General features: G+C 38.8%; 3 protein-coding genes across 12 annotated transcripts; all 3 read right to left on the reverse strand.

Annotated features, from left to right (window-relative positions):
- Positions 1 to 19,694: 19,694 nt before the first annotated feature.
- LOC116432885 (uncharacterized) lies at positions 19,695 to 390,829 on the reverse strand. Of its 6 annotated transcripts, XR_012998157.1 has the most exons (16): positions 387,987 to 390,829; positions 87,412 to 87,600; positions 86,487 to 86,644; positions 80,867 to 80,913; positions 60,563 to 60,702; positions 50,374 to 50,535; positions 49,693 to 49,749; positions 42,274 to 42,340; positions 39,874 to 40,039; positions 38,975 to 39,203; positions 34,174 to 34,272; positions 29,281 to 29,619; positions 27,924 to 28,139; positions 26,963 to 27,113; positions 25,369 to 26,282; positions 19,695 to 25,262 (listed from the first exon to the last, which is right to left on the reverse strand). XR_012998157.1 is itself a non-coding variant. In XM_031990350.2 (15 exons), the coding sequence occupies exons 1-15, from the start codon at positions 388,482 to 388,484 to the stop codon at positions 25,555 to 25,557; spliced, it is 3,246 nt and encodes a 1,081-aa protein (XP_031846210.1). In that variant the 5' UTR covers positions 388,485 to 390,829; the 3' UTR covers positions 19,695 to 25,554. The 6 variants fall into 6 exon arrangements, 5 of the variants coding, with proteins under 5 accessions (XP_031846210.1, XP_031846214.1, XP_031846213.1 ...); XM_031990350.2 differs by having other exon boundaries at positions 19,695 to 26,282; XM_031990354.2 differs by lacking the exon at positions 387,987 to 390,829 and adding an exon at positions 209,416 to 209,488 and having other exon boundaries at positions 19,695 to 26,282.
- Positions 390,830 to 474,540: 83,711 nt separating this feature from the next.
- On the reverse strand, positions 474,541 to 478,649 carry LOC116431729 (glycerate kinase). The gene is made up of 4 exons (XM_031987556.1): positions 478,383 to 478,649; positions 477,352 to 477,913; positions 475,890 to 476,761; positions 474,541 to 474,897 (listed from the first exon to the last, which is right to left on the reverse strand). The coding sequence occupies exons 1-4, from the start codon at positions 478,647 to 478,649 to the stop codon at positions 474,541 to 474,543; spliced, it is 2,058 nt and encodes a 685-aa protein (XP_031843416.1).
- Positions 478,650 to 488,143: 9,494 nt separating this feature from the next.
- On the reverse strand, positions 488,144 to 520,089 carry ZnT63C (solute carrier family 30 member 1). Of its 5 annotated transcripts, none has more exons than XM_031987521.2 (8): positions 519,671 to 520,089; positions 506,911 to 507,102; positions 503,066 to 503,288; positions 499,586 to 499,847; positions 493,557 to 493,674; positions 490,360 to 490,575; positions 489,649 to 489,759; positions 488,144 to 488,439 (listed from the first exon to the last, which is right to left on the reverse strand). In XM_031987521.2, the coding sequence occupies exons 2-8, from the start codon at positions 507,085 to 507,087 to the stop codon at positions 488,242 to 488,244; spliced, it is 1,305 nt and encodes a 434-aa protein (XP_031843381.1). In that variant the 5' UTR covers positions 507,088 to 507,102; positions 519,671 to 520,089; the 3' UTR covers positions 488,144 to 488,241. The 5 variants fall into 5 exon arrangements, with proteins under 5 accessions (XP_031843381.1, XP_031843382.1, XP_031843383.1 ...); XM_031987522.2 differs by lacking the exon at positions 519,671 to 520,089 and adding an exon at positions 511,851 to 511,976; XM_031987523.2 differs by lacking the exon at positions 519,671 to 520,089 and adding an exon at positions 505,480 to 505,613 and having other exon boundaries at positions 506,911 to 507,054.
- Positions 520,090 to 521,032: the final 943 nt, after the last annotated feature.

Consider the following 521,032-nt stretch of genomic DNA (forward strand, 5'->3'; position numbering starts at 1 on the left):
CGACCCAGGAGTCTCGTCACTGCTACGTCATATGGCTACCCCTGGTCTTCCTGGCAATTCTGGCCGACGGAATCCGACTTTTGCACTTTGCAAATCTGGTTTCCATAGTCTAGGTTCATTTTCGACTAAAGGTAACCCGGACTTTCCACTGGACCGACGGCCGTAGCCGTCGTCCCGATGAGACCTCGACCCAGGAGTCCGATCACTGCTGAGTCATATGGGTACCCCTGGTCATCCTGGCAATTCTGGCCGACGGAATCCGACTTTTGCACTTTGGAAATCTGGTTTCCATAGTCTCGACTCATTTCCGACTAAAGGTAACCCGAACTTTCCACTGGACCACCGGCCGTAGCCGTCGTCCCGATGAGACCTCGACCCAGGAGTCTCGTCACTGCTACGTCATATGGGTACCCCTGGTCTTGATGGCAATTCTGGCCGACGGAATCCGACTTTTGCACTTTGGAAATCTGGTTTCCATAGTCTAGACTCATTTTCGACAAAAGGTAACCCGAACTTTCCAATGCACCACCGGCCGTAGCCGTCGTCCCGATGAGACCTCGACCCAGGAGTCTGGTCATTGTTACGTCATATGGCTACCCCTGGTCTTCCTGGCAATTCTGGCCGACGGAATCCGACTTTTGCACTTTGCAAATCTGGTTTCCATAGTCTAGGTTCATTTTCGACTAAAGGTAACCCGGACTTTCCACTGGACCGACGGCCGTAGCCGTCGTCCCGATGAGACCTCGACCCAGGAGTCCGATCACTGCTGAGTCATATGGGTACCCCTGGTCATCCTGGCAATTCTGGCCGACGGAATCCGACTTTTGCACTTTGGAAATCTGGTTTCCATAGTCTCGACTCATTTCCGACTAAAGGTAACCCGAACTTTCCACTGGACCACCGGCCGTAGCCGTCGTCCCGATGAGACCTCGACCCAGGAGTCTCGTCACTGCTACGTCATATGGGTACCCCTGGTCTTGATGGCAATTCTGGCCGACGGAATCCGACTTTTGCACTTTGGAAATCTGGTTTCCATAGTCTAGACTCATTTTCGACAAAAGGTAACCCGAACTTTCCAATGCACCACCGGCCGTAGCCGTCGTCCCGATGAGACCTCGACCCAGGAGTCTGGTCATTGTTACGTCATATGGCTACCCCTGGTCTTCCTGGCAATTCTGGCCGACGGAATCCGACTTTTGCACTTTGCAAATCTGGTTTCCAAAGTCCAGGTTTATTTTCGACTAAAGGTAACCCGAACTTTCCACTGGACCACCGGCCGTAGCCGTCGTCCCGATGAGACCTCGACCCAGGAGTCTCGTCACTGCTACGTCATATGGCTGCCCCTGGTCTTCCTGGCAATTCTGGCCGACGGAATCCGACTTTTGCACTTTGCAAATCTGGTTTCCATAGTCAAGGTTCATTATCGACTAAAGGTAACCCGGACTTTCCACTGGACCAACGGCCGTAGCCGTCGACCCGATGAGACCTCGACCCAGGAGTCCAATCACTGCTGAGTCATATGGGTACCCCTGGTCATCCTGGCAATTCTGGCCGACGGAATCCGACTTTTGCACTTTGGAAATCTGGTTTCCATAGTCAAGACTCATTTTCGACAAAAGGTAACCCGAACTTTCCAATGCACCACCGGTCGTATCCGTCGTCCCGATGAGACCTCGGCCCAGGAGTCTCGTCACTGCTACGTCATATGGCTACCCCCGGTCTTCCTGGCAATTCTGGCGTACCGAATCCGACTTTTGCAGTTTGTAAATCTGGTTTTCATAGTCTAAGTTCATTTTCGACTAATGGTAACCCGGACTTTCCACTGGACCACCAGCCGTAGCCGTCGTCCCGATGAGACCTCGGCCCAGGAGTCCGATCACTGCTGAGTCAGATGGGTACCCCTGGTCTTCGTGGCAATTCTGGCCGACGGAATCCGACTTTTGCAGTTTGGAAATCTGGTTTCCATAGTCTCGACTCATTTTCGACAAAAGGTAACCCGAACTTTCCAATGCACCACCGGCCGTAGCCGTCGTCCCGATGAGACCTCGACCCAGGAGTCTGGTCATTGTTACGTCATATGGCTACCCCTGGTCTTCCTGGCAATTCTGGCCGACGGGATCCGACTTTTGCACTTTGGAAATCTGGTTTCCATAGTCTCGACTCATTTCCGACTAAAGGTAACCCGAACTTTCCACTGGACCACCGGCCGTAGCCGTCGTCCCGATGAGACCTCGAGCCAGGAGTCTCGTCACTGCTACGTCATATGGCTACCCCTGGTCTTCCTGGCAATTCTGGCCGACGGAATCCGACTTTTGCACTTTGCAAATCTGGTTTCCAAAGTCCAGGTTTATTTTCGACTAAAGGTAACCCGAACTTTCCACTGGACCACGGCCGTAGCCGTCGTCCCGATGAGACCTCGACCCAGGAGTCTCGTCACTGCTACGTCATATGGCTACCCCTGGTCTTCCTGGCAATTCTGGCCGACGGAATCCGACTTTTGCACTTTGCAAATCTGGTTTCCATAGTCTAGGTTAATTTTCGACTAAAGGTAACCCGGACTTTCCACTGGACCAACGGCCGTAGCCGTCGTCCCAATGAGACCTCGACCCAGGAGTCTGGTCATTGTCACGTCATATGGCTACCCCTGGTCTTCCTGGCAATTCTGGCCGACGCAATCCGACTTTTGCACTTTGCAAATTTGGTTTCCATAGTCAAGGTTCATTTTCGACTAAAGGTAACCCGGACTTTCCACTGGACCAACGGCCGTAGCCGTCGTCCCAATGAGACCTCGACCCAGGAGTCTGGTCATTGTTACGTCACATGGCTACCCCTGGTCTTCCTGGCAATTCTGTCCGACGGAATCCGACTTTTACACTTTGCAAATCTGGTTTCCATAGTCAAGGTTCATTTTCGACTAAAGGTAACCCGGACTTTCCACTGGACCAACGGCCGTAGCCGTCGTCCCGATGAGACCTCGACTCAGGAGTCCGATCACTGCTGAGTCATATGGGTACCCCTGGTCATCCTGGCAATTCTGGCCCACGGAATCCGACTTTTGCACTTTGCAAATCTGGTTTCCATAGTCTAGGTTCATTTTCGACTAAAGGTAACCCGGACTTTCCACTGGACCAACGGCCGTAGCCGTCGTCCCGATGAGACCTCGACCCAGGAGTCCGATCACTGCTGAGTGATATGGGTACCCCTGGTCATCCTGGCAATTCTGGCCGACGGAATCCGACTTTTGCCCATTGCAAATCTGGTTTCCATAGTCCAGGTTCATTTTCGACTAAAGGTAACCCGGACTTTCCACTGGACCAACGGCCGTAGCCGTCGTCCCGATGAGACCTCGACCCAGGAGTCTGGTCATTGTTACGTCATATGGCCACCCCTGGTCTTCCTGGCAATTCTGGCCGACGGAATCCGACTTTTGCACTTTGCAAATCTGGTTTCCATAGTCTAGGTTCATTTTCGACTAAAGGTAACCCGGACTTTCCACTGGACCGACAGCCGTAGCCGTCGTCCCGATGAGACCTCGACCCAGGAGTCCGATCACTGCTGAGTCATATGGGTACCCCTGGTCATCCTGGCAATTCTGGCCGACGCAATCCGACTTTTGCACTTTGCAAATCTGGTTTCCATAGTCAAGGTTCATTTTCGACTAAAGGTAACCCGGACTTTCCACTGGACCAACGGCCGTAGCCGTCGTCCCAATGAGACCTCGACCCAGGAGTCTGGTCATTGTTACGTCACATGGCTACCCCTGGTCTTCCTGGCAATTCTGTCCGACGGAATCCGACTTTTACACTTTGCAAATCTGGTTTCCATAGTCAAGGTTCATTTTCGACTAAAGGTAACCCGGACTTTCCACTGGACCAACGGCCGTAGCCGTCGTCCCGATGAGACCTCGACCCAGGAGTCTCGTCACTGCTACGTCATATGGCTACCCCTGGTCTTCCTGGCAATTCTGGCCGACGGAATCCGACTTTTGCACTTTGCAAATCTGGTTTCCATAGTCTAGGTTCATTTTCGACTAAAGGTAACCCGGACTTTCCACTGGACCGACGGCCGTAGCCGTCGTCCCGATGAGACCTCGACCCAGGAGTCCGATCACTGCTGAGTCATATGGGTACCCCTGGTCATCCTGGCAATTCTGGCCGACGGAATCCGACTTTTGCACTTTGGAAATCTGGTTTCCATAGTCTCGACTCATTTCCGACTAAAGGTAACCCGAACTTTCCACTGGACCACCGGCCGTAGCCGTCGTCCCGATGAGACCTCGACCCAGGAGTCTCGTCACTGCTACGTCATATGGCTACCCCTGGTCTTCCTGGCAATTCTGGCCGACGGAATCCGACTTTTGCACTTTGCAAATCTGGTTTCCATAGTCAAGGTTCATTTTCGACTAAAGGTAACCCGGACTTTCCACTGGACCAACGGCCGTAGCCGTCGTCCCGATGAGACCTCGACCCAGGAGTCCGATCACTGCTGAGTCATATGGGTACCCCTGGTCATCCTGGCAATTCTGGCCGACGGAATCCGACTTTTGCACTTTGGAAATCTGGTTTCCATAGTCTCGACTCATTTCCGACTAAAGGTAACCCGAACTTTCCACTGGACCACCGGCCGTAGCCGTCGTCCCGATGAGACCTCGACCCAGGAGTCTCGTCACTGCTACGTCATATGGCTACCCCTGGTCTTCCTGGCAATTCTGGCCGACGGAATCCGACTTTTGCACTTTGCAAATCTGGTTTCCATAGTCAAGGTTCATTTTCGACTAAAGGTAACCCGGACTTTCCACTGGACCAACGGCCGTAGCCGTCGTCCCGATGAGACCTCGACCCAGGAGTCCGATCACTGCTGAGTCATATGGGTACCCCTGGTCATCCTGGCAATTCTGGCCGACGGAATCCGACTTTTGCACTTTGGAAATCTGGTTTCCATAGTCTCGACTCATTTCCGACTAAAGGTAACCCGAACTTTCCACTGGACCACCGGCCGTAGCCGTCGTCCCGATGAGACCTCGACCCAGGAGTCTCGTCACTGCTACGTCATATGGCTACCCCTGGTCTTCCTGGCAATTCTGGCCGACGGAATCCGACTTTTGCACTTTGCAAATCTGGTTTCCATAGTCTGGGTTCATTTTCGACTAAAGGTAACCCGGACTTTCCACTGGACCAACGGCCGTAGCCGTCGACCCGATGAGACCTCGACCCAGGAGTCCAATCACTGCTGAGTCATATGGGTACCCCTGGTCATCCTGGCAATTCTGGCCGACGGAATCCGACTTTTGCACTTTGGAAATCTGGTTTCCATAGTCTCGACTCATTTCCGACTAAAGGTAACCCGAACTTTCCACTGGACCACCGGCCGTAGCCGTCGTCCCGATGAGACCTCGACCCAGGAGTCCGATCACTGCTGAGTCATATGGGTACCCCTGGTCATCCTGGCAATTCTGGCCGACGGAATCCGACTTTTGCACTTTGGAAATCTGGTTTCCATAGTCTCGACTCATTTCCGACTAAAGGTAACCCGAACTTTCCACTGGACCACCGGCCGTAGCCGTCGTCCCGATGAGACCTCGACCCAGGAGTCTCGTCACTGCTACGTCATATGGCTACCCCTGGTCTTCCTGGGAATTCTGGCCGACGGAATCCGACTTTTGCACTTTGCAAATCTTGTTTCCATAGTCTAGGTTCATTTTCGACTAAAGGTAACCCGGACTTTCCACTGGACCGACGGCCGTAGCCGTCGTCCCGATGAGACCTCGACCCAGGAGTCCGATCACTGCTGAGTCATATGGGTACCCCTGGTCATCCTGGCAATTCTGGCCGACGGAATCCGACTTTTGCACTTTGGAAATCTGGTTTCCATAGTCTAGACGCATTTTCGACTAAAGGTAAACCGAACTTTCCACTGGACCACCGGCCGTAGCCGTCGTCCCGATGAGACCTCGACCCAGGAGTCTGGTCATTGTTACGTCACATGGCTACCCCTGGTCTTCCTGGCAATTCTGTCCGACGGAATCCGACTTTTGCACTTTGCAAATCTGGATTCCATAGTCTAGGTTCATTTTCGACTAAAGGTAACCCGGACTTTCCACTGGACCAACGGCCGTAGCCGTTGTCCCGATGAGACCTCGACCCAGGAGTCTCGTCACAGCTACGTCATATGGCTACCCCTGGTCTTCCTGGCAATTCTGACCGACGGAATCCGACTTTTGCACTTTGCAAATCTGGTTTCCATAGTCAAGGTTCATTTTCGACTAAAGGTAACCCGTACTTTCCACTGGACCAACGGCCGTAGCCGTCGTCCCGATGAGACCTCGACCCAGGAGTCTGGTCATTGTTACGTCATATGGCTACCCCTGGTCTTCCTGGCAATTCTGTCCGACGGAATCCGACTTTTGCACTTTGCAAATCTGGATTCTATAGTCTAGGTTCATTTTCGACTAAAGGTAACCCGGACTTTCCACTGGACCAACGGCCGTAGCCGTCGTCCCGATGAGACCTCGACCCAGGAGTCTCGTCACAGCTACGTCATATGGCTACCCCTGGTCTTCCTGGCAATTGCTGTAAAGATAGCTTTGCGTATGACAAACTTTGATCGCGTTTGACTTTAATACTATTGAATGTAAAGCGCAATTATGTTAACCACCACGTACTTCTTTTAATTTTGAAATTGCGTAGCGAATAACTAAATAATCGCGTTTGATAGCATGCGATGTATTAGATATAATTCTCATTGATTAACGTAGCGTCGCGATATCGATTGATTGCGTTTTTCCTAGTGTTGCGACAATGACTTTTCGCGTTGCTTTAGAATTGCGTTATATTAAATGCTCAAACGTATGCTGGAACCATTAGAACCACACAGCAGTTTGCGTTACTGCGAACGGTGGTTCTTCGCAGCTGAAATAGCTGCACATTATTGCCCGCAACCAACATGGTTGCCCCGTATTCCGAAATGTAGCATTGCGTATAATAAAACTGGTGCACGCGAGTTATTTATTTTAAATTAAATAAATTAGAGTTTCGATCGATACTGAAACCTTCGCGATTTCATTTTATTGTGAGATTTGTATAATAGCGTTGCGATTAATCATACTTTTCGCGTTTTTTATTGAGATATTTGCATATTTTATTAATCAGCGTGGTGAACAGTAATGCATCTCTCGCGTTTATTATTCAAAGATTTGTAAATTCCGTGAATTAGTGTTGCGAAAGAAACGGTCCACTCTCGCGACTTTTATAGCACATATAATATACAGAGTGGACAGTCCCATTTTTTAAACATCCCTCCTTCTGTTCAGCTTCATGTAATTGAACAAAATTTACTATCCAATCATGTGAGTTTCTGTTTCAGATAAATTTGAGAGGGATACGAGATGGCATTCTATGGGAAAAGTGGTATACATTTTAATTTCTATTTTCATTTCATTTATTTAACACTTTGTGTTTCTGTTTTAGGTAATATCATAAAGGTAACTGTAAGTAAACATTGTACCCTTCGTCTTAGAGTGCATTTTTTAAATTGTATTTATCTATTAATCGAACAAGTCAGTATCCGTTGTCGAGAAGACTGAGAGGAACAGAAGATGAAATTCTATGGGGAAAACGGTATATACCTTAACTTTTATTTTCATTTAATTTATTTAACCCCTTGTGTTTCTGTTTCAGGGAATAGTATAAACGTAATGGTAAGGGAAATTTGCATCCTCCTTTTTAAGCCCCATTTCTTAAATTACATTCATCTACTAATCGAATAAGACAGTTTCTGTTGCAGAGAGGACTGAGAGGATTGGAAGATGGCATCCTCAGGAGGTAGAAGGTAGAAGCAACCATTTAACATGCAACTCTGCTGTTCGAAGAATACGCTCGGTCGAAACTTTTTATCTTCATCTACTTTAATCGCTTCTGTTGCAGGCGACAAAATGTGATACTACATATAGGCTTTTAACATTTTATTGTGAATACAATTTTTATTTAATGTTCTATTTCAGAATAGACTCAAGAAAGAAGACAGCGGCCGAGGGATTAGTATTGTTAGCGATCGTCGCTAACACGGTTTATGGCACGGATGTACGTGAAGGGCTATTTTAGAGATTTAGGATTTTTAGGTTTTTAGTAAGCATGTGTTTTTAGAGTGTAATATACTTCTTGGCGAGAGAAGACGATTTATGAGTTAAAAACTGCGAGTTTTAGAAAGTCGCTTCTCTCGTCCCTCAATAGCCGTGGCCGTGCCATAAACAGGGACCATCCGAAGGGTAGTTGGACACGTGCATGTAACGGTAAGGATACCGAAGGTCCGCCACCTGGACGAATTTCCACCAGCGTCGTCTTCGCCCCTACACGAGCATTGCGGCACCCCTTCCCAAGTGAGCGCGCTAAGGGCGCAAGGAAGAGTGTTTGCGTTAAGTTAGGTCCGCTGATTGATGACTCCCAAAATGAGAAGAAACCAATCAGCGGACAATTTAGAAAATAGGGACTTGGCGATCAAGAGCGAAGATCGCCAAGATTCAGTCGCTCAAGCACGAGCAGTTAGTTAGCAAGTACCGGAACAAGATAGTATCTTAGACCATTAGCAATCTTAGTGCCCTTTAGAAACCTGAAGACAAGTCAGGGAAACCGAGTGCAGTTTATTAAGTGAATGGTGAGCCAATTCAGTGAGCGGGTTAACCATTCTGGTCCTTCGAGAAGGTTATACCTAAAAACCTAAACATCCTAAATCTCTAAAATAGCCCTTCACGCACGTCCGTATCATAAACCGTGTTAGCGACGGTCGCTAACAGGTATAATATTAACTGCGATAGGAATAAGTGCGTTCAATGTAAACGCGTTAACAATACGTGCGTTTAAAATAAGGTTTAGAATTAGAACGGGGTCGGTGGAATTGAATTTTCCACCTATCTCCCAGGGTCTCCTTGTAGCAACCTCCACGCGGTGGACCTGGAAACTAGCAGCATCGCCGACAGAGTAGTTTCTATCGAGGATGGTGCTAGGCCAATGGCTGCGAATTGTGTAAAATATGCCGAGTAGTTATCCTTTAGCTTCATTCTCTGATTTCGCCTGTTTCTCCATCTTCTCCGGTTCACTTAACCATGCTTGCAAGTGCATCGGGCCGTATGTCACATTAGTTAATTCCGCCGTACTCGTACCTCCATGTAACCGATTGGAAAAATGAAAATGGTAGGGAGTCTTTGGCACCTCGGTGGAACCAGTGGGACGCTGAATGACCCAGGCCATCCTCTGAGCTGGTATATGACGGAGCATCGTAACTTGGCACTGTGGTTCTGGCCAGTGTGATCGCGGTTTGCCTCGCATCTCCCTCATTTTGCTCTTGTTTAATCAGCGACTTTTCCGATATCTCTGTTTATCGAATCAAGGACTTCTTTCGTGGTTTGCTCCGTTTGCTTGTTAGCCTGATAATTGCCCGGCATATTGCGGCGCATGTATAGTTTTATAAGGCTAAAGTATGTTAGAAATAAGATTGTATCCTCCATTTACTCATAAGATAATAACAGTATGTATTCGGTATACTACATCATACGATTACAAAGCGTAGATCTAAGTTAATATACGTTAATTTTAAATTATGCTTAAAATGTGCTTGAATTATCCATCGTTGGATGATTAATATCTCCGTTCTTGAATTAGTAATAGACAATTAGTTAATTGAAAGTGGAATACTGTTTAATCGACCTACCTGTTCTCCTTGACGGATTTTCATTATATGCGCCGATTGTACTTATCCTACGACGTTACTGTTATGAGAAGCTTGCGTATATCGTTGGTAGATGGCGCGGTCAGTTACTTTTTTGTATTTTTAACTTGTATCACATTGTATTGCATTTTTATTTTTTTACATCAGGTGTTCTTGAATAGTATCAATGAACCAAATAAAAAAATTCCTTTATCAGTTGATGTTAAACACTTAACAATAAATCAAAGTCTTTGAGATCAATATGGCAAATATTTATGAACAATTCGGCCAATATATTAAATTTACACAGTCTTATAAAAGTATGTACATCAATAGAGCTGCGCTACCCGAATAAAGTAAGACGTTAAGTATCAGTTCCATTTAAAATGTTTTTTCTCCATATGTATTTTTCGCAAAGATTACTGCTTGGTACGATTATAGAGAATAGTTTCGTTGAAATGAAGGATATAATACTCGCTTAAATTCCTTACGTCACTTTTTTTAATAATTATGCCAATCAAAGCATCCTTATCGTTAATCATTTGATACTAGAGAAAGCTATTCTATGTTCACGAAATTAGGATCCTTGAACGTCCGATTGGTTGATCGTACGTCCGGAGTCCGCAATTTCCTTGGCGGATCGTCTGTGATAAAACTCGTGCTCAATCGGGAGACGTAATTTCCTTGTCAGATCATCTGCGATAAAATTCGCGCCTGGACATGCGTCGATCGATGTCCTAAATTCGTTTTTGATCGAAATCTAAAACGTGAACGATCACAGCGGTCGTTAAATCGTTTACGGGAACATCGACGGCTAAAGCGATGTTGACATGCTGGAAGTCTGGTTCTCGGTGATGGGACAAATTTCTTTGAAATCGTATTCGACAATACACGAATGTGCCACGAGAAATTTCGTTAATATTCGATTGGAAGTTAATATTGCACATCAAGCAATGTATTTTATTGAAATGTACTAAAAATAACTTCAAACCCCGAATTATTTTTACGGAATTCAGATACTTAGCTAACTTCTGTAGCTACCGAAAGAAGTATTACTTTAAAGAGACCATAAACCAACGCAACGACAAAGATTTTATTTTCAACCGATGTCATCGATCCCAGGATTGTTGACAAACGGAAAAGTTTCGCTGGTTTTATGCTAGGCTCCTTCAGTAACGAGACTTTAACCGTCTTGTACAATTTGATCAACCGTATCAGTAACTGATAACGCTGAATACGTTAGACTGGGACAAACAAGAAGCGAGAAATTACCTGGTGACGTCGTTCTACTCCCTGAAGCTACGGTCTGTACAATTTCTTCTGGGTCGCTGGTTATCACGACTCCTCCTCAAAGACTATGGGAAAGTACGTCCGTTGCCGAGGGTCATAGCGCAGGGAAGATACCGGTGTCATGCGAACGCGATTTAAACCCCTGAAAATACTAGCTTAGAGCCCGGGGCAGTTCCAATTAATCCGGCACGTTGTACGCGATATTAGTTGGGTGTTGACAGTGGGCTCGATAAAATCTCTCGACAGCTTGAAGCTGGTCCACTTATTATTCATTACACTTTCAGATGCAGCCAGTTTCACCGGCTAGAACCTGGTCCTTCCACACGGCGGAAGGTGTTTGAGCTAGAAAACTTGTCGCTTAACGTGCGTGCGTAATTCGTACGTGTACCCGGATTTCCTACGCTTCCTCGATGAAACGAATTCGTAGGGAAGAAATTTTCTTCACGCTGCACGGGTTAAATGCGAATTATTATTATCAGTTATCTTATAAACCACTATCGGGATTTCTCGCCTTCCTTTTTGTTCCTTAGCTAGCATTATTATGGATAAACTGTTTTCTCCCGTTTATCTTTGGTAGAAAACATTGCGTCCGCGTCCAGAACTTTTGGAAGGCGACTGACGAAGTAAATTCGTCCAGTGGGAAGAGAACGTAGGCCACCTATCAAAGTAAACATCGATCGAAAAGTTAGCCACGGTAAAAATGGAATTCCTTGGATCCGAAGTTGCTGTCCGACAAACAGAACCTTTTTCTTAGTTCCTGATAACGTTCGATGATCCAGAAATCTCGGTTTCATATGAACTGGGTTAATCTCGATAACGCAACATTATTTCCTTGACTTACAATTAATCTAACTCTTTTACAGCGTTCTACCTATTACACTGCGGAACAAATTTTAACCTATGTTAGTTTTTGCAATAGCAAAATAGCTACGTGATCGGGCAAGTCTCCTTTATTTTTTGCGACAAATTTTAACTGCCTATCGTTTTTAGTTTTCACGTAACACTTGGTTTTCTGAAAAATCCCAGTTTTTTCGAAAACTGGACCTGACCCAGCAATTTGGTTTTCGGATTCGTATTTAGGGTAAGGAACTCTATAAGAATTACATAGTGGCTATTGTAAAAACTAACATAGGTCAAAATTTGTTCCACAGTGTTGTTATTCAATTTATTAACCCTCTACACTCGACAATATGTTCAACTGTAAATATCCACTACTTTCTACTGAAATATCAACAAGATTATTTAAAATTAACATAAAAAGAGTCTTGCATTAATTGTGCAAGATGTTATACGTTGACATCCTATATAAAATTTAATATTGAATTAAAAATTTTATAACTGTTTTATAATTTTATAATTTATGGGTTAACAATAATTAATGAATCTTTTTCTGATTCCGGTAACATACTAGAACTCTACTACGTACTCGGGGCGCAGGGTGAATAATCATAAAACGCATTGCAACAAAAAATAAGAGAAAATCAAACGGAATGCAAGTATATATCTAAGTGCCTTGCATCTCGGTTTCTATAAGTTATGGTATATCGAAACGTGGTTCCCTTCCTTCCGCCAGTAGCATTTACAAAATGGTTTGCGATCGCAAGAATTCTCGAGAATGTCTGCCATCTAATGATTATTAGCACGCGGCTAAGCTCTCGGTGAACTTTTAATTAAGCGAGATCCGTAGATAATGAAAGCCAATAAAAGTCAGTGGAACTCGTATTGGGAGCACGGCCGATATGTCGATTGACGTTCACTTTATTGTCTCCGCTTAAACAATGAATTGTAGTGGTTATTCGGCCGGGGAGGGGGGGTGAGACAGGCGGCCGGGGTGCAACGCTGACACAAGCACCGCAGTGCTCAAATGAGGAGGACCCTCTGTCTCGCCGCTTCCTACCACTTGCACGCTTACTGACGCCATTCACCAACAATACCGAAACCATCAACACTCCTCGCCGGGGCTTCCTTGCACACGTATCGCACACCGGCAAACATCTTTTTTTCGTTACCTATACGCGACGCGCATATCGGAAGCCTGGCTCAGCCACTTCCAGACACATCGGAATTAACGCGGTGATTTCGAGTGCCGCGGGGAATTCTTCGAGCAACGGCAGCCGAGCTCTCTCGCGCCGCGGATGTAAAGCTCCCTGCACACGTCGTACAGTGGGGTATTCGCCTGATTAGACCGGACAAAAGTCCATTTTAAAAATTTTAACTAAACCGAAAAATTTTTGCTGTTTGAGATAGTTGAATATGCGAGAAATAATGTCCTACAAATTTTTTTCTCCTTGAAGTACTCGAAAAATGCTGAGCTATCTCAAAAGTTATACTACGCGTTTTACTTTTAAAATTTCTCGCAACACTTTCCATATGCTTTGGAAAAGTTGTACGAATCTTTTTTCGGTATCAAAGTTTCTAGGTAAGTATACACTCTACCTGTAATAGTTCATTATCTTTTTACCATGAATCTTTATGTAAATATCGACATTTTAACGTACCTAATACATCATCGATATTTCATATATGTAGTTGTATAACTTCACGAATAATTTTGTCTTAGATCAGGATGTGTCCCAACATTCTTTCTAGGGCAGTTGTATTCTGTAAGTTTTTGAGATTGTTATTTAAAAATAAAATTCTCCGCACATGCCCGCCTTTTCGTCCTAATGTTGTGTTTCGGAAAGCCACTTTCTAAGGTCATTAAGGTTTAATACTTCGAAACAAATGTTTTTTCTTATAAATTTATATCACTCTTAACAATATCAGCAATTGTTTAACAGAAATACTGTAATTCTTTAATTTTGCTCACTAGTATAGTGAAAATTAGTAAATTAAACAATTATATATTACTTATGATGTATTATTGTGTATTATGTATTATATATTATATTGTATATTACATCATATAATATATGATATGTAAATATATATTTCTTTATAGACTGATATGAAATTATATATAATTTATTTTAATAAATTTATTGTTATATGCCATATAATTGCATTCTATTGTATATTATTATATTACATTTTTATAGTTTCTTAAAGCATCGATGTAAACCTGTCTTTAATTTTGCCCGCTCAGGTTCGGTAAATACCTCACTGTGCGTCGGGACACGTACAGTGTTCATTCGTGATAATTCCAAATGATCAGCAACGTTGATTATTGGTATGTGAACAATTTGTTATTATTATTATTTAAAGAACTGCTTGTACTCTGGTAGATAATACATGTATATATATATATAAGTATTAATATATAAATAATTTACTGGTAATATTATTCAACAAATTAACGTTGATACGTGTTGCGGTGGATGCATTACTACAAGATATTTATTTCACTCTTTTCCACTTTCTGCACGATGTGTTCATTGATGTATAAATAATATTTCTTAGTCATATTATTTAATAAATTAAGGGTTTTAATAGTGGCATTAATGATTTTTCCCCATATCAGTTTGTCGTGTAACGCCAGTTGCTTCTAATACCGATTCATCAACGTCGGATATGCATTGCAATGTGTGTCATGCAATTTGGGAATCAACGCGTGCATCGTAACATGTTCCAACGTGTGAACGGGTCTTAACGGCACCGGCCGATTCTATGCCGTTCCGTGTTCACGAGTTGAAACCGGTTTACGAACATTTTCTACAGAGAATTTATGATATAGGTTTCTCGAAAATTATGGGCGTTGTTTTATTTGGCACACTTTAGGCGACCCTTCGACTGGGAATGTTGAACATCCGGGACGCACCTGGGACTGGGTCGATTTTGACCCCTGTTACCTTTTATCTAGGATTTCTGTGACATTCTTTCTAACGGAATTTTTCCGTCTCCCGTCCCGTCGAGATGGATGATCGTTATGAATTATGGTTAAAAAAATAAATAAATGCGCTATTAATAATGAAATAACTGATTTACAATACTTAGTATTTTGTTACAAGAAGTGTTATCTGTGCAAATGATAGTCAGGCGTTTCTTTTTTCAGTTGAAGCTGTTTCTTCTTTTTTCTCGTTGTGTACACAAACAAGCAGGCACATTCTTTCACCGTAATTCCAGAAAGTGAGCTGAGCTAAATGGATTGCGACGTCTTGCGGTCCTTCGCGCCATTTGGAATGAATGAATGTATCAGATGGATTTATGTGGAGTTTTAAAAGCTGCTTTTTCTAAGGACACCGCCGAGCCCTACACTGGTAGCCATTTGTTAAAGAAATAATCCTGTAAATAATATTACAGCGATCCTTGTTACGTCGATACTGGTTCTACGAAGTGCTTGAGACTAATACTTATACCGAGCACAATTAAGAATGCCAACAACGAACGATACGTACGAGTTGAAGACGAAATTAAAGAGAAAACGAAATTATGGGACATTAAAGAATTCCACACTGAACGTACTTCGCGTAGCGTTTAAATAATCAACATCAAAATAAATATCTTTCGTATTTATAAAAAGAAAAATTCCAGTCAGAAACGTTATGTTCTACAAATTATTTCATTCGAATAAGTATTTTTAACAAAATCGTTGACACATGGCTTATCGCATTTGAATTTTATAATAGAAAACACGACACGCAGCGAAATCAGTGTACAATTCTTACCGCGTTTCAAATTTAGCTTGTCTTGAGACTGCTAGACTGAAAGTTTCTGGAATAAGTTATTGCGCTCGTTAGTACGAACGTGAACCGACTGTGATTGTTTCTTGCGTTTTAACGCGAGACGCTAGCGAGCAGCTTCAGCCGACGAACACGGTAACTTGCACTGGTTGATGATAATTTCCGTCAAATCAGTAACTCTAATACATCAAGTGGAATGATGAAAGAGCCGGAAGCGCAATCAACGGGTTCGCGTCCAGTTTGCTAAGGTTTTCCCCTTTCTTTCTTGCCGGCAACCCTTTTTCCTTCAATCAACACATGCTTTTTCTTTTAACGCTTGCTTCCGTTTCCTTTTAAACCCCCGCAAAGCTACCATGGCTACTCTCGAACTAATTCGTGAACAACAAGCATGAAAAGATAACGAAGAAGGGAAAAATAAAAATAACACGCCGAGTTTTTATAAACAATAAAGCACAGAAATTTAATTCGCCTCTTTCTGTTTCTTTTGATATGTATTTACCATTTCATTCATTGGTTCTGCTTCGCGAATAAAAGACAGATTACGTCGAAAACTCGGTGTAAGAAAGATTTTAATTCAGTAATATACATTGCAAATATATCGTTACAAACAAAATAAAATGCTTGATATAGAGAACAAAGATTTATTTTCCACAAACTAACGCGTAAAATCGTGAATTTTCGGGAACGTTGACAGTCCAGATGAAGCGAACATTTATATGAATATTAAAATAAGAAAATCTGCCGAGGTATAATTAAGAATAATAATTTCTATATTTTCATGAATTTTAAATTATTCGTTTCTTAGTTTTAAATTTGATTACAATCCTGGTCGCGTGGGCATTGTTTGTAAATGATCTCTTTTTCTCCCGATCAATGTGAACACAATTGAAAATTATTTGGGTGATATTCAGTGCTCATTATCGACGCTCTGTTTTAATTAAAGCGGGTTTCAGCCGACGAAACGTCGGATTTCAAGAACCGCTCAGGAGGTCGTTCCCTCGGCCAAGCACCGTGCTCGTGGAACTATTTCAAAATTTTCTTTTCGAACGTAGTTGACTGTGATCAATTTCAAAAACTCTTATCACGACTCGGTAATCAATAGCGACTACGCCGTGGTTACCAACGGAAACTGTTGCGCGGCACTGCTCTCGGCCGCCTTTGTCTTGCATTAACAAGTTACATCCGAATAAAGTAGACTTGCCTTAATTATGAGTCGGACAAAAACTCATCTCGACAAATATCCACTTCTGCTGGCTACGCAAGAAACTCTCCCTATTAGATGGGCTTTGAAATACCACTTGTTCTCTTGGGTCCCCGTCGAGAAGTTCAAATTTATTTGCGGCCTGTCATTGTACAATTTTAATGAATACGGTGTTAAAGATATGTAAACAAAGGATACGGGAATAACAGACGACACGTTGACCGCGTTTCTTATCCTAGCATTGAATTTTCCTGAGAAAATATTGACGTTCAAGTTGACACGATTTCTGAAGCTTCTAGTAGGTACAATTTCTATTGATCTCACGTTTAACATTAGGTTCACTGAGTTTCATAAATATTATTTGGTATATGTTTATGTCGATTTTGATTGGTGTAATTACACATATATGTACCCTAATTGCCGATTTGTAAACTTCTAATTTCCAAAATCTAAACAAACTGATATGAATTTTTCTAGGAACGGTAGAATGAATTGTGCAATAAATGTTGGTAAACCTAGCGTTGAGTCGATAGCTCTGTGGATCTTCAAGATTTTGGTCGCCATGCCACCTGAATTTGGGCGACATAACCGTTTGCATTGATTGAAAAATTAATATTCTCGGTGACATGTCAAACGCACCGAATTTTCTTGGATTCATCAGGCGCAGGAAGATGAAGAGAGCAATCGCAGAAAATGCTGACTTTGCAATTTCTATTTCGTTAGGAAAATTGTTTTAATTATACGAATAATTTGATGAGTGCCGATTGAGCGATGTCGAAGCAATGAAAACGTTAACGAACGTCACAATCGAATTCCAACTTAGCGCTTTGATGTCTGAATGTATAAGTCTGATTATTAATTTAATTTTCGTATGAAAATCGTTGGTATCAATTTCGCTTGGAATCAAACACTTATACCAACTTCCTAATTAAAGCCGCAAATTACCCGGCACGAACAAAGCACACTGTCGGATGTGTTACATGCTGGCGCACGACCAAGAATTAAAATCCACGAGGCACTAATTAACGTGGATCGGATGTAATTACCGATGCCACAGCCAAGTATCATTCTCGAGTTTTCGTGTCTCGAGTATTTCGCGGAAACATCGGGACGTCTTACAGATGGGAGGGTAAAAACGCGAATTTACGCGGGTTTCAGTGAAGAACATTTTGATAACTACTACATAACCGTTCGAAAAACATTAATGCTATATTTATACATACGTATATCGTATGTATAAATACGATACGAGTACGTATACGTATATCCGTAAATATTATTCTGATATAAATAGTATTATACAAGAATGTAATATTTTATCAATTTATGTAACCTTCTAAAACACTTCCGTACTGAGATTGTTCGAAGTTTGTTTAAATAATTCCTCGAGGTTGTTTATTCGATCTTTCATTATTTCATTATTTATTTATTTTTTTCACATTTATTTATTTATTTATTTATTTATTTATTTGAAATTAACGAGCACTAGCTCTATTTTTCAATATAAAATGAATAAAAGAAAGGAATTTCAGAAAGAATACGAATACTCGTTTTTAGAAATAAATTCCATTTCCAAGCATAAATTCTGTTTAGCGGAATGAAGGTTCGAATTGCTTAAAGCGAATGTACTTTCGAGCCATTTAGGGTCGCGCGATAAGAACATCAAACCGGACGAAGTTTTCGAACTCACGCGGAAACCTCGGATCGCCACAAATCATTGTAATTTCGTGCGGTGACTTTAAAAGTTAAATTAGATTTCAACCGAAACGGGCAACGAGTTTACCCACGTGGTCGGCGTTGCTAGAGAGGAAAGATACTCGTCGAGTTATTACGGTCATAATCTACCCACTAAAAGTAACTTGGCTTTTCTTACGGGCCAAAATAAACGTTACGAATGGACACGTACGTGCCATTACGTTTGAGATGATTCTCGGCGGATGCATTTACATACATCGCTAAACGCGCTTAATCGCACTTCCGGAAGTTTATTCCTCCGACGACCATTCTTTTCGACCAGGCCTTTCGACCCGACAACTTCTCACTTCGCGGAGGAATTGCGCTCCCGAGCAACGCGTCCGTACCATTTTTCATTTTTAACCCTTGTCACTTCAAGAAGACCATAAAACGATTGCCGGTTACACCAAATAAATGTTGTTAATTTCACAGAAAACATTAGATTATAATTGTTGGATAAGCACAAAATAATATCAAAGAACAAGACAACAAATTCATATATATTTTACTGTTGCAATTCTGTTTCCTGTATATCTCTTTGGCAGTGAGACTTGAAGTGATAAGGTGTAAATATTAGGTGTAGTAAAAAATTCTCGTAATCTCCACGATTTTTCGATGAAATCTCTAGTTTTATAACATTTTATTAAATTTAACGTATCTTCCGAATAGAATCCTGAACAACTGTAATTAAGAAGAATCATCGAATAATGCCCTAAATGTAATGTCATGTATGCATCTTGACTTAAACTGACAATATCTACAACTTCAATCTCACTTGCTTTACATAAAAATACAAAATTGTAGTCACAAATAGTCAGAGAACGTGTTAATTTATCAATATAAAAGAATCGTATGCATTTGACTTTTTATTGTTCTTTTTATTGTATTCTATATTGCTTACCTTACACACGAAACTGCAGCAGTGAATCCTAAAGTTCTGCCGTCTTCCTGTCTCCGCCTCCATGTTTTAAAGTTTAAGAAAATAATAAATTGAAAATTGTTTCCATCAGGTTACTCGACGATTAAATCATTACATCACAGACTGACGGAAGTAATTTTAATGGGCGATCAAATGATTTCATAAATAAACGAAACACTGAAACGTGAAACGGGAAACCAGCTAAAGGCTAGGGTTATGAAAAGAACAGTCATTATTTCTTTCGCCGTTTATTTTTATTTCGCCGTCAATAAATTAGCACTTATCGTTGAAAATCATACGAGAACCGAGAGACGATAAGAATTAAAAAATTCGTGACCTCTGTAAATCCCGTAATTAATTAATAAATACAAAATCAGCTTATAAAAATGTACGGTGATGCGCGCTGACGCGATCGCCGCTTTCTAGCTCTGTTCTTCATTGTTTCTTCCTCTCTCTCTCTCTCTCTCTCTCTCTCTCTCTCTCTCTCTCTCTCGCTCGCTCGATCGCTCTCTCTTTCTCTCGCTCTCTCTCGCTCGCTCGCTCTCTCTGTCTCTTTTCTTATTTTATGTACAATCGTGTCTCGCGTCGAATCGCAAACATCGGAAGAAGAGATAGACTAGACCGCTAAGTAGATTACTTAAATCGTGTTTTACTAGCGATTTAGCTACCTTCTAGACGCTATGCCTCGTAACATCACCTCGCGGCAGGTCATCCCGTCAGAAAATAGTCGACCGACTCGAACGGAAACAGACCAGCCGCGCGCGCGAAACCAAAAATCCAGACATCACGTAGACTTTCCCGATACTCTTTCCCAAAGGTCTTTCCGCGTGTCAGTTTGATTATTAACTTTTACTTCTGTCTACCATTAGAATGAATCTGACTTGCGTTTTTTTTTGTTTTACATCGAATGCGGCTTACTTTTCCAGCTAATAAAATCACTATCGTGTCTATACGTACTCTTTATAAACTCGTTATCAATTAACATTTCTCTTCACACGCTCCTCTCTCGTCTCTTTATCTGGCTTTATACCACATTTACGCGCTATCAATCTCTCTCCCTCTCTCTCTCTCTCTCTCTCTCTCTCTCTCTCTCTCTCTTTCTCTCTTTTTCTCTCTCTCTCTCTCTCTCTTTTTCGCTCTCATAATTCGAAACCATTTTCTACACATAATTGTTACTCTCGATGGAACGGATAAGCTATAGCGTTTATCGTAATTCGTGTATATTATAATAAACATTTCGCTAATTTATCTCGCTAAAACTGTCCGAGAACTTTTTCGAGTACAGTCACTGTTCGGGCATCGATACCCGTCGACGATCAGGCGCCAGGCCTTCGTCAACGTGAACGGAGCTCCGCCTTATCGCCTAGAAACGCGCCTCGAAAATGAACGTGACGTTTACGCGACGTATCGAAGAAAGACCTAGCGAGAGGATCGTAAGTAATGGAAGCAGCCTGTGTCGATCGGATCGTGGGTCATCCCGAGCCAAGCCGTCGATGAAAGGAGAAAAGGAAAAGAAAAACGAGTCGTTACGTCGCTCGCACGGTGAACGCTCCGTGAACAGTACGAAAGATCGCGAACGAAAACTCGCCTGGCAAACAAGGGTGGAACGTTCAGTGTCTACCATCTCGTGAAAATCGATGATAATGAAGGTTGAAACATGCATCTTAAATTCTATAAAATCTCTAACACCTCGCTCGTATCAGTCTCCGGCTGCGTTTGATATAATGATCGGCTCGCTCTCTCGAACTGGTTACATTTCCTATTTACAAGCAATGCAATGCTCGGTGCGCTTCAGCTTGTCATTTTGATAATCGCGATCAACATTATTCTATTTTGCTTTCTCTTTCTCTCTCACACATATCCACTCTCTTTCTCCCTCTTTCTCTCTTACGCATACACACGCACACACACACACACACACACTCTCTCTCTCTCTCTAGCTATCTTTCATTCTTGTTTTCCTCTTTTCCCAAATCGTCGTGTACTCGTTCCCGATTCCGGTTCGCGTTCACCATAAATCCGTCTACCATTTTACACTATACAAAAGATGTACATAAGATCCAACGGTGTAATATATATATATACATATATGTATATATATATATATATATATATATATATATATATATATATATTTATAATAATCGTTATGTATATTCTTAGATTTTTGTTTTTCTTGTATGTATATATCTATATATATAGTCTAATGTTTTGGCAAAGATCGGGTCAATATAAAACATCGTATTAGGTTCCTATGCGCTTGTCGTTCTTTTATGTACATACAAAAACTTTGTAACTTTCAACGTTGTCGGTCGTGGCATCGATGAATATACACATGTACAAGGTTTTAACCATCTTGTCGAAGAACTGACGTCCCGTCGACGATGGGGATTGTCGATCGTGTACTAGGATAAAATTGTTGCTCGTTCTCGGGGATCGGGCGTGGAACGGTACAAGAAAATGATAAAGCGGATTCGCAATGAAACCGATCGGGTCCTGTCACAGAATTGGATAAAGTAATGACTGTCGACGGTTTGACAGTTCACGGTGGGATTTTTCTGGGACCGTGGAACATAGTAATCCATTATAAATAGACTGCAGATTTTTATGCATTTATGGGAAATTTAATCCTTCGTTTGCAATCTGGGGCGTTTATGTTTAGATTCAAATTTCCTGTTCGAAGTTCTATTAAGTGTTTGTCTCTAATTCTGTTCGTGCAGAATTTTTGCAAAGAACGATTGTTCATTAAAATAAAGACTTTTATAGATATCTCAGAGAAGAATCAAAGAATAATTGTACATTAAAGACTTTAATAAACATCTTAGAATTTTTTGATATTTTTTAAAAGCAAGAAACAACCAAAAGTCAGTTACAAATATAAACGATCCAGATTGCAAGATGAAGGTGGTAGGAAGAGAATTGCAGGTGAAGGGTTAAATTAGACAGAATGCGTACGACTCGAAAAAACATATAAAGAATCCGAAGTGTAGTGCTATGTTTAGTATTTGTTAAGCAAAACCAGTGGTTCTATTGGTTCAATTACATTTTTCAAAATTTGAATTTACACAAAGATCCGCAGCCCAGTTGCAAGTAATTCGTGATGAAAATTCTTCGCTATTGCTTGGTGTACACGTACGATCCGCGTCGCTTAAACTATATATACGATTCTAGCAACTAAGAAAATTAGCGTTGCGGAACTTCAATCGCGTGATGCAAATTCGTGCAATCTTTTTTCTCCAACGAAACGCGAATTACAAAGAGTTTCCGCGAAGAATTGTTGTTCGGATAGGGAAACGAATATTCCAACATCTAAGCGACTCCGTCCGCTATTTTGTTCCTAAGCTTAAAAATTAACCCGAGTATAAAACTGTGAGCTGGTTGTCCATTGAAACAGTGGTCTACGTGAATATTACGTTTCGCCGATAAACCTTGAAACGGTAAGTTTTATAATAATATTTCTGCATCGCTCATTGAAACAATTTCTATATTAAACGTTCCACTATCCGAGCGCACAATTAAGTGAATAATAATGAAACTGCGGAGTTTTATGCATTTACAGGATAGGAATGAGTAAGAAATATTAAAGAATGAATTCCACAGTGAACATTTAATGAAGTACTTCTGAAAACCTTCGTTAGAAAAAATTAATGATATGTCTGATTCTCGTTTCTATAAAATGGTATAGAAAAGTCTGTCACGTGAAGATTCGCAGTTCAACGGTGATATAATTGATTTGGATAAAGGGACCAAGAATTGTTTCATGTCGATGGTACAGCTGTAAAAAAGGAAGTCTTTTGAACTTAACGTGGATCGTTCGCTTCACTATTTTATCCAACTCTGTTGCAAGCTTTGCGTATACTCGAATGTTAATGCGGGATAAGGGTGAGGGGCAGGGTGGGGAATGGGAATTACGATATTATTAATAACAAAAGAGTACTCCAGAGTCTGACATTACGTGAAACACGCACTTATCAAACTAGATTCCGCACTTGTCAGTGCTCGACTCGCTCATCGTACGTATCTTCATTACCAGTATACATCGAATAAAACGTAGCAAGAGCCTTAAAGTACCTAACGATTGAATAATTTTCGATCTCGTAGAAAAGCTTGGCAGTCTTTAACCTAACCTGGTGGCTAATTCAAAAAATCAGTCCTTTTCGTCGATCGAACGAAATCAGGCCGTCTGCGGGCATCGTTACACCAACGGTCGCAAGTGTTCGTGCATCCCCTAATCGGTCGGGGACCCCCAATCGATCCCGATCGATCGAAACTGGTCGTGTAAGTATACCGAGCGTCGTTGTACACCAAAATCGTAACTGTCGAATCGTGTCACCTTTGCGCTTTTTTCTTCTTGTTCTACCGTTCATCCTCCTACGGGCTCATAACGCGGTAAATTGTTGCGAAGAAGTTCTCTTCTCGTTACAGGCCTTTACTTTATCTATCTATATATCAGAATGGGTGTATATTGCTACTATATCACATAATATTCCTTATGATTATTATCGTTAACGTTACTATTGTTGTTGTTATTATCATTATCGTTATTGTTATTATTGTTATTATGATTATGATTACGATTATGATTACGATTATTATAATAATTTTTTTATGTTATTATTAATTAGTCGAGCGTTGTAAACGATAGACAAGATCGCGAAACGATCAGCGGCGACACGGGGATTATTTGACTCTTTTTTCTGTTATTTTTTTTTTTTAACTCGTTGCTTGAACGAGAACCCGCACCGCCGAAATTCGTGCCGTTTACGGGGCGGCGCGCGCGCGCATGAACAGCGAGAAACTTTGCTCGCTCTCCTCGTTAAAACTGCTTAAATTTTGCTTCTTACACCTCGCCCCCCTTTTCCGTTGTATCTCCTTTCTGCGCGTGGGAGTTTGAAAAATTCAGAACGAGAATAATGAAGTACATTCCCCCGCCCCTTGGCATGAGGTTGGTATCGAGGTGGGAGAAATGAAGCCGGTAGTCCTCGGCGGAAAAAAAACGGTAGCACAGGCATGGACCTTTGATTATAGAGTAACGAGGAGAAAGGATCGTTAAGGCAACAAAGGGTACCAAGGCACCTCGTTATTTCTTTCGATCCGATGTATTTTAAGATACGATTCACTATTATATGAGGTGAAATTAAAGCAAACGAAACCCCTGTTCCGCGATATTTACAGGATCTGTCGAGCGTGGGCAGTCGTGCTCGGACTCAAGACACGAATGTAACGGGAGATCATCATACGCAGCGATCGACGAAAGTATCGGCCGGCTACGGATCTCGCTTCCCCGTGACATTTGTGTAAATCTGCGAAATACGGAATTCTCAATCTAACTTTTCCGTGAAACACGACCTTCCACTTCGAAAGATTTGAACGAACCTCAAACTTGGTACATTGGTACATTAGATGCTGAATCCTTTAAACTATTTACGTTCAGCCGTGAACAGTCGTGTCGCTTATTATCCAACTTCATACCTCTTCGGACATACATTTTAAGAAGGAAGAAAACTGAATCAAGTATCTTGCGTTGCGTAAATTTGCATCGGATTCCAAAGGAAAACTCAATCCACGCCGGCACTTCCGCTTCCACGTGTATCTAACGCCGCGTGTGGACTGTTCCCAAACGATCGTAGCGCTGCACTACTCGCTGAGCCACACATCAAAGAAATTCGCCGTTCCCTCCGTTCAAAAGAATCTATTATGTTCGCGTTTACCCGATCCTCGTCGATTTCGCGTCTTCCCATATTGCCGGTCGATCGCGGGGAACTCCAGAACCGTGCGTTCGCTGATTCAGCTCGGTGCTCTGGAAAATCGAAAAATCCTGCCGAAAAGACCCTTCCATGAATTTCGTTCAGCCTCCGCAACTCCGCGTCGAATCCGAAGACTATACCCTGCTAAATATAGAGTACCTGCGATATAGCGGAACCGAATCCCGTCGACCTCGCGCGCTAACGAGCCGCGGAATGGCGTGTCACGAACCTACGGAACCGTACGAGGACGCCTCACGAGAAATTCGGACGTGCGCGACGCTGGGAAGCAAGGTGAGGAGTGGAAGTGCTTCCAGGGACTTCGTCGAACGCAGGCCGCGTCGCTTATCACGGATAATTGGCGTCGTCGGTTTGACCTTTGCTGTTGGCCGGCTGCGAGGTGGGCGAAGATCTGTTGAAGTTGCCGAAGTTCTTAGTGGGTGAGTCCGAGGCTACGCTGGAAAGAGCCTTATCCCTGGGTGGTGGCGCTGAGCTGATACTGGAAGAGCTAACGCCAGAGTCGCTGGACTTCTCGCTGACGCAGCCCCGCTGGCCGAGGCCGGTGACAGATCCGGCGCCCTCGAGGCCCATGTCGCCGCTGCCCACCACGTACTTCACCATGTTGCCCAACTTCTGGCCGCCATCGTCCTCGATCACCACGGACTCGCCGAAGTTGCCTCTCTTCGCGATGTAGCGGATGTTGCCCGCGCGCAGCAACGGCGACTTGTCGAAGTGGCCGTCCTTCTGCGCGGCCGCGTTCCCCGCGATGGGTATGTTCGGATGGAAATCGTCCTTGCTGTCGGACCCGCCGCTTCCCTCGCCGCCCGCGCCGCCCACGCTCTTCGCAGCGGTGCTCGCGTCGAGATTGTTCTCCCTGGACAACTTGGCGCCCGTCGATTCCGGGCTCACGGTCCGCCGGCCGGTCGGATTCTTGTGAGCGTCATAGCAACCGGAGTCCCGGGGGAACTGGCGGCGATTAAACGGTGAGCAGTGGCCGGACGTCTGGCCCGAGGTTAACACCAGCCGACTGACCTCGTCGCCCTCCGAGCTCGACGCTAAATCGCCCTCGCTGCCGGCTGTCGGGGACAGAACAACACATCGACGTTGTAGCGACGTTCGCTAGTCGTCTTAACACTAGATTTACGGACATTTGTTGTGCGGTAATTGCTGCTGTTATACGCTAATGCAATGGTTCCTGGCGTGGGATATTAATACGTTGTTTCTAGAACGGTAGGGGTTTGTTCGTATGGATCTTTTTATTAGAAATTAGTGACTCAAGATGGAGGGTTGGGATATGTGTTTATATCACTGCGTCAACCAGAATGGAGGAAATATTTTGTTCAATAATGCTCGTGAAAATTGGTGTTCGCTAAACTGATGGGTTGACCGTAAATCTAGTGTTCACTCCTTGCGTTTAGTGTTTTTTCCATTCCTTCTTTCCACTGCGTTGGGTTGAAACTTTTCGCAAGGGATTAAAAACCACGATTCTTTTTTTAGCCATTAACACTACTTATACTTGTAGATATTCAAACTTACTACCGCGGTTATTTATTTGGTTCGATAATTGAATTTTCTTTCTAATTGAAAAATTATTCTATTCGTTGCGTTCTATACTATGTAATTTTATGTACACGAAAATATAAGAGCTCGTCATTGAAAGATCAGCTACAGTTGATTATGACGGATGAATTTAACGTTGATAACGATTCGAGTAATCGGAGGAATTTAGGGATCTATTGTAAATGTGGTAACTTACATTGAAGATCGTGCAGTAATTGTACAGCGGTGAGTATCTTCGCGCGATGCTCCGGCTGATGTATACGCAGATAATCGAGATCCGCAGGCTCTATTTCTCGGAAGAGTTCCAGATCCTCGTACCCGTTCAAGACAAACACGGGAATATGTTCCTGCGAAGATGCATTATTCGATTTTACGTTACAATCGTCTTTTTCTCCCCGGTTCGAGCGAACTATCGCCTTCGATCGATGCTATTGTACGTATAGTCTACTACCTTATCTGTGGTCTTTACATTTTCTACTCATAAATATATCAATACAAATTTTATATTTGCTTTCCATCTTATATTGATGAAACTTTACTACCAGTTTCTCTTGTAAAGCAACGGAGTAAATTATTCGTCATTAAATATATGACCTAACGGCTAATTTACATCTCGTACGACGCGTCAACTAGTAAATCGGACTTAAACGAAATCCATCGATCGCGTGCCACGTATACGGGCGAAAAAATGAAATCGATCGCGTTTTGCGAGAGTTAAACGAGTCGCCTCAAAGGAAAATCGCTCGAAAGAGCGCAGCAATCGCGTCGTAAGTTCTTATAACGCGCCGAGTTCGAGTATCAATGGGATTGATTCGAATATCGCTAAACAAAAAGGGAAAACGAGGCCGAGCGAAGGTGAAAAAGAGTTGACGAGAAAGGAACTCGCCGCGATTTATGATGTAACTGTGATTTATACGCGATATAAAAGATATGTGCGACGGGGGAGGTGTGCGCGTGAAAAGAAAGGGGGCCGGCGGATAAAGAGGAAAGAGAGAAAAGAGAAGCAAAGAAAAGCAAAGAAAATAAGATGAGAGGAAAAAAGAAGAGCAAAAAAAAAAGAAGGAAGAACCGTATAAAAGCGGACTCCCTGCTTTGCATTCGAAGCAATGCAAATGGGAATCAGTTTGTTCGAGTCGTAGCAAGATATTGCTCTCTACCTGAAGATTCATTCTCTGCAAGAGCTCTTGAACGGAACCGGGCTTCTGTCTGTACCTCTGGCCCCACTTCCCCCGCCCGTCGGGTTCTCCACGCCTTGGAACCCTGTCGTTCAGTATCTCAACGTTTATGAACTTGAAGTGGCCTATCCTGTTGTGTAAGATACCCTTCCACAGACCGCTCTTGTTCATTTGTACCACGTCGATAATGTCTCCCTTCTGCAACAAAAACCACGCTGCAATTTGCCTGATACTTCCGACGCGGCGATGTCCTTAACGACACTTCTACCATGCAATTTCACAAATTGAACGTGATACACAACGCGACGGCAGTTGCGCGCGGTGTGCCTCCTTTATAAACGTGGCTGGATTCGCGACGAATAGTTCCGCAGAATAGGAAGACACACCGAGAAATTAAATCTCAGACTGGTGAACGGTTCTTTTCAATATATCGCGGCGCGCGTCTGTCTCGTTCACCTAGAAAATTATTATCGGGAAGTGAATATGGGAAACACGAGCTTTCACGAATTCGATTCTTGCACACGCTAGTTTCACGTGTTATAGTTTAATGAACGAGGATGTAGGGAAATGGAGAAAGTAAATGCTGATTTATAGAGAACGAACGTTCTTTGGTTTTCTTAACGGAACGCGTTGCGTTGCGAGGATTCGTTTCACGTAGGGAGTTAAATGACTCGAAGCGTTAACACTTTATCAATGAGAGTGTTCAACATTTTTTAATTCCACAAAAGGTGGAATTATGCAGCTAAGTCTTGAATACTAGGAAAAAGACAATCATATATCAATTTCTCGTTATTCGAATAATTCAGTTGTTCATTTGTAGCTTTCAATTTTGGATGTCGAAGCTCGAAGTCGTCATTGCAACGGCATTCGACCGCAACGTGTTAATAATGAACACAAAGATTTCAAGTTAACCCTTCGCAATACATTTACTACTGTTTCATTAATTATTACTAACTGACCATATACCCAACAGTTGGTGGTCACTAGTAATTTTATTGCTAATGTGACCATAACATAAATTCAAAAAAGTAAATAAATAGATGAAAGATAATACGGAAAATGCCTGGAGATTGATGTTTCCTTGCTTGATTATATTATTGATGTCGCCAATAAGTCGACGTTTGTTCTTAACCAATTAACTGCGTTTGACGAGTTCACACTTCATCTTTTTATTTTATCGCGCGCTAAACGAGAGATTTTTTAAACTAAATTCCACAGTTAACAGGTTAAGGGGATAGAAATACCTGTAGTACAAAGAATTATGTAATTGCAATTTCCGTGAACCGGCTGAGAAGAAAAATTGCTATTCTCGAGCGGAGGGAGGAGTCGTAAAACAAACCTTGAACTTCAACGCCTCTTTATCGTACGGGCTGGGCGTGTAGTCGACTAGTGCTCTGGCCCTGCATAGCACGGGTCCGATGGCGGTCGGGCTGATGGCATCTCTGTCCTCGCAGGATATCGAGCTATGATTGCTCCCCGCACGTACGAGTGCTTGCGTGCTGGAACCGCTTCCGCTGGGAAGGCTCTCGACGCTACTGGCGCTGCATGGGAACGCTTCCGAGGAGGCGCGGTCCTGCCGGAGCCTTGAAATCTTGCGTTGCACGTCGTGCCGCAAGTTTCTCGCCGGGCCCGCGATCCGCGCCCTAGCGTCCCCCTCGAGGAGCACGCTAGCCTCGGACTGAAATTTCAACGGCGTATTGGCGAAACGCGGGGAAAAACCGCTGCAAGCGTTCCTCTCTTCGGTGAATGACGCCGGTGCGAATGAAAAGAGGAATGTCATGACAGTTGCTGTCACCTCGATCGACGAGCCACACGAAAATGTGCTCTCAACTTGGACAACCATTCTTGGGGTCCAATGGCATCGTGTATGCGAAATCTTCTTACGGAATCAGTATTGTAGGAATTCTGGGGAAGTTATGCCTGCTCTAGTGGTTCTTCTAGGATGCATTGTAGAGAAGTTTCTGGCGGGCGTCTTAGCTGCACGAGGAAGGAAGATTTTAGAGGATGCAATTTGATTATGAATAATAGCAGAGATTGGAGGATATATATTGAAGTAATTGCATCGTACAGGCAGCATTGTATTATTTGCAGGTAGAGGAAATTTCGAGATCTGGGTAAAAGTACTGGTAGAAGGTACATACACTAAAGAAAGTGTAGATATTGTCCTTGTATCGAAGGAAAGGATTTGCATTAGAAGGATGAATGAATAATTTCGATGACAGTCGAAATCTTGGTGAAGATACTCGGGATTAGAGTCCAATGTTTTTTCAGCATGCACTTAGACTGAGTTTTGATATTGCTATTTCAATTCGATTGGGTAGTTGTTTCGCGTGGTTCCTCGATCGAGGCGGAAATCGGTTGATGAAGTCTTTTTACAAAAGGTGTAGGATCAACAGGACACTTTTGAAGTTTAGAACGGTTGTTCTGCAAAGTTTTGAGAACATGCAACAATTATATATATATATTTATACGGCACGATCGTGAGATATTCACAAAGACCGTTGAATCTCGGTTTCGAGCTTGCATGATGGTCGTTGTCGACTTGTCGGTGGAGTAGACGCACGTGTTGTGATTGTATAACAGGTAAAGTTGTTTAGGAATAACTACCTTTGCATTGAACGTGTATATTTCTACGGCGTAAAGTGGTTTCGACTACGGTTCAGCGGAACAGCATAACAAAATTCGTGGCAGTTCGATTGAATGGTTAATAAATGATCAAACTGGTAGGCATAACAATTTAAACACATTTTTGGCTCGGTTCACTTAAACTCGGGCAATCACCATTCTGATTCGATCTTTAAGAGGAGGCGATTCCTTGCAAGAAATGGGATCAAGTAAAACTAATTATAGAACGAACAGACGTTTTCGTGTGAAAAGATCAACCAGAAAAGTGAAGATGGCCGCTACTAATACAAAAAAGTAACTACCCAACGTAAACACAAAATACTACAGATTTACGGATAAAAGCATTTTAAATGTAACCAACGAACAATGATAAATTGTGATCATTTCATTGAGTTAATCGAAAAGTGATGTCCAAAGTTTCGCAGGTTATTTAAAAGTGAAATTATTTAAAAATATCCACTGTTCGTTAAATTTGGAACTTCCAGTATCCGTGTTATTTTAAGTCTTTTACTAATGTATTTAAACCGCAATTTCGTTTTTGAGAAGAGCTATGCTCTAGGAATTTTATTAATTAGACATTTAATGTCGCTTTGACGAGGGGGAACGTTTCAATCGACGAGAATAATTTTATTACTGAATAAGTAATAAAACGCGTTAATACGAATACAGTATATTCAGCTTTGATAATCTCTGAATTAAATAACTTTGATCGATGCTTTCAACAACATCGTAACGTTTTTCCAAGCTTATCGCCTATTCCAGGATTAAACAACCAAAAAGCTAATGCACTCTCTCAAGGGGAAGTTTTCAACCAGATTTCGTTTTTTTCGAAAAGTACAGTGTAGCGTTTTTTAAATACATTTTCGTGGTTTATACATTTTATAGCTTGTTACAAGATTAAAATACAGTTCGCCTTTTTTTGTCCTGAGCTCGCTCGCTCGAGCGGGCAGGGAGACAAGGGGAGACACGTCCAACTTGCGCGCTCGATCCGGTAGTTATGGCGGCTCAGTTTCGATATTTATGTATGTTTGTTCTTCGCTCAACAAAGAACGCGAGCGATATGGAATGCGATGAAGTGAGATGTATAGTGCGCTACTGACGTGAGGTAAGTCGGCCGAAGGCTCAAAAGTGAAGAGGGGCAAGGGGATTCGGTCGCACGCTCCACCTCAGCTCGCAGCTCGGCCAGCAACAAAGACGCACCGAAACTAATCCCGCCATTACTATCGGGCCAAGAGTTGCGAGTGGACATTTCCCCTTGCCCCTCTTCACTTTTGAGCAATAAGCCGGCTTGGTTCACGTGAGTATTTAACGCACTGTATATACGAACATTGGCATCGTTACTTCGTTTTTGCGCGGTGACGACTGTTTATGTTTACCGAATCCCAAGGACACGGAGGCTCGGCTACTATTATTTGGAAGGACCGAGGTGAAGAGGTCAGAACAAAGCACTGTGGGCACTTTCGCCGTTTTAGTCGATTAAAAGTCAATTACTAAAATTGCGCTTAAATTGAACATTATTTGTTCCCTAAGATAGTTGAATACATAAGAAATAAGATACCAATAGATTTTTTTTTATTCGTTCGAGCTCTTGGCCTTTGTTGAAAGTTCGAGGTTTTCGTTACGCACGATTTGCTCTTTTAATTCTTTGAAATATTTTTGTGTATTCTAAAAACAGCGTGTACATTTTTTACCAGGGTGAATGCTTTGCCTGTAAGTATATGTTGTACTTGAAATAATACATGATCGTTTTATTATCCATTTTTCTTTAATTATTCATATTTATGCATTATTAATAAGCAATGATAGTGCTTATAAGTATAATACTTCACGAATGATTTTGATATGTTGTAGGGCGAGATCAGGCCTTGTTTCAAGCACTACCTTATTCACCAAAGATTTCTTTTTATTATACAAAAAATATCTTGCCTCAACATACCCATCATTTTTTTAGAGAATTGTTTCTATACTGTAACATACAGCGTTCGACACCCGATCCCGACCCGGTCCTCCTATACTGAATATTTATTGATGTATTATATATTATGTAATTGATTGTTATTTGTTAGTTCTGGTTAGTCACAATGTCTTATTATTTATAATATTAATATTGTCATTTTTTACGTTCATGATATATAATATAATTCACTCTATATAAATATACATTTTTTATGTGTATATATAATTAACAATATTTAATATTTATTTATAATATATTTTATAACTGAGTATGAATATGTATTATTATATTCAACCATATTTTGTAGAAAAAATTCGATATACAATTGCTTTTAATTTTGACCGGCTAAAATGGCAAAAGCCTCCACAGTGCGAGGCTTAGGACAAAAGAGGCGAACTGTACATTTTTCTTCGCGCGATAGCTAAATAAAATTGTAAGCTTGGCCATAAACCCGTATTAACATGTTCACTGTCGACATATATCAGTGGTCTGACCAAAAACGGACTAACATGATACAACGTTCTTACAAGGCAGCAATTTATCAAATGTACTAAAAGGAACCACTGCCAACTTCATAATACTGCATACAAAACATACGGACACATAACATAGATACATAAATCTCAACGAGGTTCAGCGTAAAGTGAATATGACGTAAAAAGACGTCGTTGATGATAAACCTGTTAAAGCGTGTATCCAGTTTCACCACAGTCTAAAGCGAACAGAATGGGCACAATGAATTACGTTTTGTACGTTTATCATAGTTGGAGACTTGAGAAATATGTTGTCAATGCGTGTACCTAATGTCAGAAACCAACGACAAAACTAATTTATTGAAAATATTTTCTTTTTATTTTAAGTTTATCGCAGGTATTTGTTTTATTTCTAAATTATTCGATTAATCTAATATAAAGTTAATATTGTGTAATCGATTTTGATTGATGCAAACAGCTTTAAACTTCTAACCTTCAATATCTAAATGAACGAACATCAATTTTTCTAAGAGTAATGGAATGAACTACAATAAATGCCCGTAAACTTAATGGTAACACATTGACTGCCACGATGCTCATCGATGTCGAACGATTGATATCGAATAAAACGTTTATTACCGTAACTAACTAGACCCTAATATAATTTAAGAATTATGCAATAGCAGACACTGAATAATCCTTTCTATTTATCTTCCCCGCGAAAGACAAGAAGCACTATAAAACCCCCAAGATTCTCACGGCAATCAATGCGTCAAACAATTTCGAACTGTTCGCGACGATCGAAACGGACATCGTTTTTCCACCAACCCAACACCGTGCATCATTTCACCGTGTATACTACTTAAGTTATATCTACCGCAAAGACGGGACGGGAAATGTCGTTCTACGTAGCCACGGTCATGCGACACTTAAAACCAGCGCAACGACAGAAACGGCTGCATAATAGACAGACAGACAGAGAGAGAATGCGAGAGAAAGAGAGACAGAGAGAGAAAGAGGGAGACAGAGAGAGAGAGAGAGAGAGAGAGAGAGAGTGAGAGAGAGAAAGAGAAGGAGAGAGAAAGAGAGAAAAAAGGGAGAAAGAGAGAGAAAGAGAGAGAAAGAAAAAGAGAAAGGAGACATTTCGTGAAAGGAGGACTTTGTATATGTCACGTACTGTGTGTACGGTGGCGGAGTGCTGATTCTCAAGTTCTTCTTGATCCTCGTAGTCACTGCTCTGGCTCGGCGACAGTCCTTCTTCGCCGCTACTCCGGCTCTAAAACGTTGATATTCACAGAGACTGTTCTAATCACGCAAAATGTAAAGGAGAAGCGGGCTAATAGGTCGGTTTTAATAGCGCGCGGGTGCTGTCGTAGGAGGATCGATCGTTACATGGTAGGAAGAAGCTAGATCGAAATTCGTACCTACGGGGTGTACCATCGATAGTATGGGTTACGGGCGAATGCTAAGAACGAGGATAGAGTATTGCGTCGGAGTATGAAAATAGTTACCATACGTGCACGTACAAAGGATCAGCCCAGAATATGTGCATGCTGTGAGCTCTCGGGATAGTCAAGTTAAGGGGTACATTTAAGCGGTTGTTAATCGTTTGTCATGTGCCTGGTTATACTCGGGTGGTACCAAGTAGCCGATAGAGAAGGATTTGCAGCGCGAAATTAAAAGCTGAGTGGCTTTATTAGTGTTCTAAGAGTATGAAACGAGACGATTAGTAGATAGATGAATGACGAGCGAATATTAAACATTGTATCGTTCGGTACAGAGTTTCATTATTCTCCCGGCTTCTTAAGGTACAGCGTTACCTCGTTAACGTCGCGCTTTCCCGCAGCGGCGATTTGTTTTTTCCCTTTTAACCTTTTTTATCCGTGTTTGCGCGACAATAGGCCAATAACAGGGAAGGTAATATCGCTTTCCTGTTCCGTACTGTCCCACTGGTTTTCCCGAAAGCTACATTGACGAGGTAAAACTGATATGTATATCGAATTAGTTGCTAAATATTTTTAAAAACGCGATGAAAATGTTAAAAATTACGAAAATTTGAAACCAAGAAGTCAAAAATTTTCTAGAAACTTTCGCCACGACGAAGTTGCACCACTGCAAGTCCTTCGATGAAATACAAATTTTCAATTTCATTGCGACTCTTCGAAACATCACTGTCGTTGGCTCTTTTGAAGTGTTTGCTAAGTATCGAGTCTTTGTGGAATTGCGTTTCCTATGAATGGATAATCGGCGGCAAGTTGTTACGAACATGTACGGAAGAGAAAGAACCCAATCACGCTAGAATAGTAAGAAGGAACAATAAGATCGATGAAATTTCTATCTAAACATGCCTCGAGGGTATTTTAGGTACAGCATTCCGTTGTGAACTCGAATTACGCCTTTATGTACAAACTTTTGTTTTATTGTTAATAACGTAAAGCGCTTGCAGTAAGATATCCTAAGTTGTAGCGGAAATTGAGAGCAGTGTATTAGACGTTCCAAAAGTTTGAATTAAGTTCCTGGAAAATTGCATTCTCAGCCATTCACTCTAAAGTTCATGAAGCTCGGCCGGTCAACCTGTCGTCGTATGAAAAAAAACTTGTGTCTGTTGGACGCTGCTAAAATTTCACCGTGTTACACTTGGTGAACACTCGGTAAAATAATTACAAAATATATTGGCGAACGTTACATATTTGAATGTAAATAACACATCTGTTGCAGTTACCGAACTGCTTGTTCCTTCAGCCGAGAAATAAGTCGGCATTGCAAAATTATTATTGCAAACAGATATTTCGTTTTCGAAAAGGGTCTGACAACTCTATTAATTATTACACTAGGATGTGTTTGCTGTTTTGTCAACTGCAAAGTTTCGTAAATACGTTTCCTTAAAAAATTTGATGAAACGATTATAGATTTTTCTGCAAGCTATAAATAAATCATTAAACGGTTAATAAAATAATTCGGTATGTGCTTACAAAGAGGCATTACATGCGATTTGATTTTCCGGAGAACTCAATATTTAATTAATTATACGGTGTATATATGTTTGAAGCAAACATTATTAAGTTTACAATAATTACATTTAATTGTTGAGAAGGGAAATTCATTTACATCGAATATCATTGAAATTATTTTAAGTAAATTTCGTTATACCTGTATCATAATTTTTTATAAATTACTATTATTACTGTATCTGAAAAGTCGTGTCGATATTTCCTCAGTTAATAATAAAGGAACTAGAATAAATCATCCGAGAAACAATTTCATCGCGTTTTACAATACATCGCGACTATTTGAAAACAGTTCACCGGAATTATTTAAAATTATCCTTACTTTTCATTTAACGGGCTGTTGATGAAATTTCACCAAGTGAACAGAATTAAACGGATTATCACGCTTTAATATCATTAGTAATAATACGAATAATTGGGTGGATGCGCGCATAATAACACTGAAATCGATTCGCGTAATTATTTTGCAAACAATTTAATGTAAAAAAAGAAATGTAGACACGGTAAAAGCCTTGTTACGCGAATAATCTGTTAGGTACACGTTAATGGATATTCTTCATGCCTTGAAAATATTTCCTGTAGTATATGAGAGCATTCAACGTGAAAATGATATCAAATTGAATTAAATGAAGGGAAACCGTGAAATTCATTTGCTCAACGAACTTAAAGGGAACATCGACCAAAGAGACGATCTCGCGGTCGGTCCCTTTGGCTACGTCTGCGCGGGAAATTCAAAAAAAGAAGGTTCGTTGAAAAGTGGTATGTCGGGGCCACGTTGCAGAGCGAAAACTTTGACAATGTACAGCGAACCGACACGAAAAATCAATATTCATGAATACCACGCCCGTGTGCCTCGATATGCATTTAATCTAGAGAAATTTCGTGCGTTCGGGATCGAAGATGTTGATGCTCGCAACATCAATGTGTCGAGCGCGCGTGCACGTAAAAGTGTAACAGCCGAACCGTATATTTGCACGCAAATTTCTGGAATGGCGTTGCATACGCGCTACTAGAAACTAAATAAATTAGTATGCAGCCCGGTTCTGTTCCATTAGGTAAATAGGAAGGTGTTCCGAGGAATATAATCGCATTTCGACGTTAGAAGATAGCGAATTACTTGGAATAGTTTAGCCGAAGTGGTTTGTTTAAACCCCTCGCATTCGTATTAAGTCGAAATTTTTGAATACACTAAGCGAAAATTGACCCCGCCCTTTAAATCCCGTGTCGCTTACTTAAGTTCTCGCTTATCCGATTTTCAAAAACATCTACACATAGGTATATACTGTAACTTCATCCTCTAACGCATTTTAATTTGCAGTCTTTTTTATCTACGTTAGCAAATATATACAGAAAATATGAATACAGAAATATGAATACAGAGAATATAAATATTAGCACATAAAAAGTTTCAAGGTAACACGATACTAAATTGAAAAAAAATTTTAGACGCGAATGAACCCATCAACCCGATAACCGAACATTAACTTCAAAGCTTAACCCTTAAGAGACTAGGATGGTCTAATCGACTCATTTTGAAGTTTACGTCTGGTCACATGTTTTATCACGAAAAATGTCGTTTACTGGCATACGCACAGCATACAAAGAACACTGATTGAAATGAAAAAGTGTAATAACGAAATGATAAGAAAATATATAAATGCTTTGTTTTTTATTCATTTCAACATACTATTGGAGTTCGTTGGACACTACCTGTCTTATTATTATTTTTCTTTGTAGTCCTTCAAGGGTTGTAGATCATACTTATGCGTCTTTAACATTTGTGAAGTTTGTTTCACTTTTTATTGTCGTATTCGTAGATAAATCGTGAAATATAGGATTCACGGACATGTGAACAAGTGTACCTACGCGTTAACGAACCTATCGCGAAATCCGATAATAGAAATGTAACCGTGTTGCATGGATGTGTGATGCTGGCTGTAAACATAGCAAGCGGTGATCGAGTCAAATGTTGGCTTGTCGTAATGTGTCGGTGTGTCGATAGTTATGATACTGTTCGTGGTGGTCGTAACGACTGTTGGCGAGGGTGATGGTCAGGGTGTGGATCACCCGCTGAAAGTTGGTAACTCCTACTCGTGTTCACCGACACAGTCGACAGTCTCGAGCTCACACTTTACACCGCCCAAAATTAAATCAATCACGCCCTGACGTGTGCCCGCGACTACGAGGCCGTTATTTTGACACTTCCTCGCGGACGGGAGGGGAAAGACAGATCGAGCTGGACGGAGGGAAAACAATGGACGACGACGTTGTATCGCTATTGAAAAGGGTGGGCCTGTGACTGGTGGCACAATCGAAACACGTGTCGTTTCTCGAACAAATAAAATCGAAAACGTAGAACAGTATATTTCCCTAGAAAACTTCGTATCTTCTTTCGTCAGTTATTCCAATTTCTATTGGAATTATAATACGTTGGTAAACTTTAACGTAACATACCTTGAAGTAACATAAACGCATAACTTACACAATTACTGCTGTAATTTGGTTTTTGAGCCACTTGCGGGTCCAATGTTACATTTTTCGTATTCGCGTACAAGAAACCGAATATTCGATATTTGCATAACTTTCGAAAACATTTTGAATCGGAACAAAATCAAAATTAAGCATTGTCATTTCTGTTTCCAACGCTGACAGCCGAAGTTAATAAAGGGGTCAATGTGAGGCGTGATACGAAAATTCTGTACAAGGTTAAATCGATGAAAAAACGTAATTGAAACAAATTCCACAATACAAATCGACATATGATAGTCGTTGGAATCGTGTCCTCGTTAAATTATGCGTTCCATAATTGTCACGGTGAACAACGTTTTCTGTATGTGGCATCGGTGAAACTATACGGAACCGTAGAAATGGAAATAATGGAGAACAGGCGAGACTTCACGTTATTTTTCCTTTCGGCGGTTGTGCTTATGTTCAGTGTCTCTCGGAAACTGGTTCCTGGTGCAAACTTACCTGAACATCGCTACTCGCGTAATCTCCGCTTTCTCGAGAGGCTCTCGAGTGCGTAAGTGGTATGATAGTAGGTGGATTATTGTGACCTTGCGGCACAATAAGTCCTCGCATCGTCGAACTTGCTCCTTTCCTGGAACGATCCCGGGGTAAACTGATGTCGCCGGCTGTCCGAAGCGATATGACTCCCTCACTTCTGTTCTCCGGCCTCAAATTCAGCGTGAAGCATACTCTGTAATGTATTCACAGCTTTAAGTGCCGCATCTTTTGTACGCGATCTGACCTACACGCACCTCTTGACCGCGGCAAGAATTGACTGGTCAATTGCGCGTACCCCTAACGACAATACTCATAATCGTTGGAGAATATTATATGTCTAATTACGCAGATTCAACATTTTAAGAATATAACCAGCAAAATAGAGTTATCTAAAGAGAATAGTTTTTCTGAATAAGTGTTACGAAAAACGTTGCACTTTAAATATTTTATATATTCTTTCGTATTATTATGCATTCTATACGAATCCGCAATTTCAAACTTCCCATAAGTACATAAAAATCCGCAGTAATTTGAGACTGGAGAAGACCTCGAGCACCGCTAAGCGAGAAAGACTGACAAGTGAGCGAAATTAACTGTTTGAGGATCACTAATTAGCAAGATAATTAATGGATGGAGAAACCGAAGGGATCTATTGAGAACTGCCAATTTATCTACATCTTATCATAATGAAATTCGTAATTAAAAAAGAAACATTATCCGAGATTAGAGAGCATACAATTTTGAATAACCCTGTAGCTAATGGGAAATCGTGTTCTACTTGAAATATGAATGTATATTTAAAAAAAGTACACTTGAATGTGTTCTTAATTAAAATAGAGATACTAAAGATAACTTCGTTTCACCTTCCATTTTGAATAGTCGCGGTTGGCACGCCACCACCGCTAGCTCCCATAAGAAAATCTTCGGGGTCTGACTCATACGGAGGCTCGTCGTACCAGTGCTGACCCCCAGGCCCCGGACCTAACCCACCCCCGCATCGTGCGTCTTCGTCGTACATGTATGTGTCATCTGAAAACAAGAACGAAGAATGATTTCGGTCAGTGGATTTACAACTGTTCCAATTAACTTTGAAAATAATTCTTCTTGAATAACTGGAACTTAAAGAGGTCTGACCTTTACTGAATCCGACTTGTAGAAATAGCACGTACTGAACATGCGCCCAACAATTTGAACTATAGACATTTTTTATGATTCAAGGGAATAAAGAAATGTCTGAATTTATCGAAGTTTCCGAGTCACCGAAGTTCCACTGTACAGTACAGTTGGCTCACCACGTCCACATCGAGTTTCATCAAGCTAAAAGTGCTCAAGGGCAAGGGGTCTCGGCAGTACGCCCCACTTCGGTCCTTTTAGGAAACAGTACTTGGGCCTTTGTGTTACCGACATTTCGTAAACATAAGAAGCCAGCGAAACGAAATCTGACAATAAATGTTTGTTACATCTGACTCCGTTGCATTCTGTTCCGTCTGTTTTCTTCGTCACGCGGTACAGACAATAGCATCAACCGTTGTTCTATAGCTATTGGCGCGTGCATTCTCAGTGAAAGAGTGCCCTTGCTCCTGCGACTGTTTAGTTTGTCGCAACTCGACATAGATGTGGTGGGCCTACTATACCTCGATTAACCGAGTCGTCATTATCTAAATAATCCAAAGTCTTGGTTAAAACACAACAATTCGGATTGTTAGACAGTAAATTAAAACATACACGATCGAATTTTACAAATTTCTTCCCAAGTCTCCATTTATCCCGGACGTTAGTCGCCAAAGTAAACAGGATAATCGAGGTTCTACGGTATTTCGTATTTTCCAAATTGACCGTTGTTGCAGGAATGTCACGTCCCGGTATTACCCGAGTGTTTCAGCATGCGATTTCTTCTCGGTACGTGCACGGTGGTGCTAATGCGAAGTAATTTGAGACGGGAGAAGACCTCGAGCACCGCTGGGCGAGAAAGACTGACAAGTGAGCGAAATTAACTGTCTGAGGATCACGCACGTGCGTGTGTGGGCGCGAGAGGAGGAAGAAAAAAAACAGGAGCGAGGAGATCGGAAGAAGGGAGGGCATGGAGAAAGCAGTCGACGGCTGTTGACGATAACGAGATTAGCCGGTATATAGTAGAGGCTTCGTACCGCGGTTACTGCCTTCCCTGGGAACGCGATAGCAAATAAAGCCGGCGAGTCAGTGATAAATCGGCAATACGAAATTCAAAGGGCGCCCGGAAGATTATTCTCGACACTATTCGTTTCCCCTTATAACGCGTGATATATGCATGTATTCCTTTGACTGGAAATGTTTCTTCTACCTGGAAACGTTCGCTATCAGTCCGCAAAATTTTTACACTTATCCTACTCACAATTGGACATTTCATAATCTACTCGCGCCGAGCCAGATCGTTTGTCTGTCTGTACCCGTTTCCAGCTTTTTGATAGACACGTGAAATTTCCAACGTTTCCAGTATGGCGAAAGTAAAACGTTAACGTTCGCAATTATTTTGCTGAGAACCGCACCGGTGTAAGTCAAAAATCACCAGAATCACTTCTCTTTGAAACTGATTAGACTGTGGTTCTTTACGCAAACTCAAGTGTTTGAGAACATGATTAGAAGAGTATACATACGGTAGAAAAAGGTTTTTCCTAATCAACATTATAAAAACTACTACACTTTGAATATTTTACATAATTTATCGTATCGTGTGCCTTTTCCACAATTTTTCGCTCTCAAATTTAAAGTGCATAAAAATCCGTAGTTTAACGACGATTCTAGTTCAGTATTCGATATCTCATGATTGAATCATATTCTAAGTACCATGTGTTTAGCGAACAAAATATTTCTTAGTAAAACTTAATTTTCTGACATATTGTATGCTTTGTCTGCGTTCCTTAGAACAAAGTTTCTTACTCCAGCCTTTCCCGACTAGAGAAATCTTCGAAGTGATTCTCAGGGCGGATAGGTAACAAAAAATCTGGGTAAAGCTGCGGAAAGGGTCATCGGGAAATGTATACTCGGTTCAAGTTCGTCGAGGGTGCGGTAAAATGTGCGAGGTGTCGAGTATTTGGTAGTCGATTCCCGGCGCGGCCGGCACGTGCAGGGCTTTGCCCAAGGTGGACACACCTATGTGTCGCGACAGGAGTGACGCACACAGAAATAGGGACCAAGGACATGACACAGCGGGTTGGAGGAGACGCCATAGGGTCCAGGGAGGACAAGGCAACAACTAGCTAGAGGTTGCTCCTTGATGTACTCACCTCCGGGGAGCTGACCTCGTCCGTCCCGTCCAAGTTGCATTAACCCCTGCCGAATGTCCCTCAGTATCTGAAACAGAACAATCATGGGCATGAACGTTTCTTCAATAACTCGATTAAAGCGCGCATGAATCGAGATCGTCGCCAGCTGCGCCATTATCACGAGAGTATTCATTAAATCATATAGCATATACATAACAGCACGTATATTTATATATATTTGATTATGCATTACATTTATTGTATTATATTATCATTTTATTGGAATTCAATCGAACGAATTTGAATTTAGTAAATTGAGTAATATGTAATATTAATGTAGTTTGCGAAGGAATTAGCGGCGTAAACGATGCGTGGTCAATGGGTTGTTAAAAAGTGATACACTTATAAAGAAATGGGATAAAATTCGACGTCCTTTTGCATGGTTTCCTAATGTGTACATTAAAGTGTCGTTAAATAATAATGTATCATGTTTTCGTGGATACTACATGTCTTTCTGCTGGCTTCAAAATTACTTTTAAGTTGATTACACCCGAAATATTTTCAAACATGAAGGATTCGTAAGTTTTTAATGCGACACGGTCATTGTAAATTATGTCGAATTTGCCTACGCAACTGAGCAATTGAAATTTAACTGTTTTCATAAAGGGTGAAAATTATGTAAATATTATAAATATATGTCTGAACGTTTGAATACAATTCTCGTGGAATTACCACATGATAGAAGGATATTAATCATTTACTATATAATAACGTGTTAGGCTCGCAGTGAAGATTTTGAACAGAATTTAACAAACATAAATATTACCCATTCTTTTGAATTCAAATTAAATATTATTCTTCTGTTATAAATTACACTTTACAATAAATATGGACACAGAGTATACCTAGGACTTTCTTCTTTGTTTAAATGAATTATTAATAGCAAAGTAGTTGTATCGATCATAGTCGAGAAATAAATCATAGGGCCAGGGATTAATTAACTTTTACCGGAGAGCATTCAAACTGTATCGTTCTCGATGTCAACTGTCGTATCATGAGCCCACTCAAGTCGCGGACTCAGAATGAACTCAGATGAGAGATCCTTGTAACGCGCTGTTGTACACAGACTTCACAAAACTCTCCCTTGATATTTTCATACTCTCAGAGCTTGTTTCAAAAGTCCAATAAAAAATCCATGAAAAGTTTATTCCTCATCCGGTCGGTCTCTATACTACATAAACAGTTAAGGGTTCAATGTACTCTAACCGTACGATACACATTGTTCGTAATAACTCGATAAAAACACACACGTACACCAATATCATAAAACTAATTTATTAAGTTATAAAACAGTAAAATTCGGTTCATCGCGAACGAGTTACTACGTATCATCGCACAAGAAATTTCTAATCCTCGAACTGTGACTCATAATATCCAAAAGCTAGAGTCTATTGGACACATCTCGACCTTGGTGAAGGTTAACACGTTGACTGCCACGAAAAATAACAGCGTTTTATATGTCACCCATTATTTTCCTAGCAAAGATGTAAAAAGAAGAATTATTAATTATTTGGTATCACAATTCTTACGTTACACTGTTATCTAATTCTTACCAGTTACAATTATTTTCTTGTAATTTGGAAACTCCGGACATCGGTGACCGCTAAAGCGGTCAACGTGTTAACAAGCTGCCGCGCGAACCCAGTCGAAGCACACGCAACATGAACGCAATTATACGTTACAAATAAACCATAAACCTGGTTTCCATCGATCCCCGTGTCCCCTTCTGCGAATTTGTCGAAAGGTGCTTACCGAGCATGGAACAAGAGCGCAACTCACGCGCATTAATCGTGAAACGGTGAAGGATGCTGGAGCGCGGGGGAGAGGGGAGCCGGGAAGGATGATACAGGGGATAGATGGTCAAGTGGTTGCCCGTGGGATGATCTCGCAGTTTCTTGCGCAAAAGAGAAGTCAGCCCCGGACAGCAGCGAGAATGGGAACCGGAGAACAGAGAAGAAAGGTGGCTCCCTCCAGAGAGCAGTAAAGCTGCGGAGTAGGAAGTGACACTAAAACTTTTACACGGATACCGACCTTTATTTACATATTGCTTGCAGACTCAAAGGAAACTGTTCGCTTTATTTCCATCTGCCTTTTTCTGTCTCGCTGGCCAGCCCGCGGCCTGGAATACGTAGCTTCGGCCAATTTTTATGGGACCCCTTTTCCTCGTCCCCTTTAATTTCTTTCTGTTTTCAGCTACTTTTTTTTTGTTTTCCGTTGTGGTCCCTTTTCTATTTTTTCTAGTTTTCTTTTTCCCCTTTTTTTCTCTAAAGTACACGCGAACTTTTCCGGCCGACGCGCTCACGAGGATCGGTCGGTTTCGGAAAGTTGATTCGAAACTCGTTCGCCGTTATTATGCACGAAGACCGCGGCCCTCGCGTAATTCCTTCGTCGTAAACCTGGATTCCCGGTGTCCGGTCGACGCCGTCGGCTGCCCGCCCCCGCTGAAACGTTCTTCAAAAGAACCACTGCGCGGCCAGCGCGAGTATCACCGTGCGGAACCCATTGAGGGATATTTTGATGGTGGTTCGACGGTGGTTTCACGGTGGCTATAAGCCAGCCAACGGCTGCTCCCTGAACACCGAAGACGCGTTATCGGCTGCGATCAAAAGATCTGCATAAAGCAAATACCACAACGTATAATGCAGCTTTATGGACACGACAGGCGAAATCCGCGCTGCGCGACCTGCGACGCTTAACACGTGTTTGGGGATCGATTCTTTTGTGTTTTCCTTCTTTAACACATTCCTTGCCACTGGAAATTTCCGTTATATCTTGCTTACAAAGTGCACTGACTTTTTAAATGAAATATTAAGTTACGTTCAAGTTTTTGGTGACTTTTATGTATATTTTGATATTATTCCTGTACGTTTTCGCTGCTTCGCAACGTGTACCGCTATCCTTTGCCATATGTCCCACAAGAAATGTTTCCTTACAAAAATTGCGCGTGTATCATAAATGGTACACGTGGCACGGAACACGTTAAGTATAGATATTGTTAGTGCCCAGCAGTAATATTCTTTATGACGCGGACGTGCGTAGTTGGCTATTTGTGAGATTAGGATTTTTGGTTAACATCTGGCATGTAATTTAGACTTAAAATATTTTTCTTGACGAGAGAGCGCATACTTTATTGTCTAGTTTTGGGATTTCGCTTCTCTCCGGGACAGTTCGGAAGGGTAATTTCGACAATATTTTGTAACGGTGAACGCACCGGAGACACACCTGGAGGAATTTCCCCATGGTTGACAAACTGTTCTCGCCGCCCCCACTTTCCATACACGAACACCCACCCAGAAAGGGCGCCTCGGGCGCAAGGGAAGGGTGTTTTCTAGAAAAAATAGACTCGCTGATTGGTTGTTGTCAAAAATTAAGGAAATCCAATCAGCGAGTACTAGTAATGTGCTAGAGAGGTGGAAGTCCACCTCTAACGAGAGCGCTTCAATTTTAGATTAGAGTTGTCATAGACGCCTTAGGGCTAAGAACCTAGCAGATAGAGTGTACTTAAGAAATCTAAATACAAGTGTTAGAAAAAATACAGTCCACTACACAACGTCTCTATTCGTCGCTACCACTGACGACGCTGTGACGCCCCAAACAGATATAATGAAACCGTACGCCGCGGATTCCTAATACTAGAATTATTTGTTTCATGCGATAGGAAGAATCAGAATGGAAGAAGAATAGAATTCCTTATTTCGTGAAATGTAATTTTCAGTTAATTGAGTTGTGGCATCAGTTTTCGTGTCGACGATGGTTTGCAGAGTGACATGTAAAAAAACATGTATTAGAGGACTTATTAATGCCCCGGACTGTTTGAAATGGAATCGCGTTAGTATTTTTTGAGCGATGCAATTTCTATGAGCGCTATAGTGCGGAGAATAAAATTTCTTCGCGACCAACTTCGTTTTATAAAAGAAACACATGCGTTCGGGTGTTATTTAACGTTCGTCGTTATACGTTTAGATTTCGAAAGTGTGTGATTTTCAAAACTGAAAATTTTAGGGAAACTGGTTTACTTGGCCGGCAATTTTTAATGAAATTAATGTATACCTCAGATAGAACAAAAATTGCGAGACGAATGTAAAAAAACAGATATAGAATATCTTAGAAAAATGATATTTAGTATGGCAAAACGATTAAAACAAGTCATAAAATAAAAAAGTTGCGCTACTGAGTATTAAAAATTAAATTTCAGTTTATATAATATTAATTATGTACAATGTCCGAATATTTTTGTAATGTGAAACATTACTATCATTATAATATTACTGAACTACAGCAAGTTAGATAATTAAGTTGTATATATTTGTAAATTACAATAAATACTCTATTCAAAGCAAAAATTTGAGTTACTTTCTTTCATAATTAATAAAAATATAAGTGATTAAAGCCAAGCATATCTTATTGTTCGAATATTTTCGTCATTCACTGTATATAAAATATAGATTTTTCATTTCTGTTACGGAATATGTTAAAACAACATTCGGCGTGTATAGAGTATAGTCGACGTTGTTCGATACGTAAAAGAAAAGCGTTTCCTCGTCTGTTGAAAATATAGAATGTAATTTTTTTTCTATAGGTCCAGGTTCTCTACAATACGAACGTTGAAAGGAAACCTGCTCGCAACGAACAGATACGTTAACCTGGTTCTATTCAATGGTTCGCGGTACCCGAAATTCAAATAAAATTTTTTTCGTAAATGAGATGAGTTGCGAGCAAATTTTATTCTGCAACTAGATCTTGTTTTTTCGTATATGATCACCAACCCTTTACTCGTACTGCAGATAACGAGACACTCGGTATAACAGATGCCACAGAAATCAAACAATGATAAAAAATTTTGTTTTACATTCGAATATTATATTGGAAATATTAGGTTTATTTATTATTAATAAAATATTATTATTGTCAGTAATATTAGTACTAATAATAGTAATAATAATAATAAATAGTTAATGTACAAAAACAGTGTTACACAATGTTATACTATATCTTAAACAGAATAGAAATTAATTTCCCAGCTCCATGGGAGACGGATTCAACATTTAATTTCCTTGCAATATTTGGACCGTTAATTTTGAAATTGGTGTAAGTCCATTTTCTCTTGTTTCGAGAAAATGAAAGGTTAACATATCTGTTAATTACAAAATTTAGGCAAATTATATGAAGTCTGGCAATGTTTTTATTGTTTTATCAATATGTAATTTGTTTATATAAATTTGTTTTAGACGTATTTTACTAAACTGACTTACGGGCTACAAATGGACTTGCACCACTTTCAAAATAAACGGTCCATTTAAATATTTTACCAATTTCCACTATAATTATTCAATCGCCGTAATCATATCATACATACGCAAATACAATTTTAATGCTTCCCAAGTGTTCATAAATAAATTATTCAATTGTCATAGTAAACTATAATGAAATAACACTTATGCAGCAAGTTTCAAAGAGGAAAACCAAAAACATGTCGAACCGTGATGTGGTTAAAATGAAACAGGGATCGAAACGTTTAGTTGGCGCGCGATGCGATATCAAAAATCCGATGGATTCACCGGGCATCGTCAGGTTTAAGGCGCAACTGCTCGCACTTGTGGCGAAAGGGGAGAGCCACGGGGAAAAAGGAGAAGAAGAAGAAGAAGAGGGAGGACGAAAGAAATCGAGAGGAACGAAACTGCCGAGAGAGGAACGAGAAGAGAGCGAGCGGGGAGAAACGCTGCTGGCGATATCGCGCGATTGCGCATAAGAAATTCACGGCGTAATGTCGCGGTACACATTGACGATTATGATGATATCGTTCCGATCTGGACGCTTTGCATAATAAGAGGTATCGAGATGGCGCAAGACAGACAGTCAGCGGGGATCAGGGGATGGAAGGGGATGGAAAGAAAAAGAGAAAGAGAGAGCGAGAGAGAGAGAGGAAGGGGAGCAACTGTCGAAAAGCACGAAAGAAGAAAGAGCAAGGGAGTGGGAGGACGGGGAGCGAAGTGATAGCGCACACATGCAAATTTCGTCTTGTGAGAATTTTGTCGAGCAGCGGATTGGTGGGCTACGGGATCGAAGCGTTGGTGTAGGGGGATCATTGTATCGGATAAAACCATTGGCTCGCGGAGCCAATATTGGTCGAACGACGAGAAAGGGGGTTGTCGATGATCCCGGGAATGCGCGAGGGAATCGAAGGAGGGAAATAAACGAGCCGGGGCACAGATTGGTTTAATCGAGATAGCTTTTTTTCTTGTCATGATTACCTCGAGCGATAAAAGGAATCGTCACTCGAAGGACACCTCCGCGGATCCTTCGATGAGCCGCGAACTAAACACTCGCGATCAAATGAAATTGCGTTTTATCGGTGGTAATGAGACTTTGTTGGGAAAGTTTCGTCCGTATTGTCCGATTGTTCTGCTTTTGAACTCGTTGATCGCGAAACAAACGCTTATTAAATTACTTGAACAATGGACACAATTTTTCTTACGGAGTGAAAACTGGCAAATTAAGATTTTTCACGGTTGTTATTTAATTCGGTTTGATCGATGTGTTGTCGGGATAATTCATTTTTGTAGTTTATACGAAATCTTATGTTACCTAAGCGAGGGCGACGTGGCGGTCAAAGTAGGTTCAGGAAGGATTTTATTTAACAATTGAGACATTTCGGTTACCAATGTTAAAACAAATTCTACAGAACACGTGAATCCATGACGAAAATGAATACCGTGTTTTTGTCAGCTGACCGTTAATGATAAAGTAAATCTAACCACCGCGGCTGGGAAAGAAATTTTAAAGTGAGGGGTTGAAAGTAGTGGTCGTTAAAAATTCGTTACCGCATATAACGTAGGTAGCTGCATTCTCAAGAAATATTGTCAGAAAAACGAATTCTATACTTTGCATACATGAATAAGTTGTTCCATAAGAAAGCGCCCTGACTATTCGTGTGATTTACCGAGAATTTTACGCACGCTATCGAACGGGCTAAATATGCAATGCACGTGTTTTACTGCAGTTGATTTCAATGCGATACGTTTGCGCCGCACGTCTGTGTGTAACGCGGCTGCAAATGTATCCGCGAATGTGTTTATTCATAACGACACAACTAAATAATCGAGAATATAATATTAATATTATAATTCGATGTTTTTTAGCAGCTGAAAATTTGCTTCCATAAATAAACTGTATTTATATAACAAGCTTATTGTAATATTTCAAGCCATGACAATACAGTTTGTAATTGGGAGAAATTGATAATTGAGTCGGTCCTGTTTACCGGGCTGCATGTATTAAATTTTTTATAAATATAGTCTCTGCATTTCTTTCCGCGCGACCCGCATAATTTCATTAGCAAATTATAAAACGCGGATGAGCTTTAATTTGAACTGTACTCACCTCCTCGTGTTCTCTGTGAAATCTCTCCTTCTTTCTCAGTTCCTCTTGAACTTTCAGCTGTAAAATACGAACGAACGTAAGCAAGCATTCGTTTAAACTTATTAACCGGCGACGTCTGAAAAGAGGCCGGCAAATAATATATCGAGATTTTTATCAGAATTACCGAGAAGGATAAAACCGATATGTCGAAATTCGTATCCAATTTTTTGCATTTACGCGCGAACAGAACTGAAATACTCGTTGAGTGATATTATTCGAGATAAAGTGATTTCTCTGGGAATTCTGCAGTTTTAATAAATCCGGGCTGTGTGCATTACAATTTGTTACTTCAATCAACTCCTGCGAATAAACGAACGTATTTTCAATTTTCGGCGATTCCTTTGAATTTTTCAGCTAATTTGGGATTCAATATGTTAACATTGTACGTATACGCTTTAGAATTATAATATGTTTGTTCAATGATTATTACTGATTAATATAAATAATTCAATACACATCATTTAGTTAATTATAAGTACTTCAAGTACTAATATTTTTGTTGAATTATTCAAATATCTGCCAACTATTATCGACATTCTGTCGTATATCTTATGCAATGCTGCAGTATTTAGTGAACATTACGTACCGTTCTGTCTAAGTCATATCGTGAATATTTACTTTGATTTAATATTGAAATCATACCCTATGTATAGTCTCCTCGAAGCTATTCGGCTGTCCACCGTTCATCTGTAGGCACCTTAATCGGTCGTAGTCCCGGGGATCTACCATCGAACGTAGAATCGTGTTTCCCATATCTGGTCCTAAACCCAATCCACTCTGCAGTACACTGTCCGGTGTGTCTACCTATAACAAATAAATCGTGCAATTAATTAATTTTTCCAGTTTGCAGTTCGATTGAAAATAATCATTATAGACGAGCACTCTTAACAAATTATCTACAGTTCGCCCCCTTTGTCTTAAGCCACGCTCCACCAGCTTACAGAGCGGGGAAGCAAGGGGCAACGTCCACTCACGGTGCTCGGCCCGATAATTATAGCGCTCAGTTTCGGCGCGTCCTTGTTATCGGCCGAGTCGCGTAACAAAGAACGCAAGCGAAACGAAACGAGATGGAGATTGAAACGAACATTGGCGCCACATTACATTTCGGCGCGTCGCACAGTGCGAACGCCTGCAGACAAAACCCAAAAATTCGACTATTTATGTAACGAAAATTTGAAGGTTACTAATCCGTTGTTGAAGAGTCCTTGCCATACAAAATGGTCTTTATTTAAAAAATTTTTGTTTATATAACATTGGTATCGAAACGCAAAATATTACTTGCCATTTAAAGAACTTCATAGTATCCCTGTAATGTAAAAAAAAATATAACCACTATATGTTCAGCTCTGTATCTTACAATTTTTGTCTGAAGCATGTTTTTATATCACTCATACTTTTTATGTATCGTAGGTGAGTTTAGTGGACGTGATGAAATAAACTCTACACGGGATTATACTTGAAAGAATGTTGTAATTTATATTTCGGGTACAGCTTGGTAAGACCGTGAGTCGTAGTGTTCGCGAGACTGGTGTTATTCTTTCGAAAGACCGCACGCTTCTGCCTGTCCGCTATTCGCATACCCATTAATTCCTCATAACATGTGACAATGTACAATAAATGTCTACTGTATTGAGTTTTGTCAGAAAACCTGCGTTTGGCCCCAGTGTGCGGAGGCTGGGGTAGTATGTACCATGTTTCCTGGAAGGACTGAGGTGGAGCGTGTGGCCGAGTCCCCTTGCCCCCTGACCGGTTAGCCGTCAGAGTGAAACACAGGACAAAAGAGGCAAACTGTACCAGTTATTGAACAGTTTACTGAAAATTTATAATGAATGTCTAAACATTTCCTAATCAAATTTTCAATAGAAATTGCAATTATAATCATGTATCAGCGAATCATACTGAATATAACCTAATCATTATTTAGGGACCAATATTCTCAGAAAATTATTAGATCGCTAATTAACATATGATCATAGCAATGAATATAATTATATAGTATAATATATTGATATAAATATTAGTTTAATCTTATAGTTATTATCATTATCTAAATTAATACTAATAATCGTTTCCGTATGTATGTTGAGAATATAAATATTTCGAGTCGTTAATAGATTATACCAGATCTGTTAACATCGTACATAGAGGAGCATGAAGTATAAAATATCCAGCTTGAATTTCACCAGATGTAATATACTTAGCTTTAACCGCGTGATCCCCGATATTGGAAACGAACGCCACAAACATGCTGGTCACGATGCTCAGATAAAAGTGCTTTCCTATAGAGCATCCTCTGGATCCTTTTATGAATATTGACGTCTTCGCTAAGGAGAAAGTTTGCAAAGAATCCCAAACATTTTACATGCCGCGTTTATTAAAATATATGTTAACCGGTATTTTCTTAAGACCATTCGATCTTTAAAAAGGTATTATTCACACGAATTAGTCGCTTTTTTTCGAAATTTCCGTTATGATTATCGATAACGCATTCTGTATTCTATAAATGATTTCATGGTTTTTATTAAAATTTATATACGAATTATAGGAAGAAAATTGAAATTAAATTAAATGGATTGTAGATTACAGAAATCTTCACGGCCATTTTAATATTTCTGTAAGTAATGAAATATTCTTTTACGTTAAAGTATATTTTTCGATGGTCATTTTAAGAAATTCTGTCCAGCGAACGCCGCTGGTCTAGGATGACATTAAACCAAAATTTTCTGCAGGAAGTACAGTATTCGAAGCACGGAAACGTCGGCACGAAGTTAGAAAAGCAACAACCACGCGAAATGCACATCCCTCAATATTCTACCAAATATTTAAGGGAATTCTAGTCACGAGTGTTATCACGACACTTAGATGAAAGCGTCTTACGCTGAAGATGTCCGTGAGCCTTCGAATTCTAATAGGGACACTATGAACTTCACCTAAAGCTTCGAATGAGTCTGAAGTCTCGTCCGAATTATAATTATACATTAACATTTTTACCTATTTATAAATAACTTTGATCATTTGAAAATGCAACGCCATCTGTTTGCACGGTTGAAATTGAAAAGCAAAACGTTAATCGTATCCAAGATGGGAAAACATCGAAATTACAAATTTTAATATTTAAAAAATCGATGCAGTACTTCAGCATCTTTATGAAATTTAATCCATGCAATTATTTTTATACATGAATTAGTAAAAAGGACAGTTCGAAGTATTGAAGTATAATGCTACAGAACAGATTAGTTTTTAAGGCACTTCTACTGATTCTACTGATCAAGGAAATGAAAATAAAATTTTATTCTATTAGGTTTCTTTCGTCATTGAATTCATATTTTACAATGCGTGTTTAAAAGAACAGTTTAAAAATATATTTTAAGTTAGCCGATGCAGAAGGTGCAAATGATAGGAAGCATGAAAGATTAATTTGGTCATATATTTATGAGACAGAAGCATGGACCGTCTTCGTGTTTTTCGTCCTCAAGGGCGGTCGAAATACTTTATTTGCTCGGAATATTCTTTCCGGGTCAACACTCCGATTATGAATTTATGCACGTGCATCGCTGGCAGTTTGCGTAAATCGATTCTCAGCCCAGCTACATACGTCCGTACGCGTGATCGACGCGGGGCATTTAAATGGCACGTAATTCAGTAATAAATTAAGGCGATCAACGTATGCCACATAATATATGCGTTCACCTTTATTCTCCTTCTGCGTTTTTATCGGCCAACCACTAGAAAGTTCAGAAAATTCTATTTCTAGAAACGACTGTGCATATCGGACGCTTCAAGGTGTGTTGTCTCAAGTAGAAGAAAAGTACGTAGAACAATTAAGATATTTCACTCCGTTAGAATATATAATATCATCACTTTGGAAATTATTTTTATTTTCAAACAAATCACTGAATGCCATTCGTAAAACGAATAACAATTGTATAAAAGCTCTTCCAATGTATAGCTCGTAGTATCGAACTGCTGACGTTTGTATATATTTATACGTTCATAAACCAATATTTAATAAATTGCGAATAAAAATTTATTTCCCTATGAGAGTCTGCAGTAAATAAAAATGATACGAGGGTTCGATGAAACTGTACGAAAAATCTTGACACCATTGCGTTTTACGGGCTCGCGAAACTATAAATGTATATCAATTGCTTTCTAGTGTCGATTAATCAGATGCGATATCGGGACGCATATATATTCAGCTGCGGAATTACTTCTATTGAGTTTTTATGTCGTTCGTCGCTTATGATCGAAACGTGTCTTTATGCAACCACGATGGGATACGTTTTACGGTGTTAGCACAAGCTTGTGTTATCGGCGACCCGCAACCGGCCAATAAACTTGACGAGGGAGCGAGTGCAGCGTCCATTTTATCGTTCAAGGAACCGTTCTCAACTTATACAGGGTACCGTCACTCAATTGATACGCGCGGTCTTTAATCAAACTTCGTATAGTGGTGGATAATCGAAAACCGTTTTACAATCTATTACTTCGCTGGCTTTCGCATCTCATGTTTCTAGAAACAAGTAACAAACAACAACCTACAACACCGTGCCGATAAATCCTAAATTTCGATTCTTTCGAACTATTGTACATTTGAATAGCTCAGAGTAATATTGGCATACCATCTCTGAATTCTCGAAGAAAACAGCTTTTATAGAATGTTTCTTGATTCATTAAATAGCGGTATTACAATCTTATTAACAATATTAGCAATCGTGATATGTTAATCACTTTTTTCTCGAGAACCCAGAAACAGAAGTCCAGCCGTTATTCTTCAGAGCCAACCCGTTTAACTCTTAGAATTTTAGACTCCATAAATTCCCTTTATTAAGCGATACTATAATAATATTTTATTTTAGTTTATTTTAATATATACATCAAATAGTGTTGAATGTTTGGTTACAAAAGAAACGTTGAAAAATTAACTATGTGAAGAAGGAAAATTGTGAAGCGTTGAAATTCATCTCGATAGCTGAAGGTTAAAATGCAAATCCATTATAACAAAAAACATGAACTTATAATTACGGATATCGATATTCCACAATGAGGTCATAATCAAGTGAATCATTTAGTTTAATTATTTTTATTTCATTCATTTTGTAAGATTACTGCTATGGAGGTCTCGTCGGTACTCCGAATCACGAGAAGTTAGGCGGAGTAGAAGACACAGAAGGTAAGGCTAAAGTTTCTTTTAATCAATCGAATGGAGTATACTTGTTAGATACCGAAGTCTTTCGCTCCAATTGTTGCTTGCATTTTTGTGGTAACGACAGTCGCTAAGAATAGAAGTCTCGAACGTTTAGACTCGTCTGCTGGTAACGTATTCCAATGCGCAAACGACATCCACGCCAGCTTTTCTGTCTACTGTCTGCTGCACGTATCTAAGTGAATCGGGATTGGCGCGCTAATGACTGTTTCATATTCATTGGGCGTGCAACGGGGCCACCCTACTGCGCTTCGGTTACACACGTCTCGTTTTATCGCTTCTGGTTCGCCTCCACAGCGGCATCTTTCACATTGTCACCCCGATAACACCTTGCGTGAACGGCTAACTGTATTATCGATCCGCTACTCTTTGACTGATTTCAATTCTCGCCGCAGGCTGGTCTGAATGCTTAGAACTACGTGAAACGTTGTCTCCATCCATGTCAAAAATACAGATTTACCACGTTCCATTGTTAATTCGAACGAACATGGGTTATCCATGTACCAATCAGTTCATGATAATCATATTCTATTTTTTATTACCAGATTTATCCGTAACTCCTCATGTATTCTGTAAGTAAACCAATTCTCTTGTATTAATTAGTAGAAAGCAATTCCTCGATAAATCCCAATTTTCTTCTATTTAAGTTTCAGCTAAGCCTAGATTAGAAAGAATCGACTGACCGAATGCTGGCATACCAAACACTATTTAAAAACATCCTACGTCCGCATCTTCGGCTTGATAATATGTCTCCAACTCTCAACATCGAGACGAACCCCGAAAAATCGGAACGTCTAGCCTGGCTCTTCATCCGTATCGAAAAAATGCGTCTACTATCGAGACAATACTGTACTTATAAACGGGGGTTGCACGGGGGTGGCTGGTGAAAGTAGACGATAAGCGGAAAGGAAAAAAGGTTTGCGACTAAACCGCGACGGCTAGGTAGAGGGGATGTTCCAGGTGCGATCGATGTAGTGTGTCACCCTCGTTGTGGCACCGGCCTCCGTCCCCCCTTTCACCGCCTGTCTCATCTTAGGCTGGCCGTCCTTCTCGCTCCGGCGCGGGATAACGCGGCGTTCGTCGCTCGTTTTCTCCATTCAACTTTCACCGGACGTGTTCGCGTCTTCTTTGCCTCCCCGTCCTTACTTCCGCCAGTCCAGATGAGACCCTCAATGTCGCGGGTGCGCCCGGTAATGCTTCGCGGGCGTCTAAGCAGCGTCGCTCGTCGAAACCCGCAGACTTTCCGTGCGGCTCGTTTTAATTAGTAAATGTATCCAGCCAGATGAAACGACGTCGAAAGATATTCCCGGTGCTCCGCGCGCCGCCTTCAAGCCCCGCAGCGGTTTATACCGGTCGGTGTCGAAGTTCGCGTACCATTTCGCGCACGCATGCACCCATGCACGCACGCGACACCACCGCGACGTCGTTTTTACGCCGGAGATTTCTCTGAAGTGGGGTTGATCGATTGCGGACTGTCTAGACGGTTCGTTTGAACGCGTTCGCGCTGCTTACTTTTAACGCGGCACCCGCCGAATCGCGTACCCGCAACGAGAGTCGATTACGAACACGGACAAATCCGGTGTTCCAATTGACCCGTCGCGGTCGAGATGTGCTTGAAGTTCTGAAAATTCCTTTCATTGAAAGTTCAGTTGTACTTCGAAGTCTTAAGTAGTAAAAGAGGAAAATAGCACTACTGATCCTTTGTTTATTGAATATTTAAGATTACACCTACCACATCTAAATGATGGGTGTCAGTTTTCTTATTTAGTAATGATTAGGATGCTAAGAGTGATAAATATACTTTGAAGATACGATTTCGAAAATACGTAGTTTTATTTGAATATTATAATGAATATATGACACCGAGGAAAGTGGATTGTAACAATTTTGGTAAGGATTACGTACTAATTATATTAAACAGTCAGTAGTTCTAATTACTTGCAGCTTTCGATTATAGAAATCGATACTCAAAGTCACTATTACAGTAATATTCGAGTAAAAGCTTAATTAACCTTTTCGATTAGGAAAGAATTTTCGGATATTCTTCGTTCTTTAGGAATATAAAAATACGTAAGACGTAATTGATCTTAATCGCGGTTGATTATTGAAATAATTATGCTTGTTAATTAAAATAATTTATGGGCGCGTAAAAATATGTAGAAGCAGAATAAACTTGAGTGTCTGTTGTTTCTGTACACGTGCTTCCACGCGAATAACGTTAATCGAATGAACGAAAGAAAACAATCAAACAGAACCTTCGGGTTTCGGAGTTAAAGAAAATTTAGTGGGGACGCACTACACGTTTTACCCGATAGAAACTGAAATTCTGTTACACGGTTGCCAATATGTTTCAATTTAGCTCAATCGAAGCGACTCAACAAGTTCATTAAAAGCATTCCATAAACTTCCACGGAAAAGTGGCCGGAAACACCAAGAATTGGAAGGTCGGTTTTGCCCTCAACTTTCACGGAAATTGCTTATCCGCGTAGCACTTTCTGGCTGTCCGTTTTCTCCGCAGAAAAACCGTTTATTCTGCCCTTTTTCCAATCGGTCGTGCTCTTTCCCCGACACGTAATCAAGGACCGGCGTTTACCTCGGCACACATCGCAGTAGACCGCCGCCATTTCGTTGCCTGTACGAAAGTGCGGTCGGGTTACCGATACATTAAGGTTATGGTAAAGTCCATCCTTTTGTCGTATAACGATTTTCAATTTGAATTATCCGTATTTTCAGTTGAATTCTCTAACGAGAGACAAATAATAAGAAATTAAGTTTCAAAACAGTAAATAAATCTAAATGATCAAAAGTAAAGTTTCAAAAGTATTAGAATAATAAACTTTCGGGGATGTAGTTAACTTGTTGCCGATTGTCTTATTTCAACTGTATGCTAAGAGGAAGAAAATCTCTGTGTATTTATTTGAAAATTTCTAAGAAATCTTTTACAGGGAAGGTCTGAGTAGTTTAGAGAACCGTTACGACGCTTCACACCTTTTTCCTGGTTTCGCCCTCGATGAGAAGAGATGTAGAGCTAGTTAACCTAGAACCATCGTACATTCACTTAACTGCCATCGTAAATTCTTTCGAATGCCCTGTTGTTTCGATGCTTACTGCATTGGCTATGTAAAGTAACCGCATTTATGCGCGGGCATACATTTTTCTGTGGTGGTTCGATCGAAATCCTACAAAGAAGGAATAAAAGGAGACATAAATAAAGGGATGTACCGGTACAGAAGGAATTAGAATTGCTGAGGCTGTTAAAAGGAACCCGATAAATTGCACTCGAGTAAATTGCTCCCCGCATAATGCGTTTAAACGTATAACCGCAGTTTCGCGCATGGAAATTGTTAATCATAAGTATCCGCCGTTGTTGCAAAATTTTAATATCTCACTAGTGTTTTATGATTCATTAATCGGTTCCTCGCATAAATGTAAATGTATCGCGTTTTAAATAGATTAATAGAGAACATTCATTTGATTCTACTATATTCATGTAATATAATTCCGAACAGGGCGTTATTGTTTCCAGGCAGTTTGATAACGGAGCATTTAACGCAACGTGAACTAACAACGGTTCAACGGCGAATTTCATTTATTATTCTCATCCGACGAAAAACGCGCGAAATCCATTATGGCGCTTTCGCGAATAAATATTTTTCAAAGAGGGTTATATTTTTTCGCAGAAATTGAAATGTCACCACCAGAACGTTAACAAATAAAATGGACTATTTAAGAAGAACGAGAAGGCAGTATAAACTTCTTTCAGTTCCGAATACTTGATGCTTGAGTAAATACACAGTGTTGTAGTCTCGGTATTTTAGAAGCTTTCGTTTGCACTGGCTGAACAAAGAAACAGTTTTTCGAAATACGTTAATTATTGATCCCGTAGCGCGTCTTGAGCTGAACAATCCTAAATGTTCAAGTATTGAAAGGCGAATTCACAATGGCGACGCGTTACCGAGTTTCCGAGATCCTTCGCGTGAACGTAAAATATTAAGTGTTGCCCTTTAGATGAAATTGTGTTTTTAACTTCGCGAATCTTATCATGTGAGCATTCACTGTACACCTATTAATAAATTATAAACCTCAGTGTAGAAAATTAAAACTTTAACTCCTCTATATTTCATTATACTGTCGTAAATTTAATTATAATATAAAATTATGTTCTAATTAAGTGAAGTTTTAATTATACTGTACTTCATGCGCTTGAATCTCGATAGGTCTTACAATGTTCACGTAGGTACCGTTGACTATATCGTAGAAGCGTTATTCGAAATCACAACATCTATATAAAAATGAAAGTAATAAGCAATTAAGTACGATTTATATTGAAAAACCTGGCCGAACCAATTATGTAATATTAATTCACTTTTATTATTCAGAAACAAATATATATTTATAAATAACATGTCTGTAATTTTGAGTTTGTTAAACATTATTGGATTGCTGTACGATATCTATATATTTATGCACCCTTCTCCGATCAAATGCTTTTAACTTATTGTTGTATATCTACCGGTGTTATTTTATAATTATAATTCACAATTCAAACATATCAATATATCGAAGAAAGTAAAATTAAAACTTCCGGCACGATCTACTCAATTCGTCACTTCAGTTTACAAGCCCCTTTCTAGAAACATCCGCAATTGTAATTCTGTCATTTGATTTGGTCGCGCGTTAACACTATTAACGACAGCGGTGAAGCCAAAACAAGACAAATGGCGATGTGCGGTAAATGGCGCCGACAAGAGACAGACGTATGTTGACAGTTCGCGATATTCTGTTCCAGTGGAATCGTGGTCCAGTTCTCGTATCCTCTGAGAACTCGTCGGTTGCCTTCCATTACAGATACAGGATGTCCTGCTAGACAGCGAAACGCAGTTCTGACTGTGGTCACAGAGCGAATTCATACAATGGCTGCAGCAGTCATGGCGACAGCGTTCACGGTATAGTAATACAGACTCCATATATGAACACGCATGTGGGTGCAGCATTATACTTGTCGAAAGTTAAATGTAATCTCAATAAAAGGAACTTATGTCTTCCTGATTCTCAATATAACCGACCGAATGTAGGAAATAATGCGTTCACCAGTTTTTCCAGTGGCGAAAACTGTTCACTTGTCATTTTCGAGTGACCAGTGTAATTTCAACGCAAGCATTCTTAATAGTGAAGGTCACGCGTTCTTTTGAAAGCATTAACCATCTTTTTAAATTAAAACTCTCATAATGCATATAGTACGTTTTAAACGAATAAATTCAATAGCATAAAAGAATTCAAATTCAATAAGTTCAATAGCAACGATCCTTTAGTTTTTTGTAACTTGATTATGAGGGAAATAAGAGAAGAAGAAAGAAAGTAAAGAAGTCAAAAGACTAATCGTTGTCAAGAGAAATGAAGAATTTCATCTATTGGTTGATAATGGGTTTTTGATGCAATTACTTTTCATAAAATAGGTATATTTTTTCTAAAGAAAAATGTGAATAAACATGAAATACTTTGTAGGTATACCGTGAAAGATTGTTTAGAAGTGGAATGTTCCTATATACTTCTTTTCATAAAACTTCTATTTTTCTAACGCCATTCAGTTTTGTTTACGTACACTGTACGTACTTATATACTTACTCTTTGTGGCACTCCCATTCTGGCACGACCGTGTCTTGGAGAACCTTGAGTTTGCCCTTGCTTCTCTTTCCTATGCGTTTTTAATCCTCGAAGCAGTCTCGAAAACGTGGTTTTCTTCTTGTTGGTGTTTTGTCCTTGTTCTGAAACATAAAAACGCAACGTATGAACACTTCAAGTTATTAACACTCCTTTCAGCAACTCAAATGCTGACCAATCAAAAAATACGAAACACATGTAAAAAATATAATACATATTGTATATTATATATATATTCAAATAAATATTTAATTCTTCGATATTCCATCACGTTACTATGGAATTCAAGGTAGAAAAATTAATGTTCAAATTATATGATTCTTCGATTTAATCGTTGTTTAAATGTACTTTCATTCATCGCATTCGGTTTTAAATCATCTTAACCCTTAACGAAGCAATGCCGTCATATAAACGACATGACACTTGTACTTACTGCGTCCAATGTCGCGTATATGATGATAAAAATCATTTGATTGTTTTTATCATTGTTATTCTTGTAATATTTACAATTAACATGTTAAGTATTGTGCTAGGTCACTTCTGTGAATTTCTTACCGTTTGTTATCTGTGTTACAGTATTTTTTGAGGGTACGTGAACTTGAAATACTTCCGGTCTGTTAAGGGTTAATATACATATTTACATATAATTACTTGTTACATTCCGTTCGCTTTTCGTACGAAAAATAATTTTCGCCTTTCCCTTATCAACCATTCGAAGTTAAGTCGTCGCGAGAGATGATCTGAACGTTGACTATCATTGCCCGTACATAGCGCACGTTTACATAGCGATACCAAGCCTGGCACTCTGGGTCTGGGTCTCACAAATAATCGAATGAATCGGGATTACCCGCAACATCACTATCCATTAATGCATAATTCAGCCGTACCGTTAGTTATCCTATCTTCCCAACCCTCTAATCCTACGCCGCGACTGTATATTGTATTAATGTCAACGCATCCGTTTATTAGCACCGACAACAATACCGCCTAATTAACTATCTTTGCGTCCCAAATGTTGGGAGCTAGCAACGTATTCTGATGCTTTTAACTAGATGCTCGTTGTCGAGCTAACTTCCAGCTAAGTCCTAACGTTGGGACAAACTTCCCAATGTTCGATCCCTTTCTCCATTCCGCCCCCTCATCCGCGACTCCGTAACTGACATTCGCCACTCCAACGAATCGCGTAATCGATGTAATTGCTTGACTCGATCAAAGGGCAAGCGTCAACAGCATTGATCTTCGCATAAAAATATTTATCGTTTGTAGTAAGTTTGGGATAGTTCGGGGAGAGATCAGTCAGTGTTGATGTCTTATAAAAAAGTACACTGCGAGAGGACTGCATAACTTATTTAAATGAAATAAATAAATTAATTTATTGTATATTTACCATTGATAATTCCCGTAGAAGGTAATTATGAGCTCAATTTTAATGCGTTTGAAAATTTATAAAAATTTGGGGGGAGTAGTTATTTTACATGCAAACAAAGTGAGCCTCTATTGAGGTTGAAAATGTTGTAATAAAGAAAAATATATTAATTTTATAATTGATAGTGTTATGATCCAATAAAACGAGGTTTCGTATTAATAGATAGAGAGTGTTGAGAGTACTTTCGAAAAGTGAAAGTATCATTAAGGGATAATTAAATATCGTGTAACAAGATATCAGTGTTTAGAAATATTTAATGCGGCTTTCGTTTAATTAATATAACTTTTAGTGACAAAGAAAAAACTGCTTTGGAAGAAATGAAATACGATAAGCGTCACTGGAATTTGTAAAATTCGTTTGACATATTGCGGAACTTTTAAATACCGTCGCGGATTATCGTTTTTGCAGCGACCAGTGTATATTCGTCGAAACGTTTTTATGAATTCACGTTGAAAATTTTAGCGACTGCGGAATGATTGGCAGAAATGAAATCACGTCCAAATATATATTATCGACTGGTAAAATCGGTTTCATTTTTGCATCCGTTCTACGTTGACAGTGGAACGCGAAACATCGCTTCGAAATGGAAACGCCATTTTCCGTACCATCGTCAGACTGTCTTTCTTATCGTGTCACAATTGTAACGCTGAGCTTTGCAAAATTGTTTTTGTAGTTTCATTCAGAACAGAGGAAGACGAATTCCATCAAACTAAATATTTTCTGAACACTTTCAATTGTATAATAGAAAATCAATTCATATCGAAGAATATAAAATGACATAGAATAAACTAAAAATGTGGAGAAATATTTTTCGTGTCTAGTACAGTACAAATTTATAGAAATAATCAAATAATCAACAAGTTTTTCAAATTTTCGAGATCGATCAGTAATCTTTCTAATCGAAGTGCGATCTGTGCAATCAATTTCTGAAATTAATATTATAATCACATAATGTATATAAATTCTAAAGCTTATATTATCAATGTTTCTTCACGAGTTCTTGGTGTATATATTAATAAATTTCTCGAATTAATATGATTGTCGTTCATTATAAATCTTACATTACAGTTACATAATGTATAAACATTTTATTATTTATATAAATTAAAAATAGAAAAAAATTCTAAAGCTCGTACTATTAACGAGTTTTTACAAGTTCTCGGTATTGATCGACAGTCTTTCGAATCGAAGCGCGACCGAGGTAATCGATCTTTCGAATTAATATGATCAAAGGAGAGTGTCTTTCCTATTTTCGATATCCGCGGTCGGAGCTACAAATTCGCCGGGGGCCACTATTATTCCGGCCAGAATTGTCCGTATTTTACCAAGGCGGATACTGAGCAAGGAACGGGGACATGGGCAGAAGGGGGCGGGATAGACGCGGTACAGGCAAAGAATACAAAAGACTCATGGGACTACGGTCGGAATGTCGAGTCGCCATATTGAAAATATATTGCCAGGTCTGTAACCACAAGTCATGCTCAATCGAACGAATCGCATGGAATAAAAATAAACCTGCCCATCGAAGACGGAAGGTCCAATACCGTTCCCATCCCGTGCAAGTGGCAAGCAGATCGGCAAGTAAGAAAACCCGGATGGATATGATGTCAAAGAACACGATAAGAGGGACGACCACGCGGGGAAGGGGAAACGGGAAGATACTTCCGGGGTTATCGAGGAAATGTTTCAGGGCCGTGTAAGTCGATTTTCGAAATCGTACGAGAATAAAGATTATCTTTGCTCGAGCAAAGGAAATCGTTTTTATCTGTTCCTCTCATCAAAATGTTATCACGTTTCTCTACAGTTTCCTTGGAATTTTGCGTCAGCTTGCTAATATGTAGTAATCCACGAACAACGTTCAACTCTATGACATTCTGAAAGATATTGCTCGTAATATCAATTCGAAATGTACCCAATGGAAACGTATGTCAGAAGTCTACTATGTAGTGATGAAAGTTCATGGAATTCGTAGAAAAATGTTATGTCGAATTACTAATTGAATTGTGTGAACCAGACGATTCTTATCGACCATACTGTTTGTAGAATAACCGAGATACTCGATGTTCAACATTTTCTATTGGAAGGTATTTCGTGGAGTGTAAATTTGATAATTTTACGGACGACTGTGTTGAAAATAATATTGAAGGGAATAAGAGAGAAGAATCTAGACAGAACAATTTCCGGAAAGGCAGCTAAATATTGCAGTGGATTTGGTTACGCTTCAGTTGACTAGATTCCTGATATCCATCGTGTCCAACTTCCAACCTATTCTTTTTCTTCCTTTACACTTCTTCAACTTCACAGCTCTCCTCCGTGTCGTCTCTCACCGAATATCGCACGTTCTTCCAGTTTAAAATACCTCCGTAACCGGCTGAAAAATTATCCAATTTCGGGGGATCCTCTGCTACAGGCGTAAAATATATTTTGTTGAGTAATGACAGAAGTAGTCTGTCATGATTCATGAGCGGTTTATCTTATTATCGTTTCTGCCGGTGGTAAGGGGGCAATTTGGGCGGTATGTGTTAAAGGAACCGTGAAGAATAAGAAAACCGGGGAAAGGACCTAAATCCTGGACAAATTGGAATTCTAAAGCATTCAAACACGCCCACGTGTACAGCGTATGCCTTAAAGTTTCATTCGAATTCTACTCCTATTTCTAACATTGAAAGGAAGAAAAGAAATATTAACCAAAAGTACATCTAACGGTAACAGAAAGAATCAACTTAAAAATCTTTGAAATATTATTTCAAGAGTATTGACATTTTTTAGAGATACATTATTTTTAATCGCATAAAATAATTGAGTAATTAAATAAAATTGCAATTGAATAAAAATTGATATTATTGACATACGAGTCAAAATGAAAGATTATTTTGCTAATATCAACGTCCCATCATTGAAGCAAGTGTACGCTTGTAATAAATCTAACGATCACGATCGTGAAGAAGATCGCACAGCAAAGGGTTAAGGGTGATCATCGCAATAAACGTACACGCTCCGGACGTATTTCTTGCAGTCCACTTTTTCATCTGGACTTTAATGAAAGCCGAGATGACAACGGCACGTCGCCGGAACTCCGTGAACCAATAATTAGTTCATCGGGAATGGCACGGACCGGGGAACAGCACAAACACCGGCCAACAAATTCAATCGGCTCCTCATGAGGATATAGTTGATTATAACTGGACCGCTGGGGAAAAAGAAGCCGGCGATAATATCGTTGTCTGTTTTCGACCATCGGCACGTTTCCCCTTAACTTACGGGGAGAAAGAGTTCCGCGGACCATGTTCGCCATACCGTGTCCTTGTTTTTCGCATTGTAATACCACGTGAGGAGAATACCCACTAACGGCGAGAATGGGTTATTCGAGTCAACGATTCAATACCTTGCTCTTTTCGGCTTTTCTTAAATTATTTTCGAGGAACGAGAGGGACGAAAAGTTTCCCTCTTAACGCGTTGCGCGCTATGAGAATTTCATAAGAGCTCCACTCCGAACCAAGGTGCAGAGGTTTTTAAAATTTTATAAAATTTAAGATACCGTCCTTTCTTCCGACAGCACGGTACCTTTACCTTTTATGCCTTAACTGAAATGCGAACAGTATCATTTTCAAAATGCTTAAGGTCTGTTGTGCCTTAAGCGATTCCTTAAGTAACGCTACAGAATCGACGATGTTCAGAAACTTGAAAACGTAAGACAAAAGATATACTTAAAGAAACGTGCTTCGTATATAATATATTTTATTCGTGAAGGAATGATTGCTGAATCTTTCCGCATACTGCAAATTGCATTATATGCATTTCCATCCGTTCGTACAGTTTTCGGATATGCGGTTAGTAACTTCGGTTTTCTGTATAGGATATTCTTAAAGTTAACGCTGTGACCTATACTATGGGAACGTCCTCGTGGAAATACCTATACTGGAAATGTGGAGTAAAATTATTTCGGTTAAAGGTTCCGATATAGGCAAACACAATTTCGGATAGAATCTGATTACAGATTTCCTTTATTATTTGCGCACATGCCAATTCTGTGCCTCGACGAAGGAATCTGTATCGGTTGGAAAGCTCGCGCAATTGGCGCAGGTGCGCTTCAGCACAGCTTCTTACAGTGGAAGCAGGCACTTTGCAATAATACGCGGGATTCAACTGGAAACTCGAAAGGCAATCGTATCCGGAATTCTCGTGCATGGTGGCTTATAACAACAAGCTCGTTTTCAAGTACATATCACTATAATCTCTCAGTATTCCCTTATGAAAGCCATTCGGTATGGATGAACAATACACGAATGCGTTTTCACACGTGGAAGCGATCGCGAAACGTCTCGGAAGGGTGGTAAAATAAGATAATAAAATAATAAAGGGTAAGAAAATTTACGTTGTAATAATAAGATAATGAAAGATAAGGAAAACTACATTAAAATAAGAAAACAATAAAATGATGAAAGGTAAGAAACTTTACGTTATAATAACAGAGAAATAAGAACAGAATAAAGATATATTCCTGTCTAATTCGTATCTATTTGTAGAAATCACAAGATTACATAAATTAAGATTTCGACTATCTTATATTTTAGAACACGCGTCAGTCAATGACTTTCCTTAGTAATTTTTCAAAGAACTCTATTCTAACTACCGTCAAAGAAAAAATCTGGGTTCATTGGAAACACGCGCATTTTTCATGTGAATACAAGTGTAAAGGTCCTATACCGTTTCACAAGTCAAAGTTTCGTTTCCCGGATATTAACGGGTGAAAATCCACGTCCGGATCGTTGTTTAAACTCAGCTGAGAGTTCGAAAATCCACAAAATCCAGGCAGCAATATTAGCCGGTCCGCTTTAACAAGGATTCAACTATGATTTGTCTCCGGTTTTAAAACCTGGGTTCCCCTTTGTTTCTGACACCAATCATTTCTACCTTTAGCAATGTGAAAAGAATAAAATACCTCTGAAACGCGAAATAAAATCTTCCTCCTAATGTCTTCCTTTCTCAGATAATCGTCCTTCGATATTCCCAAATTTCAGGTTTTGAAGTCACACCTATCATGTTCTAAGATTTATGTCTTCGAACTTTCCGATCGCACCTCGTAATTCCGCAAGCTCGAATGAAATAATTCTAGGAGTGATCGTTGGCGATTTATCTCGTAGACGCTTTATTATTAAAGGGCCTGATCCGTTTATGTTTGTACGCCGAGTAACGTTTATCGGAAAATAAGTGAAGACGGAGAATAGCTGGAGGGTGTGGCTGAGGAGCACCCCTAAACGAAGTAAATTGCCGAGGTGGAAGAAAAAGGAGAAGAGGAATGCCATTACACCGGCCGCGAAGTAGAACCTGGTGCCCTATGTGAAGTACGAAGAAAACGTTGCGACGCTCGAGCATCGGAAAGGAAGGAGGAAGAAGGTGAGCCCTAATAACGCTTATTTATTCATGCTTACAGCCACGCTCTTGCTCCTCGAGGATTTTCATAATAACAGATTTGTTCCTTGGCCGTGCACAGTCCGTGGCCGTTATTAGCGCACGTATGCCGTAATCGTGACGTAACATCTATGCAAATTTCGGAAATTCATTTCTACATTTTTTTATCAACACAGAATTACAACAGCTATTGACCTCTTCAGGGCCGAATTCTTTTTGAGAACGGACAAAGACGATTTTAGTTTCCGTATAATATCAGTTCATTTTATCGGAACTGATACGAATTGAACAACGCGAAGTCGGACGTAGGCAATTATGAAAAATACACGGAAACAAGCGAGTATCGGTTCGATGGATTTTAATGTTAAATTAAAATCAAGTTAAAATGAAATGTGTAGAGTTTCTTTCTTGTACTTCGTTAAATCGGAGTTTACCAAAGGTACCTACGTGTTGAATAGGAGTTATTTAAGAATCATATTAATCAATTAAAGTTAATTAAAATTTTATAAAACTTGAGTAATTTATTCGATGGAATGGAATTCCAAATCGTTTTAATTCATCGTAACCCCGTTATTCTCTTAATTTCGTCGTATCTTATAGATATCAGAATTACTAAAATTCGGTTGACTTAACGAACTACTATGAGAATGAAATTCTGAGTCTGGTGGAAAAGTAGTGTCACCGGAATTCGATAGACTAGATAGGCGATCAATGCATTGAAGATGATACACCTGTAAACAGCTGGAGCAGACTGACAACACCTCGCTGTTTTTAAGGCCAAATTTGCGCGAGTGGTGAGCGACGCGGTTGAACCTACGTTGTCGTGATGGAATTTCAAGAACGTGACAGCGGTTAGCCGCTTTCAAGCATCCCCAACTTACCGGTAACCGTGAACAATCCCGTTCGCGTCGGTCGCGACGTACCACTGTCGTGTTCAATAATGGTTGAAGGAACGCCGTGATATATTCAAAATGCGGAGACACGTGTTTCTTCCTAAACATTACCCCGAAATTTAGTTATTCCGCTGCTTGCTTCCGATGCGAAAGATAGAAATCACGAATTTCTTTAAATGGACTTCGTTCATGATCGCTAGATCCCGGATATTCATGCAAATACAAATGTTTAAGGATACAATTAGAAAAATGGAATTAGAGTAGAAAATGGTTTTTCTTAATGAATATTAAGTAACGAGCACTGCGCTTTGAATATTTTATACATTTTCTCGTATCGTATGCATTCTACTTCAATTTCAAATTCTCTCGTAAACGCATAAAAATCAGCGGTCTAATGACGACCGAGCTCAGCGAGTAATCGGTATTTTACGAATTGTTAAGAATCGATGAAAGAAGTAAGATATCTCCTTGCAACTTTCCTCGACAAATATTCCTTCATCTTTAATACGCGTTTCTGACTCGTTTACTCGATTAATGTTACGACCTTCAAATTGCAGTGAACTTTATCCACAGGAAAAATACTGCACGCTTTCGAACTCATTGTAATCTTCCAATTCTTAAAAAAAATCTTTTAAAAAAAAACTTAAAGAAAGGAGATTAATATACATTTTGCAATTATTCTACATGAAATGGAAACGATTCAATAAAATTGTTTCGTGATCTGTAGCTAACGAATCTTAATGCACCTCCAATTAATGTAATTTAAATTGGCATCTTAGAAATTAAGATAATGGGAATTTTTCTTTTATTCTTCGATGAATGTTAGTTTAGTAAGGTACTTTGATTGACTCAGAATTCGATGTTTTTAAAGACCGGTCGGAGGTTTCCTCGTCGAGAGTCAGATTAATGCCGACTTAAAGTCGACCACCTTTAACGACACCGAATAAATGAACAGGAAGATAAATGACGGGAGTATGCCGATGTTATCGGGTCGTCCATTTTTCACTTTCTCGATATCGCGCGAGTACTACGGCAGCCGAGTGGAAATCGCGCTATTAATTATTACGCGATAATCGGTAGAAATATACGATAACCGCCGATAGATTCCACGGAAAGCGATTTAAGCTTTAACTCGCCGGAAAAGTCCGAATAGAATTAGCATCGACGTACGATAAATCCAGTGGCCGATGAATACTTCATATTAGAAAGCGTGTAACATTTCGCAAAAGAGGATTTACTCTAGAAAGTAAAATTCGAAGCGACGGAAACAATCTTTGAAAATAAATGTAAAAATGCTTACGTAATCTAGAGAACGAACGTTTTAAATGTAAATAGATGTATAAATTAATACCTAGAAAAAATGATTTAAGTGCTGACCCGAAGAATGTTAGAAATTATATTAACATTAGAACTTCCGATTGAGTCATAACGATTCATTTCAAAATTTGTATGCTACAATTGTTCAAATCACAAAAGTGCTTTGGTGAGAAACTTTCAAATAAGTTCGTATATTTGCGAAGGTATAATACTAATAAGAAGAAGCGATTCAAATATCAAGAAACGTGTTCTTACTAAACGTTATAAAATATAAACTAGTTGCTCTGTAGTTCTGGTATTAAATATGGGGAATCATTGATCAAGAATTTCTATGAATTAACAGGTATTTAAAAAATATATGCTCACGGCCAGCATTTCTTAACGAATTATTTTTAAGCAGAATAATTGAAACGCTAGTCGTCGCGTCTGGTTCTAAGAGTTCGAAAACTGTATATATTGGGATCAAAGGACAGAGAAATGTTGGAGAGCGTGAAAGTTGGACGAGTTCCAAGGCATGCAGGAGAATGGTTTTAACCAATAAACGTGGCTCTTACCTGGTTTGGCTCGAATTCTGTGAATTACCGATTCCCGTTTCTACGTCTGCAGTCGCTTTAGATAATATCATAGATACTGCCATATACTACGAGTTTCGAAAGAGCATAGATGCTGCAGTTAATATAGTTTAAATGCTGCTTGAGATCGTTTATTACTATTATTAATAATTAATATTGATCCATATTATTAATAACAATGTATTATTAGTATTTAATGAATCCAAGAACATTTCATGAAATTTCTCTTTCTGGATGGCTCAGAAATAATAAGTATTTACTTAGACCACTATTATTCTGGACCACTCGTATATTTATTTATTAAAGCAACAGTGTATAGAACAGTAGTCATCATTCGCGTGAAGGTGATAGGTAAATTTTCACGGGAACGGCACGGAAGAGCTCAATCGTCTGGACCCATCGATTGTCGATTGTTATATTCGACGGTGTGCACAGGGCGCGAGGGCGACGCTTGTCGAAGAGGAAAAGATGCGTGGCACAGGAAAGGCGAAACTTGGATGAACTCCAAGCATGAGAGCGGATGGTGTTACAAGCACAAACGATCTCGGTTCGAAGTAGCTGCCGCTAAGAGTCCTGTCGAGAGGAACATCGTCATTGTCTATTCTGTTCCCTGTTTGTCACGCCTTTGCTTTTGTGGCCGATGCCACGCGCGTACCAGTGTTGTTGCCATGACAACACCACGCTGACTGCCGCTGCGTATGTATATATCCTGTGGATCAGAAACGCCTCTGTGCCTCCCGTTTCCCGCCATAATGCATAACTGCGAATCGAATTTATTCGAATGTACACCACTCTCGGGTCATTTCAACGGCAAACAGAGTTCACCGTAAGGTGTCGAATCGAATCGGGTCGATTGAACGCATTCAATCGCGTCATTAGCGAAATTTCAGATTTCAAACTTCGGATTGTCGTTTGAGGAACTCACGGCACGATTGTGAACAGGAATATTTTCACGATTATGAAGCGTTTCTTTAGATTTTAAAGGTATACATTTATTTCAGTTTTCATCGAAGATGATCAATCGCCATTTTTCAGCTACAGATTTCCTCGTGGTTTCTTTATTGTCATTGCTATTCGTAGTTCTTTAAATTAAAGATATATCATTGAAATAATTATTACACTAAACTTGATATTTATTTTTCATGTCAAATCCTATTAAAAATCACAACTCAAACAATTTATCTGCTCTGTCTCGATGAGAATACATTAAAGAAACTATATTCAAATCAGTAGTGAAAAAGACTATTGCTTAATTTAAAAAAATATATCGCACGATACATGGTACGATACTTCTGCGAATAACTAAACGTGAAATACGCAAAAGCACGATGTACACAGTGTAACGATAACTTGGGTACGTGTACCTTAAGTGAGACAATTTATCGTCCCTTTGAAGTCACGAATGTTATTTAGATGTTCCGTTTCTGGCGAACCACCCTTTATAGGATAGTCGTGAAAGCCGTTTTTTTCATCCCCCGTTCACGCGGAGGGAAGGGAGAGAACCGGCACCGGGAGGAAGAAGCACTTGTGCGCTATGCGGAAGTGTAACGTCACGTGTCCGCGCGAATTGAAAAGCGTCTACTTCACACTCTCCCGCCTCTGTCACGACTTTGTTCCATCGCCGGTTCTCGCTGCCCCCCCCCCCCCCCCCGCCTCGCTTCCGTCGGTCTTTTATGTTCTTTTCTGTTTAATAGTCACTTTGTGTCTCGACGCGGCTCATCGCTAAAACTGTTACGCGATTAGCGGTGAACGAACACGAAAACCGCTTCCGTAACCAATAAGCGGTATTTCAAGCTTCGCATAATTGTCCTAGCAACGTCGCGAATACTTATTATCGAACATACATGAATATAACGAATGTTATTTAATGATTATAAACAATCAGAATAATTAGAATATAGATATTCATACATTAAGGAATAGGAATTTGTTTAAATTACTTTTATCGGATCAAAAACAAGCAGAAACCTAAATTATTTGAACAAAATCGGGAATTTTTATTTCAATTTTCAGATTTTTTAGGTTTTTCCCCTTTTATTTTACTTTTATCGTTTTTTGCTATGCAAATATATTGAGCTTTGTTCGTCAACGGGCCAGAAACTGGTGTGGTACGTTTACATTTCTTTAAGTGCTTTTTTTTTACTGTTCTTCCAGTACGTCGAAAAGGAAAAATAAAATTAGAGAAAAACCCGGAGAAATTGATATTGAGCACCTCAACCTTAATGTACTGCTTGTGTGGAAGTTGAATGTTCGTTCTATCATTAAAGCATTTCCGCTGCTAACGTGGCACCGATGATTTATGGCGTGCCGCACGGTGGCGGAACCGAAATTGAGACGTTTCACTGAAACCCTAACAAGGCACGTTAAATTAGCGCCAAAGAAATTTCGGTTGTGTCTAGGTTCGTTCTCCGGCCCAAAATTTAGCTAAAACATTGTCGATTTTATAAGGCGCGGATCGAAGTAAATCATGTGAATCGTCACGTACCTACTCTATAGACATTAAAAGAAAATACATTACTTATATAGTGTATACGTTTATTTGTGTTTCTTAAATGACGCGCGCTACATATGTTGAAGTTTTTTTTAGAAAGTGATATAAATTCTTAGAAATTTTACTCCTCTAGACATAGAAAATAAGAAAACGAATCAATGTTATATGAATACATTATTTATGGAACAAGATAACGAGACATTTTCGAGCTTCACTGTGTGATTAGTTGCGAACGACAGTTCGTGTCAGCATTACGGGCACGACGATGTCAAGTTTGACGAGTGTGCTCATAAAATGCTATCAGTTTTGTTGCTCCAACCTTCAAATTCTTCAATAAAATGTCACATAAAATGAGGAAACGGAGGTTCTACTCAACTTCCTGCGAGCCCCTAAAAGCATTTTGCATAAGCAGTATACTTTTGTTAGGTAGGTTAGGTTAGGTAGGTAGGTTAAACCTACCCACTAAACCTACTGGGTAGGTTTAATCTACTTACCTAACCTACCTAAGTTAGTATATATATAATATGATATTTCTGTGAAAGTTATATTTCTTTTTTAATGCATGATTTCGAAAGTAATACGTTTGGAATTTTAATAATGTAACCGTTCATGGCAATTGGATACTATGTAAGTACGTGCGCGAATACTTGATTAATTCCATGAGATCGAATTTCAAAGTACCTGACGCTTGAACCCGTGAGTTCGAAAACCGGAAACTTCCTCCAAAGTGAAATTCACTGGGCATTAAGAAGTTCCGAGTTTTCTCATTTGGCGTGCTTTGTTTTACGATACTTATGTGAGATACGGCGAATATATGCTGTAAAGTGGTAAAGAATGACGTTAAAAGCATATACTCGTATCCTTTTATTACCACCATCTTCGATTGATGCGCTACTAAGAAAGTTAAGCTTATAACACTTTATCGTCCCCATTGCATTAAGGGTCACGTCTCCAGCTTCATATAAAAAGCTTAATTTTTTAGCTCTTTAAAAGTGCCCCCTACTCGCCGTTCATATTGCATGCTGGCCCCTGATGGAACGGTAGGTATTGAAACGAATAAACTTCTTTTACTGGTATTTTTATCGATGCTCCCGTAATGCTAAAACGTTAATAATAGTATCCCGCGGATAAAAATATTATCTTTTACGGTGCAGGGTTGCGAGCCGTTGATACTTTAAGGGATGGTTCCGCGTGACAAAATATGATGAATAATGATTGCAGTTACCAACGATTAAACGTCTATTTTGAGCTATAACGATGCAATAATCGCTGCGCGCGTGAGATAGGTCAGTACAAGCGCCAACAGTGGCGTAGCACGCGATAAATAATAGGGTTCTTACTCATGCACACACCATTGGCGAATGTTCAATTGTTAATCATTCGAAAACGCAGCAAAAATCACGATCTTTTAGTTTTGCTTTTCGTATTAATATCGCCAGGAAAAATTAGATTTTACAATTTCTTGCAACTTGCCGAACAGTAATTAAAATGACAGTATCTAGTTTTGGTGAAGCAATTTCTCGCCCAAGAAGTTTATCCTGTCTCTGTCAATTCTCATTCGCGTTTCATTTAGAAAGTTTACCAGAAGACAAACTTGATCTTCTTTATTGCTTTGTTAGGTAATTTAAGAGCATTCGGGATTATCATAAAATAGCCAAATTTCAATCCTTCCTTTTATGTAGTTTCGTATAGTGAAACAGGAAGTTTATGTAAACTTAACGTGTGTCATGCAAGAAAAGCTACAAGCCGAACTTGTGCATCATCTGCGTACATACCAGTCGCGAAGTAGTTCCATAAATTTATTTAACCGTGCGCGAGCACCTTCAGTAACGTTAAAACGTTGAAATTTAATTGTCGGTTCACTTGCCCGAGAAGTTTCGACCTGGAAATAGTTATTCTGAAATGTCGTTCCAATTGCAAAGGTAATTTAACATACCGCGCGCATTTTCAACGTTTAATAATATGAAAACACATTGAAATAAATCTTATAATAAAATCTAATCAAATTTTCATCGTATATTCAGTTACAGAAAGAACTCTTAATAAAGAAAATCAAATTTCCATTGAAACTTAAGATGTTTTCTTTTGTAGCTTTTAAAATCTGAAATTTTATGCCTCAATTCTCGAAATATTTTCGATAAGAACAGTAGCAATAAATAATTGTTTACATCTTGAATTGTTACTCTTCTTTATTTTTACTGTTTTAATCTGAAATATCTTGAGACTTTAAGCGTAAAGTTTCGGAATTTCAAAATATACAATAAAAACGCCTTGAGTATAAATAAAAATTCGATTTTCATTTTTTAATCGTTTACGTCTTGATTACGTCTTGACGATTAGACAACTATATGTCAGAAAGCTGTCGCAAGTTTGCACGGTAAAATACGCAAAGCATACCACACGGCGCGATATTCCCTAAAAATCCCTGATAAAACCGTGATTTACCGTATATAAAGTTCCAATAATGGTACACAGTCCGCCATAACGTGACATATTATACAAATCAATGTTTAAGTATTCCATCCAGGGCGTTCAATTAATGTTTTCCGCCGTTGTTAGGTTTGTTATTTGCGAGAAGCTTCAGTTTTTCAAGGGGGCTCGATGCGTTCCAGTTCCTCCGCCTTCTTCGGAAGTTATAACATCGACAACTAATTTCATTTATCTCGGAAAACTAATGCTTTCCCTTTTACAAATTATCCTCGCCAGTTACCTAGATAGGCCAGCGATATAAAGTCGCAACACATATTACCAAGTTCACGGAAACAAGTTAACCGAGTCTTTCGCAGTCACTTGTAGCGTCGACGGGACGGATATCCACGTCAAATGTTATTGGGAAAACAGAAAGAAGCTGCAACTCGAGTTTAAAGTTTCCACGGAGTCGAATAAGCACGTATTTACAATCATCGAAGTCTTCGTTCTACGTACAGCTCGCAACATTCTTTTACTGTAGTTTCAAACTAATTACCGTTACACGATATTTTTCAAATTAAAAATTCCGTGACAAACCGTCCCGTTTCGTCGTCGAACAAGAATTAAAAGGTATTATTAGAGACTGAGAGAAAGGTAACGAAGAGGTGAAATTTATTTCTTTGGTCTCCGATCTTTGGAAAGAATTTCTAAGACACGAGCTGTTCCAGTTTAGCGGGGCGTTTGGTGGAGTAGGCTAATGATGCCCGTAGCTTTGATCGATGACTCCTAACTGTAGAGAATCGTGGCACGTATTTCACTGCCCCTCGCGTTACGAAAAGAATTTTCTGAATAGCGTTCCGACACGCGACGCGAATAAACACCAAGTAAATTATCGGTCATCGAACAACGTGGTACATACTCATATCCTGGCCCGCGTACGTATCTCGAGACGGCCATCATGCCAATGGAAGATTAACTTACGCGTTTACAGAATTCCCGGTGAAATCACAGATTATGTATCTTTATCGGCCGTACGAGAGTAGAAATTTCGCACGCGACGCAAGTATAAAGTACATATCGACGGAAAACGGTGCAGCGCGTTCGAGCATTCGAACGACGTTCCATTCTCTCGACATAATGCAGCACCGTATTACGCTTGAGCAGCCGCGAAAGAACTTTCAATTCCTGATAGGCGATTTTATTTCCAGAAACTACCCAGCTCGAATTCTTATCTAATTCCGACACGCGAGAAGTTGTTTACTGGAATAATGGATCTGAGAATGGGGTTCGAAATTGAGATTACACATTCGTATATTTCAATTGCAAATCGTAAACTTATTTATATATCCTGGTTGTAAATTATAAACTTATTTATGTAGTTCAAATGTAAATTACAATTGTAAGTTATAAATTTCAAATTATAAACTTCCTTATATACTTGAATTGTAAACAGTACATTTCAAATCATAATTATTACATATCGTCCGTAATTGTAACAGAGAAACGTAGATTTTCGTTCTGTTCCAGCAAGCAAGTACAATTTATCACAAAGAAATTCGCGAGTATCTTGTGCGACAGCTGTATGTAGCTCCTTTCTCGAAAAAGTACATACTTCCAGGTGGGAAATGCGCAGTTCGCACCAAACGTGCGATAGTTACGATTCCAGGGTAGGTATAACAGTTGTTGGAATATGTAAGCCACGATAGTAACCCGATGTAAATGTAGTCGTACACTGTAAACGTATTCTTCCGGCGCCAGTGTTGCTGGGGAGCCGCCACGTGGATTTCAGTTAGAACAAACAGGCTTGCTCCGTCACAGTTGACACCAAGCAAACAACCCGGGCGAATGTGTTTGTGCATTCTGGTAAGCCTCACGAATTTTAGGTTAGATCTGCACGAGGATTCGGTAGTTAGCTATGCGCTGACAACAAACGTTAAGGGTTCAAACAGTTCGACCACAATGCCCCTTACTTTGTATTACCATTGGGTGTGCGGCGTTTAAGACACTCTTGATTGGACATCTTGACGACATGTCACCGTGTCGATGTGAAATCTCAATTAATCCTATGTTTTACTCGAAAGTTTTTCACTAGAAATGAAACAAAGCTATTTTATTTGAATACTTCATATAATTGCATTATACTGTTAAAAAAATCAGCTTTTCAAACTCTGGCGCGTAGGTAAAAGAGCGAGCGTGTGGACGTAGCAATAGCCGATCACGTTCGTCCTGTTAGAACAATATTCGTTTTCGTCTAACCTTTCCGTTTTTGTACAGACTCATATAACTAAAGAGACTTATTTTAAATTGTTATAACTTTATACATGTTATTATTCTATATATATAAAGATCAATATCATATATAAGTCTTTATAATTTTTCTATATCACAGCATGTGGCGATTGAAAGTGACGTCTCGAGTGCACAGAATTGAACCCTCAACTCATTTGCACCACACGACAAAATGAACAATATTCCACTTTAAAGTGTTCTTTTATTATATTTAATAAATGATCGTACAAATGAATTTTTAAAACTTCGTTACTAAATTACAAGTCATAGCGCGAGAACTACCTACGTATATTTTTTAAACGAGGCTCTTTGCTCGCAGCAAACACAATATTTACGTTGACGGTAATACAGAGTGTTTAGATTAATCTTTATAACCCAGGATAAAGCGCAACGGTTACGAATAATATCGGATAATTACGAGCGGCGCCGTAAATAGCGCTGCACCGCGAAATATGAAAAACCGAATAAAATGAAACACAAGGGGATGTATAAAGAGGCGTTTGATTTTATTTAGCAAGCCGCTCTAGTGGCAGAAATAAAAAGGAGAAAGCTCGGGAACGCCGGCCGAGCAAAGAAAAGATAGTCGTTAAAGATACATATGTCTGTGGAGTGTACTAGATGGGGCTAGCCTCAATTATGCATTCATAACGTTGGAAAGAGCGAGGCCGACGGGGTGAGGATAGCGGATGTAGTGAATGGAAATGAAATATCAAAGCTAACCCCTTTGGCCAGCGTGCCAAACGCCCCTCCAATATGGGATCTAAAGTGTTTTTCGATATCTTGAAAAATTCCAATGGCACCGCGCGTCCTTTCTTCGTGATCTTATTTGCCGTTCTCGACGTCTATCTTCGACATAACTACGTTCCAGGGCTTCTCTACTTTATCACTGCACCCGTGGAAATCGAGCGTGGATTCGAGTGCTTTCCTAGAATTCTACTCGAATGACGGTGCATTTCCTTCCATTTTCTTTTGAATCGTCGGAACCCGCGTTTTATCATCGCGGTGAAACATTGGCGAACACAGAAGTTAAATATTAGCACGAGCAAATAAGGGGAAGCGTTAGTAACTCTCAATCGACGCCGAATTAATATGATCCGATACAATAATTATCGTATTATGATTACAGGAAACAAATCTCGGAAACATTTCCCATTTTCGACGATTCGAATACGCGTATTCACGCAAAAACGAATTAACATACAGCAACAGGAACGGCCAACAAATTCCAATTTTTAATATGCAATTCGATCAGAATATTCCATCTAGTATAATCGAATCCTCGACGTTCAACCGCGCGGATGTAAAAAGAGTTGTTCTTTTGTAATTTATAATTTCCAAACCACGTCGTGAAATATATTTTCCACTTCTACCTTTAGTTCGAGGATAACTGTCATCATTGCAGAAATAACAATAGTCGATAAAAAGAAAAAAAGCTGTCCGATCCAAAATCGTAGTCCCGTGTAAGAAGTAACAACACACCAGACCAGCTCGTGTCACAAACCAGTTGTTAACAAGTTCCAACAGAGCACTTGTCCCTTTGTCCGACCCTTATGTCCAATTCAGGTCTAGCCTTATGAACACATACTCTATAGCTGACTTTATCCTCGTGTATCGCGGACGGATAAGGTATAGAATATCATTGTGGCTCGGGCTACGGAATCTGGATATATGTAAAGGCAGCTGCGCCGCATATAATGCAGTTGATCCTTTTCGCTGACTGGAAGGATCCGAAGCCGCGTCAGTGAAGTCTGCATAAGGACGTGGCCATCGCAAATGACGGCACGCACGAACATGGCGACCACGCCGCTCTATTGTTGCACCATTTATGTGTGCGCCGGATGATTCATAGAAGCATGTCCATACTTTAAATAGTGAATTTACACATGAAACTCTAACGTGTGTTAATATAATATGCAAACTCGATTTCCTTGAAAGTGAAGCTTCGGATAAAGAAATTTTACAATTCTTTATTCATTCATTTCTTCAACGGTGGGATTACTACCGTTTGCCTGGTGCCAACCGCCTCTGGATCTTTTTCTTCCTTAGAATAACGTTGGATTTACATTAACTCAGTCGCTGGATTAAATGAAATTTATTCCAGTGGTTTCACTGAAAATTGGCCGATGCTTATTTATCTATATTCCAGATTTTCTTGGAACACTGGGTCGGACTGTTCGCATCGTTTAGACGTTGAATTGGAAAAGCAAATTTTTAATCTAGTCGCTGGATTGGTTTAATTACTGAAATAACAACAGTATACTAGGACGAAAATATTGAAATCTTTCGAATTATAATCCAGCGTGAGATTGGAGTACTCGGCTAATCTAAATGCAGCATTAGGTTTGGCGTTACCACTGTGTTTACTGAAGGTGTCAAAAGACAGTTTTCAAAATTTTATATGAAAATTATTTTCTAAGTATAATTATTTTTTATCCATCCTGATTTTTCGACTTTTTTAATTATTTATTAGATTATTTCCATTTAATGAAGCTAATTAAATGAACTTTTGGTAAAAATAAGTATACACAAAATAACGGTAAATTTTATTCATATTTGGCCAGATTTCTATTTTCTTTGTCTATCCCCGTATTCCGTGGCCACTTAACGCGCCGCAGATGTCCATAGCGTGGCTTACAATGGCGCGGGCATTAATAATGTGATACGAATTACGGTGTTGTATGCGCCGGCCGAACATCGCAATGCAAATTGAAAGGCTTGAGTGGAAGGGGAGGAACTTTTCAGAGCAACCGATTTAACGAGGCCCGGGATGGCGGTTGTTTTCATTTAGAAGGGGAAATTAGTGGAACGTACGAATATATTCGTAGGTGTTTCCGGAACGGCGAACATCGATTATTCGAGAACAGTTATTTTTTCACTCTCGAGGTTCTCCCGTGAATTTTCGACGTCAAAATTTCGATTCGTTAAAAACGAACGTTCTTTCCTCTTTTTAACTGTTCATTACGGTATTTCGTTAAAAAATGAAAAGTTACGGTACCTAGGTACAGGATTTGGAGATTCGTAAATTAATTTATCGATAATCGTTAAAGATCGATGACAAGTACGGAGTAATAAAACGTGTAGAGGGCAAATAAAAATTTGATACGGAGTACATCCCTGCAGAAGGATGATATCCTATAAAAAATGGCTGAGAAAGTAAGGGGAAGCGTATAGAAAAATGGCGTTCCTTTTTCTTTATCTCAAATCCGGGACCATTTCCCTTAACCAGATCATCTTTCCTGGGACATTTTGTATAAAGAAAAATTGGACAAGGGATATACACCGAAAGAAAAGCTTGAAGTTAATGTAATAATGAAAAAAGTGGGCGAAAGAGAAATGCGCTGCTTCATATGTGAATAACGAGATGCTTATAGAAATACTGATTTGCTAAAAGATTTTATCCAATCTTTTCCAACTTTTAAACGTTTAATGAATATATATGATATTCGTGTAGCGACTTACCATTGGGTGGGAACTCGTAAAAGAACGCCGATCTCGGACTTAGGCAACTGGAACATTGAAAAAAATCTAATTACAATGGAAATACATCATAGATTGATCGGACACTACAGCAATAATATATTTCGTTACGATCTTGTAACAAACCATAATCATATTTTTATATTAACGAAATATAAGTTTCTCAAAGAATATTTATAATACTACAAGTTTTTCGAAATTTTCAACGCAAAGATCGATTTTCATTTGAAACTCAATTCTTCGAATACTTTAATTTTCGAGTCCACGTACATACCTGTAATTAACAGATCAACGAACAACGAACGATTCATTCGAAGAAGCACGTCTCGATCAATTAAACTGGTACCTTTAGCGTGAAAGTGTACTTACACCCTTCGATTCTCCGACAATCAAGTCAAGAACCACCCTAACCTCAATCCGGTGAGCGGCGCGCAAAACCGTAAACAAATACTTGTCCCGGTGGCCACAGAAACATTGGAGCTAACAATCGTATTTTCTTAACGCGCTGTATTTATTCTGGAAACCGAATGACCCTCTGCAGTAATGGAGATCACGATTGTATTCGTCTTCGGTGTCACCGAGTTTAAGCAATTCGCAAAATAAAGAACTATCAGATCACAAATCTAAAGTTTTACGATTTTCTATAAACGTTTAGCAAATTAACCTTTCAAGCAACCTTTATTATTATCTCCATTATCGCACGGCCAAAACAAAGTTTCGCCATTTCATCGTACTAAACGCAATAACAAAGAAACTCGTTTCAAATACAAAACATTAAAAACCAATTAAGCCATTCACTAGCAGCTACGAGATATCTCGCAGTAAGCGTGTGTACCGAAACTTCCGGCTACGAGATCCGATCTCGTGGATAGTTTGCGCTACAAGTTTACATTGTTTGCTATTGATCTCAGCGCCCTGGGCAAGACGCTGAAAATTTGCCTTGCGGTGAATGGGTTAAGCGCATCAACGATGAAACGTGACAAAACTCGAAAACAATAGCTGACCGATTCGACCAACGAACGACTCAATTTTCGTATTTTGCGAGTCGTCCAAAGTCGTCGAAACCAGCTTTAACAGGAATACTACGTAGCGCGCGTACAAGGGTTTCCGGGAGGGGCGAGGGTCGAGTCCGTCGAGACTAATCGTCTTATTGGTTTGACTCGAACTCGGACCCCGTTCCATCGATCGTGGAGTGCGGGGGCGAGATCCTGGGCGCATGGCCTCGCGCCGTGGAAGTACGGTTCGCCGTGCGGGCTCGTCGGTTGGTTCACATGCCAGGGAATCGGTAATAGGCGGCGACGTATCATCCACGTATCCCGATACACCGTTCTGTAATACTAACTGCATACTAATAGCGGTCTTTGACGAAAAGCTAACATCTCAACAGGCAAACCACGTTGCAATTCCGACCGGAGACCCCCATCGCTTCTGTCCGGACCCTCTCGACGCTTCCTCTGACCCGTCCGGCCTCTCTCTTTGGCCGCGCCGGCGAGAGATGATTGCCTCGAGTGGGCTCCCGTGCCCGAATAGATTCGTAATTGTTCCACCGGTTACGTGCAAACGAACAATGTCCGTTATACCGGCCAAGCGAAGTCTCTCGCTATTAGCCCGATCGTTTATTCGACGGCACTGGCACGCGAATCGCCGATGAATCGGACTCTGGCCCGTGATCAATTTCACCGTACAAATGACTTTCAAATGAGCGATCGACCAGGATTGGTTAGCTTGAACGGTGTCCATGATAAACCCAGTTTCTTTGATCGCGATGCTCTGTTTCGCCCCGTGGCGATCAGTTTCTTTAATGCATTGAATGCCGCACGACTTGATAGAGTAAAATACACAAAATGGCAAAAATATAATGTTAAATCGTTTGATTGAATTATAGTATTATTATTGCAAGTTCATCTAGCTGAATGTCACCGAATTAGGCAGCATTATATATAATATAGAAATGTTTTCAAATAATTATCGTTCAACTGGGTGAACTATAGTAATTGGATTTGGTTGGGGGTCACCGGTTAACTCTTTAACCTACAATATCGTGTCAGACTTGCGACGAAAATTTTAAACTGCATTTGACAGAAATAAGTGTTATTTACTTTTTTTTAAATCTGAATTAACCATTACTGTTATCAATCGTTAACCTATTGAGTAAACATAGTCATGGAATCAGCGTGGAATGAGTCATCAGAGTTTCTTCATTTCCTAGTAGATTATTAACGATAAGGTAGATGTATTGATCATAGTTATGTGAGAAATAAATCATAGCCCAAGTGGTTAACCTTTCGCATTGGTCACTTCTTTTCTACGCTTTGCAGTGGTCTAGAGTGTATAATTTGGAAGGAAAAAGAGGGCAAGAATACTGTAGGCATCGCTAGATTTTTTGATTTCTGGTATTAAATTAATCGATTACCAATAGCGGAAATGGTAACTACATTTGATTTCGATTACACTCAATTCAGAACACAAACGTAGGAAATAGTATTGTGATCAGTAAAAAGAGGATTCGAAAATATTTTCTAGATTAGTGTGCATCGTTTTCTCGTCAACGAAAGGAAATCCCCTATCGCGATTGGCGGGAAGGCAAATATTATTTCTCTGATGATACGGATTAATGTTTACATTAAAAAAAATCAGTTTGAAGTCGTCATTACGAGTTCGATTTGATATTGCAAGGCGAAGAGATTGAGAAACTATTTGGCCGGGGGCAAGTTGATTTCTTTGAACGCGTTATTTAACTACGATCCTCCGTAAACAACTTGAAGCAAGAATTTTTCCATCTTGTCGCGCGGTGTTCGCAACAATTTCTCCTTGGGAAATATTTATTAATAAAACGGCCGAGTTTTCGGCTGAGAATTCCTCGTCGGATTAATTTTCATTCCACTAGGTTGTTACCGGGTTACGAAATTCGACTGGTCTAAATCGTTCGGAACGAAACGCGTTCCGCGATTATCCGTTCCCGCGTGAGAAGATAATCCACGCGGAAAACGTTGAAGGCTTTCTCGTATCAAAAAATTTCATGTTAATTCTTTCATTTCTAATTAAGAACTACTCCCTCAGAAGTTTATTTTAAATTCCAATTTAATTAAAAACCGTCCGTCGTTTCTTTTTCTCTAGAATGACTCGGATCCTCCGTATGTACAGAGTGTCCGGCAAACCGTGTAAATGCAAATGCTCGAAAAGCCGATAGACACGGTGACTTCGTCAGTTGAAATCGTCCGCGGCACGATAGCTTACATTTTTTCCGACTCACGGAAACGTTTTGGCCGCGGCGGCGCGACGCTTTAGCGCACGTGTATTAATATGAAAGTTCATTTAGCGAACAGCGCCGGAAACGCTCGTCTTTTCGATCCGCGGAAGCGTCCGGCCGTATGATCACAGGAATAGAAACGAACGTGGTATCCGTACCCCGGGCTGCCGCATTAACTTGATTCGAGTATAATCACGCGCGGCGCATTATTTCCGCCGAATGAATTCGAAATCGCGGCGTCCCCGACGTTTCTGCGTCAAAACGATCCCATCGCTAATCAAATTTTTATATTTCTTTCTTTCCGTTGGATACGATTGATCGAGTTAACTCACATTCGCTGGAATGACAGATACGTTTAATGATTATCGACATCGCGGATGTCTACGCGAATGTACAGATTTATAGAACGATTTAATGGAACGAAACATAACACCGGTTTCACGGAATCCGTCAATTTGACAGATGTTAAATTAATTTTATTGTAAGCAAACTTGTAGTAATTTTATATTGAAATTTTAGACTGAATTTCGAGCATTATTTCGTAAAAGTTTAAGTCAAGTTTGATGGATGCAACCTTAGTAAAGGTAAATGAATAATTTACAAGAAACAGAGGAGCATGACGTTTTTAATTATAACAGTGTTCACTTTAAAACATAACAGTCGATAACAGAAAAATAATATTTAATTTGAAGTCGAGAGAATTAAGGGACGTTTGTTTTTAAGCATTAATTTCTGTGTATGATCTCCTCGCGTGGAAAAGAATTAAAATTATTTTTTGATCAAATGTCAGAAACCTGGTTTTTAGATACTCAGCTAATGTATCGAATTGTTCTTGATTGCACGGATTTTGTTTGTATTCTATATTTGTCAGAATATTAATAAAAACCAGTGTATCATTGGTAGAAATGTTTACCGTCGAAATTGCGCGCCGTTGAAAATGCATCAATTTCACTTCCGTAACAGGTTTAGTATCCGAGCGCGACCATTCCTCGTTGAGATCTATCTTAATCTATTGCGATAACGAATGATGCCGTAAATAAAAATATACGTTTGGGTGATACCGCCGAGCAGAAGTGGTTCGCGACAGAAAATCCCATTTTCTCGTCGAGCGGCGTGCACCAATTCCGATGCTAAATATTATCGAGGTTTATGCTACGTTCATTGTCCATTAAAGTTGGATCATGGTCCGAGTACTTCGACAAAAACGTCTACGTCACGTTGATTAAATGAAAACACGCGATAAACCGAGAAACACTCGTTTCGGAATAATATTCTGACTGGTTTTATTCTTGTTACTGTTTATTATTTAGTAGTAAAAAAAACACGTAAATATATATTTTATAGGTATCTAACAAGCATTTGTTATTTATCGAACATTACAGAAACATTCTTTTGTTTTGTTTTTGGTAAAATTAGGTAAGTTTGTTGTATGAATAATTACGATTAACTTTAAACAAGTAAATATAAATATATAAACTAATATTCGAACTATTAATAAATCAATTCAGTAACTGCAAATATAATAATATTATAATGCAATATACTAATATTATGCTTTTTAATACGAGAAAAATTGTTTCTCGGCTTGGTTTTGAACCTGAAAATTGTTTCTCGGCTTGGTTTTGAACTTGAAAATTGATTTTCAGCTGCACGACACATAAAGTCGATTTATTTTCTCCAAGCTCAAAATAAATTTTCATTAAGTCGACGAGTTTAAAAACGTAACGCGTTACAAATCCTATACAAATGTACCCGTGCGAACGATGAATGGTCGTTAATAAATTTTCTGCTCAATTATTTTAATTACGGGGGGATTAAAACGACACGTGGTTTAATAATAAAGGTGTTGATATTGCATTCAAAGAGCGCATTAAAGGCGATTGTAATGGATGTGCAATCGTGGATTGCGTCATTGACCGTGTGACAAACGGGCGTCACGTATTTGTGCGCACAACCGTGAACAATTAACACACACAACCTATTCGTCACTCGGACACGCCTATAGCGACACTAATCAATTGGACGACGATCGTCTGATCTGTAATGGTGTGATAACGAGGCGGAACATGTGACACATCGACCGATCAAAGTACTGAAATTCGACGATACGATTTTTCTAAATGAAACCATCGATAAAATAACATATTCTCTTAATGATTAAAACTGTATTACACTTCCTTATATTCCAGTTATTATAAAAACGTTAATTCGAACGAACACATTAATTTGCTACGTAAAGTCGGCAATTGCTTTTGGCCCATGAAAATACAATACCCAAAAGCGACAACGCGAATCAAAATGTCTCCAAATGGAAATAATATCTGTGTCATGTAATTAAAAGAGATTTTTTACCTTTGATAAGGCTGTTGATGTCCGCCAGGTGCTATCGTGGTGTTTTGTGCGGCAAGAGCGAGCTTCTGTTGTCGATGCTGAAGCATTTGCCTGCTGAATACTCCATACCCAAAACCATAGATTTCATCCTCTTCTTTGTCGCTGAGACAGCTCGAGGGCTATGCGAAACAAAAAATAGGAGATACTTTCTTTTATCATGTTAGTTTTCTATTTGCTACTGAGAACACGAATTTCCCCTTGCGTGGCATTAAAGACCATCTTTTTGGAAAAGAGAAATTGCTATTTATTATATTTGGAATAAAATTAATCTTGCAACTTTTCATTGCGCATATTTTACAACTGCAGAAAGACGTTGTTTCATTTTACTGGTTACTTGAAGTTCAAAAGCGCATCGCGATATTATAAAACACGTTTATAAAAATGAATCGAAGCGAAAAACAAAATATTTTAACACAAGAACTTCACCGTACATTATACTTCAACGTTTGGAAATCGATTATTCTTATTTCATTGGCGATTACCGAGTACAGAAAGATATTAGAAGGAAATTCAACAAACTCGCAACCATTTAACGTTACGTTCCAGAAATTACGAACGCGTAAATTAGGGTGCCGAATGAAATGTTTAAGGCATTCAAGTCAAACGAAAACGTATTCCTCGACTCTCGAAGAATGCATACGGAAAAACTCGTGATCTGATTAAACGGTCGTCGCAATTTTCGTGGCGAGAGCCAGTTCTCTGAGCGCACGGGTGGCAAAAGCAGAACAGAGGGAACATGTAAAATCGGCGCAATTATGTAATGTATGTACCAAAGAATTCTGACGGAGTTAACGAACAAAGGAGAAGAATAAAGTAGAGTCGCAACGATAAATAGAGAGAGGAGAATGAAATGCGACGGCGGTCGGAGAGAGACAGATTCACTCACCGAGTATTTTCCAGGCACGTAAATGGGCTGTGAATGACTGGTGGTGAGTTGAGTGTTGGGCATTCTGGGGGAAGGATTTGTTTCACGGCGGCGTAGTTCCTCGAGTGGCTCCAGGACGTCTCCGTAATGTGTTCTGAAGAGGTCTGCATATCTTGAAGCAAGCCCCTCTAAGTAACCCCTCTCACCTTCCTGGAACAGCCATTTGAAAAAAAACGAAATGTCAGGGGTGCCTCTACGCGTACAGATACCTGGTTACTAGTTAACTACTTTTATTATCGCTATTGCTACGAATGTTAGAAAATAGAAAAACTGCGCGGTGCAGTAGTCACCGGACAGCGGATCTTTATGTAAATTCGAATTTTTGAGAATATAATTAGAAAAATAATAGATAATGGTTTTTTTTAAAATGAATGTTATAAAAAGTAACTTTGAATAATTTTATATGTATTTTTTATTTGATTTTGTGTTTCCTCGTAAGTACATAAAAATCCGCTTTCTAGTGATCATCATTAAATATTCTTAAATATGCACCCTTCAATCGAGCATTTTCAACAATTTATTTTATATTTGTTTCTTGACGAATTAATTTATCAATGGAATCACGGAAATTAGAAACCGAAGAAATAGAAATGTCTAGGTTATCGATATAAAAATATTAATCTTGATGATTCTTTCGAAAAATCTTTCCCCCCCATCGCTCGAAAAGTAGAGGAGCAATCTTAAGATCCTCCTAAATTCTGTAAGATCGATGAACTCTTAAGAAATTACTCTAAACAGTTGTAGTTAGTATTTTATTCTAGTTCAAAATCAAATTTGCCGCTAACAATTAAAACTGTTTGTGAAATTATCGTGGCCAAAGAACTTTGCAGCAGCTTTACGCGTACCATTTGAATTTCCAGTGAAACGGTCAAAATCGTCCGACTTTCCGCCGGTTAAATCGGTTCGGTTTATGAATTTATTTTCCTCCTCAGCCAGAAACCGGCGAGCCATTGGCGCACCGTGTGCAGACGTGTACGTGCACCCTTTGACAAGATTGCACGGCTACGCGAGTATATTAAGAAGAGACGGGTAAACGTCAAAGAACGAGGAAAACAAGAAGAAGAAGAAGAAGAAGAAGAAGAAGAAGGAGAAGAAGAAGAAGAAGAAGAAAAAGAAGAGGAAGCAGCAGCAGCAGTAGCAGCAGAAAGAGAAGAGAAAAAAAACAAGAAGTGGAAGAGAAGCGGAGGAGATCGGCGCGCGGCGTTGGCGGAAGTCACATTAATATTTCAGAATTCCACTTTTGCTGGTTCTCGATTCGGCTTGGTACCGTCCGTGAAGGGACTACGTTCTCCTCTTCGCTTTTTTTTCCTCTTCTTCCTCTTTCAAGCTTTAAGAAAGCGAGAAGAGGGATTCAGATAGGTAGGAAGAGGCGAGGAAGAATACTTTGTCTGGCTTGAGTCTGCTTTTATTTACACTATGAGCGTCGCCTTTCACCTAGCCGCCATCGCTGTCTACCCCGCGGGGAATCGTATTTTTTGTGGATCTGAATCACGTTTATTATGCGTCCAATTACATCAGAAACTCAATTGTAATTTCCTCGGAGATGTATTTTACTGTTATTGCTTCTGAAATGTTTCTCTCGTAGCACGGTATTCTCATCTGCCAGACACAACGGCTTGTTATTCTTGAAAATGAAATTTAAATTTATAACTTTCCGATATCCATGTCACTCTGTTTATCATGCAACTCGATAAATATTTACCATTATAAGTAACTAGACTTCTAAACTCGTTTGTTGTTAGAGACACGCGATTTCTCGTCCGATCATCGACTTTAAATATTCGCCGTAGCGGATCGTAGCAATTTATGCCTGAAATCCGCGGTTCATGTTAATTCCTAGATCAGGCGTACAGAAACGAAGAAACGTGGCGTCGCTTCAAGCGTCATTGAATTTCGAACTGTCAATGTCTGGTTCGCGATAACGAATTTTGCTGTACAATTCGTTTCGCGTTGCGAGAAATTACTTTAATTAATTAGCTTGTTACTTTAATTGGATCAGCTCGCGGGTGGAGATGAAAAAATCGATGCCGTGGCCGCGCGAGCTATAACTACGTTTGTTCATTAATGTTTATCAGTAGAAACACGAAAACGCGGAAACAGAAATGTCCGAACTGTGACGCAACAATGGACGCTCGGGTCATTGGTGTGTGCCGTGTGGCCGATGTTCGGTGATAACGGTTTTTCAAAGAGCTCCAACTCGCCTTTTCCCAGACCGCGCGTCGCATTGGTTCGCCGAGAATCGCGCTTTTCCGTTACACATAGGTCTGTTCGTCTAATTAAAATTTCGTTTGCACGCGCGACGCGACCTTTTACTACACGTTTCAGGCAATATAGAAAATTCAATAACCGGTCACGCGTCGGCACATCGCGAGCTGAAACAATGAACGTCATGTATAAATTTTTATCGGGCACCAAATCACGGCCGCACGATATTGCGTAGCAACAAAGAATCTGCTATTTACAATCGACCTATATCCTTTCAGCGCGCAAACAAAGACCGCAAAGCGCGAACAAATTCGTTCGCCGACTCGCGTCACGTTAACAGATATATAAGCGAGCACAATGGGAACACCAGGGGTGTATCGGCAAGAGAAAATCTGAATATCGCTACTCGCGGCCAATAGAAAAATGACACCGTGAAACTCGATCCGAAGAACGAGAACGCGACCAAATCGAAAAAGGCTTAGCAAACGAGATGATACGATAAAAAAGGGTGACACATCGATTGGATCCAGAATAGAATACGAAGAATGCGTAGGACTTAACGCGTTCGTGTCGTAGTGTGCCGTCGGTGCTAAACAGCTAATTTACAGTATTCAAATAAATTAACGTTGATAATTAATCTGTTTATTAAGTTATTCGTTGACATTCATCCGTAAATAGTAACTCAAGTCAGAGAATTAAACATGTTACAAACGACTGTATTTCAACGGCATTTTTGCAATAATTCCTTTGTTATTATTACGATATATTATTAAACGTATAAAAGCATGTCTTAATGTGAATTCGTTAAGGGAACCCAATGATTTCCATTTGACATTTTGGATTTATTTCAACTCGCGTAATCACTTTCTGTATACTTGCTTCCAATGAAATGTATATATCAGAAATTTCAGTTTCTAAAGGTGCGTGATACATTCATAAAGCGAAATGGAATTGGCGGACACTGAGGTTTACTGGCGAAGTTCATCACGGCTGGAATTCATGTGCAAGCCGGTGCATATTTTTTTTTCGCGCGGAGTCCGACGTAACGCAGAAATCACCCCAGTCGTATGCAAAGATACGCTACCCGTGCGGCACTGCACATAAGTTTTCGGACAAATAATTTTTCGCCGGTGTGTGGTCGTTGACGACGTAAAAAAGCTGGCGAAATTTGAAATATTTACGAATCAGCTACGTCGCGATTCTTTTTTGTCTGAACTTTTTATATTTCTTCGTTCTTCGACGATTTTTGCATACTTGATTTCATAAAATTACTACGAAATAAAGAATGGACGAGTTGAAATAAAAAATCCGGGTTTCTTGTATTGCAAATTACGTTTCTCATTTCTTCCAATGATTTAAAAAATCTTTCGCTTGCTTCATTGTTAATATTTAAACGTTTTTATTTATTCTGTTTATTGAAAGGGAAAACATCTTTGTTTAAATTTCTACATGGATAAAAATCAAAATTTTGCTATTGAATTTGTTGAAACAATGTTTACTTCTTCCCGAAAAACGTGTTTTCATGATACGAGCACATATCGGAATGACTCGAAATAATACTTATGTGAATAAACATTTCAGCCAGGTATCGAATCAATCGAAACGAGAGATCAAAATGTCGGGAACAATACGTTTCAGTATTCGTGATTGATACTGCACTGTCAGATGGATGTAGAAATGTCAATAAACCGGACAATGGGATCAGTAGAACGTGTTCTTCTGCGATGCAACATGTATTTATTCGCGCAACGTTCGGTGCATGGAGCATGGAGTGGTCTCATCAAATGCCAAGATGTCAAGCGTCAAAAATTTCAAACAACCTATCCTCTCGTTTAAATGAAAACAAAAAAGAAATCATTTAAAATATTGATAACTCGTTGATAGACAATGCTTCGATTACACTTTTATGTTTTCCTCGTTTACACAGTATCGAACGTAATTGACGGTACAATTGTACAACAAGAACACCTAAACCTTCGGGTCTTTCTTGACCAAACCACGTTTCCATTTCTTCGTGTTAAATTAATCCAAATCTAAAAAAAATAAAAAAATAAAAAATAATTCGCGTCTAACTGAAACCGTGTAAAAAAAAGGAACAAGATTGAATGTAAATCACGCGATGTTCGCGAAACTTCGGTAAAGAAACCTTCAAATTTCTGAAAGCGGCGGGCCAAAATGGTCTCGGGGTTGTTAGCCGTTTGCGTTGAAAAGGCTTCTTGTAGCGAGAAATGTCAAGCGTTCTTCGGAGTTTCCGCGCGCGATCTTGATTCATGAAACAAAACGGGATCGCGTTTACAAGGGGGAGAGGCAGGTGGAAGTTTGAGAACCGCTGACCGAACCGGAAAGCGTTGGCAAGTTGGAGAAGGTATTTAAAGGAACGAGACGAAGCAGCATGAAAGATGAAACGAACGGGGATGAATTATAGTCGTACCATCTTCCACCCACCGCTTTCGTCCCCCATTCTTCCCTCCCCGCGTCTTTATCGATAATTCACGAGTATTAATTAGAATTCCAATCTACCGGTTTAATATGACAAACCCGTTGCTTCGAATTTCCCTGCAGCTCTTGTCACCCTTCCACTCCTATCCTCGCGACCGTGTTTTTCTCTGTCTGCCGTTCGACCGTCCTCACCCTCGCCCACCCCCGAACGCCGACGCCGGGGCTTAACGATCAAACTGAAACTTTTGAGGCGACAGCACATAAAGCGGACGAATTTCCCGCAGCACCGTAACCGTTTGGAACTCTGCCTTCGCTTCGTAAATTAAAATTTTATCCATGAACGGATAATCGAGGGCCGATTAAAGCCCGTTTCATCGACTCGACCGATCTTCCGAGAGGACACAACCGATCTGATTCTCTCCTCCGTTCGGCCTCTCTTCCGGTCCGCACGCGCAACCCCCGAAAACTTTCGCCACCGAAGTTGTATTGCCCGGCCAACGCGGGTTTGAATTATTTCCCTTTGGAAAGACACTTTTCTCCTCTCTTCTTTCTTCAGGGACGAAGGAAAACGAAGACGTACGGCTTTGAATTTTCGATTACCACGTTCTACGGTAATTTAATAATTGACCCTGCTACGATCCTTAGTGTTGTTTAGAAATTTGAAATGTTATAGAGGACGTAAGAGCACATAAGGTGATAATAATCTTTCTAGACTATTTTCTGATTTGAAAGTATCTTTGATAAAATGAGAACGTGACAAAATCGAAGAGTGAATAAAGCCTATGGCGCTGTATAAATAAAAAGAATTGGGTGAAAAAGAGCCGAAGAACGTTGCAGGATTAATAGTTTCATTTACACTAGGAATTGTTAAACATTCTTTATCTTATCACGTTTTTTCATTGGTGAACTGCTTTCGAGTCTCGTAAAGGAAGAGAAAAACGTTTAGTTTGAAGGGGTTTCGGTTACAAATACCGAGGGTTGCGTTAAACAATAAATAATAGGGAGCAATAGGGCAATTTTTGAAATACGACGAATTCTGTTGCGTGCTTCGAAGTTTCATTTACGTCGGGGATTGTTAAACATTTTGATTTCGTGGTGAATACCGTACACCGAACGAGAATAATTCACATGTTTGGAGTTTACGTCGTTCGAAGCCCGAGATGATTGCAATGTTCACGCACAAGGTGCGCAGTAAAGCGGTCGTAGGCACCAACTGTTAATCTTGCGCGTTACTGTCTTGCTTTAACGAACTAGAAATACAGCGCAGCGGGCTAATCTAACGTAATGGGACATACCGCGTGCCTCGATGACAAGCTATGCGCTTTAATTATACCCCGCGTTGCGCAACACGAATTTTCTGTGAACGCTCAACGGAATCGTTCCTGTTCGGATTGTAGTACCTGGCAAATAGGAAACTGTTCGTGGAATGGAAACTGAATCCAATAGCGGGCTTGTACGCGATTGTAGAATGACAGTTGTTTTACACCAAAAAGATTCCAATTTCAGAATTTCTTCGGTGCTATCCCGTTTTATTTTCTGTAACTAGATATCTGGGTATGTGGAGCACCGTTGCTTAGGCACGAATTTTATTGCTCGCATAGGCAAACGAACACATATATTTAAATTGAATAATTAATATCACTATATTAATAATAGATAAATAAACTGAAATTCATATCAATCAATTTAAATTGACCTCGCACGAACTTTGACAAGAATACGAGAAATTAAACAGTAATGGGAACGTCCGAAAACCCATGGGAATTTTAATGTGTAAAATATTAATAACAGACTTTCGTCTAAATACGAAACTCAGTGCTTGCGTATCCTCTTTTGTTGCTTGAGAAGTTACGAAGTTGGGTGCTGCTTCCATAGATAACGCTCAGTTCGTTTCGTCAGGAATAATAACAGAAAGATGGAACCGATTTCAGTAATACCACTGTTATTACTTATGAGTTTGTATCAATAAACACGCATTGAATCAACTTTTATGTGTTCCATTGAATTCGACAGTAATTATGACGCATAGTCTGTAATGAGAAATCTTGATCCACATTGCATTCCTTTCATGATATTCTGGGCAGAGGAAAGGCAGCTAAAGAAATTACACGTCTATCCGACAATGATACCGTAACACCTTTTAAACCATATTTTATTTACGTGCTGGTGAACGTGAAGCGTTAGTGTTATTTTCCATTGAAACCATTGATTTAGAATTTCTTTTAATCATCTGCAAGAACGTAATTGCATAAAAATCATGAAGACAAATTCTAACGGATGTATTAAATTGAGCTAGGAAACTTCACAATGAATCCCATTTGATATCATAAAACAAGATATTAAAATGAAACTATATGATTTAGAGGTGCACTTAACACGTCGATTTCAGGACTAACATCCATTAACGCTAAAACTGCCGAGCAGTTAAATTGACTTTTTGAAATTCCTCTATAAAAACTCCAAGAGTGCATCTATTGTGACTTTAATTGATTTACAATTCAGTTTGTGTACTGTTAAATCAATTTCTTCAATAATTTCTTAGAGGAACGACTGTTAGCTTTTTAATAATTGCAAAAGGGAAATCAGGAATGGATTATTTTGAACCGTCTGGTAGCTTTAATGTTAAAATCCTGCAACATCAAAGGTTTCCCATACTAATTATTATTGCACATTTTAGCTATAATACAACATAACCCATTCGACGTATCCAAATTAAAACTGAATAGAACATTTCAATCGTAGATAATTATTAGTTCCCGAAATAAAATCATCGGATTCAAACCGGAAGGATTTTTGACAATTACAAACCCTGTAGTATTATATATCAACTGAAAAGTCCCAAAAAACATCTGTAAAATCCTGGTGGAATTCAATTATATCAATGCAATACTATAAAAATTAATCTTTAAGGTCAGTCAAGAATTCGCGTCAACGTATTAATAACGAGGAGTAACCTAGAATCAACGCAGGACGATTAATATTAAAACGTTTCACAAATTTTTCACTTACGACGCCAGGGTCAAGAGAATTTGGTTATGCACACCACACGTTGGAGGCATCTTTACTTTCGCGAAGTTTGTCTATCATAACTTGGAGAGGAACTCGTCCCAACTTCCGCAGTTACTTTTTATAAAGGATCCGGCGTCTAAGACCGGAATCGCAAATACGACTCTTGATTTTCAGTCGTGACGTACGGGAGACAAAGAATTCCCGAAAAGAAAATCGTAGATTCGAAGGGACGTATGTATACACAATCTAGCGAAACTTTCTATTAAATCGGGATCATAGTTCTCGAAGTTTCGGAACCACGTATTCGGAGAGAAAGCAAGTTTGTGCTCTCTCCGGAATTTCAACTCGACACACGTATCATTTGTTATTACTCGTTGCCAATATAATTTTTGTATTTCGGAAAACAAACGACTTCGTTTCTATAGTAAATTGATTTTTGGCCGTACTTTAACCCTTACGTTAGCAACAGAAATATTAACGTTTATCTAAACTTGTTACAACATTTTTGCGAACATTCTTTTTATTTCGAAAGCACGGATCGACGTAAAGATATCTTAAAAAACAGAGATCGCAAACAATTTTGTCAAATTTCTATGAAAACATATTCAACGACACAGAAGAAAGTTTACAAATTTTTGGTTATCTTTGGTGCAAATAGTGCCTGGTTGCTAATATAACGGTTAATCGTAAACACTGGGCCTTTTTCTTTTAAAATACAGTCGTTCACTGTATAGAACCGCGAAATGAAAAGCATCGAACAAAACGAATAGAAATCAGAACGATCGATAGACCGGCATCTATATGATCGAGCTGTTTCTTCGAAACTGGGTCGTTAATCTTGTCAAGTGCTATAATTTTCCGAAAAATTACTTTACCAGAGCCAAAGGCGATTCCTATTGACTCACTGAGATCGCTCGGATCGACCAAAGGGGACGGAGACTCAATCAGCAGAGCATAGAAGAGTGGAAGGAAATTGAAAAGTCAAGAACCTCACCCCCCCCCCTATCCTCCCGCCATTGCCTATTTCCCTTGCTCGCGAAGTTTAATCATGTATTACAAGACGACTTTGTCCATCTTCTGGTATTGTTTCGCTATTCTTCTCACTGTGCTGGCTATTTACTCTAGGTTTCAATGATCCTCTTGTTGCAGTTCCGTGTGGTCGTGATTCGATCGATTCGATCCGGTATTTATAGCAATGATATATCTGTAATATACTATAACTATAACACTATACACTACATATTATACTTACATATGACAGGCATAGAATTTAGATGAATTATTTTATTGAATTCCAAGAAAACTACGCTTGATGGTTGTACTGTAAGTCGTCGTTACAATGGAAACGAAGATAAAACAATGTTTTTTCAAAACTTTAAATATCCTTGAGATCACTCATTTCATAAAATTGGAATACTGAAATTGAAAAAGCGTTACAGCCCCATTAACCGGATTCTTTGGAACTTAACGAAATAGTTTTCCGTAAAAGTGAGTCAGCAGACAATAATGAAATTCAATGATGGATTTAACAACAAACGAGTAGAGAATTATGCAATAATGTGGAACGGTAAAACGAAAAAGAATGTGCTAAAAGTTTTATAATGGCAGTTCTGGCGCTGTTTAAAAGATTCATGATTGACAACAATCATTATTAACAAAAACGGTACAATCAGATTTCAACCGTTTCGTTCCGAAGCGTATCGCGCGATCCGCGAGTATATTCGAGCGGCAGCACAAAAAACCGGCAAACAAAAGGGGCAGGTGAAAACATAGTTTCGCGGAACGCGTGCTGTCAATGAAACGTAGCAAGTTTCGAATTACCGCGCCCCTACGCTGAGCGAAAAATTCAATGAAAACGGTCCCGCGTAATTGTCGCCGGTTCCACCGCGGTAAATTCGAGCGGCTCGCTTCATTACGGAACAACAACGTGGAATTTCCCGTAACGATAATCGGATGATCGAACGGCAACAGCGACGCGAGGTTTTCGGGCCCGGAGGTTAATTAAGAGCCGAAAGATGCTCGCATGAAGGAACATCGATTTTCCACGCCTAGTAAGATTTATCGCCGGTCGCATTGTCCACGGACAAGCGTCACTCTTCATTTGCTTAAGCCTGAAGCGCGAAGTAGTAGGTAGGCATTTCACGATAATTGGGTGGCCCGAGGGGGATTCTCTTGGCGAGACGGAATTATTTTCGGATAGCCCTTCAACGACCGTTGCACCCGCCATTAGCGCAGCCACAGCCCCCAACGTATTCATTCCCACCCTCATTATTTACATATACTTCATGTGCTTGCCTCCGCCTCTGCTTTCCCTCTCCCCCCTCGCCGTTCACCCGTCCCCGCCGCCGCCCCTTTCGTTCCCTATCTCGTCGATTACGAAATGTAATTCGTGAAAAGCGAGGTGAGCCGAAAATCGAGATCTTCTGCCGCCAGACGTCATTCAAATTCATCGTTAATCGAGTACTCGGAAAACAATGAATTTCGACGAAATGCGCGTCTATTTCTATTTCTTTTTTCGTATCTTCCTTCTTCTTCTTTATTTCCAGTTTTTTTTTGTTTGCCCCTCGTACTCTTTCGTATAGCGCGGATCAGGGCGGGGGTGGCGAGGTGATGGAAGTGCTTTAATGGGACGAAACAGCCGAGAAATCGATCCGGTGATAACACGCTCAGAAACAAATTTTATCGGGGAATTCTGCGTTGTATAGACGTCCTGCTGTTTTAATCATTTGATTGTCATTAAGTCGGCGACCGGTTGATTCGCCGATAATGAACATTCGTGTGGGGACAATCGAGACCGGGCAAAAACAAGCGGGCGCAATTTGTTCGCGGGGCGAACGTAAATACGATACACATATGATTTGAGCGGATGGGAATGTTGTAACGCGGATTAATGATCAGGGATTTAGGGAGTGAACCCGTGGACCGACTGAGATTTCTGTCGAAAATATACCGCTAGCGAGTTTAACAAATCGAAAGTCAGTGTTAGAATTCGTTCACGTTGTCAGATTTTATATAATTTAATTTATAATCTAATCTAATTTTTTGTGCGGTTAATAATTTAATAGTTTCTTGTAGGAAATACTTTTTCAGTTTTACATGATAATTGTTGGTTACCCTATATAAATATACAAAAATTTGTATTAGCCGTTTTGAAATTATAGAAACATGATGTATCAAGGAAGAAATTCAATTTTCTGCTCCGATAAACATGTACATACAAGTTCATGCGACTCTTTAGCGTTGAAGCGACCATTTTCTGCCTACGCGGTGTTTTCGCGGAGATTCAGTTCCCGAGAGATTCTGTTGACTCTCGAAGGCGGTCTGTTTAGAAAACACCGATGGCGTGAGAGCGTGAGAAGACTGTGGAGTGTCGCATAGTCCAACACACCCTCGATCTTTGTGAGGTTGCCTATTCGACGTGGCGTTGACCTGGATTCACATATATATATATATATATATATATATATATATATATATAGGCAGAATGTTTTAGATATCGAAACAAACTAGCAGTAAAATAGACGAATATACGAGTACGAAAATGTGTCATAGTTAACGGGTACAGAATGCATTCGCAAGATTCCATAGGCTAAACATACACTTTGTCTACATCTAATACCAAAACCATATCTACATTCATTCATTTGTATTCGTTAAGCTACTGAAATTTTAATTCGAAACTGGGAAAATCATAACGATTACGAAATATACTCCCACTAAAATCATTTCTTCGTTATTACACGTTTAAAGTCATCCAAAGAGCGAATTAGCATAAGGCTCCGTTGCATAGTTACCGAATTCAGGAATTTCATTATTTATATTCGTTATTAATATTCATGAATTATTCCGTTGCCTCAGGATGTCTTCAACGAAAGGCAGATCGTCGTAGACTGATCGCGCGCTTCAGCGACGAGTTGGATCAGTTCAGACAAGATAATTAGAAAGCCTGGATATAATTTTCGGAAGAAGACGATGTAAAAGCTGAAGGCAAAAGTATAACGAGGCAGAGACCGCTGAGCAATGTGCAGCAGACCGGTCTAGGAGAGCCGTGTTATAGTGGGTGGCAGGTGGTAGGTATTTCATTCCTTTTTAGCCCAGCGAAAGTCTCGCCGTCAGGATTTTGGCGTCAGGCTGAAGAGTCGCCACCTTAATCCCTTCTTGCCCGGCCGATCCTTCATTCCCCACCATCTGTCCTCCTTTTCCCTCGCAGCCGTTCCGCCCATCCCCCTTTAACCTTGTATTCGTGTCTTCTGCCAACCTTATCCGAGGGCCGCTACTTCCGTATTTCGATCCTTTACAAAGCCTCGCGGCTTCCCCGCCTTTTTCAAGTTTTCTGCACATAGAACCGCGGAATGTTTACGGAAACCGGGTTGTTAAAGACGTCCAAGAGGAAACGGTGAGAGATGGAGGCAAGGAGCTCTTCTGACGCTACAGAGGAATAAAGCTCCTTTTCTTTGCGAAGAGAGGCTTCAGAAATTGACGCGTATTTTGACCAGAGCGTACATTCTTTGAAGTTACAATATGGCGGCACGCTCGCCTCCCTTGAGGCCTTTGCCTTCATTTCAATCGCATCGCCCCAACACCCGCATCATTTGTGTAGCTCTTTGTCAAAATCTGTAGATGTTGAACTTGGGAGTGTAAGATTTATCATTGGATATTCAAGTATTTGTTTTAACAATGAAGGAACATGATTCAACTACGTGGTGAGGTATAGGATAAATGAGAACAAATAACATTGTAAAACTTTATCCTATTTCCTGAAAATGTACGATTCGAGAACTACAAGGGACAAAGTATCGAATTAGCAAGCAAAGAATATGGGCGACGAAAAGTCTAGGACAGGTCTAGATTATGATACCCAGGTGTCAAAGAAAGCAACGTGGGAATTCTTCAACCTGAACGACCGCCAAAGCTTCTAGGTCTTCGTAGTATAGTTGTGATAGGACCCTAGGGTCGAGGTCTCATCGGAACCAAGTCTTTGGAAGGCCGATCAATGAGAAGGTCGAACGACTTTTAGTCTTGACCAGGTCCAGACTATGGCATTAAAGTCTCGAGGATGGAAAAGTCTGGGGTTGATCAGCCTGGATAGGCGAAAGGAAAGGAGGACCCCAGGGCTTAGCAGTGATGGGACCTTAGGGTCAAGGTCTCATCGGGACAAGCCTTTCAGACGGTCGATCAAAGAGAAGGTCTGGCAAGTTTTGGTCCCGATGGAGTCCAGACTATTGGTAGCTGGTTCTTATGTATATTTAAGGCGAGGATCCCTCAGCCTAGGCAGGACAGTTGAAACCTGTAAATGATCTGCTTGACCTATCATTCATTTACCATTTACCAAAAGTTATTAAATGTTTACTCGGACAAATCTTATCATTCGCAAAAATCTGGCATACTTCCATTAATTTCACTAATTAAAATGTTCAGCTTAAAAACTATCAAAATATCGTTCTCACTTTTGATATGTTCAGCGCTTCATCAGAAAGCTACAGGTAATGCAAGCGCCTCGATTCGCTGGTCTCTGGCGCGTAAGATACCTGGAATGTATACCGGCGGTACAGCTAAATTTTAATCAGAAAAATGCATTGCTCATTGTCTCAACAGTCGCTTGCCGGATAGACCGGATCTGCGAGATAGCCTGAGAAGCTGTCAGAGGGTTTCTCTCGCGCGCGGATGGATATGTTACTGGTGAAAAATGTAACTCGAGTGTGAGCGTGTACGCGCGCAGTAGGAGAGACGGAGAGGGTGGATCGTGATGGAAAAGGGGACGGTGGAGGTGACGGGATGCGAAAGAATGATTTGGATGAGCGTTTGAGTGTACGCGACTGGGTAGAACGGTTAAGGATAGAGAAAGACAGACGCGAGCGCAGCATATGCAGGAATGAATTGTAGCATTGTTAAGTGTAGCAGTGCAAGCCTGAAAAAAGTGCTATTGTCAGTTTAGCGCTCGTTCCCCTAGTCTAAACGGGCTTAAAGTCTTCGCACAGCCGGAAAAATTCCTTCCTCCTTTTTTCCCTCTTTGCCTAATAGCTCCGTCCAACGTGTCTCTCTTTCGTCCGTTGTCTCTTTCGCCAATTTCTACGCCATTCTTGTCTCTTCCGGTCTCTCGCGCGAGATTTCCGGTATTGTAAATTCCACGACAGAGGCTGTCCCGTCGCAACGCGATGTGGACCGGCTGGACCGCGCATTTAACAACGGGATTGCGAAGTATCACCGCGCGAACACGGCGGTAAATTGTTGTACCCTTAATTAAACGAACTTTTGTTTATCCACTCGTTATTCGCGGTTACAACGTTGGTTTCTTTGCTTGCAAGTTAATCCATAGAACCGCCGGTTTGTGTAAAAGTGATTCAATGATGGTACAAATGTGTCGCTTTTGTCGATGCGGGACGCCAAAGAGAAAATAATTCTTTGCTGGCATCAAATTGTAAAATTAATGTGTTCTTCTCTCGTCAAATAAACTTGTCGTTTCAATGACTACTGGATTCTACTTGAACGAATGGAACGCCTGTCTGCAGCGGCTCTTGAAATTTATAACAGGACGATCGTCGAGCTTCTGGCTGTTGCGTCGCTTCACAGTCTCCACCCTCGTTCGTTGGCTCCCCCTGTCTTCGCAGCGTTCGACCGCCTTTTTTCGTCCGTTTCGGTCGTTTCTCGCTGATCAAAACGGCGACGTGTCCGCGGGACTTCTGGGGAAAAAGCAGCTCTTTCATTTCCAGAAGTGGATCGTCTGAGGCCAAGGTGGACGAAAATTTGGAGACTTTTCGGCGGCTCGCCCGTCGCTGTTTATGTTTGTCGGCTGTTTGTCGAGTTGATGAAAATGCCCGTGCTCTTGTTACCGGAGTGGACTTAAAAACTTAAGGGAGAGAGCGAGATTTCTCGTTAGGTCTAGTAATATTACTAAGTAAAATACGCCGGTTTTAATATAAAATAAAACGCGGGAAAGCTCGCGAAAATACACGCATTGCACGCCGTGTAAAATAAGTGTTTATCTCGGCGGGGTCATCTTCGATCGACTATTTATTCGTTACCGCACAATTTCGTTCCGGATTTAATTAAATAAAAGCGTCCGGCGATACGTTTCAAGAATGGTCCCCATGTTCGTAAATTTTGCAGGAAAAGCGGGAAGAATCGCAGGTCCGAGGGATTAAATAATAGAAAGTGAGCACAATTACGAAGGAACGTAATATTACCGGGAGCGAAAAATGAAAATCGAACTGCCACGCGTTTCCCGCCTAGTTAAATTCCATCAGGGCATTATTCTTCGGCGCGTGTTTAATTCTCAAACGGAATATGAAATTAGTCACGGCCCCGTTTAGCGCTCAAAAATTGATTGCGTTAATTATGCAGATATTGTCCGCAGCTACGGCGGGCATTCCTTCCGGCCGAAGTCCCGTTAAGCCTACGCGCGATTATATTAACCCAGGCCCGAAGTGTACCATTTGCATAATTTCTTTCCACTCCGAACAGCCAATTTGATCGCCCCGCGATCCGCCTGTATGGCGCGAGCTAAACCAAATAGCCGCCCTCATATATTATACCGTAGTTCAAGTTTTATGAAACCGACGGCCCCGCGGAAAGTTCTCGCGTTCCCTGAATATTGAATGCAAATTACGTGCGTGAGCTACTTCTTTAACCAAAGTGGAAATGATATGGCCGACGGCCTCTCGCCGCGAATCGTCGGCGTTCGACGATCGCTCCGCGAACCCATAACCCCGGCTCGGTTTAACATGTAAACGAGAATTTCGGTGTATCCATTTATCGAACGCGCGTTTCCGCGTTGCCTTCTTTAACGTTTAAAGGATCAGCGCAGCGTTTTCCGGAGATTTGCAGGAATTTTCGAATTTTACACGATTTCAAGTGGTACACGGAAATATTTGGAAATGCGAACGAGTTTTTAGGGAAAATCGTTGATTCCATGCTACTATTTTTTGATAGGCAATGTGGGATTAAAACTTTATTATTTCTATATCATTATAGATTTTTCAATCTTTTCCGAGTTAGTCTTGTCCATGTTTTTTCCAAAGGTGCCTTTGAATGTGAGTTACGTTACTTATACTTGGATTATCTGAAATATGTGAGGAGAATAAATCAATAAATCAAATTTTCTTCGCATTGTCATTATAAAATAATACGATAAAAGTGAGTGTATATGGTATTATTGTAAACATTGATAATAATATGCAATAAATATACAATATATTAAGAGATTCAGAGATATTCGTTACTTCCAAGTCAGAGGACTCGAATATTCTAAAAAGCAGTGAATCACCACTACGTACAGTGCACGTGGAATCATAAAAAACAACCCTTCTCGAAGAACCCGAGTTCTTCGCGCGCCGTGCATTACTAATACGGAATCCTAGATTTAGAGTATCAAAGTGGCGCGTCTTAGCAGGCACGAACTAAATTCTTCTCTGTATCGAACGTTCACAGACGCGATACACGCGACATTAAAATTTTACAGGGACTCCTACGGATAAAATGAGATTGTCGAGTTGAATAAAGTCGTATAGATAGTTCTGTCTTTTTTCTTCTATAACTTCGATAAGTGTCTTCCATAAACGGTGACTCCTAAAAAGACCGAAGAAATTATTTTTCTGCATTCGAGGTACAGTATATGAACAATACGTTATTATAATCGCCAAAGGTTAAAAACAGAAGAGTATCCGCAAATGACTATGCTCGTTTTCAGCTAAAAAGTGTATTGTCCTTGAAAGAAGCGTTGAAAACAGATTCGTATAAACATAGAAAATATTTAACCTTTCTACAATTAAACTTTGTGCGAATTACAAAAGTATTCTTGGAATATAATTAATATCAAATACGAAATTCCGAGTCGAATGATCTTGTATAAACGTTGGTCATGCACGTTGAATGGCCACAAGTAGTGTAGACTTACAAAAATATTTAATCGTTCAACTATTAATCATTTCCAATACATCGGAATTACATGTGGACGTATATAGAAGTTGGATCTACATTATCGTTAAGCGAGCGATTACTTTATTCGATAATCCGAAATAAGTGCGCCGCGTTGCTAGGCAATAACTCCTGCGATTCCACGGCCCAAACTATTTCAGCAAACACAGCCGATGTGAAAGTTCATTTACAAGATTGTTCGACGGAAGAATCTCGGAAATGTCGTTTATCGTGCTCGATAAAAGGTATTTCGTAGGATAGTTACGGCGGGCTGAAAAATCTTGACGCAAGAATGCAGCGACAGTTGGATCGAAGAGGAATTTCGTTCGCTTAATTCTCCGCGTTGTAAAATTGCTTTATAAAGCGGAACTAGAAGCTCATCACGTTGAAATCCAAAAACTCGTTGGAAAGATAGGGAACTAATAATACCGAAAACTTAACGATCGACCGGCGGAGTTGGATAATCAGCTGCAGACGCGAGTAGCGCAAACATTAATTAACGTATACAACGAGGAACGTGTACGCAGCATTACCGTGTACACGACAGACTCAAGTGCAACTGCAATCTAGGCACCAGATTGTTCATTTAAGTTCCGACGATGGAATCGTTTATTTGAGAACGAATTAGTTGGATCCGAAATAAATGTTAGGTCAGGCACACTGTAACCGTCTTCGGGACGGAACAGGGACGCAACGGAGCTCATTCATGGAAATAAATAATGCAAGCAACGATACGTCGACTAACCAAGTTTCATATCATCAAATCTCTTATATTAAAACCAACGGAATATGCAGCTCAAAATTAATTGTCATGGCATAGAGATAAAATAATAGACAGAATATCTTTATCCTTAAAGATCTCACCTATAACTCCTTGTCCTAAAATATCGTGTCCGACCCGTGGTGACGATTTTAAATAGAATATAACAAACAAATGTTATTCAGTTTGTTTGAATTCAAACTACGTATCATTCCTCTGTTATCAATAGTATATATTCAATAGTAACATTCCTCTGTTATCAATAATCAATTTACACGAATTCAAATTTTCAAGAACGTAATTAGAAAAGCAAAATTACAATGGAAAATGGCTTTTCCGAAAAGCACTAAACTTTAGATATTTTATATATTTTTTGTGTCGTACGCATTCCGTGCAATTTTGCACTTGCAATGATTATACTGTGAAGCAAACGTTTACATAGAATATGCTTTGTTATACCCATACACCCATAGAATTTTTCTCTTATTTTCAATAAATTATTAATGACAAAATAGTTAAATCGATCGCAGTTCAGGAAGAAATCATATGGCAGGGGGTTAACAGAAATAACAACTTCATTTATTCTTAAAACTAATGATACGACAAAACATAGTTCAGTATAACCAAACGTATTTATGTTAAAACTCGATATGTATCCGAACAAAATCTGTTATAAAATTGAACAGAAAGATTTCTCAAGCAGATTCTCAGGAATGTATGTAATATTTTTAAGGACTTCATCCTTTCCCTAAGACTTTTATACACGTTCGAGAGTCATAGAACGTATATTTTATATTTCGAAATAATTGATCTTTCTTAAACAGACACTTCCATCCCTTAAACTCACCAATGAAACTTTCCGTTCAGTCCAATACTCGAATAAGCGGCTCGCCCGAATTCTGAAGGGTTATCATGCGCGCGACACACAACGACATGATTGCGCGAGGTGAGCGTCCACCATTCGTAGCACCGCGCCGTTGTAAAATTCAGAGTCCCCGTCGTTCGAATGGATACGAACGGCGCGTGTTCTTCGGAGAGCCGCGGGAAATCTTCGGAAGAGCGGCCGAATCTCGGGACGCGCGGACGCGAGGGGCGGAAAAGTTATAACTCTGAAGGAGAAACCGATCGGATCCGGCGGTAATTGAAAGGTTCGAAGGTTCGGAGGGGTGAACGTGCTCGTCGCTTCGCGCCGGGACGCGAGCGAACGAGGGAAAAAAGGAAAACGGGGGCGGGAGTGCCGTGGGACCGAGGGGTCGCGGGGCTGGGGCGGGCTCGGGTTAGACGCGACGCGGAATTGGATTGGTTTTTTACTAATTAAAATTTCAAACTTGACACCTGAATGTGCCGTCTTTAATGAGAAGCCGTCTGGCCGCGGGTTTCTCTCATTATTCTCGCGGGTGCCGGTTACACACTGCCACCTAGGAGAAAAGGGGGAAGATCAGGGGGGAAAAGTGGTGTTCGCTGGATAAAGGACGGGGAAAGGAGCAGGACGGAGACGGTGTCGCGTGGAGTAGTTTCACGCGCGGGCCTTCTGCTCGAATTTACTTGTTGACAGTTTGCGCATGAAGAAGCACGGAATATACGCGCTGCCTTACTTTTCATTTCCCGCGGCCCTGTAAACGCGTCTGCGTGCCTTTCGGTATCGATAACAGCGAGTATTATATGTCCCGCGTGTCAACGTCCGTGTATCGAAAAAGAAAATCTTTTGATCGGTACGTCACTATAGGCTCAATTATTTCTCTACCATCGATAGCTGTGCACATTATAGTCTAATATAACGTAATTGCACAGTGGAAAATTCTATTACTTCCAAATCGCAGTGCTACATTTGTGATACGCAGAACGCGCCAAACCCTGCCGTACAGAAGTATAGCTTCGAAGCTAATCCCACCGTAGTTGAAAGGTTCAATGCGAATAACACAGTGAAGCTTGATTCAATTTATAATGTGGAAAATTTCTTCATTCTCTACTGCTCCGTTGTAAGAAGCTTTATAACTGAAAAAAGAAATATTCTGTTATTCTTTGTAAAGTGATTAGTACAGTTGATCACGTCTATACCGAGCTCCGACGAACTAAAAAGTCACGGGGGCAAGGAGATTCTTCCACTCAGGATGCTCGCGTCAATAGCTATAGGACAAGAGTTGCTGTTATCAGCCGAGCTACGTAACGAAGACAGCAGGCGCAACAGAATGAAATCTAAGGAACACTGTTGTCGGATTTCGTTTCGCTGGCTTCCTGTGTTTACGAAATCCCGGAACACAGGTCCCAGTACTACGTTTCCTGGAAGAACCGAGGGTGGAGCGTGCGGCCGAGTCACCTTGCCCTTGAGCACTTTTAACTTGGCGGAACTCGGGCCAATTGTATGTCACGTTCAATATTTTGTCTGTACAACTTGTATACAGAAGAATTTTCACTACAAGCTGAAATTTCCTTTTGTATGTAGGTCAATTCTAGTACTGCCACTTCAATGTTTATAATCTATAGATACGATACATGATGTAGGATCGACTGTTCTGTAATTATCTTACAAAACCTTTGAAAATCGAAGTTTCGTTTGCCAAGTCTTTTTTACTCGAAGGTCTTCTGCTTTCTCTTTTGTTCGAATATCAAAGTATAGTTCTGGGTTATTCGAAGATTTCTAGGACTACTTCCTTCGGGCAGCTTCCTGTAAGTTACGTTAGCTGCAGGAACGACTAAGAACGAAATTCTTTGCAACTGGCAGGACGAAGCGAGTTTTTAAGTACCTTAGCCGAATGAACTGATTAAAAATGCGACGGTGGTATTTATCCTCCTCGTTACGTCCTTCGCCATGCTTACGATTTTTTCTGTATCTGAAGATATAGACGAACGCCTGGGTGTTCCACGAGCGGATACGGGCCCTTAATGGGCCCACTAATTGTTCAAAAATTCCGGGTTACGACGTCCTCGCGTGCGTTGTTTCCCTAAGTATCTTTAACTGCCTCGCAATAAACTGTGCCTAACGATTCCTCTCGGGCTCGGTTTAACTGTTCGTATTCGTTTCAACACAGTTCATTATTTGTATAATTCCATGCAGTTTGTTGTCATTGACATGATGGATCAATTAAAAATACGACCTTATAGACAGATTATAGATTTCATGCGTTAAAATTTAAGATTTAACAAGACATAGTACGGTAAAATGTTCTAGACAGCGGAGACATTTTGGTTTCAAGTTCATTTTTTTTTTTGTTGAATTCAGACTTACGTTGATACAACGTACACGTACACTTATGCAGACGTTACTCTTTTCTTGATAGTACCATCATTTACTAGATCTATATATTTATCAGTTCTATGTGTAAACTAACATATCAAATACATTCTCGAATTTCCATTGATTTCTTGAGGTCGATCGTCCCAATTACGTTCGACATTTAGCGTGAAAATTCCAAACGATGTTGCTGAACGTACGCGTCTTTCAATAACAGATAGAATACAATACTAATTATTGAGAATTATTCTCTGTCATTTCGTTCTCCGTTCGCTGGAATGGACATCGACAAATTCACTCTGTCTCATTAGAAATTAAACATTGCCAATGCGCGTCTCTCTGTTGTCCTCTATAATCGCAAAATCATTCTACGAAGCGATTCGCGATCAAGTGGTGCACATTTCACGGTACACCTTCTGCATCGAATTCAATCACGACAGACGCGGAAAGAAACCGCCGCCAGCGGATGGCGGAAAAGGTAATACGTCGTTTATCAACATTATTCTTTTTCTCGCGTGCGTTCCCGCGAATCGATTTCCCCGGCACGCGGACATTTCGCGACGGCGTTCGTTCTCCATGGAAAATAAGACCAAACTGCTAAGCCAACAGGGAAACAGGGCTAGACGCGGCGGTATAACGTGGAAATCGGAGTTCGAAGGGCAACAAACAGTGTTGGCCAAAAGTTATCCAAAGTGAATAAAGAATAGCGCACAAATTCAATCTGATCGTTATTTGCCAATAAAATAATAAATATATTCATCAGACACAGATAGTAAATAAATTTAATACATTTGCAGTTTTTATTAGTTATTTCGAATAACTTTTGCTCAACGCTGCATTTAATAATAAAAGAAACGTAAACTACATTGCCTTGTTATTAATTATGTTTGTAAATACAAATAAGAAATGACAAATAAAATTTCCCTACACGAATAGTTCCAATAACAAATAACAAGAATAACGAATAACTTGAGAAAAACACAATCGAATAACGATTAATCGTTTATTCGTTATCGTTATTCAAACAAAATTTTATTCGAATAATGCTCAACGCTGAGAACATAGAGGGGGAGAGTGAGAGGCGAGGAAAGTGAGTGTATATACACACAAAGAGACTTGTATTTCGGGCCCGAGACGCGATACATATCAACCGACGCTACGGCGTTACTCAATTTGCAGGTCGGTCTTGTTGATTGTGCACGTAATGCCATTACCGCGGCCGCCACCTTCGTCCTGGAATCCGTTCTCCTCCCGCCGTCGTTACATCAGGGACAATGTATTTACTCGCGCGATACCGACAGGATTTTAGCACCAGATGGACACGATCCACGGAATCCGGTAGACAATACCGCGCGGAATCTTTTGTTCCCTTCATACGAATATTAAATTTTATTTCGAGGCTTTGCCAGTCCCTTTGTAACAGAGTTTCATTCGATGTTCAACTACTCCGTTCGGTATTAAACTGTGAATGGACGCATTTGCTGTTGACAAATTTTTTTGTGTTTTCCTTTTATATCATTTTATTTTCAACGTTTAGCTATTCGACACTATCACACTCAATTTTTGTCAAAGAATGATTCGTGTGTTTAATATTTTTAATACCGTGATTGATCAACTCAAAGGATCAACGAAGATATACGTTCATCTTAATGGGTATTAAATTCAATGAAATGTGCAGGATTGATTTTAGCTTCACATTAAAGCCATACAATGGATAGTTATTTTTTTCACATGTTTCTCATAACTACCTTCGTCCGTCTTTAGATTGTCCATTTCGTGTCCGTTTAAACGGCACAAACAGCAATTGTAGAAACTGACAATTTCTCTGCCTATACAGACGAAAAGATTCGTCCTTGAAGAGATTCAAGAATGAAATTCATCAACGAAAACCTATTTCAAGAATTCGTGTCACGAAAATATAATGAATGGACATACCTGCAATGACAATCACCTGTACGCGATGTGATACACCTGCCCGCGACTGTAGGACGATCATGTAGTAAACGTAATTCAACGCTTGCTCAGTGAATTAACTGAATGAGGGGAGTGACGGCATGTATGAAACAGTGAATGGCGAGGAGAGACCGAACATACGTAGTACGAGTGAACTAGACATGCGCCGCACGTACCAGTGTAATACTACGAGCACGTGCGCCTGTTAATGAATAAATGGCACTGCAACTAAGCGCTCATACTGCCATATTAATTATCGCCCGGCGAAAAGCAACATTTACGCGTTAAATATTACTTTCGATACCGCCACCAGGTAAAGTATTCCGTTGAAAACGCAAATATTATGCACGAAGAGAAACCGATGTCGATGCGATGATATCGTTTCAATAAATTTGTTATTATGAAATTCGAATTTTTGTTCACAATGTTCATAAAAGTATAGCTACTAAAGAAAATAAATCGGTCGAGGAATACAAATATCCGAAATTATACAGTGAACGTTCGCCATTCTGTTAGATGGAAAATATGTTAATCTGCGAAACGCAAACATGTCAATAAACGCTTAACATGTTAATAAATATTTAACATGCTTGATGTTATATTAATATCATTTGAATTTATTGATTATATTATTATATTATCCGCGTAGGTAATAAAATTGTAATTTCATAGGTTACACTCACATTTTCATGTATCTGCTTTCTGCTGGCGTAATTGACCAAACGACGATAGAGTTAATTAAAAGATTTACATCTGGAAAGAAACTTTTACTCTTAGATATCTGCTTCAAGAAAAATTCTCTTACCCTTTAGTATCACTTCTACATAATTCAACGATGGTATCTAAATTTAAAGATAAAATGATTTTGTAACGACGTTATAAGTTGCAATTATCGTTTAAATAATCATGTTGAATTAATTTCCGGAATATACTGTGCGAGAAATCGTTACGTCCATCGACCTCGTTATTACATTGCTTATAATTGTCTTCCGTTATGTAATTCCGTCTGTGATTGATGCAATTAACAATAAAAGTGCCTCATTATTCATTGTTAAATATCCATTGAAGCCGGAAGATTCATTCGTGCGCGTTTCATGCACGAATCGCGTTCCTTTAAAAAATGGATTCTTCCAACGCACAGTAATCTAGAGTACATAATTAGAAGAGGCAAAATTAAAAGTTCAAAACAAAAGAATATAAGTGGCAATAAATGTTTCCTATGCCGCATATGCGAATATATTAGTAAACTAGAAATTTCTAAAATGTAATTATATTACATAATAATCCTATTATAAAATTATTATAATCCTGTCGACTTAATTTTTACTTACATTCAATCGACGGTACCAAATACATAAAAAGTCATATTATAATCAATAAAAAATCATTTTAAAACTCTTCTATAATCTATAAGTTCTATAATCATTGTCGCTAAAATTTTAAATTAAGAATTTAACTTCCATTCAATAAAGGCTGTAACTGAATAACGTTATCTATAAACAGAAGCAAAAGTTAACCTTCAATTTGTATAATCCAAACCATTCTAAAGATTTCAGGGAAACAAACATTCCCCTATTGATTCAGAGAAAACGCGATTACCATCTGTCACGACTCTCTTCCGCGGAATCATTAGTTCCGAGTCGAGTGTAACACATAAACAGAATGTTTAGGAGGGAAGAAACCAGGGAACAGACGGGAAGTATGGCGAACGGCTAGCGCGAGTAGTCGAGTAAATCGTTTCACCCTATTTTTCTCGAAGAAGAGTGCGCCTGAAGGTTCATTCGTTACTCGGCGGGACGTTTAAAACGGTTAATTTTTACAGCCGCGATTTTTGCTTCGTTCCTCCGTGTCCGTTCTTCTCATTGGGCGTCCGCCGGGCCGCCGCTTTAATGCGAATTTATTCTTCGGAGTTAATTACGCGACACTAATTTTTGCTCGACTTCGTTCCTCGCCGTACAGGCCGGGCCCCGGTCATCCAACTTCTGCCGCCAACTTTCCCACAGACTCGTCTTAAACTTCTTTTCATTCCCTCGCCGACCGCCCGGCCCCGGTCTCCCTCCTCCGAGAAAGACTCTTCGCGGCACTTCCGGCGAAATTTCAAGATTCGCCAAAGATTTACTGAATTGCCCAATTAGTGGACCAACTAGTATTTTTTTTTGCACCCTTCTCTCTTTCTCTCTCCCCTTTTCTCTTCTACTACTCTCTGGCTTTCGTGTGTAACCGGGCACCATCGGAGGTCTCTCGTTTCGCGAACTTCGCCGCTGGATTAACCCGTGAGCACGAATTATAAAATTATTACCTCCCCAAAGTCTGTTCGCGGAACGCGCAAACCGCTTGGGCCTTGCCGCCCGCGGTCTTCTGATATTTCTGAAACCATGACGATACTTACCTCTTCGAGGATACTGGGATATATATATATACATTTGATTTTAGTCTAACATTAACGTCCTTCAAACGGGCACTCACTTTCTCTTTATATATGTATGCTTCATATATGTTTATTTATGTATTTTTTTCATAAATCCGTCTTCGTATTGTTCAATTCGTATCAGTTTTAAAGAAACAAACTGTAACCAATCGAAAGCTAGAATCATCTGTGTTTGTTTTAAAAAAAAATTCATTCCCTGAAGAGATTAACAATTTCTTCGGATCGAAGTCGCCGATCTCGATCGCCGAATATCGCCCCATCGATACATCGATATACTTATTACTCGGTACGCTTAAGCGTCAACAGTAAAACGATAAACGAAACATTCAGCGAAACTTTAATTTTATCCTTGTGCCGTTCCGCTGGTATTATTGTGTGAGATCTATAATACAGACGAGACGTATAGAAATTAGAATAATAAAAGATTTATGGAAAAACTGAGAACGTTGTTGTCCGATCGATTTTTGTTTTCGCTTCGACGAAGAAAAGGGAAAGCGAAGCTGGCGGTTGCTCAAAGGACCTCACGAAAGCTGGATATTCTTGTCGCATTATTAATCGTTTGAGTGCCAAGCGTACACTGTTTAAAAGTGCCAACTTATCGGTTCGTAGAATCAAATTAAGTTTATTTATTTGTTTTCCTCCTAATTATTTATTTTTATTTTTGTCATTACCTGCTTGGAAATAGAAAACGCGATCGCGCCATTTGGCACTTTTTGACCGGGTTTTTGTAAAGATCTGTGGCACTCAAACAGTTCAAATATAGTATTGTAATACAATTATTGCAGGGTATTATATTACATTTTCTTTTAAATACATGTTATACTATTTTTTTTATATCAACGCGAATGGTTTACTTAATATCTTAACGATATTTGATGAGTATTTACACTGGTCTCGCTTGTCCTTAATTACAGAGGCAAATAAAGAATTTGAAAGAGAAAATTCACCAGGGTTACAAAAATTTCAGTGTTCATAACGGAAGATAATTAATTCTTTCACGTGCCGTGTGTACTCGTTATTACGCAAATATTAATCATTTTCTCGTGGCGAGTATATGTACTCGTCAAACACCGTTAACTGTTTAAAACTTAGTCTTAGCTTCCACAGTTTCAAATATTCTGATTTTTCATTTTAACAATTTCGAAATCGTCTAAATTCGTCTGTGCCAAGTAATCGAATTGATTTCTAAATTTAATTATTAATTTAATAATAACGTCAAACGTTCGTGCGATTCGAAACTTGTTATTACTCGATCAACAACGTCCAATAAGAAACAAAAATTTCTTTCTTCTTCCAACATTATTCTTCCGTAAAGGTTTAAATGAAAAAGTCCTTCGAATCGGGTTTCCGTTACGTTTTGGTAAGCATGATAAAGTACAAACTACCGCAGCTTTAGTTCCCGAGTAAGTTGGCCGCGCGGCGAACTTCAGAAGTACAGGGTATCTTATTTAGTTTCGTTGCCTGCTCGTCATTTAATGTCAATTAACGTCACATCGGATGATGTATGTAAATTGTTCAGAGAGAGGGTTTCGGATATTCAGTATAAACTAGAATGCCTCGGGGGGGAACGTAAAATGATGGAAGGTTCCGCATTTTCCATTCAGCAGCCGGTCAAACGAGCCGAATAAGCTCGCGGGGAAGCTGAGAAATTGTTGATACCCGCTCGAAATGCTGATTCATAGAACCAAAAATGACGAAGACAATAAAAACGATTCAATTGCTATACAGAAGATGTTGCAAACTGAACTCTTTATACGTACATTTCTTCAAATTGTCAAACATTGCATACACCTAAATCAAATGAAGTTAAACGTGAATGTTCCTCCCAGACCTTGAAAGTATCTCACTGCATCTGTTCAATCCACAGCGGTCAAAGCGATCAAAGTCGATCGTGTATAGTTAAAACTCCTCTACCTCTAAGTGTAAAAATATTAATTCTTATAGTCCATTTACTTCTAAATCTACTTCCTACTTCTAGCGGGAACGAATAAATATCGTTTCATCCCCTTGTCTTATAACATACCATAACCATGATTGATACAACTACTTTGTCATTAATAATTTGTTGGGAAAAGAGAAAAATTCTAAGCATATTCTATGTCTATGTTTACTCTAAAGTATAATAAGTGATAAGAATAAGTGATAAGAATAAAGAGTCTAGTAATGTTTATGCTTGTTGCATTCCATTTAAAATCTTCACCAGAGTCTGACACGACATTTTAAAGCAAAGGGTTAAAACTGAACGTACTCGATAAAAGAAAGGGAAATCCGATGTAAACTCGATCGGTAAATACAATCCAGCAACAGTGCCCGCTGTTATTCCCGTTCGGTGTCTTCTCCATAAAGAAATTTCGCGTGTGCACGTGGAGCAACGCCGGTGTAGTCCGGGTATTGCGTGTAGGTACGTACCTACGCGGTTATCGATTCGTTGAAACTCGCCCTCGGAGTTTCGCCAACGAATATCGTACATTTTCAAGGTCTGAAATACTTTCCCCGGAGAGGGAGAGCGAGTTAGGGGTTTTAGGGGTGGCGATGGCGGCGGTGGCGGCACGACCGCGCGTCCGTGTGCACGTACACAGCTCAGGGCCGACGCCTGCATCTTTTAGAAAGCTCCGGAACGTTCCGGGCAGCACCGACCGGCCGTTTTCATGTCTGAGACGCGATACCGCGACGAGGAAGAAACCTGGCCGGGTTCGGTCGGGCACTGGGCGTGGGAGCGAAAAAAGATGAAAATATGCGAGAATAGAGCGTTCCGTCTCTTTCGGCCGCTCCTTGGAAGGGGTTGAGAGACAGGGGCGAACAGGGTTGAAGAGGGTCGGAAGGGGCTGTAGGTGGGAGCAATGATACGTGCGCAGAATAGCCTTGGTGTTTTGAACTCCTTCGAGATTTAGTTTGCGAAGTGAAGGCCTCCTCCCCTTCCTCCATCTCTCCAGTTTTTTTACTTCCCGCTTGTCTTTTTCCCTCTTTATCCTTCGACCCTGCCGTTTTTCTTGCTCCGCCTTGAATCGCCTTTGGTTTCGCGCGGCTTATCCTCCACGGCAGCGTTCCACATACGTATTTACGCTTAAACGGTCGGATATCATTTTTCGGGTGTCTTCCTGACAGCAACGATCTTTTCATTGGCGAAGAAGAAATAATCCAAGTATTCATGATAATAGTTAGCTTATCGGTTGGATTTTTGAGGAATCAATTGAATAAAGAAATGATAAAATGGATATAGACAGTGAATCAGTTGATGAAAGTTCTTTAAAATTTTATCAGTGTTTGGTAAGGTAGTGTTATAAAGTTCATTTTTATATTGTTCGTTAATTCCAGCAATGACACAGATTCTCAAAATATTATCTGTTTGTTCGTGGTTCTCCATGCGTTCCCCGAATGTGGAGCAGTAAGATGAAAATATTACCCTGCGACGTGAATTATCGTGGTATTTAATCATCCCCAATAAGCATGGATCGCGCACCCTGCGCAGTCTCCACATTCTGTTCGTTTCCCTTGCTTAACGCTTCGTTTTTTTCCTCCCCTTTCCGCTCGTCAAGTGTTCTAGCTTCACCCGAAGCACATTTTCGGCTGTTTTTTTTTCTTTAAAAGACCAGCTCCGAGGCACGGCGCCTAACGATCCTTCTCCGCCGCGTTTTTCCTGCCAAATAATTAAGAACGATCAAGAAAGGCTCCGTCCCGCGAAACATGAAGCCGAAATCGTGAAACTTTCGCGCGGGCTTCCGTTCTGCAGGAATATTTCCCAGCCGGCTCGGCTTTTCGAGAGCCTGAATCGCTCCCACAAACTTCGATAATCACCGGAATAATGATTTTAAAAAAGCGTTGAAAAAACGGCTAGCATTGTTTCTCTTCAGCTGTGTTAACCATTGCAGTCGACATTTTTCGGAAGCTTTGAAAACCGTTTTTTTTGTAGAAAACTAAATTATGCATTACGAATCGATTTTTCCTTGTTTAACTCTTATGCAAACAACGTGTGCGAGTTTTCAAATTTCAATGTTGCAGTGTGTTTGCATAAATCGTTTATCTTGAAAACGCAAAGCGGCCAGAAGGGGCTCAGAAAATAGAAATCCGACGTAATTTAATCTTTAAATTGCAGCGAAAGGAATTTGTAGCTGAAAACTGTAACGACGAAAATTTTAAAATATGTATACCTACTCAGATACCCCATTCTTCGCAAACAGTTGAATAATTGAATCCTCCCACCGCAGCTTCGAATGTTTGATACAAAAACCTGGCATCACGTTAACGTAAATTATAATCTAATTACGAACTGCACATTAAAAACGGAATTCTCCGGTCGAAACTAATGGAGACTAGAAAAGGCCTCTATTGCGGTCGCGCTTCACGTCGAGCTGATGGTTAATTAAGCACGCGTGCTCGGGATTCCTGAAGTTCCGATTTTCCAATTCCAGGACACTTTCAGCGTCAAGTGAATAGAACGGTGAAATCCCGTTCTACGGAATCGAACAACAGAAATTGGAGGGTCGTTTTCGGAAACGCCAGTCTAGTCGAAACCGAAGGGGATACGGACAAGAACTTCCTAAAGGAGGGAAAGTGGATTTCGCGGGTATGTCGCCTTATGACAGGATTTCTGGGGAAATCGGCGCGCCAATTGCCGTCCAGGGAGTTCGGCTCGGGTAAACACGATCTTAACATACGTGCTTGAAGCGGCGGGCTGGTCACAAGCATCCCCCGTATGCTTTTTAACACATCGAAGGCTGTAGTAGGAAAAGATCAACCCCTGAGCCGCATATTTTTACTCTTGGTTTCTTTTCGAAATCGTAAATGTATAGCAATCTTAAGAAAGTAGAGAGCATAGTAAATATGAATCGTATTCAACTCAGAGAACGCAGATATCAGTAAATCTTCGATTGACATTATTTGAACCATGCAAACGCTTGATCAAATATAACACAAATTAAATATATTTAGCATTCACAAATAGTGGTCCATGTAAACAATAGAATTTGTAATCTTAAGACACATCCGGTCACCTTATTCATCTTAAAATGTAAATTACGTAATAACAATCACAATACAGAAGGAATTTAAAATAAAAGTGATATTTTTACTATGCCTAGCCTAACTACACGATTTTAAGCTTTACAATTGAATTAGCAAGCAAACACTATCGGAAACACGAACGTGCCACTGTCGATACTTCAACAACGAAAATTCTTCGAACAAAGAGGCGCAGCTCCCACGATCATCCGAATACTGCCAGGTAATTCACGAAACAAATTACCCCGAATGAGCCATCAATTCCGGCGAGGTTCCGCGAGAAACAAGAGAATAGCTCAATGTAGGTACGCGATATTTACGACAAAATGGTTCACGCGTCTCTTTCAAATAATTACGTCCCGTCGTTCCCGGCCGGCGTGGCCGCGATAAAACATTTCCGGGCCGGCGTGGCGGTCCGCGGAGCGAAAAAGGGGAGAAAAACACGCATAACGTTACCTGCTTTTCAACGTTTTACATTCTTCCTGGGAATACAGATATTTCGCTGGGAATCACATTTGTCGATTGTAAATCCAGTGTTCCGCTGATTTTGCAATCCCTGCCGTTCCCCGGGAATGGGTATTCCCGTTCAGCCGGTCGGGTCCCATAGGGTCACCCAGAGCGCGCGCTCACTCGCCTCTTCCTATCTTTCTCTTTCCCCCGCGCCAATCGACAGATGGAGGATCCTTTCGCAAAAGTTTACGCACCGACGGAATAGACGACTGAATTTCCCCAGCGAATTGCGCCGCGTGTACGTATACGTTACTGGGTCGATCCCCGAGAGGCGTTGCGGAAATGTCGGAGTCAGTGATTCAAGCGGAATCAAATCTGGTTCCGTCGGTGAAGAATAAGGAAACGTCGTTGCCGGCTATGAAGGAGGACACGAGCCAGACACCGCGACCGCAACGCCGACGAAAATTAGAGGCAACGATTCCTGTGGCCATGCGTACGCGAGGTTGTATTCGATTTAATCCATTTTGTATCATAAAGAAGTATGAAAAGGATGACAATTATCAGCAATTTCTGTTTTTCATTTTATTTAAGTAGAGAAATTACAACAAGTAAAGAGAACTTCATATTTCAGCATTCTGTAATGAGAAATGGAAAAAAAATAATATAAAATAATATATAAAATATAACAAAATTTACGTAAGAAACAATGAATCGCCAAGATGCGGTGTTGATGTTCATTAATTATTTTGTGCAGTATGATAGTATTTAAAGTGTTCAATGCGCAAAGCTGCTTCATAATTTTCACACTGATCAATTGTTTCTCTTCCTTCTTTTCAATTTAAGCAAACGACACAACGCTTTTCAGTTTTTCTTGATGAAATTGATGTCGTTATTGGAAAATGTCCCGTAAATTTTGATAGTAATGATGGGAACTTTGTAACTTTTCGTGTTTTTATATTATATTCAATATAAAAACTCAATTCTCTTGTGGCAATGACCAACAAAATTGAGCATATGTACACGTTAATGATGCAAATGGGTTAAAGGGAAATTCGTATTTGGGGTCGTTGACTAATCAATTCAAAACTATTTCTTAAGTTTTTTAATCGACCCTGACTTAAACATCCGTTTCTGAACATTCAAATGTTCATTAGCTTCAGTCTTCGCCGTGATCCTGTCGTTTGATATCGCCAAAAACAAGACAATTTTTCGACCGTAACCAATAGAAGTCTCTTTCTCGATTCAAACAAATCTTCGGCTATGGGCAATCGCGAGAATCACTTCACAATTTTCTCCGTAACGTTTTCCCGCACAAAGGGATGTAAAACAAGGCGTTGCCTGTGTTTCCGTTACAGAATAAGACGCGCTCTACGTTCCGCGTGCTTCTGTTTGTCGCTCAAAAAGCTCTATCGTGGAAGTGGAAACGATGTCATCGATGCCATCCAATGAAATCTATCTAGGGAAGTGGAAGCAGTCGTTTCATCTTCCGGGCGAAGTTTCTGGATGGAAAAGGAAGAGAGAGGGAGCTCGAAAAAAAAGAATGAGAAACGGAGATACAGGGGTATTCGATATTCGACGTAAGGTGCCGTGAAACAGTTTCAAGTGAAATTACTATCGCGAGCAGCTGCTTGCGTGAAACGCTTGCAAAACGAATAAAATTCCTCTTAAAGTAATTACTTCTTCCATTTTACATTCGCTTAATGGTTCCAAGTGTGTTTAACGTGGCGAACTTTTGAATGTGTATGGCAATTTTCGTAATTGCATTTAATCGAGCGTAACGGCGTACATCGTGTACAAATATTAGAAAATTACGGAATAAGCATATTTTCACTGCTCGCGAGATCTCCGGGAAACTATTTCGCTCCTATGAAATTACCTAGCATGATTATCCGGGAAACGAGACTCGGAAATAGAAACTCGTTCTCTTAGCAAGTCACGGCTCGAAGAGAAGCCTCCAACACGAGCTACGAAACGCCACCTAATCGTTTGACAAACAATCAACTACCCGTAGTAATGAGTAGAATAGCGAGAACATTCAAGGTCTTTATGTTACAGAATATCGAGAAAGCCTCGCTCGGAATTGAAGTTGAAGATGATCGAATTGAGTTCCATTTTATGAAACGATTCGTCGCTATTTCATGTATTTCTACGTTACTCTCTTCACATACAATTTTGTATAATGATCGAATGATAAAGTGGTGTGCTAATAACTATGTGTACACTACACCTTTATCTTTTCATTGCGAGAAATGGAATCACGAATACAGAAAAATTCAACGAAGTAACGCATGAGACTTACATTGGAAGTACAACGAAACAAGCTTCTGTATATTCTGAATTTAATTACGAGCGTGACTACAGTAAACAATTAAAAATTTTACTTCTGAATATCGTGTAACACAGGCATATAATAACGTTCCACGAGGAAACTATGTACCGGAATCAAGGTTTATCGCAAAGTTCATTCAAACAGCAATATGATTATACTCATAAAGTTACCTTACGCTCGATAATTAATACCTGCATACAGGTAAAGATTTCTGCCTGGTAGTTAGGGACAATATTCCTGGGAACGTGGTGAAGCATCGACTTGCGCAACTCTTATAATTTTGTAATTTCACGAACGGAAGTAAACAGTCAAGGTACAAAGTGTGAGCACCCAATACACCGGACACATTGTGTTGAATGCTTATATCTTAATTAGCCGAAACAAAATGGATATGGGAGCGGAAAATACGATAGGAAGCAGCGTGCTCCCGTGAGAAGGCAGTGCACGGTATACTCGTTCCTGAATGTCTAGCATCGTTTCTGTAAGAAATGAAGACGAAGTTTCTACTCGTGAACCACGTTCACCAGAAGACCGGTACGATACTCAAGAAATTCCTCTGGAAGTTCTGGACGAGCAAAAATACAAAATTCCCTTTGCATGAACAAATAAAACCGACTTACTATTACGCGCTTAATATTTTTCATTTGCCATGTTTTAGAAAACAAGTCTAAATACTCAACTGCGAGCAGAAATAATCAAGAAACAATATTCGTGGCCAAGAATTGTCCCTCTAATATACATTTTCCTAGAAAATTCAAATTACTTGCGCGCAGTATTATTGTTTGAATAATAATTTGAAATAATCTGCTACAGATTAAAACATCGTCAGTACATTTCAGGATTAAATTTAACTTGATTTTACGAATACGAATTATACCAATCACTAGACTATCTATTCAAATTCAAATTCTCAATATCAGAATTAGAAGAACAGTATTACGATAGAAAATGGCTTTTTCTAATACATATTACAAAAAGCACTACATTATAAGATACTTTCTCGGATAGTATGCATTCTGTCCGATTTTACTTCAAATGTCCTATAAATGCACAAACATTTCGTTCGTTTTTCTTTAGTACCGAATAGAAAAAACTAGAATAAAAATCATAAGAAGAATATCTCGTCTGGACACAAAACATTCGTAACAATCGTGTATAAATTTTTTCGAGCGTACCGATCGATAGATGTAATCTACGATCGACGTCCACTCTGTCGAGGCTTGTAATTGTAGTTTAAAAAAACTTGGCTCGTCGTTCTTCTATCGTTTCTCAGTGTTTTCTGTTTAATGGTTGATCAATTTCGACTCAAGGATGCTCCTAGAGGAATGCTCGTCATTAATGGAGCGCCCGTGCTCTTCTTGCGCGGCCCCTCGATACCGAACCGTTTAAAAACGGCAAGCTAAATCGCCTTCGGTTTGTTTTGTTGCGACGATCCGACACGAGATGCCTGCCAGCCGGTTTTCTCGAATCATTCCGCTCGTAATGGATGATTTATCCGTTTACAGCCGCGACCTTTCGTAACCGCGCGCATTTCTTCTTCCATTCCCCACGAAAGTGCAAATGTTGCGTTGCGCGTGAAACGCCGGTTTTCTATTAACACGAAGCACGCTTTTACGCAACCTCTATTTTTCCGTGTGACCTTTATGCAGAGTTATTAATATACGCTCGTGCGATCTGACAAATGACTTCATACGCGTTCCCACTGGAAAACACGGAGCCAAAAAATATAGCGCTATAACCGAAAAAGTGATCTGTAAATTTCATTTTGAATTTTAATAAATTCACTTCGCACGAAATTTATGGAACCAGTTAATCGGACGAATATCGAACTTCAAAAGCGTTAGTTGACAACAGTTTAAGTTGATTTTGATTGATCCGATTAAACGACAATATGTGTCCCGATCGTCAGCTTTTAAAACCCCAATTGTCAAGATCCAAATGAACGAACACCAATTTTCTTAAAATACAAACAATTAAATAAGGTATACAATAAATTTCCATAAATCTAATGTTACACTCCGATGCAACGTTTGTTACCAAAACTCATTGAACTAAATATTAATACATTGCATATTGGTAACCAGAAATCTCGTTTTTATATAAAGACACTCAACTATGTAACTTTCCTAATTACTACAGCATTTTTTAAAAAAACATTAAATTTGATTAGAACTGATTATCTATTTAAAATATATTATATAACAATATGATACTTAAATTTTTCCATACACAGCGATATAAGTTGATTTCACTGAAAATCGGCATCCGCACAATTCAGTTTCCCGAAAATTAACCAGTACGCAATATGTCAACCAAACATATTGCTACTAAATTAAAATGTACAATATTGAAAAACGAGAATAAAACTATTTTTGACTTCCGGTAGCGGTTTCCCGAGAGGATCGTCGTACGACAATATTTATTTGAATAATAATTAGCGGCTACGCTTTAGTCGAGCGACGCAGGGGGAATATGAAAATGTTTTGGTGTAACGGGTGCTGAAAAATAAACGACGAACTTATATATATATAGAGGGACGGCATTTCGAGGGCGGCGAAATGTCGAGCACGCTCGTGCACATACACATACCCCCGCACGCGCGTGTAGGAGCTCCAAGACGCGTTTACGTTCCCCGCGTCACCGTTAAGTTGACCGTCGTTCAGCTGCAACTGTATTTAAATGGACGAATATTTCGACTTAATTAGTGGCCTCCGGTGAATATTCGGCCAGACCCGTGTAACGTTTGGCGGAGCACCGCACGCATTTACATCGACCCGCACCGTACGCATCTCGAAATATGCAAAACAGATTATGTTGGCGACTCAGTTGCGGTTAGGATGGACAGGACGTACGTACGTGCTTACGACGGACTCGTTAGATTATTCATTAAAGGATCCGCTATATATATATATTCATTCAACGACAGTTGTTCGAGTTTAAGACTAGCTTTAATAAACCCGAGAATTAGGAATTCACATTGAAAAAGGGACTCGTCGAAACATGAAATATTGACTGCAACGATACATTAATATTTTGTAAATTAAATGGAACGAAAAAGTAATTTACCAACGAAAATAAAAGGTATCCGTTGCACTAGACTGTAGTATATTTAAATTATCGGTATTGAATCGGTTAACTTTTCATTTAATACTAAATTAGTCAAATTAAAATAAATATTTGTTTACGAATCGAACTGAGTGCTGAATATCCAATTCTACTGTTGTACGCGTTTTTAAGTGTCGTTGAAAGTTCATCAATGTCGGAATTGTTTATTTTATTGTCGGTGTTCATGTTGGAGCTTTATTTTGTGTTGTAGTAAAAAATTATTGGGATGCAGAAGTTGCTGGAATACTCTCCGGATGCATTGAATAATAATTTATACCAACGTTGCAATTGTTGTATGTGCACCACGTAACACATTCTGTTTACAAGTAAGAGTACGTAACATATCATCATAATAATTATCCAGGAAAATTCTGCTTGCTGTCTCGTGCTTCCAAGTGCCGACTATAGCTGTATGCCCGGAAACTTGTCCGCTACTATTTGCATAACCACCTCAGAAATTACAGAATAATTCAGCTAAACAATAACACCAACAAAGCTGTACATTAATTACAGCAATTGTTTCGTAATCTGCTAATTCTTGCGACAGGCCAGCTGATCTCAGCTTTCCTTCATTTTCCTTGCTGTTCTTACGTTGCATTTACTTAACTCAAAGATAAGCTTCGTCGTCCTCTTGTACGATTTAATATTTTAATCACGTAAAACTTAAACAGAAAAAGAAATTAAAATACCCTGAATATTTTGAACTAGAAATTAATAGGACCTAATGGTACAATTTAACAGTAACCTGACGATACACGGTAAGAGTCTGTAATTGGAGTTTCGTGTTGAAAAATATTTAATGAATTGGTCGAGGGTAAAAAGAGTCGTTGAAAATTCAGATCAAGCAATTGAAAGAAAAATATAGCCCATATTTTATAAGAAAAGCACACAGTGATTGATACCGAGGAAGAATATATTTAAGCAACCAAGAATTATAATTTACCGAATGACTTTCTCCAGTTAATGCGCCTAACAAGGCGTACGGATTGATTAATGCTACCTCGGCGCAGTGATTAAAGCTGTCTCGGTCAGGTGCCAAGGTGGTTAAACCTACCGCCTTTCGGTTTAAATGAGACGACGATTAAATCTACATGCGCGAAACGCATGGAAGTTGATCGAAGTTGTTTGGAAAGCGCATGAAAGCGCCAGTTAACGCTGTCTTACACGATTTCTACGGAATTGATTAACGCCACCTCAATTAACAGTCTAACGCTCGGTCGGGGTCAACGCAGTCGATCCGCAAATTGGGTGTCGACAAGCAGGATCTTTAGTGAGCATTAGTTTGATACATTAGTTCCGTTCGATTTAATAAACTAACATTTTTTATTAAAGAAATAATATTATACATTTAACGAGTTCATCGTCGGGTTACACAAATTCGGATGACACAATTTTCAAATTTAAAGGTTGATGGAAAATTTGATTTAAAAATTGTAATCTTTCAGTTTCTGTTTTAGTAAGAAAACCATTTTGACTATATAGGACTTTGATGAGTGTTTATTTTATAATTAATATGTTAAAAGAATAAACGCTATGAAAAATCTCGACTTTTCGTTCCTATTTTATTAAGAAAATTACTTCGATTAAACAGGTTTCGCAATTGACGTGTTAATTAATACATTTATCGGTGTTGCATATTAGCTGCTTGATGTTAGATAAGTGTATGCCATAAGTTGAATCCAGTCTCTTAGAAATGATGATTTGCTATTTATTTATGACGGAATTTTTGTATGTGTCAATCAAATTGAAGATCTTGTCTCGATAATTCTACAGCACGCTGTTACTTTGATTCTGAGATTTTATATCGAGAGAATTCCTGTAGTCCACAATGAAACAGGTTGAAAGGGTAAACTTCCAATTACTCGGTTTACAGTCACCGACACTACACAAAGTACGCGTCTCGGCACAATTCTCTCGTTGCTGTCGTTTAATTATTCACGGAATGCGATTAAGTTTTTTTCCACCGGCTTCTCGGTGCAACGGCAATCCAGCAAATTGTAACATTATCGAGTTACTGTCATACCCCATGAGAAGTGTCGCTCGTTTTTGCGTTACGAGCTTTCCACATGTTCCGACGAACCGTGGTCAACTGAAAGTTCGGAATTACCTTCAAATGTTAACGCAATTTTCCAAATGCGCCGGACCTGTTTAGTCAATTGTAACTACGAGTTGTTCCGTAATTGCGAGGTAGTACTCACAGAGAAGAAGTTAATTTCCCCACAAGAAATATACATAAACTTTGAAATAAAGTTTTCCTGAGTGAAAGTCCTTCCGCTTAAGCAATATTCATTTCTACGCCCGACAAAAGGTAAAAATATTTTCGAGCGCATTCGTAAGGGTTTCAACCAGAGAACAATGAAAATAGTAAATAAAATACCAAAAATTTCACGTATAATCAATATCTTGTAGTTTAAACGAGTAACATTAAAACTGTTCTTCAAGATTTAGTTTCAGCTGAATGTTCATGCTTTTGGAAAGTAATAACTCAAAGATTCTTCGTGATTTTGAAAATCAAAAGAAATTTTTGTCACTAATTTTTCATATCAATCTTCATCGATACAAACGAAGAATATTACAAATAAATCATCTGTGACAAATTATCTTTGAACTATTATCTGTCGAAACGAAAAATAATTCATTTCGCACTTCCAAATGACATCAGAGGCTTTTATAAAAGAATATTTATGCGCGCTCAACGCATTGTTGTTAATAGCCTATGGGGAACCATAGGCTGCTATATCAAGTCAGTGACAAAATGACAGAGGGCCAAAACCCCGAATTTTACGATGGCCGCCATAAACTCGCGCAGTCAAATGTTACGATGTACATAATATGGTGTACAAGAATATTTAACCAAGTGAATAAATGTCTCGCGATGCAAACTTTCGTTATAAACATTTTGTTAGCAACAAATGTCGCAATCTAACAGCATTCTACTACGGAATACGAGGATTCTTTGAAAGTAGACTTACGACGGGTGATGTTAAAATTTGCTACTTACTACTTATCATCATTAAATATTAAGAGATTTAATACTAGATCGACGGACCGCTATTTGTTCAAAATATCCGTTAATTTTCACATGTATTATTTGTTAAGGCCTATATCCATTTTTAGCGACGTAATTAAGAGAATACGTATCTCAATCCCCTGTTTTGGAAACTTCAATTTCCAAAATTAGCATAAATGAACCTCTGTTGCACTAGAAACAATACAATTAAGTGTACAATAAATGTCTGTAAATTTCATGTCAATAAACTCGATTGTTAAGTAGCTCTTGTAGTGTCAAACATCGTACGAGAACATTAACCAGTGTTAAACGAAATATACGAGTGAATCATATGTTCCCCCAAAGTCGAGTGAACCATTAATCAAGAAGATATTATTTCATGGGAACCGTGTATTATAAAACATTCGAAATATTCCCAGGTTCGTCTGCTCCCCAGGATTTTCTTCGTTACAGGCATTTCCCGGAAGTCGAGTGAATCGTTGATCAACGATATATCATTTTACATGAACCGTATAATGCACAAAATCCGAAACATTTCTCCAAGCGAATTCTTTTAGACGTGCCGCGGTCACAACGTTAATTCTTTATAGGGGCGGGCCGCGATAAAAGTTATTGATCTATGCAAATACATAGTCTGCTTCCTTCCATTCTTCGCGCCATCCAGAAGACGTCAGACCTCTCGCCGAAGCACGGTAGCTGGTACATTGGCGACCGGTCTATCGATGGATTTGGATTACGGCGGAATAATAGGCCAATAAAAATGCGTGAGAAGCTGGCTGCTTCCTCGTCGTCTGCGCGAATACATAGATTAAGAGGTCGCCGGGGTGGTTACGGCGCGGAAAACGATACGAGGAAGACAGTAAACAGGATAATAAAACTGCAGTAAAGTCGATACTTGGTAAATTGATCCTGCCTTTGGTTTTCGAGATGACAACAGACGGGCCAGCAACGACCCCATTACCAGTAGCCTCGACGATCCCATGGGACACGTCGGGGTTGTTTAAATGCAAATCGCTTCGTCACCGCCAAAAATAACTCTAGCAATTCGGCAAGGCGGCTACTGATTCCTTTTTCCACTTCGAGGGATTACACACGCGCCGTTCGTGTTATCGTGGCTTGTCGATTCTCTTACAAATGATCGACACGTTAAAGATAAGCAACACATTTTTTGTCGTTCCCTTTTCTTTCCTTCTTACGCCCGAATTCACGTGGTGTCTTGTTTAACCCCTAGCCGTATGATTTCTTTCTGAACTGTGATCGATCTAACTGCTTTGTTATTAATAATTTATTGCAAATGAGAGAAAATTCCAGTCTTATTCTATAATTAATTAATGTAATTTACTATTTATGTTTATTAAATTCTATTTGAAATCTTCACCATGAATTTGACATGATATCGTAGGGCAAGGGGTTAAGTTGAATGTTTTGGGCAATACTTATTTTATCTTCTGTCGCGGATCTAGAGTGTTCATTGGAAGAAACGAGATTGTCGACACAACGAGGTAATGAATATTAAAAGCAAAATTAAATTTTAACATAGCGGTTCAACGGCAGTCATCGAAATGATTAAAGATTCATACCTCGTAATAAAGAAAATTGGATGCCTACGTGTGAATAACTAGACTACGGACTTTTATGCATTTATGGCAAATGGAAAAGTGCAAAATTGCAGGGAATACGTACAACACGAGAAAAATGTACAAAATATCTAAGGTGTAGTGCTTTCTACAGTATTCATTGGGAAAAGCTATGTTCCATCGTAATTCTATTCTTCCAATTAATTTTCCAATCTTAAAAATCATAAATAATACGGATTTTTATATTCTTGTTACCTTTAAGAATAAAGATAAACAAAACTGTTTTTAATCTCAAACATATTCCCCTTCATTTTCTATAAATTGTCTATCTCTCACTACAATTACTTCAAAAACAGTTTTGTTTATCTTTATTTCTAAAAATAAAAGAACTATAAAAAACCGCATTACTTATTGGACGACCCAACATTTGTAACATTGAAAACTTCACTTACATGGAACTCGTAGACTACAAGTTTTGTCCTTTAATCGACTAGAAACGTGATTGCAGTCATCAGCCGTTAGACGAGTGGACAACATGGCATGGTGGGACGCGCGGGCTAGAAAGTTCGATACAAAGCGAACAACGATCGGTGTCGTGCAGTCAATTATCCTTGGCGATAAATTGTCATCCGAACTCCGCGTAGAATATAAAATATTTTCCTGTCATGCGTAAACGGGGTACGCGCGAGTGGAATGACAAATAGTAATGAATTCGTTTCGAACGACAGCTTGTTCTAGCTAAAAGGGACGCAGGAATTGGAATGGTTTTATTTCGACGAATCTACGCGCGGCATGGTGTTACCCGGCCGAAACTATGAGCTGCACGACGAAGCCCCGGCTTCAAAGAATCTGGATTAACGGTTTCACGTTCCATTTCACCGAGGGGTAACACTGAATTCTAGGCTTCCGCTTTGGACGCCGGATTCACTCTCGCCAACACAAGAGTTCCGCTATCCGACGCGTTGCTTGCCTTTTCATTATTACACTTACACGCGCGCGCTCCCGCGAATCACTCCGTTTTACCGACCGTGCTCGATGTTTCGCCGGGTTGCCGGAAAGTTCAAGGAACCTGCGAGTACATGACACACGAACGCAATCGACACGTTCGCTACCACCGTTTCAGTGACGAGCTTATTGCATTTGCAATGTTGTATCGATCTTAACGAATCAACGAAATGAAATATTGGAGGAATGAAACTGAGGAGAGTTATCATTAAGTTCTTAAATCTATAATGTTTTGTAACTGTAAATAACAGCTTTTTTTATTATATTACACATAGTGAAATACAACATATTTTTAAGTATATTTTATACGTCACTTTAAATATCTATTCAATTTTCTTTATTTGAAGCAAATTGATTAATGCGATTATACGATTGTGTATCTCAATTGTCTACTGCGAAATCTGTAATGTCCAAAATTTAAATGAACGAACATTAATTTTTTCATGACTTTAAAGAGAATGCTTTTAAAGAGAGAATCATCATAATTATGTAATTGAACGTTCCTATCCCACGCGACTCAGAAGAGACGCAGTAAATGACGAAGCTTCCCGAACGGAGGACAATTCACTTGGAAATTAAGTAAAAGAAATGAATTGCTGTTAATTCAACGAAAGAAATAACTGCTAATTTCTCGCATCGTCGTTCGAGTAATTGACGCGTTAACAAACAAAAGGGACGTTTAATTCGCAGCGAAAACGTGTTTCGTTCTCGGTTTACCAATCAACAAGCGAGAAGCTTTATAATCCACGATAAAAGAAGCAGCACAAAATTCCCATTGAGAATCGGGAGAACCGTGATTTCGTTGAAATAGGACAAGGAAACAATAGCTACGCGAAATAATTATGAAACCATTCGAGGGTAAAGAGCCTCTAAAAAATTCCGGGCACTTTGCTTTTAATTATTTCGCCATTTTCGCGCCATTACATTCCATTATCCGTGTACGGCGCGCGGCAGGCTCGTAAAAAGCGCGATCGTCACGGATTACAATGTTCCGTTTTAGCTGCGGATTCGCAATCAACTTTGTCCGCTCGCCCGGGGTGGGATAGTCCATGCGGAATCGTTCGTTTCCTCTCGAAACATCGTTCCGCGCGTCGAACGTGTGCGCGCAACGCAAACTTTTCGGTCCGTCTGTTTTCGTCGTAAACACAGTTTAGTGCCTTCGGACAGAGCCGATAACTGTGCCCGGTATTGCGTCAAATTTAAATCCCGCGGAATCTGAATCAGTTCGATCAACTATTGTAAGACTTCCTCATTTTTACGCCGCATTGTCCCCGCTCCGAATTCATTCTACCTAGGTTTCATTTAAATCCCGTATCACGACGAACTGTGCCCCAATAAAAACACAATTGAGTTATCTGCTTTCCGAGCTTTTTGTTTGCGCGTTAATAAATCCCGCGACGCATACTATTATTCACACGCGTCCCGGAACCATTCCGCATGGAATAAGAGTATCGTGTCGTGTTTGCGTTTTCAGTGAAACGAGGAAATCTCTGAGAGGAAAAATATTTCAGTTTCGTGAAATAAGCGACGGCACTGAACGTAAGACGAAGATGGATTTCAAATTTCGGGAAATATTGCTGGAAGAGAATTCTTTCCCTTACTCGGCATCCAGCGGTTCGACAATTAAGAGGAAAATATTTGTTTCGAACAGTTGAATATCGAGTATGGAAAAGAATGCAATCTCAAGAAATTTGTTTCGAACAGTTGAATATCGAGTATGGAAAAGAATTTTCTTGAGATTGCATTCTTCGAAAGTTTACGATTGTGATGATGTTAAATGTAATTTTGTTGCTATGAACGTGAAGTAAATTCTGTTGTGTGTAACAAGTAACCTACTGGTAAGATAATTTCAATGATAAAATATTTCTGAAGATAGAACTGGGGCGAGAAGTGAAATGAAAATAGATGAAACTTTCGAACTGTAATTATACTTTTACCAGCGGAAAACGATCAGAAGGATTTTATAGACATCGAATTTTTACCGTGACGTTAACGTCGAAATTGTACGAGTACGCCAGACGTTTTTAAATGGAACTGAAAATGTTATTTTAGTAGGAAAGTTGCAAAGCAGCCATGGGAAGAGCGGCCAGGAGAATTCGAGGTTACAACTTTTAATTCGTTTAATTATCTTAACGCAGATTTATGGACTTGACACGTTGAAGCACCCTGTGTATATTACCCCTTAGTTATCTTCGTTCACGCAATTTCATGCCGGCCCTTGCAATTCATTTGCCAGTCCCTTTCACATCCACGCGTTCATTAGACGCCCCGTTTACTATTTTTATTAGCGTGAACCTATTATAATTGCTCTGCAAGCTTCCTTACAAAGAGGGAACCCCTCTGTGAAATGAGATTTCACAGCACTTTATTAATTATATAAAATTTCAATTAAAAAAGTGCAAATCTTCCAAAAGCTAAATTCTTATTTCGAATTGTTCACTTTTTTATTGGATAATCATAAAATAGTTTACCAGCAGCGTTAAAGATAAGATAACAGAATGATAAAATATCTAAAATTTCGACTTTAGTTTTGTTTTTCATTCGATTGAATGATAATTCGAATATCAAAGAATCTATTTAATTGTAGCTTAATATTTACGCGATCAGTTTCCACAGAAAGTAAAAACTGACCATACATGCGCTTAATATGGATGAGTGTAAATTATTATTGTAACATAAATTATGTGTCGACTCGAATATATTAATTAATAATAATGTTTTAACTTAATAATGCAGTTACTATTATCTACCGAATGTGTACAATGATTAATTCATATTTTCATATTAGGACATACAATGCAGAATACTGATATTACAAAATTCGTACAACACTCCCAAAAAAATAATATAAGTATAAAATGTAATAAAAAAGTAAACGGAGAATATTGACACTATTTAACAATTTTAATTACGATATTCCCAATAAAAAAAGAGTATAATATACATTTTCGAAGCATACAGTACTCACATGTTACGAATCGGAATTCAGGAAGATGGAACTTGTGCTACTTACCTGTAACATAAAAATATATACGCATAAATATACATACCCAGTTGTTAAACTGTTATTTAATTACGAAATTTTAATATTGAAAAATAAACAGAATATATACAATTCCAAGCATTGAATCTAAATTAATAATGTTTCATTAAAATAATATAGTGACGATCACTTAGCAAACAAATGTCAGGTAACATACTATTTATAATATTTATGAGTTCGTACTAATATATTTTTTACATATTGTGATTAATTGTTCTCATGTTAAAGGTATAGAAGTTATTGTTATAACCGTGATGATGTTCCTGTGAATGATTTGTGAATGGTATTCCTTTCAATATGCAATTCATTAGGGTAACATACGACTAATCGCGCACTTCAAAGAAACAGACACAGTAACATAAGTGATAGTGGTCTACCTATAGTCAGACGTACCTGATAATGCTTACCTCACCATGTCTCTTTCCATGTAATACATTGCAGCATGCTCATACTAATTAAAGAACACCATTATAAATTCTTCATTTTATTATTAAACTCTGATTCTTAAGCAAAATGTTATTTGCTCGACAATTTATAAAGGCTAGTAGTAATCTTTGTCAATGGCATCAATATATTATGTAATCCACATACTCAAATCAAAACAATATTTCCAATAAAAATACTTCGTTATATATTTTTCATTCATTTTTCTACGAAAAGTCACATGTTTTTCGATTTTACCTGTTTCCACAGCACACCCGGTATTTTAAAAATCCCATGACCAAAGGAGTGCACCAGTAACATGTTTATTTCGTGTAATTACATCTATTATTAGATCAAAGGTAATGCGTTCAACGTTCGGTAAAAAAAAATTCAATTTCGTGTTCGCGGAGTGTAACGAAAAAAAAGTGGAGAGAGATAGAGAGATGGTTCAAGGTTTTTGCACGCGTAACGAGAAACAATTACTTTGAACGCTCTCCATTGGTTGCAGTTTAACGCATTTTTCGGGAACGCGTTGGAACGGTCAGTTCCAGGCAATCGACACTGGGGACTACCAAAACGATCGACAACCATTAATGGCTTTGATCCGGAACGAAGTGCTAATAAAATGTTCGACTATGTGTTAACGATCTTTTCAACGCCGCGCAGTAAATTTTACGATGTTTTACGATGTCCGCTCGCTTTTCACATCCCATGAGGAACTTTCGGCCGCTACGGTAAACTCGAAACATCATTCGATTTTATTCAACATCTAACGTGACCGCTGTTACCGAACATTCCCACTGCCAAATAATTTACGCATGAAATATTCCGAACGTAAATTACATCTGCGCGTAAAATAATAGCCTCGATTTAATCGAATAATAAACCGACAGTCTCGGGCAAAGAGTAATACGAAATTTACCATTTAATGCACTTATCTTTTATTATCTTCTGTCTAACGAAATCGATGTTTTCAATTAAATTAATCCTCGTTTACCGATGCCGGGTTATTTTGGTAGAATACTGTGTACACGCGCGGCTATATGTTTGCATTTTTCCCAATATTAAATATTTTGCGAGAACATATTTGGTAAAAATAATCCGAGAAAAATCAAATAAAAAGGTCGTACTGAAACAACGCGCGAACGCAATTCTGTGAATGCCGGTTAAATGCTTCGATTAATTCACGACTGGAAATTATGCAATCGTTTAAATCTTTAATTTGTAATATGCAAGTGACGATAAATAAATATTTATTACATTGTGAGACGTTTGAACAGGAAATATAATTAGAAATTAATCAAACGAGAATACAATAATTAAGGAATTTCGAGAAAAAAAATATTGCAGAAGCAATCCGAACTTTGAAAACAACAGCTTCATTAATAATTTTACTTTCCTTATGCTTCCCGATTTTCGTGTTTCTCAGGGACCAAAATTTGGGGTCACAACGTGAATAACTTAGTATTCATTAATTAGAAAACTTCAGGGCGCGTTCGTACATAGGGTGATTTCCTGTCGTTGATCAGCGATGTTCGTGCGAGAAACATTCAAAACGAAAGTTGGATTACATTAATTTGATGATAGGAAATTCGCGTTAACGGGAAATTGTGAGAGAGCTAGTATTTTGTTCAGACCGGTTTAACATATTCATTCGGCGACGACACGCGTGTAATGGATTATTATGTCACGCCGGCATTCCATATTCCACTTCAATTAATGTGGAGTGCATCTTTACTCGCGCCTACTAACAACAAGACTCACGGCTCTTCCTACTTTCTCAATTAAACCCTCCCACTTGCTTTGTCACAGCCCGTGGTTCTCAATTAGCCACCTTTGATCAACACTCCGCGCAGCACCTAAATTGTCTACTTCTGAATGTTCCCATTTCAGCGCACTACTGTTCATTGTTTACAGATATAGGTATTTAGAAGTTTCAACTAGCATCGAAATTATCGATCCACTGTCTCATTTCAGTTGTAACATACACTGTATAAAAATACTGTAACAGAAGATACACGATTATAATTAACTGGAAAACTTTAGAACCTGCGAATATGTAAGAGTCTGAAGTATAGCGAAAACTGTACAGTTATGTTAGGATTTACAAAACTATTTTTATTATTTCTATAAATGTTTTTATATATATTAGAAATCGGAAACTCTACATTTTTCATAACGATTATTCCCTCGATCTTCTCGCATCTTGTAAGTTCAACAAAATTCAATTCGGTCTATCGGTCAGAATATTTTTAAGTCTATACAAATAAAGTACTATGTCACTCGAGTTTGGTGAGTCAAAGTGTTATAGATTGCGCGAAGATAATTTCGTTCCGCGATACTTCCTCGAAGGTTCATGGTGATCAATTAAAAAGGGACACCCAGTATGTAATCCTGGTAGCAAATCGTTAGAAGGTACATACATTGGTCACATAGCTTCCTCAATTTATCTCCGTGTTCCCTTTGAACTAGACGGTCATTAATGCCATAACTACCGCAGCCGCCGAAATTCACACGTCCTTTCTAACCCAATCGCCCTCTTCACCTCTTTCATCGTCCACCTTCATCCATGACGAATTCAGAAAGGTGAACATGAATACACATCATCTGACGTGCGCGTATTTCACGAGATTTAATCACGCGCGCGCGCGCACGCGGACTGGGAGTAAAAAAGGAACGAAGGTTTCTTGCACCCACTGGAAAAATCTCTATGAATTAATAATTTGTCTTCGCCGTGAGAAGACCGTCGCGAGTAGGCAACGAATAAATGCAACAATGAATGGCCGGATTACAGGGAACAAAGAAACAGGCGAACACAACAATGAATACTAACGAGCTCTTGTAATTTACATTGTTAAGTAGGCGGTCTTGGATGGTTAGATAAAAATATATCGCGCGGTTAAGAATAATTATTCGGGACAATATTGATCCAGGCTAGATAGTCTAATTTCCGCTTCCTTCTACATACTCCCGGATACTATAAAAACTCACGAACCGAATTCAATTTTAAATCGAGACTCGCTAAAATTACTTTATCAATAGTAAATGGGTAGAAGCGAAGAATCGTGCAATATTAGTGTTCAGCTATATCCACATTAATTTGAGGTATAACAATTATTAACGTAAATAAAATATTTCATAACTCTGAAGGATTAAGTAACATTTATTTTTGACAACTTCTAATTGAGATCGTCTTCACAGGTCACAATATGGAGTGACGAAAGGTTAATTTTGTAATTGAATCGGGACAAACAAAAATCATCAAGATAAAATCGAAATACTTTAGTACCTGTTGCGGTAATTGAAAAAACGAGATTGAAAACTAATCGGCATCCACTTAGCATCGAACACTGAACACTTTGGTCACTTGGAATCGAATAAGTGGTACATAAAAGGCTTCGATCCACATCAAACACACCGTGACTCGATGATTTGGCTGCGGAGAAAATGGAACGTCCTTCGCGGCTTAATCAATTTAATTCGGGGACGGTTAGAGTCGATACGACGGGAGTCACTAACACATCGACGGATTTAGTAGCAATCAGAAGTGCCGCGTCAGCGCAAAGCAAGACACACGAATCGTCTCAGGATTCGGGCCCGCAGCAAGCGCAGCCTCGCTGTGTGTTCGATGCATCAAATCTCGTACTCATCAGCTGTGCCAGTGATAAATCGATTATAAACAGCAGGCTAGGCGCGTTGCGCCGACCGAAATTTAATGAAGACGCGGCTCTAATAAACATCGCAATCTCTGCCATTGTAACAGTCCCCCCTTTGTAGTACCGCATTGATCAATAGCGGCGTCTAGTCATCGAAGTGTTCAGCGGGATGACTCAGCCAGGACGGGAACCTAAAACGTCTACGCTGTTGTCGATGGCACGAGCAATTTTCCAGGGAGTAATATTTATTTCGAAATAGCAAATACCCTGACGATAAGAATCTTCTTTCAATTCACATTCAATGTTCATATTCGCAATATAAATAGACACATATAGTAGTGTCAATATTGATCAATATTCTAAAATAAATTAAAGCATCAGTGAAGTCTATGTCTCTTTTAAATGAAACGTGCAAATCAGTATCTATATTATATTTAACTCGCTTCGATAATTATTGTAAATAAATACTGGAGACTAGAGTTTCCAAAAGAATTTAACTGCATCAATTAAAATTTGCAAACACTGTTAACAAACAATCTTTATGGCAATTAATGTCCGTTAAACTGATAAGTTCCATAACTTAGTGTTAACCCATTGCACTCGAGAAGCAACATCAGTCACTGTATGACTTTATACAGTAAAATCACAAAGTTGAATATCTAATATTGATCTCTGTATGACTCATCTATATGCGAAACATTTAAAGAAAATATCTTTGTTCCTGAACACATTGTTGACCGGTCACGAGTTAACTCGCGTCTGCACTTGCATTAGCTATTTCAGGTTTTGAAACGCAGGTCAATATTCCTATATTTTTATTGTAAAAGTAAACTATTCAAAGTTATATAAAAGATATATCCACAGTTTCATTTCAAAATCATTACGTATAAATAAAATATATTGAAGTTTATTTAGATTGTTTCACTTTCATGCTTAATTACGGAATAATCACCAGTACTGGTCAACAATGTGTCCATTCACATGTGATCTCTCTTGAAATTAGTTTCCGAAAATATCGTCTATACCTCATCCGAAAACACTAAATATTTCAAGTGACAAACTCTCGAGCGGAAACTTCATACAGACGCGACCTTCGCGAACGAAGAACTACAGATCGCAATCGAGCCGCTCCGGAAATGGAGGATCACTCAGCGAAGGAAAGCACGCGAGAAACCTGGGTGAAAGGGGCCATCGCGCCGTCGGCGCATAAAATAATTACGTCGATACGCTGGCTGTGTAGCGTATGAACGACAATGCGAGGAATGATTTATCGGCCTTAACTGTACGTCTATTTCTAACACACAGTCGCGATCACGCGCGACCGCGATTGTTTCCCTCGGTCCGCGGCGCGACTTCCATTGTGCGGCCGGGGCTAAGGTAGCCGTTGCGTATCGTGCGAACCTGCGGCCGCGGTAAATAACAAATGGACCACGTCTACTATGCAACCATGATCCATGGAAGTAGCCCAGCCGCGGCGGAGGACGATAATGCCCGCGTGCGAAGCGTATTGATGCGGCGACATTTGGAACGCGGCCGGACGAATATGCACGGCTTCGTTTCGAGCCTCGACGGAAATTCAACCGGGAATACCCCGGAGACGGGAATGACGGCCGAGCGTGTTTCTCAATGTTCTTGACTAATTAACGTCAATTTACCGAATAAACTTAACCAACCAACAAAGGGTAACTTGCAGTCTGTACGGTAATGTGAAACGTGTCGACAAGCATTTCACCTGGTCTGTTTGAGAGGCGACTTTTAGTCGCGAATTGGTTCGTTGCAGACAAATTGGGACATCTGATATTCAATATTAAACTTCGTATGATAAACCACTCGAAGGTTTTTCGTTAGGAATATTCGACATTACCCGGTAAAATATAGATAAATTCTGGAATATAGGTATGCTGTGTAGATGTTTCATGTATTGTTGGGTTATATAAAGTTTAATATTGAATATTAAATATTAAACTTTATTTTGCTGTTCGAACCAAAAAGCAAAGGCAGGTGAGAGTCGAAATCACTTCGAGTACAAAAAATTAGTATAGGTGAAACATTCGAATTAGTTCTGTTTCTTAGTTTATTTCCAAATTTCTTTATGTAACTTGTAAAAAATGTCAATATTTCATATCATCGCAATAAAAAGATTATCTGTAATGTGACAACAAGTTGTAGAGGAAGATACACAAATCATTCATTGAAATAGTAAAATGTGTTTCATTCGCGTTGCTTGAAAATCCTCCAAGAATACGATAGAATTTCCTTGTTCCATCAGTTGTTTTCAATATTTTTGATATCGAGACCGCGGATGGGAGTTCGAAACGCAGGATATCGTTGCTCGACGCGGTTGCCGGGGCGAGGGGCTTTTTGTTGGAGGAGAAAGTCATGGACTTAAGGGCTTGATTTAATAAACGTTGCCCCTTGGCAACCAGCAGTTGTATGTATACATATGTACGCATTAAGAAGGCTTCAGGACCCGGCAAAAAAGGCGGTCGGTACACCACGAGCTACCAGCGTAGGAAGTACATAATAGAAGAACAAAGGAAAGCTAACCGCGATGAATAATGTGTAGAAGAAATATGCTGAATTTCTAATGATGTATAAAGGCGTCTTCTGCTCCAGTAAGACTAGCGGTTCGTCCTCGAGCACGAATTTCATACGAATGAGTGGAACGACAAGGGGAAAAACAAAAGCTACATACTTCGGCTTTTTAGCGATAAGGGAAAAGCTCGACACCTGCGGAGTCTTTTACTTCTAGAGAAAGTCTTTCCAACTTCCGTGTAATTTACATCCTCGATCCTCGAGTAAGGAACCGTGTATCTTTGGACAACGAGAATGAAGAGAACAAGGAGGGCTGGAACTTGAAATGCGACTAGGAGTGGGAATTCGTTGCGTGCCACATCGAACGGAAATAACAAAACCGTCAATTGTAAATTACAATTAAACCTTAAAATTCGTTTTTTCGTATTATGTTTCCAAGTATGAAAAGCAATTCAGGCTATACGGTCAGCAGTAAATTCCCGATACAAGTAACGAGCAATTTTATAATCCGGGTATTCGACTGACAAACTTCGATAAATATTTTTTCGAAACGACTGGGAATTATCGCTGGGCATTAGCCCAACCCTGGGCTATTTTAATTTACAGCGCGATGTTCGTAATATGTTTGTTCCCTTATGTTTATCACAGACAAAAGACAGTTACTTCTTGTATTGTATCTATTTGAAATAATCAATTGTAATTTGCCGAATAAGCCGGCATGCTTGAAAGGATAATTGTCGTTGCATCGTGCGAATCGTATTCACATTCAGAAAAAGCTGACACGTTCTATAAACGGAACGGTAAGCGACGAGCGATCAACACGCGCCCGGGTTTCGATTAACCGTTAGACACCGCCCAACTCGTTGAACAATACTGTCATAAACCGCGAGATCCCAGCGTGACACCCTCTATAACCGGGACGGCCGGTTTTCGAAATCGGTTTCTTAAGGGGTAAACCGCTCAAAGATGTTTAAAGATAGATATAGTTTGCGAATTATTTTACAAAGTAATTAGTATGTAAAGGTTTCTTAAGCGATTTTTATTTTAGTCAATACGTTATAAAATAGCGGAGTGTTTCACTAGTTTCGAAATTTAACTTCCTTAACCCTTTCGATATGGCTATGTATTTCGGGCATATGGTTATACCGAACGGCCAGTTAAAATGTAAACGTACGGTTTATCGAGGAGTATGTAAAGGATGAGATATAATAATGTAATGCATTATAAATATTCAGATTCCAATAATTGCTTAATAGCTGAATTCCGTGTGATATATTTGGAAACTAGAATGCACACATAAACCTACATCATATGACTGACAACAATAATGGGTTATGTATAAAAATATCAGCAGATGACTGTAGTCATCAGTAGGACACAGTGAGCATGCGACAGTGAGTGACTATAGTTACCGCTCGTATCGAAAGGGTTAAGCACGTGTTGGTTGCCTCCATCATTTCAGAGGACTACAGCAACTTAAATTTTGGCAATTTTGTTTATTTGCAAATAGAAATGTACCAATGAGAGTGTAGTGTACAGAGTTTCAGACATCTTAAATGTAATAGAAATGGTAATACTTGAAGTAATGAAATCCGCTTTCATAATAAAATATCTGATTTCAATTGATCATGTGCATTTAAAAAATGTGATTAAAAATATTCACATATTATTTCATATACTTAAAACTTTGAAAACATTAAATAAAGAGGAAGTTCGATTTTTTTTTAACTGTCGGTGCGGTATATGACCTTAAGTGAGTCGGTTCACCTAACGTTGGATTCGTCCTCGAGGAATCTTCGTGTTCCCATCTCCGCACAAAATGTCGTCCAATCGTGGTGCGCGAGACTTTATCATTTCAATTGTCGACCCGGCGACACAAGCACCAAAGAAAAATCAAACTTCGATTACCCTGCTCGATTTCTCCAAGAGTTTCTGAGATAACGGGATCTCGTGGGACGAACGATAAATTGTACACTGCGAATCTCCGAACGCCATTAGGATCAATCACGTGAAATTAATTTGACGGTTGTCAGTCCCGATTAACCCTGCTTGTGTTCCTCGGCTGATTTTTAGATTCGAAACATCGTTGAGAAAGTAGGAACACGCGCGTTGTCCGCCGGTAACGATTTTCTTGTAATTTTCCAAACAAGTACTATACAGTTACGTAATACGACTTTTGCTACTTTACAAAAAGGAGGTATGATTGCTATAGCAGTCATGTGCCAGGATATAAACGAAACTCTGACCAGTATACCCATTATTTGCGCCAATGGGCCTTACAAGACACTCAACGACGTTGAAAAAAATGTAAACGATTGATCGCATCAAAGCAGAATATAAAACTAATACGAAGTTAACACATTTACTTTTCACTGTCTCGAGCCTCCGCATACTCAGCGTTGTTCAAGAGCAGAGGTTGGGCCTCTCGAGCCTTAATGGAACCGAATTGAAAATCAGCGATTCGCGTCGCGACGTGCGCGCGGTCCATAGTTTGGTGGCGTAAAGTTTCGTTACAGCGTCCCGGCCCGTGGGACCGCCCCAATCCTCTTGACTTTATATCCGACCTTTATTCGCGAGACGCGCGGCCCCGGCGCGGCGGGCGCGGCGAGCGCGGCGACGCGACGCGGCAATAGAATCCGCCGGCGGACTACTAATTAAGTCGCTAACATTTTTCCCTCGCCGCCTGCGAAGGCGACGGGTCCTTTTGCCAAGCAAATGAGAGTAATTGGATAATAAAATAGCCCCCGACGGCCGGGGAACAATATCGGCCGGGGTGAGGAGGGCAGAGGCCGGAATAGAAAAGCAAAGGAAGGGAGGTGACCAGAGGAAGTGATGGAAGCTAGTGACAAAAAACTAAGAGTAGAGGCGGAACGAAACGGAGGATGAAAGGATTTGCGCTTTATAATCGTGAGACTGTCTGGCCACGATGAATGAGCGGGGGCGTTTAAAAAAGATTGGGCCTCCTGGATGGCTGGTTGGCTGGCAGTGTGCCTGTCACTTCTACTCTTTATTCTAGTCCTCTTTCTCTTTCTTCTTCTCTTTCTCTCTCCCTACATCGTCTCTTCTTCACTCACTGGTTTCCTTTTCGCGTCTGTCTCTCTATCACCCTAGTCGTAGTCGTAATCGTTGCGCCCGAGACTTTTCCATTTCTTAATGGATTCAAGACCGCGCGTCGACGAAAGGGCAACTCGCTAAGAATACAATTAATTCGATCAATTATTTGGAACAGGACGAGCGGAAGTCACGAAGTTGGCTCCGCGGGAGACCTTGGCTCCGGCCCCCCTCTTTTTATTGTCCTTACGTTGTGCTGGCGTGGCACGTATCCGTTCTTTCGACTTTCGGGATCGCCGCGCGTCGGCGATAGCGAGTAACTTACGAGGGCAGGCTCGGCAGTGGAGGGCGTGTTCCAGTGATAAGGGGACCTTTTATACGTCATCATGCCGCGACGGTCCTTCCGCTCTTTCGCCTTAATGTTAATGAATCGCGTCAGCTTTGGAACTGATCTTTCGCATCAGCCTCGAATACTCTATGGAATTGCGATCTCAGTTCGTTTTAGAAGCTTCGTTTTCTTTCGTTTTTGCACGCTGTTACGGGAAATGTATTAAGTTGAATAGGACACTTTTCTCGGCAAAATTCTCAAAAACTTGTGAATTTCTTCAGGGACTTCATCTTTCACCAGGTACCTTTTATTTGTATACGTTTGAAGGATAAGGAAATGAATTACGTTGTTTTTAACCGCTTGAGTGCCACGAGTCTTTCCAAAAACCTGGTTAAAAATGCAAAGTGACGTCATTACTCTTCTTTCGTTTCAGCTCAGAAACTGATTTACGCTTTTCTACTTTCACATAAAAAAATTTTAAATAGTGCAATCGTTCTATTTTTCCATTTCTAAGCGGACAGTAACAAAAATAAAAATAAATAATTCGAAGGAAGACGAATAAATAAACTTCATTTGATTCTATGAATCGATAAGCTGATACTTTTAGGCAGTTACCGGAGATGCACGATCACGCTCTTTGACACTCAAACTGTTAAGTATGTAAATACTTATTTTTATCAGTTTTGTAGTTGTTTTATAAATATTATTCGTTTGTCTAATGTGAAATGTAATTGAAAAGTTTGTTAAAATTTGTTTAATAATCAACGACCACGAATGTTTTCGACATTTCTGGTTAAACCATAATAATAAATCTTTATTTGTATCATGTAATACTTCTCCTACTTTTATTTATAGAAAGTCGTTGAATTTTGAAACACTCTACACAGAATTTGCCGCGTGAAACACAATTGATCGCGGAGTGTCAACGTTTTAAATAAAGGCAGGACTGTACTGGAATTTCAACAAATATTAAACGTAGCGTAACGCAAGGTAAGCATAATAAAGGCTGTTTTGAATTTCGTTTCGCCCTTTCAATAACGTTAGCCTAATGTAGCTTCATCTTTAAGAGCATCCGAGGGAGGAGCACAAATACGACCGCAATAAACTCGACGGGTTGTTTTTCCTTAAATAGGATCTCATGGTAGGATTCTGTGTTTGCATACCAGACCGGTCAGGGAAGCGGAACTGCGTTAAGCGTATACAGCACGCTAAGGACCGCCCAAGAGTCTTGAACATAAGCCAATTGAATTGTTCATGTGTTTCGCCAACAGTTGGTTGTAAAAGTATTTTCGCCATGGCTTACAATTCCGATCCAGTTATCCTATAACTTATTTCGCTTCCTCAAAGGATCACTATACATTATAAAATATTATTTTCAACATTTCACCATTCAACACGGAGTATCACACTCTACTACTTTATAATATAATTTCAGTATTATTCCATAATACAATATTGTTATCACAGAAAGTGTCACATCGAATTATTGTTTCCAATCGGAATTAACGGAAGAAATACGGTAACAGGAAACAATACGACAAATTTGTAAGCTTTTAATACCTTATGAATTGAATTGAATAATAAAATTTCAGTTGCTGATAGCTTAAAAGCTGGTAAAAATTGCACGATATCGAAATATTTACAAATAAAAACGTTTGTTCTTAAATTGAAATTCGCTTTTTGAAGATATTATTTTATACCACAAGTGCCTCCATTATATTCGTAAGATATGCAGCTTCATCGTTCCACTGTGTATCTCCTTCGATACGTTTCTGTTACTAGAAATCACGGTACTTTGAATATATTCTCTAATACCCGATTCTATTTAAAGTGCTTGTATATACGAAACTCGTGCCCCGATATTCCGAGCCCCAGAGCTTTTGCATAACACATCAACCCCATCCGTTGTGCTCCATGGAAGCGACTATCGCGGGCAGACACGGCGATACGCAACAATGCGGTTTTCTATCGGTATCGTTACCACCATCCGTAAGGAGTGGTTCTTAAGGCTTCTTCGGAGCTCCTTCGTTTTATCGCTTTCGAAAGCACCCGCCATCAATAAAAAAAGGAAGGGGGAAACATTGCTGGAGCAGGGGGCCAGCTATTGTCAAAATCCACGAGAAACGATCTCCTCCACGTGCTTGTTGACATTGAAACGAACATCCTTGCCCTCGAAGTTCTCCCTTCGCGAGAACACGATAGAGCATTTCGATGCCAGTCAGTTAACCATTAACTGTCGATGTAAACTTCAATTTTTTTTCTTAATCGGTAACATTTGGATACATCTCGCGATTAAACGTTTCAACACGAAGCTTCTGAAAGTTTTTGGAAAGTAAAATAGTTTGAAAATACATTGTTTTTATATCCTTTTGAGATGCAACGATCGTTGATTTTTAAGTCGTTTTGATATATAATTTTCGTTTCACGACGACTAAGAAAGACCTTATCGATTATCAGTTATCAACTGTATGAATTCTTCACGAAAAGCTACCGTAAAAACAGCAACACCATTTCTGAAATGACCTGATATTATTTATAATATACCAGCAGCCAACGCGTCAAAGCTTCCACGCGCAAATCATAGTTGTATTGTCAAAGTACCAATTAAAAAAAAAAAAAAAGAAAAAAGATACTAAAGTATCCCAAAAAGGTACAGTCCATTAGAGAACTAAAACGCGATTACTAACGACCCTCAGTAAGTAGAACGCGCCAGCTGAAACAGAACGCAAAGAGGGAAAAAGAATCGCAAGACGGAAGAATCTCCGCGGTCAAGAATGCGTCGCGGTGAAACAACGCCGCGGAAAATCCGTCACCGGGCTGAGACAGAAGATACTCCGTGAGGCGCGAGCGAACAATGACAAATAACTTTCCGGATTCCGCGTGGCGCTGTGCAGCGGCAGGTCTCCGCGACGTTTACGAAATGTAACTACCTGCCGTTCATTCGCCCTTCGTCGCTTCCAGCAGCGTCGTAGCGCGCACAGCCCGCCCGGCCGGATCGGATGATACGGAGGGGCCTGTATCCGAGTAGCACTCGCGATCGATTTTCATTCCTCGGTAGTCGTCGTGTACCCTGTCGCGGCTGTTGTACTTTACCTTTACACATACCGGCGCCCTTCCTCTCCCGCCCGTCGACCCTCTGTCTCAGGGGTGAAACCGGTGGAAGCGGTGGTCGGGGAGTTTCAGAGAGGCTGGGTAAGCAGGGTGAAGGGGCGGGCGAGGGTGGCAAAGGTCGGTGTAACGATGAATACGATATTTCATAGAGCGCCCCTCTTTCGGAAAAAGCCCCGGGCAAGCTTTCGAAAGCACAAAGACGTCGCGGCGGGTGTCGCGCGCCTGTCTACACGTGTATTATGCCGGGAAGGCTGCGCTTCCAGCGCGGCTGGGCGAGCCCTAGCCCCGTAGCCTCCGTCGGCGTTGTCGCGAGGACGGGTGAAGGCGCATCGCATGAGCCAGAAAACAACTGGGAACGGGGGCCGCATCGGCATTAAATATGCATCCGGGCCGCTGCGAGGGTGCCGGTGATCAAGGCTGGACGATCATCTATCATACATGAGACCCGTCGGAAACGGAGCGGCCTAGCCAGGAGCCGGGGGATCCTCGCGCGCGTACGGAACCGTTGCGGCGAACGCTTTAAACTTTGATCCAGGCGCCGACTATCAGTGCGTCGTCGGCCCGAGACACTCTGGCCCCGGAATTTAATGTTGCATCCGCTGTCCGTTGGATTTTTCAACCGAGTCACCCACTCTCGGCCACTTCCGCTCCTCGGACCGTCTGGTTTTTGGATGAGCTCCTGCCTGGAAGTCTGTTGGTCCCTTTTTTTCCTGGTTCTGTCTTTGTTTTCCACGGAACGAGTGCGACCCCGTTGAAAATGGAATTTAAAGCTTCGAGGGTGGATGCTTTGCTCGTGAAATTGAAGGAGAAATGTTGGATTTGTTGTTGTTTTTTTTTTTGGTGTTTCGCAGCCAGTGGACTGTGGATATGTTGTTGTTCCGTTTTTGGAACTGAAAATCAGCGTGTTCATTTGATCTTGGATTGAATGAACGAAGTTTAATCGTATGGGACAGGTTGAATAGTTAACTATACTAATGGAAATTTTTTACGCGTAAATTGAAACGTGGAAGCAGGTTTTTGTGTTTTGCACTTTGTAATAAAGTATAATTGCGTAAAAACACCGGTCTGGTTATCACTTTATCGCGCGTAGTATGAACGTAGAATGAAAACTATGCGTCTGACATGTAAATTTCGGGTTCCTTGCTTTGAATAACAAAGAATGTCGCGGCAAATACAAATCTGAGACGAGATATGCAAAAACGGACGAGCGTTCGCTAACTCCGCGGATGTTGCTCGGCTCTAACAATTACTCGTAACTTTCTTTCACAGGCGAGCTTTAACGAGACAAAGGCTGGCAACTAGTATAGCCGGTGCCCGACGAGGGTCGTTTTCAAGTCGGTTTATTCGAGGCCGAAGCGTCAAATGTCCCCGGAAGCGAGTGGACATCGTTAAAATCATGCCGGAAGGATGGCTCTCAAAGTTTCTTACAGTTACGACAAAATCAAGTGGCCGTTCGAAACCGCTTCCTAGACTGTAAATCACGCCGCGCGTCTTAAATGTGTTTGAAGAGTAAAGCGTTCAGAAATTCCGTGTTCGACATCGAAAGTGCCATTTAAAAATGGCGAGATTTGATAAAGACAATCGATCCTTTGCTTTTAGTTGCCGCGTTGCAAATTTGATGGGCAGCTAAAATCATCGGACAATTCATTTTGAATTGTCCAATTCATTTAAATTGTGAAGTTACAAATAAATTCCAATGTTTACAGATATATCTCAGGAAACGCAGATTCCAGTAAAATTTCCAGTTTCTCCGAACTGGTTTTGTTTTCCGAACGAATCGCTAACGATAACTTGCAACCACCCATTTAATAAATGAATATTCATTTGCGATCGCGTACGGCTGTTCACAACTAACCAATGAGAATTTGACTTTAACAAATTAAATAAATGAAATTGAAACGCCAACGTTCCACCTCCATTCATTTTTACTTTCAACGAACAGGAATCACTTGTACTTTTGGCCAAATAACACGCGTATCCGAGCACTCGGTTCTGACCATCTACTCTAGCGAATGCACGCGTTCCCAACGCCATTCACCTGCTCCACTTTTAGAGCGCCGCCGCTGCGAATATAGTATTCCTTTTCAGAATTCGAATGTTTTATTTTTTACTTTCCCCATTGCATCCCCGATGCTAACGGGGCGTATTGAAACTCGCGCAAAGTTCCGGCGAAAAAGTTCGAGCGTTATGCGCGTGTTCGCGGTGCTCTACACTTCAGTTCGGTATAATCTGAAAATTTATGTACAAACGCAAGTTCATTTTACCGCGCAAATTATGCGGGAAAGAGAAATGTTCGCTGTTACGGATTAACTCGAAAAATCTAAACTGAAATTCAGTGCTCGTTGCCTCGACGAATTGTATCATTCTAAAATAAGCGAAGAGATAATGCTTCCCTCAAACTCATAAATACAAATCATCCACAAACGTTCGGAAGTCAATAAATCCAATTCGTTTGTTTGCTCATTCGAATTTATTTACATTATAAATGCAAACTATTTATAGACTGTCGCTACACTTCTTATTGCAATACAACATTTCTCTTTATGCATAAAGGATGACCGATCGACATTTCGCAAGGCACTGGACGTCATCCTCGGAGATACCGCTAGCCATTTGTCGGGAAATTTGGTAGTCAATGGCGGATGAAAGTCGGAAGGTCGCAGGAAGGAACGGAAAGGTACAGCAACAGAAATAACCCGCGTGATGGAAGTAAGCCCTGAATGGCCTTGAGCGAGGCCGGTTGATTTTCTGCCGACTATAGAGCGCTGCAACGAGCGGTGTCCGCGTGTGCGCGCGTATCGGAAGCAAGAGCTGCTGGCCTAGTTGTTTGCCAACACGCTGGTAATTACTGATACCGCTTTAACGCCCTGCACCGTGTCCAAGCTACGGGCGAAGTCTCCGCGCCACGGGTGAGACACCGCAGCCTGTTTATACGGAAAATGGAAACTTCAACGTGCTCGGGAACCAACCGTACAAGCCTGGCGCGGCGCACACGTCAACGCTTCCACCGTGCAAACGGACACCGCCGTGCCCGAATGAATTATGGTTTATAGCCTTACGACTTAACGCGAAACTCGACAGTCAGCAACTGATTAACATATTATCTTTTTCGCGGCGGGTCCCTATATACTCGCTCCGAAAATGTGTTCCACCATCTGCTGGCTTATTAATGCAACAGAAGATTTATTTGGCCGATGCGCTGTTTCTTTGCGTTTCGATGACCATTGTCGGGGCGCGGGGATTTATATTTTTACGGATTTATAATTTCACCGCGTTTCAGGATAACGACGTGACAATTTTAAGTATTCCGGTGGTTTTCGTAAATGAAAACGTTCATGGAGATCGTGTTTGAACTTTGATTTGGTTTGTATTTTATAGATTCGTAGTGTACAGTAACGAACGAGATAGATACTCTAATAGAGCAGCACGAGACTTCGTGCATTGGAATTTGGTGAAATGTAATTGTGGAAGGATTGATTTTAATAGGTATTTGGACTATTTTATTCATTGCCAATTTAATAACTACCTATTCGGTGGGTTTCGAACACTTTCTCTCGGCAGCAGATACGCCGTTGAACATCCATGTTTTAAAATAAACTTTCTCTTGAAGAGAATTTCTTATTCATTGCATACGTGTAAAAATTATTATATTATTCATTTCTTTAGTCATTATTTACGACTTGTCTATTACTGTGGTACTAATGCCAATAATCAGAAAACTTTCTCCGAAGTAACCTGCGGGTAGAAATGTGCATACATCCTCCGTCACGTAAATTATATACTATAAATAAATTGCGGCTAAAAAGTTTAAGGTCGATTTTAAAACGACAAAAGCGTGCAATGTAACTTTGTGGACCAATTCATACGAGTCGGAAAGTTTCATATTAACTTTTTCAGTTTAGATTATTTTACCGGATTACAATGGCTATGATGTCCCACTAGCTAACCGGGTAAGAAAACTTTCACATGGAAAGCCTTGCTGAGAAGAGAACAAGTTGTACCGCAGAAAATTACATGAAATTGTTTAAAACAATAACTTCAAACATAAATATAAATTAATAATCAGAATCAAATATATCCGTTATCGTTAAATCCATTCTCAATTTTTTAATTTATCGTACAAATTTCATTTTATAGATTTCAAATAAATCCCAACAAAAACTGCTGAATTCTCGCAAATTAATTACTGCCTGAGTCTATAGCAAATATATACGAAGTTACCTGCTTGGTGTGTTAAATTGGAACATTGCGCAAGAGATCGATACATAGCCCATACCAATTTTTCCCAATAAAAAATTTAATCTTAATTAACAGCATAATTATCAAGCAATCAAATTGCCTAACATGTGTGTTCTTATACGGATTACAAAAAATCGTTTATGAAAATTTCAAAATTCAGTGAATAATATAATGGTTATTTTTCAAAGATTCTAAAATAAGAAACGTAAAATGAGTCATTTTCAAACTTCTTGTAATTCTAGTTGAAAAAAAGGTGATTCAAAACTTTGGTTAGGTAGTGCGGTTAAACGGCCGTTTTCCGGACAAGCTCAATAACTTAAAAAGTATGAGTGATAGAAAGAAATGCTTCACACAATAGTTGTAAGATACAGAGCTACACATATGGTGGTTAATATGTTTTTTACATTATGGAGATTTTATAAAGTTTCTTCAATGATAATTAACATTATATAAATAGAGAAACGGAATTTATTTATTCGCAGAAAATTTGTGTTTTGAAATTAAAATCATCTTGTATAGCAGGGACTACTTAGCAACACACTGGTAACCTTCAATTTTCGTAATTCGAGTAGTTGAATTTTTGATTTTGTCCAGAGGCGGCCGCAGTGTGCATCGCGTCGATAGAGGGACGCCAGTTATTTTCCCTGAATTTCTCGCACTTTCTCGGTCGAAGGATCGAAAATAACAAGAGTCGCCCGGTGTTCCAGGATGTATACGTAGATAAATATCCGAGAATCGGATCTTCACGCTCGACACAGTTCCCGGTATATCCAATCGCGGCGCAGACGGAATTTCTGCGAGGCAGATTGAATCGCCAGTGGTGCGGTAGTCCTGTTATTGTCACACATCGTGCCCCGATTGTCTGGCGGCTACGATCATCGTTGGAATCGAGGTACACGGATGAATGGCTGAATAGAGGCATATCTTACCGCGACAGAAGTACTCGCGAAGAGACAAATGCGCAACGCAACCGCAGATGTATGCATATGAAAGATAACAATAGCCGCCGCACGACACCTATATCAGATCTACATTGTATATCGATTCGGTGCGCGCCATGGAATTATTCTCATGGTGGAACCTCGTGTTATAATAACGATTATTAAATAATTTTTATTATACGTCGAGTGATCGTGATTCACATCCACCGAGTTATAAATTCGTTTAATACGTTACGGAATTTCAAATGTTTTTGTATGTTTCATTGTTTACTATTTTGTAACATTTCATAATGAAATATTGGAATTTTTAAATATTTTTTAATACTCAATATATTTAAATATTAATACCTTGAACGTTTTCAGTGTTTGTTGATAGTTTGTATATTTTTGTGTTTAAATGTCCCGTTTTACATTATACAGAGAAATTGAAAGAAACAGACAACAATGGAAGTATTGGAATATGAAAAATATTTTTCGCGAATTTTTATACTCTGTAAGCGTGCAAGGGTTTCACGATCGATTTGACTAGCGGATTTTTAATACGGTTTCATTTCGTTTCTAGTTCACCGAGGAGAATGAAATTGTATTCTTAACTTCGTTCCCTGAAATCAACCTGCGACGTTTATTTATTACTTTCATTTTGTTGCTGTTATAGCTGCGATAAAGTAAATCGATATTTACGAAAAAGAAAAAGTGTACAGTCGCTAAAAAGGAAATTTACTTTCAATTTGAAAATTCAAATAAGCTCAACTTGAATTGAATGAACGGAAATTCTGAAGTTGAAGAGGAACACAATTTTTCTGATATTAATATTTCACCTTCGAAACGAATTGTCTTTAATATTTCTAGAATTGATTAACAAAAAATATTTTTCTTTACGACGGAAGACGCTACAGTGAATTTCAATTTGGATCATCCACATGACGCAGGATTCGAATCCGAAAATTCTGTCACGTCTCTCCACGCTCCAAGGAGTGTCAATGAAACAGGGTCCCTCGATCAAGGGAACAAAGGGTCGGTCTCGATAAGACACACGAAGAAAGTGGATAGGGAATAAAAGCCAGATGAAGGAAGGGAAATCGAACGATGCGGGACCCCTCTGAATCATCAGCGGCGTTGCTTTTAATTTGTAGCCCTTGGCCCGTAAACAGGAGAGGCTAAATAAACATTGACTGAGCTGCCAGATTCGAGAGAGGAGATGGAAGAACGGCAACAGGAAGGAAACGCAATCACCGTAACTAGGTGCAGAACGATGGGAAAGCAATTTTGAGATGTTGTTCCCGTGCAACGGTCTTCTTTCAGTAAGAAACTAACACTTAACGCTTTATTTATAAAATTTTCGTATAACAATTACAACAAAATTTCTAGTCATTTAAATTCTTGAAAGTAACATTTTTTAAATGGATTATTTTGACCGGTCTAACGGATTTAATGTTAAACTAGGATTTTCAGCATAAAAGATCGTTCGAAACTGTTGAAAATTTGAAATGAAATTTTCATTTTATTCTCTGCCAGATAAAACTAAACGGAAATCTCAGTTGAATTTTATTCAGCGTAATTTAGTTTTTAAAAGTCTAAATACGCACAAAGGTTGATAGTATACTAGTAACGGTATTTTTTTAAGAATTTTAAACATTGTTCGGTAAGTAAAAGGTATTGAATGAATATAAATGATGTTTGTGACTGTGCAAAAAGTGGTAGAATAAAAATTTAAACGCTTGATCGGCTTCGAGCTTAAAACTTATAAAATTTAAACGTTTGAAGAAACTTGATGGCCAAAAGGTTTGAAGAGCTTAGGCGCTTAATGAATTCTCTGTACGAAACTTGTAGTTTGGCAAGCTTCATTGTAATCTTCAAATAATTAATGACCTTGCGGTCTAGCGGGTTCTTAGTCCAGTGGTCTAACAAGTGTAAATTTCTCGAGACCTAAAGCGTTCAACTATCAAGTCAATTTTGAACATGTTATATCTAATTCCACAGAAGAAGTTACTTTGACAATATACCTTGGCAAGTTCCATCTTTGCGTGACATGCGGCACTTTAAATGAACTTTCTTAATTGAAGTGAACGTATTCACGTTCGTCAACGAAGTTTATATATTTTCAGCTTGTAACCATTAGAAAACAGAATGTTTAGAACGTCAAAGTTTTTTAAACAAATGTACACAATAAATTAGTAGTGACAATTTTCGAATAATCTCTTTGTGAAAAGTTTGCGATTCGTTCAAATTTTCGTAACAAATATAGTAGAATTTAAATGAAGTTTCAATAAAATTCTACTAATATTGTTTCGAGTTACTTTCTAGAACCACTAGAAGTATAATCGTATACATATATACATGCAAATGTTAATGTTTTTACAAATGAAAATACAAATATTCGATATCTAATGGATAATATATTAATCCTTAATTGGGCATAAATTCATGAAAACCTATGACTGATGGTGACCATGTATAAATCTGACCATTTGTGTCGGATTCTTCTCTATTTTTTTCTCTCTCTTTTTTTCTCCCGGGTCGAGCGCTATTGACCGAAGAGCACTTCGCGTTTTGAAGTTACCACTCGTGCGCACGATGCGCATCTCTATCAATTTATATCGAGCAAATGTGCTTAGCGTGCCGCGTCATTCCACTCAAACGAAATTCTGTCGGGATTCCGATCCGAATCTACGGGGTGTTAAAATAAAAATGGGCAAATTTTTGCAATTCATTAAGCCGAATAAAAGAACGATAGTTCATATTAATCCGCGGTAAACAGAAATTTCCCCTGTTCCGATATTATCAGTCGATTTTGTCGAGCTTGTGCGTACAAAATTCACGAATATCCCAAACGTTTGTTTCACAATATTTTTTAAATCTGTGTTCTCACATATAAATTCCCGATTATTTAATTTCACATTTCCCGGGAAATATGTACAATTCGTTAGGGTAGGATAAATTTGGAGCACGATATTTAATTTAAACGTGAAACTGAAAAGCAAATGATATATCCATTTCAATGCATCTCTCTGAAAAACTTTACGTAAAAAGTGTGCGTGGAAATATGTAAAAATATTAAATTCTTTTTCAACGCGGCTTTCATTACTTTATATTTTTGTACCCTACGTAACTTTTACGGATTGTAATTGAATGAAATACAATCGAACTCTGGTTTATTTCTCTCTGCGTTTAAAAATAACAGCTTTGGAATTCGAAATATCAGTTTTATCGAACGTACCACGTTTCGAAAGTGAATAATCAAAGCACCTACTTAAATCCAGCCCTTGAAGCTCACAGTTTCCGGTATAACTCATTAAAACAATGGATTTCCATCCCTACGTTCACCTCGTTATATCGAATGGAATGTCAATAGACAAAGTTTCTTATAGATACTTCTCAATAAAATGAATCCACTATGGCGACGAGAATTTATCGGATATCAATGAACAAATGTCCATATTCATCGATGGTGATGAGAAATTTGAGACTCGTGTTTCCTTTTCATCTTATAAATGTCATTACCTTAACTTTCACATTCAATCAGCGGAGTTGGGACTATTTTGACCCAGATTTTCAAAGACCTGTTTCTGTATACTATATTTATTATAATACCTCTATAGTACTATTATTACATCACAATAACAATATATTTACTATAGCTCTCCTCTAATACTCTCTCCTCTACATTTACTATACTTCTTCTACGATACTATCATTACATCACAATAATATTATATTTACTATAGTTCGTCTATAGTACTACTACCACATTATTACCTGAGTATTATATTTACCATAGCACTTTTACAGTACTATTAACAACACAATACGACACTTCTAGTACTACCCTACAACATTATCCCTGAAAAACCATCAACAAAAACGGATAAAAAGTTGAATAGTCCCGAACGTCACAGTCCACACGAAGTCGCTGAAAACGTCCCTCCCCGAGGGTTAACATCTAGGCCGATGAGCGTCGGTTCGGCGACGTTACCGGTACTCATTCGGGACACAAAACACACCGGCCGACCTGGGGCCAGCTCGAAACTGAAATTATTCAATTAGCTTAAAATTGCAGTCGCCAGTGGCCTCATTAAGACTGGGCTAAGAGGATTTCCCGACGAAACGGTTAGCCGGGAACAGTTCATGCAGGAAAACGGCGGGGATGGGTAACGGGGAGGGCGCGCACCGTCGCAGAAGGTAATCCGAGCTTCCTGTATCCTGGCCAGAAGTTAAGATTCAGACACCAGGAAACCAACGACTTTGTTCTCTCGCACGGGTCGCCATTTCTCTGTCCGCTCCCCCCTCTTCCACCCCGCCGTTCCACCGCGCGGGTTATACCGTCTGCGGTAACTGGCTTCCGTAATTCCGGGATTCCTTATGTAAATGGTTATCACAATAGCTGCGAAACGAGAAGATGGAGGACAAGCGAAAAGAGAGTAGAGGACCGAGGACTGAAACGGGTGGACAGATAAGAACTCGCCGAGCTTTTCCAAGTCGTCCGCGTTCTCGCCGAGGACTTAGGGACCCGCCGCTATCACGGACTCCGTGTAAAGAGCGCAGTCGGAGTTTATTGGTTACGACAGGGTCGATATCCCGGCGAAAAGATTTTCCTGCTCGATCCATTTATACCAGCGTAAAAACAGAGAGAAGAAAGAAAAAGAAAGGAAAGCGCGGTTCGAGTTGTTCTCCGCGTGTGCCAGGGGATTTAAACGTCGCGTCGAATAAAGATGGAATGACGTACACGCTCGCGCCCTCCATTGTACTATTCGAGTGTTCGACACGTTACGACGCGATCGCTGTCACCGTAAGTGAGTTCCCAGCGTGGAGAGTCGTTTAGCCACTGCTGCGCAAATGTCCACGCTATTTTCGTTACTCAATTATCATCCTCATTATCCCTTGATCATTCCGATCGCGAAGTTCATTCGATTTAGCGTTAAGAAGTATTTTTCGCTCCAATTCACTGCAGTTTTGCAAGATAACGTTGTATTCATAAAGTTGTATTAGAGTCGGCAACTACGCGTTTATTCAAATACATAGCAGAATCAACGTTGATTCCTTGATTCGATATGAATCGACGTGGCCGATGAAGATTAATGTTAGTCGTGGATACAGGACAGAAGGAATTCACAGATGAATTTCCCGCAAATATTATTTCGGGGAGGGAGCACAATTTCGGGGAGCGTATTCGGATGAGCGAACCGCGGACCGTGTATAGTAAACAAATTACCGACGTGACCGCGATTAAACATTGCGCGTCCATCGCGGTTACGGTCAATAATACGTATCCCGGTCGTGGCGGCGGCGGCGGCCATGCGGCAAGTATATTTCCTCGGAACTTTCCCCCGCGCAATTACTGATGGAATGTAATTTCGGCGCTTTCTACATGAAGCTTCGACGTTCCGCGTGATTATCGGTCGCCAAGAGAGGAACAATTTGCACTTCGTTCGGGCGGACAAACGTTTCAATTAAAATTATTTACGCGTTTTCTGCATACCGGCGTGTCCCCGCCGCACTGAGAGATACTTCGGCGCGGAGGCGTCCTCGGTTCCCTGTGCATTCTGTTGTGTTACGACAGACCTCCCAGTTTGATGAAACAATGCGTCACGACAGAACGCGTCTGTGGGGCCACCGAGCCGCGGGACGGAAAGTATACGCGACACGAAGCGGGACTCGCGCTGCATCGGAAGGTGGAATGGAGCCCCTGTTCCTCCTACGAAAATGATAACGATAATAGTCGTTCGGCGGCAGGATATTTTCCTTTGTTCGAGAGGGTCTGGAATTCCGATGTCATTCTCCGCACGAAAGAAACGAATTTAGGTGACTTTTAAGGAAGGAATGCGGAAGAGGTAAGCGCATAGTAGATTTCATTGGAATCGCCGAAAGATGACTACTATTGCAAGATTTATAGAGGACCTCTGTTACGAAAGGAATTTTGTATTTTTGGTACATTTATTTATTGCTACTGATATCTGAGTGCACCGGTGTTAAATGAAATTATACGGAAAGCGATTGAATGGAAACATTGATCGAAACGCTGTAATGCAACCTGTTCGCTTGAAAAATGTCGAACACGCGAGTTTATTATTAGAGACTCGCAAATTTCTATATATAATTGATGTGATTTTCTTCTTTTCAATGGTTGATGGATTTAAAATGTTTTAATTAGAAGATTTTATATTGAAAAGATATTACTTAAAGCTGATTATAACGTGGTTTGAAAAGAGTGTCAAGTGATTAAGAGCGATACGTTGATTAACGCTGGAAATCAATGCGTTTAAGGCTCGCTAGGAAAAGCGAGATGACAAATGAGTAAGAGAAGGGCTGAATATTCATCGATGTCAAGGATATTCATCGATGTCAAGGATATTCATCGCTCGTGACGATGTTTGTCTTAATTAAGAGGAAAGTTGTTAACACGAAAATCGCGCCCGCCGAGAATCAGAGGCGTGTCGTGTTTCTTTGTCAGGACAGCGCATCTTTCAGGGTGGAAAAAACAATTTACCACGAAAGGTTGAAAGCTCACCGTCCCGCGGTCTTTAAATTCCCTCGTTAATTATTTCTGCTCAGGGAATTGTGTTTGTAATTAACGTAGAAATGTCGCACCCCATTGCACAAGCGGTGAATGACAGATAACGTTCATGCTCGATAATGTAAATACCGGAAAATAAGAGTCTTTATTTTCTCGACGGGTTTCGAACATCGCCGATACCATCAATGCCGCTGTTGAGTTAACAAACACTATTACAGCTGCACGTAATTATTGGTTTCTCAATTAGATTACAATTTTGTGGAAACCTCATTTTAATCAATTCATTGATCATATTAGGAATTTGCAGAAAATGTGGTAACAGTTATTAAAAGTTATCTTTAATAACAATCAAAAGAAACAGTAATCGACATAATCATTTTTTATTATCTAAACATAAAATCTTTGGTATATATATATATATATATATATATATATATATATATATATATATATATATTATTTCCTTGGAAACAAATATAAAGTATATTACCATTTTTCTTTGAAAATTTATTGTAATTTAAATTAATATTCACGCGATGTAAAAAAGAATTTCTTTAGTTTTAATATTTGAAGCATGGTGCATGATCTTTCGTTTAACTATATATGCTCTTGTAGGTATCTACGTTAGAATCAATTTCCTATTAATCTTACGAGAGATTCAGCGAACCACAATTTTATCTCCATCTAAGTCTTGTACCGGATCAAACTGTCTACGAGAGAACAGCCAAGTTATAATGTATCCACTGACAATCCAAACTACAATATTTATATTTCGCAACTTGTGTTTCAAAAGTTTGCTTCGTGCTCTTATATAAATTTGCATTGTTGTATGTACTCCAAGTTCCGAGGGAGCAAGTTGCCCGACCGATGAGACGTGTTTACAAAACATTTTCTAAATCACGTACGACCTTTGTACAAATGCCAAAAGAAAGATAGACATGTATATTCTTGTTCAATTTTTCTATGCCATTTTAAAACGTATAACAACACATTTTCATACGATACTTCGTTTTCGAAATAATCCCATTTCAAAAACTCTCATCTGTCCGTAACTCAAAAGCTTCGTTTTTTATAAACATCAATGCACGCGTGTTGGATAATCGTTGGAAGTCTATTATTCCGAAAATAAAGTAAAATTTCCACTTTTGTTCATATATAGACTCACCCTTTACCCAGTTGTGCTACAAGTTCGGCAACACCTTGTATAAGAAAACCATTGTGCGCTTTCATTATGCGTTTCTATACTCACCATTAGGTGCTGCAAATGTATTGGCGACAGCTTAAACGTATTCAGTTCCAAGGAATGCCTAAGGATTTTCGAAAGAATGCGGTTCTACATTATTCACGGTGACTCGTATACCCGAGGGTACAGTAGAAGAGGACAGAGGATCGTTATAATTTTGGTTGCCGTGGCTTCCGTATGCGAGTAGAATACCTTCTTTGCCGTAACCCGGTACGTGACTCGTCGCGTTTCATCCGTTTATTTCTGTATTTTCTCTTTTTGTCTCTGCCTAAGCGTTCTGACTTTCGTCTTCGAGCGCAGCATTTTGCAGGTAACCCTGCAATCCATGTGACTATGTTCATGAATGAAACAATGACTTGCGCTTCCCTTGTGAGTGTGCGTAACATTTTCTCGCTCTTCCTTTTTCTTTCTCTCTCTGTCTATCTCTCTCTTATTCCGCGTTATGCGGACCTACCGAGCAATAATGGTTAACCCTGCTCCGAACGATCTTTTCATATTATAGTTCACTTTCCTTAGTGTGACTTGGTAACAAAATTTATAAATATTTGAAGGGTTATGTATTCGATTATAAGGAAGTACAAGTGAGTTTATTATAAATGAATTATCATTCATTATCACAGAAGAAACCTCTGATTTTTAAAGTATAATCTTACACTGTCCGAAAACTAGAGAGTAAATGTAAAAAAATATATTTTGAGTGGGTAAGGGTTAATCAAGGACGAATCAATATGGCGACAATATTCTGGAATAAAATGGGAGTTGTATTTAATTATTAAAGACTGTTTAGGAAGTGAATGATAAACGAATAGTTTGAAAATGTAGTAATGCAGAATTGTAATCGGTAAACTTAATTGTTAAGGTAGAACGTGAAATACCGAAATTGGTTTTGGGCTTTTCATGGACTCGGAATGTACAGTTCACCCGTATATTTACAAACAATAATGACGTTTAGCTGCTCTCATTTGCGTACAATATCCCGTATTTACATACTTGTCAAAGCTAATAACTAAACCACTGGAATTTATTCAAATGTAGATTATTATGGACTAATTTGGACGATTTGAAATTAAACACATTTGTTTACGGTACGGCGGATTCTATCAAGGTGCAAATAAACGTTCATTACGATTTGATCAACTTTATCCTGAGTATAATCTGTATATTCTGAACCGCTGTAATCAAATTAGCTACATCAAAGAATCAACAAATCTTCCCAGAAATTAAAACGCTGTTGAAATCATAAAGAAAGAATGGATAACGATTCTTCTTAACCCTCTGCCTTACAATATCAGACCCGCGATAAAGATTTCGAATAGAAATTGGTAAACGTTAATGTCATTCTAATTCTTTGACTTAAAATGAAACATTATTTTTCTATTAAGAATTCTTAATCCTTACAGCAAATGTAGACATAGGAAAAACAGAGAATTCTCTTTCATTTCTGGTATATAAATTATTAACTCTCCGCCACCGGTTGATTTATTACAGTAAAACTATAGTTCAATATTTACTATTAACTTTTGTATAATTCATCACTACATAAAACATTGAAATAGTACAGCCTTGTTCCTTAATCTCATCAGAAAACGTTGAATACTTCTAATGTAAAGCTTTCGACTGGAAAAGATTAACAAGAAATTAAGTCCTGAAAGAAATCACAGGGCAAGGGGTTAAGATAGAGCTACGAAAGTCGCAAGTAGAAGGTAACGAAAGAAAGGGCGAGATAATTGCGCGCGGACAGGGACAAGGCAACGTTTATTATTAGGGATGACAGCTGCTAAGGCGTGATGGTCACGTATGGTTGTCAAATCTCGTCAGAGAAGCGGACTGCGAAGGGTATCGGGGACAGGCGAAAACTGCGAACGAGGAGAAAATCCGAAGGAGAAGAAAACGAAGGGACGGGGCGGCGAGGATCGCGCGAAAGGCGTTCGCCACCATTTGGAATTCTGTGCGAGGGTGACTGAGCGAGTGAGTGAGCGTGTCGGAATTACATTTTGACGGCATCGTTTGTCAGAAGTGACCAAGATTATTAGGTTTACGAGTGACCGCCTTGGTACGTCCATCAAGATAACGATGTGGGTCCAGGCCGGCGCGGTACTCGGGAAAAAGACACCGAGATACCGGAGAGAAACTGGACGGAGGGAGAAAAAGGAAGACGGACAGCTGACTGGTCGTGCGAATAAGCTATTGAAGGATTCCCATTTTACCTCCCTTGCTCTCTGCTCTTGACGTCCATTCGATGCTTTCCGCCCGCTAAAGCCTCCAGCATTTCGATGCTCCACGAGTTCTATCCCCTTTCCTCCCCTGTTGTCTCCTCCTTCCTCGTTACGCGCACTCCGAGGAACTTCCTCAGGAACCGCGCACCCCTGATACCAATTAGTTCCTAGCGAACGAGTTTTCATTTTTAGAGTGAAAAATAGAAGAAGATCGGCATCGAAAGTGCGGCGGATCGTGTAAGCTTTACGGAGTTTTATATTCGCTGGGATTTTACTGCTCGGATTTGCGACCGCGGATGGGAGTGTTCGTTTATCTCCTGTGCAACTATTAGTGTATATATATATATATATTTTATTATTCGTAATTGGTACATATTTAATGTAATATACGTAATATATTAGTACGGTAAAAAAATGTTGCCAATGGTAAGTTTTCAAAAAAGTAATGTAGTGCGAAATATAAAATATCTGAAATTGTCAGAAGGAATGTTGAAAATGCAGTTTAAAATTTGATATTTTTGATCGGGTGTTTAATGGTTTATAACGCTATGACTTCCGACTGCTCTTGACCCTTACGTACGATGTTGGCATCGATCAAGGGTGGAACTCTTTGTTCCTTCCTCCACGAGCGTTCCGCTTGTATGAGTTGCACGCATAATGTGGTGACTATGAAAACAGCGAGGGTAGCGGTGAAGACAGGGAGACAAGAGTAATGGAAGTAGAACGAGAAAAGTTCCTTAATCTCCGGAGCTTAAGTTGGACAGCAACACGTTCATACCGAAAGTAAGTATTTATATATCTGCGATGATACTTAATGCAGAAGGTAATACTTAACTATCAGTGAACATCACATCGTATCGTACCAATAATTATAAAAGTAAAATTGATCGGTCATTTTGCAAGAGACAGATGAAGCATATTTAACAATAGAACTTTTAACCATTTAAATTTTTTCTTAATTTCTCATAGAAATTACTTTATTGTTTTATCAATGCATTTTACTATTTCTCATTAGATCTTCGTAATCTCAATAAAAAGTAAAAACTCGCAAAGTAGAAAATCGGAAGCGTCACTTTGACATTTCTAATAGTTGCAACGTTAAAAAAATTACCATGGGCACGAAAACCGACTAAATAAAATATAAAACGCGTAACACTGTATTAAAATTCATACTTTTGATATTTCGGTTTCCCATTCGCTGCACGGTCAGGGATTACGATTTCCTCTTACAACTCAGCCGGCAGAATGTTTCACCGGATCGCGTTTAGCGGGGAAAAAAGGAAGACGAGCGTTGTCACCGCAGGATCTGCGATTTCAACCCCCAACAGTGAACGTTCGCTCCGGCCGTACACCACCCTCTTCCTTCTCGTGAATTTTCTGAAAACCACGCTGTTATTCCGTGGTTATAATTCATGGCATTTGGGCCGCAAGGCGACCAAGGGACGGACGTCCGCGTGAAACACGGCTTCCGGTCCCTGCTAGCGTAGCCGAAAGCGGAAATAGGAAAGGACGGACGTAGGAAGTCGAATACGACGTTGAAGAAACGAGCCCGCGCAATCTTGCGGACTGTATAATTTTACCGGAGGAATGCAAAATTCTCTCCTGCCCACTTTTTTCTCACCTTTCAACTGGGACTCGGCGTCACGCGCCACGTTGGAACCCAACGAACGATCGACGTCTTCGTCCGCCATTCACACTGTCTACTCGTTAAATCGTTAAACCACGATTTCATTGCGAACTTCGAAATTAAAAGATCAAAGTATTCATCGAGATGCAACAATAATATCAGAATAGACAACGGTGACTGAAATTTCGAAAATAAGCGACGTCGAGAAAGAATTGTTTACTGTTGTTGTCGATTATTATTAACAATAAAATATGAATTATAAACATAAGAAGCCAGCGAGACGAAATCCGACAACTATATTCGTTGCATCTCACTCCGACGCATTCTATTCCGTCTGCTTTCTTCGTCACACGGCCAATAACAGCAACTGTTATTCTGTAGCCATTGGCGCGAGTATCCTGAGTGGAAGAGTCTCCTTGCCCCTGTGACTGTTTAGTTTGGTCAAGCTCGGCATGGACGTGGTGAGCCGACTGTACTTTGGCGAGAGCTCACTGATCTAGGGTTAATGAACAGTAATCTTATACTATTTTTATTTTGGTGTAGTACGATTATAGACCATGCAATAATAATCTAAACAAAATTACTATCGAATAAGAATTTTTCCTCGAAGACAAATAAAAAATCGATTAAAAACAAGCAGCATGTCCTAAGATCTGGAGTGTGGTCCTGCAAAGACGTATCGTCGGGTGGTATTTCCCTTTTGAGAGGTTTATGCTCGGGTCACAGCTCAGTGGGATATTGTCGTAAAGTGTACGACATAAACCGTGCGCTCTTTTAGGCAGAAATCGGTTATTAGGACATTTTGCACAGCTGACATGGTACCCAGGGCCAGGCTGTGTACTTGATATAAATTCTTTCCACCGAACATTTCACCTTTGTCAGATATAAATCTTGAGTTAATAAAACTCAACTCTAAACTACAAAAAAACCGGAAGAGCTTATTAACGCTATGTTGAATTTCCACTCAGATATAAACTCCTTTAATGAAAACATTCCACGGAGTGATCCCCAAATGACCCATTCTTGATTGCGTCTTCCATAACAACTGCAAACTAAAATATACATCAATCTCAACCCACTTTCATAGTTTCCATAAAAATCAAAATTAACCAATACGATTGCTAGCTAATTCCAGTGTCAAACATGCAATAAGCTTAAATAAAATAAAAGAACCGTTCCAAGATTCAATTATAGTTTCTACCGCAGCTCACTTTAAGCCTTGCGCGAAACATATCGTCCTCCTGACCTTTTTGACGTCATTGAAGCGTGTAACGAACAGCGTTCCCTTTCTTCCGACGAATGACACATCTGGGAGGGGGATGGTGGAAAGTACAGCCGGCGAAGAAGGAATCGGCGGAAGAAAGGATAATGAGGAAAGCAGCGGCGGAGTCGAACAAGATTCTATCGGCGAGAAGGGCGGTGAAGGTAGAGAGAAAGAGGGGAAAAGGCCGGCCTGGGGGTCGGAGGAGCGAGGGGGAGGGGAGGGCGAATATACACGCCCGTTAAACTGAAGAATTTCTCCTTCTGTTTGCCGCTGTTCGCTTTTCCCATACAACGATAAGACAGCGCAATAAATATTCCGTTCCACGGACGTCTTCCCTTGATCTCGCATGCGAGATACACAACGAGTTTCTACCTGCACCCGGGCGCAGGAATGGAGCTATAACTGTGCTGCAAAGCGGGGAGATGACCTGGATTGATTCGGTATCGCGGCATGCTTTACGGGGTGCTTCCAAGCTGCTTTCAGTCGAACCGGGAGATCGCGTAATCCAGGACAGGCGTGTTTTAATTAAACGGGAAACCCGGCGGAAAACGTCTTTTACTAATCGGCGAGAGCGGCCACCGGAACGGTCCCGTAGTTGTCCGCTCGCGTTCGTTCGACGCGCCGCCGCGGGCGTCTTCGCGCGGATTTATGCATCCTCCGTCGCCCGGCGTCAACGGCAGTACTCATTTATTACGGTTTTTATGGTGACCGCGCGAAAGAAGTCGTTCCGACGCCCGTAAATTTATTACGGCGGTAATAAGTTTTGTATTTACCGGCGCGTACGGATTAGGCTGCGTTCATAACTAGCAGTTTCAGGACTAGCGAAGAGAGCGTCGATCATGGTGAAAGATGTTCGAGACTGTTTTAAGCGATGCTATTGTTGTTGTTAGTATTGTCCTATTATTTCTTTTTACTGTTTCCATAATAGACGTACCATTTTCGAGTATCCTAAGTCTTACCGCGCGGATTCGAACGTACCGAATAGTGAATCATAGTCCAGTTGCATTTGAGATGGTGAGAAATTCAGTTTAGAATTTTGAAAATTGCACAACACTCAATAATAGCATACGGTGATGTTGTACCGGGGTTTTCTGCACCAAATTGATTTTCGTGTGAGAATAGGTATATTTCATATTAAAACGATACTCTTAAAACACTGTGTATACAGGAAGATGAATCTACGAGGAAAGATTTTTTGCGAGCAACATTTTAGCCCTTGGATGGTTCGTTCCGGATGTAATCAATTCCAAAAGTTGCGCGCTGGGCAAACTTACAAGTGGAAACTGTGAGACCGAACTGTCTCGCAAACCTACTTCCCTTCAACAGGCCGCGATCAACTTTTCAAACGCAACTATCCCGTGAAGAAGCTGACACATTAAAAAATTTCACGTTTCTCATTAACACGTTGAACGCCGTACAGTTTCATAGAGCAAAATACACGAAATGGAAAAAATATAATACTAAATCATTTGATTGAATTACGTTATTATCATTGCACGCTGATCTTGCTTAATATCACTGCATTCAGTAACATTGTTTATAATATGAAAACGTTGTCAATAAAGGTCGTTTAATTGAATGAACTATGGTAATTCGATTTGGTTGGAGATCATTGATGACCCCCATGGCATTCAACGTGTTAATTTTCTAATCTACAATCCTCTCGTTCCACGTCACACCTCGATTCGCGGCAGATTTTCAGCACGTGCCTACACCGAAAACCAAAAACGTTTCCCGGACGAAGCATCAACGTAATCGCTAATACGATAATGAAAAGTTATATAAAGCAGATTCGAATCGCGCCCGTTGCGCATCCGTGCTCCGGGTCGCGTTCATTAAAACCTGTTCGCTTACCCCGATGAATAATCGCGTAAAACCATTAATTGATTACAAACTAGAGTAAACGATATATAGAATAATGGCCGGCCGCAATTCCATTATTCCGAACTCGCCGGTGTACCGAATGAAAATACGCTGCCGCGCGTGCGCGCGCACGTTGCACCCAGCCTGCACCGGTATCGGTTCGAGGGCAGAGGACCCGAACGAATTTTCATCGCATAATGACACAATTAAAGTTTCATACGGCGTATCACGCGGACGCCGTGCAAGGGTGCCGCGTAGGCAACCGGAGGCTAAGTGCAAACTCGGTACACACGGGGCGCGGGGGTGAGAGCAGGTCGAGAGCCGCACGGGCCGGTCGTGTCCGGGCAAAGAGGGCGTAGCACGCGGCCGGTCATTAAAGCGGCGGGCCAGCCCGGTACGTCGAAAATTAACTATAAACTCAATTAATCCGGCGAAAGGACATCACACTCTTGCGCATTAACGCGCGGACGTTATTAAAAAGTAACACTTTTAAATCACTGTCTGGCCGCGGCGGAGCGGGACGGGGCCGTAGCGCGCGTCGTAGCGAAAGTGGCGCTTTAAGCCGCGCGGATAACATTTACTCTTTGGTCTGGAAATCTCTTTAAGCAGTAATTGAGAAAAATTATCGTCTCCTTTGTGCGCGTCGCGTTCTTCTTTCGCCCGCCGATGAACCGTCGGACACGCGTCCACTCTACTGTGAACGAGAGCGCTAAAAGCGACAGACTTTTAACCCTTCTGTTACGGTCAGAAAACTCGCGCAATTAAATGAAGCGCGCGTGGAACGCTTCGGACACGCCATTATTCATCGGCGACGGTTTCAACACGTTGACCGGCAAATTGGAGCTAATAGAAATTTTACAGGATTGAAGTAATTTATTTGTTGGGGCAGGAAATGAAAGGTTGCGATCCATCATACGTATTATTTGTTTGACTTTGCCACGTCTTATAAGTGTTAATATTGGTTTCACGCGTCAATTTGGCATATTTGAGTTTCGTATACATTATTTGGTACACGTCTAAGATCTAAAGGAACGAATATTCAAATAAAAAATAAAAAATAAACTAAATAATCAACAAATAAAACAAGTATGAATCTACTGTGTGTTCACCGAAGACCTCTTTAAACGACGTTATACCATTTTCGTGTATATTCTCTTCGCTTATTCTGTCATACCGTCTTCTATCATACTGCCCTGTCGCTCAAGTCACGCGCACTTTTAACAGTCATCCTGAATCATTCTTTCTCTTCACAAATATCCTTTCTCACTTGCACCCTGCCCCTTGCATCTAAAGCTAGCATTTTCGTAATAACGTATACCCTTTTCAAATCACGTAATTCTTACGGTCCATCCGCTCGGTTCTAAACATTCTTCCTTCAGCCAGTCGAAATCATCCTGTCCTCAGTTATGGTTTTTCTAAACATACCGGCGACACCCGGTCGCAACGTGACACCAGCCACACATCCAAACAGTCATCCATTCATACCTTAACACGTTCCGTACCGGACCATTTTTTTAAGACTTTCCCTTCAGGCCGTATGGGGCGTATACGACCCACATTTTTACAATCAATTAAAATTAAATAACCGCAGTATACATAATATTAAAATACCTATCTTCGACTCTATAATAAATTTTTAAAAAGTTCTTCGTTTTTCAATAAGAATTCATTTTCGGCCTGAACGGAAAATTCAACGTGGGTCGTATACGCCCCACGCGGCACGGAACGTGTTAAGAACTGACCACTGCAATACATCGATACATTGCGAGAGGTATCAATGATAGGTACTGCGTCGCGTCCGATCGACAGACCCTTCGAATTGCCGGTAGTTGTTACCTGCGTCGCATCGCGCTTTCTACCCCTACATTCATTTTTCTAGGAATAATAGAATAAAGTGTATAACAAATGTTTGTGAACCTTGTGTTAATATAATTCGAATCACTTGATACACCACTGTTACATCCTACCTCACTAAGCAGTCTATATATTCATAACAACTGTTATTACTGTTATGATTATTATTATTATTATTATTACTATTACTACTACTTTTCTATCATAACATTTAATTGTTGTTTATTTAAAAACAACATTATGAATGCCGAAATTTTCCATTAGCATTAAGACTGCGTCTTGTAAACCTAACCACTCTGTGAACATCTTCTACATCTAACGAAGTGTAAACATAGCCGGCAGTCCGACGTCCAGATTCTTAGTCATTCCAGCTTCCAATGTGAATCATTAAAGCCCAAATGTCCCCCCCCCCCCTTTGCTATCAAATTCTCCCTTTCTCGAGTTGACCTAAATTCCATCAACCCAGAAGATGAGCAGAATTATTCTAACCACGCAACTGTCAACATTTTGCGACAGTTGCCTACAACGTCTTTAAACTCGGACTTGCCATCGACTGACTCAATAAAACACAAAACTTAAGCAACTTTGGTTTCCCTTTGGATCCGGACAAGATCCCAATCTCTTTTTTGGAAGTATTCCTTCTGTGTGTTGTGGCAACATAACAACCACCATGGAAATTGATTTCCGTGGCTAGTGAAGAAATTGGGTCAACCAAATTTGACTAACTCGGCGGTGAACGGATTAATGTAGGTCACCTGTAAATTGTTACGAGGTTTAAAAGAGAATTTTTATTTCATTACTGTGTAACGCGATATCGCAAGTTTTCATATTACACATAATTTAAACCGGAAACATGGAATAAAATTGTCTTGTGCAATGAACCAATTCTCATATAAAAATATCGTTGAAAGCCCTGCGCACACTTCGAATATTAGTACAAACGCCCTTTTATCTAATCATTTTTTATAGTCGTCGCTGTTTTGTTTGCTAATTATTATTACAGTTACCTTCCACAAGCATTAATATCGACGATTTCGGAATACAACTAAAGAAATACACAAGCAATAAAATCTAACCTTAAATCAGACAAAGACTATGTCTTCAAAAAAAAATTTTATTCGACTCGCTATAATTAATTCTTTTTCAAGCCATTCGAAAAGAATTCGCTTAGCAGGAAGCTACAAGAGAGTCCATCAAAAATAAATTCAACCACCAAATCGTCATCCAATAAACTACTCAGAACCATTTTAATCAGATTTCACATCGTCGGCTGTGATCTAAAACAATTCTCCAAAAGAAACCAGATATCCTATTGTCATCTATATTTAATTGTCGTCGTGCCAATCCGGTTCGAGTGGTCAAAACGAGCCGCGCTCGCGTTACCGAAAACATTTGAAACGCGCCGTTCTTTTTTCCCGTCGTGACCAAAAGAAAAGGAGCAACCGGAAAAATCCGACACATGGCAAAAACACGTGCGCGCGAGCATGTAATTTTAGCAGATATTGAAAAGCTTCGCGGCGAGCGTGTAGGTAACTACCGCGGAGGGCCCGCAGAATATTTGCGTTACCGCGTATTTTATTGAAAAGTTCGCCGAGCGTTCTCTTTACATTCCGCTACATTTTTAACCAGTGTATCGTCCCGTTGACACGTCCGCCATAGCACGGCGCGGCGCGTTTCGCCGCAGCCGGCTATCGCATGGGCAATATTTAAATGATAAGAGACCAGGCTAGCGGCAGGGAACGACAGCGAGCAATAATGATCGCGAATTACGAGTTCCGCGCGCGCGAAATACGCGGAGCGGCTCAGGGCCGATGCACGCTTCGCCGATCATCCTGCAGGGGAATCAGCGTTCGCGGATAAGCTGTCGTTAAATCGCGTCTGAAGTGTCGTTAGGGGTTTACCGGGGACAGGAATTGAAACAGCGACGCGCTAAGTTGGCCCGAGATTAGTAAAACAATTTTCCACTTAACCCTTCCCCCGTCGGAACGCCGAGTCGAACACGTGTGGTGAACAGGTTGAGCCGCATTTAATAAATATGGATATTTAACCGTGAACAGTCGAAAGACTTCACCATGAGGAAACGTGACGAATTTGGTTTTTCTTTTATTATATCTTATGGTTTACTGTGTCGGACGTTTGATTAATGTTTGTCGATATATGGGTGACTTACGAAAAATGTTAGGGGTTAATAAAAAAAAAGGTCATATTCGGGGAAAGATAACGGGATTTTTGGGTCGCGAATATTGAATTTTTACTATTGTGTAATACACAATTTCTTTTGGTACTGGAACGTTTGTGGTATCGATGAGAGTTTCGGGTGTCCAACGAAGAAGTTGGCAAGGCAAGAGTTTTATTAGTGTCATCTGCTGGGTCGCTGAACAATGTCGCGTAGAATCTTACTTCACCAACGGTCGGTGTTTTTGAATGACCTTTATCATTTCGTTTAATTTCCAAATAATTTCGTTGTCGCGATCGCGTGAACGATAATGACACACTTGTTGCTATGCTTCGGTCGCGATAATAATTTACGAGAAATTGATGCGGATAATATGTAGATAGCGAGCTTTCGTGTGGCTTTCGTTTAGCGAGAGTCTAGTGGTCGTGTAAAAACTTCGAAAGAAAACGGGGAATCTTACTGACTTAATCTTCTCGATAAAGCAGAGGAGGCTTTCTTCGAAAAAGATAAAAGGGAGATAACGCGGTGGTTCGCATAATAGGAATTCAGGTGGCTACAACGATTCTAGTTGTTCGCATTTAAATTGCACCTAACCCGAACAACAGGGGCGTCTGTGTTCGCATAGCTGAAGTGCCACTTGGCAGTAGTTCAAACAATGGGAACTCCGGGAAAAGTTCCGGTATGCATGCATCCAGAAAAGTCTCATTCCGTGACGTCCAAGAAACTTTAATGCCTCTTTTAAGAACTGGGAAGAACGGAGGCCCTGCCTTCTTACTTCATTTTCACATCACGCATTTATCACCTTATTCATCGCTTTAGAATTCATTTTACGTGGTGTGGAATCAACTGCAGCGATTCCACGTAAAATTGTAATAGCTGATCTATTAGAATTGGCTAAAAAGTTCAAGTTAGGCTTTTCAATTTAAATTTGTTGGTTAGGTTTGTTAGGTTAGTTTTTGTATTGCCTTGTGTTTCAATGAAACGTTTGTATTATGGTGCACAAATGAATATTTGAAATGCCACCGGAATGTGCTAGACAATTTTCAAACATAACGCATAATGCCTGAATCACATGAAAATTAATTCGAGTTTTCCCACTAATAATTTCGGCTAATTAAAATTTTTACGTTTATACTTCATTGTTTTCTGGAAACATATGTGGAAGAAAGGAAAGAATTTTTTTTATTTGGGATTTTGTTTTTGAGAAAATCAAGTTTGAAAATTTGTCAAATTCACATGCCATTCAATTGGGATCGGCAGACACGTCTGTAGGTGACTTTCCGTTTCTACTTTTTGCCAGACTCGTTTTACTCGAAAACGAAACTATGAACGACAAAATTTGATTCGTTTTCTACGACATGTATTTATTTACAGTTACAAGAATACATTTGCTGATTTCTTATTAGTATGTTCATGAAAATTAAAAAGGAAGATACCTTTGTATGATTATACTAGATGTACAGAATATTTGATAAAATAACACAATGTGCAAAACTGGGGATAATAAATTTTGAAAAATAAACATTAAGTGAAGAGGAAGCTGATTTTATTTACGAGATTAACTTCATGTAAACATTCTAGAAAATATCAGAGTTCTAACGTTTTGTTTTCGTTGCCGATGAAACAAGCCAGTTTTCAATAGTGCAGAAATTCGATCTATATCATTCGATGATTTTGTAACGAAATCGACACAGTAATATACTTTTACTTTTTTTATGTAGTATGGATTGATACCCGATACTAGTTTTGTATGTCTTCCTCGGAATACAGAATTGGCTAGAATGCTGTTACCACTGCAGGCAATGTTTGATCGATTGCCACAGTGAGGATATTCGCGTTGATAACGAACATCTGAAAAAGACATAATATTTTTCAAAAATATACTCGTCTAAAACTGTTTGTGACGTAAACTATGGGTAAGTAACAAGAATCGAATTGTTGAGCCAAAAAAAAAAAATGTTAGTAAAATTCTGAAACTGCATTTTGAAAGTGTAATTTAGAAAGAATTGGAATAATGATTAAAGTATATGACGTCGATAACTTAAAAACAAAAACAAATTATGAATTGACATTTCGATTTCGAGAACGACTAAAAAGCTTACCTGATTAATCGATATCGAATGAAAAACAATTTCTAACCGTGTTATAAATCGCGCGCACGCGTGTGTATTTTTAAATAACACGGCTTTTCTGTCGGTTTAAAAATAAATTATAACGCCCTGCGTGCTAGAAAATATTTCCATGAAAATTAAATACGGTCGATAGCAGGTAATGCCAATGAAAATTGGTGTCCACAGAAGCGAGCGTGCATTAACGAACGCGTAATTTCGATCAAAGTCAATGTTTCATGTATAAAGTCGATGAAAATGTAGTAGGTATTTGTTAATAATTCCACGCGCGCATATTTGAATACTTAGGAGATTAAATAAAAAGTTTACAGTCAGCTTCGACGGTTGAAAGTTCATTTATTTTGAGCTCAATACGTAGATTGTGATTTAAAAAGAAATGTTTCATCGATAAGTACTGGACTTAAACGTTTTATTAATAAGTATCTTGACCATGTCTATTTTACCGTGTAATAATATCTTAAGCAAAGACTATGTGTTCCACATTTTTCAGCTACTCGATATGTATCCATGCATGACACTCTAGCTACACCACACACAGAACTTTCAAATTGAATTTTTTCAGGAAGTTGATTCCCGATAGTGAGCCTCGCGTTTATTAAAAAGCAACGTGTCACTTTTTAAGAAAATCAAGCTACGAGAGGAGTTGAAATTCAATTTTCCAGAAAATCTAATTTCCCTCACAGAATTCTAAAAATAGCTTTTTCACGAAAAGCATTAATAATAACGTGTATCCGGTGAATGCAAAGCGAGGTGTTAATAATACAGCATTTGCCTTGTAATAATATCATATTAAATTTATTTATTATTACACATTTATTTAGTATCATATTAAAATGATAATCTTATTTGACTAAAATCATCTTTCTACAGAACGTTTTGTACTTTCGCGTCACTTGCATTATTTTTACTAATCAAATAAATTGTGTATAGAACAACAAAAAAAGGTATTTCTTAAAATTGCTTGTAACCTTTTCAAATGTCCTCTATTTAACTTCAATGAGCCACTAGTTCGGTACCTATTATCAGTGTCTCCCGATTCCGTCAATCTCAATAACGAGGAGTACGCTTCAATTAACCATACACTCTAAATACTTGAGGTCAAATCGGACAATCGAGATTTGCAATCAACCAACGATCAATCCATGTATCAAACTGCCCGCCGGCAATGCATACGTTCTCGCAGCCCAACACTTAACCGACAATTAAATTATCAAATCGGCAAGTTAAAATCACTTGTTCTCCCATCCGACCGCTGACTGCAGTTAGAACTTGATTTTACGTAGGACTGGCCTCAGATTTTTCGTCGGGAAGAGAGAGAGATAGAGAGAGACAAAAAGGCAATGACACAGAGAAACCAAGAGAGAGATAGAAGGAGAAACGCAACCGAATGCGTCCCTTTGAAGGCGAAAGAGGGAAGAGCAGCGGACCTTTTGCCGGCTGACTGGTGGATCTGTAGGTATACCGACAGTTCGTTAAGCTACGACTGCCTCTGAATGAAGGTAATGGAGTGGGTAGGGGCCGGTAATCTAAATTTCTCATGTCGCGGACGTGCAGCTCGCCCGGCAAATGCCGGGTCTTCGTGGGCAAAGAGGCGCCAACAGAAGGTGAAAAGAAGACGCGGAAGCAAGAGTCACGAGCGCGCGCAGTTTCGATTTTCCTGTGGCTGAACGTATGATACGTGTTATGAGTACCCGTGATGGACTAGGTCTCAGCTTTATCACGAGCACCCGTCCGCTCTTCCCCGAAATTAACATGTTCACTTGCACGAGAATTTTGAGCATATCATAGGAATAATATTACGTATTTTTTCATGACGAAGACGAATGTTATTAGAATTAATTATTAATGATCTGGTATTATAGTTTTTAAGTTCAGTTATTATTTAGTTCCTTATGTTACTAAATATGTTGATTGGCCGTTAATTTGACTCTTGTAACCATTTTTAAGCAATCTAGAAAGTTTGGACATTAATGACTACCATGGTAGTCAACTTATTAACCACTTGCATAGGTTTTCGTTGTGACTACGGTTGTTAGGTTTACTTTCACTAATCAATTTTGGAAATGAAAAGAAACTTCAGTTGGACCTTCGTTCAACGAAGAAATATTTATTTTTATTAAACTGGATTAGGAATTCTTGTAACACGCTTAATATTTGACTAAAATCATCTTTCTAAAGGAAGTTCCTTATATTTAGGAGCAACTGAAGACAAATTTTGTACTTTTGTGCCATTTGCATTATTTTCAGTAATGAAATGAATTGCTTATAGAATAACGATATTTATTCGAATAAATCGAATATCAAATGATCGCAGTATCAGTTGTTTTTGTTTTCAACAGCATCGGTATCTCAGAGGAAAGATCCATATAGATGAGTTCGAGAATTCATTGTTGTTCAACGTAAATGCAACCAGTCATCGATCCAATAGTTAATAAGACATCAGCCCCCTCGTAAATTGATTTAATGATTTCCAGTAGCTTTTCATTCAACACCGTGGTTTCCCATGCGTGAATCCAGTATCAGCTTTCACCGTGTATCGATTACCCCCGAGCGTTCGTTTTGTAACTTTTCCAGTACGCACGTGCACTTCTCCGCTACGCGATTTAACGCATGACTTCTTGCGAAGTTACAAAACACGAGGTTCTGTTCTGATACGCGATTACCCCCTCGGTCCAAGAACCGCCCGACTCGGCAGGGACTTCATAAAACGAAACAAAACGAACCCGCCGACACGAAAATTTCCAAAGGAAAAGGTACAAATTTTCATGCCCGACGCGAACAGGTAACGCGGGAAGGATCATTAACGGAAGCAGCGATAGAAAGTACCGATTTATAACCATCAATGGTGCCCGACGACGTCCTTTAAACCTCAATAAACTTCGGCAATTTTTCAGACTGAACAGAACTGTTTCTAGAGCGCGTTCTTAGCAGTACGCTAGAAGAAACAGCTGGCCATCTCTCTTACTTTCCCGACCAGAAATCCTTTCCCCGTAGCAAAGGAATTTCGACTGAATTCCTGTTTACCACCGCCGCTCCGCAGAACTTTATATATCCGCATAAACATCTCGCGCAATTTACTAGTGGCACTCGATACTCCGATCGTCTCGAGTTTCTGATCCTTGTCGCGGATCACCGATGCAGCAGCGGCGGTAGCAGCGATGCCAGTGGTTCAAACGGACCAGAAATAAGGAGCCAACGCCTCGTCATTGATATAATCCCCGCGAATGATCCGGCTGCAGCCGCTCGAGAACATTAGGCGCGCCGATACGGGAACGGTGATAATTATACCGGCAGATTTCGCGCGGGAATCCATCTGGCGAGGCAGCGCAGCATCCTGGCGCCAAATGAGCATCGCGGGAAACTTAATACGCGGTGCACCCGCGGTAGAAGAAACCGCGCGCTCTCGAGGGATAAGTCCTACACGCTCGCGAGCGTAATAAAAATTCAGTCGGGTCGGCCATCACGCGACCGACACGCACCGCGTATCTTTATGGTGGCCCATAAAGCCGCGTAATTGTGAAATATTGCCGGGCACAGCAATGCTTTCGCGATAAAAAGACGAGAAGAAGAAAGAGAGAGGCGGGGGCAGGCAGAGGGCAGCGATAAAAAGAGATCGAACGAGCAAGGAAGGTGAAGCGCGCGCGCGCGCGCGCATATACGTATGTTATTCTTCCTTTTTGCTTCCTCCGTGCCGGCTAAGATTTCGCTAGGCGACGCCGGACGCGAACAGCCTGGATAAATCAAAGTGCATTACGCATCGGGAGAATAATGGTTCTCCGGGTTACCATTGGCGAACGAGGATGATGATGGAACAAGGAGCGGCTGAGCGGAAACGGACGAAGATACGGGAATAAACGGAGTGATGGGATTACACAGCAGTCTAACGCATGTCTCTTGGAGATAGCGAAGTTTCAACGTAGGCACTGTAGGTGGTTTTTTTTTTTTAAAGATGCTTCTCCAGAGACAAATCAATTATTTCGATTTATATTGGATTTGTTATCTCATCGGAACTCATTTTGTAATCTTGTCAAGAGACCAATACAAGTTTTAACCTTTACTTTTCTTTCAATTGATCCTGTACTGTGTGTAATTGGCCTCGAATGGGTTAACCGGGTAGCTATTTTCCGCGATCTGGATTTGTTCAGAGTCTTCAATTGGAAGTTAAGGATTTGAATTTTTTGATTGTACTTTAGAATACATACGATCAAATTTTGCAAACATACTTTGAAGAACTGCTCCAGAAGTTTCTATTTATAATTGTTAGCTGCCTAATTAAATTGGACAAAGGAGGTTCTACTTTAATACTGGCCTTGTCGAACGCATCGTATTTAACCAGTTAACTGCATTTTACAAATGTACGCGTCATCTTAAAACTTGAAATGACACTAATTTTTTCAACGATTAACTATTTATTTTTTCACTTAAACATGTAATTCTTCTTCGTTTTGCTTTGATTTTTCATTCAAGTATATCCTAGGTGCATTCGCGCTGCATTTGACGAGTGCACACTTCATTTTTTTATTTTATTACACACAAAACGAGATATCTTTGAAATTAAATTCCACAGTTAACAGGTTAAAGGATGATTCAATCATAACATGTTCTAGGAAGATTGAATTAAGCATTAAGGTCGTTAGTTTTAGAGGGAAAGGGTCATCTTCCCTTTTGACAATTTGTAATTTGTACCATTATAATTCTTGGCAAGTTAAATATAACCTCCGTTCGGCTCGGTGAATAGAGTGTGCACGTTATAGCGTTCGCGGCGCGCGGTGAAAGCGACGCTCGTTGCTCGTTTGCACGAGTTCTCCTTTAACGACCCATGGCAAACGTGTACACACGCTGATCAATTGCAATCCGGTTGAGTATAGCTCGCGAGGAAGACCTCGCGGGTCAATACCACCATTGTGGGACCCGTATGAAAAAGTTTCGCGTGTTCTGGGAAGCGTGTAAGCCGCGATTATGTATCGCTGGGCGGACGATGGGTCCGCTCGGACCCAGGATATCGTGTTATTGGATTGCATTTCTTTGTGCATTTACGAGAAATCTGAAAGCGCTAAATTGTGCAGAATAATGACGACGTGAAAAAACACATAAGATAAACAAAGTATAGTGCTTTTTGTAACACTACTTAGAAAAAATAATTTTCCATCGTAATTCTATTCTTCTAATTACGTTCTCAAAAATTTGAATTTCCAAATTTGCGTGATTTGCGTGCTAACGCTAGTTCTAGATTCACCTTTATTTTGTGTTTTATGTTGTAATATTTCTCTATGTTATTTATTACATTTGCTATGTAACGAATAACGTACATCACAAGAATTACCTGCGCGCACAACCGTTCGCGTCTCAACTCTGTTTCAACGGCTACTTTCAAAAACCTTTCAAATTAATCATTTACCAGCAGTTTTCGAATAATACAAAACGATAAACGTTTCTTCGAAAATTGTCGAGATGAGGAGCGTAATATATTTTCCAAGCAGCACCGACAGACTTAGTCTCCTTAGCTTTTCACGGATTAATAACGCCAAAAAATGAAATCAAATATAAATGTCAGAATTATACGCCATAAATTTGATTCCGATGAGCTATAGGTTCGATAAGAGTGTCCGCTGTTATTAAATCTAACTGTATATCAGGGCATAATAATATGATAGAACGGCGGAACGGCGAGGCATTTGAATATCGCAGCTTTCACGGTTCGCAGAATGCGCGGGGTAAGTGGTCGAGTAGCGTAGGAGAAGTCGGTCAATGGTGCGAATATAGAAGCGAGGTTTCGGTCACTTGTGTGTAACATCCATGCCTTGGTAAGGTCAGAAATATATGATAAGCTGTGTTTCCATATGCGCCCCGTGTTTCAGAATGCATTCGAGATGCCTCCTCGAGGCGAGCGTTGCCTCTAAAAGGCAACCCTTTCTAAGTACTTCGAGTGCGTTTTAAACATTGCGGCCAGCAGCTCGCAATCTTTCATATTAACTTCCCGCATCCAAAAACGATTCATCACGTTAATAAAACGGTAAAACTCTCTGCATCCTTTTCGATTTGTTTCATTTCATTTCCTTTCTTTTTATTACATTTCATATAATTACATTTTATTTCAACTATTATCAGAAAACGAAATACGGTAAAACATCGATTAACCGTATCACTGTTTTCTCTGAATTAGATGGTTCAGTTTTAGCTACATATCAATAACTCTAATCCTAAAATTATAGCTCCGGATATGTACGAACGAATTTTGCAAACATGTTCTTGACAATTTCTTCTCGAGTTTTCGTTTATTTGAGCTTTTAATTGCCTTTAAATCGAATAATCGAGGTTCTGCTGTATTTCATTAATGGATTATTTCATTGAGACATCCTATATAACATTCAGAAAAATGTATACAATTTTCGCAATATCGAAACCGGATGAAATAAAGTGTTCCAAAGTTTTTGTTCGAAATTATAATAAATATCGGGTTGGTTTACTGTTTTATATTGAATGGGATAAAGGAATGTATCATTTAGTTTGAAATAAATTTGTTTGGATAGGATGCGTAGTATTGAGAAGGATTCATTCGTTTTTTTAAAATAAATTTGTGTATTAATTTTTCTGCACTGGATGAAACTATGTGATGCCTCGATTAAATAAAATTCAATCGTGGAAACAGCCTGAAGTAATGTTTCGCGTGGATTTATGCCAAAATGAAAGACGAAAAAGTGAAAAGGGACGTGATTGGACGAAGTAAAGACGATCGAGCGATGAATTGTAGAAGGAATGTAAAATGAGGATGCTCCGGGGTCTGGAACGTGCCGCCATTATGTATACGGATTTCTCAGGGCTAGTCTGGATTAGAAACTTCAGCCTTAGAAAAGGCCGTGGCCGTGAGGAAACCTTCAGCTGAGAAAACAGATTTGCGAGTTGGCTCTTGATTTTGCGCATCAGCTGAATCCCAAAGTTGATGGAATACATCTAGGAGAATTAGGATTTACATTTACTTGTAATTCATATCAAATCGGCATGGTGAAACGTCTATCCATCATATCGATCCGATTCTATAACCGGAAACGGAAGGCTTATCCGAGAATGTCAATTTAAAAATTAATAACTTTGAGAATTCCATTGAATTTCTGTCGCAAAACGAGTTTCTCGATCAATTCGCACTAACCTCACGAACGATAATTAAATATTAAATTTGGTCAAATTTATAATGAAGTTCGTAACTGATGGAACTTCTAGAATTTCTTACTTAACTTGACACCTTACGAAAGAAGTTATTAATTTAACTCGAACAGGAAGCCTCAGCGAATTAGTGAAATGGCGTTGACATTGACGCATTGAAGCTATTGTATAACTGTGGTCTTTCAGCTTCGGTCGCTTATGGTTTCGACGAATTGAGATCGCTTAATTCTATCCGATAAACCCGAAGGACTGATTGATTCGCTCGATTTCTTCAAGTATATTTGTTCGATAATTGCGTTATCAGCGAATCCGCGAACACGAATGTAGATAATCATTCGCTTGTGTGGTTGTTAATAGAACTTCCACGTATCCGCAGGCGGGTTTACATGTATGACCACAGTTAAGCGAATCACAGGTGCAAGCTCGTAGAATTCTGCGAAGCGTGACGTAGACGTCTCTGCGGTTAACCGACTTAATCCGCTCTTACGTTAGTCTCCCACCATAGAACAATAGTTTACAGCTTTATCGATCCAATTGTATGTTATTCGCGCATCAACAAAACTCATTCTAGCGTACCTACTTATTAGATCCGCTTTTGCGATTCTATTAGGAGCGGAAACGTCTATTTCCGGATGAAATATATTTAATACAAAAACCGATTTCCGACAAAATTAATTGCTGAGGGTAACGGAAAGCAACGTCGAAATGCCAGAAATATCGAATCGAAGATAATATATAATTAGAAAGTGAAAGATAAATTGTTAAATGCAATTTTTATTCCAGCAGAAAATTTTTAAATATAGATTTATCTTTTATCATTGAAATTCTTTCACTATATTGAAAATATCCTTACACCATTTCCACTACCAGAAATTCTATTTAGTATTCGAACGAAAAATATTTCGAAGACTATTTACCGATTCACATATCCAACATTATTAAACCACAGACTTTTTCAAATCTCATCATCTGCTCGCGTTCGAGCCAAGTTCGAAACGAATACTGAATCCATTAACTAAACATGTCTCCAAACATCCCGACGTCGCCGTCAAACCGCAATTCTCCTGTCGGAGCGAGAACGTCTTACCCGTTCAAGTATAAAATCCTATCGCGATCTGATATTCCTCGACGATATCCCTCCGTAAAGAGTCTCCGCGAGGACATCCCTCCACAAAAGGATACGAGCGTCTGCCAGAATCAAAAAAAAAAAAAAAAGAAACAAGAGAGAAAAAGGGGAAAAAAGAAAAAAAGTGGAAGAAAAACAAAAACCAGAGGAAAAACAGCATTGACGTTGCGCTGCACTGTTAGCCGGGGCAGCGCCGTAAGAGAAAGTGAAGGGCGTGGATAGAGGCAAAGGGTGGGTACTGTTGGAAAAGGGAATAAAAGGCGACTGCCATAAAGCCATTGATAGAGGTCGTTCGAGTTGGTCGTTAATGGCATGGAAAAATAGCGAAAGCCAGCTAACTTTTCGCTATGGCTTGCCGTGGCAGTCGTGGCAGCTGCGACGCGAATACTCCGCACGTTGCGAATAGGGAATGCACAGTACCCAGTTTTGTTCTCCTCCGCATCCTCTCTTTCCCTCCGTTCCCTCCTTCGCCCATCCACCGTATCACGATGCAGACACCTCTCTGCCGACGAAGTTGGCTAAGTGTTCGAGCACGGTGATGGCATCAATTGCAGAGACAGTAAGAGTCCCGTTGGCTCTGATAGCGCCAAGAAAGATTGTGGTGGTAACGATCGCGGTGCAACTGCTACGAATGAACCGGTTGAAACTGGGATAGGTTAGAGGATAGGTTAGGGACCACCCATCCGCCTCGTGCGCGAACGAGCAACCAAGGAACCAACGGAGAAAGAAACGGCCGGAAAGCAACGACCGCCGCGTCGTCCCCCGGTTGTATGTACACTCTTAAGTTTTCTGCCGAGGTTTCGAATGAGACCCATTTCAGTCCATCACCTGGACAGAGTGTACATAGAAACCCCGAGGAACAGGGAAAAGGGAAAGGTGGATCGGTCGTGTCGACGTCACGTCTAAGCCAGACGCGCCACCGGAGCTGAGGGCAGCGCTTTTCGAGGTAGCCCGCCGGAAAGATACAATCATCCCCGAACGCAACCGTGACGCGGCGCGCCTCGTCGATTCTTGGCACGTGATCGGCGAATAAATTAATCCCCCGTGCAAATTGTCCGAGACATTTTCAATGAGGTGCGGGATTTTGTTTGGAAAGTTCTAATATCGGCAACGGAGGTATCGGCTCGTTTCTTCGGTCTATCGATTTTCTCTTTTTCTTTTTTTTTGTTGAGATAGAAATGTTATGTTTGTTAGAGTGATTTGGACTTTCGACATTTTCGACTTTCCACCGCAGCTTGATGTAACAGTGGCTTTTTTTAAATAAGTTAATAAGGTTTTTTCCTTTGATTAACAACTTGTTTATGATTAATACTAGTGATATCGTTTTGAATGTATCGTATTGTAATTACGAATGATGGTTCGATAATAATTTACAATAGTGAAATGTTTTACATGTTTTAGTACGAAGAGAATTTAGAAATCAATAAGCTTCGTTCTCAAAATGATTAGATTATAAATTAATATAAAATTAATTGCTTATATTCGTGTTATTGGAAGAATCTATTAATTACAGAAACGTCCGATTATTTGTTATTTAAATGTTTCCTGTACCTTCTGTTGAAACTTCTGTTAAACGCAACAATGATCCACATATACTTTCGGTTGAAAGTAAAATGCGTCTGCGGTATGAGGAGTTTCGTAATTTTTGGGCAATATTTTGATTGTTATTTAATAGTATGTACAATTAAGGTAAGTTCCGAGAAGACGCCGTGCGTTATGAATAGTAAAGAAGAAAATGAGAAAAAGTGGGATACAATAGGATTCAGTAAACGTCCATATTGTAGCAAACGTTCAGTCCCCGAGGTCCATGAAAACGTTATAAGATGGCGCATTAAGCATGCATAACGTTACTGTCGACGGGGTGAATCTGCGCCCGTAATTTCCGCTAATAATAATTTATAAAGCGCAATCCCCGACGAAACGAAAGACCGACGAATCTCTGGGATAGCGAGGGCCCCTCTGTTCCGCCGTTTCCGACGATTCCCGTGTGTTGAGGTGCAACACTGAATTCATAAATCTATAAAAGCCCTTCACAACCATCTTTCGCAAATATGTTGCTTCAATTTTCACACTGCCCAGCCCAGGAATAAAAGATATTTATGATTTTTGAAATTTACTAAATTTACGAAACACGTCAATTTGATGCATATTGTGTTTTATAAACATTTTTGATAAATTTATACCTCGATACGGATTACACAGTGCAATTCCACGAATGTATACTTGATTTTAAAACCCAATTTCTAAGACCTAAATCAACCAACATCAATTTGTCTAGGATAAATAATATAAACTGTACAACAAATCTCTGTAAACCTAGTGTAAAACGCGATTTCTAATCCACACCTTGGAAAAATCGTAACCGAAATTTGCAGGAAGTTTCTCGTACGAAATGATAACCTTGGAGATCTAGTAAATCTTGATTGATCATGTCCGGACGTCAACGTAATCGACGTTCCGAGGAAAAATTGTGGAGAATATACCAGTTCCTTATCAAGTTTCGTAATATAAAGTTCAATTTATGGTTACGTTTAGTGTGTTGCACTCAAGTATCGGTTACAGTCAATCATTTATATCGCGGTAATCCACTTTTCTCCGTAGCCTAATTTGAATAAACCACTATGCTATAATTTACTTCTTGTCTGCCACAAGATAATTCACATGTCAAGAGGTTCCTATCGCATTTATTTTTAATGAAAGTACATGGTTAATGTAATTGGTTCATGTGCGCTTAAACTGCACTCCTTTGATAAATCGGTTGGTACAAATGTATCGTGATAGAATAACTGTGTTGCTGTCAACAATCTATTATGTTAGATTGACCAAAAAGTCTAGTCGTTTTACTTTTCAATGTAGCGTTTATACCATAATAAACATCGAAAATTAAACAAATTAAAAAACAACGGAATATTTTCGAACGAGACACGCAAAGTATAATTTTACGTATATTATAATAATGAAAATTAATTTGACCCAGTGAAATTTTTATTCGAACTGCATTTAACGATGCGACGAGACTTTGGTCAACTAAACACGATTATAAATTATTCTCCATGATTATCAAACAGTTTTTCATATTGCTTCAATTATTGTTATCTTTCCGGTAATTTCGAGAATATATTTTAAATTTTTATGCACGGACTGTTAGCAGTTCATTCGAGAGATTCTCGAATTTTCAAAGTGCCGTGTTTTTTACAAAAATAATACGGGACTGGCACAAAAATGAATAATACATAAGAATACAAACGCTCAAGGGATTAAAAGAAAAATCACTGATTGGATGCATTATTTGGTGCGTGTCCCTTGATTGCGCTTTCGCGTCATTTAAATATATTCGACGGTAGATAAAACATGCAGCCTGTCATAAATTCCTGCGGCGCAAGAATTATTCGAAAATTGTTGTGATGCTCCGCACGTATTGTCTTTATCTGATTACATTAATAATTCCGAGTAATTAATTACTATGAATATCTGATGGTTGTGGACACAATGGGAGAGACAGGTATTCGTACAACGTTGTCCTTTGCTATTACCGATTTTAACACGGTATTCAATTGAAAATTATATGAATTCAACTGATTCAAAAGAATTTCAGTTCAATATTTTGAAAGAAACATTATGAAAAATGTATTATTATCCTTACCAAGCAAATATCTAATATAACCGTGATTGTAAGAATAATTACTGTAATAAAAATCATTTTTATTTTTACACTGGGTTGTTACACAATAAAATTGTTTTAAAACAAGGTTTTATTTTATTGACTGTGAAACTTGATCCCAGACTTTTGACCAATACCGTGTATTTCTTTCGAGTTACTGTAGCTCTATACACCTGTACTCCAGATTCCTTTCAGCCCTCAACCTACGTCGATTTAGCCGGGAACGTGCTTAATTTGCGAAAGCGGCTGGTATGCCCAACGCATCGCTGCAGTTACCCGCGATACCACACGAAAGAGGATTTGCCGGCGAAGAAGCACTAATGCTTTCACTTCCTCGCGTTTCATCCGCTCCTCGCCTTCTTTCTGCCACTAAGATCGGGGAAATAACAAAGGAGATGAATTAATTCGGTCGAAAGTGGAGAGTAACCAGCCGGGTGAGTTCATTTGGCTGTAGAAGTTGATGTTACCAACGCGAAACAAAATTTTCCTCATTTTCCCCTTTCAAACATTTCGCTGGTGGGTTAAAAAGAACGGGATGGGAAAGGGAACGAAATCTCTTTTCGATGAACACTAGAATTAAGCACCAAAAAACCCACAAATTTAAGGAAGAAAATTTTCGTTGTAAGAAGAACCTTCGATCGTTAGCAACAAGCTGTCTATCGATCCGCGTAACCTTCTCCTTTAAACTCTCCAAATACATGAAAACAACGTTACACCGTCAGAACGTTTTAGGGATTTTATTAAAACAATTTCGATTCCAATAAAATTGATTCGACGGATATTAAAAATGAATTGAAACGATAATCGAAGCGAAATGTGGTCACATTGGTAGTTGTCGTTTAAATGAAACGATTTACTACGTACTTAAAATGATGTACCTTTTCGAATGTAACGTTGAAAATCGTTCGAATAATTATGAAGGCGTGCTGCAATGCGAACGTAACAAAATGGCGTGGATAAGGAAAGACCAGGCTCGTTTGGAAGGTAGACTATTAGAGGCAAAGAGGCACGGGCGTCTTCCGTGAGCACGGCTTTCCGTCTACAAGCATCAGCATAGAAATGTATAGAAATAGAAAACGAAGGCAGCAACGACCTTGATGGTCTTGGATTCCTTCAAAAGGGTTAGGAAGAGTTTGATCTTCCAACTTCTTGTTAGGCTCGATCGTGCACACTGATTTTCCTCGAATCCATAGAAAACGCCAACTTCTTTAATGCCTCGAAATCTTCTCTGCAGGTGCCTAAAAAGGGTGGCTCGAAAATGATCAGCTTCCTAAAATGAGAGGTCCACACATATTCATGTTAATTAATCCTCTTTCTACTCGTGGTAAAATTTGCATTGTAAAGATGTTTCAAAAAAGAATCCTATATTAAATTTCACATATATTGTTAACTGCAAATATTACAAATTTATGTGTGTTTATATGTAATCGTATGAATAAATAATTATATAATAAATTATTATTGTATATTACTTATATAATAAATTAATAAATAAGAAAGGAAACATAGGGCTGTTGCTAAGTCAAAGTGAAAAAGTTCTTCGCTTTGAAGCTACAGAGCGAATTTTCGATACTTCCTGATTCTTGCCACGTTCACGCAAATTCAAACTAAAGACGGCGAACTGGCTAATCTTCGATTTCCAATTAGTTGATTGAAAACAGGGCAGGCATTCTACGAGTTGGAACTCCTGAAATAGTTTGCTATCAATCGCGCCTTTGTGTGTGCGGAGAACGAGTCAAAGGAACTATGGATTCAATGTAGACTGTTCAGGTTTGATCGTTTCTGTTTCTTATTCGTTTGTTATCGCAAACATTTCATTTTTTCTTTTCGTTCCTTTCTATGTACCTACTTACTTACAATTGCACTAATTACTCTTCCATGGTATTTGGGGCAAACTTCAGTGAATTAGAGAGATTGATACATAATTGGATGATTATTGCATTAGGTAAGGAAAGCGAAGTCTCCGCCGGATTGGCATTAATTAGATGACCGATTCCTGGGATTGGCCGCTATGATTACAGAGAGTGTCCCCCAAGGATAACGGTTTGCTATAGTATATTGAATGATCGCTGTTCTCCGTATTGAGTGATATGGGAGAAATTAGTCCATTGGAAGATCGTGTCGCATCGCGTTACACAATCACTAGGAACAGATCAAGTATATTCAACTTTCATTGGCCTGAATAACATATTAATCACTGTAGAATATTAAATTAACATTTCATCAATCCGTACAATCTCACGATTGATCTTTCTCGTTCGACTCGCTTCGAAACACGCTGCGTCTAGATACCCATCCCACCGAACAAACAAGCAAATAAATAAATAAAATGTGTCGCTTTGGTTTCCTCGTAAATCGATTCGATCATCGTCGATCACTAGCACAACATCACATCTCCCCTGTCCCGTTCACTTTTTATTACCCGTATTACCCAACAGCGACGAACAAACGAAAAGAAATCAACAACAACAATCGCAAACAAAAGAGGGGGGAAGAAATAGGATTAACAGCTTCCGTTCATATAGCGGTAGGCGGAACTTAACACGGTACCGATCGGACTAGTCTGTCAATTTGTCTCGCACGACAAATCCCCTTTTCTATACCGGCGACGGGCCATTAATTCCCCGCGAGGAGGGGTGATGGCGAGGGGTGGACAGGGCACGCGGGGGGGAGCGACGAAAAAAAATCGCGGAAGGTGAGCAGTACGCTAATTCCCGTTATCGTCGATTCGGCAGCATCTGGGCGTAGTCGGCTCACCGGCGGACACGACATTTCAATCCGCAAGCAGCGAAAGCGGTTTACCGCTTTTTTTTCGACGACGCGCGCGCGCCGCGCGTATACGCGGGAGTTCCGCGCGAATACGCTCGTAAAACGGTTATTCCCGAGAGAGCAGGTGGCAATGATGGCGATAGCGGCTGGGACCGGAGAGCTTTTGAAACGGTTGCAAGGGGATCGGGTTGCGGGACAAACGACGCGACGCGACGCGACGCCCGCGCGTGTTTCGACAAAAAATCGCTCGGGCAAGGAGCTTCCCGGTCCCGTGCCGACGCCGCGCGCCATCTATTAACACTTTGTCGCTCGTATTTAATAAAAGAATCGACGAGCCGCCGCTCGACGAGGATAGTTTCTTTTAGCACCGTACGGTTTTTTTCTTTTTCCTCTCATTGGAGCATTGCTCAATAATTTTTGTTTCGCCAATTCTGGTTTTTTGTTACCACTTTGGGTGGTGATACGTTTTCTACATACTGTAGATTAGTGATTATTATACTTTTATCCATTAAGCTGTATCTTCACTGAAACGGTATCGAGGAAAACATTGCATCCTCGCGTTGCTTGTTTTCAACAAGCTACACAGTGACACGTTCTAAACATGTTCCGAGGATAATTCAAGTTTTTCGAAAGTTACGAGGCTGACCATGTTGTTAGAATAATTAAATGCAAAGATTATAACAATATCTAAGAAGACAGTTGAATTGAAAATTTTTGAAAAACACTCAAACTGTGGAATACAGAAAATACGAGGAATTTTAGAAGCCTCGAGTACCTATCTACATCGCTGAATGTATTGAGAGATGACGAGAAAGGAGGAAGCATAACGTACGATCAACGTTGAGAAAAGCGAGGAACCTCGATAAACATTTCGCGCGAAGACCAACTCGTCCTACACTCGCGTCGCGGTGACGGAAACGACGACGAAGACGGCAACGACGACCCGGGCGAAACAATTTTCCTCGTTTTTCGATTCCCCGATTCACCGAATTCGCGAGATTTCGATCGCGAATTTCATTCTCGTTCGATTCGACTTCCCTGTAATTCGGATCAATCCGTTTACCTTGGATTATCGAGACTCCGCCGTATCGCGATCAATATTCTCCCGCGCCGTCTACATCCACCACCGTCCCGCCACCCAACCCCTGTCGCGTCTCTATCCTTTTAGCGATCGGTTGCCCCGTTATAACCCCGCACCCCGAAAATAACAACTGGCAATAAGCCGTTTGCTATATCCGGTCTAGCTTTTCCACATATTAAACCTGGCTTTGCCAAAATATTTGCCCTGGCCACTGTCAAAAAAAAAAAAAAAAAAAGAGAAGAAGTGCCAGCCGAAGGGATGAAGCTTCGGCCTGTGGAGAATCGTCGAACGGAGGGGCAGGGCGGAGAGGAAGAGGTATTATACGGGGAACGAGACACAAAGTGTAGGTAGAAGGAGAAGAAACAGCATCGAGAGCGGCGTTTAGTAGGTCCTGGGGTATACGCAATGCGATATTGAGGCGCGCTCGGCGTCATTAAGCCGTGGCGTTATCGGAAGGGTGGACAGAGGGGCCGGGGGTGGGTAGGTGGGACGGGTCGGTGCCGGGCGGAGAGTGGAAAACCGAAGTGGGGATCGAGACGGGGTAAATTGTCGAGAGTGGCAGTCAGGGAAAGAAGCCTAGGCGCGGGGGTGGATGAGGAGTGTCTGCTACGCGGTCGGAATAAAACAATGCCCTTCCTCGAGAGATGCTGCCGACGCCGACGTCGTCTCTGGCCTCTGTGTGTTGCTGCTGGTGCCAAAGCAACTTCTCAGGAAAGAGAAAAAGGCGGAGTGGCTGCTCGAGACAGTCTATTTATACGTACGCGGATACGGATATATATATTTTTTTTATATGTGTATACGTATATATAGGGTATGTATATATATGTATATATATGTGTATATATATATATATATAATACATAAGAGGTTATGTATTGATACATAGCCATTGAAAAGATTTTTTGGGCACGGACCAGCCGAGGGTCTTTGGGATAATGATAAGACGACAATTAGTCTGCCGCTGGGAAAGACAAGGCGAGCTGCCCGGCTGAATGCTGATACTGTGAAGCGCGTGAAAAGAAAAGACAGCTAGCGCCGCTGAGAAGTAAGAATTATTTTTGAGAGCCATGTACACTGAATGGTTCGCTCAAGATTAGAACTTGAAATATGTCTGTCGGTTTTGATGACGTAAAATAGCCCCTAGGTAACAGAGTATTCGTTTCAAGGGAGTAAAAATATCGCAGAGATTTTATTTTCAAAGTGATACTTTAAACATTTTAAAGATATGATTATTTTCTTGTAATTAAGAGATGAATTTCTGGTATTGTAAAATTAAGGTAGTTGACAGTAGAAACTGAAGTTTGTGTAGTGGTCGGTTTTCAAAGGATTTTTGGAATGAGGTCAGTACAGTTTATTGGCATCTTGATCGAATCTAATCATAACAGTTTTAAGAGGGCTCAGTGTTTCCAAAAATAACTTGAATTGCGATTAAGATGAACTACTTTAGTTCCGAGTTTTAGTTTCAGATATCGCTTAACGAAATCCGTGTACCCGTTCGAAACGGATAAGTTTCGTAATACACACGACAGCATATATATGTACATATTTCACGCGCGAAAATAAGTTGGAAAAGGGAGGACGAAAGTTTTTTCGTTTGAGGTCTCGTTTTCGAGAAAATCGAGTTTGAAAATTCGTCGAGAGCGCGTGCAGTAGTAGACACAAAAAGTAGAAAGGGTAAGCTGCGAACAGACGCGTTGGCCGATTCCTGTTCGATAGTATGCACGCCTCACGAATTTCCAAACTCGATTCTCTCGGAAACGAAGTCCCAAACGGAAAAATTTTACCCTTTCCCGAACTTATCTTTGCTCGTGGAATTATCCGCCGCGTGTTTCGCGCTACTCCAATAAAGTGGAATCGACATGCATATCTTTGCACAAAGGAAAAAAAATTATAGGAAATCGGGACTCGAGAGATATTCCAGCGAACCATCGAAATGACTTTAACGTTCATTTGATCGTTAACAATTTACTAGAAAAAAGAAGAATCCTACATTTTTCCCTATGTCTACATTTACTCAATGATTGTTAGTTATTTTCTGAAATTTTCATTGCGAGTCTCATTGTAAGACAAGAGGAAAGTTACTTTTATCATTACTTTTATCATTTGTAACACATTTTTCATTTTATTATTGGCGTCGAGGCAATCTTCGGAAAACGGTCGTGAACCACGGTTTTTCGCACGAATACATGTAGAATCGCACGTGTCGAGCCGATCGGGCTCGAGAGCGTGGCCCTATGACGTCGCCGCACACAATAATAGCGTCAGAATTATTTCTGTGCTTAGGAGCAGCCGGCGCGACGTTGATATCCCTGCAAATGGATTAATAGTTTCTACTTAGGCGGGGGGACGCTAAAAGACATTCCCCCTTGTTCTTACCGAAATATCCTGCAGCGTCGGGATTTATCGAATGACTTAAATCCAGGCTTATTTCTTTGCCCCGGCAGTTACACGGCGGAGCGCAAAAGTATTTGGCCATCCCGAACACCAAGCAAACATCGCGCGGAATTGTAAGTTGCGGAAGTAAGCACGGATTAACATCTCAAAGTTGTTTAACAAATATTTCCCTGCTCCCCCTCTTTCTTAGTTATTTTCCTGCAGCGAATAATAGCGCGAACACAAATTCGCGTGGACTCATTTTACTGAAACTTGGACCGAAGACAAAGTGTCCCCTGTTCAACGTTTCATTTAATGGCTGGACCGTCGCGTCCTTCGGGTCGTTTTTGATCTAATTATATGTTTCGTATTTTCGAATTTCTGTAACAAGTCCATCCCTTGGAACGCAGATACTTGAAACGAATGAAAGTGAACGATAAAATTTGCTTTAAAGGAACTTCGTTATGCTGTACGGCAAAGTATAATAGGTAGACTGATTCCAAGTGAAAATATACGTGCTGACAGCGATACGGCTGTTTCGATTAGCGATCATTTTCATGTTGCGTGCATTTGAATTCTATTTGCGTGTTACAGTTCAACGATAAGATAAACGCTTATAATAAATCGTAATATATTCCCTGGAAGTGTTATCGTAATGTTTTCTGTATAATAGATACCCACTCACAGATAATATTCATTTCGTGCTCGTACTTGCATTCGTATTATTACCCTTTATTTAATATGCGCAGTGAAAATTCAGCCGTAAAATAATACGCTTGCATCGGACGAATACTATTAATTTACACAGTCAGCGATAATTTAAGCTAATAATCAAAAGTATACTAGGGCTGTAAACAAAGAAGGAGCAGCCTCGTGTGATATGCTTTTAGCAACGAAAGCTTTATGGTTCAAGGTGATGTCGTATGAATATTCGCAGCGTTGTGTACATGAAATTTAGTTGGACAGTAAAGATTCTACGATTAAAGAAGAATATATTTCATCATTTTCTGTTCCGTTAACAAATGGATAATTGATTCTGAATATAAAAATTGTTCAGCTGAGACATGGGAATTTCGTATATACACAAGAAGAATCAAAACTTTTGTCGATGGAAATTGTGCATATCAAAGAGTTCCCAATTTCAACTTTAAGAAGTAAATATGGTAGTCAGTCCACTGTTTCTTAAACGACTTATTTAGGTTACGTTTATTACTTACAGTTCCTTGTTCTCGGAGAAATCAAAAACGCTGCAACTTACCTGCAAAAGCAAACAATAGCACTTTAGTTTCGGGCACAGACACGTGAGAAATAGAAAGGCGGAATTCTTATTACACGGCGCGCTTTCCGTGGAAAGGTACATAAAAAACGGGAACGCAATTCTAGACGGCAATTACGATAAGCAGATAACCATTTATTTTCACGGAAGGGGCAAAAAGGAAAATAAACGTTTCACGCAATTTTACAGATACAAGGTAGCTCGAATGCATTCACGCATGGTTGCCTGTCTTTGCTAATACGCGAGGCCATTCGAAGTGCGAAATCGTGTAAAAGTGTTTAATGCGATACGATAGCTTGATTAAATGGCTGCACGAGCATCGATTTGTAAATTATTGAACATCTACCGGCCGATATAAATTATCGATTGTAGCGTCGTATTTATGATATTTACAAGGATTCCCGCGAAGAATAATTAATAGTTATGACAACGAGTCAATATAGTTCATTTTAATGTTCATTCTAATTAGGTACAACATTATTGTTACGTGAAACTCGTTTCTTCAAAATGATTACAACAATTATGTCCATCGAAATTGAATCTCGACAACGAAACGTCTCAACCTGTTTATTTCATTCCTCTAATTTCCAAAGGATTACCAGCGCTCCCAGTATTACCGAGAAACTGAAGCTGAAGCAGTCTGGTATATGTATCCCCTTAATCCACAGCTACAGTGACGCGTTGCGTAATTCTCAAAGAATACGTGTCGAGTAATCTGTTCAGGTGCGCGATTATACGCGAACAGCGGTGTCCGAACGTGATCGGAAGGCGAATAACGAACTGGTTTCGCGGTAACTGCCTCCTTATTCCCAGTTTCTTGTAACTATTAATCCGCTGTTCCGGTCTAGCCGGAGATTTACACCGATACGTGCAGTAAGTTCTCGCTTCCGAAAGCGGCACTAATTACTTTCTTGCCCGGTAAGATCTGCACCCCTCTCTTACCGTTCGAAAGAAAGCGACGGGGAGGGAGAAGGATAGCGAGCGGCCGCATCGGGCTGAAAGACGTTTGGCTTTACCCGTGACCAAGAAGGGGAAAGCCAGCCCAGCTGCTTTTGTGTATTCGACCAAGCGGTTTCAAGCAGACCGTTGAGAGACGGGACGGCACAGACAGTCTGACGGAGATCGATTACCTAGCCTAGGCTTAGTCATTATCTCTGCAAAAAGGGACTCGACCCCGCTATAGAGGAGTATCCGTGAAATTGCTTCAATTACACACTCGTGACCGGGACAGCCACCGTGAAAATATTTTTCACACGTACCGGTGACCCTGCCCGCCTCGAAGGACCATTTTCGAAGTGAAACTTCGAGACGTTGTTCCTTGGGTTTGCTCACGCGAGCGAAGAGTGTTTCGAGAGAGTCTAAAGATACTCGGACATTCTCTTGTACGGTGGAGTACATACTTTTCTCTGAAACTAGCGAATCGTCATGTTGATTCAGGGTCTATGGATAGTATACAGAAGATAATAATTGAATTGTAGCGGTTTTCGTATGTTAAAATCGAGCCAAAGGAAAGTTTTGTAAACCGAGTGTCAAGTTTGATACAATTCGGCTGAAGAATAAGATATTATTTTATCAAATAAAATGTAGAAAAATAAGTGAATTAAACAAATGTAAAATTATTCGATTGTCGAGGTTATAAGAGTATAGTGGTTGAATTTCCATTTGCATGTTTTCCGCGAAAAAAGTTCTTTCTTCGGCGACATGGGTGACCTAAAAGGCGAAGAGTATACTGAACATTGTCAAACATTTTCTAAACATAGCGTACATTCTGTCCTATGTTACTCGATAAGGTATGCAGTTATGCAGCCCGTGTTCTCCGAATATGCCTTTAACTTAGGAAACAAACTAGCAATCCCATAATTCCTATCCGGAAGGTCGGACATTCTCGCGGGTTTTGGAGATGACAGCCGCTGTCAGGAATCAGAACGGGAAACAGGAAAATTAGGAAATTTTTATAACGAAAGACCGTGGAATTTTTAAACTCCAGACACGGGGAAATAATAACGCGGCTATCCTTAAACTCGTATTATATTCCAAACAGTGACAGACACTGATGAAAGTTACGCGCATACTGTATTAAAACGCTGCGGGGATGGGGCGCAAAAGTGATTTCACGGGCTGAAACAAGCCGAAAACGTACACCGATATTTTTGCACGTGAAATTCCATTTTCGGGAAAAATCAAATTTAGAAAGTTTTCGTGCGTTCGTGATCTCAAATGAGATTGACGATAACGCGTCTGTCTGTTATTAACACTTTCTACCTAATTTAAACTCTCTTGAAATCGACTAGTACGCGTGGCGCATTTACCGTATTATTTCTCAGTTATTAATTTATATTCACATTGAATTATCATAAAATAAGACAAACACATGGTTCATAATCGAATTTTGTTCGATGAAGTTGAAAATTACCATTTTTACTTTCTGATTGAAATTGAAACTTATATACAGAAAAGATGCAAGATAATGTTAACGGCAACATGAACGTTGATTAGAATAATCAATCGATTTGATCTCGTACATAGGATCATTTCTTTTTCGATCGAATTAATTTAAGTACCTATTACATATGTAGAATGTATAAGAATAACACACGCATGATAGTTCCTTCGCGTTAATGATTTCTGCAATTATTCGAGACTCGTTCTAACGCCGAGAATCATCGGCGAACGGTGTAGATACGATTAGGACGAGTGAGCGGCCACACCGCGACTCCCTGGTCTTCTTCACTTTTGAACAATAGCTTGAAAGCCTCCTCGAGACACTTTAAAATCGGCGAGTCAAGCAGCCGGCTCAATGGACTAAGACTGGCAGAAACTATAAGCGTGACTAGACATTGCTCTAATGGAAGCCGCGAGAATGTCTAAACCACAAAGTGATAAATCGTATTCAATGCTAAATCTATCTAAACGATTCAATAAACTGACAAACAGATCAAGACGAATATAACGACAAACATCTTTACTTTATTCGCAGCCGAAGAAACAATAATACGAAACGATCCTATTAATAATACGGTGAAACGTTGGTGCTTCGAAAATAAGATTGTCCCGAGCGGTCCGATTACGATATTATTTACAGCGCGCCAGAATTGAAATAAGGCCAACATCGAATTACAGGATAATGCACCTGACGGGGATATATTTCAGAGATAAAATCCTCGATATCGGTAAATTGGCCTTTCGTTTCTGATCTTATTAACGTATAAGAATCCCCTCCCTTGGATAATATGAATATACGGCGGCTATTCGGAATCTTCTTGATACACGGAAATTTATCGAGCAAATATCCGTAAAATTGGTGCGATTACGAGCTTAGGTTTCAATCTAGGGACGCAACAAGGCTCGATTCGGTCCCCCCGCCCCCCATTCTGCCCAGCCGCCATCCCCGGCTTGATATATGTACTTATTCCGGATCGGTCCGATAGACATTTCAATCATTGACTATAATTCAAACGCATCTATTTCGATACCGTCGGTCTGTAACGCCGCCTCCCAGGTATTCCATTGATCTTCCGGAACACTTTTCTCCTTGTGTACTGGAATCGAAGTTTAAGGAAGACGCTGGCAGAACAATATAAATGAAGTAGAATTAAACGGAAGTTAATGCGATTCCGCGTGATCGCTAAATGATAAATGAAGTGGCATTTAGAATTCATGACTAAGCAATCTTACGATTCTCGACAATTCATAGGCCACATCTTTCTCTCAACTTTCTCCTTTATGGTTTTTGTGGGATGCGCTTGATAGAAATCATTTTAAATTGATATAATAAGTTTCAAGCTACTCTTGAAAGCTGCACGACGTAACGTGAGAAATTTCAATCGAAACGTTCGTTTCAATCAACAGTTTCTTAGGAATCATTGTATTTAAATTGTAATATACCATATTACGTTCGCTATTCTGAATAAGCTTCAGAGGACCAATGGTTTGATAGTTGAAAAATAGAATGTGAAAGTGGGAACCTGTTTCGTCGACAGTTTTTGCCAGAATATCCCCGGAAAAGGGGAACAGACAAGGTTCTTCTGACAAAATAGTCACTGGTGCGCGAACAGTCAAAAATTGTTTAATGCAGCGTTATGCGTTTCCGTCTGTCTATCTCCATACTGGCTTCCTCGATCGCTGACAAGCTTTGATTTTCCGGTACACGTAATTTAAGCTCCCCCTAAAAGCCGCCGGCACGTTGTACGGCAGAAGTGGCCCAGTTGACGGAATACATACACATCCCCGTGCTTTAATCGGCCGCTAATGCCTCCTAATTCATCGCTCATTGTTTTCGACCATTGGGAAATGAAGGTGATTGTACGTAATACGTTAACTGTGCGAAAATCGAATATTAGTAGGAGATGTTGCGTCGTATGTCGACGCGATGCGGTTTCAAGCGACTGGTTTGAACGCAACGTTAAGTACGCGTTTGCTGGAACAATGGCGAAGCGTTAGCAGATGTTTTGATATGTAAGTAGCACTAATTTAGAAATATTCTGTTCTTCGAACTGTTCAGAATTATTCTCACGTGTGAAAATAACAGAAAAACGAATTATCTGGTTCGAGGTAGAAATAATTTTCCTTGCAAATACCACGGGCGTAAGAAATAATTTAACACGTTGACCATCAATCTTCCTAAAGAAAGAGAAACTGAACAGTCAAGATTTTTCACAAGTCTGGTTGGTTTCGTATATCACCGAGAAAATGAATTTTTAAATTTATATAAAAGATTCTGTCACCCTTATATAGATGACACGGCGGTCGACGCATTAAAAAAGGCGATAAAATTTCAACGAAAAGCGTCGTACCGCGGTATTCGCATGAATAAAGGAAACAAGAAACCGAAGATCTTGGTGAAACGCGTACCGCGTGCGGTAAACACAACACTACGGTTTTGCGGCTTCACTCGATGCCGTAATTCATCAATACGCGGAGGATTCATTACATCGGATTTCATTCATTAATGCAAATATAATCACCGAAAACTGCGGTTTCGTAACCGAGCAAGTGTACACTGCGAAACATCGCGTTATGACGTTTCAAATGTTACGCGTTTATTACTATTCGCGTCTTCGTTAACAATAATTCACGTGCACCGTAATGGGAACGTCCGTTCGGAGGTGGTTAACCATCGGAAGACGGATACTTCAACACTCGCGCGTCAGACGATTGCAGGGTCAAAGTGACCCATAACAAACATTTGTTATTTCCGGCGTTCAGAGAAGAATATTTGTGCAAAATATTATAAATATGTATATTTACAATAATTATATATTAGTACATAAAGTAATTAATTTTGTACATATTTCGCATCTTACACCCAATATATAATTGAGCCAAAATGACCCTGCAACCACCGTGCGAGGGTTAATCATATTATTCCAATCGATGACGCGAACGAACGAGCTCCATCTTGTCGGTTCGCGACGCAACGTTTTCGCGCGGAGAATTTCTAATCGAAAGAAATCTGCGCGTTGGCCGCAGGGACGTGTAACGTTTTTATTTCTCCGCGAATAGCTCGCTTAAGCTGTACCCGTCGGGCAAAATGACCGCAGTTACGTTCGCGGTACTGTAGAAAATTTAATACGGATCGGGAAACAGAGGTCGTAAATTCGCGGTCCGCGCGTTGCGCGATTTTACAGGGAACCGTTAAAAATTTCTGGTGTTTCCGTGCTCCCAATTAATACGAAAAAAGGCGAATATACCAGGCGGAGGGGGTGCGTGGAAATCAACTGCAACAGCTGTCTCGGTGGAGCCACCGACAATTTCGCTTCCGCGGATTAATAAGAACAGGACGTGAAAACTTTACGATATCGTCGTGTTTCGGGACACGCTCGAAACCGTCCTCCATTTACTTAGGATTGCCAGCTGTTTGTTTTGTTTTATGATCATGCCGACAGAGTTGTTAGCGCCCGGCAACACTGTAACACACGTACGTATAACGAGAGGTGATACGGAACGCGCGAGAAGTAAGACGCACCGCAACGAACGTGCCCCGCGTTACTGCCGTAGACGCGGAATCAAATTCTCCGGTGAAACGTGCGCCATGTTAATGCAGAAACGGTAACTCGTTACCAATTCATTTTACAGGAGATCGAGAGTTCCGCCAGATTGCGACTTCGTGCTCCTCGACAGACAGCCGCCATTGTTACGGGAAATCCATTGCCCTTATAAACGCGTATCTTCTTCTCTTCCATCGTTTTTTGTTTTCTTAAATCTTGGTGGTTTCAATTGTTTCGTATTTCTTGGAGATAAAATAACTACTAGACTGCGGATCTTCGTGCAAATCGATAGTTTTAAGGGTTAGGTTATTTAAGTAATTAGGAAAATGGAATTACAGGAAATAGTTTTCCTTAAGAAACACTATAACAAGGTTACGCCTTATTTAGGAAACACTATAACACAGCTTAGGTATTTTACATATTCTTTCGCGTCGCGTGGATTTTGTGAAATTGTACGCTTTCAAATTCCCTGTAAGTGTATGAGGAATCGCAGTTTAGTAAGTACTGTTTTTAGTCGCGTATAGTTTTAATAGAAATGGAGTTGTAATAGAAATTGAATGAAGTTTTAATTTCTCTAAATATATGATATTTAATATCTATTTATATTCCCTACAAGAAATATAGGTTTCTGCCATACAATTCTAATATTATCACTATATTTTGAAGGACTGTAATTTTATCTATCAGACTGAATCTATATTTACCGAGACTGTTTCAGCTAATAGGCAGCTTCGGCTACAGACCTTAAATTTTTCATGCAGATTAAGCATTCAGCTGATCGGATCAGTTTTCTACTTACGCGAATGTATGAAAGACGAACAACTTCTGACGTCAAATTGGTAGAATATGTGTTATCATCGTGTTCTACGGTTCGGAATTTAGATCCCGGATGAGCAGCAGTCATGAATTTGTATGAGTAGCGAACGGATAAAGTGAGCTGAGTGTATTACATGCAGATTGCATATTATACGGAGTGAATGAATCTACAAGGACGTAAAATCTATATCCCTAGATGAAGGCTTTATCTTCAATGCATTACAGAGCACGATAGGGTTTCGTTAAATACTCGGATCTACTTTGTTCTTAGTTTGACTGTAACTTATGCTCTAGGCAGGTTGCAAGCAAGTTGCATTGTTGACGAAAGAAATATTACGATTACCATATATTAAAAGAAGGAAATCTTTTTGATTACCGCTCTTAAAAAAGGGACCTTCATAAATTAATTGAATAAATTCGTGTTCAAGCACAGTTGCGACGTTCAGATGTAGAATTCTACGGTTTATATTTTTAAATTTGCTTCAATACCATTGTACAATATAATTCTTACTGCGATACATTGCAGCTCTTGAAGCTTTAAAAATACCATGAATGAAATGATTTGACAATAATGCAGCTAAAAGAAGCCATGTAAGTACCACTTTATCCAGTAGAATATAAATGCAAAGAAAAAGTCGATTGTTCGTTTCAAGCAATTAAATCTCTTAAGTAATAACGTTCCCTTTTGATATAACTTGTAACATTCTTTAACAGACGGTTGCATCCTTTTGGTGCAATAGCGTTTCTCATCGAGGCACAAGTTCATTTACGATGTATCGTGCTAAAATCATGAACAGCTAACGCATGAAACGATGTTAAATGTAATTTGAGACGAATAGACGTTACATTTCAATAAACTTATCATCTTATGAAGAAAGAATTGTCTGTCGTTGTAAAACGTATTTGTTAAATTCGCGTAATATTGAAAGATCCAACACACATAATCACGAGTCAAGAAAAATTCTTAAATGACATTCAGCATTTATCGCTCTAAAGATACGTTCAATCGTTCCTTTGTGCGCGGTTTCATTCGTTCAACGATTGCGACGAATCAAATGACACAAGGCACACCGCAACAGAGCTCTCTTTCCCTCGAAGATTTTGCGTGTGCCACTAATGACTCGTTTTATAAACTGTTCAAGATATGTTCGCATTTAAGAATCTTCGCGCGTACATTAATCTTCTTTGTGCTTTTTATCATCAGCCTTCAGCAAACTGTAATTAACACCTACTAGAGATTCTATCCGACTAGCTAGTTAACTACTTTATTAATCTTAATTACAAGCATACAACAGGGGATACTTTAGATACTGCCACTATTTTTCAAAGGGGTAGCTTCGTATTACCAATATTTGAAGTTTTATAACTTCGATCGAGATTCCACATCAGTCTTGAAATATTTGTCACTGCCAATAAGTTTGGGATCCTTATATAAATTCAAATTTCTGAAAGCTCGTAGATTTTATTAAAATTATTTCTGTTTTAACGCGTTACAATTGTTTAATAATACACAGCAAACAGATCTTAAGTAGAACAAAGAAAGTTTTGTCATTCAATCAATATAATAATTCGTGTTAACGATTAGAATAATGATAGGTTTTAAATAAACTGACACCCATATGCGTAACTTTCTCTCAAAGGCTTTTTTCTGATTTCTAAAGTGCCACCTACGGTGTCGTAATGAATACAAATAGGTATACGTACATACACTGGAGTGCACGTAACAGTATGTAACACTGCTGGTGACTTAATTATAAACCCGTGTGTGTACATAAAAGCGGGTCAATCTAGAAAAGCACGGCTGACAGTGTTAATTTCAGATGATAGATATAGGGGTGCCTAGATGCAACGCAAATGAGGCTCACGCGATAGCTTTGAAGACATGCAAACTGCACCGCTGTTTATATCACGGCAACACCATTATCAGTAAATCCACTGTTTTCTTCTTCGTATCATTAACGCGATACTAAAATTTTTTATTCAACAACATCATTTAATAAGCAATTTAAAAGAAATATAATATATAAAATAGGAATATTATTCGTCTCTCGATCGATAGTCAGGATAATAAAATGACATTTATGTAATTACAATTGGCATTATAGTTGATATAATTTTATATAATTTCATCGTTATATAATATCATTATATAGACTGGTTATATAGTAATTAATTAATTTCACAAATGTTGTGATATATTGATTAAATGAACTTCTACACCAAACTAATTGTTCTCAATTATATAAGCTTCCGTAAATAAAATTTCTACACAATCGAGTTATCGGGAATTTCTAGGGTTTTTATTGCAACACATCTTTGCGAGTTGAATAATTATAAAGCGCGAAGTAATAAATAAATCGTTGCAACCCGCCCGGTACTTCTGGGGTTAAGAAATGTGAGAGGAAATAACGTTCATGTAATCGAAGTTTCGCTATGGTTCTTCCGCAGTAAAGACGACTATTTACGACGTGGTTTTAAATGTACGAAACTTGGTTAAAGTAGAGCTAGTTGTTCAGTTTTTATCGTTCGCACCTGGATGTCGGGTCAGAGACAACGTGAATATACTGTTTACATTACGAGCGCGACGAAGCAGCTACGAGTTAACTACTTGCAGATCTTCCGAACAACTTTGTTCGTAAAGATACAAGATTGAAAAATGAATCTCTCTGGAAATTGAAATGCAACTACGTTATTTAAGATATAACCGGCTCCAAGTAAAATATTATTCCGCGTAGTCAGTAATTAATTAAGTTATTAATTACAATTGATACGAATAAATCAAATTATCCTATTTACCGGAATAAATTGAAAAATTGTTAAGAAACTTTTAAGTAAGAACAGCACTTAAGTTTGTTTACTCGTTACATGTAGTTTTTGCAACTTGCAAAATTATAAAGTGTATAAATTGATAAAGTAAAGGTGCGAATGAAGATGAAAAATTGTTACATCGGTGATCGTTCATGGAAGAATGTAATAAAGAGAACAGCCGTGAATTTTTGCTTCGCAAACTTGTAATGATGTCACGATTCCGTATATACGTGTTTCAATTATCCGAGTAAAGTGCGTCCACACGTTTACTCTTGCGCGTACTTGTTACGCTTTCGCCGACAAATTATTAACGCTGAAGAGTATCTCATTTCGTAACACTGAGAGCATTTAAATGCAGTGTATTATTACGTTCGTTCTGTGAAGCCTTTAAACGGACCTAAAATGCGGCTAATTTCGCGTGTTTTTACTTCGTACGTTAAACAGCATAATTTACCGTGACAGTTTATGGGAAATGGGAACCTTTAAAAGCGTGTAATTCAGCTACATGTAACTACGACAATGCAATTTAATATGGACTGTTTCCCTGTCGTAAGAAATTTCATTTAATTCTCGTGGAAGCCATGAAACTTTTCTCCAATTCATAAGGTTTATTCATTTTCATGGAAGAAATTCTCTAACCACCGGTAAAATCATTTTGAACGTAACCAAATCACTCATGAATCATTCTAATCAAAAGTACAAATTCACCATAACTGTTTTAACTCGTAAAAAAGTAACGTTTAATCATTACACAAACCTTGTTCTTCTCCGTTACATTAAATGGCTGTTATACGTAAAACATGAACACAATTGTTCAGAATTTTATATAAAATTTTTCATAGATCACTATATGCTAAATATAATAACGATAATATACTGCTATATAATAATTATTATTATCCCGTGCAGGAGTACACCTATTACGTCAAAGGTTCAAATGTTAAACGATTAGCCGATTGTTCGTCGAGTGTCGCCTTTATGCTCCCTTTTTCGTTGTTCAATGCAGTCACGATTGCTTCCTGTTCGGAAAGGAGGGGACTGATTGCATGACATTTGGAACGATTAGCTTCGTCCTATGGAGTTTCTGATTCAAAAGAAAAATGCTATGGTGGTTGAAGGACACGCGGTGATGTACAGATTAAAGCTGTCATTTATAAGATACCCGTGTAATTTTGCTCCATACGGGTAACTTATAGGTAGTCGGCTATTCAAGAGAATATTACATGTAATAACCTACCCGGTTAACAAGTTGTCTGTCAAATTGTGATTGATGGAAATCTTCCAAAATTGTAGTAATTCACTTGACGAAACACGAAATAAAATGTTACGATCCATCAAAGTCACTATCTTCTTAATTACTTTGCATGTTACAGGTCTTGAAAGAATTTGGTTCATCCAATACATCATCGCGACAATTAATCTTTGAAATTAATAAAAATTAATACAATGACACTTTATGAAAATTTAGTACAACGAGGAACAGAATGAAAGAATTAATATAACCAACTTTTTACGACAATTTATTAGATGTAAAAATTGATATAGTGGAAGGATTACTACAAAGAATTTTCCATGAAAATTTAGCATAGAAATTAATGTAGTAAAAGAAACTAGGTTCGTGTAATAAATCATCGTAAAAGTTGACTTTTGAATACAGCGAAAGAACTGTTACCTTCTGACTGACATGTCGGTCAACGTGTAGTTACTTACTAACTCTAATATTGATTCCCATGGGAGTTCTTTTGAAAATCTCCTTGCTACAGACGTTCGAATCCGTGGCCACGGTCTCGTGGTTGGGCGCAAGGAGCAAGGGGAGTTCGTTCTGAGGGGTGCCGATCATCTTGCTCCACGATCAGATATTCTAAGGGGGTGCGAACCGTCCCTAGACCCGCCGCGCGCTACACGCCAGGTCTTCCCCATTTTTGTCTAATTTCCTTTGATCAAGTAATTGCTCGCCGGCTCGAGCTAAACGAAGGGTTCGACGAAGTGTGATTTCATTTATCTTCCTCATTTAGCAATTTAAATTATCGGCCCTAACGTCCGTTCGACCTACAGCTTTACGCGTTCCGTACTTTCTTAAAACAGCCTCGTTGTCGATACGAAATGTATAACTTTAAATGCAAAAACTGTCGGAAACGTGCTTGTAAAACTCAAACCGAGTAATTTATAGGTGAGATTTCTTCGCTTGCATTCAGCAATTTCGAACTTCTATTCCATTCTTCTATTTACTAACGACATTGCTTATTCACAGCGATCCTAGCGTCTCACGGAACTTAGACACCTGTATCAGCGAAAACCATGAACGTTCGCCGCAGCGAAACAGTAATTCCTCCTTCCTCGCGATTCATGCTCGACAAATGAACCCGGTGAACGGGTTAATCGATAAATTTTCGTCGACGAACGATCGGTGTTCGCCAGACCCCGAGATACCGAACGAGCACGCGGAGCACGCGTGCGCGTCTGGGACTCGATCCGCACGGAACAAAGCGAGTAACACGGTAACCACCGAAGTAGATAAACATTTCGAATACGGGTCCGGCCGCGGCGCGTCGAGAGAATGGCCGAGGACACCGGTCAACGCGCGAAAGAGAAAACAGAGAAATCGGCTGAAACCGTTGGCGAGGAAAACCGTGCACTGGCACGCGCGAACGATTGACGCGAAGAGCGAAAGAGGAAATTGAAGAGAAGTGCGAACGAGTTCAACTGGAATTTCGGGTCAGTCGTCTATGCGACAAACAGGGAACCGTGCAAACACGCTTTGATTTATAGGTCAGGCGATCGTCGGCCAGAACGGAGAGAGACGCGGAGAGAAAGAGAAAAAGAGTGAGAGGGGGTGGGGGTAGGGAGTGGGCAGGGGTTGAAAAGAAAGAAGTGAAAAAGTGAGCGGGGAACGAAAACGCTGGTCGGAGGAGAAAGGACTAATTAATTGGCATAGTAGTGTTGAAAAATGCACAGGTGCACTTAGTTCCTTTTCTCTGTTCCTCCCTCCTCCCTTTCCCCTTTCCCACTCTCTCTCTACCACTCTCATTCTCTACAGGTGTCGCTGTGTTGGTCTGTGCCGGTTTCGATGGCTGCGTCGCCGACCATATGTGCTCGATAACAAATGCGGAAATGCTCCCGTCCGCTGGATCGATCAGACTACAAATGCTCCGTATCCCGTTGATTCCGGACCACTCGATCGAGCAAATTCTAACAATGGCTTCTGAGAAACAATTGGCCCGATTGTATGTCCAAAGAGCTCGGTGATTGTTCCACTTTTTTTTGCCACGAAATTTCGCGTTTCAAGGGGAATTGGTACGTGTTAAAGGGGACCGCTAATTATTTTCTCCGAGCGAAATCTGCGTCGACCGGTGTAACCGTATTACACGAGCAGCGTATTCGTTTCTTATGAATTTCTCGGCGCACGTTTCGGACCCGGTAAAATGTAGTTTTATCGGTGAAATGGAACTTTTTATTTGTAACGTGTCGCTGTCGTTGCAAATTTGTTATGAATTCCATTAGAGAGCAGGTCAAAACGATGCACGTCGTTTAACGAGCAATTTATATCGGGGCAGGATAAATTAAAATGAAAGTTACATTTTTCTTCAACGATCGATAAACAATAAAATTGGTTGGTACGTATCACTTTTGTTTTTCGGAGTAGTTTGATTATGAAGAAGGTTCGCGTTTCAGTTTAATGCGCTTAATTAATCGAAATTCACGAATACATGTATATCTGAATGGAGCAACTAATTAGAAATTGGACCACGATACGACACGGTCGGTGCCTCGTGGCTATGTTCATAATCGATATTGCCCGAAGCGAAGAGAAAATTATCTCCGGGTTTTCGAGGGTTGCTTCAGTGCTTTCGATGTTCTTGATTGAAGCCCAGGATTCCACCGCTCTCCGAATTATGAAATATATTCCGGACCGCGAGCACCGGGGAACGGTGTTCCAGTGAATAGTAATGTATCGCTGGGATTGCACGCTGGAAAATCTGAATCGGGAAATCCGGAATAATTTTCACTTATTTAGGAGCCCTATGAACTTACAACAAGGGAACTTTGGTAACCCGAAAATTCGAATTTCGTTACAACTTTGCGGGTTTTCAGGAAACGTCAGCAACATGTGATAGAATTTTTTTATTCTATTCTTCGGATTCTCCGGTTAGCAATACTATTACAGTATTTAGGTATTTTTCTACTTTTTTTATTATTAATTCCAGAAAATATTCACGTGAACAATCATGCAAAGCAAGGATTTTCTTTTAAACAATAAACTCTTATTCGTTTTATTGGATAGGTTTGTAAAGCACATAACCCTTCGAATTGAAAAATTGTTGAATACTCACTACAATCTTCAGCACATACAAAAACATAGTTTTTATTCCGGCAAACTGAAAGGTACACAAAAATTGCTGATGTTTTCATGAAAAATTCCGAAGATAGAAATATTGGAAAAATCTAAATTGTCGACGTACCATTGCAATTACGACAAATGAACGCTCCTTTTATTCATTTTATTTATGAATATTGTAATACATCTCCCTCTGCATACTTTCAACGCATACAAATATCCAAATAATATGCATTTCGAAAGTACATGTAATTTTCAATATTTCACGAGACGGCTCTCAAAAATTTAAAAGCCTCTCATCCGCAATGAATTAATATTAACATTTAGCCCATTAGTAATTTTATCCGAAAATTAGCACTTTAAACTTCAATGTGCATACTTCATTTATAAATATGTTCAAATGATTACAACAATTTAATGAAAATAATCTAAGATATTTCATAATATCCTTGCCTTTGTATAAAAATCAATAAGCTGTAAACCTTTTATCTGTAGATCTTGTGTCATGTACGTGTGCGACGAATTGAGGAAAAGCAATATTATAATATTAAACACAATTGATTTCTCTAAATTGAGGAGTGCAGTTCAGACAACGATTCTGTTAGGTCGTGTAATATGAAATGTCGGTTTTTGCGTAAAAACAGAAACCTTATTTGTATTCTAAGGAATATATTCCTTTTTTGACAAATTCTGAATATTTAGGATTAATAAATTCTATAATTTGTATAAACCATTATTATAAACTAAAGTTTCAGGTTTGTCACGCAGCTCATTTTGCAAAGAAACCATCACCGAAACGAAATTGTGCAAATCAACGCTGCACTGTTCTTTCATCCACAGTATTGTCCCCAAATGCTTTGTGTATATTTTTAGCAGCTTTTGCAGCATTATTTCCAACTTCGAATTTACATAAGAAAATTACACGAATATCAGCGGCATGAATGCTTTCAAAACGCGAAAAACAAAGAAATAGCAACAACAGAAGTACAAACATTTATAATAGAGAAAACTCCGACATTTCATATTACACGACTTCATACGTTCATAACTGAACAAGACTGTTGCCCGATTCAAAGTCTGCGAATAACACTGTTTACCGAGAAAATTTGACAGTTAAACTGTTAGCTGTGGAATTTAATTTCAGAAATCTCTGATAATGCTCGCAATGAAGTGAAAGGCTAAAGCAAAACGAAAAAGAATTACATGTTTATCGGAAAAAATGAATAATTTACAATCGAAAGAATTAGTATAATTTTGATTTTAAGATGACGTGTATACTCGTAGAACGCAGTTAACTGGTTAATGGGTTAAAAGTAAATCAGTCCGTCGATATAACGCCGTGTTCGCTTGAACGTTCGACGAGCGAATAAGTTACCGATGACACAGGCGTCGAGGAGTATCGTAAAACGATGACACGTTTGCACGTGTAAAGTGGCAACGAACCGAAGATTCTGTCGGCGACGTTCCCAGCCGCGAGGCAAACTCCGGAAGACGTCGTCTCCGCCGGAGCTCTCGACCTCCCGACCTTTCGAGGGGTCTACCAACATCGTCCCGCGACGCTGTTGTTCGTCACCGGGCGGCGAAAGTATTTCCATACTTCGCGAAATGTATATTCACCCTGAAGAGATATCAGCAAACTTTTTGATTTCGTCCCGCGGCCGGGGATTAACTCTCGTAAAAGTGCAATTTGTATTCCCACTGGGGAACCACGCCGCCGGGTTCACCGTGGCGGTTTTCCTCGGGAGGGCGGACGGACGAGTCTTTTTCATGCAGCGAGTCGGTTTGCTCAGCGATCCTTGCTTCAGAACGGCAATATGGATTTTAAGGAAATTCGTTGCAACGGGAAATATTGAAAACACCGTGGGGCGTGCATACAATTCATCTTGAAGGAGATTGAAAAATCACCGACCGATCTTCAGCGAGAAAACACATAGAGACCTAACGATTTGATTATGGCTTTCACAGTCTAGGAATACTATGAGGAGTGTTCAAAGTTTCCGGGTGTTAGATGTGTCCATTAGAAATTGTATTTCAACATGAAGCTGATGATGATTGCAGCTGGCATCGTCAGGGTGTTCGAGTACTTACTAATACGAACCCGTCTGAAAATGAATAACGATCAGACGAAATGAACGATGTATATCGAAATAAGTCTAAATGAAATATACAATAATACGGGAGAGTGTTTAAAATTAATAGATTCGTAGTAAGAATGGACAACTCGACGTTATTCGTTTTCAATGAAATGTATAATACATTATTGTTACGTATACATATTTCAAAATATCTATTATTTGGCGTGCATGATATCTATATCTATTTTTTCCATTTATTTACATCGAATGAAATGCGAAAATTCGAATTTCCGTTGAGACACGCTTTCACGAAACTAACGTTCAAATCCGTGTTAAAAATAACGAACAGTTTAACTGTAAGCAGTACCTAATTTTGCACGATCCCAATATGCCATGAACTCGTATTAGCTGTATTATGAGTATTACCCAGACATGGAATATGGAGTGTTACATGCTATTCAAAATTAATTAGATAGAACTCTCTGAATTAATGTCCGGAGCACAAAGCTCGCTAAAACCTGTACCTCGGAGAGTTAATCGGGTGAATGGTTTGTGAGACTGAATTATTTACATGGAACAAATCGATTTCTAAACTAGTACGCGAATATGACGTCCCGTTCAATGATGCACCGACGCGAATGACGAGCTAGTTGTGAGACAGAAATAAGCTCTGATTTCTATGATCTCTATCTCAATTGTCTAATAAGTATTCGCTGACACTATTAACATTAGACGTGCCATGTATAATCAAATGAAAATATATAACTTTTTTCTTCTTATTTAGAGTTATTAAATGGACCATTACTAAATTATTTGTATTTATTTTGAAAACAAATATAATCTTTACTTCATGACCAGTTAATTGACCAGTTACACTAGGCAGAAGTAGAATGTACAGTGTCGTTATGTTTAGCGTTAACAACGTTTCGCCATTTTCTGGCAACTCATCGATTCCTGTCGCGAAAAAATTCGTCTGCTTCGAATCTAGAGCAACTCTTCAACGGATTCCTCAACGGATTCCTCAACGCATTCCGCAAAGGAACTTATTTACGACTACACTCAATAGAACAAGTAGCAATTCCGCGACGAAGCGCGGAACCGGTGTTTTCTTATCGGCGGAAAGCGCTACTAATTACACCGCTAATTACGTAATTAATTTACGCAAGAATGCGTGAAGCGGTCGATGCCGGTAAAAACGTGTCAAGCGGCAGATCAGTCACGAGAAGTCGAGTAGCTTTACCGATGGTGACGTTTCCTTATAAAAAGCGGTCGGCCGCGCGAGCGCCGGCGGGGACGAGAGATGAGGATCATTGCTAGGCAAGCGGAGAAAGAAGCGAGACCGCGGACTTCTCTGTGCTAATTAATCCAGTTCTTTCCACAGCGAACCCGGCACTGCCTTTTTTCGCAACGCGGCCACTGCTACCGGGCATTCATTTGATATTGGTAAATGGATTAAATTTTCATTTTCATTTCGCTTTCAGCTTAATAGACCTATTACGAGCAATGAACGTTCACTCTCTTTCACTTCACCATGCTCCGCAGATGTAGATCGACGAGAATGATTCAAAACGAGAACAACTTCGACATATAACGTTCTTGTTAGTTACATTCGAGAACGAATGATCAATGTGCCGCGTGTATTTTCGTTTGGACCTCTACATTGACAACTAAACTGTATGCATTAAATTGGATCTTCTAGTATTACAATATTTCAAGAAATCTACGTTCTAAGGCGATTCTGTTAAATTATGAGGACAGATGAAAATTACGTAGAAGAAAACTTTAAAATAGGTAGCCAAGTTACTCAGTTGGGAATATTTGGATTATATATTTTTATTGAATGAACACGCACGAACTTTTGGAATTTTATTCGAATAATATGCATTATATGAATATTCTTTTACATGTTATATATAAGTCGAGACATTTTTCGTGCAAATGATGTTTAAATAGTAATTCGAGATCAGATTTGCAGTGACAATAATTTACTGTGTGTTTGCGTGTGTTCAGTACGAGGAATAGACAATGTTAGCAGTACGGATTACGCGAAACATAAAGATCAGCCTTGCCAACCTTTACTTTGCCGCACAGCAGAAGCTAACTTTGTAATTGCTTTATAATCTGGGAAACCAAATGTGCACGGAATGCCGTGAAGTTTCGGAAGTTTTCAAATGCAATGACAGCGCCCAAGTAATTTGGTGGTTTAAGCTTGAACGTTCGTCGCGGTAGAAAAATTACGGCTTCCCGGAACCATATAATTTTGTCCTTTAAACGAATTTTTTAAAATGAACTTAAATTAATCCGATGCATTAATGAATACTTAAAATGTACATCTTCTGAAATTATTCTGTCTTAATACATTCTTAGATCAACGCAAGAACAATCGAATAATCAAAATAACTTAGCCATACTTCCTTATAAAACTCAAACTAGTAATTTCTAGAGATTTGACATTTTTATTACTATACCTGCGCGAATATGCAAATTGTACAATTTCTCGTGAAAGCCCCCTTCACAATTTCAATAATAGCAAAATAAAATTCCTGAAACGGATCGTTCCGATCCGTCCGACGATCCCAGCGTTAATTTACTCAATTCGGTTACTTCCAACGAAAAACTAAAAAAATAGTCGAAACATAAGTACCAAACTCAGGCGCGGAGCACCCGAAACGGAACAATATTGTTATTAATCGAGGCATTCTCTGTTTACCAGCGGCGCGCAATTTCGCCGAAAGTTCGGCATTCGGCAGATGGCGCATCTGTTCCGCCGGGACACAACTATCGGAACGCAAAAAACAAGGACACGTGGATATTGCAGGCGGTATAAATAAAACCGGAGGCTGGTCGGGACAGCTGCAGTGCGGTGCACTCACCTGTGCTGCTGGGCCGCGTGCATCGGCGAAGTGGGCGCAACGTGGCCGGCTTTTTCCGGCGATTCTCTTTTAAGATCGAACGAAAGTCGGATGTCCTCGGGTCGTGTTTGAATAATGACCGGCCCGAGATGAAGAAAACGAAAAACGAAAACCGGTGAAGGAGAACAAACGAAAGAGACGAGAAAAAAAGCACAACAACGTAATTTCACATAGAAACCGGCTTTATTCGTCACGCGGTCGCGCCGAGGAGCCGTTCGGCTTCGGCCATACTCGATTTACCCCGCTTTCGCCTTTTCTTTCGCGTTCGCCTCCTATGCTGTTTACCGATGTGTGCACAACCAGGTCAAAGAAACGAGTTCCTTTTAGGAGATGTGCCGCAATATTCGACCCGTGGCGTATACACTTGAAACGGAAAAGGAACCGGGCGTTTGTCTTTCCCCTCCTCCGTATGGTATATTGGAAAAACAATTGCATCACCGCTGCATATTTGACTTTCCGTTTTCCATCCGAATCCACTTTCCCGGTGGCCCCGCTTACGAAAAACTGAATATCGCGCATGGTATTGCGCCGATATTCGACAGTCATTTTCACGTAGCCAATTCGCCGTGTTGCTGTTACTATCCGACTTCCCGCCGGGAAGAACAATATCGATACTGCCTCGCTGAGAGATTTACGATCTGTCCGGTAAAACCGTTTCCCTTTCTTTCTTTTCTTAAATCTCCGAGCGTGTAGCAGTTCAGGAGACTCGGTTAAAGGACACAGAAACGTTTTCTTTGATCACATGGAAACCATTTGCGAATCGGTGACAATGTACTATGAAACTTTCGAACTTCCGCTCTATAGTATTATGATTCGCTACCAGAGTTTCATAGGAAAATCGACTATCGCGAACCTCAGATGTTTTATTGCCCTAATATGACATCAATTGTCATTCATTTGGAATTGACCAGTTTAATTGTTGCTCAAGAATTAGACACTATAATTATCCGCACATCACGAAACGTGCCACATCTGTTTCATTGTTGTACAATTCAATCAATCTATTTTCGGCACTATTCTGTGTTACATATTTTCGACGCCAGGTTCAAAAAAAGGTCAAGTAGAAACTGGTCAAATAAGAATCAGAGATGCAGATCGGCAGCATACAAACATTGTTTCTCCGAAATAGCTTTTGTTTCCTTCGTTAGAGCCGAGTGTCCAGTTGCGTTATACGAACCGTAGCGTTCATATGCCACGGGTGACGGAGTTAGAGCGCGGTGAAGCTGTTTTGATCCCCGGCCTAACGACACGGACGAACGTGGAGAAACGAATCGAGCGAACAAGACAAAAAAATAAAAGAGGAGGGGAACAGAGAAAAAAAGAGATTGACAGGTATCGACGGGAAAGAAAGCGAAGAGAAAGAGTAAAAAGGGGAAGCGGAACGCGAGAAGTTAATGAGGAAACCGTTTGCGGCGGTCGATACAGTTTGGGGATTGGCGAGATCAACGGCGGGTAGGGCTCCTCTCTGATCGCCAGCGACCGAACCGGAAGAGTGGGGCTGTCGCCAATTAACCGGCTAGGTAGGTTTATTGCCTAATGAGATAATACCCAGCCTAATGAGCCGCGATTATCTACAATGGCGTAAGGCGAGCGATGTATCATGGTTCGACCCGGGGCCGTTCTCGCTTGCTCCTCTATGGGCTGCTCGTTGGATATAGGCTCCGTGATTTGCGAGGATCCCCCAAATCGAAGATTGAGAGACTAGGAATATCATTCTTCGCGCTGGCCCGGTAGCCGATGGCTCTTGAAACTGCGTTCGAAGAATATTCTCGATGACCTGGCCGTTGGGAAAGTTTCTATGTACGAAACTGACTTCGAAAAAAATTCGAAAATTAGAAATCCCAGAAGATATTTGATGTAACAAGCATCATTTTCTTTAATCGCATAGATACTTAATGTGTCTAAGTCGCTCGGAATTTGGCAAGTTTAAAATCAAAATTCTGTTTTGGTTATTTCTGGCTGTAGCGTTGAAGTTTCTTTTAAACGTTTAGAAATTAATTATTTATTTTTTATTGAAGGATCAAATGTTTTTCTAAATAAAGAGTAGATAAAAATGAAGCAAAATAGTGTAGTTTCCGATCGTTCGGTCGTATTAAAAATATGGACCGTCAAATTCCCAATGGCGCCTTCGTCAGGGCATCGATCTTTCGCTAATCCGGTTTCCCTCGAACGATAAATTAATTACCCGTGCTTTCGAGGGGATCGATATTTTAGCGGGTTTCTTTTGCTTTGCAATAAATAATACAAGAATCAGGATGAAAAACCTCTGGGTAACCTGTATATTTCTCTTTATCTCTATTCAATAGTCTTTCTTTGAGATGGAAAGCATCCTGCCTCTTGTTTCTTTCACCTTAACGATGAAAAACTGTGTCGGTAGTGGGGAAATAGCTTAATAACAATTAATGTGATGAATTGCCGTGTTTGTCGAGCGGTTATCGCGATCAAACAATATTGGGACGTGATATTGGATCCAGTACGAGGAAGATTATACCGAAGTCACGATCCAACTCGCGAAAACTATTCGAAGGTGCTTTGGACTGTCAGCACGCTGCCATTTCCAGGCATCGCGCGTTGACCAACTGATGATTGAGTTATAAGAGCATTACTATATAAGCGTAACGGTGTTTCAGTGGAACATTTATTATGCTAATTCCCGCACCGCTGGTGGAGTCGAGTTCAACATTTGCCGGAATTTATATGTCCAGGATAATTTAGCACGAACGCGATGAAACAAACTTCAGCAGTCGCACGGATGAATACGAACACTGCATTTTTCACGTTTGAGATCATCCATACAATACTTGAAGTCTACTGAATCGATTCAAAGAAGTTGAATCGGGGATTCAAGGAAGAAATTGGTTCAAAATATAATAATTTAAACCTATACTGGTTTCTAACGAACTTATTAACCTGCCTCTGTCTATTGTACTCGAAAACTAACGATAAATGCTTGAACGTACAATATTATATTGAACGATATTTGTTTATAACTCTAAGGCAAAGCGTTTTCTGGCGAACTTCATACAATATTTTTTTCTTCTTTTAGCCTGTAGGTAATAGCCTGAGAGTTAGGATGTTAAGTTTGGGACCTTGTATAGACAATACGCAGTCATATGATGGTGTTTGGTGCGAGGCAAGGAAGAGTTTTCAGGTTTTCTGCATTTTGCATGCGATCCTTGCAAATCCGTTGGATACACGGAACACGAGGATGCACGAGGAAGAAACGATGCACTCGTCTTCGCTCCGGTGAACTCGCAGTCCCACACTTTATACCCGGAAGTTCAGAGTTGTTGCTCCAGATTTCGGAGTAAGAAATCCCAAGTTTTAATTAAAATTCGCAGTTTTCCTGCTCGTAAATAACTACATTGAACAACAACACGAGGAAGGTAGCGCGGCGTAAAGGAAGCGTACAAGAAACAAAGCTCGAATATAGCGCACGAGTCACGTACTCATCGTAAACTCAACCTATATCGAAAACCTTAATAGTTTGAAAGTAAAGAAAATGCATCATTCTTAGATAGCGCAGGTACGCTCTATTATAACATTATCAAACGTTTCGCTTCAAAGTATACAATCTTCGCTTCGTTCGAGCGAGCGCTACAAATATTTTATATTAGTTTCTCTCGGAAAAGAGAATTCTAATTATAAATTACTTCGCTCGCACAATTTACACACAGATACGTTAGGAAAATTAATTTACTTTATTGTAAATCTACAACAGAGAACATGGAAAATTCCACGGAAAGAAATGTGTACCATTATACACGGTATCTTAGAAAATAAGTAATCAACGTTCCAATTAAACAATGTTTCTTAGCCGAATGTCGATGAAACGTTAATCGCGGTTGAAATTCGCTTGAACGTGGCACTTCTCCGTTCCGCAAACGATCACGAAAGAATAAGTCAACAGAAGGAGCGGAAATTGGAGCAATAATGAAAGTGGAACAATAAACTGCATCGCTACAATGAAAATTAAAAAAAAGAGAGAAGTTATCAGATTCTTCTTCACGGGATAAGTATCGACACTTTTCTCGTTCAGATGAAAGTTTCACGGTCCGTTCTCCTCTCCGCAGCTTCGTTCACTTTTTTATCTGCTTTCTTTCGTAATTAAGGAAGTCAGCGAGGCAGACGCCCGGCTCTGAAGTGATTTTTTCCTCGCAATTACACTTCCCCCTTTCTAATATGGAATCAATCACGGCGCGTTGCCCTTTTCACCTCTATTGAAACCTCGAATGTTAACACATAGGGAGTTACGATAAATTAACATGTACCGAATTTCGGTACAATGTATGCATTACGAGCGAGTTCAATCAATAATTCACTAGACTGCAGATTTTTATACATTTCTGAAAAATCCGATAACGTGAAATTTCGCAGGAACGCACCGCAATAAAAAAATATTCGAGATATCCGAAATGTAATGCTTTCTGCAACGTTTGTTAATCGTGATTCTACCTCTATTATAGCCTTAAATATTTGAATTTGCATAAAGATCTGCTTATTACGTTGTAAAATAGATTTTCACATTTAACGGTTTAGAAGTATTTCAGGTTTGCGCATAGAATTGTAATATACGGATAGCAAATGAAAAGAAATGAACTACAATGAATCGTCGTAGCATTTAACGCGTTACATGAGAATATAATAATAATCGCTTATTAGGTCGAATATCGTGCGTATTTCAGCGAAAAATCACTTTATTATTTTCATCGTTGCTATTGTTATTGCATTTTCATTTAACTTTTATTTGACTTATTATATATACATATATATAAACAAAATAATGTAGTTAAATATATACATAATAAACATTTACACAAAAATTCTTCGATACACCGTGATGTATTCCGCACGAGTCAATCGAAATACATCTTATTGGAAGTTTCGACGCTCGCGCGCAGTTTTGAAACATGTTCCCGAACTCGCATCGGCGTAAGATATTGCACGGTATCGGACATGTTTTCAAGAGTTCGTGAGTTTCAAAGTCGCGTCGCCATACACTCGTACGGACGGAAATATTACGGCGCATAAATAGCGTGTAATATTAGAGTTTTAGGAAACACGATTTGTACGAGGCACGCGGAACTTCGGAGGAACATAATACGAAGCATTGTGTCTGGAACATTTCTTTCGAATCGCTTTGCGCGCGAGCTTAGAGGGAAAGATAAAACATTAATAAAACACTGTAGAGGCTGTTCCATTCGTGAGACACGGGGTGCAATTAATATTCCGGCATCAACGTGTCACTGACTGAAAAACACGAAATCCATGAATAATAGAATCCGGAAACGTAAGTTCATTGACGAATTATTATACGAATGAATTTTTAAACGGCCCGTTATTTTCGAATGCGATATCAAATTTTAATAAACTACGCGAATTCAGCGGCGCATAGTGGCTAGATAAAATAGTATTCAAATTGCACGGAAACGTCGATGAAAAAAGCGTCCAGTTCGGAAACTGCGGAGGGAATTAACCAATAAATCAAATTGTTCCGGGCATCTAGTTTTATTTTCCTTCCTTCCTTTTTTCTCGTCGCGACGGATACGACCATGAAATATTTCGGCGTGCTTTTCAATTACAGGAGAATATGAAACACGTCGCGGCGGAAGTGCATCAGTTTCGGTTCCAGACGCGCGTATTTTTTTGTTCACCCTCCCGTTGAAAGCAAGACGAGACAGAGCGGGCGTACACCATTGCGAACCGGCTTACTCAGGAGATCGACCGTCGCGTCGGTGTCTGTGCCCATATACGGTCCCCCGATTAAATTGACTTTGGGTAACCACCACCTGGATCGAGAAAATATAGCCTAATATCGAGGCTACGTCGGGAGATGCTGGTATATATTCTCCCATAGACGTATCGCATTGACGATTTGTAGGTCTGCCGGCAGAAGCGTTTCGTAATTCATAAGTGGCGTGCGCGCTCACCTGTGATATCAACCGCACGGTACCTACAATGGCCGAGTAACCGAACCCCTCTTGCAATTGAACAATGCAGCGGTATATTAATATTGTCTTGTAATATCACTTTATGCAATGTACAATAATATGTACATGATATTATAACTGTTTACGTTATGTATAAGCTGATGTTATTTTATAGTATTGTTTAGTAACAGCAACATTGCGAAGGAAAGATCAATGTATTCGGTGTTTGCTTCAGTTTAAATTAAAGTAAAGACGAAGTTCAATTACAGTATTCACAAAAAAATGAGTAACTAAAGTATTTGATTTTGAAGGTAAATCATTGAGAAAATTGGTTCGTCGTACGAAATGAAATTTTGGTAAAAATAGTCTGCTTTCATGTATGTTAAATGCACTTCATTCTGGATCGTTCCATTTGTTGACTGACTGTTAGATATACCGCGCCTTCTGATCGTTTATTCCGTTTGTTTAACGATAAAACTCGCGCGTCCCTTAATTGACAAATCGATTCGAAGCTACGCTTTCACCATACGAACTACAGTTATTTGTAAAAACATCCTGTCATCCATATGTATGATACACTTTACTAAAGTAATATCGTTTTAATAGATTGTATATAATCTCTTAATTGGACGTATTCTAATTTAACGCATACAAAGCAAGGTTTATGACAATATAAATTATATTTATATCATGAGCGAAATTAACGGGTTAGAAAATTTCCGTAGAAAAACCGTTCAAATTTAAAGTGGAATAACTTAACGAAAAAAATGTACCACAGTCAACCTTACCTCCTCTTAAAACGCAAAACTTCTAATTTTGTAACCTACAATCATTTTGTGACAAACGTGAAGATAAATATACTTTTTCGTTTCAAAAATTTTGCAAGTGCGAATCTCTCTACGTACATTAAAATATGTCTTTCAGGATAATTCCACTATGCATTTGAAAAGTACAGTCTCTCCTTTCTAACAATCCCTTGAAATCTCGCGTAAGATTTTATTCACTGTTGTATTGAAATTCGAATAAAATGTTTGCGAAAAGGGTGAGAAGTTAAATGGAGTCTTAAAAAATTTGAGTGCAAATAGGTCCAATCATTGACGTCCACGGGTTAAGGGCTTAAACGTCGGCAACAAGAGTTTCCTTTTCGAGACATATCGAAAAATCTTCGATATCTAGAGAGCCGGGCACGGTTTATTCGCGGGAAACCGACAACTTCCTGTCCAACGGGAAAAGAGCCGCTTTTCGATTCTGAGATGTCCCGACAGTTTTACAGTCGACACTTTCCCCACGTAAGGAACAGCGTGTTCTGGATGAAAAACGTGCTCGGAACTCGACATCGTGATATCGAATGCGATTCACTGTCCAACGAAGGACCTGCAGTTCACTGCAATTGTAACCCATTTTACTCTCCGGCACTATGGAATTTCTCTCCTACATTGAGAGTCCAGAGCACTCATTGGTCCAACAGAATTTCCTATCCAAGTGTCTGGACTTTGAGCGAAGCTTGATTTATGGCCCTTCGATAGAAGAAATTGCCTTACTCGGGAGCGTAGATGTTCCTCAATTGGAATACGAAGTGATTGTCGTCTCGGTTAGCGTTTAAGTGTAACATAAACGTCTATTTAGTGAAATTTGATGTTGCTTTAACGTTAGACTTATCTATTTTAAGCTCCTGCTTTTACAATCATTAAGAAAATGCAGATGTTTTCACAAGAAATTATTAAATAAACAGTTTTAACCATGTAGAAACTGACGTATAAATAAATCGAAATTTTGATAAATCTACCGTTTATTACTAAATGAATTTTTCTATGAATTTCAGGGAACACAAAAATAATTTTATCTTTGTTTTTATTGTAGTTTTTAATAAGCACTGACATCATTTTGATGTACTGATCATTTATCATGCATCACTTTATCTTAAGTAATATTCTAACATTGTTATTTCTTCATCAGTGATTGGATTACAAGTGAATATTTAATAGTGCACTGTCGTATGTACTCGCTTCAATTATTAAGAGCTGTATTGTCGCGAGGCAGCTCCTTAACATAGTTCGTTGAATGTTTAATGTTCCTTGAAATAATAATATTGTAGAAGTTAAACTCCTTATTAAACTCTGCGTAAATTTTGGAGATTCAAATTTTTAAGAATATACTTAGACAAATAGAATCTTTGTAAAAATGGGTTTTCCTTGCAAATACTGATCATGAAAAACATTACGCTATGTTTTTTTTCGAATTGTGTGCATTCTATGCAATTTTGTGTTTCGGGTAAGGGTAAAAAGTATAAAATAAAATATATTACACAGAAAAGCAAGCTATATTTTATATTAAATTTGTTGAGAGAATGCATATTTTCTTGGGGCTGTCATTACTTAATAATATAATCTTCTATAGTCCGTGTAGATTGTCTATCGCATCGTCGTAAAATATGATGAAAGCTTCAGCTGATAACCAATCTCTGACGAAACATCCTATAATATAATCCTATAATAATTAAAGCGATTAGATTTTTAAAAAAAAGGATTATCAATTCCTCGTAACGATAAATGGGAAATTCCTATCGTGAAACGTACACTCAACGGTTTCTCATAAAATTTATAAACGAACATTTTAAAACGAACAAAAGGATTTTCATAACTAATTACCTTTGAAGAAACCATTTTCCTCTTCAAGCTTAGTATTCTATTTGTCGAATTTACAAGCAAATTTCAAATAACGAGCAGATCGATATTCAAATAGAATCGTTTAACCTTATTTCTAATAAACTTACGATAAACAACTTACAAAATATCCTCCTCAGATTCTTAAAACATACCAAAGTATCGCAAGCATTGTTTCATTTCCACCGAACCACCTCCAAAATTCCTTTTCCATATCTTAAACGAGTAAACAACTTATTCGAACATTACCATAGCTTTACATACACACATTCACATGCATAATTAACATTCTAAAAATGTTATACCTATCGCGCTAACTCCCGTAATACCAATACCTTCACAACGATTAAAAAAAATGAACATCTTCTTTCAAAAAACCGGTCCCGACATTCCATCGTTTTGACGTTCAAGGAAAAACGAACGAACTTCGCCGGATTCCGATTTACCCAAAAACTCTTGCACCGTCGGATAAAATCACCGCGGCACTTTGATCGTAATACATTTTAGTGGCGCGTCGACGAGCGGAAACGCACAGTAGGGTGTGGAAGGGTGAGGGGAATATGAACGATAGAGGTCCCGCGAGCGCGTCTTGCATGATGATCCGCCATCGGTGGCCGCGATATCGTATTCCTTCCCTGACACGAATTGCGCAACAAAATCACCACTCGAAATTGGAATTATCCTAGAATTACCATCGCTGCCGTCCGATCGCGGCCGGCCGCGTGTATCGATACACGAAGGCTAGAGAGAGGAGCAGCGGAATTAATGGCGGCGGAACACGCACGCGGGCTCCCGGTGTGCTCGGGCTGCGCGCGCTGGATACTTCGCCGGATTGTTTCGTTTCGACTGGCCAATCAGCGGAAATATCAGACCGAAGATTTTTCATCGTGTTACGCGGCGAATCGTAACGACGGCCAGTAATTATTCGCGGGGTTAATTTCCACAATTATGTGGACCCGTTCGAATAACGGCGACCGCAGGCCGAGCCTTTATTCCGAGGAACCAAAATTGAGCAGCCGCGGACCGGGTTTCATTTACATCCGCGAATTGGGAATTCGTAACGAGCGGCGAATCGTTGTCAAGTTTTCATTACCTGTCCCAGGCTTCCGCCCGAAATTAAGGGGAACGATTAGATCCGTCCGATGTTAGCGTGCCGCTGCGCTGCCCGGAACATCGGGTCGGCACTAAACCAACGAACCGCTTAGCGGTATTTAACGCTGGGCCGTTAACGCGATCGTTGTCGCCGTTTGTTTCGGCGATAATTTTCGCGGCGATGGCGGCTTGTTAAACTCGACCTTATTTGTAACGTGACGAACACACGACCGAATTTTGTGAGAGATGTTCGGATCAGTCGCCTGTTTTATCGGAGAAGACTAAGAGTTTCGAATTTCGAATATTTGTTAAGAAAAATCCGCGGTTTCCGCGGTTAAAGCGGGATTCCTGGAATGGAAACAACAGTTTCAAGCTTGAACGGCTTATCCCGGTTTCCCGACAGAAATTGGATTTCGTAGCGGAAAAATTCAAGTTCCGCGGAAGCGGTTGTCGACCCAATTTCTCACTTCATCGACGTTTTCATTGTATTGTTAATGCGGGAACTTCCTTTGGTTTCCGCTACGCGCGGTGAAGTGTTTTCATGTCGCCAGGTAACGTTCGACGATTTTCGCGCTGGCAGAATTACAGATCTTCTAAAATTACTCTGTCGCAAACATACTTTATATCAAAATAACAGTACAACTAAAACACTTAACTGCGGTCGACGAGTATACACGTCATCTTTACACCCAAAATGGTACTAACATTTTCAACGATAAATTATTCATTTTTTTCAGGTAAACATGTAATTCTTCTTCGTTTTGCTTTAGTTTTCCGTTAGAATATATTACAGATGCATTTGTTCTGCATTTGACAAGTATACACTTTATTATTTGATTTTGTTGTGCGCACAATGAAAGATTTTTCTAAGTAAATTCCACAGTTAACTGGTTAAATACATTACACGACGCTCAAAATTCTCGTGACGGTCAACGACGGTTACGATCGAAACTTCTAAATTGCTCGAAGACAAGTACCGTAAGAAAATTCATGTCAAATAAAGATATTTAGTAACGTAACTAACAAATCATTAATAATTATTTCGAATATCATTTGCCTTTTTATAAAGAAATAAGTATCACTAAAAGTTCGAAATTCTCATGGCATTCAACGTGTTAAACTAATATTCTAATAATCACGAAAACGGAGCAGTCCTGTTTCCAGAATTTCAATAAACCCGACTCCGTTCGTGGCAGCAAAATTTAGGTTTAATATATAGAAACACGACTGTCGCGTTGCATGTGGTCAGAGAAGTTTCGTGAGCCGGATCGAGCTGCAGGAATTTGGGAATCGTTAGAACCGCGTTTTATCCTTCCGTGGTTTACGAAAACGATGCCTCTCGTTAACGAAAAACGCGAGGCGATTTCGCCGAGTCCGTCAGGTCTCGCTTTCATGTTCACGGAGCACAGGATCTTTGTTCGGGTTAGTTGAATTAACGTTAAAGACCACCAAGGCTTCTCCAACAAGGTACCGAAACGCTTGTTAACATTTTTTCCCCTCCCTTTTCGTTTTTTATTCCTGTCGAATCACGCCTAAACCATCGAGCAGCTGCCAGCGACCGCCGGACCGCTTGGCACGAAAACCAGACTTCTGATCGTTGCGGAGTTGTCGCCGTTGTTTTTCACGAATCCGCCGCCCAACCGCTGAGCTAAGCTTTATAATGCAGCGAAACAGCCTACATAAATCTCAGCGAGCCCGAAATCGCGTGGGACTCGCCGCGTGTTCTCGCGGAAACCGCCGGCAGTTGTTTTTCTCGAAGCTATTAAAAAGCAGTGGCGATATTCTCCTCGCGGTTCTTACGGTCCACGGGAAAACGAATTAATGAAGGCAGGAATGCAGCGATGTTTGTGCAACCTTTCCGGAACTGTTCTCTGAACATTGTATTTACATCGCGGCGTATCACAGGAAAACCAGCAAAAATAAAAAGTACTGCAGAAATATATGCAGAAACAAACCTGGAAATATGCGAATATTTTTAAGAGACAGGAAACGTGAATTATTGATATCTTGTAACATCAGCGAAAGTTAGCGTTCAAAATTCTATTGATGAACTGCAGAGATTCACACGTACGTTTATACGAAATTTTATAAATACAAATATATTTTCCTTTGCCGTATTCTCACTTTTTTCATCCGCATATATTCTTCGAGTTTGAACTTGAGTAAAGATTCGCAGTCTACTTAGATACAAGTGAATTGATGATTGAACACGGCTTTCGTTGGACCCAGAATTCGCGAGAATTAAAAGATGTGGTAGTGAAATGTGAGGAAATAAACAATGCGAAGAGGTCAACAACTCGGCAATTGACCGTGCCCGAAGATCTCGCGTTTCGATCGAACTGTTTGCGATCGGGACCGCTTATCGACGAACAGAACTGCAATTTATCGATTCGGTCGTTGATTCACAGCCCTTAACTCGAGTTTCGAAATATAGTTCGTTCGAACGAGGTCGGAGGTAGGCATGTTGTTAGGATGGAATGCGTCGATCGATTTACAAAGGTTTTTCAGGGTTCGGAAAGCCCGGCATTCGATTCGGTGAAAGTATTCTGTTCAACACTAGAATTGGCAAATAGGTCAAAACGTTCCGTTTACAATTTCTTTGTTCAAAACTGCAGAGAAGATAAAAATATTTTTTCAACAAGTGAAATCTCGATAAATGTATAAATTGAATATAAGAATATTCTTAGAAAAGAAACAAAATACGAATAAAATGAAAATAAAGTAAGAATAAAATAAAAATAAAATAACATAAAAATAAAATGAAAATAAAATGAAAATGCATAGAAAGTAAAATAAAAGTAGATGACAAATTTTTTCATTTTTACATAGAAGTAGAAACTAGTCAGCTTGACTGTTCGGTAGCTCTAGTGCTAACGAAGGGTAGTTTCAGTGGCGGTCCGGTTAACGAATTGCGAGCCGAAAGAAAACCCACTTTCAGACAGGTTAGAAAATTACTGTATAACGAGTCGCGTGTTCGCGGAGTAGAAATGTGAATTAAAAAACAGCTTCCGGGTTTAATATTCTTTCAGAAAGGGGGGCCCATTGTGCGCACCCCCATTCTTCCTGCTCGTCTACCCTCCCTTTCCGCGGCAGGTATGGCAGGTGTTGACACAATAAATACGTTACGGATCCCCGCAATTAATTGCAGCACAAAATTGCATAATGTCCTGTGCCCAAGGTCTTAAATCTCACAGTCTGGTGCACGTAAAGAGTCTTAAGTAAAACGCAGCTGCGCCATTGTGCCGTGCTGTTTCGCGTTTTCAAGTAACGAGTTCTAACTGTAGATATCACGGAAGACATACGCGCGGATTAAAAAATTCTTCAGACGTTTCTGGCGATGTGCTCCGGTTAACAGCTCTTAATTAAGACTTTCGAATATTAAGCCGAAATGTGCTTTTACCGTGTTACTTGGCGAAATAATGTTTCTTCAGTTTCCCCGGCTCGAATTGTAAATTGTTTTGTTATCTTTGTTCGAAAACACAGACCCACCAAAAGAATAGTCCAATTTAAAGATTTAATCGTTAGGATGTCGTTAAGATTATATTAAGATATTTATTCACTCAGTTTCGATGTTTTGCAATAAATTTTTCAGAATCTGCAGCGTCTATCGTAACAAGGCATCGCCGATCAATGGCGTAAACGTTAATGGGACTCACCTGAAACATAAGAGAAGAATATTCGGTTAATTGAAAACTCTTACAATTCGTTACATTCTTATTGAATTATTATTTCTTCGATGAATACAGAATTTAATATCGAGGACACGATTTTCACTTAACTTCAGATGAAACAAAAGAAACTTATTACAGGATGAAATTACAGAGAAATCGAGTCCGTATTGGTGAAGATTTATTTCGAAATCAATTTAACTTATAATACGAACGAACGATAAAGTTCTAAAGGTAACAGTTTTTACGAGTGAAACGATAATTTCTCATCGTTTTATTTCGAAACACGGTTTTATCAAGTATCGTGGAAGGCGGGGGGGGGGGGGGGGGTGGGGGGTGCAGAGTATGAGCACTTGTTCCCTTCTTTCGCATAGTCACAAAGAGAATTTAAATAAGGTCGAATCCATTAAACACTAATCGCGCCACTTCTATCAGAAAATGGAGTCGCGATCTAAACGATACGGGGTCAACAAGCTGCTTTCGAGATTCCCTTAAGAATCGTGATCTTGTCAAGGCAGTAAGAGCTGATTTAGATTCAATATCAGCGAGAAATTATTTTCTGTTCACTGTCATGTTACACGGTGACCCGTTACACTACAACAAATAACTTTAAACGTTAAGAATTCATTGAAAATAATGGCAAATAATTGATTCACGCATAATATCTTACAGACGATGTACAGTTTAATAAGATTTATCATCCCACTAATTATATTAGACAAACATTTATTCGATATGCTTATTAGAGGCACAACTCTGATTTTATCTGGTACTTGTCGCGGCACGTATGAAACAGAAGTTCTAGATAACATAATCTGCTGCTAGTTAAGGACGCGAGTCTCGAAACGTGCTTTAATTTTGCAGAATCAAGAACTGTATTACGTTTCACTGTCGAGGCTTTGGCAAGGCTTGTGTAAACTTTTTAAACAAATTATCCGAACGTTCAGCTAACATTGCAACTGGCTTCGTCACGAGGGTCGAATGACACTCTGATACCGTTTCATGTCACGTAGTGGTTCACTGTGAAAGTGTACTCTATTCACGTTCCAGATCAATGATCGTCGATCATTTTAATTGGTACGCTGAGCAACGGAAAAACTATATTACAATGCATACAGTACTATAATAATAATATAGTAGTATACGTAGTATAGTTTTACAATAATAATAATAATAATAATTTTACTGTGTAGTCTTCCAAAGAACAATGGGGTACAGATGTTTCAACTGACTGATAACTTCTTGACGCCCCGCACGTGAAAAATCGAGTAAACTGCAACCTATCTTCATTTGCACTCCCCTGAGAATACGCGGTTACCAGTTTGCCGCAGTAGCTGGATGGTCTTTGGAATTTTAATCGGGAATCCGAAGTCTTTATATTTCCACCTACTTTTCAATAGAGGCTGCAGCTAGAACACTACCGAGTTCAATTTTACGAATTGGACCTTTTCATGGTTCTCACGGCCACATACTCAAAGGAGGAAATTTATACAGTATGTTAGTAAAAAGTAAGAATTGTTTGAGGAATATTCGTCTGTTTATGCACAAGTCTTGAATTTTGTTAATAATGTTCAATAGTTATCTATAGGTTTGTGGGTTCTGTCGCTAAAAAACGAAGAACAGAATATAAATGTTCAGTATTCTTAATAGACTAGTTAAAACACCAAAAAGAAAAAACCAATCGTTTTTTTCTGCGTATATAAATAAAATAAATAGTTCATGTTTGCTTGTATATTCTTTTTCGGAATATTAGGAATATTATGAAACAATATAATATTTTAAAACGCATTTTCAAATTATTTACGGAGGAAAATACGATATGAAAATGGATGCAATAGTTCTGTGTCACTCTATATGGTTGATTCTTTTCGAACCTGAAATGTAAGATTGCATTTTGACCTGTGATAAAACTATCGTCACGCGTAATTCACAGGAAATTTCAAATCAAATGTCTTACCGCTCAATAAAAATCACTTCCAGAATAATTATCGAAATTCCAGAGATTTTAATGTGTTAGGGCAAATCAATTTACAGGGGCAGAGTTTATTAATTCACAATTTCTAGTTTATTTATTTAATAAAAAGAGTTCACGTTTATGGAACCAATTGAACTTCACTCGAAGCCGTTTAAAGCTTTTTAGTCTTCGGTAAAAGCCGTCGCGACCGGTCAACGGTTTCGTCTAATAAACTCGTGTTCTACGAATCGAATTTTTTGCGACGAACAACTAACTCCCATTTATATCCCAGCGGGCAACAAGAAAGCAACGGATACGCGAAGGGAAAAACAGCCCGACCTCGTTTGTCGTCGACATCAATTAACGTCGATTGCGATCAGTTATGAATCCGTTTATAATATGCACCGCACGCTCGATGCTGTGCGCGCTGGTTGTTTTACGTGTGGAACGCAGGAAATTATGCAGGTGACTGTCTAAACCCTTTTCCCCCTTTCCCAACATTCTATAATCTGTCTCATTCCATCCCACTTTCCTGCGCGCATGTTATGAAAAAGCGAGCAACAGGATAAACGGGAAAAAGAACAGATCAATGTATTGTTGGACATGCACGAATGTGAAGTACATTCTTAACTCTTATTTTATAATATCGTGACTGGCTCGTGAAGAAAATTTTGAACAGAGATTAGCATATGTTTATAAATATCATCATATTCATTTGAATCGAAATGAAATGTTGCTTTTCTTTGATCAATCGTTAATTATTAGAGTAAATGTGGAAATAAGGCATTTTTCTCGTTGAACGGGTGGAAGCAACATTCAAAGAGAATGAGAAGAATATTGAAGTTCTTGCTTCAATTCTTAGTGATGAAGTCGTTAATTGATTATTAATTATCTATTAATTGGAGTTGAAAATTAATAATATTTAACCTCATTTCTATTCAACGAGATTTTCTTCAACGTATGTATATCTATATATTCAGATTGATATTGGTTGAGAACTTTTTAGAGAGCTATGTATTCTGAATTTTAATATTTAGATTACATTGGATGCAATTAAAAGTGAGTTCGCTGGACGCGATTAAATTCGCGGATAATGAAGATTGACGATCCTGCCACGCACGTTAGGCAGGTGATGTCTTGCGCATCCAATGGTATTGGCATTAGTTCCTTATCCTTTGTCACTTTTATCGTAATTACTGAAGCGTAAGTCGTCTCCTCTCACATTTAATCCGAGAGTACCCAAAGTTTTCAATGTTTAATGGGTCTTTGTTAAATATCGACGTCTTTGGTTGAATGAAACAATATAGATTCTCTTTGATGGGTTTCCCAATACACGAGTTCTATCTGATTTCCCAACAGACAGAGTAAAAGTACAGCTACTCGTAAAACCGTTACTCTTAAACCAGATAGAATTCAGTAATGCATCGCTGTAAAAGTTAAACTGGAAAGCATTATATATAAATTAGAATTCCTCGACCAACCGCACTTAATTTTATTTAACGTTATTTATTCGAATTCAGAAAACGATTAACATACATATCTTTCTCGCGTTCCTCGTTCATCTTTATCTCTGAACCAACATTGTGCCAACTGTAATTATTAATATCTGTGAATCGAATATTCCGTGAAATATATTACAATTTTTCTCCGAGATTAACGGTTTCCTCGTTTTAATACAGAAACTAAACAAAAACAACGAGAACTTCAGAATTCTATTGAATCTACTAACAATTACCACCATTTATTGACATTCTATAAATATTTAAAAAAAAATCGAATTACTTCTATAGAAAAAGAAGATATCCACAAAAGAAAACCGAACAGAGGAAACCGCCAGAGAATAAAAAGCAAAAGAAAAACGGAAAGCCTTCCAAGCGATAAGAAGACATAATTTCTTCAATGCGTTCCGCGTAGAACGGAATACCTTTCGCTGCAGAACCCATTATTTTTGTTTTGTTTGAAAATAAAATCGTTTCGTCTCACGGTGGTAGTTACAATATCGCCAATCTTGAATGTCTCGCTGGAGCGCACGCAGGAAATTTCGGTCCCCCATAGACATCTCTGCACATCTATCCGTCAGGCAATCTGTCCACCGGTTCACTATTTTCTGTTTTGTCTTTCAGTTTGTATTTTCCAGCCATAGAAGGTCTTCTGTCACCAGGATTAATTCTTCACCGGTTGTCCTCAACGTTGACGCGTCGCATCAGTCGGCAATCCTTGTCACATTTTTCGATTTTTCGCCGGTACCTCTGTACACTGGAGCCTCTGAAACTCCCGATTGACGCTCTCGCGCAACCGCCACCCTTTTCACCCACGTCCTCTCCCCGCGCCAGCCGGTTGCCCACCCTTTTTTATTTCATTGTATTCGAGCGCAGACATATTCCCGATTCCTCCAATAATATTGCTGTCTTCTGGCCGGTATGGAATTGAACGCCGCCTTTAAATCGATTCCGGCCGAAACGAGGATTCCGCGTGCAACGTGCAATCGCGTGTAAATATCTAACGCGGATATATTATACGGTATAACCCCCGGTGGCCCTCCCAGTCCGCTGCTCCCATTGGAAAATTTACTTAACGGTTTTTTCGGTTTCATTGCCGCGAACTATCGAGATTACCGCGGCGAACAATTAGCAGTTAGCAGCAAATACAGAGCACCGGCATTAATGTAACCAATTAATCGATACCGTACGCCCCGATTCATGGCTCATCGAACATTCTCGCCTGTCCCGCGCGTAAGTACATCCTGCTTTTTGCTCGGACCGCGAAACACCAAGCAGAGCAGGACATTTTTTGATTGGGAAACCGGACGTTTAAAAATAAATACAGTTACTTGCGAAAGTACGCCCATCTACTTGTATAATGTATTTTATATGTTCAATTTGTATACCGGCGTCGAAAATGTGCGTTTAGATTTTAGTATTGCATTCGATTCGCGTCAATTTGTCATTTATTAAACGATTCGATGTTAGAAATTCAATGTCAGAGTACTTGCAACAACGAGATTCGAAGTAATTTTGCCAAATTTTCGCGAGGAGGTAATAAATTGTGTAGAGCATTTATACAGAACTGGGTGAATGTGATTTGAAGTTTGAAGAAATATTGTTTCAGTACATTAATTCGTCTGAATTGATATTGAGGAGATTGATTGTTTAATTTCGTTTCAAGAGAGAATGGATTATTGTTTTGGTAGAGTTTCGATAATGGTAATGACACATTTTTAATATTTTGAAACCGACGGACTTGAGGAACTCTGACCTTAGCATTTTTCGAATTAATGAACAAGATGGGAGTGAAACGGTTGAATGTGATTCTCCTTTCAAGTTTCTTCGACCTATTTACACTTTCATGCTTATACAGCGTTCACTTTTAACTGGTCGCGCAACTTTTCGTATCAGCGTAAAGTAACACTCAATTCACAAGTTTCGGGAGCAGCCTCAAAATACTTCTGCTCATTTACACAGCTGCGACACTAAGTCAACCGGCCGTGGGTGTAACTCATTATCTATTAATTAAAGCATATCTGTTAATTAAAACTTTACACTCGCCGTGCCGCGCATTCGCTCGGACGAAGGAGGGAAAAATCTATTCGAAACGTGGCTGAGAAAACCCCGGGCCAGCTAAATTCGAAATAAACAGCGTTTTTGAAAGTACACGACCATTTTTTATGTTTTGTGGTCAAAATGATAAATATTCTAACCGTTTTGATGATAATGCGATAAAAAAGTTTGATAAAAAAAATTATAAAGATTTTTAATTCAAAATTTCTCTTGTTAAGTTCTTTTATTATTAAGTTCAACATAGAAATTACGTCACGTGTTGCAATGCACATTGTATAGAGTAATACGACAGAAGTGAAGTTGAATATCAATTAAAAAGGTACTTCCCATTGATGAAAAAGAAGAGAACTATAAAGCTCTCAGCACCATTTGCATGGTCCATTGTCTAAAGTGCATAACGCGACATCGGCCATCATAAATATCGTTTCCCCGGAAAACGTTTGACTGCTATTTAACGGCACGCTTGGAAACCCGCTAAGAGGGACGTCTTTAATGCAATCGCTATCGACCGGAATTACTTTATTGGTGGTTCCGGCTACAGGAGTCTAAAACGAATGAATGAAGAAGAAAGTTAATCGAGACTCCATTGAATTCGATCGTAGACTTAAACTATCCATTTTTCAGCCGAATTCAATTAAAATAGACCATTCCGACCATTCCAAATCCATTTCAGATAAGCGGGAAGAATGCATCATTGATTAATCCATCGTTGTGCAAGAAATCGACCGGGTTAGGTGAGTTTCATAAACGATAAAGTGGAAGGAAAATGATTTCGGTCCAAAATATATTAAATTCATGTCGCTGACTCGATGCTATCAATTACTAAACCATGAATTTGAAAGTTTAAACTTCAAAATATACATATAATTATATGGAAGAAGAAAATTAGGGCAGAAAACGATTTTCTTTAAAGAACATTACAAAAACCACTATATCTTTAATATTTTATAGACTTTCTCTTATAGTGTACACTCCCTGGAATTTAGAACATTCAAATTTTCCATAAATGCACAAAGACCCGCAGTCTAATTAATTATTACTTTCTTAAATGCCAATGTTCAGGATAAAAATATTTTCAAACGTCCTTTGCTCGATGCGACGATATAATGATATGATATATCGAGCTAATATTATGTTTAGCTAAATAATAGTATGCTTAATATCGATAAGTGTTTTCCAGAACGGTGAGAAAAAGCTTCTCCAAGACACGCCGTCAAAGATGGTAGACGCTTCGGAATTCTTCAAAGGCGCGCAGATGTCTGAACTTCTGAGGAGACGGAAAAAATAGATTGGTAGGTAACTTCGGTGGAAAGGGTCGGGATGAAAACGTTGTAAAAACTTTTACATCGCAGGACGAAAATTGCGTAGCGACGGCGACGGAAGGACGAAGAGAAAGCGGGAAAGCTGGAAGCTGGAAACTCCCGTCGAGGTTACTCGTCCCGTTTCACGTTTCCGCTCGTTCGGCTGTCCTTAAGCATCCTTCGCGCTTCGTTGGACCCGCCGCGCATTTTCAAACTTGAGAATGAGCTCGCGAACTCTTAAATCCGATATTTCGTCGCGTTACATACTTGACTGGCGGCTTTACACACCCCTCCCGCCAGGAAGAACCTCTCTATTCACTTTGGTTTTCACTTATACCGCGGGAAAAGGGCACCACTGAAAAGGGGATCAGCGATGTTTCTTACGTTAAAGCGCATACCTGGCCTCGAACCCGTTCAATAGGAACGCGATACCAATGCTGTCTCATTGTTCCATATGCACAGAAATGTTTCTCATCATTATAGAACCTTACATACTTTTATTGCGAATTTTTCTCTGAAACGATTTTGGATTCTTCCATCGAAAAATGCAAGCGAAATAAAACAATGGCCATTAACCAGTTGATTCCATTTGTCGAAGTTATTAAGTCTTATAATTAATCTTTATATAACGCACCAGTACGCGAAACACCGAAACAAAATAGCTTCGTCTCTTAATTTCTATATACTTCCTCATTAGTTAGTTTCAAAGAATGTCGTCAACGTCTCGCCGAAAAGCGTTTAACATTCCTAATAAAAACAATTTCCGAGCGCAAAGGGTATATGTCTCGTGAAAGGAACAAAAACAAATCACGCGAGCAGTGTTCAAGCGGAAAGGCGTTAAAGGTTTCATCGATTCGAGAGAGGAGCCTCCTCCGCGGGTGGATCTCCAATTTACGGGCAGGTCTAATCGCGTTGGTTGTCCGCGGCGGTGCAAAATGTTTCCCGAGAAATAGAGAAAAGCGGCGGGAAGACGTGGCGGGACGAAGACAGCGGCGTTATCTCGCCCGGAAATGTTTTTCCGAGCGTGATACCGCCGCGCAGACGCCTGGGAAGGGGTACGTAAGTACACGCGCGCGTGTGTGTGTCCCCGCGAGCGAGATAAATGAGCCAATTTTCCAAGGCTTAAGTCACTAGCAATATTGCAGGCAGTGAGTGCGGCGTGGGGCTGCTATAGGCCGACCTTCCATCTTCTTAGATTGGTGGCAGCGTTTAATGTGACGCACGATGTGCTATGGATCTTCTTTTCCGCGACGCTCGATGCAGTCCGCGTTTGCCCACACGCGGCCCTCTCTCCCACGCGTGGTGTACTCTCGCATCGCATCGCATCGCATCGCATCGCATCGCATCGCATCGTATCGCCTCGAGCGTGAAGATGAAGAGCGTGGGATAATATTATAGTTTCATTGGAGCACCTGAGTCGGGCGTTACGCCACTACCGTCGCGGTGGCTTACACGACTGCCTTGTTCCGCCATTCGTCTGGATTGCACTCCCGTGGATCTTTATTTCAGATTTACCCGCTACCTGATACCCACCGCGATACCCGTACACGGAGCTCTCGTTCGGAGCTCACGAGAGGCTGGATTTTTGTCCCGACGTCTCGAGTGGGAACACGCATACGCGTTGATCCAGGAACTTTATTTAGTTTCGAGAACGTTATTTGTTAACAGGGATTTGGAAGAATAAAGGGTGTGTACGAATGTTGTTGAATTAGCGGAATATAGGAATGATGATTAATTCTCTATGGTTACTGTTTGATAGTGAAGAGGTACAAGTACTTGAACGTTAATAATAAGAAATGAAAGAGAAGTTTTAAATATGTTTTTTTTTCTGTGGAGCGTTTTTTCTCAAATGTAGAGCGGATTCTTATTTCGAAGTTGCCTTGTGACCGGATTTGCCTTGGTCTATCCTATATGAAATTTTCTTAGATTGCATTATGTTCGTGATTTATGGAGGTAATTTCTTCTTTAATGTCGATCAGTGGAACCTAGAGGCGTAGTATAACCCGAAAATGTCGACATAGTAATTTTATAAGGGCGCTCGTAAAACACGGATATTTAAGCGAAGCATACGAGTTATGCTTGATTAGCTGATTCCACTTGCCTGGTTGAGTTAGTTCGCGTTAATGCGAGAATTTTGAATAATTTCAGCTAGAACGGCGCACGTATTTACCCCGTGTGTCACGGTTTTAATTCTGGCAGCCTTTTTATATAAACAGTACAGGTCCCAGAAAGTTTTTAATTAAATTAGAATACACGGTGGTGCTATGGTCAGCTGCAACAACGAAATTTCTTCTCCTCGTGAGAGCATAGTGCGCACTGCAGAACATTATTGAATTTTATTGTACACATTTGTGGGTTGCGGTTAAGATTTAACATAACAACCCTGTCCGATTAAAGTAGACTCTCTTACACAACATAATCCGCACGAAATACACAAATAAGCTCTAGTAAAAAGAATTTTAGAACGATACTCTGTTTCGAATCATGCTCCACGCGTGTCATTAAATTTTCATTGTATACAAATACGTGAGCGAAGCACAAACGCGTTGCTTTAACATCCGTCCATTTGAAAATGAAATTTCACCTAGACCAAAAGAACGCTGATTTTCATTTTCCACTGCTCTTTCTATTTTCCTAATTATAAAACCAGTTTGAAGACGCTTTACGTAACATTCAAACGAAACATATTCACAACGAAATAATAAAAAGCTCCAATGATTGCGGAACGTTTATTCGACAGAACGATCCATACTACTACTCAATAATTAAAACACCAATTACTCGGTACGCAAACACGTAGCTCTACACGGAAACTTTAGATTTTCCAACTACGCATTTCCATGTCCAAGGAAATCCGCGATTTCGTTGTTCCGGTCGGCTAAATTACATTCTCAACTATTTATACGAGGTTTGATCTCATCTGTTTCCTAGGAGCGTTCCCCACCCGCGTCTCTCAAGCGGAACGAAAAATAATTCATCTCTCGCGGTATATTCGCGCTTCGGCCTGTGTTTATTAGCGCCATCGCGAGGAGCGCATTGCGCCGTCAAAGTTTTATATCCCTCTTCCGTTATCAGCCGCACAGAATTATTCCATACCCTTGATATCATTTCCGCGGGACGATAATCCCGTCGTAGGGTGAACGGCGAACGGCCGGCGCAAGTGGCATAAATAAAGGTCGGGTATTCGTCACAGGCAAGGACCTACTTAGCATTCTTCGGGGTCCGCATCGAGCTCGCGGTTACCGCGTGGAAGTACCGGCCGGAATCGTCAAGTCGCTTCACGTAGAACTCAATTTATTTCTCTCATATAATCGGGACACGGCCGCTGGCATGTAAACGCGGGGTGAACCGAGAAGTATGGCCGTGGGGAGGGAGAGAAGGATGAATGCACAGGTAGAAGGGAAACAAATTGGAAATAGAGAAAGCAAGCGAGGAGGATGGAGATTGGACCGAGAATGCGTCTCGGTTGCGTACGTGTTGGTTGTTCTTTATGAAAGGCGAGTAGCTAAACCGCTTTCGATTTGTAATCCGGACGGGGACGCATTCACTCCTAGATTTACAGGGATGGGCGGAGGGAGGAAGACAGAGACAGAGCATATTCGGTCGACGGCGGCGGGAGAAAGTCAAAAATAAAAGGAGACGCGGTAAAGGAAGCACGGACAGTAACGGGAAGAACGATCACTGTATTTCGATTCAAAGGAGCAATAACGACCAAATCCGATCTGCTTGCAGTTTCCCGCTATCGGATGCCTTTTTGCCGCCATCAACTAACTAGCTAATCCCTTATCGGGATGGAATATCTGGCTGCACACGCTGATAGTATATACAGTAACGGTCAAAAGTTTCGGGCAGCGCGTTTCGACGGAAGAAGATTCGGATCGTTTCAGCGAAATCCACGGATGCACGAAATTTTCATGTTATTTAAGGTAACGCGACGTAGGCGTGGGGAAATTGTGGGATTGTATTTGTTGAACTTTCGTCGTTTTCGTCTACTTTGGAAAAAAAGAGCAATGAACAATAAATAAACGGTGAGTTAACTTATATTTTTTATTATAGGGTTTAAAGGGGAAATAATTATAAATAGAGACAAAAACCGTTACCGAGAACTGACTGGCAAAATTAAAGCAAAAACGTGTCAGCTGTTAGGAGACCCGTGCAAGTCCCTCACCGGTGCCAATGACATCGGTAATAAACACGGATAATAGGTAAACGACCGTGGAAAGCGCGCGCGCGTGTATGTGTGTGTGTGTGTGAGAGAGAGAGAGAATATGTATACGAGAGGGAAAGAAGCGTAAGGTGCGATAACCGCGAGAATTATTGTGTGAGCGAGTGTGTGTGTTAGGTTTAAGATATGTAAATGGTAAAACGACTGAAAAGAGGATTCGAGAAGCGAAAGTGAGACAATAAGTTAATCTTGTAAAAACCTTGTGAAATAAAATTACACACACCGACAATACGTGGAATAATTATACTAATCGATAAATAAAATACAATCCCTGGGTAAATTATGTGAATTATACGGCAAAGTGTTAATGTAATTTAAAGTCGTTCTTTCAGAACTGACCGACTCCTTTCTGCGAATGCAAATTTTATTTTGCCAACATTTTAGCGTAACGGTGTAAATTTTATACGTTAAATTTCCGTAATATCTGAAATCGTTTGAGACCTATGAAATGTACAAAATATCAATAAAACATTGCTGCTTGTCAAATCAAAGGGCCGATATGTTAACGCAAACTTTTGAGCGATGATGTACGTATCGTACATGCATTTATCTCCATATATACTCCTGTGTGCGAGTATCGTGACAGTACATGACGAATATCGAATATAACGCATAAATGGCACCCCTGGTGAAAAACACTTTCTAGCGGAAAAAAGAGAACTGCATTTTTATTTAAATTTCAAGAGAAGTGCGTGCACTCGCCAGTTAAATAAATCAGAAAATGCATCTTTCGGTTCTCTTTCTGTAACATAAAAACCGAACAGTTACGTCTTTGTAAAGTCGACAAATGAAACAAACTAGTAAATAATATAAATTCAAAGTTTCACATTGAATTAGATAAGTATTACGTTACGAAGGCGAATAATAATACAAATAATTATATTAATGTCTGAAGGTATTTTTAATTTATCATTTCGACGTCAATTTCTCGCACCAAGGAAAAAACGATATTCGAGTGTTTTTTGATATCGAACATTTCACAACACGTTCAAATGCACCCGCTCATTTCACCTCTTTTTTCCTTTTTTCTTTTATCCACGAAAGGAAATACAAAAAAAAAAACGAGAATAGTTGCACGATATAGAATCTTGATGCGACGATAGTGCACGTCAGTGACATCAAAGGATTTCAAACGTACCACTGTCATGTTTTCGCTGGTCCTTGCGCGAATTAAAATCTCAGACGTGAGTGCGCTTTCACGCTGCACAGTATGTGCACTCCACGCGAGGCAGAGATGCGCATCGTGCCTAGACCAAGTGTCATCGACGCGTCGTGTTATACGTCTGGTGCATTCAGGTGAAACTATAACGTCATGTTGTTTTTTACAACGCGAAGAATCTACAGAATGTTCCACGCGCCTTTTCAATAACACACTTTCGTCGCTTATTTATTGCAATGAATAAAAATCTCGTGGCATGTTTATCGAATACGCAGACTTCTTTTTTGCGTCCGCGCGACAACGAATATTGAAAATTATAAAATGAAATATTTGAAATACAGTGTCACGATATTAATGAACAAATATTTATTTTTTAAATGGCCCAGCTTAGCGAAAAGATATTTATTTTTTTAAGTGCACTGTTTAAAAATTACTTTTAAAGTGGTCCGAGTTAGGTTAGTTATTAATGTTACTATTACTGATAATACATACGTCTCTAAATGTTTTCGACTTCGAAAAGGTGAAAAATTACATAATAAAACCAGATCGAGAAACATATACGTACATACATAGTTTAATGAGATGCCTATTGACATATGGTTTGAAAACAATGATAGCTCTGCATCAGTTAATTCGATTAATCAAAATTGTACTTCACTTTAAGTCTGTTTTCCTAGCAATTAATGATAAATTAATGAAATATTATACGCAAGAATAATTACAATATAATCTACATAACGATATTCTTGTAGGATTCGCTATGACTTTCCAATATCAAATTTGTTCCTCATAATAGTTTCGTTATCATCAATGCTTCGAAGTCTATTTCGGCATTATCAGTGCCTTACCATCAAACTTCATACAACGTACAAAACAAATCTTGTCTAGTACTGCAAAAATCAAACGACCGAAGAAAATCGTCCAGCAAGGAGTTAAAGGTGATCTTTTATTCCCGCGTCCATGATAACCCCGGCGCATTCGAAAATCTTCGTTTCATTGGTAATATGTCGTTGCTGAAACGTGCATGTGTGCTGGTTCGTCGAACAAAGAGAAGACGATGGAAAAAGAACAAGCGCAGCGAAAAATAGGAACAATGATCAGACACCGAGAAAGAAGCAGAATATGTCGAGTAAAAAAAAGGAGGAGGCAGGGAGGGGAAAGCATTGTGGGTGAAATAAAGCGAGGGATGCAAAGCGAGCATCGGGCAGAGAACGGAGATAATGAAGTCGCATACATTCACGGGTGTAACTAAACTTCTCATTTAGCGATCCTACACCTCCCGCTTTCTTCTCTCGAATGAAGATCTGTTCACTCATAATACGACTAGCGCGTAGATACGTGTATAAAATAAGTACCCGAAACGGAACAATAGACGGTATTATGCGGGCAGTAACGGGTAGCTCGATTCCGAAAGTGTCCACGAAAGCAAAAAAAGAAACGGGAACGTGACTGGAACTTGGACAGGAACAAGTGCAACGATACAGAGAAGAACAACTGAAAGGGTTAATTCCTTTCGGAGTACGGCGACAGAGTTCATTCATTCGTTATTAGTTGGTCGTTGCGGCCAATGGATTGTGTAATCAATACAAGAATATAATTAATATATCATTTAGCTTGAATGTCTGTAAATCCGATTAGAATGATATTATTTCTGGTGTATCGTACATTCCATACCGATACTGGTTATTGTTATCGCATTAACGTGACCGTTGTATTGGTCAGCATCCGCGGCTTCGTTATTCGCTTAAACGAAAACGAATTGCGCCGGTGAAGCTACGTTTTGTCCGAAAATATTTATTTCCAGGGAAAAATGGGCGAGACACTTCCGGTGATAAAGTTGGCCGAAAACGCGGTCCCCGCGCGATCTTTCGCGGCAGAATAGTATCAGTAACACGTAGTAATCGGGCGGAGGGGAGCAACTTTAAAATTAAGCGTCGTAAATTCAAATGAACTCGCGTTCGCATGGCTGCGCGCGCACGTGACTTCTCGCGTTTACGCCATTAACTCGAAAAGGTTGCTCCGCAGGACAGGAAGCTGCGAATCGCAGACGTGACGCTGAGAATCGCTCGTTTCTCTTTCCTCGTGAAAGTTTCGTTTTGTCGAACCATCGGCATCACTTCGCAATAAATAACTTTACGTTTCTGTTACTCAACTTTCTCTCACTCTTTCTCTCCCACTAGCAAAGTATTTCTCGAAATCGGATTCATTTGAATCCGCTGTGAAATAAAATGTTCAAATTATACTGAAACGAAGAATACGCCAAAGAATATCCCATTAACCTCTTCAGAACTGATTTTTCTACAAAATTATGTTCACTTGCCTAAGGAAGTTGATTAACCTAAAGGTTCACCACTCAATGCGTCATCGCAAATGATGTTATTTCAAATGGCAGTAGCATAGTACTTTTCGGATAATGTAAGCTGCAAAGCTAGGTTGTATCTATGGTTTCATTGAAGTTTTAGTGTTATGGCGGATGTTGAAGTAATAAAATGATGTACATTGTAATGTGTGGCAGATTTGAAGGGGTTAAACAAGAATAATAAATGTGTTTAGAATGTTACCCAATTCGATTACTTAACAAAAGAAGTACAGAAGGTATGGTATCTTAATTACTGCGATAAAATACAAATTATTCGTTGGTCGTGATAGAACGATATCATTTAAATTCGTGGCTGTTCATTTAACAATTCACGCGGCAATTATTCTCAAAGGTTGAAAACAAGTTGAAACAGTCTGCTATGAAGAAATCTGACAAGAGAAGTTCGCCAGATGTTAAATTAGTTTTGAAACAATAATGGTCGGAAGTTATAAGACTGGATTCTCTTAAGAGATGAAGCAAGCGCAATGCGCGCGGAAAATTTCAGCATTGGAGAGAAAAATTGCGTCGAAATTCGTGATAAGCAGCTTAGAAATGTACATGTCCTTCTGGTTTATTTCTTTATTTCCCCCAGCGCTTTTCTCTCAATTTGAATTTCACAGTTTCATTTTTTAAAACCCATCTTAAGTACATTCGAAATGTATATACTGATGTACAAAGATGAAAGTTGTCCGAACCATCCGTCGGTGTACGTAAAAAGCGATGCTTTGAAATTAAAGCGTAATCGGATCGTAATTTCACGAAATAACGTAATTTTCGACGTTCCGATCTGTTGAACAATGAAGATTCGAATCAATATAAGAAATTCAGGAAACGCGCATGGTAAAGTCGGCCACGATAAATCTACTGACACGCGTCGGGAAAAATCTGTGTGCTGTTCCGATCAATAGATTATCAGTAGGTGTGTATGTACAAACGTGGTTTAATCACCGTGCTGATTTATGAGCCGCGGCCATGCGAGGATCCGCAATCGAACGATGGCGAACGCGCGTGTCTTGCATGAACATATCCCTCAAACGGCTCGTTCTAAAATGAAATTTCTATCGACCCCGAACTCGTCTTCGTTTTATTATCTTCGATGCGAATCTACTTTCGCCGAAACTCGCTCGAAGAATTTAAATACATCTGCCATTGAAGAGTTTTTGTAGAAAACACTGTAAGTATGTACCAAAACTGAAACAATTTTTTTCCATTCTTATCCTGTAGTCTTTAATTGAAATGCGATTTTCCATTTGTAAGTAGTCATCAACAATAGCAGTCGGTCATAATAATGATTATGTTGAAAAATTACATCGTTATGACAGAACGTTTAATGTAACGTTAAGAGTAACTTTTTTTTTCTCCTGAAAAAGTTGATTTTGGCGCTTACAACGATTTCTGTAAACACTTTTCAACTGTAAAGTTTTTTATAGAATTCAATTATTAACGATATATTTATCGGCTAGGAAGTATCCTAATATATTGGTTGCTTTGTTTTGCAACGTTCAGGGTTCCTTCGGTGTATTTGCTTTGTTGTCATTTTTATTCGTGTGTAATGTAACACACGATCAATTAAATGAAATGAAAAGCTTTATTGTTCAAACGAATATAATATTCTATTCGAAAGTATGTAACAATAATTAACACTAGATTAGTGGAAACCGTCAATTCGACGGATATTGAATATTTTAAACATTATTTGGCGACAGTTTATGCCGATTTCATATTGTAATTCATGCAATATGCGAATGCATACTGTAATTCTTTGTTTTTGAAACTCTAATTTCCGCGATCAATATAAACGAACATGTAGTTCTCTAGGAACAATACAATAAATTGTAAAAAAAATGTCCGTAATATTTATTGAATGATAATAGCGATATAATATTGTTATTGCTTATTTTCTGTAATAATATTTATTAAACACATTCATATTTTAAACAAAATAATTGTGTGTATAATAAGTATTCATATGATGAATAGTTTGTTATAATATAAATTGTTGATGTAAGAGAGAAACAATTGACAAATAAAATGCAATTATCAAAATGAATAATTAAAGTTTTTCTGTATTTTATTTCTTAAAAAATTTCATTTGATAAGTAATCATGCTTTCGAATGCAATTGTCTATCGCGTCTGACCATTGCCTGTTGTTACTACTTGCGATATACGTCTTTTTCTGTATAGTCGATGTCATTCTTAACTGTTACGACGTATAAAACTACCATAAAATATTCCATAACAAGAAATAAAATATATTTATCGAGTACAAGAACAAGAAATTTATTATATTTCCATAAATCCCTCATTCATTGGCAAATAGAAGAAAAAAGAAGAACACGGTCTCTTAGAAATACGTATAATATCTACCATTGCTCTTCAAAGTTGCACAGGTCTTTTGCGACACAGAACAAAAATTCGCGTGTACACAGTACATCACAATAATACACATCAGAAGCTGTATTTCACAATGTTACCGGGGTTGCATTTCGTCCTCTTTGAAATTACATGGAATTCAATTTTCGGTGTTTATACGGACAAAAACATGTCCATTATTAATTCATGGTGACCCCCGAATCAAATTTTCACGTTCCCCGGTGTTTCTCTCTCGCGAAAAAAGGAATAACGGGAACGTGCGCGACAAACATACGTTAATAGCTAGTGCTATGCATGCTCTTTTGGAATGGCCACTCTCAAAATTATCCGTGAACAAAGGTCCGTGAAAAAAGGGAGAGAAGGTGCGCGTTTGCATTCGCTATTCGCCGAGTCCCGGGTACTCTGGACTTCGTGTTTGAACGCATCGTTGACCTGTTACAAACGACACACGTCGAGACCGCACAATAAACAAAACTGCAAATGAGACACGCGATTCGGCCTTTTCCCTCTTCTCACGATGTTGCCTCCTGTTCCCTTTTACAAATGAATGACAAGAATGCCGACGAACGCAAACAAAGAAGATAGCTCGAGGACATGCGCACCATTTGAAACAATGCATATTTATTTTTCTTTGCCAGCCAGTTGTCCAATCTGATTGCTCGATATCAACAGTCATCCCTACACGCCTGTATTATTTCCGAATGGGATTACTTTCATTCATCTTTTCTCTTCGGAAATTTTGTCCGCACTTACTAAATAAATGAAATTTGCCATAAAAGGGAAAAGATGCATTGGAAACGATTGGATTGCAATTAAAGTGTTGCTATTGTAATTTCAATGTTTTATTTACTTACGATGGATTTATTTATTTGTAGATTTATTTAACTTTCTGAAACGCAATTAAATTTATTTGTTTATTTATTAAAATGTTTATTTTATTAGCTTGTTTTAATGGGGAATACTGTATCTGCAACTATAGATATTAAAAAATATGACGAAAATATGAAGTAATATCATCTCATATGAAGTTTTGTTTCTAAAGCTGAATACACTTTTTTCGTTTGGTGAAATAAGTAGAAACATGGTAAGTAATGAACGGACATGTAAACTGAGGCATAAAGAAAAATCTTTGATTTGAATTCCATATTTCTGACTTACTTTTATACGTAGATTTATTGTTCTTCCAGTTGCAGTACTATTAGGTCAATTACATTTACTATTGTCAACGAAACCTTAGAAAACACATCATGCAACAGTTTCTAACAATGTAACGTGCGTACCTTTTATTCAACTTTTCCAACTGATTTTGTCACGTCAGCCGCTGAACACTTAATTCACAATGTTTACATAAGAAAACACCTATTGGCCAATGTAACGAATCAACCGCTTGCTTCTGATTTATTTTGTTTCTATATAATTAGACTATAAATCCCGAACAACGAATAAAAGTGAAATCATATACGGGACAGCACTGTTCTGCGAGATTTCTCCCGAGTTCCCTTCTCGCTGTACTTATCCGTCGCTAGTACGCTTCCTTTGCAACCCCCGTACATTTTGTCTTTCAACCGAAAACAAGAAATGTATGCTAAATTTATACAGGCCCGCCGATGAATTTGCATGCGAAATAGTAGGTAGTCGTAACCGTGGAATAGTGCAAGCTGTACGGCTACGATAACACCAGACTGCCGGCGAAGGTACCCACCGACGTCTACATATGTAAACGTATGGAAACGTACTCATGGCTCGATCGGCATCGGTATATACGTTTCTGTTTTGGCACTGTCGTTTTCCATCGGTCTGCTCGAATTCGATTCAGCAGACGTTTAACGTATGTAGTACGTCTCGGGCTTCACTCGTCCGCGCCAGCATTACAGGAGAAACATCGTCCTTGTTAAGCGATCCACGCAGGAAACACTCGTAAGGCACGCTAACGCGAAACGTAACTCGTGAGATGGAATGAATTTACTACGAAAAAACATATTCTACAAATACAAAACGATAGTTTCTTTTAGAAGGAACTCAATTTTTTAATTAAAATTATATTGAAAATGTATATTTTTTCTTGCGCAGCAGTAGAAGCAATGAATAAGACACGTTACCCGAGTGATATTCGATAAGATTTCAATGTCACTACGGTTTTTTCGGAATTGAATGTTATACTTATTGGATTATAAGGCGATTATAAGGTTTATTTAACTCGATCGATTGAAAATTCACTGAAAAATGGAATTTACTTTGTTCGAGATCGTAGAAACGGCTACGACGGAATGAATGTTTCTTGCCATAGAAACTACACGGATCTGTTCCAATTTTAATGGAATTAAGGAGGCATATTTCCCGTTTCCGGGAGAAGCTCATTCAAAAAGGACTCATCATTATCATAACTCCTCCTTGTAAAGGTTATGAATGCGGAACGCTTAATTAAGAATCCAAATCCATAGAGTTATGCCCTACAAGACTCTGTCATCCAAACTGCCGGTAATAACGTTTTATCACCACTCGTGCGCATAATAGGGCATCGCGCACCCTACTTGCATTTATGGCTGTAAGAACGTTCGGGTTTCTTCCTGATTCCCATACTCGCCGCTTGTCGCCGCTATCTCCGCTCATCGTGCATAGTATATTCTCGTTACTCGTTGAAATTCGCATCGATAGATCGTAAAAATTCATTATCAATTTGTTCAAATGACACTGATGAAAAATCGATTGAAGATCGATTGAAGACCGATTGAAATAATTTCGATACAGGATGTCCGCAAGAAGTCTGTTCCGGTAGGAAGGTACGGTATTATACATTAATTACAGTATAATTTATAAAATATACCTTCGGTTACTTTTAAGAATTTCAATTTATTTAATTCGAATATATTATTACAATATTAATTTCAATGTTAGTTTAATTGAGTTTAATATAAGTTCCTACGAAATTACGAAATTGTACGAAAGTTAATATCTTCATTTGATATGATGACGCTTATCGAAGACAAGTTATAATGTACAATAATAATTTAAAGTATCGTCTGCTACACGTTATTCGCCATTTATTTTTTAAACATTACTATCTCAGTACTGATAACTTTGATTTCAAATATAGATACTACCGTTTGATTAATTGGTCTCTATGTTTCAAAGTTGCATCGTGCGATGAAAATATAAAAATGTAATCTCAGCAAATCGTTTTTGTGTTTCAATTACGGTTTATGCAGCGGCCTTCGTGCCAAGGAAGAAAGAGAAAGGAATGTGGTAGTAAAACACGATGTGCACAGCAACAAAGTAGACCCGTCCCTCCATTTACGCGAAGTATCCGTTGCATGTGGATTCGTTTTACGCGAACGAAAATCGCGTAAATAGAGCCTGCCGGTACAAAAGAAAACAGAATATTGGAAAGGAAAGCTGGTATAGGTTTTAGAAATACATATTTATTGCGCGTAAATTAACAAAAAAATAATAATAATGACATTTCAGAAGACAAAAGTAAATTTTATTCGGTATAATTAAATTCAGATCCCGTGTAAACAGTGCCACGTAAATGGAGAACCGGGTGTATGCATATGTAGATAGCTATATAAGTACATGCAATCTGATTTCGGAGGTAGTAATAGAATAATCGATGACCTCAATATTGGTACAAAAGAATACCAATCGCTCACGGCGCGATAAAATTTTTACCTGATTCAGTTTCATGTTACGATATTTACGGGTTTCATTAATTTTTTTTAACGATACCGATAACCATAGAAAAATTTCTTCTTTCTGTTACAGTGCCGTTTATTAATTTAAAGAACAAAAGAAATTATTGTTCCAAATAAAATTAAGACATTGATGTATTTATATTAAACTTAAGTATAGAAAAGCGTACGTGAAATAAGTAATAATACAACTGTGGATCAGCAATCACGTAAAAGTCAAAGGGTCAAGTAAAAATGAACGATAATACGGCGAGAATAATTATAATGGTAATGATAATGATAATGAATGCGTGAAATTAAAGCGAAAAATCTTTCCGTGCTAAAAACAATGGTACTAAAACTATTATTGTGTGACATGTAATTTCACATTCTATACGTTTGAATTGCAACGAAAATATTTTGCTAACCCGTTAAACAAGCAAAGCAGAAATACTCTCTGCACTCCAGCCTGATTTTTGTTCCGTTAAACGTTCTATTTAATCACGAAAACGAGCATCAACAGCTCATTAAGGATCAAAGCGTTTTACAGTTTGCTCGTAAATGACACTGAACCAAGAGAAATAAAATTTGGGGCAGCGAATTCTATTACATCGCGACTGGCTGCGAATTTGTGAACAGAGCTCGTGAGCAGCAGATGGTGAAGGAGATCGGAGGAGATTTAGATTGCCTTATGGTTTTTCATACAACAACCCTCGAAACGTGAATCTGCAGAGGCTAATATCTCAACAGCTGGAACGTTTTTACCTCAGCTTCGTCAGTCATTGTCCGCAACGTGTTCAGTTTACAGAAAATGAATTATTCTGTTCACTATAAACGCAAAAAAATATATATATATTTAAGTCGAAGTTTCAAAAAACGAGTTGTAAATAAGAAAATACAAATTGATGGGATAATGTAAAAAGGAAAGAAAGGAAGGAAAAAAATTGTAAATTGTCACATCAACGACATCGTATAATACGAAGATGTACTCTATCGTTTAGTATCGAGACGTGCGACTTTCGATAGAATAGTTTTCTATGATCAGCTTAATGGGGCTTTATTCGTACGATACGTTTGATCGAATAATCGTATTAATTTGATCCAACATATTAATACGTCAATAATTATTTCGCATAACAGAATATGTTCAGTGATATTTTAGTCATTTACAGTCCATACATTTCGTTACAATGCAATGTTCAGTTGGCTACTGACCGCAGCCGGCAATACCACGCTCGACACATACAATGAATTCCGAATATTCAACAAGATGTGTTCATTTTGTCATACAACTAACACGCGCCCTCGCATACAATTTATCATTTAAATTGTTTCGTGAGCAGTAATTATTATAGTACTATTGTTCAGATACTTTGAAGCACATTTACCAATAATTTCAAAGCAAAAGAAAATTTATTGCCTTCGAGGCACGACGATTTACCACAAGTCATAATAATCAAACATTTTATACGGGCATTTCTATTTCATTAGTATTCTCGCAGTGAAAACTGTATTATGCATTAAACAAGAAAACAGTAAGAAAATTCATTTTGAATCATGCTAACCAGATTACATTTTTATTATTTTATATTACATTTTTATCTAATTGTTATCTCAAAGTTCTCGAGAGAAAAAAGCTTCTGACGATAAAATGTTCTTGGATTAATTAAGTGCTAACATTCGAATGTTCTTAAGAATATTAACAACTATATAGCATTAATAATATACTTACACAATATATTTACGAAAAGAACGTGTTTTCATTTTCACGCACGAACAAATCGATGCAACAGTTGACGAACGAAAGTAAGGGGCGTCTCGGTGGCGCACATATCGGTTTCATTTCAATTACAAAGTGGGCCATCGAAGAACTATCGGCGATATAATTACAAGCTGACGCGGCATAACTCATTTTTCAGAAATCGAGGGAGCCATTTGTCAATACCGGAGCGCGCAATTTTTCTTGATCGTTCCGACCGCGGAATGACGAGGATTGACAAGCCACGCGATTCCGCTCCCGATTTCCATCGGGCGTCGCGTCGCGACGAATGAGCCAATCGGAGAAGAATCCCACGGTGGATTTCGATTATGCGATCAGCAGGCTGAATCATCGAAACGAGCGCGGGGTCGCATTGAACTTTGCGGGGGAAGCACGGAAAAGCTGCCGCGACCGTGGATGATCGAGAATAGCTCCGTGAATACACCCCATAACTTACCACCCGTTGCCCGGAGATCGTATTACTCTTTGATCCTTATCTCACAATTCCATGGTGCTTCCCGGAATCTCTTGCGACGAGAAAATCAGAAGCGGGAATTCATTTCTCGCGGAAATCGGGCATAATAAATCTCATTCGACGATACTTCCCTTTCTTAGTTAAACATTCACTAGACATCCTTCCTTTTAGAAAGACATACTTCCTTTTAGACAGTGTCCTTTGAAAAAACGTCCAGCGTATTCAACTTCAAAAGTTTTTCACTATATCAAATATTCAATATTTTTTTATGAAATAGTTTTTCATTTTAATTTAACGACAAATCACATATGTATTAAAGAACAAAGTTATTTTATACCAATGTTTTATTTGTCAATGGATTATACCAAGCTTAATATCAAATTTTACAATTTTGCGACAGTGCGAAGGGTTAAATAATCGAATACTTTTCGCTAAAAGAAATTCCAGAATCGAGAATTTTTGTCGATTAGCATCGGTATTTTATTCATTGGACGTCTATCTTATTTTCTTTGTAGATACTATAAATCTTTACCAGTTGGATTTAACTTCTAACCCACCGAGTTAGTTTCGCTTAATTTCTCTTTTATTTTTAATTCGGGTCAACTCGCCTTAACACTGCGCGAGTATTAAACTCCGACCGTCGGAGTCGCTGTGAAACTCGCGCCGTTCCGCTTAATTCATTTACGCTGGCTAATGATTTCGCCAGCCTCTCTCCTCCCTTCCGGTGAGCATCGGAGAACAAAAAGAATGAAAGAAATCTGACTAAGAAAGAGAGTAAGGGAGCGGAAAGAAGCTGGCAAGTAATTTTCCTGGCAATCGTCTGGCCGTATCGGTCGGAGCGCGCTGGAGAATGAAACAGTTCTTCAGTGTCACTCGACTGATCTCTGCCGAGATCAAACAGGAACGAGAGATGGATCGAGAGGAAACGTGATATCTCTGTCACCCAGCGAGGCGAAGATTATTCACAGTTATCATTGACAACATTTCAGCGCTGATATGAGAGCGTCCTGAGGAGAGGAGACCGTCGTCTTGATGTTATAAAGAGGGTCGCTGATTTCTCAGACAGTTCGCGATATTCGAGACGCTTGCCGAAGACCGATCATCAACAGAGTCTACATTTTCAACTGATCGTTCCCGGTATACAAAACGATAGACTGGTTTATCTCGTTTCAAACTGTTGGATGCGATAATTGAAGTTAAAATGAATTCGTTCGAATACATCCTGTATCGTGAACCCTAGTCAATCTGATATTCCCGTGAGTCAGTCTTGCTCGATTCATGCGCGGACAAAGATTCGCGAACAATCGGAACCAGTAGTTCTCTAGTCACTAATCGACCAACAGTCTCAAACAGCCTTAAATTATGTCAAACAATCACGAATCAATCTCTCAAATAAAACCACACTGGTGCGAAAACAATTCATTGTGTTCATTAAAACAAATGCTCGACATTAATTCGACAAGCGGCTAGCCAAAAATTTGCCCGTTCTACAAGGAACCAAGCCCGAGATTCGCAGTTTCAAATAAATCTCAAAGAAAACAAACTCAACTACTAACCGAAGACACATAATATTCTCTCGTTTCCCCACTCCGCAGATCTCGAAAGATAAAACGACTGAAATATGCCCCAATTCTCCCTCTAACTTCTCTAAAGTTAAACAATCTATTCGCTCGTAACGGTCTAATTTATATGGATAGGCTTCATATTAAAAAAGAGACGTCTCTGTCGAGCGGAACTATCAAGGGAGCTTGAAAACTGGAGAGCACCGGAAAAAGAGAGAGAGAGAGAAAGGAAGACAGAGGACGAGTTCATCGACTTGATTTCCACAGTTGGATCTAGCTCTTTTCTCTTTCGGCCGATGATCAGCGGCGGTTACACCCGGAGCACCGGACGATGGTGTTGGTGCCAGGAGCTCAAGTCACCGATTCGACTCACGAACGCTGACCGACACAGTTAGGGACGCGCGTTTGATTACCGCGGATTTAACGACCGCGCTCGAATACCCGGGGTTAGATTACTTTTAGATGGCCCAGGACGCAATACCCTCCCCCCCAGGCCAGCCGATTGCGTGGCGGAATATATCGATGGCCGCCAATTTACCCCCTCCCCCCTTTCGCTCTGAATCTGGATTAGCCGCGGGGGTCACAAGCAGTTTCGTATTCTGACTGTTAATTTTTCCAGCGCACTTTTCTTCGGGATCGGTCGATGGGATCGATTGACCGGCTGGCTGGGTCCCGGCACCGTTCCGGCTCGAAATTAACGAGCCGCGAGGATCAATTGGCTTTTACGTCAATAGCCTACATTCATCATAATGGGATTTCAGGTATTTCACTTTGTAACGGGAAGCACTACCTGCACCGCAGATACCAGGTCATCCCTGATCTCTCGAGTAGACGGGCAACTCTCGAAAAAGTAGGGAATTAAATTGAATGTGTCGTGAAATCGGATGAAAGGATACATAGGGTATAAGCGCCTTTTCAACGGCATTGTGGAGGTTAGCTTGATAGCGGCCTGTCCATGCCCACGACGATTAATAATTCCTGATAACGGGTAAGAGAGAAATATAACAGTTGAACGAAATTTTTCGAGATGATCGCCGCACGCTGCGGTGAATAGTTTGGAACGATAAATCTGGATTCCCTTCAACCCTGCGCCGATATTTAGCACAATAAACCGATACGCGGCTAAGTAAGCTCCGATTTACATATAACGAAACATCAAATTTCTTGGCATGTATGATTAACTAATTGTAAGTGTTAGTGAATAGAATTTGCAAATTTTCAACGCGAAGACTGCGAATTAACGTAATTGTATCGACTCGCGCATACTCGATTTACCAAATATGAATATTACACATTTTTTGTAGCCGAAACGCAATATCTTTTTCTCGTTATCAATATTCGATATTCGGGGTAAACGCGAGATTACGCTGAATTCCATTCTCCATCGGTAAATCATGGATGACGAAGTAATTCTGGTGAGTGCAGTAGCGAAAAAGATTAGACGACAGTTAATAATACTTTTTTATAATGTTTTTGTTCTACTTGATTTATAATAATTTTTAAACTTTATATTTTTTAATGTACAGATGGAAACATTCCTTGCGAATAAATACTATGTGGGAACGTTATTTTTAGTAATATACAGTGAAAAATCGTTAAAATATTTCTCAACTTTTTTATTTCACCATTTCGGCTTTCGAACATTTTGCGACTGTTCGACACTCTAAAACCGTTGCGTTTACTCAACCTCGAACTCTAAACATTTCTGAAGAATACTTGGAATTTCTGTGCACGTTACTCGAAGAATTCCATTAGCCAGGAAGGTCATTTTGTGTCGGTAACCGTGGCGCAGTCGAAACTTTTTCGGGACTCGGTAAATTTGCAGGTGGCGTGCTGACTAATACTCGAAAGGGCATCCATTTATCAAGGAAAGGAACTACCAACCCGGTCTCGCAGATTTATTAAAGCACGGAAACCGTAAAGTAAAAACTATAAGAAGCGCGATGACGAAAGTTTCACTTTAATTGCGCGACGACAAGGGACATTACATTACGAAATCCGAGTTCCGGTTAGCTCATCGTTGGTAATAGTGCCCGGAAATGATAAATTTTTCAACTTCACAGTACGGAAAAATAATTTGCGAACTTTTTACACGAAATTGTAGAACGGTCACCATTAAAACATGGAAATGTGTATGTAGATTATCATTTACGATAAAAAAAAGTGTGATAATATACAAACGAATTTGTACAAATATTCTTCGGAAAAGATAACATATATATTATATTAATTGAATTTGTATCTACGTAGAATTCTTCGAAATTCAATGAAACGTTAAGTATTAAATATTTTTTAAAACTATTTGAATTAGAATATTTTATATGTTTAAATGGAATTATTTTTCTAATGTTGCACTGTATTTCGAAATCTACTATTTTCGCACTGAAACACACTCGGAGCGAAAGTGCTGATACATCGAATGACGGAGCGTCACCAGTGACCTGTACCTGGCTTGCCAGAGGCGCTATGGAAGTCATCGATAACTGTTGATGTCAATATTAATTAAAACGTGTGCACCGAATAAACAGCAATAGTTATAAGCTCATGAATGCTATTTATGTTGCGACATAACCAGAGAACCATCGGTAACATAAATTGCTCTAGCTATAATAATACAGATTAATTTAAGAATCTCATATAATAATTAACCATTATATTCTATGGAGCACCTCAATAAACTAAGTCACAATTATTTTCGTTATTTGCCTATCCGAAAACCTCGAGCAAATTCTAGATTTTACCACTTTGTTTGATTTTTTAAAGAGCTGGGCTCTGTACAGTTTGTTTTACATAAATTACCATATAAATTATTTTCACTATTCAATTATGAGTAATTTTACGAAAATTACGTCGAATGCAGGGAAAGAACTGTTTTCTATTTACATGTTTTCCGCAGTACACACATAAAAAACACACATTTCCAATGTTCGCATTCAGAATGCCTAACCTGCATACTTCACACGATGTAGATTTCACGAAATATGTCATGTTTCGCACATGCTTTTAGCGCGTAAAAATTTATGATGAATATGTATTTTGAAATATCTCCTGAAATCAAATATTCAACATGAAATATTTATAAAGCATACATGAAAAATATAACTTGGAAATATTTCCTGTAGAACGTAGCTGGTTGCTGGGCGTGATTATGAATACAATAGATTTCTGTCTGACTTCCCGTTTCGTAAATGGTTATCTAACATTTTAATTCAACGTCAGCTGTCCATTTAATAAACGATGCGAATTTGTATTAACTGCTTAACTCGCTAATACAGAAATCACCAAGCAGCTAAGCTGATCAACTCAGAATCTCTTACAAAAATAATGCTATTGCGTGTATCGAGGTTACACGGTATTGATCATAATTTACTATGTACATCAATTTAAACTGCGAAAGCCACTTTGAAATTGTGCATTTTCGTTGCTTCAGTGATTCTAGTGATAATGACAAGCAAATTTAACTAGATATGGTTGTATTGATATATGAGTGATTTTCTGGAATCCTTGTAGATCAATATTTGACACAACACTCTAAGAATAAGAGAAGAACATTATATTTTAAGATATTATGTGGATGGGAGGATAATTTGAAAACTAGAAATCTATAATAGCTGTATAAATTGGCAACGAGTGAAATTGCACCGATTCGATGCACGAAGCATTGCCTTGCGGAATAACGACATATTTATTGCCTAATCCTTAGAATTGGATATAGGATTGTCTTACATGGTAATAGCGAGTGAAAAGTGGATTAACGAAGTATCAATTTTGAAAAATGAGCAACGGCGTACAGTGATAGTACGATCAGTGAATTCGACGAGTGATCAACGATTTGCGAGGCCGAACGAGTTCAATCGATCGGACCTACTACGCAAGAAATAAATAAAAAGGGCTTCGTACGTTTATAGAAGACGGAAAACGATCTCACGAAAGCGCGTCCAAGCCGCACGGTTTTCGTCGTTGTTCCTTCCCGTATTCAATCTTCCAGTCAAGAAGACATGAGCAGTTTGCGGAGAACTCGCCGGCTATAGGGAAGCCGCGAGCGGTGGGATCAGAAAGGAATCGGTAGCCGAGAGCTGGGAGAAGATATTGATACGAGAGAGAATGGGTGAGGGCGCAGAAGGGAGGAGCGAAAAATCGCGGCGTATCGCTGCGAGATCAAGAGAAAGAAAGACCGGCTCCCTTCTCTTCATTTCTTTTTTTCTACCGCGTGTTCTCTTGCGCGTCCCGCTCGAGCGTTTCCTATTTGCTCTCGTAAAATATGGATCGTCGACAGTCCTATCCCTTTTCTACCCTTTCACGCAAACTCCATTTCAGCTTTTTGTGCCTGGGAATCGTGCCGATATACAGGAACGTGCTGCGAGAGAGAGAGAGAGAGAGAGAGAGAGAGAGAGAGAGAGAGAGAGAGAGAGAGAGAGAAAGAACTCACCCGCACCCCTCGCGCTTTTAAACGTTTCCTTTGTAACCACGTGTCTGCCTTCCCTTACCGGGTAACAGGATACGAACGAGACGACACGAATTCATTCTTGATACGCTGAATGGAAACTCGCCGAGACCGTGGTCGGCAAAATCATCGATCGAGCGGGATTTTCGAAAACTATTTAACCCCGTTGAAGACTTCTCGTCAACGTTGCGACTATTTGCTGCCGCGGCGTATCACTGCGATTTCGATAATGCTGCATCAACGATTGTAAAATGACGGAAAACAACAAAAAGGCGTAACGATGAAACTTCATTTGTTAATAGGATATATTAAAAGAAACTTTGCTGGAAAAATTTTTTATCATAGATTACCGTGGAAATAATGTTCCTCAAACGATTTTGTTAATTAATGCTTAATATTTTCGATCAATTAATTGATTAATTAGTTAATACATATCCGATCAGTACGTCGTCAGTTGATTTGGACGTTCAGAATATTACATGAACCGGGATAGACTGACCAAATTTAACAGCACCGGAAAAATGAATACGTGATCGAGCCGATGAAGGTCCGAAGAGTGCCGCGGGGCTAATAGCGATTAAGTTTTCATTCGATTTCTTCCGGTAAGAGCCTCGCGCGAGAGTATCCACCTAAAAATGGCGTCCTCGCCTTTCTTATCAAGATGACAGCTGCCCTAATTCCTTCTGTACAGAGGAAACGCAGTACAAATATTAAATCCACGAGGTCCTTTTATTATTAACCGCTTGACCTATGATTTCTTCCACAGCTGTGCTCGATGAAGCTGCTTCATCGTTAATAAATTACTCGGAAAAGAAGGAATTTGACATGAGAAAAGTGACATTCTACACATACTGATGCATCATACAAAGATTAGTATTAAATATCAAACTCTACAATTTTAGTTTATCAGTTCTTACGATGACCAAGACTAGCCTCCCGACTGCAAAGGGTTAATAAATAAAATTAGTAAAAATTAACAGTCTTCTCTGCTGAATCTCCGAATTAGTCGCTTTCCCTTTTAATTAGGTTCAAACGAATTTTCATGATCTTACCAGAAGCTCTATCGGTAGAACAATTTCGTTACGCAGCAGATTTCATTGGGAGCTATATCTCGCGCGATTAAATTCACTATCACGCGCCTCATACGTTCCAATTTTAAGAGACTGCTCGCAGGCGTGTGCACCGAATGAAAAACAATTTTACACGTGCGAAATAAACAGTTAGCGTTGGCATAGGAACGAGCCCGACACGCCGTTACACAGCTGCATGTGCAGTCCCGTTGCGAACCAGCATCGGCGGCTCGCTCTGTCCGGCGACGCGGTTAAAATTTGAGTGGTTAACAAACACACTCGCAGCTATGCCGGTATTTGAACTATTTCGGATAATTCGGGGCGTTTCGATTAAAATATTTGATCGATAATCGGCAGGGACGAGAGCCCTTATTAACGAGAAGCCCCACGAAGTTTAGTTTCCGCTTTATTCCGAATCTTTATCCCCCCGCCCCCGAACGCGTTTTAACGGAACTCGCGAGATTTAATTTCGAATCGAAACAGCCGACCCCATTCGATCGCGTATCAACTTGTAAGCCCGGACGCGCACCGAACGAAATTCTTCCCTCCGCTTTTGTTTTGCTCGCGGAATCGTATTTGCCGATTGAAACGCAAACAAAGCCCGCCGCTCGAATTTCAACGGTCGGGCCGTGTCAGGTAGAACTAATACGGCTGCGTCGATCAATTAAGGATAATTAGCATTAATGGGCGCAGCTACAAGGAAATGGATTCGTTGTTAATAATGAATCGGCGATTAATAACTTACGACCTAATCTGCCTGAAGCCGAATAAACATTTTATCGGCAGCTGCAATAACGTTGGATCTCGTTAACGATCCCCGGAATTAATGTAACCGGCCGGAACTTGTTTTAAAATTATTTTCAGTCGCGGGATGTAATGACTACGTGAACATAAAATTTCTAATTTTTCCCTACCGCGTGACGCTCGACTTACTTCGCTATTCAGGCCCGGTTGCACATTATACGTTAGGGGACCAAATTCCAATTCTGATTTTGTAAAAAGGTAATGACGTAAATTTTCGCGAAAAATATACACAGCATTAATACCAATTGTAAAAGTAATACGAAGAACACGCCATAACGTCCGAAATATTTTTCATGTAACACGCATTCCGTTACATATTTAATATCGATTAATATTTAACGAAACAAAAATCACAAAAATTAAAATAACGGTGTCACGGTAATGGTAATCAGTCATCGGGTTAAAACGCTTTCAACGAGTTCCAACCGCGAAACTCTTCGCAGTTTTGTAATTACAAAAAGGAAAAGAAACAACACGAAAAACTTGTTCCCTTTCATTCTTCCCGTAGCGTTCGCCGTCCACGCGAAAAACATTGTCGAGCGGACGCGCGGACAAGCCGTTCATCACTTTCGAATTTCCGTGACAGATGCGAGGATACCAGGCAAGCGACGGGGCCAATCGAAATTGTAAGAAAATCAAAAATTCACGAAATCGTTCGACAGTGACGGACAATCGAGGCTGCGCGCGCGCGCGCGTGCGTGCGTGCGTGGGGTATCGACGGAAAAGAATATTGTTAACATTTCGAGCGGGGCGATATATCCTGAAGAGCGCAAGGGGGGACCGTCAGGGGGAAGAAACCAGACCAGGGGGAGAGATAGACGCGACTGTATGGTTATTACCATCAATAATGGCAATTTGGTTTGCAAATGGCTCGAAACGCCGGGCAGAGCCGTTCCTACCTACAATTTCCCTCCATTTTGTGGCAGAAGAGCACTCGTCCTCACTCATGCAGTTAGCCACATTGAAATGCCTTGAGTCAACATTTGCCTACGCTTGCGCAAATTGATTTTATTTAAATGCCAAGTACGAGAGCAGAAAGGCACCTTCGGTCGGCTACTTAATTGCGTTATCGCGATTCTTTCGTGATAACGATCGATTTCCAGCCAGGGACCATTGTACCGGGCAACCACCGCCGCTGCCGCCGGGCCTGGACCACGAGTGAAAGGGAACGATGAAACGCGCCGGTATACATGCGCCCCACTGTCTTTGTGAAATTATAAAATGCATATATTATGGCCTTGTTTCATGTCTGCGACGGAGATATTTCTAACACGGATTAGCGTCACGGTGCCGGGCGCTTTGAAGAATTCGCGGTTGGCGCAATCGTACGTCATTCGGCCCGGTGGAAACTCGTGTCGCTATTGTTTCTAGGCGCGGGACGCTCGAAATGTTGATTTACGTTCCTCGGATAACTTGATATATTTTATGGGAAAATGTCGGCTTCACCGGAAGCATTTTATTTTTTTATTTGCTTGCTTATTTGTTTGTTTAGTTATTGATGATCGTTTTGTTGTACATTGTGCAGCGAGGATTTCTTGCCGATCAATATTTAAATCCTTTATTAATTTTTTTATGGTTACGGTAGTTGGAAATAGTGAACTTCGAGTGTGGAGTGTTTCAAGAAATTTTTTGTGAACGAATCTTTTCGATTTTCAATTTTTCCAATTATTCGTTAAAAATGGTGTTCTCTGAAAACAGAAAGGCGATTCAAAAATTATTGTAAAAGAGATTGCGGGCTTCTATCTTGATACTGTGAAGAAGCAAATTTCAAAGAAAATGGATGCATTTGCAATTCGCTTGAGACTTCCATTGGTTAGCTGCAGAAGTTGTTTCACCGGTGAACTTTAGGTCTTTATTATGAGAAAGATGAAGCGATTTCTTAACATGATCGGGAAACGTTCTAGAGTTGCACACGAGGAGCGCATAAATCTGTTTATCTGGAAGTTGCGAGTCATAAATTATGATCCTTCATAGTCTCTGGTCCTTGAATGAAGTCAGAAACTGCCAAGACCGAGCACCGTTAATCAACCAACTTAATTTTACTTGCCCATCAAGCGCTTCAATGAAATAATCTTCGTTTAAAAAAAAAAACGCCGACCCTTTTCTACCAAAGAGAAGATCTTATCGCCTCTGACATCTATTAAGTTCCCAAATGCCAATAAAACTCTTCTCTTGTTTTATTATTACCATCTCAATCTTTACACCGTTATATCCGTGAAAAAGAATTTCATTTATATTCATTTATACCTTTCGCCTATGATTCGTCCATTAACCGTGGAATATACGACTCGCTTGCAGAAGTTTATGCATTTATAGTATCCTTTAAGAGGTTATACACACATAATCACGCGGGAAACATTTCTCAAAAATCCGTTCACACGAATGTACTGTTATTAAAACGTTTTCTCTAAAGATTTTCTAGAAAAATTCGTAAAAATGGTAATTCTATGTAACCAGTAATCAGCGCTGAAAATGTTAAAGGCATTAATCCTCCAACTAGATGAACGTCAAGAAGATCTCAGGAACTAATTCGCACTTACACACAATTTCAAACGTTAACAACAATTACCCAACAGAATATATAACAGTTCAATAAACTAAAATAATTCCCAAATACATCCTATCACCGTTTCTATACGTAAACAACCCTTCAACTTCTTGCACTCAAAGCTTCTTTTCACTCATATTATCAGCAATCCGAATTTCAACACAAAAAACATTCACATGTAAATAAATAATACACGAATAAAAATAAAAGCCATGTATTTCATAGTTTCCTCATTGTTTACAGATGCAAATGTTGCAATACATTGAACGACAAAGTTTTTTCGTTCACAAAGGCAAATTTTTAATTGTTTCCATTCCAGAGCCCTCGAGTGCGAAGGGTTAACTTTCATCAATACCATACAATATATTCTCACCAATAAAATCAAATCCTCACAGCAAGAAAGAAAATAAAAATCGAAAGCATCAGTGGAAATTCTGAATTCGCGTGAACGTTTATAGTTCGGTAACGATCGTTTTACAAAGTGGTGCTATCCGACGTTCCCTCGAAGCTCTCGATCGACTCGCGGGGAACTGCTGTTTGCTTTCCAGCTGAAAAGATCGTCGTTCCGGTGTCTAGCCGAAACAGAGAGCAACCAGAGGCGAAAAAGGGCCGTTCGATCGGGCAGAGAGGAAGAGAAGGGGAATCGAGGAGGGAGAAGAACAACCGAAAAGGAGGAAAGAGTCGAAGGAGGAAGCGGATTATTGCTTAGTGGCGGTTGTAGGCGGTTTCGCAGTGGTTTCAGCTTAACGAACCCACGGAAGCGGACTCACCACCGTCCCAATTTCTCGAACGGTCTCGAAAGGATACTAGCTCGGCTTCAGGCTTAATAAGGTTAAGGGGTTGTCGGAGGAGAGGGGGCTGGAGGTGAAGGGATGGTGTAAGTTCAAAGCACGGGCTCCGGAGTCGAGTTAATCTCACGTGTTGGGAATAAAGTTAGCGGCCGGGAGCCGTTTACTCGGTGCATAGCCTCAACCGAGTCATTTTCACCAGCTATCCGATCCCGGGCTCCTTATAGGAGACCGGGGCCAACGGCGGCCGCTTTAAGCGTCGCGATTGCGATAGTTATTCGCCGCTTAACTGCCCGAAGACACCGCAGAAATCTCGGATAAGAAACGGTTGCGGTTATTCGCGCGATTGTTCCCAATAGATGCTCTCGGATTCGCTCATCAGTTTACAGCTTGCGGGACCGTTTCGAACGAGCGCGCACCTCGGCCTGCTAGAAAATTCTGACGCCGGTCACAACAGAAGGTTAATCCGTTTATTGAAGGCGAAGCTCGTATTCTTATCGAAACGCGCTCTTTAACGATGTATTTATGAAAGCTGCCTGTTTTACGGATACTGGATTGTACAGTTGTTTTGGTGAAAATTTATTTCGAGAAAGGTATGAGTCAATTTTGGTTGACGCAATTAGAGGTATATGCATTCTAATCTTTTATTTACGAGCCATTAATTATCGAGATCTGTATGAAAGAGATTCTATTGTTCCAGGAACAATACAATAAAGTGTATAGTAAATACTTATAATTGTAGTATCGAACGAGTATCGGGTTAATAATTTTAATTTAACATACCTGATTTAGTACACCCGTTAAAGATGAATTATGCACAATTGAATGGCTACGATTGTGATCTTACTTCTACGAGTTCTTGAAAGAAGCACTGCAACTTACCTGCAACAGAAAGCAAAAGAAAGTTAATATTGAATATTTTCTTTATTATAAGTACAATAATGAACAAAAGTCAGTCAATAAGCAAACTGGAACATAGAAGTTTGTTTTTCTATGGAATTGTTAACGGAAAAGTATGTCTAGCGAGCTCAGTTGTGAAAGAAATCACAGAGTAAGGGGTTAATAAAAGTCAAGCAGTCGAAGGCGACAATCGCGTTCGCGTTGAATGGCGGCTGTGAGAGTTTCGAATAATTCCCAGTGGCTGGCGCGTTACACGCGGGATTACTGGTCTTAAGGTTGCATTCTCACACGCGCGACGTGTGAGCCGCAACACGTTCGAGGTGCTCAAAAGGGGTCGCTTTTAAAAGCCGGCGTACACCGAAGAGGCATCTTAACCCTCTTGTTGCGGCGCGGGCGTGATTTATCCCCTAACGTACACACTCGTGACATACTCGTACACAGTCACGTTTGACCGAAAATAAGTCTTACACCGCAGTTCAAACGTGAGCATATATCGGAACTTCTACATTTTCAACGTTATCGTTTATTTTGAACGCCGTAACACGTAGAACTGAGAATGATTAACGACCCGTCGACTTTTATGCAAACGAATTACAAACATCGAAGAATAACAGAAACGTTTTGACGATTTTAGAGTCGTACGAGTTTTCTCCGAAAATAACGTCAAATGAAAATTCGTTGATATCACTATATTTCTCTTTTCGAACACTGAAACTTTTGATTTGAACATTTCTCTTTGTTTCGTCTGCACACGTATAAAATACTAAATCCGATTACTTTAAGTCGTTAAAAAATCAAAGCACAATCCCGTTTGTTTATTTTCATTCCTATAGTACTTCGAAAAATAGAGGAAAAGGAATGAAGTGAATTGGAAAAGTTTTCTAACGAATAGGAACACATAACTGACAGTTGAAATTTGAAAGTTCAATGGAGAATTTTTCTAAAAGCCGAATTCTCCCGTGCGTAACTTCTCATATGAACTTCGCTGTGCTATAGTTATTGAAAGTTCCAGTCTTTATAAAAAATAAAGGACACGGGTTCACATTAAACGTTTTTTGTTTTAGAATTTTCCGCAGCTTATGTGGCTAAGCAACTTACCCCTTACCGACGAAGGTTGGAGTTGAAATGGTTAAAAGCTTTTTGGGAAGCATCACATGGAATATTTACCGGGAAACGATTGGTATATTCAGGTTGTCTATTTGCTGGACACGTTGCTGTAAAAGTACTGCACACAACGCGCGTATAGATGAGTGTGTTCCTGCGATAGTGATTCGAGAGTGGTTGAACATTTCGCAAAGTATCAAAGATATTACAATATTGGTAATAAAATCTGTTGGATTTAATAGAAATCTACTCTGACAGAGACACCGCTTATGTCCGCTGTAGAACTCACGAATGTCGTAATTCTTTATAATTCTTTATAATTGTGTTGCAGGAAGCGTTTGCTTCATCGTTTAACAGTTAAAATTTAATGAAGAAGAAAAAATTGCACAAAATGATTAAAGCGATCATGAAGAAAATTGTAGTGGTTATAGTCTACAAACACGCGCGTTGAACAATGGGTGAAATGTATAAAACGTTACCACTGGACCCACGAAAATTTCGGTGCTGAAGGAATAGAAAAAAAATGGGTTTGATATCGGGAATCCACTTTCTCATCTGTGTACTTTGTGTAATTTTCTTTTCTATATTATTCCAAAGAAACCGCAACCTTTCTATTTCCAATAGATTACAAAAGAAAAAATATAGTACTTTTAAGATACGCTTCGAATTCTACTAGGCGATTTTACTCGACATCGAGAGAAGGTTATTAATTAATCGGTTTAACAGAAGTTAAGGAATCGTATCTCAATCTCCCGCCATTCCCATTTCCGCGCTGTCGAAGGAAACATCTTTATGGTAATGATAGGACTTTTATCTAAATTTCCGAACGCGCCGGTGCCAATTTTCCCATAGCAGGAACATTCGGTTGAAAACTGAGTGGTCTGGTTCACGTTAACTGCGCGGTCAAGAAGGGTTCAGCTGGCCGGAGAACCGGCCTCACGCCGATCCCATCCCTCGGGACCTCACTATTCTACCACCTTTTGTTGAATGGAAATACCTGATACTGCGCCTCGTGAAACTCGCCTCACAGAGCGCCACCGTAATATATGTATATATGCATGTATGTATGCACGAAGGTATTGCATTCCATTTAAACAAATTAAGCTGACCTTCGAATCCTCCCATATACTCGCCAAGAAAAAGCCTGGAGGCTGAATGGAAAACAGGGGTTCGAAAATTTAAGGGCGTATAAAATACTATACTTTCAGCGTTACGCTTTACGACATATTGTACATAGTACACTGTTTCAAATGAAAGCAAATGTTAATGGAACGTAATGTTTAAAAGAAGAGAAGCTTTTTCTACTGATAAGCTGATTTGTAGTAAAATAAGAAATTATAATTTATCGTTTCTTTTTTAACAAACTGTAAAGTGCAGGATAAAACGTGTTTCTGCCAGTTCAAGGCACTATTTTTATCGGATTACAGAAGAAAAAGATGCAACGATGTTTTTATAATGTATGAGTAAGCCCATATACGCGTGTGCTAAACACGGTGATCCCCTTAGAAAAATTCTGGAAGCATTCGAATGGAACGGAAAACAGGAAAATGAGTGCATTTAGGTTAAATTCACGTTTGGAATACGCAATTTTAGTCAATTGGGATTCCCGTGAATTTCTGCCGCAAGGTAACCATGACGGTTTCGCGTGCCATCCTACGCCACACTATTATCATAGAAAAAGTATTCTTCACATAAGAGAGGCGTAATAAAGTCCTATGGGAGAACGCGGTTCCCATATTAGAATAGTCGAGGGATGACTTTCCTATGCCATTGAATTATTGCGTCTCTGCGTAGTCGACGCTATTACAATCTCTCTTTTCCGCGAATATATCTTCATTAAAAATAGATGTTACGGTTACTTTAAGACCTGCGTTATCATTTTATTCTTGTGGCTAATGCAATTTCAACACTGTGAATTATTAATATTTCATTACCGGAAATAAACGTGTAAGAGGTTCATTATCACTTTTCATTTACCGTTTTATTTTTGCTTTTGTATCCGCAACCGTTCCTGGACATATCAACGTTTTCGTCCAAGCTTTTCTATTGAAAATCCATACGCGTCGGTCAACATATTCTTACGTGTGTCTTGAAGAAATTTGCGAGGGAAGTTACACTGTATCGGGGGAAATATAAAATATTTCAAATAAATACATGTAATCATTTTCCGATAAGAACTGTTACGCGAATAGAACAATCTGGATTAGGTAAAATAAATTAACGAAAATTTGTTGTATTTTTTCATAATGTCGATAACTTTCACATTCGATGGTTATAATAAAAGAAGTAAAGAGTACGTCGTTTCGTGCATAGTGTTAATACCTTTTAGTACTTTTAAAATATTCCTTGCGATTAAATATTTAACGTGACAATGATTTTTAGCTTCATACGAATCACAAGTAACTCGGAAATACTTACCGTGAAAAAATCTCGGTAACTTAGCGCGACAGCAGCAAAATGTCTTCTCTGAGCGTTAACATTGACGAAGAGAACAATGGCACGCGGGTCTCGTGATTCGTACGCACGGTACGATGCGCGCCGCCGTAGGCCCACCGTTAGTCTTGGCGGCAGTTTCGAACGAGTTTAAATTAGTTTAGTTGGCAACAAGTTTCACGAACAGCACTGTGCCACGATTAATCCGCCGTACGTGGATTTATGGTTTGCCATAGACGGTCATTTCTCTTCGTCAGCTACATACTAACACACACGAGCCCGCGCGCGCGTGCACACACGCACACACACACACACACACATACACACGGACCGCGTGCCCACATCCGGCGGCATGCCGGCCGCGTGAATTCATATTATCGAGTCGACCGGCTGGACGATCAGCGCGGCAAACTTTCTTCGCTTCTCGGCCAGGAAGTATAATAGAAGCGTTATTGGATATCCTTATAACGGCACGGCTCGTTGGGAAGCTTTAAGCGCGTGAAAGTAATTGGAACATTAGAAATAAGGATACGTTCAACGATAAGAGCGCTCCGACCGCTTGCGTTGGCAGGATTAAATTAATTTCCACTGGCGAATCTTGATTAAAACACTCATTAACGCAACGCGAAAGTCACTTCTATAGATGAAAAATGAAAATGATAAATAAATTAGATTAGAAATTGGAGATAGAGATTAAAGAGAGAGGTTCAATTAGATATTGGAAACAGGAAACTAGAAATACATTCGATTGGAAATGTAAAATAGTAATTAGGAGTAGTCAGATAATTGGAAGTTATACTATTTGCGCACCTCGATTTCACACGTACAAGTTCAATGGAACAGTAGTTACGGATAAAAAGAGAGCTGAATCTTTAATATTCGCAACCATCGTTTAAAATGATTTCTTCTACAGTAGAGGAACAATAAGCGTGCGATCTCCAATGAAACAGCGATGCTTGATCGCGCGATTCTCATGAATCCAGAATTTATTCGACCAAACCGTTCGCGAAATGCGAAAAAGACCGAGAACTGCTCGTAACGTCCATCGAGCAACGAGCTGGCAAGGATAATTCGATTTACCGTCGTGCTTCATCGGTACTGTAAATTGACTTCGTTACCCGAAAGAAGGCTCCGCGACGTTCGCAATTAGCGAAACACCTGCGAAGCGTCGGTGAGCAACAAGACGTCGAAACCACGACAATTTCGTCCTTCCTGCAGCGACGAATGATAAATATCTGCCTTGTTACTTTCCGCCGGATACTCTGGCATTTAGTGAAATGCAAGGAATTCATTAATTAAGACGAAATCCTTGGAAGAAATCCCTGCAGCTGGTTTAAGGTGATGGCAATTTTTCAAGACACAAGAAAGATAATTGCAATACGAATCCTCCCTTGATAATATGAATCATTAAAGGCCTCCCGAAAATCTCATTTATTCATGATTTGATCACGATTTATAATTTTTATTGTAAAACGATAGGAAGATATCGCTAAAGTGTCGTTTGTATGTTAAATTAGGGAGTATATAAATATCTTGGAATTTTTTTCAGAGTTTTGCGAGACTCATAACAATGAAAAATTAAGGCAGACCATAAAAGGTCTATATTGCCTGCGGAAGGTTCAGAATACGCTAACAAAAAGAAACGATACAAAGTAGTCAACGTATACGTTTCGGGACACGTAGGATTTTCTTATCAGTTTTAAAATAAACAATTTCCATTGAATCCACTTGTCACGAGACGAGAAGAGTTAGACGAATCTCCTAAGAGCCTGAGTCAATATAGATTCAGGGATGATCGTCAGAAGTTAAGAGATGTATCACGTTTCCTTGAAACTCGAACATTCACTGAAGCAAATCCCGTGATGTTCTGACTTCTGTTGTCCTTGGACAAAGGTATTCGACTGAAATATAGGATTTAAATATGCAGCAATTATTTGCTCGAATTTTCAAAATCGAGAAAGTGCATTTTATCTATGTCGAAGAAATAGAATAGAAGAATTAACGATATTTAGGAAGTACATTAACGAAACAACGAAAACTGTTTATACTTTTAAAATTACGACCAAAGATCATACCGATAAAAAGTCTGCCAAAAAATTTCTTGGACTCTTCATGTAGAAATGCAATTCATTTCCGTATTAATAAAATACATGTGGGAACTGTCATCGTTTCGCCAGTTTTCATCACGAACATAAATACTTTCCACGTCCAACGTGTTCGATCGCATACTGTTTTCATGATTGCACCCACGAATAGTTTATCGACATTTCGCTGGCACAACAGAAGCAACCCCTATATTAATCCCGAATCCGTAGCGGGAACTGAATTAAATTTACCGACTTCATCTTGTCAGTCCTCTCTGGCAAATGTCTTTGATGATCTGCTCGTCATCCCGCGTTAAAATCCAGCAACCCTTTCTTACGGTTTCCCCCCGGTCGCTTATTGTGCCTACAATTCCCATTAAAAGAGCCCATCACCCGCATCCCTTGCATCGTCGCGTCGGTTCAGCTAAGATCAAATACGGCGCAAACGGGCAAAGAGGAACACGGGAAGAAAAACGACAAGATGACTCGTAAAAGAGGCGCGTGTGTGAGCCCGGAACCGGGGCAATTCATTTCCATTATGCTCTTTGCGCGGAGAAACAACCATTAAGCGAAGGAAACAAAGGCTTCCCGGCCGCTTTATTTTCGCCGCGCATCCATCGAGCGCGAAACTTTCCAATTTGATCGGGAGAGCACCAACGCTACGGGCCGATCCGTTCATTTCGGCGAACTGAAACTGACCAAGGAGCTAATCCTGTTGAGTATAACATTCTTTTCAAGGATAAACGTCGAATAGTTGGTTACGTTTGATATTGTATATATAAACTTGAAAATAAATAAGTAGCAATGAAATAATAAATATAATAAAAAAATAAGAAAATTTCCCTTGACACAATTATTCCTTGAAATGGTACTCGATTTGAAGGATATCAGTAAGCAACAAAAAATAATGGCTCCTTGATGAAAGCAAACTACATTATAATATTCTACGAAAGTACCGGAGTTGTTTAACAACGGCGAAGAAGCGGAAAATTATGAATTGACTGCTTTATTTAACGTTAATATTTAAAAGGTCTGAACAATTACCGATACAGTTGCCACGCTCGCAAAAACCACTTTATCTTTCTTAATTTGATGAAAGAAAAGGAGATATTACGTCCACTGTAAGTGAATTTACTAGAGCGGTTAAATTAAAAACGGATGTGACGAAAGAAGCAGCATTTCATTTGCACGGAAACCGGGAAGGTTTACATCTCATTGATTTTTTTTACGGTGAGTCTAACACGAGATTACAACGTAAAGGATTAATAAACGTATTTCTTTTAGACGTAAAAACGAAATAGTATACTTTTTCCTAGATTTTTCGGACGTAACCCTACTTTTTATATTAGCACATAATTTCCTGTAACACGAAGTTCCGTAACACGGCAATTTTAAGGAACAGAACTACCGGGTCGTACAGGGGTAACCTGCATAATATTATCACCCTCCGGATCGTTATTGCAAATGCACGAGTATAACAATCTCTTCCTATAATCACGCCTTTGACCTCTTTATAATCACATTGTTATCTGCAAAGTCTCGTGTATGGTTACAACCTCAGCACACTTTGCTTCGGCTTGATGACACCGAGAATCACGAAACGGCGCACAAACGACACGTGAGCCAATTTACATGTCACACTTTCGTTTGTCCCGGTTTCAACCCCCCACTTTCCCCAAAGTCTATATTAACAATTAAATTATTCCCAACTTCATTTATAATCATCACTTGATCTTAAAAACAACAGAATATTTGCTCGGTATAAGAAAAATAGTGATAGAACCATTAATATAACGAAATAGAAAATATACCTCGAACTGCAACGAGTAAACAAAAATGATAAAATTTTTTCTATTTTTGCATAGTGGAAGCAATTGTTTATTAAAAGTTGAATTTCAATATTCGCCATTGTTTCCCGTATCACAAAAGAAACTATGTTACACAATATATAAATGTTCGTTCCAGTTTACTATTTCTCAGTGCTTCAAAAGATCAACAATGTCACACTAAAGTTTTCACTGATACGTAAAGGTGCAGATACACCAGCAAATAATCTGGAACATTTTCTTTTAATAGCGACTGGTATAAATGTTCACACTTCTATTTCACTTGATTTCATTATTATCGCGAGTGAATAGAAGTTGCTGCCACCAGTATCGAATGTATTTGCACATGTATACGCTGTTTTTTCAGAGAAAGGTGTCGCAAATCATTTGTTGATGTATCCGGATCTTAAATGCCATTACGAAAAAGAACAGAATCGAATATTCCCTATTTTGTTATACTCTTACCTGTTCTCCAGCGGACAAAGGGCATAAGTTCCTCAACCCGCAAGATCGATCGGTGAGCATGACATTCATAAAGCATCGAAATCGTACCCACTCGGAGCGACGTTAGATAAATAATTCATGGTACGCGACCAGACAAAATATTTCGCCGGTCGGCTCTTTTCGTTATTTACTTATGCCGCAAGTATTCCGCGCGCGCGACGGTCAAAGTTCACGGGAGGTTCATCGCCGGTGAGTGGTTAAAATTTACGTTCACGTAGCCTACCCTTTCCCTTTCGTTTTATAGTAGGGCCGACCGGGCGTAAAGTAAATTTATAAGTGAGCCGGCCATTAATAATTCAACGGAGGTGCGTATCGTTCCTATGATTTGCAGTTTCGGCTAGCCTAGAAGCACGCCGATAGAAATTGATCACGTTCGTGGAAATGTTAGATGAGCGCGGACCCAACCTCGCGCGCTGATGTAAGCGGATAATTAATCGATGTATTATTAATGCGGTTTTGACAGAGAATCGAACGCGGCCGCGAACGAGTAAAGGTCTCTCCGCACGTCGAGACACGTCGCGCGCATCGCAGCGAGCGATGTGTTCGACGCTTTTTCGTGTTTCGTTTAAGTGTAGCGTACATTGCGAAGCCTCGGAAGACTCGAACCCATCGATTCAATGCATCGTTGCGTGTCTCAATGTGTGGAGGAGCCTTAACGCTCTCGTTCGTGCATTTCCGGACGATGCTTTGCTGTGTATATGTGACAATTTGTGAATACTTTACGAGCCGCGTGCCGTTGCAGACTGTTGCAGAGAACTTGATAAGCGCGGTCCGCTGAGTCTATGAAATTGTTGGTGACGAGGCGATCGCCGGGGGCAGGCATGCGAAAAACCTATTCGGTCTGGCTGGCCACGTTACGTCTGAACCAGAAAATTAACGCGTCTGCTATCGGCAATTGTTTTAGCACCAATTTTCGCACTTATAACAATTTGTCGCGTGCGATATATAATAAAACCTCGATTGTTCAACTGAATTTTCCAACTAAAAGTCAACAGATAATCGAATATAAATACAAATTAACAGTTTGAGATTTAATTATAATTTCGCGGCTGCGTTAACTGTAATTAACACATTACATAAACCGTAAGTTACAGAAACCGTTCACGTCTCTTTTCTTTGTCACTCGTACTGACTTTCATCCATACATCTCATAGTTTCATTTCTAAGATCACCGTGTATAATTATGTCGTTTTCTAAATTGTTTTTTTAAAGTAAATGTGTGATTTTGTTCATAGGTCAAATTGACTCGTGTTAGTAGAGATAGATATATAAAAATGTCGGTGGACCTAGTGTTAAATATCTAGGAAATCCAAAAATAAAGTTCTGCAGTAAAATTGTGCGTCGAAAAGAATTGAGTTTCCTCGAAATTTTCAAGAGAACATCACGTCAAGTGTAACCCACTACAAAGTACATTAATTGCGGTTACGTTAAATACCGATATATGATTCCTCGTCAAGGAAATACGGAATGGCGTTAGGATTTTAATGTCGATGCGTTTACGTCGATGCCAGCTCACGATATTACGTGCAACGCCCGCAGTCCAATATTTACATGAAAACTAATATTTTTCAGCGTGTAACGTGGATGAATGTTTTGCAAAGTTTGCCATCCTAACACACGTATTTCACGGTGCAACGGAATCCGCTTATGAACATTCATTCCGACCAGAGAATTCCCGCGTATCTGTTGAAGGTACTCGTTCGACCGTGCCTTTCAATCTGGCAAACTCCACGGCTGCGTAGCGTAGGGATGCCCGAAAGTTACTCTGACGAATATGACTTATAATAGACTTCTTGGACAGGGAATGATTAGCACGCCGTTTATAAATATACGTGTAATTACGCTGTAACTTACCGCGACGCCGGGGCTGTGCATAATATCGCCTCTGAATTTCCGGAAACACGGATAATTGATCGCGGTAACGGGAGCACCGATGCCGCGACGAAGTAATAAACGCGTAAAACTATCGCTTTCAGGTAATGGCAGTGCAGCGAATTAGGTATTCTGGCATGTACCTATGTACTTATACGTGTATTGAAGACAGTTTAGCAGGTAAAAATTAAAAAATATTAATATAGCTCTAATATATAATTTTTCTCGGTGTTGATATACATCTGGTATATGGTTTAATTTGCATGATCGGTGAAGGTATTTTAAATATCAGAATATTTGGTACGGATATTGGAATATTAAACGTTTGATTTGACATACATGTATCGCGATATTCGCTGAACAGTATTATGAAATGATACTTCATTTTATTGAAACATTCTTTGTCTCCAGCGTCTATTGACGCAAATGTTCACGGTCGTATGCACGAAGGAAAGTCGAAGTCAACGAATCGAGTGTAATTAAACGAAGTATTTGTACAAGTTTAACACAAAAGACTGATTGCGAAAGCTTACAAACGCAGTAAATAAACTGAATGAAACGAGCAATTCCAACATGTCATCTTTGGAATATGAATTTGCGCTGGTACCTAGCGTTTTGTATTCAAATCACCTTCGTGTTCAGCAGTACGCTCGAAGCCGTCGCGTTCGCAATTGAACAAATATCAAGTATTTAAGGAGCGCTAGCTATGTGGAAAAAGTGATCTACGTGCGGCACGCAAGCTTGTAGCGTAATGGCAAGACGCATTGCGATAGAGCTTTCAAACACATCGAGCCTCTGTGGATATTATTTATTAGCGCATGCCGCAAAGTAACGTATGAAGAATCCGAGTCCGCAGAACGGCCGGTTAATCTATTATGCGAGCAAACGTGAGTCAACACAACGCTCGTTACATTTCCTGTTACATATTTCACATATCTGTCATGAATAAAAAGATACTCGCGTTGCAATTGGGAAAACGGACTCGCCGAATGGTTTGAAAGAATCAAATTTGTCGAGCACCGTTTATGAAACACGAATGCGAAAGTCGACACACGGTAAGTATGTATCTCTAAAAGAAAATATGAGAACCAGCCAATAAGAAAGTCGCGCTTTACCGCTAACTTCCGCTGCAACAGAGACATGAAGCCGCAGCTAGATGATTACAGGGATAAAACATTGTTGTCAACGTGCAATGCGTTTCAACCTGTCTGCGTCCGTCGCACACACATTACGGCTTGTTAAACATGGAACGTCAATTTCCACAGAGAAAAAATAGTAATCATATATAATTCATCGACTTGATTAAAGTTCGAAGTAAATCAGAATTAACATCTACAAATTATTGAAGAGAACCCCATTTCTGAAGAGGAAAAGGACATTCAGAATTTAATTCCGAAGATTCCTGAAGTTGCTCACTCTTCAACGGTCAGTTTAATTTAAACTCGTCTGTTCCTGAAATTTTGTTCGTTTCATCAAAAAATCGTTCGCTCGTTATCTTCTCGTGTACGCATCGTCGTCGACTCGATTTTTTCAATTGAAATATATTCACGGTTGAATAAGTTTGGCATGCTGACATCTTCGATTAAGAATAAAACAGTAGTTTCTTCTTGGCGAACATTTAAACATTTCATCGAGACTAAAGTGAAAACGCTATCGATAATAATAAACCAGTATTTCTACTGCCGTGAGTGGGGCACTTGTACTATAAAATGAGGCACCTCGTTTCCCGACGTCAGCGTGTCAAGTGAAATCTTCGTGCCCGCGAGGTGGCTCGGATTATCGGCGATAACGTGCGAGAACGAACACGCGTCTCGCCGCGAGTGGCTCACGATTCTCGAAACTGCAACGGTTCTTGTGTCGCTTGGCGATTCGGGAAACAAGCGATCCCCGATCTTCGGTGTGAAAGTCGAGGGTGGGAAGAAAACGGGGCGGGAAGGAGGCGAATCGAACGAGAGAAATCGCCACGGCGAGATACGAGGTTGAAACTTGATTTGTGGCATCTAAAGCGCGCCGCTCTTGCAAGGATTACTCTCCCTCACCCTCCCAGCCCCCTCTCTCTCACTCACTCCCTCTCTCTCTCTGTTTCTGTCTCTCTCAGCTATCGACTTGACATTTGTTAATGCGTTTCAGTTGCCGGATTACACCGCATGTCGCCGTCCGATAAGAGTGCTCGCTAATTTATGCGCATAATCAACTAGCCCCATTGCTGTTATTCCAGGATGCACACTGCCTGCTCGCACTATCTTTTTCGTAAATGCATATGCCGAGGTCCATTGTACACGCTGTCCTATTAACCCTTCGTCCTGGACGACACTTTGTGTTTACAATTTATGTCGAGTGTATCGGTCAAGCCAGAATCAGCGAAAATCAACAGATTAATTGGCTTAGATCACTCTTCTGCATACGGAGATCTTCATTCTCGTCGTTTCTTTGTCGTAGCACATGCTGAGGTCCAGCGTATACGGTGTCCCCTTAAACCATCGTTCTGGACGATACTTCGAGTTTATAATTTATTTAGAGCACTGGAACCAAGCGTATCGATCAAGCTGGAATCGGTAAAACTCTACGGTTTAATTTGAATTGATTTAGATCAGTGTTCCGTGTACGACAATCTTGATGCTTATCCTTTCTTTTTTATAGATGCATTAACTGTGGTCCAGCGTATATGTATGTTCCCTTAACTTTTTGTTCTGCACGATACTCTGTGCTTGGAGTTGATTTCGAGTATTGGAACCAAGTGTATCGGTTAACCTAGAAGCAGCGAAACTCTGCGGATTAATTGGCTCAGATCAGTCTTCTTGAGTACAAGGATCTTTGTTCTCGTCCTTTTTATTTCAAGATGTTTCTGGCAAGGCAGTTTCATCTGACAAGAGCTCCGAGATCAGCCTCGGTTGTTCTTTCAGGTAATAGCTTGAGATTGTAGCTTGAGATTGCTGTATAAAATTGTAGTGTTTTAATACTTCCTGCGTGAAAGCTTTTTTCCTCTTCTTTCTTTGAGGGCGTAACACTGTCGCGTAGATTGTCGTACCAATTTTGCCTGCAGAGAATTCAAAGATACTTATCTTAATTATTAGGATTCTATGTTATATGTAAGAAAGTCTCCATGCTATGCTACATGTAAGGAATTTTCTTTCGGTGAACAATACTTTGAACAAAATAAACATACAGAATTAAATATAAATTTTAACCTGCGTTTGTCTGTACTCGTCAACTATTTCTCGTTTTGTTATTTCCTTTCTCGAAAATTCTTAGATATTTTGAACAGTTCATATAAAAGTGGCAAGAAACTAACGATTATTCAAAGCCAAACAATTTTTCAGGCTATTTCTCAATTCTTTTATATAAATTCTCCGTTGTTTTATTCGATAGATTCCTAAATGGTAATTTCATTTTCTTTTTAATACGATTCGCTGGTGTAGAGAATCGTGTTGGAACGCGCCACAAAAAATTTGCATCGAGGCGTGTATTCCACGCGAACAGATAAGTAAAAGAGCGGAATAAATTTCGCCTCGGAGCGCACACATGTTTGTGAGCGTGATTTATCTAATGGAATCCACTAGGCGTCTTATGGTTTCAAACAACACTTTCCCAAAAGCAAAGTGTCCGCTCGCCGTAAACTCCGAAATTTATGTCAAATTTCCGAGGATGGACTTTCTAAAGTTTGGTGGTCCCGACGAATTATGATCTTGCTTTTGAAGTGACCGTTCAGTTCACCTGTGTATGAAAACTGAATTATCACGATGCGCTGGAACTCGCGTACATGGAAAATCTCCGCCATCAAAATCAAAACCTTGCAAAGCATGTCGTCTCGCAAGATATCATTGAAACTTAGTATCATAACTTTTTGCAAAGTTAATCAAGCAAAAATTACGATCTTCATATTCTTTATTCTCATTTTATCGCTGTGAATAACCACCTTTTAAAAATATTCTTATTTCTTCCGAAATACTCTGTATTTTCGTGTATTATTTATCTATAATCTATCTAAAAATCTACCTAAAAACCTATCTAAAAATCTATCTAAAAATAATGTAATAATAATTCTGGAATCGTATGATAATTAGTAAATCAAAAAGAATATGCATAGTAAATTAGAATATGTCCAACCGTACATTTCCAATCGCAAGAAATTGCAGCAAACCTCATGGTAGCATAATTCGTGATGTTATCTGTGAGAGACAAGTGATCCAGAACCGGCAGTAATTTATTAGTAAATCTGGTTGTCACACCAACTGAACTACTAACACGGACACTTTACGTTTCGATAAACAAGTGATTTTGGAAGATTACGAGATCGTTTGGTCTCGTATTGATTGTGCGTCGCTAATGTACGGGTGCGCAACGCAGATCAGCGTACTTACTGTCGTAACATGCTTATCATGTTCCAAATCAGAAACGTATTGCTGAAACCAATCGCGTTGTTACAGTTCAAACTCAATCCGACACAAGATACTTACTCCGGTAGTCACAATGATCGATAGAATGCTGTAAGTCGAGAATGTTGTTTAGCTACGTAAAAGATTTAATTTTATTTGTATCGAATTAATAAAGATTATTGCATACACAGATTTCTATATAACTCAAAGCATTACCTCGGACAAGAATTTTCAATTGTTTGTGTAATTTTCTAACAATGTTTCAGTAAGCTTTTAAACATTGAAAACACGAAAGATACATACTGATATTTTAGTGGTCTTAGTTAGGTTGCAAAGTAAACATTAATTACTGTATATTAGTTACTTATACACAATCAATATAACATGGTGCAAACAAGAACATAATGAAACATCTGGAAAATTGTTTGTTACTTCTATAAAGTGGATGATGGAGCGGAACCCTTTCATACGTCTTCCATAGAATACTAAAGCCAACATGTCCTAATTTCGTACAGTCGTTTCTATACATTTAAAAGGACTGACCACGGCAATATTCTCGTCATAAATTCCCGTCGTCGACAAACAGCGACTTACTTGCTCGGTGAATGCATAGAAGTGCTTACGAAATATTTCCATACGGTACCAAGCTTCATTGGATCCAGTGTACACACGCGTTACAGGGCTGCAATAAGAGTCACGTCGAAACTTCTGTATTGAAAAGAAATTCCAGTCGAAACATGATACGTCGTGAGACCCTAAGAATTACACACATTACCGCGCAAATTCTATGCCGTATTCAACTAACCGCGTCCGGCGTAAGATGTTTATAAAATTCCTTAACCCTTAAAGGCTAGATTACGCGGACAACTCTTAACATAAATGACCTCGCTAACGACGAGGTTCGTTTCATTCAATTAAGAGCATCAAGTGAAACATTAAAATTAAATTACTTTTATGCAAAGATTCGAATCTTGAAACGTACGTTACAATAAAATATCGTTTGAAGTCTATAAGTCGGGGTACATGAATATTTTTATAACTCACTGTAGATCAATGAAGGGGACACCAGAAAAAAACAATTTTTGGCAATAATTTTCTTTTAAACATTTCAGTAATACTCGAATAGTGAATTGATTGGAATTCTAGAATTTCCATCGATTTTAACAACCGCGCATAATCGACGAAAAAAGTTATAGATCATACAAAACAAATGTTTTTTAATCGCGAATTCGTTTTTATATGAGCGTTAACTCCACTTAGTGAACTTTGTATATTTAAAATAAATTTCCTGATTATTAAACTCGGAACCACAAAATAAAAATTCTTTTGGTCATGCAAATATTCTAATAATAATGAAAATGATTTCAGAGATAGTCAGACCTGTAATAATGGAATGAAGTGCATTCTATAATAATTACGTGATTTTCTATTAAAATTCTAAATATCTCTCTACTTGTTTTGTGGGGATAACCGATTTCACCAATGAATGGCCCGTATGTCGAATGGTCAAACAATTACCTCACCATCTACGAAATTGCACCGCACGTAGGTATTAGCCCGAGGGCTCTGTAAATAAATTAGAAGCGGCGGCGATTACGACCGAGATTTCGGGCGGCCTTCTCCTGTTGTTCTCTAAATACCGCATGAACGCTGAAAAAAAACGGAGGATACACCCGCCGGAAAATTTACTCGAAAGTTCAGGCGCGGTCTTATCGGCATATAGACAAGAGGAAAGGTTTAAAGCTCTGGGTGTGTGTATCCACTTCGCCTTTACGACCCGACGTCTACTTGGTGCGCTAAGGTTTATGGAAAATAAAAGCTTACTTTTGGCATAAACGTGCGGAAGAAGAATTCGCCGTAAAGGCGGGAGTCCTCGTAAAATTAGAATATTATAATTCTCGTAAAAGGAAAAAAAAGAAGAATCAAGGGAAGAAAAAAAAAGAAGACGTCTCTCACCTCTCGCTTGGATAGCGATGTGAATTTTTCTGCGTTTTCTTGAGTGTCGTCGTAAATTTTCAATCGAGAGCAGGGCGAATCCATCGTGTCGGAGGAATTGTTTATTGCGGGTTTCGATATCGAAGCCTCAGATTTGTTTCGATCGACCTTTATCGCGTGCATAAGCTCGCTTGTATCCACGCGATAAATATAAAAGAAGCTCCTCGAGACCCCAAAATACATTGTAAATCGAATAAATACCATGGATATTATCTTGCTCTTAAATTAAGGTATAAAAGGGATACCTTTTTGCCAAGGAAAAGAAATACCTACTACGTAGAAGTGGGGTTTCTAAACAAATTGGACTCGTATAGTTGGTACAGGAGTTTGGTATCATAAGTGAAATCGAAATTAGATTCGACGAATATTAAAGAATATTCAAACACACGCAACGCTTCGAATATTTGAATCTTAATTCTTACTATTCGTAAGAAAACAATACTTCAGCGTTATCTTCCAGTGAAAAATTCTGCTTCTTAAATCTAACAGTAAGTGACAGTATGAAGTTCTTCTAGTGTGCGACAAGCCTTTATAAATGAATAATACATACTACTCGAATTACAATGCATATTTCATGCACCGTGTGCCGAGCAATATCATTCCTTCAATCTTCCGCTAAGAAACACGCTAATAAAATTAAATATAAATGTGTCACATTATTTTCGAGACACTATATACATATATATTCGCTATTTAAAATTAAAGAAACAAGAGACACTGTTCCGCCGTTCCCCTTTTTCTTGTTAAATAATACAACTCTGCGTCTATCTTGAATCTTCTCACTGTTCAGAGGAGAATAATATGTTTTTCCGTTTAAGGGAAATTGGTGGGCGAAAGATTAACGGCTGCGACGAAGCGAAGTAACAGAGTAATTTAATTGATCGAAGATCTATACGTTCCACGGGACTGTTCTTTAACAGTTTGAAATTCCTTCGGAAGATACGGGCCTTGTTAACGCTAAACGAAGGCGAAGTTACTAAAACTTCGTTGGGACTAAAATACAGGAAGTACGATTAATGATACGGGGTTAGGTGTTAACGCGAGGCAAAGTGTTTTATAACCTCAAAGAGGTATGCGGCTTGTCCTGTCGCAAGCTCCGGCTCATTTATTCTCCGTTCGAGAACCGATGGCGGGAACCGTGAAACAGGAAGACGGCAGCGTAAAGTTTACGCGAAAACAGCGGCGTCGCATCACTTAAGTGGCCAGGTCGCGTCCTGTAAACGAGATGGTAACCTGCGATTTATCACTAATAATGGCGAGCCGTGCATCGGCTATAATTTACCGTCATGTCGTACGTTAATCAATTTTATCAGACAAGATAAACCAAACTGATGCGCTCCCTCCCGTCTACACAACCCGCGATCCTGCGTTTTACTAGCAGATCGTGTCCCTTGCTTGAACAGTTTACCAAAACTTCGTTTAGTTTCAGTTAAAGAGGAATGTTTTTTTTAATACATAGCAATAAAAATCATCTGATAGTAATAACAATGATAGTATTCGATAACAAAAATTCAACGATTCCGTTAAACAATATATTTATGTAAGTTCATTGGTTTGCGAATGTAACAACATTTCATCAAATTTAAATGGACATCGACTGTTTTGGCATTCATATTCATTCATTATTTTACAACGATATTGCCCAGTTTCAACGTTAGTGTATATAAATATACAATTGTACTGTGTATAATATTCAATGAGTAGTTCATTATTTCCACAATGGGATGGAAGTTGAATTTTACAATATTATGAGATTCTCGTGTTTCATAATCATGGGGTGGGCCATTTAACGGCGATGAGTAATATTATATAGGAATACATATATATCTGACGTATTGTATTTTGTCGGATAATTACGAGTTGAACAGGGAATTTGCTATTTCGGTAACACCCCGAAGAACGAAAAGAATGTCGAAATTGTCGGGAGGACAAATCTGCTGTAATAATTCGGCGATTAGACGTCGGTGGAGCGGATAACAACTTCGGCCAACGCCTGAAGAGCCCACTGAAGCGAGATGGCTCGTGCGATCGAAAGGGAATAGCGGAAAATTATCAAGCGAGTATCGTGGAGCGACCAAGACGAACGCTTCGATTGTATGATGACGATAAAGCGATCCTGGTATTCCCTATTCACCTCTTGCATCTTTCATTCATTTTGTTTTCTTTGCCGTACCAATAATGTACTCGCCTTTTCTCGTCGTTTTGTATCATAAATACCTTTTTCTTCCTTCCGAGATGAAATTCCTTTTTTGCGAGGACACAAATTTATCACATTTTCTCTTGGTTACTAGAAACAGAGTTCTGTTGCACGATTAAATCAATAAGGTTTAAAAAACTGTGGATAAACATTCACAGTACTTCAAGTTTAACACAGTTTAATGAAGTTCAGCGGGGAACCTCAGTAGCTTCTAAATGAAATAATTAAACTTTGTTTAACTCCGATTTTTACGAAACGGTAGAGAGAAATTCGGATTGACGTAAACTTCTGGAATTCGAAGAATTACATTATATTCTAACCATTAAACGTTCCACAACTAGTCAAATGACCGATTTTTAAATTTCATTACAAGTTCTACATCTTCTTTCGTCCATTGAACTTCATATCGATTCTCACGTTATCCGATTATTCAGTTTCTCGATTGTTATCTTTCCTTTTGTTTCTGTTTTCACTAAGAAAAGTTAATCGTTTAATTCGTTTGCCTTTACTTTATGACCAGTTACGGGAGGAATAGGTGCATATAAAGTGTCGGCACGTTTAGTGTTAATTACATTACGCTATTATGAGAACAGGTATGTACAAGTAAAGATGCGGTAGTAAGTTTGGAAGCAGAAAATTCTGTTTGTGTCGTCGAAATTTGTAGAATAGATATTAAATTCGATTCTCAAGAATACAATTTATATTTTCCACGTTTTTATTACATTTTCTAGAACGGATTCGTTGCAAAGAGAATTACCCGCACGAATAATTTCTTCATCCGGTCTTTTTACCAGTTTGAAACGTACCAGACAGTGCACAGAATTCTGCTCTCTTCGAGACATAAAAGAAATCATATAAAATACTTTATGGCCGAACTTGCTACATTGTTCTCTTTCCGGCGTTGTGCAGGAAAGTACGAGTTCTATTAAAAAAGCTTAAGCAAGTTTGCGAAATAAATCTCGCGATGTGATATTGTTACTTTCGTAATAAGTTACGGCCGTGTATAATATAACGGAAAAGTCGTGCAACATTCTTTACCCAATTAAAATCTACCAGAAGTCGTAGCTCGCGTGATTCCAAAACAAAAATATTCTTTTCAAATATTTTACAACGGAGCGACATTCCATGAAAACAACCTAAAACGGAGGGAGAGCCACAAAACAAATGATATAAACGGGCAAAAACGAAGTTCTTTCGTAACACGACATTTACGTTCTGAGTAATTAAAAAGCGACATTAAACCGTTCATGAATATAATAAAATAATCATCAGTGTGGCTCACTTATACAATCTCATTGCTATTTCCGTCGAATATCGACCCATTCCTGTGTAAATAAACCCGTTTCGAAGCAAAACAATTTACTTAGAAAAGTTGTCTTCCGGCATTTTGTGCGTAACACCGTGAGGTTTATTAATTAGCGATTCGGGATGATTTTCCTCGGCTAATCTTTCACTCGACCCCAAGAGCATCCAGCGTTTTCTCCGCGCGAGGACGTATAAATTCCGGTCGTCCCTCTTCTCGCCTCGACCCCGTGTGCCCCCTTCGTCAATTTGTTGCCCCGCGCGACTCCGTTTATCTTTATTACGTAGACTGGTTCCGTCTCGGGCGAAGACAGCAACCCCGCGCATCTTCGGCACAATTATCAACCCCCGCCACCACCGCCGCCACTACCGCCGACGGTTTCTTGCGAGGCACGAGGCGCCGCTGCACACACGTACGTACACACAACAACGCCCGTTACCTCGCGGAACAATGTTTGCAGTGCAAACACGGAGCCACCCGAGAATTTGAATTCAATTCCGAGCTCGGGTCCTAAGGTACACCGCCGGCTGAAACGAGTGCGCCCACACGTTTTAACCTCCGTCTTGTCACGTAGAATCTCGGAAGGCCTTCATTATCGTTCCACAAAGGGAAAGAATACAGCGGTCCGGATATCTGTCGAGCGAGGAATTCTTTATTACGCCGCTGAAGTAATTTCAAATGGGTTGCGAGGCGTACAGAGATGAAGCCGGGGGTGACCAGTTATCCGCATACCATTTTTGTCGACGTTTGCGCCGGAATACGACGATTAAAGAGTTTGCGAAATGATTAGCGTAATAATAGCAGGTATCATTTATTATTAGAGTAGGTGAACAAGTAAAGGTTTTTGAAAGTATTGGAAATATTTGCTGTAATGCAATGAATTTCAAGTTGACTGGTACAGCGAGAAAGGTTTGCAACGATGAAAGTGAAGGTATTATTTCAATTAGATAACAAGGGACAGTACAGAAATGATACAAAAATTTCTGTGTTATGGCACTCTTTTTACACGGACGAAACTTTGTGAATTCTTCGCTTTTGATAACTAGAGGTGAACAACTAGTCAAAACATGAGTTTCAATCATAGAATCAAATGACCTTTATATCGAAGAATAACAGTTGTTGATTTCTGTTATGTGGTACGTCCAGCGTTTTAATTGAGACAAATGCACGATCTTGTGAACCAACCAGAGCCCCGGTTAGGGAGATTATTGCGAACAGAGGGTATCGCAAATATAGAGCAGCCGAGAATATCTAGAATATTCACGAATGTTACCGTAATTTTTCTTTTTCGGATAATGTTATCGAACCTAGACATTCAGACTTTTTCTTAAGAGAACTTATAGAGTTGTCAAATTGAAAGATAAAAAGATAATTATGCGAGACATTTTTGATTACAAGAGCACGATAAAATAAATGTCTGTTAAATCATGTCCAAATGCTGGATTTAATTTCGTGCTGTACGACGTCAGAGCTGCGCGAATGATTAAAGAGGCACCACGGAGGCTGTCCGACTCTCCTTGTTTAATATAATTTATATCCTTAATAATTTATTTTTCGCCCCGGGTCATCTTATTTCAGGACTCTGAACTTAATATAGTTTTAGTAATTCGTTTCGTCCATGCTCGCAATACTCTCACGTATAAATCAAATCCGGGAGCAAATAATAATTCAATTCAGACGCGCGAAGAATGGAGAGTGAACTAGAATTTAATGGTATGCTATATTTCATAAAATCGCGTATAGAACTTTTGAGCGATTTATCGCCTCGCCTTTGCTTTTCAAAGTCCAATTATTGTTCGAGGATGCGTTCTTATACACAACAAGGAAGATAAAGATATAGTAGCTTTCAGAGTCTAGTCTCTATTTGAGATTGACATACTTCTTTTACGTCTCTAACACTAAAACTACTAGATAGGTTAAAATGACTCATTTCTTCTTTCACAATTACTAAGAAGGTACATGTACATCTTTGAGGAACTATTAAAGAAACTGATTCATCAATACCTAAACAGTAACACAAGCTGAGTGAAATCTGAATAAATGTACACTTCTACACAGAAATGTTCAGAAGTCAGTTTAAGTGCTTCGTAGTTCTAGCGTTAACCGTATTCAAGATAACATTTTGAAAATCAAGCTCTGGAGGTTAGTCTCAACTTTCTTGAATTGCCGCAAGCAAAAAGATACTCATATATTATCTCCAACTATTCTATAAGTCTCTAAACTTTCACCCGCTCCTAACTTGAACCCTTCCTCATTAACACTACCCTGTCATGAAATTCAAAATAAACAGCTTTCTCCATCAGTGCTCCTGTATGTAACTTACAGGTTCCCCAGAGCGAATTATCACCGAGATCATCTTCTTCCACAAGGGAACTCGGTAAAATTCCATTCGGAGGCTGCCCAGAATGTTCGACCGACCCCGGAAACAGCGAACGACACCCGTGAAACATTGTGACAGAAAATCTCTCGACGATCTCGTATTCCGATCAAGCATGTAACGGAAGTACAGGCTCGGGTATCGAATTTCGTGAAACGAGGATTTTCAATTAGCAAGAAGCTCGCCGGAGTGCGCGAGATCGGGTGACAAAGCGGCGGTTAGCTGCAGTCGGGAAAGACGCAATTACGCTAACGCATTCCCAAAGTCGGGCCGAATGGACTATCGCTTTCGTTTTTATCAAGGAGACTCGCCAAGGAGACGCGAATCCGAGTTACCTGTTGATACCGGATGACTCGTCCCCCTCTCGGCTAATTGCGAGGAACCGAAACAACGGGGCCGCAGGCTGCGCCCGTAGTTGCAGCCCGTGTCGCTTCCGCGGAACGCGAGATCTTTAAAACGGCGTTTACGATTATGGCCGTTGATTGCGAATGGTATCTGCGCGTCGTCTGCGGGATTACTCCGATTTCGTTTCCCGTTCCGGTCGGAACACCGCGGAGTTACGCAATAATGATTCGCATTCCGTCGAGGCACGGCTTACAGATTTTAAGAGCGAGACGTCCTCGAGGTTCCTCCTCTACCGTTGTTATTACACGACCGCCTTTCGCGCAATTGAAGTCTCGAAATACGTTTTAGCAGCGCCTTCACGGCGGATGCACGTTTCTGAGGCGGAGATCTTATAAGAACACGGAATAATTGAAATTTAAACGCCAACAGGATATGGTTCGACGTAATCGGTTTAGAGAATGATTCTATAGCGGCACGAAAGAAAGACGAATGTCGAACACGACGGTTGACAAAGTCAAAGAGTTTTTCATACGGAGTAATGCCTGACCTCGCATTGTACCGCGTAACTGTCAGAACATAATAACACAAACGTTACGTCGGTCAATGACCAGGGTCAACCGTCTTTACAACCGTCGATGTTCACGGCCGCGACAACGACTCGCGGATTTTGAAGACGGGCCCCCAGACTAAACGAAAACAAAAGGAATAAAAGCGAGAGCAACGGAAAAAGACGTCTTCATGTAAAGAGACACGCGCATGACGAAGAAGTGTAGCAATTGAGTTAGTAATAAAAGACGACAACGAAACTCTATCTCTTATTTCATCAAACACACCCTTCAATTCGTTTCCTCCTAATTTGTTCGGTTGCCAAAGGAATAAGAACGTTTCACAGTTTTCATTGTTTTCGCTTGTTTTCACTTGTTTTCACTCGAAAACGATAATGTATACGTCGCATCGGACAAAATAGGATCCCTGTTGGACCGGGTAACAAGAAAAACTACCGATTACTCGCTGTTAATCACTCTCGTCGTCTCCCTTCCGATTCACCGTATCCCAAATTCACGATTCGAGCGAGGCTCGGGTAACGTATTTCCCATCGACGAACAAAGTTCACCAGCGATGTGACCCGTGAACAAGGAATGTTTAAAATTTCGCGTTCGACGAGTTTCGCGCGATCGAGGAACAATACGAGCGTCCGTTGTCTCCGTCCGGGACAACTTCGCTACCCCAGGAACGGGGACCGTTTTCAATTCGCCCACCCTCCCTGAAATCGTACGCGGCTTTCGCCGATTTGCTGTCCGTCGTTCACCCTTCCGCCAGTAGACAGCGGTTATTCACGAAATCAAAGATATGCCAAAGTTCGAATAGGAACGGGAGTACGGGGGCGCGCGCGCGTTCAGCGAAAGGGAAAACGCAACAAACTCGGATAAGGGATGAGCGGAGCCGAACGGCCGCGGAGGGGAAGGGATCCTTTGATAATTTAGGGCACGTTGCAAGAAGGAATAGCAAGGGGCAGACGGTATTATTACGGTAATGTTATTAAAACTTCGCTTCTTCGGCTTCGTCCCTGGCCGGGGTTCTCCGAGCCTCCATGCTTTTGTCCTTAATTAACGAGTTAAGGAGGAAAAGTTAGGACCTGTAAACCTAAAGGAACAACGTGCCGGAGCCCGCGGGATGCGACGAATGACGAAATTAACGACTCGTCCTTTCCACTCGAAGTCTCCTCGCACGTGAGCCGGAAACTTTCGGTCAAACTTCTTCGGACGAGGGCCTGTCCGTTGGATTTCGGAATAGAAAAAGTTCTACTAAATTCGAAACGGCGCGCGCGCGTGGACGCCGTCCGGCTTCTTTCTTTTTTTACGATCGATTCGAGCGACTCCGTCACGGACACGCTGTTGCTCAGCCACGAAACGATCGGAGCCGGCGATACCGTCTCTTTCGTCGAATAACAGCCCGGAGGCTACGCGGATATTATCCGCCCGCCTCGAGCGCGATAATCGAATCGAATGGGTCGACGAAGTTTCAACTGATTTATTTTTTTTTTCGTTTTTTTTCGGAAGCTTCGATAGGTTCGTTGACAATAAAGGAATACGCGGGGAAAAGATTGTTCTTATTGAAAGTCGGAGTTTGTAAATTAAAATTAACTCTTTGCGATCGAACATCGCGGGTAATGGCGTCTTTGAGCTTTGATATCTGAAGTCGAATGTTGCGAATAAGTAATTTGACTATTCAAGTAATGAGATTGATGCGTGGTTTTCTAACTTTTTAGTATTTAAAACTTCCGATGCGTGATTTGGTTTTTTATGATAACAGTTTTTGGAAATTTTAAAAATTCTTGTATGTAAAGAGTTAATGACGATACGTAAATACCAATAAATCAATATTGAATATTCTTAACGCCAAGGAAATTGATTTCGGTTAAAATCCCGGAGTAAGAATTTTTCTTTTTTCGATATGAAATAGATAGTATAATTCGCGTGCGAACTTTTTGGATGTCGTAGCGTCGAACGATAGACTGTTTTCTTGTACCATGTAATATTTCAAGGGAAAGGAGTTAATGTCACAATACTTAGTTAATTATTTTTTTATATTATATTATATTATATTATACTTTTTCCTATTTGGTAGGGTAGAACTAGAAGTGCTTCGATAACAAGCGCGAAGGCCACTGTAACGTGTATCTCGTGTTCCTTCATTGCGCTTCATTAAGATTGACAGAAAAAGCGAGACGGGATAACAACATCTTCGTGTTTTTCAAGACCCGTAGAGCAAGTACAAAACTTATGGAAACTTCATAACGCTTAACCTTTCTGAACGGACTTGAGAGAGCTACTACAAGAACGTCCGAACAATAATTTTAAAAGCTCTTTAAACGCTTAATGAAACTTTTAATTACTTCGGAGTAATTAATAAGGATTCACGTACAAAGCGATCGAAGTAACAAGTGAGCTTGTTACTGGCTGAACGTTGGTAACTGTTGATTAACGGCTGCGAGCATTAATATGAAACAAATAAAAACCATGTAATTAAAATATTCTTTACACGTTTAGTCCCGGTATAAAAGAAACTGGAATATGACTTTTCATGTGGGAATAATTTTATAAGCTGCGTTAATTAAACGTTTTTATTCACTTAATTGACTTTTATTCGTGACCACTTTTACATTATTTAAAAGAAGGATTATAAAAAGAAATAGGAAAAAGAATATGATTTTAAAAATGATTCTTAACATCAGGAAAATTTATGGACATGTAAAACATTAATCGATTTGCCTGAAATTAACATTTAATTCTGATAATAACAACCATATGTATACTGTGATAGAGGAGTACTTAATCGTGAAAATCTAAACGTGACATAAACACGATTAACTAATACACGATTTCATCGTGAATTATTCGAGGTAATCGTGGTGGCTGTTTCCCAGTGCAATTACAGAAATTAAATATGGATTATCCTCGCGTAACATCGTAGCGCTAAATAATATCGATTGCTTTGCGATTTTAAAAGTAATGGTACTTTCGTGTGAAGTGTATCAAATAATAATCTGTCGGTAAGTAAAAAGCCACGTTATATAAATGTTTTCTCGCCTCGCCGGGACAGCGACTAAGGCCAATTATAATCAGTTTCAAAACGGATTTCCTTGTACTTCGTCGTTTAGAGGGCAGAACGCACGATAAACTTTGACCAGGAAAACGCAACAACGAAACAGCTCATAAAGCTCGCTAAAAAATGAAACAGGCCATCAAAAAGGAACTTCGCCCGTTGAAAATTGGATAAACAATGCGAGGTATAAGCGAGCTTGTTGGATACTCTTCATATTCGTTTGAAAAATTAATAAAACGTAAAAGCGTAATGATTATTTGTAAATGCAAACAAAATCAATGAAATATACGCATTTCAGGTTTTCGAAGCTAATCGATGGAGAAATATCGGTCCGTGAATAGGTAAATTTGTAATTATTAAACCGCAAATCATTATGGGAATTGATATTTTTAAAAACATAATTAGAAAAGTAGCGTTTCTGACGATTGAAAACAATTTTCCCTAACAAACATTATAATTACACTCTAGAAATTTTATACTTCTCGTATTATGTGCATTTGGTGAAATTTTAATCTTTCACATTCCCCGTAAGTGCGTAAAATTTACAATCTAGCAATTATAAATCTATGATTCAGCGGTGACTAAAATTCTAAGAACTTTCTCGACCGAGCATAATCTCGTCCTTCGATTCTCGATAAAGTAGTCTTGTCTCATTAGGTGACACAAGATAAACCGCTGGCGTATCGCGTAGCTTTCTCGGAATCGACAATATCTATCTGTAACCCAGTTTGGACACAAGCGAACTTCATAGCCTCTTAAGGACTCCACAGTACAAAATGCTTTACGTTCGATGCGTTGCAACGGTGAACAATTACACGCGGATGGACATACCGGCTTAATGAGGAAACGATGTCGGCTTTATATACTGACAAAACTGTACAAGCAGAAATCGTGGTTGACAGACCATTTCTAGATAACCGATCCATAATTTTCAAAAGGTCGACGAATACATACAAATAAAATGCAATGAAATTTTCATATTCCTTCAAAACGTCACTTAATCATCAACACAACGGAACAATTTACATATCGAAGCCAATGTCTAAAAACTCCAAAAATGCATGGACATTGACAACCTAACCTTAACACGTGACAAATCTCGAAGTATCATTTTCTATTATCAGTATTCAATGTTCGAAGTAGATCTATACTTAAAGTAAAAGTAAAATTCCTTTGTCCTCGCTTGAATCATCAACGATAAGATAATTCTAGCAGGTACAGTTGCGAAAGGAATCGTAAGGCAATAGGCATAAAAGAAGAAATAATAAAGATGACTGTGATTCGCCATCCCGCGGAGAAAACAGCTCTATTGTGAACGGAAGTATCGTTATTGCCGGCGATTTTTCATCGATCCATAAATAGCCGGCATCGACGGTCCAAGAGAAAAAGGCACAAGAAAAAGAGTGTCGGTGTAAGCACAGATTAACATCCGAACGGATTATTAATGAAGTGTAATGACACATCTTTAATGAGCATGCGTAGCCGGCAGCCTGTAATTTGAATAAGCTAAAGGAGCCGCCCTTCAGGCGATGCATCGGTTTGCCCGTGATATTACAGACTAATGTAGACACAGGGGAAGTTACAATGGCAAGAAAGATATATGGGACGAGAGCGAACGAGAGACAGTAACTGTTGGTTAGAGATGCGGAATAGAGAAAGGGAGACGGGCCGCGCATTTCGTGCCTCGTTCGATCAGTCATGAGTGCTACAGCGTCTAATTAAGCCCGCGTTAAAATCCCAACAGTAATCAGGTCGACGAGTCATTTGTCAGCGTCGATCCGGATGGGAATTGGGCAATGCGATTATATCCTCATACACGTGCTCTTATTCGATCGGGCCGCTACATGGCCGATATTAACTTTGCTCCTACCGTGAAGTACATTTCGAATACGCCGAACGGCACAAACAAGATTTTAACTTGGCCGATACGAATCGACGGTCGCATTACTTATTTATAATGCGGATACTTTGAGCATGTGTTTGTCGTTCAATGATTTCGTGCACTTTGAAACTTTGCTGTTCCAATGGTTCAATGTTCGAATATACTTCTGAACACGGGGCCGACAAAAATATAGAAACGATATAAACACTGTACGGATTATTTTGTAAATCCACATTATTTTAAACTAATTTCTGAATAAATAAGAAGAACTTGAAATTTATGTTTTTTTTATTAAGATTCTCTTATTAGGTGAAACTTCCATTGGATTTTTATTGAAGTTATTTCGTCGCAATTCTTTGTATCCTCGTTATAGTCGTGTAAAATTAACGATTCGCGGTGCCGCTTCTTCAGTATTCCTCGTGCAATTTATTTTCAACGAAATATGATACGAAATTTATTATCGTATCGCATATCCTTGAATATTTTAAATATTCAAGATAATACCAAATTTTAATAACACGCGCACACATACGCACCGAAGACTAATGAAAGTATACACGAAAACCTCGACACCGTTTTATAGCCGTAATTGCCTGCAAAATGGAACGCTACAGTAGTAATACTGCGGAACGAGAGACACGAATGACGCCCGAATCGTATACGGAAACAAACTGGGATTTTCAACTGGACCGTAACCGCTAGTGAACTGGAATAATTAAAAAATCATTAACCATGACACCGCTCGGAATGAAGAATTTAGTTAAATTTTTTTTTATCTCTTCCCCAACGATAAAATTTAATCGAAATGTGCACGTAACGGGAGAACAATTTATTCTTCATCGCATTAATTAAAATATCCCTGTATAATTGCGAACGTTATTCTTTTTTTGCGTTTATGGTAAATTTTACTCATAATTTCATTTTAATTGAACTGAAAATTACTTTTAATTGAACTCCCCGCCGCACAGATATAAAAATTACAATCATTAACAAAAGAAAAGAATACGGATTTAAAGGAAAAAGGCTAAGCAATAATTACTTTGCGAATTTAAAATTATTCGAGCAAGCAATAAATATACCCAATATATTTTCTTTATTTTCAAACCGAAAATTCCCTAGCCTAAAACACGAGTAAGATATAAATTTCAATTAGTCAGTAATTCCACTAATTCGAATGCGGATCTGGCATAACAGCATACGCGAATTAATTGATTAATTAATTAAGAAACAATATCCTAGGAACGACTTTATTATCAGCGAACTCCCATGATTCTATTGACCATATGTGCTTCTAACATTCCCCCTTTGTTCGAGATAACGACTGATGTGTCATGAAATCATGATGCGCCACGCGCACTCAATGACCTTAACAGATGTGCATCTATGGTTTCGGTTTTATTGCAGCTCGCAGCATCGACAATCTTCGCTTTGTGCACGTGGCTTGATTATCGACAACCGCAATACTTGTTCAATAACAGGCAGCATAGTCATTAGACGTATCAATCGGTGTTATTCTATTGACGTGACCGTTGATTAATGCGATATTTAAATAAACCGTCATTGAATGTTTCAATGAAATTTTCTTGTTTATTCATTTTTTTTCTACAGCGAGGAGAGCGGAAATTTGTTCGTTGTAAAACAAAGCGCACAAAGTTAAGGTACATAGCACGTGACGAAATTGTAAACCGTACCGTGAAAAGGGTGACACGTATTTTACGATCTGACATGTTTGCGTTCTACGTCAAAACGTTTTGCATGAAAAGTGACTGAGTGGTAATTGATCTGGGTGCCGAAGGTGTATCGAATTTTTCACATGACCTAGTTGTGAAGAAAAAGAACGAATGGGATATTTCGTATGCCGCGTGTGGTGCATGCATACGTATGCGTCTACACGCTCATAAGTCATACCAGTCCTTTTTTAAATAGATGATTAATTTGCCAAACGTTGAAATAGAATCAACAAATATGAAGAAATGCACATTTTGAGAAAACATCTGTGAAGATATACAAAATTCTAAGAAACGAGTAAACGAGAAATTTCTTTTGTGATCATATTGTTACACGCGTGGTAGTTAAAAGCTAATTTGCTGAAACTTGTCATTCCTTAACCAATCTCTAATGAATAAAAATGAAAATTTAACAGAAGCTCAAAGTTGAAAGAGTAAAAAGGGTGCCCAAAAGACGTCATTCACTAGCGAGAAAATGCTACTATACGCGTTTCAATACCAGTACACTGAAATAATTAGAATGATAAGGATGTTTCAAGACCCACTCAAAAGTTAGCATAAAATATATCACTACAATTTCTCAATTGTCAAATCCCTCCCGACACGTAAGATCAATGGCGATGCTTCGTCATTTGTGAAATTAATCTAGTTTACCCTTCGCGAATAGCAGGGAGCGGAAATTTCCTTTTAACCCTCCTGATTGTTATGCCTACGCTCTCTGTTGAAACTGCGGTTGGACCGATAGAGAAAGAGGGAAACGTTACATGCATACATTCAGAAGGGTAAGCGTGACACGACGATGTTTCGCATAATTATTATCGATCACGAATTACATTGTCTGCGGGAATGTGACAATCTCTGCCGTCCTTGCAAAATCGATCCACTGAAATATTCATTGTACCGAAGCTAACCTCTGTAATGATAATTATCTTAGCTTCACGCGCCTTTGAGTTATTTCAGCACGAGAATCTACAAAATTTGAAGTACTTTTACACGCCAGTAACAAAATATTGCTTCTCAAACAAGGGACTAACCCACGATGAATGTAAACTATATTGTTCAGGTATCGTGTAAACAACACCAGAGAGCCGGTAAATTGAAAATAAAATGTTTTACGTCATGAATAAATTTCGCAAAAACTGGTCATGTATAATTCTGTTCAGCATCTTCAATTAAATAGATACCTTTTGGAACAATGCAATACTTTCGATCCAATTTGATCGAATACACCATAAACGCTTGTTTATAGTGACCATTCTGAAATATTATCGTTTATAAGCTGATAACACAATTTTTCCAACATGACACAATGCGGCAATGTGACATTCAATCCACTTGACACACATAGTCAAATTGTTGGTAAAATCTTGTGGACGAACTTACTTCATAGTCTTTTCACTTGGCAAGAAGATTCGTTGGCGAATGAGCCGGCACGTCACGTGCCAGCTCACCAAGGTTCGAAAGAGTTACGATCGAACCGCGAACGGTAATATTGGTCCTCCGAGCTGGATAAGCCAATCTCAGATCATTGGTCCGCCAGATTTCCAGTGAAGCGGATTTCAGTGACGTTCATCGGATGAAATACTCGGCAAAATTGTGACAATCAGTGACAGCTTATCGATACCTCTCAACGATTCACTACGAACAAGTGATAATCAATGGACAAAAGGAAAGTAATAATTGATATCTCGACCTTCTAAACGTACACTTATTCGGGAACTGTATAGGAGTAACCTCGGTGAGCATAGTAACAGCGAAGATACGTGTATTTAATCAAGAATCACAGTGGGACACGCCGTGACAAGATTCTCGACGGAGAACTACCTCGGAGAGAGGATCTATGTAAGTACGGTCAAATAACACCAGTAAGAGGAAACTGTAATTTGACATCTTAAGGGAGATTTTGCTCCCTAAAGGCTTCCCTAAAATTCAAGCGAACGAATCTAGAAGTAAAATCGCGATATTGTGTATATTTTCTCGTTTCGAGCTTCATCTTCTCACAAGCGGTTGATATTTATAACGGATGACGTATAATGTTGTGTACTTTAGTTTTGGGACATTTGAAACGAAATTATATTATAAACCTTATTATAGTAACATTTTCTTTGTTGGCGCTCAGTATTATTACGACTAATATAATTACATTATAATTACGTTATACTAGCTTCAAAAGTTGCAAGTTTGTAGAACGTATTGATTACTTGCTATGTGTATATTATTTCAAATATATGAATAACGATTTACAAAGAAAATCAATTTCTTTTCAGTGTTCGTAGTCTACTGGTCACAAATCACGACAAGAATAATTCCCACTTCTACTGCATAGTGGCTTGTCCATCGATTTCTGTGACCGAGAACGTGCACCGGCAAGTTTAAACTTTCTGCTTTTCAAACAGATCGTTGCGATGTCGGGGTGAACATAGGGTAAAGAGACCAGAGATGGGGTGAACATAGAGTATCACGGTAACTCAATGACACGATAATGCCCGTTTCACATAACTCGGAGACACGAATTGATTTTAAGTCGCGTATGCTTCACCAAATATACTTCGGCCATGCTTTATAGCCTACTGGGTCACTGGTATAATTTATTACTAAAAATTCAATCCAGTCATGTAACTATCGAACCTAATACATCTATACTTCTCAGAAATGAATGATACTTTTATTTTACTTGCACTGTAAGAAAGGTTTAAATCGTTGAACGAAATATTTCTTACATTTTAACTTTCTATAATCATTTACCTTACAAAAATAATGTACATGGCATCTCTCTCTTTCTTTTATTTTGTGTGTTGATGGGAAACAAAATCTGAATTACTTTAGAACCATTCACGTTTATAATAAATTTGATAAAAAATAATATCACACACGGCTGATATCACGCAGTCCGCTAAAGATTCAATGTAATGTTGTATAAAAGTCCAATTATCTCGCACCCCTAAACCGTAAGAACCGACCGAGAATAATTTAACATGCATAGAAATTACGTTCTTCCGAGATAACGTGACTCGTAAGAAATTGAAAGCTTAGGTCCGCGTACGTAGTTTCGGATCTTGATAGAATTTCTATTAACTCGGTGAATACTTGACGTGTATCCTAGGAAAATCGTTTTTGCGCACACATATCGGACAATTCCTTTCATCGTTCCTCACAAAGAAATCCATCGCGGATATTAATTCCGCTAATCGCATCGTTCGTTTGTCGGAACAGAGTTGCAACTCAAAACACGTTATTGTTATAAATATGTTATAAAGAAATCTCTTGTGCGATGGTGAAAATCTGATACACTTATCTGTGCAATTCTAGTAGAGAGCAATTATGTCATTGTCTTTTCTTTGCGTGATACCATGGTACATTCATACAGAAAGTCTTCTTATTAGGTACATATTAACTGTCCTTGCGATTAGTAACGTGAAAAGTGATTAATAAAAGTTAGAGAGAAAAACAGTTTTTCCTTTCTCCAGAAAAATACAAAGTTTGAAGCTGCGACTCTGTTGCAGAATAACAGAGGAATAAACGAATGAACAATCAAAGAAATGATAAACGCGAAATTATCAAGATTCAAAGCTGCCAATTTCGATTCGCGTGTTCACGGACGATAATTAAAACCGGATGGTCTCTTACACGACCGACGAAAATCAAGTTCCAGGATCTTGCGGATGGCTGCAGTGAGCGGCAGAGGTTGCTGCTACTTACCTGAAACAAAGAGAATGCAAATCGTTATAATTCGATCGTTACGACTCGCGACGTCGCGATTATTTAGTATAATTACGCGGAACGAGGTATTCGGTTCGAGGCGTCTATCCCGGGAGCCGGGTTTCCCGGCGAAGAACGAAATAATATTCAGCGGCACGCAGACAATCGCGGGAAATGAAATTAATACATCTACATATATTACAGAGAAGTTAACGGATTTAAGTGGAAATACGTGACTAATCGATTCCCCTTGAAAATGCTCGATACATTTGAACATATCAGTGAAATATAGCGTTTAATTATTTGAACCCCTGAACAACTTGAAGTACATGTATCGAAATAAAATCATCATTATTTTATCTTTCTAAATGTCAATTCGGTAATAATATAATTTAAAAAATACTATACAACAATGGAAAACATTTTCAAGCATGTCAGGTTGAATTGTCAGCTTATTTCGGGTGTACTATCGAGACACGAATAAAAATCCATTTTTCCGATGTAAATGTAGAGGTAAACACAAGCAACATTTCAAATTTCCTATCGTCTTCGAATCTTATGCAGCCGGCGTACGTGTACGATATAAATTCATTGCGACGGAGAATCGTTTTTCGAACAATTCCAACCTCGGATCCGGTAAAACAATTTCTCCGGGTGATCGTTTCCGGCAAATCTAACGTCTAAGTGTTTCTTCCGAAGACGGGAAGTTTTGTAGAGGTTGGCGGCGGCGGTGCGACGGCAATGAGTCTTTAATAGTTTTATGGTTCATGCCGGTCGCAATGTTATTCTCAGCTCGTTTCTCTTCATCCAGCACGGTCCCCGGATCTTCCGGCTGTTTTCTCAGCGTGGATTTCGCTCTTTGCTCGCTTCATTCCCCTTATACTATCTCCTGCCGGCTTTCAGCGGTAAGAACAGCCGGATGGAGGAACGAAAACGAGGAGAAAAGGTGAAAGATGGTGGTAATGGGCGGACAGAAAGGGAGAGAGAGAGAAAGGACGAAGGGGGAACGTGTGTTGCCTCGTTGCACAAATCTGCGATAACGAAACTCGCTATTACTATCTCGAAACAACTTCCCTTTCTGGTAATAAACTCGCCTAATCCCTGCCGCAGCATCAACTCGACTGTCCCGGGCACGGTCATTTCTTACTTCGTTGATTCTCACTCCGTTTCCTCACGGAATCTCTCGGCTGGATGCAGTTTCACTCTTATCCAGAAGCGATCGCCGCCCGTGCTTTCTTGAAAATTAACCACTCCACGGTTATCTGTGTTTGAACCTGCACGCTGGCCAGACAATCGCAACGAATCGCGAACACCTCGCGCGCTGAGTTAACTCCGCGCGAATGCTTGCCAGGAAAAGGAACTATCTCTTCCACTTGAACAGGTACGGTCCGTTTACAATTGAATTTTAATAGAAATAGAATTTCATTAAGATTGGAGATTTCTAGTACTGAAACAGCCCACCTTTAATCGGAAATGTACATTAAAGAAATATCCAATGGTTCGGATTAAATTTTCGATAAATGTTGAATACCGAATATGTTATATTTATTTTTTTAAATCGAATTCCGGATAGTTATGGGAGACAGATAAACCTACGTTTATCGTTAAAGAAATATGAGCCAATAGTGGCCCGATAAAAAAGGATAAAACATTTACCGCTGCTTTCAATTGTAAAATTCAGTGTTTTTCGTTTAATTGTTCATTCGTTTTACAGTTCATGCATTAAGGAACGACGAAAAATCAATCGGCAGAATTTCCGAGTCCCCTTGGAAACAGCACCGAGTCGGAGCCCGAGGCTTTCAATTAGCGGCCGCGCTTTGGAAACGTCCTTTTCTTCCGGATGTTTTATTTAAACTCAAACGTAAAGACTTAAGCTTAATCGCCCTCAATTTATCTGTCGGGGCTTACCCTAATCGTCTACGGATGGTCTGCTTGATCGAGCAACCGTGTCGAATTTTCCGCTCGGGTAAACCGGTTCCGTAACTTCGCAGAAATCTCCGAAGATTTCGCAGCCGTGATCCACGCCCGAAAATTCTCGCGGAAAATAGGAGAGACACGAACTTTCGATCTGATACCCAACCGAGCGTGCACGACGTGGCTTTAGGGCACGCGTAACTCTCCATCGAAAAGGCTGGCCCGCTTCGAGTTTCATTTGAACGCAACGCGCGAGCTTTCACCGGGTTCTGTTTAATAATTTTTTTTCCCCGTAGTTCCGTGGAATTCCTCGTAATTCCGATTTACACCGCCGACGAAGAGATAATTTCGGTCGAGGAAGATTTCAGCGTACATCGGCCTGCGCTGTCGTTAAAATTCTACAAGTTAGCAAATATTCTAACCTTGTTTCGGACTTTTGTTTGTCTTTGAGTTCCCTAAGCTTGAGAGACTACTAGACGAAGACTCTCGTACAACTACTAACGGTTGCCAGCTTTCGAAAAGTAATTAAGTGGGTGGTAGAACATTCGTGCGTTCTGTCTTGTCGAAGCAATCTACTCTCACGAGTGATTTCAGTATATTTACTCTCTTGATGTTTATTAACACTAGGTTTACGGACATTTATTATACAGTTTATTTTATTGTTTATAAAAAGATTGATGTTCGTTTTTTTACATCTTGGAAATTCGAGGTACAAGAATAGACAATTAGGATACTTACTCGTGCAATCGCGTCAATCAAAATCGACGTTAATATTTTCGAAATAATGTTTATAAAATGCAGTATGCATGAAATTGCGTTCTGTAAAGCTAACATTAATATGTGTACAATGACATTGGAACCATAATAATAGATTCGAAATAATATAAGAAAAGGAAGTGAAATTTCGTGAAAGTTCTTATTCCTTTTGAAATTTGTGTAACCTATAGATTTACAAAAATCCGCGACTCAATGTTAATTAAACGATACGATGAACCTTCGGAATATCCAACCGGATTTCAGTAATATTCACGATCGATCCAGTAATGGTAGCAAATTCCAATGGCCGAAGTCTCTAAGAAGGTATCGACACGGTATGTCCATTCCTCTCGACAAGTGGACAAACAAGTATTGGTGTCGGAACAAAGAAGGAATTCCAAAAGACAGATCGATCGTTCAAGTCACGGGGATGTACGATCGAACGGTGGTTCTCTCGCGTCGAAGAAAACGGAAGAAGATAGAGATAAGTCGAAAGGAGAACAAGAGTCTTGCAAGAGAAGCGATGGGCACTCGTATAAATTCATCGGGACTTCATCTTGACAAGGGTGCGCTCGCGAATGTTGCAGAGGACCCCGAAGCTGAGAATGAAAATAGCTCGCTTCCAGGGTTGATCATTCTAGAACAGTCCTGCATCGGACTGATATTGCAGATAGAGCAATAACACTTTTACGGCTACGATTTCGAAGGAATTCATTTTTCCTACGTGCGTCCCTTTCAAATTCGATCCTTCAAATGTTGAACCGAAATTTGAAGAATATTCAAACAGCGGATTCTACGATTTAATATAGCGCAATGGCCGTGTACTTTAAAGGAAATTTCACATTTTCGTAAAATTTATTATTCCCGTGTTTTGTGACGTACCCTTGTATTGTTTGGTTAGAAATTATAAGTTATAATTCTAATGACGAAGACTGTGAACAAAATTATCGAAAGGAGAAACGATTGGAAAAAATGATGTATAATGCATGTTACTTTAGTTAAATCTAGAATATTTAACTACCTGGTACTCATCAATTCCAGTAACAATAAATTGTGTAGATTTTGCAAAAATTTGATTAATTATTGTTCAGTTCAAAATCGAATTTTTCCGTTAACAAGAAGTTCTATCTACTTATCTACTAAAGGCACAGATGGGAATTGAAACACATCCTGGCCTGAGATAGAACATATCCGAACCTTAGAGAGAACAGATTTTAGTTTCGAGCCGAGTATGCCGAGGTCTCATAGGAACCGTGCACAGAAATCGTAGGAAATACATACATTGGTGCATTAAAGAGGACATCCAGAATTCGCAAATTGAAGGTCTACGACAGAACAACCGAGTGAAGTTAGCAACGTAAATACATTCGCTTTAAATGCTATTATCTAAAATATGTTATTTTTCACGATAACGTAAATGATGTAGAACTTAGCAGTAAAATCAGTCACATCGTTATTATTTAATATTAACAGTAATAAACGTGTATTCAATTCAAATTTTCTTAAATTCTATAAAAGTGTAAACTTATCTTATATAACATATATAATTCACCAAAAAGAAATACCGTGCCGAGTAAAATAACAGAAATAACTTTTTCCTCCAAGATATACATACAATAATAAATATAACAGACAATATACAATTTAACTCTGTTAAAGTGTTCCAGTTAATAAAATTATCTGCTTATTCAAGCAATTTACCTCCCGCATTGCTTGCGTTTTATGTAAAGCAATTGAAGTTAAACAAATTAAACATCACTTAATTGGAATTTGTATTTAAATGCAGCTATACATTTAAACAACTTTTACGGTGCGATGTAGAATTGATTATTTTTCCAACCTAGCATTTATGGTACGAAATTGAATAGTACAATTTCAGAACAACACACGGTTGTTTTCTCATTGGTGATTCAATGCCCGGAGGAGGGAACTGAATTTCTGTTTCCGGCACGTTACCGACATATATTAATCGGATTTTCAGTGATATATACATCGCAATTATTAAAGATGTTACTCGCACCTCGTACGAAGTGGGAACCATTACGGTAAAAATAAGCCAAGCGGTTAAATTTTTTTTTAATCAACTTTGAAATCAAATACTTTGTCGGCGCATAAAACGTTGGCGGTGCCATAACAAAATTGCACGTTTTATTGCCTGATCTTATAACAGACCGGATATAACTACTTATTTGACGTATCGGTCTCATTAATGGTCCACTCGAACGTATCTCTCGAAGAATGGTATACACGATATCGATTTGAAGACGTTCGAGTGGAAATCTCTCCAATCTTTTCCGAGCTAAACGTTGCATTCCTCATTCTTCAACATTCTCGATGAGATCCTCATAAAACAGCGATATTCGAACACATTAATTCGACTATTAGTTACGGGAAAACTCGTCGGCAACTGTGTACTGTTTTCTCAAACTAAATCAATAATTTAAACGACGATGTTTAAATTAATGGCAGGTCATACGAGCGCCGACGATCATTTCGTTAAATTAAAAGTTCTCTGAAATAGTACCCCTACTCCACGATAATTGAGAAAGCAATTATTAATGGACACGAAGTGATCAGGTAAAAATACAAACACACTTTGCATGCATCGAAGTTATGCTGGGAAAAAAACCATGCAGAGTGTACGCGGAAATTAATTTCGTATTGGTAAACTTTAAAGAACAGTTAAACATCCCGACAGTGTTGAGGTAAAAATTCATGATGGAAACGTGGTTGTTCCGGTAGACCGCAAATCTGGTTACCGTACACACCGGAATGGCTTTCGTGGAATCGATAAAGAGAGAATTCACTGAGGAACAGTAACTGTTGATCATGGAACTGTGAATCAACTAGAATACATCTATATTAAAATCAATAAAATACAAAAACACTAGGGGAACCAGTTTATTGTGATTTCCGTTCCAAACAGTGACGATATAGAACTCAAAAAGCCAGACTAATATTTGCAACTCTACTGTCTCTGTTTTTCCAGAGAAACCATAATAGTAGGCTGGTGGAATAAGGCGAATCGAATTGAAATAAGAATCCAGTCTACATTTGTCATATCACAAATCATATTTCTTATTTTTCATTTCCTATTTGCAAAACAAAGATGTAACAATTCTTTTTTATTTCTTATTCTTAAGTCTTTTTAAGATTTTTTAAAACATTAAAGACCCTTTCCACGAGAAGCTAAATTATCTTTCAACTTTTAAATACTAGAAAGAGGAAAACTATAGATTGTCTGTTTGTTATTTAATTAATCAAACTACTTGCTCGTAATTCGCGATTTTAGATACCAAAATCCTATATCACCGATACGAATACACCCGTCCTCAAAGGACTAATGTTCAAGTATGCCATACTGTCAAACACAAAATCCAATTCTCCCCGGACTACATGATCAATATTCCAATTAATCTACATTTCATTGTTCACATTACCAAACAATTTCGATAATTCCCTAAGCACTCACTATCGTCAACAGTTCATTTCGCTAAGAACCGTAAAAAAAATAGAAAAATCAGAAACAACAAATCCCGACTGTGCAGCATGAAAAACACAAACGGTAGCCTTAAATTTCCTTGTATGCGACACGAGGCACTCGATTCCGCCACAAATATTCCACTGAATGGGCTACTCGCGGTCGCATTGAACCGCGACGTCACCGTACCGCGCGACGCGGGCCGGCGCTGCGGGGGTGGCTAGTCGAAATGAAAACGTAACGGGAAACGTCGATGAACGCGTCAAAGGGCTTGCGCCGAAAAGCGATCTCTATCCCGATGGGATTGTGCCATTTGTACCCGGGACACCGAAAACAACTTTCGAGGAACCGTGTTCCGCGTGGATCGCCGGAAAGAACCGGGCTGAATACTGATGCGCCAGGCCATGGCGCGGAGCGGAGCGGCGCGGCGCGCGGCAAGTGGAATCAAGTGGAGTCAAGTCGCGAGTGGCGGAGTCTCTGCCGGGGCGGCGATACATCATATTAATGACGGTGGCCGGGTTCCTCCGTTGATTCGACGGTGTCGAGCGCCGCGCCAATTAAGCCCTATATCATTAGTAAGGAAAAGGAGAGTCGGCCGGTGTTGGTGTTCCCGCAGCCGCGCGCTTTCAATCTTCGACGTTAAAGGCGGAAACGTTATACAGCCGATTGCCGCAGTTCCATCGCCGCCCGCCATCCTCCCGTCAGTTTATTCTCCAGGAGAAATTTCCGGTGTTCCCCTCGCAGGTTTCTCGCCGTGCAACGATGGGAGAAACTGTTTTATCGCGCTAATACTTTCCAAACGGCGGCACGCGACGACCAACGGCCGCGACTGTGAATAAAGCGAGACTAATTAATATTTGTGTCGTTGTTAAGGAACACGGAGATTTAACGTCCGCGCGAGCGTTTTATAAGCAACGGTTAGTCGCGCCAGCCGTGCTATTTCATAGCTTGGTCGCGATAAATTTTCGAGTTTACCGGCCTCGTCGCGTTACGCGGAGAACACGTACGCTAATTTTTGCGCCGGCAACGTGCGAGCCAACGGTGTACTTCAGATTGTTATTGATTTTGATATTTAACGGGATACCGTGGTTCGTGACTTTTCGAGTGATTAACAGCCGCAATCGTAACGGGGAATTGAAACGCGAAAGTAGGGGAATTTGATGTTTCCGGATTTCTCCCTCCTTTTATAATGAATAATATTGTTTCCGTTGAGGAAACATGTTCCCGTGCAAATATGTGAATTGGAATTGATAATCTTTGAGCGGAATTTATAGTTTGGTAATGGATTATTGGGAATGAAAGGTTTATGTAAGTTAATACTTTGGCCAACGCGTCGCCCGAATTTTAGTGGTACGTTTTGTACAGATTTGGAAAGGAAGGTAAAGTACAAGAGAGTTAGGAGTGCGATCGCAGTGACAAATCCTGACTTTCCAGTTACTGTTCCGTTGGGAACAATTGCTTTAATTGTATGAGTGATTTGATGAGATTCGGCGGTGAACGTGTTAATTGTATCGATGAATGACTTTGTAAGGTTACCAACGAAATAAAGACTGATATATATATTCGAGTTACGGTTACATTGAAACAGCGGGATGAAACTTATATTTCAAACAATGCGTCACGTATCGTTGTTTACGTGCAATATGATCGAATATAATGGAAATGTTGTAAACTTAATTGAAACGTTTCAATGTTTTTTCCCCGCAAATTTTCGATTAATTCATTGGTATCCACACGACCTGTCGTATTTGGAAATTGCTTATTCGACGGTGAACAACAGGAAAGCCTTTCAACTGCATGGAATAAAATTGAAAGCATTCCGCATTATAGAGAGCGGCGAAACAGTTTTTTTAATAAAAAAGAAACTTCTGCCAGCATTAGACTTAACGACGGACGCAAAATAATTCCATAAATTGAATATATACCGAGAACAAATAAACATGCACGTATTAGTATATCATATATAAAAATCACCATTTTGATCAACAATAAATTATGAAATAGCATTTGCAGGTTATAACTGTCACAATACCGTTTTACCGGTACGAATAAAGATAATGACGCGGTAATCGCTCGCAAGAATAAAAATCGATCCCACCAAAATTCCCTTAACAATTAATCCAGCGGAACGATCAGGACAACGAGCGCCGTCCACGGGGTTTCCTTCGAATTTTTGCCGGGTAACGGGAGGGGCCGGATCGGGCCGCAATTAAGCAATCGTTAAAGGCACCATAAATTCCTGTTCAATTTCACGCGGGCAGTCTTCACCCTCGACCCGTAAAAGGCCACTGTCCACAGGAGTAGTCAGGAAATCGATCGTTACAAGAATCGAATCACATTTTTATTGAGCCACGCAAAACTCATTTCCGGTAACACCGCGATCGAATTGTCCCAACACGTCCATTAAAGTCCGCCGTCGGGTTTTAATGCAAAGAAGAAACGGGACGAACTGTGAGCAGAGGGATGGAAGGGGGACAAAAGCGAGGACAACCGAGCGGAAAGCGGGACGGCAGGAGGGTGAAGGGGTAGGTGCTTTCGGTAGCCCCGACGACCACATCCACCTGTTCAAGAAAGCGATTAATCGTGGCGGCCATTCGTGCGTCGGAAGCGATTCGAATTAGACAGCGTTCTCGCGGAGGCCACGTTCGACGAATGAGAATCCAATAAATCGTCCGTGCGCGAGAAATGAGCTCGGGCTGGAGAGCAGGTGATCCAAGAGAAAACGGCGGACCGAGGAATGGGGTTGGAGAAGAAGCCAGATAACGATAAATTGCCTGTAGAATGCATTCGTATTCTCTTTGCGCCGAATAGAGCATCGCCGCTACCCCCTGCCGCGGCCGCCCCACGCCGGTTGTCAAGGGCATTCAAAAATTCTGCGAATTCGGCTGATGTCCTTCACCAATCCGCAGATAATACCCGACAACGCGCGTTGTTCAATAAATACTCTCGCGACACCGCCGCGGCCGTGCCGATATTTTATCGAGACGTAAAAAAGTTAATACACGGCCCGTCGTTTCGAATAGCCGGTTCAAGGAAGGAAAAGAATCGTTCTCCGGTATATGGAGTAATTGGACAAAGGAATCGCGCGGCGGATGAAAAGATTTTAGCGTTCGAAGGATTTCAGCCAGAATGCGGGACGTTTGAAAGATTTTGGTAAGCATTATCTGCATTTCGAGTAGGTTTCCGCTTCTGGTTACGTCCATCAGAGTTCGCTCGTTAGTTTCAAATTTCCGCATTACCGTTCAAGAATTTCGTGTAGAAATCTCCAAACTCGATCTTGTCGAAAACGAGGCTGTAAATGAAACTTTTAGTTTCCCCTTTTCGATTCGTCCTTTCTTGCGAAATCATCCCCTTTCCTCTCGTACAACTGAATGGAAAGCGCGCCGATTTTGAAAGTTCCCGCATCGATTGACGAATTCCGCTCGACACATGCCGAAAAATTGTAGTAAGCGAAATCGGAGTAGCGGAGAACGGCGTTACGTATTCCGCATAACGGTTTAACCGCGTTAAACGTCTGCGGCGCATGGTCGCGAGGGAGGGGGTGGGACATAAGCACAAGCCGCATGGCACTAACGCGATTGGTTCGCGCAGCATAGAAATTAGAGTTTGCGGTAGCAGTCAAGCAACGTACGGTGCATTACCAGATTTACTGCTAATTACATAATGCTCGACGACTTACGCCGGTACATAAATCACGGGCGAGCTGTGACACCGCTTAAGAATTTGCACGCCAATGCTTTCGGCGCGCCTTTTCCGCGGCCCAAGTTTCTAGGTACCCGCGATTTGCTCCGACGACGGACTTCGCGGGACTTTGCACCATGATTAATTATTTTTCGACACGCGGATTCGCAGCGCGGATAACATGCGGCGTGCAGATTGGTAAGCTGAAACCGTTCCAACACGGTGGAATTGATAGGATTGAATCGTATCTACTGGAATTTGGAATCGAACATCTATTAAGGACCATCCACACGTTGGGACACTTGGGATGTATCGCTGCGAGCAATCAGTTGAGTCCTCTGAGATTTCACAACATGTTGCGCTTGAACGAAAAGTGAGAAATAAACGTTACTCATTGGCCACATCAGTAATCTCTAGAAAACAGAAAGTAGAGAAGTGTGATGCACTGATTTGAAAATATTCCTCTTAAACAGTTCAGAGCCAGTGAAACGTCAATGGTTGCTTCGTAGGACTAGCCATACTTTTGAATAGTAGCGATTAGTTGCAACCCAGTAATTTGATACAAATTACACCCATGTTCCCGCATGACGGCATTAAAGATTTGCTGATCATCTACTCGTAATTGTAGTAAAAAATTCGTTGGTTAGAAAGTTTGGAGAGTTCTTTATGCATATTATATATATTCAGCTAAAAGAAACTAAAATTACCGGTTGTGAATATCTCCGTCGAGTATCTTTAAAGATTCTGAAAAGAGGATAAGAATGTCTAACTCTGTTATACCTGAGTACCCAAATTCATCCGAGATAATTAATAAATGCATTTTTACTCGAATATTTTGTCCCCATAATAATTGTTCACTAACGCAACTATGACGGGAAAAATCTACATGAATGTGTAGAATATAGCGAGGTCTGTGCCGCAGAGAACGCTCGGGGTAAGTTCTTTAATCAAAAAGTTGCTGAAATAGGGTATCGCATTAGTTTCGGGGAGGATCGTTTCCCGAATCTGTATTAAAACGGTATAATAAAGTGGCACGCACCGGAGGCGAGATCTATATAGATGTTTCCGTGTAAAAATTCTTATGGGATCTTCGAAAGAGCCGCGTCACGTGCAGCGGACCGAAGCGCGCCGGGCGCAATAATGTCGGCTTGCCACGTGGACGCCCCATACGCCGGAAGAACATTAAAATCTCTTCATACATATGTATAAATGGAGCCGGAGAAGGGCAATATTAAAAACGAGTTCAATGAAAATACCGAAAAAAGAAAAAGAGGCCGGGGCCGGGACGGAGGAGCCAGCTGGAACTTCAGCCACGACAAATTAAATTCTTCAGGGCCGTGCTGAAACTGTTTCTTCGTGTGGCCGTGTCATTAAAACGGAGAAACGCATAAAGGGAACTCTAGTGATTCGTAATTGAAGTTTATGAAGATTTATCTCTTGCCCCACCTATGCGACATGTTTAAACAAAAGGGTTCCAGGCTTTGTCGTTTGAACAGCGATCTGTTGGACGACGTGCAATCGCTTTCAATTACGGAACACAAGCCGAAAATTCAATCGTTTCAGTCATTTATAAATATTATGCTATTTTGACTTGGATATTTTTTAAAGAGATGGTATTTTCGTATTGAAAGCTTTATGGAATAGATGTTTAGGTGAGAATCCGTGTATGCCACAAATAAGAAAATTCATTGACGTTGTATGAAGTATTTTTAAGAACATTAACATAAATTGTACTTATTCTTAAATTTTAACGGTGATTTCGATCCATTATAAAAATTACAAAAGACTATTTTTAATAGATAGAATATAGGCTAGAAACTTCACGATTTAATGAATATATTACAGTAGTTTAAATGTCTTAAATGTACACTTTAAGATTAACCATATTCTGGTATCATACGATGCTTTTAAAGAAAGACGTAGCAAGTACACATACATGGTTGCTCTCTGACAAGAAAAATCGATAAGTCTCACCATTTTCCAATCTGAGACTTCGGTTTCTAGATATCGGCAGTTAAAATTTAGGGTCTCGCAGTATAGGATACTGAAGTCCCAAGCGGCAAACATGAGGAAGAACTGTATCAAACTTTCGTGGCGGTAGCAATCATATAGTATCAAACTGGGCTATCAAAAGAGAAAAATATGAAATATTTAATTTTTATTAAATATTTATTTACAATTTATACATTTTAAAGCTTCAGTTTAAAGAAAAGCTGGGAAAGAGAATACTGTCGTCAAGTACAACCCTTAAAGTAGATTTTTAGACCAAGTAAGCGTTCAAAATCTGTCTAATACAATTCAAATATTTGTCACCGGGTTACCGTCGTTTATCCCGGTGGGTTTGAAACATTCACAAACTCTTTTCCGTTCGTATAATATTATACTACCACAGGGGCTTTACGAAATAGGACAATACACTAAATATGCCGGTTCCGCCGGCGGCGCACGGTCCGTGGGATACAAATGTAGGCCAGGCCATGTTTCTTCCGTGTTTTTGTCCTCGCGATGCGCCTCTATTTATGGGGGGAAGCCAATCCAAGAAGACGCGGTTGTTCTCCCGGAACGGGTATTTTAGAGAACAGTAATGACGCTTTATGGATGTCGTTCCTCAACCCACGAGGTGTACGAATGAAACGTTTTTTCTCTCTAGAAAATAGCTTTGCCAGGTGAAAAGAAGGGAAAGCGATATGTTTAGTAGCAAAACGGTGCATAAGAAATTTTGTACATTTATTTTGATAAATTTTGTTAACCCGTGGAGGAACGCCAGGTGGATTTATATTTAACTCGCGCAATGTTTGATCAAAAGGTTACATGATTTAAATATCTTTCCAATCGTGGACTGAAACTTACGTTCCATGAGATGAATACATTTTATATTTAACATAACTGCTATCTTTCATTCCTGTGCATACATTGCTTTTAACCGGTACGAATAATGGAAACAATGGCCTCGAGCATCAACCGGTTTCTTCTACTACGAAATTCAATGCGTTCAAAACATTTTGTTCCTCGTTCATTTATATGTACGTTGAAGCGTTATCACGGGAAATATTTATTAACGGGTCTATGGAGTTCAGTGAAATTTTAGGATGGTGATGAAGGTGGTGTATCGGAAACCGAGAGTACTGTATCGCTTAGGATGCTTCAGGGACGAAGGCGTGTTGTTAACCTAATACTGATTAATCACACAATCAATAAATCGTCTACGGACGATCAAATAATACTAATAAGGAGTATTGGAAACTGAGAGTACTGTTTCGCTTGAGGAACTTCAGAGATTAAGGTGTTGCGTTAACGTAAGTCTAACTAATCACTCGAGCATTGGATCTACATAGAATCTATAGTAATGCGCTCAGGGTAGGAAGATGCACAGGCGAAAGTGATTGCATAGCATAACACCGACTTGAATAAGTAACGCATGGAATGCGCTCGAATATTGCGTGTTTAATTACATAACTAAATAAGCGCATCTAATTATTTCATAAGAAAACATTGCAAGTGAATTTTTCAATATTCAAAAATATCCATTTATCCTTCTAAGAAGAGATATCAGACACCTGGTAATTTAATGCGTTAAGGAAAATATTAAACTCGCGATTGCTTTTCTCAATTATTTTAATTATCTCGGGTGGTCACGTTTAAGCGTTGAAAATTGTCAAAACAGTTGCAGGATGAAACACGTGTTTCACTGAATACCTGAAAAATTCATTTTCTTAAATAAAAATAATGGTTGGCTGAGAAATTTAAAGTAGAAGTCGAAAGTCGTGTATTTGCATACGTATGTAGTTTAAGACGGAAAGCAAAGAGAAACACCGAAGCCAATGTTCCGAAAACAGCGCATACATACAAGGAAGTTCACCGAAAACGATAAATCTTCATACTTTGAAACGCTTCGTAAGTTTTCCAATAAAATTTTCTTGGCTCGCCGAACATTAACTCTCCCTACGTCTGTCCCTGGTATGGCAAAGCAGCAAGGGTGACGTGCGTCCGTTCGAAATCGAAATATACATCCGGTTGAACCCGAGCCGCATTTCAGAATTATACCCTATACAGGGTGAGCTCCGTCGATTCTGTCTCGCAGGTTTTCATTTCTCCTGAATCAATCTGAACTCAGTCTTAAAAATAAACCGAAAACGCCAACATACGTCAACCGAGTGATCAGATAATCGATTTCATTCGATGAAATTTAATACTTCTTCTTAAACAGAATAAAAATATTAACAACCATAAACGCAATAGTTACATTGTTTCAACAACGAAATTTCCTACCAATCCTAAGCATTGGATCGCAACATAAATACTTTCGGATATGTTCAACGTTTTCTTTGTATTATTATTAAATTGACCAAAAGTTACTTCTTTTATCGCATACATTGCACATCTGCAATAAGTGATCCGCAATCCAATTCTTAGAATTAGAACATCTAACATTTCCTGCAACGCCACATCCACAGCTACACGCCGTTCGTCAAAACAATTTTCTTCTATCTCTAACCGTATCCGAATTAGCATTTTAGGGATTGAGCCCCTAAGGATGGTTTCATCCCTCGAGCATGAGTTACCGAAGCTAAAAAAATATGTGCCCTCATTTTCGAGCGTTCCACGAGCGAGATTTCATCGAAATCGAGGTCGGACGACCCCTTCTTATTAGCATCATCGACATCGCAAATCGTGAACGTCTATATTCCGTGGCAGCGGTCCGTTACGTTGAAGAGAGAGAAAGGAAGAGGGAGGGAAAGAGGACTTGTAAACTAGTCACAGCCAATAAAGTTTAAATCAATCGGTTATCAGAATCGAACGACCTGGCCGATCGAGTTACGCGTTACACCCCGTATAAAATGAAGTTGTGATATTACACGGGAGCCAGCGACACACGTACACGCGTCGGTTATAAATACATACTGTGTATCTACGTGTACATCTAGTTGGTCGAGTAATAACCATTCGTTCCGCTTATAAAGGCATGCATCAAGGAGGCAATAAAAGCGGCACACGCGGGGAAAGTACTTGTTTTCATTTACATGGGCGCGCTGCCAAAATGGGACGCGGGGAAAACGTACGTGCGGAAGGAGACTAAGTCGACGGAGGTTTTAGGGAAGACCTCGAAATCCCGCGAGCTATTTATGGAATGGTTATTGAAATCTTACGGACGGCCCCGCGTTCGCAAAACACGTTTCCACACACGACTTGTTCGCGTGGGGGGCACCGAGTCATCCCCTAATAACTTCCGACGACGTCCGTTGTTCTTCCTCTCGATTCGATGGAACAACGAAGGAGGGCCTGCGCGTAAGCACACATTTGTCATTGGATCGATTGTGAATTAACCCTTGCTTTCAGTTCAAAATTGAAAATACCAGCGAAAATGTTTGCGGTTTGCAATTTAATAAATTGTAATATATACTTACCCTTGGATAGATTTTGTTACTTTTTAAACTTAAATTGTCGCGAAGATGTTGAAAAAAAGAAATCCGGAGAAATCTTTCGGATTAAATATTATGGAGAAGATGACAAACTGTACATTTGAAAGTATGAGAACGAGTATATAAGTAACTTGGCTATTGATTGTCTACACAAGGGGCAAAAATTGTTTTCATCATTTGATTTCATTTTATTCTTCGCTGATATACTACTATGATCTGTATACGAATTATAAAAATCAAGTAGCAAATGTATTTATAACACTGTAACGTTTATCAACGTTCCGAGAAATGAATTTCGCTTTTCACTCACTTGTATTACTTCAACCTGACACGTTTATTAGCCACGTTACACAGTTATGACTTTATTTCTTTAAATTTACAGCACTCGGCATCGCCTCTTCAAATCATCTTTTTTTTTCCACCGAGACATATCGCACAGAAAAGGATTCGGTACTAAGCGGCAACCGTGGACGTGTAGGTAGTGTTGATACTAAATGTCGAGATGTGACAATGCTCTGGGGCATAAGACTCATCGTCCTCCGTGCTGTTGGCCACCCATGCGAACGTCACATTATGCTGCTCTATCTCAGATCATGAACCTTTTGTCAGGAAGAAGAGAGAAAATCTTGCCCGGTCGTTTATCGTTCAACTTGCACAACACGTGGGCGTCACGAAGGAAGAGAAATGCATGTTCTTCATCTACAAATGGCGATGGCTCGCGAGCAAAATAGTAAGTTAATCGATCAGTATCGTCCCTACTTTCGGTTCAAATGGTAGACCATGTAAAGATACAGGGAAATTTCATGGCAATCATATTCGTTGCAAACAATGCAACATTAAATGTGTTATAAATAAATCAACAAATAAATCAAGCAATAATAATAATAATAAATTGATCATCGATCAAAGCAGCGATCAAAAAGGATTTCCTTAAGAAATCTTATTAAATTCTTATGCAATGAAATATACCTTTATTATTTTCAAAACAAAACAATAAAGACAAATTGTATTTAAGATGCTAGAATGTCAAACGTATTTGACAGAAAAAGAAATAAATAAATTTTTCTGTTTAGAATATTTAATGATATCATGTAAGCGATGCATTAAGGATTGAAAATTTCGAGTACAAAATGTCACATACAACGGTTGCAATTTTATGCGGCGACACATTTGGGCACAGTGGTGCAACCACAGAGAATCACTATCCTTAAAGTTTCGCGCCTGGAGGTCGTTATCCCCCGCTGCACGAGCCTGAGCTCATCAATAACAAATTCGGTGCGGGTTTATGTTAGTATTGAGCTTACGATTCAAATCCTGATATCAACTATAATGTAAATTCCATTTAGTCTTCGTGTTTCAGTTTACAATGGGATCTATTAATCTCTTCAGACATATTATAATACAGTTTACATTATTTTTATATATTTTATGGTATGATCTGTTGTGGATGAATTTTCCAAAAACATAAAAAGAAATGACAATCGGATATTTTTTCAGAAGAAAATGTTTTGCAAAGAAACAAGTCAGGAATGCGTGATACGATTTGTTCAATGCATTCCTGAAAAAACTGGACCTTCACTTGACTTTCTAATTTCGACGAAGAGAAACTGAAGCGGCAAAGGCTGGCATTTTCATGAACACTCTCTTCAGTCTAACACAGTGAAAGATTTTAACAATGTATAACCTTCTGTTCTTGAGCAATCCTTTGGAACAAACAGTAATGGAAATGAAGGAAAGTTTGGAGGAAGTAGAAACGGTTCTCAAAAATAATATTATTACTTCTTTACAGTACTGTTATTATAAATCCCATTCCAGCCACACATATAACAATGGCCTAATTTCAGTCTCTTTAACTTTTAATTTAAGATGAGAACACGAATTACTATAATTGTAAACAATTAACACGATTCACAGGTCGATTAGTGTTTTTTATGCAACAAATAAAGCCAATTAAAAATTGAAAATATAGAAAAGAAGTGGTAGGAATACGGTCGAGATACAAATCGAAAGATTGTACTAAAGTGATAGAACGTAATTGAGAAGATAGAAAGATAGAATTCGGAGAAGTATAATGGGTTTCTCAAAGGGAAGGATAAAAATATGACGAACAAACAGAAAAGGAGAGAGGAGGTCAAGGAACGAAGAGATCTCGGATGACAATTATTTCTTGAGTGTATACTAGAATACGGTCGGGATGGTGTAGTGGACAGAGAAACCAAGTGAGGTGAGTGTTCTGCCTACCTGCCTTTTAATTTATGGTGAAAAATTTATGAGCCGCCGACATTGTATTCAAATGACTGAGAATCCGTGAGGAATGCATGTTTAACATCCTACCATTTCTGTTTTTGTCTAGTCGGTAAGGCAAAAGCGAAATAAAATCCTCTCGCGTGCACCGGACTTCTGTGTTTCAGAAATGTGTACATTCCGACGTTTTCTTCTTCGCTAGATATAATGATGCTTGTTACTACCTTTACGGTAATTTCCAAGGAAAATTTTGATAACTTTATACAGTCAACGATTAACATTCTTGAAATACACTTTGATTATCCAAGATAAGATATAATTGGTCACGATCAAGGTAACCGGTACAATATTTAAAATCTTACAAAGGAAAAGAAGAATACCGAACACAAAATTAGTAACAAGTGTTTCTATGAAAACGTTTCGCGCGTGTATCAGAACTGTCGGTAATAAAGTTCCCCGTTAGACTTTAAAGCGCTTCATTTCAGTAGAACGAAACGATGTTCTCTGTTAATGCAATTAACTGTATACCAAAGAAAATGACTCGGCCATACTTCCTGTTTAATTTGTATAATGGAAGTTCTACTCTAGTCTTAGATCTGGCCAGCGCCCGAAGGCTTTAATGTAAACGTTAATTAAGAAAAGTGTCTCCAATGAGCGGGAGATTTAAAGCATCGTGTTTAACCCCGGTTAATTCTTGACATTTAAATATCGAACACTCCACGGTGAACTGGTTTTCCCTTGAAATAAGATTAATACGTCTCCGGCCGTTTTCCAACTATCCTTTGGGCGCGGAGTGAAACGAAGATTCTTGTAAATTATTCATTCGAACGAGGTCGTCGGCGACACTTAAGCGTTGTTACGGTTATCGACAGAACAGACGGCAAACCCTTCGCAAATTTGTCTCGACGTTTAATTACCTAACCAAGTTTTTACGCGCTATCACATTTTAATTCAAGGTATTCCGTCCTCCGAGAAAGTTTAATTAAAGTTCGCCGGGCGTTCCTCTCTACCGTAAAATTCCGACGGCAGTTAGAAAAGTTTAAACATCATTAATTGTACCATCCTAAAGGAGATCGAGACGGGGGACGCGGGACTGCACTAATCCCTTAACGGAGTAAATCTCTTTTGAAAGTTAAGGGCGGATGGACAGCGCCTTTCCTCTTGATCCAATGATGATTTAAACTGTCCACGTAATGCCAGATCGTTCGAACTCCGTTGCCGACTGGCATGGTGGAATTGTCGAAACTTTCGTCGCGATTTAATTTATGACGCCCCGAAATTCCCTAGCTTCCACGTGGCCGATTTTAAAATAGACATGAAACGAGTGATGAAGTTTCCCGGCGTAAGGGTGCATGGAACTTTTAGAAATACCTTTATCGAGGTGACAACTTCGTTTCAAAATGTAAACTTTCCATCCGTGATGGTAAATTTAATAATAATTCACTGAAAAAATTTGATTGCGCGTCAGATCTCTGGCAACTAAAAATAGTCGGATTATTACATTAACGGTATGCACACTTAAAGCGCACGAGCACGTATTACCTTTCCCTCTGCTTTTTACGCCTGGAGGTACAAACATGATTAACCTTGCTAGTATTTAGTTAGAGATCTATTATTATCGTTGCTGTGATCTAACTGTACATTAACATTATCAATACCGCTTTCACTACAATCATGCTTTTTAAAAATCAGGGACAAGTACATGCTCGGTATCTTATTACCGTTTCTGTTTTTATTCTTCATAATTTCTTAATTATAAAGATTCTATAAATAGAAGTAATAACGTGGTAGAGATAATGTTCAGTTTTAGTTATCTTGTTCTTATAATTTTTCCCTCGCTGACTTCCCATTCTCTCAGCCATTAAACTATTTAAAAATATCTACGTTGCAAAGGAAACATTAGCTTGAACACTACTATACACAGAAAACGTAACAAGAAAATGAATTTCTTTAAGTAAAGCTTATAAAATCTCAAAGCGCGCTATTGTATTGTAGGCTAAAATAGAAACAGAGAAGATCCGATACCAACAAAGAAAATCATAAATCATAAAAACAGACGGTTCGAAGAAAAAGGAATTCTGGGCTTATATAATGTCCACATTTGCTCGAAAGTATAACAATCGTTAACAAAAGAACAACGTTTACTCCGAACTCAAAACAATCGACTAATATTTATGTACGTTAAATTCTCTTCAAAATCTTCGCCTTAAATCCAACACAATATTACAAAGCAAGGGCTTTAACTCCATGCCCTCGAGAAGTGATTCTCAGTCAGCGCTCAATTTGCTACAGTAAAATTATAAACCCCTATATATAACATTAATCATCGTACAATGCATCGGAACGTGAAATACTAAAATAAAATAGCCTTCGAGCGAAACGGGATAGAACCCGCTGATTTCGAATCCGATCACGACGGATCACCTTCTCTCGAAATGAAACGCGGCGGACGACGTGAAAATTCCTCCGGCCGACGACGATCGACACGCAATTCCGATCGTCGAAGGAACGGGTCTTTCAACGCGGCACGGCACGGCACGATTGTTCGGCCAACTTTTCTGCGTTATTTGACAGAGCAAAGGGAGCGCGTACCCTTGGTGGGCTCGTCCTTCGCGTAACTATTGATTTCCGGAAGGTCGGCCGGGGTTCCACTGCTGGTGCGAAACATTCTATTTCGAGGGGGTAGGAAAGGATGAGGAGAAAGAGAGGGCGGCGAAACGGGCCTAGGTGCGAGGTAGAAGGAAGGTAGGGGGGACAGGGAGACTCGTCAGAGGGTAGAAAGAAACTACCACCGACGCGGCAGGGCGTCACGAGGCCCCGCGCATTGCGATGCTACAGCTGGAATCCGAGGGTAAAATCGAGTCGGACGAATCAGCTATTTCGGACAAAGAGGCATCGAACGCTCGACACTAATCGACCTGATAACTGTGACGCGATGAACACGGCACACGCGACGAGGTAGCGATGCATCTTTCAACGAATTTCACCGTGGTAGCCGCGGCAGATCCGCGAGTAAAAGCTAATCCGGCGGAAATTGCTGCTTCGATTCGAACAGGGTAATCCAGTTTCAGACTTTTCCACCGCGGAACGCGCGCGTTTAGATCGTTCGTCCGCGGTTAAAATCCCATATTACAAGTAATTTCCTGGACGACGGGTAGATTTGTTTCCGATAGCGATCGGAAAATCGTGTCAGCGATAAATGATTTACATTTTAAACGGTTATTAATGTTACTCGTTCCTCGAGGACCATTTTTTTTAAGCATTCGAACGGTTGGAGCTACTCGATTGCGTCTAGCGTAGTTTTTAAGTGGTATTCCTTGTTGCCGATGAATATTGACACTCGATTCTTATTGTTAGTTCATATAAGGAATAACAAATGTTATTTTATGCTTTTATTCGATTACACCGTACGTCCTCCTGTTTAACGTAGGAATAGAGACTCGATATAATCCAATGAATTAATTTGAAGTTAATTGAAGCTGATAAATCAACAAATCATATACCAATCCTGTAATGTTTTATGAAAAACGAATAATAGTTGAGACTTGAACTTGGTAAGACGAGGAATGTAAATAATAAACAAAAATATTTTGTCGCGGGAAAATCTTCGTGGAAGCAGACAGGAAACGGTACTGGAGGTTACAGGACGTTCTTGATCATGTTCCGATGTGTGAAAAAAAACCCTATCGTCGACACGTTTCGTCCCTCCGCTCGCTAGCCGGCAGCGTTCACAATAAAATGCAGACACGGGCTCCGCCTTCTGTGTGTCCTCCTATGTAAGATAGCATCGTATGAACACATGTAAACAGCAGCATTCCACATGTCGAAACATGCGAATGGGTAGATGGCAAACAATGTCTGGAGGAAGACTGGAAGTATCCCTATTACACAAAATACAGAGCCAGGGTTCACCAAAATGCTTTTCTCGTTCGTAACCGGGGAGGGACCAGCGATCCGTCTCTTTTCGGACATTCTCAACGCATGCTTGCCTGAGCGTGTCATCAGATTCGCGTTAAATTACTTAAGTTCAAACTGATAAGAAGTACGGCTACGTTTTCACCGGAAATTAATTATATAAGAGAATAACAGTTCGACGATTTGTTTTTGCAATTTCAAGAATATTTTTGATCATCATTTAATGCTATATTCGTTCGTTGTCACTTAATAATTTTCTACAACAGATCATTGTTATCAATAATAGGTGTTTTCAATTTTCAAATATTTTCAAGTCGCTGCTTTACGAATGATTTTAGAATTTGCTCTTGATACAAGAAACTTACTAACACGCATTGATAGGATCTAAATATAGGTTATACAGCATAGTGAAAGCGCGATAGATAAACGTTAGAACAATAAGCCGTTTCTTCGAGACCTTCTTGACACCTCAGTGTAAAACAGCGAGTCTGAAATACCTATAGTACAATAGAATTTATGTAAATCTTACAGTACATATCGAATCGAAGTATGAACTTTAGTTAACAGTAATTATTGACTTGAACTGAATCATATGTCAACAAGAATATTTTCTTCAAGTGGATATAGTCGAAAAGAAAGAGTTAGTATCTATTATTCTCTAAACTTGATTAATGTCATCTAACATTCTAATTTCAAAGTTACATTTCAAATACACTTTAAAACTATCTTTTACGTTATCTTCATATCATAAGAGAAACAGTAAAATCTAATATACTTAACTGCCAAGCGAGAAGCCTTGTGATTAGTCGAGCAACTTCTTGCCCCGTTTCATCGAGCCAATCAATCGTACATGTACAGATCCTGCCCTCCTTTGAGCGACATCCTGTACAATTCGAAATTCGAACGCGCCGTCATCGCAAGTCAAGCAGAACAAGTTTATCTTGTCGAAGTGGTCTGTCCTGTAGCACCTTCAAACATTAACATTCGTATCTATGCCTACTTTAGCCGTCTAAGCACACACACACCCGCATACAGACGGACGCGTGCACACGCACGCGCGTACACACAGCTGCGCGAGCAAACATTTGAGCTACAGGGCAGTGTATACTTACGCAGGCTTCTGTACAGAGATAGCCATTTACGGACGAAGACCACTTGCCTGGGAGGCACTAGGTGGACTTGGCAGACGCTCTCCACCCACGTGTTTCATCTCGGCTTGATCCACGTGACCCTAACCCGACGGTCATTTACGATGGCCTTTCCTCGAATGCTCAAGAAAACCCCTCGTTGTGAACGACTTCCGAATAAAGCTGCCTGATCTTTCCCTTTCAAAACGTTTACCTAGCGTCCCGTGATTCTCTCGAAATAAATATCGATATCGGTAGGTCGCGTTTGACAAAGTTTTGTCCAAACTTGACCGATTATACGCTCGAACAAATTAAAGATTACCATTTGCTTAGTGGATGTGACAGGTAAAAACATCTTATTTGGTGGTATATTTTATCCACGTTATTATTGAAACAATGTTCAGTGACTATACTTCATTTTTATTGAAACAGTTTTGAACTGTCCAGGAAAAGAAAAATCTTGTAGAACAGTCGCCACTGCTTGATTGTAACTATGCACTCAACAAGAAATTTTTAAAACTAATTCGTAGTTAACGGGTTATAAATGACATTTTCAAGCGATTCGTCTAGATAATCAAAATCAGAATTCATGAGGTGTAAGAAAATTTAAATAGTCCTCACTGTGGAAAATCTTTCATTCATATATTTCATTCTCTATCTTTTTCAGCGAGTTTTGATTCAGGGATCAAAGCGTTAGGCAGCCTTCGATATTTTCGAAACATTTGAAAGATTTTTAATTATCGAACGATGCACAAGCTGTCTCAGTGTAAAATTTATAATTTATATTTCCTTGAAGATAAGAATATTTAAAAAGAAATGATCTGCTGTACAACGAATTACGTTAACTATATTTATCGTTTCCACATTAGTAAATACAGCTACGACATTCTTAAATTAATATTGAACTTCTTGAAAAACGAACTTGAAAATTTCATGCGAATATTTATTAAAACGCGACGACTTTGAAGTTCTGAATGGTATTCCTTGGATAAATTTAAATCATGGCTCCGATTATGAGGGAAACAATTTATCACTTAATTATATCATCATAATTCAAACTCATTAAAGTTTCATAATGCAATAGCGTCGAAGAATTTCTTAGGAAGTCAGTTCCCTTTTTATATGAACTGAAAATGCAACGTGTTTCGTCGCAATTTATTTTTACTTCAAAACTTGAAGCGAACGTTAAATATTCTTATTAAATTTCCCGGATGTTCCGTCAACTTTAAGTAATTTAACGCAACACTTGGACTGAAGATTTTTCTTTTCGTTGTAAAATCAAATGTTCTCACGTCTTCATTAACGAGAATCTCCGCCACTCGTAAACCAGTAAAATATTTATCGAAGTTAATAATTTCATAATATTTTAATTAGATATGTAAACGTTACGAAATCTTTTAATGAGTCTCGAGAATTAAAGAATATGTTTCGTTTTCTATTAGGGATGTTAATTGAAAACACGGTAAAAACTTCATTAAATCCTCATTACACTTTTCATTTGCAGTTAACTCTGCGTTCACGAATAAATTAGCAGCACAAGCGAAATGAAACAACGAAACAATTTGCGATTTAATCATTAAACCTGCGGAGAGTCGGGAACTGTAGAAATAAACAGATGTGTACACACATATTGTGCACGATAAATCAAAACGCACAGGCAAAAAAACAGACATCAGCAGTACCATTCGAAAGCAACAGAAATGTCGTATACGTGTGAATATTTGCGCAAACGCGCGCGTCCCCGAAAGTAGTGTCATTCGGATTCTCGATAAATATAATATCCCGAAACGCGCCATTAAATGAAATCGTTTTTCAGTTTTATTACGCCCATTACAGAATTTTGTTGACCGTGCGGCTATTATAGCCGTTTCTTGTAACGGGTAATAGAATCTCAATTACTTAATCGCCGCAGTGATATACATTTTTTGCGACGGGCACTGTAAGGTCATGAAATTATTCGCGAAAACTATACCGATATCGCGTGGAATCGTCCACGCCCAACGGAAACTCGCAAAAACAAGTGAAACTCGAAGCGAACGCCGTCGGCAATTATTGCAATAACAATTACTCGTCCGGCGCTGGTGTCGAGGAATGCTTTATCGAACGAATTAACGTTCGGTTAACGGTTATTAAGGTGAATCGGTAAATCGTCCGGCGGAGAGAAAAGAAAACCAAAGGTCGGAGTCGAAGGAAATTTTCCTAGCTTGGGGAGCAACACGGCGAAAGAGGAGATCCGATTGTTTCTTAATGAAAGCGTCCTCCGGCCAAGACACGGCCTTTCGCAATGGCACCATTGTGATTACAAGAACGTCCGTCCTATCGGCTTGCCGGGGCAATTATAGGAGCGTAAAGGCAATTACGCGTGGAAGGGAAAAAGTGGCAGGAACGAGATGCGGGGGAGTATGCACGAATTACACACCGCCGCGACGTAATTACGGCTCGCAGTAACTGCATTCGTGTATATGTCTATACGGTTGGACAGGATGCATTGAATAGGCTGCTTAAGCCGCTTGCGTTCCGCGATCCTTATTGTGGGCACATTCGTTGTGCGATATTAATTTCCAAGGATCCAGCCCCAAATTTTAGGTACCGTGTAGGATAACGGGCCACAAGTAAGCACGGTTGCCTTTAATCTTCTGAATCCGGAAACGAAGTATATTTACGAAACGGATCAGACAATCCATATGCACGTTCTATTACACACCTTTCTATCAATAATATAATCGATGATTCTTGCATTCGTGTAGCGTCTCGTTTAACCAAGAATCAGAGACGTACTGTGGATCCTTCTTTTGAAGTGATAATGATCTTCCGGAGAACAGGTTTTGTATTTTAAGGTTACAGTATTCGAGGTAACATATTTAAGGTAAGCGAGCTATTTAAAGGCATTTAAATCAGTAATTTAAACTATGTTATTTAGCATAGAACGCTGTAATGAAATAAATATCGGTTGGCTATTATAGTTCATAATTTATATTTCCGTTTATTTCGTATTTAAGGGCCGCGATGTTTTGCGTTTTCCATTTCTGAAGGAAAGCAAGGCGGGCGGTAACCAATGCTCATCATCAAAATTCAATTTTCCCAATGGTACACACAGTACATTACATAACTGCATGCAAGCAATATGGCTGGTAATCCGATTTACTGCTTGAAATTAATCGTAATTGCAGGCAATGCGAAATAACGTGAGGCACCAAAGCGATTAAGCGTTTCATCGCGGTGGCCTCCTCGTTGAGGATTGCTTCGCCATGCAAACCGTTTCATTACGATAGAAACACGCTCGGTCAGTTCCGTATACACGATACGCATTCCGACTTTCGTGCGTCACTTTGTGCTTTGTGCGCAACTGACTGAAGTTCAAGATTTTCACTGAAAAATACGCTGAGCTTTTGTAAAACCATATTTAACATTGATTAATGAGTAATAAATTTCTTTGTATAAATTTCGAAGTCTACGTTGATGGTAACATATTCATTGACGAAACATTTGTTGGGATCTATGAGATTCAAGAAGATTACGAGATCAGTAGTCGTGAAAAGTCCTGACTTTACAATTTCTGTTTCGTTAAGATTGCATCAATTGTATGGGACTTTGATGAGTGCTGCTTCAGAAGACAACATATTGAATCGAAACAGTGAAAGTGTTACTTCTTATTAAGTGTTATTCTTATATTACTGAATTTAACAAATTGATAAAGAAAATTGATAGAAGTATTCTTCGTAAAATTACAACTGGTGAATTAAAGTTTTATTGTGCACACGTAAAAAGTTCTGAAAGATACACGGTGTGTGGAAAAATGTTTAGTTTGGAACGAGCAACGAAATGCTGATGAAAATTATTCGTTCCTTCGACTCACCCTGTATACAGGAAAACACGCGTACAGAGGGGTGAAATACCGTAGAAGGAAGTTTTAGTATAGAATCTGGTTAATTCTATCGAATTTCTATTTAAAGGATCACGAGTCGTGAATTCCTGGAATTGCAAATAGTAGAGTCAATTAGAATACTGCCACCGGCATACCATTCCAAGCCTGTGGTTTATGACGACTGCCACAAAGGGTATTTGCAGATCGTACTTTCACGAAAATGAGCAAATATTCTTAATGTGTTCACTTTTCAGAATTTAAATTTAAATTTGTTTCCTAAGTTTAATTGGATTTCTTCAATTGATTGGTTTTTTCAATTTCCGAATTGAATTCGGTCTATACAGGGTTAAGTTATGTTCGTTATTACAAAAAAGGTCGAGAAGAAAATATGTATAATATGAACACGTTGAAAATTTGTTAAACATATGAAACTCTCGAAACTGTTACAAACAATTGCAACCACCAAATTAAGTAAACGTTCGCTTTGTGATGTACCTTGACTAAAATAATTTAATTCTCTTAACCTGTTCCATAATTCCACGGAGCCCATAACCCGTTTTCGAATATCTTGCGTGCACTAAAATTTGCAGGAATGTCGCTGGTCGGAAGATGAAGCGCATATCGCTGCTCGCAGTGTGATTTGACGGTTGATTAATGGCCTAGCTTATGTACCACTTGCCGACAACAGCCGTTAGAATCCAACTGGGAGTGTAACAGAACGAACAACATTGTGAAAGCAAGCGTAAAGTAATTAATCAGTATTCTCACTGTGACCAGTTAATTAATACGAGCTGATGTTTGATAAGCGTTCATCTTTGCGCGCCCTTTCCGGTTAGGCAAATACAATGAAATCTACAAAACTTGTCAGTGATTATTTCTCGTGTATTCACTACAAACATTATTTATTGTCTCTTGTTCCCTCTATTTTTATTCCGTACGCGGCAATGAAGAATCATTTATCCTCTTCGAAGTATATTATCTATAACATTTAGCATTCGCCTTCTAACTGTTCCTGAACCACTGCGTTCTAAATCTGTCCTTAGATTTACAAATTCTAATCACAATGATTTCTGATTTATTAATCGGCACTTCGATTGTAGCCCCAACATAATAGACGCAGCCCAGGCATTATTCCTAAAAATATAATTTCATATTACGCGTAACAGTTTCGCCGGTATAATTTCTGTACATTTACACTGATAGAAGAACGTTCAAAGAATCTCCAATCGAGGCATCTCGAATTAAAACCTCATTCCATCGGGAATCATTGAATCGTTCTACATCCGTGTATCGTTTGCCGGTACATTAAACGAGGAAGAGCGCAGGCATAAAACGATACGTTCCCCGTTAAAAAGTTTCAATGGGGCCGCGGAATTCAGAAAAATACCGCGTAAGAAGGTACAACGAGCAATTTACTCGATAATTTCTTCGTGGAACGGAAGAGGGACCAAGGAAGTCATCGACGACGGGCAATGACGCGATGATCGATTACAATGAGTTATAACTTTCCGACCGGTGTCATCGGCTCGCCGCGATGAGAGAAGGAAACGGTCGGGTCAATTACTCGACAATGCTCGCGGGTAATAACAATAATCCACCGAGGCAAGTAAAAAGATCATTATGCGACACGAACAAGCGAGAGCTACGGAGAGAGAATCGGCCGCGGGGCCAGCCATCCATTATGACGTTACAATCGCGCGGAAGAAAATGTCCCGTGTATCGAGACGGAAGGAATGGAAAAGAAATGGCTTCGGATTGGAACAGAGGGAGGATTAAGCCGGCGATGAGGGAGCGTTAAAGGCTTCGAAATGGAGCCACGCTGGAAATTCAGGAAACGATAGGACGCGCCGTCGCGCCGCGCCGGTCCACGGATGGCCAGTCGTTTAGGTTCGCATTTCACGCAGCAGCGGACCACTAGATGGCTTGCCATTGTGAGGCGGATATTTTATACTGTATAAAGATGAAAGGCAATAAAGATTGCGGCCCATTGTGTTCCCTCTTCTCCCGGTTAAATTCAAACCCCCGCTCGCGAGCGCGACCGCGATCGTTGTTTTATTTTTCAGACGAGAGCTTTGAGGTTGACGCCTTTATTTTCGGTTCCCGGTGATAATATCTTGTCTACCAGTGTCTTTTGTCTCGGGCGTCACGACGCGGCGCGCCTCCTTTACCAGAAACTGCCGCGAATTAATTGCGCGATGAAAACAACAAAATCTTATGGGATTAGACTGCGAGTGGTGCCCGCGGCGGTTCGCTCGTGAACGATGAGCTCGCGTGAAAAATCAAAGGAAAAACTTTATCGTCCGTTATAATTACTTCGTCGTTTCTTATGCGATATATTATTATATATGTTGTTCATCATATATGATTTACTGTACATATTTCTTTTATATAAAATTACTTGTGTTTAGAATACCTTTGGAGAAACAGAAGTAATAACAGCTAGCTTCCAAATGGAACGCTATTTGTTATATTCAAATGCTTGGTAACACTTTATAGTAATACTTTGTTACATGTCCGCAGTAACCGATTTTAATAAAATCATTAAATATTGCAAGAATGTCGCTGATATTTAGTTCCCGAGATAATCGCGAAAAACTGTTGCTACCACTACATTGAATTCTGTGTAAGCGATCTTCGCGCCGGCGATCGCCTTCTTGGATTTCACATGGGTAAGCTCCGTTACAAAAGTTTTGAGTCGATCGCGGCAATTTCATATCTTCCCTCGTACATATAGAAACGAGTTTCACTGAGATAATAGATATTGGTATTGGTGGAGCTAGTTTTTTCGAGGGAAGGGGGCACTTACTGCATAATTGCACAAGATTCGTTTCAATATTAATATAATTATTTTTGGGAAGAGTACACGTAACCTAAGAAGATCGAGAGCTGATTGATGCTCTCGTGGCTGTTCGTGTTTGGCTCACAGACTCGCTCTCGTATATAGAATTCAATATAGTGGTGGCAAAAGTTTTTCACGATTATCTCGTAAACTAAATGTCAGCGATATTTCCTTCAAAGGAAAAAGTTGTTCAAAATGTGCAACTCTTACAATATTTGACAGGTTTATTAAAATCGATTACTGCGAGCATCTGCCAAAGTATTACCCAATTTATTTACTAGAATTTCTTATCGGTAACATCACGTTGCGAGAGACACCATTATTATTTTTTACAGTAACGGCTGCATGTAAGTTATTTGCATAGTATCTATAATGAGAATTCCCCTTTTGCATCAGCAACATGATTGTCTCTCTATTCTTGTTTTATATTTTATAAGGTAGCCGTATATAGTTCGTACAATATAGACATATAATGATACTAATTTAATAAAATGAGAAACGCGTAACAGCTCGGAAACGTGCGGTCTAGAAGTAATTAAAATATACCGGAGTAGCGCAAAAAATCGGTATGCACCGCTGGATCGCCGCAAAAAACGAACGTATCGATAATATAAATTACGAGATACATTATAAACTAATTGCTCGTCTCATCATTTCGTGCAGCCGCTTCGTTCTCAGTTCCTTTTCGCGTTCATTCGACGCCCCCCTACCGATTCCACCTAAGACGATCCCGGGAGCGGGGTAACTGGCAGCGACCATCTTGGTGTATAAGCTCATTTCCGGTATTGGTCGAAAGAACTTCCCGAGGAAATAAAAATGGAATAAATCATAATAAATGAGTCGCGCGCGTAGAGGAACGAGAGGACTGCTTTTTCTTTTCAGCAAAATTAATAACTCCGATACTCCGACAATATCCGTTCGACCAGTATTTCTTCATTTTCAGTTAATTGATCTTTCGATGGGATATCATGGATTCCCATCATGGCCGGCTGAGAAGACGCCCGTCTGGAATAGAAAGTGGACACTGGCGCAGTTCGTTCATTCGCTCGCTCGCTCGCTTGCGATTCTGCTGCCCGTGGAAACCGCAGTGCCACCCGCGTTGATGGTCGGTAAATAGTCGTGCTTCTTCATGGAACTAGCGAAAATGAGAGAAAGAAAATGGCGTAAGAGGCCTTCGGGATCGAAGGAAAGAGAAAGAAGGGGGGAAGGAGAACAGGAGAAAAAGAGGAAGAGCGGCGAGAGGGGGCCGGAATGGCGAAGGTCAAGGAAAAAGGGAGGACACGCACGATCGGTGGAGAGCAATCCTGTCCGGGCTCCAGGAGGAGGATGCATTTGACAGACTCTCCCAAGCTACATTGATGTTTTATTTCCCATTATTTAAGTGCCTAAGTGAGTTAACAAAAACCAGTTGCGCCGCTATGGAATTATTCCCAGCATCCACGGTGCACATGTTACCGATGAGTTTCTTGGACGGCGCGGCGATCTCCCGTCGTCGTTTTCGATGCGGCCTTTCTCCTTAACCATTACTCTTTCGAACATTGTTGTCTTTGGAATTCAGTTCCACGATCCGCATATTAACCGCGGTAAGTTCCAGTACTTGTGCAAGCAAAAATGGCTACAAGTGTAACAAATGGAGGCTGTTAACTGTGCGGAGAGTATTCGAAGTTTTATATTATTTAGACATTTAATAATACGCCTATTGTAGTAATTTATTCAAAAAAGTATTGAAATTGATATTTCAATGACGTCTGTGTGTTTTTATTTGGTGATATAGTTACTATACATCTGATTTTTAGGAATTCAAATCTAATGTATCAAGCGTACTTGAAATAATATGTGAATAACGCGGACCTTTCTGATATGTCTATCTTTAATTCATAATATACATGTATATAATATAGATATACATATCGGTATACAGATTTTCCGGTGTGCAGGTGTGGCCAGATACTAAACCCGTTTGCATGCTCGTAATTCTTAACTAAATAACCGATCTTAATGTCCGTTCTTCCACGAGCATCTTGAAACATTCTAACATTGTGAATACCAACGTGATTTAACGTGTTACCGTGATTAGGTAATTATTAGTAATTTCAAAACTAATTTCTGACTTTAACAAGGCAATGTTTATAAGAAATATGCAGTGCTGACAACATTTATAATGTTTGGAAGAAATGATAAAGATAAACTTCGTTTATAAGAAAAGGCACAGATAATAGAAGTAGATAGTTAGATTTTTCATGTCTATCGCGCTTGTATTATTTAGTGAAAGGTCGAAATATAAAAAAGCAATGTAATTTATGGTTACTAACATTTTCCTTGAAAAATAATGCAACGGAAGAAAACGGATGACAATGTCCACAACGGATCTCGGTAATATATTCTTGGCAACACCGTTTCGGATTGTTTCTCAATTAACGCAAACTTTGTTTCGTGCAATTCGTAAAGCAGAGAAATCCAAGAAGTAAATAATTCGCGGAACACTAGTTGAAGCTGGTCGCCAGACTTTTCCGTTTCAACTACGTTATTAAGCAGTTTCGAAAGGAAAATAGGTCGCCGTGGACAATTCATATTCCATGGTAAAGTTACTACATGCAAATATTCTGAAGTTTTACAAGTTCCAACAAAACTCTGCACACCCTTCCACTATTTCCGGAATTTCAACAGAAATTCCTAGCGGTTATCCTTTTCATAATGTATTCCGTTTTAAATGTCTCTGATTCTAGCCTCTATTAACATAGATCATATTAAAATCATTACATTTCAATAATAATTTTAACGTCCTCGTTCTAACTAAGTCACAGTTTTTGTCAATATCTAAGTCTAATATAACTCGATTACCAAGCTAATACAAATTCATTCATATTTCAAGAGTATCTGAATTTTCCATTCAGAACCTAAAAGAATTTTCCGTTGGTCAGCCTATGTCATAATTCGTTGATTGTCACCATAATCTTTCGGAAAGTATTTAAAATGGACAAATTACATTGTTCACTCTGTACACATGATTCGTATTTAACTTTGACGCGCATATAATTTTTATCAAATCTCTGTAGACTACTTTCTTACTGTCTTAATCACCGGGTAACAGGATAGAGAAGTCACTTCAAAGTCAAACGACTGGTGCTCATTGAAAACAACGAGACAAGTGTTTTGTTCGCGGCTCAAACACATTAACCGCGATACGATCTTAATTACAATAATACTAGGGATCCACGGGTGTGCCACGTTAAAGGGGAATGCGACAGCCATTGATGGATCGAGAAACGCGTCCTTAGCCCTGGCGGATCCCGTTATTAGGATGGCATGCAGACAAACAGGCTGGTCCACCCAGGCTGGCAAGACTCTGAAGAAGTGTCCATCCGGGCAAAAGCAGCAGCTGGACCGAATAGCCGAGAGCTTGACATTGATGCATGATCCACAAATTAAAAGTGAACCGCCGAGCGTGCTCGCGGCACATGTTGTTGGCGATAAAGTGTGAACTGATTCTTCCGAAACGAACTAATCACGCTTTCTGCAGCGGCTCATCGCATTTCAGCAACTCCGAAGACCGTAACGCGAGATCCCTGTATGAAATTGCTTGCCTTTGCTCGAAGCGTTTATAGTCTTTTCATACGGCTAAAGAAGATTTTCTCCGAGAAAATCACGTGTCAGACGACTGTTGGCTGATCACGCTTTTAGGTTAACGAATTGTTTTGCTATTTATTCTTATGCGACATGATTAGCCCATAGCTTCTTAACAGAAATGTAGAAACTTTGCTTCTTATGTTATCAGTTTAAAGAAATTTCAATCTATTCGTTTCATCACATAATGTAAATTTGTAAAAATTCGATTCCCACAAACTGACATTCGAACGAACACTCGATAGTCTAATATAAATTTCTCGCGTACCCATATATTTCGAGTTGCATGGCAACATAAGATGACCAAAATATTAATATATAGGACCGTGTTTGGAAACAGAGATATGCTTCAGAAGAAGAATACGAGCAAGATCAATCATTAGTTAAACGTGTTAATCAAGATTCGAAGAAAGTCCGTAATGGTCAACGGTTTCTCGGGAACATGGTAAGCATACCCGCGCTTACGGTCAGCAGCAGCGTGATATCCGCCACCGTATGTTATTCCATTCAATCTTATCAGGCTGATCATGTCAGTCGTGTAGAGAGTACCTCATAAAGAGGGGATGAAAACTATAAAAACTTTATTTGTCGTATATCAAGCTGTGTCCCACTGTCACCGGTGTCGAGATTAGAGCGGCAGCCAGGCATCGGATGTCGCATGTGCGCGCGCGGCAATAGTGGGGATAGCTTGTGAGCGTTTAACGAGTCTGATCAGCGGGTTTGTGTTTCCATCACCTCGTATAAAAAGGCTTTGATGTCCCCGATGAAATACACACCCGGGCGTACAAGCGAATACCCTTATCTTCATAGAAAATTAGTGCGCATTTTATTAGCATACCGTGAGTTCCTATTTAACATTACTCTGTAATGGCGCGGTGAAAGTACGCGAGCGATGGGGCAATAATCGTTGTATATAATGGTAAGACCCGGCCACGCTGTGCCTTCGTTTCACCGTGGAACGTTTGAAATCGAGCGTATCGAATAACGGCTCGTAAGCAATTTCGCTTAGCTGCTTACTATGCTTCTTAAAGAGTGGTCGCGCCTCGTAAACGCCCCCAGAAATTAAAACGATAAAGGGGAGGCGATCTACCGCATATATGGTGGTATTAGAGATAGTAAGTTAGGAAATGCGAACGCTTATTTGGCGTGATGCTTCTTTTTAACCTTTTACAGGATACAATCTGGAACAGTGTTTCCCAACCCCTCTCCGTTCGCAGGCTGGACAGTAACGGGTTTGACTACATTTTGCTCCGATGTTGGCGAAATGTTTGCAATTAACACTTTGCGAGGAATGTTTTATACTGAATTATACATTAATGTTTTAAATACCGAGAAAGAAAAAAATGAAATTAATCTTTCGTTATTTGAGCAATTCAATTATTTATCTGCGGATTTCGATTTTCGATATCGAAACTACAAGTAGCTTTTACGGCGGTATTCGACCAGAGAGAATAAATACGATGGCTATCATTTAAAATTTACACATTGTAACCGCAAATGAATGGGCCAATAATGGCATTAAAGGCAATGAAGTAGGACGCAGCGCAAATAAAAACCGCAAATAACTTTCGTTTCCAATTTGGTTAGTAATTGAACTGATCACCCGTAACACGCCATCTTTCTCGCAAATGTACCTTCTGCTGTCATTATATATATAATTTTCTCCAAGCAATTTTCTCCTACCACGAGGTAAGCATCTCTGATCCAGAACGACTCTCGCTTTTTTGATAACTTCCGAGACAGATTACGGTCTGGATTACGCAAACTGGTCAGTCGTCACGATGCTTGAATACTGGAAGAATGAATATTTATTATAGACTTATTATAAAAGAAGGTTTCATATCACTGCTATATTTAAACTGTGCATGTTATATGCGACACGTATGTGTGCTATACATGCTGCACGCAAAATGATAACGGTATTACTAATTTCCACTTTTCATGTGCGTGATGAATATATGTATATTACGACCTGTGTAGGTCCTTTTTGTATTCAAGGTCACATAAAGGTCAAGGTATGATTATTAACCATTATTATAGACTACTTTCCGGGAATGATAAAAATATATTGTTGTACACAATACTCATTTTTAAAATTAAACTAAAGCGGGAATTAAGAAGGAAGAAAGTGCGGTTTCGGCTTTATTTATGAGTTACTGACGACACAAGACCCCAAGCTACGACGATCCACCAATAGAGGTACGAGTAAAACGGGTCAGTGCGACTGCGGACAATGACGTACCGTGTGGAAAATCAGAGATCATTACGTGTCACTATAAGAAGACTTCAATCTCAAACAACTCGAAAGTAAAATCAACTCTATTATTTCATTACTTCAATACGTATAAACTGCTTTTACTTTTTGACTAAACGCTTTCGAATTTCAAAAAATTCTATAAAAAATCTGATAATTATTTTCCGAGTTAAGATGATATCAAAATAGTATATAATGTCATCAGTAACAGCACAGTAATTAATCACAATTAAGAACCGAAATTTTCTCCATTTTATACTTCACGCGATCATGGTTATTATAAATGTAAAAAATCCACGGTTTAATTATCCAGAACTAATCACTTAAAAAATCACTATCAACAAACTATGTTCAGAAGATTCGAAGAAACACCTCAAACGATAGATAAACTGAATAAAAATTTCTGAATATACAAATTGCACGTAAATTAAAAAACTATAAACCAAACTATAAACTATAGACAGATTGAGAACATTGTCGTTATCGTGCGCCGATAACCTTCTTGAAACACGAATTTGAATAAACTACTGGAATTGCTGTCCTGAATATTAATGGTAACTCATCGCGATACAATGTTAATTGCCCTGGAGTGGATTCCAGTCGATACTTTCCGAAGTACAATAAAGCATTTCAACGAAAGTGCACGCGATAAGCATAACCGATGCGCGAGGATAAATCTGAAACGGGATCAACGACAGTTCGATGTCCTTCGGGAGGGGGGCAAACCTTGACTGATCTTCCAACCTGCCTCCAATTAAATATACATTAACCGCACTGTCCTTCGTAAGGAAGTCATGAATATTAATTAGACGTTGCGAACCTGATCAATGACCGATAAGGTCCCGATCGTTAAGAAAGCGCACCGTCCGCGCAGCTATTCCACGGGCACGTAAAACCGACAAACCATAAAATATGAGCATTCTATTGCGGTTGACTTCAATTTCACGTTCACGGTTGTTTCCTTGAAAAACGGCCGCTCTAAAACCCTTTGGCCGTCTCTTTTCTCCCTCTCCTTCTTCCATTTCTCTCTTCTCTCTCTCTCTCTCTCTCTCCCTCTTCCTTTTTCTCCCTCGTTCCCGTAACCGATTCGCAAACCCGTCCACCGCGAGAGGGAGCTGACGATTAGAATGAAGCTCGATAACGTACACGCGAATTTCTCGTAAGCGTCAGAAACACTGAAACCGGCGAACAAGTTCGTGAACTTCGCCGGCAATATCTTACTTTGAAAAATGATCATATCTTTACTCACCGCGGTTTCCGAAGATTGGATAAGCGAACGGACAGCCTGGGCTATTAGAACTTACCTGAAATAAACGAGACTTTTGATCAGCATTTCTGTGTCGTGGAACTGAAACAGCGGTTCCCAACCTTTTTTCATTTCGTTTGCTTACCGCATAACCCGTTTCCCTGAACTGTACGACCGTGTTGGCCGAATGTTCGTGACGAACGCAGCTCCTGTTTTCCTAGATTTATGTGTTCTATATATGTACTTACAGAGATTGTTTGATAATTGAATTCAAAGCAATGGAATAACAAGGTCAATATTTATGAGACCAATGTATTTACACTGAGTATGTAAATTCGGCAATTGTATTTAGAACACCATTCTTTTCGGAAATGTACCATTTTTCATCGTTACGTCATTGTTCTTGCGTACCGTAGGTTGGGAACCACTGAATAAAATGATCGACGATAAAAATGATCGACGATAAAACGTTTTCCGAGGAAATATAATTAATAAGTGGAACACGATAGATTTTTCTGAAAGGAAGTACTCGAGAATTTTAATTATCTAAGTATTCCTGAAGTAGGTAAAATTAAGTTACGATTTATAAGGATCGTTTAAAATAAACCTGTTCCAAAGATTTAATAAATTAATGCTCTATATTAGTTTCCACTCATTATTTTCAGTATACAAATTATGTTAAACTATTTAGAAAACAGTAAAGAGAAAATCGATTGTTAATAAGGCCTGTATGGAAATAAATTGTTAATGAGAAGTTGCTGGTGAAATATTAAATAACCATCAATTCGGAACGAAATAAATCAATGCTATTGCATATTATAATTAATCAACCAATATACAACAGAAATGACCAGTCGCGAATTAATTGTTAAGCTACAATTAATTGAATGTAAATGTACCATGAAACCCACAAATTAAGAAATTAATTAACCCATTTTTTTTGTGAAAGATAATACCGATCAAGGAAAATGTACTGCTGTGTATGTTAATGGTTTCAATTAAAAGGTTTCCAAATCTATAATTTCAGTTTTCACAGTCTAAAACTCAATGTCATCATATTCGGAGGTTCAATGAAGTTTTCATAACTGTTTCAACTTATGTTGCTCGAAACAGAATCCTTAACAGAAAACTCGAATTCCATTTAATTCAAATTCCTTTAAATCGATCAACTAAAATTGATATTTTCATAATGATCCACTGTCCAGTGGTGTAGCTGCCGACGATGGTTCGCAGATCACATGGATTCCCTTTGGAAATTTGTAACGCGGCTCGCTCTAATAAAAATTTCAGGGCAATCAAGTTCCCCGAAGGACAAAAGAGCCGCAGTGTCAATTGAACGAGTTCTGAAGTGCAGTTAGTCGCGCGATAATGGCCGATCCTTTTTCTACGGAGTGAAAATGGAAGACACCGGAGGAGAGACGAGTTTATTGTCGTTAATTGAATCGTCGAATGACCGTGGCGCGAACTAAATTAAAATACCTGTTGTCTAGCTGTCCCTGCGGTGTGCATGTAATCGACGCGAGGAAAATTTCTCGACCCGATCAAGCCTTTATTTCCAGTGGTATTCGCGGCACCCTCGGCCGCATTACGCCTGTCAATTATTATGAAGTAGTCGCTAGCCGTGATGAATCGTCGAGTGCACCGAAGAATATAATATTTTCGAGCGGCAATTCGTTTTATCCCCGGCCACGGTACACCCGTAACGATGAAAGTCCTACAGCCGAATGGAATTCCAAAGTTCAGAAAATCTAGAAGGTGCTCTGACATAATTAATACGCCACTCTTTTCATCGCTTCATTCACTCCGAAGTGTGAATTCTCTACGACGCGCGGCCAGCCCTCCCGTATTCATCCTGACTTTCAATCGAGGTTTACGTTTTCTCTTCTAATCAAATATTCACACCTTCAACTCAATCCTCTTCATTCCTCCTAATTCTATTTTCCGCGCGTAAGTAAATAAAATTACGTTATGAATCGCCGGATCCCATTTTCCCAACGATAAATCGGTCGAATCGGATGTCATTACGAACCTCGAACGTGAGGAGGGCGATCATTCGAGTAGACGAATCTAAACATAGAACCTGCTAATCTTTAGTTCATTAAACAAATCGATTTTCTACGATATTTCCGGTGGAGCGATATGAAAGAGGCTAGGCGCTTGAAAAAGTGGTTGTATGCCTTTATTGAATGCCATTCATTAATAGAAATTCCGTTTCGAATTCGAGGAGGAGCGATGAATCGATATTACCGGCGGACCTTCCGCGGCCAACCTTGTTGCATATTCATCCTCCGTCAGAAATAAACAGAGGCCTCCGGCGGCCGTAGTTTCTTCCCCGTATTAATCTTTTCACCCTCTCTCTCCGGCCGTACGAGAATTTCGCAATATCGCGGACCAGCGACCGCCGCAAACGGCGAAGATTCATACCGCGCGCGCGCGCGCGCGCTCGGTCGCGTATAAATGAACAGGTAACAATTAATTCGCAGATTTCTGTAACGAGTAACGCGTGAAATTACGGCCGAATTTACGAGTCGCGCACGGTCTAGTTACAGGTTATTCGAATTCCTCTCAAACGCGTAATTATACACGCGATTACAGGCCGAGGAACTAGAATGCGGTTCCGGTGGCTGCTGACTAACCTGCGACGCGTGCATACACACACGCACACAAGTGCGCCGTGTAACGTGTAAAGTGACCAATCGTTTCTCAGCGCGCTGCTTTCAATTAGACGGCACAATTCACGCTCCCTTCTCTGAATTTCTCGCTGGCACATTCGTGGATGATATTATACGGCGTATTGTCAATACCTCATAACAAGTTGAACCGATTCGACCGAAATAACGAGATAGATTCATAGCGTATGACTCGGGCCGAACTGCTAGGCTATGAATCGGACTGGTAGTTGTGTGTTTCATTGTCCTCGTTCGACACCGCGCGTCGATCGCAATGTTGAACCCCGTTTGTTTTTGTGAGATGAAACGTTTTACGATTATTAGCTGTTCATTGATTTGCTGGTCGTTGTCATTATTTGAACACGATATCATTTTATTTGGTCACAGTGGTGTTCACAGGTTTCTAATTAAAGGAGCGCGGACGGTGTAAATATCGTTCAACGAAATACACGTAAAACATTTTCCACGAATTGGAAATAAATTGGAGAAAAGCTGAACTTATTATTAAGGAAAAAGTAATTTCGAGATCAGTCCTGGCTTCGCGAGGAAATTTCTGGAAGTCGATGCGAGAGACTCTGAATCACATAATTCACTGGACACTAGAGACTCGATCATCCATCATTCACATCCATAAGAAAAGGGGATCTTAAACGATGAAATTGACAAATATTTTGTAATTCTCGATATTTCCAGCGAAAACACGAACCATATTTTCATGAAAATTATTTTCAATATTATTTTCATTAGGTTCGTTAATTAGAGATTTTAACGTTTAACATCATGTTTCACAAAAACCGATACCCGAATACGACTGACGTCTCACAGTTTATACTTATCTCCTTTCTAATTGCATGCTACTAACTCGCGTGACAACTAGTCCCAAGAAACGCGACTATCACGTTACATTTAAGTCAGCTGTGTTCTAGTGTCTTCTCCGACTTCCCTCCCGATCAGCTTCAAATATTAATCGGGCCGTGCGTCGTAGGGCCGGCGTTTAATCGTTCGCCGCAATTAGATTCAGCCATAAATTACGAGGACGACGAAAATTGTGCCTGACGTCTGGCGGCGCAGTTGCTCGTGGTCATAGGCGCGAATTATTCGGGGAAAATTGGGATCGTTGGTGCCGTCAGTGCGGTCAGCCGGCCGATTTTGGACGCAACGATAGCAAACGCGCGAGATCCGCGTGCAGGTAATCCGGCCGCAACCGGGGAGCCAGTGGCCGAGCAATCGCGATGTTCTCTCGCATTCTTGTCGAATGCGTAATTATTCGCGGAGCGATGCCCTGGCCGCAAACAATACGCGGCCGCGGATCGCGAGTAGGCCGATTCAGACGCCAACACCGGGGCAGAGGACACTCCGAACTCGTGATCGCTATAAAATCCTTGAATGGTCATTGTTCATGCTGCACCCGTGACCGTGTCCACTTAGCCAGCAACAATGTGAATGTCTAAGTTACGCAAGTCGTCCCGAACTCCGTGCTTAACTGAAGTTAGAACGATTTCACGAGGAAGTTTGTGTCGTCAATCGAAAACAAAAGGGTGAAGAAGAAGTTAAATCAATTTCAAATGTCTACATTTCGTTTTATGAGTATTGGATACTATTCGAAGGCAATAATGACAGTTACTTGAAAGTGTTGAGAACATTAGTACGTGGTTAGATGTTGAAAGGATTAAAATACTCAGATTCTGGAAATTATAATTGTATGAACAATAATAAACCATAAATAATAACCGTATGGTGATTCGTAAGTGGTAATGTTACAGGCAATGAATTGTAAAACAATTTGGAATGATAGAGGGTCTACATGCTGAAGAAAATATACGTTTTCATAAACACACATTTATGCGCGTGGTTTAAACATCGGGTTACTAAATCTTCGCCGTTAATCCGACGTCCATTTAACTCTCCGCATTTCCCGTCGTCGGTATGCGCATCAAATAGAATTTATCGTACAAACGAAGAGTAGTCAGAGCAACGAACGCGTTTCAACAGGAGAAGAATCCACGCGAAGACTGTTTAAATATAAATTTACATCACGATGTTAAGCGTGACGTGGCTGGCGATTAAAGAAGCATTTGTACGACTCGCTCTTAAGCGGCTTACTTAGTTAAAGCGCAGCTGCTAATTAAGCGGTTTAACAATGACCGTTGAGGGTACAAAGAATACCTTGCATTCTTCTCATTATGAAGGCATAGGTGCATCCTCAAAGCTGTCAGATATTAAATAACTATTGACCCTCAGGCCCGTGCGACTTTCAAGTCGTGTGCTAATATATCGTCGTCTTGTTAATTTAGTCTGGCGAATTACAAATCAACGTTAAAACGTAAATTATCTATAGTTTGAACTATTGAACATTATATTGTAATTGAAAACTATATACAGTGCCCCTCTCACGCTTTAGCCGTGTTCCTTCAGGTTCTGAGGGGAGAGAGGTAAGGAGAGACGTACACTTGCGCCGCTCAGCTCACTAGTGGTGGCAACAGTGACGCCTCAGTTTCGGCATGTCCTTATTATTGGCTAACTCGCGAAACAAAGATCGCAAGCGAAACGGAATGCGATGAAATGAGATCTATGAACATTAGCATCGGACTTCGTTTCTGTGCGCGGCGGTTTTTTATATTTACAGCTTATCTTTCCCCGTGGAATTTCGACATTATAATTCATACACAAAGGTAAATATAAATAAATAAAAATTTGGAGCGGAAAACTATCCGATAGATCGTTAATATGTATCTATTGTTTGATATTTGTTAATTTCACATCATACATATTCTTCTAGAAACAGAAAACAATATTCAACCGCCCAGGTTCGTTGATATATCATGTTACACAGTATAATTTTACACTGTTTTCGTTATAAAATAATCGAAACAAGATGAGACGAGCGAATTTCGTCGCCAGGATGAAGTAAGAAGACGCGCATTGTACCGCTGGCTTGCTGAAAAGCGTAACGGTAACTATGGAGGAAGCTGAAAACCCTCTTGATGGTAATTACAATAACGAGGCCTGTTGTCACGTGAAATATGCGCGCAGATCTTTTTCTTGCGTGAATATCTCGCGAATTGTTGTTAACATTTTTTGCACATACTTTATATACTTCGGCAGATCGTTCGTTACCAACGTCACATATTTGTGATCGTCACGATTCTATACTTAAGAAAATGAAATTACATCATATATTAAATTCAGTAAGTTCATATTAAATTCGTCTTTTATATGAACAAAGAGTTTAATATCATTTATTGGTTCACGATTATCAATGGAAACTCATAGAATTTGATTTTTGTTCAAAATGAATCCGCCAAGCTAAGAGGTGCAAAGGCAACACGGTAAATAAATTTCCCCCGCTTAATCACGTAAAGGTGATTCGCGAGAGATTAAGCGATTCTAATTCGTTCGTTAAAGACTTTCGGTTTAATGAGGAACGAATCGCGAGTTCCTGGTATTGTATAATGGGTAGTAAATACTCGGAGTCCGCGCGTTCTGAGAGTTCACTGTTCAGAGATAGCAGAATAATAGTACAGGATGAATTAAAAACCGTGATACGATCGCAAAAAAGGAAATTCCGAATGCAGAGATAAATAAAGAACAGAATATGAAATTCTCGAGTGGCAGGTTTTGTTGCCGACAAAACATGTAATTTGCTTTTCAGAAGTTTCAGTTTTAAGCACTCTGCGTTTCGAAATGTGCGATGAAATTTCATATCCACTTTTCTATTTTCAGATCCGACTAACAGATTTATTTATTTAACTTCATTTTTTCCTGCAATGATATTTATGTAGGAAAATGGTAATGTAATGAACAATCGATATTAGATCAGCGTTATCGTTTGCGACAATCAGAAGCACTTTTGTGAATAAATACTTAAAAAACACGTGGGTCGTTGTAATGAACACCTGGTAATGTAATAAAGTAACTTTCACTTAAAGTCGGACACTTGTTGCGTGCAATTATTATAAATTACATTGGAAAGCGACTGCGTCTGACAGAAGTATTTTAAAACGCAATTATTCGATCTCTTGATAATCATTGCTGTCGCATCGCAATCCATAATCCATTCGACGCGGATCATATTTTATTAAAATCGTGTCATATTTCAGATTATCTGGACAACTTGGGTGCTCGTGATTCGTTGTTTCGATACAAAATCGAACGAGAGCTGATTTTAATTTGCTACAAAATGCTATTTGACAAATGAAACATTACACGAATTAATTATACCTAGAACAATTAAAAAAGGTATTATTAATTGCAGTATGTAATAATGCTTTAAAATTTCTATATGTCATGTTTGCAACATTATTCGCTTCCTTCTTTTCAATTTATAGTTTTTTCTTAATAGTGCTGAACTACTGCCCACCTTTTACAAAAACAAATAAACTGTCTTTTAAAACACGCTGCATCTTTGGCGTCTATTACATACTAAGATATAAAAAACCAAAAATTAAGTTAGGTCTATAGAAAAGATATTTCTAAATTAACCCCCTTTACAACATAGTAAAGCAAAGTGACGTTGCAATAGCGCACCAGTGGCGGCGGAAAGTTCGTATTTTGCATTTATTCAACGTTATCATGATATTATACATTTTCGTTCATTACTGTATCCCATATACACATATTTTCATTCTGCACACATTGCATTAGTAGCGTGCATGCTTGTTGCACGCAGCAGCCACGAAAAAGGCAACACGCTTCCCACGCAAACGTACCCCTATACCGTTCAATACACACGGTATTTACGAGACATTACCGATATTTCTCAAGTAAACGACATTCGCAATATTTTCGAAGAAACAAAGTTCACATATACGATGGTCACCGACGTGAGCAGCGCTGCTAAACTATTCAAAAATGATTCCGCAGTGAACGCCGTGAAACGAACATTTTCCAATAACGTTACTCGACCATAAAATGGCATAAAGCATTTTTCACTAACGTCCGTCATCGTTACAAATGAGAATACGAAAAATTCGCAACCGACAAGTCAATCGTTGAAACCGATAGAATATCTCACATCGCGTTTAAACACGCGAAGACACATTCAGCCACTAACGATACGACAGGACGAACTGAAATCCAACGATCGAATAAACAAAATTTCAGTTTACAGTTCGCTCGATTCCAACAACATCGCGAACCGGCCGTTTCAATAATGAAAAAAAAAAACATCTTACGGCGATGTCCGCTCGTATTTCCCCGAATTCCGGCGCGCCCGTGGAAATCGAATTAAAGCTCGGCAGGAGCGAAGAGGAGGGAAAGAGAGAGTTAAACCGGTACCCGAAGCGGTTAATCTCTGTTTTCCGGCGGGCTAATCCGGAAAAAAGCATCCGGCGTCGAAAACGAAATCCGCGCGCTTTCGTTTGCATGGCGCGTCGTGCACGGCCCTACGTTTGTGTGTCCGGAGGGATGTACCGGGTTGACTGCTGTCGCGTTGCGCGAGGACAAGGGACGCGGTGATCAATAGAGTTCAGTAAAATCGTGACGCCAAGAGATTCCGGGCTGTCGTCGAGGGTTTATGGCCGGTTTATAGAGTCAAGACGCGACGAAAAAGGAGAAAGGGGCAAAAAAAGGATCGGGCTGGGAGGGAGGAATGGTAGACGTCGGTGCACAGGAGAAGAAAACGAACTCGGGCCGACTGTGTGTAGACGCTTAAGAGGCAGATATTACGATGTGCAGGCGCGTGCACGATGTTCCTTTTTACGGGCGCACCCACATGGCACGCTTCCTCTTTCTCTCTCTTTCTCCCGGCGCCGCTCTCCGCTAGCTCTCTTTCGGCCGCGCCGCGCCGCGCCACACCGCTTTCGCGGACGGCGCATCTTGTCCGGGTTACTTAAACATTATGCGGAGTTGCTTCAATAAAACCACATTTTTACAACGACGCACTACATTCGTTACGGGCCAAGTCCGTTCGCCACCCACATTTTACGGTCTGCCGTTCATAACGACGTGCGTATCATGATTTTTTTGCGTTCCGCCGTCCAACCGGGAAACTCGAAACGCCGATCAGCGCGTCCCGGTCGGGAAAACTTCAATAGTTGCCACGGGGAACGTGTATAACGATGACGGCTTCGGTGTTTCGGGGAAGAGGTGAGACACGCGACAGCAGCCTGTCAGTGATGGAACAGATTTTGAGGAAACGTATTTGATTATGATAATATTCGAATATACAATATCCGCGTTCTCGTATCGTATTCGCGACTATTAAAGGTTTAATGTACTATGTGTTACGGAGAAAATACTGATTTCCCAGGGGATATTATGAAAGCTTTTAGTTAAAATTAATTTTGCAAGAATTGTCGGTGCCAGAGATGTGACAGATTGATTTGCTTTGTTTGAATGAGATACAAAATCCGCTCGCGCTTCGATTTACAGTAGAATCTCGATTAACCGAATCGCTATTCTCTGCAATCTAGATTGTCCATAGACTTGATTCCAAACTGAAGTTGAGTGATTTGAATTCTTAGTTTGTACCTCTGAATACATATACATGTTCAACAAATATTTTCTCAAGTCTCAATTTCAAATGTCAATACTGATTGATGTCCCACTACGGCCGAATTATTCCGGACTCGCTGTGCACAGGTGAAAATTTCGCTGTACACGGCCTCTCGCTAAACAGACTGCGCGCACGATCGGCGAGAGGAAAAGCGTCTGGCTCTGAATAAAAATGTCGTCGTAAAGTTGCTCGTGGCAGCGATCAGGTGCGCGGCCAGTTTCCCACAACTGGATACTTCTAACACAAAACTGAGCCTTGAAAACCGCGCTTTCCAGCAGGCGATAAATTTCACGGTTTTGAGCTTATCGGAGAACGCGATCGCGTTCGGCCATCCTAAAGTACAAACCCGCAACCCAACAAATGTTCCGCGGGAACCGAACGCGTTTGGCGGCCATGATCTCGCCGAAAGAATGATTCTCGCACGTGACTTCGATAAATCGGCCGGCACCGGTCACGTACCACTAGTATACTTTCTTGCCGGGCGAGTATATTCGCACGTGCGGGCCAACAGTGCGGATTCATTTCTCAAACCTCGATCGTGGCCGCGTCTCGATCTCGATTACGAAATACGTTCGAATTGTTGCCATTCGCGAGCCATCGGAACCTCGATCTATCGTTTGTTACGCGACGTGTTTCTCGGCGTTGTCATTTCCCCCTAGAAATTCGGACCACTGTGGATTCAATGTTTCGTGCTTGGGAAACTTGAGCTTCTGTTTCGTATTCCCTTGATAATTTGGTAAATTGCGATTAGAATTAGAATTCGATGTATTCTTCGTTACGGTACACCCTCATGAAGTTTTTATAGAAATTAATGTCACTCTCTATAATTTACGGTTTAATGCTGTAATTAGGGATGAGGGTTAATGAGCAAAGTCGCGAATAGGCTATTTCGTACTATGATAATGTGACAGAATCTAGCAGAAAAATGGATTTCGAAACTGGTTAAGTATCACGCGTGATTTTCAACTTTAGTCCAAGCATGTAGATTCCCTTTGGTTCAATTGTATTAAATCACAAAGTGGTAAAGACGAATAATTTCGGACTGTCGAAAATGCTGACGCTGCAATAGGCGTGACGAAAATAATTGAGTACAGCGTAAGGTAAGGTAAGAATCATAATTATTCTTAAACGTTGGAAATATTATACAACAAGAGTATTACCACAGTGTGAAGATTCCAAAAACAAATGATTATAACAGCTAAATTATCAGCTTCATTCGTATAATCATGTCAAACTTGTATATAAAAGAAAATGTATGATATATTCCAAAGTTAAATAATAAATTACCCTTAAAACGACTTGTCAATCAATAATCAATCAATATCACCATACTATTACATATTATCATTATTCACTGCATCACGATAATATTCTATTACGACCGATTCATTTCTGCACTCCGATCCCTCAAACACTACAAAAGAAAATAAGATCTGCCGATGATGGAATACTCTTCGTTCCGTCGTACGATGCAAATGGGTTAAACAAAATTTTGCCGTGGTTTATGGATCGTCGGGACGCGAAACGGTAAGGGTTGCGTAACACACGGCGCGCAATGAAAAAACATGCAGGGTGCGCGCCGCACCGGAGAAAGTATCGTAACCGGGCTTTCATGAACATCACTTTTCCTTTCGGCGGTTCGATTATGCATATCCAGCTTACGGGGAAGGTACATCAGCGTGGTATTCGTGTGCACCGCCGGAAAATCCAACGGTCTGCCTTGCGGAGACAGAAACAGGGTAGTGAGGAAGGGTCCGCGCGAGCGAGAGGGTGAGATCGGAGGGAAAGAGGGGGTGGTTTGATATTAAATCCCGGTGACTGGCGCGGCCTAGACGCGACGAGAGGCGACGAGAAGCCTCGCAACACCAGATGGCACTGACGTGCTGAGTGACGTCAAATTAAAACACATAGCAGTGACGCGCCGATTCGACATCCCATACAACTCCGTTCCCGTTGCTACGGATCGCGTATGCATTCGATGGTATGTATGTACGCATACGTATACATACATACATATTTTTTGTTCCCTTTTTATATGTATTTATATACATGTATATATATATATATTTTTTTTTTTATTTCAGTAACTCGCCAAGTTGTACGAGCACTATCTCTGTCTTTGTTGGTTCGTCCCATGTTTCCGGCAATATGTTACCCTTTATGCATTTTATTTCAACCACAGCCAATCGACCGTGTATCAGTCCACCGTCAATCCGTGACGTCCGGGAAAAAATACTGGGAACATTGTAAAACGTTAATTATTAGAGGCATCGTTGTCGGACTTCGATCAATTGTATCGGGATTATTCGTTGTCTTCATTATCGGGGCTTTCGGAGGCTGTGTGTGTTGGCAGAATGTATTTCGTGATTGAGGTATGAGTAATTATATCGCAGAGGGCCATGCGATTCTCGTTATGAACAGGTTGATGAAAAATAATAAGGTCTGTTTATGTGTTCACCGAGGCAAATAAAATATGCTTCTGATCAGTGTGGGTTTGAATGCGATCTTGCAAATGTAGGGCATGGATGCTTTCAAGCGACATTTTATGCATTGTATCGATTTATACTAATTTATATTTGTATTTATAATAATAATAATATAATAATATAATAATATAATAATACAATAATATAATAATACAATAATATAATAATACAATAATACAATAATACAATAATATAATAATATAATAATACAATAATATAATAATACAATATTATAATAATGTAAATAAATTCAAAATACCTTGATGGCGATCGTTGTAAGAAAATTGAACAGATGTTTGGAAATAACGGGACATTACGAAGATTTCTATTAAATAATGAATGTATTTAAATAAAATGATTTAATATCAATTACACTCTTTGCGATCTTCACAATAAGAGTACTTACACAGTAGATGAAAAAAAATTAGTTTCATATTTTATGTCCTATCGTGTATTTTCGAAGTCTTCTACAACGTAAATGGATAATGAATAAAATGAAGTCTTTTAAGAATTCATCTCTTCGAATATGCCGCTTTTTAAAAGCCTCCTAATCCTAACAGAGCTTCTACAAGCAGTGAACGCACGAAGTACTACATGAACACACAGATAACGACGTGACCGTCTAATTCACCATTGCCACGCGGTCATTGTCCATGAAATACAGAGCAATCCCTTACAAATATCGACCGCGGTGCACCACAGTGTGAATGTATCTCGGGTACGATAAAACTGAAACGCGACACACAATCGCCTCGATTAATCGACACGGTTGTACACCCAAACACCAACAATATAACATTCTTCCACGCCACATAATAAACCTCTGCCTTTATTTTCTTCTGTCATTTTCCCTACGAACGAATATGCACGCTTCCGAGAGACTTCTGCTTTTCGAACGAACAGAATCGTTCCGTTTTACTAAAATGAATATGAAAAATATTTCATGGAGACATTTACCAATCGCGAAAGGTAATTACTACGGACTTTTATGCAAATTCGAAGTTTTAAGAACATGGCCGGAGAAATGGGATGTTTTATATTTGTTTGAGTATCATGTGCGTAGTATGCTACTTTGCACTTTCAAATTTCCTATAAATGCGTAAAAATTTGCTATGTGGTAATTATATATCATCATATGACAGATTTCTCGATTTTTCTACAAACGCTTATGGTTTATCGTTGTTTATATTATAATTTTAATGACTAAATAATAAAGATTACGTTGTAATTGTAAATACTTAATATATTTATTATATATCGCCTGTATTTTTTGCATGTTTTGTTGTACTATATAGCTGCATATGTTTGCATATTATATTTTTATATTTCGCGTACTTTATTCGCGTATTTCAACATGTTTCAAATGGACGGACATGCACAGCGAGTCGATATGTTAAGAGATACAGAAATTTTAATGGAAGGTCACCATATTCGACGAGAAATATTAGAAATTCGGGTTCACTGTTCGATAATTCGTGAAATTATACGTATAGAGGGCGGATAGGTGAAAGGGATTGCTTAAAACGCAACTCGTGTTTGCAGCTAAACGAGAGCTTAATTAGTTTTCGCCGGCAACTGTGGCAGCAGCCGCCGGCAGCTTAAAAAACGCCACAGCGATACGAATCCGCGGTTATTACACTTGGCTACGTCTAAATGAAATTTTAATTAGAATCTGTATAAATTCGCGGGAGCATTGTCACTGCGAAATTAGTGTCGAACGTTCGACTGCCTTTGCACGTGCGTACTATCCTGCCATTCCAGTGAATCCCGTCCACTATGACGCGCAGTACGCATGCCAGCGATACGAAACATTACAAAATTAAAATTACAAAATTAAATCGAACGATAAAGCGATCGTGATATCAGAGCATACAAATTATTTGCAATAAATCGTATTTCGTGATACCTACGTTGATCCTCGCGTTAAAGTTTAATCGGCAATGAGTGAAACCGCGAAACCTATGTCGAATCATTATATTAAAATTGGAAATATTATTGAATTAAGATAATGCATACTGTCCATTCGATACGACTAATGTATAAGTAGATTTGAATAAAATATCTTCAAAGATCCGCCACTGTAATATTTGGAATTTTGAGAAAGAAGTAACTTACATCTTGTATGCTTCGAAAAAAATATGTGAAACATTTCGGGAAACGTCTCGCTATTTCCCTAATACTTTACTAAAGCGAGATGCGTAAGAAAACGGCAATCAATCTTAGTCAATCTCCAAGTTAATTACAGTTCCCTACGAGATAACATCTGTCAGCCGCAACCAAACCTATAAGTTCTCATCATCCATATAAGTCAAATTATCCGTGACTGTGTCTGTATATCCTCGCGAAGATGGCCACGCGAGATAACCAGAAGACCTACAGTTCCAGTCTCTGTTCCCATTAGATGTCAAGTTATTTGTGGACACGACAAGGCATAAAACATTACCCGAAAAAAGTGTAAAGATAAGGGATCGGCGAAGGCCAGAAATAGAAGGGTACAGATGAAGTAATGATGAAATGGAGAATGCGCAGGAAATTTCTAGCTTAACAAGACTGGCAACATTATTGAAGCAGATGTTAACCGTGTCTAGTATAAATGAATTATTCAATGCAATAAAATTGTTTCGCAGTAACTATCAAAAGAGCAAAATACTTTATTCAGTGACATTTTAATTAAAGGATTGCTCTGCAAATGAACGTACTCCATTTTACTTTATCATGCAAGAGTTTATTCATTCCTTTTTAATTGGAATACATCTGGTTCGAAATAACATGTCAAAAAATATCTGACATGTTAACATTCGAATTTAATTGTTACAGTAACAGCAATCAAATTAATTCCATTAGTTTATCAAAAATGTTTCAAACGTCAATTTATTGGTAACAAGTAAAGAATTTATCGATCAAAAAAAAACTATAAACAAGAGAGTCATATTGTATTTCTCAAATTATTTATAATACAAACGATAAATTGACAAAGATTTGCAACAAGAATTTCTCGCAATATTGTTAACAATACTGAACATAAACGTTAGATCAATGTTTTTTATAAATGCTCAAGGATTCAGAAATGAAAACTTTAATTCAGACATCTGTCACAAGCGGAACGCCTTTATTTTGAAAGCAATATCTGCGGGTGAAGGGTTAATGATTCCAAGAGAGATCATTCGAAATGACCACACTGGTTGTTTCGACGATTAACGTTAAGAGATACGCGACAGGAAATATTAAGACAAATAGCTTGGTTCGGGCTAAATGCGCAGTCCTACAACGACTTTTAATTGTAATTAATTAGTCAAATGCACTGAAGAGAGGACGCGTCGACAGCCACGAACAGACGCAACTGCGTGTCGCATAGTGTTCATTAAATAAACGGGATACATTTCGTGAAATAGAATGAAATTACCACTCATGGAATCTCATGTGACACAGTGCCGTGCTCTCTGACGCCACCATTTTCCTTTGGAGTTCTGGACTAGTCATCAAGGGCGATAGCAACGAATTTTTATGTTAGAAAACTCCGCGCCAAGTCCAAACGCGAAAGTTTACAATTCCTTTACAATGCGCGCAACGGTGAAAAGGTGCAAAGAGCACGCTAAGTTTTCATTCATTTCATTTCAAGTTCCTCTCAGAAGGATTCGCCATCCTGTCGCAGTTCATAATTCTTACGCCTGCCCGGTTAGCCGCGTTACATTAAACCACAGAATTCCATTGACATCGCGAGTAATTCACGGACAAAGACAATCTTCCAGTAAAGTTTAAGTTTCTTAACCTCTTAGCTGCGAACGATGAATACACTCGTCAAGAAGAAACGTCAATTTTTCGTGTAATGACGGATATATTATGAATTTAAAAAAAAGCTAGTGTTATTTCCTTACAGTTTAATCGAGTTTTACAGCAACTGCATGTACTCCGTCTTTGACGAGTATAACCATCGCGTCTAATCAAGCGACACAATGTAGATGCACATTTTTAACCTCTTAACTGTCGAATGAAATTCAGCAGATCGCTTCTAAAATGCTTAATCTGTTTACTATATAATGTGAACTACGTAGTAATCGCATATAAATAAAAACATCGAAAACACGTATTTTCTCTTGTAAGTCATTGGACGTTAATCGTTCTTGTTATTTATTGTGTTACTGATAAGCTTTTAGTTAAAAAGAATTTTAGCAGTCACATAGTTGGCCAGAACCGTGTGCGTCGAGCGTGAGTGTCACGGACTCGACAGTAAAGGTTCAAAAGGACATCACGGCTATGAGCTAGAAACTATTTAGAATTCTATAGTCACAATAATCGATCGAATACTTAAGAAAGAGGGAATACGAAATGTCCGTCACAGGGAAGGACTTTGATCCTATGTCCGGTCCTCAGTGTCGCGCCGCGGCGAACGTGAAATTATGGCGGACAAGGTGTTGCTCTCTATGCCGACTCGTTATGAATAATTAATCCGGAACGTATCCGCGCGACGAAACCTTACATTTCGCCGGGATAAACGATCCACGGGAAGTTCTAACGCTAACGTTAAGGCGGATAATCGCATTATGCTCGCCAGGGATACAAAAGTAATGGAATCGCCAATTACGTTCTCGCCCTTGCCCGGAGTTCGGAACTTGGATCAATAGTGGCAACATCAAAAGCAGCTACGAATTGGCTACGTAAATCTCGTCGTTCCCCAAGGTTCCGCGTCCAAAGTGGAATCGATGTACTTAGACGAGTTGGCCGGCAAGCAAATAAATTTCTGGTAAGTTGTGAAGCGGTGCGCGCCGGAGCTGTCGGGCCTGCCAAGGTGAAGAGGATCGCGACCAGAAAACCGGTATTCGATTATTCGAATATGCAAATTAAGCAGATGCGAGGGCCGAGTTTATTGTTATTGGTATATTGACGTAACGACGACTCGTCGAATCTCGCTCACTGTTTCTCGTTAATGATTCCGATAGAGATTGCGAGCCGGCATACGTTGACAGCAGTCCCCCTGAGATGAGATTTTGAAATTCGATATGACTCGCATTGAAGATTCGAGAATATTGATTCTAACGATAAATTCGAAGCAAAAACGTTGTGTTGCGTTTAACGTGTTCGTGAAGTTTTACATTTTATATATTCCCATACAATGAAGGCTGAGTTGTTTAATATTTATATCTAGTTGTAAGATTAAAACTAGAAATATATTGTTCCCAATGTTTGTATTAACGAAAGAGAAGAGAAACTGGAGACAAAAGATTCTGTTAAAATTGTTAAGTTAGTGCTAAAGTAACAATTAAACAGTCACGTCTTTAAGAATAGAGGTGAACGCTTCTTGTCTTCGAAGTCGAAGAGAGTTTGTATAAATGTGGAAATCGTATTTGCCGCGATTCAGGTTCAGGAAAGTGGTCCTTAGCATTGAATCGAATTTGACACGATTGTAGTCTGCTCCTTGCGATTCCTGCTCTCGGAGAAACGTCGGTTTGGCACTGGAATATTACACGACCGATGCCAACTCACGTCGAATGTCTGTTACAGAATTTATATACAATGATGCTACACGACCATGCTGCCTTATACTATGCCCAAGTTGAATTACAGATTAAATAAAGTGGGATAACAGGTTGGTAGCTTGTATCAGGATCATATTTACTGAACAGCATTGTAATCAAGTCAAAGATTAATTTACGACAACACAAGTTAAACAAAAACTTATTTCGTTATTGCTTATCAAGAATTCTATTAGCTTGAAAATTTAAGAAAAAAATTCTTTAATTTTATAAAGTCTTCTACAAAAGAACAAACTGAAACTTGTCGAATGAAAGAACACTCAATCGCTGTTTTGAGAAGTATACTTTAAGCGCAATACTTTTTACTTAAACCATGCCTCTACGGGTGAAACTAGTTTGTCACTTTTTAAACCTGACTGAAACGAAACGAATGAAAATACCAAAGTGATTGACACACTGATGGTCAAAACAGTCACGGTTCAACAACTCACCTTTTTCTTTTTCCATTCCAAATTGCAACCACATTGATATGTAGAAATGACTCCCGTGTTTGCGATGCAGAAAGTTAAAGGAAAAGTCGAACCATCCAGTCCAACCTGTTTACAGGTATGTCATGATTTTTCACTGCAGCGTTGCAAACGAGGATTGCACAGTTAGTTAGAGATTCCGCCGTGTGTTAGATTCACTGACTGTACATGTCACTTTGCGGATTTATAACACGTGAATTGCTATTAGGGATAGGGACATGGAACACTTCAAGTGAACGTTTCCACGATGAACGAATGAAAATTCAATTTATTAGTTTCGTTAAATACTCCATCATTGAATATCAGGTACTACAAACAATGACATTGACGTAATGACTGTTCGATAAAAAATATTAATTCCACCGCTAAGTGAATAATGCAATAAACACTAATTAGTGCAATCCGTTAATATAATATTACGTAATTAAATTGTTAATCATATTACTCGTTTATATAAAAGATATAGTTTAAACATGATCGCTTTAAAAACCAAAAATAAACGTGACACACTTATTGATGCTAAAAATGTTGAAAAATAATCGAAAGTGGCCTTAATAAATTATGATTTCGAATACACAAACCGATAGAAAAATATCTGAAGAATGAACAGAAAATTCTGCATCATTCTCGAAAACATAAAAACATTGTTATTCTGATTCATATTTACGAAAACTTCATTTAATTTCTCACCTTATTACATCTAACTTAAGTTGTTAATACATCATATTAGATTTAATATACACATCAACGTACAGTTGCCCGCTACATTTATACCGAGTTGCATCGAGCTAAAAGTGCACAGGGGCAAGGGGTTTCTTCCACTCGGGATATTCGCGTCAATAGCTACAGAACAATAATGCCGTTAGCAGTGTGACACAGTGTTGTTATTGGCCAAGTTACGTGACAAAGAAGCAGACGGAAAAGAATACGGCAGAGTGAAACATGTAACGAACATTGTTGTCGAATTTCGTTTCGCATGTTTCTTATGTTTACGAAATCCCGGTAACACAGGTCCGAGTACCACGTTTCCTGGAAGGACGGAGGGTGGAGTATGCGGCCGGTCCCCTTGCCCTTGAGCACTTTTAGTGAACGTGCTGGACCAACTGTACAAATATATTAATCCTTTGCACTCCAAGTTTTTTTTTCTATGGAGGAACCAGCAACTTCGCGCATTTTTAAAGAAAAATAAGCTAAAATCATATATAGTCAAATTGAAAATAACTTTTTTATTGAAAGGTTTTGTATATTTTTACACCTTAAAAATATAATATTTAAATCTTATGTTCTATAGTTCTATTGGGTGTATTTTCTTATTATGCTCGGCGACAGTAAGTAAGAACCAAGGTTGGAATTAATGCAAATTGTACATGTAAATTAAGATGGTGACCGCAACTCATCGTTGAGTTGCAAGGAATAGCGAGGTGAGTGAGACTCACCGTTGAAGTGAAAAGGGTAACACCAAACCTACCAGACTGGTCAAATTCACCTATTTTAGAATGTTTAGTATGCAAGTATTTAAACGATGACAAGGCTTTTGCGAAAAATCGTAAAATAAATTTGTGTATTTGTACAGACACAACGACAAGCGACCCATCAAATCACGAGAAATATATTGTCCTAACTTTTATAAAAACTTAGAAATAAGTCATTCGAATAACTCAGTAGTTTTAGTGTTAAAAAGGATGTTTACAGAAATTGACAAATAAAAATGTAATGATCTTAGGTATCATCCATGAAATCATTATAAACGTCTTTGTAAATCGTTAATAAATACGAGAATGCACTGCAGTGGCATCATTACGTATCCAGTTAAACAATACTCGCGAAAGTAGTTATCTTGTTATCAACATGTGTCCACGCGACACAGCGAACAACAGTCGCGCAAGAACGCTGTAAATGACCTGCACAAACGACTTCGATGCGAGTTGGCACTATCGCGCGATATCGTCCTTCAACCGATCGGGAACCGCGTGGTGGCTGCTATGTGGTGGGGCAGCGGACTGCGCGGAAAATCCGGGAACGGGACCATAAATTTTGAATTTCTCCGTGGAACCTTTTTGCGGGCGGACGCCATGATTTTCGACCGCGTGGTAGTGCCACTCGAAGCAAAAGAAATAATTCTCTCAAGGGCGAGAAAAACACGGCGCTCACGTCGAGAAAGGGTGGTAAGGGATGAGGAGGAGCGGTGGAGAACGCGTCCAGGGTACATATATGTAAAACGTACGAGCATGCAAGGGGTGAAATCGATAGTGTCGAGGATGGCGAGCGTGGCTGAGTCGCCGGTGATATTTTTGCAACGTCGCCATCCCCTCTCATCTTTCACCCGTGGCTGCTTTCCACGTGACTTTGCGCTTCCTCCCCAAAGAAACTTTAATCTAACAGATTAAAGAGTCTTTGCGCCACGGAACAGATAAACGCTTCGTCGTGTATACGCCGCGAGGTTCTCCGGATCGCCCGGCATATCTGCCGGTATTTACGCAATTGTTTGCCTAAACTTCAACGGGAGACATCCTGAGGGCGGAAACGAGAGATTTCCTTTCTTCCTTGTTTGTTATCGGGGGTGAAAAGTTCTGGTCTTGGAAGGAGCGTTCAACCTTCAAAATAACTTGCTTCGATACACTTTTCGGAGCTGGTGTGTTTTAATGTGATTATCGATCATTGTACTTCGCCGATGGGGTTCAAATATTTAAACACAGAAGAACGAAATATGGAACCATCGTATGAGCAGTACGCAAGGATTGAAAAGATCGTAGAGATTATTCCGATGGATACTAACGCACTTATTTTTCCGTTTCATCAATGAACATTTCTATTCCAACCAGAAAGAGAATGAAAATTCAGATTCGCGTTCGCGACTGCACACGTCCGAGCGAAACGTGAGTAGCAAATCCTTTCGGTCCGTTTCCCCGGTGGATAGACATTTTATACGTTCACCGACCAGACGGCCGACTTTCTTATTCCGCATCTCGCGTTCGTGCCGTTTTTATTTTCGTCCAAATTGGGCCACGATTCGCGGAAAAAGTTTTCAAATTCAGCCACGACGGGTTTTAAGGAAAAGGCGGGAGTTATCTCGGACCGGTGCGACGGGCGGGGGAGCGCCATAAAAGCAGTAGAAGAGAATCGGGGAGCAGACGAGGCGCGACGCGCAAAAAAGCCCCGGCAAACGATTCATCTTTCGCCGGGGTGGCGGGATCGCGACGTGATTCTGTATCACGGAACCAACTTTCTTTGCTTTCCTCGGCATGTGAATTTTCGCGGGCGGCGAAGTTCGTCGCAACGACCGCTGTCTGAAAGACGAAAATTTTGTGGGTCCAATCGACGTCGCGCTGTGACGCGTCACGTCAAGCAGAACCGCTCTCGGATAACTGAAATACGTCGGTTGCATAGCGAATGAAACCGGCGGGCGAAAACCCGGCCGCACAGCTTCCGCGCTGCTATGGAATGAGAAAAGTTCCTAAGCTGGTTAGAATTAAAAGTCATCTGGTCGGCCCGTAATCCCGCCGGTAATGCGAGTCATTCGGGCCTGACCCAATTGTCTTCGCTCTTGGACCAGCTACAGGTACTTCCACGCATCAATTATGCTCCCGATTAGTTAACGCTTTATAGAGGACCCGGCCGGCCGGTTCTAATTGTTGCTACCTTTATGCACTTTGAACTCAGAAAACTGGGGCGCAATGTGTTTAATGAAAGTTCCGGGCAACGGGAAACAGATACTTTTCGACCCCCCTGTGTCGCTCGTATATAGTTACATAGTCGCATGCTCTCTACGAAACTGTGGCAAAATTAAAAGCTAACTGATGAGACCTAATGATCCTCGAGTACATCGAAATGCGTGAAAAGTAATTGTACTCGCGAATTTCTAGCGGAAATGCACTAGAAATGAATTACTATTTCAGGCTGGGTTAATCTGAATAACGGACAAAGGTTACAAGGTTAGGTAGGTAGTTAGATAGGTAGTTAGGTAGATAGGTAGATAGGTAGGTAGGTAGGTAGGTAGATAGATTAGATAGGTTAGGTACCTGCCTACCAAGATACCTAACCTACCTACTAAACCTACCTAACCTACCTAACCTACATCCGATTTACTCCTTAATAAACCGACATAATTAGATAAGCAACGTCTACATAGTATTATAGAGTTCAAAAAATATTTTTGTAATACCAAAAATATTAACAACCTAAAAAGTTCAAACAAGTGCGTTCATAGTATTTTATAAACAGGGAACTGTGCTAGAATCAGCTATGGAATAAAAACAAGAGGAAAATTGATCATGGCCGAATATTGAATTATCCAGAATTGAAACTTCAAATATATTAAAACGGTTATTGCGCGCGTCAAAAGGAAAATTCCAAAAGTGGTTATCCCATACTCCGCACAACTCAAATATCTTCAAAGTTCACCTGCAACGGTTTCAGTTAGCCGCGGTGCGGCGGCAAGATGGCGTGAGATTTTTGCACGGAATTGTACATCGAGGGTGGAACAAGAGACACGAAAGTGTAGTCGGCCGGTGCGCGAGCGAGAAAGGGAGTTAGCCTTGAAGGCACAAAGCCTTCCCCTGGTCGTCCTAACGAGCCCACCAGCCGGTATCGTATTTCACGGGCTGGTGCATGCATAGTAAAGCTTATTAATTCCATTTAACGGGCTTAAGTCCGGCTCTCCCCTTTCGCTGGCCAAGTAGATCGGGGAATACGAGTAGGTATACTGAAAGAAGGAGGCCGAATTAGCCCATGTTGCGATCGGCCTACCCATGGCGAGCATGAGAAACGAGTCGAGCAGAAGACTCTAAAACGAGTGAAAAACGACGGGCCGCGCGGAGAAGAAAAAGAACCAGGAGGACGTCAACCGTGCGCGCGCGCGCACTCGCTCGCTGCGTATATACGCGCGCAAAACCAGATATCGTCGTCGTCCGATTCATCCGAGCCGATGCTCGGTTCCCCTTTTACGGGAGCGATGGAACGCGACGTTTCACAACGTTACATGCTCTCCAATCTGTTGCCCACCTTTTCTTTCAATATTAAATTTGCGGACATCGTAGCGTCGCGCTATTAACTCTTCGCGAATCAAGCTATCGACTAATGAACCTGTTAACTGTGGAATTTAATTTGCAAAATCTCTGATAATGCTCGCAATGAAATCAAATAATGAAGTATATACTCGTCTAACGCCGGCCAAGTGCACCAATAATATATATGAACGAACAGCTAAAGCAAAACGAAAAGGAATTATATGTTTATCTGAAAGCATAAATAATTGATCGTTGAAAGAATTAGTATGATTTTGATTTTAAAATGGCGTGTATACTCGTCAAACGCAGTTAACTGGTTAGATACTCCGCTATTATCACCGCGATCAACAAGTATTTTATTTCACCAGACTTGATTTTTTTTTAAATTTACTTTTCAATGTCCAAATTTTTGAAACGTCAAGTTGGATAGTTGTATGAGATGTATGGAAGTATTTTATATTTTGCGGCAAGATTTTTCAGAATACCTTTGGACCAATTTAAAAATGTTTTATCGGTTAGCTGAATTCAAATGCGCTCGACACATGTTTAAACCGGATTTTCTCGGGAACGAGGTTCGGAATGAGAGACTTATTCTATACATTGCTAACTTAGTTCTCCTTACAAATTCTGTAATTTGAGTTTTTCTGAAAAAGGCTTTCAAATGGAAAATTTGTATTCAATGTCCGACTCGTTTGTTTATAAATAGGCTAAACGTGCCGCAAATGGGGACCCAACGACCGTTGCACGTTTCATGTGACGTTGTCACGTCTACCGATAAGGCAGATTTCTTCCTCCATCCAATACACTTTGTACTTTCATGCTTAAAAATATTCATATAAACATATTATTCATCTCGAAAGTAGTACACAGTTTATTCTCGTTTTACATCACCAAAAAGAATCAATATTCTCAAGAAGATTAGTACTTCAGACTGAAAATTACTACCCCAATAAACACCGACGAACAAATTCGAATTCCACACGTTCCGTTTCAAACCGACAATTTCGAAATTCCGAAAGATACAGTCGATTTCCCGTGAATCATGGTACAACTTGAAAAACACGCGGTTCATAAATCGACGGTACAATGAGTTGTTAATGACCGCGACGCGGCTGGTATCAGATAAAACGTACCGCGTGACACCGCGCGTAATCATCGTTTTATAAATCGATCCCCGCGAATAGAGAAGAGAGCTGGCGGTTATATTTAAAGTTTTGCATGGTCCTGGTGCCGCCACTATATTCAGAGTGTCAGCGGTCCGTGACATTAACACCTTATCGTTTCGAACTCGGCCAACTGGCGGAACACGATCCCAGGCGAAAGGGAAAAGATAAAGGGAACAGTGGTGGGAATGAGAAGCCGAGCAATTCTTTGCATCGGAGTGAGATTTTCTCTCTCCCCCCTCTCCCTGCCTCTATCTTTTTCATTCTCACCCTCTCTCTCTCTCTTTCTCTCTTTTTAGGCTGCTAGTGATTTATTCGAAGCGGAGCCGGGGTGTGCAATCGAGAACCGAGGGTTCTCCGCGGTTGCGGGGAAACTAGGTTGAACGTAAACGAGGGGGAATCGTGGTAACGACTCATCCGTGGCAGAAAGGAACGGGACCATAGTTCAAAGCAAAACGTGGCGTGACACCTTGCCGCGATGCGTGACTATTGCCGCAATGAATCGAGCGTGCACCCCTCGCACGCTGTCGTCTATCACGGCGTATATTGTCATTGTATTTTCGTGAACTGATTCATAGGGAACGGTAATCTCAGACTGTTGATAACGTAAACGCGCGAGTCATTTTCACGGACTTTTATCAGTTGGCCGGGGAGGACAAATTGGCTTCTTGATCGCGCGAATAAAAAGTTTCTTCGTGTCGAGAGTGTGGCAACGATAACAGTGTTCACGACAATAATCAGAAAATGTTAACTGACGTTGTTGAGGCTAGATTGATGGGAACTAATGTATTCGGTCGAAAAATACTGGAAGCTTAAAGGCATTGTTTCGTATCGGAAAGATGCAGCCTAAAATATGAACTGAAATGTAGCCTTCGAAACATGAAAACAAATATTAAATGAAGATCATCGATTTGTATAAAAGAAAAATCTGAAAGGCACATTATTTCGTCTTCGCTAGGTACCTTTCAACAGCTGAGGAAATCGAAAGAAAATTCAGTAGGGTGATAGCTCATCGTATTGATATTAAATTGGGCGCTAAATTCAATATTTGAAATCCATATCAACATAAACACATCATCGGGTCAATATATAAAAATATTTAAGAAGTTTAAATATTTAACTGTTACCTTTCATTCATGGTGATTTGCCGAAAAGCATTTACTCAACTGTATAAATATTTAATCGATAAATATACTAAATTTATTTAATGCACATATTATTACTTCTTATATTTACCAGATTTATATAACGCAAACTCCAATTACAGTCACTGGACTGTAGCTGACGTGTATCAGTGTACCCCGATTTGTTTTAAAGCTTATCCATTAAGTTATTACGAACAGAAAATGTAACGTTTACAATGTTATAACATAAAAATGTATCATTCGCGCTTGTATAAATAAAAGATTTTATATTTATAGGATCATAAGAGCGAGCCGTATTGGAGCCAGAGCAGCGTACGCGCAGAAGCGTGTTTCACGTTTTATCTGTAACACTCCGAGGCTGTTCGGTCTCACGCAATGGCGCATACCGAGGGGGCCCGAAAAATGCAACGGACATCCGCAAAGAAAAACCGCGATATTGAAAGGACGGCGGTGGGGAGGTTAAAAGAAGAGGAGGAAGGAGCAAAAGAAGCGATCACGCCGGAACGAGCAGCAGCTGCCTCGAGGAAGCGTTCCAAAGCAGAACGAGAGCCTGGTGACCAATTAAACCGCGAATCACCGAGAATGGGCTTGATCCACGTGTTCCAGGCAAGAACGGATTGCAGGTGGAATTTGAGGCGCGGGTCGACCCGAATGCCGCGTCTGTTACGAACGTTTTCGTCACTGGACGACAAAGGTGGATCGACGCTGGTGAATTCACTTCTAAAACCGAGCTGTTCGAAAGACAATTAAACGAAGAAACGGTAGTGCCTGTCGAGAGCTCGCGTTGCATTCCGTTGCGGGTGGACACAGGCGGAAAGGAATCGAAGAATTAATCTAACAACGACTGCTTCTCGTTTAATGAACGAGGAAGATGAATTTTTAGACAGTTAGCTCGATTATTATCACAAAACTACGGACCTTTATGGAAATTCGAATGTTTAAGAACGCAATTGGAAAAATCAAATTATGGGAAACGGTTATTCTTAAAAAATACTGTAGTAAGTACATTTTGGATATTTTGTGTATTTTTCTGCATGCTGCTTCTTCTTCTTTCCTCCTGGTAAGTGGTTTCGCTATTTTGATCATAAACTGTCGACTATTATCTTTATTTGTATTTTATAAATCATTTTAAGAAATAAATGAAATTAGTAACACATCTGCGTTATGTATGAAACGATATATTTGTTCATGAATAAAAAAGAAACTTTAATTGTATTTGTTAAAATTGTAAATGAGATTTTGGAACTATTGTACTTTATGAATAGGAAACAAGTATGAAAATTACTTCGTGAGATTTCTTTTGTGTTTGTGTATTCTGTAATTTCGGTATATTTTTATGAATGAAAGTTCGTATAAAAGGTTACTATTGAAATAAAATGCAGATTTCTTGATTTACAAACTCCACTTCCTTGGGCAATACTAAAGTAGGCTGAAAGTTGTTTAACAAAGTTAAGACTTGGTATATGTTCTCCCGTAACTATACACAATGCTTGAGGACTTTTTTCTCCGGTTCGTTTCTTGTATCGTAAAACGAAGACGAGAATTCTCGTAACTGGTCTTTTATGCTTGAAGCGTGAAAAAGGAGAGATCTCGTGATTCTTTTACGTGTTGAAATGAACTCAGGCGAGTAATGAATCGAAATTAACTTCAGTTAATTTTTCAAACTGCTGACTAAATTTTATACATTTATGTTTCAATTTCCAATACATACCATTTTCTATCAAAATCATGCGTTTACGAGCGAAAGATAAAAATGTTATTAATTGTTCAGTTTTACAACTACAAAATTATTTTTAAAGAATGCGTAATAATTTAAAGCAGCTACACTAGTTATCAATCATAACAGGATAAATATAATTCTGCTCTATTCGTTTAACAAAATTTAATACAATATCAAAGGTTACTAAAAATATCATGTGTATCATACACGTAACAATTTTACGGTAAGATATATATATATATTTTTCTTGTTTCACATATATTTGATATTAATGTGATACAATGTATCGACGATACTTCTTCACGTTCAGCCTGAAAATAAATTGTCATGTAAGACCTATTACAGGTCAAGTTGTAACTGCTGACTAAGTGGTGGACAGTGACTTGCGTAGGTGAAGTGAAATCATTGTGTTTGCTTTGATTGAGTTGGTCCTTTATAAGTATGAAAAATAAGTATGAGCTCTCATAAAACTCTGTTATAAAAAACAGTAACAATAATACAAATTTTTATGTTGCATTTTATAAATTATTTAATTCACTCTTCCATTGATAAAAATTTAATTTCGCATGTGTGCTCACCATTTAAATTATTCGAAAGAATATACAATTGTACATTTTGATACAAGAATCTTTTGACACTTTTTCGAAGTGGTACTAATTCGAAGGAATTTCAAAAGTCACTACCTCGGTTTGTACGTTCCGCGCATATATATTTCGTCGCATATTTCACGAAAGTTAAAAAAGTTGGGTCTCTCCTGTGTCGTCTAAGTGATTATTCACCCCAGACCTCTCCTTTCAACTGGCACACACTTCTCTTTGTTACAGATTCCGAATACGCGTCGCTGACAGGAGACATTTAACCAAGCCACTGAATCCGTGCCGCGTACAGTGACATCTCGGTATTCCTGTCCGCGGGTACGCGAACCACGTAGGTACCATGTCCATATAATGCGACAGATTCGTGCATACGTAGGGGGATATTTTCGGATTCGACTCAACTCCATTGTTCTTTTTTCCCTCCGCTCTTCTTTTAACATGTCGCGACGACGGAGTAAGAATATTATGTCCAGCAAAGAAAAAATAAGCGCGAATGTAAAATTTTAACGAATACATAACCAAATATCGAGTCGAGCAAGCTCCAATCGGCGTTCGACGATTGTAAAATAAAATACACCTTGACTCGGACCTTTAATCAAAAGAACAGAACTCACGAAAGTTTCCCGAACACACAAACCCGAGCGAGGGTTCAAATTAGAAAAATCAACTCCGCTACAGGGCTGAGAACATCATAAGTAAAGGTGTCTGCTATTATGTAGCAGTCCCATGTTCGTTCTGGAAACGAAATAAATTAACAAATGTGATCTTTCGGTGCCAAACCGTTTTAGGTCTTTCGTTGATGTAGTTTAGACTTAAACGAAAGGAATGAAAAGAAAAATCCTCAGGAATTTATTTTGTTCGTGTAAGTTTCGTCACATTTTCTCTACGACAATTATTTCTCTACGATATTACGTTACAATATACTCTTAAGATCTCTGATGAAATAGGTTATTCATTCCCAATCCCCGGAATGTTCGAATATCTCTAGATAGGCCACGCCTACGACAATTTTATTAGCACTTCTGGTAAAACAACATGCCGCGGCTCGTTGATCGATATCGATTTGTATCTCCGCTCGCGGCATTGTTAGCATTATTCAAGTAAAAATCCCGCTCTGATCTGATTTGCACGCGCCATTATATTTTTCCGGTTACGGAAGTGTAGTAGAGAATACAGTAAGAGGGTCGTATCGGATGGAGAAAAACGTATCCGGGTTTACGGATACAGGAAGAGGGGAAACGCGGGATAGAGAGAAAAAGAGTGAGAGTGGGAAGAGATGTCCTTTCGGTAGTACGAATTGGCGCGTGCAATTGCATCCCGTAATTGGGGCTCGGACATTGAATGGAAATACGAGTGTAGAGTGTGTGTTCGACACGCTTCGTTGGTCGCGTAATTTTCGCGCGGTGCACCGCGCCAGAATTTTCAAGAGATTATTTTTTCGGAGCTGTGTGCTCTTTTTCTGCCCCTCACTCTTTTTCTCCTACCTGCGGTAACTCGTGTTCGATTAAAGGTTCGAGTGAACCCTGCCCGCCGCGTCACATGTACCTACTTTAGGGGACGGGGACAGAGAGACGCCGGACACGGGTGGGAGACGGAAAACCCGAGGCGAAATGAATAGTCAATCAACGGAAAAATGCGGTAGTTTCGTCGCCCGGCGCGACACGTTTAGATACAACGAACGTCCGGGCCCGTGGATGAGGGAAACGTATCATTTGAATGCGATTCATGAATTATTAAAACTAATTAATTTTGGTCAGATGAGTCGGCCGGGTGCCCAGGCCGGACAGGGGGGAGCAAGATACATAAGAGCCGCCGCTCCGCTCGGCTTATTTAACCGCTGGCGATGGCTTAATTGAAAAAGTCGCGGGAACGGATACACGCGGGATCACGCAGGCGCGGTTCATTAAGAGATACTTTAATTTTCATGCTTCCCCAGATTACTTACATTGATCGCACTCGTGGTCGTCACGTGTACCGTCTCGGTTCGTACTTCGAAGTGTCGGCGTTGGACCATGAACGTTTTTCAAATATATTTGTGACTGTTAATGCTGATCATTGTTCAAGAGCATAGGGGAAATGTTTAAGGAGTTCGAAAAGAGTGTAAAATGTAATCTTTTTGAAATAGGTACAGCTAGTTTGAATAATCTCTGGTAATTTGAACACAATGGCATAATGAATAACTTGTACTGCCAGAAATATTCACGGATTTATATTTATTCATACCATATTAGGATGGGTGAAGAACATTTATGAAACACGTTTAGGTTTCGTTCAACGAATTAGGATCGTTATGAGGATGCAGAGGAACTCGATGACAATATCTATATAAAAGAAACGAGCGATTACACGGATGAATTCGGTCAGAAATAAAGGAGCGAAAGGAAGTGAAAAAGGAACGAGGTGACTCAAAGGGCAAGAGATAAAACCATAGGAAGGCAGACCATATGCCGCATAGAAGCCTACTAGTACGATAACACTGAGTATGATTTAATTAGTGTGATCCGACCTGGTCCCCGAGCCGCACGAGAGGGTCTCCTGCATGTCTGTATGCTCCTTGTACACGTATCTTCACCCTCCTCTCGCTCGCCCTCATTTTCTAGCTTCATGAGCGAAACCACTTCGCCCTCTAACTATCCTTCTGGCACGCAATCCTCCTTTGCATCAGGGGATGGCGAAAAAGAACGAAGCAAAAAACTCCTCGCCTACTTGACGAATAATACAAGCTAACACAGCAGATAAACGCAAGTCGTGTACGTTTTCTGTGCGAGGAATTCTCGTTAACGTCGTTAGATAGCGACAAGATGGAGGCCGAGTCAAATAAAATCAGAAAGCATCGCGTGTGCCGCGTATGAAAGAACGTGTAGAATTACACGAACGCGATTTCTATTGCTCAAAAAGTGAAATCTTATAATCGAAAAATAAACTCGTCTCGTGCGACAAACTTGCCGATCGCATTTTGGAACAAGATTGCGCTTCAATTTTAAATAATGGAGAATGCAAACAAACTGTAGAGTATTACCAAAATGTAGAGACAGATATTGTTGACAAAGTTCTGTGAGTGTGGACGTTTCTATGCTATATGAATAAACCGTTTTGTGATGGTTGTTCAACGGGGAACAGTGTAGTTTTACACGAAAAAAAGTTCTTTTGAAGACGCAAAATAATACATTTTTTCGTTCGAAATTTCATTTTCGATAAAATTGTGTTCGTGCTTGTTCTGGAGGTAGTTAACAAAATGCAGCTGTGCTCGACAAATATTCAAACTGAATTTCCTCGGAAACAAGGTTTCAAGCGGAAAAATTTTAATCTATACTTTTTACTCATTTTTTCCTGTAGAATGACCTCCTGCCGATTACGCCACTCGTGTTCACTCCAGTTGGTCAAGTGCTCGTTCGTTGTGCTGTCTTTCGATCTTGATTTTCTCGGAATGGAAAAAAGATGTATTTTTTAAAATTTACGCTTTTTATTTTTTTGTGAAAGTAATATCCGTTCCTGACCGAGTTAAAGTAAACAAAAGCCAGGAATAAAATAAATTAAATGGTATTCGAAGAAAAATTCAATGCAGAAAATAATGAAAAATAGTAGAATGCAATGGATAGTGTATTATTAATTCAGTTAAACATCCGGAAAAGTGGCGTTACTTCTCCATCAACACAATATATCAAAGTTTAGGGAGCGAAGAAAATAAAAAAAATGTCTACAATGCTTAAAACATTTTGATGAATCGTCTAATAGTCGACGCGTTCAATGTGTTTGTAAACAGATCAATCATTCCTCTCGGAGAACACTGATACACAAACTAACGTGCATGCAAGAAACATCTATATTTCTTCCATTTCCTTTGCGCGGTTTGTCCCCTTTTTCGCCATGTTTTTGTTTCTCATGACATAAATTAGGGCTCCGTAAGAAATGTAAAGCCTTACTTTTATATGTCGGAATCCCCCTGGTCTTTCCCTTTTTTCTTTCTGTTTGAGTTATTTCAAAACATATTCCACTATTTTGAAAAGCATATTGTACGAAGGAAAGTTAAAAACTGTTATTGCTCGAGAAAATAAACGACGGAATTATTTATTTAAAACAATGCTATTATTTAAATCGAATATCGTAATACTTGCCATGTTATGAAGTTTAAATTCTATAAAAAATTCATTATTTAGCATTCAATATTTTACGAAGTATTATAATATAGAAAATACTTGACGTTAACTTCTATACATCGTATTCTTTATTGCCAAACGTTCTTGGTTACGTCGCTTTAAATAAAAAACGGAGGAATTTACATGCGTTACTGCTCAGCTTATGCCGAATTCCTCGCTGCTCTTATATGAGAACATTCTAGAGCATGCACTAAAACTTCAAATGTTATTTTCCCGAATATTTTAAAAAGCACTGAATCGCCATTTTAATACTGTTTGCTGTACAATTATCAATTTCTCTATTAAATCAGTTCCTTTATTCTAATTATTTGGATAATAATCTACTTTCATTACCTTATCAAAACTATTATGGAATATGAATTTTCCTATCGTGACGCATGGAATTCCCTGTAGGATCGGTTTTCCTGCTTACTAAGTATAAACCATTGCTTGTTGCATGCAAATGTATTATCGAACATGGGATAATAAACTTTATGGTAGTAATTATACCGTTGTTTGGAGTTACAGAACTTCAATTGCAAAATTGAATTTCTCTCGGTTTAATGAGTCTGCAGTGCAACGTAAAATGAAAATTACGTCGCTATATCGGTAATGTTCTATAGAATCTTAACGATATAAGATGAAAGTTCAGAAATTTTTGCGGAAATTGTTAAGAAAGTACAAGAAAAAATTAAAAACTTTACTTTCAAACATCTAAACCAAAAGAGAAATATTTTGAAATTGATTGAAATTTTAAGTTAATTGAAACAGATATTTGATCAATAATATACGATCGTTCGTCAATCGATATTAAAAACGAAAATTATTCAAACAATGGTACTGTTTGCAGAGTGTATTTAATACAATTATCTCGTCCATCCTTTTACATTAGCAATGAGTAAATAAAAAGTACGACATGAAGAATAATGTATTAAATATTTTATATCAAAAGAAGAGGAATATTTGGATAATAAAAAGTTACACAAGCGGATAGAGAACCGCCAGCCTTCCGTTTCCGTTTGCCCTTACACAAACGTACGGAAACTTTTTTCCCGAAAAAAGAACCACTCGTAAAGTTTTAGGCGAAAGAGGGTCATCGTGTACACGGGAGAGTTCTGCAGGATGCAAATAGTTCATTACGAGTTGCATTTTCAATAAAACTGCCCCAACTGAATGCTGATTCGAGTGCCCCGCCGACACAGGTTTCTTCGCCTCGTTCTTCGTTGCCTTCATTTCAAAAAACCTGGCCCGTAAAAACAAACAATTGATTCATTAGGAAGAAACGTTTCTCCCAAGAAAAGAAAGCGTTCCAATTTTTCAACGTGTACGAGAAAAGTTACGAACCTAACTGGACTAGAATGCAACGGAGATTTGAATAAAATCGAGATGAGACGAAACAATTTTTGCGCGATGCAATACAATTCTCGAAATTTTTTGTTGTTCCGCTGATATAAGCCATCGACGATTATTCGAGATATTTATTAATTTGACAAGCCAAAGAGTACTAGTTTAATACACTCAAACAAAGGTTAAATGTATTTAAAGAGAAAGCAGAAAATTATTACAATGATTAAGAAAACGGACGTATGCGCATTCTCTTTAATAATTACCTTTTAACCTTTATCTTCTTGACTTAACGCGTACCATACGAAGAGCACTATTATAGGGTGACCTATTTAATACGAATTACATAATTGAGACACTTGATGAAACGATCTCAGTACAAGTGTAGTCAGCTGTATAAGATTATCGGTATAATGAAAGTTTAAAAGAGAATTTACAATATTTTCTTAATTAAATGCAAATAGGTTTTCAAAATTTGTACGAAATATGACTGATAAATAAATTTACCATTTGACATCAAATTTATTGATTAATCTGTGCACTCGGATAGACCGCACACAGTGTACACTAGAAATCTTGAATTGAGAAGTGGGTGCACAATTGTTAAAATAAAGATAACTCTGCAAGTATAACGTTTAAATAAAAAAGGCGGTATTTGAAACGTTGAACGGAGATTCTGGTTACAGGCCGTATGTGTGTTTATAGCTTATTAACGATGAGCAATTCTATCGTTGCCGGTCAACGACATTGATTACATTTGTTTACTAGGAACAAAGAGCAGTCCGAGACAAAGGGAGATCACAGATTACTTGGATGCAACGGAGGCTAAAGCGTTCCTTTTAAGCGTGACTAATGCCTCCGGTCTCTGAGCTCATGGCTCAGGTGTTTTCGAGGACTACAATGAGATGCGGCTTGTCCTGGCTATTTACGCACGTGCGGCCCCGAAACAGTCTTCCACCTGCTCGATAAAGTATCTGGCTGCCAGCTGGTAACTGCAGTTGCTAATCGTGCTGATGCAATTTCAAGAAGATACGAACCTCCAAGTTTGTGCGCGTAACTTGAACGAAAGTAAAAGGCAAATTAATAAACATGATGTCGAAACTATCTTCAGGGAATCGTATTTAATTGTACGACTCTACGATAAGGTGTTCAACAGAAGTTACCGCCAACGAGATCAAAATTCATCCGAAAAGAACATTTTCTGGCAAGTATTCCAGTTCAATATTACAAAAAACATAACGAACAATTCAATTACTGGCCCCAACATAATTGAAAACACGATCCTTTGAAAACTATTTTTAAGAAACCCAATGCCGCCGACTTCTTCAAGAAACATAACTACGCTATAATTACTCTATGCCACCAAATTACGTACCACAGCTCTACTTTCACGGTATCAAAAGAAACAGCACGAAACGCTTCACACAAATGAAAATTCAACAAAGCGTCAGGAGAGCGATCAAATGGCGAGCCACCAACCAACGTGTACCCTACATACATACATAGGTGCTTGTTAAAGTGCACAATGCTCTTTCTTTCAAGCTCACTCCACATGTCTTACATTACCCTACTTCGTAGCAATGACTACATAAGAGTGAAAAAGTACAGAATTAAAATTGAAGTATGTATCTGGACGGTGGTGCTGGAGCGGGCATAACAAAGAAACTGAAATCCGCGCGGGTCTAGTTGCAGTGACGGGTCATCAAATAACGAGAACGCGAAAAGTTTTTAATTCTTTCTCTGTTTTCATTCCTCTCTCTCTCTCTCTCTCTCTCTCTCTCTCTCTCTCTCTCTCTCTCTCTCTCTCTCTCTCTCTCTCTCTCTCTCTCTCTCTCTCTCTCTCTCTCTCTCTCTCTCTCTCTCTCTCTCTCTCTCTCTCTCTCTCTCTCTCTCTCTCTCTCTCTCTCTCTCTCTCTCTCTCTCTCTCTCTCCTCGTTTTGTGCCCTTTTTTCATCGTTTCTTTAACGCGAAAGAGTAGGACAGAAGGAATGTAAAATGCTTTGATGAGCCGGCTGCACGAGCCGAGGCATCTGTCTGGTCCACCGACGGAATCGGTGCACCTGCGACGCTCGCTGCAACGCGCTCGACCCTTGGCTCGATCGTGGAACGTGAACAAGATCGTTCCCTCTTCGCCTCAAAGGTCGCGCAGACGGTTCGTCGATCGAGTGGCCCGCTTCCAGGCCGGCTGCCCGCACTGAATAACCTTCCGCAAGTGTTTTGCCTACACTTCCGTTACGAGTAAATTGAAACGCGGTGCGTAACCTCGACGAAGGGTAATGAGAGGGAAGCATTAAACAGACGGGCTAATCGTATCATCGGGAATTAAGACATGTAAATATTTGGGCTGGTTCTCCGATCTCTTTGCGCGGTAGGTAACTCAGACTGCGCGCCAAGCAAATTTACCGGAATAATTGTTATCGCAACGTCGCAGTTCCTGTAATTAAGGCATCGGCGGCCGCCGCTGACGTGGTTCTACGTCATTTCATATTTACAGCGTGTTATGTACACGCAATTTCGTGTTTGCCTGGACTTTATCGTTTAAATTTGCGATCGTTGTAGCTATCTAAAGAGATAACTCGATTATCCGTTTTTTTGAAGGTACGTTATGGTCTCTAACGTAATATGCGTTAAAGGGATTTTCATATTCATCGATATTTCGTTTCCTAGATTCGCACAGTACATAACATTTGTAATTTCTATTTCCTAACTGTTACATCTGAAATTATTAAATAGAATCGGTTAGACATTTTATTTTGAACAATTCTTTTTGCTGAATTTCTAAAATTACACTGGCCGATGACATCCTTAAGGTGAAAGGATACTTTAGAATTAATTAAGTAAGGTACATTCTAATTAGAATGGATACTTTAAGAGATGCAGAGTTCTCTTCCCAGTTCGGTATTAATGTTTACGTTCAACGAAAGAGTCATTCCTGATCGCAGTTAAGATAATGAGTGGGTGTAAGTTCAATCGTAGCCGTATCAACTAACAGCCGTTAAATTACGTTATTACGGCACAATTTAACTTTCGAGTGACAGTATAAAGTCTTTTAAGACTTTCTAAAGACGGATTTATCACAATTGATGATTCGACGTGGCTTATCGTATAACAAAAAATATATATAAACTCGATGTTCATACGTTGTTATTTGTTCAAGACTTAGGTTATATTTCAATTTGTTTTACGTTACCGTACTATTAGATGCCTGACCTAAATGTTATAATGAACTACGGATATTCAGAGAGCTGAAATTTTACCCGATCCGATAATTAAAATTTGCATTACGTTGTACAAAATAACAGGGAAACAACTCTTCCTTTCTGACGAACAATTCGTGTTTCCCGGTATGCGGAGCTTTTATAGGTACACCGAGGAAAAGAGGAAAATTTGATACACGCACTATATAGATTATTATTTTATATAGACTATTATTCGTGTATGATAAAACAGTAAATGTTTAATTGCGATTCATTCTTAATTGAAATAAATTTCTGTGGAATAAACTAATAATGTTCATATATCAAGCTTCATTCTTTATACAATAAAGGTTCTGACGTATAAAATATAAATACATTTCAGTAACAAAAAAGCAAAACACTTTGATACTTTTTACCGATTCATGGATTTCAAAAAGGACCACTGAATTTGCTAAGTATTTGAATTCAAACGTTTACTATACCGAAATAAGCAAATCCAAAAACATTATTCGTTAACATCTCTTAATAACAACAACCCGACGGCGAGATAACATCGTGAGAAGTAAATCTTCACTTATACTTGTACATACACCGCAATTTCTATACATTTAATGTTTCTCGGAAAACATCCTGCCGAGTGTTTCTCGAAACGCTTTCAGAATCTATTTTCAGACATCGAGCTGTATTTTCTGACTTTCTCGTCGAGGTAATGCGGAGGCAATTTACTGATAACATAAACAGGCTTCAAAACGCAAGGAAGAATCGTAAAAAGGAAAATGGACAATGAATGGATCGTCGTCGCACTACGTTCAAGCGGCATTAAATTCGTATCTTTGAGAAAAGAAAAAGTGGTCGGAAAGTTTCTGCCACGGTGTAGCGACTGAACCATCCGCGACGAAAAAACATCAGAAGACTGTGTATATGTGTGTACGTGTGCGCGAGAGAGAGAGAGAGAGAGAGAGAGAGATGCTGAAGGAAATCTCCTACGGACAACTGTTACCAGTCGTTAAAACGGACAACCTCCAGTTATCGCGGCATAACGCGATGAGAACGCTCATAATGAAATTACGGACGCGAATGAAAACTCTAGGATGCCGTTAAACGCGAAGATGTCGCGACTAGTGGGCGGAGAAGTCATTGATATTTTCATTGAAGCATCAGCGTTGATTGCGACAGCAAATAATGAAAGGGCGAAAACGCCAGCAAGACGAGGAACGCTATTAACGAACCCATCTGATAGGAAATTATACCAGCATTTAATTACGTTTCTCGGTTTCAGTGTATTAACACGGCTACGATGGTCGTGGCGCCCGTCACTAGCGTTGTTGTTCTTTATAGTTCGGTAACAACAATTAATGAGGTTTATTAATTGCTTATAAATCCTTTATCGTGCTGCATTAATCACAGGAAGACATTTAACCAACGGCATATAATTTATTATCTAATAATCCAGTCAACATTGCGTTCCGGATAAGATGATACTACACGATGCAATCATGTTAATGGTTGATATGTAATTCATTATATGGCCTGATAAACACTAATTGGCTGTTTAACTTGTTACGTTTACGGCATGGTTCCGGAGACGGGGAACGTCGGTTTTCTTCTTTTCTTTTTCTTTTCTCCTTCTTTTTTATCGAATGCTGTTCATTAAACGGCAGTAAAGATTAATTAGTTACAAAAATGCTGAACAGTCTGAACAAGTTCGGCAAAGCAAAAATGAGAACAGAAATGCAACAATTTACAGGGAATGACGAGAATGAGGGTTCAATCAATTTTGCAGGGATTTGCAACTTGAATAAATGATCCAATAGAAAATTACACGCATTGCTCATTGCAAGATTGTTAACATTAAGATTCCACACACATTTTCGTTGGACCAACTACGTTATAAGCGGTGAAAGTATTGATAAATTTCGATATATAAATAACGAGTTTATACATCTATATAGTTGATAAAAATATAAAACTTTTATTATGTTGTAAATATTACGATACGTGTTATTACTGTTTGAAATGCATCTAAGGTAATGACAACTATTCGATCACATTAAAAGTTGTTTCATCATACTCAACGCCGATACCTATTGTTTGCGAAACCTAGCCATAAAGGCGTCATAAAAGGCAAATCCATTTGGTAGACCGACATCGGTGATACTAATGCCACCAATAAAAACTAAACTTCAGACACGAACATTAGTTAGATTAAAATGTTTTACGTGAAATCGAATGAAATATCCAAATATTTATTTACACTATTTTGTCATTTATTGAAAAGGAGTGGTAGCAAACATTTTTGGAGAAAAAAAGTAAGAACATCAAATCTAATTTAAGCATTACCTTTATTATCATTGTAAATATTTATTTATGATAAAGTTTGTTATTAAATAAAAATCTCTTCGTGTAAAAAAAAATGTTTTATCACTAGAAGTTTAAACTAATGAAGTAATAATTTAAAGATATTGATTAGCAAGAAACTGTCTACTTTCTGAAAGAGTGAAATGTACAATAACTGATTTTGAAAAAACCAATAAACAATGGAAGGTACTTATTATTACCGAACCAGAAAATTCATAAATTTGTAATAGATATCACAACGCAAATTGCAGTTGATGTAACGCAACAGATTAAAGAAAAACCAGGCTTGAAAGGATCTACGCTTACCAGGTGAAACTCCGCTAATCTCGTGTTACGCCGTATACTAGAATTACCAAGTGCAATGCAAACACCTATCGCAGAATTAGCACTTAAAGGTGTACTTCACGTCACTGGGGACTAAAAAAAAACAAACATCGCGTATTTCCGGTGTGAAACAAGCTCTACAACTGTTGCAGCGGCAAACATTGCAACGCCGCATCATGGGCGCGAAAAATTGTTCATTTTACTGACTATTGAAAAAATTGAAACGATCGAATACGCTATGCAACCGCGTCGTAATTTGGTTTATCGATTTGCAATTTAGCTGAAGTAAGGTTTGTGTATGCATCTGTAACGGAATTAGAATTTTGATGCAGAAATATCGCTTTAATCCCTTATGACCGTCGCTCGTGTGGTGCATCGACCCATAAACCTTCACCAGCGGTCGATGTTCAACAGCACACTTCTGTGTTCACGAATGAAGCCTTTACGTTTAAAAGTGCACGTGGCAACTGCGACATCGATTTCCCTTTTTTCCAGTTAATTTCCACGTTTACGAAATTCAATAGAAAATTAGTAAAATGTTTACGGCAGACTGCACTCCATCAGTTCTATTTGAAAACATTTTTCGCTCGAAGAATCGATGCCTAAAAGTATATTCAATTTCGTTATAAAAAAAAGAATAATCCGCTTAAAATAACAATGGTGAAAAAATAATCTTGCGACAAATTTACGATTCGTAAAACATTTAATATGCCGCGAGCACATATGGCTTCCCTACATTCGAACGCAATTATGATATAATATTCGGAGAAGCAGCAGCAGATTATTAAAGTTTTATCAAAGTTTTAATGGCTCGCGGAATTACATCTGTGTGCCACGAATGTTCCTAGTGAATTAATGAATTTAAACGTAAAAGGCCTTGTACAATACCGAATATTAATAAAAGGTTTCCGTGACGCGAAGCGTATCGAAGAACTTGAAATATAATATTGTGAATGTTGCGAATGACCCCCACAAGTGCTTTCATTTTGTTTCAACCGTCACAATGATTAATTACATTGACGATATATTTTGCCTGGCCTTTCAATTGATGGCATTCGATTTTCACTTAGAAGTTAGGCGAAACTTAAATTTTCATTTAAACAAACGAAACTTACATCTCCTATAAATATGGAATTCAATAAATTTCAAATTTCATACTTTAAATCTCACATCTCAAAATTTAGATTTCAAATTTCATATTTCATATTTCATATTTCAAATTTCAAATTTCAAATTTCATGTTCCAAATTTCAAATAATATTTTTATTCTCAAGTGAATTCAGATTTCATAGGTTACCATGTATAGTTTCCACCTATGACGCGTCACCGTAACCATTTTTCTACATTGCTGAAGTTCTGATGCTTGAAAGGGGACCTGGTCAGCTGGTCGTGTCGAGTCACGACGGGCCATCTTGCACAACGACTTCGTGTTGTTTCATTGCTCCACCCCCGGTTGCCGATCAGGAAACATAAAAGTCGTCACGTTCGAATGGTTCGGTTAATCGGCTCGGATGATGTAGCACGGCGGAATAACGACATGGGAACGGGATCGACAGGTAGCACAAAAGGGGCATTGCCTCATACCGTGCGAAAATCAGTGACGGTCCAGCATTATGCTGTATTGATATTGGCCCGGCTCCGCTGACTCGCATGCAACCGGCCAAGGCCGGAAGAAGCTGTCTAGTTAGCACTAAATCTTCGGAGTAGCAATGAGTCCCAGCAGACCTGTAATTTTCGGAAAGCTACACGCGGAACTCCCGCAATTACAAATTAATAAACGGTCTGTGAGACCTTACTGGCCTTTTCCTCTATAATTTATATCTACCGTGCACCTTAATTACCCTCATGGTCCGCGCTGTATCTCGTGCACGCCGCGCGAACTTCGCTGGACAGGCGGGTAAACGAATCCGCGATATCGTTCCGATACGCGTGTCATTTTCGTACGTTCGACGGTGCGCAGCGAAATTTCGGAAATTCGTTTCTGCGATTGCATGTTCCACTTCGCGACGGAGACGATGTAACAATCCGAAATTGATTGGCGATATTTGATAGCAGTCGATCATCCGAAGATACATTAATTTTATTTCAGGAAGAATGCCTTTTTGGGCTCTCATTGCGGAGCAAACAACGTTGAAATTGTTTACCGCTAATTATCTATAAATTCGAAAAATGCTGTCATATGTTAATTAGTTTATCTCTGGTCTCGGAATCAATTTTCATTATTCGTTGATTATTGATCGATAGGACAAGTCGCAGCACTTTCTATACTCGATATTTTTACGGTTTGTCAATAAGCAACAAGAGTAATTAAATATGTCAATAAAAGTACTGCAATGTTACGTCAAATAAGTATTTGCAACGACTTGTCTAAAATCATCTTATTGGTTAATAAATGATACAACCGCGACACAAATATTCTGAACTCTAATTGGATTTTTTAAGAAAAATTGAATTATTCAAAGATTATCACTTTAGACGCTGCTATCCGCAGTCAGTCAATAAAGTGAACTGATGCATTTTAATGGCTTGAATATCTAATTAAGGAATTACAGTCGATATTTAAAATTAGTTTACGTCTAGAATCCATTAACGAAATTTACATTTTATGTTAAAAACAGCTTCCACTCTCGTACGATATTAGGTGGAACTGATTTTCACTATAATTATTTTTTGAAAAAGCAATGGCATATATGAACGTCTTTATGTGAATCTCTTTCACATTACATCAAAGAAAAAAATCTACTGAGAATATAAAAGTCAATGATAGTTCAATGTATGCACACACTTGTGTATATATTAATTACACAATTTACTAAATAAATATGATTTCTTTCCTATTTGATTATTCCGTGATTTGACTGGAATCTTTACTCTTTACCGTGGTGAATAAACTATTATAAACTATTGATCGTGTTACTGTTTCGATCATTTGCATCTCAGCGAGTCCGATACTACGTTTGGTCAACGTTATCTTCGTCTACGACTTCGAGATTGCAACGAGCCACTTTGGGATACCCTTTTTCCCGACGAATTTTTCATTTGTTATCGTCTGCCAAGGGAAACGACGAGACCTTTCCCTTTATCCGCTACGACCCTTTACATAACCGTCCAAGACTCACCCCTCGACACATGCCATTGGGGAAGTTTTGCTTCCAGGGGCGCTATGCGATCTACGTGCCGCGTATCAAACGTGATGTCATATTCCGCTTGGTCCCTCGTCGGGGTTCGTACCCGTACAAAAGGTATTGACGTGAAAAACATTGAAGAAACCGAAGGCAAGATACACGATTTATAGCTTACAATAATATTACTTTTGATTCGTTTTTGATTTATAGCGTCTGCGTTAACCGTTGAACATTCATGTCTGATAAACGGATTACGTTTTCTTCGAAATGTAACTGAACTCAAAGAAGAATCGAATATAAAATAAATGTTCACTCAATCTCACCTTGTAAATAAACAAAATAATTAGCAGGGAATAATTGTTCATCCACTGGAATGCAGTTCGATTTAATAAATACGAATACGAAGGGTTCTAAGAACTTTCAGCAAAATTGGAAAAACATTCGTGAAATAGAAGTAAAAAGAGAACAATTGATAATTGTTCCGTGCAAATAAACGTTGCCTTGGAGAAAGAAATTGTCGATGGTGTAACGGGAGAAAAGATCAAATGGTATGAGCAATACACGTAAATTACACGAGCGTGATAGAACGATCGGAACCAAAGATAGAAACATAAACCGTGCATGCAAACGCAAGCGGTTAAACGGTTGCTTCGCACCAAGAACCATTAAGAGCAAACGCAGCAAACTGTCCGCCATTTTTCACGTATTGGTGCACCGCTCCGAGCGATTGTGACGTGCACGGTGGTTGTAAAACACGATTTATTGCGGTGAATACGCGATACGCCGATACCGCGCATGCTAAGTACCCTCCGGAAACGCAGAAAAGTGTTTACGCAAACGTAGCCAATACATTAGGCTATTGTTCTTAAAATACGCATCAGAGCAACGCCATTCACGTACCGTCGAGCCACAAGTTATCGCCGGTGGAACACTCTAACCGCGATAATATCCTTTCCATCCGCATGCCATTTGTACTATTCATTGGTCACAGTGTACCAAGCGACCGAGCGGTCCAATTGAGATGTTCGATGCAATTAAACGAAGTCATTGGGGACGTCGGCGACCAAACAGATAATTATAGGCACAAAACACGACTCTTCTCGATGAAATTCTTTCATGTCAATTTCTATACGCATTAAATAACTTCCTTGAAAATCGGAAAATATTTTCATTCGTTGCATATTCAGAAGTACAGAAACCGATTCCAAGTTTCTCCTAAAAATATAAGGACAGCCTTTCATTGCGTTCCTCTTCTACTTTCTTTTCTCCTCTTCTCTTTCTTTAGCTAACTTTTACAAATATTTCCACGACGCGGATAAGCACATTTCTCAGTATTGTCCCAAATGATATACCATGCGAACAAAGTGATCAAAACGCTTTACATGCGACCACAGCCGTGGTCGGACAGATAGCACGGAATCTGCGAGGTCGATCTATAGTTAACTGCACGCGCACTCGGAAAATATTTAAAGTCGACGTACCAGGAATCAAATCCCCGTGTAAAGGGATTCGGTTCAAACCTTTTCAGTCCAACTTCACACGAAATCACGCGTATAGTGTACCGAACACCGCCAAAGCACACGTCATTAAAATATGTAGAAGCAAAGTGCTTCCCTGTACCTAACTTCGGTCGCCTTTATCAGGCGCCAGGGGTTAGATACACATAAATATATCCGGTGTGCTCTTGAAAGTGCTCGAAAAGCGGGAACGTGAATACGCCGGTTCCTCGAGAGTTTCGTGGCCGTGGGCAATAGATAAACCTTCGGAGAAGATAAAAAATTCGGATAACGTTTGAACCCGGGAGGAAGCGACTCGGTTAACGGCTCAGGGGCCGAAACAAACGCGGTACGAAGGTTTTCGAAATAGCAGCGATGAGGGGAGGCCGATCCAAGGGCGAGGAGCCAGCACATCTTCGGCGCAAATTATTGTAATTTGCATCAGTTAACTCCGTAATCACTTGGGGTTACAGGTTAAAGGACCATTACCGTCTCCTCGCGGGTACAATGCCGCGCGAAATCGGCCTCCGCGTTCCTACGCCGTGAGCACAATCAACACCTGCCGCCATACGGACTCCTCGGCACTTATGCAAAGTGTGTTTAATGCGTCCGTACCTCAACCGTCGCTGGAACACGTTTTTTCTGGGTGCTTTAATGGAATTGGAACTCGCCACCAGGAAATGAAACTTATGTTTTTATATTCTCCCTCGCCCTTTTCCCCCCACGTTTTTCAAGAATCTTAACTTCGCCGCACAACGTTTTTAATCTTTACCGTTTCGTTCCTTTTTCATAGTTCAACAGGGTGCGTGTAAACGCGTGTTTCAAGTGTTACGCGCGGTCTAGGAGGCTCCTAAATAAAGAAACCTGATTTAGTCCTTTCGAATTTATTTCTTTTCACTGCTTCAAGTATTCGGAATTAGTGTCATTGGAACATATCCATCAACGGTGTAGCGATGAAATACATTTTGATAGAAAGACCACGTTAACACGCATCATGAAAATTCCACGACGAATAGAATTTAATACGTTACCGGTATTCTGACGATCGTTGCTAGACGATCGTTCCAGAGTAAACGCACACTCGCATGACAAAATATACCGTAAGATTTATAATCGCTGCCCCCCCCCCCCCTAAAAAAACGGAAAAGCAAAACTTTTTGAATGGGACGATAAAAAAAATGAAAGGAACGTCAAACATTGCACCGGCGCAGCGCGTCGGAGCATTGTATTTTTTCGCGTTGCCCAGTCGCGTTCATTTATTCAGCCAGATATCCCTATCTTTAATTGCATCATTCTACATTCATTCTCCCATAAATTACGTTATACGCGTTTTAGTGTCGGGCGGCGTGAACGTTAAATCACACTCGTTCGTCTCCGGAGCCGTACGTTCATGATCGAAAAATGACGCGTAAATGATGAACGTTTTTATCTGAAAGACATTATGCGAAATTGTTCCCGCCCCGCGCGGCCTATTCACCACGACCAGCGAGGAATGAACGTGAACAAGGCGAGAGAACGGCCGATGGCGCCGCGTATTTTTCCCCAGCGTGTCCCTTGTTTCCGCGAAATGACCTGTGAAGCGTTTCTCGTTAATTGGTTATTCGTCGCGGCGCGTCATATCGCTGAAATTAAGCGCGAGCCACGCCGCACCACGGACAACGTCAATTCGAGCCAGGAATTGTGACAGCTGTTCCCGAAGAATTAATTGCGCCTTTGAGCATACAGGCTCGTTCCGAGGAACGGGCCGAATGAAAACGGAGCCGTTCGCTACGTGTGCAGCATGGCGAAAGTTTCGCGACTGGAATTCCATGTCCGGGCATTACCGGTTACTTTTTCTTCGAGCCAACTCCCGCAAACTTTGATATAAGTGTCAAACCGCAAAAGTTCCTGCGCGGCTATCTGTATTTGTTACGCGGCGGCTGGAAAGGAAGAAGGGATAGCCGAGCGATACCACCAGCGCAGATACTTTATATAAAGTCTGATCAACATTGAATCATTCGTAAAGTGCTAAACGCTCATAAGACGGGCGAACTGGAAACAATTTGGAAGTTATTCGGCTTCCTTGAGACTTTAATTCGCGTGACGGAAACCGATCGTAAGTTACTTTTGATCAACGATCGAAAAGTCGCCGTAGCTCGATAATGCGTCAAGTATTCTCGTGAATGTTCGTTTGCATCTTTTGCATTTTGTAAAAAGACACTTTTCGTAAGAAAGATAAGTGGACTCGAAAACTGTACATTCTAAAATTCTACAATTATAGAGTCAACTTTCTTTGTTTGGTATCTTCCGAAAATTATTATTAACTTTTTGCCCACGAGCGACTACTCGCATGTTAAAGAAACTGTGTTAGTATTACCAAACGCTCAAAGCAGAAATTAGCACTTCATAATTAGACTACACACGAGGAGTCCAAAAATTCAAATGAAATTCACCCTGATATTAATTCATTTTCGATCTGATGAGGAGACGTTCCCCGACTTCCTGCCGACCGCAACTTAAAAATTCATTTTATATTCATCTCGAAAAGTTAAGCAACCCTTCTGTTGCAAACAAAAACGCGACGAATCTTAAAAGGAATAAAATAAAAGTCACGAAAGTAATCAGAAACCTGAAGGATCTAGCGCGAGCAGAAGTCGGGTAATGGTGTTGGTTTGACTCCCCTTTATTCCCTCTCATTCTCTTCCCTTCCTTGCCTCTATCTCCCTTTTCCGTACTCTCTCTTCCGTGGTCGTCGGGAGGATGAAGGTTGCATAGATGGACGGCGCAGTTTCACCGATTTTCACAGTGCCGGTTTTCTGGCCGGCAGGCAGAAATAAATCTGCCTCGTTCGCAAATCGGAGGAAATCTTGCTTGGTAAGAGAGATATCTAGGCAGCAGCTGAGTCTTCGCCGCGAAACGAAGTTAAAGAGGCGTGATATATTGTACAGCCCCGTACGAAGCTACCCGGAAACGGTAATAATTCATGACCGGTTAACGGAATAGCATTAAGGATTTCCAACTTACTGTTATTCTTGCATCGCCACTTGCCGGCTCGGCCCCGCGGGAACTCAGTCACTTCCACAGTATTCCCGAAGAAATCGAAATTTCACTAGCACCCGATTCATGGCGCTCGAATTGCCTGATACATTCTTTATCTGGGTCAGAACTAGTCTGATTTCACGGGCGGCGCATAGTTCTGCGTCTGGTAAGACCGGGTTTCCACTGGCGCAGCGAATACCGCGGTACACGCTCGAAATACTTCGAAAAAAAGTCACTTTTAATGGAACCGCGTGCACGAAAACCCCCGCCAACCGGCCGCGTTCCTTTTCGCCAAACGAATACTTCAGCGCGGTGCGGCGCGGCGGTCGGAACGTTGAAAAAACATGCTTCTCACGTGCCAGACGTAAATGAATCTCGGCCTTGGTTTTCACACGTAATTGACTAAAAGGCGCGTGTTATTCACTGTAATTCTCGCATGGAGAAACAAAGTCGCGTGTAACATACACGGCGACATTGCTTCGAACATTCATTAAAATATTTCCCAGATCGTTTTCGACGATCCACGAATGAAATGCATATAATTATTCCCACGTTTTCAAAAAGATTTTAAATAGATAGTAGATAACTTTCAACGCTGTTAAAATAAAAAGAATTCACAATGAATGACCATTGTTGTCGTAACTGTGCGTTATATTATTTACAAATCAGTTAGGAAGCTTTTAAACGGAAACTTCGAACGTTCGAGATCTTGACACTAGGTTTACGAACATTTATTATACAGTTTACTCTATTATTCCTAGAAAAATTTATGTTCGTTCACTTAGAGCTTAGAAATGACAGGTTTAAAAATAAACAATTAGCATACATAATCGTATAATTGGATCAATGAAAATCAAGGTTAATATTTACCACATGGAGTTTATAAAATACAACACGCGTGAAATTGACGCATTCCGTAAACCTAGTGTTAAATTGAAACTCTCTGAAATCAAATTCACAACTTCAGTGCGAAGTATATTTTCTTCGGGCAGGGTGAACGTTTAGATACTTGTGGACGGGAGTGTACGCCGTGTTCATACCGTTCCCCCGTTAAGAATGCTTTTTTGATTTTCAAGATAGGACGGTAGCAGAGCTAGGCTTTGCGCTGAAGAGAGGCAGCTGTCGGTTGACCCTTCGTCGAGGCTGCCCGACCGCCGATCATACCCTAGTCCAAGAATCCTTGTTTCGAAGAAATCTATCCTTGCGCTCTCCTTTCTCCCTGTATCTCCTCTCCCTTTTTCCGTATTAGACCACGAAGCTTTTCAGTCTCGGTCGGTCTTAATCCCACCCCGGTAACGAGACTATGCTTTTGTTTCACGGCGGATTGAAGGTCCCACCCTCTCGACCGATCGATCGGTCACAGCTGATAAGTGTGCCAGACTTGCCGACGATTTTATCGGTATTCGGTGCGTGACGCTACCGATATACCAGTATTGATAACGGCCGGCCACGCTGCGAAACGAAATCACTTAAGGTCGCCTTTCTTTCGTACCACCGTGCGCACCGATTCAAATCTTTGCCGGCTCCGCTATTTTTAACCCTTCCGGGCTTGGCGCGCATTGGACGAATTACATCCGCCGGCCCGAAGAAATTCAACGGCTCGGATTACGACGATGAACTTTTACCAAATATTACCAAATATAAACCGTATTACCAAATATATTGTATTAACACGTGCCACTTCGCTTCGTATAAAGCGAATGTAACATCTTTAAAACGTTAAATAGAAATTCCATTTTGACTATTGCTTTGAACTACTGTAAATATTTATTTAGCTACGATACAGGTATACAAACGCTGCTAATGACGATTAAGACGAGACCGGTCAGCGTTAAGTGGCTTATCGAAAGTTATACGAGAAAGTAGCGCCGTAAATCCCGTGCTCACGGGCCGTTATGTAAAAAACTGAATCACGATCAATCCCACTCGATAAAGATGCAATAAAACGTTAATGAAACAACGGGAAACAATTACACCGATATTTAAGTATGAGTCTGCGTGCCCGATAGTCAGGTACACGACCAGATAACGGCTGGCCAACCAAGCATAAAAACCGAATGAAATATGAACGCGTTTTCGATTGGATAATGGCGGCAACAAAGTAGGTTTCGAACGCTTCTATTTCTATCAGGCCGGCAAGTTCACGGTAGTTTCGCCTGGAACAATTATTACCTTCGTTACCCGGGGAACTTCTGATCTCGGTAGCGTTACATAAATGGAGACACTCGACGAGCCGTAAACTCTGATCACCGGCGAAGTATCGTAGCGGTGAAGCTTTTAGAACAGGAACGCACCAGCCCCCGCCCCCTCCGTCGATCGATTTGATCGTATTTTCCGTCGCGATCGATTGCCGATGTCCCTCCTCCTTTCCTTTCAACGGGTAACGATGGCATTCTGGCGGAAAGCAAAGCCGACGCAATGGGTTTAGACTGTTGCAGGGACACGAGACAGGCTGCACCCCCTCGCCTTAACCATTAGCGTTGCAATTAAACATGTTTATTACCCGGCAACCGTAATACAACCCGGCGAGTCCTTAATGTTTCCTAGATAGCGCTGCATGCGTTGCGTGCCAACCCCACCGACCCGACAGGGGAATACTGTGCACGGTAATGCTTCTACTTAACTGCAGCTGCACGTATGATTCGAGAGTGAAATAAAGAAAAGAAAACAGACGTACACACACAGAAAAATACGTCTCTGTAACGTTCGCTCAATTTCCTCAATTATCTGTCAGCGCAACGATAGCTGTACATTTACCAGCCGATTTTTCGTTTCGTTATCCGAACTGCGGATTCGTAGCTTACACGGGTGATTGTTGGAAACTTTGAGCAAGATGAACGGTTCACGAATGTCTGTTGTTCAATGTTTCGAATTTGACATAGTCTTTTGTAGAACGAATTTATTCTGTATTATATTTGTTTTACTCATATTTGATTTTCATGGATATTTCTTATTTGTAATTTATTGTATTTATTGTGATTATTTGCTGACTCATCGTATCAATGATATCGAGTTTTTCAATATTCATATATTTTTAATGCACATGCAAATGGACAGTGTATGAATTAATACAGATAGAGGGATCTCGCGGGAATAGAATATATTTTCTGTGGAATTGAAATCTCCAACGACAAAATGTCACTTTTGTTCTACAAAGCAATCGTGAATTGGCTTGAATGAAAGATCAAATATTACTCGCAATGACAGAAACATTTTCAGTCGTTATACAGAGATCATGGAAATTTCAAATATAATACTCCAATATTCTCGTGAAAACCGATTAAAAATCGACCGAATTAATGACTATTTTCGTACTATCTACAAGCACTTTACTGTCTCCACTTGTACTAAATTCGTATTGTAACGCTTCGCACAGTTACATCGATTCAATTCAAGTACATCGGCGCTGTGTTTGTTATCATTTCCTGGGTGAATTACTTGGTAACACGTACAATGTTTGTTCACGCTGTACGGTGTTATCATTTTCAGTAAATATACCGAGATTTTGTTCCCTTCGTAAATTTGATCGGATATTTGGTAAATAATGTCGAGCTTTGTGAAATAAATACGATAAATGTATAAGAAATATACTTTCGCGGATACATATACTTTTTACAAGAATACGTGCACGATCGACGGGCAGAGAAAAACTTCTGTTCGAGTAGCACATTATTATCAACTCGGTGTATAGGATAAGTAACAAGATGAAAATCCAAAGAAAATAAATGATGGGAACAAACAATTATCAATGTCTCGTTACAGAATAATCAATTCGCGGGGAAACGGAACAACTGCGATACCTCTCGCAGCGGAGAAACGTATACGACATAAACGACTTTCACAGTCAACGACACGAATGACGTAACCGAAGAAAAAGCGAATAAGCCCTCCATCAAGAAAGACGCATAATTTAACGTAATGTATCTTAAGGGCAGTCGAGATACGGCTCTTGTAAATAAACGGTTCATCGCCGATGCACGACTCGTACTTCCTTTCTTTTCATCCCTCTCCACCCCCTTTATTCAACCCACCGTTGTCTTGCCCTCCTGTTTCGATCCTCTTGCTTGTCGAGAGCATTATGCGAATACTGCAGTGGCCCGCGCGCAATAAACTGTAACTCCGTAAGTAGCCACTTGAACCAATTTGCAGAGCATGCGAATTGTTAGACAGGAACATCGCTTTCCTGGCTCCGATATGGATTGTCGAAATATCGAGTAACTTTGGAAACACTGGTCTCGGTTCGTGACGTTATAATGTTCCGACACCATTCGGAGCCGTGTTTGTCCTGCGTTATCGAAACGTTAGTACCTGGAACTTTCCACTGTCCTGAAACTAGCATCACCCGGTCCTCGCATCCGCAAATTTCTGTTTCATACTCGCAACCTCTCTGCCCTAAATTTTCCACGTTTGTGCGATATTACGTCATCTTCCGCTTCGAAAGCTTCGAGAAGACATTTAACAATTCGAAGACATATTTCATTCGGTTCACTTGGTTTTTTCGAACTAATGAAAATGTCTTATCTTATGCCTAGTAGTTTGTGTAACTTATAAGCCGTAGTTATAACACTTGAATAACCGTCGATATCTTAATCATTGCGCAGGTGTTAAATTCTCTCTTATTAGCTTTCGTAAATAAATGTCACAGCAGAACACTGTTCAGACTCTTATTTTCATTTTGCTTGTCCCGTTTGTATAGATAGTTAGAGGACAAGCTTATGATTGAATTCCAGTTCGGTTTCAACCTTGCCTACCGGTTGTGTACGTACAGCTGCGAATGTAAACAGCAGATCATTTAAGTGTAACGAGAGTGACGACGTATTGTATTAAAAATTATTTACTACTCTATTGTAACAGAAAGCTCCACTATTTGGCGGTTTTAAATGTAACCATCAAAGAAATTTATGTTAACCGTACAAAGTTAAGCGCTTTGGTACTGGAATGTAACACAAATTCAAAAGATGGTGTCAGTTTCATCGGCTCACAACTTAAGTAATTAATTTAACCAGGTAAATTAATTTGAAGTAGACAGAGACGATTACGAGATCATGTATAAGCTCAGGAAGTAGACATTACTCGTGAATAGTGGATTTAGCGCATATTCGATTGAACGAGTACTCGAAATATAACCAGGGTCAGGAAATGATCGGTTCCGGTCAAATCACCAAACTTTCTTGCCGCATAGAATTCCCAGAAAATCACGGTTACCCGAATCCCGGCTTCGGCGTGCGCATTGTAATTCTCAGGGCAACATTTCCTACGCTTTACCATAATGGCACGTCTTCGAAATTGTACGGGAAAGTGGAAGCAACCTTTCGAACTTCGAGACAATCTTTCAAGAGGAACCAATGCAATTCCAGAAACTACCGACTAAAGTGAATACTGTCACGTATAGCCTTATACCTTTCAGAAGCTACACGTGTTCCGTTCTGCCACCAGTTTTATGGATTCCAGCTTCTGAAATAGGTCACTCGAAATTTTTGAAACGTATAAATCACACCTGCAACGAAAAACAGTGCGACATCCTGCAGTACGGCATATTGTAGAATGAAACAGTATTAGATATCTCTTATTTTCCGTCGAAACGTAAATGATATTCACTTACAATGATGAAATATGAAATATAATTCTTTACTTTTGAAGGTCACTGTTATTACTAAAAATTCATAGGTAAGTTTTTATATATAAAAAACCGCTATTTTATGCAAATCTTAATTTACTTAGATTTTCATTTCCATTAAGTAAGAGAAGGAAGGATGTATTCATTCCGAACAATATGTCTGCAACAGTATGAAAACGGAATTGCGGGATTTAGAATTGCATGCGGTTCCCTATTCTTAGAGAGTCGAAGAATTGGCAGATCGAATTACCGAATCCGGATGTGAACCCGTATTTTTCGCTTGCCGGCCAACTGCTTTAACCAATTAAGCTATACATGGGTCGACGAAAGAATCGACTTGGGAGGCCTTCCGCCAGTCTTGTTCAAGGGAATTCTGCCCCTTCCTACTTCCTTAGCCGATGAGTCGAATGTTAAAAGCTCGACAGTGTTCGATGCCAGTATTAATATTTCCAAGTTTACTATATATAATACGAACATATGTATATATATGTTCGTATTTGAATTAAATTATTTATATAGTCTTATAAATTTGTAACAATATTAATTTATTTTATAATATTTAAAAAATCAATGATTAATAGCGACGAATTTCTCAATAAAGTTTTCAATGTTAATAGTAACTATGTATAACATAATAATTTATAAATTGTTCTTCAAAGCACAATTATTACGTTTCTGTTCTCCAAAAATAAAGTTTTATTTATTATATAATTCGGACATACGCGTGCCAGAATTAATGAAAGAAATTCATGAGATTGAGCACCGGATGCTGAAGCAATCTTACGCGGCAAGAAACTTTCGGCATGCCGGCTCGATAAAAATAGCCAACCCCTAGTGCACACTCATAGTTGCCCGTAATCGAACCCACAAATCCCTTGTCTTAAAAAACTTTTAAAGCGGCAGCTGGATCGTCTGCGTTCGATTTCCACAAACAGATTTGTGTAAAACCGGAGAGGAGACACGGCGAAGAGGAATGAGTTAGTGCACAGGCAAAGAGGGATTTCTGGTGAAATCCTCTACAAGGCACAGCCTCGCTACGCATTTGCGTTTCTAATCTGAGTAGACTATTACGAGACTACGGGATAGATTTCATTGCTAACTCACGAAAACACGGACGAGATGTAACGCTAGAATTACAGAACAATGATCACTTATATCACGTTAGCGAAACTAATCTGTTCCACGCACTATAATGCAATAATACATATTTTAAAGACAAAAAGACACCTAAAAATAGCAAAATAAATATAAAACCCCATTAAACGAAATGAATAGCGTCTACTTCGATCGAATTCAGTGATAAACTTCGATACGACAACATTCACGAATAGAAAAACCGAATACGTTAAGTCAGATTTTTCAACCCTATACTTTTTGCATAAAAAGATCATTACGATTCCCTGAAGGCCCTTAAAAATGAGAAACATGTATCAACCAAAGTTCACCGATTTTCACATGGAAAAAAAGAAAAACACTCAAGCATGCATAATCCATTTCGCTCGCGCAGCTACGCCCTCTTAGTATCAACAAGTCACGTGTAACTGGACAAGCAGAGCCCAAGCTTTGCACCAAACAAACACGGCGCGACGAAGATAACTGCATTCAATATATCACGGTGAGATCTACCGAAGCCCTTCCTTTGTCTTGATTCAAGCGCATGCATATAGGGGTCTGGGTTACGTTGCCTGAAACTGGGTTACCGAGAATGCATGCTTGCGCTGTCTTGTTGTTTGCGACGTTTTCAGCGCGATTTTCATTGTTATTCCCTCATTTTCGTCCCCGGTCGGCGGGTTGTAACGTTCGCACCCGAGCCCCTGAAAAATGTTTAACATCTGTGCTGTCATTCTGCTGCGTTCCTGCGATAATCCAGTCGTGAAGAAGTGCGCCGCGCAAAGATCCTGTTAGGACGCAGGATCCAGGAAGAACGGGGATAGGATTACGTCAGGTCGGCCGTGTGTGTGCACTCGCATAAGAGTAAATCGAGCATACGTTGCTGGGCGTACGCGAATACGTCTGAATATAACCGTGATGAGAGTAAAAGTCCGGCCGGCGGGATCCTCTTCCCGTTGTTTCTCTCGTTTTTCGATCTCCCCTTCCGCGGTACGTTTGTTTTTCGCTCCGAGTGTGGTCGATCTCCATCTTGGCGACTCTGCCGACCGGTGAAGTCCTGCTTTCAACCAACCGTCCCGCCCGGTTCGCTTAATCGACTTAAATAAACCGATGGGCTCTAATTTTCTCGTATCAAAACGAATTAAATAGTGGCCCGAACGATTGTTCCGAAAACGTTCGATTTTTCGCCGCCGTGTCGACGTTTCCTCTCCGTTTCGAAAGCGACGGTCAATTTTCTCTTGGGAATCTACGATTTCATCGTCCCTCGCGAATTTTTCGCGTATAAGTAACACACCAGCGTCGTTTATTATTGATTGTGTCTCAAACATACGAAAGATTCTTCTTGAAGCAGCGTTTAATGAAATTTCATTCATTTCTTAATTCGAAGAAAAATAGAGTTCGCGTTGCCGCAATCTTCGAATCTATTTCATGTAGAATGGATTTCTAATCAAGATCCAAATTCATCGTCAAGGGGAACCAGCTCGGGCTGAAAAAGCTAAGCAAACAGCCTCGATAAACACAACTATCTTCGATCAATTACACAATATTGTCACCGTACAAAGTATAACATTTGCTGTTCTGCGCTTCCTCCGAAGCCCCATTCTGCTTCCGGAATAAGAGAATCTCATTCGCCGCGTTTGATATTTCATTGAAACGTGCCCGGCCAGCCACTAGCAAGATAGAACGAGTCGAAAAGGAACGGAGAAGAGAACGAACGGTTCTGAAAGAGCTGTGACGGGGATGGCTAAGGGATATCGATTGAACATTCGTTCAAATATTTAAACGCTATTACCGCCGGTCTGCTTGTAGTTGTACCACACGGAGAACTTAGTCGCTGTATTGCTCTCTCCTAAAATATCAGAAACTCACCTGATCGATCACTTGCTAAGCATGATTGGGATCGTCGAAACTACCAGTGGCGGCTCGCTGGTAAAAAATGAAGACAAACGATAATAAAAACGCTGATGTTGTTGTCCGATAAATTGGTGTGGTTTTCTATGAACATTTCTATCGACAAATTTATCGACAAATCCTTAGCTATTTGATCTAAGCAATTTAGTGGGAAAAATTCAGTACGAATTTAAAAAAACAGTTATTAGATAACCTACGGAAGTATTCCTCCTACGTGTTTAGAAATCGTGTAAATACTAGTACAAAAGGAAAAATGCATGAAAGAAAATCTCGTGCAGGTTATAGAAATATTCCTATGGCACATTTAACGAGAAAATAATAATAACGAAACCTCAGAAAGACCAATTTAAATTTTATTCGCATTCACTGTCAACGTTGCACTTCACAGCAGTCAATCTTTTCGTTTTAATTGGTTCGAGGTATTATTTAGCACGCTGAGCGTATTCGGTTAATGTAAAAATAAAACGGAATAAAAATTAAAAGGCAGGAATAAAATGGAAATCGGAATTGGTTCAATTTAATTTATGTGGTAGTGTTTCGAAACGGTATTCGCAGATGAAAACATAAAACTGGAAGGTGATTACCGCGGTTGCTAAACTGACATGGTTCGTTTAAAATGCGAATGAATTCGAGCAACAAATTGCGCTCCGCCGGCAATTAAGGAGACGCGTGTACAAGCGTGAAATAATAGATATTTAAACTGTAATTTGTCAATCTCTTACGCGCGTCTTTAACCAGCGTTCTCTAAACTCTATGTTACCTGATCTCCGTGTAACAGTATAACGTGAACCCTGTATCAGCTAATACCTACGTCAGCGAATTCTGATACAAGCACACGCACACATGCAACATCGGTTCGCCCTAAACCTTGCCCTATCTGTTCACCCTCGCTTTCACTTCGAAACCTTTTTCAACTTAAAATCCTACAGAAGGAGCAGTCAAACTTCACATACCTCTTCTTTGTTACTTCATCGAGATACACGACACATCTTTATTTTACGGTTAAAACAAAATTCAAATGAGCGCTTATCAATATTTTGTTACAAAAGTACATCAGGCAAACCGCGTATCGTTAAGCGAGTATCAATTTTCATAATCTACAACATCTAAACAATTTCTGATCTACTCTCGCTCCATTTTTTTCAATACCCACCGGTTCCGCTGATCGGCGAGTTGTCCCCAAAGGAACTTTTTTCCGAAACGTTTCAACGGTTCCCGTTGCGATATTCACGACGTGTTCAGTCTTTGCGCCCATAAACGTGCAGCTGAACAAATAAATAGGTGCATAGTGGCGCAGATTGTATCGCGGATACCGTAATTGGCTACGTGGTCCCTATGCTTGGAATGTTGATTGGCGAGATACGTGGCCAAGGCGCCGTACAAATCGGACCTTCCGGATTGAACCAATAAATACGAAAGTATGCATCCAAGCCGGAGGTGGTAAGTATCATTTTGACGGAGGTCGGTGCGTACGCGCACGGCCTGGAAATCCTCCCCACGCAATCCACGCGCGCGCACACACGCGCGCACAGGGTCGGCGTTGCATGTGTCGTACGTGGTAGAGTAAAAAGGAGTAAGTGACGACCGGACCACCGTGCTCTGAGAGAGAACAAGCATTTTTATTGCCTTTTTCTTGCGTCGCGGTCATTTGCGTGCGAGTATGCGAGTATCTGCAGAGAAAAAGCATTCCGCGCGCAAAGTGTTTCGAAACACGTTGAAAAATATGAGATTCGACGGGGATCGTTCTTATAAAGTTTGATGGGGTTGCATACGTCGCGTACTAATAAATGCTCGAACGAAAATTAAACAGTTTCTACGCGCGGATGCTGTACTAGTACATTTCGCCGGCTCGCGAACGTTACCAAAAGGATCACCGTTATTTTGAAATTAAATTTTTGAAATTTTCAGTGTTGCGATATCAACGTAATAATTTTATATAATGGCTCGATAGCTATTTATACAGTGGCAATGACTCGAACCAACAAAATTATGCGGCAGAAATTTCTCAAACTGGAAATATTACAGTAATAAATACGTAAATGATACTTCCATAGTATAGATTTTTATTGTACGTTTATAAATGAAATTTAGTCAACACGTGTACGGACATTTTGATATAATTTAATCCCAAAATTTGTATATAAACCGATAACAAATCGGTAAATCAATTGAAAATGAAGATGAATACAAGCAATGGATACACTATTAGCATATTAACTAACGTTTCCATATTGTACAGGTTTCCTTGGAACATCGCAAGCGTAAATTTATTTGAGGTGAAACGAGACTCGAAACGCTTTCGAAATGTAACAGAAACGGCGAGAATTAAATTAATCCATGGCATTCTTCATAAAAAAGTAACGAGAGAAATTTTGTTTCATGTAGCTATTACTTACAAAAAAGCTCTATCCAGCGGTAACGCGAACGCTCTGCAGATAATCACCCTTAACCCGCTAATTCCTAGACTTCCCCGCATTTTAATTTACTCTTTTGCCAGCCGGTTTATCGATCAGCCACGGTACCGTAAGCCCCGTGAATTATACGAGTTCGCAATTTCATTAATAGCCTAGCGTTAAACACTGTTTTTCATGGCCGTGGCTCGTAAAACCAACCGTAAAATTTTCAAATTCTTCGGCCGGGCTTCATAAATTCGATATTAATCTTTCGCGAAGCGGTGTTTAATACGTTGTGACGTGATTGAATTAAAATTTAGAAACTAATAGGGAGAGACCGACCGCGAAATGTATCACTCGTGCCCGTAAAAGGTACGGCCCAATAAGATGGTCGAAACCGCTCTTAAATTTAAATATTCCTCTCTCGAACGTAAAAAATCCTTAACGCCGCGTAATGTACCGGCAAAATAAGGGGAAAAGAAAAAATTACTCCTTTTAACTGGTTCACTGAAAAAATGTCGAGGATACTCTTAAAACAACGCATTGCCACCATAAAAATAAATAACTTCTACAAGAGATCTGATTCTACAGAATTAAAGCTCTACAAGAGATTATTCCTTTTTTGGACTCTTCGGTATTCTTAATCACTCGTAAGTAGAATGTTCAACCAAAAATGAACCGATTCAGAACAGGTTGATACACGTAAAAAGGTTTCTCTTATCGCGATAATTGTACTTTTAACACCGTTATCCGCCAGTGGCGTTCCGATGACCGGTGGCTATTACCAATCCCGAGTGATTTACAATTTTCGCGGAGGTCCTATTATCATTCAAATTCGACGTCCGCCGCGATTTGTAGAAGCGCCACCTTACCCAATAAGCTAAACAGCGCAACCATAAACCGGTGAAATAAGAGCCCCGGCGTAAACGCGGGGTCATAATGTCGCGGCACGAATGTAAATAACGGGAGAGACTTATCCACGCGATAAAACCACCCAGGCTTCCCAATATAAGGCGTCTATCTTTCCATCTGCATTCAGCTCGCCGCTCGCTAATTAACGCACGCAGATACGGGAAAGACGTTGTCGGGCTGTGTGAATCATTAGCGACGTCGCTGAACCTTACAGTTGTTTCGAAGTCGATAAAGCGACCAGGCTTTACATTCGTGATAACGATACGGCTGCATACACGGAGCGCGCGGCGCACATACACCAGCGACAATGACGAGTCTCCGTAATTCGTATTTCACTTAATTCGAATTCCATTTGCCTTACCCGGCTCTTCGTTATCAGTTACCTTACACGTTTACACCCTCTCGGCTCGTAATAAGTCGTGCGCCGTAGCTATGGAATTTCAGAAAAATAAATGTCCCCGATTACGCGTTACTCTCTTTGTGTCCTGCTCGTTCCGACTCACGCGTTCCGTCCTCCATTTATATCAGTAATAATGCGAAACGTAGCTTCCTCGGTGTTCAAATTTTAAACAGTAGTGAAATGTATCAACGTGCGCGAGCTATGGTTGTGACATAAAAATAATTTGAGAGGAGTAATATTCAAGGAAGTTCCGTTCCCAAATAATTACAGTCAGTCGTAAAAGTCTAAGCACGGCGAATTTCAAATATTTCAAGAGTAAGGACGGGACTTGGACATTTTATGGACGTTAAATCATTTCTTCTACTTTCGCTTCCGTTCAGATTGCAACGCGAATTTTTTTGTGTACACTATGGCATGCTTCAATATTTACAAACGAAATAGACGCAATATCGCGGACGGTACTTTTAACGAAACAATATTGCGACATTCAAGTAACGAAAAACGCGCAAACTCTTCGGCGACGATATTTGTCTTTTAAAATGAGGATACACGTGAACAACAGCAGGAAAATGATTTTCCGAGTCCAGCTAATGGGCTTAAAACGAGGAATCGTCTTTGTACGTGTTATCGCAAATTTCTATCTAACAAGTTAGAATTTATATAGGTATTCACTTTATCTTTACCTTTATCTGTCTTCCGGACGAAACTGTGACCGATGAAAATTTAATGGAGCAGTGGAATCAGTACATAAGACACGTGCTTCGTACGCAAATGAAAAAGAAGACTATTTTCACATCAATAAACTATTCTTGCATGCAGGCAATATATAGCGCAACAATTTTATAGGATGATTTGTCTTATCCGGACCGCCAGCTAATTTAACGAAATAATGAATTACAGGATTACCTACGCTCTGGGCGTGTCTCACGAGGCTTAAGACTTTTCTGCGTCATCTTGAGTTCAAAAATATCACTGACTCGAATAGTTTATCCGCGATCTGATAAGCAGGTTCGCGTATTTCCGTAATCAACGATAATACACCTAACTGCATTCGCCTATATTCAACGATTTTAAATAACAATTCTGGGAAATTAGTGATGGAAACATAACTGTGGCAGAATAATACCTCTAATAAAATTTGCTCATCGTACCGACTATTGCCAGGTCATTTATTTAGTTTATATTAATTGATTTCATTTACTAATTGATGTGCAGCGGTTCGTAGCACTTCTATGAAAATAATAGATGGGGACATATATTATTTTCGTAAATGTAGTAGTTGTAAAAAATGTATAAGAAAGATGTCGCGTAAAATTGGCACGAGAAATTGGAATACTATTTCGGAAGACTTTAAAATTTTAAACAAGCCCATTAAAACTTAAAGAACTTTGTTGAAGGGTTCACCCGTTTTTCTCTAAAATTGCATCCTAGAGACTGACACCTTAGCGTTAAATTGGAGCAGTGTCGAATTTTCTTCCCCCAACGGTACCTCATCGTCTGACGTGACTTTTACGACGGTCTACCATTTTCTGCAAGACATAATTTTTATTTTACAAGAGAAATATCCATGACTCGCTAATAACAGTACCTACTTCTTCCTGTTTCATCCGGAGAAGCATAATTTCAACGATTGCCGAGAGCCACACTTCCGCAACTACCGAACGCAATTTTCTCAATCCGAAGGAAAAGATGAACAAAATAAACTATCCCGAGACATTTCGAAAGATAATAAGCGCTCTCGAATTCCCCACCGTTCATCTCGCGTTAAACTCGGACCGCCTCCTAAATTCTTTCACGGTATCGTACTCTCATGGGAGGCAAAAGAAGAATAACCAGTCCCCGGTAAAACGTGGCCAGTCGTGTAGCATCGAGCCGCGCGAAATTACGAATAAACAAAAGGCAGAGCGAGCGCTCACCGGTGTGGTGTACGGTTGACAGGCGAGTCTGATGCCGTCGTGTCTCAGCTTCTCCTGCAGCAGCATCCTAAGCTGCATCCTCGGTATTCTGACCAGCTCCGCCTTCCCCTCCTCGTACTCGTCCGCGAACTTGGTTAATTCCTGGCCACCGCTCGAGGAGCTGGCGGTCGGCGATGCCCTCTGCGCCTCTTTATCACTGGGTGGTCTCTCAGAAGACGTCCTCGAGGACTTCGAGCTGACATTGTCGCAGAGACAGTCGTTGCTCTCCTCCAGCGTGAAGTAAACGCTCGCGGCGCCTTCCTCCCTCAGAGTCTTCACGGATTGGAGCAGCCTGGCGCGATGCGTCTGATTGAAGACACCGATCGCGTCCAGATCGGGGTCCCCGATCTGCTTACAGATTTCGAGGTCGTCGTAACCATTGTCGATGAACGACTCGGAGTATTGGCCCAGGTGGAGGGACCGCAGCCACTCCACCACAATGTTGCTGGCTATCGTCATCTCTCTGCCGGGGGTTTGACGAGCGGCGAACGGTCTCCGTTACGCTCCCCCCCTCGCACCCGCCGTTGCCTCAGCTGCCTCCTCTTTCTTACCGTTCTCGCGCGACACTCCGCCACCCCCTTTTCACGCGCGTCCCTCTCTAATCACCCCCCCTTGACACACACGCGCCCCGACTCGTTCCTCCCGCGACCCTTTTACGCTGCGTTTTGTCCCGATGCTAGACGCCGCGACATCTTCGATCGGAACGCGCGCAGCAACCCTCTCGCCGACGACCGGTCTCTCTCTCCGTCTTCCCCCTTTCTCTCGGAAATCCTCGTCGGTTAAACGTCGTCCAAGGAAATCACGTATATGTATAATATTCTCGGGCTATTCAATCGGTCGAATCTCCTCCGATCCTCTATCCGAGGGCGAGAGACGCGATTTCAGGCCCGATTGGTTTTTCGTTGTAATGGGCGGCACCTCGATTAACGGCTCCTTCGAGGATACCGGCTAGAGGATGATGCTGATGGCGGGCTGGCGGCGGTGGCGGCGGCGGTGATAGTGGGGAGGAGGAGGTAGGTTACTGCACCGGTCACGTTCGATCCCCAACGTACACCGCTCTAGCTCATTACGAGGCGCGGACCGTCCGACTTGGTCCAACGTTACCGATACGATCTCCTTTTGCCGAACGCTTCTGCTGCTAAAAGCTACCTCTTGTCCGACTCCCGCCGGCAGATCTTTTCTCTCTCCACCTAGGCACAGAATTAAAAGGCGACGGTGGCGGCTTGATCGCAGCACCAGCTTTTCGCGTCTTCCTTAGTTGCTCTTCCAGAGAACTGAGCCGGCCACTACGTTTAGCAGGCAAGCAGTGAGAAGATGATCCTACAGGGACAGGCTGATCATCTCGAACTCCGGGTTATCGAAGCTGCCGCGCTAGTACACGTGTCTCGGCAATGATGGCGAACACACCGGCGAGAAAACCACCACCATCAGGTGAGCGCTGGGGTTTGCAGTGGCGTCGAAGTGGGCGGTATGGGGGGGGGGGCGAAGCGAGCTGCAAATTACAACTGAAACTTTTATCAGCTGCGAGGACGCGCGCGGCCGCGCGCGAGAACAAACGCGACGGGGAATTAATTCTTTATGTATGGAGAAGTGTCTCTCTCCGTCACTTCGCTGTTCTCCTTGGTTTTTTACGCGTGCAGCAGAAACTTTCCGGAGGCCCCTCTCAGGGTCAACGGCCACCGAGCGGTCCAGCAGACAAAGGGACACTGACTTCGCGGCGATTCTCTCCCGACCCCGGTTTAATTGGTTCGCGTTACGCTTGTCCGGGGAAGGCTTCTCCGCGTAAGCTTCCGTCGCGAAGTCCTCGCTCGAGAATTGTTTTCATCGAGTCTCTCGGCCCCTCTTTCTTGTTTAATGTTCGACTCTGAAATTCCGGAGCGGGATTCTCGCAGGAACGATCGCTCTCGCTCCGCTACGAACCCGGCGTCTCGTGTTTATTCCTTCGTGACCTTGAGCATTCCCGTCGCGCGAGCAACACCGGCTTCGCCTGGACACTATAATCCATCGACGTTGACACAAGATTAGCTCTATTCGCGGAATACCGATAGCGAAGGCCCGCGAGATTCAATTTTCGCATCGATAACGACAACATGAACGAAAACGAAACACCGGTAAAACCGACGGAGCACGGAAATTCACCGAGAGTCTCGTTGCGGTCGCACGCGCGAACGGCATACCGAACGTCAGTGTTTCCTTCTCCTTTTTCTCTTCTCGGTCTCGCCCTCCCTCTCTCTTTCCCTTTTTCGCTCTCACGGCACGAGTTTCGCGATGGAAGATGGGAGTCGCGTTCGTTTCGCACGCGAATGACAGAAAGGAACGAGGAGCAGGGGGCAGAAGGAGAAGCGACGGGCCACCGGATCGTTCGTAGCCCGGGTTCGATGGAACCGCCGCCGATAACCTTGAAAACCCAACCGAAAAGGAGCAGAGAAGGCCCGGCCACACGGCGGGGAGCACGCGGCCCGGTTTCGAAGTTGTGCGACCGAATGAAAGAACTTTTGCGCCTCCAGAGCCTCGCGGTCGCTTTTGTCGCGCGTGGTCTTTCTTTTTCACTGGTGCGTGTGCGTGTCTCACTGGCTCACGAGGAACATGTCGACAGCGTGCAGCGTGCAACAGCGACGGCGACTCGGGCAAACGATTCACGGGGACAGACTTGAAATTTAGCCTCACTGAACCTCACATTGCTCGTAAATCACAAGAAACAAAGCGTCATCGGGTGGCTAACGCGACACGCGAATCGCGGCCCCACGGCACAACACTACCGCGACGCGGCACACGGCTCGACTGACACGAGGTCTTCGCCAGAGGGAGCTCCACTCGTCTCTCCTCTTCGTGCCGTTCCGTACCCCCTCCCTCTTCGCCGCCCTTCTCCAGGAACCACCGCCGCGAGAGAGCCGATCGGCATTCCCCACCACGAGACCTGTTCCTCCCCACCGAACGGTGCCGAAGCTACTTTGGTCCGGCGAGATCCTGTTGATGCACTCCTACGCCAGGATGCAACAGCAGTGTCCTTCGTTCCTCTCCTTCTTTATCTCTTTGTCCTTATGGATGGTATTTTGACAGTCTCTCTCGGTCTTGCCGGCGGTGTCTCTGCCTTCGCCTTGGTCTCTCGTCTGTCCTTTTCCCCTATGTCCCCTCTTCCAGAAGAAGTTCGACAGAAGCAGATTATACTGTTTACGAAATGGTAGAGCTGTTTCCGTAAAAGAAAGCTGTTTTTAGATTCGCGTATTGTTCGAGAAATTTTATTCGCGGTAATGGACGATCACCGAGATCAGTTTTCTTCGAACGCTGCTGGTTTTTATTCGTTGTTATTGTTGATTCGTTGAAGTCGTGAAATGATACAGACGATAAAGGGAATAGATATTCGGAGAAAGGATTTATTCGGACGAGAACTCGTTTGGCTGTCTTTATTATTTATTTATTATTTGAGTTGATTGTGGTAGGTTTTGTGTGTCTTCTGAAGTTCACGAACTGTTAGGTTGGTATTACCTTTTGCTGCTTCATTGTTGTATCGGCAAAAGGAACTGTTTGATTTTAACGAGCCTGTTGAACGGATAGAGCGGTTAGTTGATTTTAAGTAGCGATGTTCGAATAGTGCACACAGCCAGAACGCTTTACACTAGCCTGAAGGAGAGTTACTATCGATGATTATCTACGAGCATCGCAATCAGAGCCTTTGGTAGACCCGTGGCATTTATAAATGAACGCCCAACAGAAATAGTCCACGGTTTACGACTCACTAGAGCAATAATTTGTAACACCTAGCTGTTCAAGGGGTTTGTACACTATCCGCGTAACAATTACGTTGTTATAAACTGAAACGAAATTAAATTATATTGTACGTAGAATGTACAACGTACAACTCTCTTTGCACTGTATAACGAAACCGAATTTCCTATGTGATTGGCAGTAGAAATATCTAAAATTTGTATAATATATTATTCGTGATCAAGTTACACTCATCACCGATACGACTGAAATTATACACATTTCAGATATGCTATTAAACGTATTGGTATCACAAATGAATTACAATTTTCAGTAATCATTACGGTAATGATTCATTGATACTGTCATCAGTGAATAAAATAGGTTTTTAACAGAATATTTTTTACTTATAATTTAATAGTTCTGAAAAGAAAACAGTTCATTAACGTTGAAGAACGATTTTAATTAAATAAAGTAAATTATGATCCTCCATATAATAGTCACTTTATAAATTTTTAAGAAAAGCAGTTCTTAATTCCTTATAACGCTTCAAGTATGTAGGTATATAAATCTACGCACACGTGCAAAACATTACCGTATAATTAAACTTTTCATTTCTGACTTTCAATGTAAAGTAATTCTCGTTTCATAATTTATTATATTAACTTAAAAATATTCATCCACTAATTACGGAAAATATTTTTCACAAATTATATAAACAAACACCATTAAAGATTTTTCTCTTAAAATTGATCCAATGATTGTTACTCTAGTAATATATTTTTGTACGATTGACAAGCATACGACAAGCTATTAAAGAATGTTCTGACGTCCTAATACAGACGAAATGTTGGTACATTCGATGTTCATGTTGTTCCTAATTTGGATGCCAAAATTCGTACATAAGATCGCGATCAAGGGGTAACGAGCAATGCTGGCCGCGAAGCGGAACTTTCCTGCTATTATCATCGGTATTTATGTGAGTAAAGGTGGAATTAATTGAATGATCCACACGGACGTCCTGTGACGCCAAAGCAGAGAATGACAAGTAGCTCTCAATAACGTGATATGACATCGCGTGCCATGGACACGAAGGACCCCCTCAACGCAACCCTCGCTATTTCCTCGCTTTGGTCGAGTAATTTGCTTTTGGGCCGGAGATGAGATCGAAAGGCGAGTCACCTGCCAATATATTAACTCGTTTCCGCAGCACGGGAAATTATTACGACGCGGACAATGGATTTCCTTGGTGTGACACCTTTGATATGCATGCTTACTCAATCATGATGTCAACTAATCTGTCAGATTTTAATCTCGGCTTGAAAATATGTACGCGCGAAACGTGCACAGTTAGGCCCACTTTTCACGAGTCTCGCGCCGGCAGCAGAACTTTCGTGTGGAGATAAATGAAAAGTACGGAGGAGATTGTTTTACTCTGAAATATTATTTGCTTGAAATTTACATATTAAATTTTAACCTGCAATTTTTTTATTCATTATAAATTCTGAAACAGATATTAGTGGAATTAAACCGTGTTTCTGAAGAACATCTCGTAATTATTCAGAATCGTTCGCTTTAGAATCAAATGTTGTTTCATTAAGACAGGCTTCAGTTGTGTCTACAAGCAATTTTCGATTTTCTCGACGTTTATTCGAGTGCACACTTGAGCACGTCTCCTTAGAAATCGTCGTACATGTTCAAGGATTCCAGCTTGTCCCATTATTTACCAACAGCAATTTTCAGTTCGTTACCTGAACTCGCGGGACGTGGCAAAAATATATACGCTAGACTGTTTAAATAATGTAATGAATGAAAATTTGTCTTATTTAATTAATCAACCGTTTTTTAAATGTAAATAAAATTTGCGAACATTGGAAATATAGCTACATATCGTTCTTGTGTTTTATACTTTAAAATATAATTTATTTATAAACAAAAATCTAGTTCCATATTTAATTATACAATCATACATTGAAAAGTTGATTTGTATAGCCACGGTTTGTGAGGTGTTATCCGAAATTAAATCTACTTTTCTTCAAATGAACCCTACCGCTTAACGTTTCGACTACTGTCATCTTGAAATTTTAATTTAAATAATTCATAAGAGCGGAGCGCCGTGATAATTGTCTGCTGGGTACGATAAAGCATAACCCTTGGATACAAGGAACCACTGCATACGAAGTAGGGTGAATCCGTAACCTTCTGTGAGCTGGTTGGGCAGTTGTCTTATCTCTAATCTTTAAAATGGTGAAACGTGATGGAAACAAAGAATTGTGCTGACCGAAGTTTAATAGGATCATTGAATATTAAAAAACTGAACTTGCTACTATCTTACTTATGCAGATTGTATTCAAGTGACATTAGGCACTACAATCGTCTACGTAGCGTTTACCAAAATTGATTGTACAGATAAATACTGGTTTTTCCCGCCACAACAATTTACAGAATGTTAATTAATTATGCAACGATATAATTTTCATTCTTTCATACTTTCTGTTCAATTAATTCTATTATACGTTGTTTTCTGTTCTCGTGTAATTTTCATAAATTTAACGTAATATTTTTCACAAATTTGTAATTATATAGCAATCATCTGAACATTTCACTCATGAAATATTCACGCTGTTCGCTGTAAACGTAATACGTGTAAACAAATTTTATGTTAAATATGGTATATTCCAAATACACTCGAAATTAGTTGACTAGTTGTGAAATTTGTATAAAAAGTGTGCGAATATTATACAGGAATTATAATATAACTAGAGAAATCGATCGGTAAATGCGATGTTTACCGCGTGAAAGCTCCGAGGCCGCGTCTGTTGTATAAAAATTGCAAGAAAGCACTGCTGAAGAACCGCGTGGCGAGTTTACGATGCCTCGCGCGGTATTGAAAACGATCGGATGAGACACTAGGAGCGTACGTGGTCAGCAGAAAATGGAAAGTTTCTGGTAAAAAGTCAGCTTTCAGGGCACCTCTTTTAACCACTCGATTGATTCATAAACTTTTCCTTATGCCACCATCTGAAAGCAGCGTTTTCGGAGCACTTGTATAGTAAACTCTGTTTTTCCGGAACCTCAATAATATACTATACGTTATACATTACAATACATTAACATTTGAAAGTTTTCAATATCTATGAACTTAATGAACCAATAAATTTTATTTACCAATTATTATTACCATTTGAGATATTATACTTCAAATGTTAATTCCTGAACAATTTACCACAATAGAAAAAGAAGAAATACGTTGAAAGTAGTCAAATAAAATTGTCGTTCTTCAGAGTCGATTTTGAAGGTACCAATTTTTCGAAAAGGAGTCTTTCCATCTAAGAAATTAACATTTTCTATTCCCGAAGAGAACGATGACAAAAACCAGCGGCGGAAAGGTCAAAATCTTGCAGTTGAAAAGCGGAACCGGTTGCGCGCTTTTACACCCTTTCCATTTACCATTGCTAATCAAGAAGAGTGGCGATAGCAAGAAATAGGAAAGTCAGGGTCCCGCGTTCGACACAGACGACAACGGATGTCGGTATGCTTAGCGTCTTGGCTTCCCTGGCAACGGAAGTAGGGTAAGGCAATCCCAGTTTTACTCGCGAGTAATGCATGATAATATTACATACCGTCGCGACTTCTTCACGTTTCAAAACTTTGAAACCGGCGAACCACGCGCGAAGGGGGAACGCTATCTCCGACATTTCTCTCACATCTCTTAAAAACAAACAACATTTAGTTTCATCATTTTACGGGAATATCACGAAAAATGGTTTGCGGCGGAGACGTCTTGAAGCTGAAAGTTGAAACCCGGAAACGGTAAACGTCCAAGCACTGGAGATTATATATCTCTTACACGTTTTCACGCTTTACTTTCTTGACGGTCTATCGACAGTCGTCGAAACTTTGTATATCTCCCATAAGGGAATAAAGGTGATGAAGTGGCCACAGTTGGTTATTGTCACGTTCTCTGAGCTATATATTTTTATATTTCAAGGTACATTCCTCAGGCGCATGAAAAATTCTCGCCTTCTTTTCCCACCTGTTTGTGCGACGCTTTACAGGTTACGCGCGTCGATTCAGAATGTATATCGAAAAAATAAAGAAGAATTCTGCGTCAGTGTTTCGTAACATTTTCCAGTTTCGAATAATTTTCAGTCTCATGAACAGCCACGCGGAGCGTGGCAGTAAAAGAACAAGCACTCGACAGAATTGCGTATCAGTCAGCCTAATTTTCTCGTACACAGTATCCTGGGTCATAAAGGTAATTTGAAAAATTTACCATCTGCTTGAAACAAGTGTTTGAAATAGCTACTCTACCATGTCGGCATATATCCAGATAAATTTCTGCACAAACGCGGAACGCATGCGCTCAGAAGAAATAAAAATACACTAATGAACAGAGATACGGAAAAGCGGAAACAAAAGTGAAACAAAAATGTAGAAAAAAAGCTACCAAACAATGGTACGAATAGAAAAAAACTTTGAGAATATTTTCGAAATATCGTTAATAAAATAATTGCTCACTGATATGATGGACTTGTTGCTGAAGATATATAGATAAAGAGTTATATAAAAGTTTTGAATTTACAAATGTTTTAATGTCATAAACATAAAATTAAAAAAGTTGGAATAAGGTGCACAATAAGGAATAAGGTAACGATGCACAGTATTTCAGTAAATTAACTGTTTGAACGACGTTGTCGGTGAAATGAAGTTAGTCATTTATAAGGAGAAGCCTGATCATCCAACTTCACGTTTCCAATACCTGTTTTCCACTTCTTTATTACATTTTACTGTCGAATCATGGTGATAAATTATTCACGCTATAAATACACAGAATACATCATAAATCATCCAAATTTTGCACCATAATTGCGAACAATTCAAATGTACTTGGCAACAAGTTTGAGTAGATGTTGATGTATGCACATAACAAGTAACAACAAAATTTTTCAGCTCGTCAGGAATATGTAATAGATAATGATACGATGCATCATGTTCAGATATTAAATGAATCATTTCTTGGAATAAAATTCCTTCTATATTCTTATAGTTTTATTATTCCTATTATTTTAATAATGTATTAGAATAAAATACACGCAGTTTATTTGATTCTTCAATTTGTTTATTACTTTTACCTAATATCCAGAATACAATACATTGTGAATACAACGTTATTAATGGATTAATATATAATATAATAAAGTATGATGTTTTTTTATTTCCGTATGAAAGAAACTACACTTATTACTGCATATAACTTCATTCTGCTTTTCACGTAGCGATATGCGATTATATATTCACATATTTTGCACGTCGTAACCGCTTCGTTGCAAAATAAATTTCCATTCATCGGTTTGCCTATCGTTTAATTCTATAACTCGCGGTTGAATGCAGTTTTATTGTTACGTGTACGATGACGTCACGTTTACAATGTATTTTAAAGTGTCAAAATAACCAATAAAATGGCCAGTTGTATTCCCACGCGGCGCAACTCGAATGCCCCTGTGCGTTCGCAACCAGAATTTCAGCCTTGCGTTGTCAACGCGTTGGGCATACTGATGAGTATCGATTACTCTATTTTCTTATCATTTCTTCTTCGATCATAATCGAGTTAATCCGAAAGAATTGAAAAGTTCACGTAGTTAGAGTAGCGTAATTTACGGTGTTCCATTTAATTACTTTATTGTCATTACAGTCTCGATTTAGACCCTATGATTATATTTTACGATTTAGATCGTTCAAAGTTTTGGTTATCCGCAGAATCCATAATATTTTATTCTTAGATTATACCTTAGGATATATGCGATTAAGTTTGCAAATGTACTTTAAACAATTTCCTCCGAAATCAGAATTTATTTAAATTATTATTCATTGAATTAAATCAGTTGACCACGGTTCTACTGTAATAGAAACACTCAAAGGGCGGACATTAACTGTCGATTTGTTTGATTGTAAGTAAAGAATGTTGCGTCTAGCGGCATTGCGAAATGGCTGTCGTAAATAACGAGTTCGTGGGTCAACATAAAACTTAGCCGAATAGCTAACAGCTGAAGCTTAAGCCGGTGGTCGCTTACAAAAAGCTGGTGGGCATCGTTGGACGAGCGTTATGCGCGTATATCATCCGCGTTAACTGCCGATATAAAGTCCAAGCAAAAATTTAGATGTACGATCTACCCTGTTGGCTCTTTGCCGTTACCATATTCACAACAATGTAATTTAATGGCTGGGCAGTCTGCGTATTTCATTGGCGTGATGATCAAGTTCGGTCACGAAGGTTTTCATTTCGTGTCATTAATACTTTTCTCAGTTTGTTGCCCCAGATTGCTCGGGGCTTCATAATAGTTTTTATAGTATCATTCTGCTACATTGCGTACTTTATCAAATTTCACAGTTACTAACGATTCTATTCTTTTTCCACTTGTACCGTATAAGAACCGTGATTCCTATTCTGTCGCAACGTGAACAATACGTTCAACATGTGTGTTCAAGTATCTATTCGAAAACGAATAATCATTTGAATTATATAGCATTTTATAAAGTTTATGAAGGTTTCTTTTAAAGTGTGATACAATTTTCTAGTAAAAAATGTGTAATATATTGATGTTTGGTAATGAAAACGATGCATCATTTATTCTATATTAAAGTAATTACAATATATGTAGGTTTCTCATTTATTTTGTTAGAATGCTTATAAACTTTAAGAAAATTATATACGTGCTGTTATTGTCGAATATCGAAATTCCATGCGTACATTTTGAAAACAGAGAATTTCGGTATACTTTCGCGCAACGTAAAATTTGCGTGTTTATCCATAGTAAAGGGTTTAATAGTTAATTGTGACCGTACCAGACGAATTTCCTGCGATGATCCGCATGCATGAATTCGTATAATTCAGACCAAAGTAGAAACTTTCGCTTTCTCCGTTATAGCTTAAATACTGAGGGTGCTAATGATGCTTTGGAATCCGCGTAATTAAGCAGGGGTCTTGCGAATACATTTGCACTGTCCATAAATCCTTCACGTTAGATAAATGTTTACAATTAGCTTCTATATAGCACGCATTTCAACTTGCTGATGTCTGTTCCGTTTCAGTAATAAAACAGTCGCTGCAACTACTATCCACGTAATCAATGTTCATCTATTGTTAGCAACGTGTTTAATAAGTTCCGTTAATAATCATGCCTAATTTACTTGCATGTGATGGCATGAAACGAGCATAAGTTCACCTTGATCACAATATAACGAATGTGTCAACCCTTTATGTCTAGAATTATTTCTTTGTATTTTCAGGTGCCACTTTTACATAACCTTTAATCCTGTCTTCAATCTAATTTAATTTAATTTAAATTGCTCCTACGCTTATACATTTCTTAATGATGTACGTAGCCACATGTTGTTTCAATAATTTTAGAGTGTACTCGACAGTAGTAATAGAAAAAGATGAGAATGATAATCTACCAAATGAGTCACTTAAGATTAGACATTAAAGTATCACTCTTAATTTGATCGTGGAAAAGAGATTTTCATTACTGCAATATCAGATTTGTGAAAAGTGAAATTCAACCGTGTATAGGAGTCAAGCTTCAGACGAGGTTGCAAAAAATGAAGCTGTAAAATAGCTAACATTTATTTAACTTCAATGAGAAGGATTTCTAATAGAAGCATATCAAGAAATTAGATGAATTCGGTAGCAACTGTTTAATGACAGTTTCAAGCCGGTAACGTTGTGCTCTCTCAGCTCGACTCCATGCAGCGGTGCTACTCTAACTCAGAATTATTCGGCTTTCAGAGCTTGACACAAACTGGGGCATTCCAGCGCCGCGTGATTGAAACTGCAGCTTTTCAAATCTTCTGCCCAAAAGAATTCCGAGAGCGGATAATTCTTCCTTTTTCTATTTGTTTTTCCTTTTTATTTTCTTCCGCGCTGACGACCCGAAGAAACGAGTTTCCAACTGGTACATCTAATCTCACAGTTTCTTCATTTAAACGTTATGGAAAGCTTTTCTAGTGACGGCGCGAAGTGATATCAAGGATGGTAGTTTAACGACACAGTAACCCCACGTCTACAAACGTGGAACGTACTTCATTTCTGGGAAGGGTGCGTGAAGGGTCGTCCTCGCAGTCGGAAAGCTCGGATTAATTTAGAGGCCCGGCGCAAGTCGTAAAATAGTGCGTGACTGCCTGTTTTTCGGCAAAAAGCAGCCCAGAAGTGTACGTGAACGAGCAGCCGTGTCCGTGTACGCGGAGCTTTCCGACTAGAATTTCATCGTTGCATAGGTGAAATCTTTGTGTACGTGAGAGCATAAAGAAGCCGGGTCGGTTGACTTATTCTGAATCGCGAAACGCCAGCGTGACGCATACGTGCCCCACCATTGCAGACACCCTGACAAAAGACGGCGATGTATAACTGAAAAAATATAATTTTCGGATTTCTGGTTTTCAATACTTTGCTTGTTAAATCGAATGACTGTGCATTCAATTTAATAGGCACGAATATCGTTAATATTCTTAGAGTCGGATTTGCATACGAATTTTTTATTATCAGTATTCAATGATAAGAGTGAATATAAATACTCTTATAATTTCTTTTTATTTAAATATTTTTATATTTTTTCCAATTTGATGTACTTTCATGTTTATCATTTAACAGTAAAAGTATTGTGATTTGTGCATTCACGAATAAAATCGAAACGCCAACCTATTTAAAATTATACAGGACACTGCAGATTCTTCGGTTAAAGTAAAGTAGTGTTCATCAAGTTTTAATATGTAATTATATTGCACAACTTTCTCTCATCTTTTGGGCATCTTCTTCATTTTTCACTGAAAGAGGTCAGTTGACGTTCATATGGCGAAAAAGGAGGTATTTAAATGAATTTTGGTTGCCTTCGAATTCTTAAAGTCTCCCACTCTCTGGATTCCGGAGTATCGGAACACAGCTCTCCAATGTCGCAAGATCGGTAGATTCTTCATCACTGTTTACCAATTAGAGACATAGGTTACCATTGCAAATTTGTCAGACACGACATAAATGAAATGTAACTTCCATTTCCACAAAGATGTCACTTTGCATGTTCATTCAAATTACACCATAATATTAATTTTACATCTAGAATCTCACACTAAAAGTATAATAATAAGGGAACGAAGGAAAAAGCAATTAAAACAACGAAGATTAAAACGTACAAAAATTTATTAACTTTTCTTTACAGTGTACAAAAGTGCCTAATAGCTGCTTCTCACGACAAGACGAGCTGCTTCTCTACGCGTGTGAACATGAACACGTGGTCTACAATTACAAATCTCTAGTGGAACTTGTTACAATCGTTCTACCGAGAAGAAACTATCTAGGCAGATGCGCCACACAATTCTTGATGTTGCGTTTCAACGGTTTCCGTCTTTGCCACATCTCAAGCTCACATTTCAGTGTCTACTTACATCGAATGGAAGATAAGGTACAAATTGACAGTAAAAAAAAGTGTCGCGTCTCTCGTTCGAAAGACGAAAAGATTTGGTTAGTATTGTTTTAAAGAGTTTCCTTCGTAAATCACTGCTTAATCGAGCAATTGCTTCGATGGAACAGGATATGAGTATCCGTCATTTTGTCCGTGGAAATCGGCTACCGGATGACTGGGTGCAGGCAGTACAGCTGGTGCTACGGAGAGGTCAGCAGCGACTCCGGTGTTGTGAGAAACTACTGAGGGGACTCCGTAAGAAGTGGCTGGCTGGTGCAGAGAAAGTCCAAGATTGAGGCCACTCTCCGGAATAACACTGGGAGCACCATAGGAAGAGCTGGGTGCAACGTAGGAAGTGCTGGGCGCTACGTAGGAAGTGCTGGGCGCTACGTAGGAAGTGCTGGGCGCTACGTACGAATTACTGCCCACATGGCCGAGGGATACGTCAACACCAGTACTTGGTACACCATAAGAGGAGCTGGGCAAACTGATGGGTCCCACCGAATGCGACACTGGAGCGCTGTAGATCGGAGCCGGTTGAGACACAGGGACTCCGTAGGTTGGAGCTGGAACCGGTGCTGGAGCTGGGGCAACGAAGGTCGAGCTCAGCGACGAGACATGGGAGCCAACTGAGGGGGCACCGTAAGTTGGGCCCGGGGCAACGAAGGATGTGCTTAAGGATGGAAGGGGAGCTTTGAACGAAGAGACGTGGTGGCTAACAGCGGGGACACCGTAAGTCGGGGCCGGAACAGAGAAGGTTGAAACTGGAGGCTTGAACAAGGGAATTGGTCCGGCAGAAGGGACCCCGTAAGTCGGAGCTGGGATAACGGGTTTCGAGTAGAATGTATCTGGAACAGGTGGAAGGTATGACGACGATCCGACACCATTACCGTTGTAAGCGAGTCCACGTTTGCTAAGTTTCTTCAGAGGCGTGGCTCCACTGGAGGCGACAACGGCCATCAAGAGGAAAGAAGCCTGGAAAAGAACGTGGCGTTGTTAATGAAAATCGAAGAATTACTGAAGTAGTTAATGAAGATTGAAGGGTGATTATTAATTGATGGTGCTATTGAGACAATATTGACTATATCTTTTTTTCAGAAAATTATATCGTATGTTGTATTAGGTTAAATGTAATGATCAAATTTGACAGGTATGCGTTTGAACTGATGAATTATACGTTGTAATGGGTACGTGCTTTATAATGGAATTATTGACTGACCGACACTTGAACAATTGCTTCTAGTATACTACTTACTACAAAAACTCTCATGGTTGTGCTTGGTTTGAGGAGTCGGATCGAAATGTGACTTAAACGGAAGACTCGACGGTTTTTATATGGCAACGGCCCATGGCATTCCTTTCACTGTGAAGATACGAAGCTCCCCAAACTTTTTAACTGACGTAATAATAAACCACGCCGCGGGGATTCTTCACTGATGGTGTGGTATGCATCGTATTTGGTTAATAATACTATCTTGCTACATATCACTTAAAAAAAGATAAGATTCGTGTTTTAATAGTCAGTGAAGCTTTGTCAATTAAGAAGAATATATCAAAATGAACGAAAGTTGGTCGCGATACATCAAATAGGTACATATTTTTATTATTTATGGAAATTCATATAGATATCTGCAAAAATTTGCAAAGACTTTTAAATGAATATCATTATTTAATATATTAATTCTTTTATATTCATTATTACAAATTTCATGAGTTTTTAACAGTACATCTTGATTTATGGAAAAAACTATATTTCAAGAATTCGTATGACAACCTATTATTATTATGTATTACAAATTAATGGAATATAACAGAATATTCTAATACATTAGCAGCATTGTCCTTTGTTCTTCTAATCTGTAACTGAAGATGGGATAATCGATAACCTTGTAAAATTGTTGACCTTCCAATCCTTCATTTGACACGGTTACATTAATACTTTGTAAAACGAGTAGGATTCGTCGACAACCAAAAATTTTCGTTTTAACAAGTTATGCAAATCGACCACTTACAGAAAGTTCCGTGCGATCTACGTAACACTTACGCAGGTATTCACGCCGCAGTGTCTTTGTGTGTGGTTTTGTTATATAAATGCAAAAGTCATAAAAACGTGAGATTTCGCTCTCGCCTTCTTCGTTCAGAATTTATGGCGGAGGCAAAGCGGTAGGGGCTACAAAATATTTCGGTAGTATGGTCCCTTCTCGAACACGTGCCGCCACAGAGTGAGAGGCTTTTAGGCGTTCCTCAATGTCAGTAACACTACTTTGATTGAGTTTTCGTCTATGCCATTTCGTAATTGACGGATTATGTTCAAGGTTGCGACAAACTTGACAAAGAAGAATTTCAAATGGTAATTTAAATTAACGAACATAAATATTAGCTTAGATATGATGTCATGTATTTAAAATAAATTAGGTAGAAGGTTAGATGAAGATTAAACAATTTTTTGGACAGTGTACCACATATAAGGTATTATATTTTCGATTTTAAATATACTTTGAATGCCTCGCTATATTTCATGTGTTTAAATACTTTCCGTCTTCTAATTAAATTTCTTCAAAATATTGTAAAAACGATAGTAATAAGTATGGATGAGTATTATTGATAAGAAATTATTAAATTATGAAATTATTCAATTATTATAACGTATAATGTACGGTATCAGAAGAAATTAAGGACACACATTTTGGAATAACCTATAGCGTACAATGATGATTCTGCATTGTGGATTTTAGATCGTAACCTTGATCTGTCAGTGCAAAACACGTACATAATAGGTTCCTCTGTTTCGTGGTACTTGTTTCTGATTCGGTTTCACTTACGTGAACTATTTATAGTACATTACAAATGATAATGAATTTGCTCGATACATTAAACACACGAAGCAAAGTAGAATATATTATATAATTCTAATGCTTATGATATTAGAAATCCTTGTGCTTATTGGAACCTCACGTTACATATAGAAATTTACTTTAGCATCATTAATGTCAAAACGATATTATACAGTCTAATAATGAAAAGCGAAATTTTGATTTACTTTGAAATAAATATGTGTCTGAATAAGAAGAGTATTTGTACGAGAATGAAAATATTAGTTTGCGTATGACATGGTCAATTAGAATTCACCTCGATTAGTTGAATAATGTTCACTGTAATTAAATTCCAGTACCTAAAAGTTAAAGTGAAAAGCAGTAATTTTAACTTGGGACAGCCGCATAGTACATTTCATGGAGACCAATAGACACGTTGACACGAGTGGTGGACAATTTTCAGTCTGAGCGACAGTATATTAGCGCATCTACAAGAGAAAAAAGGAGTTTCCTCCTCTTTAAACTGAAATTATACCGGGTATTCATCCTACCGGACGCTACGATTTTTTATATACTTCCGATGGTTCATGAAAGAAAAAAAATCTGTGCACAAAAGTTTGTCAGCTTTGAATGCTGAATAAATTGCAGTTTTGACGTTTCTACAATTATATCTTTCGTAAAAATCAGGATTTACTTCAATGAAATTATATTCGATTTCCATGATATTTTATAGAAATATAAAGAAGACTGCCAATTATAATATGTTGAATTTTATTCCAAAGAATAAAAGCATAGTAATAAAGCATATAAAGGTACAGGACTATATATTAAATTTAACAAACACGAATGTTTTTCAGTCCTTATTAATTAAGGAGAAATATTATTCCGGATTCATGAATATGAAACGTCTACAGTAAATGTATGTTTACGAGGAATGTAGAAGTTCTTTCCTGCTATAGTTATTATTAAGAACAATCTAAAGCTTGCAAACGAAATCATGGTATAAATTATAAGGCGAAGGGTTTGTTATTCAAGATTTCTAATGAATTACGAATGTGGTGCCTGATTTTAAAATATGAAGCAGGTGGAAGAAAATATTTTTTTTCTTCGCAACATTGCGGTGTGGAACTGAAATATGTAAGTACTTAACTCGAGCACTTTAGACAGAAACTTTCTAATCCGTTGAAAATTGACTAGACGAATGTCAACTTTCTTAAGATCCTGTTGCATCGCGGAGCATTAACCAAAGTTTCAAAGCATGTAGGTGTCAGAAGAGGTTGATGCACGCTGGTCTCGTGTGCGACGTTGGAAGAAGATGCGTGGCTCAAGTATTAAATGGAGCAGTGTAAGCTGGTTACTGTAAGGAAACGTGATGAAAGCTCGAGTAGTTTCTCAGGAATCAGACGCTATTTAGGGTGCATGTAATTTTTCCTGCTTAATCCGTTGTTAACTTCTTTTATTATTTAACAAACTCGGAAATTACATGCGCTTTTATTTTTCATAGAAATTCTTTTTAAATCAAAAGGAATATTAAACATGAATGCAGATTTGTTAAGATTTTTGCTTTGACAGACCATTCCTGATAAAATTCGTTTTAATTCCATAAAAATCAGTAGTAGAATTATTATTTTCTTTATAATTAAAATTTTTACTTCCTTTATGTTTATAATTTTTATGCAGTTGTTGCAAAGAAGAGTATACATAACGCTATAGAATATTGCATTAAAGCATTTCATAACATAAAATTTCAGCCTTAAGAGAATTTTGATATTTATATCGTCTACAATGATAGGGAATGCATCACGCAATGATAACAATCCGAGTTGGTGAACCGTTGCGCACGAGAACGATACGTGTTTTCGGCTCATGTTCCACTAAACTGTTCTGTCGATTACACAAACGCATGGGCTTCGAGTTGGTAATCGATGCTTATCGACACGATACTGGGCTAACCTGCAGTATGCACGTTTGAGAATGAATTGCTCAGATTGTCAATTGTCCGCGTTTAAAACCATGGATTTTATAGGAAGTCCACGTTATCCATTTTCAAGCAATTTTTTTTTTATTTCAGTACAGTCAGTCGAATTTTTACTTAAGACCAAAAACTGTTTTCCGATTATTATAAATGTTAAATATAGGCGTTCAAATGTTAATCAATGTGGTAACGCTTAATGTAATAAAAATATTAATTATTAAAGATCTGCCATTTTTATTAATTCGTCTGAACCCCCTGCATAATTTCCAGTTTCGCGGCACCGAATCATTGAAAAGTGCAAAAAATATCGAATTTGTAAAGCTGCCGCTATAGAGACACCCCTAACATAAATGAGAAACCAAGGAATTAATAGCAGAATCGTCGACCGATTTTTAACAAAATTCGCGAACGTACCTCGATTTTATTTAATGAATTAGAACAAAACTTTCTACTGCAAGAAGGACATGGAAATCCTTAAAAATACGGTGCGGCCATATCGTCCCTTATCTTAATACGATTTTCTAATTAGCGACTTTCAACGATTCTCCGTCCACGGGCGGTACAAAGATTTATCTCCGCCATCCTTTATGTTCTGGCATTCACAAGTGAACGTCTGCAAAAAGAATAGGAGGTAAATTGAGATATATTTCCATAGAAACGTGCGAGCTACGATGAATGCAAAAGGGAGGAACTAATATCAGAGATTAGAGGTAATCCGTTCTAGCTGGCGATCGTCGAGCAGGTCTCATCGTTTCGATTTAGATACCGTTTCCCCTGTCGCGAGCTATTTTTTCTTTCCTTTTTTCCAAACCTATTGACATTCTTTTTTTCAATCCTGTCCTTGCTAGGACACATTCGAACAAATTGTGGTGAGCCCTTCGAATGACGGTATTTAAATTCGAGCAAACTGTTAGCTCGCCATCACCGCTGGTAACGATAATTGCATGGCAGTTAAAGTTTTCTCTAAATTTTCTTTTTGCCCTGTGCTTCTTTTCTTCGAATCGCGACCTTGAGCAAAATTTCGAAGTAACAATTCTACCGAGAACATTGTCGTAATCTACAATACTTTCGCTTTTCTATATTAATCGTTAATTTTTTTAACCGATTTTACGTTCATACGTGACGCCTGAGGTCCAGCAACTTGTTATTTGTATTGTGACTCGCTGTTGTATCTTATTACTCAAATTTCACGTTAATAACGGTGCATTAACGAATGTCAGAGAAAATGATAGCAAAAACGACAAAATGTCGCAACGCCGATAAAAAATCGTTCATTTGCATTAGGGCTAACATAGACTCGGGATGCATACTTCGATAGGGAATCGTTGTTACTAAAATAATATTGCGCCATGATGCTACAGTTGACGATGAAAGCACACGAAACAAGCTTCGAATGCTTTATTATGAAGTTCGCTCGTAAGGTCGGTGAAAGGTTCGATAAGAATCGCATTAACCTCGCATTCCTGGCTACTGAATAGTGCGCGACGTAGCGAAATGCACGCACAATGTCATTGTAATGAACACGTTGTATTGCTAACGCAACGAACTATCAACTTTTTTAGTATCTGTATCTATATTCCACCGTGTTTCCTTTCTTGTTCTTATTTTCGTTCGTAAATCAAATATGTTGGCTATCGTGTCTGCTATCGACACGCGGTGCCCTAATTATTTACAACAGATGATGCAAATAAACAGTAACTTGCGACGTAAATTGGTGAAGCATGGCAAGTTAAATTTCAAATTATTCGTTTCACAACTTTTTTATTTTCATCGACAAGCGATTTAGATTATGAGAAAAATATCTCAGGGCAATTCTTCGCTTTTACAAAAAGAAAATGTGTATATATATTTAATAACAATAATATGTGTTAATGTTCAATAAGGAATAAAACATTAATGTGCCAATTAACGCGAGAAACGTACAAGAGTTAAATATAGTCACTCGAAACGATTTTCTGTCCGAGTAGTAGCGACACATGGAATTGGAATTACCTAAATATAAACGTTGCAATTAATTATTCATGTGTTTCACATCCGACAACCGTTAAAACTCTACACCAGAGGGTCTGGTGAAAGTAAATGGGGTAATAAGATACGCAAGTCTAATTTTCGACTCCAAATTGATTGCAAAATTTAATATCTGTCAGTCTCGATTAAACGAATTTTAATATTTCAACATCCCGAGTATAATTGTCCTATGATAGACAATTGATAATTATTCGTACCTCTTGAACAATCATATCAAATCGTAATATTTTCTCTATTAATTTTATCGAGATAGAAAATTTCACTAATTTTATGCAATGATTATACATAATGACTAAAATATTTTAGTACCTACATGCCACAACTTTACGACATCAACGACAGAAATTTGAATATATAATCAATCGGAAACTTTTATTCAAATCAACGCGAATTTCTAGTATTAAAAAATATTTCTGACCCATTGACACGATTTTATCAATTTCGAAAAACTGGATAAGTGAATGTTACTTTTTAGATACTCAATTAATAAACATGCTTGTTTCCTTTACATAAAATTAAATCGTAGAATTTCAAGGTAGTTTGAATAAATAATTCCGTTCGTAAAATGTTTCTTCGTACAAATGGTAGAAACGTAACGTCAGCATTACTATACTAATCATTTTGCATCTGAAAAATATTTTAAAGACTTTAAGAAAATTTAAAAATTAAAGAATCGTATCACTCATGTACGATGACGTTAATTAACCGGCCAACGTGTCTTTTATGTTTTGAAATTTCTTACGAGTCTGCACACTTTCCAAAACATGAGATCGCGCGAGTCGTAAGGAGTTCAGCATATATATATTCGGTTGGTTGCTGCCTAAACATCGTTGTACGGTGTTCCAGATAGTAAAAGGAACTAAACAGTCGTAGAAATGGCGCGTCCCGAAAGAACGAGGAAAGTCGATTTTCTTGGCGGAATAAAAAGTTCCTCCGCGAAGTTATTCGCCTCGGGCTGCATTTTCACGCCAGTGCTTCTGCCCATGACGTAGTACGCAAATTGCGACTACGACAATCAAACTTATCTGTGGCGAAGTCGCGAAGTCGTGAGACTTCCAACGGAACGGCCTGGAATACGCGCGCGTATCCGGTGAATATGAGCATGCGTTGAAATACAACGGGAACGGACGAAAGTACCGGCAGTTCTGAAAAATTTCTTGCCGGGATAGGTTTAAGCAAAAAGTTTCGCCGACAAACAAACGCACGCCGAATACCTGATTGTCTCCAGCGAACGACGACACGTATTCCGCGCAGTGGCGGGTCGTTACTGAATTTCATCGTTTCCTTAAGTAATCGAAATTTCTTGAAACAGTCAAGTCTCGTAAAAACGTTTGCAAACATTTAACAACTTCACAGTTCTCCTGTCGACTCTTTATTAAGTTTCAAGTGAAAAAACACTGGGAATGAAAAATAATTTAAACGTTCCTTCAACATTTTTCTCCAGGAAAATATTAAGTTTCAGACACGGAGAAGTAAACGTTAAGAGGACCAACCGAGGATAACCAGACCTTGCTTTAGAGTTCACATTAAGGGTCCTTGGAAGAATTTCGTTGCAGCGAAACCACCGTAGTTGGCGGAGCGTTAATCCTGGAAACGAGTCGCTAAAAACACTTTGTCTCTTTACCTTCTCGAAAAATTTCTTCTACTAGATAAGGACCTTTGATGAACACTGAACAGACCGCTGACGAATGCCTCTTTGACAATTTAGGCGGATCTTCCTTTGTACGGGAAAAGGTGGAGCGTTATGTCCTTAGAATGGTATCTCAAAGTAACGGGACCGAATATTTTTAAAGTCTTTCAGTCTGAATTTCCGGGGACGACCAGACAAACTGCCGTGTATTCGCATAAACAAGAGGAATGGGATTTTTTCTCGCTTCATGTACGAACAGTTCTGTCACCCTTTCATTTCTTCTTGTTAGCTTCATTATTACTGTTTTAAATAGTATCTTTGCTGTTTTAAATAGTATAGATCTTGACAATTGGAGCTTCAAAAATAGAGAATTAGGATACGTATTTGCATAGTTAACGATTAATGTACAATGAGAAGAAACACTCGAAAATACCTTCTTCCATGAAAATGCTAAATTTAAGTTCGTACAAATATTTCGAATGCCCGAAACGCTATACTGAATTTTACTGTCCGAGAAAAGTTAATAGTAAGATTTAAATCGGTATAACCACGCAACGCTTCTCGGTATTTCTTTCAGCTCGTGGGAATTTTAAAATAGAATTATCGTTGTGTAATTAGCAGTGTTTGCAAAGGACATCTGCTAATTTCTCAGGCAACGTAAGAAGATCAAAGGCGAATTCATGAGAAAACGGGGAAAATGTTGCAAGAACCCGCATACGGTATTCGGCATTATAACGTTACAACTCGTTACAGTGTCTGGCACCACGAGGGCTTCATTGTCAGTCTCGGTACTCTAGACATTGTAGACTGATGCCTCAGCTTAATTGGAGTGTTATATACCCCGTTTTCCCTCAGCCTCCCACTTCTCCGGTAGTGTTATGAGCACGAGGCTGTACCGGTGCTCACCACTGAACTTGTCACCGATGCGATGATACGTTACCATTCAGAAACCTCAATGATTGCTCTAGTTCAACGAACCCCAGCGACACTGATTCGTATGCCACGAAACCGATGCAGTTTTCCGGAGATTAAAATTGCTGTTCACGGAAATTTTCGGCGCGTTAAACGAAAACGAATTTTTCTCAGATTATATTTATTTTCTTTTGTTTTATCTTGGAAAGACGAAATTTTACACTATCACAGAAATAACTGTTAAACAGAAATGTAAAATTATTAAATTGATTGAGTGAGAAATGGTAAAGTAGTTCAAACTTAAAGTTGATGGATAGGATCAAAGTAAAGGGGTTATTCATTGTTTCGAATAAGTTTGTCCCGATTTAATAAGAAATTTAATGAAAGCAAATTTATTTTATATAATAGTTAAACAGTTGTAAATCACTTTTTGATTAAACGAATTATTGCGGTTAACATGTTGGTTGACACAGCATCTTGAATATGAAATTCAGTGTTCTATTGCAGAATTGCAAATCTTAACCAAAACATCATACATATTCCTTTTTACCGTCGAGTATCTCATCTCTATGGAAATTCGGTATATACAATTTACACGAAACTGCTGGAAATTACTTGTAAACTTATTCGAAAATAAAATTACTCGAAGGTAAACAACAAAAGAATTTGAAAACTGATATATGGTCCGTCGAATCAATTCTATCAATTAGCAATGAGAAATCATTTTCTACAATTTTTTAACGTTTTTAATTATTTGTAAATGTTTGTAGTACAATAAACGCAAACAATTGAACATTTACAAAGCTACATTTGTATCCTCCTAATTTATTCAGATTTTTATCAGCAGAATCTGTTCATCTGAACAAATTTATAGAATGCACGACATCGATTGCTTACCGCCTAAAACTTTTAGCCCGAGAATAAAGGGAGAGCTCAACGCGAGCTTAACAACATGAATAATACTCGTAATTATCATAATACTCTATTATACCTGTGCTCGCACGTTCGTATCTCGGTTGCTAAATGACGATTTATTGCGACTTTGAACATTAATGTCGCTAAAAAGCGCCAATAAATTTCTCGGGTTTGCTTTAGAATAATTAAACAGCATATGTTTATTCTTCTCGGGATATCACCGCTGAATTGTAACGTAACGCTATCAATGAGAAATGTTTGTCCATCCATACTTCATCGTTTCCGTCAATTTTTTAACACTAAGCTTACGGAACCCGTCAATTTAACGGATATTAAACATCATAAATATTATTTGGTAAACGTTTACGTCGATTTCGATTGATGCAATTACACTAATGCGTATTCTAATAATCCATTTACAAATCCATAATTTCCAAGATCTAAACGAGTAGACGCCAATTTCTTGATGAACAATAGAATAAATCGTACAATATACTTTGGTAAATCTAGTGTTAAAATAATGAACGAATACAATTTATTAATATTAATAACAGACTGTTATTAAAATAAAAGCTCCTCCTTAATATCAATATCACATTCACCGAATGGTTGCTGAACAAGCGTACAATCGAGAATACATATTTATTCAAATACGACGTGTCATATTAAGGAACCAACAACGCAACAAAATCTACGAAACACATGTATCACGTATTATTTCGAATCCACAACGAAGGGTCGATCATTACATGTTTATTTTCCCTTCTCCTCCCCCCCTGTCTGCCGTTAGTAAAAGTAACTTGTCTTGCTCGATGGAAAGTGCAACCTGACCGCGCCGGGTCTCATTTGAAGCGGAACGATTTTCGACGCGACACGACTCCCCCGATTTTCACGGTGAATTCGGGCTGGAGTGCCGGCGTCGCGTTACCCCTTTGCCTGGGACCTCCTGGTACACCTGGAAAAAGGGAAGGACAAAAAGACGGAAAAACAAAGAAGGGAAAGGGCTGGGAGAAAATGCCCGCAGACGCGTAATTAAAGACCTGCCACGAATGTCGTGTCTCAAGATATCATTTACCTCCAAAAAAATGCTGAAATTTTCGGCAGTGGACTCTAAGGACGTGACTACCCCTCCCCCTCCCCGCTCCCTTGACAACTGCGATGTAGCGGGATGAACGGAAACGGCGGCGGGGGTGCGACGAGGAACGAACGCGTAAGGGGTTTAGGGGGTAGGGGGCATAGAACGGCGACGACTTACTTTAATTAAATGCCCGTAATTGCTTTTCCCGCTAATTACCACGGCTCCCTCGAGGAGCGTTCTACTACGAAGTCGAAAAAAAATTCGGAACTCGCTGAACTTTGTCGAGTATGTATTCGTTTTTCTCGTCTGGAGGTGTTCGAGGAGCTAGGTGCTTATAAGCACCAAGTCTCCTATGGGTCGGCAAATGATCGGGCGCGGCGGTCTCTCGTCGAATTTCAGATTACGACTGTGCGCAATGTCGGTTTTCTTCTCTTTTCTTAAAAGCTGCGCGAGATTTTTAAAAGGAACGCCCGGTCTGAACTGGATAAAGGATGCGGGGACAGCGCTACGCGTGACCGGCCGGCGAAATCGTTTCATAGTTTTTATTCTAGCTTTCTTCTTCCCGGTAAACCGTCCGTGGATATGGAAATACCAAAATTCAAATTTAAATAAAACTCGCTTGGTTAAATTTGTATTTGATATTTGCGGGAGAAAATTTTTAGCGTTCGATCGGTTTTAATGAATTTTCAATTGAATGTAAATAATCTTTATTAATATAAATATATGCTATTAATGTATGTTTGTTCTTTATTACGGAATGTACGAACGTGTGTGAATTTCGACAGTTACATTTTTGAAAATAATGTGGAACGTACTTCGTCACGTTCGAGACGTATCTGAGATTGAGAATTTCATTTTCATGAACTTGTTGAATAAATAATTTTTCAGTAATTTATCGAGAGTGATATTAGCAGTGACGTTAATATGATTATTCTCTTCCGACAATAATTGATTCTGAATCTTACATGTATGTCTCCAGAACTGACAGCTGGCAGAATAGAATAGCTGCTGATGGCATTTAATTATATTGATATTACGTAAGACGCTGAAAGCAATTAATATGGATCATTCACAAGCGACCCGACTAATACCATTTCTGCTCTCCTACCGTTCTTCTTACGTCTATTGAATACGCCTTAATGAAGGATCAGTGGAAATTCAAGTTTCGCACTCGCGCGAATTCGTCTGATTCGTGATACCTAATCTGTGCCGTTTATGATGACTTTGGAAAGAAGTTAAAGAACTTAAGTAGTAGGTATACATGTCGCTTAGAAATTGCACAAGGAAAGTTAATGAAAAGCTCGCCGTTGCAAACGTGTTAATTAGTAATATCCAAGTGATAATATTCACTAATGAATAATGCTACAATTTAGTAGGATCAAACAAACTGACACAGTATTATATTCTCTAGGAGCACTGACAGTTCCCATTAGTGTCATCGTAATAATTCAAGAGGGATCATTAACAAAACCGTGTTTACAAGATACGTTCTATCTCACTTAATAACATAGATAACACAGTCATAAATAATTATTTGTAACATAGAAACAAATTTGTCACCATTTACAATTTATATACACATTGAACCTGATACATATCCTTTACAAATTTATTAACAAACAAACAAAATATGTTACAAAATCGTTGATACTAATGCAAGTAAATTATTATTACTCCAACAACTTCCAACAAATATTTACCTCTCATTTAACGAAACCGCTGGAGCAACTAATTTCAAAATCTCCGTAAATGTGTTGCTACCATCTCGAACGTTCGAAGTATCCAGCTAACAAGGACTCCTTACACGAGTCTATACCTAAAAGGAATTCTGTAGTCGTGTAACGACGCCGCGAGAAAGCCTTTCATCCATGCGTGTACGGTGACACTTTCGCCTTGATCATACCGTCACGCGGATCATTGTTAGCATCCTTCAAAAGGGTTCTTATGGCCGTGGGCACGGTCATAAAGACGCTTCGAGAGGATTCATTTCCGGATGTGACGGCGGTCCAAGACGTATACACCGTGAAGTCCGTTGGGTGTAACGTCCGAAAATATCTAGGGTCGGGCTGTCTGAAAGTGGCTAGGAAGGAAGCCTCGGTTATATATAAGATAATGGTCGTGCTCAAGGTCTTAGGGGGGCGAGGCTTTTCAGCGGCGCCCAAGGGACAAATATATTATTACTAAAGTGTAGGAAATTTAGGAGCCGTGAGGTCCCGATGAAGTGCAAGAGACTCGAGGGCGAGTAGAAAGATCCGCGAGGGGATGAAAGCAGCAACCAGACAACCAGAGGAAGGGGACAATCGAGGGGTCTGCATTAGCACTGCACGGTAGCCGCATTGCTCCTTTGAGACTAGGCGTTCGCGGTTCCCCGTTAATGCGTCCGTTCTCAGGAAATCGATAGAAACGTTAAACCATCGCACCGGACGCAAAGTAACGCCACCTTCGTCGGGCACCGGGTTTCGGCTACTTCCTGCTACCCCGATATGATGGTCGTCACTTCTGATTCCAGGCACGTTGGCAACGGTTTGTCTGCCAAGGGAAGACAAGGGACAACCATATAACCTAGCAGTGATAGGACTCCAGGGTGGAGGTCTGATCGGGCCGAAGGCTACATCCGACGTATCAACGGGAAGGTCGGGATACCTTTGGGCTAAAATGAGTCTAGACTTCAGAATCCAGGTTTACAAAGTGGGAAACTTGGATTCCGTCAGCCAGATTTGTCCGGAATACGGTGGGAAACCATTTCACTTAGCAGTGCTGGGACCCCAGGTCGAGGTCTGATCGGGCCGAAGGCTACATCCGACGTATCAACGGGAAGGTCGGGATACCTATGGTCTAAAATGAGTCTAGACTTCAGAATCCAGGTTTACAAAGTGGGAAACTTGGATTCCGTCAGCCAGATTTGCCCGGAATGCGATGGGAGCCCATTTCACTTAGCAGTGATGGGACCCCAGGTCGAGGTCTGATCGGGCCGAAGGCTACATCTGACTTATCAACGGGAAGGTCAGGATACCTATGGTCTAAAATGAGTCTAGACTTCAGAATCCTGGTTTCCAAAGTGGGAAACTTGGATTCCGTCAGCCAGATTTGTCCGGAATGCGGTGGAACCTCATTTGACTTAGCAGTGATGGGACCCCAGGTCGAGGTCTGATCGGGCCGAAGGCTACATCCGACGTATCAACGGGAAGGTCGGGGTACCTTAGGTATAAAATGAGTATCGACTATAGAATCCAGGTGTCCAAACTGGGAAACTTGGATTACATCAGCCAGATTTGTCCGGAATGCGGTGGGATCCCTTATGACTTAGCGGTGATGGGACCCCAGGTCGAGGTTTGATCGGGTCGAGGGCTACATCCGACATACCAACGGGAAGGTCGGGATACCTTAGGTATAAAATGAGTCTAGACTTCAGAATCCAGGTTTACAAAGTGGGAAACTTAGATTCCATCAGCCAGATTTGCGCGGAATGCGATGGGAGCCCATTTCACTTAGCAGTGATGGGACCCCAGGTCGAGGTCTGATCGGGTCGAGGGCTACATCCCACATACAAACGGGAAGGTCGGGATACCTATGGTCTAAAATGAGTCTAGACTTCAGAATCAAGGTTTCCAAAGTGGGAAACTTGGATTCCGTCAGCCAGATTTGCCCGGAATGCGGTGGGAGCCCATTTGACTTAGCAGTGATGGGACCCCAGGTCGAGGTCTGATCGGGCCGAAGGCTACATCCGACGTATCAACGGGAAGGTCGGGATACCTTTGGGCTAAAATGAGTCTAGACTTCAGAATCATGGTTTCCAAACTGGGAAACTTGGATTCCGTCAGCCAGATTTGCCCGGAATGCGATGGGAGCCCATTTGACTTAGCAGTGATGGGACCCCAGGTCGAGGTCTGATCGGGTCGAGGGCTACATCCGATATACCAACGGGAAGGTCGGGATACCTTAGATATAAAATGAGTCTAGACTTCAGAATCAAGGTTTCCAAAGTGGGAAACTTGGATTCCGTCAGACAGATTTGCCCGGATGGCGATGGGAGCACATTTCACTTAGCAGTGATGGGACCCCAGGTCGAGGTCTGATCGGGTCGAGGGCTACATCCCACATACAAACGGGAAGGTCGGGATACCTTTGGGCTAAAATGAGTCTAGACTTCAGAATCCAGGTTTGCAAAGTAGGAAACTTTGATTCCGTCAGGCAGATTTGCCCGGAATGCGGTGGAACCCCATTTGACTTAGCAGTGATGGGACCCCAGGTCGAGGTCTGATCGGTCCAAAAGCTACATCTGACATACCAACGGGAAGGTCGGGATACCTATGGTCTAAAATGTGTCTAGACTTCAGAATCAAGGTTTCCAAAGTGGGAAACTTGGATTCCGTCAGCCAGACTTGCCCGGAATGCGATGGGAGCCCATTTGACTTAGCAGTGATGGGACCCCAGGTCGAGGTCTGATCGGGCCGAAGGCTACATCCGACGTATCAACGGGAAGGTCGGGATACCTATGGTCTAAAATGAGTCTGGACTTCAGAATCCAGGTTTCCAAACTGGGAAACTTGGATTCCGTCAGCCAGATTTGCCCGGAATGCGGTGGGAGCCCATTTGACTTAGCAGTGATGGGACCCCAGGTCGAGGTCTGATCGGGTCGAGGGCTACATCCGACATACCAACGGGAAGGTCGGGATACCTTAGATATAAAATGAGTCTAGACTTCAGAATCAAGGTTTCCAAAGTGGGAAACTTGGATTCCGTCAGACAGATTTGCCCGGATGGCGATGGGAGCACATTTCACTTAGCAGTGATGGGACCCCAGGTCGAGGTCTGATCGGGTCGAGGGCTACATCCCACATACAAACGGGAAGGTCGGGATACCTTTGGGCTAAAATGAGTCTAGACTTCAGAATCCAGGTTTGCAAAGTAGGAAACTTTGATTCCGTCAGGCAGATTTGCCCGGAATGCGGTGGAACCCCATTTGACTTAGCAGTGATGGGACCCCAGGTCGAGGTCTGATCGGTCCAAAAGCTACATCTGACATACCAACGGGAAGGTCGGGATACCTATGGTCTAAAATGTGTCTAGACTTCAGAATCAAGGTTTCCAAAGTGGGAAACTTGGATTCCGTCAGCCAGATTTGCCCGGAATGCGGTGGGAGCCCATTTGACTTAGCAGTGATGGGACCCCAGGTCGAGGTCTGATCGGGTCGAGGGCTACATCCCACATACAAACGGGAAGATCGGGATACCTTTGGGCTAAAATGAGTCTAGACTTCAGAATCCAGGTTTACAAAGTGGGAAACTTGGATTCCATAAGCCAGATTTGCCCGGAATGCGATGGGAGCCCATTTGACTTAGCAGTGATGGGACCCCAGGTCGAGGTCTGATCGGGCCGAAGGCTACAGCCGACATACCAACGGGAAGGTCGGGATACATATGGTCTAAAATGAGTCTAGACTTCTCAATCCAGGTTTACAAAGTGGGAAACTTGGATTCCGTCTGCCAGATTTGCCCGGAATGCGATGGGAGCCCATTTGACTTAGCAGTGATGGGACCCCAGGTCGAGGTCTGATCGGTCCGACAGCTACATCTGACTTATCAACGGGATGGTCGGGATACCTTTGGGCTAAAATGAGTCTAGACTTAAGAATCCAGGTTTACAAAGTGGGAAACTTGGATTCCATCAGCCAGATTTGCCCGGAATGCGATGGGAGCCCATTTGACTTAGCAGTGATGGGACCCCAGGTCGAGGTCTGATCGGGCCGAAGGCTACAGCCGACATACCAACGGGAAGGTCGGGATACATATGGTCTAAAATGAGTCTAGACTTCTCAATCCAGGTTTACAAAGTGGGAAACTTGGATTCCGTCTGCCAGATTTGCCCGGAATGCGATGGGAGCCCATTTGACTTAGCAGTGATGGGACCCCAGGTCGACGTCTGATCGGGTCGAGGGCTACATCCGACATACCAACGGGAAGGTCGGGATACCTATGGTCTAAAATGAGTCTAGACTTCAGAATCCAGGTTTACAAAGTGGGAAACTTGGATTCCGTCAGCCAGATTTGCCCGGAATGCGATGGGAGCACATTTGACTTAGCAGTGATGGGACCCCAGGTCGAGGTCTGATCGGTCCGACAGCTACATCTGACTTATCAACGGGATGGTCGGGATACCTTTGGTCTAAAATGAGTCTAGACTTCAGAATCCAGGTTTACAAAGTGGGAAACTTGGATTCCGTCAGCCAGATTTGCCCGGAATGCGATGGGAGCACATTTGACTTAGCAGTGATGGGACCCCAGGTCGAGGTCTGATCGGTCCGACAGCTACATCTGACTTATCAACGGGATGGTCGGGATACCTTTGGGCTAAAATGAGTCTAGACTTCAGAATCCAGGTTTACAAAGTGGGAAACTTGGATTCCATCAGCCAGATTTGCCCGGAATGCGATGAGAGCCCATTTCACATAGCAGTGATGGGACCCCAGGTCGAGGTCTGATCGGGTCGAGGGCTACATCCCACATACAAACGGGAAGATCGGGATACCTTTGGGCTAAAATGAGTCTAGACTTCAGAATCCAGGTTTACAAAGTGGGAAACTTGGATTCCATCAGCCAGATTTGCCCGGAATGCGATGGGAGCCCATTTGACTTAGCAGTGATGGGACCCCAGGTCGAGGTCTGATCGGGCCGAAGGCTACAGCCGACATACCAACGGGAAGGTCGGGATACATATGGTCTAAAATGAGTCTAGACTTCTCAATCCAGGTTTACAAAGTGGGAAACTTGGATTCCGTCTGCCAGATTTGCCCGGAATGCGATGGGAGCCCATTTGACTTAGCAGTGATGGGACCCCAGGTCGAGGTCTGATCGGGTCGAGGGCTACATCCGACATACCAACGGGAAGGTCGGGATACCTATGGTCTAAAATGAGTCTAGACTTCAGAATCCAGGTTTACAAAGTGGGAAACTTGGATTCCGTCAGCCAGATTTGCCCGGAATGCGATGGGAGCACATTTGACTTAGCAGTGATGGGACCCCAGGTCGAGGTCTGATCGGGTCGAGGGCTACATCCCACATTCCAACGGGAAAGTCGGGATACCTATGGTCTAAAATGAGTCTAGACTTCAGAATCAAGGTTTCCAAAGTGGGAAACTTGGATTCCGTCAGCCAGATTTGCCCGGAATGCGGTGGGAGCCCATTTGACTTAGCAGTGATGGGACCCCAGGTCGAGGTCTGATCGGTCCGACAGCTACATCTGACTTATCAACGGGATGGTCGGGATACCTTTGGGCTAAAATGAGTCTAGACTTAAGAATCCAGGTTTACAAAGTGGGAAACTTGGATTCCATCAGCCAGATTTGCCCGGAATGCGATGGGAGCCCATTTGACTTAGCAGTGATGGGACCCCAGGTCGAGGTCTGATCGGGCCGAAGGCTACAGCCGACATACCAACGGGAAGGTCGGGATACATATGGTCTAAAATGAGTCTAGACTTCTCAATCCAGGTTTACAAAGTGGGAAACTTGGATTCCGTCTGCCAGATTTGCCCGGAATGCGATGGGAGCCCATTTGACTTAGCAGTGATGGGACCCCAGGTCGACGTCTGATCGGGTCGAGGGCTACATCCGACATACCAACGGGAAGGTCGGGATACCTATGGTCTAAAATGAGTCTAGACTTCAGAATCCAGGTTTACAAAGTGGGAAACTTGGATTCCGTCAGCCAGATTTGCCCGGAATGCGATGGGAGCACATTTGACTTAGCAGTGATGGGACCCCAGGTCGAGGTCTGATCGGTCCGACAGCTACATCTGACTTATCAACGGGATGGTCGGGATACCTTTGGTCTAAAATGAGTCTAGACTTCAGAATCCAGGTTTACAAAGTGGGAAACTTGGATTCCGTCAGCCAGATTTGCCCGGAATGCGATGGGAGCACATTTGACTTAGCAGTGATGGGACCCCAGGTCGAGGTCTGATCGGTCCGACAGCTACATCTGACTTATCAACGGGATGGTCGGGATACCTTTGGGCTAAAATGAGTCTAGACTTCAGAATCCAGGTTTACAAAGTGGGAAACTTGGATTCCATCAGCCAGATTTGCCCGGAATGCGATGAGAGCCCATTTCACATAGCAGTGATGGGACCCCAGGTCGAGGTCTGATCGGGTCGAGGGCTACATCCCACATACAAACGGGAAGATCGGGATACCTTTGGGCTAAAATGAGTCTAGACTTCAGAATCCAGGTTTACAAAGTGGGAAACTTGGATTCCATCAGCCAGATTTGCCCGGAATGCGATGGGAGCCCATTTGACTTAGCAGTGATGGGACCCCAGGTCGAGGTCTGATCGGGCCGAAGGCTACAGCCGACATACCAACGGGAAGGTCGGGATACATATGGTCTAAAATGAGTCTAGACTTCTCAATCCAGGTTTACAAAGTGGGAAACTTGGATTCCGTCTGCCAGATTTGCCCGGAATGCGATGGGAGCCCATTTGACTTAGCAGTGATGGGACCCCAGGTCGAGGTCTGATCGGGTCGAGGGCTACATCCGACATACCAACGGGAAGGTCGGGATACCTATGGTCTAAAATGAGTCTAGACTTCAGAATCCAGGTTTACAAAGTGGGAAACTTGGATTCCGTCAGCCAGATTTGCCCGGAATGCGATGGGAGCACATTTGACTTAGCAGTGATGGGACCCCAGGTCGAGGTCTGATCGGGTCGAGGGCTACATCCCACATTCCAACGGGAAAGTCGGGATACCTATGGTCTAAAATGAGTCTAGACTTCAGAATCAAGGTTTCCAAAGTGGGAAACTTGGATTCCGTCAGCCAGATTTGCCCGGAATGCGGTGGGAGCCCATTTGACTTAGCAGTGATGGGACCCCAGGTCGAGGTCTGATCGGGCCGAAGGCTAAAGCCGACATACCAACGGGAAGGTCGGGATACCTATGGTCTAAAATGAGTCTAGACTTCAGAATCAAGGTTTCCAAAGTGGGAAACTTGGATTCCGTCAGCCAGATTTGCCCGGAATGTGATGGGAGCCCATTTGACTTAGCAGTGATGGGACCCCAGGTCGAGGTCTGATCGGGCCGAAGGCTACATCCGACGTATCAACGGGAAGGTCGGGATACCTTAGGTATAAAATGAGTATCGACTATAGAATCCAGGTTTACAAACTGGGAAACTTGGATTCCGTCAGCCAGATTTGCCCGGAATGCGATGGGAGCCCATTTGACTTAGCAGTGATGGGACCCCAGGTCGAGGTCTGATCGGGCCGAAGGCTACAGTCGACATACCGACGGGAAGGTCGGGATACCTATGGTCTAAAATGAGTCTAGACTTCAGAATCAAGGTTTCCAAAGTGGGAAACTTGGATTCCGTCAGCCAGATTTGCCCGGAATGTGATGGGAGCCCATTTGACTTAGCAGTGATGGGACCCCAGGTCGAGGTCTGATCGGGTCGAGGGCTACATCCGACGTATCAACGGGAAGGTCGGGATACCTTAGGTATAAAATGAGTATCGATTATAGAATCCAGGTGTCCAAACTGGGAAACTTGGATTCCGTCAGCCAGATTTGCCCGGAATGCGATGGGAGCCCATTTGACTTAGCAGTGATGGGACCCCAGGTCGAGGTCTGATCGGGCCGAAGGCTACAGTCGACATACCGACGGGAAGGTCGGGATACCTATGGTCTAAAATGAGTCTAGACTTCAGAATCAAGGTTTCCAAAGTGGGAAACTTGGATTCCGTCAGCCAGATTTGCCCGGAATGTGATGGGAGCCCATTTGACTTAGCAGTGATGGGACCCCAGGTCGAGGTCTGATCGGGTCGAGGGCTACATCCGACGTATCAACGGGAAGGTCGGGATACCTTAGGTATAAAATGAGTATCGACTATAGAATCCAGGTGTCCAAACTGGGAAACTTGGATTCCGTCAGCCAGATTTGCCCGGAATGCGATGGGAGCCCATTTGACTTAGCAGTGATGGGACCCCAGGTCGATGTCTGATCAGGTCGAGGGCTACATCCGACATACCAACGGGAAGGTCGGGATACCTATGGTCTAAAATGAGTCTACACTTCAGAATCATGGTTTCCAAACTGGGAAACTTGGATTCCGTCAGCCAGATTTGCCCGGAATGCGATGGGAGCCCATTTGACTTAGCAGTGATGGGACCCCAGGTCGAGGTCTGATCGGGTCGAGGGCTACATCCCACATTCCAACGGGAAAGTCGGGATACCTATGGTCTAAAATGAGTCTAGACTTCAGAATCAAGGTTTCCAAAGTGGGAAACTTGGATTCCGTCAGCCAGATTTGCCCGGAATGCGGTGGGAGCCCATTTGACTTAGCAGTGATGGGACCCCAGGTCGAGGTCTGATCGGGCCGAAGGCTACAGCCGACATACCAACGGGAAGGTCGGGATACCTATGGTCTAAAATGAGTCTAGACTTCAGAATCAAGGTTTCCAAAGTGGGAAACTTGGATTCCGTCAGCCAGATTTGCCCGGAATGTGATGGGAGCCCATTTGACTTAGCAGTGATGGGACCCCAGGTCGAGGTCTGATCGGGTCGAGGGCTACATCCCACATTCCAACGGGAAAGTCGGGATACCTATGGTCTAAAATGAGTCTAGACTTCAGAATCAAGGTTTCCAAAGTGGGAAACTTGGATTCCGTCAGCCAGATTTGCCCGGAATGCGATGGGAGCCCATTTGACTTAGCAGTGATGGGACCCCAGGTCGAGGTCTGATCGGGCCAAAGGCTACATCTGACTTACCAACGGGAAGATCGGGATACCTTTGGTTCAAAATGAGTCTAGAGTCGCTTTGCTTGTTAGAGTAAGATGCTGCCACAATTGGTTAATTGTCGAGGAGGGATTATTTTCTGTTTAACGACCGATGGGCTTCTTCATTGTCGCGATTGTTGTTTATAAGATTTTGTTTCTGATTAACTTTAAGCCTGAAAGGTGAATAGGGATAAGATGAGTGATATTTTGTTTTTTAATATCGTACAGCCTAATGGCTTGATGTTTTGGGCACTTGGTGTGGAAAAATTGTTTGCTGCTTGAATCAACAAAAAATTGTTTATCTAAAGCTTTCTACGATTTTAATTAATTAACAACTTATTTGTTCTGTAGAGGGTTCCGCGTTCTGCTTGCAGTTGACAATACATCGAACGTATTCATTCTGAAGTATGTCGTCTTACTTGTACCCTGGGGTGGCATTCTGAAATGCGTTTCATCAGCCCCGGTATTTTATTGCTTACCGGCGTTTTGCATGGTAGAGGAGGATTGAATCGTTAAATGACACGTTACGAATGGCGCCTACACTTATATCGATTCTTCCCGGATATTTATTCAAAATTTATTGCGGAAATTTGTGATCCGGTTAGTTTTAATTGCGGCAAAATTGGATTTGATAACAATGTAGCAAACGATACGCATGCGATGAGACAATAGCGTTACGAATTTCAGGATTAAAATCGTTATTGCGACAGCCTAATACAATCGTAAGAGTTTCGACAGGTTGGCGAACTATCTTGTGTATTATTTGCTCTGGTTCTGGTTCACCCGGGAGTCTTGGCCATATCTCAAAACATAGTTACCCTTTCTTCCATCCTGTGGGAATAACAGTGTTGAACTAACATAATAACTGAAGGAACCGCGGTAACAACTGAGCGAATTCCGCATAATATTAAAGATTCCGAGACTATTGAAAATTGACGGGAATTGTCCTAATAGTTTATTAATGGAGTAACAAATTTTATGAACATTCACGATTTTAATCAGTAATTTGTTAAAGGAAAAATTATGTATGCGGTTTATGAAGAAGCAAAATGTTTTAAATATATAATACCTATAAGGCCGTTTAAAACGAAGATTATATTTAATATATAACAATTATCTATATATCAGCAACTAATAATTCGTGCATCTTTACTAGAAGCATATTCTCTGCCTGCGAGAAAAGCGGCTTACGGGCAATTCGGCCCGACATATCAGGCGTGGCACACGATTTAGGAGAGGAATTCAATAATTCAGACTTCTCTTCAATAAATGTGTTTACTTCAGTCAAATAATTCAATGCTGCAATTAATAGTAATAATAATGATAATAATAAAACAGTAAAAATATACTGGTACACAACATTACACATAGACAGAACAATAGCACACAACAGGTCAGATATAACACGCACGAACAAAGAAACAAAAACCACATACTTATACGTATAACACTTCTCAATGATGGGAACACAAAAACAAAAGAAAAAGAAGAAAATCAACATATACATAATTATAATATATAATAAATTATGTTATAAATAATATATTATAAATAAATTATATTACATATATAAAACCAAACTAGCCATACAAATTAAAGAAACATGGAAACAAGAACACATTTAACTAATACCATTAGTCGCAAGAACACCAAGGCTCATATCAAAATCCCCTAGAGAAAACAACAAAAATAGGAATTAAACCCAAACATTCAGAGTAGAATCCAAGAAGCAGCAATAATAGAAATATGCGTGTGAAAAATGTACATACTAACTTTTACAAGCATTTAGTATGATTTACGCTGAACGATACGATATTACAAGTTCACTAATCGTAAATTGGTGTGATTGCGTTGAGTAGCAGAATCTTACTTACCTTTGTATGCTACATTTATAACCATAGTGATTACATGTTGTGCGAAAGTTCCAGTGTAATATTGTCGTTTTACGAACACCTTCAGAGTAACTCCCGACTTCTGGAATTCCCTCGGCATAATATTCACTTCAGTTCACCTTTCACCATTATACCTGTTTATAGAGTACAAGCACTGTAAATTCCAAGCATCGTTGTTTTCGTAATGTACACGTTTAACATCGGACTCACAGAGATTAATAAGCACTAATTTTTATTACAGTAGTAACAATGTCGTGGCCCTTGTAAACGGTACAAATTAATTATGTGATTTACCCATTCCAATAAAAATCACATAAAATTTCAAGAAATAAACTTTAATTTATATAGATAAAATTTTTAAACGTATGGAAGTTCTTTAACCGTGTTGATGAAAAGTGTTGGTATTCGATTTCAGTAACAGGAGAGGTGCATAACATTCAACAATGAGATTGTATCTTCCATCTGCGACCTAATACGTGAACCTTAAACTTTGAATTCACGATATTGTTCCAGCTTTTCTTTCTTTCGCACCAAAGTTAGATAGGTTTTACGTTAGCATTTAAATGGAGTAAAAGTCCGTGCTACAATTTCAGCTGCTCACCAACCTAGCCACGCACAAACTAGTATTGCAATGCAACAACGTTGGCAATGGTACGAAGGTTAATATTTCACAGTTTTTCGCTTGTGTTCAAATCTCTAACCTTGTTTCTGTACGCGCTGTAGCATCATCTATCACTTGCACATTTTTCAATAGACCCATTATTTACACATTTCACTTGAAAATCCTTTCTCAACAAACTGATGATTATGTTATTACTATTATTTCACACTATTTATATTATATTCCTTTTTGCCATTAGTACACTAAGTAATATACTATATATAACAAACAGAACGATAATATACATGAAGGGACAATTCCACTTGTCATTGTTACACAATATTCATACATTAATATTATTATTCCTGTACTACAGAAACTTGATCACTGTTCACAAAATAATAACACGAGAATGCATCTGTTTTAAACCAAATATTTAATTATCCAGTCACGAATAACTAAAGGAACAGATATAAATCCCTCTTGTGCGCGTCGTTGATAATCAACGCCGCCGGCACGTTCGTTTGGAGATTTAGTTAAAAACGGATGTTACACCGGGAAAAATATGCTCACAAATATTTCGCCGAACAGAGATGCAACTAGCAGCAACGGTGCTTGTACGCCTGCTTAATTAGAACCAATTAAGAGTCGCAGCGTCGCGTTAACGACGGAGTCGAGGTGTGCCAGGTCGGGGACCTTACAGAATTTGTTTACCGAGGGGATTGGTAATCCTTGATTTGCACCGCAGAAGTCGGACCGGTAGCGAAAGAACAACGCGGTACGGTGGCACAGAAATAATTTAATCGTACGAATCGCGGTATAAGTAATTTGTGTGATTGTGTGTCGACGAGCGGCGTGCGAGGGGGCGAGGGAGGCCGCGAGCGGTAGTTGAACCGTCGCTCGGTCATAAAAGCTTGATTAATTAGCCATGCCGTGTTGATGGAGCTTTCGTGACGGAACCCGGTTCTAAGGCTCGCGACCGGATTCCGGCATCTCTCGCGTTTGCGCGATGAAAACGGCCGTTCCGTGACAAACGAAAAATAGACGGAAGAAATGGAGCAGGGTTATTGTAGATTCTGAGGATGGTGAAAATTTCGCTGTCGGAGGGAAAGAACCGAGTCGATTTAAAGCGTAGATTAAATCATAATAATAGAGGCCTGTTGTTCCGAGAAAGCGATTAAACGCTGGCAAAAGACTTAATAATACGTAGGACATGCGTGTTCTCGAATACTTATATGAAATCGATACTCTTTACAACGCTCTGATTTGATTGATTTGAACTTTCCATTGGAAAGTTTGGCAGTTTTCTACGACTAATTAGTAATATTTTATTAGAACGTATTATGTTGACAGGCTAGGACAGGTTTCAATTTGTCTAACTCAGGTGGGCGGTAATAATTTAATTGCCACCCGGTAATTGGTCGGAGGTGAACCCTTCGTATTATGGTGTCCTAATAAGCAACGGAACTTAGTTCACATGTAACGTGATTGGATAATTATATAGCGGCTCTAAATTGCTCTCTTACAAATAATTACACTCCACACGCAAATCAGTCGCTTACATAATGTATGAGAATCACCTTCATGGATTCATTTTATTGCTGTGTGTACAGGCAAATTAATTTTTGGTGTTCCTGTGATATTTAATATTGTTTTATATATTTGCCACTTACTGTTATCATTCTGCCAAATAAACATTTTATAAGCTAGATGTCAAAACAGGTTCTTTATTTTCTCTTGACACGACGTCGAAGTTTGCCTTTAAAGGGATCGTTTATGAGAGTTAGTAGCAATAGTTTAATATATATCGCATGAATATGTTGTACACATATGTTTCGATATTGAACAAAAAACGAAGAATTAAATAAAACAAATATCGCATAAATTTGAAGGTTAAATTTGAGTGATCAGCTTTTTCATAATTAATATTGCGAAGTTATCAAGGTTATCTTCCTCTTTCTGGTGAAATTACACGTCTAGTTCTTTCATTTAATTTAATGCAAAATGATGATGTTTTTTGAAATTTTGGAACGAATACTCTGCCATATTTTGTTTGTCTCACCCTGTGTACTGCGGAATGTTCTGCAAGTAGAAATGGCCAGTAATGGACAGACGCGTTAGCCGAGTAGCATGGCAACGTACGTGCACTGGAGGAAATTTCGAGATCGTTTATCTTGTACCTTATACTATGTTTTTACATAAAACATAAATATGTATTTTTGGTATTAAAAGAAATTTTAAAAAATGTGCGAATAAAATACGTTATCGATTCATCGATTTAACCGTGACGAAGGTATGCAAAAAGGTATCAAAAAGATACTACATTGTAAACGACTACCTGCGGAGTACTATAATAAACTTCGGCTAGGTGCCATTGCATGTTACATCGAGAAAATGTAGAAAATGTCGTTACCGTGTTCAGAAGTAGATATTTTTATTTTATAAAATTGTTATATACGGAAATTTCGACCGTTAACGGACCAACGAAATATTTTAATGTTTACCAATGTGAAATTAATGCTATGATTTCCGTGATAATACAAAATTCAGAAATTTGACGCACGAGTAGAAACGCGGGCATGACGTAAATTCTGGATATAATTCGAGACGCGTTTAGTCGGTTTGATCAGCGCGAAATAATCAGAAAAATTCAATTTTACTGTTAAAAACAATACCTGAAATGTTCCATCATACAAGTTACGAATAGTTCGACGCGCCCATCATAAAATTTCCCCAAACACTATGCGGAATATGTTCGCCGACAACTTTGCATAATTTCAGTGAATTTATTAAATGACTTCATTAACTTTGTCCGATCTAGGTCGAAAATTAAATCGCGCACCATTATTTCCCACTCTGCTTGCAAACGGAAGATAAAATTTCAATCGCTCGGCTACATAGAACAACGCATACATTTTATGGAAAATCCAGTCCCCATCTGTATCGTATTAAAATAAATAAACGTTTAATCAAATCGAATTGATTGCATTAACCGATGAACGCATTCAATGCTCTAGTACGTATCAAATAAATCCAAAATGAGTGGTAAAAACAAATTACGGTTAAACAATCAGTGTCTATGATTGTTCCGTGCAGCCTTCGTTTCTGGTCGATGTTCATCTTACTTAAAAATCGAGCACAGAATTCGTGGAACACCGAATCACTTTACACGTGACTTTTTCAAACACATCTGTTTATTAGATATTTCAATATTTATTTATTAAATAAAAAATACTCATTATTATACACTTATTCTTCGAATTAGACATTTATTTATTAAATGAAAGTATCTAAAGTAAAGAATTTAAAACCCCGTCTCAAAAACCGAGCAAACCGAATTGTTCAAGCTAACCCAAAGAAAAAATCATTTCTCCAAACATGAATACGCGATCAGCAGCCTTAGCTACTTCTCAAATCAAGATCCATTACACGGAATTTCCCAAAGACCCGCGACATTATTAATTTAGTAAAGTTGGATCACTAAAATCGTCGTCCCTCTCCTTTACAAATGATTTTCGTCTCGACGGCAGGATTCGGCGTAGCCTGCCGCCGTTCCGCTCCCTCCCAACACCGGGAAAATTAATTGTCCGAACAGTCACGCCTTTCTCCGTAAGTAAGAGAAAATTTAGTTAGGTCGTTAGGTGTCACGTAGAGGGAAAGGCAAACAGTTATTTAGCCGATGCTGGTGGCAAGTCCCCGCCGAAAAGTTTATAACTTTATCACAGATATTCCGGGGGAGCCCAGGAAAGAATTCCCTGATGCAAAAGTTTGAACGAGCCCCCACACTCTTCGCGGGCCACTTCGTATTTCAAGTTTCTCCTTCCTTCTTCTACACGGTGTGGTGCACGGTGTCCACGATCCCCCTCCTTCCGAGCCGCTCTTTCCTCCCATTTTCCCTCTTCCCGTTCGCTTCCTCCGCGACCGCCGGATTTTTGACCATTCTTCCTACTACCGTGAACGTATAAAAGTCGAGTCGGGGCCGCGCCCGGCCGAACCGGCAAACGAGAACTGAAGGGGAATCGGTCGCGTGTATCCCGATACACCGTCCCGGGTCGGGAATTACTTAACCTTTCGCGCGGTGTTTGGATTGCGACTGTAAATTGCATGAAAACGAAGTTCCGCGCGGAACTGTTCGCGATTGTTTGTTGCCGGGCAACTCGCACGGACCGAAACTCCAGACCCGCGTGTTTAACCGGGTGATATAATACGGGGGATACGAACGCGGATCGGTTTTTAACCGGAACTCTCGAGATCCGTGCTTCGACGCGGAGTTAACACACTGTAATGCAGATAAGAGAGTGTACGTTGATCGCCGAGTATGCAAAACGCGACGCAACTTTTTCCCGCGGTCGAGGAATTTAGCGGCGCGCGTGTGTCCACGTGTCCGTTGGCACTGAACCTCTGAATCTCCAACGTACGAGTCAGTGTATTAACCATTTGCGGACGAGAATTTTTTTAAAGTATCGAAAACTTTTCGCAAAGGGAGTTAAATTGTACATCGACGTCTTGAATGCTAGAGGAAGAGAAACCTCTATGGAGTGATCTCTTGTTGTTTGAACAAATTCATTCTTCGTTTACAACTTCATATTCTAAATATGAAAGTTTAATGTCACCGAAATGACGCCATTCGTGCTCGAAGGATTCAAATACCGACCGAACAGGTTCAAAGGAAACGTTTTCTGTTCCTTCCTCTAGAAAGTCGCATTCTAAAACCGGTTTCTTTCACCGAGTGTCAAACGAATTGTACATAACAAATCAACATTATAAAAACGTAATCTTCACTTTTTCATTTCTATATCGTTAAACGAAACCTAGAATCTTATGGGACCGAGGAATGTACAAATATCCCGTTCCAGACATCCGATTCCGCGATCGAGCGTCGTCTTCCCGAATATTAACGAGAGAAGTTAATTTCACCGTGTAACGTGATAAAAGAAAAAGGAGGAGGAAAGAAGATGGCCTAACGAATCCCGCAAACGATCCCAAATATTGAATCGCATTTTTCCGCGACAATGGCGGAAAAAAAGGGGTCGGGGGGATATCACGTTGGCCCAGTGAGGAAACTCAGTCGCGAAGACGGGGCGAGTTGTCCTTCCACCCAAGAATATTACGGTATTATTGAGAATAATAAATCCCCCGGGGATGAGCCGGAATTAATTGCAGGGGCGATTGCAAGCAATTTACGACACTGATTGCAGTTGAGATGAGAACCATCTTGGGAAAACCTTTCGGACGACTGAAGAAAAGGAACGTCCCTCTCTAGTTCTTTCTTCGTTTCTTTCTTTCGTTCTGTCCCACCGCTGGTTCGTCCCCCCCACCTCTTCGCTGCCACCCTCCAACCAGCCCCCCCCCCTCAACCCCCTTTGTTCCTTCGCTCCTTCCTCTTCTCCTTTGAAGCGCAGATTTGAATCTACGTTTTACGGCGCAATTAATTCCCTAAGGAGAGTTGCATTTCTTGCTCCGGCAAGGCAGGGAAAGGGATTTGCTAACGGAAAGGTTCCACGAACTTCCCATAGGGACATGGATGTTGGACGGAAACGGATGACGGGGGAGATAGAAATAGGCACGGGGGCCGAAACGCCGGGGAAAGGCCGGGCAAAGAGACGGCGAATCGTTTTTACAAGCTAAGGGATACGCGAGGACCCTTTGCCGGCATTATCGACGACCGCGAATCATTTTCGCTTATCCTAATTTGTCTCGCGAGAACGCTGATTTGATTACGTTTGAATGGCACCACGTTTCTTTTCGCCGATAAACGGGATGTTTGCGCCCGACGCGTCGCTTTTCGGGAGGATTCGAAGTGAATATTAATAGCTCCGTAGGAAGTTCCCGGGGAAGGGACGAGCTTGAAACGAAATGAATGGAGCTGCAGATCGCGTCACATTAAAACAAAAACAATTTTAAAGCATTGATGTGGTAGTTTTGCAAAAATATCTGTGGTTTCGTTATTATAACTTCATTCTTAACGATCAGAGTTCTACTTAAAATGTAAAATTAATCTGAATCAGTATGAGATGCAACATTGAAAGATTTCATTCTCGTTTACATTTCGATCTGAAAATAACAGATATCAAAGAACAGCGTGTCTATTAATACGAAGTCGTAAGTGAACTTTCACCAGTTGAAACGAGAAGCAATTCGAACGTGCCCGTCGAAGGGTCTGGATATATATTTCATAGTATCGATGCATTGTCAAAGAAGCATAGAGCGTAACGTCGGTATTAAATTCCATTTGCCGCGCGTCAGTTCGTTAGGTATCACTTTCCCCGATTCGAGTTCACCGCTGGGGCGAATTTCCCTTTTCAATTACCAGAACGAATCGGCGTGTCCCCGCGCCAGCGGTGCGACAGGAAGGCGTAGGGAGAAAAACGCGGCGAAACCTGCGACGTCAACGTGTTTAAATTATTGAATCACACATATTTGAAATAGCGTCGTCCTCAGCGACGAAAACATCATTCACAAGGGACTCGCCTTTCTCGCGAGCGATGCCAACGCTATTTGAATTTCAGGAGATTTTTATATCCGTGTGAATTCGAAGACACGCTGGAGACCTGTATCACGTAGCGCGGATCATTCCTATCCACCTCCGGCTGCCTTTTGCCGACCCGTAGTTTTGCAGAGCACGCGTTTGGGTCGAACAAACGTGGGTGTACCTGCAAGACACGTCTGCAAAGGGGCTTCTTATTCGCCTGATGCGGACCTCCATCGCTGATACCGCTTCTGCTGTCCGCTAGGGAAATTCGATACGAAGTCTACTCATGTATATTTGAGGATCTCCCTTGGATACCGCCAGATAAAGTAAGCTGAGCCCTCTTAACCTTTTCGCGCGCATCCACTCGGCTGTCAAAAATCTTTCTCAAATAATTTTCCCGTGGTTATATGCGCGTAAGAAGCGGTACAGTGTCGGTCGAAAGTATCGGTGTTACGGAATTCTGTTGATAACATTCGCGTGGTTTCGCTCGTATTTATACGGAGGACACGAGAATTTTATGCTTCTGCTTATCCGGTCCTTTCAAATTCGATACATTAAATTTCAACGGTAGAAGCAACGTTTCTCTTTTCTGTGCTCCTTTTTCTGTGCTCTGGTTGGCCAACGACCAAAAATAGAAAGGAATATCGCGGTGTGGCTTACAGTTATGATCTTTAGTATCTTCCTTGACTTCAACAGCTTCGTCAAATTTATTTAACGCGAGTATTTCACGCGATTATTGATCAATTTCTAGCGAAGGAAAAACCATCTTCAACCTACTTCGGGGTACTTGTCACGAAGCAAATGAACGGAAAAAAGAGAAAATGGTGTATTCAAAGAATAATCTTATCACACCGACCTCTCGCTTCCTTAGCTGTCTCAATAATTCCGTCCCCGGTGCCTTACTCCCCGGTCGGAACTTTATTTAATTAAAAACGTCCCCTGATATGATCGCATAGACGGAGTATATAATTCCTTTTTACAATCTTTTGCATCAATCGCCGAATCTTCAGAGGTTCCCACCGCCTTCCCCGTCCTACGTACAGCGAAGCGATAAATGAAAGTAATTAAACAGATAACGAGAGGAAAGTACCGTCATTATTTATCGCGCGACAAATCCAAACTCGACGTCGAAAACCGTTTGGCACCGGCGACAAAGGCGAAAGCCCGTCCACGAACGACATCCGGAAAAAAGGGAAAAAGCAAAGAAAAACCCGTATTCCGGCTTCAGGAAACTTTCTAATTAATTCTCTAATTAGGGAAACGCGTGACGGGCCGTTCGCGTGGTTACGCGTTAAGCCGAAATCTTAATTAGATGTACCACGGGAAGACGAAGTTTAGCCACAAATTTATCGAACTCAGGCATATCTCTGACCCGGAACTTCCGCCTTACGGATACGTTCGGCCTCCCTCTTTCTCGGCCACGTTCGCCACCGTGAAACTTTCCCCCTCTGGCACGCGCGCGCGAAAACCCGCGCTTGTTTACACGAATCCGATTTAATCGAATTCGCCTGATTCACCGAGCGGCGTTGCTGCGCGCGCTCGCTCGCTCGCTCGCTCGCTTGCTCGGCCCCCGAAAATCCAAGTCGATCCTGACACGATTCCGGTCTGCGTCCTCTCCTCGGTTGGCCCGCGCCCCGCGCAGTTTGTCGAACAACGAAGATTGGTTAGATCGAGCAAATTCGTCCCGAATTTGCATGCTGTGGACTTAGATCCGATAGGTGAGAGCAGGCAGGATGCATCGAACTCGGGCAACGAGGGTAGATGGTGGGCTGGCTCTGGTGGCGGATGAGGAAGCGGAGGAAAGGGCACGTTTAACTAACCTATAGCGGTAACGATGGAATAGTTCGGTGCTCATAGTTCACCATAGACGGCCGCGCCTGGGCACTTTCGGGGAAGGAGTTGGGAAACAGGGATGCGTGAAAGACCAAGAGAAGGACGGGACCGGTGGCACGGCCGTTTGCTGAACGGAGAGGATGAGTTATGGTCTTGCCCGCTAGCTGGAAGGACGAGGAGAGGCACAAAGCTGGAGAAAGAGGAGGGGACTATAATGGGAAACTTCCCAAGGCCTGCTGCGCTGCACCAGCAACAGCCAAGTCTCGTCGTTTCGCACGCGCTGGCTGCCTTTTCACCTAGCAGACACTGGTTACAAGTTGCGTGCCGTTGAGTGGTCGTGTTAGACGGATCCGGCGTACCCGCACGGGCGCGCGCGTGCGCCGGCGAGCGTTCGTGTTGCGTGCACAGCCGGGGTGAACAGACCATCCGATACGCCAACAACGCGGGACCCGTGTAGATTCATTAGCATTTTTGTCTCCTCTCGTCTTCTGTTACGCGCCTTGCTTCACTTTCGCGGTCTTTTCTTCTCCTTGGGTCGCTTCGATATTGCGTGCTGATAATCGAGGCTTTGATACGCGGGATTTATAGCTGATTTTTTCGAACTTTGTTTCGTTGTTTGAGTCGAACGTGAGCTAAATAATGTTCCGAGCTATCTTTCGGGAGAATTAATCGGTCTTTCTATGATATTGCCGAGTGTCAGTTAAGTAATAGAAGTTTCTATGATCTTTTCGAATGTGAGTGAAGTAGTTTTTTAAGTATTCTTCTAGAGGATTCGATTATATTTTCCGTAATTGTGTAATGATTACGTATAGCTTAATATAAAAGTTCCCTGTGAAAGGTAGAAATCGTTTTCGTTATTGAATGATTCCGTAAGTAATCCTTGGTTTCTGATTATGGATTTTTGGAAGACTGATAAACAGTACTGGAATGTTTTTAATTTTAAGAAAGATATTAATACACAAATTCATATAAATCATAAATTTCATATTCATCCGAGAAGCGGACGTTTTCATTGTTCAGTTAGCGTGAAACATTTGATAAAATTTAAAGCAAGTATAACTTCATCTGCCTCGCTGATTTATGAAAATTTCTGCAGGCGCTGTTCTCTGGCCATACAGCATGCCCGCGTTTAGTTACGTCGGAGCCGCAGGGAACTGGTTAATTGTGATTTAAATAAAATCTGGTCATGTTAATTTAAATGAGTAGTCCGAACTGCTATTATACAGATACATAAAACCATACGTCAAGGTTAACTATAATGTTTTCTTCATCTGAAGATGTTTGAAAGAATTATGTATTTGCTTGGAGAAATATATCTATTATCCAGATCGAAATACAGTTTTTAATACAGAATCATCAATTAAAAGCATTCGAAATAAAATTCACAATTGAAAAGAAAGAATCACGCAAGCACGATTTTTAATATTCAGTAATGCGTACGATGGCGTATATAACTTTTGAAACTTCCAGAATATTCTTGAATGACTGGATGATCAATTATATGACGTTTCGATATTCGATTGATCGTAATCGAGTTCTATTCTTCTACAAAATTTGCAAAATTCGTAGTCCATTTTTTCCACGCTAGTATGGCATTTTCAATCTAATTTCAACTAAAAGTTCTACTAAAAGTACGATATAAATTGAATTCGGAGGTTCTCATAACCATTTCAGGAAGAAGAGTCGAATAATTTTTTCAAAATACAAAGTCGTAAGACTTTGTCGTCATTACTAGCAACATCAAAATGATTCTGCCAACGATAGAATTCATTGATCAAAAGTTTCCTCTTTCCAGTGAAGTTCAATTTCCGAAATAAAAATTAACCGCTAAGGCTGACAACGAAACGGTCAGTGGAAAAGTAGCATCGCTGCGTATGTAGATCCGTTAGATTATTACAGGGAAAGGGAGAGATATTTATTGGTCTCGCCAGGTTCGCTAATGCAACCTGCACAAATTGTAATTGCTACGGCGAAGCGTTAACTTACCGTGTCCCGTAATGTCCGCTTTCGAACATTGAACCGTGATAAAATGCGACGGTCTGCGGTGGGGCAGGGGCTAGACTAAAGCCTGATATTCTCGATCTCTATAACTATAAGCTGGCGGGTCTGCCCGTTGGTACTTTCGAGACAGATCAATTTGTACGTCTCCTAGATCCCGGATCGTAGATGAGCGTGTAATTGGGTAGCCCAGATCCGCTATGGCGTATAGTAGGAGTAAGAGACCACTAGGGCGAGCTGGAAGAGGCACGGTTCATCGATATCTATGATGTTAACCGAGCCGTGCTTCCCTCCCGATAGGCTGCAGCATAATTACCCGAGGTGTGCGTTCGGCTTAATAGTTGCATCATCATTCGATAAACATGTTATTACTGGACGAACGAAGGTGCGTCGCGAAGATGAAGCAAATTAATGGACGCGCTCGGGAATAATATTTCCGATATGTTGGTGCATTACTGGCAAGACGACCGTTCAACGAAGTTACCTTGTCGTGTTCGTTACACGAATTTGTCCCTTAAAAGACCGGAAGGGTTCGTTGGTACCATTTTCAACAAATATTTACGTCTGTTGAACAGTTTCTCATCGATCGTCAAAATTGTGGTTTACTGGTACGAAAGTATTAAAAAAACAACACATCTTAAATGTATGGAATACGTTAATGAATTAAATAACAAATAATGCTAACAATCATTTTTCATACATGCTTCCGCTAGACATTGAACGGATGGTTATACTGTTTTTGTTTGTGTCCCTTTAAGAGCTATAAAAATATTTAATATCGTAATATATCTGATTATATGTATTTTAAGTTATCTTATCTATCTGGTATAATGATTATATACATTACACCTTATCAAATTTGTAGATAATATTAAGTTATTTAAGTCATCTCGCCTTAGGTAAATCATATGATCTAAGGTTACATGATATTAAAGATATCATTCTGGTAATTAGTTCCTTAATCGTTTGTTACTTTATCGAAAAACGAATAACGTTTTAACAGTATTTAATTTTTAGTGAGGAAGCCGTTAAAATGTGTAGGTTTATATCATGGAAAATACGCTTACCGTCTTCAGCTTATCTTTAAAGTACCTATAGAAACGTGACGATGTCAGTGTGCCAAGTGTAACGCCAAGAGGATAATGTACACCGGGCTGACTAAACACCGATTACACTCCTTGCTTCTTGTTTTTCTGCCGTCCCACAATATTGCACGGCTACTTTGACGTTTAACAATTACAAGTAACGTGGTTTTTAAATCCCATGCTTGCCTTTCATAATTTGTCATCGTACAATAAACTTTGCAAAACTTTAATTGATGTGGTATGCATTTCATACTTGCTGTCAACTCCGCTAATTATTTTCAAGCCAAGTTATATAAGGAAAGATTCGGGAATGTATCAATTCGTAGCAAACACGTTTATGGAGTTTACAAGGAGTTTACAAAGTAAATACTTGTCGATCAATGTTTGCACATGTATACGGCGTAGAGGTGCACGTCGAACCTTACTTGACATTACTTGAAAATTAATGTGAAATACAAGTAAACGCTTTGCAATATTGAATAACGATAAGATTTTAGTCAGAGTTTTTAAATATAACATTGATACGTAATACGATATTTTAATTTTAAGATACTATGATTAATAACATTTATAATCATTATACAGCAAATTAATTTCGTATAATGAATAAAAGAAGGAAAGGACATAAATAGTTATAATAGTTAAATTTATACGGCGAAGATTCATTCGAAAGAAAAAATTGATAAATATTTCTCAGGAACGAATTGTTATAAATTATGGAATTTTATACCCTTTGGATGATAAAGGAAAATTTCTTTTATCCAAACTGGTGATGAATCGCAGCGATGAAAGCCATCTGTAAGATAATGGTAAAAAATCTTGTCACGTTCTGAATTGTTCGATTGTACGAAGAGTATGAAAGGTTTTGAAAATAAAAAAATATAACAAGCGCGCTATCGAAATCCTTCCGTTCGATAAATTGTTTAACACACTACACTATACGGGTCACCTGTCCCATGGGTACATCACAATTCGATTTTTTCAATAAATGTCTCGACGCGGAATAAAAAGACAACAGTAGAAACAAATTCCATTTTACGATTAATAGTTGCAATCCTACTCTTTATTCTGTTCTATTGTATCGCGAAACTGTTGTAATATTTTCTATTGATTATTTACGAACGAGGATTTTTTGAAGTATTCAAAACTTTCAACAGAAGTAGCTATATCATACATTGAATTTTTCACGGAAAGAGAACTATGTTCAAATCACCTGTTACTTAATAACTAAATTATTTTCAACTTTTTGTTCCAAATAAAGTTCGGTGTCTTCAAAATGATACGATCCGTCTTGAGAAAGTTAATATATCTAATACAGTTAATTTCCCAAGTTAACAGAAACACGAGCTTCTTCCTAGTAACTTACTTCCAATTACCAACATATTTGTATAAATACCAATTTAACCTTTACCGTATTTAATATGCTAGCAAGTGCACTTAAATCGATAACTCGCAGAGAAATGTGTCTAACAGCAACAGCGATATAAGCTAGAATTAGAAGCTAACAATATGGCAGCACAATCCGAGGCAATAACGACTGAGCTTCAATTCCGCTTATATATATTATGGCCGGTTAACACGAACAAGCTATTACAAAAATCTCAATTAACAGACCCGTGTTTCAAGCGTACACGAACGAATGATAACAGTGCTCGATTACTTGGAGCCTTTATCGACGAACTTTCCTGTGCGAACGTTTCCAGCCGCATCCGCATTGCAACAATTTATAGGCGTCTTACGGTGAGTGAATCCCTTTCACCTGTTATCAGAGGCAGTGGCCAAGTTTGTCCGAACACTCGAAGCGGAAGAACAAGTACTTGACACGTTATCAAGAGATTCGAGAACATCTACAAAACAAATTGCTGTAGTAGCTATGTAGGTACCTTCTTGTATCGGAGCGTGTGGAGAGTTCTTCGAGAGGAAGTTCTCTACCCGAGCCCCGTGCACCGCGTTCAGACACTTTCTCCACTTGATTATCCCCGTTGAATTGTTTTCCTCTTCTTCACGGAATCCTGGAAATCCGTGCGCCACTTTTGAAATGTTACTCAACCTTCTTCAAAATGCAGAGTTCAGATATTACGACTTTCATAAAAAATCAATTCTAACAGAACTGAGTTTTACTGGATCAAAGACAATCTGAAATTTGGAATAGAAAAATAGAAACTGAAATGAAAGTTACAACACCGAGGTGAGAAAAATAAGAGCGAAGGTGAATAAAATTCAGGTCTTAAGGGGATGAAACGAGACGCTTCGCGCGGGTATAAAGACTTTAAGAGCTGCTTCAGGCTCGTAAAGATGCCGAAACCGTGAGGTTCAACGCAAGAAATTGGTAGCATACGAGCGCGGCGTGGCGTCATTTTCAGCGGTCGGCAGCGAGTCCCGCTGCCAAATCAGTAAGAGAAACTACGGGCATGAATGGTGGAGCACGGACGGAGTTAAAGTTTCCGGTGCGCGATTAAGGCGTGCCTATATCTTTCGCGGTTTTTCGAGCTGGCGTCGCGCCGAGGGGCGGCAAGACAGGAGGAACACTCGGCCCGGTAATAGGACGAAAGAGGGAACGCACAGAAGCTCGGGAGTAGCTGGTTCTCGCATGACCAGAAGGAAATGTCGCGTTTCATATCATTACGCATATTTATAGGCGGCTCGCAAAACTACCGCTATCCCAGCGTAGCCGCTGGGCCTCGGTAAATAACAGCTTCTGAGCCCAAACCTACGCGCCAGTCGTCCCAGTTACCCACGATGCAGGAATAACAAATAAATACGTCGGCAAAAAGTAGTTGTAGCTAAGTTACGCGGCCCACCTAGCCATAAATAAACAAAGTTGTGGCATTTATGGGCGCATACTTGTACGAACAACGTAGACCTATGCCTCACCCAATGCGTTGTCGGGTGCACCCGGGAGGTGTGCAAGCGGAGCGCTTCCCTGAATCGTTCCCTACCATCCACTATGGAGATTCTGTGGCCATTCGGGGAATGCCAATGGCCTTCCGGAATATTTTGCACAGTTCTACGGGGATTTAGCTGCGACACGCCTGTTCAAGACCGCGTCAAAGGTCTCGCCCGGGTACAGTAATCTTCCGTAATAGTGAAATCGATCGAACCTTGCCGTAATCGCGTGAAACGCATCGAGGCAGTGGGATTCCGACTTCAAGGAGTTGCTAACCGGCGACGAGCGTTTCTCGGTGACGGAGTGCTGTTGTTTTTAATGGTGATAGATTAGAGGAGGAAGGTAAATAAAAATAAGCGGTAAATAATAATATCGATAAATCTCGTTGTAAAGGGGAATGATATAATTTGTATACGAGAATGCGAGACATTGTTTAAAAAGTAATAATTCTCTCTTCTAGAAAATTCATTTAGATTTCAACTATGATAGAAAATTACACAAAGTATTCTTTGCGTTTGTTTTCATTCTTTTTTATTAAATTCCGAAAGAACATTAGTTCTTTTAAGTACCATTTAAATTACGAAGATAATTTTTTAATTCTCAAGAAGTGATCCAACAGAAATGTTCGTAATCACGTTTGAAAATATTAGCGTTGCATTAATGAAACATTTGTCTCACGGTATTACTTTACCTGGAATCGGAAACGATCCGAAACTTTCGGTCCGCGGGGTAAATCTAATAAGTAGTTCCAGAAGTCTTTATTCTTTAATAAGTGCGAAACCAGCTGGATATGAAAACCTACAAAGATTCTGAAAGTTCTCTGGGAGATCAATCTATTTTAATTTCGTCGGTTACGCACAATCTGGGAAAGTTGAGAAAGTTGAGCTCTGCAAATATTCCTGCGGTCGGATGGAACACCCCCTTCCGACTGTAAGTAAATAGAAACTCCTTAGTACGGTCAAGGGGAGTCTCGTTGCAGCAAGACCGGAAGTTCAACTGGCAACTTCCTGAACGAATATATACCGGTATGGCCAACTAAATGAAGCGACTTAAGTGAAAAGTTTGCCAGGCAGATCCGCTGAAAATACTGCAATGTTTACGTATTGAAAATGCAGTAGAAATACCTACGAAATCCGTTGCTGCTCAGAGAGAATTGGCGAAACGTGCAGCTTTTGAACGAACCGGATATGTATATTGGAATTTGCATCGCTCACTTTACGGAATATAAAACGATTCAAATCCAACGGAACTTTCTCAATCATGCTCCGTGGTTTTAACATGGAATATTTTAACAACTGTCTTTGACAATACTGCCAATCAACGCGTTCCTTTTTGCCATCACAATTTCAAATTTTCCGGTAACACTTTCTATGATATATCTCCTGGCCTATGTAACATTCTTTCTTTATCTGTAAACGACTCTATTTCAACGGTTCTGTTTTAGTAACCGATTTATATAGGTTTTCTTTTAAATTTCTGTTTTATTTTATCCTACGCTAGCAAAATTATACATAGTTTGTGAATGTCGGTATCAACCCTTGTAGTTTACATTCCCATTTTAGAATTCGCTGAAGGTTAACAATACGAATTGAAATTTTTCAATTTTTATGAGCAAGAAAAAACTGATCATTTCGACATTTGGAGACTCGAACATCTAAGCGTCAGTCAAATGTAAAACGGTGGCGTGATTCCATCGGGAATCTAAGGACATAATTCAGAAATTACGTGTAAATAGCGCAAATTGGAAAATCCTGTTATACGGCTGCAATCGCGGGACCGGTAATACAGGTGAATTCGTCGCGTAATAGTTTACAGTACACTAAACTAGTGTATTTCCCTCTTGTTTTATGAGGTGTGTATATACCTCACGATAAGGCTTCGCAGTCAGGTCGTTCCCGCGCATAGCACGATTTACGATTTGCCGCCACTGGCTGGTAGGATGTAGACGTTGGGAGACGCGCATCTAAATGCGGACTAATTTAAGTGAAGAGCCATAGTCGCTTCAGTTGACGATTTGTCGCATTTATCCTCTTCAATCCAGTCAGTGCAGCGTCAAACGTCGCTCGGGGAGCGTGGAAGTCTTCAGGCATTCGAATAGCTTCGATGCTTTCCGAGTGGCTGGAGTTAGCAATACCGGCACTAAATGAAATTGCTAGAAAAAAGTCAGTCGTGAACGAAATTGTTCCATATTTCGTCTCACGAATCACCATTTTATCAAATTAAAAAGTATTTCCATGCAATGAAACGCATCCCTCTCTGTATCCTTCAATTTAATTCATCAAGTTGAATGGAAGCTGACGAAAATATCTTAATTCTTTCAATTGAGTGCATTTGGAATGATTATTCGATTTAGTAATTTGTGTTTCGAACATCTTCGTACCTTGTATTATCATCCTTACTGTTTATTACCGTTTCCGATGAAGACAGTTTGAAAACGTTTAAACGATACGTTTGCATGTTTACAGTAAACATACATTTTTCGACTGTTAAGCTACATGTGACCGTCTTCTAATCAAATCAAATTAAGTTATAAAAGAAGAATATCGAATTCATAACGTCAATCCGAAGGATCTTCAACAGGTACAGAATAAAAAAGGAAGGTATGTACTTTAATAGAAAAGGGTAGGGAAGTAGACGCCCTGTGATAAGCTGTAGGTCACGAACTGGTACCCCCCAACCTGATTGGGTTAGGTTATCCGCAAAAGATCGCGATTCCGACGAGAAATAGTGTGCTCCGGCGAAGGCACCTCCAAAAAGCACCATTTAAATATTAAAGAACTAAAACAAACATCACTAACGAAACATTAAAAATTAAGCTTCAAATTCATCAGATACACGATTACACGATAACATAAGAACAACAAATCTTCGATAAACATAAAATCCAAATGCATTTCAATGCTATTTGCGTAGAAAGGAAAACATTCAATTTCCTATTGAAATAAAACTTAACATCGCTACACTTGATAACGCGAGGACAGAAACTTTTTATGCCCTCCTGAAAAATATGTAAAATGTGCATTCTGCAACATTCCTTGTCCCATTTCCAAGAATTATATGATCGTTTTACACGGATCGTATACTTCTTTTCACCGAACGAGGTTCAAGACAGTGCTCGCGCCCCATTGAATCTTCCGATCGAAATAAAATTAATTATCCGGCCAATAGTCAAAGAGAAACAATCGTCCGCGGAGCGGCGAGCGTGGCAAAAGGTTTCACGGCCGCGGCTCATTTATCAGAATCGGATAACCGTACGGGGATATTTCTCTCCAGGCCGGGCGTACGCGTATGAATATAACATTCATTTAGTCGTATGGCCATGTGTCAGCCGCGCCAGTAATCCGGCAATACTGCGGGTATTTCTCGAAACAAGAGCAACGTCGCGGTGGCTAATATCGGACGCCGGTAGTCGCAGAATGGGAGCATAGATCAGGTTAGCCGTAGCAGCAATTCAAAGACAGTATGTCGTAGGTATTGCGTTTTTACACCGTGACGGTATCTACACGTGTACCGGCGTCGCGATAGACACATATATAATACAGCGGCCGCACGCACACGTACCTACGGCTCCCCCGTGTTTCTTCGTTTTCCCCGATATAAATCAACTCCGCCGCTACCGTAAACTTTATTTGAAAGTACCCGGTGAAGATTTAAAGCCATAGACAAAAATAATCCCGGCAAGAAGGAGGAAAGTAAACGGCATGTAAACGGAAACTGAACAAGGACAGAGGGGTACAGAACGGTTAAAGGAACGGTTGGCGGGAGTAAGAAGGCTTGCGGACGACGGGGGACGGGGCGGGAAGGGAAGGGAGAACGAAAGAATGAGAGTTTTCCCACGTAGATAGGATAGGAAGTAAAGTCGATAAGACGTATTGGACCGTGAACAACATTGGTTGCAGGGCTAACACTTCTTTACGTGTAGTGAAGGGTCGAAATTGCCATACCTTGCGCTGGTATGGCCATCCTCGACCGATGCGTTTTCTCGCAGACTATACAGAAAAGGAACGATTTCTATTCTGATATTAATAAGAGTGTTCCTTTATTGTGTGCTCTGCATTAAAGACTGAAACTCTTATCGAATGTATTATTCAAAATTATTTTGGAACATGTTTAACGTATCGTTTTTTAAATGTAATCTTTTTTATTGTGTTATTACTGGCAAATTTTAGCGTTAGAACTTGAAGAATTCATTGAATTGCCATTCATGAGGAAATTTGCAAAAAATTTGAAGATAAATAATTTAGAGTAGATTTATAAAAATAAATATGTAACATATAATTAATGAAATTCTGTGATCCGTCAGAGGTCGATTTTTTTTTCTTAATGAGAGTGAAGTCACTTATTAGATTAGTTGAAGTATTATCACGGGGAAAATTGGAACCGGCGTATGAACGGGGCGCAGTATACATAGAATTAGGGGTTGTCTGTCTCAGACGTAGAAGAAAGCCTAAGCTTTCCAACTATCATAAATACGAGAGTAGGGTGCGCGAATTTCATTGCGCGCTGGGGTGCGAATGAGTGTTATTACCAGGAACTTGTACAGCAATGTCTTTTAATAAGTAATTCGATGGGCTGGGTTTCCCAATTGCGTATTGCCCATTGATATTAATCTGCGCAATTAGCCGCTGCGTCTGAGCAGATAATTCATGAGATCCTAAAATTCTCTTTGAAAAGAGCTTTTGGTGACAAACTTTTTTCTCAGCTTCATAGGTATGTTTAGTTTATAGGTTTTTAACGAAGAAAGTGTATCTTTGACGGATTAGATGGTCTAAAAGTATAAAGATAACGACAGGAAACAAGCTGTATGTTATAGCTAAAATTAAAGTGTACTCAAAGCTTAACATTTAAATTAACGCCTGAACTGTAATCGTCGGATTATGTAATTCAGATATGCATCCGGATATTATCACGATAACATTTAAATAAATTTTTCGAATAGAACTGTGTTCCATTAAAATTACAAATATTATTACAGTTCCAAATAAAACGAAATTATTGAAAACTGATAAGCAATATTTTATTCGAATAAATTTTTATTCCAATAAAATCGTTATTCGTCACTAAAAAATAAATTCAGCTATTTTATATGTTATTTGTGTAAAATGTATTCAATTCTAGTCAGAAAAACGTTGCGGCTACGATCATAAGTAATTGCACCGTAACAACTATCCGTCTGACCGACTGCTAAAATCCGAATGCATTACGGCTTTCAACTCATCGCGTCTTTAGCGAGCCTTTTCCACAGAGCGGTGGGTTGTAGCGATACTAAACTCGTACGATGATGTACGAAACTTTGGCAACGATGAACAATTTCCTCTAGGCTTCGCGTCTTTTGTTCCGACGCATCAGTCTCCAAGAACTGTTTGTAGGCGGCAGCCATTACGGTTATGGGACTTCGGGAGAGAAGAGTTCGTCGACGGTCTGGAGAGTTTAATTGATTAGAGCAGTCGCTCGGCGAACGAAAGATCCGGATTCGAAACCTAGTCCAATCGAATCGATTGATTCTTTTTCTTCCATTCGTTAAACTTCCCTTTACTTCGTTGCCTCGAAAACCTCTGTATCTGTGAAGTATCCATTTCGTTGCTTTCGTAAACGAACTGCCACAATCAATAAAAATAACTTCCCTCATGTTCGTATACTCCTTTTTCTAAACTTTTGTTAATATTCTTGCATTTACGATAACGGTTTCATCGTAGATGAAATTAATTTTTGAAACTTGGGAAAAAATTTTGGTAACTCCATCACGATTAAGTGTAGATAGTAAAAAAATGTATAAAGTTTCATTTCCGCGAAAATCGAGTTTGAACATTGTTCTGTTAGCGATTAGTCAAATGCAAGGTGTGCTCCGTGAATTTGCAAACTGCTTTCCCTCATGAACGACGTATGAAACGAACAAATTTTGTGTTCTCGTGTAATGTGAAATTCTCACGTAGAGAATAATAGTTCTATTAATTCTACTAATTGTATCCAATCTTGATCTTTCTTAAACGAGATCTCAAATGAAAAGTTCTTTTTCTATTATTTTCAATTTATTTATCAATATTTTATTACTGCTACTTTCAATGCGCCGTTTATAATATTAAATTTCCTCATAAAATCTTTGAAATTAACTGACTGCTCCTTAAACAAATAACGATGTCAAAGGGAGTTGAAACGCTCATGAAAATTTAATAATTCAAGAATGTGAGGAATTCCACGTTTTGGAATGTTGAATTACTAAAAAGGAAAAGGATGTATAAAGTAATAATGTTGTGCCCACGTTTACATGTTAATAACGCGCCGCCAAAAAGTAATATGGGGTTGCTTACAGGATTTTAGAATTCCCTTCGAATGGCGTGCATAGCAGATGCACTATAGCGAGTCGTTTTATTGCGTATATAGGATGGTTTAACTAAATTACTTCCCACATAACCACTGGAGTGGTATGACATGGCCGCATAGTTCTCGGATCAAAGGTTTTCGCTGAACCTTCTCTGCCTTTCATGTACCAGTGAATCTTTTCGTCGGCCAAGCTAATTTCATAACCGTCGATAAAATCGTTAATTTAAATTTTCGCCGCGATTTATAATGATTAATTTGTAATTAATTAGACCGGAAATAGAACTAAATCTTTTAACCAAAAGGAAACATAAATAAATATTTGTATTCATGTATCGTTCTTAAATTACAGATAAATCTTTTGGTTGACACATATTCCCTTAAATCAATCAAACTAATCTTTCTTTTTGTATTTCAATTTTTTTTACTTACAATCGTGTAATTATTTGCATGCGATTGCATATGCCACGAATCATTATTATAAATATTGTACCTCCCTTTTTCAGTCACTGTATAATATATGAGCATATGACGTGAATGAAAACGCTTACACATTTTTGCTGTTTACTGGCTGCAGGTCCATTTATGCGCGATGCATAATGCATTCTGCATAGCATATTACAGAAAAGTATTTGTTGAACGCGGACTACTCGCGTTATTTTATTTGACAATTTCAAAATATCATTTTCCCTTATACATCGCCGGATGGTAAACGTAGTTTCACTAGCGGAATTTTTTCTTGGATAGAAAACTATGCTTATAAATACGAGAGTCATCGGATCGTTTGAAATCAGACACGTGTACCACTGACGCAGCAAACAGGACGAAATGCACACGAGTCACTTAAAATGGGTCGCTTTTAATCAAACAATACTCCCTACGGGTGAAGAGAGGTTCATGATGATCAAAACGAAGGCTCGTCATATGCACGCGAATTCTCGTTGACCGGTTGCCGGAAGCATTCGAACAAATTTGTATTTGCCGCGCGCGTTAATGCATTCATGTTCGAAAACAAATGAATATATGTTCCACGTTCGATATCACGCGAGTCCAGATACTATATCTATATACTGTTTGCATACACGTATTATACACTATGCTTTACAATTAATATATATCCCAGTGACGAATTCTACGAATAAGAACAGTTGAAATTAATTGAATGATTTAAAGTGCAGTAACTATTTACATAATTCATAAGCAATGTTTTCTGTTGTCATTATTTTAGAATTATAAATGTTATATAACCACATATTTACCATAGGTGCATTCTGTATTAAAGTACATCTGTTTATCAGATTTTTAAATAAATAAATAACTACAATACATTATATATATATAATTAACAACTAATAAGGATTCTAACAAGTAAATAATTCAAGTAAACAATTATATGTAAATATTGTTTTTGAACCTGTTTAAATAAAATTGATTGTTCTCGTTTACGAAGATAATAAAGTTCTCGTATTGAAATCTCCCTGACTATTTTGAAACTGTTACGGTAGCGCACAGCGTAGGTGCCCTATCTAGCGGCTGACAGTGATAAATAGATACCAGACAAGGCCACCTGCTCGTGTGTGAATTAGGTTGGTGAACCCGTGGGGTCTATATCGTCAAAAATTTAAATGCTCTATCCCGTAGACGAGGTTAGTATTCGTAAATTTTCATGTCAGTAAACTCAACACATGTACCGCCAATATGCAACCAATAAATCTAAATCGTGTCAACAACTCCTTCCCTTATCGATTAATTTTACAAGAGACCGCTTTATTTAATTACAAAACCGCGAGCGCAACTACGTATATTATGCGCCGAACGTAAAATTGCAATCAATGTATATAAAGTTAATAAAAAACTGTGACATAGATAAATACATAATTTGCAACGTACACAGAAGCAATGAGATGAAAATACCACAAGTAATATCCTCGAGTAAAATAATAAATGAAAAATAAAGTGAATCACATAATAGAGAAAAAAATGATCCATTAAGTTATTTTGTTTCTGTTTAAAAAATTCATTTCATTCACTGTCAAATTTAATGTAATTAAACACAATTTAACTCGTGTTGTTCTATCATTTGTTAATTCAATGTTACATTAATTTACATTTTTGTGTAATCGATCATTTGTGCCATAAAGTATTCTGTGTTCGATGCATTTTCAGAAAATGTTATTCTATGTTTCTTATTTAATTTTACTCCTAATACGTTACAATACGAAATCGTACACTGATTTTTGACTTGGTATATCGAATACGATGCATCCCTAAGTACGTATCGTGTTTCATGCAACGTGGTCCAGCGTGCTCTACTAATAATATTTGTGTATGATTGTATATTCAAGAGATGAGAAACAAATAAACGGAACACTGATTGGTTTTGCGGATCCGTTCGTTATACAAATAAACGTTGTGCGACGTATAATGAGTTTTCCCTCGTTTTTGTTATTCTCCACCTTCTGCTGTAGCCATGTGTATTCGAAATTTGTGCTCCAATAATTTAACTTTACTCGGTATAGATCATTTCTTAATGGATCAACTGAATCTCCATTAATTTCTATCTGTTACCTAATAGAAATTAATAATCTGCTGATGATTTAAAGAATAAATTTTTATCACAACAAACACAATTAACATTTAAAGTTATATTCGTTATCTAAACAATGTTGCACTCATCACGTGAACGCGAATGAAAATTCTTTGAAAGAAACAATATATACATTCAAAATATACATTAAAAATTAATAAACCTGAATTTAATTGATTCGAATTTATTTTGTAATTTACTTACTTCTGTTACATAACACGTAAAGTAATGAATACTGATAATATCGTGCGAAGAGTTTCATTTAACGATTTTTATTTGTTACAATGTACATTATAATTAAGAATGTAAATTAATCTTATTGAACTCATCCCGAGTGACTGTATGGATCAAAGCTACGCGAACATAAAACAGTCACGAGGCACGGTCCTCCATAAAAACTCGATGCATATATTAATAATGCCGAAGTATGTTGCTGCATTAATAGCAGTCCCAATAGAAGCGCCGCAAATCCCAACCCTATCTGAGAGCTGAACCACAATCTCGAGGGAATGTAACGCAAGATACTGGTAGCCAAGAACTCTGCATAAATTCAAAGTATGACGATTAATATTGGCGAAGGGTGGTTGTAGATTATTCACCAGCAAAGAACAATACTTCACGCATCGGATGTACGTCATTTTTAGGAATAATATGAACATGGCTATAAAAGGACGAGGGGAAAAGTCCCCTGTCCACAGGGAGTCAATAAAAATATGTATTAAAAGGTACCCGAGATCAATAAGACAAGTAACTAATAATTTGCCGTGCGTGTCAAGGCTATTCAGATTGGTACAATTTCAAATACAATTTATTATAGAATATTCTCATGCCTTTCAAATTATTGCTGGTTAAACTTTGAAAGCTATTTCAGTACGTGTTATTTTCGATTCGTTGAAATTTCACAATAAATTTGATATAAAATTCGAAAGTGATAAAGAATTCTAAATAAAAAAAATATACAAGTGCGCCAGAACGTTTTACAACTTTCAATGGATAATTAAAAAAATGTTTTTCACGCCGAGAATTAAGAAGCATTTTCATCCCTTTAATCAGAATGACCGATGAAAAAGTATGTTTGAAATATTTTTGTGGAAATTACTTTCCGCCAGAATTTCATAAAAATCGACCGATGTCGCTTCACCGTGCAGTCTCGTCGGTGAAATTTTTAGGGTATCTGTAACCGGCGGAAATGCTTCGGAGTGTGAAATTTTCTTTGACGTTTCGCGAGACAGTACAACGCGCTCGACTAAGAGCACCTTTTGCACGAACGTCATTAAGAAGAAGCTGAATGTCCTCCCGCAGACGACGCAGATTCCTTTCATTTCGGCTACTCTCTTTCAATGGCCAAGGAATGAGATGTACGCCCGGAGAGAGCTTCGTTCATCGAGCCTACCTTCCACTTAGAGGAACCAGCAGGAGCTTTTTTCACGGCAGCAACCGTGAAAGCTGCGATTTTTAAAAATCAAATATTATTCTGTGGTTTGTGAAACAATATGGCGGACCCTCGAAATGCTGAAACGGCAAAGCACGCTCTTTGAAATTCTTAGAACGCTCGCTAGAACTGAATACAAAAGTTTCTACAGTTTGCAACCAGTCTTTTTAGGATCGGAATATTGCACAACGAACGTTGTAGAGAGGCAAGAATTAAGTAAGGGAAAAGCTGAAATTTTCGAATTATTTCAGCTTCGTGTGTATTGCACGGAGTACCAACACAAAGAAGATTAACGGTCGCGGTTTGCCGAGTCAAGTTTCTCTTCTTTGTGTGCACACCTCCTGAAAGTTATCGTATTTTCCGTTTAAAGCCGAAATTCGCGTCCAATTAAAAATCTGTAAATAAGCGACTGTTTCGTTATTAAGCCTGCTGAATGTTTGCCCCGAACCGAGATGATTTTTTACGAGCACCGTCGTTGAATGAATTTAATTACCGAGATACCTATACAAAGGCGGCCGAACAGAACCCTCTTTTAACTTTGTGACACGGACGGATACCCATTTCCGTATTTCTGGAACTTTGTTTCCAATTTGTATGCTGAATAAGTAAATGTAAACTCTGCGGAAAGTTTCGGCGGCATGATTCGTAGCGTAAACGCAAAATGATTTAGCCATCAGCGTATTTTATATTCACTCGTTCATTGTCATACAGTAGCCACTTTAACATTTAATTGATTGAATGTCTATCTATTCAACTATATTATTAATATTATGTAACATTTTATGTATACAGTGTAAAATAGTACCCGTGTAACAAAATATAATACAGTATAATTGAACAGTCGAATGATTTGATTTTAATTTTCAAGTTAACTACATAATGAAAATTAATATTCTTCTTGTTTAGAGTAAATTTTATTTACGTAACATACGTGAAAAATTTAATGAATTTCACGGTTAGATCGATGTCGATTATGAACGTAACAAATACACAAATGTTGCTGTACTTTTCTTCTTGTAATGTTACTTATTTGCATGCAAAATCAATGGAAATGATTTGTGGCGAAATGCGGGGCTGAATGGTACGTGTTGTTTGATTTTGTACGTGTGTGTCGCTTTAACTGAACAAACGGTGTCCACGTTGATGTGCATACGAGACAATTAGTTTGCTTAAAACTAAGTGTCCATATATGTACGTAATTACACAAGAGAAGATGCACTGTCAATTCGATAAAAATTCTGCGAAAATAATCGTATGTGCTGTAAACAGATTTTACTACGATTTTTTAACGAATTCTAAATTCTAAAGTCCGATAAGGTTACATTTAATATGATGTATTTTATTGAATTTGGCCACCTTGTATGTTAATATTACATAATTAGTCTTCTGCTATTTATTTACCAGTCTACATTTATATGTATAATAGTATAGTACATATATACTATTCACGTTAATGTATTTTAATAATAATTTTAATGATTGTTCATCGAAACACGAATATTGTACTGTAGTGAAATGTTTAAATTATTCTTACAAACGCATATTTAATTATCAACCTTCGGTCGTTTAGCTTACTTTGTTGCATTCATTCTGTTATTCAATAATTTTAATTATTCAATCATTTTTCCTGAGAAAAATACACGTACTAGTGAGTCATATTTTAACAATTCGATATTTCCGAGTTTCCAGAAATCAACGTTAACAATGTCGATGGAAACCAAAACCGACTGATTTGCCGCTGAAATTGAGGAGGATGAAGCTGGTACCCGTCGTTTCAAGTCTGCACAGTTCTGCGAAGACGTACACTCGATGTCACAGCTGTCACTATAGCTTATTTGAACTTTGATTACACCGTAAACTTGGTTTTAATTACCATTATGATTTCAGGTATCTAGCGTAGCCGTAGACTGCGCGAAGGAGTTCCGCCGAACTTTCTGTACAGTTCGAAACTTTCGGGGATGTCAAAAATTGCGCGTCAGCTGTCATGACATGTAATATCGTAATGCACGTACGCGTAGAATATGGGTAGAACCGTTTGCGTGGAGTTTACCGACAGTCGCGATATCTTGACAATGCAATGTGAACTGAATATTCTGTTTGATAATTTGAAGACGAGTGATTCATTGACTTTTCAAATAACAGTAATCATCTCTTTTATCCTTTATGTTATTTATCGAATGCCATTTTCATTCTACACAAACATTCAACTTGCTGTCCAATAAAGAAAGTAATCTGTTCGTTTCTATTTTTCCATGCAAAGTAAATTTCAATCATTTCGTCGCTTCTATTTGATAAATAAAATTCTTCTACCGATTTCCAACGTGTACGAGAAATCGACTACGGACAACTGTCCTCTGGAAAATTACATAACGCTAAACTTCCATTCACCACGGTTGACCAACTAAATTTCGCTGATTTTGGAAAGTTAGTTTATTAGGCGGACGTAACATGATTCTCGAATATCTACTTTGAAATTCAAATTATAACATTTCGCGGTGAATGGGCGTATCGAAATGATTGAGCAACGTCCCGCCGGTTTCTCGAAACTCTGTGCTCGGATCTAATCGATCGAAAGTGTCTTTCGGAATTGTGTTAATTATGTAATATATATTGTAGCTTGCGTTGGCATAAAAATCAACGGGAGAGTGTCATCGTAATATCGTTATTTACGGCGGAAGGAAGATTTGGCCGATGTATCGGAAATCGTTGCAGCGTAGAGACGCAACGCCGGTAGATAGCACGTGCTCGCATCGTTTTTGAGCCTGGTACATTACACGAAATTTCGCTAATAATCCCAGAAAATGGCCGTATTCGCGCGCCGGCTTCAAGTGTTCGCGGTAATGAATTTAACGCCGTTGTCGAAAAGTAGAGCCATAAAATAAATCTCGTCGGTGCCGAGGGCCGTCCGGAGCGTTTCAGAGACGTTTATTACGTACTCTCATTAAAATCTTTATGAAATAGTGCTGCTTGGCTTTACGAGAAGAAGGTGCGAATTACGGGGAACTTTCATCAGAACGATAGCAATCGAACACGTAGAAACTAACGCGACCATTGTCCGCTCGTAATAACCAGAACACTTTTTCGCCGCGAGGGGATATTGCACGTAAACGTCATCTCACCTAGTTTTTTCGTATCCAGAATTGGAAGAAGTGTGCATACTTACTGAAAGTGTATCCATGTATTCAAGCTATGCCAATTAACACTTTAACAAACGAACAGGGAGATCCGTAATTTCTCTCGCTTTCAACGCGTTGCCTTTGGCTTTCTTACTTTCTCTTCTTATTTTCCTTATGACGAAGTTACAGGGAAAACAGAATGATTGCTATTAAGTCATCGTTTGTTATTTAAAAGATCTTCTATGCTATATGAGAGTTTTCATTGGGAAAGATTGCTACACGTTTGAAAAAAAAATGCGCGATCGGTAGTGCGTTAAATTGAACATCTACATTAGTTCAGCTGCTGTTGGAGAAAGGGAAAGCGACTAGAAGGTTTCTGTGTTCGTTAACGAATAAATATAATATATAATAGAACGAATTCAAGTGTCTGATCTAGTAATAAGAGTAATAATTAAATTAGAGCAGGCAATATTTGATTTGCCATGTGTTAATCTGTTACTATATCAATTAAAGTATAAATAATTCTATTAAAAAACTGTCCCCGCGGCAGACGCATGACTGCTTTCAAATTTCACAGCACGAATTCTCCCGTCACAAATTTTTACTAGTCACACAAGATTAATTTGGCGTGTGGCACGAAAGTTGTTGCAGCCAACACGACAGTTTTTATATCATGGCATATAAACGCTGACAAGACCAACCCCTGGCTTTTCGCTGTAAAAATTATTCTGTGTGCCCGCGAACCTCGTCGAGTTCGGTATAAAATGAATTCACTTCTAATGCGCGGCGATATAATTGTTTCCGTCGCCGATAAACCTACGATACAGTACAACAGAAAAATACTCGAGTAATGCGACATATGGACGAAGCTCTTCCGAAAGTTACAAATTATATCCTCTAAAACGTAATCCACGACGACACATCGATTCATCGACACTCGCAGAATGTATTCCGTGTTACGTCCAATGACCCCACTTTTTTCGTAAGAAAAGCAAAGGGAGGACAAGAAAATAAGCTAACCGATGGAGACGTAAATGGAAGGTAATACGAAAGGAAAATTTGGAAAATTGAAAGAGTCATAGGGCAATCTATTCAGATACGAATCTATTGGAAGTGTATGTCGTTTCATGACAGATCGGCGGCCAACAAGAAAGTGGCTCGTATACAAACAAACCGCTTCGATCTATAGGGTTGAAGGTGGTAAACGATGTACTGCTGGTTCGAGTATAACCCCTATTCCCGTAATGTTGTTCCCCAGGCGAAGTGCCTTCGAACATCAAAAGGTGGAATATTTTCTGATGGAAAAGCGCACCTCCGTGCTCGCGGGGGCTCGCAACGGGATCACGCGTACACCACATGAAAGAAGGACTTCTAATAAAAATAAACCCTGACCATTCACATTTCCATAAAGTTTTCTACAGAACGCCTGCCACCAGCTGGGATATTTACGCCTCGTTGTGGATGAGAAGCGCACGTTAAAAGCGCGTGTTTACATCCGCCGGTCCCTGTTATGTAAAATATGTACAGGAAGCACGCTAACGCGAGGAATTCTCAAGGATTTTTAAAGCCAACAATAGAAAACAAGGACGGAACTGAATTTCGCGGAGCCACATCAAAACAAGATTTACTCCCGCGGATATTACCCCTAAGGTCGTTTTATCCGGTCGGAGTAAGGTAGTTTGACGTGTGCTTTGAGATCCCGCAAAAATTCCAGCCGTTTCTTCCGCTCAAACAATTCCGTTTTCTTGCGGCCACCGTACGAAAATTCGACTTATATACCGAAACGGATTACGCCGTTTGCGACGATGATATTGAAAATTTATTATTTTCGATCAATACATGTAATCAAAACTAATTTGAATTTTTTGATTGAGCCATGATTAATAAGTTTCCATTGAAGGAGCTTTACTCTCTCAAATTCTCTTTCCTATGAGTTATACATTTTTCTAGACAATAAATATTAGGCGTTTCGATATTACATATCAATAATATTTAGAAAAACCAACAAACGTATAATCCTTAATACATTTATTAATTATTCAAAAGTTACACAACATATTCTTACAGTGATGTATCTATTAACACCCTTTTTCCATATTACCTTCATATTGTGAATGAAATTAGGATACTTAAATCACTCGAATGATGAATGAAAAAACGAAATCTTTCAATATTAACACCTTCACACCCGTAATACTGCTTTCCTAATTCCAGTAGAAATGCTACAGTTCTTTCTTCTTTCCAAATCATCCACCAATCCCGACCGATCTCGTTTCTCTTCCCCCCTTTCTTTTTTTTCAAATATATTATGTGCACATGCAGGATCCCACCTATAAAGGTAGCCGCTACACACGTACAGATGAAGGAGGATGTATAAGAAGCTCGCCACGGGCGGCGAATTTACTGGAGTAATGAAACTATCAGATGGTCTGAGTTATACTGGAGCTTTGCCGCAAGCCCGCTCGCCAATAGCCCGTGGCTACTATTTGTCTACTTGCCGACTGCACCGATTAAAATACTTACGCGATTAAATCGTGCTTTCTCTATGAGTCTACAGCAACAAGAAAATTGCGAACCATCCCCCTTGTCTCGTATTACCAGTGGAAAACCCCTCGTAAAATGACGGATACCCGTATCGTTTCGTTAATTAGTTAAGGTAGACGACTTTTGACCCAATTAAACCTCCCGCACACCGTTGTTCTGACTTTAAACAAATTTGAACCTTCTTCATCATGCATAAATTTATAATCGTTACTACATAAATTTAAAATTCAAAAAATTGACTAATAAAATTGTTAATAGTATATAAGTAAAATATAATAATTAAGTGTAATATACAATAATAGTTCAGTATTACCGCTGATATAAACCGTAATTCAACAAAGTTACTTTCGCGAATGCTTATAAAGGTAGAATGAAAGAAGATTTCATTCTGTTTTTAAACTTCGTGATAAAATTAAATTTCCGCTAACGAGCTCGTGTTGGAAGAACAAGCGCAAATTGGGAAACAATTGTGTAACTGACTTCACAACTTTACTTCGCTTTCGTTCCTTTTTGAAAACGTTTTGAAACGTGACAAACGCTGTAGTTTGTAATGGTTTCTTTTCGAAGAATCTTGATTATCCGTCGTATATCAAATTGCAACAAAAGGGTAGGTTGCAACTTTCCGTCACATCGATTTCAGCGAAATTGTTTTAAATCGAATATCTGATTTTTATAGATGTTTAGTTATGTTTCTAAACATGTTCCAACGAAAGTGGAACGAAGATTTATTTTAAATGTAAATTTTGATGATTTAACACGTGCACTAGAAGAAAATAAAAATTTACATCGGAATTAATAATGAATGACCATATAGAAGGTTTTATAAAGCATGGTATCAACGATCCCAGATTCCGCCTTTAATAAATGGTTGCAGCGTTTTGGTTTTCGTTTTCCGTACGGGAATGTTCTCAGTTTTTATCATAAATGGTGGGTTAGAGAAAGTGGTCGAACGATCACACCGTGCCTCGACTTTCCTAACCTATTCCTCTTCTGTATTTACTTTTTGCTATTTTTATTCCATGAACTATTTGCACGATATTCTGTTTTTCCTCAAAACCATTAACTATCTCAGTTTTCGAGGAAATTCATTCGGAGAACCCTCTTGAGAAAATATTGTAATATACAATAGTTTGCAAATTTTGGGATATTAATTACGAATATTATTATATTTCTTACCGGTTTTACGTAACACATTTTTTGTAAATAATGAAAATATGAATAGCATCATAAAAATAAATCATTTTATTACTGAATAAATGTTATCATTAAAAAATTTCACAATAAATATAAAATAATATTTTACCGAGGCCCTGTTATAGATTTTATTTCAGTTTAGTATGCACCTATATATTATTTATTTATGCACTGCAATATCCGCAGTATAGTCATTAGGTATTCATCACTGGTATTTAACGTGCACGTAATAATTATACGTGAATATAATACACCGCTCAAAATCTACATCCATTATTTTAAGTACATTTCCTGCCGGATTAATATAATTTTCAATTTTTAGTTACCTCGGCTTTTCTTCGTTAAGACTGATTTTTTCCCTTTACTTTCAAATTAAATTGTTTACTTCTCATCCTTATAAAATCTTATTATTTTTGTGCTGTTCGATAATAATCAATGCTTTCAAAGTGAAATCAAAGTCAAAGAAAATACACATGCTGTACACGTACCATCTTTAATTACGTAAAATCAGAATACGTTGCTAATGGAAATTAAAATGGATCGCGTTGTATTGATATTTTATTTAACGCGTTCACTTACTCGTATCCGCATTTACATTTTCACACCAAAATATTCTGATGAAAGGGAATTTTAGTTCAGTTCTCTCGAGCTTTGATTTTAATTATTACACATAGGGTGTCTCATAATAACCAAAAACGTAGCGATACCTCATACGCTATTGAAGTATCTTCTACAATTTTATATAAAAATGAAAAACAATTGAAACCATGCAATATTTCTTTTTTGTAAAGAACTTTTACAATTACAATTTTGTCGATTCTTCAACGATTTACGGAATATTATTGCGTTTAACAGAACACTCGGTATATTTGTCTACATATTTTGGAACCTAACGAAGTTATCCGTGATAGCAAATTAAATTTGCAACTCACTGACCTGATAGCTTGAAATACACATTCATGTATGTACATGTACCGATGCACGATATTGAAATACAAACTGATGTAATGGAAAACTAGCGGGTCAGTTGAATGTCCAAAATCTGTCACTAAAGTAATTCGTGGAAGACGTACCTACTCTTCTTCACCTCGCAAAGTCCAGTATTTCTGAGTTTATAAACGAAGGTGTTAAGTTTTTCAATAAAACCCCGCAACAACCACACGGAGAGTGCTAGCTCTTTAACCTAAACTTTAATCACGGGCCTTTAAACGAGTCTTCATGAAAAGAGCTTCCATCTTATAACGTTGCGCCCAGAGTGGAGGAAAGTTCTCTCTGAATTCTAGATTGACGATCCACCACTACTATATTCGCTGTATCTTAAACAATTATGAACTTTCTAAAGGAGAGACCTATATTTGATGCATCGTTGTGTGATTTTCAACGTATTGCATAATTACTGCAGCAACAATATTCTATCTATTGAAATAGAGTTAATGTTTAAGCCACTTGCTTTGTAATCTAAAAATAGATAGAATTTATAATGAACTTATGGAAGAATTTTCTCTTTATTTAGCTAATTACTTGTCTAATATTTTACGATATTAAAACCACCTAAATAGTATAGCTCACGTCAGAATTTGTCTCTCTATCGCTTTTAATATAACAACTAATGAAAATTCGATATTCCTTTCAAAAAAACATTGATGACCCGTGAAACTTAGAAAAAGGATTCTTTCGAAAATTTCCTGAATATCATCAATGGCGGTGTTTCAACTTCGAGTTTCGATTAGCTTCATACACGACTTCGAAACTTCAAGTCTAATTAAATTACTGGCGTGTTTCGTGGCCATTGTTGCGAATCTAGTGCGTTTCTTGTAACGGTTTTTAATTGAAGTAAAATTCGCGTGACTGAAGCGATCATCAGCGTCACGTGTCGACGTGACACGACAAACAAGATTCGGTCGGTCCCGAAACATCGAAATTTTACTGTATCATCAAATAGTTGGCGTGCTATTAAGGATACGAATGACTCTTGAATGGAGATACAGGGGATCCTGAAGCGAATCGGACGAGGAAGCAATCGAATCGACGTCTACGGATGTCAGGATGGCCGGCTACGTTGGAGGAAGTAGGCCGTAAATTTCGTGATCTTATTCAGGTTGACGGTAGAGCATCGGCAGAAAGATGTAGACCAGCAGGGCGATGCTTGTTCTTCCACGAGACGCTACTTCCTCGAGTCTTTCGTAGCGTGACGCTTTAACGACCGCTGCGTCAGAAAGAATAAGAAAACGCTGAACCGATCGCTTCGTCGGGTCCGGTTTATCCTTCGATTTATGCTTCGGATTACATTCCTGTCCCTTCGTGATAGCGCTCCTAGATCTCTGCCCCTTAGAGCTAGATCAATCTGAAAACAACGGAATTAGGGTAACGTCGTTCAAACGATTCGACAGTTACGTCTGCGCGGCACTTCCTTACCTATTGTTATAGACCGATGCTCGGTGATACGTTAACCTTTCGCAAGGATTTCTTTAACGCGTGAAAAAGTTCTTTCATAGAATGTTACATAATACGTCGAAATTAGTCAAATTTGTGTGAAACTTTCAAGTTTAAATACGCAAACTTGATGCCGACAAAATTGCGTGATTCAGAGGGTCGCTGTGAAATCCGATGGAATAAATTATAAAAATATGAAGCAGCATTTTATTAGGAAATGTAAATTTTGTGTAGCTTTCATTCAATTTTTCATTTACCTCATAATTAAATGAAGGCATATTTTAAATAATAGAAACTATAGTGTTACGTGAGCTTATACTGTACAACTTTGGACTATAATATCTTTCTACTTGTATATTTATTAATTAATACAATTTTTAATGTTCAATAAAACAGTTAATAGCACTTTTTTCAATAGGTTTCTTGAAACCTCAATGGAAAAACTGTTTAAAACGGTGTGCGTTACAGTTTTACAATGCAAATTTAACGCAGTTTCAATATACAATAAGGACCTTACAAAGTTATATATAAATCATGGAAATATTGGATATTGAGTTTTGAACGCCATAAACCTCAATGTGTCAAAACACATTTATTGATTTAAGCGGGATTTTAAACGATCGAGCAGACCAGAGGTAAACAAATCGCGGTAGTATTAACTTTATACATTTTTCGCGACACGCGTTCAATTTATGAAATGGTGTAATTCATTAAATCCTTTTCTGATGGTATTAAATTAGATTTGAACCAAATGTCAAGTGATAAAAGAAAGGATAAAAATAATTCCGATATTTGTTAAAATCGTTGGAATTCTTTTTTTATTTTTAAACAATGTTGGATTCATTTTTTGATGATTGGTATTATTTTATATTTACAGATAAAGGTTTTTCCATTTTCACCGACGTTTTAATTATAATTCCATTTATAACGGAAATCTTACTTATCCTATAATTAATGAAGTACATACTGTGCTTGACATATGAATCCTTCGCAGAGATGCACGACAGACTTTAAAACTAAACGCAATTCTAAAGTTGCTTCAATAAAGCCTGATTGCAGCCGTTCTACCCCGCACCTACTTCATAAATTTCTTGAATGAAATTAGAGTTTACCACACACGCTTCTAATTAATGCACCATTCATTTTATCTTGGAAATTGTGCGTGTTGTCTGAACAGAGCTAGCTGTGTGTATTAATTTAGTGGAGGAGTCTAGGATTACGTACAAGCTTTCTGTATACAAATTTGCAATCCTAATTTGCTCTTGACATAATTAATAATCGTTCGCGTAATAACGAACTAAAAGAAAACGTGCAAATTAATTACAGAAATTGATGGAAAGACATAGTAAAACTTTCTGCAAATACGAAAAATGATCATCCCTTATGCTCCTTCTTATTTATTTTCAATAATACTAGCATCATAAACAATTAAAACCATCATTTAAATACATTTTAAGTAGGTTAAATTTACTAGAAATTACAAGTGTTTATATGAGATAATTTAATAGTACTGAATTAGATCATATTAATATGTTTCGTACGTAAAATTTTAGTTGGTTTGAACTTGAATGACTGTTCGTTTAAAACAATCGGCAAAGAACCGAGTCACAAATCATTAAGAAACAGCGTGTCCACACAATTTATATTCAGGATGTACACTTTATGGAAACGTATCTCATTTTCCACTATAACGCGTTCGAATAGAGAAACTGTTCGCTTCAACATAAACTGGTGTGTAAGAAGTAGAGATGCTGAAGTAATAAGTTTATTGTCCCAGAGTTTAGCTCAGGTACGTTACAACACGTTCGAAGCGACGATAATGACTCAAAATTTACGCACAAACATTGAACCACTCCAGAAGTTTGTAGGTGCCGAGCAAAAGCGGTTAGCAGGATCGTTTGTTACATCTATAATGGTATTTGGTAAGTATAATTTGTTATTGATCGATTTAGCAAGATAAAGCTAAAATTATGCTGACAGTAAGGTAAAATCCGCTTTGTATAACATTTTCCATACACCAATATATTTTGGTTTTTAAATTTAAATAATTTATTTGTGTCATTCTGAACGTATTTTACACAATTCTCATATTGATATCAGTATTCTCAAGGTACTTTCGATGGTCTTTTTATGAATAGATATACCTAAGTTATGATTTAATCATTGTATCTCGTATTACTGGGTCTCGGTATAATTTCCATTAATTAGTAATTACTTAATACCATAGATAGCCTCACCGATACCACATTAATAATGTAATGACTCTCGCGGAAATCCAACACTATTATTAATACCAACGAATAATAATTAATGAATTTGTATTGATTTTAAGTATATAACATTGAAAGCAACAGCGTATTTTAATACGAAATCATATAACGGAGAATAAATTAACAAATTTCTTTACTTCAATTACAATTTTGTAATAAATGCAAGAATTTATTTTAAAACATTGAGAAGTATGCTGTTATGATATTATTCCTCTGCATATCTTGATCGAATATAATTGCTTTTACTAACAATTGTTTTATTACAAGCGTTCCACTTAAAATGTATTAAAAGAAATTGAAACTGAATACTCCGCGACATGTAAAAGAATGATGTACCGTCGAAGATGGTCTGAATATATTGTAGTACAATACAGTCTATAATCTTCCAGAGTTAGTAAAGTTAACTTGCACCTGTCGGAGATTAAGTTCCAAACTTGCCCTCAATTTCTGCCAGCTAAATACCGATAATTACTGAAATTAGTTTATAGCGCGTACGGGACTAATTACATATAAACATATTCCCATAATGACAATTTAACCATGCCACTGTTCACCTACATTGATAACTAGATTAAAAAATTTTGAAAAGTTTATCTCCTAAAAAGAAAAAAGATAGGGAGATAGGTATGTAATCGAATTGACTAACTCTTATTAATTAAATAAATATATTAATTCGTTTTAATAAATACTATGCGCTTCGTGCACATGTACATAAGTTTTCGTTTAACGAGTGTTGTATGGATGCAACCTTTCCAATAACGCGGTACAGAGTAATGTTAGAAAATAACTTTACAAAATTCAGGAGAATTTGTACTTTCCAAGATTAGTTCAACATTTCTAGAAGTCGAAACTTTCCTCATAAATATGTTACATACAGAAATCTCTTCTACTTTCTTGTGGTTACGTTCCAGTGTAAACTCCTTTGAAGACTACCTGAAGATTTTCTGGCAACCTGCTTTGTAGTGGTATTTTGGAGAAACTTCTGTTAGGTGGAAAAGGAGCTCAACAAAATTTCAGTTGCTAATAGTCACAGTTCAACGGTCAACATAGACTTCTGTGACTGCTCTGTAGATTATAAATTGTTCAAGAGGGCAGATATTTTCGCGTGAATCCACAGTACGTTTGAAGTTTCGTTTATATTTCTGTAAACGAACGAACTTCTTTTGAATTTAAACGAGGCACTTTTAAAAATGTTGTAACGAAGTAACTAGAAGTTAAAAATCAAAACGTAAACTTCAGAACAATAGGAATTTAAAATTTGTTTCAGTTTCAATGTCTAACGACAGAGTAAAATACGCATTAGATAGTTTTTAACATAGACAAATTGCTTTCTATCGAAGAATTAATAAAAGGTATTCAAAATCCTTCAATATGTACGATGTATTAAATATTCTTTTGAATTATGTTAATTTGTATACGTTGAAGTATATTATGAATCCTTTAATGGTTTTATTCGGTATATCATTAATTTTATATAGGTATATGTCATAAAAAGAATGAAACTTTGAAAACTTCTCCATTTCACTGAGTCTTTATCATCTGTATAACTAAATCTGCCAAGTTAAAAGTGTAGGTGCTCGCCAAGTTCATACTAGAATTTTATATAGAAGAAGTTTTCGATTCATACATAAGATAACCCACAAAGAGAAGATGCCGACGTCTCGATACTTCCCTCGTCCACTCGGAAGCTCGAGAATGCTCCTCCATAAACTTGACAATGACCCGGAAAACCCTACGCGATATTACGTATTTCAAGTATTTCGGTGAAAGTTCTGATCGTGTTTTCCTAGCCATTGTGAATTTTCTTCTTCTTCTACTTCTCCTCTATCCCAATCATTATCGAATCCCGCCTTTCTCGGTCAAACAGTCTCGTAAAGGAAAGCGAAAGAAGTTCAATTTATAGGAATTGATAACAGAAGAATAATATTTCATTTGAATTCAAAAGACTGGAGTAATATTTATGCTCAGTATATTCTCATTGAAATCTTCACCCGAGTGTGACACAACATTATCAGACAAGATAATTAAAGGTTAAAAGGTTAATTGAAATGTTGTCGAAGGATCACGTTCCAAGTAAGTACATAAAATGCAAGCCCAGCTTTCCGTTATGTTCTGACTAAAAGTGAACGTCATACGTCATAAAATGTTCATCGGTTTGTCGTCTCGTTTGCAAACGTCTGCGGGACAATCAATGGGGTTACCCGCGTGCGTGTCGTACGACCTTCTAGGGAATTGTCCCCTCGCTCTCCCCCGCCCTCATCGCGGCAACAAAATACAGCGGTAACACGCGGATCGATGCGAAACGGAATAAAGTATCCTGCGGTCCCGCGGTATTCCCAAGGAAACTTATTACCGTACAATCGCGCGGTCGTGGATACAATTCATACAATATCCTTCCGCGGCAGAACACACATGCCGCTAACGTACCAACGTACGCTTCGCTTCAGCGTGCATGCCTTGTTTCCTCATAAAAGCGTGCGCATGAATGCACATCATGCTGGATAAGACTAACTAACATACCGACAGCACCGGGCACGGTGATAGCGAACGTTAAACAATCGTCCATATAGACGTTACTGAGAATGTCTTCACAACTCGTTTAAAATGTATTCGGTGGAAAATGTTTGACGGAAAGGGGTGTTTACCCCTTGCATTGTCATTGTTTTCCTAGTTCGTTTTCGGACCGACGCTGATTTAATTTTTTCGGCTTCGATGTCTCTCGTAGTGAGTACGAATAAAATGCTTGCGGGCATTTGAAGTTCGGATTTTTATCAATGAAATGGTTGTGTATCAAATAACCTATGACGTAGAAATGTAAACATTTCTGTTTGAAGTGGTGTTGTAAATATTATACGCCGCTTTCGTCCTGAACCTCTCTCTACTTGTGAAGAAAGCAGGGGGCAAGCGAAGTCGGCCGCATCTCGGTTCTTTCAGGAAACAGTAGCCGAATCTTCGCATCCTTGGTTAGCTCGCACAGTGGGGTATTTGCCTGATTTGTGAGGTCAAAATTGAAGACAGGTTTATCTCGACTTTTTACATGAAAATATGAGAATGTAATGTAATAATATACAATCGTATGCAACTATATGGTATATAACAATAAATTTACTCATATAAATATATAATTTCATATGAGTATATAAAGATATGTAATAATGTATCATACATTACATGATGTAATATACAATACAGAATAATATTATCATATATGATATATACTAGCAAGCAAAATTAAGGAATCACTATATTTCTGTTCTGAACGGCGGATTGAATAATTTCAATACTTCAGATTTTTCAAAAGTACACTCTTGATAAATGAAACATTCATGTGTTCATGTAATTAATCGAATGACAATACTATATTTCCAGAGATGAGTTTCAAAGATCGATTTCCAGTTCGTTTGTCTAAATATGTATTACCAAAGAAATCTTCTTGAAAAAGCAATTTACTCAAACTAAAATACTGTTCACCTACAAATAGTAATGATTGTACAGTTTCAAATACTTTTACAATAATTTTTATAAAAACCCATCCCGTGTCGCACTTTACTATTCTCATTTTGCAAGATGATCTGAACAAAGAGTTAGTGGATCTAATAAAAATTCGAAAATCTATTGCATTCTCTTTTTACAACTTCACAGAAGCATGATTCAAGTGGATGTCACAAGTTCGCTCGCAAGAAAATATAATGTGTAATACGTAAGAACTGCACATTTCCTGATGTCAATTTTATGGCGCATGGAAGATCTAAGACCCGCCATAATTTTGTCCGGCACTGTATATAAATTGAGGGACATCGAGAGGGAACATTAGATTTTCTTTCTCGTTCCGCAACATCTCTCTTGCCGTTTTCTTCTTTGTTTCACCTTGACTCCGTCTTGTTTCTACGATGAACACTTTCGCGACGTGTTTGTGAATAAACAAAACGACGGTAATCCGAGCAAGCCGCTCGCGCGTGTATTCTCCTTTGTCGTTGAAACCCCGTTTACCAGTTTCAATATCAGTCCGTAAACGAGATCCCAAAGGATCCTAGAGGTCCCGCAGATTTTTTCAAAGCTATTTGCGAGATTCCGTTATAAAATGGCACGTAGAGTAGGTTCCTTTCTATCGGGGTCGTTAAAAATGTACCTATCCCCGAGTGAAAGGTAAGAATGCAAACTGTCTTTCACACCGAAAAGTGGATTTTTAGATTTCACATACGTAGAAAATACTACAGGTTAATATGTACCTTTAAATATTATGTCTTCATTACAGCCTATATTATATAGCCTTTGCATCCCTCTTTTATACGAAGCATATTACAAGAGGAAAATTCCGTGACGTAAAAATCCTTGAAATCCCATTAGCAGTACAATTATTCATGATTAGAATCTGAAAGCCTACAAGAATGATACTTATAAGAATTGTAAGTTTAAGTATTGCTTTTCTATCATTCTTCAACATACCGTGCGTACGATATGTAGACGTAGCAATCTGACGGGATAAACTGTTCCGACAGTCGATATCGATTTCTGATAATCAAACGCGTTTCAGGCGCAAAACGATTGTCAATCGTACTGATCGATTGGTCACATACGTAGACACGTGTTCCTTCGATTACATGGTTAAATTTACCTTCAAGTAAGCCGTGCTTGTGTAATTAGCACTCGGAGGGATCAAGAAATGAGAACGTACCATGAGAAGGGTCTTTCTTCATTTAAAAATGGCCTGAAACGTAATATCCAATTAATTGAACGCAAACACATTAGCATCCATAAGAAAATTTCATTTCAAGAAAAAAAGCTACGGGCGTAGGATGAAAAGTTCCAGCGTTCGAGCAAAAACGATGCTTAATGGCTGAATCGTAAAACTAAAGGAACTCATATTTCCCGCTGTATAAGAAACATTCAAGAACGTGGGTAATTACGCTATATTATACTTCAGCCGTCGTAAACTAGAGCTCGTCGAGTGAACTATCTCTACCTTGAGAACTCTAGATGCAGAAGGTTAATTTACTGTGTCACATGCAACTTTTTTAAAGCTGCGTAACTCTCAGGTATCTTACAGACGTCCTTGATTCCTTTTTTAAGTCGCGCACAAATTCACTTTCTGAGCGTATCCAAGTGAAATGAAGTCAAAATGATCATACATTTTGGTATAAATCATATACTATATCTTCTTGTGGACTCGACAGTGTGTAATTCTCGACAATTTTTTGTCTAATATATCCACTTGTCACCAGTCGTAATTTGTCAAATTCCACCGGTTCTCATTTACGCGCGGCAATAGTTCAGCTGCTCTAACGCTACTTTTCACAGTGAATTTATTCATTTTCATATTCATCTGCAACTGCGTGGAATACGTAGCTGATAACTAAGCCATTAATCCCACTTTATAGCCGTGTGCTATTCCATCGCACGGTGACTTCACTTAAAAAATTCTCCCAATGATCATTATCGTGTATTGCATCATACTATATCGGCAATATCATAATTTTATTTAATCTCAATTAAACGTATTATAAACCGCCAATTTCGTCCTGGGATATTGGATTAGCTATTTTGAATTGAATACTTCTGTTAAAATTCACGTTTAACCGAATCTCATGCGTCTCTTAATGCATCATATCATTCCGATATAATAGAATGTATTGCTAATCCCGAATTCTATTTCAGAATTTATTTCATCCGATTGTTCAGTTAAAATTATTTCTACCCTTACAATGAAAGAATGTTATGGACAGTAGTAACAATTATTATGAGCTTTTTATACCATACTTTTAAATCAAACATAACTTTCCGACCCTTGGCAAATTTTTACCGTTTCGAGAATTGAATGAATAAATGAAAATATTTTACAAATAGAGGGTCGATGAACATGTTGCCTGTCTATGATCGTAAAATGCCAGTTCGTAATTATTAGACTGCCGAGTTTTATGCACTTGTGGGAAATTTGGAATTGCAAAACTGCAATACAAAAATGAACACGACACGAAAAAATATATAGAAATCCGAAGTCTAGTACCTTTAATAACATTTCATAGAGAAATTATTTCCCATCGTAACGCTGTTCTTCTAATTACATTCTTAAACATATGAATTCGCACAAAAAGATCAGCAATCTAGTTATCATTAACTGTTAATTGGTTTCTTTGTAAGTTAAAATGATGATCAACCAAGCAGAAATATATGTATATTTCAGTGAATGTAATGGACGTTAAGTTAGACCACTATTACGATCTTCTCCGTGCCCTCTTTTATTCGTGAAGCATTAAACACGCGTTACCGGCCATAGATCTCGTTTCCAGCAGCGGCGCACGAGAAATTAGAGGGCTGTCCACGCTGATCACGTACAGTGGCCAGGACAATCTGCTCGTTCTCTTGCCGTCACGTTTGACGGTTTATGTCGGCCGCGTCATGTGTCTACGCGTGTTCTTCGCCCCCAACTTCGGCAACGTGTCAATCATACTTGCTCCCCAGAGATTCGTTTCCCGATTCGAAATCGTTCGAGCGGCAGCGCCGTATTATCATTCCGCAAAATATAATTAAAACAGAACGTTTTAATTATATTTTGCGGAATGATAATACGGCGCTGCCGCTCGAACGATTTCGAATCGGGAAACGAATTTATACTTCACGTAGTAGTATTTTGCACGAGTATTTGTAACAGTTCTTAAGTTCAGATATTAGCCAGAAGACTCGATAGATGGTTGAATTGTGATCGAACGTGTTCAATCGGCAGGTTACCTCGTAAGATATCGTATTGTGTTTTCATTTCTAGTGATAAAGAAAGGACATTTTGCTTGTATAATAGTTACATTGATAATTATTCTACGAAACTGTGTCAAAATGAAATTGCTATAGACGAGAAGGCTACAATTAGACCAGGAACATTACGCATTTATCTCATAAACGCATCAACGAATACGCGAAGTATAATTAGATAAATACTTCAATCAAGATTTTAACAGGATTTTAATTTTAATCAATCCCATTAATCGCAGGTACACACCCACGGGCGTACGTACCGTTCAACGGGCAATAAAGACGTAATGATCAAATTTAACGAACCGAACAGCGCCCCTATTATTTTGCGAACGCAGAACGCCGCGTCCAGGAATGGAAAATAACGTGATATCGGCGGAATAGAACTTTTCCGGCGAACGGAATTCAGGCTTTTCAGTTTTACTCGTGAAATTCAGTCCCGGCTAGGATGAAATATTGGTATAACCAGTCTGGCCGACGATTTCGTGTTCCACCCCGCTGTTCTCTGCACAATCGGTAAAAGTGATAGGCAATTGGGATAGGTATCGCGTTCCAGTACTTTCGAGCGAACGACAAATACGAAATGATGACGCACTCTGTCGAAAAGCCGGCCGTGATTCCGCGATGCGTTTATAACGGGTAGGGCCCCGAGCAACGCCCGACGCGAACGCTAACAGATTAATGCTAATTTACTCAATATTTACATTCCTCCTCGACGCCCCCGGCCGCGCAACATATTCCCATTGTTTTATCTCGATATGTCAATATTGGATAGTGCCAGAATGGACTACTCAGATCCATGCCGCGGCTAGTCCTGTGTATTACCTCAAAAGTCGGCCGTGCTCATACATAACGCTCAGAACACATTTCGTCGATCGGTGTGGAATTTTCCTATCGACTGATCGCGATCGATTCATCCGGTTCCATTTCGCTCTTACAAAATTGCTCGTTTAACCGTTGACAATCCAGTATGTTTTTATACGGTGTCTAACCTGTAGAGAGTTGTTCAAACGAAAGAGAAGAAGTAAGTAGTTTTTGGAAATTTTAGTAAAATTGGCAGATGAAGAGAGGAAGGTATATTAGACGATGTTACATAATTAAATTGATGTAAGGATGAGATATGTAATCAGACACTGTAGGATTGATTACGGTTGAATGAAAATTATTGCTGGAGTATCCTTTTATCATCTTGTTTCTATGAGAATATATATAGGTTAATGAACTTCGAGGAATGATCTGTCGCGGGACAATTGTTGAAGCACGAAATAGTTCGCGATCACTTCACAACTTCTACTAATGGTCACATATTCCGAACCGTAGCACATATATACGGAGTCTATAGGATATAATAACGCAGATGTAGCGTATACTGTTCGTAACAAAACTGACTTTGTACAATTATTAGAAATTGTTAGAAATTGTAGGAGTTATACATCGATGACGTGCACGTTAGTCCAAGAAGCATTTTTAGTCGGTCATCTTAACTGTGTGTCAGGAGATGATGACTGCGCTGTGACTCAAGGGGCAGCTTAGTCTATGTGTCAGAAAGGGCTGATTATGTTGGCTTTACAAATCGATGAAAAGAACGATTATTTAGTCTGAAAATCGTCTGAAGAAAGAATAATGAGGATCGCGCAAACAGGTGTAAAGGTTGTATCGATGGGAGAGAAATATAATCTTCTGAAAGAAACAGCTCCGGAACTAACGGAAAAGGTAATTGTTGAAACGGAGGTCGTAAATTTCAAGATACGTACTAGGATTACACAGAGTGGGGCATTTGAAACCTTCCTCCCGGAAACGAAGGATCCGTTTGTTTTCTCAAGAGTTTAAGCAATCCAGGACATCCGAAACTGCTGATCTAGGTTCGAACAATTGCATTCCGCTTAACTTAGGTCAACCGGCCAGACTAATACCGATAGAACTTGAAAAGTACAAATCGATAACTGTATCACCACAAAAAAATTAGAAGGCTCAAGTTTTCCTCCGATATCAATGGAAACGTGCTCTTTTGATGTTCGATAAAAATGTAATGTCTCAATATTTAATGAATCATCATTATTCGTTGGAGGTGAAGTATTTTACTTTTAAACTTGCGTCACAATTCGGCTTACAGGGGTCAGTTTCTTTTTATTAAAAATTTCGAACAATTAAATTATCGATGTAAAATCGCCTTGGGAAATATGATGCACTATATAATTTCATAAAATTTGTCTTTATAAATTAATATCTGTGTAAATTAATAATTTATATATATATAATATATATATATATAAATTTGTTTGTAAATTAATGCGAAACAACAATTTCTGTTCCGATATAAATGCACCAACTAATTGATAGATTAATTATTATTTTTTTATACGTATAGAATTTATTGATACATATGTTTAATAAACAACAAATAGTCGTCGAAGTTCCGATTTTTTCGGATGATCCGAACATTGCGCCTGTTTATAAGCCGACAAGCCAAGTAATGAAAACGGTCGGCGGCTATGCTACACTGCGAACGCATTTAACGAATGCGATTACGGGATTTTCACACGTGCCGTATGCTAATCGTTATTATTTGCTGAACAGGCAGAATTATAAATCGCGTGCGATTGTTAACAGTAATCGTACAAAAAATTACCGTAGACCCGAAATTGCCTTTAATGTGTAGGGTCGTCAACATTTTTCTACTGATAAATTACATATAAATCAGTATATCTAATTACCCCGTCTAAACAAATTAGCGTTTCTTTTGCTCATTTTTACGCTTAGACGTAATTCTTATATTTTAACATTCAACGTGCAAATTATACAAACAGTTGAAAATAATGATTGTCTAATTCTTATTTCTGAATTTTTGAAAAAATAGGCTTTTCTGAAATAGTGTTGAATTACTCAAATACTAATATTACAACATTACTAATAATACTAATTCTTATTAGTTATCAATGTCAATAATTGTAGTATTAGTTGCATACTAATTAAAATTAGTCCAACTAAACGTCAATAAAGCTGTTTTCCCTGGAAAGCTCAGAAGTAGGAGTAAGACCAAGATTATTCTGAGCCACTCGTATACTTCTTATACGATTCATTCAGAAAAGTAATTTGACGTCGACACAAGTCGCTGGAGACGTACCGTAGTCGACACAAAAGATCTCTGGTGTGTATTCGCATTTCACGGCATCACACGAACGGGTTGATTGTATAAATTGCTTACGAGCGTTCGAAAATCTTTCATGCTCACGTACACTCTCCTCGAACGCATGAAGGGCATTACCGGAGTGTTCCGAAAGTTTTCCTTTTCTTCTGTTGCATCATTAAATGAACTGCACTGGGGGAAGATACTGAACGTTGGTTTCACAAGCGTCGCGCACGTTTGTCGTGCGTCTCCGGGGATTCTTATAATTGGGAACGGAGTGCAAGTTGCAATTAGATCCGAGTAACACGCCATTTCGAGGCCACCCGAACCTTCTTTCGCTTTATTCCCCGTTCTCCCCTGGGATAGATTTTATTTAACTTGCGCGCCCGCGGACACCCTATCGTTCCGTCGCACCCGGACCGTGACTTCACAGTTGTCCCATAACTAATTTCACTTTTTGCATTACGATAGCAGACATTAAACCGTGTATAATGCGAACCACGTAACGCGACCGTTCCTACTATTGTCGTTGTCATAGGTCAAATTAAATGCCTTTTTTACTGGTAACGTCGCATACCGATAAAATGTGACTATATCATTCGTACAACATATTTCACATCTAGTAGTATATAAGCATCCAATTTTATTATTCTATTGCACACTTATATTATATCTTGATAACGACTTACAAGAAAAATTTCGAGCCTATAGTTTAGAAATCATTTGTGCGCAACAATTTAGTTACACCCTGTATATAATATTTTACATTATAATTTTTACGTTTCACTATCATCTAGTAATTTACACCATCAGAAAGTTTCATTTAGCATCGATCATCTTACCGTAATTATTTCCAAGCAACTCAGAAACATCCATCATTGGTGACCACCGTGGCAGTCAGCGTGTCGAAGTTCGTCACGGTTTATCCTTCAGACACCGGCCGCAGCCGCTGCTGCGTGGCTGCGATGCACGGAGAACAAAAGTATCACGCGACATTCGAGAAAGTAAAAGAAGGGCAAAAAACAATCTCATATAATTTCGTACGATAAACGTCGAGCCGCGAGTAATAAAACCGCTATGAATTAAGGCGCTTCAACACGGAACGAAGGGCGTAGTGCGTGTAAGCACGGTAGAAACTGCTCGCGGAGGTTCGCCGACGATGCGTGGCGGTCGGTTGAGTAACGAGCGGTGCATATTTAGTCGCGGCTTCTCTGCAGAGACATGCAAATCTGCGATGATACCTCCTCTCGCTTGCCTTGCCCTCCCCGCCGCGTCTCAGCCCGTCGACCACCAGCTTCGCATGAAATATACCTTGCTTTATGCTTAATCAAGATTTCGTGGATCATTATACACCTCATACTTCATACAGTCCCACCATTCTTAAAGATAATTTCGCATCGTCTCCCGATGTTATCGTTTGATTGATGTTGAAACAGTATGCTTTAAGTCTAACCGATGAAACGCGAGGCGCTGTTCGATCGGCAGCACTTGAAGGGAACTTGGGGCAGGATAAAAATTGTAAGAGAGTTTGGTATAGACAGAGTGTCTCGTTTATGTTGAATATATAAATCACTTTCGCTGCTATTGAAAGTAAAATAAAAGGAAAGTTCTCGCACAGTCGTTTGGAGGGTCCTTTATCTCATCGTCTTAACCTTGGAATAACTTTGAACTGTAAAATATTATTCTTCGACTGATTTGAAACTAAAGAAAGAAGTTGGTTGGATGTTAGGAACTCGATCTCTTAAGAACTGAAATAAGAGAAATCTGCTTAGAAAATATAATCGGTTCGAAAACTGTTCTGAACGTTCAGCTACGTGAAAGGATCCTAAATTTCATTTCGCTGTAAAAAGGTGCATTTTGTCGAAAAAGAAAATTTCGATATGTCGGACGAGCACAGAAGCGGCCGTTCTCTGGGGGATATTTTCACTTTAGACAGAAAGGAATGCTAAAAAGAAGGTAGTGAGAAAGGCGCGCTATAGCTGGGAGGTGTCATTGAGCTAGTCGAGTCCATTCCCGCGGCTTTGTTGAACAATATTGGTAGCGGACCCATGGGACATGCTGCCGTAGAAGATCTCTATTACGTTAAGAAAGAGCGAAATGAGCTTCTTGGGATTTTCATTCCATTCATTCCTCCTCGAAAAACCGAACCCTCAATAGACATCATTTCGCTCCGGGCGTATCGACAAGTTTAAACGATGAAGTTGAAAGTATCCCTTCAACAGATTGCCTTGATTCAAGTTTCGCACTATAAAAGGTCTGTATAATTCTCGCTGTCTTGGTTTATCGAAAATATAGTTCTCAGGAATAGAAATTAACATTTTGTGTTATATACCGATTATAAGAAAGTTACTATATAGTGATAAATTACAAATGTATTAAATTTATTAAAAACTTTTTAATATAAAAATGGGCATAAAGAATCATAATGCAGAGAATATTTGTACGTGGCTGATAAATTTTAATTGAATCCCGAATTAATCTGTGAAGGTTGAAATTTAAAAGTCACGACTTCATTCAAAAAACGTATATTAGGAATGTAGAATAAAATTTATTATACAATCTTTCAACTATTTTTTCCAAATCATTTTTATAAAAATACGTGTTCTTGTACATTCTAGATAAATCTGATACAAAAATATTTACGTGTTCCATTTCACGCTTGCTGTAAATAGGATCGATATATTTATTAATTTCGGTTTTTACGACTCAGTCTTCTCTTTCAGTTTGCCGACTTGACAGCAGTATTGTAATTTCATACGTGCCTCGGGCAGCAGTGTCACATTGACAGGGCATTCTCTGTCAACGCATATCTTGTCTTTCTGCTCATGGCAGACACCGTCGCAGTTACACTGAAAGCGAACGATACGTATGATGTGAAGGTCTCCGACATTTGTGAAAGTGTAATAATTTCCAGTCTTCAGTTGGAACAGTTCATCTTCGTTGTTGATGCTCAGAAACATAAGGTTCGTATTATTATTCGCCAAAACTGTGTTCGGTATGACGGCGGAGTATTTGTCTTTTTGAGCTTGCGCATCCATCACGTCTTTGTAGGCTCTCTGCGTAAGAAACAGTACACAGACAAAGTTAGTCTACTGTCTAAAATACTATTTAATTAATTGAAATACATACAAACAATAAATATATTATTTAACAAAACCTATTGTTTAATAAAATCAAAGGACAGGATTATATCGCACAGATTACTAATGTGTAAAGTGATGAACGTTTTCTCAATAACTGATACAAGAACACAGTATGTCCGAGTAAATTCAATATTTGTTACTTATAGAACTGTGACATAAATGTTAAATTCCGAGAAGGTATTAAAGATGTTTTTGATTCGCGACGGAAGATCGATGGTAAAAGGATAATGGCATAACCAGTCGATATTTTCAGTATAGTACGGATACAGAACGTTACTCATTCTCTGTAATATGTCCGCAGAAAATAATCAAAGGAAATTCGCTCGGACGACGGAGATAACTAAAGAACAGAAATTTCCCGCATTATACACTTTTAAAAGAAGATTTCTTTCATTTCGTTTCTCCAGGACGAAGCATTGTGCAGTGGGATTCAATCATTCCATACCCGTAGGAGAAGATCCGTCGTTAACAATACTTACAGTAAACACTGGAATAATCAACTCAACGAATAAAGGAGATTTGATGTGTAATATGAAAAATAAATGAAGCAAAAACTTGCTAACAAAAATATTTGATTTCATACTTATCGTCGTGCAGACGAGTTATTGAAGAAGAAACAAAAGAATATTCTTCGTAACTTTCAACGTTACATATCTTGCATACATACGCGGAACTACACCGTAACAATGATTTCATCGATCAGTAACGAAATAAACACCTTCTCTGCAGGTTTACTAAACTGGGAAAAGAAACTTTTCCGAAAGCAACAGCCCTTTCGAATCAAGAAATAGAATTATCATTGAACCCTGAAACGTTCATTAATTCACACCGGCCTCGTAAAACAAGCTAATGAACGAAGCCTCTTCGATTCTCATCGCGAACCACGTATCACCGTGAAATTTCACCTGTATCGCGATCTCGTTGTGTTTATCCTCGTTAAGTTTCCACCACTTGGCGTAGGCGGCGTTGTACGCGATCAGCGCTTTTTCGTATTCTGGATAAATATCGGTGCCCAGGCTCTTATAGCCGAACGCGCCAGCTGCGTCGGTATTGCCGTCTCTGCCATAAGAGCTGCCGCCCAAGAACCAGACGGTGTACTCCCTCAAAATTGGATACTGCTCGGTACGCATATACCAATATAATGAAAAGTATAGAGCCAGCTCCTGATTGGGCCCGCCCTTGCCCGGCTCTGCACACAGATTGACAGTCTGCCGGCCTCCCAGCAAGAGACACAACCCCAAACCCCACTTGTCCTTCGCCGGGAATATCTCGTGCACCTTCTTGTCGGTCAACGGGCAGATAGGGCTCTCCTTCATCTCTTGATATATGTCCAGCTGATCGACTTTCCCTTCGACCGCCAATATGATCAACGAGGCGATCTTCACGTATTCTCGTGCGAACTCTTGGACCTCGCCGGAACAAGTGGAGTTCAGCTTCACCGGGAACAGGCCTAGCTTGAACACCTCGACGGACATGCACTCCATGGCGTCCGCGTTGCAGGCGATCACGTACTCGTGCACGAACTTGTACTTTTTGTTCTCGGTCACCTGCTTGTCCGCCGCCATTTTCCATGGGATAGTCTCCTCCACCAGGTCCCTCACGCTCTGCGACAGCTTCTCGAACAGCCTGTACTTTATTAAAATCTTCAACGCCGTGTCGTCTTTCAGATCGTGCACGCAAGGGCCGCCCGACAGCTGCGACATCGGCTCCGCGGACACGTCTGACGTGATTAAGGTAATCACTCTTGCGGGATACGCGAATCGGGCCAAATCACCACCTGGGTTTCAATATATATATGTATATGTATATATATGTTTATATGTTTATTTATCATGTTCATTTTAATCCATTCTTTTCGTTTCGATGACTTTGCTCGCATCGATGTCTGTTGATTTTGATGAAACTTCAATCGCGAGTAGTTTTAAAGGAAATGTTCAATACGTATTTTTTGTCGATTGTCATTCGTACGGAGAGGGTAAGAGCAGGCTCCGAGGGTGGAAGTGAGAATATTTGAATTCAGTATTTTAGGAAAGTCTGAAACTAAAGGACATTGTATATGGGAGAATCTTTTAGTAAGGAATATTGCTGCGCAAGAAAATCCCGGAAAACTCTACTTATTTACATAATTTCTCATGGAACAACACATTTTTATTTACTTTACTGGTTAAGTATTAATTTATTTTCCTGCGTTCGATATGTTTTTTATCTATTTCCACGTGGACATTCTATACCTGAATTTAAAACATTCTACAATAGGAATCGCTTCCAAAGTTTCATCAAAATCTGGCGTTTGTGATCGTTTATGTATTGCAATAGATTCAGTAATTATGAATGTTATAATTGAAAATTCAAGGTATACTCTTTCACCTCTAATAATAGACAGCTTGTTCCTCACAGTGTTTATTTCCTCAGGAGTTGCTTCTACTGCCTTCAACCTGTTTATTGTTCGAAGTTTATCCCTCAGCGAAATTTCTTCTCGCGGACAACACAACAGATCATCTATTCCTCGCGAAAGCATCACTATTAACAGATCCTTCCTTTTCAATTTTTTGCAATAGTTAAGGATTTTCTTGGTGATCGCGACCGACTTTTCGTCTGGTTGTCCGTCCGTCCCGCCTTCAACATATGAGATAGCGCTGTCTAACCTGGGGAACGCTTCCGGAAAACTCCACATTCGGAAAATCGATTTACGGGGCACGACTATCCACCCTTTCTTCAATTGTCTGCCGACAATTCGCTCAAACGCTGCGCTCATCGTGATTGCTTCTTTGCCCCAACCCACTATATGTAAGTTCTTCTTCAACCTATATTTGACGCCATTGATTGACAAAATTGATCGTCCGTCGTATTTAATCTTTTTCGGGATTATCACAGACGTGTATACACATTTTATTCCTGTTTCCATCACTCTGCTTAGATCTTCGCGAATCTATCTTGCATGGAAAGATTAATAATGTATCCTTCATGATGGATCATCATATAGGACAACTAGTTAGATAACAAATTTAGTATAATTATCGAAATTTCGATTTAAGTTCCAAATTCGAATAATCTAATTTTCTAAATGATAAATTATTCAAATGTAAATCTACGTGTGCTTGAATATTTTAAAATGTGTGCGATTCAAATATGGCAGAGTAATAAATTCCAAACTAATGTGACAAACTAAAAGTAACGTGTCGCATTTAGGGAGGATGAGTTTCATTTATCTAGTAAATATTTATTCTTTTCTCAAAATATCTTCATTTAATTATTCAAACATATAACCGTAGTTACTTTATGTATTGCAAACAAATAAAAGAAAACGATTGTATAAGTTATAATGCAATAAATTAATAGTTGTTAAAAAGATATCAAGAAGAATATTATTGACAATGCAAGTGGTTTATTTCAGAGACCTCCAACATAGTTTTCTCGCTCCCTGCCTTCGCCGCGTCTCTTCTTACTTTTTGGCGAAATTTTTCTTCTTTATCAACACGGTTTTTTTCTATCGCAATTTTGTCCATTCTTCTTTGATACAATGAACGTTTAACTTCTTCTATAACCTTTTGCCTCCTCCCTTCGATCGCTGCAACCCTCTTCCTAGTTTCTTCCTCTTTCTCTGGATCCTTAACTTTCTTTTTCCGCCTTTTCGGCGCTGGCTTTTTCTTTTGCGCCTTCACCATGATTTCTTGACCAGCGTATTACGGTCGCCTCTATTCTGTTCAGACTCGACGGAAGTGCTACATTTTTACAAAAGATTTTTACTTGGAAGATAAGTTATTGAAGTATAAAATCACTGCATTGAAATTAGCCGCATATGTTAAACGTGAATCAGTGTGCAAACCGTTTCACTATGTGGACAAGAATTTTCGACAAATTGCAATGAATCTACGTACACAAACATGTTCGTCAAAATGAACTGCCACACTGATTTATATCTAGTTTGTTAGAGCATAACAATCAAATTCATAATCACCGTTTAAACAAATGTAAATAGTACGATCTTTTTGACAATTCCGCTCGCACTTCTGATCATTTTTTATTGCATTTATACTGTTGTTAAATTTTTGCAGTTAAAATTTATTGGGGCTGGGCGAGCAAAATGGTCAATGTGAAAGTGCTGTAACACGAATTGCTCGCGACACATCCATCAGAGCTAAATGGACTCCATGAAATTAATTGCGAGTTCAATAATGTATATGTAATTTTTTTCAATTTGCGATTTCGTGACACTAATAGTTACTGATGGTTAAACTATTTATTAATTGTTAGTTAATGATTTTATTCATCTGATAGTATTCAATATACTCGATACAATTATTAATAACGATCCGTTATACTAATTTCAAATTATTTATTGTACTAGCAGCGTAGTCGTTGTACAATGGTTGTAATAACATCGAAATAATGGATGAATTAATATCTAAAATTATATAAGCTGGTAACGTTAATCAGTAGATGATGATTTAAATACATTGTTTACGCATGAATCAATTATTAACTTATTGAATTATTTTTTATAAAAATTAATTGTTATAGAGTTCCATCGACTTGTCAGCTTTGAAAACTGTATACCAGAGATACCACAACAGAGAAATGAATGGTAGTGACATCTATGACTCAAAGAACAAATTATTACGTACATGTTACAGACTGTATGTACAAATCATGTATTTTTCTGTCTACTGTTCTGAAATACCGACACCGTCAAAAATTCCCCGAAGTATTAGCGGGCTCTATTTACATCGAACGGTCAATTACTGAACTATACTTTGATTTATAAAAGAAGAGCACATTGTCAGATAGAACATGGTGTCCTTTCCGCTTCTGTAGACGAAGTCTTACTCTCTTAGTGGCACGATAAAGCAGATTTCTATATTTATCGAAAATACTTTACAAAATATTTTCCAAAACGTATTGTCAAAATTAAAGACTCGTTTATATAGACTTTTTACAAGAAAATATGAGAATGTAGTAATATACAATAATATGCAATTATTTGACATATAACAATAAATTTATTAATATAAATTATATATAATTTCATATAAATTATATAATTATATTATATAACATATGTTACATAATGTAATATACAATATATAGTTGTTTCTTTTTTGATTTTCTGCAAATTTTTTATACTAGTGAGCAAAATTTAAACTACTATTTTACATTTGTTATTATTTATCACATATTGTTACTAACAGATAGATCCCATAGAAAGAACTTTGTATTAACCCCTTGCTTTACAATAACCTGGCAGATTCGTGAAGATTTTAAGTAGAATTAAACAAGCATAAATAGTACTGAATTCTTCTGAATTGCAATTAATTATTATTCTTTCATTATCAATGATTATATTTTAGCAAACATAAACGTAGAACATCAACAGAGTTTTTCTCCATTTTTTCTTTAAATTATTAGTGACAAAATAATTGTATCGATCATAATTGAGAAACAAATTATAAGCGGTAAGGGGTTAAATTCGAAAATATAAGTGGGTCCCTCGCAGCAACCTCCTCATGGTGGACCTGGAAACTAGCATTGTCGCCGATAGAATAGTTCCTATCGAGCATCGTGATCGCCTGATCGCCTGCGAAATTGTACGATCCATGTAAAAATATGCCGAGCAGTTATTCTTTAGTTTACTTCACCCGTTTCGCTTATTTCTCCATTTACTCCAGTTCACATAGTCGTATATGCAAGTAAATTGGGCTGAGTGTCAGATCAGTTAATTCTACCGTCCTCTTAAATCGATGTAACCGGCTCGAAAGATTATGATGGGCACACACCGGAGCGGTGATGTTCGCGCGACCATCTTTGCGGCGAGAGACTGCTGGGACCCTTCTTCTTGATAATCCATTCCACGTTCCTGAGGGCAGGGCGTAGAGAAGTTAACAGGATTCTGGGACTGGCAATAGGCCATCTTCTGATCCGTAGATGAGGGAGCATCGTAACTCGGCACTGTGGTCTGACTGGTCTGATCGCGGTTTGCTCCGCGTCACCCTCATTTTGCTCTTTTCTAATCAGAGACTCCTTCTTTGATTTCTCTCGTTTTAGAATCAAGAACTTCTTTCTTGATTCACTCCTTTTTATCTCTTAGTCCGATAATTCTTCGACATACGTCTCCATATCGTCTCCATATATAGTTTAAATATATAAAGGGAATGTATAAAGGGAAGTATAATTAAACAAGAGTCTTATATACGTCAAAATTGTTATATTGAAAACATCGTACATAGATTTAAAATGACAAATGCTGCGGCTACTTATACACAAGGTAACCTGCATACAAAACTATTACAAATGTGTTTTACACAAGACTGAGCTAAACAGAATAAAATATTTAATGCTCCATTCCTAGAAGCTATAAATAGTTTAATATTTGTAACTATGTGTGTAAGTCGTCCTAATATTGCTTTCAGTGAATCCAAAGTATCACAGTTCATGGATATTTCTGGTCCTGCACATTGAAAGGCTGTCAGAAGGATCTTTCACAGTCTAATCGGAACTGTAAATTTTGGTATGCAATATAAGACATAAGACATAAGACATCAGACATTAGACATCAAACATCAGACATCAGATATAAGACAAAATTTTACAACTTTTGGATTTCTGTGATGTTGACGTTCCACGTAATACAGATGATCGTCGATCTATTTCTAAATATATATTTTCACTTAATGATAACCTGATTACACAGATGACTAGAGAACAGACAATTGTAGCTCAGGGCACTACTGAAGCTAAATATGTAGCAGTAGCAAAAGTTATTAAAGAAACAACTTGGCTAAGGCAATTGTTATTTAATTTAGATATGAGTAAACGGAATCTACTAATTGTAAGATATTTTGTGATAATCAGTCAGTTGTTAAATTAGTGAAGAATCTTTATGAATACACAAAATACAGTGACGTACAATTTCATGTAATTTGCGATTATGAAACTAAAGGTAATATTACATTTAAGTTTATGTCTACAAAAAATAAAAGATAACAAATATTTTAATAAAGTATGTTTAAACCATCGCATGTGACATACATAAACCGCATAAACATAGAAACATTCGTAAATATATCATACTGACTTCTCATGAGAATTGATGCCAAATAATAGTGTTAGAAGACTGAGCCTTCTTTGCATATATAAATATTCGAATTCTTTCTACGACTTTGAATGTTATTCACATAATTTTTCTTTCTTTTTTATTAATTTATGCGGCATTCTCTTGCTTTGCTTTCTTCTGTTATTGATTGTTCATGCAATTGTTTATCAGAAATAAATTTGTTATAATATAATAATACTTATAAAGCAGCATACCGAACCTGCACACATCAATTTTGATAAAATTTACATACAAGATAATATGATTTACATTGAAGATGTGAAAACGGTTGAAACTTAATAGTTAAAAAAACTTCATTTTCTAGAATAACTAAAAAACTAGAGGATATAATAAAAAATAGTTTTCGTTTTATTTGTATTCTTCCAGATTGGGAGAATAATAATATAAAAAAGGCTAATAATGAAAATTTATTTAAGTAATATACGTTAAAAATGTATAATTTTGGAATTTTCGTTTTAAGCTACATAATAATTATTAGTATGAGTATGTTTTTCAAAAGTTGCTGTAATCTTCTACAATGTCTCCAGTTATTTCATTCAGCAATGTTATTTTGGAATATTATGTTTCTTTGTCAACTGGTCAAAATAACGTAGATAAAATGTGATACGTTATAAAAAATACAGAAGAATACATTTATATAAACTAATTTGAAAGAAAAGTACACCTACATTTTTTGTGTGCAATATTGCATTGACCAAAAATTAAGTAATAGAAAAATACGTCTTTATCCATCAACTCAATCCTGTAAAACTTTTTTCAATAAACTTGAAAATATCACTTGTTTCCAAGTCTGTGATTATCTCTGTAAATCTGTTTACGGTAACTTCCATAAACAACCCGAGAAAAAGAATGGAAAAGGAAAGAAGGATCAGTAAACAACAAAGAAAAAAGATAGACAATAGACAATAGCAGATTATAAGCAACTGATTGACATAATCATTTAATATTAATTTTAAATTGTTTATGACAATTATATTAGCTTGAATATATTATAAAATGATAAGTTTACTACGAGGTTGAAATAAGTAAATAAATTTCCCAGTTTGCGAATATTAGCTTCTATATAAATTTTACCAAAATTGAGGTACGAGAGTTTGATATGTTCTTTGTTAAACGAATTGAAATATTTATATGCAATTGATCGAGGTAGAGAACTTTTCAAATCAAACCAAATATGCAAATGTTGCTAATAAATTTCAGGTATAGAAAAAACGCTGGTTTTCATGTCAACATCGAATCAAAAAAATATTTTTACATATTTGTGTGGTATGAAAGGGCACATTACGTGATATAAATTATTTTTGTACAGGCCAAGTAGTAGTGAGAATTTAAAAATCAAATCTATATTTTTAAATGGAATCATATAGGATTTAAATTAATTTAAATTAAATAAAATTATACATAATGTGTCCCTTCATATCAAACAAAGTTGTAAAACATTGTTTTGGTAAAAAATAATGAAACATCAGAAATGAAATTTTTAATTTATATTGTAAGCCTATCAAAAAGTAATCTTCAGATTAGAAAAGAGCATGCTACACAAGATCTTGTACCACACGAACAAAATACTCCAATAATACAATATGCCGCTATAATCAAGGTTAGTGCTTTATTAGTAAGAAGGTACATTATTATAAACCATCGTTTTTTCTACGTAAAACGATTTAAAACAAGACGAAAAAATGATCGAAAAGTGTTACCAAGAAATTAACGTCATTATAGCATATAAAAAGCTTTTGCAGAACTAAGTATTCTAAAATATAGCTTATAATGTAGATCTTAGCTAATCTCAATTAAATCATACATAATATGATATAACTATTATAAATATAGCTAATCTTAAACGATTTGTAAACTGCAATGGAGTAACTTAGTAAATAATTAAAACTTTATATTTGTTTTAAAAATGTGGAAAAAAATGAATAAATCCCTAACCCTAATTTCACTGATACAGGCAACTGATTCCACTTCTGACGCTAATTTCATTGCATTCCGCATTGTAAGCGCAAATTTTATTTTTCACTGTTGCTTGTATAAATTGCTAAAGGACAGTTCGTGTAAGCTTACTCGATATATCGGTTACAAAGTTTGTATTTTAGTATAAAAAATATTGGTCTTATATTTCATCAGTGAGTCAGATGGAGATGGTCAACTACTAATGTCCTTCAGACACCGAAATTACAAACGTTTTTCCGGTAACATCGTGCTTTGGCGACACCCTTAGCGTCTTTCTATCAGGGACCAAGAATAACAGTTATCTCAAAACCTTTTCTGAAAAAATCAAAACTTGTTCGATTTTTATCTACGTTAAAGGTGTCAATCACAAAATGTAAAGAAAACTTTTGAAAAAATTAAATAATTAGAAAATTTTCATTTTCAACCACTTTGGTTGCAAATAATAATTATAAATACTCAAAAATCTTTTCGTCGCAGATAACGATTACTGATGAGAGAAATTCTATTTCTATTCATCAATAATAGTTATTGACAATGGAAAACATTATCGGTAACTTTTATTCAGTATTTCCAATCAAAAATACTTTAGTCGAAAAACTGGTCGTTGAAAAAAAGTTGTAGGACAACAACTATTTCGGTTATAACAGTTATGGTCCCTGGTTTCTATCCTTACTGTTTGGCGCGACCCGGCAGGTCTTTGAGAAAGAGGAATGGCGACGAGCATCAGCCAGTTAAAGCGAAGATGTACCAGCCTCCACTACTCTCGAGCGTTTTGCTGAACCTCCCGAGTTTCGCGAACGTACAGGGGCAAGGGGGACACGAATATTATGTAAGGAAATATGCTCCGCGAAGGATTGTCCACAGGGAAGGAAGAATGTAATATCATGGTGTTTAGCAGTGAATACAAATGCAAATAGAAACTTTGTGTATAAGTAATACATTCAATATAATACTAAGTTATAATAAATTATGTGTCTATCGTTATACCATAGACGAATAAGTGTATAAAGACTTGTGATTTTGACTTTAATGTTACAAAAATAAAAAAACGTATTGTTCAAAAAACACGTTTGAAAAACCACCTTGCGATGCATTGAAAGATTACATTGCAGATTGAATCCTTAACAACCCGAAGCTGTCTCGAAGAAAACGGTCATAAAGAGACGTTTTATTATAACACTGAGAAAAGAAAAAATCATCCACAGACGGCCGTCGAGAAGGATATGTTTAACTATAGTGAAATTATAAACTAACTTTATAAATGATTGTATATATAAAATTTACGTAATAGAATAAATTAATATAAATAATAAAAATGTCGAAAGCGTCCACATCCAGCCGTAACATTAATGTCAGAAACATCCTATCTTCATTGGGGATCACCTTTGGAAATGTACAATGAAACTTGTGCGAGCAAATTAAAAAAACAAACACTCTGTTTCAAGAAAAGAATAAAGCAAGAATGCATTTTCGTCTAAAGAAAAAAAACCGTGTATAACGGACAAACGACGAAAGAAAAATTCTACAAGCACGAATGAGACGGATTGAGAATCAATACAATGGAATTAGATTCTTATGATCACAGATAGTGTTATCAATCGGTTACCGTTATCATAATTCATTGATTTTAAAACACTCCGTATAAAATTTAAAAAATAATCTGTTTATTATAATTAAGCGGTGGCTATTATTATTAATTGCGATGATTATACTTATAAATAAACAATAAGAAGTCTTAACAAATTCATATTAAATGAACCATTCCTTCGAAACCTACTTCTAACTTAAGCATACTTTCTGATGATGACTCTAAGAATGAAAATTCTTGGAAAATACGTACATAAATCTTTTCCTGAAACATATCATTTATCACTTCAAAACATATGCTTTCGTAAATGATTTTCTATTTTATATTATCAACTACTTATTCTTATAGAAAATTTCAAGTTCCACAGTGATCACAATAAACAGATTCCACTGTATTAGATTGCTACTTCCTATCTACAGGGTTTAATAGAAAAGTTCTCAGCTTCAGTGAGTCCATTTGGGAGTCGTAAGTCCTGCTCAGCAGGATATTCTGGATTCCGGGGTCCTTTTTCGCAAATTTCGCAGTCGACATACCTCTATGCGAGATTGACTACCTACAAGCTAAAATGCCATAGGGACAATGGGAATCGTTCACTTGCAATGTTCAGTTGGATAGCTATAACAACAGTAACGTCTCTTTTAACATATTATGCCAAATATATCCCTGAAATAAGGAGACCCTACTACCACCTATTATAAGAAAATTAGATAGCGCGGCAGCAATTTCCCTTACTCCTGTGTCATTTGATCTTGTAAATAATCGACTTCTCGTTTACATATAATAGTAAGATGAATAAAGTAATATAAAGATCAGAAGCTCACGAGAAAGAATATAATAATGTTTTGGAAACAAAGTACCGACGTCTTACTTAAGGTTTTTGTGGTGTGCTGAAAAGGTTTGCCTACATTCTGACATCTTTAATCTGAATAAATAAATAAAAATAGAAAAATCTGAATAAAACCAATTTTCTTTAGTCATATAGTATTTTTACCCCGTTAGAACGGTCCTGGTACGTGGAAATGCCTTAACCCTTTGACTCCAAACATTTTTAGATAGAATAAAACAACAACCCCTATTTACAGATTCATCTGTATAGTTAAAACGTTTAATGTTTACTGATGTTTCACAAACATTCTTTATTTAAATAAAGACTAAACTTTTCAGCCCACCTTCATTTTTTTTTTTTACCTACTTTTCAGACACAGGAACACTGAGAATTGTTACAGGTCTTTCTGATGCGACAAGATTCAAGGCATTGTTCTGAAGTTGAACATAATCAAGATAGTTGGAATTAGCTGACAAGACTAAAGTCTAATACAGCCAGGACGACCGCTCAACGGAAGAAGAAAATAATGTTACAACATATATGTGAGAAGAAGCCTTGTGATGTATTGGAAAATTGCATCGTAAGGTGAATTACCCTTAACGACCTGAGGCTACCTTAAAGAAAGTGGTCATTAAAGGGGATTCTGGTGTAACAGGTTCCAAAAAATGGTTTCTCCTTTTTCGCGTGTGTCAGTAGTGCAATATTTTAAAAACATGCTCTTAAAATTTTGAAATAGTATTCGAGAAAATAATAAAGTAGAAGTTTATTTAGTCGTGCGTGTCACAGAATATGGTGAAAATATTAAAATTAAGGAAAATGAATATGTTGAATACATTGAGACAAATGGGTACTTGATTCAGAAATATTAGAAAAAAGAGAAACCTGCCGAAACATAAATTGAATTTAGTTATCGAAATTATAAATTTTAATGGCAAGTATTTTGAAACTTTATACACGTTTTTCTCAAAACTATGTTTTTTAAATTGATATGCACAATAACTTAACAACAAATTAAATCATCAATTTCAAAGAAAATTAATTTTATTCGTTATACATTTCTGCAGAGATTATGCCTGTGATCGTTACTTTATTTTTCATTTATAATATTCATCTAATAATTAACTCAATATAAACTCAACTTATTTAGCAAGAAAAATTTATTTTTGATGGAATAGCTATAGTCCCCACAGAAATTGACCTTAAGAAACTTCTTTATCTTTTAGATTCTAATAATTGTAAAAAGAATGACACTGACGGCCAATAACGGTTAACATCATTGACGAAGACACAAACAATTGTACACAAACTTTATACGATACTGAAAGAAGGTAAATAAATAAATGTACTGCAATTTAAAATAATATTTTTCTATCTGCAAAATAATAATTTCAAAATAATTAATAATTTAAAAAATGAAAAAGCGAAGAACATATATTAAACAGTCATTTAATTTTACTGCTGTTACATGAGAATCTCCCCTTAAAACATATTTCATTACAACACAGTCAAAAGAGAAAGAGACATCCTCAGACAGCTGTCGAGATCGGGTATGTGTCGTCACAGCGAAATAATAAAATAACTTTGTAAATAATTGTATATATAAAGTTTACATAATAGAACAAATTAGTGTAAATAAATAAAAGTGTCAAGAACGTCCACACCCAGCCGTAACAATATATAATGTATATCAGTTTATTGAATTTTTTTATAATAACATTGTAACGCGCCGCAGATTTTTTTGTTATAGAGGTAGGTATGGATAATACGAATGATAATTTAGACAACTGATGTATTAACTTGAGAATGTGGAAGTTGGACGGAATTATGCGAGACAGGCAGCGATAGTAAATGTCCGCGTTCCATTTCGTTTACCTCTTGTTGTTCGGTTCCTCTCATAGAGCCAGTCGAGCGTGCAAGACTATTCCGTTGTCTGCACATATACGGTGTTTCTCCGGGCGAAGGAGTTTCACGGCCCTGAATAAAAATGTCTGTTATTTTAACAATTCAATATGCCCACAGTGGAGCAAAGTTACATATTAAGCCTTTGAGATCCTATTCTCCTACGCATTGCTATGATCTTATTAACCCTTTGCGCTCGAGAAACAGCTCTCAGTTACCATTTGATCCGACTCAGCACAATTATAAAATTAAAAATTTAGTATTTAATTTTGAATAATGCGTCAACATATGAACAATTAAAATAAAATAGTTCTGCCCCTTAATTTATGCTAGTTTTTTCTTTAGTTGCAAATAGTATTGTCAATATTTTATCAGAAAACAAGGAATGCTTATAAAAAAAATATTATCGAGTACAAAAGGTTAAAATATTTGTGGTTTTGTACGCTTGTATATTTGAGCATTTTATTTATAAAAGTATTTAATTTTCACGCATCTGTAACAATATGAATGTGTTTAAATATTTTCATATGGTAGTGTATGTACAGATAGACTGAATAGTTAATTTTATGCTAACAGTTACGTATTTTACCAGTTTTTCTTATTCATTAAGAATAAGAGTGAAACATTGAGAATACTTCGGACCGCAAAGGGTTAAGATTGATAATTAAAATGTATCTATTGAATCGATTACAAATAGTTTTGTGTAGAACTGTTATAAATTCTGACTCACCTTCATTACCTAAATATTATTGGTAGATTAGTGACAGTTAATGATTACAACTAGAAATTTGTAACCAGATCAACAAATATAATTTAATCATCATCAATAATGTGTAAACACTTTGCCCCACTATGAATATGTCAAGTACGTGTAACAATTGTCAATTAATTATAAAATCTTAAAACGTTCAAAGAGCTCCTATTATAAGGAGTTTGCAATATTATTTGTCCTTCAATGAACTCAAAAACCATTAGGTTCAAATTAATTACATTAAACAATACAGAATCATTTACCAATCACAACTTAAAACGTTAGGCGACGAAATCTGAGTTTCATCAATTAGTGTGATTCATAATTGTATCACTTGCACAGATACGTATAAATAAATTACCTATAACTGTATTTGTATCTGATTTAATAGCTTCTAAGCATCGTCCAAGACATTTTGGTTTAGGATAGGGAGAAGAGGGGTTTGTATCTGCCTTCAAGGTATACTGCAGATGGAAAGAGAGGATAGGAGTTAAATTATACAAAAATGAGCAGATATAATTTAAAACACGTACCTGTTTAGAGGGACCACAACAGGTCGCATGATTGCAAGGCTTGTCGGTTTTTGGACAGTCCAGTACACAATCTTCTGTTGGTGTTTCCTTAATTTCACTATTAGATTGGTACTGGAACATAACAAATATTTTTAATTATTAATCACTGATGTTACTTTCCCTTTTTATTATCAAACATACAGATATAACTGATTTAGCAATTGTAAAATATTCGTATTAAATATTGACACAAATTCAATTCTCGATTGTTTATACGTAATTAAGGGTTTCAGAAAGAAATTGTTTATAACTTTGAAAATATGAATGTTTTGACTCATGTTCATCAAACATTTTTTCTATTATTTATCGGATACTGCTCACCCTGAAGTCTTGAAACATTTTTCTCAACATTCTATATGATAATTTTGATAATTTAAAAAAACTGAAAACAAATCTTGTATAAACGTTTGAAAGCCAAGCAGCGCGATCAAAAGCGCCAGCCTATCGCTTCGTAGGATTAAATTGAGTTTATTTATTTGTGTTCCTTTTAATTATTTATTTTTATCGTTTTTATTGCCTGCTTAGAAATAGAAAAATGGGTTTAGAATTTGTTTATGCCGAAAATAGGAAAGCGTAATTCAGTTTCTGAGCTAAACAAAGAAAAGACAAGTGGCACTCAGACGCACAGAAGCACACAAAACTTTTCCATTGAAACGAAAATAATTTACTTACATCAATAAATTCTGGCTGTATCGTCGTAGAATGTATGCCTTCGTTGTGAAAAAATTCTTTAACTTGTTCCGCAATTTTCATATACTCTGATAAATTTCTGCACCTAATGTGCGCGGAAGCGATGATACGGTCACCAGCTAACTGCCACACATGAAACTCGTGCACAGCCAAAACACCGTCGACATTTTCGAGTAAGCGTTGTTGAATAGCATCAACCTACAATATAAAATACATATTATGTTTAATTATATATAGAGGAACATTATACACGTAATATAAATTACAAATATTATTTATACATACAAGATGTACTAATATAAAACGGCTTACTATTATTATAAAGTTCAAACAAATCTCCAGCACAGATCTCAAAAACTGAGAACTTGAGAGGCATGAGATTAAAGAAAGAGATTAATGAGTTTTCTATTCTTTTGATACGAACAATATATAAGCGGTACATTAAAAAATATTTTTTCTCCATAGTTTGTTGTATTGCAAAGACGTTGCATTGCATATTTGATTGCGTTAATTCTTTTCAATATTTTACGAAATTTTTAATGACACAGTCAGAACATCGATTAACTATATTACATTTATCTATACCTCCTTTAATTTTTCAGTTGCTGTTACATTTCAGTGACCATAAAAAAGGAATAAAGTGTTTCTAATTTACGTTACAAGTAGAGCAGGTACCAATGAAAATATTTTCATAAATATCCTGCCAATTAATTATTGAAGTTACTCCAGTGAAAGTAAGTCCAAACACGATGCAATTCTTTTTCTTCTGAATAATTGCATATTATGTAATTTAAAATTAATAACACTGTCCAACACAATTTTGTGTTCAACTAATCAAAATGTGATTCTTGCAGACTTTACATGCTGAATAAGAATCTGATAACCTGTTGTCTTCAAATGTAACACAGGAATATTACTTTTCAATTGAATAATTTTGTCATTCAATAATTAGTAAACATTAAATGTGACATTAAAGTGAACTCACACAATTATTGAACGCAGAAATAAATTCATAGATTTTTCATTTAACCAATGAATCGCCCATTTTTACGATCATTTGGAATGGCAGATAGTTTGAAGACTAAAAGATGTATGATCTTGTGGCAAATAGAAAACAAATTGATAAAAAAGATAAATAGGCATGATAAAACCATAAAACCAGGAAATAAGTGCATCATATTTTCCTTATGTAAAGAGTATCGACAAAACAAAAAAAAAGTTAAGAAGGATACATTTATATAATCTACGATATCTTACGATTTAAATAGTTGCTGTCAAGTTGACCTTATCGATTATCAGTCTCACCTTGATAGAAGTTATAAATACATATCGGGATATCAATACAAAGTAATTAAGCTTGTACTCTTAACCAGTTAACTGTTTTTAACGAATGTACTTGTCACGAAGAAATGTTAAGGTTTTGAGTTATAACGAGTACACTCGTCCAAAAACAGCTAACTGATTAAGGGAATATTCATTTTCGAAACAACCAATTTTATACGTACGCATTACTCGAATGAAAATTTTTGAAAAAATTATTTATATATATAAACACGTACACATACCAGAATAAGATACATATTTTTCAAAGAGGTCGCAAACGCTAAGTAGTTAACACTTAGATTTACGGATGTTTATTGTACAGTTTATTCTCTCATTCCTAAAAAACCTGATGTTCGTTTGTTTATATCTAGAAAATTAGATGTTTAACACTAGAACTACTGAGCAAAAAATCAAAACCAATCATTTTGACTGGTACGATAGTTCTAGTGCTAAGAATGTATTATTGGGAAACACATTCGCGTAATTGCATCAATTAAAATCGATCCAAACATTTACCAAATAATGTTTATACATTTAATATGAGGCAAATTAGTCCGTTCCGTGAATCTAATGTTAAGCCTGCTGTTCGATAAGCATACAGAAGAAATTATGCAAGAGGTAAATACTTAGATGTGTGTTTGTATTACTTCGTACATTGATTGTGAGATCGACAGGAAAGCATTTCGCAATAAAATAAGTGAAAATTTCAGGAAAATGAATTCAGAAAGCCCAGATTTAAATATTATGCACAAACATTCGAAAAAAAGTCACAGCCAAAAGCCGAGAAGAATAATGAAAACATGCTGATTATTTGGTCACAAGATAATGGAACAAGGGAGAGTATGGGACAATTTTACAGACTAAGGACCGTTTATTTTGGATATAGTGTAAGTCTATGTTTTGACGAAATTATTGCACAAAAATAAATACAAAGTTTATAATAAATTTGCAAGTCAGTTCAAAGACGCATATGTTTTCATATAAAAAATGAATCTCTTCCAGTAATTTTTTAATCATGTCATACAGTTGCAGTAGAGCAACTTTTAGTTTACGATATGAGATTACCGTGTTTTTACTGTATAAATATTTCTTTTCAGTAGTATTATTTTTTCAGTAAAAGTTCCTTTTATCAAAGAATGATCTCAACACATGTGATGAAATTGTCTTACACGTGAAAAGCCGAAATATCACTTTAAGACTCAAGGTATTTTTGACAAAAGCAGTCCATATTTGGACTCATGGAAACTGAAAAGGTTTATTTGTATCGATATTAACATTAAACGTACCGTAACCGGTCAAATGTCCGATTTAAAAATTTTAAAATATCGTCTAACTTGTTTACGTTTATTTTCTAACCAGTTATTTGACTGGTTACAGTAGGATTATAGAAGTGCCAGTACGTTTAGTATTAATCTCCATTAGTTTTTCTTCACTTTTCTTTTTCAGTATTCATTCATCTATCTGTTACCAATGTCCAGATTTTCATACATACTACTTGGATTCCTTTCTTATTCGTATAACTATCACTTTCTATCATTCCTGCCTTTCCTTCAATAATTTACTTAACCAATTAACTGCATTTGACGAGTATACACGTCATCTTAAAATAATAACAAAAATAGAAGTTCCAAATTCATTTGCTTTTTGTCAAAATTAAATTTCTTACAAACTGAGATTGAAAAAGTAATTCTGTTTCCGAATTCGTATTTGAATAAGAAACTTTTCGAGAATTATCTGGTGGAAATTTCAGATCAAAATTCATATTGGACAGTATTTATATGAAATTCTGACGTACGTTTCATTTCAATCACCCTAAACATAATGTATACATATTACATTACTTGAAATAATGTTACCTGAATATGTGTTGGTACAGTTTGCAAAAGAATCAAGGCAGATTCTTGCAACAATGGCCACACTGACCGCAGAATGAGAATAACTAACAAAAGTGAAAGAGCTGGATCAATGTAAAATCTGTAAATAATAAAAATGTTATGTAAACACTAAATGAAATGACATTTACAAGACAAGGCTGCATAATATAAGTAAACTAACTATGAAAAAATAGATCGGAATAAAACTACAGGATGTCCGAAAAATATGTGACATAAATAAAAAAGTCTTTTGCCATTTTTCTGTTTCTAAAATATTAGTAGTTCCAAATGGAAGGTTCGATCCCCGGTTTGCACTTTATATGCTAATCAGTTCACAAATTATGAGTGTTCGACTATATTACGTTTCTCTAACAGTATCCAAAAACAGATGCTGATATTTTCGTTAGGAAAATATAAAAAACATTACAAGAAGGGTTTAAAACTTTAACACTAGAACTAACGCACGCAATAAAATGATAAGTTTAAATTTTCTTATTCCACAATTATTGGTATCTTACTAGATACCAATAGGTTTACTAGAAAAAATAATTTTATATCGTAATTTTATTTTCCTAATTATATTCTTAAAACTTTGAATTTGCATAACGATTCACAGTCCAGTCATAACGTGACCAAAGATTTTAATTAAAAACTTATATGCTTTTAAAAGACGAATCGACCATTACATATTTCATCATAAATGTCCAGTGAGAGAAATATTTATATGTCTAATATTTTCAAACTATGTTTCCTAATTTTGCATTATACTTTAATTAAATCTATATATTAACTAATATATATATATTAGAAAAATATATTAACCTTTAAGCATGGTCTCGGAGATCTTTATATGAAATTTCGTGAATTTTGAAACCAATGAAATTTTCATTATAAAGTTGACACTATTACTAAGTAGAGACATTTAAATAAGTAAAAATAAATAAATACAACACATTTTTTTATTAGTTGTTAAATGAGAATATTTAACATTAATCAATAATTCTCAGATTTCCATACTTGAAGGTTAAAAATAGTGGGAAAATCGTAGACATCTCAAAAAAAGCCAATAAAGCACACCTCAAAAACAGCCATAATTTGCGAAATGTTATATATTTTTTAGACATCCTATACATTTTTAATTTTGAGAGGAATAAATATTCTACAGTAAAATAATATTACATTACAATTCCGTAAATGTTAAATCTGAATGTAGATGGGGTGTATTTTAATCTGTTGTATAACTATCAAGGGAATGATTGTATATCAAACAATAAGTCAGAAGTATACGATAGATATTTTTCATTCCAGGTATCATTTTCGAAAAATCTTCGAGAAAAATAGGTACGCAAATGTAACATTGGCTATTTCTTGATAGAACGAACTCAATGTTTTTTCAAAACATGGCTTCAAATTAAAAAAAAAGAGTTATTCTACACTTCTTATTTTTTTCTGTATGCAAAATAACTTCAATTTGTATTTAATTAGGAGTTAAAACTTGATTAGATTTATTCGAAGTTGAAACGTGAAGTAAAAAATTCTGTTTTATGTTTTTGATTTATTGATTTACTTTTATATAAAATCATACCCTTTTCAGTTGTCATCAATTACAGAGCATTGTATAGACTTAATGAAACAAATGTAACGTTTTCGTAAATCGGGTGGAAATATCTCATAGTACTGAGGGAAGTACCTAAGTGAGTTCCTTTTTTGAATCTAAGAACCATTGAATTATAGGTAAAAATTAATAATATTTAAACTATTCTAGTTTCGTGAAAAAAAGTTCAAAAGAATCTACTTCATCTACCGCACTGCACATTTTAAGTGACGAAACCTTTTCTTTTAATTGTACAAGTTTTTTTTAAGGCTGCTTTCATACAAAAACGAATGGAAAACAGGAAATTTCACCCTTTAAAATGAGTTCAGGTAAACTGTTGATAATTTTTCATATAAGATTTAATTTTCTTCTAATTTTGCCCACCAATATTACATATTAAGGTTCAATTGATCAATCACTGAGTCATTAGGTAAGTTTAATACAAAAAAAGTGATTAATTATTAATTACTTGCAAACACTAGTAAATATTACAAAACGTAGTTTTATTAAATTTACCGGACTTCACTACTAATTATTAGTATTTAGCAGTAAATGTAATTATTTCGTGTTATTAATCTTATTGACCAAAAGACGTGATCATTATTGATATTGGCCGGTAATTATTGATACAAACCGAATTTATTACATGAACCGAAATATATTCATTGACAACTGTAAATATATTGAAGAATAATTGCAGAGTATTCTAAAAAATGTACAAACTACCGATCGCTAATCCAATAAAATTATAACACAAATGTTTGCTTTTCCATTTGAAATAAATATAATATAAACATAAATTAAAAAAATATACATACACACATATACATTCACTTTAAATTATTAAACTCGTAACTGACTTTAAAATTATTTAAAGAACATCGTTCCAGAACTAGCATACCTAATATTCTAGACATTAATGAAAAAAATAGCAAATATTACAACAAAATTCGGATAATTATGATAAGATAATGAATTTGAAAAACGTGCCATTCTTAAGGAAGCATAAAAAATGTTAAATCAAGATAAGTAAACCTCGATTTGATTTAAGTTATTACTAAAAGAAAAAGAAAATTTTAAAAACGAAGGTACACATCTACTTTATAAAACAAGTAATGTTTATCTTTTCAGATCCAAATGAAAAACGATGACCTTCGTAGAAAAATAAGGAAAATAAGATTTTATACAGAATGAAAGATTAGTATAATGCTGTTTGACAAATTACTAGGAACAGAAGAAAAAGAAATGGAAAAGTATGAAAGGTATGTATAACAAGTATATGAGATCGGTGCTCGTATTTGTTTTTCAATTTTTCCAATTATACCAATGTTGGGCATTTGAATAAAACTCTATTCAAATAATAATAAGGAATAAATAATTAACTTTTAATCGATTATTTGTCATGCAAGTCATTCATCACTTGTGTGCTGAATACTTATTCGTCATTACTTCTTATTCGCATTTACGTTAATAATAATAGAAAGGCGATGTCATTTACGTTTCTTATATCATTGTTTGCAGCGTTGGGTAAAAGTTATTTAAAATAACGAATAAATTCAATTTATTTATTATTTGTAAATAATGAATATATTGATTACTCGTTATTCGTAAATAGCAATCAGATTGAATTTGTCATTTTTTATTCGTTATTTTGAATAACTTTTACTCAACACTGACCAATGCATCAATCTTATTATTGTGAACCTTTTGTATATTATGTGACTGTTTCTTCTAAATTCCTTCACTTACGCATTAGCCTATCCCGTACTTTTTACATATTATATATTTTCGGTTAACCTCTTGCGTTAGAAAGATGTACCACGTACGTTTAGATGTTCCAAAATTGCCAATGACGTCTTACACACATCGACAGTCCTGTTGCATTACATACACTAAACTCTTTCGAAATGTGCCACTTTATACAAAATTATTAGTAAACAAAATTAGTGTACATATCTGCCTAAAATAGGTAAAGACAAAATTGTTCGCGCAAGACTTCGCCAAATTTTTGAATTAATTTCCAGCGCAAGAGATTAAACTACTGCTCGTGTTGATCAGAAGTAGACTAATGAGACAGAAGTTAAGGGGAATGATGTGAAAGAAGACTAGGGTCAAAAGAGAGTGTAGAATGAAGGGCAAAAGGGATGTTGACAATGCGATGTCTGAAAAAGATAAAAACTAAGCGAGAAGGTAGGGGAAAGAAGTTATTCCTTGGAGTAAAGGGTTCTGCATCAGAGGAAATAGGAACAGGAAAACTAAGGAACAGAGTTTGAGAAAGAAACTAGAAGAGGACTTGAAATTATCATGGAATATTGCAGAAGGAGGAAATTCCAATAAGGCATATGGAAAGACAGGAACAGAAGAGCTACCATGATATTTGTTAAAGGACTGCACGAAGGAGAGGAAAAAAGTAAGGCTTAGGTTAGTAGGGTAAAGAATTTATTGTAAATCTATGGAAATCCCATTTCCCAGGATATTTTGCTTTGTCCTTAGACTGGAATAAAAATATAATAATTGATCAGTTTCACAGTCGATCCAGCTTATTTCTTAACTAGCCCGGACAATATTACTCATCCATAACAAGAAAGGAAGCGAACTTCAACTGTTACATCATCATTAATCAACCCTTAACTCTTACTATAAAATAGTAGTAGTTCTTAAACGATCAGTTACTTTTACAAAAGAAACATTGAGTGTACATAAATATTGGGCTGTGACTAATTGCTGTTAAAAATTAAAAAAAGTTTTTCGCTAAAAAGTCAACCAGAAACAAGATCATAAATTAATGTTACAAATTTGTATTATTTAATACGTTACGGGATCATTCCTGTCATCAGCTTTGTCATATAGGTTCCTTATTTGTTCCTTAATTTATATAAGATATAAATAAAATAAATATGTAATAAAATATATATTTAATTCTTTGTACTTGACAACTATTTTGACATTTACTTGCAACAACTTTATAATCGTGGATATTTTTTGTTAGGTCGAATTTTAAATTATTTATGTATTATATCTAAGAAGGGTGAATTTGTGTATTTGTAATTATTTTTAAAATCTGCGCGAAACATTAATGAGGACCGAAAAATCGTAGACACAATTCTAAAATTATATTTTGTATAAGTTAATATATGAAGACATTTCAAGACTATGTTTTAGCCATTTCGCAGATAATACTTCGTAGAATTATATTAATGTATTTTAAAACAATTTCAATGAGTGTAGCATACCAACACAACTAGTATTCCGAGTCCAAATAGTTAGTAAACGATTTTATTTATATATATATTTTTTTTATATGATTATATGTATCACAACATAATTGTTGCGGCGTGAGCAAAGTTTCGCGACGCAAATCTGAACTGTACGTTCTGTAATACTCATCTCTAACGCAAATTTAATTGCCATGAAAGATCGTTAGTTTGTAAGAGAGGAAGACGTGACTCCTAGAATGTATGATAGAAGAATCTTTAAAGAAAACTTCAATATTCGTATGCGATTACAATTGGATGTTTCTCGGACGCTATCTTGATGAGATCTGCTCGTTTCTGAATTTTTCTTGTCCGCTTCGATGGCGTTTTTTGTATACTGTATTTGGGGGAAATTCGAGTAAGCGTGTGCTGACTATTCCCTGACAATGATAATGTGACGTGTCACGGAAAAACCCAGAGCCTGCATAAATCCGGAGGTCTGGACACCGTCTTTTTAAGTTGACTAGATCCGCTATGTACATATGTCCAGGACCTCTGGTTTATTGTATGCCGGACGCTAGGGAACCTTCTGTTGTCTGCTTGTAAAGTTTTATGTTTTGTGCTGCGTCAACAATAATACAAAACATATTTTTGAAAACTCCAATTTTTAACAAACTTAAGCGTATATAAACACTTAACCATGTGTGTATTATAACATTGACCATGTTTCTAGTTAAAAATAATTCTAATAAATAATTTGAATTCTCTGAAAAACAAATCTCAAAACAAAGGATACTAAATATACTCAACTATGAGGTCGTCCCACAAGTTCGCGTCGTTCAGTTTTCTACCATGTATAATAATATTTTATTAAATATAAAATTTTTAAAAAGTTCACGACCTGTCGTTCTCGAATATATTCTACTAACTAAACTGAAGTAGATCAAACTTGCATCGCTCTGTGATTAGAAAACGTAATACGAGAAGTATTAACACACCGCGACATGAACTGACGAGATCATCTAATATTGCGGTTGCAAAATACTTTTCATTTTTATATCGTATCTCGTATGAACATGTAGTAAGATACTCAAATTTCTACTATTTAGTATTGCCATATTATTAGACTTTCACTTACTGCATTTAAACACCACACAAAATTAATATTCCAGTGAGCTAAATATTACGTAAAATATTTAAGTCTGTAACAAAAATTTAATTACCTGTACTCCCATTTTGTCAACCAAACAATTAACGCGGAGACGATTACAATAACAGATCCTAAGGCATCGGAAAGTACATGAAGAAACACGCCACGCATATTCATTTGACTGGCGTCATGCGAGTGGCCGTGTGTCCTTTTCACCTGAGGTGTCGAAGGTCTGTAAGCTTCATCGTTTTCGTTGTCGTCGGTTCCGACGAACGAGCTAAGCCTGTTCTGGCTTCGAGATATACCGTGTGAATGTGTATGAGCGTTGCCATGTTCTGTAAAAAAAGATTAAAATAATCTATACACATGCACAATAAAAATCTTTTCAATTAAAAATTCACTTTTCATTATTATCGTATTTCCATTTTTCACAGATCAAAAGAAAAGTAACTGTGTAGAAGAAATAGAAACTAAGACACAATTTACACCATTTTAACGGCACAGCTGATAATTATCAATATGCTAGTACATATTTTTATAAGTGGAAATTAGAGAAATGAATATTACAGAAAGTATCGTCAATGCATGCATGATCAGTTTTATGAGGCTTAACGCGCAAGTAAAGTACTGCCAAATAATCAACATGGTACTTTTGGACGACCTGTTCAGGTGCAGGGGGTGAAATATAGTCTTCAAAGTTGGGAGTGTAAGAATGTTTTAATTATATGATATATAATAGTATATAATATATTATATAATAACTCGGAACTATGGTAGAAATAAAACATAAAACGTATGCGTATAATGTTCTGAAGAAAAGAATATTTTTGTAGTAGAGTTCATTTTAATATAAATTAAGTTTTTTACGTGATCTTACATAAGTATATATTCAGCGCATACAGACAATTCAATGATAAGTCATAAACAAGGTAGAAAATGATTCTTCTAAACAATATAAGACAGAAATCGAGAATGAGCAAATGGATCGTTCATTGCGAAAACGGTGTATATAAGTTCATACTAAGCTTAATTTTAAAAATGGACTGAGTTATTTCAAGCATCAAAAATCATAATTTCTTATGAGTTTCACACAACATTACACAGTCATAATAAATTCATATTTTTTTAAGACCAAATATTTTTTGAAATATTTTGTTACATAGTATACAAATATTTTCTAATCTATTCAACCACAAATCTTTAAATATTTTAAAACTGAAAATGTATGACATAGGTTACTTTCAAAATTAACGTCACAAATATCGACAGAGTATTCAATAATTTCAGTCATCTGATAGGAATCTTCAGCAGATGTGAATATTCTCGTATGCTTACATTTTCGTTTGCTATTGATATTAAATTCAAACTACGAGAAGAAAACTTTAAAATAAACCTTCAAGGTGTGAAAACACTCATAAAAAAGGGAGAAAACTGTTATTACATGAATTACTAAATCAACGATATCTAAACTGAATTACATGAAGTGAGATCCCACGTTCAAGGAAAACCTAGTTTCCTCACACACCACTCACCGCGAAAGAACAAGTTTCTCGGACTCATGTCCTAACTGGTCACTCGAACCTTACTCACCAATATCAGATTACGAAAGACAATTCCCCCGAATGTGAATCTTGTGGTGAAATATTACCTATCCACCATATATTATTAGAACATTATGGAAAAGGGTTATCAATGGGGTGAAAAAGAAAAGCAACAAATGTTAAATTAATTTGTATAAGACCATAAATATTAAAAATGAGCTACAATTTCTCAAAGCCATTAGAAAACTCGATGCTTCATAAATATCTTTCTTGTTCAATTAGTTATATAACTGATACGTTATTTATGCAATTATATTTTATTTCGAAATTTATTTTTAATTTATTTAATGATATTTTAATTTAATTAGTTTAGCCCTTAACAACAAATTATTTGTAAACGTTATCTGAATTGATAATATGCACAAAATGAAAAAAAAATATCTGAATGTTAACAAAATGAAGTAGAAAGCTTGTCTTGGGATACAATGTACTACTAGGTGATCACTTAATCGCTGGGGTGAGGAATTCAGCTGATTGATCAGTTTTCATTTTTTCCCATCCAATTTTCTGTTGTGTCATTTCTTAACAGGTTAACTGCCAGTGATATTTTTAGTTATTAGCTGGAGTGCCGAAACGGTTTGTTTTTTTGAATATTTATTATTCAAAATAATATAGCATTGGAGTACTTAACACATTGAACGCCGGCTAAATTTCAGCTACTAAAAACGCGAGCGTCGGTGATTGTATTGATACATTTTTAAACATTGATCAAAACAAAATTTCTAACTTACGGAAGAGAATAAGGAATTCGATTTTGTAAATTTTACTTTGGATTTGTGTTATACATATCGAAAATGTTACACGAATTTATTTAATTTCAAAAATCATTTATTATTTTTTTAATATTAACGAAATACACTCCGATCGGAGTGAGTGGCAGTCAACCTATTAACTTTCGATATTTTCAATCATTAACTTACTACTTGTCAATGCAGTTACACGTAACCAATCAAAACTGTAAAACTGTAAACTAGAAAGACACCTCTTGACCCTGTGCTGTTGCACTAGACATTAATTGACGTTGAATGTCATGAGGGTCACCGGTGACCTCCAACGAAATCAAATTACTATAGTTCACTCAATTAAATGACCATAATTTGGAAACATTTTTATATTATAAATAATGCTATCCAATACGATGACATACAGCTAAATGAACGTACAATAATAATAATTCAATCCAATCAAATGATTTAACCAGTTAATTGTGTTCGACGAGTATATACGCCATCTCAAAACTTAAAAGGATACTACTTTTTTCACGATTAATTATTTACTCTTTCAAATACACATGTAATTCTTCTTCGTTTTACTTTAGTTCTTCGTTGGAATATATTATAAGTCCGTTTTCCTTACATTTGACGAGTATACACGTCATCTTAAAACTTTAAATGGTGCTAACTTTTTCAACGATCATTATTTCATTTCCACGAAGTCATATGTAAAGCATTTATTAAAAACAAAGAAGATAGAAGGTGTTCGATCTTACACGAAACACGTTATACATTAATTGTTCCATTATATGAGTTGATAAACAAAGAACATCTATTTATACAATTTTCATAATATTACTAAACACTGTTTAATATTAATATAGTTTACAAAGTATTAATTTACTCTACTTTAAGTGGTTTATTCGCTTAACACGTTGAATGCCATGGGGGTCATCGGTGACCCCCAAGCAAATCGAATTACTATAATTCACTCAATGAAACGATGATTATTCGCACACATTTCTATATTATAAATAATGCTATCCATTGCGGTGACATTCAGTTTGATGAACGTGCAATGATAATAATCCAATTCAGTCAAATAATTTAATATTGTACTTTTTCCATTTTGTGTATTTTGCTCTGTGAAATCGTGCGGCGTTCTACGTGTTAAACAATCAATAGCTAATAATTTCAAACAGGAATAAAATAAGAATGTAACAATATTTTCGTACTTACCATGAAACAAACACAGCCCAATTACATTCACTAGTAATCCAAGTGCTCCGACAGCTACAAGTAATTTAGCTTCATGTATTTCTTCTACTTCAATAAATCTCTTACATGCTTCGACCGTAATGCTAAAACACAATGCGACTAAAAAGACAGCATTTACCAAAGCACCTAAAACTTCGGCTCTGGCCCAACCAAATGTGTTTTTAGACCATTTCTTTGGTGACATCTGAAAAATTTATAAATTTTTAAACATGAATTGCTTATAGATATATAAGTGGTAATTTCTCTCATGTACTGACAATATTATGCATGATGGATATACAGGTTGTTAACTATATCAAGTTTATTTACTACTTATAACTTACAATATTACATGCCTAAGTAATTATTCATGTATTATCTTTAATTGTTCAATAGCGAAACTGGGTTATTAATTAACTGATATTACTATTTTTTAAATATAATGATCAAAAATGTTTTATTAAATTATAAAAATTATCAAGAATTTGGAGGATCTTATCGGAATTCATTTGACTGTTGTACACTCCATTTTTTAAAAACTTTATTGAAAAATTTGTGAAAAGAACAATTCTACATAAATTTAAGTTCAATAGTTCAAGTAGTTCAAATAGTTAAGTTCAATTGTAAATATAAACCACAATTGTGGGTATAAAGCTCAAAATTTCAAACATTTTCTTTTTGAGAAATGTTTTCAAATTAATACAAACGACATCCCAAGAACTAAGTAATTGATTTAATAAACATCTATTTCATTTAAATATGTTTATGTACAACAAAATGTATCTAGTTTTTTTTCTAATATGATTTCGATTTACATCAATTTGATGACTCCTGTTAACATGAAATCCTTAATTTATTAAACCGATTAAATTAAAACATAAAAGTAATACTCAAAATTATAAATCCACTTCAATTTAAAATATAATGATAAAAGCATTTAAAAAAAGTTTTTTATATTATTAAAATTAGCTTACAAAGGAAGAAAATTAAATACTTTTACTGTACAAGAAATATAGTAAGACTCATGGTTATTTGTAATTTCTGTTAATCATATAGCAAGTGCATCTTCTGTATACAAATGATTCAGATGTATTGTGTCGCTAAGTCGATAAATAAATTAAAATAAATTGGATAGATTAACATAATGCTATAATATATGAGATGATAAGATATATAATATAGAGATTAAAATCGATTAACAACTGATATGTTAATGACTCATTAATGCAAAGTATCTTTTAATGTCAGATAATAAGCTTCAGTCACATAAAATTCCAGTTTATTCGTATTTTGTTTTGCGCGAACAAACGTGGAAAGAAGACAACTCAAATTTAACTAAAAACATTAACAAAAAAGTGGTACCCTTTACTGTATTACTTAAACACATAGTATTTTCTGGTACCTATCCTACAGCTGAGTTTGGTATTAAATATTCTAATTCGAATAATTTCCAAGATATTCGACTAATTATGTTTCTCACCTCCAGATTCATGGATTGCTTTTATCCGCTGAATATAAACAATAGCCAACAATTAAAAGTAAGTTAAATGTTTCTGTGAGCTCTACTTTTTACTAAAATTTTAACAAAATTAGTGGATGACACTTGTGTTAATTAATGTTTGTAATTTAGATATTATTTTTTTAATCGGATCTTCGACTGCTCTGAACATTACAGATATGTTTCCAAACAAAGCAAAAAGAGCCTCGACATTTTCATTACTAATACCGAATTAATATTCCAGGAGAAACGATCGATCACAAAGGATTACTTGTTGTACAACGATTTTTCTATAACTGCATTTAAACAGAATTTTGTTGTTCTCGTCATAATCAAATGAGGACAATTTTAAAATTTGGTTTAAAATTCGTAAATGGACTATCTGCCAGGCAAAAGTTGTGTAATAAAATGTTAAGTAATGTCGTAAGATAGTGTCATGTCACTGAAGGTCGTTAAATCTGTCGCAGCCTCAATGAGTTGAGTTACAGTTACCTAGAAGTCATTTTACCCGACAGTAATTGTACTCAGCTCTCTTTACCTGCCCTATTTTTGGATACTTATAATTAAAACTTAAATCGTTTATTTCTCGTTTTAATTTGCCATACAAAATTTTGAAATATCTCACAGTTGCAATCCGAACAACCAACATATTATAACTTGATTTAACGCTAAAACTACTGAACTCGTAAAAATGGCGGATTTTAGTTTTCTTATTTCGCAATTACTGGTATCTTTAAAGTATTAAAGATTCGGAATGATTTTAAAAATAAATAGTTTCACCTGAGTACTCTATTGAAAATATGAAAAAATTGAAAAAATGCATTGTTACAATGTTTATAAAAATTATAGTGTTAATCAGGTCACCTTAATAACAAATCTTGAAAATAATGAAAATTACCATGATTTAATAACCACTATTGGATAGTAGGGGAAAGTTTCCTAATTTGAACAGACTTCTAAATTCGACCATAATTCTTTTTTATTTATAAACTGATTTTGAAATTTTAGTTTCCATACCGTTCAGTAAGGGCACTGAAACAAAAAGGCTATACAATAAATAATAATAATAATAGTCTGATGTACTTTTTATTTGGAAGCTGGCTAATATAATTTTACTTTATACTCACGTATAATTCGCGCGATTTATGGATGTATTTACTACATAGTGACCCAATATAGAGAATTTTTCGCCAGCAATTTTTTCATTTGCAAAAATAATATTCATGAACTGAAATTTTCTGGTGGCTGTACTTTGTAATATGAAGGAAGAATTCTAACAATGTGAGGCAGGAAGAATAGTTTACAGTGCTACCGCATACCCGGTTAATTTACAGCGTTTTGTCTATGTCTTGACCAATGTCTATTAACTTCCTGCCCTTGAGTCACAACACAGGCTCTTTCTTTATCACACATACGTATGTACATACTATGTAGATACTCTTCTGCCAACAAATCAACCTAGACCGCTTTTATTGTAACTAGATAGCGTGTCGAATCTTATTGAAGAATACGGAAAACACACGACATTCTTAACGAATGCGAATGAAAATCACAAACACAGCAGAAATAAAAGTACAGCTAACTCTCGATTTACACGATAGATTGGTTCCCCAAAAAATGCTGTGTAAATTGAAATCGTGCGATTCAAGTCCACAATTTACATTGAAAAGAAATACACATGTATAAAGGGTATAGCAAGATAAAGGGGTCTAAAGTGCCCTTAAACCGATTTTTCTCAGTCCTCCATCTCAACCACAAGGGTAGTTATAGAGGGTAAATTCGAATTATTAGTTTTTGTCCCATTTTTCTTATTTAATGGTAAATAAAAATTGTAAAAAAATTCGGAGATATTTTTGGCATAGCAGTGTATGGCTGAGAATTTTTTGAGATTTGCCCGTTCCAAATTATTAGTATGAAAAATGACCCTCCCCCCCCCAAAAAAAATTATATGCATATTTCATATGTAATTATAATTTGTTTTAACAAAGGGTTAAGGAATTTCGACAAGTAAATGTGTTTAATTTAGTCGAGATAAATATCTGAGGATCACAGTTGTAAAGAGTTTATAATGATTAATAACTTAATAAAAACATCAAAATTACAATTTTTAATTTCCGTTTCGTTTTGGCAAGTAGCTTAAAAATAAATCAAGTAACAATTGTAAACTCTTTCAAACTTGTTCCATATATTACGGACCATTTTACATATCTAATGAAAATCTTTCTTATTACTATTAATTTACATAGAGGCATATAACACATATTATTGTGAATCAGATGACGATGTAAAAGATAAAAACTAGAATTAATGGAAAAATAACGTAACTTACCTTTACAGAAAGAAATGCAACGACCAATGCTGCTACGTCCGACAGCATGTGAAAACTGTCAGCTATTAAAGCCATCGAGTTAGTTACATAACCTACTACTATTTCTACTAAGAAAAATAGTGCAGTGAGCCACAACATTGTCAAAAGGCGACATTTTTTCCCTGTGAAGCGACCCATACTGTTTGTTTGTACCTAAAAATAATCGTAAAATCATGTATAGCAGCAAAAAAATGGTACATCGTAATCAGGGGCGGCTACTCAAAGAATGGGTTAAAGACTTTCAAAAATCGCCGATATTATAATCCTTGCAATGCTCTGTACGGAAAAGACATTAATTTCGAGCATCAAAGACTTTAATACCAGGATTGTTCACATGGTCGCAGCCAAAGAAGTCATAGCAATTGAGCTATGAACTGTATTAAAAAATTAAATGTTTCCTTCGCAATGATAAGTAATAACACTAGTCAACAGGATTTTTGTTACAGAAAATTTAATGGACGATCGTAATAATATTTATTCTGCTGAATTCGAATATGCAATCCATTTTTCTCCATCACCCATAGTTTTTGAGATAATCAATTTTGAAAAAAAAACTCAATTTTCCAACTTTTCTTGCAGAGTATTATTCTATGAACCTTCCCGAACACAATGATGTAAATTTTAATGACATTATAAACATTTAAATATGTTTAAACAATGCTGAAAGGCAAAACGGCACCCGACACGCGCCAATTTTTGCAGATATTTTTCAATTTATTTTAAAAACAATGCTTTTAAACGTAAAACTAAATTTTAAAATAAATAGAAATCAATCATCTGTTTAGAGTCTATTGAGTTCCAACTAACCAATTATGTAATGTGTATAAAAAAGCGTTCGCATAAGGTTTTAATTTGAGGCTGGTGACGATATGAACATGTAAATATGTATTTACAACACACTGAATGAAAAAATCCACGAGCCGCCACTGACCACAAAGCATAAACATGATAAATGGTACAACAGGAGAGGGAGGTCAAAATGTAGTCATAGGCTAAACTTGTCCTGTTATATACCATCCGATGGATTACCAAAGGAAAAGAGTTTGTATTCAATTCCAAGCTAAGATCTTAAGTAAAATGAAGTAGACCAGAGAAAACCAATAATTCGTTCAATCGAATGCGAAACTTCTAGAAAAGTCTAGCGTGTTCTAGTTACCGGGGCATATGTCAAAGAATTTTTTACATGAAGGATTGAAGACACAAAGTAACCTACGAGACGTAATAATAAAATCCTAACGACAGTAGTTTTTTATATTTTTATTATGACAATTTGTTATCACAATGATCTTGTAATTAACATACGTCGCAATTAAAATATTTGAAGCAATTTTTTTCAGTGATTATTATATGAAAAAATAACGTATACATTGAACTATTTTATTTTCTGTGTTGAGCGAATGATTTATATAATGCAGAATAATTCTACGAACGTGAGACCCAATACTGCTACGTTTCGAATTTTATAACCTTGTTAGCTTCTCGAATTCTCTTGAAATTATATTTTTAAAATGTTAAACGATAAAATCACAGAAGAAAATTTCAATTTTTTATCTAACATTATTATGACAAGTAAACAACTCAGATCTCAGATTTGGAAGTACTGCATACAACCCTTGGCCAGAAAATTACCGCACTTCCTATGAAACGAAATGAATTACTCTTATAAGGCAGTACAGCTACCACAGTTCAGTAATTCAGATTCATAGAATTTCAAGATTGGGCTTTCAACAAACAGTTACGTCTAAACTTAGTAAAGGCAATCAGACTTTCCTGAGTTTATGTGAATAAACGGGCTGTAAGATAACTTGTAAGACGTATACAATATCTATACACGTTGATTTTGATGAAATGTACAGAGACAGTATTTCTCAAGGAAATAGTAATAATTCACATTAAAAGAATGAAAATAACCCTCAAAATTAAGGGTGGAAAGTATGTTTTACGAAATATTTCATGCATAGAACAGAATAATATTTTTAAATCATGTGGTTTTACATCAAGAAAGCAAATATCTGCAAATATCTACTAATAACAAGATCGTTTCTTTAACACTTTGATTGCCACGTCACATAAATCGACTGAATGTACGTTACACTTACCCCTTAAAGATATTTCCATAAAACATTAAGTTTTAAATGCTCATGTCGATTCCTTATTTTTAACTTTGATGGTCACTAATGAGCATTCAAAAACACAAAATATAGTAACTGTATATACTGACATATTCCGGAACCTCTGCTTTACGTTTCGAAATCAATTTAAACTTTCTGACGACTTTAGATTTCACGTGATATTTCATTTTTTCCCACGACCGTACATTCTTACAAAAACACATATTATTCAGACACTGAAACGATGAACTGATAAAACAATTTTACTTCCCGATTCTTGTTTGAGACAAGAAACAATGAAAAATCAACCAGTGAATGTTACAGAAAAAAGCTTCCAATTTTTATCTTAGATAACGTTATCTTAGATAAATATTTATTGCAAACAATTCGAATAATGCCCAACTCTATAGATAACTTGTCAAGAAATGAATATAAAAAATTTAAATAGTAACCTACTTTTATTTCATATAATTTTAGATAAAAAATTATTTTTTTGTTTTTTTTCACTACTAAATTGTGTAGCAGAGTTTGAACAAATTAAAAAATAGTTATAATAATATATCATTATTATTAATACATCTTTTTAGTGTTTCTAATTTTCTACAAGATTTTCAAATACAAAAGTAAACAAAAAAAGTTAATACATAATATGTAATAATATATATAATATTCATATAGCATAATATAATCGGAATTACCCCTAATATATAATATAATTGTAACTTGTAGGATTCTTATTAATATATTTAGGACACCGGCGGATTAAAAAATAATTTTTGATATATTTAGTACACGTCCAAATAGAAAAAAGCAGACTGAAAACTAATAATCCTATTATTCTGTACAATTCCTTTCCCAGTGCAAACTTGATACAATGTATTTCTTATGTTTAATCGCCACCTTGTTCTACACTTTAATTAAATACTTCATACTAAAGTTTCGTGCAACATTTTCTTTATCCGTTTTGCGATAGTTAAGATTAATCACATTTTTCGTATACAAGTAGAACGTAAAAATGATTTATACGATTCCAGTGTGTGTACTGTTACAAAAACCAAGAAAGTGTGTTTTAAAAATCACAAAGTCCGGTTCTCGAGAGATAAGATAGAGTGTACCTTAATCATTCGAGATTTCGTTCCTTTGTCACAAAACTTGTATTTGATTTCTTGAAATGCCATGAAAAATGTCATAAAACAATATGAAATACAAAAATTATTTGTATTGAGTTTTTGGAACCACGAAATTCGATATATTTTCAATGCTCTTAAAAGGAGGAATTATATACTACTAATTAAAATGTATAACATTACAGAGTAATGTACTTAAAAAAATATTATTTTCATAGTACTATCAAACGCAAACATTTTGTTAGACTAATCATTCGTCTTCCAATATTTTGACCGGAAATATGGTTACAAATAATACATTTGAATTTTCAAAAACTCCAAACAACGTATAGAGTGATATCAGCACAGTGGCAATGTTCGCTCGACACAAAGAGGATACTTTAGAGAAACTTGTAATCAGTGAATCACTACGAAAAAAGATAAGAAAGTACAGGAAACCCCTGTATGACACGGCATTCCTACAACGTGTTTCGCTGCACGTTGGAAATATTGGGAACATCCCTATGAAAACACATTTTCACTGGAAGAAGTTACCTTTGTATTATAAAATTTATAATGAATTGACTTTAAGAGAATAAGAACAATAGAAATAACTCATTTCTTGAGGAACGTACAGTATCGAGATAAGAATACTGCGGGAGGAGAAAGAATACTACATAATAAGATAAAGATACATTGCAACAAAGAGAACGATGAGTAGTTTAACACTATTAGTCTAACACATTTAGATGTCAAAAGACACCTTTTGAAATTTTAACTTATAACTGTTTTCTCAGTTTAATCATTTTTCCTCAATTGAATTTTGGACATTTCCTATAGTTAATTTTATAATCGTTATTGGAGAAGTCGAAAAGTCAATTCACAAGAAAGAAAAATTTGCACTTTTTCAAGGAGTAGTTTCACCCCTTTAAAGGAAAATTCGGCACGAAAAAAATTACAATGTATTACGCTAGACTTACTCTACTTTCACACAGAATATCATTATTTTTTGAATCTCCTAGTTCGATATCTGTCCTCGTAAGTTGAGCATTACATCGTTTTTTTTTGCTGTCACCGATTTCTCATGTTCCCTAATTCTTTTATTTTCCATGAGACAAAAAATAAGAGTTAACATGGTAGTAATCATTTGGAACATGTTATTTCTTATTATTCATGTTATACGAGAAATATTTCGTGTGGCACGATGCTTTATAACGCAAGTTCATACAATGCGTAACATATTAACCGCGTAATACAGGAGTTTACTGTACCTTATAGTGCAATGTCTCAAGGACCGGTACAAGTGAGGGTGTTCTACGTACGCCAACTACGAGAAAGTGTGAGGCAATCTAGACTAGACAAAGAGTCCTTCGTCAACATCGTCGATACTCGCAAATGACTTGAAGATGTTGCAGTTGCAGCGAGAGACGAGCACTTGAAGCTAAGAACACTTTTCTTGGTCGACTTTTTCAAGAAAAGACACCGATCCACTGGGGATGAGGATCAATACCGGGGGATCACTTGTACATTTTTTGTGTTAACGTTGTAGCAAATACACATCAGTGAATAAATATTATAGTTCATTGTTTCTCTGTTAAGTTGCATAATTTCTTACAACTTAATTTAACCCTTTCGTCCCTAGATATGTATTTTTTTAATATGAATTTTGTGGAAAACAACTTACGACTGCGCACTAATCAACTAAAACACATGTACTGACAACTGATTAGCACTTAAACTGTCAGCCATAAGCAAAGATTCCCGTGTGGCACAATTTTCCTTTATCTCTACGTTTTCTAGTTTTCCGACCGTTTAAAATGTTCGTGTTATTTATATATGTGTACCATTCGGGATGAAAGAGTCAATACAATAAATGAAGATAATTTTATTCTAGATAAAAGATAGTGTTTTAAAAATTTTATTTATAAAGGATACACTTTCAGACATAGTAATTATTTCTTGTTCTTTTTGTACTCGAACTTATCAATAAATGATTACTCGTGTCTTATACTGCTGCGTTAAGTGCCACTTTAATTATGTTTCTTCAAGCGAAAATGATATAAGATTGAAAGGGACTTTTTTGTGATGATTTCAATTCCACTATTCAATTCCCTTTCGAATTACAGGATCAAAATATGATGCATTCCATTTAAAAAATATAAGACACCTTTCATATTTCGACAAAAAAGAAATATAAAAAAATATTGATTATACTGTCCAACTTTTAATTGTTAAATATGGATCTAAAATCCGTCCTTTTTTATCAATCTCAGTCATTAAAAAATTTCAGTTTAAAAAAAGATCAAATTTTCAAATATTAAACTTCGTTGTTGATCAACCAAAAAGCTATTTTCCTTGAAACAAGTAAATTAAAAAATTCCCCTAAATAAAATAATAACGATTTTTAATATTGAAAATTAGATTTTGTTTCCACAATTATATAAATTTCTCAACAATCAAGGCTGAAAAAGGAAACAGATTTTTATATTCGTATTTCGCATATTTATAGCATCATTTACAGCTCGCAATTAATAAAACACAATTATTCTAATTTTTCGAATATAAAATATGTGTTTAATAATGTTATGCTGCATATCCCCATTGATATCAAGCAACTTTTATTCGAAACATTTTCTCATATACAAACGGTTCACAAATAATTTAAAGCGGTCGAGGTGGGTATAGTATTTATATCCACCCTGTATAGTATATTGCGTGGGTAAGTAGTACATTGTGAGGAGAATTGGGTTTAAAGATTTACTTATCGCTACACATTACTAATGATGCATACAATTCGGAGAATGTGTATGTATGTTGGTCAATCTTATTGCCGGTCATTGCTGTTGTCGGTCAAAGCTGTTGTCAATCAAGATTGGTCAATTCCAGTCCATGAATCCTGTGTCAATGATTTCAATGTAACCCCATTCGTTCATCAATTAGTTACATTCAATTACAGAAAAGGCAAATTGTGTTGGGAAAATGAATCTGTCTGCATTTAATTACCAAAACTCAGGGCAAATGATTACTTCAAAGTTAACTGAAGAATTATTAGAATAAACTGGAATAAAAGTATATCAACCAAGGTACAATACAAGGTAATATCATTATACAACAAAATATTGATAATATCATTTAGTTATTACTCTTTATATCAATTTATGTAAAAGAAAATGGAATAAAATATCTGAATATACCTTTGTCAAGTTAAAGTTAATGTTATTTCCTAAGCTACTTAATCAGTAAACTAAGAGATTTCAATTTGATTTCAATTTCAATCTTTGAAGGAAAATTTTGAAAAATTTGAATTTCTTTAAAAATGTTATTTCGCAATTTTATACACATAAAAGAACAATGTATTTTTTGTTTAAACTTTTTCCGCTATCTCTTACCATTTTCAAGGTAATTCACGAGAAAGAAAAATTTTCAATTTTTCAAGGTGTGGTTTCACCCCTTCAAAGTGAAATTCGGTACGAAAAAAATTGCGATGTATTAGGCTTCACTTACTCTACTTACACACAAAGTTTCAGAATTTTTTGAATTTATGGATTCGATACCTTTCCTTGGGAATCAAATTTAAATGCCAAATAAATTAAAAATTTTTGTAAACAAAAAACGAAATGAAGCTATGAATATTTAATTTCAAAGTTATGAAGAAATATTATACGCTTAAAATAGGTAAGTAATAACGTCGTTTTAATCATTACATACAGAACATGGTTACGCATAGTTTTCATTTTCTAGTATTCTTGTAAGCTAATATTAGCAACTATCTTTTATCTTCTGATAATTTTGCAAGCAAATTACTTTTCAGTTATCCACTAAACTAACAGTTTGTGTCCAACTGTTAAAAATACTTTCAAACGAAGAATACGCTAACATTCAATTAGATTTTACAGGAAAATATACTCAAGCTACTGTTTGAAGATATCGACACCGCTATCCCGGAAAAGGAATACCAGATTACTCGGTACTTATTCACACTCATTTGCAATTACTCAGAACAGGTTCACTTCTAATAAAAAATAGTGACACACTTCAACTCGACTGAAACTTACACGATTAATTATTTGGAAAACTTAGAGAACAACAAATTAATAAAAAATAATTACAAATTTGTATATGATTTATTTCCAATTGATTCCAGGAAACAAATTCAATTTTGTGAATGGTATATGAATGCTATAAAAAGTAAAGCAAATGGCTTGCATGAGACGAAGCCTATTCAATTTTCATAACTTCATAATTTCAATGTATGGAATCATAATAATTCATGTGTTGTTCGACAAAAATATGTTTTATATGAACTTCGGTGTAATATTTGGATGGACATAAATATAAATAGCATAATCAATCAGAGCATTCTCAAAGAAATAATTGGCTTGGGATTACACTTCTCGATTTATGAGTAGATACGTAAAGCAAATGATTCACAGTACAGAAACTGAACAAAATTCTTAGAAACTTCCTACCATAACAAATTCTATATCGCATCGTTATTAAGCTTATATGTAAGTACAAAGCTAACAGTTTGAAGTAGAGAATTAGAAATATCAGATTATCGTTTTTATGTTATCACGTTAACTACTAATGACATGGAATCTTTATCAAATGATAAAAAACATGAAATTACGTAGTCAGATAAGCATAGCCGGTGTTTTATATACTACAATGAACAATTAATTGTTATTTACTTCAGGTGTACATTATAGTAGATTCAATTAAATAGAATAATTATTCACATAAACAATGTCATGTAAACAAAAGTTACACTCCCATGCCGCTGACCACGTCAGTCCAAAATAGTTATACTTCTCTAGGAGAATTGATTGTATCATGCATTAAAATAAAACTTTTAATGTGTTAAAAATGTTTACAATATATCTTTATAAATTAATGTTTAAATAAAAGTAAATTAAAAAATTATAAAGAACAAAGAAATTAGATATGTTCAGTTTATGAAGTGTAACAAAGTAGTAATTGATTTTTAAATGTTATTCTCATTGTAATATGTACTTAAAAAAAATAATTTTTTTAGTTGAATTTAGAAGTACTTGTGCCCATTCATAAAGATAGAACATCGGAATATTTTTGTTATCTTCCTTCTTTGTCAGCTATTCAATATCTTGTAAATGATTAAAATAACGATGAATTTTCCTATCTTAGTAATTGTTAGAAAAATTCATTTCTTCAGAAAATCCATCAAAAACTAATAAACTGTATATACTGCGAATATTTTGTGGTATAGAAAAATTGTCAGTCGCTCAGATTACATAAATCACTAAACAAAAAATACCCAATAAAATCATATTTATTTATCAAAAAAATAAAAATTAATAAATACATGAATATTTATAATTCTTCTTTTCAAAACAAAACTTTAAGGTTTTTAAAAACTACACTCCAAAGAGGTGCGGACTTGCTCTTGATTGTATCGAAAAATTATCGGAGTACAGAGCGTTAAAATAGGTCTACGAAAGAGTTCGGCTCAAGCGCGTTGGTGCAATAACATCGGTCATTTCAAATGACTCGGTAACATACAATCACCTAAAAGAATACATGGTTTATGACAAGATCCCATTGACCTTGTCCTAACTATAAACCCCATTGAAAAACGCATTGCATCAGCTTTTCTGACTTCATATAAGCATATCTTACACTACGGACAAGCCAGTAGCTAATTTTCTGTAGTGCTCAGTGAAAACCAGGGGTTGAAAACAGTTATAATATTGGTTTTTAAAACGGTTATGAAGAACCAAAATAAAATCATATGCAGGGATTGAAAAGAGTTATGATATCGGTCTCATGTCTTGAAATAGTTATGGAGAATCGAAATAAAGTTATAACTATTATTCGATATATCAGTTCTGAGCTATATCGGTTTCGATTCCGGTTCTTCGAAACCAATATTACGTCGGTTCTGTATCGGTGTTATAACGTAACACGTATTTAACATATGAATATTGCAATTATGCAATAGCAAAATATTAAAAGTTACATAGAAGGTATGTCCCAAGTTTCATTTCAATTCATTATGTATAAATAAAGTATATTAAAGTTTATTTAAAATGTTTCACTTTCACATTTAATTACAGAATAATAATCGATGACATGGAATAACTTCTGCGTCAACTATGTGTTAATCAGTAATTATATAAGGTAATCGGCCCATATTTTATACTTCGATTTTGTATTTTTTTCAGAACCGGAAAGTAGCAGTATAGAATCGATATAGGGCCAAAATATATATTACTCAGTACCGATGTACCTATATAATAACAGTTATGACTGGACTGCTGATTTTTATGCATTTATAAGAAATCTGAAAGTGTAAAACTGTACAGAATACACGAAATTTGAAAAAATATATGAAATATTCGAAATGCAGTATTCTTTATATTATTCACTAAGAAAAAACATTTTTATCGTAATTTTGTTTTCCTAAGTATATTCTGAAACATTTGAATTTGCATAAATATCCGCAATTTAGTGATGATTCTATATCGATTCTCCATAACTTTTTCAAGAACCGAAACGGATATTATAATTATTTTCATCCCCTGTATATATGTGACTAATTGTGTATTAAAGATTCGTCCAATTAAAGTACTGATACGTTAAAAACGCGGATATTTATTCGCTTTATACATGTGTCCCGCATATAGAAGTCTGTGTCATACACGTTTGAAATTATAATTCTTAATTTAAAAATTAAATGAAAATGAAGTCAAAAGGAAAACAGAACGTAAATAAAAATAGTACACTAACAATAAAAACATTCAATAATGTAAAATTTGCTATTTGCAGATCATTATTCTATACATTTACGCAACATTCTCTCTCTCACACTCGCCTAAACCCAGAAGCGAGGTTCATTAGTGAAATTCAAGTGAAATTTTTCAGTACTGACGTAATTCGTGCCATTATCCTATTTATAGTGAGTTTAGACTCGTTTTAATTAGGAAAACATTTACAGTCGATTGGTTCTCAATTGTTTCTTCGAAATTCCTACTCATTAATCGCCAATTTAGTTCGTCAATGTGCCATTATTTCATTACACTCTATATTCAGAACGCTTTTAGTCAAATAAAAAAAATTAAAGGAAACAATCCGCGTCACAAGAACTGCATAAATTTTCATTGTAATCGGGGAAAATCCCTGCATTTCCCGTGATCTTGAGAAACTGGTTATTTTACAAGTCTTCAAGGATAATCGAAATACCAACTTAATGACCAACCTTAAACGTGATATAACACGTATGACACGAATGAGGAACTAAAATTCAGTAATACCATATTCGAAACGATAATTCAAAGTATATTAATTACAAAATGAGCAAACATTTCTAGTAAGTGTTTTGAAAGTTTGATTAAATCAATGGACAACAGGCTAAATAAGTTATAGAAAGAAAATATATAGTTGAAGAATTATAGAAAATGGTCAAAGAAATCAAACAGAGTATTACGTTTAGCACTTTTTTTCAAAATGACATTTAAAGTTTGAAAATGAAAACTGGATGGACGCGTTTCAATGCGAGAATTATTGTTGTATATGCGCCATAATAGTCCATTTTTCATATTATTGCACAAAGTTTCATGTTCTTAAATAATACTTTATAATAACAAAATATGATAATAAAATGTTTTTATAATGGTTATAAGCATATGTTACATATATTTAATGTATTTTATTGAAACGAGTAAGAACAATAAACAATGTTCAGTGAAAACATTTATACATCCCATGAATTTAAAAAAATTCGTTTAGAAATTACAAAAAATAGTAAGAAAAAATATGTGCGTGTGTTCAATAACTATACAGAATTTAAATTAATTTTGCAATATACAGTATAAAATATTAATTCAAAGTATAAAATAAATAGAAGATAAGACACTATAAAATTTTTCGAATAATTTTTTAGATTTATATAATTAACAAAAATAAATAAATAAATAAATAAATAAATAATTATGCACTTACAGTAACTTGCAAAATAACTGTACTTACGAAAATACCGATGCTCATAAATCAATAAAAATTGTACTTCTATAGTATAATATCGCACACATATTATTTTCGTCGTATAAATTTATTCCCGCCAAACGATATTAAGCGCCCACAGTAGAAATGAGATATAAAGGATACTCTATTCTTACTAACAAGCCTAAATTTATCGGTAATGTGGGATTTGACTCGAAAATAAAACGGGAGTCCTAAGAATCTTCCATCCTAAGCAAAAAATCTATTAAATGAAATGTCTGTGCCAATTTTAAATCCCTATTAATACTAAAACATTCTGTATATTTTATTATTGGAATTAAATTATTTTTATTAAATGTTCTATATTTGGTTTCTTTGTGCAATATCTATGCTGACTTAAATAAACTGACTTTTACTTCATCAAAAAATGTTACATGATCCTACAAATGTTTATTATAATTTACACGCTTTTCTTTGCTAATTCAAAAATTTTATCAGTTTCTCTGAAAAAGTTTCTGTCTTATGGTACTCCAATTTTATAGCCTTTATCACAAAACACTTGAAAAATAGTTTTTATCTATACAATCGTTCTAACTTTGTATGCAAGTTCTACTGTTAATTGTGGTACATTAGTTTTGGAGTTAACTTTAATTTTTATATTTGCCATTCATTTACTTCAGTTAGAACTTTTATAATTTCGAATACTTTGCGTATAATATGTATTCATTCTTTCATCAATATCTTTTAACGATTTACCTTGGCATTATCAATATGTAAATGATTTTTTTTAGAAATATGTATTTCTATTCCTTTCAAGCAGTGATGTAGACTTATTGTTATTCAACAATACAAAATGACTATCAAACGCGAGATAACAACAAAGATAAGAGTATTAGACATTATTAAAATAAACTCCAAAGCTATCATAAAATAAGCAGTGAAAAGTATAATCACTATGCACTTTCTTATCTTAACGCTCAATTCTGGAATTTTAGAATATGCGCATCTTTTAATGTTTATTAATTATAAGAGATGAATGTATTGTCTTTGTCATTATCAAATAATTCATAATTTACTACACATATATATTATTCCTGTATGAATGTAAATATATAAATGTGAAATATCAATTATTAACAAATGTGTTATATCTTTTACAGTGATTTTTTTAAATATAGTTAGCACTGTGAAATGATTTGTATAAGAAAATAATTTTAAATAATTTGACAGTAATTGATAAACAACTAATTCAGATATAATAGAAATAATTTATTTTAGGTATAAAATTAATAACAGATTTTGCCATCTTGATTGTTTCTCTATGTTGGACTATTTGAAAAAAATAATTCAATTACAGACAGAATCGAAAGTATAAATTCTACTTGGAAAATGACACAATGAAGAAGGAATTGTGATTCATTTATAAATTGTGTATAGGTTACCTATAGAATTAGTAAGTTACTATGTTTCATCGAATTTCATCGAATGAAAATATTATAAATATAATAAAATAATTACATTACTTACGTTTACAGTAAAATATTATAATTCTTCGAATGATATATCAAAATTGCATTAAATGGCACAAATATAAAATGTATATAAACATGTTACACAGTACTGATGTGTGTCCACAATTAGAGTCAATAACAAAGAATGACATTAGATCTTTTTGAACACTTCAAAACATAAACGTTTTAATTCACTACTGAAGAACACGTGGTAAAAATAAAATGCACTGAACCTATATAGTTAATTCCACAATTCCATGGAAATGTTACACAGTACCTCATCGAAGATACCATTGATAAAGCAATAACAAAGGTAGATGATCAAACACCATCACATTTTTTTAAACTACCAACAGTCACTCTAACGATACATTATGTTCTGAAATTGACTAGCAACGACGAAATGAGTTCTCACTCCCTCTCTAACCTAAGTCTATAGACTGTACATAGAAAGGCAAAACTGTTACACAGCTTTTACGCGCATATTTTCAAAGGTAAAAAGTACTTTGAAATCTAACAAAGTATTTTTTATAAAATACCATTACATACTTAATGAAAATTAATTGTATAAGCTTCTTGTTATATATGACCCTTCCAGGATTTTTTAAATTGAATAATGTTTCTGTCAATTTGTGTCAGTCTTTATTAAATGCTAAGTTCAGTTACTTTAAGTTATATGCATAAAATATTATTTACATTTATTAAGATTTCACTTATATGAAATTATTTTTAACAACAGTAATGATGTGATTTAGATGATATGGATGTCAAAATAAATTATTACTATTAAATATTATTACATAACAACTATTCTTTATGCCAAAGAAGATAAATCATAAATATACTTATTTTAATATCTTATTAATTAAAATATTAAAATAAGAAAAAGACAACATGTTTATGATAAACACAGATAACTAGAAACTTTTTCAAAGGGGCCAATACAGCTCAAGAAATAAATTGCAATTTAAATTTAATAATAAGTTTATTTAGATAATAGATTTACCATTTTGTGGTTGTGAATTCAACATAATTTCAAAAACTTTAACAAAATACACAATTTGAAATTATTCAGTGGACTCAGAAAAAATATAAAGGACTTTAAAAATATTATTACTTTAATGACTTAAAACTGTCTTACAATTTGTATGTAATTAAAAAATAATACAGCTAATCCTATAATTAGATATCTTTTTACATCAGATAATAAAATGCTAACAAACAAATTTTGTATAGTACTTCATTTGTTATCGTCTATTCGTTACATCTTGAAAGAATAAAATGAGGACAAAAAATCATTTAAAATATGTGTCATTAAATTTATAGCAACATGCATATGACATTATCTAACATAATTATTAAAATATACATATAAGTT

Source organism: Nomia melanderi, chromosome 3 (assembly GCF_051020985.1).
Source record: "Nomia melanderi isolate GNS246 chromosome 3, iyNomMela1, whole genome shotgun sequence".
In the NCBI taxonomy this organism is placed as follows: Eukaryota; Metazoa; Arthropoda; class Insecta; order Hymenoptera; family Halictidae; genus Nomia; species Nomia melanderi.

Coding starts and splice junctions, on each gene's coding strand:
- LOC116432885 (XM_031990350.2), bottom strand. CDS start 388,484: ATGACGATAGCCAGCAACATTGTGGTGGAGTGGCTGCGGTCCCTCCAC. Junction 34,273..38,974: donor ACGCGAGTAGCGATGTTCAG/GTAAGTTTGCAC, acceptor TCAACGTTTTAG/AGCCGGAGTAGCGGCGAAGA. Junction 29,620..34,173: donor ACTCCGCCACCGTACACACA/GTACGTGACATA, acceptor TTGAAATTTCAG/TCCGAGGCTAGCGTGCTCCT.
- LOC116431729 (XM_031987556.1), bottom strand. CDS start 478,649: ATGGTGAAGGCGCAAAAGAAAAAGCCAGCGCCGAAAAGGCGGAAAAAG. Junction 476,762..477,351: donor CAAGCTGTCTATTATTAGAG/GTGAAAGAGTAT, acceptor ATTGAAACCCAG/GTGGTGATTTGGCCCGATTC. Junction 474,898..475,889: donor ACAACGAGATCGCGATACAG/GTGAAATTTCAC, acceptor TTTCTTACGCAG/AGAGCCTACAAAGACGTGAT.
- ZnT63C (XM_031987521.2), bottom strand. CDS start 507,087: ATGGGTCGCTTCACAGGGAAAAAATGTCGCCTTTTGACAATGTTGTGG. Junction 493,675..499,585: donor TTGACAAAATGGGAGTACAG/GTAATTAAATTT, acceptor TATTATTTACAG/ATTTTACATTGATCCAGCTC. Junction 490,576..493,556: donor CTGTACCAACACATATTCAG/GTAACATTATTT, acceptor TTTATATTGTAG/GTTGATGCTATTCAACAACG.